This window comes from Sus scrofa, chromosome 15 (genome assembly GCF_054392235.1).
Source record: "Sus scrofa isolate SSC_HxYL_T2T_F1_AM1 chromosome 15, Sscrofa_HxYL_maternal_Yorkshire_Landrace_v2.0, whole genome shotgun sequence".
In the NCBI taxonomy this organism is placed as follows: domain Eukaryota; kingdom Metazoa; phylum Chordata; class Mammalia; order Artiodactyla; family Suidae; genus Sus; species Sus scrofa.
This window is the reverse complement of record NC_139397.1, coordinates 109,311,480-109,795,129: the sequence shown is the minus strand read 5'-3', so window position 1 is coordinate 109,795,129 and position 483,650 is coordinate 109,311,480. Positions and strand designations below refer to the sequence as shown.

Sequence of the window (483,650 nt, the reverse complement as noted above, 5' to 3'; positions counted from 1 at the left end):
ACTATGCAATGATACAATGTGCTTCTCATTCCTGGATTAGCAAAATCTTTAGCCACAGCAGGATAATAATGTGCAAATTTATCTTTAATGAAAAGTTTAAAGTTTATCTGGTAAGGCGTAATACTAAGTTTGATCTGTTAACTGAAACATTAGTCTCTGCAAAATAAAGGGATAACTGAAGTTCTGTTGGGAGTGAGTGACTTTAAAGAATTTATAATTAAACATTATTCTCATCATGTGCCAAGAAACAACCCTCCAAAAGTATGGATTTCTAGCAGAATGCATCTAACACTAAGCTGAACACTCCCGGTTTTAATTACATATCTTTCTTTCCCTGCTCATTGGCTCAGAGATCCAGAAAGTAAATCCAAAGAGCTAGAAATTTGTTGAAATGACCACACATCCATTGTAAGAGGTCTTTTTCACCTGGTGATTTTCATTCAAGAACTCTTAGGAATGAGCAAAATTTTGGACTAAAGATGTAGTCTATCAAAAAAGTTACATGTTGCTTTTCTATATTTAGTTTTTGAATATATGTAACCCTCTAGAGGGGGTTTTTAAGCACCTACAATGCAGAATGCAATATGGTATGTATTGTGAGGGCATGAAGATGAATCTTGTGCAAAGCGCTCACTGCCTGGTATTAGAAATGAGATTAAAAACTAGAGAACAAAACACAAAGGGGATGATGGTACAAGAGTAATGTACCTAATGATCCTGGTTGTTCAGAGGAAGGGGATGTAGGTGGTAAAGGGTAACTTATGGCTGATAGTTCCATTTGAGAGGAAACTGAAGGCAGGATAGGATTTAGACACATGGAGTTGAGGAGGAAGACTGAACTCTTTTAACTTAATCCTCAGAGTGGATTGAAAACTCTAGCAATAAGTGATTATAAAGCACGGACTTTGTCTCTTAAATGATCATGGATTCATATGCCAGTCACAGACTTAAAGTGAGAGAGAGAGGAAGGGTGGAAGAAGAAGGAAGCCAGTCAGTCTGATCTCTAGGGAAAGAGAACATCATGTACCATCTGACCTGACAGACCACTCTGGCTCATCAGGCTCTCAAGCTTTGTATTTCATTTAGGATGAAATATAGTCACATCTGATGAATGCTGAAAGAATGCATGCAAGTTATCTACAGTCATCTTTCCCTTGTGAATTGACCCTTACCATTCTCAACTAAGAGCAGTGTCGAATATGTATAGGTGTTAAATTAAACTGTATGATTCTTGAAATGACAAAGATATTCTCAAAATGTCAGATTGTCAAATGTTCAAATAATGATGTGTTAAAAAAGTAATGAGATCAATGATGGAAACAGAAGTATTTTTAGATTATCAAGTAAATATAGCCATGGTTTCTCAAAATATGCCTCTCTGTTCTTCTTAGAAGACTATATATAACAGATTTGTCCTGGGAAGCCATAAAATACAATATTCAAGTCCAATATGGCCACCCAAAAGAATAAGAGCTGACCCTTATTCTTCACTCCTACAGCCCAAAGAGCTATCACCTTTCATTGAAAGCACTGAACCAGAAGATCATCATTGCTCTTTAACCAGGAACATTGCCTTTAAAAAAAAATATATTGCAAATGTAAACACTTTCTCTGAAATTGAATGTCAGTTCTCACTAATGATTTTTTAAGCTACAGAAATCAGTTATGAGTGTGTGTGTAACTTTTGTTGCTTTTTTCTATCAAATGCTTTCCCTTGGCCAGTGTGACAAATATGTCCCCAGTCCTCTGTGCAGACATTTTTCAGCTCTCTGCAAGCTGAGACAAGATCAGTCCTTTGGCTTTTCCCCTCCCTTGATAAATAGAACCAGAAAAGCATCTTTACACATGCCATTCTGATCTAAGCATTTCTAATGATAGCATGAAAGCAAAGGAGGTCAGAGGTAGACTAATAACAACAAGAATTTTTTGGATGGTTTACCACAGATTAGAATACCTTTACACACTGAGTGCCACCACAGAGGCAATCTGTCATTTGTCTGTTGACCTGTGCATTGACTTGCACCTTTTCCTAGGAGTGAAGATGTTTGCCAGCATGGACACTTAAAGTAAAATAAATGGCCATTCAGCTTGTTTGATTTAAGAAACTATGAGATGTTTCTTCTTCTTAAGATTATTTTCCTTGCCCCCTCTTATTCTGCCTGATATACTGTATCCTTATAGAATCATTCCTATGAATTAATAAGCATTTCATCAAACCCCATAACACACATTGTAATGGTGTCAGTCAGAACTATTTGGCTTGACTTTAGCTAATCAGGTCTTAGGCTTCCCTGCTAACTCACTGAGGGCAGGAACTTTGGAAATTAGAATTTTGCTGATGGGTGATTGAGACATTGCTGATGATTGTAAATTTGGGTGGGGCACCATTCAGGGGTACTGGGTGACAAGGAAAAGGAGAAAAAAGCCTACAGTTTGTATTAGTTTTCTTGGGCTGCCAGAACAAAATATCTACAAACTTGGTGGGTGACTTAGAACAGTAGAAATTTTTCTGATAGGTCTGGAGCAGTCCAGAAACAAGGCATCAGCAGGACCATGGATCCTCACAGGCGCTAGGAAAGCATTTGTCCAGGCTTCTCTTCTAGCATCCAGTAGCCTCAAGTGTTCCTTTGCTTGTAGATGACTATTTACTCCCTATGTCACTTCACATTGTCTTCCCTTTGTGTGTATCTTTGTGTCCAAATTTCCATTCTTTTATAAGGACACCAGGCATACTGGTTAAGGCCTCATGTATACTTGATTACTTCTATAAACCCCTATCTTCCAAATAAGGTCACATTCCGAGGTACTGAATTAAAAGCCTACATTATATGAATTTGGGAGAGGACATAATTTCAGTCTGTAACAGAGGTATGTGTGTGAGTGATGTGTTGGGCAGGGTCTGAGGAAGTGTATGAAGATAGTTGAATACAGAACTCACTTGATTCACATTATGCCTTTTGTTGGCCCTGCCTGTTCAGTGACCTTGTGCATTAAGAAGCCTTAGCTAGTTCAGGTGTGACTCATGGAATTAAGAAAAGTCTGCTGATCAGGAGGATCAGGTGACTGTCAGAACTAGGAGAGTCAGGCAGCAGTCACATTCAGAGCAATCAAGAGGTCAGGAATCCAAGCAAGTAAGACAAGGGTAGAGAAACAGAGCTTTTAGAAGCCTAGGCAAGGGATAAGCTATCTAAAGAAGCATTTTTTTTTTCTCTGCTTTTATTATAGAAATATTCAGACATATTAAAAAACACTTGGAGTTCCCATCATGGCACAGCTGAAACAAATCTGACTAGGAACCATGAGGTTGCAGATTCAATCCCTGGCCTCGCTCAGTGGGTTAAGGATCTGGCATTGCCTTGAGCTGTGGTATAGGTTCCAGACACTACTCGGATCTGGCGTTGCTGTGGCTCTGACATAGGCTGCCAGCTACAGTTCCGATTAGACCCCTAGCCTAGGAACCTCCATGTGCTGCGGGTGCGGCCCTAAAAAGACAAAAAAAAAAAAAAAAAAAAACCTTGAAAGAATTGCACAGGGAACACCCATACACCCAACACCTAGATCCTACAATTAACATGTTGCTATATTTGTTTTATCATTTCTATTCATCCCTGTATATACACTAATCCTGCCTTTTTTTATTTTCTGTGATGCTGATGCTTTGACATTTACGGTCTTGCCTTGCAGACTTTGGAGAGACTGCCCCTACCAGGACTAACCAGTTCCTAGAGATAGTAAATGACCCGCTTTTGAACTTGTCTTTCATTTGCTAACTCACCAATCCAGAGCCCACATCCCCATCAGTTTTTCTATGGGGCTTTTACACTCAGGATGCTATTTCCCTGAATAATCACCCTAGGGCTAGGCAGTTAGAGCCACTACATCTCAGAGCCTGCTGAAATTCATCAAACTAGCCAGTCCTACCCTGTTTACTTGTTCTCAAGATTCTATCCAAGGAAACCACAATTAAGACTCTTGCCCACATTTTTCCTGGCTCTTTCTGCCTCCTAAGAGCCAACCCTGGTATTCCTCCATAGCCTGTGTGGCATGTAATGTCACCCCTCTTAGGAACTGTAAGAGTCAAACTGTTTTTTTCAGTGGCAGTTACCTCTTGATCTATTGGTCTCACTATACTTGAATAATGATAAAACCGCATTTTAAAACACTATCCATCAATCCTACTCATTTGATGCATTTGCTTGTTTTTAAAAATCTTCTTTAAGTATAATTTACCTTCAATAAAATTCATTAATTTTAAGCATACAATTGAGTTTTGTTAAAAACAAAAACACCAAAACCAAGGAAAAAAAAAAAACCTCAAAAACCACCACCATGACCACAACATTGAATATTTATGTTACCTAAAAAATATCCTCATATTCTTTTATAAATCTCATCTGCCCCATCAGCCCCTTGAAACCACTCATCAACTCTCTGTCATTTATAGTTTTGCTTTTTCTGGGATTTTTATATACATAAGGTATGCCTTTTTCTGTCCAGCTTCTTTAAATAAACATAGTGACATTTTTGAGATTCATCCATTTTGCTGCTTGTATCAATAATTCATTCCTTTTTATTGCTATGTGATATTCCATTGTATGGATATACCATAATTGATTTTTCCATTCACCAGTTGATGGACATTTGGATTATTTCCAGTTTAGGACTATTATGAATAAAGTTGTTATGAATATTAAATACAAATCTTTGTATGGATGTATTTTTTTCTTTTCTCTTGAGTATATGTCTAAGAGTAAGATTGCTAGCTCATATATAGTAAGCACATGTTTAATGTTACATGAAACTGTCAAACTGTTTTCCAAAGCAGCTGTACCATTTTGCATTTCCATTTCATTTTCATACAGCGATGTATGAGAGTTCTAAAGACTCCAGAGTTCCTGCTGTGGTGCAGTGGGTTAATGATCCAGCTTGTCTCTGTGGAGGTACTGGTTTGATCCTCAGCCCAGAACACTGGATTAAGGATCCAGCATTACTGCTACTGTGGCATAGATTGCAGCTCTAGCTAGGATTTAGTCCCTGGCCTGGGAACTTTGAAATGCTGTGGGTACAGCTGAAAATGAAAATAAAAAGACTACATTATTGACAAGACTTGATATTGTCTTTGTAACTTGGTCATCCAGATACACATGTTAGTGGTGTCCTATTGTGGTTTTAACTGCATTCCCTAATGGCTAATGATGTCAAGCATCTTTTAAATATACTTACTTTTCCATTCGAATACCTTTTCCTGTTAAATCTGTCCAGTTCTTTTGTCCATTTTTAAATTGGGCTGTTTCCCTTATTAAGCTGTAAGAGTTCTTTGCATATCCTGGATAAAAGTCCTTAATCAGATATGTTTTGCAAATATTTTTTTCCCAGTAAAGAAGCAGTTCTTAAGTAGGAAATGTCTTAATTCTGGGGAGACAAAAGATCCCTAAGCCAGGCAGTTGAGTAACTCAGGTCATCATGTCGGCAATATGAGTGCCGAATTATGAATTTCATACTGAGGCAGAAGTTCTGGCCCTGCCATAGTTTTTTATATACTTCTGGTTAGGAAAGAATCATTTGCAGTGCATGAACAAACCACTGAGCATATTTTGGAGATGACTCCATCTGGAAGAAAGGAAATAATATGGAAAGGAAGGTGGTGTCAATTCTGGCGTCAGTAGGGAGTAGAATACCCTTTTAAGGCATTTGCTACAAGGCACTTAGGAAACAAGGAGAAAGAGGAAGTCAGTCAGGAGAAGGAGGGGATTGGTAAGGAACTAACAAGAACTTGGGGCAAATGGGAATGGGGCCACGGTATCCGTGGAGAAGGTTAGCTTTCAGAGAGCAAGTCCTAGCAAAAGAAAAGCAAATTTGGACCCTTTATAGGCAAACATTCATAGTCCAAGGAAAGGCTAAGTCCAGGGTTAATGGGATGTTAAGATGAGGGAACATATTCAGAACTCTAGAGCACAGAGGGTAGAAGGATCAAGGATGAGAGGATATTTCCAGAATATCTGTGGGGAAACAGACTAGGAGGGAAGAAGAGAAAGACCTAGCTTCAAGGCAATAAAACACTAAAAATAAGAAATGGAAGAAGCATCAGTCAGGTGACTCAGAAAAGAAAAGGGCCCCTACCTGTGACTTTGAGAAATACAGAGAAACCCCTGGCAGAAGATCGTAGAGAAGTGACTTTACCTTCCCACAGTGGTATTAGGGTGGGTGGGGAAACTTTCTTGTCAATAAAGTCACTGCTTAGTATGACTATTTCCGACTCCACTGTTCTGTGTGGTTAAATAGGATTATCAATGTACAAATTTACTGACTTTTAATTTTAATTCCAGGAGAGGGGCAGCAGCAGGCTAACTATTTGCCTTAGAAACATCAATAATGAGGCCAGAGCCTGGGGCAGAAACTGAATGGCATGTTGGGACAAGTGAATAAATCCTTCACAGTGTGCTGGCCAACCTAGTCTTCTACTATGATATCAAGGAAGAATGGGGCCTGAGGGGTCATAACTATGTGACTAGCATTCATGTATTTCTTGTATGTTTTGATTCATCTTCAAAAAATATTTTAAAAGAAAACTTAGTGAGTTTTGTAGATAGATCCTTAGCCTACATCCTACTCTGTAGCATCTTAGGGTTGACTTTGTAAACATGGAAGAAAGCTAGATGTCGTGGGTAGATCATTAAACTAGAATTCTTTTCTTGGTACACTAATACCTTAACGTGTGACCCTGACCTAAGGCATCAACCTGTCAAGAGGAATGACCCCAGGGGTACAACCTTGCTGCCTCCACTTGAAAGACTGTTCTTCAGAAAATAGACAATATAAATCCTTCTGGTTTCTACTTACTTAAAGAGAATATTATGAGGATTCTAAAGATAATAACTGTGGAGGACTTTGAACTCCTTCAATAAAAATGTTGTAATAAATATAACTGAAGAAAATCTGGTAGACAAACGTTGTGATATTGTATTATCAGCTTTGTATCTACACTCAGATGTGTGTGTGTGTTTTTTTTTAACTTGGTTGTGTCCAGAGGTCTGCACAGGTACAGATAGCAAATATTGCATACTTAGCTCAGTTACGTTCTTTAAAACAAAGGCCATGGGGTAGATTTTCATCAAAGTTCAAGGACCTGAACTGTAGGCCTCCCTCACAGTGATTCCTATATGACAAATATACTATTGAGAGCTTTATACATAATTTGAATTATTGTGATACATCTTTCAGAGAAATGATTGTCAACTAGTATTTTTCCATGTTACTTCAAGTTCTATAGGTTTTACATAATTATAAAGGGCTTGACATTTTCATGAAACATTGTAAGATGTGATTTTGGTTCTAACAGGTTTATCCTTGATGCTAGTATTTATCTCACAGAATAAGATCAAGGCAATGAAAAGGGATGCTCATTAACTTTGAAGGAGAAAAATTCTTTTGGATTTTGCGTGTTATGTATGAATATGTGTGTGTGTGTTTCCTTTAAATTTTAAACATAGGTGGTTATATAAAAGGGATTTCTAAAAGAGGAAATGATGAGAATGGGGTGAATTTTTCAAACAAAGTTCATAGTGAAATCAGCAGTATATTCAGTGGAGCTGACAGGGAACAAAGTTGTAGAGGAGAAAGGAGAACAAGAAAATCAGAATGCCGTAAAAAGTAATGATTGGGGTCAGGAGGTAACAATAAAATCAAGAAACTGGAATCTAATGGAAAAAAAAGATGGGTAGCTATAAAAGGGGCAATTGAAATAATAAATGATGTGAGAGAAGGAGATAATTTTAGTATAGTTAAATGAGGTAGCAGCTATGGGTGGGAAAAGAAAGGATTAATTTTAAATGTGCCCCAGAAGTAAGAGAAATATTTTTTGAGGGGTTGGGAAGGATTGATGAGGAAAAGCTGGTTGAATATTATATGGTTATTTCAAGCAATAGTCTACTTAGAGTGTTACATCCATTTTTGGACACTGTGCTCTCATAGAAGCATTGATGAACCAAAGGACATTTAAGACGACAGCATGGTGAGAAATGTTGTCAGTGGTGCCTCATTGGGAGTTAGAGTGAGATGGCAACTTTCCTCAGAAATCTGTAGGTCTGCCAAAGGACAAAAGATCACACTTGGCTCTGTATAGTTCAAAAGAAAGAAATAGACCCACAGAAAGTTTGAGGGAGGCACATTTTGCTTAATGTAATGTTCTAACAGTTAGATGGGCCCTTGTAACAGAATGGGCTATTGTACTGTTTCCCATCTTTGCAAGTATTCGATAACCTAAGTAAAAGAAGGATTTATAAAGTCCTTTCTGATTGGAAGAGCATGGGATTTGTGGACAGTGAACTCAGACCCTCACAGCCTTGATGCTGCCTGCACTCAGATCTTCTACTTAGGGCTACCATTTCAGCATCCTCACCTGCCACGAGGAGAGGAAGATAAACATGCTTGTTATGACCATCCTTTTGTCACAATCCATTGGTTAGTGTGTTCAGTGTCAGTTATTGTTTTTTGATTCTCCTTATCTATTATTTAATTCTGGGCCCCCAGACAAAAGTTTCTAAAAGCTTTTTTTTCTTCCTCATTAATTATAACATGGTATTAGTCAAGATCCAAGCAGAAAACAGATAAACAGTCAAACTGGATAATTTGAGGAGAGTTTAATAAAGGAAGTGCTTACAAAGGTGTGGACAGAGTTTACGGAAACCAGCAAGGGATGGTGCAGTCCCCCTAGTCTTGTGGCGGCTGTTAAAATCTCAGGACTGAAGATTGAGGGATGGAGCTGTTTCCAGACCATGGAGAGGGTGGTTATATGGAGAGGACTGCCTGAAAGGAGTTTGCAACCAATGCACAAGAGAATCAAAGGAAGAAATAGCCCAACTTCACTCTTCTGCTGTTACCTCCCACTGCCAAACCCAACAATGAACTGGGCAGGAAGGGAGTCAGCTAACATCTGTATGGGTTAACCTCCTGTGGCACAGAGCAGGGTGGAACCAAGGAAAGAGTGAATCTGGAGGGGCTAATGGAAGAAACCACAGAAAGCAAATTCTTTTATAAGGTATGGCTGGTGCTTGAGCAATATTTATTCTGTTAGGAGTGTGTCTTAGAAGACCTCAGGATCTCAACCCTCTGCTAACCCCTATGAGCCCATGCCTGCCAGAGTCATACCTCTCTGCAGGGTTTTTCCTGATGGTCAGTGTTTAGTCCCCTTCACCTTCAAGGAAAGAGCATATAGCAACTTTATAGAAAGGAGGATATGAAGAAGTCCTTCATTCTATTCAGGTATTAGAGTTTCCCCACCTTAGAACACAGGAAAAATGCCTAGATATAAAGGCAGGCTTGCATGAAGCAATTGAAGCTAAAGCTTGGGGCCACTTGCTTGGTTGGGTCTCTGTGAGCACTGGTAGTTGCTGTGGGTTGTAGCATGTTCTAAGCGGAGAGAAAAGTCAGATTGTATTTCTGTGTCAGCATTTCTGGTAAATTGCTTAGGGAAGTGTCAGAAAAAAGCGATCTGGACTTCCAAGTCTCCTGTAATTTGTTAAGAATCCTTTCCTTATCCTATAAGTATTCAATTTTGTACCTAACTTTCTATTTTTAATTTTATATTCTTTTTCTTTAGCCCTAGAAAAGACAAAAAGACATTAAAAAAAAAAGTCAACCAAATAATATAAGCTTTAGCCCCCACAAAACCTGAATCTGCTTTACCTACATGGAATTTTAATTATACTCATACTAAGTCAGAAGTCAGTTTATACTGTAGGGTTATAGATGGCTTTGATATGGAGAGTCAAAGGGAGTTTATATGGAAGCACATAGAAAGTTTATGCATGAGAGAGAACAAGCCTATGAGCAGGTGCCACTTATGGAAAAAAGAATGGCTCCTGTCTGCTAGTAAACAAGCATTGAAGAATCAAAGTTTATCCTTCACCACTTTCTTGCTGCTGCTCCATCTTTCTCTTTCATATTAATATTCCTTGAACACACATTTTATACAAGACACAGCCATCTCTTAATCACACCTGTGGCTTTGAACCTCTTTAATCAACTTTATTCCCCTACCCCTTGTATCTCTTCCATCCCTAGAAGCTGCTACTCTCAACTATAGAGGGTGAGTAAATTGCCTAAGGTTATAGATTGGTCAGAATCTCAAGTAGTATTTGAACCCAGGTATCTCTGATCTTGAAGTCCATGGTTTTTGTTTTTTGTTTTTTTTTTTTGTCTTTTTGCCTTTTCTAGGGCTGCTCCCACAGCATATGGAGGTTCCCAGGCTAGCAGTCTAATCAGAGCTGTAGCCACCAGCCTACACCAGAGACACAACAACGCCAGATCCGAGCCGCGTCTGCGACCTACACCACAGCTCATGGCAACGCCATATCCTTAACCCACTGAGCAAGGCCAGGGATCGAACCTGCAACCTCATGGTTCCTAGTTGGATTTGTTAACCACTGAGCCACAATGGGAACTCCCTTGAAGTCCATGCTCTTAACCACTGTGCCAGTGCTTATCATAGCATGGGCCATTGAACAGGTTCATCAGAGTTACCTGGGTGCCTGTTAAAATGCAGATTCCTGGGTCCCACCTCATATCTGCTTAAACTATAAAAAGCAGTTTGTTTTATGAAGATCTAGTGAAAGAATATTCTAAGCAGAGAGAACAACTGCTGATATGGGAATAAGCAAGGACCAGAATGAAGGCCAGTGAGGCTGGAGCACAGGGAGACCAGTGAGGTGGAAGGGGATAGATCATAAGGATCTGGAGACCTTGGCTATTTCATTTAGTTGGGCAGGAAGCTATAGGTTAGTTGTAAGAAGATGAGTATTTTTTAAAATTTTTAAAATTTTTTTATTGTGGTTGATTTACAATCTTCTGTCAATTTCTGCTATACAGTAAAGTGACCCGGTTATACATATATATGCATTCTTTTTCTCACATTATCTTCCATCATGTTCTATCACAACTGATACAGTTCCCTGTGCTATACAGCAGGATCTCATTGATAACCCACTCCAAATGCTATAGTTTGCATCTATTAACCCCAAACTCCCAGTCCATTCCACTCTCATGCCCTCTCCCTTGACAACTACAAGTCCGTTCTCCATGTCCATGAGTTTGTTTCGTTTTGTAGATAGGTTCATTCGTGCCATATTTTAGATTCCAGATGTAAGTGATATCATATGGTATTTGTCTTTCTGACTTACTTCACTTAGTATGAGTCTCTAATTCCATCCATGTTGCTGCAAATGGCATTATTTTGTTCTTTTTTATGGCTGAGTAGTATTCCATTGTGTATATGTACCACATCTTCTTACTCCATTCATCCATCAATTGACATTTAAGTTGTTTCCCTGTCTTGGGTATTGTGACTAGTGCTGCAATGAATATACAGGTAAATGTATCTTTTTCAATGAAAATTTTCTCTGGATATATGCCCAGGAGTGGGATTGCTGGATCATATGGTATTTCTATGTTTAATTTTCTGAGGTACCTCCACACTGTTTTCCATAGTGGTTGTACCAATTTACATTCATACCAACAGTGTAGGAGGGTTCCCTTTTCTCCATACCCTGTCCAGCATTTGTTATTTGTAGACTTACTAATGAGGCCATTCTGACAGGTGTGAGGTGGTACCTCATTGTAGTTTTGATTTGCATTTCTATGATAATTAGTGATGAGCAATTTTTTCCTGTGCCTGTTGGCCATCTGTGTGCCTTCTTTGGATAAATGTCTATTCAGGTCTTCTGCCCATTTTTCAATTAGCTTGTTTGGTTTTTTTTTTTTTTTTTTTTTTTTGCTGTTGAGTTGTATGTGTTGTTTGTATATTTTGGAGATTAACTCCTTGTCAGTTGCATCATCTGAAACTGTTTTCTCCTATTCCATAGATTGTCTTTTTTATGGTTTCCTTTGCTGTGCAAAAGCTTATAAGTTTGATTAGGTTCCATTGGTTTATTTTTGGTTTTATTTCTGTTGCTTTGGAAGACTGGCCTGAGAAAACATTTGTAAGGTTAATGTCAGAGAATGTTTTGCCTGTGTTCTCTTCTAGCAGTTTGATGGTGTCTTGTCTTATATTTAGGTCTTTAAGCCATTTTGAATTTATTTTTGTTCATGGTGTGAGGGTGTGTTCTAGTTTCATTGATTTGCATGCTGCTGTCCAGTTTTCCCAGCACTAATTTTTGAAAAGATTGTCTCTTTCCCATTTTATATTCCTGCCTCCTTTGTCAAAAATTAATTGACAGTAGGTGTCTGGGTTTATTTCTGGGTTCTCTATTTTGTTCCATTGGTCTGTCTGTCTGTTTTGGTACTAGTACCACACTGTCTTGATGACTGTGGCTTTGTAATATTGCCTGTAGTCTGGGAGAGTTATGCCTCCTGCTTGGTTTTTGTTCCACAGGATTGCTTTGGCAATTCTGGTCTTTTATGGTTCCATATAAATTTTTGGATTGTTATAATCCTGTGAAAAATGTCATGGATAGTTTGGTAGGGGTTGCATTGAATCTGTAGATTGCTTTGGGTAGTATGGCCATTTTAATGATATTATTCTTCCAATCCAGGAGCATGGAATATCTTTCTGTTTCTCTGAATCCTCTTTAATTTCTTTGATTAATGTTTTATAGTTCTCAGCATGTAAGTCTTTAACCTCCTTGGTCAGGTTTATTCCAAGATATTTCTTCTTTGGTAGGATTTTAAAAGGGATTTTTTTTATATTCTTTTTCTAATATTTCAGTGTTATATACAAAATGTAACTAATTTCTGAAAGTTAATCTTGTATTCTGCTACCCTGAGGAATTCTGGATCAGATGGAGTAGGTTTTGTGTGGAGTCCTGAGGGTTTTCTATATAGTATCATGTCATTAATATGTGATAATTTTACTTCTTCCTTCCAATTTGGATACCTTTTATCTTTTCTTTTCTTTTCTTTTCTTTTCTTTTCTTTTCTTTTTGTTCTGATTTCTCTGGCAAGGACTTCCAGTACTATGTCAAATAAAAGTAGTGACAGTGGACATCCTTGTCTTATTCCAGATTTTAGTGGGAAGGCTTGCAATTTTTCTCCATTGATTATTATATTGGCTATGGGTTTGCCATAAATGGGTTTTATCATGTTAAGGTATGTTCCCGCTGTACCCACTTTGGAGGAGTTTTTATCATGAATGGATGTTAGATTTTGTCAAACGCTTTTTCTGCATCTACTGAGATGATCATGTGGTTTTTGACTTTTCTTTTGTTAATGTGGTGTATGACGTTGATTGATTTGCATATGTTGAACCATCCTTGTGAACCTGGAATGAATCCCACATGGTTATGGTGTATGATCTTTTTTTATATGTTGTTGGAATTTTTATATGTTGTTGCTAAAATTTTGTTGAGAATTTTTGTGTCTGTGTTCATCAAAGATATTGCCCTATAAGTTCCCTTTTTGGTAGTATCTTTGTCTGGTTTTGGTATTAGGGTGATGGTGGATTCATAGAGTGTCTTTGGGAGTGTTCCTTCTTCTTCAACCTTTTGGAAAGTTTAAGAAGGATGGATGTAAGTTATTCTTTGTATGTTTGGTAGAATTTGCCTTTGAAGCCATCTGGTCCTGGACTTTTGTTTGTAGGGAGTGTTTTTATTACATATTCAATTTCATTTCTAGTGATCAGTCCGTTCAATTGATCGTTTCTTCTTGATTCAGTATTGGTGGGCTGTATGTCTCTAGAAAGTCGTTCATTTCTTCTAGGTTGTCAAATCCTTGACACATAATTGTTCATAGTATTCTCTTAAGGTTTTTTTGTATTTCTGCAGTACCCATTGAGATTTTTTTCCTTTTTCATTTCTTATTTTGTTTATTTGGGTTTGTCAATTTTGTTTACCCTTTCTTGGTGAGTCTGGCCAGAGGTTTGTCAATTTTGTTTACCCTTTCAAAGAACCAGCTCTTGGTTTCACTGATTTTTTTCTATTGTTTTTTTGAATCTCTGTTTTATTGATTTCCTCTCTGAGCTTTGCAAATCCTTCCTTCTCACTTTAAGTTTTGTTTGTTCTTCTTTTTCTAATTCTATTAGGTGGTAGGTTAAGTTGTTGACTTGAGATTTTTCTTCTTTTCTGAGGAAGGCTTGTATCGCTATGGACTTTTCTCTAAGAACTGCTTTTGCAACATCCCATAGATTTTTTTTTAATTATTTTTATTTTTTCCATTATAGTTGACTTACAGTGGTTCTGTCAATTTCTACTATACAGCAAAGTGACCCAGTCATACATTCTTTTTCTCACATTATCCTCCATCATGTTACATCATATGTGACTAGATATAGTTCCTTGTGTTATACATATAGCAGGATCTCATTGCTTATCCACTCCAAACGCAATAGTTTGCATCTATTAACCCAGTGCATCCCACTCCCTCCTCCTCCCCCTTGGCAACAGCAAGTCTGTTCTAAGTCCATGACTTTCTTTTCTGTGGAAAGTTTCATTTGTGCCTTATATTAGATTGCAGATATGTGATATCATATGATATTTGTCTTTATCTTTCTGACTTACTTCACTTAGTGTAAGAGTCTCTATTTCCACCCATGTTGCTACAAATGGCATTATTTTGCTCTTTTTTATGGCTGAGTAGTATTCATTGGTATATATATATACCACACCTTCTTAAACCATTCATCTGTTGATGGACATTTAGGTTGTTTCCATACATCCCATAGATTTTGAATGGTTGTGCTTTCATTATCATTTGTCTTAAGGTTTTTTTTAATTTCCCTTTTAATTTCCTCATTGACCTACTGGGGTTTTTTAGCAGGATATAGTTTAGTCTCCGCATAGTCAGTTTTTTGTCATTTCTTTTCCTGTGGTTGATTCTAGTTTCATGCCTTTGTAGTCAGAGAATATACTTGAAATAATTTCTGTATTCTTAAATTTGCTGAGGTTAGTTTGTATATGGTCAGTCCTTGACAATGTTCCATGTGTACTTGAAAAGAATGTATATTCTGATTTTTTTTGGATGTAATGTCCTGAAAATATCAAGAAAGTCTAACTTTTCTATTGTGTCATTTAGGATCCCTGTTGCCTTATTGATTTTTTGTCTAGAGGATCTGTCCATTGATGTGAGTGGAATGTTAAAGTCTCCTACTGTTATTGTATTCCCGTCAATTTCTCCTTTTATGTCCCTTAGTATTTGTTTTGTATATATGGGTGCTCCTATATTAAAGGCATATACATTGACAACTGTAATATCCTCTTCTTGGATTGTTACTTTTATCATTAAATAGTGTCCTTTTTTTATTACTCAAATGAATTTATCACATCTGTAGCAATATAATGATCATAACAATCCGATTTCACAGGATTGCCATCCCGCAGCCCAAGCACATCCCCCCACCCCCAAATTATCTCCTCCGGAGACCATAAGTTTTTCAGTGTCTGTGAGTCAGCATCTGTTCTGCAAAGAAGTTCAGTCTGTCCTTTTTCAGACTCCACATGTCAGTGGAAGTATTTGATGTCGGTGTCTCATTGTATGGCTGACTTCACTTAGCATGATAATTCCTAGGTCCATCCATGTTGCTAAAAATGCTGATATTTCACTCATTTTAATGGCTGAGTAATATTCCATTGTGTATATGGACCACATCTTCTGGATCCACTCCTCCGTTGATGGACATTTAGGTTGTTTCCATGTCTTGGCTATTGCAAATAGTGCTGCAGTGAACATCGGAGTACATGTGTCTTTGCGAGTTGTGGTTTTCTCTGGATAGATACCCAGGAGTGGGATTGCTGGATCAAATGGTAGTTCCATGTTTAGTTTTCTGAGGTATCTCCATACTGCTTTGCACAGTGGTTGCACCAATTTACAATCCCACCAAGAGTGTACTAGGGTTCCTTTTTCTCCACACCCTCTCTAGCACTTATTGTTTGTAGACTTTTGGATGATGGCCATTCTGGCTGGTGTAAGGTGGTATCTCAGAGTGGTTTTGATTTGCATGTCTCTAATAATGAGTGGTGTTGAACATCTTTTCATGTGTTTTTTGGCCATCTGTAGGTCTTCTTTGGAGAACTGTCTGTTTAGATCTTCTGCCCATTTGTTGATGGGGTTGTTTGTTTTTTTGGTATGGAGCTGCAGAAGGTGTTTATAAATTTTGGAGATGAATCCCTTGTCAGTTGATTCACTTGCAAAGATGTTCTCCCATTCTGTGGGTTGTCTTTTTGTTTTGTTTAGGGTTTCCTTTGCTGTGCAGAAACTTTGAAGTTTGATTAGGTCCCATTTGTTTATTTTTGTTTTTATTGTCCATACTCTGATAGGTGGATCTGAGAAGATGTTGCTGTCGTTTATGTCAGAGAGTGTTTGGCCTATGGTTTCCTCTAAGAGTTTGATAGTGTCTGGTCTCACATCTAGGTCTTTAATCCATTTGGAGTTTATTTTTGTGTATGGTGTTGGGGAGTGTTCTAATTTCATTCTTTTCCATGTGGTAAATAGTGTCCTTCTTTATCTTTCTTTATGGCCTTCATTTTAAAGTATTTTGTTAGATAATGAGTATTGCAACTCCTGCTTTCCCATCTTTTCCATTCACATGAAATATCTTTTTCCATCCCCTCACTTTCAATTTATATGTGTCCTTTGCCCTAATGCAAATCCCTGGTAGGCCACATATTGTAGGCTCTTGTTTTTTTATCCAGTCTGCTACTCTATGTCTTTTGATTGGAGCATTCATCCCATTGACATTTAAGGTAATTATTGATAGATATGTATTTATTGCCATTTTAAACCTTGTTTTCCATTTAATTCTATATTTCTCCTTTGTTTCTTTCTTTTTTTGGGTGGATTCTTTCCTTTTATTTTATGCTTGAATCCTCTTCTTTTCAGTTTTTGTGAATGTATTGTTTGGTTTTGATTTGTGGGTGCCCTGTTTTTCAAGTATGTTAACCCCTTCCTATACCCGCTTGCTTAGCCTGATAGTTGTATAGGTGCAAACACATTCTAGAAAAAGAGAGTCTAGATTTTCTTACTTTCCTTCCCCACATTTTACGATGTTGAAGTCCCTTTTTAACATCTCCATGTTTTTCCTTTTGCTGTTCCTTGTGTTTGTCATTGCTTTTACAATAGGTTTTTTTTTTTTCCTTTAATTCTGTATACTGGCTTATTTAAGTGATTCCTTTCCAATTGTGATTTCCTCCATCCTATTTCTTCTTACTTCTTTTTTTATTTAGAGGAACCCTTTCAGCATTTCTTTTAGAATGGGTTTAGTATTGCTCTACTCTTTTAGCTTTTGTTTGTTGGAGAAATTCTTTATTTCTCCTTCTATTTTAAATGACTATTTTAAATTATATTCTTGCTGGGTAGTATTCTAGCCTATAGATTTTTCCCTTTTAGAACTTTGAATGTATCTTGCCACTCTCTTCTGGCTGATAGTGTTCTGTAGAGAAACCAGCTGATAGCCTTATGGGGGTCCCCTTATAATTAATTCTTTGTTTTTCTCTTGCTGCGTTTAGAATCCCCTCTTTAAATTTTGCTATTTTTATTATAATATGTCTTGGTGTGAGTCTGCTTGCATTCAACCTGTTTGGGTCCCTCTGTACTTCCTGTACCTTGATATCTGTTTCCTTTAGATGTGGAAAGTTTTCAGCCATAATTTCTTCAAATATATCTTCAATCCCCTTTTCTTCCCCTTCTTATGCATAGATTGGCCTGCTTTCTATTATCCCATATGTCTCTTATATTGCTTTCTTGTTTTCTTCATTTGGTTTTCTGTCTGCTGTCCTGATTGGTGATTTCCATTATTCTATCTTCCAAATCATTAATTTGGTCCTCTGCATTATTCGTTCTGCTCGTTGGTGTCTTTAACTCAATTTGTGTTTCTGCAAATGTTTTCTAATTTTTCTTGACTCCTTCTTATGTTTTCTAGTTCCCTATTAATCTGTATTACTGTTCATATCCAGTCTTAACTCCTTCATATTTGCCCTTAATTCCTTCAGTATTTTCACTATCTCATTTTTGAACTTTGTGTCTATTATACTGCAGAGGTCTGTTTCATTGTTCGCTCCTTCAGGTGAATTCTGTTTTTTGTCTGGAAATTGTTCCTGAGCTTCTTCATTTTGCTTATACTTTTCTTATTCTGTGAGTGTAGGGAAAACAACTACTGTAGTCTTGAAGGGCTATTTATATGCAAGAGTGCCCCTGGTATTTTGTGAGAGCTTACTATTTATTTTTGGCATAAGAGTTTTGATGCTTGGTGTCTCTTTCCTTAGTGTGTGCAGACTGTTATCCCCTTGATAGGGTGTACATGTGCTTCCAGAGAGATGGAGGCAATGGGCAGGGCTTGCAGCCAATGCCAGGTTACTGGGCCCTTGACAATAGCAAGGATCCACAGGAAGGTGGTGCAGGCTGCCTCTAGTTGCAGGGCCTTGGGAAGTGGCAGTGAACCTCAGGCAGGTTTAGGTGGCACCTGGGGCATTTGGCAGCAGCTGTAGCAGGGTATGTGTGTTCCCATGGGAGTGACAGCAACAGTGGGTGGTGCTCAGTTTCACTGCTCTCCTCTGTGCCAACCTCTGAGGTGACTAAGGCTGTAGGTAGTGCCTGTTCATGGACCCCCAGTGGTGACCCACACTCACCTCAGGAGTCAGAGATTATTGTGGTGGTTTGCTGCTTTGGAGCATGCAAGAAGCAACCTGTGATGCTTAGCCTGTGCAGGAGGTACCATAAACCATAGTCCCCACAAGAGGTGCCTTGCGAGCCATAGGCAAATCCTCCAAGAGTCCATGTGTGCACAGAGAAAGATATTCTTATGGCAGTCTGCCCCTCCTCCTCTTTCCCTCCCCAGCAGTGACACCTTGCTTCTCCTTTGCGCCCTGACCTCCTCCCAGGCTCCATTGGCTGTGGTGCTCTGCTCCCCAGCTTTTGGTGCACTGCTCTTCAGCTCCCTCAGGCTGTTTCTATACTGCCAACTCTTGTCCTCTCCCCAGAACTGACCTCCAGAGCCTACATCTTAGAGCTCAGCCCAAACCCAAGTGTCTCAGGCTGTGGTGTCCAGGAGCAGTGATACTGATGGTCTTTGCAGCTCTCTCTCTGCTTTGCCCTCAGTCCAGCTGCTGTGCTTTTCTCTGAGGCTTTGAGGTCCCTCCATCTCAGCTAATCTCCCCATCAGTTAGGCAGCTTCTCAGGGTGTGTGTTCCTTTTCTCTTTCACAGCTCCCTCTCAGGAGTGCTGGTCCCATCCTGATTCCTGTCTCTCTCTCTTTTTTTTTTTCTTTTGTTCTACCCAGTTATGTGAAGGGTTTCTTGACCTTTTTGGAGTTATATGGTCTTCTGCCAGCCTTCAGTAGATGTTCTGTGCAAATCGTTCTACATGTAGATTTTTTTTTTTTATCTGTTTGTGGGAGAAAGAGAGTGCCATGTCTTACTCCTCTGCCATCCTGATCCCGCCTCCAAGAAAATAAGTATTAATCTCTGCCTCACATTATAACAGATGACAGCCAGCAGCTAAAGAGCTATAGAGTTGTAGAGTTGTTGTAGGGTTGCAGCTACCCAGCCTGAGCATCTCTCTGCATCAAGAGAAGCCATGGATGAATTCTTACCATTGGAATGGGAACGGGAGTGATCTAGGCATGACTCTCGGGCAAAAGTATCAAAGAAGCAAATGTGCCTGCTTTATTTGCTCTTTCCCCCTCCAAGCTATATGGATGTTAACTTCCTGTATTGAAGATAGTTGGGCTTTGCCCTGTCTCCTCCTGGCACTGACAAGGAATTCCTATATGGGACAATTAGATGAGTGAGAAATAAAATTCTTATTACTCAGATTTGGGCTTTTCCTTGTTATATTAGCGCCTCTTAAACAATGTAAGTCACATACTTATGCTTTGCCAATATCATGTTGGCTGCTGTATGGAGAATATCTTTTAGGTGGTAGGTGGTAGCAGCAGGGGTGGGAGCAGGGAAGTGAGATAAGTAATCCTAATGGGACTAATGGTGGCTTAGATTAGATTGGTGGCAATGGAGTGATGTAAAGTGGAAATACTAGATATATTTTGGAAGAATTTTCTCTGAAACTGGCAAGATGTATGGGTGAATTGGATGTTGGGTATGCCAGAAGAGAGAAACCAAGGATTATAGGGTTATGAGATTGAACTCACTAAAAAAAAGAGATAGTATTTTCTGAGATGGAGACCAGAATTCTCAAAAACTTCCTTTGCCTTCAGTTCTACTTAGATCAGTTTGTTCTGAACTATCTGGCTATGGCCCTTATACCACTCTATTCATTACCTGTGATCTCATCCATTTTCTTTTTTATTTCTTTTTATAGCCACATTTATGGCATATGGAAGTTCCCTAGGCTAGGGATTTAATCAGAGCTGCATCTTCAGCCTATGCCACAGCCACAGCAATACTCCAACCAACTCTGTAACTTGCAGTACACCAGATCATTAACCCACTGAGCAAGGCCAGGGATCAAACCCGCATCCTCAGAGAGACAACATCAGGTCCTTAACCCACTGAGGCAGAAAAGGAATGCCTGCTCTCATCAATATTCTGAAGACCCCACATATATTTCACATGTCGAGGCAAAAAGAAAATGTCTTGGCCTACACTCTCTCAGCCTGAGCAAATGACAAGTTGATAAAATGAAATTTGTAAACATGAAAAATGGCAATTTTAACTTCAAATTGGTTTAATTTTCTTTTCTCATTATTAGAAGGCTGGAGGACAGGTAGAAAAGGATTGGGTCTTTCATATCTGCAGTTAGGAAATAAGGTGATGGTGCTAATCATAAGGTTTCTGTTAGTTCTGGGCTGACCTTGAGTGTTGTTATTACACACTTTATGACCATAACAGCTCTGACAGGATTTATGGTCATTGCCTCCTTTCCTCTCTGTCCTCTGAATGTGGGTCCACCCAGTGTCACAGTGTCTCAGGGCTGGATTCTATTTACTTACCTCATTCTGCACTGGGTTTCACTTTCCATGGTGCATCTTACAGTGCTAAGTAATTAGGACCTTTGAAAAATAATGTCTTGTGAAAGAGGAAAAGGATATAGGAAAGAGAAACAATACGAATGAAAGAGAGAGATGAGAATAGATGTGACAGAAGGAGAAAAAAAGATATGATAGTTGAGCATGTAATTTTCAGTTAACCAAAAAGTATATACATCAGAGTTTTACTTTAAGACTTTACTTCCTTGTTCTATGAGCTCAGGAGGAAAGCATTGGATGTGGCCCTTAACCTTAGGAGGTTTGTAGTCCAATCAAGGATATTCGATACAAATGGAACAATGATTCTCTAAGAGTTTTACAGCACACTAGTTAAATGCTGTAGGGTTTGGAGATGAAGCTGTTCTCTTAGGCTAGGGTGGTCAGCTGATGATAGTTTCCTCCATGGGCTCCAGGATTGGTGGCTATTTCATTTGGAACATAGTCATGGGAGGAGTCCCTGGGACAGGAAGAGAACCCCTAGAAATGTCAGATACCTGGAGCTGATCCCAAAAGACAGGCTTTGCATGTGAATACCCATTATGTTTTAGGGACAGTCCTATAGTTTGTCCCTTCACTATTAGCACTTAAGTCCTCTGTGATCATCATTGCCATCCATAAGCATGTACAGGTGGAACTAAGCCAAGTCCCCAGCTGTGACATGGTTTGTCCCTTCAGTCATAGGGAAGAAGGGGATTGATGGTGAAGGGAGAAGATAAAGGAAGGGGAAGCTCATTAAACATACTTTGAAAAGCTATTCCTGCTGATCCATCAGTTCCTATTCTCCTACACATGCCCTTCTCTCTTCCTTTCATACATACTCTATTGTTCTATTTCTAGCCCAATCACTGAGAATTGAATAAGTGGCTTCTCTAACCAGCTAAGTGAGAGAAATGAGCAGTAGTATTGACTATATTAAGACATGCCCATTCATTCATTCATTCCTGGTGTCTAATCCAAAGATCAAGAAGACTCAATTGTTGTCTTCAGGGAGCTCTGTCTGTGAAAACCATAGTATGAGTTAATGTGGTAGCAGAAGTATAAGAAACTCTGGATGCAACAAGGAGTGACCAGTTGGTCCTCTCTGTGTGTGTGTGTGTGTTGTATGGAGGCCAACTATGACATAAAAGACAAATTTCACAAAGGATATGATATTAGAGGACTCAAAAGATGAGTCAGATTTCATTATGCAGAGAAGGGGGAAAGGCAGAGAAGAGGAAGGACAGAAAATAGTGTATTAAAAGGCATTATAAACTTTTTGCTTTGCATTATAGGCTATTTAAATCAAGGAATTCTGTCCTTAGGACATCTTGGCTAAAGAAATCAAGATATGTCATCATACCATAATATAATGACCTACCAATAGCAGTAATGACATATATATATATGGCCTTGCCTGCAGCATGTGGAGGAGATTCTTGGGCCAGGGATCAGATCAAACCCATGCCACAGCCACAACCCTAGCCATAGAAGTGGTGATGCTGGATCCTTAACCCATTGAGCCACCAGGGAACTCCCAATGACATATATTTTAACCATGTAATCTCTCACTGATGTTACTAGTGATATGAGCTATAAATATGAACATATCCTGTCATAGTTATTTGTAATGTAAGGCAGGGTTTACACTTTGTTTTATTTGCTTTAGTTTTTTTTTTTTTTTTGTCTTTTTTGCTATTTCTGTGGGCCGCTCCCGTGGCACATGGAGGTTCCCAGGCTAGGGGTCGAATCGGAGCTGTAGCCACCAGCCTATGCCAGAGCCACAGCAATGCGGGATCCAAGCCGCGTCTGCAACCTACACCACAGCTCACGGCAACACCGGATCGTTAACCCACTGAGCAAGGGCAGGGACCGAATCCGCAACCTCATGGTTCCTAGTCGGATTCGTTAACCACTGTGCCACGATGGGTACTCCCTTTATTTTCAGTCTATAATTTGACATGTACCATTTACTAGCTATAACGTAGTTGATTTTCTACAAATGAAAAGTTGGAAAGTTGATGGTAAATAATCTACATAAAATTCCAATAAACCATTTGACTCTCCCACTAGATGGCATAGGAAGAACCTAGAATAGTATATAATACCTAATTCTCAAATGAGGCTCAATAAAAATCTTTTCTATTTCTATGGCTGTGTAATTCTGAGTATATATACTCCTAAAAGCAAATAATTTATAAATAGTATCTCTAATTATATTTTGTTATTAACAATGATTTATTTTAGGATAGGTAGTGCATGTGGTTTAAAATACCTAGTAAATAGGAGAATATGGTAAAAGTTTATCAAACTCTTTCTTTAATAGATTAGAACCATCCTTTTTTTAATCAAACTACCTAAAAAAATTCATTCTTAATTTTTGTAGGCTGCCATTTTTCTGAATGGGTTCTTGGGAAGCCCAAGTCAGAGTGTGAGTGATATCACTCACAGATTCCTGACTTGGGAAGGAAAATAAAAGTTAATAATTCTGTATTATTGTGACCTTGGAAGACAAGGCACTCTCATCCATGACCTACAGATTTTACAGAGCAATAAAGAGTGAAGCAATACATATTTACTGATTAGGAGCAAGGGCTAACTAACATGTGACCTGTGTATTGCCCAAGATAAAAAAAAAAAAATCCCATCAACATTATTCTCTAGCACTTGGCTATTAATAACAGAACCTGGCTAATCCTCATACAATTACTCAAAACATTGAGTCCTAATTAATTTCCTCTTCATGTGTACCTCACCCAAACCCTGGTCTAACTCTGTTTTAAGAATGTTGATGGAATGTGATTTTTGATTAGCTGCCATAAGTGACTGGTGTGGAGCCAGAGCTGCATTCTGAAAATACAGAGCAGGGCACCCACTTCCCCAAACTCTTAGTCCTGAGTTATCTGGAATAGAGCTGTAATGGCTTGAAATGACTTCTTGATTATGAATACAAAACCATTTAAATATATCTTCCAATTAAACTCCAGTTATACTGACCAGTTGATGTAACTGGTAGTGGAGGACCACAAGGCTTCTGTTCAACACATTTATTGGATGCCTTCATAACACTCTGTGTTGGACCCTGAGTTGGCTTAAACGATCTGGCTCTATAATGTTGGGGCAGCAGATAAGGAGGAAGGCATAGTGTCCCCTTCAATATAATGGTCTTTTACTGCAGCAAGAGCCTCATAAACGACTGTAGTTTGTAACACTAGAATTAAAAGGACACTTAATTTGAACCACAGTGCCCCCTGGCAATCACAACCGATATTGCTTTCTTACTTTTCTTTCTTTCTTTCTTTCTTTCTTTCTTTTATTTACTTATTTTTTTTGCTTTCTTTAGGGCCTCACTTGCGGCATATGGAGGTTCCCAGGCTACAGGTCGAATCAGAGCTACAGCTGCTAGCCTACACACAGCCACAGCAACGCCAGATCCAAGCCACGTCTGCGACCTACACCACAGCTCACGGCAATGCCAGATCTTTAACCCACTGAGCAAGGCCAGGGATTGAACCTGCAACCTCATGATTCCTAGTCGGATTCGTTAACCACTGAGCCACAGCGGAACTCCCATAACTGATATTCTGCTAAACCCAATGAAGAGTTCTCACTGAATGTACAGTACTGCTTGATTCTATTCCAATAATTACAAGTGAGAGCAGAAAAATCAATTTCTGTTGGATCTCAGGGCAATGCTCTCAACACAAGATTTTTTTCACATTGTGTCAAAAAATAGAACCTTTCATCAGAATCTCTTGGAGAACTTGTTTTAATGCAGATTCCTGGGCCATAAGTCTATCATTGAATCACAAGTCTGGATTTCTTGACCAGGAAGCCAGAGTCTAAAACGTGAAGAAGACCATTTCCAAGACACTTGAGACTACAATTGACACTCCACAAATCACGGGAAGATTGGGGAATTCAAGATGTGAGTTCCCAAGCATATGTGGGGTCCAGAAACCTCACAGTTTGGGCTTTGACATTAACACAATCTCATTTCCTGTTACCTATCAAAGGTAAGGACCAGTTTATAAGTGACTCCTCCCAGAGTGAATAGCAGGAATTAATTGACTGAAGGTATTAAGCATGGTTTCTACTTAAACAGCTTTTTATAGGAAAGTATTTAGCTGAGATGCTTAACTTCATTGTTTCAATACCAGCAAAAGTAATGACTCTTCCATTGCCTGTCTTCGCTAATTCATTATAAAATTGTCAGAATAAAAATGCAAAGAAACACCAACATGGAGTCCCCACGTACTAGCAAATGTTATTGCTTTGAATCAGAATTAAGTTTGGGGAACTTGTGTAGAAAGAAGGTCAGAAAGTGATTTTTTTTTTTTTTTTGGTGTGTGTAAAGGATATAGGTTCTGCAATGAGTCCAATATTATGTTGGAAATGTAAATGTTTTATTCCCTAATTCTCATAATAGTTCTGCTGGGTGGTAATTGTTATGTTACTCCATTATACAGTGTAGGAATATGAAACGAGTAATTTGCTCAAGGTCATAGAGCAAGGAAAGTCACAATGCACAGATCTTGCACCTCCAAAGTTCATGATGTTCCCATCATACCTTGCTTGCAGAGAAACAGGGAAAGAAATTAAGACATAAAAGAAAGATGTTAAGGGTTAAAACTTCCATGACAATTTTTTCCTTTGCAATCTCAGAATCATCCAGTAGGCTGTACCCCTGAATCAGTTTTCTGTTGAAACTCCGAGCCATTAAAGAGCTATTTCTTTAAGTACTTCAGTTGTTTTTTTATATATTATTTTAAATGAAGTCTCTAAAAATAATTTAAAATTTTTGATATGTATATCTGAAAGTCAAAAGAAAATCTTATTTTTCATGCATTGATTTTAGGTCCCTAACTGATTTTTTAGATTGAAATTGTATCCTATTAAAATTGTTTGTGAAAATGATTGAGGCTTCCACAGCTAGACACAAAGCTTTATTTTATTCTGCTGTTATGAAAGCAAGCTCTTTTATCACAGGCTGCTGTACAAGCTTAGCCTGATTGCAGAATTGTGATTAGTCTATCAGCATGTTTCCAAATGTGGCCAGGACACAGTTATTTTAGAATGACCTAAGACAGTGGTTCTCAAAACTTGGTCCCCAACTAGAAGCATTAGAATCACCAGAGACCTTATTAGGTAAATTCTCATGCCCCACTACAGACCTATGAATCAGGAACTCTAATAATGGGGTCCAGAAAATTGTTTTAACAAGCCCTCAGAGTGATTCTGATGCACTCTGAAGTCTGAGGACCACTGACCTAGGAGAGTTATTGAAGGTGTGCATTTCTGCTCCTAATCCAGATTGAATTAAAATCTCTAGGATCTAGAAATGTATATTTTAAAACAAATATCCCAGTGATTCTTAGACATAAAAAAGTTTGAGAACCGTACTTGTCCATGTGGTATGATTTGAAGGAACAAAAAATGCTCCTTTCCTCAATATCTCTCCACTTATTGATCAAAAGTCAATTTATTTTATAGAATTAAGCAATAATGTCTTCATTAGTTTCTAGGTTCACTAAGTCATAAATAATTTAGAGTGAACTTATTTTATTAACTAGGTATTTCTTCACCTTCATGGGAGAACCAGGAAAGTGAGCAATTAAAAGGGAGGAGGTTACAAAGAGAGGCTACAAAGACTTTGCCTTATAGTCGCTTATGATCTGAATCCCAGATACAGTGCCTCATATTACTCATTTGGGGACATCATAGTTTTAGTATAACATCTTCAGCGTAACATCCTTTGGCCAACCCTCACACCCCAAAAAGGGAACCTAGTAAAAGTCTAGTCAGCAGTAATCAAGCAATACTCATATTCTGAGTATGGGTAGCAATGTATTATGGTGTTCATTTGGTGTGCGTTTTTTTTTGTTTTGTTTTTTTTTTTTAGTGTAAATAGAATATATTTATTCAATGACATAAAAATAAAACATGGGACACATAGGAAAATTAATCTTATTTACTTTGTATTATCACTTAAACTTTGCTCAAACAGTATATATACAGCCAATTGACCAGATTAGGCTCCATTTGACTTCCTATTGCTTAAAAAAATGCAGATACAACATGGATGATCCTCAAAAACATTTTAAGTGCAAGAACACAGACATAAAAGAACACTTTTTTTGGTTCCATTTATGTGAAATATCCAGAATAGGAAAATTCATAGATATGGCAAATTAGCTGTTGTCAGGGGCTTGGGGAGGGGATAACACAGAGTTACTACTTAATGAGTAGGGGGTGATGAAAATGTTCTGGAACTAGATCGGCAGTGATGGTTGCACAACGTTGTGATGCACTAAATGCCACTATTGTACACTTTAAATTGACAAAATTTTAGAGCTTCCATTGTGGCTCAGTGGATTAAGAAACCGACATAGTATCCATGAAGATGCAGATTCCACCCTGACCTTGCTCAGTAGGTTAAGGCTCCAGCATTGACACGAGCTGTGGCATAGGCCGAAAATGAGGCTCAGGTACTGCACTGTTGCAAGACCTCCTTATGCTGTAGGTGACCCTAAAAGGAAAAAAAGAAACACAAATTTTATGTTATGTGTAATTTCTACAATAAGAAACAAATACACACCTAAGGAGAATAGAACAGAATACAATACAATGCAATATAATACTATCTTCCCTCAAAGGATGAAGATTGACAGTACTCAGGATATAGAAACAGGTGTGCCACTGGACTTGAAGGGAATTCTAAAACATACACCCCAAAATGTTTTTAAGCAGTGACAGTAAATTTGGGAAAATGTCAGGTAACAATGCTGAAAGCCAACTCTCACTTAGATATATCTTTTGGCTTGCCAAAAACTAAAGCAAAAGCAAAGAAAGCTAAAAATCACTTATAATCTCTAGACAAACAGCTACAGTGCTGTTTATGTGATTGTGATGGACACATTCATAGTCAGGCCAATCAGAGTACCAAGAGGTCTTCTTAATGGATGGGGCTTCCTAGGCAGTGGTCCACAACTGATTTCTCACACATCTCCACAGAAAGACATGAAGTGGGAGTCATGACTTACCTCTATCCTGACCTCCTCCACCCAACCCCTGCCACCAAGTCCCCAGGGGAAATGGGGGTTCTCCTATGCAGAAATGTAAGAATGGAGATTTTATTTTACACTGGCGTTAATTTAATGTCTATCAGTGTCTACGTGACTATAAATAAAGGCTATTCTCACTTTAATTTACTCCTTCAGAGAATTCAGAAATATTTACAGCTGTGACCTCAATTCTTGCCCTTTTCTATTCTCCTTCCTACTATCTAGAAATCAAATTACCCTCCTAAAATTTCATCATGTCCCATTAGATTTAGATTAAAAACTTTATGTCTGAAAGCTTCAACCAAAAAACTGGAGAAGGTTGTGAACTACTTTAGACTGAGACAAAAATGGGGCCTTCTGAAGAAGGACTGCTCTTTGTGTAGGCGCTTTTGTGAAATTCTCTGTCACCCACGCTACCCATTACAATGCTCGTAACAGTCACATATCTGATTTGGAGGAAATGTAGCTGGTGCTGTATTTATTCCTGTTACCTCCTGTCTTAAAGCAAAATGCCAGTGCTTCTTGCAGCCTGGACTGGTAAACATCAGCAGAGAAGAAGTCTCTATTTAGGGAATTTATCACAAAATGAATTCTGAAGACCAGTATTAAGAAAATGGAAGTACTGTTCACAAAGTATGCCACTGGTGCAAATAAATATTTCTAATAACAAATTTCCGATGAATCCATGAGCAACATCATTACTATTGTAGTCTCCTATGTTTATGTATGATACACAGATTGTTCCCCTTTGGATGCCCACCAATTATGTGCATTCATAAAAGAGATTTTTGTGTTGTTAATGAGACATAGTATAGGCTGAGGCTTTGATACAGTGCTAATGAAATTAAATTTTTTAAAAAAGCCTTCCAAATGGGTAAGATGTTTGCCCTATATTAGTGACTATCATTTTGATGTGAAACCCACTTTAATGAATACCTGACAAAGCAACCTCTTAAAGGAATGATTATCTTTGACATGAATATATTCAGCTACTGTTTATGCAATGAAATCTTAACTGGCTGGTAAAAATGACACAATATTACTACAAGTATAGAAAACACTGCATAAAGAAAATGTAAAGGCTGCCTGAAGAGTTAATGACTAATTCTGTTATCTGAGTTGGTGCTTCAGTGATGATTTGCTCTGAGAAAAGCTTATGTTTATAATATTGTGGGCTCAATCTGTACATTTGAATTATACCCAAGACCTTATTAATGCTATGTATAAATTACAGAAATTACCAAACCAAGAGAGCTTTATGTTTGCATTCTGTTTTTACATAAAAGCATGGTAATTATAATTTATGATCCAGTAACCATATTTCATATCTTAAAATTAAAAAATAAGGTAAAAAATGGAAAGTATATGAGTATGAAGGTAGTGGTACTTAAAAATGATGACCTCACTGATTTTCATCTTTAGATGACATGTTAAAGCAAAAGTAAATAACTATGTATTACGTGGTGCTCTAATTATGTTCAAAGAGGAAGAATGAAAAATACTAATGGTTACAAAATATAGGCCATAATGACAAGTTAAATTGCTTTTATTAGCCCAAAGAAAAGAAGGCTAAGTTGTGAATTCATGAGTCCGCAACTAAAGAAAAGATACATAAACAGGAAATCTCTTCATTATTCTTCATTTCCACTGAAGATAGTTAAATCGGTTAAGTAAAGAACATTCTCAGCAGTGTGGCTAAGAATAACAAAAGAGAATACAGAATACTTCTCTTTGATAACTTTGAACAAAGAGGACATGCATCATAGGTAAAAATTTCCCTGGTTACTGAGGTTTAAATGATATGCTTCTTGCTGATCATGTGATTCTATGGAAAGCTATTCTCTAAAGTAATGCAATACTATGATATACCAAGCAGGTGGTAATATCTTTTGTGTTTTATGTGAAATAAATATTTTTAGCATTGAACTTCACTGATTTAGGAAGTTCCCACTGGTCATTAGTGAAACCCAAATGAGGACTGTGCATTCTCAGTGTCTCCCAGTTAATCATAGAGTCGGGCCTGAGGAAGAGGTTAGAAGACATTAACAAAACGATTGGAAAATGGCCAAGGACATTATATAAAACTATTTTAGAGCAATGTTTTTCTTTTTTTTTTTTTTTGTAGCGATTTTTGTTTTTTTTCCATTATAGCTGATTTGCAGTGTTCTGTCAATTTTCTATTGCACAGCATGGTGATCCAGTCACACATACATGTATACATTCTTTTTTCTCACATTATCATGCTCCATCACAAGTGACCAGCCATAGTTCCCAGTGCTATACAGCAGGATCTCGTTGCTTATCCATTCCAAAGGCAATAGACTGCATCTATTAACCCCAAATTCCCAGTGCCTCCCAGTCCCGCCCTCTCTCTCCTGGCAACCACAAGTCTGATGTCCATGATTTTCTTTTCTGTGAAAAGGCTCATTTGTGCCAGGTATTAGATTCCAGATGTAAGTGATAGCATATGGTATTTGTCTTTCTTTTTCTAACTTACTTCACTTAGTATGAAACTCTAGTTCCATCCATATTGCTGCAAATGGCATTATTTTGTTCTTTTCTATAGCTGAGTAGTATTCCATGATGTATACATACCACATCTTTTTAATCCAATCATCTGTTGATGGATATTTAGGTTGTTTCCAAGTCTTGGCTATTGTGAATAGTGCTGCAATGAACATGCGGGTGCATGTGTCTTTTTCAAGGAAAATTTTGTCTGGATATACGCCTAAGAGTGGGATTCCTGGGTTATATGGTAGTTCTATGTATGGTTTTCTAAGGTACCTCCATACTGTTTTCCATAGTGGTTGTACCAATTTACATTCCCACCAACAGTACAGGAGGGTTCCCTTTTCTCCACACCCTCTCCAGCATTTGTTATTTGTGGACTTATTAATGATGGCCATTCTGATTGGTGTGAGGTGGTATCTCATTATAGTTTTGATTTGCATTTCTCTAATAGTGATGTTGAGCATTTTTTCATATGCTTGTTGGCCATCCGTTTATCTTCTTTGGAGAAATGTCTATTCAGGTCTTTAGGGCAATGTTTTTCAATCATGGCTTCAATTATAAAAACTTGGGCAAACTTTTTCAAAAAATGCCAATGCATAAGTCCTGCTGGCTTGGGGTAGGACCCTGGCATAAGTCTTTTTACAGCCGGGTATGAGAACCACTATCTAGGACTCTTAAAACACCTTCAGTGCTCATAAAATTAAGCAAAGTTATGATAGTAAAAAAAAATCTCTACACTAATTATTGTTTCAAAGTATTTTTTAAACATAAATTACAAATAAATATTATCAGCTGCCCATCTAGCCATTGACCCATGAGTGGTATTATTTAGTAGAAGTATGTGATGCTGTACTAAGAGCAATGAATCAGAACAGGTGCAGCCTAGTCCTGGCTCCACCATTGGTGAGGTGTATGACAGTGGGCAAGTTACTTTTTCATTCATGACTTTAATTTCCTCCTGCATAAAGTGAGGTAACCCCACGGCCTTCAGGTCTCTTCCGGTTTCCTAATTCTCTAGCAATATTTGATGATTGTGCAGTTTTTTGCAGGAATTGGTACTTAAAACATATTTTCCAACTTGAAAGTTACAGCAACAGTCTTTGAATAAAGAAGATCAAGGCATCTTACTAATTCTATTTTAGCATATTTCTCATAACCAGTTTCTCAAATTGAGGGATATTTGGTTTATAATATTATGTTAGTTTCAGGTGTACAGTGTAATGATTCAAAATTTTTGTAGATTATACTCCATTTAAAGTTATTATAAAATATTGGCTATATTTCCTTTGCTATACAACATATCCCTGTTCTTATTTATGTTACACATAGCAGTTTGTACCTCTTAACCCCCACCCTTTATTTTGCCCCTCCTCTCTTTCCTCTCACCACTGGTAACTACTAGTTTGTTCTGTGAGTCTATTTCTGTTTTGTTATACTTATTCATTTGTTTTATAGTTTAGATTCAACAAACAACTGATAACATACAGTATTTGTCTTTTTCTAACCTATTTTACTAGGCATAACACCCTCCAGGTCCATCCATGTTGTTGCAGATGGCAAAATTTCATTCTTTTTTTAACGACTGAGTAGTATTCCATTTGTGCGTGTGTATCACATCTTCTTTATCCATTTATCTGATTGATGGACATTTAGATTGCCTCCATATTTTGACCATTGTAAATAATGCTGCTCTGAACATTGGAGTGCATGTACCTTTTTAAATTAGTATTTTCATTTTCTTTGGATATATACTCAGGAGTGGAATTGCTGGATCTTACGGTAGTTCTATTTTTAATCTTTTTGAGGAATTTCCATAATGTTTTCCATAGTAGCTATACTAATTTGCATTCCTGCCAACAGCATACAAGCCTTCCATTTTCTCCAAATCCTTGCCAATATATGCTATTTGTGGTCTTTTAGACATTCTAACGAGTATGAGGTGACATCTCATTGTGGTTTTGATTTGCATTTCTCTAATGTTTAGCAATGTTGAGCATGCACTTTTCACATGCCTGTTGGCCATCTTTTGGCCTTTGAAAAAATATCTATTCAGGTCTTTTGCCTATTTTTTAATAGGATTAGGGTTTTTTGATATTGAATTGAATGAGCTGTTTGTATATTTTAGATATTAACCTCTTATTGTTCATCTTCAGATATTTTCTCACATTCAGCGGGTTGTCTTTTTATTTTGTCTTTGGTTTCCTTTGCTGTTCAAAAGCTTTTAAGTTTAATTAGGTCCCACTAATTCATTTTTGCTTTTATTCCTTTGCCTTCTGAGATAGAGCCAAAAATATTGCTATGATTTATGTCAAAGAGTGTTTTGCTTATGTTTTCTACTAGGAGTTTTATGGTTTCTGGTTTCATAGTCAGTTTTAAATGACTATTGACTTAAGTCAACTTGTCAAGTCGAAGACAATATTTTGAAAGATTTTATGCATGTGTAACTAAGCAAATATTTTTGAGCACCTATTGTGTTCCAGATACTGTTCTGAAAACTGTGATGCTGCAAAGACAAAAAAGACACAGTTCTTATTATCAGTAAGTGTATGGTTTTGTAGAAAAGACAAAGTGAATTTGAAGAATGAAATCCAAGTCTTTTAACCTTTAAAAAGCACATGCTTTTCCATCAGCACTGCCCAAAACAATAATAATAGCCCTGAGGGAGAATTTTGGGAAACATGTGGGTTTTTTTAATGGATTTGCTTCCCAAATGAGTTCTATAAATCCCCAAGAAACACTTCTGTGTTCTACAATCCATCCAGATGGTCACTGGTCAATTGACTAGGCATCCTGACCTAAATATTATAGCTCCATATACCACAATTTATTTTTTGATGTCCTGCAAATGCCTTTCAGGGCTGCTGCTGCTGCTCTTTTTTGCTTCATACTAGATATGTTCACAAAGTTCTCTCTTATTTCCCTAGAGCACACCCAAGCCTACTGAAATACCTAACCCATAACTGAAGGCTTACGGATTACTCAAATACAACTTGTAACTCAGCTGCCATGAAAAGTGACTTGTTACTCTTAGGACCGTCCATCAATATTAAACATAAATAAATTGATGTCATATGTCAGAGACTGTTCTGTGTGGCAGATCATCCCAGGATCTATGCATTGTGGAGTTTTTATACTTACCCATCCTTTGTCTATAACTGGAAAGAGTCTGCCCTCTCCCAGTCCATTCCCAGGCCTGCCTCATCTCCCACCCTAGGATGATTGACAGTAGAAGCACCTAATTCCTTCACCCTCCTCCACCAGGTACCCTTTAGCCTCAGGGGAACAGACAAGGTGATGACTATAGTTTAAAAGACATGCTCAAAGTTTGGGTTTTTCAATTTAAAAAACCCATGGGTGGGTTACCAATAGTTCAACCAAGGTAAAGCTGTTCCAAGACCATTCCAGATCTTTATTCCAACACAATGTTAAGTGAAGGCTAGACCTGGCTCCTGATATAGACTAAACCAGGCTGTGAGGGAAAAATTCTTGTATAAAAGATATACATATCTCTTGGGGTGAAGGGGGTGGGTTCAGGGGCAAGGTTAAATACATAAGAAAAAAAACTAATTTTATCTGTTTCTGTCTCTGAAAGCATGTATTTATGCTAAAGACAGCAAAATGTGCACTGGTCAATGGGACAGTTAACATCTTTGAAGTACCAGCTTTCATATTAAAGATGACTTAAATTTAAAGAATTTTTTTAGTAAAGTATAATGGATTTGCAATGTTGTGCCAATTTATGCTATATAGCAAAGTGACCCAGTCATATATATATGTGTGTGTATATATGTGTGTGTGTATATATATATATATTCCCTTTCTTATATTGCCCTCCATGATGGTCTATCACAAGAGACTGGATAGAGTTCCCTGTGCTATACAGTAGGACCTCATTGCTTATCTATTCTAAATGTAATAGTTTGTATCTACTAACCCCAAACTCTCAGTCCACCCCTCTTTGTCCTCCCTCAGCCTTGGCAACCACAAGTCTGTTCTCTATGAAGATGACTGAAAATTTTTCTCCAAGAATGGTTATTATGTTTTAAAAAAAATTCTAGTGATTTTCCTAAAGCAAAAGAATCTGCTTCAAAGGTGAATTAATATTCCCTCTACTAACATATTTTAAATTATGTCTTCCCAGTTAAGAAAAAAGCAAATGATTTCACTTAATACCTTATTTTAAGGGTAAGAAAGCCTCCTTTTTAAAAGATGAGACCATGGGAGTGAGGACAGAGAAGCCATCCAGGTCAAGGGGTGACTGAAGAGAGTGCTGAAGGTTGGGTAGGAACCAATGACCTGAGGGAGGTAGGTCAGGAGAGCATGATTGAGACAGATAGAGCAGGACTTGTGAAATCTTAGAGACCAGAGAGGAGGGTACCTTCAAGAGGAGATGACATTTTGGGTGCATGGTCATGGAGGGGTTGACATTTTGGTTGGGCAGTTTTGACTTTTACACCTGTTTCATAACTCTATAAATACCCAACCTTTAAACTTTGATTTTTGAAAATGACTAGGTAGTTTGTAAAAGAGACACTCTAACTCCCTCTGTTATTCTCAAAGATGGGAGGGACACTGGGGAGGGATGGTTAAGTTGAAAGGCAATGAATGGTTGCAAACTCTATCAGAGACTACACAGTTTGTAAACTATGTCAAAATGGATATAAAACATCCTCTTCCCTAAGGTTTTATCGTGATAATGCCATACCTCTAGGTATTATCCATTCTTTTAATGAATAAATGAATGATTATGGGGAGGTTATAAAGGTTTTTAATACAACTCCTTAAATAAGTGTCTCATTCTAATACATCCATCCCCAAATAATTCAGCTACCTTAATGAGATAATCCCACATTTAATCATCACCATAACAACTCCATGAAGTATATAATATTATTTTGTAGATCAGAAACCTAAGCTTAAGGTAAGTAATCCAAGGTCCAGATTAGAAATGAAAAAAGGGGAGTTTGAATCCAAGTCTCTTGCTTCTAGTTCATTTATTACTTTAGTCATTCAATAAACATCCACTGAGGTATGTTTATAGTTTCTTCTGTTGAAATCTCAGTTGAAACAACCCATTGTTGAAACATTAAGTTACGTGAGGACAAGTACTTAGAAATAGACCCAATAGTTTAATAGAACCATTTTGTGAACTATATTGAAGTTTCTAGCATCTTTCACAAATGAAAAATTTAGGGGGGTGGATTCTGGTTGATCAATTGAATTCTATGTCAAATTGTTCTACTCTGAGATATAAAGAAGGGTTGATTGCCTTGAGCAGCCTCAACCTCTGAAAAGTTTACGATACCTCCCCGACCCGTCAACCTCTTAAACATACTTCAAAATAATTTTTAAATCTGATTGATAAAAAGTGTAATAGAGTTCATTAAGGTCTACTTTCATCTCCTAATGACTGCTTGTTTTAACTTTTTGTGATGCCCTAAGCACATACTTAAGTTTGCTCTTTAATTAATTCAGTCTAGGGTGCCAGATGCATTTGTATATTTTCTCTGGCATTGTGTCCTACTTGTGTACTTGTTGATTAATTTGGAAGTCAAGGATCACTTGAGAAACTAACTTTCTGGATGAAGGCTATAATTTTATTCTTAAGTGGAGAGAAATTATGATCTGTGCTTCAAAGAGAATAATACAAACTACACTTCCTTGTTCTTGCTCTAGAATTGTTGATTTGGTATGGTACATAACTCATTGTGCCACAAGTGTGCCATAGAAATCTTGTTCAAAAATTGTAGCCGATGTATTTTGGTATGGGAAATTTTGACACTTCTGAAGATAAAACATTTAAAGAGGTTCTTGCTGTCCCCAGTGAGATAGAAATTAACATTTTTGAAAGAATGCTTTGCCACTTTGAAACTTGAGCCTTGTTGGAAGATAGAGGCAATGAAAATGTCCACCAAACTGAGAAGACATCTTGATAAAAAAATAAAGCTGACAGCTTTGTGTAATCAATAGAGAAGTTTATTATAGGATAACTTCTTCATAGGGTGTGATCTGGATGGGGTGGGCAATGATCTGGAAGCATTCACAGGTGAACTCCTCACCACCAAAGGGGCATTGGATGATTTTATAGTTAACCTAGGCTATGGGGTTGGGTTTTTGTAAACAGGACATGAATTCTTAAGTCAAGGTTAATGAATGGGTAACTAGTCTTATGGGCAACAGGAATATATCAGGGAAGGTTTTCATCATTGTCTGGGAACTAACAGGGCGTAGAGGCCACGTGGTCCTAATGATTATTAAGCAATATCTGTTAACTACAAAGCCCTTGATGACAGAGAAGTGATTTACCACACAGTTCAGTCCTGGGTAGGGTCAGTGGAAGGAGAGGAGGAAATGTAAAGACCCAAGATGATATCAGTTATGCTAACAGCCAACAAGACTTCATGAATTATTTTTAAATCAGTGGTAGCAACTGTATAATCTTATAATGGTAACCTACCAGTAAAACTCTCTACTCTTTTAAAAGAAACATATTACAAGCAAATTGAAATATATGATTAATTAGCAATTAACTAAAGCTGTTACCCAAATAATATTCTGTAGTGAAGATAAAAGCAGATAAATCTTGAATTATAAATTGTCATGTTAAATTCTTTTTCTTCCTTGAGGGTAAAGGGAAATCAGATCACAGAAATATTTTAAAATATCAGAATCATTATATTGTGGAGGCAAAGAACACAGATACTTTCCTAACATTGATCAGTGCAAAATCTGGCTTGAAATACCCTGAACCCTACGGATGTTCTGGCTCTGCCATTTTCTAACTGTGTGACCTTAGGTAAGTCACTTCTCTAAACTTCAGTTTCCTTAACTATAAAAAATGATAATAATGGCACCTGCATCTAGAGCTCTATTAGGGTAAAATAAGAAATTCAGTCAAGTGCATAATGTAATGCTAGTATCTTGGACATAGTGTGTGTGTATATATATATATTCTCAATATATATAAGATAATGCTAGTATCTTGGACATAGTATATATATATATATGTATATATTCAACAAATTAAACACCATTATTATTTTATTAAAAGCATTTTACAATTCATGGCACTAGCTATTCTAATCAGGACTGTTTATCAAAAGTGAGATTCCAGTGAAATCTGTACCTTCCTCCACAGTGTAAGAGCTAATGGCCTCTCTCCTCAGATTCCACACATAGCACTTCACTCATGCTTAAAGACTAGTATCTGACGTTTGCAGTTGGAAACGACTATGGCTAGCTGGAAATGTATGAGCCTGTCTTTATTACTAGATAATAAATTCTGGAGGATAGGGACCATGTATTTTGAATAGTATTTTAATCACATCCACAGCTGTGATTATACTGCCTGCATATGGTTAAAATGACCAGCAAAGATAAAATTTCAGTCGGTAGTCCATCCCTGCAATCTTGAGTTACACAACAAAACAAAAGGAAGGGAATCTCTACCTGAACTGTCTATAGTCGAGGTGCCCAGCCACCTGAGATGAATCCTAATAGGGATCTAATATGGAGCTGCAGGGGCTTCAGAGTGAGAACCTTCTGGGGTAGAAAGAGGAACTGGGCTTTGCTGTCTCTAGGAAGAAAGGGGTAGCCTGAACTCCTGATGTTAATATGTTTGCTGGCACTCTGTGTCTTCACAGCGGCCAGCCACCAGACTCCACTTTGCCCCAGTCACTGTCTACTCTTTTCAAAGTATATTTGTGATGGGTTTATGAGACCTGAAGTCCTATTTCTGCTAATAAATCTGCTTCCCTTCTCAATATACACACACATGCAGGTTCACACAATGACATGCACAATCCTCCTTATTCAATGTTAGTCCTGACCTGAACTGTAATTGGGCTTTCTATAATACCATTTGAATGGTGTAAAACTCCACGGAAGTAAAATTAGAAGGGCCCATCATGCGGTGTGTTTACTGTAATGCACTTCTATTCATTTTAGAAGTGGGTGGTACTTTACATGGCTTTTTGGTCTTACTGGAGGAAAATGATCTTTTGGTATTACTGGAGGATAATGATCTTACTTCAGATCTTTTTGCTGATTTCTCTATAGTGTTCTGGAGAGAAGTTTTTTTGGCCTTGCCTACAGCATGTGGAAGTTCTCAGGCCAGGGAATGAACCTGTGCCACAGCAGTGACCTGAGACCCTATAAAGGCAATGCTGGATCCTTAACCTGCTGCACCACAAGGGAACTCCTGGAGAGACATTTTAGACATAAGCTATTTAAAGATCTGATCACAATTCTGTCAATTCAATTCAATTCACCAAACCTCTTTTGAACTTCTATTACAAAGAATTGAAAGCAATATTGGAGATATACAAACAAGTAATAGGGCACAGTCCCTAGTCGCTATAGAGGCCATAATGTAACATCATTACCACTGTCTAAAGGTGCTTCTTAATGATTCTATCATATATAGTATACTAGATGAGGTATGCACAGGTTAAGCAAACAACAAAGCCTCCTTAAATCCTCTTTTGAAAAAGAGAATGCACATAAATAGTAACATGTTCCCAAGCTTACTCTTGACAAGCAACACAAACCCTCCAAATATGAAATACATTCAGTTAAAAATTATAATGAAGCCTAATTTACTCACTACTTTCAAAGAATGAAAATGTTTTAATTTCCCTGATAATACAAATATTTATTCCTTTTAAAGCACCAAAACTTTTAATATATTAACCAATTAGATGAATATCTTTCTAAAATGTCTGATCTATTTCCCCTGCTTTGTAAAATTATATATCCTGAACTAAATCTAACATTTTCTTAGTGAGACTGGAATATCATTATGAGCATCAAATAGTATGCTGTACTTAAATAGGGAACTTTTCAAGAACAATACTGAGGTGTGCAGAGCTATTTTTCAGTACACTTAACTGGACTCAGACTATATTTTTGGTTTATCTGTTTACTTATTTTAAGTATTTTTAAAACTCTTGACTGTCCAGATCAGTTACTATTGTTCTGCAATAAGCTACCCAAATTTAGTAGCATAAAAAATGATTATGCTCTCATATTCTATGGATTAGGAATTCAGAAAGGGCAGGTGGGGACAGTTCTCTGTTCTACAGTGTCTGACCTCTCATCTAGGAAGACTCAGATGACTAGGAGTCACTTTAGTAGCTGGAATCTAGAAGAGCTGGGACTGGAGTATCCCGCTTCATGATGATCCACTCTCCTGTGTGGTATCTAGGCTGGGACAGCTAAAGGCTGAGCTCAGCTGAGACTCTTGACTAGAACCCTATACATGGTCTCTTAACATGGTTTGAGATTTTCACAGCATGGTGACTGGGTTCCAAGAGGGAAAGCCCCAAAAGGGGGCTTCCCTAGGATGAGTTTTCCAAGAGAAACAGACGGAAGCTTCATGACTTTTTCTCTTGGACTCAGAAATCATATAGTACCGTTCACTTAGCAATAAATGAGTCATAACGTCAGTCCCAAATTCAAGGAAACAAGATATATACTCTACTTATTGATGGGGTAATGGCAAGGTTATACTGGAGGATAGCATGAGGGATGAGAGAGATTTTTGGCACCATCTTTGAAAAATACAATCTGTCAGCAACCATTTAGTATCATTATTTTCATGTCTTACCCCTGTAGCCTTCCCACACACTTAAAGTTTCAGTTCTAAAGTCCTAAAGTAGCAAAACAAACTAGCTTTCCAAAATTGAATGTAAAATCAAATATGCAATCATTTGGGTGAGGCAGTCATGAGGGTTCTCTTATGAATGAGCTTACTGAGTTTTAATATACTCACCTGATGATAGTCACTCAGGCTGCCCTGAGGCTTTTCCTCACTGCTTTCCAAATAGTGCAAGAGCCGGATGTTATGGACTGAATTATGCCCCCACCCCATCCCCAGTCCTGTGCTGAAGCCCTAACGCCCAGTGTGATTGTATTTAGAGATAGGACCTTTAAGGGGGTAACTAAGATTAAATGAGGTCATAAGGGTGAGGCTTTTAATCCATTCAGACAGGTGCCCTTATAAGAAAACAAAGAGACAATAGGGGGCACACATGTAGAGGAAAAGTCATGAGAGGACGTAGTGAGAAGGTGGCCATCTCAAAGCCAGGGACTGAGGCCTTAGGAGAAACCAAACCTGCCAACTCTTTGATCTTGGACTTCTGGCCTTCAAAATATGAGGAAATAAATTTTTGTTGTTTAAGCCACCCAGTTGTAGTATTTTACATGGCAGCTCAAGATGACTGAAATACTGGATGGCTGACTTCTCAGAGGATGTGACCTTAGTCCTCCTGCTCCAGGGCTTTTCTCCTCTATGCTCTCTTTGCTCTACGCATGTATTCACATGTTTCTATGACATTGTTTATGCTGTTCCTTCTGTCTAGAACGTTTTTTCCTCCTTGTCTGGGCCTATTAACTCATCCCTTAATGCTTAGCTCAGATGTCATCTTCTCTTTGTTTTACTTGACCATAATCACTCTATTCTCCATGCACATACCTTGATTTTATCATTTTTAATATCAAGTGGTAATTAGCCATCTCTGAGCCTCTCTCCCTTGCTATAGAATATGCTGTTTGAGGGAAGGGACTGCATCCTAGTGCCTCCAGTTTCTGTTTCAGAGTCCTTCATTTTGTAGGTGCTCAATACATGTTTGTTGATTTAATACATTATATTAGAACCCATAAAATTTAAGACCTGGACGACACTTATCTCATGATCTAATCCAGACTCTCATTTTACAAGTGAAGAAAATGCAGTCTGAAAAGGTTTTTTCAGACAGATATTCTAAAGGAAATTACCATCACGCTTCTAGTTGTACAAAAAAAAAAAGAATATCTGAAAGGTAATAATTTGGGGAAATGATTGAACAACTGAAGGCATGAGCTCATAGAGCTGAGAAGGGGACTGTGTTCCAGACCCTGGGTGGGGCATCCAGGAAGGTTTGGAGACAGAAGTAGGTGACTGAGCTGATGTGTGCACATTAAAAATACCGTGGTTTGGGGAGTTCCTGCTGTGGTTCAGCAGGTTAAGAGCCCAACTAGAATCCATGAGGATGCGTGTTTGATCCCTACCCTCGCTCAGAGGATTAAGGATCTGGCATTGCTGCAAGCTACTGCATAAGTTGCAGATGTGGCTCAGATCTGTTGTGGCTGTGGCATAGGCTGGCAGGCAGTTGCAGCTCTGATTTGAGCCTGAGAACTTCCATATGCTGCAGGTGCAGCCCTAAAAAAGAAAAAAAAATTAATGTGATCTGTTTACAAATCTTTAAAAAACCTGTACATTAAATTTTATTCTTATTATCTATATCTCCCAATTTTACCTGCCCAATTTTTGAGGAATATGCTGTTAGAGACACAAGGTAGAGCTTTATTTAAACATATATTCCTTTATTTTCTGAGTAAAGCATTGAGAATAATGCTACATGTATACCCAGGTAAGTGAGGGTAAGTCAAAACAATAAAAGCACATTTCCCCCTCTTATCTCAGTATTCCCACCTGATCAAACCTTGAGTAAGAGCAAAGATATTAAGTATCACCTTACAGTTAATTTTTCCTGACAGATTTCCAAGGATAGGTGGGGCTACTACCTTTGGTCCCTCATCCAGCTTCCCTCAGAATTACTTTACATTCAGTCCGTGGGGTGGGGGATGGGGAATGCTAAGAGTTGTAAGGGTATGATTACTCTCATCTCCTAAGACATATTGACAGTTTGAACTCACAAAAATAATATGTGAAAAAAAAACCATTTGTCTTCTGTTTTTTTGAATGGTCTTTGTGTCTAAAGAGATAAACAAAACAAAAAAAAATCACCATAACAAATAGCAGAAAAGTCACAAAAGAAGTCAAAATCCCATGTTTTCATTATGACATTAATACTGATATTATCAATGCATAAGTAACATCACAAGGGGCTGTTTTGAGACTTTAGTCAGATTATATAATAGTGAGCTTAGTTCAATGCCTGCCACTTCCTGTGTGAGTGCTCATAAAGCTGTTAAATGTTCACTGCAAATATGGGCAAGTGGTTCTGTGTGGCAGCATCACTTTCCAGGTGTGTGAATAATTACTTACATTTGTGACCTTCCCTTTTCTTATCTGTTGGAATAAGAAAAGGATAGTGATGCCTTTCTGTGGGGTGGTTATTAAGATTTGGTGAAATGATAAAAGGGAAGGACACAGTGCCAGCCACTTCACGAAGATAGGTTTCCTTTCGTCTACTGGATGAATTTAGTTCTACTCCTAGCTTTTTCCTTGCTTTCTTTCCTTCTTTCTTTCTTTTCCATTAATTCCCTATTGACTTTGGGCAAGTCATATCAGGCCTTTGGAGCTAATTCTCTCATATAAATGACGAGTTGGACCACATTTATCTCTTTTAATTGTGAACTTCTTAAGAAAAGGACACCTACCCTATGGGACCATCTGTGATCATTTGAACTTGGCTCCCTCTTTTTTCCCATTGCATATTGGGGTTGCCATGAGACCTCTGTTAGGAATCTCTTTGAGGTGATGATGAGTGATTTGTCTGTGGATCGCAAGAAATTTATCTACACACATAGATACCTCCAGAAAATGCTGAGATTAGGCCAGTAACACATAGAGATGAAATGTTGAGTTGTATCTTCATGGCCTGGGTTGGTATCAGCACAACATTTCTGTTGGTTGATCAGAGCCCAGATACCTTCAGGTTTCCAATCTTAAAGCCCTCACTTTGTAGGAGCTATTGGGTCAGCATTTATGCCTAAGAAAAATGGAACTTGAGAGTTACCAATTTGAAAGGACTTAAATATGTTTTTTTAAAATGTTGGACACAGGAATGTCAAACTATACACAGACTATTTAAATTGTCCGGGCCTTTGGGTGTTTCTGCCAAGGTGGAAACTTAAAAAATTACTGTTTTATCTTTTATATATTGGAGTGAAAGTGATAACTTTCTAGTTTCTCAAATCCTCCTTTCCCCTAAAGTACACAAAAATTAATGGATAGCTAATGAACACAATTTCTATGATGTATTAAACAAGAATTGCCTTCAGTGATGGGAAGAAAATTCCTTAAAAGTTGTGGTTTTCTAGACTATAAAGGGGACATAATACAGAATGAAGAAAAAAGCTTTGGTAAAGCAAGAATGTCCTTCTAAAAAGAGCACTGAAGTGAAAAAGGAAACATCAGTGAGAAAGGATGGGGGCGGCAGATGATTCAGCCAGAGGGGGCTGGGTAAGTACTGTGGGCTGGCCTGCCAAGGTGTAAAGTAGGCGGGTGGCTATGACTAGCATTGAATGGGAGATAATTAAGAGCAAGTTGGTACCAGTAGCTGCCAGGGAAAGGAAGAGAATATGTCTAGAAAAAGCAGCTCTTTATTTTAATGTTGAATTAAAACACCTACCCATTTGGGGCTTGAGAATTTCATTTTGAAATGAAAAAATATTTGCTGTAAACAGAATGCAGATGATTGTGAAATTGTACATGCTTGCTTCTAATGTTGTAGTGGAAAAGTTTTAAAATGGTATAACTGTGCTGGACACTTTAAAATATGTCAAAATATCAGTCCTTTTTTTTCCTTCAAAGAAAAAAAGCATTGCTATTCAAAGCCATGCCCCACACAAGTTATCAAGTTTCAGTTTTGGATCAGCTACACATACATACTTATGCATCTTTTTCAAGGGAAAGGACTGCAACTGCACAAATTCCATTGTCCTTTAAATAACTTTCTGGATTGAATAGCATTATAATTAAACGGCACCAAGTGTCACTGCAGAGAAGCTTCTAAATTATGGGTCTGAGTGGGGACGAGAAATGCTGTTTGATTGCTTGACAATCAAAACCAGAAGATGTTCAGATATGCACAACCCAGACTTACTGTAATTATATCAGATGGAGAAGTGGGAGGAATAGGTGTAGGCTTGAATTCAATAATCACTTGTTTATCTCTTTAAAAAAACATTTAAAAGAAAACTATTCATAAGTATTCAGAATGCATAGTCAGGAATAGTTTTGTAAAAGAAAAGACGTATTAGCAAATAATCAGTCCTTTCATTATGTCCCAGGAATAGGTTGTAAAAATTGCCACAGATATCCTCAAAGTACTCTCAAAATTTAGAAACTAGTGCATTTAATTCTCCAACAAGTACTTTATTTCTAATATAATGTCAGAAAGGGTATTCATAAGGGCTCTGAAATCTACTTGTCACAGTATTGTCACGCTTGGCTCTCCTGAAACTCTGCTTTCCCTTCAGATGGGAAAGGATAAGCAGGACACTGCTCAGACAATTCTGAACCTTTCTTTCCTCTTAAACAGGCTCAAAATTTGCCTTTTAGAAGGAAACTGAGAATTTACTGTCATACCAGCACCCTTACAAAGTGTGTGACACCCTGGAAGATAGTACGTGTGAGAACAAACATTAAATACTTGACTAGGAAACATCGAAGCCTGAAAATTATCAGGCTGAAAATGAAGACATAGACATTTTTCATGATCCTTTGCCAAGTGAGAAACTTAATGTATACATGTAATGTATAATTTATTACACATTAAATGTATTATTATCTGTAAACATGCTCTCATGTCCCTTGAATTGACCCTTTTAACATTTAACTAAAAATGGCTCTAGTTTCCATCTCACATAAAAGGGAAAATTTAGTATTCTCCTCAAACACGCAGATTTCTGGAGGGGTTCCCTTCTCCTGTTTTCCATTCCAGAGTCTCATTACTGGCTTTGTGTACTCATTGATATTTTTCTTCATAGATAAGGTGAGAGAAATGTAGGATATATTCAAGAACAATTAAGCAATTAAGAATTGAGTTGAATGATTCTTTCTAAAGAGGAAGATTTCTAGACAAGTTCACACAACAGTATATGGTCCTGATAGGGATGGTGTAGGCACAGGTGGTTGTGGATGTCCCAGTAAAGGACCACAGATAATGAGGTAAACTTAGGGGACATTGGGAGATCACTGTAAGTAAATAAATTGCTCAAAAAAGCCATCAGAACAAGACAGGTTTGCTTGACTAGTGGAAGTGCGAGAATCATCTCAGGTCATTGGGTAAAGGATGGGATTAGTCCTGCATTCGGATTCAGACCAGGGGCAAGAGTTTGAGGACCACCCTTCTGCTGATTTGAATATATACCTCCTGTGAAGGAGGAACTGCTACTTCCAGAAAGGAAGAGACAGCTTTCCCAACCTCCACTTGGAAGATAAAACTGAAGCCCACCAATCCTCGGGGCAGAGCTTCCTTGCCTGCCCTCTTGCATCTCTCACAAGCGTCCCATCCTAATAAATCTATTTCTTGCCTATCACTTTGTCTCTCGCTGAATTCCTTCTGCATAGAGACATGAAGAACCTGAACCTCAGTGAGTCCAGACACAGAGTGAATGATTCTAATTTAAAACCGTGGATTTAAGTCCCAATCTGGGTTCAGGCTGGGTTCGAGTCCCAGCACATGGGTTTAAGTCGCAATCTGTGTTCTGGCTAAGTTCAAGCCATTAGTGCTGTCAGTTTCAGTCCCATAGCACAAACCTCTAGATGCCAGTCATAGAAAGACACTTTCACCTCAGTAAGGGGAAGATATTCCTATGCATCAGAGATATCTCAAAACATTCTCAAGGGTTTAGGAATGCTGTAAGTCCCTCATCTCTGGAGTTATTCAAGCATTTACTGGCTACATTAACTTGGAATCTTCTCCCAGAAACAGACTCTGAGATGAAGATCCACATACAAATAGCTTATCAGGAAAAACTGGTAGGAAATGGGGAAGACAGGGAAAGGATGCCAGATATAAAGGATATACTGTCACACAAGATTCTACTGTGGTAAAAGGAACTCTGATTTCACGTGGGAATTCTGGGGGCCAGTGTAAAATATTCACCTTAATTATCCCCTCCCCCAGTAAGCTCAGGGTACACACAAATTTCCATCCTCAGAGACTGAAAGCTATTCCAGGAGGGTTCAACCTCTGCTTGCTTCCTGCCTGCCTGGGGAGGGAAGCTAAGCAGTTGCTCAGGGTTCAAGAAATCCTATAGCAAATAAATGCTATGCTGGCCATTGAAAACCAGACTGACATATACAGATCTGATAGGAATGAAAGCCAATGGGTCAGGGTCTCAGGAGTATCTACTATACTAGCTAAAAATTTGGGAAGGCTATTGTAGAAGACATTGTGATATGATGACCCAATGACTGAATAAAGCCTAGGGATATGTAGTTAATTGGTTTTACACAGTGTCTGTTCTTTAAATTGAATTTGAATGATCATGGGTACTAATATGCTCTCTCCAGTTTTCCTCAGGCCCCGCACTCTCTCCTGACTAGCTTCATACATTTATATTACTCATCTGCTCTTGGAGTTTGTCACCCGTGGAAGAAATTCAAATCCAAGATAATGGGCAGATCTGAATAATCTTGAAGCTCATTACCAACTGTAAAGTTCTATGATGCTATGACTAGATGATCCCTAAAACCACTTTTAGCAATAAAATCTGTGATTTAAGTATATGCTATTTTTAAACTTATCTTTGCAAGGTCCTTGAGCGCAGTAGCATAAATCCTTAAATGCTCTTGATTGATTAAAATGCAATTGTACATTTCTAAATGCTAATCGGTAGATAGTCATATATAAATTCACTATACCACTATTTTTTTATTATTATTATTATTATTTTTTCTTTTGGTCTTTCTGCCTTTTCTAGGGCCTCTCCTGTGGCATATGGAGGTTCCCAGGCTAGGGGTCTAATTAGAGCTCTAACCACCGGCCTACGCCAGAGCCACAGCAAAGCGGGATCTGAGCCATGTCTGCAACCTACACCACAGCTTACGGCAACGCCGGATCCTTAACCCACTAAGCAAGGGCAGGGATGGAACCCACAACCTCATGGTTACTAGCCAGATTCATTAACCACTGAACCACAACGGAACTCCACTATACCACTATTACTGTTTGCCCTGTACAAGTGTAGCTGGAACCAACAATATCAGAATAGACTGCAGAGAGAAACTGCTTGGTATTCAGCAGGTTTGATTTAGGGTCTACATTCATACTCCTGTAAATTTGTTAAGACAAGCGTGAACACTGATGCTCACCCGCTTAGCTTTGGATCATAAGGAAAGATGACCTTGGCACACACAACATTAAACCTTTTAAAAACTGGCACTGTGTTATATTAATTACAAGAAATCAGACATGCAAGGCTATTTAGTGTATAATTCTATTTATATGACATTCGGAAGAGGCAAAACTATAGGGATAGAAATTATCAGTAGTTTCCCGGAGGCAGGGGTGTTGACACAAAGGGGAGGAGTGATAGAAGTATCCTATGTCTTCCTCATGGTATAGTCACAATCTTGTACATATTGGTCAAATCTCATCAAACTGCACATTGAAAAAGGCAAATTTGGAGTTCCCGTTGTGGCGCAGTGGTTAACAAATACGACTAGGAACCATGAGGCTGCAGGTTTGATCCCTGCCCTTGCTCAGTGGGTTAACGATCCGGCGTTGCCGTGAGTTGTGATGTAGGTTGCAGACGCGGCTCGGATCCCGCTTTGCTGTGGCTCTGGCATAGGCCGGCGGCTACAGCTCCAATTAGACCCCTGGCCTGGGAACTTCCATATGCCGCGGGAGCAGCCCTAGAAAAGGCAAAAAGACAAAAAAAAAAAAAAAAAAAAAAAGAAAAGAAAGAGGCAAATTTTACTGTATTATATGTTAATCCTCAAAAAAAATATGACGTTTTAAAAATTAGAAGAGTTCCTATCATGGCTCAGTAGTTAACGAATCCGACTAGGAACCATGAGGTTGCAGGTTAGATCCCTGGCCTTGCTCTGTAGGTTAAGGAACTGACGTTGCCATGAGCTGTGGTGTAGGCTGCAGGATCTGGTGTTTCTGTGGCTGTGGCGTAGGCCAGCAGCTACAGCTCCAATTAGACCCCTAGCCTGGGAACCTCCATGTGCCGAAGGAGCAGCCCTAGAAAAGGCAGAAATACATACATACATATATATATATATATATATATGGAAAAAAAACCCTCCTAGGTCTGAGGCAGGTGCCTCACCTGCTACCACAAGGGAAGTTTTCCCAGCTTCCTAGGAAAACCAGGAGAGGCTAAGTAGGATGTCCTCTGAAATAAGAACATGTAATTCCTGTTTCTAAGTTACCTCTTCTTTTTTAGCATTCAAAACACTTTCTGCTCCTAAAAAATTATAAAACTGGTCTATGGATGCAATAAGATTTGTTTTGTTGTTTCTGTCAACTTCCTTTAATAGCATCTGCCTTAGTCCTTTGGAACCTTGGAGGAAAAACCTCCAATGTTTTTCTCTACACTCTATTTCAGAATTCACATCTTATTATTTCAATATATTTGTTCCTTTACTTATTTAAAGGAGATTTACAAGAGCTTTCTAATTTCCAAGTAAAATCCTATGCTGTAAGAACCTTAAGTTGGGAGGAGAAATGACAATAGCGCCTTCAATAGAGCCTTCAGACACCAAAATTCTACTTTAAAAGACGAAGGACTTGCTTCTCTGTCAAATCCATTTCTCTTTTCTTGCACAGCACAATCCTGAAGGACCTTGACCTAGATTCTCCCATGGGTAAGCCACTCTCTGGATGTGCTTATATCTGAGGCAGCTGCCAAAGGCACTAATCCAAGGAACAAGCCACAGGACGGAGTGGCAGGTGGAATTTACATTTCCCTCCATCTCATGGGAGAGAACTCATTCTGTTCTATTGAGGAGGTGGGGGTGATGCAGGATGATTATAAGCACCTGGGGCAGGTACCAAGTACTCTAGATCTTTGTTCCCCTATAGCATCTGGTGCATTCCAAATCCAGCCTCACATTCATTATTTTGGTGGTTGTCAATTATTTGACTGGTTGACCTCCACTATCTGTGCCAGGACTCCCCTCCTTTACTGCTTCTGAGTGACTCAGACTTATCCCTCATAATTCTGCTCCTCATCTTAAACCTCTGGATCCAGCCCTCCCTCCTTGGGCAGCCCTAAAGTCTGTACTAGATGTCCTTTCTTTGAGCTTCCTTAAGACTTTCAGTTTATACCTGTCATGGCCTAACCGCTCTGTGTTTTAATTGTATCTTGACTTCTCTACCTTCCCCCTTCCCCTCATTCCCCAACACTGATCTCCTTATACTAGGCTGTGAGGTTATAGAAGGCAAAGATTTTTTTATATCTGGTGGGTTTTTTTTCCCTATCTAGAACATTATAGATTCTTTATAAATGTTTGCCAATGAATAAATAAGAATTTGCTCATGCTGGTTTTGGAAGTCAGCTTTATCAGTTGGAAATGATTTCAACTACAAGTAAAAGAGAAGCTTGCTAATTTATATTGGCTTGCACGAATAGACATTTCTTTTTCTAGTATTAAAAAAAGGAGAAAAGCAGCTGCTGACTATGGTTTAGAGGTGCAAGAGGTCAGGGTCAGGGGTGCTGTGATTCACTTGGCCTTTATTTTATAATCACGAGATGGTTTAAGTGCCCAGCTTTTGAGATTAAGTGGAAAGGAATTATATTAGTCTTCTATTGCTGCATAAGAAATTGCCCTAAACATAGCAACTTAACACAAATTTAACTCATACCTTCTATGGTTCAGGAATCTAGTCACTTGTTAACTGAGTTCTCTGCTCAAGAAATCATCAGGCTGCGATCTAGGGATCAGCTGGGACTGCATGTCATCTGAGGCTTAGGGTCCTCTTTCAAGCTTATTGGGTTTTGGTAGGATTCATTTCCTAGTGTGGAAGTCTTTAGCTTCTAGAGGCTGCTCCCAGGCAGTTCACAATATGGCTATTTGCTTTCCTTTAAGAGGCCACAGGAAATTGTCTCATTTGAAAGGCTCACCTGATTATGTCAAGCCTACCCAGGATTTCAAAGTACTCCCTTTGATTAGTAACCTCATCATGGTTCTGCCCATATTCTGCCACCTGATAAGTCTGATTACCACAGAGTGATGTCAACTGTGCCTTTCTCTTTCATCTGGAAAGCAAATGGCTTTCCAGAATTCCCTTCAATAAAATTCTGTTTATATCCCATTGGCTGTAAGGAAAGCTGGTAAAGAAGATACCTAGTTCTCCCAACTTCTATAGAGAAGGAAAGGAAAGGAGAGAGGCTGGAAATGGGTATTGGACTAATCTATTGATAGATGAAATCACCCCATCAGTTCCCCCAGAAACCTTAATTATAGAGTATTAGATCTAGAAAATTAGAATCTTCAGAAACTAAAGATCATTTAGCACAACTTCTTTTGGGGGGGGTGGCGGTGCCACAAAGCATATAGAGTTCCTGGGCTAGGGATCAGATCTGAGTTGACTATGCCATAGCTGTGGTAACATGCATCCTTTAACCCACTGTGCCGAGCCAGAGATTGAACCTTCATCCTGGTGCTGCAGAGATGCTGCTGATTCTATTGCCTCAGAGCAAGAACTTTACGCTCAACTTTCTATTTCCAGATAATGAAGCTGAGGTATAGAGAACTCATGAGACTTGTATTATTCCCTTCAAAGCACCAATAAAATTTAGTAACTCTAGCATGTTCAGTTTCTTCAGTACTTTATCAAATCTCCAAGGAAAGAAAGATGCACAAATTAGCTGATAATATAATAATCTCTCTTTAAGTTGATCACCTAGCCACTTTCCTATTAAACTTATTCAATTTCACATTAAACTTGTTTCTACATTCTAATCATGACTTGTGGAGCAACCAGCTTCAACAGGAAAGCATAGGTGCAGCGAGCAAGTCTGCATGAATTCAGAGAAAGAAGATATACTCCTATCCTAAGGAGTCAGTGAAAACATCAAAGATATGGGCCTTAAAGGACAGATAAAGTATAGGATAGCATGGGGAGACGAGAGGAGGGTATCACAGGTAGAGGGAAACAGAAACAGGAACAAATTGTTAAGCTACAAAATGTGCAAGGAGAGTAGAGATCAACTCCTTTTGACTAGGCTGACTTCAGAGAAATCTCATAAAGTCTAGGAGAGGTAATGATGATGATCTCAGAGGGTGACAATGGAAAATGAAAAGGCTAACAGTGGGATGGAAGGAATGTTGCATGTAGTGATTGGACAAGACTTTTCACTGAGTCTGTAAGTGTAAGTGTAGAGAGTAGGTTTTGTTAATCTCCTATCCCCAGTTCCATGACCAGTGCCTGCACACACTAAGTATTCAATAGTTGTTTTGAGTTGAATTTATGAATGATTTTGGACAGAAGATAAAGGAAAAGATGGTATCAAAGACCATTTGAGTCTGGGTTGGAGATTAGGAGAAGGTACAGAATTGAAAGGAGGGTATGGAATTCAGTTGACCTCCAGAGGCTTCCTGAAACCCAGGGATGATGTCTACAGAGGCACCCAAGAAACAGATGGGCCTGAAGATGTATATTTGCAGTTTGCAGCTATGAGCACAGAGAAGGAAGGTAGTGGAGAACTTTGGTGAAATGCCTGCATTGAAGAGAAAAGAAAATTAGCCAGAACAAGAGAATGAGTAGCTGTGGAACTGACTGGAGGAAAAAGATTATGGATTCAAGAAGACAAAGGATAAGGGTGTCTAAAAATGGTAGCCAACAGTTTCTGAACAAGCAATTTTCAGAAAGAATGGAGGGAGAAACAGCATGAGTTTTAGGAATGAGTAGGAAGAGAGGATAGCTAGTATAATGTACTTTCAGAATTTTAATAAGAGGGAAATCAGAGATGACAGAATCAAGGGAAGGTGATTTGGTTTATTTCCATTTTAGAATGAGAGTGAATTAGGCAGAGTTTATGTTTGGGAAACACGTTAGAGGAAGAGGGGAGGGTGACTATCAGAGAGATCCTGCTGAGAGGGGAGGTCATATATAGCATCTGGAGGGTGCTAAAGATTGGATTCAGAGAAGAGTCATCTGTTGTCTTTTGAAACATTAGGAATAAAAGAGGAGAAGAAAAGGAAGGCTTTCTTGTTGGCCACTTAGCTCCCTGAATCTCAGTCTCCTGTCCTCAATCAATCAATTGCCAAAAATGGTGATGATAATGATAATAAGTAGATGCCTCAAAGGTCAGATCCAATTAGGAGGAATTATAAAAAGCTACATGGTGAAGAAATCATTTGACTGTACCTTGAAGGATGTCATAATATGTATGTATGTATTTAAAATGTCTAAGTATATAGTATCTAAAATCTTACAGGTAACATAGTATAATGTTTATTTCTTTCCTAAGTTCAGTCAACTCTCATCTTTATTTATTCCTAGTTTTTTGTCCATTTCTGTACTTAGTTTTTGAATTCATCATTCAAGGTGTTTTTCATTATTTCCCAAAGTTTATTTGAGGATGTATAAAACTGAATAGTTTTATGAAGGGTTATATAAACTGAATAAAGAGTTGTATTACAGATGGGAACTTCTTTGCCGTTACTGGGGGGAGGAATTTTTATCAGTTGAATTGTTTGGATTCTTTCCTATTTTAATAATTTTGCTTAGATGGAGACTGATTTGTATTTCCATGGACAGGGCTGGAAGATGGGGGTTGCAAGATTCCTAGATCAAGAGCGCCCTCTTCTGTCAGTGTAGCAAATCATGATTTCTTTTTTCTTAGTAGACGTTTGTGTGTATGGTTTTTTGCTTACCAAAATAACAACAACAATAATAATAATAGAGATAGGGATTGGGTTTGCTTCTGTTTTGGAGGGAGAGAGGGTTTTTCATGTTCCTATGTCCCCCCCCCAGTTTTTCCCCCACCCTGCACAATTTCCAAAGGATCCATCTACTTTCCTTTGAACCCTTTTCACTCAGAAATTTTATCTTTCCAAGACTGCCTCCTCATACCCTGCATACATGGTTAAGTGCCTTCCATGTAGTAAGTACTCTACTCAGATGCACATTTTATCTTTCTGGAAGTTTTACTTTTTTATATCTTTTTTTTTTTTTTTTTTTTTTTTTTTTTGGCTGTGATATGCAGAAGTTCCTAAGCCAGGGATCAAAACTGCACCACAGCAGCGACCTGAGCCACAGCAGTGACAACATAGATCCTTAACCAGCTGAGCTACCAGGGAACTCCTCTTTCTTGTAGTTTTAAATCAATTCTAAGTCCACCACCAGCATTCCTTTCCTGTACTCTTCATGTTTTTTGTTTCCCCCCCCCAAATTGAGTTTATTTCCTGCAAGGTTTCATCAGCAATGTGGGGCGCAGCTTTCTGGGATTTAATGTATTTCTGCTTAGTTATTGAAATTCGGATAGTCTCTGTGGAGTGTTTTGTTTGTTTATTTTTGTTTGTTTTACGGAGGAGGGTAGTTTGTTGGGAGATTTAGATTTATGCCACCACCATTATCATGGCTACCTAGAATTCCTCTGTAATGTTTACTGTAAGTCCGTCTAATTTGCCAACAAGATACATGTTAGTCCATTGACTCAAATTATCTCATTGAGCTTATTAAACTCCTGTATCAGTTAAGAATTAAATGGGGCTGCTGGTTAAGAGACCCAGAAAACAGTGGTTTAAACTGATTGGAAATTTCTCTTGTGAAACAAGAGGTAGGCAGTGGTGGGCTTTGGTTCAGCAGCACAGTGATGTCAGTGTTGATATCTCTGTGACATCTTAACCTTTTCCCTATGGTTGTCATAGTTATAGGAGGGCTGCTCCACCTCCAGCGTTACATCCAGAATTCAGCTGGGAAGAAGGGTAGAGTGCAAAGGGCAAAAGGTATTTGTCAGCTATTAATTCCATGTTAAAGATCTTTCCTGAAAGCCCCATGGAAAAATATTTTCTTATGCCTTGTCCAGAGCCAGCTTAATGACAACCCCTTGCTGCAAAGGAGAATGAAAACTGTATGGTGTTTTTCCCCCATTTTTTGGTTTTGCTTTGTTTTTGTTTTTCCTAAGCACCTTATTGCCCACAACAAAACTGAGGAGCTATCAGTAAGGAAAGAGAGAGAGATACTAAGTGAGCAACCAGCAATTCTCCTGTATAGCTGCCAAATTTCAGAGTCAGAGAATTCTAATCTCCCAGCATTGATTCAGATACTCAATTCCTAGACTGATGATCACTGACCATCTTCTGGAGGTCCTGGTTATATCAGGAGAAGTAAGAGAATGACAGAGGGACTGACCAGCTATGAAAAAGAGCCAAAATAAAGCAATACTAAATACTTTCCCAGGCTGATTGACCCTTAACTCAGGAGAGAGCAAAAAAAAAAAAATAATAATAAGCATTTTTTTTTTTCCTTTTCAGGGCCACACCTGCAGCGTATGGAAATTTACAGGCTAGGGGTTGAATTGGAGCTAGAGCTGCCAGCCTACACCACAACCACAGCCACGTCTGTGACCTACACTGCAGCTTGTGGCAATGCTGGATCCTTAACGCACTGAGTGAGCCAGGGATTGAACCTGTATCCTCATGGATACGGGTCGGGTTTGTTTCTACTGAGACACAATGGGAACTCCAAGCAATTCTTTAAAAAACAAACAAACAAAAACACATTAAGGAATGTCCCAGTTTGTAAACAAGGACATTTTTTTTCACTCTTCTCTACTCTTTCTCTAAATAGAAGTAATTCTATAATTAAACAAGTTTTTTAGGAGGTAAAGCTAGTGGTGGGTCATCTGTTCTCAGGGAAGAAAAAGCTAATGAGTTAAATTCATTTCCAAAATGACACTCAACCCTCTCACCTAACATACATACACACAAGACTTCCATATGTGGTGCCCTCATAGATACATACCTCCAGATTAGCCATTTGAATTATCCAACTGCTGAAATATGTCCCCTTTGGTCTTAAAGCCAAGCTACTTTTGTAAGTATCCCAATCCTTTTTGTAACCCTAAGTAAGATTCACTTGAATCCTAAATGAATCCCTGAGATTCATTTAAAAGTGTAAGAAAACAGACATTGAAAAAAATCTCCGTACCCAAAGACAAGCATCCAAGTTTGTAAACACACTCATTTATTTACTTCAGCAGACAGAATCTTGGCATAAAATGATTACATTTTGATCCACAGAAATTCTTAGGAAATGTGAACTTCTGGTTCTACCACTAGCTAACTGCTCTTTGGAACAATATACCTATCCTCTCTCAACATCATTTTCTCAAAAGAGGAGAATTGGTATGAGCGTTTCCCCAAATTTCTAAGATCCTATGATTTTAGAGATTCTTACTTTCAGTTAGCATTTGTTCATGTCCCCTATGTGTTCAGCACCATTCTATGCACTGCGAACGTGTTATAGTCTAGTAATTACAATGGGGGAGAATTTTAAGTCATTTAAAAGGAGAGGGTAAATAAAATACCTAGGAATAAATTTAACTAAGGAGGTGAAACACTTGTATACTGAAAACTGTAAAACATTGCTGAAAGAAATTAAAGACCTAATTGAATGGAAACCCATCCCATGTTCATGGGTAGCAAGATGACATTGTTAAGATGGCAGTCATAACCAAAGCAATCTATAGATTCAACACAATCTCTACCAAAACTCCAATAGCCCTTTTTACAGAACTGGAAAAGCCAATCAATTTCATGTAGAATTTCAAGGGCCCTGAATAGCCAAAACAATCTTAAAAAGAAAAACTAAGTCAGAGGACCCACATTTCCTGATTTCAAAACTTACTACAAGCTACAATAATCAAAACAGTATGATTCTGGCATAAAGATAAACATACAGATCAATAGAATAGAATTCAGTGTTCAGAAATAAACCCATAATCTGTGGCCAATATTTGACAAGGGTGTCAAGTCCATTTAATGGGAAAAGAGCAGTATCTTCAACAAATAGTTCTGAGACAACTGGATTTCCACATGTCAAAGAATGAAGTTAGACCCCCCCCACCTCACATACTATACAAAAATTAACTCAAATTTGGTGACCTAAATATAAGCTAAAATCATAAGTGTCTTGGAAGAAAACAAAGTGGAAAATCTTTATGACCTTGGATTGGTCAATAGATTCTTAGATGTGACACCGAAAGCATGAGCAACAAAAGAAAAAAAATAAATTGGATTTCACCAAAATTAAAAAATTTTGTGCCTCAAAGGACATTATCAAGAAAGTGAGAAGCCAACCTACAGACTGTGTTAATATATTTGCAAATCATCTATCTGGAACGTATAAGTTTCTCCAGCTCAACAACAACAAAACAAACAACCTATTAAAAACTGAGCAGCAGACTTTAATAGACATTTCTCCAAAGAAGATGTAATGATGGCCAGTAGGCACATGAAAATATGCTCCACATCACTGATCATTAGAGAAATGCAAGTCAAAATCACAACGAGATACCATTTCTAACACATTAGCATGGCAATTAAAAAAAGAAAATAGCAAACGTTGGCAAGGATGTGGAGGAGTTAGAAACTTCACCCATTGCTGATGATAATATAAAATGGTGCAGCCACTGTGGAAACAGTTTGGTGGTTCTTCAAAAAGCTAAACATAAAATTACTATATAACTCAGTAATTCAACACATATACCCAAAAGAATTAAAAACAGAGATTTGAACAGATACTCATATGCAAATATTAATTTCAGCATTATTCACAATAGCTAAAAGGCAGAAACAATGCTAACTGTCCTTAACAAATAAATGGAGAAATAAAATATGATATATACACAAATGTAATATTATTCAGCCATATAAAGGAATAAAGTTCTGATATATATTTCAACAAGGATGATCCTTGAACATTATGCTAAGTGAAATAAGCTAGACACAAAAGGACAATTATATGATTCCACTTATATGAAGTATCTAGAATATGCAAATTCATAGAAAATAGATTGGAAGGTACCAGGGATTGTGAGAAGGGGAACAGGGAATGATTACTTAATGGTTACAGAGTTTCTTTTTGGGTGACGAAAAATTTGGGGAATAGATAGTAGTGACTGTTTGCTCAATATTGTGAATGTAATTAATGCCACTGAATTGTGCACTTAAAATTGGCCAAAATGATAAATTTTATGTTACATCTATTTTACCACAATAAAAATAAAAATTAAAAAAAAACCAAGAGGATAGCACTGCTAGATAGAAAGATTTGAAGTCAGATGGTCATACTTCATAAGAAGTTATTTGCTGGGCCTTAAGACAAACATAGAGATGAATACAGATGCAGACTTATACATACATAAGCACAACCCAGGTACCTAACCACAGATACCCAGACATATACAACAGTTTATACCTCTTGGCATGTACATGCCTACAGACATGTAATTTGCACTTGTGTATAAAGATACTTGATTTAAACCATTATCAGGATTCAACCATCCACTCAGTAGAGGTACACACACATAACAAGTAATAATATAGCCACATAGGTCAACCAAAGAACCTGTTCACCTAAAGAAAATGATGTTCTAGGGGTGAAAGAAAAAATGCCTACACATACAGAAAGACTGTGATGTATGATGTAACCGTGAAGAAGTTCAAGAACATGTAAATGAGTTCACTGATTAGTACATGAGAGAATCAAGGTAGTAAGCAAAAAGGTAAGTGTTGGAGGCTAAGAGTTATATGGAAGGAAGGGGGTTAGAAGATGGCTGATATGGGCTAGTGGGAGGGTGAGTGGGTAGCCTAAGAAATCATGCAGCTTATTTGTCAAAGAGATTCAAAATAATAAACTTGAGTTGCCAAATTTTACTCCTATTTCTTACTATCTTACCTCTGGTTATCAGAGAACAAGCTATACCCTTAGTTACATTTGCAATTGCTCTAGTCCCTTCCACTAGTCCCAACACTATTCCACTGTAGTTCTCAGGTGAAATCAGTAAGCTGCTTTCTCTGTTTTCTTTCTGCCCACCCTCCTTACATGTTGTCTGAGTTTAGCAGTGGAAAAGTGCCATGTTCACTGGCAGTCAGCTGAGGATCATGGCTGAGGAGGGATGTCCCAGATTGACCAAGGGCTTTTTAATGATGGTCCAGCTGAGGAAATGAAGTGCTGGGAATGGTGAGTCAGGAGCAAATGATCAGCATTGACAGCTGGTGCTCAAAGGGAGTAGCCAATGATGGGGAGACAGACAAGATCCCCCAAAGGAGCAGTAACTTTGAGACACAAGAACAAGGCCTCCTCAAGAACAAGCCTTTTATGTTGGTCCTGGTGTCCTTTGTAGCAGCAAAAGCTATACCTTAGTAAGAGAGTTTCTTATGGCAAATACTAAGCTAAAGCCTTCCAGGAAATCATGAAGGAGGCAGAGTTTCCTGCCGCTGGTCTGTTTCCCAGGCCTTTTCACTTTAGCACTGGCACTTTATTTCCTCACTGCTCAGGGACCAATTTTCTTCTACTTCCTATTAAAACCCTGAATGATTTATGAAAGTTAACATCTTAGCTTTCTCTGTTAGGAAGGAGAATTCTTAACTTCCGGCTAATCAATAAAATCAGAATGAGATACATACAATTATCAGTATTTCCTCTTTTGAAACTGCTTCCAAAAACCAAAAAACAGCCTAGCCTGGTATAGGGTGATTATAATATAATTGAGTAAAAAAAGTGACATCTTGGTGTGTTCTGTTTTTTTTCTGAGTTTCATAATTTTCTGAGGAGAGTACACTGAATAAAAATTGTTCTTTAATAGAAAGGCAAGTTTGGATTTGATTTTTGAGAGTAGATGTTACCTTTTTAAAAAGTACACTACTTTGAATTAATTTTTAAATGAATATAACTGCTATGATTTTAATATATATTAATAAAGTTTGGGATGTGTGTGTGATAGGTATGATTTTGCTGAGTGAAGTCTACAGTTCACAAAATCACTATTAATGCTGAAAGCAATTTAAAATGTTTTCAGCATTGGGCTGTTAGAAATCCATATTACATTATTTTAACTATAAAGAATGTTGATTCTTGGAAAAAATTATCATGTTCTGGCTCTTCATTTACTTTGAATTCAATTGTGGTAGGAAAATGATCCTTTCTTTGAAAATAATTTAACTTTTGTAAGCATGCATGCATGGATAACTCTAAAATGAATAGTGAACCTAAAAAGCTGAAACCTCTTCTGACAGCAGCTTGACTTAGTCTTATTCTAGAAGGAGTTAAGTAAGAGAAATATCAGAAATACGTGTTCTCTTTTAGGTATAACACAGACTTGAGACAAATATTCTTGACTTGGGGCATCTGAGAAACGATTTTTAGTGTCTTTGCATGTGATTTACATATAACTCACATGCCTACACAAAATATCACAAGCCAGCTGCCTCTGTAGGTTTCCTACTCAGAGAAAAGAAAGCAGACCATTGTCAGAATGAGGGAGGTGAGGAATGAAGAGCAGCAGCTATATATGGATTCCACAGTTTGCTTAAGCCTGGTACTGAGACAAGGGCCTACGAGGAACTTGGCTCCCCCACCCCCACCATGATGGCTAGGACTCCATCAGGTGCTCAGGCAAGGGGACCATCTGGAAGAGCCAGAGTGGGCAACCAGGTGATATTTTGTTTTTGTTTTTTTCCTTTGAGATGCTTATGGATTAGAACTCTGTGGTTTGGTTTGGTTTTTTTAAATAATACATGCTTTTCATTTTTCTGCTGTAAAATAAAAAATAAATTTCTTTTTAACAAAAATATCACTCATTTATATAGAAAAATTAGAAAACACAGATAAGCAAAAAAATATATATATAAAATATCAGTTTACAAACCTGTCTAGGATATTCTAATTTTGATTTTAATTTGACATATATTATGTATATATAATCTTTTTTAAAAAGAGCAATATTCTAGACATAGAGATTTAACAACTGATATTTTTACTTAATTATAGGTAGCATTGTTTGACATTATTGAATAGACATCTGTAGCATCATTCATGACCACATGATATTTTATTAGATGTAGCATTATGAATTTACCTTCAATTGTTGGATATTTTCATTGAGAAATATGTTTCCCCATTATTAGCAATACTATGATAAATATTCTTGTACATGCATCTGTTTATATTACCCATTTATTTCCCTGGTATAAAATTCTGGAAGTAGAATTGTTGGCTATACTGTTTAAGATTTTTTATTCATATAGACAAATTTCCCTTCGGTAAAGTTAGTTTAAATTCCAACCAGCTGAGTGGCTTCAAGTTCATTTCTGTATTCTCTCAATAAAGCGAGATATTCTTAAAATCTGATTTTAAAAGAAAATAAAAGGAAGAACTTGTGGAGAAGTAATATATAAGACTAAATGAAAGACATTAGAACAAGGCAGTAGAAATACTATTCTTTTCCTCAGACATATCCAACTTTGGACAGATTCCTCAGTTTTTCTTCTCTTTTGTTTACTTGTTTATTTAAGTCACCTTAGGGACATTTGCGATAGAGACAGTTACCAAACCTATTTCCTTTCCTCCTGTGCACACAGCTGGACTACATTTCCCAGGATCCCTTGAGGGGAAGTGAGATGATGAGTTCCAACCAACAGAATAAGGGTGGAAATGCTATATGATGTTTCCAAGCCTGGTTCGTGATGGTCTCTAGTGTTCTCTTTCTATGTTTGTCTGATGTGGAGGAAAGCTGCAAAGAACTCCAAAACCCTGGAAGATGTTAGTCCCAGGAAGGAGGAGCCCAGGTCCCCTGAATTGCCTTATGGAAGGCCACTCATCAAGTACCTATAAAGAATAGTCACAAATGCAATTAATTCTATTTTCTTAACCAGTGAGATTCCAGAAAAGCTCTTCAAAAATTCAGATATAGGAGTTCCTGTCGTGGCTCAGCAGTAACAAACCCAACTAGTATCCATGAGGACACGGGTTCGATCCCTTGCCTCATTCAGTGGGTTAAGGATCTGGCATTGCTGTGAGATGTGGTGTAGGTTGCAGATGTGGCTTGGATCTGGTGTTGCTGTGGCTGTGGTGTGGGCCAGCAGCTACAGCTCTGATTCAACCCCTAGCCTGGGAACTTCCATATGCTGTGAGTGCACCCCTAAAGAGACCAAAAAAAAAAAATCAGCTGTACAAAATAAAAAAAAAACTACCCCTAATTTCAAAGACCAGAGGTAACTGTTATGAATTGAAATTAGTGGTAAAAAATCAGGGATTGATAATATTTTTTCTTTCAAAATCATCTTTTTCCTTCTTGATACCTGTTGTGGAAAATGATAAGCTATTATATATACAGTAATTATGTATAAAAACCTGTTTATGTATAAAATATGTTGTTCTTTACATTCTTTTCACAAATATTCATGTCAAAGGAATAGAAAAATTGACGTTAGCAAATAACATCACTTAGTTGATTTTGGATGATGTCAGCCTCTGTCAGAAACACACAGTTAGGTTTAAGGGAGAGACAGTTTTAACTACTCATTCCACCTGTTCCCCAAAGTTCTCTGCTCCTTTAAAGTTAGGAAGACCATGTAGTAGCTGTGGCCAATAAAATGTGAGCAGAAGACACAGGTGTTCTTTCTGGGCCAAGGTACTCAGATGAGAAAAGCTCATCTGAGATTGTCCTATGTCTTCTTCCCTGCTGCAGTGACCAAGGAGCTACTACAGTCACTAGATGACAGAAACTCCATTGTCCTGGTCCTTGAGTAGTATGACCTCCCCACCTGTAATGGGTAGGTAGTATGAGCAAGAATTAAACCTTTTATGTGTTAAGCTGCTGGGATTTCAGATTAATTGGGTAACTACAACATTAGCCTATCTTGTCCTAATATGAGGCTCACACATTCTATATTTGTTCATTCTTCACATTAAATATTCCAAACCTTGGAGTTGCCATTGTGGCTCATCAGGTTACAAACCCGACTAATATCCATGAGGATGCATGTTTGATCTCTGGCCTCGATCAATGGGTTAAGGATCCAGTGTTGCCATGAGCTGTGGTGTAGGTCACAGACGTGGCTCAGATCCTACATTGCCATGGCTGTGGTGTAGGCCACAGCTGCAGCTCTGATTCAACCCCTAGCCTGGGAACTTCCATATGCCACGAATACGTACTGAAAAAAAAAAGAAAAAAAGTTCCAAACCTCATAGAGGCTCAAAGCCACCACTAATCATTCTCAGATGGTTACATGGGATTTGACTTCCTAGCTATAAAGGTACACAATCAGAACATTAGAGCAGAGACAAGGTAAGAGCTCCCTTCTTGAGAGTGCAAGAGTGATATTAACGTGAATAAATGGTTGATATAGTTTTGGATATTTCCAGGCCTAAAGTAACTTATGAAATAAATATATATTCTACGTAAAATATGTGAGAACCAATAGTGGTGTATAGACATATTGCCCTGCTAAGAAAGTACATTGTATACTTATTCTCCACCAGTTAATAATTAAAAGTGATCTATGGCAAGGAGCAGACAAGTTAGTTTACAAAGAAAGAACATGAAGTACAGACCCTTTATACTCTTTTGGTGTCTAATGACTTTAAATTAATTCTCCTTGGAGTTCCCGTCGTGGCGCAGTGGTTAACGAATCCAACTAGGAACCATGAGGTTGCGGGTTGGGTCCCTGCCCTTGCTCAGTGGGTTAATGATCCGGCGTTGCCGTGAGCTGTGGTGTAGGTTGCAGACGCGGCTCGGATCCCACGTTGCTGTGGCTCTGGCGTAGGCCGGTGGCTACAGCTCTGATTTGACCCCTAGCCTGGGAACCTCCATATGCCGCGGGAGCGGCCCAAAGAAATAGCAAAAAGACAAAAAAAAAAAAAAAAAATTAATTAATTAATTAATTCTCCTTAACTCGTTGAATGATCTTTTCTCTTGTATTTGAATTTTTGTATTGAGTATGTATTGTTTTTATATTTAGAAAAGTATTTTTATTTCAGAAAAAAAAAACACTGTTCGTGAATGAAGGATTAATAATTGTTTCAACCCATTGAGCACAAACAGCACTTAATAGCTTCCTTAGCTTTACTTCAAGGACTGAGTTCCTTGAGGGCAGATGCAGGTTGTAATTCTAGAAGCAAGCACAGCAGGGAAGGACATGATAGAGGCTCAGATACAGGAGTTGCATATTGAATGACTCTGCCTACCTGTGCATATTGATCCATCATCTGTGTCATTCTGGGATTATTTGCTTTAGTTTCAAGTGATATTCTTAGAAGCTTTTGAGGGTTCTGGACTTGCATGAATTCATACTTGCCAGGGTCCAGGGATGCAATCAGAATTACCCCAAACAGTGAAAACCTGTGAATTTCTTATTAAATTAAGTCTCTATGCATAGACTTCACCTTACCATCATCATTATTCTTCCATGTAAAACCACATTGCCATTCCCTATCTTTTTATATGTTTGTGTTACCCACTTACTGCATGTAGATAAGTATATCAGAAATCATCTTGTTATAGCTGTATATAAAAGTCTTCTTATCCTCTACCCATTTAGCTCCTTTTTCTGTGGCAAGTTATTTGCTGTCATTTCTTGGTCTACGAACAGCTGAAGGTCACTTTCTAAATAGAACATGCAACCAATTATCTCAATTTTCCCATTTTTAAAAAGTTTTGATTACCGGGAATGTAAGATAGGATTTCATTTGTGATAATTACCGAATTTCAAGTAGGTGGTAAATGAAAATTTCCTGGTATTGTGTAAGGAGGGGTAATTTAAAGTCTTTGTGGGAAGCAGTTGGTATTTTAAATAAGCCTGTCTGTAGATATCGTGTGTCTAAAACTATTTTAAAGAGCTCTATGAAGTTCTATGCCTTTAAATTTATTTTACTATTATAGTCATTTTACTAGCTATGAACTGCAGCTATCTATCTCTGGCTGTCTCTTTCTGACACCCACAGATGTATCCACCCACACACTCACCCATGCAAACCTACACTCTGACTCACATTCAAAACGATTGTCAAAAAATCCCCACTCCCTGTCTAAAGTATTCCCTTCAAACACATGCTACTTGTTTGATCTATTTCCGTGCATCTCTGAGTCAGCTGAGTCTTGTCTGATCTACCCAGTAGACTAGAGCCTACATATATGTTTTTTCATACAGATTTGGCAAACCTGATACATATTCTAACATATGAAATCATAAAAGCCTGGTGAACGGTTTTTTACTGACTATACTTCTGACATCAAATGTGTGGGGTTTTTTCCTCACACCAAGCAATTTTCCAACTCTCCAGATACCAACTAGGTGTCCCACAATTCAGCTGTGGCACTAGCTACCAGTTAGTGCACATCTCACAAGTTAAGGGATCATTCCTATAAGATTTCCCCCACTTCACAGACAACAATCTCAAGTCCCAGGCCACCTGTACTTCTCTGATCAATAGGCTATAATTTGGGGTTCATGTGACCTCCCCTCTGAAGGTTCCGTAATTTATTAGAACAGCTCACAGAACTCAGAAATGGTTTACTTACTATTACCTGTTTATTACAAAAGATACAACTCAGAAAGAGCCAAATGGAAGAGGTGCATTGGACAAAGAATAACGTGATGGTGGGGAGAGTGGCACAGAACTCTCTAGGCATACCTAATCCTCGCACCTTGATGTGATCACCAATCAGCAAACCTCTCTGAATCTGAACATTTAGGGGCTTTTATGGAAGTTTCATACATGGGCATGATGATTAATTCATTGAACACTGGTATTTAAATAAATTCCAGTCCCTCTCTTCTTGGAGGTCAGTGGGATGGGTCTGAAAATTCTAACTCTCTAATCACAGGGTTGTTTCCTCACAACCATCCCTCATCCTGAAGCTATCTAGAGGCCTACCAAGAGTTATGTCATTAACATATACAATTCAGGTATGAATGAAAGAGGCTTATTATAAATAACAAGAGATTCTCCTATCACCCTATTCAAGAAATTCTAAGAGTTTTAGAAGCTGTGTGTCAGGAACCAGTAACAAAGACCAAATATATATTTATCACACCTGAGAACATTTACTATAAATGAATCCTTGGTTATCCAAATGCTGGTAATTATTTCTAAGTATTATTCTAGAACTGGCAATATGTCCTAGGCTATTATTTCAATTAGCCTGAAGAATGAAAATAACTCCAATTCAGTATCACATGTGCCCAGAGGAAAAAATTTTCCTCTACCCTTCTAGGTTCTTCTGGCTGATCTCAATTAAACTGACATGAGGCAGATTAACAGGAGAAAACCAAACAAAAATTTAATAACATGTAACAAGGGAGAGATCCAGGAAAATGAGTAACTCACCCAAATGGCCAAAACCCTCACCTTAAATACCATCTTCAGCTAAAGACAAAAGAGAGTGCCCAAAAGAGAGAGTCACAAGTGGTTTGTGACTTCAGAGGGGAGAAAGGCATCTCACATGGAGCTGGAAAAGCAAATGTTTGGCAAATAAATGTTTGCTGGGCCATGCAGAATAAAGTCTGATCTCTTTGAGTTCCTTCCGCTGGACCCAGCCCATATTCTTTGCAGATACCTCTAATAATAGCTCTGTTCCTACAACAGGTCCTCTACCTAAATTCTTCAGACAGTTAGGGAGCAGATCAGAGTTTCTTCCTGAGTCTTTTGGGCCTTGATTGTTTTCAGCTTGAAATAATCCTTATGCCAGAGATATTTTATGGTGGCAAATTTTGTACTCCTATACAGGTATCCATCTGTACCACCACTGAGCAATTTCACGAGGGAAGGAAGAAATGATGCAACTCATTTTATTAAATGACAGCAGAGCCTCATTTAACTTACACATAACTCTTATCCAGTGGCACCCACTGTCTGAAACATAGCTGAGATATAAGTAGAAAGGATGAGATTAAAACCTCCAAAGAAATGTGCTAAAGCTTTTCTTAAAAATATGCATTGCTCATAGAAATGATCCTTGGGCATTCACACTATGCCCATTTAACTTTATTTTATGTAGACTATTAACAAAGTTTTGTGTGACTTACCAACCAGTCAGCTGATTGGCAGCATCAAGTTAAAACAACAAATTTGAATGAGAGGCTGTTAAAGATAGGTGGAATTCTGTCAGTGTGAAATGACAGCTGACAATCTCATATCAAAGCAGACTACAGAAAATTTGTGAGGAGTAAATTAAAACTCTGAGGACATTTAGTGTAGGAATGAACCATTTAGAACACTATAGGACTACTTGAGGGTATCATTGTTTTGTGGCAGAGAGAAGAATTGAGTTTTATAATGATGATAATGAACCATCAAAAGAAAACTCATTTTGGCTCAGTTTGAGAGATCAGAAGTACATAACTCATTTATTTATATAGAGATATTTTCAAGTGAATTTTTAAAAATAGTACATATTAGTTATTTTAAAATTCATTCCTTATAAAAAAGAATTAAAACAGAGAAGTATAAATTTCACTTATCTGGCCCTCTCCCTTTAATCATACTTGACAGAGACCCTTCCATTTTCTGTTTTTGTTGTTGTTGTTGTTTTGTTTTTTTAATGTTTTGGTAGTTAACAGGAAGATCCAGCAATCTAGGAAATTTATTTATCTAGAGAACTTGTTTTCTTGTGATCTTGGCTAAAGGAAGCAGGAGCTATATCTATAAATATAGTCCATACCATATACTTATCTGGTCAGGATGTTTTTGTTATAGAAATAGATAACACCAGTCCCAAGTATGGAAATCAAAATGAAATTATCTCTTCTTGATACTAGCCTTAGTATTTGCATCTTTTTGGGTCCCTGTTCTAAGTACTTTCCATTGATTTCTTGGATGCAAGACAAAATTCTAAAAAAGTTCTGGTGTTTATTAGCTCAACGAGTTCAATCATCAACACCTGGCTGGCTCAGTGTTCTTTTTAAAATATGCCAACAAACCTAGGAACCCTAATAGGGATCATAAGGGCAGGCAGCTTGGTTAAGCTTGTCTGGATCACCTCCTGATCCCCTGGTCCCTTTTCAATTCAGGACCAGATAGAAAAACACCCGCCTTCCACCCACCATCACCTTGACTGCCAAGACAGCTTGTAACAGGAGCTAACTTTCCATAGGCCCCATCTCCTTAGTCATGGGATCTAGGGCCTAGTCAGTCTAAGCAGGAACCTGGTAAATGCCAAAAATTTCTGTCAGAATGAGGGGTAAAAAAAGAGCATTTAAAACAATAGTCAACATCATGGTGCAGAATTTAAATAAAATGCCTACACCATTTGGGGTAAAATTGCTCAGTAAGAAACAAATTTCCATTTTTAACCACCTTTCTTGTGACCTCTATTTGTATAGATTGCAATTGAGAAAGCTACCTATAGGAAACTCAAAATTTTCACAAGTAGCACATGAATTTTCAATGCATTCAAAATACAAATTGGGTTGAGATTATCCAAACAGAGTCACATTTCTAAATAAGACATATTGTGAGTCGGGACAGTTGACTCACAACTATATAGCAACCCTGTTACTGAAAGGCTTAAGGCCTGGGCCAGCCTCCATGGTAGGTAGCAAAGCAATTTTTATCAAAATGGTGTAATTAGGAATGGGTGGCAGTATTTTCGCCCCTCCTCCCAAGAGTTCCACAATGCTTTTTTAACATGTTTATAAATATTTGCTTTTGTACCATTTTAGGGAGAAATTTCCATATAAACATTTGGCTTCCAATGAGTCATCCCCAAAAGCTGGTTCACACCCAAAAAGCTTCCTGCTTGGCTATCAGTGAATATTGGGCTCAATAATTGCCTTATTTTTATAATTGGCTTGAATGAAGATGGAAAAGGTGGTTGAAGGAGACAGATTCAGATAAATATAAGAACACCTTTGTTTCCTTACAAGAGAGTGACATATACGCACCATAACCTAACTATCATTTAAGCTTAGCTCAATGCCAGGATTGTTATGGATTTATGTTTGGCCTTTTAAAAAATATCTGGATAATTTTACCTGATAAGTGTTACATTTTTCTAGTCATCATGTGTATTTCTAGCTAAGGACATCCCAGAATTGAATTACAAAATGAAATTTTACTGTTGTAATTACAGTTATTGGATCCTAAAACCATCAACTTAAAAAGGAACTGAAAAAATAAATCACCTTTCCCCCGTGTTGAAAAGAAAGATCCTTGGCTGAGATTTTAATTATTTTCTGAACTGTAATTGCAAAACTTTTCCCTATGTAAATAAAGAAACAATAACATATCACCTAGCAATTTGTCCCTCTGTTTTTCCATTCCCAAAGGGCAAAATTTGGAAGTTGAAGTGGGACTATATGTATATTGAGCTGAAGATATCAACAGGAAAAAAAGAAACTAAAATTTCTGTGCATAATAATGTCAATTATAGAATTTCTTTTAAAGAGAAGTTTACCTTGCAAATTAAGTAGAATATGCTATTTATTCTTTATTGGATTAGGCAAACACAAAATTGTAAACTCAGGCTCCCTATATCTTGAATTGCACTGTTTGTTCTCAGTCATATTTTGTTTGCATATTGCATATTAAATGCTTAGAAAATTATCTTTGTACTCTCTTACCTTCCAAAAATACTCTTCCCATTTTCCTTAAACTGTATACTTCTCTTTGTCTATATTTCATTCTTACCAGCTTTTATATGGACTTGAATATAAAAAAGTATATCACTTTCTTCTTTACTTTAAGAAAAATGGTCCTATTCATATATTGATGAATGGTAATTTAGGCTTAGTGTGAAAGAGACAATAAGGAGTGGTGGGGACTGTGATAAAATAGAAAAGTGCATGCCCCATCAGAAATGAGTATCTACTTTTCAGCATCAGAAAAAAAATGGCAATAGCCAGATCTTTCGATTTTTCAGAAGAAAGCCTAAAAGTATTTTAATGTTTTTTGACTAAATCTTTTTAAAAACAAGGAATTCCATTTTAAGAGGCTCAAAACAACAATAATTACCACTGGAAGACATGGGTGATTAAATATGTATACTTCAATACACACAGGGGGAGAAGAGAGATATAGAAAGTATTGAGAAGCTTGCTGTCCTTCATAGTCTGCATCCCCCCTGCATCCAGGGGACGCTTGAGAGGCCAATGGCGTTCTCTGATCTTCTTGTAGAAATCTCTCCCTAATTTGCTCCAGAATGAATAATTCACACTTGCACTTATGCTTGCTAGAGATGGAAAAATCTTAGAGGCAGTTATAAAAATAGCAATAATAAACTTATATTGAGAATTGGCCACTACTTATTCTTTCATTCAACAAATATTTACTGAATGACTGCTGTGTGCTAGAACTATGAATTTTCTGGGACATGTTAGGCACTATATAGGCACTAGAAATAAATCAGTTTTTGAGATGACAAAAATGCCTGCCCTTGCAGAAATTGTATCCATTGAGAAGACAGACAATACATAAACAGAATAAGTATAATATATTTTAAGCTAGGTATTGATAAATGCTATGTAGAAAACTAGGGTAGGAAAAGGTCATTTCTCTGGTCCCTGGTGTATAATTGGAATGCATGTACTTGGTAACTGGCAGAAACTCCACAGGGATCCCTTCTACTATGAAATAAAGACATAATAGTGGGGAAGACCAAATGGAATATCTAAAACATTTGTTCCTTCACCAAGATAGTAAATTAAAAAAAAAATAGCACATCCTGGGAAGAAGTGGCAGAGATTAGTGCTACCTTTTTGAAAAGATTTATTTATTAATTTATTTATTTAATGATTTTTATTTTTTCCATTATAGTTGATTTACAGTGTTCTGTCAATTTCTACTGTACAGCAAAGTGACCCAGTCATACATATATATATGTGTATATATACATATATGTTTTTTCTTTTTCTCACATCACCCTCCCCATCCACAAGTGACTGGATATAGTTCCCTGTGCTAGGCAGCAGGATCTCATTGCTTATCCACTGCAAATGCAATAGTTTGCATCTATTAACCCCAGACTCCCAGTCCATCCCACTCCCTCCTCCTCTCCCTTTGCAACCACAAGTCAGTTCCTCAAGTGCATGAGTTTCTTTCCTGTGGAAAGTTTCATTTGTGCCATGTATTAGATTCCACATATAAGTGATATCTCTTTGGTATTTGTCTTTCTCTTTTTGACTTACTTCACTTAGTATGAGAGTCTCTAGTTCATCCATGTTGATGCAAATGGCATTATTTTGGTTTTTTTATGGCCGAGTAGTATTCCATTGTGTATATATACCACATCTTCTTAATCCCTTCATCTGTTGATGGACATTTAGGTTGTTTCCAAGTCTTGGCTATTGTGAATAGTGCTGCAGTGAACATACGGGTGCATGTATCTTTTTTAATGAAAGTTTTGTCCAAATATATGCTCAAGAGTAGGATTGCTAGGTCATGTGGTAGTTAATTTAGTTTTATTGAAGTATAGTTTATTTACTAGTGACAACTTTTTCTGTACAACAAAGTGATTCAGTTATACATATACACAAATCCCTTCTTTTTCAGATTCTTGTCCCATATAGATTATCCTAGACTATTAGGTGGAGTTTCCTGTGCTATACAACACTTCCCCAATGGCCAGTCATTCCGTATACCACACTGTGCATATGCCACTCCCAAACCCCCAATCTATCCCTCCCCCAACCTGTCCCCTTTGGTAACCATAAGTTTGTTTTCAGAGTCTTTGACTCTGTTTCTGCTCTGCAAATAAGTTCGTGTGTGTCCTTTTTTTAGATTCATATAAGTGATATATGATATTTGTATCAATCTTCACTTAGTATGATAATCTCTAGGTCCCATTTATGTTGCTGTAAATGGCATTATTTAGTTCTTTTTTTATGGCCGAGTAAAATTCCATTATATATGTGTACCACATCGTCTTTATCCATTCCTCTGTTGATGGACATTTAGGTTGCTTCCATGTCCTGGCTGTTGTAATAGTACTTCAGTGAATGTTGGGATGCATGTATCTTTTTGAATTATGGTTTTCTCCAGACAGATGCCCAGGAGTGGGATTGCTGGATCATATGTTCTAGTTTTAGATTTTTGAGGAACCTCCAAACTGTTTTCCATAGTGGTTGTCATCAATTTACATTCCCACCAACAGTCTAAGAGGGTTCCCTTTTCTCCACACCCTCTCTAGCTTTTATTGTTTGTAGACTTTTTGATGATGGCCATTCTAACTGATGTAAGATGATACCTTGTAGTAGGTTTAATTTGCATTTCTCTAATAAATAGTGATGTTGAACATCTTTTCATGTGTTTTTTTGTTTTGTTTTGTTTGATCATCTGTATGTCATCTGTAGCACTACAAAAAATTGTAGTGTTACCTTTTAAGACCATTTCTTCTTTGGAGAAATGTCTATTTAGATATTCTGCCCATTTTTTTTTTTGATATGGTTGTTTTTACATTGGGCTGCAGGAATTGTTTGTTTATTTTGGAGATTAATCCCTTTTCAGTTGCTTCATTTACAAATTTTTTTTTCCATTCTGTTGGTTTTATTTCTTTTTCTTTTTTTCTTTTTTCTTTTTTTTTTTTTTTTTTTTTTTTTTTTTTGGCCATGCCAGTGGCACGTAGAAGCTCCCCAAGGGCCACAGATCGAACCTCTGCCATAGCAGGGACCTAAGCCTGATGCAGTGACAACTCCAGATCCTTTCTCTTTTTGTTTTTTTAGGGCCACACCCCTGGTATATGGAAGTTCCCAGGCTAGGGAGTCTAATCAGAGCTGCAGCTGCTGGCCTATGCCACAGCCACAGCAATGCCAGATCTGAGCCACATCTGCAACCTACACTGCAGCTCATGGCAACATCGTATACTTAACCCACTGAACAAGGCCAGGGATCAAACCCACATCCTCATGGATGCTAGTTGGGTTCCTTACCACTGAGCCACAATAGGAACTCCCTCTTTTTGTTTGGTTTATGGTTTCCTTTGCTGTGCAAAAACTTTTAAGCTTAATTAGGTCCCATTTGTTTATTTTTGTTTTTATTTTCATTACTCTGGGAGGTGGATTTGAAAAGATATTGCTGCACTCTATGTCAGTTAGTGTTCTACCTATGTTTTCTTCTAAGAGTTATATAGTATCCTGTCTTATATTTAGGTACTGAATACATTTTGAGTTTATTTTTGTGTATGGTGTTAGAGCTTGTCCTAATTTCATTCTTTTCCATGTAGTTGTCCAGTTTCCCCAGCACCAATGATTGAAGAGACTGTCTTTTCTCCATTGTATATTCTTGCCTCTTTTGTGGTAGATTAGTTGACAATAGGTGCCTAGAGACAAGTGAAAACAAAAACACAACAATCCCAAACCTATGGGAAACAGCAAAAGCAATTCTAAGAGGGAAGTTTATAGCAATACAAGCTTAACTTAGGAAAAAAGAAATATCTCAAATAAATAAACCTAACCTTACACATAAAGCAACTGGAGAAAGAACAAATAAAACCCAAAGTTAGTAGAAGGAAAGAAATCATAAATATCAGAGCAGAAATTAATGAAATATAGATGAAGAAAATAATAGAAAGGATCAATGAAACTAAAAGCTGGGGTTTTTTTTGAAAAAATTAACAAAATTGATAACCCTTAGTCAGACTCATTAAGAAAGAAAGAGAGAGGACCCAAATCAATAAAATTAAAAATGAAAAAGTAGAAGTTACAATGGACATCACAGAAATACAAAGGAATATAAGAGACTACTACAAGCAACTACATGCCAATAAAATAGACAACCTAGAAGAAATGGACAAATTCTTAGAAATAATCTTCTATGACTGAACCTGGAAGAAATAGAAAAGTGAATGGACCAATTACAAGTACTGAAATTGAAAAAGTGATTTAAAAACTTTCAAAAAATGGAAGTCCAACACACAGTTGAATTCCATCAAACTTCCTAAGTAGGGAAGAGTTAACACCTATCCTTCTGAAACTATTCCAAAAAATTGTAGTGCTACCTTTTAAGACCTAAAGAATATAGGGTGATAATCCTCGTTTATCCTCGTTCAATTCACCATTCTTGCCTGACAAAAATGTCTGATCCTGGGGAATAATAAATTCAACCAAATAGTTAACCTAATTGCTGTTGCTGTGCCAGATGTAACATCTCTGCCAGGACACATTAATATGGCCTCAAGTACCTTATATTAATTAGCAAATGCATTCATTTCCATTCCTATCAAGGAAAGGGAACAGATGCACGTGAAAAACATGGACATTAATGTACTTGACCAGGATTAATTCTTTTGTTTTCTGTCATGATATAACCCAAACGAGCCTAAACTGCCTGGACATTATGCACATTATCACAATGATCCATTCTCTTGTTGATATTATGTGTGGTGATTTTCAGGTATGCCCGCAAATCCTTTAATATTTCTTCCTTTAAGAAGTGGAGCTTAATTTCTATCCCCTTGAATGTGGACTGGACTTAGTGACTTGCTTTTAACAAATAGAATATTGCAGAAATGATGATGTGTGACTTCTAAGACATTACAGCTTCATTCCTTACTCTCTCTTAGGTCAATTGCTATGAGAAAAACCAGGTACCATGTGATAAGGAAACTGAAGTAGCCCTACAGAGAGATTCACTTGTAAAGGAACAGAGTCCTCCTGCCAAAAAGCCATTTAAGTGAGGAACCATAAAAGCAGATCCTCTAGCCTAGTCAAGCCTTGAGATTATTGCAGCCCTGGACAGCATCCTCATGGATGCTTGCCATTATCCTCAGAATCACTCAGCTAAGTCATTCCTGAATTCCTGACCTACAGAAACTGTGAGATAATAAACACTTACTGTTTTAAGCTGCTGTGTTTTAGGGTAATTTCAAACAGAGCAATAGATAACTACTACATCAAGTTAATCAGAACAGATGATTAAGTAGTGGAAAGAATGTAAGAGGCCTTGGCAAGACACATGTGCTCTAGAGGGTAAAAGATATATTCTGAGGAGATTCAGTTCTTCATATCAATGTCCAGTGGACTGGGACGTGCCAGGCTTCCCAGTGCTAAGCAGAAGCATAGTCCCCAGTGAGCTTTAGGGTTTCTAGAATCAGCATATTCAACATTTGCAAATACTGCATTGAACCATTGCCTGAGTGATATGAAATTTTGCCATCTTGAGTGGGGTCCAGAGCAGGAAAGAGCTCTGAAGAAGTCTCAGGCTATGGCAGTAGCAGCCATGTTACTTGGGCCATGCTACCTAGCAGACCTAGGCCATCAGTGGTATCTGTGGTGGAAAAATAAATTTTATGAAGTTTTCAGCAAGCCTTAGTAAGAGAATCACCATGCAGACTATAGAGACCATTTTAAAAATAGTTCCTGATGTGCAGCTGAGCTCTAGTAACTAGAGACAGAGCACCTGATCTTGGGCTATCCAGTAACCATGCAGCTAGAACTGTTCATCATAAGGTGTGTTCTGTCAGATCCACTAAGTCATAAAGTCACATGAGCCCCAGTAGCAGTCCAGTAAGACAGAAGTGATACCTCTAGGATTGTTCTGAGCAGGGCCAGAGAACAAATAAGCTGCTTAAGTTGGTGGCTCAGATTCTTCTGCTTTCCACCACTGTGGACTCTTGCCCCTTCTCCAGATTACAGGTATGGTGGTTTGGGGATGGGAGGGGTATAGGGCATTGGGGGTTCTCTTTTGATCAGCTCTTGGAAAAGAAAAGAAAAACCTATGCTTGGTACACAGACAGATCAGCTTGTAATAAAGTCTGAAATGTACTGCTATGCTATAACCTCATTCACACATGGCCCAAGAATACAGCAGTGAAGGGAAACTCTTCCAAGAACAGATTTGTGGTATACCTAGTCATCAACTTTGTGTGAAAAGAAAAGTAGTGTGAAATAAAAATATATGGGACTCATGTCAGTGATGAATAGTGTGCCTGCTTGCTTTGGGGTTTGGAAGGAGAAAGATTAGAAATTGAGAAGATAGTCAAAGGAAGAGGCATGTGGATGGACCTATAGGAGTCTACTTCTCCATCTTCTAGAAGTATTGAAGGACTTATCTATAGACGGTATTTTTTAAAAGCTTCACATCTCACTTATAAGGTAAGAAACAACCCAATTTTTAAATGGAGTTGGACCCAGAGTATCAAAGAAGATGTATGACTGACAAGCACATGAAAAGATATTCATCATCATTGGTCATTAGGGAAATGCAAATTAAAACCAAAATGAAACAGTCTTTCACAGTTATGAAGATAGCTGAAATTAAAAGGCTGAGCATACCATATTCTTAAAACTAATACAGTGGTATCTGTCAATTATATACTGATTTAAAAAAAATTTAAGACAGCACATCAAGTGTTTGTGAAGATATGGAGGAACTGGAACTCTCATACACCTGGTGAGAATGTTAAATACCTTGGCCATTTTTTAAAAAGTTAAACTATTATCTACTAGATATAATCTAGCCATTTCTCTTCTAGTTATTTACCAAGAGAAAAAGTGTGTGTCTACATAAAGACTCATGTATATAGTGATTTCATAGAAGTTTTATTTGTAGCAACCCCAAACTAGACACAACCCAAATGTCTATCAATAGGTAAATAAATAAACAAATTTTGCTATACCAATGCAATGAAATTCTACTCAGTGGTGAAAATAAGTGAACTCTAGAGGCACATAATAGCACATATGAATCTCAAATTAATTATGCTTTGATTTTAAGTTTTGAGGAAATTTGCTATGCTGCAAAAGCTGACTGGTACATTCTACTTAGTATCCCTTTGACTCCATTCCAAGGGAGCTCCGTACTAAGCATAACCTGTCTGTTGCTTCAGCTTTGCAAAATTTCAAGGAGAGGTCAGTGGTGTCTGGGGAATTGGGAAGGACAACATGGGATGGGGACAGTGTGACATGAAGAGAGGATGACATAGGGGTAGAGCCAGTGTGACATGAGGGAAAGTGTCCTCCTATGACAAGTGTCAGTGTGACATGGGGAGTGCTCACTGTGTTAGCTGAGGAGGGGGGGGCTCTGTAGCTCATAGAAGAGGGAGTTTATTTTTAAGTTAAGAGCTGGTGAATGTCACACAGAGAGGTAGAGCTCAGCCACACTGGATGAGGACAGGTGAGTAAACCTAAGGGAAACAGGGGGCTGAAGTATTATCAGATACAGTATATTAGGGCAGATTGGATTGGCCAGTTGAGATTTCTTTTTGCTAATAAAGCAGAGCAAAGTTCTTGGCTTACGGTACATCCCACTGGGGGTCATGCATCTCACCTTGGATAAATTTCCCAGACTGCAGTGGGAGGGCAGATACTCTGGAGAGATAGGGTCTGTCTTTCCTTCTTCTAATGCCACCCTCCCTTAGTTCAGAGCCACTTGCTCCCTTGAACCTCTCTACCATTTTTTTTTGTAATTTCTCCCCTTGCAAAGCTTCCAGATCATCAGGCTGGTTGGTAGTTCACTCCCTTCCCAGGTCTTCTCGCTGGAAGATATGAATAGCCTCTTTTTAGTCTTCACTATTCTGACTATGACTGGTGAGTGCGGGTTCATGTTTTGGCTTAAAATTTGGAAAAGGTTGTACTGGAAAAAAAAGTATATTAAATGGGTCTATATAAGAGGGGTGAAGAGATCATCAGAAAGATAAGAATTCAGGACCCCAGGGGTTGGTAGTTTCCTAGAACACTCGGAGGTAACTATAGTCCGCTGATTTTCCCCTGGCTCCATGGACACAAGAGAAGATTCAGACTGAGATAATGAGGCTTTACACAGTAGATGGTAGATGTTGGCAAAAAAAATGTGATTTTGCTGTATAGCTAGGGAGGAATCTTGAAGAAAAGAAAGAAAAATTTTAAGAAAGAAAGTCAGGGAGAGGAGGAGTGAGTAAAGGGGAGGACGCAAATATAGAGGGACGTCCAAGGGGAAATTAACAGAGGGATCCTGAAATAGCTCAATAGTTCCTTAAGTATCAATAACACCTTGAGCATTTAAAAGTGCTTCCACATAAAACATCTCAGACTTCCATTCTCTGGAACATCTGTCCTATCTCTAAGATTCTGCCTTCCTTTCCCCTATCTGGCAACAGTAACAGCAATTGTTGTAACACCAACACCAGCACAAGAAAAATCAGTCTGGCAATTCAATCAGATGGACATCAAAACTGTATCAACCTTTTTGGTTTTCCTGAACTCAGAAAATAAGGCTTGTTTGGGAACGCTGATCCACAAACAATGGGTTCTCACTGCAGCCCACTGCTTCTTGCCGTGAGTGATGGGGCTCCTGGAGGGAGAGGTATTCCCCCTTAGTCACTGGGATTGCTTGGCCCTGAAGAGACTTGCAGAGGGACTCAAACCTGAGAAATGATTGGAAGGAGGCAGGAAATAGATCTAGGTAGTTGTGAGTTAGGTTCCTGGGTAGGATGATGTCGGTGGAGGAAGGTGGGGAAGCTGAGGACCAAAAAATGAACTGGTAGGGAAGGAAAGATTATATACGATGTGGTACCGATCAAAGAATTATGGAAATTGCTCATTTGCCAGGCAAGGAGATGGGAGTCTTGGCAAGTTCAGGAAGGAACTCATGGAAAGTCACAAAGCAAGTTAGGAGGAGAAAGGATGCAAGATGAATAATAGAATAATATCTCCTTCCTCTACTAATCCTTCATGGCTTATTTCAGATTTCTTGAGACAGAAATTGCTGCTTCAAAAGAGAGTTTTGAAAGCAAGATGAAAAATTTACCCATGCTTACTATGCAACATCCAAATTTCACCTGGGACTCTGCTGAGCATGACCTCATGCTCATCAAGCTGACACATCCCCTAAAGCTCAACGATCAGTTAAAGTTGGTTCTTCTGCCCACTACTACAACTGACAGAAGATTGGACAATTGCACTGTCTTTGGCTGGGGCTGGGCATGGAGGAATATCAGTGAGTGACCCTCAAGACAGACACTTAGTTCTCCTTGAGTACCTACTCAATGATGATTATCATATAACTATTATTACTGATCAAGAAAGGTGTTAGGGCCCAGAAAACTTATATATCTTAACCTCTAATTTTATTCATGTGGAAATTGAGGACTGAATTGGTGATAAGATATGACTGGGGTAACATGGCTATTTACGGCTAGCAGTCTCTGAAATCCAATATTCTTGACTCATTTACCACTCAGATGAGGGTGAAAGGGTATCTGGATGAGGAAAGGATTAGAGGGTAATCTTGCTGGTGATGCTGAGTGTGGTTCATTCATTACAAACTTACACACATGCATTCACAAGTAAAAGTGTGCACACACCAGCCCAAGGCGTGCAGTTTACAACACTGGAACCAAATATTGGTTTTCTCATTTCAACATCCGTTTTTTTCTCTGGTTCCTTTTCATTTTTTTTCTTTCATTGACAAGTTAATTACAGGTAAGAGGAAGTGAAGGAGAGAAGAAAGGGAAATATATATATGAAGGTCAAAGAAAAACAAATTCTCTCTTCCTCTCTCTCTCGTTCCCTGTATGTGTATATGAGTACAGACAACATAAAACCTGATGTCAAGATAAACCACACTGTCTTTTGGTTCCCTGATGAATATTGCCAAGATTCTCCTATAGCAAAAATGCCTGTTAAAATCACAGAGAATATGTTCTGTGCGGGATCATCTCTGGAGAGCATACACTCATGTAAGGTAACTTCCCTCAACTCCTCCTAAGTTTGATTTGGGACACTGTTCTGGGGTCCATATATCTCCCCCAATGTAATTTAATTTCTTGTCTACATCCAAGAAGATAACAAGGTAAATGAGGTCCAGCGAGGAATAAGTATCCTCTTTCCAGTTAGGAATAAACTTAGATGTCAGGGTCAAACATTTTGGAGTGTTCTCATTTCTCTATGGCTTTCCAAGAGATAGCCTAGGGTGTGATGGGATGGGCTTTTCACTCCAGACATTTCTTCCAGCCATTATCACCTAAATCTTTTTGTTCTGGGACCCTCAAATGTAGATTTGGTACTAGGTCATCTTTGTTTTGGCTCCTCTGCCTGACCTATCTCTCCTCTTTCTAACAGGAAATAGATGCTGTCCCAATCCTGTGCCAAAATCAGCTCCAAGGGATCTTATCCTGGTCAGAAGGGTGTATTATGAGAGGTGATGTTGGCTACTACACCAAGGTTTCTCGCTATACAGACTGGATCCTCAAAGTCATCCACACCTACTAAGCTCTCTCTATTCCTTCTCCACTGGCCTCAGAACTGGGTCTGCCATCTTTGACCCTTTTCCCCCCTCTAGTCTCAGAAAAAGATGGGAATAGAGTCCTTGGCTAAAAGAAGTTTTCTATTCCTTTTGTTCTCTTGCCTGCTCTTCTCCTTTCTCAGTCCCAGCCTGAATGATCATCAGAGGATTTGCGATGAATAATGTTCTCATAAATGAGATGACTTCTCACCACTCCTTTCCTCTCTTCCAACTTTCTGCTTAACTGATACATTTCCTCAGACTTTCTGGAGCTGTTCTCCTCACCACCACTCTGAGAGGAAATATGGGCCTTAAGAATGGGACTGTGAGATTGTGAACACCTCTAGGGTGTCTCCTTTGTCTGACATTACCTATTGCTGAGCAGGCTTCAGCCTGTGCATTCTTACCCCATCATGTCAAATAAGGCTGGGATCCAGTTAATGTTGGGATATGAAAAAATTAACTGGAAATATAATTATTAGAAATGGAGGCTAGAATTTTATGACAACAAGAATTATAAAGGCTTCAAAAGAGTCAGGAGATGAAGCATAAGGGGAGGAGGGAAGAGTTAAATGGGTCAGACCACCAAGAGGAAAAGAGGAATGATCTCCTGAGAGATCTTCCTGATGCTAAGCACAGAAAAATCTAAGATAGATGGCTAAAAAGAGTATACTAGAAACAACAGGGAAAAAATGAAACCTAGGTGAATATAATTGTGTTTGTGTGTGTGTGTGAGTGTGCATATGCACTTGTGCATATATAGATTGGAGGAGGCGTGCACAGAATGATCTCACTGAACCAACCTCAGTGTCCTACACCACTCGGCAGTTCAGCTTATTTTCTTCAAACTCTGATTTCACCTGCTTTTATCCTACCTTTATAAATTATGTTTTTGTAAAAAACTAAAATGTGTCCTATATTGTCATTATAACAATTTATTTTTAAAATGTTTGAGACAAGAAGTTGCAAAAAATATTAGAGATTTTCTGTGTACTGAATATTGCCCCAATGATAGTATCTTCTATAACCATTGTAACATGTCAAAACCAGAAAATTCACAGTGGTACAATGCTGTTCACTCAGATACAGAACTTATTTGGATTTTACCCATCTTTATTTATGTGTTCTTTTTTCTTAAATTTTTTTTAATAATTTTTTTTATTTTCCCAATGTACAGCAAGGGGGTCAGGTTATCCTTACATGTATACATTACAATTACATTTTTCCCCCACCCTTTCTTCTGTTGCAACATGAGTATCTAGACAAAGTTCTCAATGCTATTCAGCAGAATCTCCTTGTAAATCTATTCTAAGTTGTGTCTGATAAGCCCAAGCTCCCGATCCCTCCCACTCCCTCCCCCTCCCATCAGGCAGCCACAAGTCTCTTCTCCAAGTCCATGATTTTCTTTTCTGAGAAGATGTTCATTTGTGCTGGATATTAGATTCCAGTTATAAGTGATATCATATAGTATTTGTCTTTGTCTTTCTGGCTCATTTCACTCAGGATGAGATTCTCAAGTTCCATCCATGTTGCTGCAAATGGCATTATGTCATTCCTTTTTATGGCTGAGTAGTATTCCATCGTGTATATATACCACATCTTCCTAATCCAGTCATCTGTCGATGGACATTTGGGTTGTTTCCGTGTCCTGGCTATTGTGAATAGTGCTGCAATGAACATGCGGGTGCATGTGTCTCTTTTAAGTAGAGCTTTGTCCGGATAGATGCCCAAGAGTGGGATTGCAGGGTCATATGGAAGGTCTATGTATAGATTTCTAAGGTATCTCCAAACTGTCCTCCATAGTGGCTGTACCAGTTTACATTCCCACCAAGAGTGCAGGAGGGTTCCCTTTTCTCCACAGCCCCTCCAGCACTTGTTATTTGTGGACTTATTAATGATGGCCATTCTGACTGGTGTGAGGTGGTATCTCATGGTAGTTTTAATTTGCATTTCTCTTATAATCAGCGATGTTGAGCATTTTTTCATGTGTTTGCTGGCCATCTGTATATCTTCCTTGCAGAAATGTCTATTCAGGTCTTTTGCCCATTTTTCCATTGATTGATTGGCTTTTTTGCTGTTGGGTTGTATAAGTTGTTTATATATTCTAGAGATTAAGCCCTTGTCAGTTGCATCATTTGAAACTGTTTTCTCCCATTCTGAAAGTTGTCTTTTTGTTTTCTTTTTGGTTTCCTTTGCTGTGCAAAAGCTTTTCAGTTTGATGAGGTCCCATGGGTTTATTTTTGCTCTAATTTCTATTGCTTTGGGAGACTGACCTGAGAAAATATTCATGATGTTGATGTCAGAGAGTGTTTTGCCTATGTTCTCTTCTAGGAGTTTGATGGTGTCCTGTTGTATATTTAAGTCTTTCAGCCATTTTGAGTTTATTTTTGTGCATGGTGTGAGGGTGTGTTCTAGTTTCATTGCTTTGCATGCAGCTGTCCAGGTTTCCCAGCAATGCTTGCTGAATAGACTTTCTTTTTCCCATTTGATGTTCTTGCCTCCCTTGTCAAAGATTAATTGACCATAGGTGTCAGGGTTAATTTCCGGATTCTCTATTCTGTTCCATTGGTCTGTCTGTCTGTTTTGGTACCAGTACCACACTGTTTTGATGACTGTGGCTTTGTAGTATTTCTTGAAGTCTGGGAGAGTTATGCCTCCTGCTTGGTTTTTGTTTCTCAGGATTGCTTTGGCGATTCTGGGTCTTTTGTGGTTCCATATAAATGTTTGGATTGTTTGTTCTAGTTCTGTGAAACATGTCATGGGTAATTTGATAGGGATTGCATTGAATCTATAGATTGCTTTGGGTAGTATGGCCATGTTTACAATATTGATTTTCCCAATCCAGGAACATGGAATATCTTTCCATTTCTTTACATCTTCTTTGATTTCTTTGATTAAAGTTTTATAGTTCTCGGCATATAGGTCCTTTACCTCCTTGGTCAGGTGTATTCCGAGGTATTTGATTTTGTGAGGTGCAATTTTAAAAGGTATCGTATTTTTGTATTCCTTTTCTAATGTTTCATTGCTGGTATACAGAAATGCAACTGACTTCTGAATGTTAATCTTATATCCTGCCACTTTGCTGAATTTATTAATCAGTTCAAGGAGTTTTGGGGTTGAGTCCTTAGGGTTTTCTATGTATAGTGTCATGTCATCTGCATACAGTGACAGTTTTATCTCTTCTCTTCCTATATGGATGCCTTTTATTTCTTTTGTTTGTCTAATTGCTGTGGCTAGGACTTCCAAAACGATGTTGAAGAGCAGTGGTGAGATTGGGCATCCCTGTCTTGTTCCAGATTTGAGTGAGAAGGCTTTCAGTTTTTCCCCATTGAGGATTATATTTGCTGTGGGTTTATCATAAATGGCTTTGATTATATTCAGGAATGTTCCCTCTATACCCACTTTGGCGAGGGTCTTGATCATGAATGGATGTTGGACTTTGTCAAATGCTTTTTCTGCGTCTATTGAGATGATCATAAGATTTTTGACTTTTTTTTTTTTGTTCATGTGGTATATGATGCTGATTGATTTGCGTATGTTAAACCATCCTTGTGAACCTGGGATGAACCCAACCTGGTCATGGGGTATAATTTTTTTGGTATGTTGGATTCGGTTGGCTAAGATTTTGTTGAGAATTTTTGCATCTATATTCATCAATGATATTGGGTGATAGTTTTCTTTTTTGGTGGTATCTCTGTCTGGTTTTGGAATGAGGGTGATGGTGGCATCATAGAATGTCTTTGGGAGTATTCCTTCTTCTTCAACCTTTTGAAAGAGTTTAAGGAGGATGGGCACCAATTCCTCTTTATATGTTTGATAAAATTCACCTGTGAAGCCATCTGGTCCTGGACTTTTATTTGTAGGGAGTGATTTTATGACCTCTTCAATTTCATTTCTAGTGATCGGTCTGTTCAGTTGCTCTGTTTTTACTTGATTCAGTTTTGGCAGGCTGTAAGATTCTAGAAAATTGTCCATTTCTTCCAGATTGTCAAACTTGTTGCCGTATAGTTGTTCATAGTATTCTCTTATGGTTTTTTGTATTTCTGCTGTATCCGTTGTGATTTCTCCTTTTTCATTTATAATTTTGGTTATTTGGGTTCTTTCTCTCCTCTTTTTAGTGAGTCTGGCCAGGGGTTTCTCAATTTTGTTTACCTTTTCAAAGAACGGCTCCAGAGGTTAGACCCTGAGAACGGGCTTTGGGGGGCGGGGCGGAGCGGAAACTGCTTGGGAGGTCTAGAAACCATTTGATGGGGCAGAGACTGCCTGGGAGACTAGAAAACAAAGCTGTTGCAGAGGAAGGGAACAATACTCTAGGGGCAGGGAAGTGGAAAGCCGCATCAGAGGGAACCTGGGAGAAGAGCCTGGTCTGCGCCCGTGCTGGGGAGGGGAGAAAAGAAGGGGTGGGTCCCCATAGAATACCCCCCATGCCACAGCAAGCTTACAGGCCCACTAGCTAGCAGAAAGCTGTGCTTCCCAGTGCATCTCCTCCCCCCACCCCCACCACCCCCTACGCTCTTACCGGACCTGGGGCTGCCTTCCATCCAGGAGGGCTGGCCTCAACAATTGCCTGAAGCCTACCACCACAGGGGCTGTCCCTGCACAGGTCTGCTTGCCCTTTGGAGGGGCTACACTTCCGCAGAGCAGCACCAAACACCACCAGCCCCCGAGAAAAGGCCTGCAGCCCAGAAAAGCTAGAACAAGCCTAGCCAGGCAGTGAATAGATCGGCCTAATTCTTGGACGGTTTTTCTGAGTCGGGTTGCCCCAGGGAGGAGCCTCTTGGGTTTCCAACGGCCCTGCTACCCGCCCAATCCCCCAGGGGGTGCCCTAGTGGATCAGCTGCATAGGACTGCCACCTCCAGGCAGGACCCCCTGCAGCCCAGAAAAGCTGCAACAAGCCTGGCCAAGTCGGGAAAAGATCTCAGACGGTTTTTCTGAGTTGGGCTGCCCCGGGGAGGAGCCTTTTGGGTTTCCAACGGCCCTGCTACCCACCCAAGCCTCCAGTGGGTGCTGAGACCTAGTGGATCAGCTGCATAGGACTGCCAGCTCCAGGCAGGACCCCCTGCAGCCCAGAAAAGCTGCAACAAGCTTGGCCGAGCCGGGAAAAGATCTCAGATGGTCTTTCTGAGTCGGGCTGCCCTGGGGAGGAGCCTCTTGGGTTTCCAGCGGCCCTGCTACCTGCCCAAGCCCCCAGGGGGTGCCCCACTCCCACAGAATAGCTGCTCAGCACCACCAGCCCCCTGGAAGAGCCCCTGCAGCCCAGAAAAGCTGCAACAAGCTCAGCCAGACTGTGAAAAGATCCGCCTACACTCTCAGGCCGTCCTTCTGAGTTGGGCTGCCCTAGGTTGGGAAGAGCTTCTTAGGTTCTCAGTGACCCAGATGGCTGCTCCAGCCCCCAGATGGTGCTGCACTCCTGAGGAACAGCTGCCCAACACCGCCAACCCCCTGCAAGAACCCCACAGCCTAAAAATACCAGAGCAATCTCTGCATGACCAAGTGAAATCTGCTACCATTGTGGTGTGGACCTTCCAGTCCTGTCTGCCCTCAGGAAGCCCTCCTTTGCTTCAAAGAAACACTGTTAGCTCCATCAACACTCCAGAAAAGCCACACTGCCTCAAAAAAGATGGACCAACAATGCCAGCCCTCAGGAAATATTCCACGGCAGTGACAAGGCAAACACTGCCTGATAACAGAGAGTACAACTCCCTCAGGAGAAAGAAAACAACAAGCAAGATGGAGAAGCTGAGAAACCACCCCCAGTCAAACCAACAGGAGAACTCACCTAAAACAGTCAACAATGAAACAGATCTCTGCAGTCTGACAGATCTGGAGTTCAAAAGAGAAATAGTGAAAATACTGAAGGAATTAAGAGAAGATATGAACAGTAATGCAGATACCCTCAGAAAGGAACTAGAAAATATAAGGAGGAGCCAAGAAAAACTACAACATTCATTTGCAGAGATGCAAACTGAACTAAGGGCAGTAAAAACCAGAATGAATAATGCAGAAGAACGAATCAGTGATATGGAAGATAGAATAATGGAAATCACTCAATCCAGTCAACAGACAGAAAACCGAATCCAAAAACTGGAAAGCAATATGAGACCTATGGGATAATATAAAGCGGGCCAATCTACACATAATAGGAATTCCAGAAGGAGTATAAAAAGATAAGGGGATGGAAAATATATTTGAAGAAATTATCGATGGAAACTTCCCAAATCTCAAGGATACTGGGTTCAAGATACAAGAAGCACAGAGGGCCCCAAACAAACTGAACCCAAACAGACCCACACCAAGACACATCATAATAAAAATGGCAAAAGTTAGTGATAAAGAGAGGATCCTAAAGGCTGCAAGAGAAAAACAGAATGTTACCTACAAGGGAACCCCCATAAGAATATCAGCTGATTTCTCTACAGAAACACTACAGGCCAGGAGGGAATGGCAAGAGATATTTAAAGTGCTAAAAGGAAAAAATATGCAACCTAGAATACTCTATCCAGCAAGAATATCATTTAAAATAGAAGGGGAAATAAAAATTTTTTCCAACAAACAAAAACTTAAAGAATACAGCAACACAAACCCCAGGTTAAAGGAAATATTGAAAGGGCTTCTCTAAACCAAAAAGAAAGGAAGGAAAGGGAAGAAAAAAGAAAAGAAAAGAAGAAGAAGAAGAAGAGGAAGAACTAGGACTGAGGAAACCGCAATCAGAGAGCAGTCACTCAAATAAGCCAGCATAATGATTTAATCATGAACATGCTTCAAACAAAATAAAATTAAAAAGAAAAAAATAAAAAAGAGTCATCAAAACCATAAAAAGTGGGTAAGGGATGTTAGGAAGTAAATAACCCTTTTTGTTTGTTTGTATGTTTCTCTTCTTAATTTTAATATAGTAATGAAGTGTTTGAACTTACAAGACCATCAGACTAAAACACACAATTATGGGAAGGGGTTAGCATACTTAAAAAACAGGGCAACCACAAGCCAAAAGCAAATATTGCATTTGCAAAAAATGAAAAAAAAATACACTCAAGCAGATAATAACAGGAGACCATCCAACCAAAAAAAAAAAGAAAGGAAGAATGGAGAACCATAGAATCAACTGGAACTCGAGGTTCAAATGGCAATAAATAATCATCTATCAATTATCACCTTAAATGTCAATGGACTGAATGCCCCAATCAAAAGACACAGAGTGGCTGAGTGGATAAAAAGGCAAAAACCTTCAATATGCTGCCTACAAGAAACTCACCTTAGGACAAAAGATACATATAGATTGAAAGTGAAAGGGTGGGGAAAAATATTTCACACCAATAGACATGACAGAAAAGCAGGAGTCGCAACGCTCATATCAGACAAAATAGACTTTAAAACAAAAGACATAAAGAAAGACAAAGAAGGACACTACTTAATGATTAAGGGAGCCATCCAAGGAGAGGATGTTACTATCGTCAACATATATGCCCCAAATATAGGAGCACCCAGATACATACAACAAATATTAACAGACATAAAGGGAGATATTGATGAGAATACAATCATAGTAGGAGACCTTAATACCCCCCCTCACATCAATGGACAGATCCTCTAGACAGAAAACCAATAAAGCAACAGAGATCCTAAAGGAAACAATAGAAAAGTTAGACTTAATTGATATCTTCAGGACACTACATCCAAAAAAATCAGAATACACATTCTTCTCAAATGCTCATGGAACATTCTCAAGAATCGACCACATATTGGGACACAAAGCGAATCTCAATAAATTTAGGAGCATAGAAATTATCTCAAGTATCTTCTCTGACCACAATGCCATGAAATTAGAAATCAACCATGGGAAAAGGAAAGAGAAAAAACCTACTACATGGAGACTAAACAACATGCTACTAAAAAACCAATGGATCAATGAGGAAATCAAGAAGGAAATTAAAAACTACCTTGAAACAAATGATAATGAAGACACAACCTCTCAAAATCTATGGGATGCTGCGAAAGCAGTGCTCAGAGGGAAATTTATAGCAATACAGGCCTTTCTCAAAAAAGAAGAAAGATCCCAAATGGACAACTTAACCCTCCACCTAAATGAATTAGAAAAAGAAGAACAAAAAAGTCCTAAAGTCAGCAGAAGGAAGGAAATTATAAAGATCAAAGAAGAAATCAATAAAATAGAGACTCAAAAAACAATAGAGAAAATTAATAAAACCAAGAGCTGGTTCTTTGAATATGTGTACTTTTTTTAGAGGGGTAAAACTTTAAATCTTATATCTGTAGACTCCTGTATCTATCACCAAAATCAGAATCCAGAACTGTTTCATTACCAGAAAGAAAATTTCTTTGTGTTACACTTATGTAATCACACTATCTCCCAATCCTAACATTTTGCAACACTGGTCTATTCTGTAGGTCGCTGTAATTTTGTCACTTTGAGGATGTTATACAATATGCAACCCGTATAATTCCACTGCTTTTTTTCACTTGTGATGTGTGATGTTCCAAGTGTCCTTAAATTATCATTTCCTTGCTGTCTGAAGAATTTCATTTAGCCACTCTTTTATTTATTTATTTTCTTTTTCGGATATGGAAGTTCCCGGGCCAGGGATCAAATCAAAGCTGCACCTGCAGCCTACACCACAGCTTCTGCCAACACCAGATCTTTACCCAGTGTGCTATGGCAGGAACTCCTAGCCACTCTTAAACAGGTCTGCTGATAACAAATTCTCTTAGTGTTTCCTCACCTTCTTTCCAGAAGGTGTATTTTATGGGATAAAAATTCTGGGTTGACAGTGCTTTTCTTCAGTTCTTCTTTGTCTTTCTTTTTTTTTTTTTTTTTTTTTTTGGCTGCACCCATGGCATGTATAAGTTACCAGGCCAGGGATCAAACCCTTGCCACAGCAGAGACTTGAGCCAGTATAGTCACCATGTCCGGTCCTTAACCTGCTGTACCACAAGGAAACTCCTCTTTGGCTTTCATTTTCAGAAGTTTGATTATGATGTTTCTGGGTATGAATCTCTTAAAATTTATTCTGTTTGGAGTACACTCAGTTTGTCGAATCTGAAGGTTTATGTCTTTCACCAAATTTGAACCATTGTTTCTTTAAATATTTTTCAGCTTAGTGTTCTTTTCCTCCTTCTGAAACTTTGATAATGTGAATATTAGATCTTCTGTTACTACCCTACAGATCCCTAGAAATCTATTCATTTTTTAAAAATCTCTTTTCTCTCTGTTCACATTGATAATTTCTATCCTTCTATCTTTAAGTTCACTGACTCTTCTGTATCTCATTTCACTACTGAGCCATTGTTTTAATTATTTTTTAAGTTTTCTATATTTTATGATGCTTTCACATTTTGGGGGCCTTGCTAACCAGGGAGAGACAGGCCCTTCCAGAGCTAACTAATTCCTAGAGATAGTAAATGACTCTCTACCATGCGCTTTTCACATACAAACCAATCAATACAGAGCCCATACCCCCAACAACCTTTTATTTAACATTCATGCATCAAACCAATATTTCCCCTACCCTAAATCACTCCCTGACCAGGTATTGGACAGATGGGGACCACCATTATTACCCGGAGCCTGCTGAAGTTATTCAAACTATCCAGTCCTAAGACTGCTCAAACTTAGCTACCCATTCCTTCTTTTGGAAACCACAGTGGCTTGTGCCCATGCTTTCTTCTCACTTCTCCTGCCTCCTGACTGACCCTGGCACATCCTCATGTAATCTTGCATGGTATGGCATGCCCCTTAAATAAACTCTTCTCTCAATAGCATTGACATCTCAGTGTCTTCACTCAGTTACCTCAATAATTTAAATCCTGAGTACAATCAAAATACCCAGTAATGGATTTTTTCCCTTTTTATATTTTTAAATTCTAATATAAATATTTTCTAAGATTTTCTGGCTCTTCTCATTTGATTCAATATGCCTCCACATAGAATGCAGCTCTGTGGACACCTTGGTTTTAGCCTTGGTTCTAGATCTATTTTGATTTCTAATCTCCAAAATTATAAGAAAGTTGTGTTGTTTTAAGCCACAAAGATTGTGGTGATTTGTTATAGCAGCAACAGGAAACTAATACAGCTGTAAAAGTCACAGTTCTGTCACTCTGATCCACTACTGCAGCACCATTGGGGTGGAGGGCATGGATTTTTCATAATGTTTGTCTCAAGAACAAACACATACTAATAATTTAGTGATTTAAAAGAACACAAATTTATTATCTCATGGTCCCCCTGAGTCAAGAGACCTGTAGCTTAGAATCTTAAAAGGCTAAAATCAAGCTGTGGGCTAGCTACATCTCCACCTGGAGGTTCAATTAGGGAAAGACCCACTTCCAGTTCCACACTGTTGGCAGAATGATCTCCCTGTGGTTTAAAGACTGAGATTCTTATGTATTGCTAGCTGTCTCCTGGGGACCATGCTGAAATCCTAAAGGCCACTCTCAGGTCCTTGCCATTTGGATCCCTTCATCTGAGCAGAAGAAAACCTCCCTCATTTGAATCCTTCTCATGCTTTGAATCTCTCTGACTTCTTCCACCACTACCCAAACAAAATTTTTAACCTTTAAAAACTTTTGTGTATAAAACCAGGACCACCTGGATAATCTCCATATCTTAAGATTAACTAAGACATATAGCCTAGCCTAATCACAGAGGAAAAGTCTGTCAAATTTCAGTTCTAGGTCAGGGCATCACTGGCAGGAAATTTTGGGGGAATATCTTAGAATTCTGCCCACCACATACAGTTAAAATATTTCTATTCTGCTGGGATGCCTCTTTCTTTGTCCTTTGGTTGGAGAGAGTGAATTTTCTTGGGGCCTTTTGTTTGTTTGTTTGTTTGTCTCTGGCCACTGGTGTTTCCAGTTTGCAAAATTTTCTAACACACTGGCCTGGATATATAGAGGGCAAGAAAAAAACTTAGTTATCTCATTCCTCAGGTCTCATGTGTTCTAGCTAATACATCTCTTTTTCTCAACTTTTCAGATCTTTTGGTAAGTGACATGTGTTTTGTTCAGGGTTTTTTTTAATCAAAGTATAGTTAATTTAGAATGTTGTGTTGGTTTCAAGTGTACAGCGAAGTGATATATGTATATATTCTTTTACAGATTCTTTTCTATTATAGGTTATTACATAATATTGAGTATAGTTCCCTGTACTATACAGTAGTAGGTCCCTGTTGTTTATTTATCTTATCTATAGAGTAGTGTGTATATGTTAATCCCAAACTCTTAATTTATCTCTCCCACTGTTCAGGATTTTTTGTTATTATTGTTGTTAAGAGGAGGTATGCACTTACTCCATCTTGTCTGGAAAAAAAAGTGTGCCTTACACTCTAGTTCTATTAGATAGTAGAAAGATGAAAGGTACTAAGTTGAGGAAACACCCCTGAAGTCAGGATTCTTGAGTTCCGGTATAGTGGTTTTCATATTGTGTGTGTATGAGCCTCAGGAGAATGTGAGAAGTGAACATTAGAACTTCTATTTACAATTATTTTAGTTTATCATTTAAATTTTTCTATTTAGGTGTATGTTTTGTGACATAACATGTCAGTTCATATATATGTTAGTACACACATATATAAATAAATAAATAAATAAACATGTATAGGTGGTGCATGCTTAACAATATTTTAAAGGATTAGTGACAACACTGGATATCTAAAATTACACTGCCTCAGATTTTCTGGGGCATTCTAATTGCCTTAAATATGTTGTATTTGATTTAAGACAAATCCCTTCATCATGGAATAGACTTAGTATATTCATCAACTAAGAGTCTTTTATATATCTTAAGTTGAAAATATAATTCTTAGTTCAAATAATACTTCCTACATTCCTTAGAACTTTCTTATGGAAAAATGATTAAATGAGGGTGAATCATTCCTAGAAAATAAGCCTTTAAGAATAAAACCCAATAAATAGGAGTTCTCATTGTAGCTTTGCAGTTAACAAATCCTACTAATATCCATGAAAATAAGGGTTCGATCCCTGGCCTCTCTCAGTGGGTTAAAGATCCCATGTTGCCATGAGTGTGGTATAGGCCGCAATCACGGCTTGGATCTGGCATTGCTGTGGCTGTGGTGTAGGCTGGCAACTATAGCTCTGATTTGACCCCTAGCCTGGGAACTTCCATATGCTGTACCTGTGGCCCTAAACAGACCAAAAACAACAACAACAAAAAAACCTAATAAATAAAACCCAAGTTCGTGTAAGAGGATCAAGATGATGGTTCAAGGTGGTGATATAAGAGTATCCTGAACTCCCCTCCTCCCATGAACACACCAATTCTAAAGCTACATGTGAAACAACTTCTCCTGGGAGAAAAGCAAACAAACAAACTGAAAACTGGCGGAGTGACGTCTATACATCAGGCAAATGAGAGAAGGCCCACATCTGAGCTGGTAGGAGAGGGTGTGGCATAGTCTCACTATAAGCCCTACCACCAGCACAGCTAGCTACCCAATCTGGAGGGAACCCCAAATCCAGAGCTTCCCCCTAAGAAGCAAAAAGTTTGAACCCCACATCAGCACCCCAACTTTTAAGACCTGCACCTGCTCCAGACATCTAGCTTTAAAAAACAGCAGGGTTTGCATCCAGAGATCCAGAGACTCACAAGCTAAGGAATGGCTCTTCTTTTTTTTTTTTTTTTTTTTTTTTTTTTGGCTCTTTAGGGCCGCACCCAAGGCATAGGGAGGTTCCCAGGCTAGGGGTGGATTGGGAGCCATTCTGTGCCACAGCCACAGCAATGACAGATCCGAGCTGTGTCTGTGACCACAGCTCACGGCAACACTGGATCCTTAACCCACTGAGTGAGGTCAGGGATCATACCTGCAACCTCATGGTTCCTAGTTGGATTTGTTTTCTACTGCATCACGACGGGAACTCCAGGAATGGCTCTTAAAAAGCTCACATGCTCCCAGGGCCGAACTCAGCAGTCAGTTGACTTTCCAAAGGAGAGACTCATTTGCTTGTCTGGGAGCATTGACCTGAGGAGGGCAGACATCTGATTAAACACATTTGAGACCTGCCGAGGTGCTTTCCAGGGAAGTAGATTGGCGAACATCATCTTTGTACTTACTTTGCTCCAGCTAGTGGATGCTTTTTTTTTTTTTTTTTTTTAATTCAAGGCTTTTTTTTTTTTCTCTTCCTTTCAGCCAGCAGGTACCTTCTCCATCTTCTCTCTGTGCGTCACTTCAGCCAGTGGGTACCATCTTTGCATCCTCCCTTTGCTGCACTCCAGAGCACCAGTATCTCCCAGAAGGGAACTTTTATACATGTCTGGTGCCCTGGTTTTACATCTAATGCCCCTATTTTTGCAGCTGCCACCAAGGGACACCTCATATATCACTTGGTTCTTTTGGCTAGTGGGGCTTACACTGTGTGTCCCACAGGACAGTAACCAATGGAAAAAAAAAATTCTTAAAGGGGTACCACCTCCAGGGCACAGCAAAGGGCCATAGACCCAGGAGTTGTCTTTCTCTGAAAGAGGCCTGATTAGTTTATCATAGCTGCAGCCTAAGGGGCAGGTGTCTAGTTAAACACACATCTAAGGGCTGACTGTAATCCTTTCTAGAGACTTTGGAAGGCAAGTGCTATCTTTGCACTCTCCCTCTGCCTCCTCCTGAGTACCAGTATCTCCTTGAGGGGAGTTTTTACACCTGTCTGGTGTCCTGGTTTTTACTTCCAGTGCCCCTTGTCTTTTCCGCTGCCACTCAAGGGATGCTCCTTGATTACCTGGCTCTGGTGGCCAAAGGGCTTGCATTCCTGGGTCCCTGTCCAATGGGTCTGTAAAAATTGAAGAGCTAGTTCTTGATAGGCTACAACCCTCAGGGCACTGCACAGGCACCCAACCAAAACACACTCCCAGTCTCTCTGTATCACATTCCTGAAAGGAAGCTGTTTGCCTTTCATATCTTCTTCCAACATCCCATAGGCAGGAAGAGAGTTGTGACGGTGGTTAGCCAGCTTCAACTAGGCCCATGAGGAAAACAAGGAAAAGATGGTAGAATAAAGCAGGAGGAAGTGCCCTGATTTATAGGAACAGAGCTATCTTCCTACCAAAACAGCCCAGAGGCTCCACACTGCTCTGTGAGAGAGAAATGAATATGTATCTTGTTTGAGGCATTATATATCCGGGTTTCTTTGTTGAAGCAGCTTATCCTGTAACCTAATTAACATAGCTAACATCTGTCTGTTCAACACACCATTACATTTCTACTATGTGTTAGGTACTATCCTAGGTTCCAGAAATTTTTTATAAAAAGAAGAATCAGGCATACTTCCTAGTTTGAAGAATTCCTAACTTAAGAAAAGAAAATTTGACTCCAAGGCCATTTATTAACCACCTATACTTTCACGTGCATTGGTTCATTAACCCTCACACATACAAAAGGAGTTGTTAAGTGGTATGATTGTCATTGTACAGCCAAGGAAACTGATGATCCCATGGCATAACTGCCTTATAAATTGTGGTTTCATTATGCATTTTTACCATCACCTTTGACCTAAGACTACTTGTTAATTGGTCCTGACAGAGCCAGGAAAACTGTATCTCTGTAGTCACAATTGAGATTCCCCCTATAATAGGCTCCCCCTATAAATGTATATTTTGTATTCTAGAATCCCACTTACTCTCCATCTTCCAGCAACAGCTCCCAATTTTCATAACAAGTTTTACTCTTTCCTCACTTTCCCCTACTTCAGTCCATGTGCTTGACCTCAATACACCTTTGTCCTCACTCAGATATAAAGCATACTTCTTAAGCCTAAGCCCGTCAGTACATTACATTCTCTTAGCCAAGAGATTGTCTCAGGTATGAGAACAAGACTCAAGTCAGTAACTCTTGAGTTCCTGGGGAAGCTGGCTTGCTCTTGTTTTTTGGTCTCTAACTAGAGAGGGTGGTAGAACTGGAGCACAAGATCATGATATTGAAGCCGCACAGAAGGCAGAGTTAAAGGATGGAGAGCAATTGAGCACTGGGTGAATTGTTAGCCCGAATCCAGCTATGCTTGAAGCCTAGAACCTACACTTGGGCCTTTTAGTTACAGGAGACAGTAAACTTCTTCCTAAGCCAGTTTGGGTCAGGTTTTCTCCCAAATGTAACCAAAAAGAATTCCATTCACTCCCTAGAGTCTTAGCCTGTGCTGAAGGTAAACTATTTCTACTCATTAGTGGAGGAAATATGCACATTTCTAGCCTGTTTTTCATAATTTTATTGATTTCCAAAACCTTTAAGATTCTTTATAAGGAAAAATTCGACAAGTAGAATACAAGATGCTTTGTCAGCAATGGTAGTATACAATCAATGGCCACCACTTTCAGAGAGACATCCACCTCACTTGATAATTTTGGATTTTTGGCAGCTCCTGACTTGTGACTTTTAGCAATAGCATTGTTGATTTTCCATATTTGTGTGCTTTAAAATCTAATATTTGATCTAATTGTATCCTTCTAAACCTAAATGTAGCGCAGAATCAGAAAAGACTTCAGGTTCCAAGGCAAACCCCCTTATCTGTTAAGTTTAGAGTCTTCTTGCACCTTCATAAAAAATAAAATTTTTTTTTCCTTAGAGCTAGTTTAATAGCGCTGTTTTAAACCCCTTTCTCAGGAAACTATCAATTTATTGTATATGTTCAGATATATTGTTATAAAAATGGATTGGATCAAACTGATTCACAATCTTCCCATCTAGTCTATGAATTTGGTCTGGAGGAGCTAGCTATATTTTCATTGGTTCTAAAGAAAATTAATTTTTCTGAAATAAATTAAAATTTATTTCACTGAAAGCTTCTTCCCACAGGCTTTGTGTAGTACACATATTTATGTTATGTATCTGTGCTTCTGACTTTCATTTCTCCTTCACACTATCTCCCTTAGATGAAAAAGGTGGAACAAAAGTGTCAGAACTGCGTGTGAGGGGCAGGTGAGTGGTTGAAAGTGTAGATGTGAACATAGGGGTGTGTGTTTTAGACTACATCTGTTGGTATGTGGTAGCAAAGGTTCAAAGAGCAAAGAAATGTGTTAGAATTCAGTGGAGGCTCAAAACTGCATAATGGCTTTATTTTTTATATCAGTTATTAATTAAAACTCTTATTTTCTGTTTTTTGAGTGTGCGTGTATGTGTACTGTTACAGATCTCAAATTAATATAAAATATAAAGGTCTCTTCTATAATCCATGACATTTTAGGTAAGGGCTACATAGATCTTAATATAAACTCTTATCTGTCTCCCTTAAAATGTAACTTAACATTTTACAGCTCTATATTACCATTCCCTAATATGTTTGTTTTCAAATTATTTATATCTTTTTTCCACATACTAGAACTAGAAAATGTCCTTAACACTATCACACACCTGCCCCAAACACCCCTATTCTTGTAGCACTTTTTAACCCTAAATTCTGATACTATAATTTTTGGAAAGAATGACTTTTGTAAACATAATAGAAGTATATTTTTATCATGATTTTTTCACAAAAAAATGCAATAAATCAGGGGCACCTGTGTAAGAATCAATATTCTTGGATTCTATTTCTAGTACTGACACTAACTTGACACATACTCCTGAGCAAATAATCTTGTGATCCAAGACTCAGACTTCTCATCTAAACTGAGGTAGTTTAATTACATAAACTCCAAGATCCTTTTAAGTCCATAACTTCCTAAGAGAGACATGACTTATAAATCAAAAATATTACCTTTGTGATTAATAGAAAGGAATATGAAGTACTTTAGAAGCCTTACCTAATTATTTAATCTTAATTCTGGATAACAGATTGATATATTTAGTTGTGAGTAAATCTTCTTGAAGTTATCCATGAATCCTGCTCTTGTCTTAATTTGAGACAGCCTTAGAGTAAAAAGGATATTAAATAATTATGATGCAATAAGCTTTGCAAAGGAATGGACTTTGTTTTGGTCTTGGCCAAATCCTCAGTTCCCAGAACAATACCTGACATATGGAAGGACTTTAAAAAACTTGCTAAATGAATAACAAGAAAGTGACAAGATGGAAGGACTTAGAAAACCCAATGGGAAACAGAGTAAAGCCTTTGCAGGAAGGATAATTGAACTAAGCTTATAGGGGGAAACTAGAATTTGCCAGAGAAGGAAGAAAAGACATTCTAGGCAGAGTCAAATGTGATGTGGCAGAAACTGAGTTGTCTTCAATATTCGTCTTCTTCCTTTCCCAGGAACAAAATTCCTAGGCCCATGACCACTGGAGTGAAGACTATGTTTCCCACCTCCCTGAATAGGTTTTTAGCCCATGGGGTTAGGTATCCTTTCGAAGCAGTGCCTTTATTTTATTATTATTATTAGCTTTTTAGGGCCGTACCCACAGCATATGGAGATTACCAGGCTAGGGGTCAAATTGGAGCTGTAGCTGCTGGCCTACACCACAGCCACAGCAAGGCAGGACCCCAGCCACATCTGTGATCTAGACCACAGCTCACGCTCATTGGCTTCTTAACCCACTGAGCAAGGCCAGGGATCGAACCTGCATCCTCATGGATGCTACTCAGATTCGTTAACTGCTGAGCCATGATGGGAACTCCTGAAGTAGTGCCTTTAAATGGAGAAGGTTATGAAGCTTTTCTTCATTTCCTTCCTCCTTTTTACTGCAGGTACAATGGATTAGGTAACTTAAAATGTGTCAGTTTAACCAGCCTGAACTACTTTCCCCAGAATTCCCTTATCTATATGTTTCCATTTAAGGCAGGCCACAGAAGACGTTTACGGGAGATCCGGAGAGCTTCAGCCACTTTGTATTCTCGCACCTTGTTACTGATCTGCTAACTCACCTTACTGGTATGTGAGGCAGCAGCTGGGTGTGAGGCAACAACAACTCCATCGTCCCATGAATTCTCCTTGAGTGGCTGACTCCTGGGCCAGGTGTGAGGGGTTTTCTCTGTGACAGTGAGCCTTGGCTTCTGCAGGATATTTATACCACCAAGGTTAGAGGTAGTAAGAATTGGCAGTGGATTTCAGTCTGTCCTCATGGGGCTCAAACCTCATGCTAGCAGGTTTTGGCTTGTTCTTCATCTCCATCATCTTTTCTAGACTCTGGCTAACTGGTAGACTTCAAGCTTCAGGTTCAGATATGAAGACAACAGACTTAAAGGACTGCTTAACCAGCTTGGGAAAATCAAATCCCTGTGTATATTTTCACACATGCATATAGCCATCCTAGTGGTTCTTCTTCTCTGATTGAACACTGTGCTGAGAGGTGTGCTGACACAAAAAATGTCTCAAAGTGTGGGAGTGACTTTGGAACCTAGCTGTGGGTGGAGTCAAGAAGGATCTTGAGAAGCATATTAGAGAAAACCTAAATTGCTTTGAATAGACTGTTATTAGAAATCTGAACTTTGAGGGTATTAGTGGCAGAGATTCACAGAGAAATGAGAGCATTGGAAGAAGGGAGGTCCTTGTTACTGTTGTCTTCAGCTATGTGGAAAGCAGAGAAAAAGCCCAATGAACTTGATGCTCTAGCTAAGCTTTCCAAGAAAGTGTTGAAGATACAGCCTACTTATAGTAAGATGTGAAAGGAAGAGATAAATTGAGAGAAGGACTGTTAAAGTGATGATTTAAAAAATTCTTAGCCTCTTCTAACAGCAAAAGTTGATAAAAATCAAGAAACAGTTTTGAGTAAAGTTCAGATTCAAGGCACTGCCAGGAACAAAGTCTAAAGATTAAGACATGAGTATGACTGTAAAACCTTTTGTTAAGATCTTCAAAGATGAAAAGTGGTTCCTCAGAGTACTATTCAGTCACACAATGGACTTTTAAAAAGATGAAGATTAAGAACTTGTCCCTCAGCAGTCTCTGCAAGACACAAGGTAGAGAAGGGATTTTGCAGGTGTGGCTTTTGTCTAGTGGAGTAAACTGCAATGAAGTTCACAAGAGTCCCACAAAGCTTTTGAAAGCATTTGATGTACTTAAAACACTTCCAACTTGGACTGAAAGGGACAAAAGCAGTACAAAATCATGTGTTTTGATAATACAATATTGGATGGTATGTTCCGCCAAATATCCAGAACTATTGGTTATTTTTAAAAATAACTCATTATATTGGAGTTTTTGCTGTGGTGCACTGGGTTAAAAATCCCACTATAGAGCTCAGGTCACGAAGAAGGCCCAGGTTAAAGGATCTGATGTTGCTGCAGCTGTGGCATAGGTCACAGCTGGACTGGGATTCAATACTTGGCCTGGAACTTCCATATGCCACAGGTATGGCCATAAAAAACAAACAAAAAAACTCATTATAAAGATCAAAACCTAACAAACCCCAAACCACTTCATTAATTTAATTTTTTAAAAGGGAGCTGACAGGAGTTTTAGTATGGTGCAACAAGATCAGCAGCATCTTGGGAGCACTGAGACACAGGTCTGATCCCTGGCCTAGCACAGTGGGTTAAAGATCCTATGTTGCCGCAGCTGCAGCTTAACTGGCAACTATGGCTCAGCTCTGATCCCTGGCCTCAGAACTCCAAATGCCTCAGGGTGGTCAACAAAGAAAAAAAAAAGAGGGATTTAACAGTAGTTCTTGTAACAATTAAGTAAAAACAGTTGTCCAACATAAAACAAATCAAGTTCCAAATTACTCTACCCCATCCTGAATTTCCTAAAATGATTCAAAGAAGCCTTGAATTGGGAGTCAGGAAACTTGGGTTCCAGGCCTAGGGACATCACCAGCACTTGTGACTTTGGGCACATCTCTGTACCTTTCTCATCCTCAGTTTTCCCACTTGTCAAATGATGATGATCAAAAGATAATCAGTCCCAATCCAAGGACCATCATCCACCTTTTCAGTACAGCCTGAAATATAATTTAAAGATAAAAAATTGTAAAGCTGCCTGTAGTGAGATGCTTCATAAATATGCCCATATATTAACATTTTAGTGGCTAAGAAGTAATGTTATTATCTCTTGATGTTTTTCAATTCAATGAATTGGGAAATGTAAGTTCTAAGACTTTATATCTCTCCATGAAACCCAAAAAAACTATTTTCAGTTTGGAAGGGGAAAACTGAAACCAATAAAAACTTGATTCCCAGTAAAGCTTGCTCACCTCTGGACTGGATGCTGTCTCTCAGTGATATGTTCGAATGCTAATGTTGCCTGGCTCTATTCCAATTTTGGCCTAAGACCGGGTCACCTTTCTTCATAGTCTCATGCTTCAGGAACTATTCTTGCCTCACCTAAATAGTCACCTTATGCTTAAATAACTTTCTGAACCTCCTACATTTACCCTTAGTGTCAGCATATACCTGGGCAGCCTGGCTAAATGCTAAGTCAGGTTATCACAGTTGAACTAACCTGTCAAACTCAATGAATCTAAGCCAATAGTTAAGGACCTCAAGGATGGATAGGGCCACTGGTAATGGGGCAACCCCTCTCCCCTCCTCCTATCCTTCATCATTGGTACACATAAACATATACTATACATCAAATGAGGGAAAAAAAAAAAAACCTTAACTCATAGATCCACCAGGCGAATTACCATTGGCCTTCAGAAATTTTTAACCTTTTTAAAAAGTCCTAGGTATACCACAAAAACCATTGGCTTTCTGAAGCAGTGTTCGATAGATTAAGATAGGTATAAATATAAAGTGGCTATATGTACATTTAACTTATGCACACTTAGCCATACATGAGAGAGGGAAAGGATAGTTTACAGAGTGAGAATGAGTCTGCTTTCCACTCTACTCCATGTGCTTTGGCACTAGGGATATCATCATATGAGAAATAGCTTTCATGCCCTCCTTATGTTGAGACCCTTACCTTTATGCTCTCAAGATGTTATCAGAATTCTAGTTATCAGGTCTTCATTGTTTTCAACCTGGAACAAGGGGAAAGGCAAAGAGAAAAAGTACACCTACCAACTGAATTTGCCTTTCTCTCCAAAAAGGTGTCCTCCTAGATATTCCTCCCAATCACTGGCTGACTTCTCATTGTCTAGGACTAGATTACATCACTCTGCTTATATGAGACATCATGGGGGTTTCACTTTTTTGTCTTGTTTTTTTCAAGTTTGGATCATTGCTATCCCAATAAAATCAGGGTCCCTGGAGCAAGAAAGAGAACATAGCAAGGGATAGTGAGTAAAAAGCAGTCTCTGTCATGGACTGCTTTTGTTTATTCTTCACAGGTAACCACAAGTTAGTCATCCCTATATTTGCTTTTGACCCATGAGCAATAAGGAAAAAAGAACAGTCTCTCTCACTTTCATAATACACAAAATGAATAGAAAATGAATATTCCTTTCATACAGTGGAATATTATGTAGCCATAGTAATTTGTAAAAAAAATTTTAATAATATATAAAATGTTCATTTTATATTAAGTGAAGTAAACCAGCTTCCAGAACAAAATGTGCATTTTAATCCTGTTTTCAAAAAAGTGGTATAAATACATGTTATATGTGTTGCAAAGGTATTTTATACACACACACATCCATGTAGGAAAAAGGATCAAAATACAATGTCAAAATATTTTTTTTTTCTTTTTAGGGCCACACCTGTGGCATATGGAAGTTCCCAGGCTAAGGATCAAATCAGAGCTACAGCTGCTGGCCTATGCCACAGCCACAGCAATGCAGGATCCGAGTTGCAAGGCCAGGGATTGAACCTGCATCCTCATGGATACTAGTTAGGTTCATTACTGCTGAGCTACAATGGGAACTCCATGCCAAAATCTTGATAGAGATTATCTTTAGGAGGTGGGATAATAGGAAATTTTAATTTTTGGGGGGGCTCCTCTGTATTTTCCAGTGTTTTATAATAAACTTACTACTTTTGCTCTGAGTAAACAAATGTCCTAAACTCTATTTTAAAATTATTAGCTTCTTTCAATTAGAGAATATTATGAGATAAAACCCAGCTACTTTTATGCAGTAAACCAGTATAAAGTTTCCATATATTAAGACTGCATTTGGAGTTCTCAACGTGGTGCAGCGGAAAAGAATCCAACTAGGAACTATGAGGTTGTGAGTTCGATCCCTGGCCTCGCTCAGTAGGTTAAGGATCTGGCATTGCCATGAGCCGTGAGCTGTGGTGTAGGTCACAGATGTAGCTCGTATCTGGCGCGGCTGTAAATAAAAGAAAAAAAAAAAAGACTACATTTGTTTATTTGTCACCAAATCTATTGCAAGATGTTTATATTTACCAATTATCAAACACAGTCCTTAAATCTTTGAAGCAAACGGAAGAATCATGAGATTCAGTAAGAGTTACTGCTGGTTTCCTTCTTTTAAAAGTTGGCATTCTTCAAATGATCTCATTATTTGTGCAGTTAGTGAGTGCCTGGTATATTGTGAAAGGCTATCAAAAGCTTTATGAATTTCCTTTTGCCCATTGAAGATAACTGGTGGTATTAATTATCTCTTGCTAAGAAACACATTAACTTAAAACTTAGCAATTTAAAGCAGTAAATATTATCTCACTGTTTTTCTGGTTAGAAATCTGGGTATAGCTTAGCTAAGGCCCTCTGGTTTAGGATTTCCTACAAAACTGCAGTCAAGGTATTGATGGGGGCTACAGTGTAACAAACAATAGTCATTTCAAGATTTAGCTGGGGAAGATGTGCTTCCAAATTCACACATGTGATTGCTGGCAGGAATCAGTTCTTCCAGGCTATTGGACTAAAGCCTTAATTCTTCTCTGGCTATTGACTGGAGACTGCCCTCAGTTCCTTGCCATGACGGTCTCCTTATAAGGTAGTTCATAGCATGGCATTTGGCTTCAAATAGAATGAGCAAGTGAGAGGCCAAGAGAAGGTAAGAAAGATGCAAGCCAGTGTCCTTTTGTTGCCTAATCTTGGTGGTGACATCTTATTACTGGTTGCCGTATTCTGTTTATTAGAAGCAAATCACTAGGTCCAGCCCACACTAGTAGGCGTGAATACCAGGAGGAAAGATCCTCAGGAGCCATCTCAGAGCTGCCAACCACACTAACTAAAGCATAATTTTCTAGCATTCTTATTTCAAAGTTGTGCATAAAGTTCTGCTACAAAGATAGAAATCTGTTCAATATCTTTGTCAACGTATGTCTCTATATACTGGGGATAAGTGTAGGCTTTTACAAATCAGTGAAAAGAGTTCCAAGCAGAACGAGACAAATAATCATTTAAAACCCACAGCAAGGAGTTCCTATTGTGGCACAGCAGAAACAAACCTGACTAGTATTCATGAGGATGCAGATTCAATCCCTGGCCTCACTCAGTGGGTCAAGGACCTGGAGTTGCCGTGAGCTGCGGTGTAGGTCACAGATGCGGCTCAGATCCTGTGTTGCTGCAGCTGTGGTGTAGGCCACAGCTACAGCTCCAATTTGACCCCTAGCCTGAGAACTTCCATAACATGCCCCACCTGCAGCCCTAAAAAGCAATAAATAAATATTTTTTTAAAAATAAAACAAACGGCATGAAAAACCATGTGGTTCTAGAAGGTAGAGCTGCCCAATTTGTGTGCTACAAGTCAATGTTGTTATATTCTAGATACAGGTATCTTAGTGGAGTGGGATGTGACAGTGAATCCAAGCTTCTTACAGACAACAAACAGAACAATGCAATTGCAGATAACTGCAATTCAAGAAGGTTCCTTACTACCCAGCATCTCCTTCAGCAGGCCACTTAGAACATGCCAACATAGACTCAACATGAATGAGGAGGCTATGGTCCTGCTGAGGGAGTTTGTGCTCCCAAATTGCAGAGAGGGTATGACTGAGGAGCTTGAATGGGGGCTTCTGACCTGTGTAACTTCTAACCCAGCATTAGCCCTAACTCTTCATATTTATTCAATGTTCCCATCCATTTGCAGCCAATATGGTTTTTTAGGAACATCTAAGTTAGCTGCATTGCAACTATACTAAAATGCATGCACGATAGGAACACATTAAGTGGATTTAAATTTTCTGATGGAATTCAAAACCATTCATATCATCACAAGAAATTATTTTTGTCAAGGAAGGAAAGGAAGTGCTATTGTCTTCAAATACATTTTCAACAGCAGTGAATTTTTGAATTGCTATTTTTTAGTTTTTTACTTTTTCTATCACCCGTTTGTGAAGTTTCTCATTAATAGCGACTGTCAAGAATCAGACAAGCTCTTCATTGAAGAGCATTGATAAGAATTACATGAAGCTGTTTCAAGCATAAATCACAACATAAAATAAATCATGCATGTGGAAGCAAGATCAAATTTATCATTAAAATTTTAAAATAGTTTATTTAGAAATTTCAGATAAATTCAAGATGTAATATCTTCCATTACTTTGTATTGTACTTCTTTATCATCATCACAGTATAAGTAAAATGTGATAGGTGGTTTTACCAGGTACAACATAGAGATCCCCAAATCCCCTCTAGTTTATCTTAATTTTGATATATGATGGCACCTAAAAAAAAAATGGTTTGCTTCTCAGCTTTATGCTTATTATAATCTGCTCTGCATTACTTAGATCTGGAGGCCTGTAAATTATATTTCTCAGACTCTTTGCCAGTGGCTTCCTAAGAGTATCTGCCAATGCCAAACACTGGGAAAGATCAGAAAGTTGGAGGGAAGAAATGTTCTACTTCTAAATTCAACAGCAGCAGCTATTATAGAAGCAAAGGGGCCGTTCATCTATAGACTCTGGCAGTCATACAGCAGCAAAATCTCTCTCTCTCTCTCTTTTTTTTTTTTTTTTTTTTTTTGGTAATCAAATGACTGTAGCCCTAGCCATGGAGGAACAATTGTGGAATTGTCACAATTGGAATTGTCACAATTGGCAGGAATAGGCTCATGGGGGCCAACCTAGAAGGAGCAGGAGTTTTCAGATTTCTGTGTATCGCCCCTCCTTCTTTTTGCCCTTCAGTCCTTCCAAAACTTTATATTAAATCCCTCATGTTTGAAATACCTACAAAAATAGAAAGAAGAACTTATAAATCTTGATATTTCCTTCTTCTGGCTCAGCAGTTATTGCATAAGTGAGGTACTGTCTTCATTTCTTATTTGATCTTAAGATCAACAAAATAAAAGGTCTTAAAATATAGGCTATAACTCTGTAGATATAAAAATCACTTCTCTTTTTATTTATTTTTTAAATTCTTTATTGCTATTTCCCCAATACATTTTAAAAAATTTTTTCACTTCTCTTTTTAGATTCTATCAACTGACTAGTTGCTTTCCAAGATATTTGTAGCATTTCCAGAAATATCAATTATTGGATAAGATATGTGAATTATATTTTACTTTTAAATTCTTCAAGTACTTGTAGAAAAGGCAAATACGCCTATATTAGTTACCTGTACAACCTAATTATACACTTGCTACGTGTAAGCAAGCTTTGCTGTGCAAGAACACTACAACACAGCAGACTCGACTGCAGCCTCATGCTCTGCATCTGCTTCATAATACCCTAGGGTGATTGTTAGAGAGTATCGCAAGCTTTTCTTCACTTCCTCTTTGCTTCTACCCACCCTGGAACCATGTGAGAATGGAATAGTTCAAGTCAAAGGTTTAGGTCTGGAGAACCTGGGTAGGCATAGAAAATACCAGCATGGCTGAGAAGAAGAAAGCAATTAATTATAGATCCTTTCTGTCCAGTTTATTTTGCCCTTCATTGAAATGATACTTCCCCAAGGAAAAGTGCATTTTGCTTTAAACCCCAAACTATCCATTTCTAGTAATGGGCTGGTGACTGAACATGAAACATACTCACAGCATGTGAACTGCAACCTTTCCTTACCTCTATTGTGTGGGGTGTGTGGGATGTGTGTGAAACGGCAATCAGTGAGGCACAGCTTGCCTTTTGGAGTCATTGTGGTATCTATCTATTTTCAATGACTTTCAGTGTAGTGACTTCCAGTAAGTCTTTTTCGCAGAAGTAGAAAGAGTCCATTTTTAAACACAAAGATCTCAGTTGTTAATCTCAATGCAATCATATTACAGTTAAGTGGGGAAGATATTCCAGAATACTAGCCCAAAGATTTATTGTCTAACAGCAATTTTCCTCTGTGCTCTCTTTCTTCAATAATTCAAATTAAGGGAGTTCCCGTTGTGGCTCAGCAGATATGAACCTGACTAGTATTCATGCAGATGTAGGTTCGATCCCTGCTCACTCAGTGGGTTAGGATCCAGCACTGCTGTGAGCTGTGGCATAGGCTGGCAGCTGCAGCTCCAATTCGAACCTTAGCCCAGAAACTGCCACAAGTGTGGCCCTAAAAAGCAAAAAAAAAAAAAAAGAAATTAAAATTATTTAATCCAAAATTGTATAAATGTCATTTTGTAATATGCTTTCTTTCTGAGACTTTATGCTGCATTCTTCAGTCTATGCTTGATGCTAATATGCATTTGACCATATTTCCCAAAAACCTTTCTGTAGTTATTTTTATGCCACTACCCACCATCCCCCTTTATATATTTTTTATACTCCTATTTTTCTGCTTGAGTTGCTCAACAGTTCATTGTGACAACAGAAGTGAGCCAAGAACTTCACATGTTTAAGGTCATCAACACTTAAAGTTATGCATTATTGAGCTAGATCTGTCATCACTAGGGGAAAAATATTTTGCCTCAGTCTGCCTGCACCCAGCCTAGACTTTGAAATGTCTTTCTAATCATATAGGATCTCAGTAATAACAAGTCTTCAGGGACTACCTGAATATGCTGACTCCTTTAATAAAAATAAGACTGATTCCCCTTGGATAATTTGTGGCTAGAGGGGCAGCTCAACTACCAGGACCTTGCACTGCTTGTGAAATTCACCTTTTCCATGAGACAGATGATTGTTTTGTTTTGTATTCTGGCCACAAACAAAGTTAATATTCCCTAGCTTTACTCACAGCTTTTTAGGGCTGCACCCATGGCATTTGAAAGTGCTCAAGCTAGGAGTCAAATCAGAGCTACAGCTGCTGGCCTACACCACAGCCACAGCAACATCAGATCCAAGCCATGTCTGTGACCTACACCACAGCTCACGGCAATGCTGGATCCTTAACCTACTGAGTGAGGCCAGGGATTGAACCCACATCCTCATGGTTCCTAGTAGGGTTTGTTACTACTGAGCCATGATGGGAACTCCAAAAAAAAAGTCTTTTAATTCAAGGCAGGGAAATCACAAAGGGGAAACAAAGCACACAGTTCTGGGAGTAAAAAGCAGGGTTCTCTAGAAAGGAGTACACACACCTCAGTGTAAGGGAAATCACTGGATCATGGGATGAAAATATTATAATATTCTGTATGTATCTTTTATCTCATCCTTTGAACATCTGTGTGTATGTTCTGTGATATACAGAAAATTTCAGTGTAATATACATGCATGTATTATGGATATCAGTACATACAGAATTGAAGATACAAGTTCAAATCTATTTTACATAATCCAGAACATTTGGAGATCAGTGGTCCAGAGTACAAAGTTTATAAACTATGAATGGCTTTCCATCCCATAAGGAATAAAAACTCTTGCTTAAGAATTCCCTCTTGCTCTTTCTTGTTTAACCAAATCTGTTGATCCAGGTCAAAGGAGAAAGGAGGGGAAAGTTTGATATTATTTTCATAGACTCACATCAAAAGGAGGTAGAAGACAATGTATTTTTGCTGTAAAAGAGCAGAGGACAAAAGTTTAATACCACCTTGAGGAGACAGATTAGGAAGGTTTCATGGAAACTGATTCTCAAAAGGAGAAAATAGTATTAAAAAATACTATAAAAAAATTAAAATAGTATTGAAAATAGTAATAGAGGAATTTCCCATAGTGGTTCAGTGGGTTAAGGACCCAACATTGTGTCTGTGAGGATGCAGGTTCCATCCCTGGCCTGGTGCAGTGTTGCTGCAAGCTGCAGCATAGGTCAGAGATGTGGCTCAGATCTGGTGTGGCTGTGGCTTGTGGCTGTGGCATAGGCCAGCAGCTGCATCCTCAATTCTACCCATAGGCTGGGAACATCTATATGCCACAAGTGTGGCCCTAAGAAAAAAGAAAAAAGAAAAAAAATAGAAAATGGTAATAGAATCTTTTTTAAAAAATAAATTTTATTGGAGTAAGTTGACTTTACAAAGTTGTGTTAGTTTCAGGTGTACAACAAAGTAAATCAGTTTTACTTGTACATATATCAACTTCTTCTCAGTTCTTTTCTCCTATAGGTTTTTACACATTATTGAGTAGGTTATCCTGTACTATACAGTAGGTCCTTGTTACTTATCTACTTTATATAGAATAGTGTACATAATTTCTAGGTCCATCCACGTTGCTACAAATGGCATTATTTCATTCTTTTTTATGGCTGAGTAATATTCCATCATTCATATGTACCACATCTTCTTTACCCAATCTCCCATTGATGTATATTTCAGTTGCTTCCATGTCTTGGCTATTGTAAATAGTACTGTGATGAACATTGGGTGCATGTAATAGAATCTTGATAAGACAAAATGGGTAAGGGACATTTTGAGAGAGAATTAATAGCATAGACAAAGGAAAAGGAGGCAAAAGTACGTCTTTTTCAGTGAACAGTGTGAGGTTCTGTAGGGCTAAAAAGTATAGTACAGGAAGTGGTAGAGAATCAGACAGACATGATGGTTAAGGCCAATTCATGGAAGCTTTAAAGGCTTTGCTAAAAAGTTTAACATTATTCTGAAATCAATGAAGAAAAAAACCTGAAATTGTTTTGGTTTTAAAGCTAGAAACTCACTTATTCCAAGATTTGCATTAAGAAGATGGGGGGGGGGGGGCGGGGTTCCCATCTTGGGAACATTTGCTATCAGCTGTAACAAATCTGACTTGTATCCATGAAGACACAGGTTTGGTCCCTGGCCTCGCTCAGTGGGTTAAGGATCTGGCGATGATGGAGATTTGCATGCAGGAAATTTATTGGGGAGTTTGGTGATTTGCTAGGAGGACTAATAGGACTCTGCATATAGTTGTACTCACAGATATGATCACAGAAAAGTATATAAGAAAAAATTAGCAAAGGGAAGAAGGTACATAGGATGAAGCCTGGAGAAAATCAGGCACAAGCTTCCAAGAGTCTTCTCCCAGTGGTGTCACACAGGACTTATGAGGTTTATAATGTTGCCTGTTGGGGAAGCTCACTAGAGACCTGGTGCCCAGGGGTTTTATTGGTATTGGCTTAGCACATACCAAAATTCCAGACTCCCGGAAGGAAAATAGGTGTTTAGCATAAATCACATTGTTTTTATAAACAATTTGGGCACAATGATCTGTTCTTGTCAGTTTTGGAAATGGTATAAACCCTAATGACACCCCAAGTTCCCAATCACCAGCCAAGGGCCAAACTTGTAAATAGGTGTTTTGAAGACTAGCAGTCTCAGGCTGCTATATTAGCTCTTTCCTGCACAAGTGGAACATCACCTATGTGGAAGAAAGGGAAGCAGGACTGAGCAAAGATAAAAGTTAAACCATGAAGCAGTTACATCAATAGCCTCAGCAAATCCCACAGAAAGCTGTAAAGCAGGATAACCCTTCATTTATTTATTTATTTTTGCTTTTTAGGGCTGCACCCATGGCATATGGTTGTTCCCAGGCTAGGAGGTAGAATCGGAGCTATGCTTGTCAGCCAACACACATTGCTGGATCCCCAACCCACTGAGCAAGGCCCGGGATCAAATCCCAATCTTCATGGATACTAGTTGGATTTGTTTCCACTGTGCCACAATCAGAACTCCAGGATGGCCCTTCAACTATGTCCTAAATCAAGCCCAGAGGGCCAGACTTTCCCACCCCAACATAGACCAGGCTTTGTAAGTTCCTTTCAGTTGAGAGCTATTCTTAGGGAGGGAAGGAAGGGAGGGAAGGAGGGAAGGAGGAAGGTAGGGAAAAAGGGAGGGAGTAAGGAAGTTGAGTTCTCTGTAGGCTCTCTCTCAAAAAGCCAGGTCAAAGAGTATTCTGTCCTGTGGTCAGCACACCCCAGTATCCACCTCAGAGGGCATGATGAATTGACTACTGCTGCTTGTATAAATGGAACCATTCCTTCTTTGCTAATGGGATCCAGACATTTTGAAGAAGTTGGAATTCTAACAGCATAAATTTGAATTTCAGGGTGTCTAAATACACGCAATAATGGTGTATAGGTATATAAAACAAGCTAAAAGAGTATGTAGAATTGAATGTTTCTAAAGCATCTTGGCAGATAAGGGCTCTCAGAACAGCCCTGACTTTTCTCCAGAAAACTGTATAGGGAGGAGTTCCCTTATGGCACAGTGGTTAAAGATCCACCATTGTTATTGCAATGGCCTGGGTCATTGCTATGGTGCAAGTTCAATCTCTGGTCTGGGGACTTCCACATGTTGATAGGCATGCTCCTACCCAAACCCCCCAAAAAACTGTGTGGGGACTTTTACTGATCAGGTATTGACATATGCCTAAAGTCTACTACCAACCTCTTTAGCCACTTAGAGGAATTCTGCAATGGAATGTTTAGCTGAGGACAAAGGCATTTGCCCCACTGATGGAGAGAGGTACCATCCTATCCTTTAAATTAAAAAGCCCAATTTCCAAGTCATTATACTCAAAATGTTAAGGAACCATTGAATGAAACTGCTCACTTGGCCAGGCACTATAATAGCCACTTGCATGAATTGTCTCACAATAGGAGGCCCTGTTAAGGAACACGGTGCTGCCCCAAAAACTAACCATGAGAATTTGGGAGGAGCCAATAGGAGGGAGGAGAAGACCAATCCTTAGCACTGGAATCCATCTTGGCTAGCAATACATGCACCACCAAGGACCTTAAGCCAGACCAAATATGGGCCAAGCCAGTCAATTAGCCAGAGATAACCTGAAAACTAACCCCATTCCCATAAAACCTGAGACTGCAAGGAGTTCTCCTGAGTTCCCTTAATTCTGCTGTGCTCCACCTGGGTACCCCTTCCCAATAAAGTCTTTTTGCTCTGTCAATACATGTGTCTCCTTGAACAATTCATTTCCAAGCATTAGACAAGAGCCCATGCTCAGGCCCTTGAAGGGGTCTTCTTCCTGCAACAATGATAATCAGATATCGTTTTGCTTAACATCTTAGTTTTCACATCTCTTTTACAAATATTAGTTCTGATCTCGTGCAAACTTCAGGCAGCATTACACTTCTTATAATTGAGGAAATTTAAGCTTAGGGGTTGCAGGATGAGCCCAGTGTTCTGCTTCCAGTAAGTAACTGATGTGGGTCTGAGATATGATGAGCCTGATCTGCAGCATTCTTTCCACTACCCCACATGTCTTTTCAGCATTATTGTTAGAGCCCTGTCCTAAAAGGCAGAACCAGGGTCTGGGTGTGCTCTACAGATACTGGAAAAACTTTTTAATTAAAAAAATTAAAATGTTTTTCTTTGTTTTATTTGGGGCCAAGTTACCAGAATCACTGGCAAATGAGAGGCTAACAGACATAAACTCAATGAACAAGGAGATTGTGGAGGTCTGCAAAGAGCAATTCCTGTTTTGGGAATTCAGATATTCTGCTGTATGAGAGACATTCTGTTGGTTTTGGAAAGACCATGAATCATTTCCTGAAAGAGCAAAATAATGAAAGCATTTCATTTCAAGTTTCCAAGAAATGTGGTCTAAAGTCAGAAGACAATTGGGAATACCAGGCCATATGCAGAGACCTTAGTTAGCTCTGCCCTGGTCCGGGTTGGACCCTTCCTCTTAAACCTTTGGCAACTACTTCAGAGGCACCTATGTACTAGGGGGACTTCCTCCTCTCAAGTGGTCATGTGCTCTAAGACAGAAGGTTCATTTCTCTTTGTTCTCAAAGATGATATTTGTCAAGAACACATTATTTGGATAGTCAATGGGAGGTATCGAAGCCCGGAGATCCAATTTTCAAAATGTTAGTAAGGGTCTTTTTACCAGGGATTTTCTCGTGAAGTCAGTATGTCTGCTCTCTTCCTCATCGATAACCCCACAACAAACTCAGAAGCGCAAGATTTGTGTTTATATCTGTGAGATTTAAGTGGAATAGATACTTGTCAGCACCAGTAAGTCAGAAAGCAGTCAGCATTTCCACTGTAAACCTTTCATGTTCCCCTGAGTCTTTAGCCCTTTGTAAGTTAACCGTAGAGTTGAAACTTGAGACCTTTTTAAATTAAGGCTGGGAATGTTTTTTCTCAAATGAGAGAGTGGAGATCAGTGCGACCTTTCCCAATGAGAAACAGGGAAAGAGAATGGCTGTGAGATGTGTGTGTGACAACACAATAAATGTTTTTGTCTCCAAGACTGAAATTGGGTATGAATTGTGTCCAATAGGGACCATCTTTTTGAATTTCACTCAGAAGCTAGAGAAAATTATGGGGATTTTGTAGATCCCAGGACAGTTTTTTTCCCAGAAGCTCTGGAGCAAGGTAGAAGCAGGTAGCAGTTGACAAAGACAGTCTTTGATTTAGTTGTCAAAGACAATCTCCCATTTCTGTCACATTGCTTTTGCTGATGATCAAAATTAGCTTTTTCAGTTTGAGTCAAATGATCTATTTGTGTTTCTATCCTGTCTTCTTACTGAGGAGTAGCAAAAGCTCAAGCTCTATTGATTACATTTAGCAAGTTGAGTTTTTTAGACATTGCTGAGATCTTTGTTGCTGTTTTGAACAGAAGAATAGTGGGTTTAGTAGGTGTTCATGTGTCAAGAAGTCATGAGCTCCACAGAGTCAGTTGTTCAAAAATAAAAACAGACAAAAGTACTCTAATGTGCCCTGTTAATGTAACCATGTTCAAATGTATGGGTTTTTTTGTTTTTTTTGCTTGTTTTGGTTTTGGTTTTTTACTCATAGTTGTATCCTGTGCCTCATACACAAGGAAGTTGCCTAAGGAAAGGATACTAGTGGAAGCTTCTAAAGATTTCTACAAATACCAAATATGCCTTAATGGCTGATAAGGCTTTCGGAGCCTTCTGGCTAAGCTGCTTGCCTGTATCCTTAAAGCTAGGTAGACCATTTCCTTCTTATAGTGATACATATGTAGGCTTGATCAGTTGCATGCAAATCAATGAAGTGGACCTGTATGTTTTCATTGCACCAGGTTATCGGGTGTTAGAGTCACAAATAAACACTCTGTCCAAACATCACAAAACTGAAACGCTTAATTAAGTGCTATTACCAAAAATCACAGGGTTTGATCGTTACACCTTGGCAGTGTATTTGTGAAAGCTGAGTAAAATAGCAACTTTTAATTAGGCAACCAGCTTTTGTATAATGACACTAAAGTACTTTACAAATTCATTCATTTTAAGAAAAGCCTGGTACTTAATAGAATTATAGATTCTTAGAGTTGTAAGGAGTCTACTTAGGCTAAAAATGTTGGGATGTTCTTTGAACCCTAATGACCTTCACCACCTGTTCATTTTGACCAACACACCCAGGGTGACCCTATGCATCATCTCATCATCTGGACGTGCTCCACCTCAGAAATCTTAGATTCCAGGAGTTCCCGTCGTGGCGCAGTGGTTAACGAATCCGACTAGGAACCATGGGGTTGCGGGTTCGGTCCCTGCCCTTGCTCAGTGGGTTGACGATCCGGCGTTGCCGTGAGCTGTGGTGTAGGTTGCAGACGCGGCTCGGATCCTGCGTTGCTGTGCCTCTGGCGTAGGCCGGTGGCTATGGCTCCAATTCAACCCCTAGCCTGGGAACCTCCATGTGCCGCGGGAGCGGCCCAAGAAATAGCAACAACAACAACAACAAAGGACAAAAATACAAAAAAAAAAAAAAAAAAAAAAAAAAGAAAGAAATCTTAGATTCCAGATCTTCTCTCAGAAAACAACCTTTCACTGTCCCACAGCTGCCTTTTTTTTTTTTTTTTTTTTTTTTTTTTTTTTTTGCTTTTTAGGGCTGTACTTGCGGCATATGGAGGTTCCCAGGCTAGGAGTCGAATCAGAGCTACAGCTGCTGGCCACAGCCACAGCCACACCAGATCCAAGCAATGTCTGTGACCTACACCACAGCTCACAGCAACACTGGATCCTTAACCCACTGAGCAAGGCCAGGTATTGAACCCGAAATCTCAAGGTTCCAAGTCAGATTTGTTTCCACTATGCTACAATGGGAACTCCACTTTAAAAAAAAAAAAAAAAAAACTGTTTTGTTTCATGGCCTTCTGTGATATCTGCTTTCTCACTGGCACAGTCTGCTTTGCCTTTTGCATTTCATGTTGACATGCTTCCACTCCTGTCCCCCTAAAGCAATGTTGTGTCTTGACTAGGTGACTTTGTCCATGCAGTCATTCAGCTACTCAATTTATATTTATTGAACTACCTTTCTATGAGAATCACTTTGCTGGACCCTCTGTCTAGAATTGTCAGCCTCCTCTCCCACCCCCATGGTGCTCCTTCCTTGTAATTCCTACACATCATTTAAGAAAGAGTCTTGGAGATACATCCTCTAAGGAGCCTCTCCTGACAATCTCCTCCATTCCACTCATCTTTCTCCATTATGCTAAGTCTTGTGCCCCTCAAAAATTATGCATATCTGTATCAGTGGATCTATAATTGTTTGTTTCAACTTCCCCTAATAGACTAGCATACCCACCTTTGGAGTGAGTACAAGGTAGTGGTTAGAGTTAGATGCTGTTGTCACACCCTGTCTTTATTGCTTATTAGCTGTTAAGATCTTAAGCAATTTCTTTAACTTCTAAGTCTCAGTTTCCTCATCTATAAAACTGGGTTATTATTAAGGATTGTATGTAAAGTACTTAGGACAATGCTTGATATACAGTATTGCAAAATAAATATATGTTGAATAAATAAATGTCACAGGAACATTCTTAGGAGACTTTCTAAAAGGAAAATATTTATCCTTTAAACACTTGTAGTCACAAGGAGCTTGTTCCATTGCTAAGTAACTCTAATTTTGTGTCATTAAAATGATATAGGTTGACTCACACTAGTGTATTGACATAAATAAGCCCCTCACTCCCAGTGTCCCCTGCTATGATTCTCTCAGCATCCTCTGTCATGTGTTTCAATAACCAGTCCCTCAAGTACTCTCATTTTTGCCACTACCTCTAATGTAATCAACTATTGTGAGATGGTTACTCCTAGGCAAAACTCTTCTCAGCTAGTGCCCAAGGCTGCTACCACCATCACTGCCACCTCTCTACAGCTTTTCCTCAAGTGTATTTGCAGACTTTTCTCCTTAATTCTCCCTGGGACATCTGAAGTTAAAATATACAAGCTGTCGATCAAATCTTAGGAAGGTTCAGGGACAATGAATGGAAAAGGGAACACAGAGAATGAGCTGATTCCCAGGCATAGGTTCAATATCCTATGAACCGGAGGAAGCGCATCATTCCTAAGTGGCCCAGGTGGCCCAGGGAGCATCTCAGGGCCTCAAGAGGTACTCTTCCTGGGAAATCTATTCAGACTGATTCCAGATCCCAGAGTTCTAATTTCCTGCCCCACTGCTGACCTCTTCTGAGGACAGCTGCCAGTGAGCAGTTCCAGTCCCTTCAGGGGAAACCCCACCCATGTATTCACACAGTGATTCATCGCCAGTGCATTTCCCCAAAGCTGTATCATTCAGTCTTGCCTGTTGCCACTTTGTTGTTAATGAAAATAGTAGCTACTGCATCTGTTTTATCAAACAATTCTAGTTCACAGGAGAGTCAAATAAGAAAGGATTTTATTTTTCTACAGTCACTGCCTTTAATTCTGCAATGTTCACAGTCTCCTTGCTGTGCCCCCTGAGAACATCTTGGGCAGATCTCTAGGGCTTCCATCGCTTTCAGGAATAAGAAGCCCAAATCAGTCTAATATGATTTACAGCTTCAATCTTTCTCTAATACAGTAACCATGTCCACTCTCCCAGCCCTGGCCAGTCCCCCCACCAGAGAGACATCGAGCACAAGGAAGAAGGACCAGAGAGACAAACCTTGTCCTGTTTCTTACCTCCCTGGGGAGTTGAAGCCCTCTCTGGCCACTGCCATCTGGCTCTTGACTCCCTCTTTGTGGCAAACATCCAAATCTGGCTCTTTCGTTGATGCTTATGTGAATTTTCCAGAGGCCGCAGAGAAGCATCCCACTCCACCATCTTTACTATTTGCTCCTACCCTTGGTGATTCACCTCACTGTTTCTTTGTTACCAGGTCCACTTTCCTGGCAACCAGTTCTCTTGGGTGTTATACTGGTGAGACAGCCTCAAGCCTGGCTGCCTTCCACAGCATCCCTTTGATCTACAATAAAATTCCATATTTGTCACCAAATGTTAAATGTTGAGCATAGAAGCTGCTGCTCTCTGCTCCTTCTTTTTGCTCTGCCTTCGTCTAATTCTCTATTCCACTTACCAAATAGGATAGAGGTAGACCAGTCCATCTGTGGTATAAGCAAATACCCCATTGGTGAATAAAGAGAGAGAAGGAAAAGCACCTCATCACAATGCAGCCCCCTAAGGATGCAGGTATCTTCCCATAATTCTCTCGCCCTTACCCTTGATTGCTTATGTGGACTAGAAGCAGGTGATAGATTCAAAGGCTGGGGAAACAAAGCAAATTCAGTTACTTTCACTCACAGTGAAAATGGCTATAATAATATCCAATAAGGGAAGATGAGGGGCATCATCCTTAATATCTCAGATCCTATTTTTCATACCTTCCTTGTAAAGGGGGCCCTCAAAACAGAGAGATAACATGCCTGTGATAACTCAAGTTCAAATGCGATGAAACTAGTGACTATTTTCTATCACCCAGGTCATTCACTAACCTTGTAGTAACACTGACCCTCATTTTACTTGATTTAACTTTATGGGCTTTGCTTATAGCATAATAGTGGGGTTTTACCCTGTGTAAAATATGGGGATTTTTTGGCTGAATGTTTGTGTCTCCTACCAAATCCATATGTTGAAGCCTAACATCCAAGCCCTGGTATTTGGAGATAGGCTCTTTGAGAGGTAATTAGGTTTAGATGAGGCCATGAGGGTGGGCCGTCCATGATGAGATTAGTGCCATTCAAAGAAAAGACAGACAGAGCTCTCTTCCATGTAACATGCATAAGGAAAGGCCATGTGAGCACACAATGAGATCCAAAAGTGGGATCTCAACAGATCCAGAATTTGCTGGTGCCTTGATCTTGGACTTCCAGCCTCCAGAACTATGAGAAATAAATGGCTGTTATTTAAGGCACTCAGTCTGTAGTTTTTGGTATAGTTGCCCAAGCTAACTAAGGTAGTTATACCCACTTATACTTGAGAGTGGGATAAGACTCCAAAATAGAATTTAACAAATTAAGGGCCTAAGGAAGCTTTTATCCATCCTTTTTGTTCTTTCTCTTTCTACCACCTCTTTGTAGTGTTATTTTCTTTAACAAAAGAGTCAAGTTTAAATCCCCAACTCCTGTATATTAAGGTTAAGAAATAAAAAGGAATCTTTGGTATTCACAATATATTCAGCTTCTTAAAATATGCATAAGGGATGGAGTTCCTGCTGTGACACAGTGGGATTGGCAGCATCTTGGGAGCACTGGGATGCAGGTTTTTTCCCCAGCCAGGCACAGTGGGTTAAGGATGTGGCAACGCCACAGCTGCAGCCTAGGTGGCAACTGCAGCTCAGATCTGATCCCTGGCCTGAGAACTCCATATGCTGCAGGGCAGCCAAAAAAAAAGAAAAGAAAAAGAAAAAAGTATGCATAAGGGAGTTCCTATTGTGGCTTAGTGGGTTAAGGACCCAACATTGTCTCTGTGAGGATGCAGGTTCTATCCCTGGCCTCACTCAGTGTGTTAAGGATCTGGTGTTGCTACAAGCTGCCCCAGAGTTTGCAGATGTGACTTGGATCCGGTGTTGCCATGGCTGTGGCATAGGCCATGCTACAGCTCTGATTTGACCCCCGGCCCAGGAACTTTCAAAAGCTGCAGGTGTGCCCATTAAAAAAAAAATCATAAAAAACTATGAAATTTAAAAGTCGTAACAACATGAAAGTAGTTTCCTTTTTAGGCTGGTGGGGTTCGAATTGATTTCTTTCATCTCCAGTTCCTATATTCTAAAAACATAACGTGAGTCTACTATTTTATAACAAAAAAATGATGATTCATGTTTTGAAATGTCAGAAGATTAATTAATAAAATTAGTATTATCTTTTAAAAGACAGATTAAGTTACTTTTTTATAAATGTTTTCTCTTTGTAGGGTTTTATATAAGATAATCTCTGTGTGATATTGAGACAACAGGAGTATTGAATTTCAATTTACAAAGAATGATTAGTTTACAAGGGTTTCATTTTTACTTTTTTTTTTTTTTCTTTTTAAGGCCACACCCAAGGCATGTGGCTATTCCCAGGCTAGGGTCTGAATCAGAGCTGCAGCTGCTGGCCTACACCACAGCCACAGCAATGCTGGATCCAAGCTACATCTGCCACCCACACCACAACTCATGGCAACGCTGAATCCTTAACCCACTGAGGGAAACCAGGGATGGAACCCGAGTCCTCATGGATACTAGTCAGATTTGTTACCTCTGAGCCATGATGGAAGCTCCTACCAGTGTTTCATTTTGAGGATCCTGAAAACTCTGCTGAAGAGCTTAAAAAACAAGTAAATAAAAAAAATTTTATTTTAAAATAACATGAGTATAAAAGTTGAAAAAAAACACCTATTTCTCCCATAATTTTTTCTTGATTTTGCAGTAGATCAGATCCTGTTTAAATTTTTGCTTGGCCAATATCTGCTGTATTTCACCACAGGCAGGTTATACCTACTCTGGACTTCCATGTCTTCATCTCTAAAATAATCTCCATCTTAACAAGCCTATTGCACTCACTGGAAAGAAATATATATTTAAAAATACCAGCTGCCTCATATAAAAACATGCCTGAATATAGTTGATTACGTTTGAAATTCTGAGATCAAAATATAATGTTCTCCTAATATTCTAGCACAGTTCACTGATGAAAAACCCTTTTAGCATGTATCATGCAGAGTTATGTGCTGTACTTCTTTATGAAATATATAAGCCATTAGAATTGTATTGACACATTTCTCAAAGGAACATACAATAATTCAATTTGCAAAAACACATCATTGAAGAAAATGGCATTTACACATGAAGTTGGTGAACATATTTTTTTCTGATAATCCTGATTTCAGTATAATTAAATCTTTAGTTTAGTAAAGATTGGCTCCTCTATAGGACTAGATGAAACAAGCCAGGAGGCTCTTCCCCATTCTGACTGCTTCTGAAATGCACTGGAGGATCCCATTGCCCAAATCTTGCTCAATGTTGGCAATTCCTGCACAAGCTCTCAGTGGCTCCCAGCATTCCTTTTGCTCAGGATTTTTTATGTTTCATATACATCATTGTTATTATTGTTCTAGAGGATAGTTTAAAGCAGATAGTTTCTAGATGTATGCATGTAAGAACAACTTGATCCCCATGCTGTACAGTGGGAAAAAATTTTTTTTAATTTTTTGTTATAAATTTAATTGTTTCCAAGGAAGTTGGGATTAGGGTCTGGAGAGTCTCTTATACACAGTTCTTATCATTTTAATTGTTATTACCAACAAAACATGAAATTGGTATAAGAAATAAACAAAAGCAGAGTTAAATGAATGGCCAGCCACAGAAAGCAGCAGTGTATTACCAGCCTGTGTGAGCCACAGCGTTTTCATTTTTCTTATTTTGGTACTAGTTCTTGATTGTAATTGTTATAATCAAAGGAAAACTGTGTTAATCAAAACATGTTCCCTAATTAGTCAATTGTCTTTCAAGCAATTCATATTAAGATAACTTGCTCTGAGGAAAAAGTGTTTGTACTTAATACCCATGAGCAGAGGTATTGTCCACCTCATTTCAGTCCTTTAAACAGACCCAGCCCATTCACTGAGGTCCTTCAGAATTCCTGATTTTGACTCTTTGCCTTATTTTTGATCACCCTCAGTCTCCCCGCAGATGCCTAGCCTAGCATCCAAAATTTGGATTTAGCATGTCAGAAGCCCCTTCAGGACAGAGTTCTCAATCATCCCAGCCACAGGTAAGAAGAGATGCTCTGTCCCTGAGCAATGGTCACAATATGTGAGATCTGCCCGGTCTTTGCCCATTTCTTACTTCCTAGGAAAAGGATGCTATATAGGGGTGACCAGTAAGGAACGCCCCCACACATTCTCAATTCTTTCTCAGTCTGTTCTGTGGTACTCACTTATATGGATGAGCAGAGCAAGACAGATTCCTGTACCTCTGGGATGTTTGATATAATCTAGTTTGGAAGAAAATGTTGGCACTAGACTAGGATTTCTTCCCTTCTGGTGATTCCATAACCTATTCTTATCAGTGCTGGCAACTACAGAACAGAGTTATTTTGGGCACGGATTTGTAGTTTACAGTTCAATTCCTTCAGTGTGAATAAGCAGTGCTATTTATAGTTAACTCATTTTTTTGCTTTAATTTATGTATCTGAAAGAATCTGTTCTAATTGAGGGCAATTATCAGGAGGGAAATATGCTCTCATGCACTTCAGGAGATTTGTTTGTGGGCCTATGGTTTTAAACAGCCCATTTATTCCCCAGTGGGTAGAAAATCAATTTTATGGACCTTCAAACATACATAATAATCATCATGAATAATAAAGTTAAATATTAAAGTGGCATTACACATTATACATTTGCTTTTATGGTTTTTCTTTTCTATCTGTAAAGAGCTACTTATGTTTCCACTATGTACATGCTTCCAAGGTATTTCTAGTGTAACACAATACAAAGAGGGTCTTTAATCCTCTCTATGGATTACCAGGAGTAATCAAAACTAGTTAATGGCACTGATGGGAGACACAAGACCTCAGGCAACAAAGACCATCTAAGGCATAAGCAAGGGTAGAACTGAATTTCTGCTAGCTGCTGATGACCTTAAGGAAGCGTGATATACCCAAGCAATGCCCACCAGCCCTATCAAGTATTTGAGATGTATCTTTCCAATCCAGTTTTCTCATTGACATAGTGTTAGATTTCTCAACCAAAAGTTGAGTGAGAATATTCATCTTCTCAGAAACTGGAACTGCATTTTTGTTGCCTATAGAATGAAATTAGAAATCCCTAGCTGGCTTCTTTACCCATGTTGTTCTCCCAGCAATGCCATTCTCTAACACTTTATACCTCGCTTACATGATTTCATCTGATTCTAATGCATTGTCTACCTATCAAAATGCTGCTTCACATTGAAGGATATTAAATGATACCACTCCCAAGAAACCTTTTCTGATCAAAATCAATCCTCCCCAATTAAAATCAGCACCCCTCCATCCTCAAAGTATCAGCCTATCAAAGTAGTTATTTTGTATTGCATATCACGGCTAGTTGCTGCCGTACTTATATTGCCCATTAACTTCTACAGTCCTGGATTTCAGAACACCCCATTATCTGTGTGTATATCCCACAAATTCCACCTACATCTCTTACACATAAGTTGTGGAGGAGAAGTTGTGTAATTGCTATGTTAGCACAATACTGAGAAGTGGGATAAACTAGAATATCCTCATCATTGTCCCAGTCCTATCAAGGGGAAACTTGGAATCTAAAGAATCTGATCAAACTCTGAGCCACCCCTCTTAGACTAGTATGTTGGCTCAAGTCTTCAGGCCAGGCCCAGTAAAGAAATAATTTTCTTGGAAAAAAAAATTTAGCAGGTTCCATTTTTTTTTTTTTTTTTTGGAAAAGGGTAAGAAAAAAGCCATGGTAACAGGAAATATATCCTTTCTTCCATGTGAGTTTAGACTGTGTTGTCTTAGACAAAAAGTGGCACTTGCATTGGTGAGGTATGATTACTTGCTGGTCCACCAGTGGGAAAATCTATTGCAGTTCTCAAGGTCCGGAGACTGAACTGGGATCAGAAGAGCCACTTTCACCCTCATTCAGGGGTCTTCCACCTGTCCCTTCCCTCCAGTGCTGACTTCCCTCATTGGAAAAGAATTTCCCCAGAGAGAGGATGGAACCCTTTATAGGAGGAGGGGAAGATGAAGGGAAGACAGAAGGATGGAGCTACCGAAGACATCTTCCCTTTGAAGCTGATGCTGGGAAGGGCCTTTGCTTGGATGGGACCAGGGAATACCTTGGATAAAGCCACAATCAACATTTCTGAGATCTGACAGAGCCTGGGAAACAACAACCACACATTTCACATACTCAGACTGAGGCTCTGTTTGTTTGGTCAGGTAGAGACTGGCAGGCCACGGGAGTCAGAGACAGAACTGGAGGGGACTTTGCCTCCAAGTGGTTTACTTGAAGTAGTGTACCTGGTTAATGGCAGTGATAAGGAGACCCACTGGCTACAGAAACAGAGAACCTGAGACATAGAGATGGTCACATTGGACTCCCAGATGATCGTATCCATATGTTAGCAGAGAACATCCTAAAAACCAATAGGAGTGGCCTCTAGTGATGAGTAATAGAAATTCTGATAAGGGAAAATTTCCTTTGGACTCTCATAGTTAGGACTTTAGGATGGATGAGTAGAGACTTAGAGAACTGTAGGTGGACTCTTTGCTGAATAAATCAATTACATAGAGAGCTATGGCAAAAATATATATGTTGACCTTATTGAAGAAAGAATTAAAGGTTGTGTGATCTTCTTTTCCCAGCTGGTGAATGCCAGGGTTTTGCTTCCCAGCTGAGTCAGCTTTGTCAGAGGCTGTCATTGGCTGCACTCTATGGAGCTGGATCCCAGAAGCACCTTATAGGAAGAAACTCAGTGCAAAGTCACATGGTATCCAAACTCACTATTACTCTAAAGGGGCAGGGTAATGAGAAATCTGGAGATGGGGCACAGGATAGAAGGTTTGAAGTACCAAGTGGGAGGATCCTCTGAGCCAAAGCACATACTTTGCTTTTCTTCTAGTGAGCCAGGGGCACTGGTATCTGGATAGGAACAAAATTCCTTATGGTATTGACTTGGCCCCAAAAAATGCTTGCCTAGGGAATTTAGATTTTATTCTATCAGCAACAGAGAATCATGGTAATTGTTTGTAGCACTGTGTTTTGGTTTTCTGTAGCAGGGCAATGGATGAGAAGAATACTATTGAGGAGAATTATTCTGGAAACAATATATAGAATAAATTGCAGGATAGAAAAAAACAGAGACTGAAGTTGCATGAGATGATAAGGGACTAAACTAAAGGATAATAGTGACATTAGAAAGAAATGGATGTATGTGTAAGAAGATACAAATGAAGACTCAGTAGGACTTGGTAACTGACTGATTATGAAGAATAGAGAAGGATAAGCTTCAAAGATAACTCAGGTTTCAAATCTAAGGGAAGCCAAAAATGTTGACACCAATCAGGAGTAGGAGTAGTTGGTCTTTCTATTGTCTCCCCTTCAGGTTGTTGCTGAGCATATTTTGGTGGAAATAGCTTGTTTTATGGAATTTGGCAAGCTAAAAGTATTTGTATCAGGTGATCTGAGCAGAGAAAGAGAAAGAATGAAATTTTTCCTTATTACAAAATTATTCCAGCTACATCAGAAGATAATATAAGCAGAGTCTAACAAAGATATCATAAAATCAAGTTCATATTATTTAAATATTGTTACACGTGCTTAGTAGAGGGTGGGGATAAACTGATATTTTTGACAAAAATTATATACCTCTTTTTGTTAAAAGGTATTGATTTATTATGTGATTTAATATGTGACCTGAATGTAGCATAGCATTTTCCCATTTCATAGTTCCATCCATCATCCCTGCTCATAATATAGGTCAAATTTTATTTTGCTGAACCCATTGGAATTTGCTTCCTTTGGAAAAGAATACCATTCCAATTTCAATCAGCTTTCAGTTATAGAATCTCAAGAGTAATTATCTGATTCAGAAGACATGCAACACTGTTCTATTTGATTTTTCCATATCATAATCAGAAAATGAAATGTATTATGCATAAGAATTGTTTACAGAAACAAGAAAAAGGTATATTCATTTAGAGATTTACTCCTGTAGCCAAAAATCAAGACTGAAAAAAATTTGGCCAAAAGATCCCACTTTTCCATAGTTGGTTGTTTGTTTGGGATCTCTCTCTCTTCAGATTTATTTTGCAATTTTTTGAAATAGGAAACTTCTTGGGAGTCCTATTAAGGGCTCAAAATTTAGACAATAAAACAAATCACTTGTTCTCAGTAAACAGCATCATGCCTTGCATATTTGGTGTCTTAACTTTAGATGGCTGAGACTTCAGAAGACTGTCATCTGATCTAATGGTTGGCATCCAAATTAAAATTGAACAGTGCAATGTACATTTATGTATTGGGAGATACTCTCCAGAGATTATTTGGTGTTTCTACTCAAGCACACCAAAGGAGCAAGACAGCTTACATTTAGCCTATTATGCAAGGAGTTACATAATTAACCACAGTGATAGTCCCAATTAATTCTAGTGTGTCCACATGAATTCCTATAGACTGGAGTCCCAAGACAGTCAACCAGGTAGTTAGTTACCTTTTAAACCAGCTCTGAGTTTAAAATAATTTCTATTGTGGGAAATCATGTAGGATTCAATCATTCAACAGTTAATTGGTTTATTTCAAAGAATATTGTTACAAAATCACTTAAAAGTGTGGCCATTTCTCTACCTATGAGGCTGTTGGTCACTAGTTGGGCTGAAGGTATAGCGCTGTGTGTGTGTGTGTGTGTGTTTGTGTGTGTGTGTGTGTTTAGGGCCACACCCGAGGCATATGGAGGTTCCTGGGCTAGGGGTCAAATTGGAGCTGTAGCCACTTGCCTACACCACAGCCATAGCAACGCCAGATCCAAGCCATGGCTGTGACCTACACCACAGCTCACAGCGATGCCAGATCCTTAACCCACTGAGTGAGGCCAGGGATTGAACCCGTGTCCCCATGGATACTAATTGGGTTCATTAACTACTGAGCCATTACAGGAATTCCCCTGTGCTTAGTTTTACATGGATAATACTAATGTTTTCTCCCGGTACCATGCCCCTGCTCAAATTCCCCCACCAAAAAAACAAACAAACGAAAAAACCCACAGTTATAATTCAATGAATCTTTTAATCTGGAAAGTTATAAGGAAATCCATAAAATGCAGAGGCCAAGAAATTTCCTTTGGAAAACAACATTCTGGTGCATTAGTTTTCCAGGGCCGCCATAAGTACCACAGACTTGGAGGCTTAAAAACAGCAATTGATTTTTTTCACCGTTCTGGAGACTATTAGTCTGAGACTAAAGTGTCAGCTGGGTTGGTTCTTTCTGGAGACTGTAAGGGATGGATCTGTTCCAGGCCTCCCTCTTTCCCTTGTGTATGGGCATCTTCTCCCGGTATCTTCACACTGTCTTTTCTCTGTACACTATGTCTGCATCTAAATATCCTTTCCTTATAAAGGCAATAGTCATATTAGATTAAGGCCCTCCCATAAGACCTCATTTTAATTTAATTACCTCTTTAAAGATGCTATCTCTAAATATGGTTGCATTCTGAAGTACTTGGGTTGAGGGAGGTGGTTAAAACTTCAACATATGAATTTTTAGGGGAACACAGTTTACCCCATAACATCTGGAGACAAGGTTTTATGGATCTTAAAGGTCTTTAGTCCCTGTTTTAGCCAGTGTAGACATTTGTTCTCAGGCAAAGTGGGATCCAAATGTGTCCTCAAACTGTACCAGTACTGCCTGACATGCTCACTGGGCTTTATTTCTTCTACTTTTACTTCAACTCCAGCTCAATCACATCTGCTTCTCACAAGGCTGCTGGGAGAAAGCTCACTGTGGCCAGCAGCCTGTGAGATTGCCAAAGTTCTTTTCCAGGGTAAAGAGTCTGCTCCCACAGCTGCTAGTTCTTGGGGTGCCATGGCCCTGCTCCCGGCTGCACGTCATCTGGGCTCCTGAAGCAACCCTGCCTGTACTCAAAGTCTCATGAAGTCTTCCTGACTGACTTAGCTCCAGCCTCCAACCCCTTACCTCACAGAGGACTACAAACCAATCCAATGGATTTGGAGGAGAGATTTCATTCTGCCTTCTTAAGCCCTCTCCTCCTCCACCTCAGCCTGTCAGTCCTACAAAACGTCCTCACAGTTTCAAAACAGGGACTTTAATCCTGGAGAATGGAAACATGCAACCTCTAGCATGTGAACATACGTGGGGTGGTGAAGTGCTGTGCAGATGATGAAAAGTTGTGTAGTGTGTTTGTATGTATAGACGGTGTTGGTTATTTTAGCACATAATTTGATTTTTTAGTACTAGCTCTCTGAATGATAAACTTGTCTATAGACATTTTAGATATTTACAAATAGACAGAATCATTGAATTTGAAATCAGGTGTTATAGGGAAACGTACAGATAATTTTACCAGTACCTTTAGTGTTTATGTGAAAAATAAAAATAAAAAAATAAAAACTGGGGCACAGAAATACTGTGTCCGAAGTTACATAATAGTTCATAAAAGATTAAATTTTATAAGTCTGAAAACTAAGATATTGTCTAATGATCTTATACTATGAATTATAACTGTGTAAAAAGTTTCATATGAAAGCATTTTGGAGTGTCTGTCCAGTTAAAGACATCACTCTAAAATATCCTCCCAACCTCCACTCTCTTTTCTCAGTTGGTTGGACTGGAGTAGATGCCTGGTCCAAGCTACACCAATCAGAATTCCCTTCCTGGGAATTTGGAATTGGATGTGGAATAGGAAGCAGAAATCTGTGTGATCCTATGATGAAATAAGGTTCCCCACTGTCCAGTAGTATCTAAATACTGGAACTGTAGCATCTTTCTCCAACTATCACTACCCCCTTTCTGGGGTCAGGGCCCACTCTCTGTGGTGAAAGACTAAGGAATGTTCTGCTCTCTCAAAAGTGCTGACAGTCCACATTGACCAATCAGATGGAAATCCTCAAATTCTTGAGTCTAGGAGGCCCCCTTCTGCTAAATGGGCCAAGGTTATGTGGTGTGCTGGCTGCTCTCAGTGGAAGGACTATACAAGTAGCAAAGCAACAGAACCCAGATAACTGTGACCCTAACAGAAGGCCCTGGGCAAATGTGGGCTCACTCCAGCGGGGATCCATGATGTGCACGCCTGGCTGGGCTCCCCAATGTGGTTCCCAGCCCTGGTGAGTAAGGTGCTCATAGCCTCTCTAGACTAACTCTGCCTCCATCATGTGGCTTCCCCAAGATCCTGGTGCCTCATCCTAGGCTCCACTGACCTGCCTTCCTTCTCCTCAGGGGCAGAGAGTAGTTACATTCAGGGCCTTCTTCCATCCTCTTTCCAATGTTTTATTGTTAGTCTGTAAATTCTATGCCCTACTTCCTTCAAAGCCTTTTCATTCATTTCTCACAACTGATTCATCTCTCAACGAAACCTACCTCATTCATATCAAAATCTTTGGGTTCTATGCTTGTCTTCCTGAAGACTTTGGCTTGTATGCATGACTTCTATGAAGTCTTCAGGGGAAATTGTCTGCTATGGGCAGATATTCACCTCTGTGGATGAAGAACTTTGGCATCTGATTGTGCTATGACACTCGCAGCGGCACCCACCACTGTACCAGGAGTTGGGGGACCTGACTAATGTAGGCACTGTCACCCATGGGTGCTGAGATGTGGTTTCCAGGTACCAAGACTGGGCTCACTTGATCCAGATCTCTAATGCCACCCAGTGATGTTCAGGCAGTTCCACAACTTCAACATCAAGTTCCCACTGCCCCACCATGTGCCTGTGTCAACAGTAAGAACCACCACTTCACCATTAAGAGGCTAAGCACCCATGTTTAGATGCATAGCCTCCCCACCCAAGTTTGCCTGAATAAACGCCCTGGGGGAAAAGGGGTAAGGGCAGAGGATATATAGGAAATATCTGTACCTTTCCCTCAATTTTACTGTGACTCTTAAACTACTCTAAAATGTAAAGTCTTAACCAAAAAATAAATAAATTTTTTTGGCTTCCAGAACTATTGTTTCTGATAAGACTCTTACAAAAGAGTCTTATAAAATTTAAAAAAAAAAAAGCCAGCATTAACTGTTTCTTTATCTTTGCACATTAGCTAGAACCTTCCTAATTCTCTTTCAGTCAATGTGGAAGAGCAGAAAGAAGTACAAAATGGCAACACACACACATACACATTCCTATTTCAAAATATCACTTCCTAAGTGGGTAAACTCACTATTGTTGGCAATCATATTCCATTTAGTGAATTTGGGAAGAGGTAAAAGCCAATTGGCAAGGGTAATAAGGAAGAGGACTTACAAAGAGAAGCAGGGAAAATGGTGGGGAGAGAACTAAGTGGGTTCCTGATACATGTCAGTTTCCCAGTTTCTGCCCTACTAGAGCTGCCCTTCTATCTTCATATCCTTAAACATCACTGTATTTTAAAAATAAATTTCTTAAGCTAGCTCAAGTGAACTTATATATTTAGCAACCAGAACATTGCTAATGAATACAGTTTTATAGTTTCAAAACTAATCTACATTTTCCCAACTATCTTTTTAAAAACACTTTAAAATGACATTAATAGGTGGTCAAATGATCCTATAAGTTTTATTATGAAAATCTGTGTTATTCACTGCAACTCTGTGGTTAATATTTTCTTGAGGGCGATTTCAGAATGTGGTTGTAACATGAAATCTTAAGTGTCAGTATCCGTCTGGAAAGAGGTACAGACAAGATACTAGGCTAGCTCCCCCATGCTAACATAGCTGCTGGGCTATGGATGTCTTCTCCAGACAAAGCTTCCCTGCGAGCATGAGGAGTCACGGGAAGAGACTGGGCCTTGACAGCAAGCATCAGTGCCCCATCCTCTGTTACTGTGAATTCTCATAGTGTGTTTGATACCCTTGTCTTGATTTGAGGTCTGCCACATGCTAGGAATGAAAGTCATTTTCTTTCCCTATTATTTGCACTCTTCCTGACACCCTTTTTTGGGGGAACCTTATGGTAAATTTTGCCCCATGACTTTTTCTGCCTTAAGCTGGAGAGATCAAATTTTCCCTGGAGGGAATTTGGAATTGGACTTTCAAGACTCCATCAATCTTGGTTGGGATCTGGACAGAAAGTCATCGTTGTGCTAATCTGAGCAGCCCTGAGTATTCTGAAGCAGACAATGCTGGTGGGGCAGATAGAGCAGACATGCAGAGGAAAGGAGAAACTAGGAAATGTTTAGCTTCTCTGAGAGAGCAGAAACGAATAAACTTCACCTCGGAATTTCTAGCTTCTTGCAGGCTGGTTCTTCCTCAGCCTGCGCTGATTTCCTCCTGCCCCAGAGTTCTTGAGATATACTTGCATTCTTCCAAAAAACTTCCCTATGTGCTCAAACTGATTTGAATGAGCTCCTTTGCAGCCAACCAAGAGCTTGCTATAGTCATTATGTAACTGATAGAGTATATAACCTGTCACTCCTTCACCTGGTTCTCAGAACAGGTAATATCAAAAAAAACATAATCCAAGTTTATTTCTTCCCCTTCCCATCGATCTTTTCAAGCAAAGAAGGCTATTTTAATTTCTTAAATTTCTTTTTTAGTATCAGCAAAGATTCAGGAATTTGTTTTATAAAGTGGCATTGTGTTTTAGTTGTAGGCCTATATGTTAGAGCCAAAAATTATCCATGCTTAAAATATGGTATGACAAATTCAGGAATTCCCATTTTATTTTTAATTTTTTTAATGATTTTTATTTTTTCCATTTATACTTGGTTTACACTATTATATCAATTTTCTACTGTACAGCAAAGTGACCCAGTCTCACACACATATACATGCATTCTTTTTCTCACATAATCCTCCATCATGTTCCATCACTAGTGGCTAGACATAGTTCCCTGTGCTATACAGCGGATCTCATTGCTTATTCATTCCAAGTGCAATAGTTTACATCCATTAACCCCAGACCCCCAGTCCATCTCACTCCCTCTCCCTAACCCCTTGACAACCACAAGTCTGTTCTCCAAGTCCATGAGTTTCTTTTCTGTGGAAAAGTTCATTTGTGCCATATATTAGATTCCAGATATAAGTGAAATCATATGGTATTTGTCTTTCTCTTTCTGACTTACTTCACTTAGTATGAGTCTCTAGTTCCATCCATGTTGCTGCAAATGGCATTATTTTGTTCTTTTTTATGGCTGAGTAGTATTTCATTGTGTATATATACCACATCTTCTTAATCCATTCATCTGCCCATGGGTATTTAAGTTGTTTTCATGTCTTGGCTATTGTGACTGGTGCTGCAATGAACACACAGGTGCATGTATATTTTTCAATGAAAGTTTTGTCCAGATATATGCCCAAGAGTGGGATTGCTGGGTCATATGGTAGTTCTATATTTAGTTTTCTGCGGTACCTCCATACTGTTTTCCATAGTGGTTGTGCCAATTTGCATTACCACTAACAGTGTAGGAAGATACCCTTTTCTCCACAGCCTCTCCAGCATTCACTTTCTTGACTTCTTAATGGTGGCCATTCTGACAGGTGTGAGGTGGTACTTCATAATAATTTTGATTTGCATTTCTTTAATAATTAGTGATGTTGAACATTTTTTCATGTGCCTGTTGGCCATCTGTATATCTTCTTTGGAGAAATGTCTATTCAGGTCTTTTGCCCATTTTTCAATTGGGTTGTTGGTTTTTACTGTTGAGTTGTATAAGTTGTATATTTTAGAGATTAAGCCCTTGTCAGTTGTATAATTTGAAACTTTTCTCCCATTTTGTAGGTTGTCTTTTTGGTTTTCTTATGGTTTCCTTTGCTGTGCAAAAGCTGGTCAGTTTGATTAGGTCTCATTGGTTTATTTTTGCTTTTATTTCTATTGCCTTGGGAGACTGACCTAAGAAAACATTTGTAAGGTTGATGTCAGAGAATGTTTGCCTATGTTCTCTTCTTGGAGTTTGATGGTGTCTTGTCTTACATTTAAGTGTTTAAGCCATTTGGCGTTTATTTTTGCGCATTGTGTGCAGCTGTCTTCCAGTTTTATTGATTTACATGTGGCTGTCCAGTTATCCCAGCACCACTTGCTGAAAAGCCTGTCTTTTTCCCATTTTATATTCTTGCCTCCTTTATGGAATATTAATTGACCATAGGTGTCTGAGTTTATTTCCGGGTTCTGTATTTTGTTCCATTGGTCTGTCTGTCTGTTTTGGTACTAGTACCACACTCTCTTGATTACTGTAGCTTTATAATATTGCCTGAAGTCTGGGAGAGTTATGCCTCCCACTTGGTTTTTGTTCCACAGGATTGCTTTGGCAATTCTGGGTCTTTTATGGTTGCGTATAAATTTCTGGATTATTTGTTCTAGTTCTGTGAAAAATGTCATGAGTAATTTGATAGAGATTACATTGAATCTGTAGACTGCTTTGGGTAGTATGGCCATTTTTACAATATTAATGTTTCCAATTCAGGAACATGGAACATGGAATATCTTTCCATTTCTTTGAATCCACTTTAATTTCCTTGATTAATGTTTTATAGTTATCAGCATATAAGTCTTTCACCTCCTTGGTCAGGTTTATTCCCAGGTATTTAATTTTTTTAATTGTGATTTTAAAATGTATTACATTTTTTTGTATTCCTTTTCTAATATGTCATTGTTAGTATACAGAAATGCAACCAATATCTGAATGTTAATCTTGTATCCTGCTAATTCGCTGAATTTGTTGATCAGTTTGAGTAGTTTTGGGGTTGAGTCCTTAGGGTTTTCTATATATAGTATCATGTCTTCTTCATATAGTGAAAATTTTACCTCTTCTCTTCCTATTTGGATATCTTTTCTTTTCTTTTCTTTTTTTTTTTTTTTTTTTTTTTTTTTTGACTGATTGCTATGGCTAGGACTTCCAGTACTATGTTGAATTAAAAATGGTGAGAGTGGGCATCCTTGTCTTGTTCCAGATTTTAGTGAAGAGGCTATCAGTTTTTCTCCTTTGAGTGTTATATTGGCTGTTGGTTTGTCATAAATGTCTTTTATTATGTTAAAGTACAGTCCCTCTATATACCCAGTTGGTGAGAGTTTTTAATCATGAATGGGTGTTGGATTTTGTCAAATGTTTTTTCTGCATCTAGTGAAATGATCATGTGCCTTTTGAATTTTCTTTTGATAATGTGGTATATGATGTTGATTGATTTGCATATGTTGAACCATCCTTGAGAACTTGGGATGAATCCCATTTGATGGTGGTGTATAATCTTTTTTATATGTTGTTGGATTCAGTTGGCTAAAATTTTGTTGAGGATATTTGTGTCTATATTCCTCAAAGACATTGGCCTATAATTTCCCTTTTTGGTGGTATCTTTGTCTGATTTTGGTATTAGGGTGATGGTGGCTTCATAGAATGTCTTTGGGAGTGTTCCTTCTTCTTCAACCTTTTGGAAAAGTTTAAGAAGGATGGGTATAAGTTCTTCTTTGTATGTTTGGTAGAACTAGAATTTGAAGCCATCTAGTCCTGGACTTTTGTTTGTAGGGAGAGTTTTTATTACATACTCAATTTCATTTCTAGTGATCAGTCTGTTCAATTGATCTGTTTCTTCTTGATTCAGTATTGGTGGGCTGTATATCTTTAGAAAGTTGTCCATTTCTTCTAGGTTGTCAAGTTTGTTGGCATATAATTGTTTATAGTATTCTCTTATCTATTTATTTATTTATTTATTTATTTATTTATTGTATTTCTGCAGTATCCATTGAGGTTTTTCCATTTTCATTTCTTATTTTATTTGGGTTTTTTCTCTCCTCTTTTTAGTGAGTCTGGCCAGAGGTTTGTCAATTTTGTTTACCTTTTCAAGGAACCAGTTCTTGGTTTTATTGATTTTGTCTATTGTTTTTTGAATGTTTATTTTATTGATTTCCTCTCTGATCTTTATGATTTCCTTTCTTCTGCTGACTAGGTTTTTCTTGTTCTTTTTTTAATTCATTTAGGCAGTGGGTTAAGTTGTCGATTTGAGATTTTTCTTCTTTTCTGAGGAAGGCCCATATCGCTATGAATTTCCCTCTAAGCACTGCTTTTGCACATCCCATTGATATTGAATAGTTATGTCTTCATTATCATCTGTCTCGAGGTAATTTTTAAATTTCCCCTTTGATTTCCTTGTTGACCCATTGGTTTTTAGCAGCATGTTGTTTAGTCTCTGTGGTTGATTTCTAGTTTCATGCCATTGTGGTCAGAGAAGATACTTGAAATAATTTCTATGCTCTTAAATTTGTTGAGGTTAGTTTTGTAACCCAGTATGTGGTGAGTCCTTGACAGTGTTCCATGTGCATTTGAAAAGAATATATATTCTGGGGGGTTTTTTTGGATGTAATATCCTGAAAATGCCTATGAAGCCTAACCTTTGTACTATGTCATTTAGGATCTCCATTGCCTTGTTGATTTTCTGTCTAGAAAATCTGTCCATTGATGTGAGTGGGGTGTTAAAGTCTCCTACTATTATTGTATTCCCATCAATTTCTCCTTTTATCTCTGTTAGTATTTGTTGTAGGTATCTGGGTGCTCCTATATCAGAGGCATACGTATTGACAATTGCAACATCCTCTTCTTGAATGGATCCTTTTACCATTAAATAGTGTCCTTCTTTGTCTTTCTTTATGGCCTTCATTTTAAAGTCTATTTTGTCTGATATGAGTATTGCAACTCCTGCTTTCCTGTCTTGTCCATTGGAATGAAATATCTTTTCCCATCCCCTCACTTTCAATCTATATGTGTCCTTTGCTCTAAGGTGAGTCTCTTACAGACAGCAGATTGTAGGTTTTTGCTTTTTTATCCTATCTGCCACTGCATCTTTTGATTGGAGTATTGAATCCATTGAAATTTTAGGTAATTATTAATAGATATGTATTTATTGCCATTTTAAATCTTGTTTTCCAGTTGATTCTATGTTTCTCCTTTGTTCCTTTCTTTTTTTTTTTTTTTTTTTTTGTTTGAATGATTTCCATCTATTTTTTGCTTGTGTACTTTTCTTTTTAGTTTTTGTGAATGTATTGTTTGGTTTTGATTTGTGGTTGCCCTGTTTTTTAAGTATGTTAACCCCTTTCTATATCTGCTTGCTTTAGCCTGATAGTCATATAGGCTCAAACACATTCTAGGAAAAGATTGTCTAGATTTTCTTACTTTCCTTCCCCACATTCTACAATTTTGAAGTCCTTTTTTAACATCTTCATGTTTGTCCTTTTTGCTGTTTCTTGTGTTTACTGTCACTTTACAATAAGGTTTTTTTTTTCTTTTAGTTCTGTATACTGGCTTAAGTGATTGCTTTACAATTCTGATTTCCTCTATCCTATTTCTTCTCAATTCTTTTTTATTTGAAGAAGCCCTTTCAGTATTTCTTTTAGAGTGGGTTTAGTATTGCTGTGCTCTTTTAGTTTTTGTTTGTTGGGGAAATTCTTTATTTTTCCTTCTATTTTAAATGATATTCTTGCTGGGTAGAGTATTCTAGGCTGCAAATTTTTCCCTTTTATAAGTTTGAACATAATTTACCACTCTCTTCTGGCCTGTAGTGTTTCTGTAGAGAAATCAGCTGATAGCCTTATGGCAGTTCTCTTGTAATTAATGCTTTGTGTTTCTCTTGCTGCCTTTAGAATCTCTCTTTAACTTTAACTTTTGCCATTTTTATGAGAATATGTCTTGGTGTGGGCCTGTTTGGGTTCAATTTGATGGGGCTCTCTGTGCTTCCTGTATCTTGATATCGGTTTTCTTTAGATTTGGAAAATTTTCAGAAATAATTTCTTCAAATATATTTTCAACCCCCTTTTCTTTATCTTCTCCTTCTGGAATTCTTATTATGCATAAATTGCCCCACTTTATATTATCCCATAGTTCTCTTGTATTGCTTTCATGTTTTTTCATTTGGTTTTCTGTCTGCTGTCCTGATTCAGTTATTTCCATTATTCTATCTTCCAGGTCACTAATTCTTTCCTCTGCATTATTCATTCTGCTCTTTAGTGCCTTTAACTCAGTTTGCATCTCTGCAAATGAATTTTCTAATTTTTCTTGGTCCCTCCTTATGTTTTCTAGTTCCTTCCTAAAGTTATCTACATTACTGTTTATATCTGCTCTTAATTCCTTCATATTCACCCTTAATTCCTTCAGTATTTTCACTATCTCCCTATTGAACTCAGTGTCTGTCAGACTGCAGAGGTCTGTTTCATTGTTTCTTGCTTCAGGTGAATTCTCCTGTTCTTTTAAGTGGGAATAGTTCCTAAGCTTCTTCATTTTGCTTATGTTTTTCTTTTTATATGAGTTTAGGAAAAACACACTGTGATCTTAGAGGGCTATTTCTATGCAAGAATGCCCCTTTGTATTTTGTGGGGGGTTACTATTTATTTTACTTGTGGGAATTTGGATATTTGCTGTTGCTTCCTTCAGTGTGAGCAGGCTGTTATCCCCAGGGTGCTGAGTGTGTTTCCAGAGAGAAGGAGGCAGTGGGCAGGGCTAGTAGTCAGTGCCTGGTTTCTGGGCTCTTGACAGTAGCAAGGACCTGCAGGAAGGTGGCGCAGGCTACTCCCAATTGCAGGGCCCTGGGAAATGGTAATGAGACTCAGGCAGATTTAGATGGTGCCTGGAGCATTCGGCAGTGGTTGTGTGAGTTCCCAGGGGAGTGCGAGCAATAACAGGAGGTGTTTGGTCACAGTGCCCTCCTCTGTGGTGTCCTCTGAGGTGATTTGGACCCCAAGTGTTCACAGAACCCTAGTGGCGGCAGGCCACATCCATCTCTGGAGTCAGAGATAACTGCCATGGTTTATCCCTACCACCTATAGACCACACACAAAGCACCCCATCCCACTTAGCCCACACAAGAAGTGCTGCACAGGCTGCTCCTAGTTGCAGGGTCCTGGGAAGTGACAGTGATCAAGCATGTGTGGGCACTGTCCAGAGTGTTAGGCAATGACGGTAGCAGGGTGGATGTGTTCTCAGGGGAATGAAAGCAACAACGGGTGGTGCTTATTTGCAGTGACCTCTTTTTTGCCAACCTCTCAAATGACTGGGGGCGCAGGTAGGGCCTGTTCACAGACCCCTAGTGGTGGCAGGCCACTCCTTCCTCTGGTTTCTGACATGGCTGTTGTGGTTTGTCACTGCCACCTGTAGATCATGCAAGAGGCACCACATTGCAATTAGCTCTCTGCTGCCCTTAGCCCACACAAGAGGTGCCAGGCCACCCATAGCCCACACAAGAAGTGCCCGGTCTCCTGCAGCCCAAGCAAGTGGCCTCTCACCATCCATAGCCTTTGCTGGAGGCACCCACCCTCGGAGAGCCTGCGTGTGCACAGGGAAAGAGATTCCTATGGCGGTCTGCCCCTCCTTCTCTGACCCTCCCCAACAATGTTGCTTTGCTTCTCCTTCAGGCCCAGACCTTCTCCTGGGTTCCCTCAGCTGTGGCATTCCACTCCCCAACCCATGGCATACTGCTCCCTAGCCCCTCAGGCTGTCTCCACACAGCCAATCCTATTCCTCTCCCCAGAACTGACCTCTGGAGCCTGAGTCTCAGCACCCAGCCCCAACCTGAGCATAACAGGCTGTAGTGTCTGGGGTAGTGGTGCTGTGGTGTCTGTGCAGCTGTTAATCTTCTTTGCCTTCCTCAGTCTAGCTGCTGCACTTTTCTCAGCAACTTTAGGTTCCTCCATCTCAGCTGATCTCCCTATTGGTTCGGTGGCTTCCCAGGTTGTGGGTTCATTTCCTCTTTCACAGCTCCCTCTCAGGAATGCTAGTCCTATCCTGATTCCTTTTCTCTCTCTCTCTTTTTTCTTTTGTTCTACTTAGTTATGTTGAGGGTTTCTTGCCCTTTTTAGAGGTTTAAGTTCTTCTGACATCATTCAGTAGATGTTCTATGTGAATCATTCTACATGTAGGAAGGTTTTTTTTTTTTTTTTGATGTCTTTGTTGGAGGAGGTGAGTGCTATGTCTTACTCCTCCACCATCTTGATCCTTCTCAGGAGTTCCCATTTTAAATAATATTGAGGCCATCAGATCCTTTACCTCCCACATTTCAATTATTTATGAAGTGACCTTGTGCTAGAAATCTACCATATGTAGGATCCACGTTGAACTATAATGAATAAAAAAGCTAATTGAAAATGGAATGCTATCTTTGTTCAAAATAGATTGGTTATAGCTTTTTTAGACAGTTAAATCTAGAGGAGGCCAGTAAGGTTAGATATTCTTAACCTTGAGTCCATTATATATTGGGTGAGACTGAATCCATTGAAATTTATGCAAAAGTTATGCATAAACTGCATATCAGGAGAAGATCAATGCCATTAATCAGATTATCAAAAGGACACATGGCACAAAGAGTTAACCAGTGAAAGCCCAACACTCTTTTTTACAGAAGAGGAAATTAAGGTACAACAAAGATGTGATCTGATAAATTGTACATTAAGACAATGGCAGTGCCAATGACTGGAATCCAGTGTCCTAGACTTTTTTCAATATTCTTTTGCTGCATGATAGCACCTCCCAGTTTCTTGGGGGAAAAACAAAACAAAACAAACAACAACAACAACAACAAAAAGCCTTTATTTTTGAAGTCAAGTAATAACAAATTAGCAAAGCATGTTCTTCAATGGAAATAAGGTTTCAGACTCCAATAATTTTTTCCTCAGTAATTATTAGCAATAACTTAAACATTATAAGGAAATCCTTGGGGATACTCATGAAATCAAGTAAGACAATACCTGTACCTCATGAAAGACTATTTTAGAACATTTTAATTTATTTTATATGCCATAATCCCACTACAGTCCTGGGATTTGGAGAGCATCTCTTATGAGCTACATTTTACAAATAAAACTGGAAGTCAAAAAGCTTAATTGACTTGCTTAAAAGTCTAGTCACCTGAAGAGGAAACCAGCTATGAAACAAAAGCTTTTGACCTCTGGTCTTGATCTGTAGTACGTGGCTTTGAAGTACCAAAATGTACTTCTCTGAATAAGGGAAATGTAGCTATAGATGTGGAGATATTAGTGATTTGCTGGTGGCAAATAAATGGTAGATGAGCCAGAACTCAAATTTATGTTCCTGAATTTTCTCTAACCACTAATAAGTTTTATAAAAAAATTTTGTTTGTTCTTTTTGGGGAAATATTGAAAATCTCACCTAGTGGAGGGGCAGGGTGGTGTTGGATAAAGAGCACCAGACTAGGAAGACAGGGACTTGGGGTCTCACCCTGGCTCTGTCACCTGTCAGTTGTGACACCTTTGGCAAGTCACTTAACAGTTGGGCTCAGGTTCATTTTGGGAATTGGGCAGGTGATCTTAACACTCTACACTCTTTCAATAGAAAAAGTTCCTTAGATTCTTCCATCTGTATGTGTGTATATATGTATCACAACCCATGTTTTAAATTCTACCTCATTAGCATTCTGGTGCCCTATTTGCAGTTAAACAAACAAAATGGACATCTTGTGAGAAATTTTGAAAGAATGAAGTGAATTTCGAAAGCTAATTCTCTTAAGTTAAAAACAGCAAATTACAAAGAATGAGGCTAGTATAATTTCCTTAACACAGAGGTTTTTACAAAAGTCAATTAAGAATAGTGGGTCTTGGAGTTCCCTGGTGGCCTAGTGGTTAAGGATTCAGCATTGTCACTGCTATGGCAGAGGTTCAATCCCTGGCGCAGGAAATTTCTGGATGTCGCAGGTGTGGGCAAAAAATAGTGGATTATGGGCTACTAAAATATTGATTTGTATACCTCTTTACTCCCAATTCCAATGTTCTTTGAGTCTGGGCAGATCCTATCTTCCCAAAGATGCCAGGACATGTTTGGGCACATATTCCTTCTTAGGCTCTGTTATGTATACATTCACTCTCTTTGGTGGCAGAAGCAAAGAAAAGATGTATTAAGTTTTCTTTCATAGAATTAAAGTCATCAAAAGTCATCATTTCTGTGAAATCAGGGAGAATATGTTTTGGCTAAATTACAGCTATTAGAGTGTTCTCATCGTACCTTGAAGCCGCCCTTAGCTTAGCATGAGGAAAATAAGTACATTCTAGAGGTTAAAACATATTTCAAATCTTTAAAAAATATGTATTCATTGGTGAACGTTTACTGTTTTATTCTAAACATTCTCTTCATTCTTGATTTTTACTACCTATTTTTGAAGACACAAAAACTGAAAATAAGCAGTGATAAAATAGATGAAGTGTTTTAAAATAAACGCAAAATTATTATAAACTGCCAGATATTTATGATGCAGCCTGGCGTCATATGTCAAGTCGTTAGAGTTTTACAGTAAAAAGGTCATTTAACTGAGATGCATAGAAAAACAAAGAAAACAAACCAAAAAACCCAAATGTTTTCTTTTACACAAATCTATTCTGTTGTAAAGCTTTGTATTCCTGATCAGTTGTTATAGGATTCTTCTTCAGCCTTTTGAAATGCAGACTGTGACAGGGGTTGGGCTGAGGAGCTTGAGGGATCTAAGTGCACTATGATCTGGCTTGCATAGTGAGATGGACGTGTCAAATAGCTCTAAGTAAACATGTTTAATCTTCTTTGATGAAGGAGGGATGTGGTTTTTATCAAGGAATAGGCCCTTAGATTGGAATAAAAGATGCCTTATATAAAGACCATTACTATTTGCTTTTATCAGTATGTTGTATTTTGCTTTAGCAAATTTGATTAAATAATTTCATCAATTATTTTTCCCAATGACCCTGTTTGGGAACACTCTCTTAAAGGTTAACACTGACCTACTTAATAATCAAATCCAACAGCCTATTCTCATACCACTTGACACTTGTCTGATTTGATGGGACCTCTATTCTCTAGCTTCTGGGATGATTTTCTCTTTCTGTGTTCTCTAACTGCCCTTTCTTTCCTATCTCTGGCAGCTCTTCTAATTCCACCTGTTCCATATGAGTTAATATTTCCTAGGATTCTATCTTTAACTTTCTTCTATTTCAGCCCTCTCCCATTCACTCCCAAAGTTTTCAACCACCGTTTGTAAGACACCGGTAACTCCCAAATCCATGACTCCAACTTTGGCCTGAGCTCCAGGCTTTCCTGATCTCTAGTCTTGTTTCCAAATAAATCCTAAATAGCCCCACTAGGATAAACTGGCATCCTCTCAAATTCAGCATGTCAAACAGAGCTCACTGTCCCCCCTTACTATGGAAGGCAGCCTCCAAGATGGCCACAATGATACCCATTCCCGGTATGCAAGCCTTTGACAGAAGGTGGAGTATGGATCTGAGTGCTGAGCAGTCTGTAATTCTTTTCTCTTACTCTTTGAATTTGTTCAGAATCATGTTATCTGTTTTATAAATATTTCAAGTTCAGGAATCATACCTTAAGTTGTTTTCATGGTCACCTTGTCCTTAGATACATGCCTAAAAATGTTAATGAGGAGTTCCTGTTGTGGCTCATTGGATTAAGAATCTGACTATTATCCATGAGGATGTGGGTTTGATCCCAGTGTGTTAAGGATCCGGCGTTGCCCCAAGCTGCTCAGATCTGGCATTGCTGTGGCTATGGCATAGGCCTCAGCTGCAGCTCTAATTCACCCCAGAGCCTGGGAACGTCTATATGCTGCAGATACAGTCCTAAAAAGAAAAGAAAAGAAAAGGGAAAAGAAAAGGAAGGAAGAGAAAGAAAGAAAGAAAGGAAGGAAGAGAAAGAAAGAAAGAAAGAAAGAAAGAAAGAGAGAAAGAAAGAGAGAAAGAATGTTGATGATAATAAATTTTGTTGTATTTAGAAAACCCATGCATGTTAAGAAAATATTTAGCAAAACAAGACATGATTTCTCTATCTTTTAAAAAAAGACTCTCCATTTAAGAAACAAAGTACAATTTTTTGATTTTTAATTTCTCTCAAGCCATTGGTGCCTATGCTGCTTCTTCCTCAACCCGTTCATAATTGTCTCATTGGAGCTTTCACATTGTCCCACATAAAGGAGCTGGAGGGCAACCTATAGTTTTTAAATGCACAGTGTGATTTTCTTTCCTCATTAAGGACAGAAACCAAAACAGAAGTAATTATCACCTGCAAACTAATTTCTTCTCGAGCTTCTAAACCTCTCAGTGCAGTTTTTCCTTCATAAAATGAGGAAAATAATGCCAAATTTGCTGGTTTGTGGAAAGCATTAATTAGGTCACAACTGTAAAGATAAAGATGGCCTTACAAGCTTTAGGTAAAGGTACTATTTCTAGAATTTTTTCACTCAGTTCAGAAAAGAAGAATAGACTAGATTTCACAATTGTAAAATTAGCTTTTTCCATTTTTAATAATTTCTGGGTGACATTTGGAGATGCAAATGAAGTTAAGTAAAACATAGTTGGAAATCTAGCTAATTTGTTTCCTTCACTGAATCCCTCCTTCCTCTCTTATCTCTAAACACAAAATACACCTGAACCTTTAATCAGGGGTTTTGTTTTCTTGTTGTTGTTGTTGTTTGTTTTTTTTAGGTTTATTCATAGACTGTCGGTTTATAACTAACTTTGCTCTTGTGTGAGTCTTTCTAGGAAAATGACTTTAAATTCTCAAAAATCCTTAGCTCTAGCTTAGACGATCCACATTACGGTTGGTTCAGTATTCCTTGCTGCCTGCAGGGCAGCACTACTCATATATACAAACAACCCAAACCTGTCTGAAACAAAATATCAAACATCAAATCTCTCCTTCCTAAATTCTTTTGGAAAGTGGTGCTGCAATTCTCTTCTTTCCCCAGGGTCACAAGCACGGATAATTTTCATCCATTTGACCAGTATGTTCCTTTTTCACTAGCTAGACATTTATTTTAGGACTTTTTTTTTGTCTGTCCCACTGCACGTGGAGTTCCCAAACCAGGGATAAGATCCGAGCCGCAGTTTTGAACTAAGCCGCAGCTGTGGAAATGCCAGATCCTTAACCCATTGTGCTGGGCCAGGGTCGAACCTGCGTCCCAGCCCTCCCAAGACACCACCAATCCTGACGTGACACAAAAGAACTCCTATTTCAGGACTGTTATTGAAGTCCTGCCAATTCATCAACAAAAAATCATCATCTTCCTCTGCTAAAAAATGAGTATCTATCAAGGGCTGGGATGATGTCCTATGACATTCATATTCCTAGCTTCTAACATTGTGCATTAATATTTTTAAGCAAGTGGCTTAACAAATATTTGCTTGATTAATGAATTATTGACTGATTGGCTAGCCTTAACTCTTGGTCCCCTTGTCCTTATTCTCACTACTTCAGCTTGACCAGTTGAAGGCTGAATACTGGAGGAAGGAACATCCTAATCATTCCTTCCCAATGTTAGAGCCAGAATCAAGCTCTTTAGGAGCTTCTTGGAACATCTTATATTAAGGATCTGATTTGTATTATTTTCTCCTGTTTCAAACATTTTTGGTCTATTGCACTCTCCTCCTCAAACGCTTCCAATTGCTTCCCAAATTAAATGAGAATTATGCGTTTCAAAAGGTTTCATTTCGTAGGCACCCTTTTTTCTAGATGTTTCTAGTTAAATTTCTATTTGAATTCTCTACTCTAGTCCATTAAATTTCCCAATGGTACCTGAATGTGACTTTTCTGCTCCCCCACCTAGGCCTTCCGTACATGCTAGCCCTAAAGCATTGTAATGGCCTTTTTCTGCTAAAATACCTACGTTCAGAATGGCTTGATACTTATGTCCTTTAGGAAGCTTCTGCCAGAATCTAGACACCACTAACAACTAACCAGTGGAGATACATATACATACACATACCGAGTAGTTTCTGTATGTGCATATAGTTAAGCTGCATCTGCACTTTAAAGTGTTCACTGTATTAGTGTAAAATGTTGATACAGTACAAGCCACTTGGTTCAAAGAAAATTTGACAGAATAGGGTGCACGTGGACTGGCATCAAAAAAGTGTACTGGCCCAAGTTACTACTTACTATGTGTAATAACTAATTACCTAATCTGGCAGCCTCTATTTCCTCATCTGTAAAATGGGGGTGATAATAGCTACCTCCAGTAGTTGCAGAGAGAATTAAAAGTACAGCAGTTGGCCCAGTGCTAGAAAACAGTAAATTTGATAATATAGTATGACTACAATTGCCATGAGATTGAAAGTAGAAGCCTCAGTTTCAGATCATGTGCTTTGCAAAGCAGAGCTAGTTGACTTTTTAAGGGAGCATAGAAGTGACTTTTAGAAAAATATACTATTACACACATGCTTAACATCTTGGGGAATGAGATACTTACCTCTTCTCACTTTAAAATATTACAATATATTCATTTTTTCTTTGGATGTTAGGTAATCTAAAATTTATTTCACCTTGAATGTAATTTTTTTTTAACAAGTGGATATATATGTTTTTTAATACCCTGAGAATTGGAGTTAAGTTCCTGGTTATATCTGTGAACTATCTCATTATACAAGCTGTATTCTTATCAATAAAAATCAGAAAGATGTGCTCCAATTTGAAGATTAGCTGATGCATGCAAAAGAAATTCGTTTAATCAAAAATGGGCATGTTCTGATGATAGAGTAACTGGATGAATTCAGAAAAGAAAAAGATGACCTAGTCCATTTTAACTGTCCATTATGTTGTCAGGGAACTGAGGGTGGGAAATGTGTACCTCTTTTAGGTAAATATACCCTAAAATGATGAGACTCTGGAGGATCTACGGTATGAGAATGTGCTACCAAAGAAATCACTCCATCTTCCGGAAAGGATACTAAATAGCAGGGCATGGGGCTAGATCACAGATGTTTGGTTTAACAGTTCATAGTTGAGGATGGTAGGTAGTCTCATGAAACTATAAAATGCCTCTGCTGAGCCATTTACCGGTAAGGTTCCACCTACGTGCGCACTACTTAAATATCTTCCTACATACTTGAGCCTAAGTGACCTGTCAGCAGAGGGTGTCTGTGACAGTTACAAGAGAATGGGCCTTACTTGCCTAGGATTGTGTGTGGGAGTTGAACATGGCACTTTAAACATAAATTTATGAGGTGCAAACTTTTAATGCAAAGATGACTCATAAGGTTTCAGAATGTGTAAATATGAAGCACAATCTAACTTATACCGCCACTGGTGCTCACCCACAGCAAAACTAGCCTGGGTTGACTACCAAATTATTTGGACTACCAGGAAATTCACAAACTTTGTTACTCTTAATAGGCTGATGAGAAAAATTCTTGGGTTAACTTTAACACCTGTTTGGCTCTATATCTTGAACCAGTGTTACATGTTCTTTATCTGGATTTTGCAATATTATGTTTGATGACAATTAATGCTTTCTCTGAGACTGTGAAGAAGTTAATTCTTTTGAGAAGTAACATTGGAAAACTTAAATTGATAGCAACTGTATAATAAAGTATAAAAAATAAAGGCAATTTCTCACTTAAGTGTCTGAAATCAGGCATTAAAAATAAAACAGGAAAAGGATTATAACTAAACATTTGATATGGATGTTAGTACAAAACTAAGATCAGTATTTTTTGATTCATTTCTGATGTTCCTTGAGAGTTTTATGCAATTGTTACAAAAATGTCATAAAAATTTCCTTTAATTGAAGATGAACTTCAACATTATTAGGAGCAATACTTGGAAGTAGATTATTTAGCTGTCAGAATAACTCTTAAATTTGTGACCAAAAGACACAACTAGGAGACCCAAAATTCACAAGTTTGTAACCCTAAGAAAACAGGAAGAATGAAATAATAAAAATATAAAGGATCTTAATTAACCAATTTTGTAAATGGAACTAGCCATTATTCATAGTTCCCTTAAAATGCTAAACTACCGATAGAACAAGATTTCTAAGTTGAACTTAAAAACTTAAGCACAGTAAGTTTTTGGATTCTAACTTTAATCAGTTGATTATGAATTTAAAAATCAGTTTCTGATTAGCTTTCTCTGCACAAAAAATTCAAAACACCATATAGGTGATTTTTTTCTTTTCAAAAAATTTTCCATAGGTCAGTAGAAACAGAAGCCAGAGAAGAGGTTTTAAAGATCTTAAAGGTTTTAAAGTAAGAAAAAAAAACCCTAGCCCTAGCATTTAGCTTTTGATCACATCTACGTAAAATAAGAATCATCTTATAGTCACTAAAGAACTAGCCAACGGTGAAGTTTTCTGAGATTAAACATATTTACAATAAAAATAAATTTCTGGACATTGGGTCATTCTTTTATTAACTTTAGATCCCACTTGAGAATCTCATTTATGAGAACATTCACAGGTAATAACAAATAAGCCAGATTCCCTGAAACACCACCCATGCACACAGCTGGACAATAAAGTGATTTTAGTTAAATAGCAGCCACCATATTTGCTTCAAGTTGTTATAAACACAAAATGTTTGCTCAGTTCTAACTTTAGCTATTTACTAACGGAATTCATCTCCTACAAGAGCTAGACCTTCTAGTTTTATGAGGTTAATGCCTTGGCTGACTTTCTTTTAAAGACCTAAGGCAGTATTAAGTCACAAGCCAAATGAGTATTGTGTCAGTAATACTTAAACATTTGAGTAGCCGAGCAGATCATATGTTAGGAAATTCCTTGAATGCTTATTTAGGTTTCAATCTTAAGTACCATAAATGTAAAGGTACACTAGGTGCTCATAATGAACAAATTCTAAATAAGAGCTTTTCTCCAAGTGGCTTTAAGGTCAGGAAAAAGCAATTTTTTTCCCATACCTGTTGACAGATTCATTGGGACTGTCAAAAGAATGATTATCAAGCATTACTTGGAAGCACTCAGCTTAATAATTTTTTTAAAAGTGACCTCAAAGTAAAAGCACATCCCACCTCTTTCTGTTAAGTATTCTAGTCCTGGCTGATCTCTTGAGTCTCACTGAGTAAATATGCTTTTTTTTTCTTTCACCTGTAACATATCTACTACCATGATGCCTGCTCAACACAGAATGCACTTAAATATTAGCTTCTTATTCATCCCAAGTCTGTTAACACACTGAAATTTCTACTTTCGAGTGGTATTATTTCCCATTCAACTAGGTGCTGGGTTCCCAAAGGGCAAGGATCATGTTTGGCCTCTACCTTTATCCCAGCACCTGGCCCAGCACTGAACACACTGAAGCTCATTAATCTGCCAAACTCAATAGTTACAGCTTCTTGAAAGTTTTTGCTAACTCTCCACAAGTTAGTTCAATTTCATATAATTAGCCCTTAATAATGAGGCTTTTATGTTAATCACATTAACCTTTTGCATATATTAGTACATTGTAAATGTTAAATCCTAATGTTCTTCCTTTTATTTATTTAGTTGGTTAGATATGGTGAGTGGTTTTAAAATGTCTTTGTAGGAGTTCCCATTGTGACTTCGCGGGTTAAGAATTTGATTAGTATTCATGAGGATATAGGTTCGATCCCTGGCCTCATTTACTGGGTTAAGGATCCAGTGTGGCTGTGGCTGTGACATAGGCTGGAAGATGAAGCTCAGATTCAACCCCTAGCCTGGGAACTTCCAAACTTTAGGTTTAGCCCTAAAAGAAAATAAATGTCTTTGTAAACTTATCATAAACGAGAACAATATAAACCAAATTCTCTCAGAGTCAACTTGAGTACCTGTCTGCCAAATAACTTTACAGAGATGAAGGTATGTGATAATATTTAGATTTGACTTAAGACGTAAGTCCCTGGTCTCTAACACTCAAGCCCAGACCATATAATGAAGGGGGAGACAATAGGCTAACACTACTGTGAAGACTGCTATGCAGAAAGTTCTATAAACATAGATGTGTGAGGCACAGAAAGTCTTTATTGCCACAGGAAGCAAGTGCACTCGTCCCACCTCACCAACAGCTTTAAGAGTCACAGAAACGCAGACTTCACATAATAAAGTACAACAGAGACTTGGGGGAAAATGGTCCCTTGGACTATAATTGGTTGTAATACTGAGGTAACCAATTGACCTGGTTTAGTGAAAATACTTCTAACACAATGAAAAAAAATCAACTAGTTATAACATCCAATTCATATATACAATTCAAATAAAAATATATATTATTTGCTTCAAGGTATAGCAAGTTTAATACATTAGTGTTTACAAAATAAAAACTGTATTCTACTGAAATTTTTCTTGTGCTTCCCCTTATCACTAATCATGAAAGAACAGAAAAGTACGATACTTAAGGAAACTTATTTATGGATTTAAAGATGCAGTTCGTGGGGTCATGACAGACAGGTAAATTATTAGTTGGAAGATTACCACATCTTTAAAAACTGTTGCTTATTAAAATCTACAAACTTGAACCATATGACACAATTTTAAAAAAACCCACAAAATTTCTCAAAATAGATTAGAATACAGGAAACGTTTCATGAAACTACTGAGATACTAACCAGTTCTATGGCTAATATTAAAAACTGAACAATCTATGTAAATCGTACTCATACTATTTCTACACACAATGAACAGTACAACCACAATATTCAACCTCAAGCTAGCAACAAAGTTGCAAGGTCCATAAAAAGCTTCTTCAGTGGGCAAAACACTGGTACAATTAAAACATTTAGGAAGGGAAAAAAGCCTTTTAATAGTATAAAAGTTGTTTACTGGTGTTTCCACTGTAAAGCTATTCTACAAATCAAAATGAAAAAGCAATTATATATGTGACAGTGATCAGAGATTACAGTGCAGACATTTTATCTAACATTTTGCTGATGAATTTCAGTATAACAGATAACTTAATATTTTTTACACAGTTATACAAAAAAACACATATTCCAAGTCAACACTCTTCTTAGCAACATGTGGGTTTAGATGAACTTGGAGGAAGTAGGCAAAGCTGTCAAACATCTTCTCTTAAACCAACAGAAAAAACTGTAAATTGGTAAAAGTAGTATTTGTTTTTTCACTATAGATTCCAATGTGAAATCTGATAAGTATGCAATTATGTAATTAACATTTAAGCACACCTCATATATATGCATTAATTAAATAGGGAGAATTAAAATATTTTCAAGTTAAAATGAATTTTAGGAAAAAAAACTGCATTCGCAAATCTGAAATGTGTACAAAAATGAAACTAAAATAAATAATGAGTATCGGTATCGATTAAACCTCCATAGAAACATGCCTGCAAATGTGGATGCAATGACTGTCCACACTTGTGATGGTTTGGTGGAAAGACATCCCCAGGGGAGGGCTATCTAGTTTCTCTGACTCTGATACACAGAGGATAATTTCTGGATATAAACCAGTACTTACTCTTACAGCCTTTGTTAACAGTCACCATCCTTATCACATTTAGGGTTAACTTACTATGTCTTAATCTATATAACACACTTGAAATAGCAATGTTTTAAGTCAAGGCTTTTACATATCAGTCTACTTGTTTCAAGTTCTCTCTCCAAGTAACAGCTTCCTTTTTCTGTTACACCTTAAGTAGCTATCATATAATGCAACCTGGGTCAACTAGGTAAAAGGTTTTGTACGCCACTGCTCATCTTCTTTTACTTCACTCCAATACTTATTAACTATGTGCCTGATTAAACCGGTAAAAGTAATATTTCACTTTTAAAAATGACATATTTCATCTTAAAATCAGTTTTATCAGATATTCAATCTACAATATTTTCCTTGGCTTAAATTGAATTATTTGTTTTCCATTTTTCCAAAGTCATTGCAACCTTGCCAATAACTACATCGCTTAGACTTTCTTTTTTATGACTGCAAAGATGCTAAACTCTGACATACAATAATATATATTTACGCAAAACACAGATAGTAGACAATAAAACTTCAAGTAAAATAAACTGTATCCACACCTATTGGCCCGATCAAGTCTCAACATCTAGATTTTACTTCTATAAATTACACAGATGCATTGTACACTCTTAAATAATGAGTGCTTACAATAATATTTTGTAAGCCTTTCCACTTAAAACAACTTATACAGGAATGTGAATGAATCAATATTTCTGTTACAAATTGCAACATTCTCTCAATTTTCTCCTTTGTGGCTGTAGTTTTGTCTTCCTGGTTTCCACAGACTACTACATCAGTCCTTATGCTTTGGCTATGAAATCTGTTTGTGCTGAATGAGGCAACATTGGTTATTAAGGCTTATTTCTATGATGGAGTATTATCCTTAAATCTGATGCCATTTCCAGAGAACAATGGGAAAATTACAGCTATCTTGAATCTTCAGGTTCTGTTTTGATGACTTTCTTTTCTAAAGTAAAAGCTGAGTGAGGGTAGTCTTTTAAAATCCCAAGGCTCTCTGCAAAAAAAAGTATTGATATTTTAAATCAATAGATTTCTCTCTCTCTTTCTCACACACACACACAAACTCAAACTCCCAGGAGTTCCCATTGTGGCTCAGTAGGTTAAGAACCCGACAAGTATCCACGAGGATTCGGGTTGAATCCCTGACATCACTTGGTTAAGGATCTGGTGTTGCCACAATCTGCAGCATAGGTCCGAGATGCAGCTTGGATCTGGCATTGCTGTGGTATAGGCCTGAAGCTGCAGCTGGAGTTCTGACTTGACCCCTAGGCCAGGAACTTCCATATTCTGTGGGTATAGACCTAAAAAGACAAAGAAGTAAAACCCTAACCAAAAAAACCCCCAACTCCAAAGCAAACAGTATCAACTATTCATGATTCTGTAATTCCATTAAAAAATTTTATGTTTATAGAGTTGTAGTTAAAGAGTTTGGATTCTGGATTTAAATTCTTCTTCTGTCAATTACTAGCTGCATACATCTCTGGGCAAGTTACACACCTCTCTTAAGCTTTACTGTCTTCATCTATTAAATGGGGATAGTATCTTAGGGTAGAATGAGAGTTAATCATGAAAAGCATGTAAAGCACACAGCATATAGAACCTACTGATTTTTATTTAATGCTCAGTCCAAAGTAATAAATAAAATTATAAAATAAAACTGGTTGGAGTTCCCGTCGTGGCGCAGTGGTTAACGAATCCGACTAGGAACCATGAGGTTGCGGGTTCGGTCCCTGCCCTTGCTCAGTGGGTTAACGATCCGGCGTTGCCGTGAGCTGTGGTGTAGGTCGCAGACGCGGCTCGGATCCCGAGTTGCTGTGGCTCTGGCATAGGCTGGCAGCTACAGCTCCGATTAGACCCCTAGCCTGGGAAACTCCATATGCCGCGGGAGCGGCCCAAGAAATAGCAAAAAGAAAAAAAAAAAAAAAAAAAACTGGTCACTCACATACAACAAAGTTACTGGCTAACATACTTATTATAATTGAAGTCAAAGGCAGAAAAACATCTTCCATGTTTAAACATGGAAATAGTTTTTACAAGTTTCCCTAGCCATGAAAACTTAAGATGGGAGAAATAGGGAATAGAAGAAAGAAGATTCTACTCTCATAAGGAATCATTCTTTGGAGTTACATGAATGGTTATTTCAACATCAAACAAATGCTACAGAATGACAATAAAATGTAATATTTACATGAAGTACTAATACTGGGAAATACACACACACACACACACTCACTTTAAAAAGGACTCTAGAAAAGTCACCAGTGTTGACAATTTATCTTAAATCAGGCAGTTCAATTTATGAATCTACCCTCTCTATATAGAAGTAGATTTTAAATTCAGCATAAGAAGAGGAATAAAAACAGTAGATAGCAGGAGTTCTCCTGTGGTGCAGTGGATTATGGATTTGGCATTGTCACTGCTGTGGGGTGGGTTTGATCCCTGGCTGAGAATTTCCACATGCTGTGGGGCAGCCAAAAAAAAAAAAAAGTAGCTGCCATTTATTGAATTCCTATCAACCAGGAAATTCATATAGGCTCTAACTGTTTAATGCTCATTAACTATTCTATGAGGCAGATAATATTTCTACTTTACAAATAAAACAACTGACTTCAAGTGCCTCCTCAAATTACTTTAACTCAAAGACTGAATGATACTGGATTCTTTCAAATGGTGTTGGTCTCTAATACTTTAACTTTGTCTAATTCACTTTACTTGGATAAAAACATGAAAGCATCAGACTATAATAAGGAATAGCTTGTCCTTTTATGGAGTTCAATTTACTTCTAAAATACAAATATCATCCCCAAAATGCACCTGTAAGAGTTTAGATTTTGGTACATAAGGTTTTCTTAGCATGACAGCAAACATATAATCCATCATTTTCATACTATGAAAGGCCGGAATAGGGAATTAATAATAAACTGGCTATTTATTATCTGGTTTAGAATTTTGTATAAAAGTCACCATTCAGGAGTTCCTGTCATAGCTCAGTGGTTAACAAATCCAACTAGGAACCATGAGGTTGAGGGTTCGATCCCTGCCCTTGCTCAGTGGGTTAACGATCCGGCATTGCCATGAGCTGTGGTGTAGGCTGCAGACGCGGCTCGGATCTTGCGTTGCTGTGGCGTAGGCCGGCAGCTACAGCTCCGATTCGACCCCTAGCCTGGGAACCTCCATATGCCACTGGAGCGGCCCAAGAAATGGCAAAAAGACAAAAAAAAAAAAAAAAGAAAAGAAAAAGTCACCATTCATGTAATAGCTAATTAAAATAATCCCAACCGTCAAGTTTTTCCCTGTCAATTCTTTGCAATATCATGTTCTCAAAAAGACTGGCTATTAAAATGGTAATCTATTATTTCCAAGGGAAGAAAACTGCCTAGTAACATTATTAATAATGACTCTTTTTTAAGGAGGGGCACAGTGAAGGTCAGGAGAATAGAATGTTTTAACCAAGAATTATTTCCCTCTGATCATACTGTACATTCTCACCTGATGAGTGGGACTTTGCCTCACTGGAGTAATGTCTACTCAGCTCCCCATCCACTACAAAATGATGGGGTTGTCTGTTTTGTAAATTAGGCATTCGGAGATTCAAAGGTCTTTCTCCTAATGAAAAGAAAAAAAAGCAATATGAATAATTAAAAACACATTGTAATTTTTCTTAAAAGTAAGTTTTCACAAATTGCCTGAACACTCCTTAGGAAATGAGTAAGGAAAGTCAACAGGCACTGAAGAACTTGAACAACAGTGAGAAAATAATTAAAAGAATAATTTAGGAGGAAAATGGCAATTCAAGCTTGTTTTGAGATTTACAATTCTTCCAGGACATTTTAAAAGGTTAATCGACAAACTAAAGACTGAGATTTCCAGTATGCACTTCAACTTTGGCAGAAAATGCATCACTTTCTGTAGGGCATTTTCTTACTAGTGGAACATACTACCAAGCTAAATCATTAACCATATAATAACAAAGACTAGAGAGACAGAAATGGCTTCAAGCCAACTGCCTATTATTAAAAACAACAACAAAACCTATGGCAAATCCATGAAAAAATATAATTAGCACATATATAATAAAAAATGCTTCATAAACCAAATCTTGTTCTCTGTCATAACACTAAATCTGGAGTTCCTGCTGTGCCTCAGCGGTGAAGAACCCGACTAGTATTCATGAGGATGCAGCTTTGATCCCTGGCCTCGCACAGTGTGTTAAGGATCTGGCCTTGCCATGAGCTGTGGTGTAGGTCACAGACACGGCTTGAGTCCCGAGTTCCTGTGGCTGTGGCACAGGCCAGCAGCTGCAGCTCTGATTCAACCCCTACTCTGGGAACTTCCATATGCAAAAAGTGTAGCCCTAAAAAGCAGTAAGTAAGTAAGTAAATAAATAAATAAACAAACAAATCTAAATCTTTCATACTTAGCAAATTGCTGCCCTACACTGGATTATCCTGGTGTCACAAATTAGAGTCATCAGATCTTTCATTAATGCCTTTGTTCCTTAACTCTAATCTTAACTGTCAAGGATGACTGAAAAAATTAAACAAGACCTCCACTAAAAAATTTCTGTAATATTTTAAAAAGGAAGAACATTCTCCACCAGTACTTTGATCTGCTGGCATGTTTTACTCTATAGCTGAAGAATGCTAAGATAGTATTCTTACTTAGAAATAGTCTTATTTTTTTGACTGTAGTAACCATTCTTTACAAAGAGGAACAATACTACATAAAAAAGAAGGTCCTAAAAAATTGTTTTTCTTCAAACACTATCACTATTTAAAACCAGAGTAGATATTCTATACCTATATACTATATATCTCCCTCAAGTATAAGCTCCGAGGGAGCAGGGATTTTATATTATTCACTGTGGCATTTTCAGTGCCTAAAAGTATGCCCGGCACATAGGAGATAATAAAAAAATATATTTATTGAATGAGTGAATGACAATGACTTGGGATTTTCTTTATGTGTGGATACAAAAAATAAAATAAATTTTAAATGGTAAAATTACTTATGAATCAAAGCTTTTCTACACCTAAGAGTTGAAGAGAACAAATTCCTAAGTATATACCACACAAAATATTTTCATAGGGATGACAGGCCAGTGTGAAGCCTAAAAGAAGACAAAATTTCCACAAGGCTCTCCATTCTTACACTGTCTCTTCAAATCTCTGTACTCCGCCATTGTTACTTTGAAAGCAGTTACCACATTCGCTGAGGAACCAAATGTTATAAATTTCAGACAAATCTGTTTATGAAGTCAAAAAAATACCAAGTTTTAATCTTTTTAAAAATGATAAACATCTCCCATGGACTCCATTTCTTTGGGGAAAATGCTCTGTACCATTTACATCTCCCATTCCCAATCCAGCTTCTATAAAATACACATCAACTGCATGCGCCAGCTATTGTTTAGAGATAAGAAGGTTAAAAAAAACTTCATAAATTAAATTTGCAGGGAGAATCCTTTTTAGAAAAAGAGACAATTTAAAAATTAATTTTCATGGAAAATCTATAATATAATCTCCACAAGATTTCAAGTTTTACAAAAAATCAGCAATTTTTTGTTTCTCTTTGAAATACAAAGAGTAGCTCTACAGGTGTGGGTCATTCTAAAGCTGTACCTTGTCCATCAGAGTTATCAGAAGTCAAGCCATTAGGGCTGTGCTCTTCTGAGCTCTGCCTGTAAAGTCCTGCAGACAGTCTTCTTTCAGCATGCTGCAGTCTGTCATAGCCAGCTTGGGTGCAAAGGAACTCCATCTGCTTTGCCATCACCTTTTCAGGCTGCTAGTAAGTAAAGCAAAAATAAAATAACTAAAACACTCTGGATTTTTTAATGGTTTAAAGATGCCAATTTCAGATTCCAGCAAATATATTTAGTATTCATTAAAATTAGTTCACACTTCATGTGGTATATACGTTCCATAAATATGCATCGATGTCTATATCACCATGTTAAAACACAGAGTGCTAGATTTTGTTGGTAGAAGGAAAAAAGCTTTCTGCTCAATTCGATAAAGAAAATTCCATTTTAGCTCAAAAGCAAAATAACCTTAGCTTTGTTTTCCAAGGTACTGAGTCCTTTTAAAGATTTTTTTAAAAGGAACCTCAGAGCAACAGCAACATCTGCTATAAACTGTTTCTAACATAGGGGGTGAAATCTTGGCATTTTTATTTTAGGATTTGGCACTACACAAACTCTGATATGATGACAGTATTTTTTTTTGGGGGGGGGAAGGTGCAAAACGGCTGTCTAGAAGAACAAGACAAACACACCTCCCACTAAAATTAAACAATACAAATTATGCAGAGATCATCAGTGCCAAAGAGGAGCTTCACCTTCATCATGGAATGAAACTGCAGTATTTTCCAACCAATCATAAAAAGACATGTTTTAAAATACACAATTAGTTGGCTGATATAGAAATTTACCTCTGCATGTGTTCTCTAAGCCCCTCTCTACGCACTACTCTAAATTACCTGTGTGTGATGTTCAAAGCAGTGTATTTGTGATATTTTGCCAAGGAGTTAATAGTCAAGGTGCAGAGATATGAATCCCTACCATGCTATATAAAAGAGAAGTACAAGGAGTTTGCTATTTAAAATTAGTTACTTGGAGTTCCCGTTGTGGTGCAGCAGAAACGAATCTGACTAGGAACCATGAGGTTGCGGGTTCGATCCCTGGCCTCATTCAGTGGTTTAAGGATCTGGCGTTGCCATGAGCTGTAGGTTGCAGACGAGGTTCAGATCTGACTTGCTGTGGCTGTGGCATAGGCTGGTGGCTACAGCCCCAATTAGACACCTAGCCTGGGAACCTCCATATGCCACGGGTAGGGCCCTAAAAGGACAAAAGACTAAGTTAATTAATTAAAAAAATAAAATAAAATAAATAAAATTAGTTACAAACAATCCCGATTCACAGTAGCAAAAATCTATAGGTGAGATACAGTATTTCATAGAATAGGATAAAACCTTATACAATTTTTTTCTGAATGCAAATAAATCAAATCAAAAGGAGCCATAACTTTATTTAAATTCATTACTAATTAAGTGGTAAAATTTCAGTAAGATTTCTGAGGGGGAAATGTATTTTTCATCCTTTTAACATGAAAACACAAAACTTGTCATTACTAAATATGACCGAAAGCAGTCACTAGAGAGAAGATCAATAGGAATAAAACTTAGAGTACTTTCTAAAAGGTGATGTTTGCAAAAATGACTTTTTAAAATGTTAATTTCAATAATTTAGCAGCAAAAGACCTGAAGCTACATATGAATTTATTAATTTTGCATTATACGTGAACTGAAATGATTCACCAATACCTATTATACTGAGTAGTAATATTTTATTGAGAACTCGACCTATTCTATCTCAGTTACATTACATGCAGGCCATGGTCAACACAATTGTTTTCCTGGTATCAAACTGCTTCTTCTGGGAGTTCCCATCGTGGCTCAGTGGTTAATGAATCCGGCTAGGAACCAGGAGGTTGCGGGTTCGATCCCTGGCTTTGCTCAGTAGGTTAAGGATCTGACGTTGCCGTGAGCTGTGGTGTAGGTGGCAGATGCGGCTCAGATCCCAAGTTGCTGTGGCTCTGGTATAGGCCAGCAACAACAGGTCTGATTTGACCCCTAGCCTGGGAACTTCCATATGCCGCGTGTGCGGCCCTAGAAAAGACAAAAAAAAAAAAAAAAAAAAAAAAAAAAAAATGCTTGTTCTGAGTTTTCTGAAGTAGTGAATCTTTTTTTTTTTTTTTTTGGTCTTTTTGCCTTTTCTAGGGCTACTTCCCGCAGCATATGGAGGTTCCCAGGCTAGGAGTCAAATCGGACCTGTTGCTGCCGGCCTACACCAGAGCCATAGCAACGCAGGATCCAAGCCGCATCTACAACCTACACCACAGCTCATGGCAACGCCGGATCCTTAACCCACTGAGCAAGGCCAGGGATGGAACCCGCATCCTCATGGTTACTAGTTGGATTTGTTAACCACTGTGCCACAATGGGAACTCCTGAAGTAGAGAATCTTACTTCCCACAAAACCACAAAGACTAAATAAGCAGCATAATATTGGATCTGTTCATAAAGCAAACCAAACTAAGTTGATATTGCTATCTTGTTGATACAGTTACGGATCAGATGACATTCTAAAAACAACCAGAAATAAGTTCAGTCTTTGGATGCTTAAAACTGAAGCTAATTGAAGCAGCCACTTATTTTTTAACTTACAGAAACTGTTATGAAATATCAGTTGGTGGTTTAAGTTACCTGTGAACCAAGAGCGGCGAGTTCTTCACTCTTAGCTTTAGCCTGCTGAAAGAGTGTTTGCACAGAGTCCTGGAAATCTGGAAATCCATCCTGTGGGTCAAAGAATAGGTCCTTTTCACTTTAAAATAACCATATTATCAAAAACTCAGAAAATAAAGCAAAGAAATCCACCTTAACTACCTGAATAATCATACTGAAGACTTTAATGTACACTACTTCATTTCGGTCATTTACAGTACAATTACCTTATTTCTACACTTGTAACCTCAGTAAAAACATAAATGAAAAGTTTATACATGTTTTACACTGGAACACAGGTTTTATGATCACTGATCGTCTTAGTCAATAATTATTATATAATATTTCATCTGGTGGCTTGACAACTGAATCACCATCTTCATATTGGACATTTACAATACTTTATTTTTGGTTTTATGAAAGATACTGCAAAAATATTTTCATGGAAATAGCACTTTCCATAGTTTAGATTATCTAATACAATGGATTCTCAGATGTGCAAAGGGATAAATATTTTATCTTATTATTTATTTATTTGCTGTGCCTGCAGGGTGTGGATGTTTCTGGGCCAGGGATCAAACCTGCACCACATTAGTGACCCCAACTGCTGCAATGACAATACCAGTCCTTAATCCATTGTGCCACAAAAGAACTCCCAGGGATGAACATTTTAATGTCCTTCACATATGTTCCTCAAGGGCCTTTATTAGTTTACCTGTATTATGGTAACATGGGGAATACACTAGGAAAGAGGAAATGGTTTGAGAAGTTGGATACCCACAGCTAAATTCTGTGAGACCTTGTAAGCCATGTTAAGAACTTTAGCTTTTCTCTTAAATGCAAAGAGAAGCCACTGAAGGCCTTAGGGAAAGGACAAATCAGATCTGAATTAGAAAACCCAATCAGAATGTGATGGGGACAGTGTATAGGGGTGTTAAGGATGGTGGTCAGAGGGCTGTAGCGAAGAGAGACTAGTGAGCTAGTCCTAGACAACGGCAGAGGTGATAGAGAAATACATGAATTCCTGAGAGATGGCTTTGGCAATGAGAAGTCTGGTGATAACATTCCACTAGAATCTGAAACTCAAGACCAGGAGGTTTGTGTTGAAGGCAAAAAGTGGATGAATTCAGTTGGGGATATGTTGAATCTGATCTGCTGGTAAAACCTCTGGTAGGAAAGGGCACTGACTTTGGAACTTAGGGCTAAGGTCAGAGCTAGAGAACCAGATTGAAGAGTTCCAGCTCAGAGTAGAGTGAGCCCAAGCCATAAGCCCCAAGAAGCTCCAATATCTCAGTGCTGTCTTTGATGGGGCTTGCAGAAGGAGAAAATGAGTGATCTAATCTACTCAAGTTAGGAACTAGAAGTGTGCTCTCAGGCAAGAAAGTTAACCTCATTATTTCCAGTGTTCCTAGTTTTTAAATAGAGATTAAACCATAGCTTAACTGCCCAGTGGAGATTTGTGGGGATTAAATAAAGTAATGCAAGTGGTAAATCTTGGAAAAGCACACATTGCTATACAAATACATGACAGAACCATAGTCAGGATTATTAACCATGAGAATATTGAAAAGCTAGAAGGGGGAACTTCAAATTCTACATGTGAAAGTTTTAAGAAAATGGATACTGCTCCATCATTAATAAAGAGAAATAAAAGCATGCAATAAGCAATAAATAACACAGTTTGGTGGTCTCTCTGCACCTGGGTACATTACTCATTCTGATTTTCTCCCAACCTATGACAGTTCATCATAGATGGGAAAACTACTGGACTGAGTAGCTATCACTTCATGACATATAAAGTAGGTTTAACATACCTAAAATATATGACTTAGAAATAAAAGTGAGAACATTCCCAAGAAAATGGTCTCTTTCACATTATGTTTGGTGCAGGACTCCTGTTATATGTCTCTCAAGCTCTTTTCCCAGGAACCAGCTGTACCATGCTATGAGCAATTTATCTTCTTGTCATATTCTTGGCTGCTGCCATTAATCACACTGTTCTCTCACTGGAGAGATTCTGAGTCTGAGCACCAAGAAAATAAAAGATATAGGGTGGGATGCTGTTCATGACCTAATTACTCTCATTTCATTGGCCTCCACCCCCATTCCTCCTCATTCTTTCCACCAAATACTAGCAAGTTGCTTCGAAGCCACTGCTTAGCTATCTTTAAAATGACTGTTCCAACAGATGTTCTCAGCCTCACACGTGCATTTTTCCCTTTTTCTACTCACACTTTCTATATGAATAGCAGATTGTAATGCTTCTGTTTTTCTGATCCAGAGGGGAAGAGTTAGACCAGCTTTCTTTTCAACAAGCTTAGCAATAGCGTAGGTGGATATTCTGACCCTCTTCTCTCCTCCTTCCTCACTCTCTCACCCCCACCCTAGTGGAACTGCTAGCAGATGTTTCCTCTAAGTCTTTCTTTTTCAAGCCCCAATTCTCTGACTTTCTGGTCTCTATTAACAAACTTAATTTCTTTCATCCAGTTATCTCTGATTGCTTTGCACTCCCAGCCCACACAGGTTCAAGAATGCTGTCACCTCTAATCTCTTTGCCTAGTCTCCAGCAATTTCAGTGAACGAAAAAAACTGACAGATGAGATCAGAACAGTAACAGTCCATTTAGTCGGCTAACATCATGAGGGCTGAGACTGGTTGTTTTACACATCCTTCCTCTCTTCTAAGATAACCCTAATTACACTGGAGACAATAACAGGGTTTGTTTATAGGATATGTACTTAATGAAAATGAAAAAGATATCAACTGAATCCACTTATAACTAATGGTTAAAAAAAAATGGAGGGGAAGACAAGAGTGCCAGGGCCTTTGGTTCTTGATTTTCATCTCCTTTAACTAGTAGTCAAGCCATCTTAAATACCTTCTGTCAAAGGTAGAGTACAAACAAATCAAACTAATTTTTCTTGATTTGCTGTTTATCTTCTCCATGCGTTGTTTTTCTTAATTCTAAAAAAATTTAGTATGTCAAATGGTGATATCTTATAGTTAAATACATTTTGTAATTGTTAAAACTTTCAACTCAAAATGTGTAACTGTTAACTTCCTTGGATGAGAAAAAAGTGCTATTCTTTTCCATTTCTTCATAGACTACCAGTCTTGTGCACACTTTGCCCTTCTTACTCTCCTAGCAGGAGGAAAGGTTTAATCCAGATAGTGTTTTTCACACCTAAGATGCTTTGTGAATGCTCATTAGCACCCAGGAGGATGGTATCGCTTTGAAGTTTAGAAATCAGACCCAGATTTGAAACCCTGGCTCTGCCACTAGACAGCAATGTGCAAAGTTAGAGCCTTTCTGGATCTCTCCTAGGCTGTAAAGGGAAATCATAAAGCCTCCATGTAGAGTAGACAAGGTTTGTGATTATGAATTTCAAATAGCAGGGCAGGCATATAACAGACTCAATAAAAAATAGTTATTTTTACAACCGAAACAACTAGATTTGGGGTCTCTGATAAAAAAAGAAAAGGATTAACATAATCCATTTGCATTTTAGCTGAAAGTGGATTCGCCCAGAGGGTTGTTTTCCAGATGGATAAGGTATTCACCTAGCCTCAGCAGGAGATATTCCTAAACCTTGCTTACTAACACAAAGGGCTGAAGAGGCTTTCCCTAGAGGTTTCATTACAAATTATAGGCTACCCTAATAAGACCTTCCAAAGTTAGCAGGCTTTTTCCTCTATCTCATATATTCTAGGAATTATAAAGTTCAAAATCTTTATGTTTTTAATGTCTTACATGCCCTTCAGGAAGGAGCACTATTCAAGGACAAGAGATTATCCTGAGTACTTCACAAAAGGCATACTGATATTAAACAACAACAATAATCAAATAAATAGCTAGCTACATTTAAGAGGGAATAATCGACTATATAACAAGATGAAAAAAATCAGACCAGGATTTTAAAACTTCATTCCACCCAACCCTTCAAAAACAGGTAAGGAAAATACAGCATTTAGCAATTTACTGAGCTTAAATAAAGCACTAGTTTTATTAATGTATCCTAATGCACTTGTAACGGCATACAAGAAAATGTTTCTCTTTCCTTTACATTTCTATTTTGAGTCATTCCTATTTCATCTACCGGACATTACATTTCTTTTTGTTCTCTGTAAAAATGGTCTTTTTAAGACTGAAAAAATTAGCGATTTCCCATGTATGCTCATTAGTTGCTGTCAAGGATCTTGGAAAAATAAAGATGAAAAGGAAGAGAAAAAGGGACTCATTCATTTGAGCCTAGTAATTAGGAATCTGCTGCTATACTACTTTACAATAGGTTAAGCTTATGCTTACTTTTATATTACTTTTTCTTAACAGAGAATTAAAAAGCTAAGAATCACAAAACAAATACTCAAATGAAATAAGAAAAACAGTATCTTCAAAGAGTTCTAAAATCTTTCTAGTTTGACCTATGACATCCTTTGTGTTAACCACATATTCTGGACAAACTGGTCTCATTGTTCTCTAAACACAGTATTTTCTTACCTCTATGTCTTTGCCTATGCTAGACTTTCTCTGCAGTGCCCCTCTACCCTCCACCCAACATCTGTACCTTCTGAAATCCTACCTTTCTTGTAAAACCCAGATCAGGTGTTATTTCAATAAAGCCCTCCCTAATCTCATCTCATGCCAGAAATACTCTCCTCCACAGTAGCCACTGAGAAGGCAGATATAAACAAAGCATTAATGTTTGGTAAAAAGTCTTCTTAGGGGAGTAGTATCCCTATATGGCCAAAACTAACTGCCTCAGTATCAGTTTCCAGAACCAAATGAACAGCTCTAGTATCTCAAATTTAACTTAAAGCACAAGAAAATTTAGACAAGGATTTATGGCAGTATTGCATATTTTGCAAAGGATTAAACATTACACTAGATACATGTGTAGGTATACATACATGCATAACACATGCATTTTGAAGAGACTGATGCTCTGCAATACACAAGCTTTTAAACAAAACTAAGCAAAACCAAGGCAAAATTAAAACAAACCAACAAAAAAAGTAAACTACTGTCCTAAAAAACTAAAGTCCTGGGGTTCCTGTCATGGCTCAGTGGGTTAAGGACCTGATATTGTGTCCATGAGGATCCAGGTTCAATCCCTGGCCTCACCAAGTGGGTTAAGGATCTGGTGTTGCTGCAAGCTGCAGTGTAGGTTGCAGATGCGGCTTGGATCCAGCATGGTTGTGGCTGTGGCTGTAGGCTGGCAACCTGCAGCTCCATTTTGACCCCTAGCCCAGGAACTTTCATATTTCACAGGTGTGGCCCTAAAAAGAATAAAAAAAAAAAAAAAAGCTAAAGTCCTTATTCACTTCTGAGAACAAAATCAAATTTAGTGTCTATAACAGCATTTAAAGACATTTAGGGCTGATAAGTCACTTGTCTGTTTAGGAAGGCTTAGAATTGTTATTCACAAAAAACCGAAACACTGATTATGTTAATTCTAAATCCACAACTGTTCAAATGGTTTTTAGGTCTAGTAAAGCAATAAACTAACAATATAGAACTATAATTCAATTATCTCTAGTGGAATATAAAAGATTAGAAGGGTCACATCTAATGCCATAATGGAACACTGAGCTCCAAAAAAGAAACTCAAAACACTATAACTGGATACAAGAAACAATTTGCTTACATTTCAGATCAGGTCCATTGAGAGTCAGAAATATTTACTAATACAGCCTAACAAGAAAACATAATCCAAAAGTCCATGAGATTCATAATCTCAAACGTCAATGTTCAATAATGACCTCTGAAGCTAGACTAAAAGGAAACCAAGGCTTAAATGTGAGGACAACCTGAGTCATTATGACATGGAGGACCAATGGTGAGAAAGAGAGGCAGTTGTAATTTCAAACCTGGTAGCTGTCTACTTTTCCAGACCACTGGGTAGGTTTTGTACCTTCTTCCTCTAAATCCTCCAATGGCACATACCTTTTTAGCAGTGTCTGTGTTTACCTGACTTCCCTTATAGTGGCAGAGTCACTACCAGCTAAATCCACAGGGATCCTCTCTTATTTTCTTGGGATCAACAGGGAAAAAACCACGTCACTAGTTAGCTCTTTTAGGTCATTTCAACAAATGTTTTGAGTGGTATCTGAGGCTAACCCATCTTAAACATTACTCCAGAGCTAACAGTGAGTCAGATTACAAATAAAAGCACAATTTTTACAAATGTGCTTTTTGAACAAAATTTTTCTCCTCTTTGAGAATGACTGCTTTATGCTAAAGCTTTTAGAATTCAAAGATGTTTATCCATGGCCATTCATTATTTCATCAAACAGATTTTATTAAGTCCTATTAAGTGCAAGGCACATTATAAACTAAGTATAAGGTAGCTAACAGACAAAGAGTTCTATCTCATCTAATGGGGCAGACTGATAAATTAAAAACAAATACATAACCGTTTCAGAAACTGTTAAGTGCTATGAAAACAAACAAAACAAACCAGAACAAAGAACCTAAATCTGATGTTGGGATAACAGTGCCCCTTTAGCAAGGGAAGCAGGGAAGTCATAGGAAACTCTCAGCTATGAATTTAAGGCATGTGAAAATCCAGGTAGGGGGAACAAACAGTGAGTGCGCAAGTGAGTTTGATGTGTTCCAGGAACAGAAAGCTGGTCCGTGGAGCTGGGACACAGCCAGAATGAGGAAGTGTGGTAACAGATGAAGTTAGAGACAAGCTAGAGTCAGATCTAGAGTCAGATCATGTACGGTTCTCAGATGCCACAGGAAAAAATGTGTATTTTATTTTAGGTACAGTAAAAAGCCATTGCAAAGATTAACGCAAGAAAAAGGATTTATGTTTTTAAAGGTTAGCTCTGGCTTTGGTATAAATGCAATATTATTACATACAAACAGACGCTTAGTAAGAATAATTTGATGATGGAAATTTGGAGTAGTTAAACATAGCTTATTTGCTTTACCTTGAAATTAAATAATGAATGGCTAAGAGAGTTACTGACCTCCATTCCCTGCCCAAGAAAAAAGGAAGAGAGTTCCCGTTGTGGCTCAGTGGTAAAGAACCCGACTAGTATCCATGAAGATGTGGGTTCAATCCCTGGCCCCGATTAGTGGTTAAGGATCCATTGCTGCCCTGTAGGTCACACATGCTGCTGGCAGATGTAGCTCTGATTCGACCCCTAGCCTGGAAACTTCGATATGGTACAGGTTCTGCCCTAAAAAGCAAAAAGAAAAAATAAAGGGCGAAGGGGAGGAGCTGCCTGACTTTAAATTTCTGCTCTGCTGCATACTGGCCTTTAAAAAGTATTCAATCCAAATTAAGAAGCAGTAGTTCTGAAACCATGCCTTAGTTCTGAGAGCCCTAAGAAAAGCACATTTTTCTTGCTCAACTCATCTTATCCCTCACAGATCTAAAATCAGAAGGACAGCTTCAACCATGATCCCCTAAAAGAGGCTTTTAATTACAGTAAAGTCTCTGTAACTTGTAGCTACTAAACTGCCACTTTCCTCAGATATTTAATAGAAAGAAATTAAACCATAGCTCCTCTGATTATATTTGTGAAAATGACTGATGATGTAAATAAAACTATAAAAGGAATAGTTTAACTGGTAAAGAGTTTTAAATACTAAGAAACATTTATTTACAAAACAACCCCTGATAAACTGACTGGCCTACATGAAGCTCATCATTGTTGTTTCCTTCTAAGAACTTCCTGAGTATTCTAGTTCAAATTACTATAGATACTTTAAAGCAACAAACTTCTATATTGTTTTTAAGAGTCTATAATTCATGCTTTTTACCTAGTTGATAGGACCATTCCTTTTTTTTTTTTTTCAGTTTGAACTAGTATACAAACACCATTAGCATAAGAATATATATATATAGATATATAATCATACCTCCACTTTAATTCTCTTTGGTGATAATTCGTCTCTTTCTCCACATTTTGACCTAAGGGGAATGGGGGGAGAGAGAAAAACTTGAGACGGTAACAAATTTTTTCTAAAAGTATCTCAATCTATAAACTTCCACAAAATCATATAACCATGAGACCCTGACACCAGAAATAAGACATTCATAATGAACATTAAAATAAAGAAAAAAAGACTTTTCATCACTTCTAAATTAACATTAGGGAAAAAGGCACTCACAATTATATCATACATTTTAAAGGCCACTACCTACGAATGCCTCACACAAAGTACCAAGTAAGTATTCATGAGTATCACATAATGAAAAAGGAAAAAAATCAAGGAGAACCATATTCCATGATACCCTTTATGGATCAACAAAATTTAGGATTAAATGATAAAAATGTCCATTTAAGATGAATGCTTAAGGCTACATAAGATTAAAATGCATTTTATCTATCTATCAAAACTATAAATTCATTTTTCCTTGACCTAGGGATCCCTCTGCTGGGAATCTATCCCAAGAAGCAACTATACATATATGAGATACAGCTGCCAATTAAACTATGGGATGTGAAAATGTGGGGGGAAATATCAGAATCAACAAACTATGATATGTATGTTATTTACTGTGGTATTATTTATAAGGACAAAAGACTACTCAAGTACCCATCAATAGGGGACTGGTTAAATGAATCATAGTATATTCACACAATGCAATACCATGCAGCTATAAAAATATAATGAGGAGGATGTATATGTACTAATATAGCAAGATTTCCAAGACATGTTAAAAGAAAAACATTGAATAATGCAGATACATGCTTCTTACTTTTTTTTAAGATAAAAGTGAGAAAATATATTTATATTTGTTTGCATGTGCATAAACAAACACTAGAAGTATGAAAAAGAAACTAACAAAGCCTACCTAAAATGAGGAGAGGAAAAGGATAAAAAGAGACAGAAATGAGAGTGAAACTTTTTTTGCATTACCTATTTACATACTGGCCTTGAAATAAAGTAAAAATCTTGTGTATTTTAAAATTACTTAACTTAAAAAAAGAAATGCAGCATAAATAAATCTACAAAAACCAGCTAAAGCTGTTGATAGCAGTTGCCTCTGGGGCATGATGTTCAGAAGGAAGGGGGATGGAGCAGGGGAACTGCTGCATTACATGATAAGCCTTGTGTAATATATGACTTCTTAAATCATGTACATGTCTACTTTAAGTAAAGAAAATTATTTAAATAAAGCAGTCAGAAAGAAAATTTTGTATAATACCATGAAGAAAACAAAGTCACAAAATCAGTAGTTCCCATTGTGGCTGAGCATCAATGAACCCAACCAGTATCCATGAGGATGCAGGTTCAATCCTTGGCCTTGCTCAGTGGGTTAAAGATCCAGTGTTGCCATGAGCTGTGATGCAGGTGGCAGATGCAGCTTGGATCCCATGTTGTTGTGACTGTGGCATAGGCCAGCAGCTACAGCTCTGATGTGACCCCTAGCCTGGGAACCTCCATATGCTGTGGGTGCACCCTAAAAAGACAAAAAAAAAAAAAAAAGACAGTGAAAAAGAAAATCACAAAATTAGCTCTTGCTTATTCAATTCAAATGGAAAAAAAATCTTGTAAACAATCCTGTAATACTGCTGTATATTCTTACCCTCATTTAGTCTACATAATTTTATTTATTTCCAGTCTGTAAATACTTTGGCTCTTGAGATAGGTTAAAAAAACAAAGCTGCTATGCATTAGGGAAGAGAATGGTAATGACGGCAAATGCCTATAGTGGTCGTTTTCAAACTTGAATATGGACAAGAATAATCTGAGACACTTGCGAAAGTCTGGATTCTAAGGCTCCATCCCCAGAGAATGTGATTTATTAGAGCTGGGAAGGGTGCTCAGGATGTGGCTTTATCCATACACACTCAATCACTCTAATGCATCTACTCAGGTAAGCAGTGGCATGCACAACTGGTGGTGCACTGGACATGAGGGACCATGTGGAACCAAGTGAACAAAATCAAGATGGTCCTCTATCTATAGGCAATGCTTAGGGTTCAAGGAACATTGAGATGAATAATACGATTAAGTTTACATTAAATTTTAAAACCATCACAGCTTTAAACATGACAGTTTTTTTGTTTCAAACACAGTCCACATTCTACTTGCTAGTAACCTAGTATTTTCCAATTTTCCTTAAATACTGGGCAATGGAGTCTTTTTATCTATGAACCCAATCTTATTAGATTGCCAACACCTTACAAAATGAAACTGCTTCTGCAGAGAGTTCAATAACTTCATGTATTTTGCAGGATATAAAAAAAAAGTTTAAAAATGCTGACTAAATCCCATCACCACATTCAAAACCAAAGCATTTACGTGAGAGAAGAATGTCTAGAACCACTACCAGAACAATGCTGTTGTGCTACGGAACTATCTTTCAAAAGACAATAAAAGAAGATTAAACAAAAAACAAAAACCCCTTTAGCAATAATGTTTTGAAAAGTCACTTCACTGTTTAATTTTACAGAACTATAACACACTTCTACCTTTTCAGATATGCTTATATTCCATCGATGGAGGATGGGCTTTCAAGCTCTGGTATTATCAGACAATGCAAAAATACTGCCAATCAGTTAAAACACTTACTTGGTGGTTCTGTAAGTATACTTATAGGTGACTTCTCGAGAAATCTGCCTAGCTAGGGCAAAAAGTTCATCCCTTCTTGTCAGCAGGGCATTATCCTTCACACAGAGCTGAGCTGCCGCTTCGTTAACAGTGAGCTGTATGTCCAAAATAAGGTTTTAAAAATTATAAACTTTTCACTGATACAGAAAATGTTTCACTTATTAATATAGAAAGGTCACATCATTATATAATAAAATCATAATTTATGAAAATCAGAATAGCCTTTACTCCTGATTAGTCTTATTGCCTAATTTCAAAAGAAAAGTCATCTACCATCTCTTAGAACTCAAACTAATCAAAATAGTCATTTTGCTTTTATGCTCTGCTTATTTTTAAGTAGGAGAGTTTATGGAAAACAAGCAAAATAAAAAGTTTTAAAATGTTTTACCTCTCACTTTTCTTATGAAAAACCAAGGGATCTGATTATATGATAAAAATATTTCCCTAACTGAAAATGAGTAAATATAGTCTGACAGATTTATTTTTTAATGTGAACTGACACGAAAATTCTTAGGAAAGAATAAAAATTACATGATTTTGGTTAAATATTTATAAAATCACTTAGTAAAAGATAGAGTTATCAGAAATTAGGGCTGGAGTTCTTCTGTGGTGCAGTGGCTTAAGGATTTGGCATTGTCAATGCAGTGGCTTGGGTGGCTGCTGTGGTGTGAGTTTGGTTCCCGGCCTGGGAACTTGCACATGCCACAAGTGTGGCAAAAAAAAAAAAAAAAAAGAAGGAAAGAAAGAAAGAAAAAGAGAAAAAGAAAAACAATAGAAAAAAATTAAGAAATTAGGGCTATAATGGAAAATCAAGGTCTTGGACAAAATCTCTTAAGATCCACCTAATTCTACTCTTCCACCTGAGTGTTAAATATTGCCAATATAGAGTTGCTTGCTAGTTGACCAAACTACGTGCTAAAATTTTAAGTATCAAATGTTATCCTAAACTCAAAATCTATAATTTTTTTTTTTTTTTTTTTTTTTTTTTGCTCTTTAGGGCCTCTCCCGTGGCACATAGAGGTTCCCAGGCTAGGGGTCTAATCACAGTCACAGCAATGCCAGATCCGACCTGCATCTGCAACCTACACCACAGCTCATGGCAATACCAGATCCCCGACCCACTAAGTGAGGCCAGGGATCCAACCCTCATCTTCATGGATACTAGTCAGATTCACTTCCACTGCACCACGACAGGAACTCCTCAAAATCTATAATTTGTTAATAGGCTAGATAATATTTTCTATATAATTTTGTCAATTTAAATAGATGTAAGGAACTTCCAAGAAGTATATCAGACTTTTTTAAAAAAGCAAGAAACATACTCATCCCAGACATGATTGGTGGCAAAAAGAGAAGGGAGAGTTCCATTGTGGTATACAGGGATAAGGCTCCTCGTATTGTCACTGCAGAGGCTTGGGTCACTACCTGTGGTATGGGTTTGATCTTTGGCCCAGGAACTTCCACATGCCACAGAGGCAGCCTCCCCTCCCCCCGCCCTCCCACCCCCGCCCATAAAGGTGGGGTGGCGGGGAGAAAGAAAGAAAAAAAAGAGGTTAAAAAAAATGAGAGAATGGGATTTGCTGGTCTTGTTTCATCACTTACCAGCTATGTGACTTTGGACATGTAAAAACTTCTCAGAGCCTCAGTTTTCTCAGAGGCAAAATGGGAAAATATCACTACCTCTAAGTTCTCTAATAAGAAGTAATCAGGCATTTATTCTCTCTCCTTAACCAGGCATCCCACTTTATTCACAATAATTTTTCTTATTTAAAATTTTTGAAAATACAGAGAAGCAAAAGAAAATGAATGCAGCATGCAGTCCTTCTATCCAGAATGACTATTAGTATTTTAATGTATGTTATTCCAGTATTTCTGTGTACATATATACGTGTGAATATAGACATATAACCTCCTTTACTTATGTATGCTGCATTTTTCATATTTTAAGGCAGAGACTTGGCTTTTTTTATATTAGTATCTGCCATGGCTTCTATACTTAATAAATATTGATTGACTTAGGGATTAGTTTAAATATTCTTTATAATGTAATTTTTACTACCTAGACATACAATATTAACATTGCAAAAAACAGCAATATTTTATTTAAATAAACCTCACTCTGGACATTACCCCATTTTTTCATGTACTACAAAGAAAGCTGCAAAGAGGTTTTTTAAATGAGCATCTTTGCACACATATTCAGTTATTTCCTTAGAATAAATCAGTTCAAAAAGACTTAGTCACAAAATATACTAAATTTTAAGAGATTTATGTATTTCGCCACATTTCTCTCCAAAAACAGTTGTTCCAAACCGTAATGGTACCAATGATTATATGAAGAGTTCATTTCCCAGAATCTTGACCAACACTGTAAAAGTTTTACCGACCTGATGTATTTTCAATAACATTTGGTTATAATTTGCATTTCTTTAGCTATAAAACAAACTTTTTCTTATGTTTTTGACTTTAAAATCTGCTTGCTTAAGGAAGCTGCCTGTTTCTTCTATTGCACTGTTTTCTTTCTTAGGGACTTCAGGAATTTATTATGTGAGTTATGAATCCCTTAACTCTTCAATTCATCATAAGCAGTGGTTTTGGTTTTTTATTTTGTCATAGTTTTGTCATTAGCCTTATCATCTTGTCTTGGGTACTATGCACAAACTCCCTTTTCGCCCTAATACATATATAAATATATTCTCCTATAATATAGTATAATAATTTTATTTTTCCACATAAGTATATTTACCCCATCTAGAATGTTTTATGGTATACAACACATAATGTAATATACACATCTAATATACTCCTTTCCAGATTTTTAAATGTAAGTTACACTGGCTTATTCTCAGACAAATACAGACATATCTCATTTTATTGTGCTTTGCTTTATAGCACTTTGCAGATTTTTATTGATTTTTTTACAAATTGAAGGTTTGTGGGAACTCTGTGGTCAGATGATAGCATATTTTAGCAGTATTTTTTAACTAAGGTGTGTACATTTTTTTCCAGACATAATGCTACTGCACATTTAGTACATTAAAATAATTTTTATATGCACTGGGAAACCAAAAAAAAATTGTGTCTCACTTTACTGCAGTGGTTTGGAACCAAACCTTATTATCTCCTAGGTATGCCTGTAAAGTGGCTATTGGCAAGAAGGTTACAATAAGCCCATACTTCACCATTTTAAACCCACAGCTGAATATGAAAGCATAATAGAAAGAATTTATTGACCTTCTCCCCTCCTCCTAAAGAATCATCAATAGATCAGTTTCTTTCCTAAGTGCTTGTGAAAGGCACAATGTTATAGGAGCTAAAAGTAAACTGTACTTCAAAGAATAATTTCATAAATAAATTAACTTCAATTTCAGCTTAGCAGTAGCTACAATGACCTTGAAATATCCTTCTCAAGTTGCTTTTTATGTAGCTGTTTTCTTTTTTATCTTTTCATAAATCTAAATTAGGATGGAGAAATTCTGATTGTCAGTAATATATTTTAATTGACAATATTTCAGATGTACCAGCTCATGTACAACCACAGAAAATAACTTTTCAATACAGACTGAAAACAATGTTTTAGTATTCCTTTCATCATCCTACCAGAAACCAAGAAAAACAAACATAACACAATCTTTGTTACTGAATTCAGACTCCAACAGACCAAAAAAGGAGACAATTCTCCAGGCCGTTAGAGAGCCTTCTGGTAGAAAAACTGAGGCTAGAGAAATAACAATAGCTCATCCTAAGTTATAACATGAAACTGATTCATCAAGCTTTCCCCTCAAAAATGTATTCACTTTAAATATCTTCTAGATTTCATACTGCCAGTTGCTAATAATTAAATCAATAACTATTATGATATTTTTGAAAAAAAAATGACACAAATATTCCAAAACAGTAGTCATTCACTATAGCTCCAAGCTAGGTTTTTTAAAGTTCTAAGTTTCTAATTTTGTTAAAAGTAGAAAAAATAAGATATTCTCCCTCATTGGTTTACTTCCTCCACTTCCTCTTTTCATGGCTAAGAATACCAAAATTCCATTCATACCTTCATGTAAAAATATTTTTAAAAGTTAGCTTTCTATTACTTATGACTAGATATCAAAACTTTTTTTTACTGGTAGTTAAAATTATAATCAAATGATTGTGACTTTCAATTATTTCAAATAAATGTTAGCATAAAAATACCACATGAATGCTGTGTAATAGGGAGGCTCAAAAGGCAATGAAGAGTTTCATTTCTACCATAGGGAGGGCTAGGTACCATGACTGGCCCCTTTCACATTTCTCACAGAAAAAAATGTTGGCTCAAATAGAGGGAAAAATATCTTATATGCATCAGTAAGCCAGCAAGACAGTACGAACTATTCAGGCCAAAGTAAATGAAGACAGTACTTCAAAGGAATAAGTTGAAGACAGACACTAAACTAGATGAACTTGAGCTTCAATTTTCACACTCTCATAGGACTGGTGAGTGTGGGAAGAGAATAACTGGAAGCACCCAGGATCCATTAAAGGTGAGGGTGAGGAGTCTAAGACCCCTCCTCCATAAAGGTGAAATACAAAAGTACTACATGCCCAATGGAAGGCAGAATTAGAAATACACCTGTACCCTCAGGGGAATGTAAGGAAATTTACCTGTCTTGAACCTTGTTACTACTGAATAGTAGAGAACAGAAAACACTCTTGAGATTTCACAACCTCAAATCAGCTCTCACATGAATGTTCAGCCCTAATTCACACTAGACAGACTGAGAACTTATTTTCTTAGGGTCTCTGAGTTGTAGTTTGCAGAGTACAGGTGCCTGGTAGAAGCAAAAACAACCTCTAGTAGAATCCATTTGCTTCCTAGGCCTCAAACCACAGTTCCAAGAAATAAAAGTACATAGACAGAAATCATAAACTGTCCAAAGAAACGAGAAATCAAAATAAAAACCAGTAGAAACAAGAGACAACAGAATCAGATCCTCAAAGATGTAATTTAAATAAAAAGGAGTTGAAAACATGACTAAAGAGAAATATAGTAAAAGTGACCAAGAAAAACTGAGAAGTCAAAAGGAGAGAAGATGATGGGGCACAGAAAAACATAAGATTTCAAAAGCAGACAAAATCAGATAACTACTGCCTTCTAAAGACAACAGTGAAAGCCAAAGCCAAGCAAAGGCTATCTTCAATTACTAAGGGAAAATAACTGACAATACAGAATTTAATACCCAGAATAAACAGCAATTAAGAATGAGGGCAAAATAAAAATATTTTCCAATGGGTAAGGACAGAATTTGCTATCAGTAGGCTTTCAATTAGAAAATTTTACATAATGGACTTTAGGCAAAAGGAAACTAATTCTAAATGGTAAATCTGAGGTACAAAGAAGGGGAAGGGAAGAAATAGAAAATAAAATGAGATAAATTCAAAACATCAGTCATTACAATAAATTAAATGAACCAAAGGTTACTTCTAAAAGACAAAGGATGTAAGACTGGATTTTTTTTTTTTAATCTAACTTGATATTTACAAGAGATGTATCTAACACACGGATTCAGAAAGACTACAAAAGGATGGAAAAAAAGAATAAGCAATAACTAACAGAAAGAACATGTATTTATATTCATATCAAACAAAAAAGGTTTTTAGAATGAAATGATTGAAGAAGGTTACTACATAATACAAAGAGAAATAGACAACTTCACAGTCATAGCAGGTGATTTTAATACACAGCTCTTAATTACTAACAGAGCAAGCATACCAAAACAAAAGAAATTAAGTCCATAGAAGGTTTGAAAAACAGAGTTAATAAGCTTGTCAAAACAGATGCAAACAGAACAATCTACCAATAATTGCAGAAGCATGTTAAAAACATTGACCATACATACTGGGCCATAACTAGAATCTCAACAAATTTTAAAGGGCTGGCATCATGCAAACCATGTTCTCTGACCACAATATAATTCAGTTAGAAATCATTAGGAAAAACAATTAAGGGGGAAATCTTCATATTAGGAAATGACAAAAACTTCTTAATAACTCAAGGGTCAAAAAAGAAATCATAAATAGAGAAATAATCAGTATTGAAAAATAATAAAATAACCACCCACCAAAACTTTAGGAATAATGCTAATTCGATATATAGTGAGAATTTACAGCCTTAAGTGCTTACATTGGAGAAAAAGAACAGCTGAACATTAATGAACTCAAATGAAATGTAAGTCAGAACAATAAAATAAAAGAAAGTAGGCGTAAACATAAACATAGCACAAAAATACCAATTAAGCCAAAAGCGGTTCCTCAAGATCAGAAGTTGGAAAGCTTTTCTATAAAAAGTCTGATAGGAGTTCCTGTCATGGCTCAGTGGTTAGCAAATCTGACTAGGAATCATGAGGTTGTGTGTTCGATCCCTGGCCTTGCTCAGTGGGTTAAGGATCTGGCATTGCCGTGAGCTGTCGTGTGGGTCACAGATGTGGCTTGGATCCCACACTGCTGTGGCTGTGGCCAGTGGCTACAGCTCCGATTGGACCCCTGGCCTGGGAACCTCCATATGCCACGGGAGTGGCCCTAGAAAAGGCAAAAAGACTATATATATATATACACTATCTGCTTTTTGTTTTTTTTTTTTTTTTTTTTTTTTTTGTCTTTTTGCTTTTTCTAGGGCTGCTCCTGCCACATATGGAGGTTCCCAGGCTAGGGGTCCAATCAGAGCTGCAGCCCCCAGCCTACACCAGGGACACAGCAACTCGGGATCCAAGCCGCGTCTGCGACCCACATCACAGCTCACGGCAACGCCAGATCCTTAACCCACTGAGCAAGGCCAGGGATCAAACCTGCAACCTCATGGTTCCTAGTTGGATTTGCTAACCACTGAGCCATGACACGAACTCCCAGATAGTATATATTTTAAGCTTTATAGGCAAATAGTCTGTGTTACAACTACCCAACCCTACAATGTAGCGCAAAAGTACCATAGGTAATACATAAAGAAAAAGGTATGGCTGTATTCCAATAAAAGTATATCTGCAAAATCAGGAAGTAGGCTAGATTTTGCCCACAGGCTCCAGTCTGCAAAACCCTGAAAAGATTAATGTAATTGATAAACCTCTGGCAAGATTGATCAGGCAAAAAAAAAAAAAGAAGATACAAATGTACAAATAATATTAGGCCTTAAAAACTATATGCAACTTTATGCCAGTAAGTTTAAAAATTTACACTAAACGGACACAATCCAGAAAAATGTGACTTACTAAAAGTGCCTCAAGAAGACTACCCTACTAGTCCTATAATCCATTTTTTCAAATGTTCGAAAAGAAAATGTCCAACATTTCAAGTGTTAGCTGTTGAAATCCATCCATTCAAGCCAAGAGTTCAGAATAAAGCATCATAACTCACTAATGATGTGTTCAGGTCTATGAGGTTCCCAGATTCAGCATCCTCCTTTTCTCAAAGTTAAGACTGTTGGACTTCTCTGAAACCCTCAGCCTTGCCTTCTCAACATTATAGTGGAAACTGACCTAAGCTGGCATCTTCATGTATCGTATGGGTGTAGGTCCTTTTCCTGGTAACCTGCTTAGGACTCTAGTTCCTACAGAATCTCCACTAGGTCTACAACTTACCCACTGACTCCACATGCCCCTTCTTCTTCTTCCTATCTTTGAGTTCCAGACCTCTCTGGATGTAAGTTGCTATCTGCTGACAAATATCCTGTAATGCCAAGTTGTCTATGTGCTTATATTTCTGAATATTACAAGCTCCTACATTCTCCATGGCCTTGCTATTCTCAACTTTCAGTTTCTCTCTCCTCTTCCATTCATTGCTTTAATAAATCTGATGCACAACACTTATCTAGTTTATCACACACTGTGCCATTACATCTTTAGACCAATGGAACTCTGCCTGCCTGGACTTCTTTCTAGTACTGCTTCTAGGTTTGTCCCTTAGCAACTGCCCCACACCAATAGTTAGTGTGGTTCTAGGTCTTAGCCCCTCACACTGTCTTCATGGTCTGACTCCTATGAACTAGGCCATACCTAGCCATGTCCTAAGACCATCACTGATTCTTTAGCTTAAAAAGTGTTTATAATGATTCGTTCTATAATTCTTTACTGTTAAGTGTACAGTACATTTGGAAACAAGTATAAAAATGCATGCAAGAATGATAATTTTATATACTTGCAAGTTGCAAATTTTTTTAAGTATAACTTCTTTTTTTTGTTTTTTTTTTTTGTCTTTTTAGGCCGCACCCATGGCATCCGGAGCTTCCCAGGCTAGGGGTTGAATTGGAGCTGTAGCTGTAGCTGCTGGTCTACACCACGGCCACAGCAACAGTGACGCGGGATCCGAGCCACGTCTGTGACCTCCACCACAGCTCACAGCAATGCCAGCTCCTTAACCCACTGAGCAAGGCCAGGGATCGAACACACGTCCTCATGCATACTAGTCAGGTTCGTTAACCACCGAGTCATGACAGAACTCCTAAGTATAACTTCTTGATTTTCATCCACTAGTGACCTACTTACATGTGTTGAATGATTAATTTAAAAAAATACTGTCCACAGAGTTGTATGAAGAAAACTCTGAGAAATACTACCAAAAGTTAATTAAGAATAAGTCATAAATTTATATTTATTTGGAAACTGAGGACAAACTAGTAACATTATACTTTATTTAATCTTAGGAATTTAGAAAAACTCAAAAATCTTTCTATTTATGTATTTATTTATTTATTTATTTTCTGTCTGCACCTGCAGCATGTGGAAGTTCCCAAGCCAGGGGCTGAACCTGCACCTTAGCAAGGACCCAAGCCACTGCACTGACAATGCCAGATCCTTACCCTGCTGAGCCACAAGGGAACTCCTCTTTCTCTCATTTTAAATAGTCAAATGAAAAAATGTGAAATTAACAGAAAACGTAAAAGGTACATTTTAATTCCCTCAAGATTTCATAATTTCCACCAAATTCTTGGATGGTTACTAGTTTTTAGAAGGCATCCTGATTCATAAACTTCTATCCTAAACTGTATTATTGGACCAGATTAACATACTTGAGTTACAAATAATAAGTGGTCTAAGTTTCGAAAACACAAACCACATTTTCCAAAGCCCCCACCCCCATATCTCAGCCTACTAGCATTCATTTTGAGTGTTCCCTTATTTTAGGAAACCCACAATGGTCTCACTAGTTAAATACCAACTGCGCCTTTTTATCCAAAGAAGCAAAAAGCCCCTTAGCAAAACTCAAGTGTGAAATAATTCGCTTTGGATTTTTTTAAAGTAGGTTAGAAATTTTTTTTTTTTTGAGCTTGGGTTTATTAAAGTCATCTCTTCAACATATTTTTGCTTTAATAAAAAGTCATCTCTTTAACATATTTTTGCTTTAATAAAAATACAGGTCTTTTGACTCAACTTTGTGTTTCATCAGCTATGTTTTAAAAATTATACGAAAACTGGATTAAATCATGAAACTAAAACTGCCAAGATGTTTTGCCCTTTGTTTCCTATTAAATGACAACCATGACAGCCTTTTGGTAGATACCTCTACTTTTAGTAGATACCTCTAGATCTACTCACAATTTCTTGTGAGTCCTTTATTGTATGGCAACGATAATACATAACAATTACAAAAGGATATGCTCAAAACAGATCAAACCACAGAAGCCCTGTGACTAATTTTTCTAACTAATTCTCTGATATTAAGCGCCAGTATCTATTCATTTCCAAAATAAGTTATTTCAAAATATCAGATGGTGAAATTGCTGAAAATAAGATTAATATACAAAAATCAGCCAGTGATTAGTAATTTCAAAAACATGGAAAAAACTTTAATTATATCTCCTTTATATCTTACACATTTGTCTATATAAGTAAAATAAATTTATGATATAGACATTTGATATATATAATATATAGTATTTGACCTAACAAGAAATGTTCAAAACCTATGAATAAAGAACTAAAAAACTACTGAGGAATATTTTTTAAAAAATCTAAGTAAACACATACACTATATGGGAGTTTTCATTATTGTAAATATGTCGACTTTTCCAAATTAATTTATTAATTAAACTTTAAGGAATTTCTAATTAAAACACCAACAGAAATTTGTGGGAAATTTTGACAAATGCATTAAAAATTTCATTTGGAAGGAGAAATGCATAAGATTTCCTAAGAAAAACAAAAGCTGCAAAAGAGTATGGAAGGGGCACTTGCCTGTCCAGATACTGAAATGTATTACTTAGCTACAGTAATTAAAGTAAATCTATACTGGTGAAGGAATAAAAAATTAGACCAATGAAATCAAATAGGATAAGCTCAATGAATATTACTACATAAAATTAAACTTCCACATGGCAACCAGTCTGAAAGGTCAAAGACAAATGATAACCTGGGCAAATGTTTCCAACTTAAAAGGTTAATATCTTTAAAATATAAAAAGTTTTTACCAATATTTTAAATGTAAGACAAACAACCCCAACATTTAAAACAAAGGATGTGAATATAAAATTGGATGTCTGTTAAACATATGAAAAGGTACTTATGGAGTTCCCGTCGTGGCGCAGTGGTTAACGAATCCGACTAGGAACCATGAGGTTGCGGGTTCGGTCCCTGCCCTTGCTCAGTGGGTTAACGATCTGGCGTTGCCGTAAGCTGTGGTGTAGGTTGCAGACGCGGCTCGGATCCCGCGTTGCTGTGGCTCTGACATAGGCCGGTGGCTACAGCTCCGATTCGACCCCTAGCCTGGGAACCTCCATATGCCACGGGAGCGGCCCAAGAAATAGCAAAAAAGACAAAAAAAAAGAAAAGGTACTTATCCTCACTGTTCAAAGTTAATTTGAGCAATGAAAGTTTTTCATCCCTTAAACTGAAAAAGATTAAAAATGATAAATGCAACAATCATTAGCGAGAGCGTGTAAAAATAAGACACTTGCATATAATGATAGTGAAAAATGTTAACTGCTGCAGCTTTTTTAGAAGGTAATTTAGCAGCATTTCCTCAAATATTATATCTATATAATCTTTGCTCCTGTAACTTTAATGTTGAAATGAATTCTACAGAAAAACATGCACAAGTCTGTAAAGGTGCATACATAATAATGTCCATATCCCATCACATGTAAAATTTAAAAAATGGAAACAAGAGACATCAAAAGTGAATGGTTAATGCAATGAGATCCTGCTGCATAGCATAGGGAACTATATTTAGTCACTTGCGATGGAACATGATGGAGGATAATGTGAGAAAAAGAATGTGTGTGTGTGTGTGTGACTAGGTCACTATGCTGTACAGCAGAAATTGACAGAACATTGTAAATCAACTATAATAGAATAAAAATCTTTAAAAAGTGAATGGTTTAGATAAATAATAGCATATTCATACTGTGGAATATAATCCATAAATAAATAAGGTAGCTCTATATGTACTCACTTGAAAATATATCTAATAGTATATTATACATTGAGCATATTTTTAAGTTTAAGAAAAGAATGTGGAGAAGAGTATGTAAAATACGATCCCATGTTTATATATGTAATGAAAAGTATCTGGGCATTTACAGCTTCAATTACTTTACATCCTTCTGAAATGACTGAATACTTTTCCAATAAGTATATATCATGTTTTGCGTTAAAGTACATGTCTGGGAAAAAGATCTAATGCTACTAACATGAAATACTGCATTTGACTGAACATTTTTTTCAAGGATAATTTCCTTCTTCTAAAGGATAAATGGCTATACATTTTAGCTTTTTTAACTTTTGGAATGAATTTATTATTTGAGCATTTACTGGCTACTTAGACTCTGAGGATATAACAATAAATGAGATATTATCTCTGCCTTGAAGGATCACAAAGTATGCTGTGAGGGACAGACCAGTATAAAAATTAGAACAATAAAGTGCTAAAGTTACTGTGACAATAATGTATGTAGGGATAAAAATGGAAAGGAAAGATTATCCAACTTGGGGAAAAACATATCAGAAAAGACTTAAACTTATGCTTGACCTAATCTTAAAGGTGATGTGTCAGCCAGATAGATAATAAGAGGGGACTAAATACAAAAGATACATATGTATATACATTCTTCTACTTAAGCAAAATATTTCTGGATAGAGTGCTACAAAGATCAAATGAGACTTTTTAATGCCAAATGTCAAACTAAAACAATATTCAAAGCTATAATAATAATAATAATTCTAACATTCATCAAATATAATTTTGTTTTCCATGCTAGCTGAAAATCACTTTACTTTTTTTTTTTTTTACAAATTTTCTAAAAAAGGTTGACAAAAGTGATTTTTAAGTCAATGGTTATATTTAAAACCCCATTTTATTTCTTAATTAAAAGAGCCTTATAAATGCAGACTTCATGCTTTCATTGCTTAAATTCACTACACTGTAGTTCCTCAAGCTCAACATGTTTGAATCCAACACAAAAATACCCTAACACAATAAATATGGCCTGATTTCACAAGAGTTATATTTTGTTAACACTTAAATACTTTTAATACCACTTTCAGGGAATGTATATCCTTTGTTGAAAACTATTACCAAACTTATCTCTCAGATATATAACACATCACATACAAACGAAGAAAAACGTGGCTTTTTACCTCATGAAGTGTGAGATGTTTCCCATCCTTTCTCTTTGAGTCAAATCTGCCATATATTGCACTGTATTTTCGAATTTCCTCCTCTTTGTGTGGATCATCATCACTCATCTCAAAGATGTGACCGATCATTTTGGCCAACTTCTTATTCGTTTTTAGCAGCTCTTTCACTTCATTCAAGTCACTTTTCGGCAGCGTGGGGGCCATTCGCTCCACACACTCAGCTACAGAGAGTGCGGCAGCAGCATCCAGTGCCTCACTACTTTCTTTTGGGGAAGCAGGAGAGCCAAGGTCAGCTGGGGAGAGGCTGTGCTCACTCTCAGTGGCATGGTGGCCTTGCCAGAGTCTGGACTCACTGATACTCTGCAGAGCTAAGCTCCCCACCACGTCTGATTTCCCCTGTCCCAAGCTCTGCACGCAAGTGGTGGCAGCACACTTGGGAATTTTTAAATGAGGTTCCCGGGCATTGCTATTCCTTTCATAACTGCTACAGGATATTCCCAGCCACGTTGGTGATCCCTCTGGTAATTTATAGATGGGTATGCTACTGACAGGAAGGGATGTCAGTGGCTGATTAAAAAGGCCAGGGTTTGTAACCCAGTCTCTCAAAGCTTTCTGTAGCCTTCTAACATGAAGGGGCTTGCTAGCCATGCCCACCAGTGCCATAATTTCCAAGAATTCCTCTTCTCCAGCCTCACAGAGTTGCTGGACATCATCGCCACCTTGTTGGATGAAGGCATCAAAATAAGAAAGCAGATTGGCTTTTTGTAATATTCTATACAGCTGCAACTCCCCCAGGGTCCGGGGTAAGGCCGTGGCCATTACTGTGAATGGACTTAACCTGCAAAAGGAAGAGAGGAAATACTCATCACACTTGCTCCAAACTTCTTAAACTTATTTGTTAGACACTACAGGATTTAAGTTTGCAGTTTGGGAAGAATCAAAACAAGGAGCACTTGCATAGCAGCTGACTTTTGTTTTGTTTTATAGCCACACCCCAAGACATATGGAAGTTCCTGGGCCAGGGACTGAACCTCAGTCACAGCTGCAACCTACGTCAAAGCTGCAACAACATCAGATCCTTTAACCCATTGTGCTGGGCCAGGAACTGCAGCAACCTTAGCCTCTGCAGTCAGATGCTTAACCCACTGTGTCACGGTGCGAAATGACTATTAAAGAAGCATTTTCTCTATGCATAAGTTATTTTATTTTACTCTCCTACCAACCCTCATGGTCAGTATTCAGCTATTGTTGCTGCTTTAAAGAAGACATATAAAGGCTCAATGAAGGTAAGTAGTTTGCCCGATTATCTCATAACTGGCTAATTAGAAGTCTAGGGACTCAAACAAAAAGCTCAGAGGGCTCTATATCCCCTATTTCTGACTGTTCACTTTGCTGCTTTCATGGTGTGAACACAGAGGCAAAGTAAAAAATAATCAAATTCAGAAGGGGGTAACAAGTATATGATGCTACCATTCATGGAATACTTATTTTGTGTCAGATCATATGATAAACACTTTATATTACATTATGTCTAATCCTCACAGCAGCCCTCTGAGATGTATAGTTAGTTCCCATTTTATAAAGAAAAAGTTGCAAGATTAGTCTGGCAAGCAAAGGAAGAGAGATTTCAGTATGAACTGGAGGTGAGAACATAGAAGGTGGTATAGTTAGGAACTGAGAAAAAAGGGGGCAGGAAAAACTCACACAAGTAAATGACAGGACTTGGTGATCACTGAGGTATAAGAGATGAAAACAGTTACCATTTCTTAACCCTTTCTTTGGTTCCAAGGAAGAGAGGAGTAATAGCCAACTATGAGATCATATATGTGCGTCTGCAACAGGCATTGGGGATACAGAAAATCAGGGATGATGGGATTCCCTTTCAGACACTGGCACTTGAACATGGCACAAGACAGAATGCTTAAGTAGAACTGCCCTGAGTGCAAAATAAGACTAGAGTCTATGTGTGTTTTACGATGAAACCAGGAAGCCTGGGAGATCCCTCCAAAAAAAAAAAAAAAAAAAAAAAAAAACAGCAAAGAGCTGAAGACAGAATCAAGGAGGTAATACTTTCAGAGTCCTAGTAAGGCAGAGACGACTGCCTTCAAAGAGACAGAACAAGACCCAGCAAAGCACTTCTTGACCCCTTAGCAGCCTTTAGAAGTTATTCACAGTTGCCTGGAGACCTCCCACATACAAAGAGGAGTTGGCCAAGTACTTCCAATTAAGAGAAACAAACAAACTTGTAATAAGTGCACCAATAGGATTTAAAGGACCCTATAACCCTCTACAGCAAAAATTACAGAAAGCCCAAAGAATACATACATCAGAGGAAACTGAAAGCTCCACTCTCAACTCAAAACAGTAAGGAACAGTTGTTAACTGGGAAATAAGGCAAGCTGAGGAATATTGGGGAACATCCCTGAAGGCCAGATCACCAAATCTGGGACTTTTGCTTTATGCCATCAACTAGAACGCTACATAAAATTCTAAGCCCAGTCATTCCCATCCAAGGAGAATGCACTTCCTTATCACAGTCCCCGCGCCAAGGACTGACTCTTGGGAAGCCCATCTCCTAGAACCTCTGCATCATCCACAACATGCTTTGGTCGACTACTAACCTACTCAAATTTTATGGCTCTTCATTTTATAAGGACATTGCCAGGTGATCGGATGACTTCCCAAAAGACATTAAAAAAAGACTGAATTTGGGCCCACTATATTTCTGCTGACAGCCAGGAAATCACTTGGGGTGCTTCTGAAAAACGTAATTTCCCAGGTCCCTGGGTTGCCTCTCAGGAGACTCTGATGATTTGGCAAATTTGGCAAACTTCACTACAAGATTCCTATTTAGTATACTCTCTGGGCACCACAAACTCCTACAGGTTTTGAGACCACTTTCATATTCATGCTTCTTCAGTTCTCTGGATAAAAACAGTCCTGCATCTTCTGAATCACTCACTGGAGGATCTGCTTTGTCCTCCCACTGCAAGGAGACTCTTTGGGGAGAGAATCTATCATCCAGCTGGACACTAACCCACAAAAACAAGCTCTTGGGGGTTACAAACACAAGTTGAAGTCTGTATTGAACAACAGTAGACCAACTGGAAGGGCTTCTGAAAAGTGTCCAAGGTAGAGAAAAGGAAACCAACTTTCCCCTCATACACCTAATGCTATATAGCTTTCAAATACAAATATAGGCTTTTAAATACAATCTTTTTTACAAGGACTGTAACCATGCAAGATTTATGGTGTTATCAACAATCTCATGACATACATTCCTCCAAATTATGGGATAAAGTAAAAATTACATGAAAAAATCTACAACAGAGTTCTTGAATCTTTCTATGAGCGATAAGAAAACAAAGACTATATGCTTGACAAACATAAAAGAGAAACTTAAGACCCAAACTTGGGTTTTATTCTTCTGAGATAAGGGAATGATTTTAGAAAATATTTTCAGCTTTTATCCTTTCTCATTTACCAAGAAAGGAAACCCCCTAGTTCCTAAGAAAGAAGTTACGATTATAATATCCCTATAAGAACTGACAGGACCAAGTGTACATTTCCAGAGTCAAGACGCCAGATGAAAGATAAATAAGTGAACTATTTAGAGTCCCAGGAGGCTTTCTAAAGGCCCACACTACTGCTGGGAAAGGAGTTTTCTCCCTAACCTTTTTGCTTTAAGAGAATGTTTCAGTTTCTTACAAAAGCCTATTGTGATAATTTAAACACCCACAATTTCATACATTAATTTGATTTAGAAGAAATTTTTTATAAGATGAGGATTTTCTCTTTTACAAACTCTATTCATACTTCAACATGGTCAAATAAATCAAAAGAAAGCTCTGATCTGCATCTCTTCAATCTGAAATATAAAAGGATCCTAATACAACACTATATAAAACAGCAAAATAGTACAGAAAATCTACTTAGTTGAAAACTCTAGTTACCTGGCCTTTTCAAAAGATGCTAGAACAACCATGCTGAGTCTGACCGTTTTATGAATTCCACAGTTAGGAGAAAATAGTTACCTATTTTTACTGCATTCAAAAGCTAAACCATGGAGTTCTGGTTGTGGCTCAGCGGTAAGGAACCCAACTAGTATCCATGAAGAGGCAGGTTTGATCCCTGACCCCGCTCAGTGGGTTAAGGATCTGGCTTTGCTGTGACCTTTAGTGTACGTCACAGACATGGCTCGGATCTGGCACTGCTGTGGTGTAGGCCGGCAGCTGCAGCTCCAAATTGACTCCTAGCCTGGGAACCTCCATATACTCTGGGTGTGGCCATAAAAAAAAGGGGGGAGGGGAGCTAAACCAAGGGTGGGCTACTACCTAAGTACTGTAAGCCTCCACGTTCACCAGCTTAAATGTTCCTCAGCTGGGTCAGTTCCAGAGGAACAGGAACTAAACAATGGATTCCTCTAAGGCCATTTGTTGTTGCTTGTTATTCACTGATCTATTTTAAATGGTAATGATTTGTTCCAGAATCTTTCAAGAAAAAAAAAAAAAAAAATAACCTGCACTTTAGCTCCTTATGGGACAGGATCAGTCATCTGCCAGATTCAGATTATGCTAAGGAAACAAGAAGCTGGTTTGGCTCAAAAAACTTTGCTGATCACCTCCTGCTCTGTCCTCAAAACCACTACAAAGCATTTAATATGACTATGGGAAACAAAACTTCTCTGGCTTTCTTCAAGCTGGATGGGGGGATTTAGGGCAGGACAGAGGTCTTTAATACCCACAAAGGAAAAAAACTATTCCTTCAAACTCTCATCAGTCTATTCCAAGGAGCTTCAGCCTGCCCGCTGTCTTGACTCCTCATCAACACTCTTGAGTAACTACTGAGGCCTTTCTCCTTAACCTCTGAAGCTTGATATATTGGTCCTTGAAATGCTCTTCACTTGACTTTTGCTATATTATGTTACCTTCCCTTACTATATTCTAAGTGCAAGAATTCTTCAACATGTTACATTAGATCCCTTTTCTACTGTCTTTCCATATTCTCCCATGATGATTTCATCCACTCTAGGCTTCAATGTCACCTATAGTACACTGACCTCCAAATCACTGTCTGTAGCTTGGACCAGTGGTTCATGGAGTTACTGCAAAGTGCAGTATGCATACCAGGCACCAGCTAGAGTAAAAAACATGCTCCTCACACATACATATCTATTTTGCAAATAAATAAACACTACAATTTAATAAGTCATTTAAAAGTGTAATGAAATTCATAGGTATCATTGTACGTATTCTCTATCAAATACTAAAAGCAAAATTATTAATGAATACTTGTTTTTTTAACTTAAAAAGTGATCTTCATAGCTGAAAAGTTTGAGAACCATTAGCCCCAACTGTTTTTCTGACAATTCAGCATTTTAACAATCATGTGGAGATTGTCAGACATCTCAAATTTGCTAAGTCCAAATTCAATTATCTCATTTTCCTCCCTTCTTGCAGATTCCCAAATCTACTCTTCCTAATTCTTTCATTTAATTCCAGTTTCCTGGATTAATGAAAGTGCAGAGTCCATCTTCTTAAAAAGGTTTTTTAATTGAGGTATAGTTGGAGTTCCCGTCATGGCACAGTGGTTAACGAATCCGACTAGGAATCATGAGGTTGCGGGTTCGATCCCTGGCCTTGCTCAGTGGGTTAAGGATCCAGCGTTGCCGTGAGCTGTGGTGTAGGTTGCAGACACGGCTTGGATCCCGCATTGCTGTGGCTATGGCACAGGCCGGCGGCTATGGCTCCAATTTGACCCCTAGCCTGGGAACTTCCATATGCCGCAGGAACGGCCCAAAAATGGCAAAAAAGACAAAAAAAAAAAAAAATTGAGGTATAGTTGATGTACAATATTATTTAAGATTCAGGGGTACAACATAATGATTCCCAATTTTTAAAGGCCACACTCCATTTATAGTTATTATAAGATATTGGCTATATTCTCTGTGCTCTACAATATATCCTTGTAGTTTATTTTATACACACTAGTGTGTACTTCTTAATCCCCTACCCCATCTTGCTCCTCCCCACTTCTCTTCTCTTACTGGTAATCATTAGTTTGTTCTCTGTATCTGTGAGTCTTATTTCTTTTTTGTTATATTCACTGTTTTATTTTTTAGATTCCACATGTAAGCGATATTACACAGTATTTGTGGGACTTATTTTACCTAGCATGATATCCTTCAATTCTGCCCATGTTGTTGCAAATGGAATATTTCATTCTTCTTAATGGCTGAATAATATTCCATTATATATATAAACCACATCTTTATCCACTCATCTATTTTTGTTTTCCTCTATCTTCCTCAAATCTACATGTCCTTAAGCCACATCACCACCCTTTTTCTTTCTCTGTCTTAAAAGCACCTAGTTCTAATTTTCCTTGCTTCTTGACCAGATTTTGAAAATAGCTTCCTCACTTTCAATACATCCCACACTGCAATACAAACTTTATCTTCCTAAATTACAGGTTGTGGCTCTTTACTCACCTATACAGATTTCCCCACTTCATGGAAAAGAAAAATCCAAACTACTCATATAGGCATCCTGTCCAGCCTCCTCTCTGGTCCCTAATCTGCCCCTATGCCCATCCTAAAAGGATACACTGGACTTCCCTCAAATGGTTCTTCATGGAAAATCAGTTAAGAATAAAGAGATGGATAAGTAAGCACACACAAACTCTATGTAAATGCTATGCTAAGTATTACACATAAGGAGTCATGGACAGGGAAGCAGCCTTACATGCTCTGCAGAACAAGTTCCTTTAGGCTATAAGCTCCCTGACAGCAGAAACTAGGTCTCATTCATCTATTCCCCTCCCTCCCTACCGATAATCCGAACAAAATGTTCACTGTAGAATAACATCTCTCCAGAGACTTCTGTTGCATGAAACCCAATGTTTGAGTCAGAATCTGATCAGCATCTCCCTTTTATATTCCAAAAGGGCTGCCCTTTGTATAAATTGGTGTCCACTCTAATAGCATGTCCTGCTACTTTACCTACATTCCTTTTCATTCTCTCAACCTCAGTACTATCTCTTATAAACCTATATGGTGGATTCCCATAAGATGGCTGTTGTTCCAAGAGAGAAAATGCTTTCCTTTTACAGGAATACATGTAGTTAGTGTTATAATATACATCATGTTAGCCTGGCCCTAACAGCAGCATTTCAAGAAGTCAATTTCAGACATGAGAGATCCTAGGTCTTTTTCCTCCTGGTTCTTACAAATTAAAATGCAGTATGTTATCCCCAAACAACAAATATCAATCTTACAAATGATCATTACATTCAAAGGGATTCATAAACACTATTCCTGAATCCTCCTCTTCATGTAGAAAATATACATGATATTGTATATGTAATACATATATATATATATACACACACACTTTTATGAGGTTTGTGGCATTCGCAGAATAGACTCCTCCAGGAGTGGGGAGAAACCAAAGGGCAAAAATCCCAGTAAAATCTGAATTATTTATGCAGAGGACTCTAAATTCCTGCCTCCCAAAAGAGTCTGGAATTTGAATTTTAAAAATTACCTAAGTTAACTGAAACATCTTACAGACTTCAATCTTGGGAACAGTTAGCTTATGAGTCATTTACAGATTTAAGGTGAATTAGTTCCATCAGATTGCTTTTGTCTAACACCTAGATGAGATCCTGTACACACTAAGGAAATGAAAGGTAGAGATGGAAAACAGCAAGGAAGGAAATAGGAAATCTGAGGACAGTGCCTACATTTAAAGCCTCTGAACTATTGCCAGGTTTGGGAGAGTGCAGCCTAAAGGTATAGGCGCCCGGGGCAGAAGGGTGCAAAGGGTACACACAGGTTGAAACTAAAAACATTTATAAAAAGTCAGAATTTGGCTTAGGGAAGGATGAGCCTTAAGCCTAGCAAGTGAATTGTTCTCATTTTTGTCCTAGTCCCAGAATTCAAGCTAGAATGATTAAATGTAGAAAGCATGGGTTATTTAAGATGGCCCAGGTATTAACTCCTGTGCATGTATTTTAGTACCAAATGATTTAACTAAGCATATTTATTAATAATCATTCAGGGATATACCTTAAGTCAAGATATTTTGGATCTTATTATTGTAATAGCCATGAATTAAACATATAGCTTCTAATGAAATAATGGTAATTTAGTTAACTTAAAATGTTCTCTCCTACTAATTTTTTTCTGAATTCTGAATGAAGCTGGAAAAAAATTCTTATAAACCTCACAAAACGTTATTACAGTACTCAATGTATAAATTTAAATTTATCAGAATTAGAAAAAAAAGAAATCAGATTAATTAATTTATTTTTTGGCCACACCTGGGGCATGTGGAAGTTTCCAGACCAGGGGTCAAACTAGCAACCTGAGCCTCTGCAGTGAGAATACCAGATCCCTGACCCACTAAGCCACAAGGAAACTCCTTATTTTGCAATTACACGATCACTGTGCATTAACTTAATTGTGATACCAACATAAAAACAGTAGTATTTCATATAATATGGCTGGAAATTCATCAATTGCCTAACAATCAAGTTTTTCAACAAACATTAAGTGCCATCTGAACATGTAGTATGCATGAAGTACATATAAATTTTATATTTTTTCCAGAAATTTTTCTTTAAAAATCATTAAATTAACATATTGTGCAAATTAAGGTGCAACCCCCTAAATACAATGTATTGAGAAATGACAAACTATTTGAAATCTTAATGGTATGTTTTAGCTGTGAGAATTCTGATGAGGATTACTATTTTTCCCAACATCAACTTCTCTAATTTCCCACTTGTTCCATTGTTAAGTTTAAGGGAGTATATTTTACTATTGTACTAGTTATTGAACATGTCAGATCAAAAAGGAAATCTGCATTTAATATAACAACTGCACTATTCTTCATTCTACTAAAAAGAATGAAAAAAGCGGTTAAAATAAAACTAAATCCAAAGCAGAGTCTAGAAACCTTATATTCTGCTTAAGTTGGCATTATTTATTACTTATTTTTAATAAACACCACATGAAATATGCATAATAAGATAATTATACATAAGCAGGATCTTAACCTGTTTAAAACATATTATACAATGGTTATTTCCATGAAAGTAACACAAAATATAGCATGCTCCTGCGGTATCCAAAATACAGCTTTACATTTAAATGTAAATTGTACATATTTTTTATTTCCAATAATGCACATAAATAGCACCAACAAAAACAACTAGACTTATTAAATGGATTAGATGAAACCCAAGTCTTAGGACAGAGTCTAGGTCAACAGACACAAAAACCTGACATACTCTGTTCCATGAAACCATCTTTTACTCTAAATTTTTCAAAGGTCTCCCCCACTTTGTCATACATTATAATTACTTCTTTCAAGGCATCCATGGCACAAACAGCTAAAATCCTTAATAATAAATCAGTATGTTCTTAAAGTGTGATCAAAAGAAAATATCTAATGCTTTAACTGATTCTCTAAATAACAATAAGAAGAATGAAAATCTATTAACTTTTCTACAGGGCAATGGATGTTATTTACTAGTCAACAACAAAAAAATAATTAGTTTAGCTGAGACTATTCAATTTTAATAATTCTTGAATAAGATGTAGTCACTAGACATTAAATCATTTATTAGATATATAAGCTCACTAAATTTCCTTGTATCACCTATTCCTAAGGATTTCTGTCATCTTCATTACATTCACAATTAGCAGGCAGAATGAAATAAAATAAAAATCTACAATGCCTCAATGTTTTTATTATTACTGATTTATTCTCATATAACAGGAAATCACCAGAGCCACAGAAAACGAAATTTTTCTTATATCAGGTTTGGCATATTAACTTTTGTGCAAGATGCTAAAAATAATAAAATTAAAACAAGAAAACTTCCAATGGTTCCTTGACATTTTCTCTCAAAACTTGATTTTCCAACAATACTCAAATAGGAATAAAGAAGGCTGACCTTGTCAGATATGTATAAACTCTCAAGAGAACACTTACATGCAAGATAATACCTATAAGGACAGCATAATTTAAAAAACTTAATGAAAGGCAACATTAAATGTTTCAAATACCCGAAATGGAAGGGGAAAAGATACCCCTGAATCTAAGAACCACTTTTAGTGGCACACAGATTAGACTACAAACAACTTTTTAGGTCTTTGAGAAAATACCGGTCTCCACCCAAAACAGAGAAAGTAAATCCTATGCATTCTCTCTTCCAATATTTCTTCTTAAAACCCACAGATATTATGACATGTCAAAATTTGGTATGTTTTACAGGGGTAATTTTTCACAGAAGTGAAAATCTAAGAAGGCATTTCAGTGTGTGCACACACTTGTCTAACAAAACAGCCTAGCATTTCCTACGTGACTAATCTTTTTAAAATTCAGTTCCTCTGTTCCTATGCAATCTAATATTATCTATTAAAACTGCCAAAATATTTTTAAACTCCGTCTGAGAATTTCCCTCTCAGCTTCTGATCTTTGCACTCCTTTAAGCTTGCAGACATGTTACTGACAAACCAACTGGTAGTGACAGGTTATTCCGAATCAAGATGAAATTTTAAATTGACAGCTACCCCCAATTTTGCCATGCCTTCCGGATCCTCCCGGAATGAGGAATAAGTATATGCAAGTCAAAGATTCCTACTGGTCACATGCTGCAAAACTTGATCTGCGGAACCTATTCATATTCCAATTCAATTATCTTTTCCCTCAAGATCTTAACATTTAGGCTCACTAGAAGTCTCGTTTCCTATCTTAAGCCTTGTGAACCCTGAGGCTGCAGCCCATAAGCATTTGACTGCACTTTCTCCAGGAATAAAGTCACACACCTCTGCATCCAAGGCTTGTATGTCCCACATGTGTTTGCAAATTCCACACTCGGCCTTAGCGAGCACAATGAGTCTCTCGCTTCCATTGCACCTCGGTGCCAAGTTTCTGTAAGCCACTTCCAAGCAAAACTCTCCTTCCGCTTTAAAAAAAAAAAAAAAAAACTACATTCCGAAGGAGAAGATCCCCAGAACGAAAAATAAGACTGTAGAGCAACACTTTTATAAAGTAAACAAACCAACAAAAAGATTCTGCCCCTGGCTGCAAAACTCTGGGGTGGGCGCGCGCACCACCACGCACAACACACTACGCAACCCCACCACTGCTCCGCGCCACGCGCGACGGCCCAGCCGAGTCAGGAGAATGGACGATGCGCCCCCGGCTTTCAAGCAGGAGAACGTACTAGTCGGGCCACTGCCTTGCTAGCCTTCTTCCCGCTGCCCCTGCGCACCGAATTTCTCCGGGAATCACCCACAGGAGCCCGATGCTGCCGACTCCTTCCGGCGGCAGCCGCTCAGGGCCCGCCGCCCTGGATGCCCGCCCCCCAAGTGCTGGCGCGGCCCGAAGACTCCATCGCCCCAAGTTCGCCCGCGGCCGCACGAGCGCGAACGCTTCACGCAGTAGGCGGACAGCGAGTTGGTACGTACTCGGCCAGCGGCTGCAGCGGTCTTGGCGCGCTCTCCCCCAAGGACGCCTCAGCCCTAACTCCGAAGTGACGGCCCCCGGTTCTCTCTCCTCAGTCGGCAGCGGCGGCCGGGACGCCCCCGCTCCCATCGAGGGGGGAAGGGAAGGTGGTGGGCGCGCTCTCCCTGCTCCCCCCCACCGCCAGCTCGGGCCCGCCGCTCCTTCCCGCCCGCCAGCCCCGACGGCACTCGCTCGGCCGCGGTGGTGGCGGCGGCTCCTCCCGGCTCGGGCGCGCGGGCGGCGGCGGCGGCGGCGGCGCCTCCCCCACCACGTCCTCCCCCTTCCCCTCCCCGCGCTGCACCCACCCCCTCCCCCGCCCGCCTCCGCCACCTCCACCCCCCGCGCGCTGTCACATTGGGAGATTCCGCTCTTGCTACATTCGCCGCTCCGACTCCCGCCCACGCGCGGCCGAGTGACGCAGATCCCGGCGTGGGCCGCCGCAGGGCGGGGGCGGGGGCGGCGGCCGCCGGGCCGGGCTCGGCCTCTTCCCGCCGCCCCCTCCGCGGAATCCGGAGGGCGGCCCATTCGCACGGCAGCTGGGAGGAACCAAGTGGGCGCCCGGGAGGGGGCGGCTCCCGCGAGTCCTGCTTCGGGCTGGGGGAGGGGGCGGGAAGGAGGAAAACGGGGGTGGCGGGCGGGAGGGAGGAGACGCCGCCTCGGGCCTGCTCTCCAGCTGCCGAGCGAAATGGGAAGGTTTGCAATTAAAAAAGAATTTTTTTTTTTTTTAAAGTGTGAGGTTCCCAATATAGTATTTCAAAGAGCACGCCCAGCCAAATCCATATCTCCGGGGAGGCTGACTTTAAAAAAAAACATAGCACGCTCAGCCCACTAATCTGGGCGCCGGGCTCGCCCCAGCCCACTCCGGCTAAAGGTTGATGGGCCAGGTGCGCCCCTTGCCCAGCCGGCCCTGGCGTCCTGCCGGAAGTTGGCCGCGACCGCACAGAGGGGGGAACGGCAGGTGCGCGACGCTGGGAAAAAAAACTGGCAGTTCTAGAGAATCTCTGCCCGCCCTTCTTGCCCCCTCCCCACCCCCACCACCGGCCTGGCAAAAGGAGGAGGGGAGAAATGGGAACCGACAAACCCGAAGTGCAGCTTTGACAACTGTCTTGCTTGCTGGGTGACTTAATGCCAGCCTTCTCAACCCTCCTGAAAACCTGCCAGTTATTTTACTGGTTAATATTTTCTATTTCCATGGTGTAAAAATCCGACGGCTCTGAAACAGTCCTGGGGTGTGTTAAAATAGATTTCCCCAGGCAGCTATAGAATTTTGGGGTTTGGTTTGCATGAACTTTTTAAAACCAAAGTAAGTATTACACATTTCCAAAAATGTACTTAAACTGTTGCCAAAAAATGTGGAAATTTGTTTTAGAGACTATTTTTCCTTTGCAAAAACGAGTAAAGGAAAGAATTCCTCGAATTTTAGCATTGTATTCTTGAAGGCTAGAGAATATTTAGTAAATATAAAATTACTGCAAATACAGGTAAAATTCCGTTTTAATATCTATATAAAAATCCAGTTTTATAAAAGGCCATTCCCACATCCTGGCTGGCCTCCCAGAGTGTGCCTACTTTCCTGATGGGGGATACAAGGCATTCTTTGAAATGGGAAATTCTTCATACCACATCTTTATGTTGCAGCAATGGACTGGATGATAGCATTGAAAGAAAAAGACCTTGTAAAAATACTGAACCTTTCTTTTATTTTTTGAAAAACACGTTATAGGAATGAGTAATGCCACAGTGGAGTGCGTATAATTAAACCCGTTTCTTCCATATTAGTGAAAAGGTCTGTCTGGGATAGTTGTATTGATATTGCATGTGAATAAGCGTGCTCATATGAATTTTTCTTCAGCTGAAGAATCTCTCCTAGAAGTGTGTCTTAGCCTAATTGTCTCAATTTTGCAATTGTGGACCCTGTTCTACTAAAAAGAAAGTTAACTTAGGTTGTTATAAAATAAAAACACCTTCTTGGGAAGATAAAGGTTAGCAAATGTTCAAGTGAACAAAAGAAATCTGCAAAATTCTTTTTTCCAGTTCCTCTCTGGAATCCTGATGTTTTACAAACATTTTTGGTTCTGAACAGCTAGAGAAAACTACTTTTCTTCCATGAAGATGTACAGTCAGTGATTCACAAGTCATGAAATGAGTAGTCTTATCTGGACTGTTGAGTCTCCCAAGTAGAATTGTTTCCAGAGTTGGAAGAAATGACATTAAATTCTCTTCCCAAACTTGTGTACCTCTGGCCAGCACTGAACATGATGCTGAAAAGAAAATGTGTTAGGGCAGATACTTTTTCTTCTGACTTGTAACTGGTTATTTCCACAGTTAAATATTGAAATTTCTCCTTATTTGTTTTCTGAGCACATTTAGATAGTATATTCTTCCTGCATTAAGAATGGCATTTCTGGCCCACTTTGCATTGCTTTAAACACCCTTGTTGCCAGAGGAAAGGGTGGGAGGAAGGAAAATGAATGAAAGATAAAATTTTAAGCTTTTTAACATCCAGTTCTATATGTCTGTATGACAACACTATAGATAATATGGCTGCTCAAAAAGAGAATTGAGACATTGACCTATATATGAGACAACTTGAATAAAGAAGCATTGATTCTTATTTACTTCCTTACCAGTTACTGTCATCACCAATGCCACCCTTAAACACTCCCTCCCATATAATACACACACACAGTTTCTCCCATTCCTAGACCCTGGTGGTTTGTTAAGGAAAAACATTCCATCCTGTAAGATAACAATTATGGTTTCTGATTATTCTATAATACTTTCCATCCCATAAGTATGTCTTACACTTTCTTGAAATCAGTAAATGTATGTTTAAGAGGATCTTTAAAAAATTATTACAAATACTTTGATGATTAGCATATTTGCAAAAAGGCAATTTTGGACAAAAAAAAATTTTCCACACTACGAAAATAAAAATAAAATTTTTAGTAAAAAAAATATAATTTAGAAAGTTGGTAGTATTCTGACATTAGAGTGAAAATTTCCCTGGAAGAGCATTAATTTATTACTTTTAGAAAGATTTCTTTAAAATGCTTCAGTGATTCAAAACAAAAGAACAAATAACAGATTTTAAATGTTCTTAGAGGAAAGAAGGAATAACATTATGGTTTATGATCTACAATATCTAAGATACGGTATAATTTTATCCTCTGGTTCTCCTATTGTTGCCTCAGAACAATTCCATACCTGAAGAATTTTCCACTCTATGTGCTGGTGACCCTACATTTAACTGAGTCATGTGTAATATTCATTTTATTAGAAATAAAATTAAAATGTCCCTTATTTTGCAATATGAACTTTAAAGTTTTGGATGTGTATTATAGATTGAATAGATTTTTAGTGTATGGAGATTGGAATAGTTTTAAATATGTAGAGATTATGTACAGGTTTCTTAAAGACATGCTAATAGGAATGTATATAACTGATCAAGAGCCATGACTTTAAAAACACTCTTCTGAAAAAAGAAACAAATTATCACACATTGCATATTTTGGAGTTCATTTGACTTTTTAAATTAATTAATTAATTTTTTTAGAGTCACACCTGGAGTATGTGGAAGTTCCCCAGGCTAGGGATCAAATCAGAGCTGCAGCTGCCAGCTTGTGCCACAGTCCCAGCAATGCCATAGTAGCCATTTCGGCAACCTACACCACAGCTCACAAAAATGCTGGATCCTTAACCCACTGAGTAGGGCCAGGGATCAAACCCACATCCTCATGGATACTTGTGGAATTTGTTACCACTGAGCCACAACAGGAATGCCAACTTTATTTTTTTATTAAGGCATGGTTGATTTAAAGTGTTGTGGCAATTTCTGCTATACAGCAAAGTGACCCAGTCATACATATATATATACATTCCTTTTCTTATATTATCATCCATCGTGGACCCAAGGGATTAGATATAGGACCTCATTAGCTATCCATTCTAAATGTAACAGTCTGCATTTACTAACCCCAAACTCCCAGTCCATTTCACTCCCTCCCTCCTCCCCCTTGACAACAAATCTGTTCTCTATGTCCGTGAGTCTGTTTCTGTTTTGTAGAGAGGTTCCATTTGTGCCATGTTTTAGATTCCACATATGTGATATCATGGTATTTGTCCTCTTTCTCCTTTACTGCACTTAGTATGATAATCTCTAGCTGCATCCATGCTGCTCTGAATGGCATTATTTTGTTCTTTTTACGGCTAAGTAATATTCCATAGTATACACATACCACATCTTCTTAACCCATTCATCTGTCGATGGATATTAACGTTGCTTCCATGTCTTGGCTATTGTGAATAGTGCTGCAATGAACAGAAGAGTGCGTGTACCTTTTTTTTTTTTTTTTTTGGCTTTTCACTGAATTTGTATTCTCAGAACTATGCCTCTCATGATGAATATGTATAAATCTTACTTCAGAATATAGATGAAATTACACTTAGAGCATGTATTTAAATCATGTGGAGTGACATGACTTAAGATGAGGAAATAAACACTTTCCATTTACCCTGCATTTACACAAAATTTGAAAAATAGAAAGTTGTTAAACTTCAAATAATACATTTGATTTCTCGTCTCTGATAACGGTTTCCTTGAGGTGGGGATGAGAGTTTTGTTTACTTATTTATTTTTCATTTTTTAATGATTTTTATTTTTTTCATGATAGCTGGTTTACAGTGTTCTGTCAGTTTTCTACTGTACAGCAAGTTGAACCAGTCAAACATACATATATACATTCTTTTTTCTCACATTATCATGCTCCAACATAAATGATTAGATGTAGTCCCCAGTGCTATACAGCAGGATCTCATTGCTTATCCGCTCCAAAGGCAATAGTTTGCATCTATTAACCCCAAATTCCCAGTCCATCCCACTCCCTCCTCCTCCCCCTTGGCAACCACAAGCCTATTTTCCAAGTCCATGATTTTTCTTTTCTGTGGAAAGGTTCATTTGTGCCGTATATCAGATTCCAGGTACGTGATATCATATGGTTTTTGTCTTTCTCTTTCTGACATACTTCACTTAGAATGAGAGTTTCTGGTTCCATCCACGTTGCTGCAAATGGCATTATTTTGTTCTTTTTTATGGCTGAGTAGATTTCCACTGTGTATATATACCACATCTTCTTAATCCATTCATCTGTCAGTGGACATTTAGGTTGTTTTCATGACTTGGCTATCGTGAATAGTGCTGCAATGAGTACATGGGTGCATGTGTCTTTTTCAAGGAAAGTTTTATAGTCCAGATATATGCCCAAGAGTGGGATTGCTGGATCATATGGTAGTTCTGTATTTAATTTTGTGAGGTACCTCCATACTGTTTTCCATGGTGGTGGTACCAGCTTACATTCCCACCAGTAGTGCAGGAGGGTTCCCTTTTCTCCACACACACTCCAGCATTTGTTATTTGTGGACTTATTAATGATGGCCATTCTGACTGGTGTGAGGTGGTACCTCATAGGAGTTTTGATTTGCATTTCTCTAATAATCAATGATGTGAGCATTTTTTTCATGTGCTTGTTGGCCAATACATGTGTCTTTTTGAATTATAGTTTTGTCTGGGTATATGTACATGAGTGGGATTGCTGGATCATATGATAGTTCTATAGATTTCTGAGGTACCTCAATACTGTTTTCCATAGTGGTTGTACCAATTTACATTCCCACCAACTGGGTAGGAGGGTTCCATTTTCTTCACACCCTCTCCAGTATTTCTTTGTTATTTGTAGCAAGTGTGAGGTGGTACTTCATTGTAGTTTGAGTTGCATTTCACTAATAATTAGTGAGGTCAAGCATCTTTTCATGTGCCTACTGGCCATCCATATATCTTCTTTGGAGAAAGGTCTAGTCAGGTCTTCTGTCCATTTTTCAATTGGGTGGTTTGATTTTTTTCTTGTTGAGTTTTATGAATTGTTTGCATATTTTGGAGATTAAGCCCTTGTCATTTTTATCATTTGCAACTTTTTTTTCCCATTCCCTAGGTTGTCTTTTCTTTTCTTTTTTTTTTTTAGATGGTCTCCTTTGCTGTGAAAAGGCTTGTCAGTTTGATTAGGTCCCATTTGTTTTCTTTCATTTCTATAGCTTCGGGAGACTGAACTAAAAAACCTTTGTACAGTTATGTCAGAATGTTTTGCCTCTCTCTTATAGGAGTTTTACAGTGTCTTGTCTTATGTTTGAGTCTTTAAACCGTTTTGAGTTTATTTTTGTGCATGGTGTGAGGGTACATTCTAGTTTCATTGATTTACATGCAGCTGTCTAATTTTCCCAGTAACATTTGCTGAAGAGACCATAGTTTTCCCATTTTATATTCTTGCCTCCTTTGTCAAGGGTAGTTGACCACTGGTGTCTAGGTTTATTTCTGGGTTCTCCATTCTGTTCCTTAGGTCTGTATGTCTGTTTTTGTACCAGTACTACACTGTCTTGATTACTGTAGCTTTGTAATATTGTCTGAGGTCTGAGAGAGTTTTGCCTCCTGCTTGGTTTTGTTTCCTCAGGATTGCTTCAGCAATTCTGGGTCTTTTATGGTTGCATATAAATTTCTGGATTATTTGTTCTAATTATTATCTGTGAAAAATGTCACGGGTAATTTGATAGGGATTACATTGAATCTGCAATTGCTTTGGGTAGAATGGCCATTTTAACAATATTAATTCTTCCAATCCGGGAGCATGGGATATCTTTCCATTTCTTTGAATCCTCTTTAGTTTCTTTGATTAATGTTTTATAGTTCTCAGCATATAAGTCTTTCACCTCCTTGGTCAGGTTTATTCCTGGGTATGTCTTTGTTGGTAGGATATAAAAGGGATTATTTTTATATTCTTTTTCTAATATTTCATTGTTAGTATACAGAATTGCAACTGATTTCTGAATGTTAATCTTGTATCTTGCTGCTTTGCTGAAAGTACTTTTCATTGATAAGTTCCAGTAGTTTTTGTGTGGAGTAATTAGGGTTTTCTGAATATAGTTTCATGTCGTCTGCATAGAGTAAAAATTTTTCTTCTCTTCCAATGTGGATACCTTTTATTTCTTTTGTTTGTCAGATTGCTATGGATAAGACTTAAAATCCTATGTTGAATGAAAGTGATAAGAGTGGGCATTCTTGTCTTATTCCAGATTTAAGAGGTAGCACTTTCAGCTTTTCTTCTTTGAGTATTATATTGGCTATGGGTTTGTCATAATTGGCTTTTATTATGTTAAGGTATGTTCCCTCTATACCCACTTTAGTAAGAGTTTTTATCATGAACGGAATGTGGATTTTGAATGCTTTTTCTGCATCTGTTGAGATTATCATGTGTTTTTTTACTTTTGTATATGTGGTGTATGACATTTATTGATTTGCATATGTTGAACCATCCTTGTGAACTTGGGATGAATTCCACTTGGTCATGGTGTATGACCTTTGTTATATGTTGTTGTATTCGGTTGGCTAAAATTTTGTTGAGAATTTTTGCATCTGTATTCATTAAAGATGAACATAGATATTGGCCTATAATTTTCCTTTTTGGTAGTACCTTTGTCTGGTTTTGGTATTAGGGTGATGGTGGCATCATAGAATGTCTTTGGGAATATTCCTTCTTCTTCAACCTTTTGGAAAAGTTCAAGAAGGGTGAGTATAAGTTCTTCTTTGTATGTTTGGTAGAATTCTTCTGAGAAGCCATCTGGTCCTGGATTTTTGTTTGTACAAAGTGTTTTTATTACATATTCAACTTCATTTCTAGTGACCAGTCTGTCCAATTGATCTATTTCTTCTTGATTCGGTTTTGGTGGGCTGTGTGTCTCTAGAAAGTTGTCTGTTTCTTCTAGGTTATCAAATTTGTTGGCATATAATTATTCATAGTAGTCTCTTTTATATATATATATATTTCTGCAGTATCCATTGAGATTTCTACTTGTTCATTTCTTATTTTTTGTATTTGAGTTCTTTCTCTCATCTTCTTGGTGAAACTAGCTAAAGCTTTATCAATTTTGTTTACCCTTTCAAAGAACCAGCTCTTGGTTTTATTGATTTTGTCTGTTTTTTTTTTTTTTTTTTTTGAAGCTCTTTTTCATTTATTTCCTCTCTGATCTTTATGATTTCCTTCCTTCTGCTGACTTTAGGTTTTGTTTGTTCTCCATTTTCTAATTCTTTTGGGTGGTAGGTTAAGTTGTAGATTTGAGAAAGGCCTGTATTGCTATGAACGTCCCTCTAAGAACTGCTTTTGTGACACCCCATAGATTTTGAATGGTTGCATCTTCATTATCATTTGTCTTGAGGTATTTTTTAAATTTCCCTCTTGATCTCCTCATTGACCCATTGGTTTTGTTTTATTTGTTTGTTTGCTTATTTGTTTGTTTCTCTTTGCTTTTTAGGGCCTCACCAAAGGCATATGGAGGTTCCCAGGCTATGGGTAGAAATCAGAGCTACAGCTTCCAGTCTATGCCACAGCCACAGCAACGTGGGATCCAAGCCACATCTGCAACCTACACCACAGCTCACGGCAATGCTGGGTCCTTAACCCACTGAGCAAGGCCAGGGTTTGAACCTGCAACTTCATGGTTCCTTGTCAGATTCATTTCCTCTGAACCCCAGTGGGAACTCGAACCCGTTGGTTTTTTAATAGCATGTTGTTCAGTCTCCATGTAGTCAGTTTTTTCTCATTTCTTTTCCTGTGGTTGATTTCTAGTTTTATGCCTTTGTGGTTAGAGTGGACACTTGAAATAATTTCTGTACTCTTAAATTTATTGAGGGTAGTTTTGTGCCCCAGTATGTGATTGATCCTTGAGAATGTTCCATGTGCACTTGAAAAGAATGTGTATTCTGATTTTTTGGGATGTAATGTCCTGAAAATATCAGCAAAGTCTAACTTTTCTATTGTGTCATTTAGGATCTTTCTTGCCTTATTGATTTTCTGTCTAGAGGATCTGTCCATTGATGTGAGTGGGGTGTTAAAGTCTCTTAGTATTATTATATTGCCATCAACTCCTTTTATGTCTGTTAGTATTTGTTGTATGTATCTGCGTGCTCCTATATTAGAGGCATATACATTGATGATTGTAATATCTTCTTCTCGAATGGATCTTTTTATCATTAAATAGTGTCTTTCTTTATCTTTCTTTATGGCCTTCATTTTAAAGTCTATTTTGTCTGATATGAGTATTGCAACTCCTGCTTACCTGTCTTTTCCATTAGCATGAAATATCTTTTCCATCCCCTCACTTTCAATTTATGTGTCTCCTTTGCCCTAAGGTGAGTCCCTGGTCGGCAACATATTGTAGCTGTTATTTTTTTTTAATCCAGTCTCCCACACTATGTCTTTTGATTGGAGCATTCACTTCATTGGCATTTAAGGTAATTACTGATAAATGTGTATTTATTGCCATTTTAAACCTTGTTTTCCAATTGACTCTATAATAATATATAATGATTTTTATTTTTTCCATTATAGCTGGTTTACAGTGTTCTGTCAATTTTCTACTGTACATCATGGTGACCCAGTTACACATACATGTATACATTCTATTTTCTCACATTATCAGACTTCATCATTAGTGACTAGACATAGTTCCCAGTGCTACACAGCAGGATCTCATTGCTAATCCATTCCAAAGGCAATAGTCTGCATCTATTAACCCCAAGCTTTTTTGGTTAGATGATTTCCTTTTACTTTATGCTTGTGTCCTCTTCTTTTTAGTTTTTGTGTATGTATTGTTTGGTTTCGATTCGTGGTTGCCCTGTTTTTCAAGTATGTTAACCCCTTCCTATATGTGCTTGCTTAGCCTGATAGTCATATAGGCTCAAACACATTCTAAAAAAAGAGAGTCTAGATTTTTTTACTCTCCTTTCCCACACTTTATGATTTTGAAGTCCTTTTTTAACATCTTCATGTTTGTCCTTTTGCTGTTCCTTGTGTTTGTAAAAAAAATCTTGTACCATAGGTTTTTTTTCCTTTTAGTTTTGTATACTGTCTTATTTAAGTGATTCCTTTCCAATTGTGATTTTCTCCATCCTGTGTCTTCTTACTTCTTTTTATTTAGAGGAACCCTTTCAGCATTTATTTTAGAATGGGTTTAGTATTGCTGTATTCTTTGAGTTTTTGTTCATTGGAGAAATTCTGTATTTCTCCTTCTATTTTAAATGTATTCTTGCTGGGTAGAGTATTCCATGCTACAGATTTTTCCCTTTTAGAATTTTGAATGTATCTTGTCACTCTCTTCTGGCTTGTAGTGTTCTGTAGAGAAATCAGCTGATAGCCTTATGGGGGTTCCCTTATAATTAACTCTTTGTTTTTCTCTTGCTTCCTTTAGATCCTCTTTTAACTTTTGCCATTTTATTTATTATATGTCTTGGTGTGGGTCTGTTTGAATTCAGCTTGTTTGGGTCCCTCTGGGCTTCCTGTACCTTTTATCTGTTTCCTTTGGATTTGAAGTTTTCAGCCATAATTTCTTCAAATATATTTTCAATCCCCTTTTCTTTTTCTTCTCCTTCTGGAATCCCTATTATGCATAGGTTGGCCTGCTTTATATTATCCCATTGATCTCTTATATTGCTTTCATCTTTATTGATTTGGTTTTTTGTCTGTGTCCTGATTGGGTGATTTCCATTTTTCTATCTTCCAAATCACTAATTCATTCCTCTGCATTATTCATTCTGTTCTTCAGTGACTTTAACTCAACTTGTGCCTCTGCAAATGAATTTTTAAATTTTTCTTGGTTCTTCCTTATATTTACTAGTTCCCTATTAAAATAGTCTGTATCACTGTTCATATCCACTCAATTCCTTCAGTATTTTCACTATCTCCTTTTTGAACTTTGTGTCTGTTAGACTGCAGAGATCTGTTTCATTGTTTGCTCCTTTAGGAGAATTGTCCTGTTCTTTTATCTGGGAATGAGTCTTGCATTTCACCATTTTGCTTATATTTTTCTTATTCTGTGAGTTTAGGGAAAACAACTAATGTTGTCTTGGAGGGCTATTTATACGTGAGAGTGCACCTGGGTAGTTTGTGAGGGCTTATTTTTTTTTTTCCCCTTTGGTATGAGGGCTGCCTTTGGTTTAGATGCTTGATGTCTCTTTCCTGTGTGCAGGCTGTTATTGACATGCTAGTGTATGGCCTGTACTTGCTTCCATGGAGATGAAGGCAATGGGCAGGGTTAGTAGCCTGGTTGCTGGGCCCTCAACAGTGGCAAGGTCCTGTGGGGAGGTGACACAGGCTGCTCCTGGTGGCAGGGCCCTGGAAAGTGGCATTGTGCCTCAGACCAGTGTAGGTGGTACTCAGAACATTTGGCAGTGGCAACACCAGGGTATATGTGTGTTCCCAGGGGAGTGAGAGCAGCAACGAATGATGCTCTGTTGCACTGACCTCCTCTGTACTCACTTCTGAGGTGACTGCTGCTGCAGGTGATGCCTCTCCATGGGCCCCTAGTGGTACCTGGCCATACCCACCTCTGGAGTCTGAGATGGCTGCAGTGTTTTGCCCCTTGCCGCCCATAGCCCACACAGTAGGTGCCCCCCCTCCTTAGCCCATGCAAGAGGCGCCTTGCCACCTGAGAGCCCCCACATGCACAGAGAAAGATACTCCTATGGTGGTCCAACCATCCTCTTCTTGCCCCCCCAACAATAGCACCTTGCCTCTCCTGCTAGGTAGGCCTCCTCCTGGGTTTCCTCAGAGATGGCACTCCACTCCCCAGCCCATGGCACCCTGCTCCCTAGCCCTTCAGACTGTCTCCACACACTCATCCTTAATTCTCTCCCAGGAACTGACCTCCGGAGCCTGGGTCTCAGTGCTCAGCCCCCCTTGCCCCCCTCACATCTCAGGCTGTTGTGTCCTAGGTGGTGGTACTGATGATGGTCTTTACAGCTCTCTCTCTGCTTTTCCCCCCTCAGTCTAGCTATTGTGCTTTTCTCCAAGGCTTTGAGGTCCCTCTGTCTCAGCTCATCTCCCTATCAGTTAGGTGGTTTCCCAGGGTACAGGTTCCTTTTGTCTTTCACAGATCCCTCTCAGGAGTGCTAGTCCCTGCCTGATTCCTTTTTTTTTTTTTTTCCCCTGTCTCTTCTCTCTCTCTTTTTTATTCTCCTTTTTTTATACCCAGTTGTCTGGAGGGTTTCTTGCCCTTTTTGCAGGTTTAAGGTCTTCTGACAGCATTTGGTAGATGTTCTGTGTGAATCAGCCTTTATGTAGGTAGTTTTTTTTGGTTTTTTGTTTTGATGTGTTTGTGGGAGAAGGTGAGCACCGTGTCTACTCCTCCACCATCTTGATCTATCTCTCCTTATCTTTAAATTTGCCATTTTATTATAATATGTCTTGTTGATGGTCTGTTTGGGTTCAACTTGTTTGGGGATCTCCGTGCTTTCTGTATCTAGATATCTGTTTCCTTCTTTAGCTTTAGAAAGTTTTCAACCATAATTTCTTCAAATACATCTTCAATCTCCTTTTTCTTCTCCTTCTGGCATCCCTAGTATGCATAGATTGGCATACTTTATATTATCCCATAGATATCTTATATTGCCTTTTTTTCCATTTGGCTTTCTGTTTGCTGTCCTGATTGATTAATTTCCATTATTCTATCTTTCTAGTCACTTATTCATTCCTCTATATTATTTATTCTGCTATTCAGTGCCTTTAGTTCAGCTTTCATCTCTGCAATGAATTTTATAATTTTTCTTGGCTCCTCCTTATAGTTTCTTGTTCCTCTTTAAAGTAATATGTGCTACTATTGATAGCCATTCTTAATTCCTTCAGTATTTTCTTTCTTTCTTTCTTTCTTTCTTTTTTTTTTTTTTTTTTTTTTTTTTTTTTTGTCTTTTGTCTTTTTAAGTCCACACTCATGGCATGTGGAGGTTCCCAGGCTAGGAGTCTAATCAGAGCTGTTGCTGCCAGCCCATGCCACAGCCACAGCAATGCCAGATCTGAGCTGCATCTACGACCTACACCACAGCTCACAGCAAAGCCAGACCCTTAACCCACTGAGCGAGGCCAGGGATCAAACCCACAAACTCATGGTTACTACTCGGATTTGTTTCCATGGCGCCATGGTGGGAACTCCCCTTCAGTATTTTCATTACCTCCTTTTTGAACTTGGTGTCTATTTGACTGCAGAGGTCTGTTTCATTGTTTGCTCCTTCAGGGAAATTCTCCTGTTCTTCTAATTGGGAATAGTTCCTGTTCTTCTTCATTTTGCTTATATTTTTTTACTCTGCGATTTTAGGGAAAACAATTATCTACTGTAGTCTTGGAGGGCTATTTATATGAGGAAGCATCCCTGGGTAGCTTGTGTGGGCTTACTGTTTTTTTTTGGCATGAACTCTGCTTTTGGTTTGGATGCCTGCTTTCTCTTTCCTCAGTGTGTGCAGGCCATTAGCCCCCTGACAGGAAGTATACAGGTGTACAGCTTGCTTGTACTTCCAGGGAGGTGGAGACAATTGGTGGCCCTTGAAGGGGCTCCTGTTCACCAGGCTCTTGGCAGTGGTTGCAGCCCACAGAGAGGTGGGGGCAACAGGGTGCTCTTGGTTGCAAGGCCCTTAGCTGTGGCAACCCTCAGGGATGTTGGGCTGGTACCCAGGGCTCTTGGCAGTAGCAACGGTGGGCTATTTGCTTGCCTGGGGAAGTGGGGGCAATGGGCAGCACTGGGTTGCAGAACCTTCTGGCAGTGCCTGGTCACGGGGACCCTAAGTGATAGTGGGTTATGCGCATCTCTGGAGTTTGAGTTTTTGGGAAGTTTGCAGCTGCCTCTGCAAGCAAGAGGTGCCCTGCCACTAAGAACCTGCATATGTGCAGAGAAAGAAGTTCCTGTGGTGGTTTCCCCACCCTCCCCGGCAGTGATGCTTCTTTGGGGAGCCTAGGCCTTCTCCTGGGCACCCTCAGCTGCGGCATACCACTCCCAGCCCTCAGCACACCATTCCCTGACCCCCTCAGATTGTTACCACACAGCCAACCCTAGTCCTCTACCAGGAGCTGATCTCCGTAGCCTGAGCTTTAGCACCCAGCCCTCCACCCCAATTGTCTCAGGCTGTGGTGGTGTGCTGGGCGATGGTACTAGCTATCTGTGTGGCTCTCTCTCTGCTCTGCGTTCTGCAAGACAGCCACTGCACTTTTCTCTGAGGCTTCGAGTCTCCCCCTCCATCTGTGCTGATCTCTTATCAGTTAGGTGGCCTCCTGGGGTGCAGATTCCTTTCTTCTTTCACAGCTCCCTCTCAAGTGTGCTAGTCCCAGCCTCATTACTTTTTTTCTCTTCTCTCTCTCTCTCCCTGTCTTTTTTTTCCCCTTTTGTTCTACCTAGTTATGCCCTTTTTGGAAGTCTGAGGTCTTCTAACAGAGTTCAGTAGATGTTCTGGGCAAATCATTCTACATGTAGATGGTTTTAAAAATATTTTATTACATTTTTAAAATATTTTTGATTTTTTTTTTGATGCATTTGTGGGAGAAGATGAGCTCCATGTCCTACTCCTCTACCATCTTGATCCTGCCATCATTGCATTTTATTATAAGACATTGTAGAATTTTTTTGAACTTTTAAATCTTTTTATTTTTGCATATATTTTTTTCTACTGTACAGCATGGTGACTCAGTTACACTTACATGTATACATTCTTTTTTCTCATATTACATGTTCCATCATAAGTGACTAGACAGAGTTCCCAGTGCTGCACAGCAGTATTCCATTGCTAATCCATCCTGAAAGCAACTTTCTGCATCTATTTATCCCAAGCTCCCAGTCCCTCCCACTATCTCCGTTTCCCTCTTAGCAACCACAAGTCTATTCTCCAAGTCCATGATTTTCTTTTCTGTGGAAAGTTTCCTTTGTACTGTATATTATATTCCAGATATAAGTGATACCATATTTTAAGATGTAAAGAATTATGAAAATCACCTAGTTTAACCTCCTTTGTATATTCAAAATATTTTCTTTCTTCTTCTTTTTTTTTTTTTTTTTTGTCTTTTTAGGGCCGCACCTGTGGCATATGGAAGTTCCCAGACTAGGGGTCGAATTGGAGCTGCAGCTGCTGGCTTACACCACAGCCACAGCAATGCCAGATCTGAGCCACATCTGCGACCTGCACCACAGCTCATGGCAATGCTGGATCCTTAACCCACTGAGCGAGGCCAGGGACCAAACCCACAACCCCATGGTTCCTAGTCTGATTTGTTAACCGATGTACCTTGATGGGAACTCCTATTCAAAGTACTTTCAAATAACTTGCAGAAAGTCAGCATGTACCTAGTATAGTTTACAATAATTTATAAGTTGGTTATTTTGAAATTGTACTGAAACCTCTGTTGGAAAAAAAAAAGAAAGAAATGAAATCATTAGATTCCCAGGATGGCCTCAAATCCTTATAAAATGCAAGTGAAAATACACATTTACAGACTTTGAGGAGGGACTAGGTAGGAGCTTATAAGTCATCTAATCCAATTTACTTCTACAGATAAGGACATTTATGCTATATATTGCTGATATGAAGAGCAGGACAATGCTAATATAATATTAGATAGTAAAAACAACCAAATGTTTAATTGAATGAGGGTAATTCTGGCTTTATTTTAAAAGCTTGTCTTTAAGACAGAAGAGAATATAAATAGTAACTTTTGAAAAAGACTTTCTAAAGAGAATTTCTGGACATATTTTAAGGAGTAGTGCCTTGTTTTTCTTCTTCTTCTGTCCTCTCTGGCAGCAATGGTAACAATCAACTATTTCTCTTTTCTTCCCATTTCCACCCCCCTCTTTTCTGGGGTTTACTGTGGAAAACCTGTATCAGTTAAGTGTTCCATGATACTATTTCAGGCCTCAGCAACAACTACTGTTCACTCATTCCTGGCTGTTATAGACTGAATGTTTGTACCCCCCAGAATTCATATATTGAAATGCATACCTTCAATGTGATGCTTTTAGGAGGTGGGCCTTTGAGAGATGATTAGGTCATAGGGTGGAACCCTCATGAATGGGATTAGTGTACTTGTAAATGAGACCCCAGAAAACTCTCTTGGTCCTTCTGACATGTGAGGACATGGGAAGAAGACAGCCATCTATTAACCAGAAAGTGGTCCCTCACCAGACACAGAATCATTTGCTGGTGTCTTGATCCCGGATTTCCCAGATTCCAGACCATGAGATATAAATGTTTGTAGTTTAAGCTATCAGGTCTGTGGTACTTTTTGAATGGATAAGGCACTGGCCATTAATAATTCTCAGCTAACTACACAAGGCAAGGTTGAGAGTAGGTAAAAAATGTACTCTGCTCAGCCTTTGGAATTTATCCAAACCATCTTCCATTTGCACACTTCATTCACAGCTTTTGTTCCTGTTCCTCACAATCCCATGATTGGCTTTTGCTCTTTTGCACCCAGTTTGCTGAGACCGACAGCAAGTGTGTGCTCACTCTTTCACTGTCTCTCTTTCTTCTGTCCTACACTCTGCAGGCGGAGGACCCACCAACTCAAGTCCCCCTTTTCAGCATTCCACATGAGAGTAGATGGAAGATTTTGTTTATTTCCTTAACAAAGGTGCATGACCTGTTCACAAAGATGTGGGGCAAAGCAATAGGAAAAAAAAAAAACATGTAAAGGAAGAGGACCTTTCTTGGAGAAAATGGGCATTGTGTTGGAAGAAAGTGGGAAGAGATGAAGAGACAAAAAGAAGATAACTGCACCTGTGAGCAGCTAAGTGGACATAACTCTTCTGGGAGAAGTGAAAAACCAAAGAAAAAGTAACTCAAGCACATGACTCTTCTGAAGGAGAAAAAAGAAGAGACAGGGAAGAGACCATCCCAACATAAATTCCTTTAAGCTTGCCACAAAAGTATGCTCTTGACCTGGGACAGATGGCAGTGATGGGATGGAGTATTTGGAATAGATCTTCAGGAAGGACAGAGAGATAATAGTTATCCTCCTCCCTTCACTTGAAGAAGGCCTGTATATTATCTTTAAGTTGGATTAGGAGAGGTGTGAGTATATCGGGTGCAAGTGTATATCAGGAAAAGAGAAAAGCAGAGTGAGTTCAAAAAAAAACCTACAGCACCAAGTGCTTTCACCATGCCGTGGTTCAGATATGAAGAAATTGAGTGAGTTAATATTAATGAGTTGGGCTAATGGTCACAACAAGTTACTCAACACTGACTGCCTTCTAGGAGCAGACACTCAGAAAAGACAATGCAAGTATCGTAAAATAAGAGGCTTAGAGCTATTGAAATAAAAGTAAATCAAACATGATTCTGTTCACATATAATTGCCAAGTTATGGTTTGAATCATGCTGTTGTACTTACCCAGATTTACACATCGTGACACATCAACTTGCCTAGGATTGGCAATAAAATATGGTGATCAAAAAACTTAAGGACCAAGGGAGTTCCCATTGTGGCTCAGTGGTAATGAACCTAACTAGTATCCATAAGGATGCGGGTTCAATCCCTGGCCTCACTTAATGGGTTAAGGATTGGCATTGCCCTAAGCTGTGATGAAGGTGGCAGATGCAGCTTGAATCCTGTTACTATGACTGTGGCATAGGCCAGTGGCTATAATTCCAATTAAACCCCTAGCCTAGGAACTTCCATAATGCAACAGGGTGACCCTAAAAAAAACAAAATAAAAAGTAAAATAACCTTCAGAAGAGCAATTTGGCAAACTGAGCCAAGAATTTCAGTGTTCGGTAATTTGACCCAACAGATTATCTTGTACAATATTACCCTAAATTTATAAATATTTAAGAAGAGGATATTTATCACATTAGTTACGAAATTGAAAAACCAAAACATCCAAAATGATGACTTGGTTAAATTATAGCAAATCTATGTGGCAGAATACATTTAATTAATATTTAATAACATTGGGAAATGCTCACAATACAATACTAATGGTCAAAATAGGATAGAGCAGAAACAATCTATAATCACTCTACCTAAACATGAAAGAAAATTTACCAAATGTAAGCAGTAGTAATCTCTAGATGATGGCATTTAGATAATTTTTATGTTTCTTTAAATTTTTTAAATTTTCAACAGCAAACATATTACTTTGAAAATCAGGAGGAAATTTTAAATGTTATTTTAAAGAAAGATCCTATTCGAAAGCAGTATACAAAGAAATAAAAATGAAAACAAAATTCAGTGTTTATCTATTTGAAGAAAGCAACAAAAATCAGGAAGTTATCCAAGAAATATGTATGTGGTGACTCCTTCGTATGTTCCTAGTCCTTATAACTATGCATATTGAGAACCCACCATGTGTCAGATGTGGATATATATATGGTGTATATATGTATCTATCATTGAAAATGGCTCTAATCTGATGTTACAAATACAGTCTCACCTCTTTGATTTTTCTGATTGATCATTCAGGCATGTATCTACTTGTATCTTCTTGAAGGTGCCCCTACTCCAGGGATTTAGGCAGTCCCTGAGCTTTTGTAATCCTTTCATTGGGCTTGCACAGCCGTACGGACAGAATTGGCTTCTGGGCAGTCTCTGGAGTCACTGCTTCTCACTACCCCTGTTTTGCTGCAGTATCGGGGCCCACTAGATGCGGTGCTGGTCCACTGCTGCCCAAGACTCTTTTGCAGACTGTATGGTTCTTTAGGAGAGGGCAGAGGAGCCCACTCTCTCCAAGACTGCTGCTTGCGAAGCTCTGCTCTTCCTTCATTTCATGAACATTTCCCAAGAGTGCTGGATCCGTGCTGGCCTTGATCATCTCCACACTCCAAGCCGCCCTTATCCCCATCCCAGGGATCAAACCACTACAGTGGCTCTCTTTCATACTACTTTCTGATAGAGTTTAATTTTGTTTTACAGTATCTTTTCTGGATTATATAAATTTTGAGTCGTTCCTGTTCTTCCAACCTCTCAGTTTGCCTAACAGTCGAGGTTTATTTGCCTAAGGACTATTTACATTGCTGAGAAGTTTCCTGTGGCAAGCTGCCCAGATGCTTACGATCCAGATCCTCTGAGCACAAGGGCAGCTACACAAGGCCTCTCTGTGTGCTTCGTTGTCGCCCTCCACTCCTACTCACACATACTATAGATGGATAGGCGTTTTGAAGAACTGAACAGTCCACCTTCCTTGTATGCTAAGGTCAAGAAAGAGGGAGGTTACTTATAAGCAACCATTTTTTCTAAGAGTGGACACCCAGAAGCAGATGGACAGTGCAAGGACAATGAGAAGCAGGAAATGATGTTGTGAAGAAGTTAGAATAGTCTAGGCCTCCCACACGGCACATCAGTCTAACAGCTAGGTGTCCTGTCTGAGGAAGAAAGGAGGACTCAGGTGAGGCAGGTTCCCCAGTGCTGCTTGTAGCAGTGCGATTGCTCATTCTCTGCAGCCCGCCCACTCCCACCCACACCCCAACCCCCACCCCAAGATCTAGGCACCATCACTCTGGCTCCCCACCACCCCCTTTGCATTTCTTCTCACTTCCTTCACTTGTCTCATACCCTTCTCAGGCACCCAGTGGTCTCTGGATGTCTGAGTTTGGTTTGTTTCCTGACAAGAATATGATCTGATCCAAATGTGCCTGGAGGTGTTAGGGTTGCAGTGTGCTACTTTTTCAAAGATGTGCACACCTGGAGATTGACCAACATACTAAGCACCTGCTGCAGGACACACACTAAGTCTGTACTGTACTCAAGAGAATGTTAAAATAAATCTCAGCCCTAAAACATGGTCTAGAAAGAGAAATAGACATGTAAAAGAATAATTGCTTCTCATTATAAGCCACATAGTATAAAATGTGATGGTTCTGCCTTGCATGGGCACAGGGGGTGAAAGTCATGAGGCTCACAAGAAAGTGACAATTGGACAGGTCTTGAAGGATGAATTTAATAGACAGGAAATATGGGCACTCCCCAGCAACTGCAGAGGCAGTGAAACAGCATGAAGCAAGAGCAGTGAATTAGGGCAATAATTATAAAACGAAACATAACTGCTTACAAATGACTTCAGAATGAAATGTGAATAGGGCAGAGGCAGAATATGAGGTTGCAAAGACCAAATTATGCAGCTTCCTCATATGATACTCTAAGCAACGTGACCTTTATCCTGTTGCTGTAAGTGCTCATCTTCAATGAGTGCGAGAATCAGACTGGTAGTGTTAGATATCAGAATCATGGTTACGGAGTTCCTGTTGTGGCTTAGCAGGTTAAGAACCTGACGTAGTGTCCATGAGGATGCAAATTTGATCCCTGGCCTCACTCAGTGGGTTAAGGATTCAGTGTTGCTACAAGCTGTGGTGTAGGTCACAGATGCAGCTCAGATCCAGCATTGCTGTGGCTGCGGCAAAGGCCTGCAGCTACAGCTCCAGTTCAGCCTCTAGACCCAGAATGTCCATATGTGCCCCAAGTGTATCCCCTAAAAAGAAAAAAAAATAGTAGTTACAATTAGGGGAGAGGACAGTCATTAGAAGGAGAACAAGCTGGACTTCTAAAGTGTTGACAAGGTTCTCTTTCTTGTTCTGGACTGTGGTTGGTTATGTGGCTGTTTGCTTTGTGATAAATTAGAGATCTGCATATTTATAGTTTCAGTACTTAATTTGTGTTATACTTCTCATTTGTTAAAAAAAAAATTTTTTTTTTAAATCAAACTGGGTACTTTGTTGAAAACACATATTCCTGGAGCCTCACACTCAAGCATCCTGAGTATAAGCCTGGGCTGGGACTTAGGAATCTGCATTTTTTTAAAACAATTACCTTGAAGGATCTGAAGCCAAAAGGGACCCCCCCCCCCCCGACCAAACTTTGAGAACACTGCTTGGGCTTCTGAGTCATCCAGAAGGTTTAAGCAAGAAATTATGAACAAAGATTTGCCTGTCTGAATGTGTTGGATTAGGGAGAGGAATAAGCTACGGAGAGGAATAAGTTAGGGAGAGGAATAAGTTGAGGATGGCTTCTGTCTTATACCCAATAGCACTTGCAGGTCCCAGATCCCATTCCCTTTGTGCTTTTGAAAGAGATGTGGCAGATAAGATGCTAATGATATGTAAGTACTAAATGTATTTTTTGAGCTGTGTTTTCATTGGAAAGCTTCTTAAATATGAAAAAATTTGACCCAGTACATTAATTTCTACTAGCCAATTTTAAGGCATGGAACAAACCCCTAGAGCAGATATTCTGGGGGAAAAGAGCAACTTTCTAGAATTTTTTACATGAGTGCATTCTCAGCCTATGTGTAATAGTTGTTCAGCTACTTACCCACCATCATTATGTCATGTACTTAGTGATGAGTGATTTGCATGGATGCAGCTAAATTCTTTTTCTTGTGCCCCTCTATAATCAGAGTGATATATCTGTGACATAAAGCAACCAACATGGTATTCTTACAAGCCCTAATCCTTATGGGGAAAAAAAAGACAGATTTTGTTGCAGAGTTGTTTTTCCTTTGGTGTTTACGGGGTTGGAAAGAGAAAGGGGAAACTTTACTTGGTTTTAAACAGAGAATGGGAAAGTCTAAAAATATGACAAAAAATTTGCACATATTTTTCTCCTCATGATTTAAGTACTGAGGAAATCCCACTAGGTTTTTTAATTGCCAAAATCAATACTTTTTTGTAACCAGAGTCCATCCATTCATTGGATCTGCAAAAATAAAGTCTGACCATACAAAGTGTTGGCTAGGATTAAGAACATAGAGACTCATCTACTTTTGGTAAGGGTATAATTGGTGCAATCACTTTGGAGAATAGTTTGGCAATATTTAGTCATGTTAAAGGTGTGCATACTCTTTGACCCAGAAATTGCACTCCCGGGTATATTCTCAGAACCACTATCTTACATTTACCCAAAAATATTCACAGCATCACTGGTCGCAGTAGTTAAAAATTTGTAAACAACCTACATTGTATCAACGGAAGAATTTATGAATAAATTGTGATATGTGCATATAGTGGATATAGCTGTAAAAATAAATGAAATAGATCTATATAACTTCCATGGGAGAACTTCACAAATACGATGTTGGGTAGAATAGCACGGTGCAGATGAATATATACCGTGTGATGCCATTTATATCTAAGTTAAGAATTTGTGAATACTATTGTTGTGTGGAAAATTACCTTACTGCAACAGAAGCCTGTAAGTATAACAACAGGCAAGCTAGCCAAGAGATCACAGAAGGGCTTACAGACCAGAATGAGATGCTTAAATCTCATGGTTTATTAAATCAATCAAAAAAAACTCAGCAAGAAGCAGGGTGAAAACAGGGTAGGTTAACACATTTAAGATATGGTGTAGGTATACTTAGAAGGTTGACACTAACTGAATCCTCAGTCCTGTTCCTACCTTCTGCATAAGAGTATACTAGAAAAGACTAGAGTTAAAATTTGAGCAGAATGACCGAACACATAGAATGCCTGGGGTCAAAACACACACTTGCTCTACAGGTTTGGGAGCAAGTACATCTAGCTGATAGCTGTAATGTAATTAGTCTGATGAGCAGCTATGGATTTTATCTTGCATTCATTGTGTAGAGGATGTGAGGAGCCAATGGTCAGCCGAATTAAGACCTCATAAATAGGGAATGCCTCTTATGCCTCCTGCACCTTCAGTGTGTCATGACTATTTGATGATTCACAGCCTCATATATATTTAGCATATCATGGCTATTAAGTATCTCTTGCTCTTTCCATCCCTTTATAATAAATGTTCATTATACAAATGCTTCACTTACTTCTTCTATGTCTAACATGTCTCAGAAGTTACTGACTTACTTATCTTACATATTTTACAAAATCTGCCTATCTCCTAAGCTGTTTACTTTTTTTTTAACCTGTCATCATATATTTATTTACGTTTAATGAAACTTATTCCAAGGAAACACTAGTATCTATGGGCTTCTTCCAAACATAAAATCCCATGTTTAGGTGATGAAGAGAGTCTACTTTATGTCTCTAAGGCATGACAACTGATTTCCATTGTTGCTTTAATTCTTAATTTCACTTTTCTCCCTGTATGTTCATTTCTTTTATTTTCTAAAGCAGAAATGAATATTCTTTTTAAATTGAAATATAGTTAACATATAATAATGTGTTAGTTTCAGGTATACTACATAGTGATTTGACATTTGCATACATTACAAATGATCACCACCATCTAGTAGCCATCTAGTCTAGTAGCCATCTGTCCCCATAAGAAGTTATTATAGTATTATTGACCATATTATTATGTGATATATTACATCCCTGTGACTTACTTATTTTCTAACTAGAAGCTTTTACTGCCTAATCCCCTTCACTATGTCACCCACACCCAACCCCTCCCTTCTGGCAGCCACCTGTTTGTTCTCTGTGTCTATGAGTTTGTTTTCATTTTGTTTTGTTTGTTTTGTTTTTTAGATTACACACATAAAAGTGAGATCATATGGTATTTGTCTTTCTCTGACTTAATTTACTTAGCATGATATCCTCTGGATTCATCTATGTTGTCACAAATGGTAAGGTTTCATTTTTTATGGCTGAGTAGTAGTCCATAATACATATATATATGTATATGTGTATATATATATATATATCACACGTATATATCACATCTTTATATATACCATATTATGCTATATAATGTGTATTATATTTATATATAAAATATATTTAAATATATAACATTAAATCTAATATATTATGTATATATATCCACACAAACCATATCTTTATCCATTCATCTGTTGATGGATACTTAGGTTGCTTCCATACCTCTGCTGTTTTAACTATGCTGCTATGAACATTAGTGTGCATATTTCTTATAGAATTAGTATTTTTGTTTTCTTTGGATAAATACCCAAGAGTGAAGTTGCTGGATCGTATGGTAGTTCTATTTTTAATTTTTTGACCTCCTTACTATGTTCCATAGTTGCTACACCGATTTACAATCCCACCAACAGTGTACAGGGGTTCCTTTTTCTCCTCATCCTCATTGACACTTGTTATTTGTTGTATTTTTAATGATAGCCATTCTGACAGATGTGAGGTAGTATCTCATTGTGGTTTTGATTTACATTTCTCTAATAATTTGTGATGTTGAGCATCTTGTGTCTGTTGGCCATTTGTAGGTCTTCTTCAGAAAAGACTCAGCTCAGATCCTCTGCCCATTTTTTAATCTGGTACCTTTTTTTTCATGTTGAGTTATATGAGTTTTTTTTAAAGATGTTACTCCTTGCTGAATATATCATTTGCAAAATCTTTTCCCATTCAGTAGGCTGCCGTTTTATTTTGGTGTTTTCTTTGCTGTGCAAAGCATTTGAATTTGACGTAGTTACCATTTGTTTATTTTTCCTTTTGTTTCCCTTGCCTGAGGAAACCCCAAAAATATTGCTGACATGTCAAGGAGCGTATTGCCTATATTTTCTTCTAGGAGTTTTGTTTTCAGGTCTTATATTTAAGTCTTTATTCCATATTGCTGTATAGCACAGGGAACTATATCTAGTCACTTTCAATGGACCATGATGGAGGATAATGTGAGAATAAGAATGTATGTATATATATATGTATGACTGGGTCACTTTGCTGTACAGCAGAAATTGACAGAACATTGTAAACCAACTATAATAGAAAAAATAAAAATCTTAAAATTTTGAAAAGTTTGTTTTATATGTAGTGTCAGAAACTAGTACAGTTTCATTTTTTTTGCATGTAGCTGTTCAGTTTCCCAACACTGTTTATCAAAGAGACTGTCTTCCCCTTTGTATATTCTTTCTTCCCTTGGCATAGATTCACCATATAAGTGTGGGTTCATCTCCGGGCTCTCTGTTCTGTTCCATTGATCTATATGTCTGTTTTTGTGCCAGTACCATACTCTTTTGATCACTATAGTTTTGATCAGTAAAGTTTGAAACCAGGAAGCTTGATATATCTAGCTTTGTTCTTCTTTCTCAAGATTGCTTTGGCTATTAGGGATATTTTATAATTCCAATACAAATTTCAGAGTTATTTGTTCTAGCTCTGTGAAAAATGTCATCGGTATTTTGGTAGAGATTACATGGGATCTGTAGATTGCCTTGAGTAGTATGGTCAGTTTAACAATATTCTTCCAATTCATGAGCATGGTATAGCTTTCCATTTGTTTGTGTCTTCTTCAATTTCTTTCACCAATGTCTTATAGTTTTCAGAGAACAGGTCTTTCAGAATTGAATAGTTGTAAATAATTCAGCAAACAGACATTATAAATGTATGCGTAATATGATTAAAACATAAATAAATGCTTGGAAAGAGTAATCCCCAATTTTAGTATATGGCTCCTGATGGTGGAGAGGGAAAATGATGTGCTCAGGAGGGCATTCCCAGGGCTTTTATTTTATTAGTAGTGTTTTATTTCTTAATATGGATGGTATATATTTATTATATTAATTCTTTAAATTTTTCACATCTGAACTTTTTCAAAATAAAATAAGAAAATTCTGGGAGTTCCTGTCTTGGCGCAGTGGAAACAAATCTGACTAGGAACCATGAGGTTGTGGTTTGATCCCTGGCCTCACTCAGTGGGTTAATGATCTGGCGTTGCCATGAGCTGTTGTGTAGGTTGCAGACATGGCTGGGATCTGGCATTGCTGTGGCTGTGGTGTTGGCTGGCAGCAACAGCTCCGATTAGACCCCTAGCCTGGAAACCTCCATATGCCGCGAGTATAGCCCTGAAAAAAGAAAGACAAAAGACAAAAAAAAAAAAAAAAAGAAAATTCTGAAATAGTAAATATCTAGTGTCTTACATGTAATGGGCACTTAATACATGTTTTATTTTAATAAAGTTAAAGAATTTGACTGGGCTAGCTAAATTCGTACGTCATCTTTCCATTGCTGGTGCCTACATATATTTTTCAACAAATTTGTTGAGTACCTACTATTTACAAGGAAGGCACTGTACCAGTTGACATGGAGAATGAACAGTTGAGTGAAACAAAATTCCTTCTCTCAAATAAGAATTTCTCTCAAGCTTGCAATTAATCAGAGTTGAAACTACTGCAAAAATAAGAACAATAAAAAAGCATAACGTAAGTGCCTTTAGAGATATACAGAGTGTGGCTAGTCAGTCTAGGTGGGGCTTCCACAAGAGGATGAGATCAGAATGCCTTTGAGAAGTGACATTCAGTTTGGGCCTTGAAAATAGTAGACGTCAAGGGGTGAGAAGAGTGAGGAAAGCATTCCAGGAAAAGGAAATACAATGGGCAGAGAAGTAAAGTAGGGCATATTCACTCTGTGTTGAGGTTATATATGGGACAGTGGCACAAGAAGGTGTTGAGAAGTTAGGTTAGGACAAGAATCCTTCCGTACAACATTAGCAGTCATTAACTATGATTGGGATTATGGATATTTTCAGTTCTTCTCTTTGTAAGATTCTGTATAGTCAACATATTCTACAGTGACCATATAGTACCACATAATACAGTGACCACAAAATTGATTCCTGATGAAATAGCTGGACAATTTGAGTATGGAGCTCTGACCATTTGGAAAGCAAGGACAAATACTCCATTTTGCCCTTTTTGAGATTTATCAGCTAGCCTGGCCAAAGCCATTATCAGAAAACACTAATAAGGTCCTGAAATAAAATTATTTTTAGGAATAGGCAAACTTAGGGGTCCTGGCATAAACACAAGGGCCTAGGCATTCTTAGAGGAAATGTACCACACAGCTTAGCTGGAAACTCCTTGCCACCAGCCACCCTGGCCCAATGCTGTGCGTTCAGAGAAAATGGTAACAAATGCTAAGTATGTGAAGGACGTGAAGAGAGCTGTAACTGCAGAGCCTCAGGTCAGGAGCTGGTCAGGGGCCAAAACCAGCAAAGGCATTATCACAGAATGGACTATGTCCTAGTGAAAGAGTCTAGATCTTTCCTTCTAGACCTGGCATTGGAAACACAACTCACCCTTGTCCTCCTTTGAACTAAATCCCTGAGGTCTTTAGACAATTGGGGGAAAGTCTATATTAGACTTTCTACTCATAAAGGCAAGTAAAGGCCTAAGAAAATTATTATAAAATAAATATAAATCATAGCAATAAAATGGTTTCGTGGGTTAGGTCATACAATATTAGTGTTATTATACATATATCCTGTGTTAAATATGTTAATTTATAATCATATCGATGTTACTTTTATTATGAGTCCTACTCCAAACACCAAACTGACCTAAAAATACAACATATGCTCTTTGATGTGTAAACAGTATAAAAGTAGTAAAAACAGTAACATAAAGATTTCTATATTTTAATCTTTTAACATAACTCACTATTATAACTGGTCTCCAACAGTGTCTAAATAAGGTTTGTTACCTTGACCAAAAGGACTTTGCTGTACTGTCAACACAGACAGCCTGGTCAAAAATTCGATGTGATCATATCAAAGTTGATGGTTCTACAAAACCAGAAAGAGAAGTTAAGTTGTGTGCAATCTGCTTCATCTGCTTGGATATGTAAACATCTTGGAAGACAGTGTTTCTTCCTATACAGAACTCGGCAACACTCATTCAACATCTTTCAAAGACTTTAAGTTAGTCAAACCTTAAACTTCTTGAGATTTTTTTTTTTTTTTGAAGCTGATGCTCATGCATAGCTTCTTGAAACATTGAACAAATAAAATCTATAAAGCAGTATTATCATTTCTTTTTTTTTTTGTCTTTTTTTTTTTTTTTTTTTTTTTTGGTCTTTTTGCTATTTGTTGGGCCGCTCCAGCGGCATATGGAGGTTCCCAGGCTAGGGGTCGAATCGGAGCTGTAGCCACCGGCCTATGCCAGAGCCATAGCAACGCGGGATCCGAGCCGCGTCTGCAACCTACACCACAGCTCACGGCAACGCCGGATCGTTAACCCACTGAGCAAGGGCAGGGACCGAACCCGCAACTTCATGGTTCCTAGTCGGATTTGTTAACCCCTGCGCCACGACGGGAACTCCTATCATTTCTTAACACTGAGATTTTCATTGAGTGCAGTGTTAAAGAAGACTGAATTCTTTCATCAGTGGAATGTGGGAAATACACTACTTATTTAACTTCCACTAGACTGAGAGCTCCTCAGAAGCAGGGGTTATTCCTTCGTGGCTTCCAGACTTTTAACATTTGACCTGTTATAGAGTCAATCGCAGCTGCCCAGTAAATTTGTGGTGAGTTACTGGTTTTTTTGAAGAGGGATGGTTGACAAGGTTAGGTGCAGCTAGGAGTGATGCTTTATGTCATTCTGGACCAAAAACATACCTTTTACTATTGGATATGCTGTGTGATTACTGCCAAGCTTTAAAGTTCAGATTCTTGAAGGTTTGGCTGATTGAACTTGATAAAAGGATGATAATGATTGTGCTTTGTTGTCAGAAAACTTGTGATGGTTACTGTTTTAGGAAAGACTTTTCAATGTTGTGTGTAAGAGAAGTGAACTTCAGGCCCAGGGTGGAGCCAGCCTGATCTGACAGACTCAAATCAAGAGCCAGGAAGCCGATAGGAAGCTGGGAAGCATGCTCTATTTCTCCTGCTTTTCTCTCTGTAAATTTCTCTTTCCTCTTTTTTTTTTTTTTTTTTTTTTCAGATGTTTTTACTGCCTCAGGGTGCACAGCCCCAACACTGCTGATCCACAGCTCCCCATCACCTCTTTTCTGTTGGAGAAACCAGAACAGAGTGAGATGAGCAATTCTGACTCAATTCCAAACTCCAGGTAAGACAGACTCTGATCTCCCCAGTTCAGGCCAGAGGGACACTCTTCACTCAATATTTTGTGTGGTAACAGAAAGTGGGGTAACAGATATTACAGAACTGATTTTATATTTTCTGAGGAAAAATGCGTACCACACGTATTGCTAGGTAAAACCATGTTATGCTGTTGGGCTCTATATTCTCAGAACTCTGAGAGGTTTCCTTCCTTGAAGGGTAAAAAAAGCAGTAACAAGTGGTCCTCCCCCATCAGATCCATCTCTCTGGGCACCTAGAACATGTCTTCTGATCTCTGCTTTCAAAGACTGAAAGTGCCCAGGATATGGCAGCAGACAGTCTGCTGGTTCCATTGCCTTCCCAATCCGTTCCCGATGGATGGTTAAGTGTGAAGAGTCTAAAGAGTGAATAATATGCAGAAATTCATTGGTATCAGAGGAGCTAGTCCAAAATCATGCAGTGATGCTATCATCTTAATGACTCCCAGGAACAGCCCCAGAGGCGACTGTGCGGCTGCCAGGGTAGCAGCTGGTGGGCTCCCGGCTGGGCTGCGGGAGGCTGGGCCCTGGGGGAGGAGGAAAAGCGTGGGCCAGGGCATGCGGAGGTGGCCCTCCTTGCCGCAGTCTGTTTCGCTCTGCTTGTTCAGTTGGCACACGGATTGAAAAATGTACGTCTAAATCTATTTCTGGCTTTAAATGTGTGAAGGAAACACATAACTTTATTATTTTATTTTAGTCAAGTTAAAGACAGAGACACATGCCCCTAAAGCATATGCATTCTATAAGGAGTTTTTAATTCCTTGGTGGAGCATCTTTGGAAGCAAAAATCAAGGACAAATAGGTCATCTCCTCTAAGTTTTCTGGAGGAATACTGGCAATAAAAAGAATAGAGTCAGCACTGGTAACTAATGGAGATGAAGGAAATAAAACCAGGGAAGAGTCTGAAATTTTTTTAAAAGAACTTTTAAAGCAAAAACAATGAAGTAAGTGTTGATGTAATATGAATATGTTATTACTTGTTAAAATGCCAAAAATACTGCAGATATAAATTACTTCAAAATTTACTGAGAAACATATGAACACTTATAGAAATTCTCTTGCCAGACGCGTTTAGAAATCTTCAAAGCTAAATATCCTTTTGTGAATGGTCAAAGTAATCAGAAATGAAGGAAATCTGGGAAAATAAAAACACATTAGCAATAACAGCAGATATATTCCTGGGAGGGGTTGTTTTTGATAAATTTAACTGTAGTGCTTCACAGTCAAAGAAAAGCTTACAAAGCAGAACACTGAGGATGTGAATTTATTGAAAAGATTTTTTGAGTACACAGTATGTGCTAAGCATGGGGAAAATACTCGTAAATAAGTTGGATGCTGACCCTGTACACATATCCCTGCCAAAGTTTTGAGGTGGTCAGAGAAAATATCCCAATAACCAAATCAAATAGCTACATGGACCCTAAGCTAGACCCAACTTATATTCTACACAGGAAACTGAGCCTAAAATGTTGAATAAGTGAAATTGGCTGTGCTCTCGGCCTCTCTATTCTTGCTATTGAAGAGAAGCTTTTCTTATCCTATGGGTCCTTCTAAATTTCTCAAATTATATGCCGTGTAACAAATGTAGATATTAATCCACTTTGAAATACTCATTACACCCTTTAATATTTTTATGCTTTTCTGGAAAAGAAACAGGAAATCAAATTGAAAAGAATCCCAAGGTCCAATTTTCAATATCTAGTCCAGTTTTTTCAGGAAGTGTTAGCCACGTGGTTTCTGTTACCATCAAAAACAGTCATATCGTGTGATACTGACCATCTGTTTAGGAAATGGCACATACACTTGGAAAATCAAGAGTAATAGGAGCTCAAAACCACCATTGGTTAGAGAGGTTGTCTGTCCAAGAGGATGCCACTTAGGTCAGGTGTGGATGAAGCAGATGGACTACCTGGATTTCATGCCTACCTGTGCTCTAGACTTCACGTGATAACTGTGTGTCCCCTGATAGTCTGACCTGCTCTTGTACTGCAGTGTTAGCGCAGTGCTTGCCACCTGCAAGGATGTTGTCGCAATTGCTGAAGTAATTGCTGTATAGCATTCTAAGCAATTCAAAAGAAGGGTGCTGCATAACTACCCAAAATTATTATACAGGAACAGCTTTTTAAAAAAATTTTATATACTCTTAATATGGCAATCTAAAAGGGCATTCTTCAAGTTATGTTTGAATGTCTGTATGTGTTTCATTCCATTTGTTATTCATTCTGGCTTTTAATTGATTATTAGTTCAGGATATTAACCTGAGACTAAATGGAATCTATCCTCAATTTTATAATTATAAGTCACCATGTTTGAAAAAGAGAAGTATTGGGGTCTCTTGAGGCCCCTGTCTGTTAATCTATAATTAAAATGAATTTGGTTGTGATTTCCTAGCTGAGACCAGAGCATTTGGCCATGGACTCCGATATGTTGGCAACACATGTTTGAGAATCTATTTGGGTCGATGACTTAGATTGAAGCCTCAACATTTAAAAAAAAAAAAAAAAAAAAAAAAAAGAAGGAGTTCCCGTCGTGGCGCAGTGGTTAACGAATCTGACTAGGAACCATGAGGTTGCGGGTTCGATCCCTGCCCTTGCTCAGTGGGTTAACGATCTGGCGTTGCCGTGAGCTGAGGTGTAGGTCACAGACATGGCTCGGATCCTGCGTTGCTGTGGCTCTGGCGTAGGCTGGTGGCTACAGCTCTGATTCGACCCCTAGCCTGGGAACCTCCATATGCCGTGGGAGCGGCCCAACAAATAGCAAAAAGACAAAAAAAAAAAAAAAAAAGGAAAAGCGAAATTAAACAAAAGCTAATAAATCCAAATACCTGATAGCATTGAAACTATCAGGGATGTTGGTGACCTAAACCATCACAGATAAGTTTCTCTACAGCTCTCTTTTTCTTCCTCCCTCCCTCTCTGCCCTCATTTCTTCCTTCCTCTCTCTCTCTTTCCTTCTTTCATTGAGATGTAATTCACATACCAAAAAATTTACCCTTTCAAAGTATGCAATTTTGTTTTCAGTGTATTCACAAAATTCTATGATTATCAGCCAAAATTCCACAACATTTTCATCAACTCCAAAAGAAACCCCGTACTCATTAACAGTCACTCTCCAGTGCCCCTCCCCCAAGCAACTACTAATCTATTTTATATCTCTATGGATTTATCTGCTCTGGACATTTTATATGGGTGGAATCGTTCAATAAGTAGCCTTTAGTGTCTGGCTTCTTTCACTCAGAGTAACTCTTTTAAGGTTCATCCATATTCATTCCTTTTTATAGCCAAAAAATATTCTGTTTATGGATATGCCACATTTTGTTTATCCACTCATCAGGACATTTGGGTTATTTCCACTTTTAGCTTTTATGAATATTTGTGTACAAGCTTTTGTGCGAACATATATTTTCCACTAGAATTGCTAGATTATATGGTAACTCTATGTTTAACTTTTTGAAGAATTAAAACTGGCTTCCACAGTAACTGCATCATTTTACATTCCCACCAACAAAGAATAAGGGTTCAAATTTTTCCACATCCTTGTCAACACTTGGTATTGTCCAAATTTTGTATTATAGCCATTTTGGAGGGTGTAAAGTGGTATCTTATGATTTTGATTTGCATTTCCTTAATGACTAATGATGTTGAACATCCTTTCATGTGTTTGTTGGTCATTTGAATATCTTCTTTGATATTCAAATGACCAAATCTATTCAAGTCCTTTGGCTCTTTTTAATTGGGTTGTTTCTTTTTTGTTAAATTTTAAGAATTCTTTATATATTCTGGTACAAATCCTTAACAGGTAAGTGATTCTTTATATATTCTGGTACAAATCCCTTTATAGATAAATCCATTCTATGCATTATCTTTTAATGTTCTTGAAATGAAGGACAAAAGTTTTTAATTTTGATGATGTCCAATTTATCTTCTCTCATTGTTTCTTGTGTTATGTTTAAGAAACCATTGCCTAATCCAAGGTCACAAAGATTTATTCCTATATTTTCTTCTTAGGGTTTTGTAATTTTAACTTTTATATTTAGGTCTTTGATTCATTTTGAGGTGATTATTTTGTATGATGCAAGGTTAGGATCCAGCTCCATTCTTGTATGTCTAGGTATCCAGTTGTTCCCTTCAATTGTTCTGGCTAGCCCCCTTGTAGTAAATCAGTTGACCATAAATATGAGGGTTTGTTTTCAGACTCCGTTCTGTTCTTTTGATCTAGAAGTCTGTAGTTATGCCACTACCACACTGTCTTGATTGCTGTAGCTTTGTAGTAAGTTTCGAAATGGGGAAATGTGAGACAATTTCTGCATGAAAGCCAGCTGGAATTTTGATTTGTATTACATCAAATCTGTAGATCAATTAAGGAGTACCACCACTTTAACAGTGTTAAGTCTTCTAATCCATGAATCCATGAAATGATGTCTTTCCATTTATTTCTTCCAGTGATGTTTTAAGAGTTTTCATTGTGCAAACTTTATACTTATTTTGTTAAATTTATTCCTATTTTATTTATTTATTGAAAATGATTTTTATTTTTTTCCATTATAGCTGGTTTACTGTGTTCTGTCAATTTTCTACTATGCAGCAAGGTGACCCAGTCACACATAAATATATACATTATTTTTCTAATATTATTATGCTCCAGCATAAATGACTAGATATAGTTCCCAGTGCTAGACAAGCAGGATCTCATTGCTTATCCATTCCAAAGGCAATAGTTTGCATCTAATAATCCTAGATTCCCAGTCCATCCTACTCCCTCCCCCTCCCCCTTGGCAACCACAAGTATGATGTCCATGATTTTCTTTTCTGTGGAAAGGCTCATTTGTGCCAGGTATTAGATTCCAGATATAAGTGATAGCATATGGTATTTGTCTTTCGCTTTCTGACTTATTTCACTTAGTATGAGACTCTCTAGTTCCATCCATGTTGCTGCGAATGGCATTATTTTTTTCTTTTTTATAGCTGGGTAGTATTCCATTGTGTATATATACTACATCTTCTTAATTCATTCATCTGTATGTTGACGGACATTTAGGTTGTTTCCATGTCTTGGCTACTGTGTCCTATTTTATTCTTTTTTATGTTACTATAAATGAAATTTTCTTAGTTTCACTTTCACATTGTTTATTACTAGTGTATAGAAATACATTGACGGAGTTCCCGTCGTGGCGCAGTGGTTAACGAATCCGACTAGGAACCATGAGGTTGCGGGTTCGGTCCCTGCCCTTGCTCAGTGGGTTAACGATCCGGCGTTGCCGTGAGCTGTGGTGTAGGTTGCAGACGCGGCTCGGATCCCGCGTTGCTGTGGCTCTGGCGTAGGCCGGTGGCTACAGCTCCAGTTCAACCCCTGGCCTGGGAACCTCCATATGCCACAGGAGCGGCCCAAGAAATAGCAACAACAACAAAAGACAAAAAAAAAAAAAAAAAGAAAGAAATACATTCACATTTGTATATTGATCTTGTATACTGCAACCTTAGACATTGTTAGTTCTAGTATTTTTCCATATACAAGAGCATGTCATTGGCAAATAGAGATAATTTTACTTTTTTCTTTCCAATCTAAATGCCTTTTCTTTCTTTTTCTTCCCTAGTTTCCCTGTCTAGATCCTCCAGTGCAGTATTTAACAGAAGTGGCAAGAGTGGATATCCTTGGCTGTTTCCTAAACTCAAAGGGAAAGTGTCTGATCTTTCACATCATGTATGATGTTAGTTGTGGATTTTTTTTGTAGATAATCTTTTTCAGGTTCAGGAAGTTCCCTGTGTAGCTCACTTAAATACCTTCGATGGGCAGGGCTGAATTGTTAAAACTAATGAGAACTAAAAGTTCTTTGGGGACTTTATGTCCTTTTCAATATAGTATTTGTAAATCATTATCTGTTAAGGGACTTGTACCATAATACATAAGATATGGAAACAATGCCCGCTAGAGCCAGGTTATCTCTTGTTTTCTGGAAAAGGTTGCATTTTGCAGGAGCTTTTCTGTATCTCTCTTTTCCTATCCCCAAACATTCTTCCTTATCTCTCACTATATAACAGCAAACAACTGATCATGGGAGGTAAATGTAATAGCTTCTGTCCATACTATAGGATGCAGTATATTCATGCACAAATTTCAGTAACACATTGCCATGGATGTTATGTAAAATAAGCTGCAGGAAGTCAGTAAAGGTGTCAAGAAAACCATCTAAACCAAGAAGGCAGGACATTATGAACTCCAACTGAAAGTTTAGTTCTTAGGGGATCTGGCAAATTAGGACTTGCTCTGTCTCCTGGAAAAATATTGTTGACTTGCTGGTGAATATGATGGTGATAATGACGATGATGATGCAGCATCAATTTACTGTGTCAGAACCACCAGGTGCTAAGTGGTACCTTTAACAAGCTGAAGCCCAAGAGCCAATGCAGGACTGGCCTTCCAGGTAAAAAAAATCCCAGCCAAGGAAGACACATTATGGCTTTGGTTCTATTCTCTAACTTGTATTCTTTGTTTTCCAACTTTCTATTGCCTATTAGATTGCCATTTTCCCTAGTGGCCAGTATTCACTTCTCACTCTCAACTTTTAGCACTGCCTTTAGCTCTATGTAGAGTCTAGGGACAATAAGTACTGCCCTTGTCTGCCCCCATGAACTCCCTTAATGGCACAATAGAAACATCATGTCTCCTGTTTCCGGAGCAGACCCTGCATGCACCCCAGGTTTGACTTTGCTCAGCCTTGCATTATTTATGAATGACAATTACAATCTGAAAAGCAAACCATAACGTTAAAAAAAAATTTTTTTTAAGTCTCCATCATGTGCTTTCAGAGCCAAGTTACAAATAGGTTGCAGTCCCAGTCTTAATAGCAAGACCAGTTCTGCTCTTTGAATTGAAAGCCAGCTTTGCTGCCTCTGATAAAAGAGAGATTTTTCTTTGCTAATTTCCAGTCTGCCAACTTCGAATATGTTAAGCAAAAATTGTGGGGATTAAAAAGAACTTTGAAACAACAGAGACTCTTCCTTTGCTTTCAGATGAAGTTATCACAGAGTAAGTTACAGGTTAGGTAATTGCAGGTTATCCCTTCTCTCGAAAGATGACCTTATCCCTGTCTAGTAACTTCTGCTTTGTGAAAGAGTGGGAAGGAGGAGGAATGGAAGAAAAAGGGATTGGGATACATGCATCACAACAATGCTATACCTTTTCCGGTCTTAGTTAAGGAGTTTGGGTATTTCTTATGAAGTGCTATTGACCCCTATGAGAAATATGTTTCTAGTGCTCCAAGAATTGCTAGAAACTTATGGTAAGAACTAAGGAACTAAAAAATTGCCAAGAACACCAGGGAAGGGGTGAAAAACAGATAGATAAAAGGATGAGACGTGATTTGTAGTTTGGGCCACACTAAGCAAACAGTGAGGCAAAGCAGTGGAAAGGCAGGATGATTTTACTAAAACCTTGATGAGTTATTACACTGATAAATTGGGAGCAAAGTGGAGAACTGGCTTAGATCTTGGCCTCTGACCTAGCTCTCCACTGAGACAGCATGTCCTTGGAGGCTTCTCATGTGGCCTCTCTAAGACTCCCAGGAGGGGGATTTTCCATTTAGCTACTTGATGATAAAATTTAAGTTCTGGTTTTCAGGCAGTTTAAAAAAAGGACAAAGCTAATGTCACCATAACAGCCTGAAAAAGGGAAACAATTAAGGAAATTGTCATGAAACTCTAAGAACCATTTCCAAGATTGAATCATAAAAATGTAAGATAAAAACTTAATAGCGATAATCATGATGATGAGGATAAAGAAGACTTTACAGCAACCAAAGGAATCATTCAATTCCCACATGGCTGCGCTAAGAGAAAAGAAACTCTAGCCTAAAGGAAATACCAAAACTTGGTTTTTTGAAAGTATAATCCTGTTATTTTTTTCAGAGAATTTGCATTTGGGGGTTTATTCTGAGTAAATTTCCCCAGAGAAATGTTATGCTCTCTTACTCTGAAGATGTAGAGAGTACAAATAGTGTCAGAACAAAAATGGAAATGACACTGAAATTAAATAGGGGCATGCAAATACTGTGCAGGTGAAATATTTTTTTCAATTATTACTGTATTTCCCTAATCTTGCTGATAGTGGTGATTTAGTTTGGGATGAGAGTGCGGATGGGATGGGTAGGGTGGGAGTGGGGGAAGTTCTGATATCCTTAGCACCATAGGACTAGAAAGCGAAAGGAAGAATATAAAATCCACCTTTTGTTCCTCCATCTGGATTACCCTAAACAACACTTCTCAGGAAAGAAAAAAAAAAAAATACTTCTCAGAAAAAAAAAGAAATTACTGAACCTCCAAGTGGAGTGAGTCTAACTTCAGATGACATAAAGGCCTTGGCAAAGCAGGTTAAGGATCCAGTAAGCAGGTTGTCTCTGTGGTGGAGCAGGTTGGATCCCCAGCCTGGCTCAGTGGGTAAGGATCCCATGTTTCTGCAGCTATGGTACAGGTTCAGTCCCTGGCCCGGGGATCTTCCATATGCCTTAGGTGAGGCAAAAAAAAAAAAAAAAAAAAAAGAGAAGAAGAAGAAAAAGAAGAAGGCCTTGGAAAAACCCTAGGATTAGGATAGTGGACTTTAATTAAAACTGAAGGGGGGGAGCTCCCGTTGTGGCTCAGGGGTTAATGAATCTGACTAGGAACCACAGGGTTGAGGGTTCGATCCCTGGCCTCGTTCAGTGGGTTAAGGACCCGGCGTTGCCGTGAACTGTGGTGTAGGCCGGCAGCTACAGCTCTGATTCGACCCCTAGCCTGGGAACCTCCATATGTCACTGGTACGGCCCTAGAAAAGACAAAAAGACAAAAGACAAAAACAAACAAAAAACTGCTTATATGGGAGTTCCCGTCGTGGCACAGTGGTTAATGAATCTGACTAGGAACCATGAGGCTGTAGGTTCGATCCCTGGCCTTGCTCAGTGGGTTAAGGATCCGGCGTTGCCGTGAGCTGTGGTGTAGGTTGCAGATGCAGCTCAGATCCTGTGTTGCTGTGGCTCTGGCGTAGGCCGGCGGCTACAGCTCCTATTGGATCCCTGGCCTGGGAACCTCCATATGCCGCGGGAGCGGCCCTAGAAAAGGCAAAAAGACAAAAACAAAAACAAAAAAACTGAAGGGGGGAGTTCCCATCTTGGCTCAGCAGAAACAAACCTGACTAGGAACCATGAGGTTGTGGGTTCGATCCCTGGCCTTGCTCAGTGGGTTAAGGATCCGGCGTTGCCGTGAGCTGTGGTGTAGGTCACAGACGTGGCTCAGATCTGGCGTTGCTGTGGCTGTGGCGTAGGCTGGCAGCTGTAGATCCGATTCGACCCCTAGCCTGGGAACCTCCATATGCCATGGGTGTGGCCCTAAAAAGCAAAAACAAAAACAAAAACAAAAACTGAAGCGGAATTGGTAACCTAAGGACTAAGAATTGAAATGTTCATAAATCCAATTATTCAGATAGTTTAAAAACTATTTTAAGGAGATAAGTCACAAAAATATTACTCAATACATAGGTACAATTATTAAGGAGAACTTTTTATGAGAAACAGGTCTCAGAATTTAGGATTTGGAACTTAGCACTTGGGTTCTGCATCTGTGAGAGCCACGAGGACTGCAGGAGGGATCGAAACATATAGTTCCCCTCAATCCAAAAGAGGGTGCACTGCTTGGAGCATATCCGCTCACGTTGGGATTTTGGGAGCAGACCTCCAAGTTAGAATTACCTTCATGTTCTCTTACAGTTTATGAAGCCCCTTATTTGTATGCAAGAGTTTGCTGTTCTAATCAAAAATACAACTTAAGATATTTAATTTGAACACATTTAAGTTTTAACACATTTTATTATATACTGAATTATTGTGCTGCATAATAATTATATATAAATACTAACTTCGTATTTCTTTTCTTCTCATTTTGCCATTTCTTTAACATCCAAAACTAAGGTCAACTTTTGTGTCCCTAATGCCAAGTACCATTTAACTGTCATCCTTTTTTGGTCCTACCTTTCTCATCATGTACATGCTTATTTGATTTAGTATCTGCCTCTCAGTACCTGAGTCCATGTACCTGCCTGGGGTTCACTGTGCCTAAGTATTTTATCTCATCATCCCTCCCCTATACCCTCATCCCATCCACCCATACTCCAGGATTAGGACACCAGCTTTCTGCTCCCTTTCCTGTGAATTGGGTTTTGGGCTGTAAAAGTCTTGAGGTGGCAGAAACGCTGGGCCATGATGTTTAACCACAGTCTTCAACAGAAGGGCAACAGTCATGACACTGTGTTGGGGGTGAGGGAGAGAAAGACCAGGGATGGCGAAGTGGAGGGTGAATAAGGGAAGAGATGGGGTGGGCCTAGAGAAAATAGGCTGAGGATTCCTGGAGACCTTAGATTCCTCTCTAAATTATAGTAAAGTGCCTGTGGCACCCCAGCAATAGGAGGCCAAAGAAAGCAAGAGGCAACCTCTTTGAGATGTAGTGGTTGATGCGATATGTCACCCAGATACCCTTCCAGGAATGAAGGCTTTATTTCTCCAAATGCTAGTAGTGCTGGTAGCCAACAGCTTTTATCTGTCTGCCTTCTTTAGAATTGCCTGGGCTGAAGAGAGCTGTCCCACCTCTGTCACAGCCCTTTCTTTTTTTTTTTTTTTTGTCTTTTTGCTATTTCTTTGGGCCACTCCTGCAGCATATGGAGGTTCCCAGGATAGGGGTCTAATTGGAGCTGTAGCCACTGGCTTACGCCAGAGCCACAGCAACGCGGGATCCGAGCCGCGTCTGCAACCTACACCATAGCTCACGGCAACACCAGATCGTTAACCCACTGAGCAAAGGCAGGGATCGAACCCGCAACCTCAAGGTTCCTAGTCGGATTCGTTAACCACTGCGCCACCATGGGAGCTCCATCACAGCCCTTTCTCATAGCACCTTGTCTCCAGTGACTAGTCAAGATCAAAAGCCATCCCTTTCACTCCAACAAAGAGCATCTCCGAAGGTCCTTCTCAGCTTCAGGGTTTACTGTGGGGAGGAATGGTGGGGGCTAGTGTTTCGTGGATACAGTTTCATTTTGGGATAATGAAAAATTCTGGAAATGGATAGTGATTATGACAGTTGCCCAATAATGTGAGTATACCTAAGGTCACTAAACTGTACACCTGAAAATGGCTGAAATGATTAATTTTATGTTTGTATAGGTTACCACAATAAGAAATGAATTCATTAAGAAAATACAGGGGTAGAATCAGATGTGCTCTCAGTTTCCCTTTCATTCTGGAAGTCCATAATTATATGAAGTTACTTTTGAAGCCAAATTTGGGTTGATGTGATTTCAGGGAATAAATTATACAATAGTTCTTAATTTTGGCTATGTACTAGAATCACCTTGGGAACATTTAAAAAAATGATGCCTCAGTACCCCTTATGGACTTATATATAATTGTCTAGGGACCAGGCTTTGGTGTGTTTAAAATCTCCTGTTGATTCCAATATGCAAAACACAGTTGAGACTTACTGAGCTGGAAGAACCCCAGCCCACACCTTCCTCACCCACTTGCTATTATTACTCCTGAGGATTTGGCCAGTTGCTTATCTTTCTAGCCTGATCTTTCCAACTCACTCCCTCCTACACATACCCAAGCTTGCCTGAACCAAATGACTTGTCATCTTTCCTCTCCTGTCAAACCCTGTCTGACTTCTGTCCCTTTACTAATGTTTACTCTAACAAGATTCCCCTCATCTGACTGATGCCAGCCCCAGTTAGACCCCTTCTCAGCACCCCTCCCTAGGCTGTGCCAGTACCCTCCTCTAAACCCTGGAAGCTCTTCACAGAGGCGGGAAATCCCACTCCCCAGTGCTGATATCTGGTCTTTCCTCTCTGAGTTCCCAGATGTGAAGCCCGGAACTTCACAGTAGTTATTAATAGATATTAGTTGAATAATGAGAGATAATTATCCCACAATTGAATAGCATTTTTGAGGTAAATACCATGGGAAGAATTAGTATATCAGTGTAAATAAGGTAGTTTTCTTTTAACATTGATTGAGCCATGTTTCTGGGATTGTGCTAATGCTTTACTAAGCATTTCTTCTTGCATCTCCATGGCCACCCTAGGAGAGTAGGTACTATCATCATCTCCATGCTATAAGTGAGGAACCAATTTCAGACAGGTTAGGAACTCACCTTGGATCCCAGCTAGTGTTCATCAGAGCTGGAAGTTTCAGTTGGGATACAAGTCATTCTAGATCCTTCCTGATTTGGGGAAAGGGACAGAGCAAAAAATAAAAATAAAAAAGAAGGTAGGAATTCACATCGTGGCTCAGCGGAAACAACTCTGATTAGTATCCATGAGGACACGGGTTTGATCCCTGGCCTCTCTCAGTGGGTTAAGGATCCGGCGTTGCTGTGAGCTGTGGTGTAGGTTGAAGATGTGGCTGGGATCTGGCATTGTTGTGGCTGTGATGTAGGCCAGCAGCTTCAGCTCCAATTCAACCCCTAGCCCGGGAACCTTGATATACCACAGGTGTGACCCTAAAAAAACCAAAAAAAAAAAAAAAAAAAAAGTAGGAGGTCGCTGGAATCTAAAACAAGAAGAGAGGTTGTTACTGGTAGGAAAGGTGAACTAAAAATATATGAGCTTGCAAACAGAAAAGGCAAACTTTGCAATCTTGCCTCTTTTGCTCAGGCCCCAGCTTAATTCTAAGTATTTCAATCACAAGCCCAAGGCTAGAAGGTGGGAACTTTGGAACCCTTGTTCCTCAGATACACTTCAATTAAGTTCAGCCCAGCAGTATTTATTGAGGATCTATCACATGCCAGAAACAGTACAAGATGTCTGCATTCCAAGCACAGATGCTACTAGCTCTTTGCCCATAAAGAGTTCTCACTCTAGTGGGGGCGAGAGGTACACTGTCAGCAGACAGTCCAAGTGCAATGGTATGTGTTCTTATCATCAAGATATGTGTCTGCAGCTGTAGTGCAGGAGGCCAAGTTTTCCAAAGGAGTCAGAGGGGGTTTTATAGTGCACAGCTGACATTTGAACTTGGGCTTGGTGTATGAACAGGGATGGCCACGTGGAAAAAGAACACAAAAGCTCAGCAGGTGTGACAGCGTAGATCCAAAGGACACAGTAGGTTGGGAACGGGCCAAGGAGTCAGGGTTGTGGTAGGGAACAGTGGGGTAGGAGGAGGACAGCGTTGTCTATGACAGGCTAAGGAATTCTGACTCTATCCCGGGAATTTATAAGCAAGAGGATGACATAATTCAATGTGTATTTTAGAAAAAAACATATTTCGATGGCAACAGAGAGGTCTGAATGAGAGAACAGTTAGAACTCTTATTAAATGATGAATGAGGGTCCAGGAGTTGATCTGCACTGTGTGTGTATGCGTGTGTGTGTGTGTGTGTGAGAGAGAGAGAGAGAGAGAGAGAGAGAGAAAGAGAGAGAAGGAATCTGTAGGACTTGGTGACCAATTATTTAAAAAAGAGAGTGATAAAGGGGGAAAAGGCAAGGGTCCTGGGTTTGTGGTTTAAGCAGTTGACTTGATTGAATTAAAGACTGGGAATGTAGGAGCAGTCTTAAATTCACTTTTAATCAGGTGGAATGTGAAGTACCCCAGAGACATTCGAGGGAGGGCAAAATTCATATAGCAGAAATGAGGATGTGATCTGAGATGTCAGGGTAGGGAGGCAGCAGAATAAAAATACTGTCTTTTTTTTTTTTTTTTTTATGAATGCCAGGCAACATTAAAACATATCTGAGAGTAGACATGGGCTATGGAGGTTGAAAGACCCAAGCTTCTAGACTTGGCCATTTAGTGCTGTGACCTTGGGATGTTACCTAGCTTCTCTGAATCTCACATGTAAAATGGAAACAGTATTAACCCATCTTGCAGAGTTGGATTTAGATTAGCAATAAAGTCTGCAAACTCCTAACAATGCTGGTCTAATCCAGATGGCAGATGATAGGTGCTGTTAAAGTTCATTGGTGGAAGGGTTGGGTTACATTTGGGAGAGGGGACTAGCCTGAGTTCAAAAGAAAGAAAGAGTCCAGGGAAGGGGCTATTTGCCTAAAGTGATTGGGATAAGGCAAGGTGGCCTCGCCCTTTATAGAGAAATGAAATCAATGTCCATGGCCCTGTTCAGGTCCCAGAAGTAGGTATTAGGGGTAGAAAAAAGACCATACCCACCTTTCTATTTGACTCCCTCTAGTCACCCTCAAAGGACTAAAATCATTGTACTGTTAGAGTTGGTCTTCAGAGTAACCCTCTCTATACCCCTTTGCCACCCACTCCCCAAGAAGGAAAGCAGAGAGGGAGGGAGAGAAGGAAGGAGGCACCTATAGATGCACAGAAGGACTGTCACCATCTGCTTATTCACACCTGGATTTCCTTTCAGAGTGTAACACATTCTTTCATTTTATAATAGAGAAAAAAATCAAAATTCATTAATTCCAAATAATAATCAGTTGTAATTTACAAGTAAAAATTATTAAAGCGAGAGCCTTTCCTATTTTGATAAGAGGAAGGAATGAAGAGGGTGGGGGAGATTTGAACATGGAAAAGGGAAGGATTGTTGGGAGAGTTGTTTAAAAGGGAAGTTTAAAAATAAAAAGGTGAAGAGTGAAGATATAGAAAACACACTTCAGATTTTGCCTAGAGAGAGATGGTTTTCAATATTTGAAGACATGAGCTGCATATAAGCTTTTTGTTATACACAGCTGCCAACAATGCAGCTGTGCGTCTAGAAATTTGTAAAGCTGTTGTTATGATGTTGTTTACTTTGTTCTAAAGGAGCTTTGTTTGCTGAAAATTCACAGAACTCTACCTTCCTAAGGGCTTGAGCTCCCAGATATCAATGCTCAGTGCAACTCAACACACACCAATGCAGTAAACTCTGTGTGTCAGAGAGTGAGATGGCTAAAACGTAATCTTTATCATCAAGGAGCTTCCAGTGTGAAGAGAAGTGGATGTTGCAGCCATGGTGGTGGAAGCAGATGTGGGTGGGGGGAGGCAGGTGAACAATGGACGCATAAACTGATACATTTATTAATTTCCTGACCTGACAGGGACCTTGACCTATTTGCAGCCATTATGTAATCACTGAAACAAGTCCAGCTAAATTATTCAAAAATCTCTAAATGCCAATTCCATTTAATTTTAAATAACAAGCATCCCTGAGAGGGATGATTTTTCGGAACGATGACTAAGGGAAAATATTTTTCCAGCAGGGTTTCTGCACAGGAAAAAATTCATTGCTTCCATCCCCACATCCCACACCCCACATTTCCACACCCCTTGGTGTAAAAATATTTGTATTTAAATAATTTTAAATGTCATGCATTTATAATTAAAAGCAATTCTGTGCTCAGAGAAACAGAAATTACTGACTTTAAATCAATGAGAAAAACTAAATTTTCCTTTGAGGAAAATTAAAAGGTAAGATTAAAAGGTAATGTAGATCAAGCTAATGTGATATAAGCCTGTTGGTTGCATATGGTCTCTGATGTGACCACTGATATAACTGCCCACCTCCAGCAGCAGGAGCATATAGGAGATTCCAGCAAGAATTCTTCATTTCTCCCAAAGGGTCTCTTCTGTCTCCTTTCTCCTTCCCACCTTTAAGTACTCAAGGACTGGATTTGCAAAAAATGTTTTCTTTTCCTTCAAAACCACACTCACCTACCCCATAACTTTGATTGATGAAATCATTCTAATTGGACAGCTCCTGATGCCTGCTCCACATCCCTCTGTAACACAGCAGCCTCTCTCCCTGCTCTCCACCCTACCCAAGGAACTGCATTCCCTCAGCCACCGCGCTTGGTTCACCAGGGCATGGACTGGAAGATGAGCCCATCAAGGCCTTTACCAAGGAAGATAGGGAAGGGTGGATTCCTGATAACTTTGGGGCTCTCTCTAGATTACACTCTGCCTGTGGTGGTGAACTTTCTATGTCAACTTGCCTAGGGTATGGTGCCTAGTTGTTTTGTCAAATGCCAGTGTAGACATTTATGTGAAGGTTATTTTTTAGATGTGATTAACATTTAAACCAGTAGACTTGTGGTAAAGGACATTATCCTCCATAATATGAGTGCACCTTATCCAGTCAGTTGAAAGCCTTAATAATAAAGACAGGTTTCCCGGGAAGGAATTCTCAGGACCACAGCATGTAAACACTGCTTGAGTTCCCAGCCTGCTACCATGTAGAATTTGAATTAAGATGACAGCATCAACTCTTACCTCATTTTCCAGCCTGCCAGCCTGACCTACAAGTTATCCAAACAATCACATGAGCAAATTCCTTAAAGAAATCTCCTCTCTCTCTGTGTCTCTCCCCTCCTCTCCCTCATCCCTTTCCCCCACCTTCTCTTTCCCCTATTAATTCTGTTTGTCTGGAGAATCCTGACTAATACACTACCTAAGTCATATTTTAATGCTCAAAAAGCACAGGATTTTATGTGTGTATTTGTTTAAGCCAACTTGAGTTGTGTTTCCATCACCTGTAACTAAGAGTCTGGAACATTCCTGGGTGTAAATGAACACAATGTCCTATAGATTTATGGTCGAAAGATTCTTCCAGAATTCTGCCTTATTAGTTACTATACAATAAACTACTTACTGGTTGGAATTGTGTGATGTTTTGTTCCACTGCCGTTGCTTAGAATTCTTGGTACATAGTCAGGTTAATAAATGTTGGTTGAGCTGAATTATAAAAGCAGGTGACCTGGAGAGCTCAGTTCCTGGAGTTGCCCTGATAGAGATACAGATTCTTTGACATTTAAGAAGCCCGAGAAGGATCCGGCATCGCCATGAGCTGTGGTGTGGGTCGCACACGCAGCTTGGATCCCGAGTTGCTGTGGCTCTGGTGTAGGCCGGCGGCTACAGCTCCAATTCGACCCCTAGCCTGGGAACCTCCATATGCCACGGGAGCGGCCCTAGATAAGATAAAAAAAAAAAAAAAAAAAGAAGCCCAAGAGTGGAGTTCCTCTCATGGCTCAGTGGAAATGAATCTGACTAACATCCGTGAGGATGCAGGTTTGATCCCTTGTCTCTCAGTGGGATAAGGATCCGGCGTTGCCATGAGCTGTGGTATAGGTCATGGACACGGCTTGGATCTGTCATTGCTGTGGCTGTGGCATAGGCCAGCGGCTACAGCTCTGATTCAGTCCCAAGTCTGGGAACCTCCATATGCCATGGCTTTGCTATGGCCCTAAAAAAGCAAAAAAAAAAAAAAAAAAAAAGACGAAGAAAAAGCCGGAGAGTGACCCAGGTTTTTATTATTTGGTTGTGATAACTATAACAAGTAGCTCCACAAATATTATTTTCATGGAGTTTCTTAGAAATTGTTATGGTATTTTTTAATGTCCTTACATGTATATATCGATTATCAATACACAGGGATTTCAATCTAGGTGTTTGGTTTGGACCTGGCACATTTCTCAGCCCCATCAAAGCAGCACCCCTCCAGGGTGGTTCTAGTCAAGACCAGGACAGCTCTGTCATGGCTGCATTTGTTGTATTAGTTTGCTTGCCCTGCTTTTTAAATAAATAACCACAGACTGAGTGGTTTAAACAATGGAAATCTATTGTCTCATGGTTCTGGAAACTGGAACCCTGAGCTTAGGGTGTCAACAGGGCCTTAATTCCTCTGTAGGCAAAAGGAAAGAATTTTTCCATGCCTCTCTCCTGGCTCTGATAGTTCCTTGGCTTATGACAGCGTAACTCCAACCTTCATGTGATATTCTTGTGTGTGTGTTCATATCCAAATTTCCCCTTTTTATAAGAACATCAGGAGTTCCTATTGTGGTGCAACGGAAACAAATCTGACTAGTATCCATGAGAGGGCGGGTTCGGTCCCTGGCCTTGCTCAGAGGGTAGGTTGCCATGAGCTGTGGTGTAGGCTGGCAGCTGTAGCTCTGATTCTACCCCTAGCCCGGGAACTTCCATGTGCCTCCGCTGCAGCCCTTAAAAAAAAAAAAAAAAAAAAAAAAAAAAAAAGAACATCAGTCATATTGGATCACAGGCATCCTACTCCAGTATGAGCCCATCTTAACTAATTATATCCAAAATGACCTACCGCCAAATAAGGTCATATTCTGAGATACTGGGGGTCAGGACTTCAATATGTGAATTGCTTTCAGCCATAACAATTGCACCTACTTCCTCAACTCATTTCTAAGCAGCCATCACTGAAGGCACTAGAGCTGTGAGTGACAGGAGGACAGGAATGTTGGCCACCGGAGCTAGGAACACGTTGCTAAGCTTCTGGCCACTTGGCGGCTCCATGATTTCAGATGCACATTCCTGCTCCCAACAAACAATTTCTATTCTGGCAGCACCAGCCTTGTTCCAAAACTAATGCTGATAATCCCCCTCTTGTGCCCTCCTTTAGTGAGTCTCCTTTCCTTCTCCAAAATCTTCGCGTTGGTTTTTAACCTATTTCTTCTTCTCCTTGAGAAGAATAACCAAGAAACAAGAATTAGGAACAACTAAAAAGAAAAGAATGAGAGGAAGAGCAAGAGAGGTTTTAGAAATAACACAGTTAAAGATGACACATGTACTGTTCTCTGTAACACATAGAGGTTAGAGAGCTTCAAAAGTAATTTTCTGAGGTTCTAGGTGTTTTGTACCTGTCAGACTAGCTAGAGATGTAGGAGGTGACACACACAGCAGCAGCAGTGACCGCTTGGTAATGGAAGAGTGTGGAGGCCATTGTGCTACATTTCAGTGCTGGAGGACGCCAAAGACAGTTCTTTCAGGTGACTGGGGACAGGGAATGTGACTAGGATGGGGGGCAGGGAGCCTTGAGGAGGTTGGTGAGCTTGTGGAGAAAACTTGCCTGAGGGACACTGAAAATAGACCCACGTGCAGTCTTTGTCATTCTTGCTATAGGTCACAGCCACCTACTCTGGGAAAGCTTCCAGTGTAGTCCCTGATGTATAAAAAGCTGTGAACACCTGGCCTCTATCACTTGGATAATTTTACATAACTCCTACGCAGACAAGTAAATCAAGCCCAGATTAGAGGCCCAGTACCTAACACAGAAGACAGAATCTAAAGCAACTAAGAATTAAGGTTAAAATTCTTCAGTGCATTGGCAATATTTATGCTATTTACTTATATGTAGCATGTTACTAGTGAATCAGTAATATGGAAAATATGGTGAATAAAAGCCAGAAAGCATGTATTTTTTCCCAGAAATCATCTGAAATTACAGATGTTTCAAGAGTTTTGCCTGTGATGTTCTTCTAGGCCTGCCATCCATCCAGCTGAAAATAAAAATTTAGCCCAAGAACATCTGATTGTTATTTAAAAAAAAAAGAAACCTACTTGTCTGCAAAACAATATAGAACATAATTCTCACCACATACTTAATTTTATAAAGCTAGGTGTTTGGCTTTATAAAAACCCAGGAGTCCTGCTCTCCTTTTCCTTGATTTTTCTGTCCTACATTTATAGATGGAAAAACCAGTCATTTTTATGGTAATGTTCACTAATATCAAAATAATGGAGAAACAATTCATTACAGCACGATTTTAAAAGAAATGCATCTGATTTTACTGCAAAAATAAAATCTGCTGAAAATTGGCACAAATCCTCACCCACAATCAGTGTTCAGTAAGTGATGGTTGAAATAAATTGTAGAAGGAGGGGGCCTTGTGTGCTACTGCCAACAAACACACACACACAGAAAACCTCACCATTTGTGGTGTTTCTTTGTTCTTTGGGAGCAAAATACAAATCAATATAAGATGTAAACACTGAGTAAGGGTGTGTCCATCAACTTCAGATTTAAGATGTATTAATTCTTAGTCACTCTGGAGATGGAGGCTTTGGTCATAAGGTTATTCAGTAAGGTCAGTGTTGTATGCAAATGACAATTTTGCTGGCAGCAAAATCTTTCAAGTCTGTGCGACAATGTGGTCAAATAGACCCAACTAAGTATGTCTCATTTACATTCAGAATAAAGGTCGTTGCTCTCCTAGCCTCCTAGACAGTAGACAGGTGGGTTCTTTAATTGGAGACTCACAGTAAAAAAATAAGTTATTCTGCTAAGATGTATTTTCAACAGTGCTTCAAAGAAGCTTGCAAAGTTTTGGAGGAAGAAAGCAAAATGCCACTTGATGCTCTTCCAAGTGGAAGGCCCCAGGGCCACAAGTTAAAAAAACAGGGACAGAGTCAGTAGTATTCTTCAAGACAGTTGCTTGAATTCATTAAGGCATTCTCTTGAAAAGTAGTTATAAGTAACAGTTTTAAATATTTGTGGAGTTCCCTGGTGGTGCAGTGGGTTAAGGCTCTGGCATTGTCACTAATGTGGCTCGTGTGGCAGCTGTAATGTGGGTTCGATCCCTGGTCCTGAAACTTCTGCAGGCCGCGAGTGTGGCCAAAAAAATTTTTTTTTTGTAATTTTGGCTTGCTTAGAATAAGATCAGTTTCCTAAAAACACTTGTATGCATCTTTGCATAACTTCAGTAAACAGAAAAACTTCAAGAATAAATATCTGAATCTTTCTTCCATCTCTTGAGTCTTCTCTTTCCCTTCAATAAAGGTCCCCATCCCAGTCTAAAGCAGTAATTTTCAATCAAGGGAGATTTTGTCCCCCAGGAGACACTTGGCGATGTTTGGAAACATTACTAGTTGTCACATCCACTGGGGGAGGCCGGGAGGTAAAGGGAGAGGGGAGGAACTACCAGCATCTGGTGGATGAGGCCAGGGAGGTTCCGAACATCCTACAGTGCACTGCCATAACAAAGAATCATCTGGCCCAAAACATGGATAGGTCTGAGACTGAGAAATACTTGCCTGGAGATATAAGTGAGGGGGGTGTGTGTGTGTGTATGTATATGTGCAGTATTGTCACATGAACAACTAGACTGTACCCATATTTGAACTCCAAAAGCCCATTGAAACCCACATAAACTGGTAGCCTTACAGATCAGCACTTCCAATAAAGAAATTCTACTTTCAAGCTAGATGTGAGGCAAGCTCAGAAAGGATTTTTTTATTCTTTGCTCCACCCCAGCTCTTCAAATAGAAGTTCTAAAGGAAGCATTGTGGTAAACAATCAGAGGGATTGTTAACTTTATCCTAAGATTTTACAGTTGTGGCTGAGCCTTGGCCTGGGATTCTCCACTACTGTAAGGGGCAGCTCCTTGAGTTTGTTCCTTCCATCCTGAAAGTTTTAACTTTTTTATCTTAACAGTGACTGCCATATAGGTATTCTTTTTGTCGTCCCTTTTGGTTGGATGTTGGGGGGTTTTTTGGGTTTTTTTTTTATCCTTTCTTCTCACCTTCCAGGCCCTTGTCCAAAACAGCAGAAAATCTTCAGGTAACATGTTTGCTTTCTAGAGAGCTGTTCTATGGATAGCAGTGGAGTCTTTAGCATTCATTCACACGATTTAGAGGACTTCAGTATAATTTTATTTTCACATACCAGCAATCACTTACAGCAAGTAGCTTTTCTCTCTTGAAAACCATACAGCACACATCTGTTTCCCCATCCAGTCCCCTGTCTCACTGGCCATGGCTCTGAAATGGCTGCGTTCTTTACCACAGTATTCCTGACAGAGGTCACTGCCTTCCTTTAAGAACAGTGACCACCCATGGGAAACCCACCTGAGGAGGGTTTTGGTTCAACTTAAACTTCAACCAGCATCAGAGGCTTTCAAAGTATAACGGATAGACGTAGAAATGTCAGTCATGTTGACAGACACCACCCAAGAAATTTTAAACAAGTAATACATCGTTTAGCAAAATTACCTACCAGCATCCTTTCAACAAACAAAAAGGCGGGAGTTCCCATTGTGGCTCAGTGGTTAGCGAATCCGACTAAGAATCATGAGGTTGCAGGTTCGATCCCTGGCCTGCCTAGTGGGTTAAGGATCTGGCATTGCCATGAGCTGTGGTGTAGGTCGCAGACGTAGCTCAGATCCCGAGTTGCTGTGGCTCTGGCCTAGGCCAGTGTCTATAGCTCCGATTAGACCCCTAGCCTGGGAACCTCCATATGCTGTGGGAGCAGCCCAAGGAATGGCAAAAAGACAAAAAAAAAAAACAAAAACAACAACAACAAGAAAACAAACAAACAAAAAGGCAAGAGGTGGGGAAAAAGCAATAATGGATATAATTAATCTATACAAAATAACACCAGTAATAATCACAGAATGCTAGAGCTGGATGACATTCTGTACTGCTTAGGTGGCTTACATGGGATAAGGAGTGCTGGCTTCTTTCTTTTTCTCTCTCTCATTTTATTTTGGTGATGAAGACAGAGTCTCAGATAGAGGAACTGACTTGGCTAAAATCACACAGGGAGCTGGGCAAAGTCAGAATTAGAAACACAATGTGCCCCTCCTTTCACATAAATAAAAGGCTGAAAACACAAAAGATTGCAATATTTATACTCACACTTTTCCAGCTTTTTTCCCCAGTGCTTTCTTTCTTTTTTTTTTCTGTTATCTTTTTTTTTTTTTTTTTTTTTGCCTTTTTAGGGCCTCACCCACGGCATATAGACGTTCCCAGGCTAGGGGTCAAATCAGAGCTGCAGCCACCGGCCTACACCACAGCCACAGCAATGCCAGATCTGAGCCAAGTCTTCTACCTACACCACAGCTCATGGCAACGCCAGAACCCTTAACCAACTGAGTGAGGCCAGGGATGGAACCTGCGTCCTCATGGATACTAGTCAGATTCCTTTTTGCTGAGCCACGATGGGAATTCCTTTCCCCATTATCTTTTAACCCAAATTTCCCAGCTCCTTACACAGAGAATTTTGGAAATTGGAAGACGTTTTTTTTTTTTTTTTTTTTTTTTTTGCCTCACTGACCGCACAGCAAGTTCCCAGACCAGGCCAGGAATCAAATCTGAGCTGTAGCTGTGACCTATGCCACAGCTGCAGCAATGCCAGATACTTAACCCACTGTACCACAGTGGGAGCTCCTAGAAGACATATTTTTAATGCAAATAATGCCTTTTTAAAAGAGGTTGTAAACACCCACAACATTTTTATGCTTAGTGATTTGATGCCAACTATATAGATTTGTGGGTAGATGGGTATGTTTCGATCTATAAATGTCATTTGTATATTCATATATATTTGTATAACAAATTTCCAAAACTAGTTGTTTCCCCTCACCTCTGAGAAAAGCAGCCCCCTTGACATTTTGATAGCGTAGCCAAACCATACAGGTCCATCATGGGAGTTTATGTTATATGCAAGTTTATGGTAAAGGTAAAAATACATGTCCTGATGGTTTTCTTCCAGTGGTATTCATCATCTTTATTCTATATATTCTATAATCACCACCTGAAATATGAAAGTAAAGCATACAATCTAATGTATCTTTTTTTTTTTTTTTTTTGCTTTTTTAGGGCTGCATCTGTGGCATATGAGAGTTCCCAGGCTAGGGGTCTAATCGGAGCTGCATCTACCAACCTATGCCACAGTCACTGCAACCAGGGACCTGAGCCACATCTGCAACCTTCACCACAGCTCATGGCGATGCCAGATCCTTAACCCAGGGATCAAACCCTCATCTTCATGGGTACTAGTCAAGTTTATAACCCAATGAGCAACAACGGGAATTCCTACAATCTAATGTATCTTAATGTTAATCCTCATACCTTAAAATAAGCATTACTTCATGGCAAGTGTACTCGAGAAGTTTTCTATTTAAACTGCATATACGTATGATACCAATTTCTAAAAAATCATTTGCGTATGCACATATACGGAGAAAAAGTCTGTATGTTTACAATGGTTTTCTTAGAGTGGTATGACTTTTCTTTATACTTACCTTTAATATTCAGAAAATAATTAAATACGAAATATTTATGTAAAGTCCTGTTCAAATGGCATGGCTTGTCTCTCTGATTCACTGGAGTTTGTAGCTAGTTCTATTCATTCAACAAATATTAATGAATACCTACTATGTGCAGGGTCCTGTGCTAACAGCTGTGAGATAGTTTTACTATTTTATAGAAATCAAAGCTGTCATATAAGAGACATTCACGGAGTGCCTGCTGTGTGTTCATAGCTGCCCATCAGGAGCTCTGGATCGGTGGTGAACAAGACTGTGTTCTGTCTCCAGGAGCTTAAATGCTATAAACATGTAAACAAATAATAAATAACAGTGGCCAGGATGCAGGTCAGGAAGTATATTTTGGGGTAATGTCACAGATAGTGACTAGGAGGCTGAGGCTACTTTAGCTGAGTGTCCATGGAAGGTCTTGCTGAAGAGGCCACGTTTTTTGGGGTTTTTTTGGGTTTTTTTTGTTTTTTTGTCTTTTTGCTATTTTTTTGGGCCCCTCCCGCGGCATATGAGGTTCCCAGGCTAGGGGTCCAATCGGAGCTGTAGCCACCAGCCTACGCCAGAGCCACAGCAACGCCAGATCCAAGCCGCGTCTGCAACCTACACCGCAGCTCACGGCAACGCTGGATCGGCAACGCTGGATCGTTAACCCACTGAGCAAGGGCAGGGACCGAACCCGCAACCTCATGGTTCCTAGTCGGATTCGTTAACCACGGCGCCACAACGGGAACTCCCCGAGGCCACGTTTTGGTTGAAGCCTGAGGTTAGAAAGAGACAGCTTCGTGAAGTTATGACGTCAAACAGAAGGAGCTACAGGAGGGAAAGGCTCAAGAGGAGAACAAGCTTCATATATTCAGGGCAAATAGCAAACACTGGCAGAGTACGGAGAAGGAAGAGAATTAAACAGAAGCCAGTAGGGCAGCCTTCCAGGCCAGGGTACAGAATTTCCATCTGATCTCTGTTATATAGAGAGGTCTTGGTGAGTTCTAAGTAGAGAAGTGCTGTTGCCTAGTTTACATTTGAAAAAGATCCTGCTGGCTTCTGTTTTAACAGTGGATTTGCAGAAGACTAGAGTAGTGGCAGGCTGAAGTTGAGGACACTGCTCGAAGGTACCACATAGAGATGGTAGCGGAGGAGAGATATTAAAAACTTTAAAATGGGAGAATACCTCCCGACTGAGGCTCTCCCACTGCATAGCTACTCTTCTCTTTCAACTTTTGTCTCACAGAGTGTGGCTGAGATTGCTGTCATCTCGGCATCCTTCCTCCTTTGTTTTGCTAATGGAATTCCCTGAGTTCTAGCTAGACACACAGCCATTAGGTCATCAACTACATTTCCCAGCTTCCCTTGCTGCTGGCAGTGACCTTGTGGCTAAAGTCAGACCCTTGGGAAATGAAGTAATGTGTGCTCAGTCTGGATTATCTTCCTAAGGCCACAGCCGCTTGGCATACTTTCTTCACTCTTCAGGCATGAATCCGCTTTGACCTGGGGGCATGAGAACCCCACCCCAGGGATTGGGGGAGAACCAGACGGAAGGACATACTCCCTGAATGACCTCATGGAACAGCCCTCTGGCGGGCCTCAGTGCTCCCCTTCAGTCTATATCACAGGAAAAAAAGAAACTTCCTTCTTTTTAGAGCTGTGCTGTACTCTAGGGTCTTTGGGTTAGAAACCACTTAACCCATACCTTAAGTAAATGAGGAGCTTTGGGGAAGCCAAAAGAAGCATTTACAGCAGAGAACCCAGGGTGTGGCCAGTGTCTTTGGGCTGATAGGTGCCCTCTTGTCTGGACTAGGGAAAAGAGCATAGCCAAATGAGAGCAAAACCTTTTGTTACTAATCTACTCCAAAGACCTAGAGCCATACCCAAGACTTGGGAGAGTTCTGGATCCCAGCTAAGATTCACGGTGAGTAATAAAGGAACATTCCAATCATGAACTCTGTATAACATTGAGTTTGTGATAAACTGATTAAAAAAAAAAAAAAACCTGAAAAATAACGTGGATGTGCTTTCTTTACCAGTTAAAGACACTTTACATTTTGTATTATTACTCTTAGTGGAGAAGTGTGTATCTACTACACATAAATGGAAGATACACCAAGTTCCACATCAGTGGAGCACATTTACCCTTTTACCCTTGAGGCCTTGTTCCTCCTTCTGGGCTGGGTGGCCATAGCTAGCTCTTCTTATCTGGTTGCAGGGTACCTTAATTTGGAACCATACTGATTTTTTTTAAGCACATCTCAGGTTATGAAGGTTTAAACACATAAAAAACAAAATGAATTAAATAATGCTAATATTATAGTAAGTAAGAAAATAATCTTCAGTGTGGGAGAAATACAGCCTCCCTTGGAGATTTTTTTTTTTTTTTTTTTTTTTTTTTAGGATTAAAAAAGAATGTATGGAAAGCAATCAGCAAAGACTGACCCAATGCTCATTCCGAGTAAGCTTGTAATTCGGCTTTTCTATATCACTCAAATACAGGTTGGGAGGGAAGGAAGGGACACTAATGTTTAGGGAGTGCCTACCATGTGTACACTTTAGGATGTTTATTTCCTCTAATCTTCGTCTTCCATGTGGCAATATTATCATTCTCTTTTTAAAAATGATTGAAGTATAATTAATGTGTTAGTTTCAGGTGTACAGCAAAGTGATTCATTTATATTTTTCAGATTATATTCCGATATCAATTATCACAAGATATTGAATATAGTTCCCTGTGCTATACAGTAAATCTTTGTTGCTCATCTATTTTATGTATAGCAGTCTGTGTATGTGAATCCTATACTCTTAATTTGTCCCTCCCTCCCTCCTTCCCTTTCCCCTTTGGCAACCATACACTTTGTTTTCTGTCTGTGAGTCTGTTTCTGTTTTGTATATACATTCTTTTGTATTATGTTTTAGATTCCACATATAAGTGATGTCATATAATATTTGTCTTTCTCTGTCTGACTTAGTTCAAGAAGTATAATGGTCTCAGAGTTCCCGTTGTGGTACAGCGGAAACGAATCCGACTAGTAACCATGAGGTTGTGAGTTCGATCCCTGGACTTGTTCAGTGCGTTATGGATCCGGCATTGTCATGAGCTGTGGTGTAGGTCACAGACTCGGCTCGGATCCTGAGCTGCTGCGGCTGTGGCATAGGCCGGCAGCTGTAGCTCCAGTTTGACCCCTAGCCTGGGAACCTCCATGTGCCACAGGTGCAGCCTTAAAAAGTAAAAAAAAAAAAAAAAAAACAAAGACGAAGCATAATGTTCTCTAGGTCTATCCATACTGCTGCAAATGGCATTATGGCATTCTTTTTTATGGCTGAGTAGTATTCCATTGTGTATATATACCATCTCTTCCGAATCCAATCATCTGTCGATGGACATTTGGGTTGTTTCCGTGTCCTGGCTATTGTGAATAGGGCTTCAATGAACATGCGGGTGCATGTGTCTCTTTTAAGGAGAGTTTTGTCCGGATAGATGCCCAAGAGTGGGATTGCGGGGTCATATGGAAGTTCTATGTATAGATTTCTAAGGCATCTCCAAACTGTTCTCCATAGTGGCTGTACCAGTTTACATTCCCACCAAGAGTGCAGGAGGGTTCCCTTTTCTCCACAGCCCCTCCAGCACTTGTTATTTGTGGATTTATGAATGATGGCCATTCTGACTGGTGTGAGGTGGTATCTCATGGTAGTTTTGATTTGTATTTCTCTTATAATCAACGATGTTGAGCATTTTTTCATGTGTTTGCTGACCATCTGTTTATCTTCCTTGGAGAAATGTCTATTCAGGTATTTTGCCCATTTTTCCATTGTTTGATTGGCTTTTTTGCTGTTGGGTTGTATAAGTTGCTTATATATTCGAGAGATTAAGCCCTTGTCAGTTGCATCATTTGAAACTATTTTCTCCCATTCTGAAAGTTGTCTTTTTGTTTTCTTTTTGGTTTCCTTTGCTGTGCAAAAGCTTTTCAGTTTGATGAGGTCCCATGGGTTTATTTTTGCTCTAATTTCTATTGCTTTGGGAGACTGACCTGAGAAAATATTCATGATGTTGATGTTAGAGAGTGTTTTGCCTATGTTCTCTTCTAGGAGTTTGATGGTGTCCTGTCGTATATTTAAGTCTTTCAGCCATTTGGAGTTTATTTTTGTGCATGGTGTGAGGGTGTGTTCTAGTTTCATTGCTTTGCATGCAGCTGTCCAGGTTTCCCAGCAATGCTTGCTGAATAGACTTTCTTTTTCCCATTTGATGTTCTTGCCTCCCTTGTCAAAGATTAATTGACCATAGGTGTCAGGGTTTATTTCCGGGTTCTCTCTTCTCTTTCATTGGTCTGTCTGTCTGTTTTGGTACCAGTACCACACTGTTTTGATGACTGTGGCTTTGTAGTATTTCTTGAAGTCTGGGAGAGTTATGCCTCCTGCTTGGTTTTTGTTTCTCAGGATTGCTTTGGCGATTCTGGGTCTTTTGTTGTTCCATATAAATGTTTGGATTGTTTGTTCTGGTTCTGTGAAAGATGTCATGGGTAATTGGATAGGGATTGCATTGAATCTGTAGATTGCTTTGGGTAGTATGGCCATGTTTACAATATTGATTTTCCCAATCCAGGAACATGGAATATCTTTCCATTTCTTTACATCTTCTTTGATGTCTTTGATTAAAGTTTTATAGTTCTCAGCATATAGGTCTTTTACCTCTTTGGTCAGGTATATTCCAAGGTATTTGATTTTGTGAGGTGCAATTTTAAAAGGTATCGTATTTTTGTATTCCTTTTCTAATGTTTCATTTCTGGTATACAGAAATGCAACTGACTTCTGAATGTTAATCTTATATCCTGCTACTTTGCTGAATTTATTAATCAGGTCAAGTAGTTTTGGGGTTGAGTCCTTCGGGTTTTCTATGTATAGTATCATGTCATCTGCATACAGTGACAGTTTTATCTCTTCTCTTCCTATATGGATGCCTTTTATTTCTTTTTATACCACATTTTCTTAAGCCTATGAATTATTGATAGGCATTTGGGTTGTTTCCATGTCGTGGCTATTGTAAACAGTGCTGCCATAAACATTGGTGTGCATTGTCTTTTCAAATTAGAGGTTTTGTCTTTTTCCAGATATGTACCCTGGAGTGCAATTGCTAGATCATGTGGTAGTTCTATTTTTAGTATTTTAAGGAAATTCTGTGCTGTTTTCCATAGTGGTTGCACCAGTGTACATTCCCACCAACAGGGTAGGAGGTTTTCCTTTTCTGCACAGACTCTCCAACATTTATTATTTGTAGACTTCTTGATGATGGCCGTTCTGACCAGTGTGAAAGTGGTACCTTAGTGTAGCTTTGATTTGCATTTTTCTGCTAATTAGTGATGCTGAGCATCTTTTCATATGCCTGTCGGCCATCTGTATGTCTTCTTTGGAAAATGTCTATTTAGGTCTTCTGCCCATTTCTTGATAAGTTGTTTGTATTTTCAATATTATTGAGTTATAAGAGCTGTTTGTGTATGTTGGATATTAACTTCCTCTTGGTTCCATCATTTGCAAATATTTTCTCCCATCCCATACATTGTCTTTTCTTTCTCTTGATGGTTTCCTTTGCTGTGCAAAAGCTTTTAAGTTTGATTAGGTATCACTTGCTTATTTTTGCTTTTCTTTTGTCTTCAGAAATTGATCTAAGAAAATGTTACTACAATTTGTGTCAGAGAATGTGGAACATGATTCCTGTTTTAACAATAAAGAAACCAGGTTTGACAGAAGTTAAATTCCTTACGCAGTCGCATAACTAGTAAGTGGTTGTGAATGGTTGAGCTGTGATTCCAAAGTTTACTTTCTGGCTGCACCTCCAGAGAGGTGTATGCCTCGTGGTGCACAAAACTCAGGGTTGTATGCGACAGTCCCAAACATAATAGTGGACCCCAAAACCCCTTTCCACTCCCAGGTTTCACTTTAAATTCCAGGCAAAGTTAATCATTTCCTCCTCTGTATTCCCATTTAACATCTTATATACACGTCCACGTGTAGAGTAATTACTGCTTTACAGACCTGTTCATGGTGGCTTTCACTAGGCTGACAGCTTTTCATCAAACATTTAGGCAGACACGTTGGCATCTGTGTATTCTTTGTGTCTAATCCAATACCTGCTGATAGCAAGCACCTGATGAATGCTTATTGAGTCATCCACAAATTCCCTCACAGCAGTAATGTGTCATAATCTAGTTCTCCATGACCATGTTATCCTCAGTCTAGGCCCCCAAACCTCGAGAGGTTTCCATGAACAGCAACTGTCACAAGTGTGTGAAGACATGTGAAGCACTGCGTGCCAGGACTGTCACACACCAGCTAACATAAAGTTGTGCTTTATTGTAACAGCAGAAACCTTTCTTAGTAGATGAGAAAAGAGCTCTTTCCCTCTGCCTCAGTTTGATGCATTAAAGGTTCTGAAGAGCAGCCCATGGGCACACACACACATATCCACACACACATTGAGAGCAAGCATTATCCCTACAGTATCAGGGACCTCCAGGACTATAATCTCACCACATGGAGGCTAAATCACAATAGTAAACATAAAAGGAGCTTTCACAACAAGTTCTTTAAAGGTTTTCATAGCTGTCAGCAACGATATTAGCTTAATTAGGCAACCCTGATTTGTGCTGCATACGATCTTTACTGTAATTAGATTCTTTGTTGTACACATTGTGTCACCACTGAGGAAAGGTTATTAAAAGGCACGCTCTCCTGTAGGTAATCACACCCTGGACCTTATAAGCATGACGGCAGCTGGCAAAGAAAATAGTTCCTTCCCCTGCATAGCAATGCAGCAACAAAGGGAACAAATAGGGCCTGAATCCTACTCGTTTCTATTTTTTGTCAAAATGTTCTTCATAGAATCTTGCTGAGTCCATAGAGCACATAACAGAGTTATCACCATCAGTGTGACAACACTAGGCAGAAAGGTAAGAAGCAAACATCGTTTTTGTAGAGCTCTATGATGTGATTGTTGTTTTAGAATCCAGACTGTTGTTTGGTATGGGGATAGTGTCAAGAACTATGAAGAGTCTGATATTGTACTCTGCTTGCAAGCTGACAAGTTAGCCTGCCATAGTTTCATGTATTCTGGTAGAAGAAATAAGAAATCAGAGACAAGGACAGTTTATTATTCACAGCAATAGTAGATGAACCAACCATGCTGGCCTGGGGTTGCCATTAGGGGAAAAGTAAAAGCATCTTACCAGGGAATGGTCAGAGTAGCATCCTAAATTTTCTAATTAGGACTGTCTAACTTCCTACCCCCTTCATCCTGGTCATTACCCAGATAGCAGCTGAGAGGAAATGAACCCCTTCTGGGGAGAGTTGCATTCAATGATCTAATGTCTTACTAAGGAAACATGTCTGGGCTTGATTCAGATGATTCTGTTTGCAGCCACAATTTATTCCCATAGTTTGTAGCCCCAAAGAGGGTGTCTCCAACCTGCCATTCTGTAGTTTCTAAGAGGCAGATCAAATAGCCAGGCCATTGGTAACGGCCTAGGTGTCCGTATAAAACATAACAAGATTCTACAGGGACAGTATTATCCAGAACTATGAGGACAGCCTTGAGTTCTTCCCACTGAGGAGAGCAACTTCATTCGTTTTTGGTTTTATATCACAGCACTAAAGTTGAACTGCCACAGCAGCCCAGTAAATAGAATACCACCAGGTTTCAGCTAAATGAAATAATCAGGCCCTGTCATTTAGGGAAGCTGCTGCAAATCAAGGGGCCTGTAGAGCCAATGGGTTTTCCTCAGTGAGTTGCTTCAGTTGACATAATGGGACATAGAGTTTCCCCCAAAGGAATAGGTACCACTTTTACATGTAAAGCTGAGATGCTGCTGAGGCCAAGCTGGCTGTGTTCTTGAATATGCCATTTTCATTTGACAAGTGAAGCTTGTTGGTACTGTCCCCCTTTGTTAGTCATTGAATCTGAGTTGACTCACCCCCAAAATAGGAATATCATGTAGAGTCACAGGTTTCCATGGGTCAGGCAGTTTGGATAAGAGCACAGTAGCATACTACTTGCTACTTTTCGAAAAGAATATTTCTGGTAGTTGTATCAAGTAGTTAAACCCCAAGGGAGCATCCTTGCTAGAGGCTCCATTTAACAAAATCATCAGTCACAGAATTCTGTAGCTATGACAGATCATTAGAGTTTGGGTCCCCAAATTAGAGAGTGTGTTATAACTTTCCAGACAGCTTCCAATGCAACCTGTTGATTTGGGCCTCATTCAGAGGATGACGATTTGCAAGTTAGCTCATATAAAGAACCAAATTGAATGCCCAAGTGAGGCAGATACTGTCTCCAATACTCCAACTGTCCAATATAGGCCTCCTTTCTGGTGGTAGAAGGGCAAAGGGACACAGCTTTTCCTTGACCCCCAGAGAAACTGATCCACTGTTGTGGATCTACACACATTGTTTCAAGAAACTTGATTGGTCAGCAGACTCCCAAATTTTTGTCAGGGTTTATTTTTATCAGCCACCTCTGTTAATAGAGGTATGATATCATGCAGTAACAATAGTCGAACTCAGGCTTTCGGCTTGCCAGTTGACAAGACATCATCTATGTAGTGAAATCTTTGGATGTCAGAGAATAGAGGTACTCACTAAATTCATACTGGCAACTGAATTCAGTTGTTGCCCCCATAGCCTTGACTGTGCCAGACATTGTGACTGCAGCTGAATCCATTTTACAGATTGATGGCACCTTACAGACTAATGATACCATACCACTGGCACCTGAAGGTCAAGATCAGTCTCGTTTGCATGGCAAGGCCCCCACATGTATTAGTGTTCCTCCAGGGGTACAAGAATTCCCTAGGCATCATTAAAAATGTGTGTGTGTGTTAGCAGTCTCTACATTGCAGCTCTTCTCAATTGAGGAGGATCCTCCCCAGCACTTATGAGACAGGGAAGTGCAAGCATCAATTCTTATTGACACAAAGATGTAAAAGCAGCAAACTATACATTGAATTGACTCAAAAGAGCCCCACCTGCAAAGTCAGACTAGTTTCCCTTCCTCTCTGTGAACCCTGCCCAACCCCATTAGCTGAAACTGCCTGCCTTTTCCTCCCACATGTCCAGGGAGGACTGTGTCTTGGGCTTGTGTATTTAACAAGACCCATAAAAGTTAGATTCGCTCCAAGATTCCCCAGCTTACTGAGATGAAGATGTACACTTTCGATTATCCTTAGGGACAAGGAACTATCCACCCTTACCTCGAATTTTTTCTCATTAGTGTGGCTGAGGTCACAAGAGGTGGAGGGACATCATTTTCTCATTCTAATTCATCAACACTATAAATCCAATCCAGAGCAGTAAGAGCCTGGATCACAGTTGACACCATATATATGGTTTCCCACCAGAGTTTTTCTGAGAAAAATCTCCCCATTAAGGCCAATGCTCCCTTATAGAAGCCAGGATCCACTGGAAGAAAAAAAAGTCTGAGACCTTTCACTGTCATCGCATGGGGATTTGAGCTGTGAGAAAGCCCAACTGTTGCCATTTTTCCTTAATAAGCATTACACACCCCATTCCCTCATCTCCCAAGCAAACCAGCTAAAGCTCTAATGATTTGTCTGGGTTTTGCCCATAATGGTAGTAGTTTTTCTTCCTTTCATGTTTGGTGTGGCTGAGGGCTCTCTGCAACTTGTCTGAACGAAGGCAGAACCTTCTGCAGGGATGAATCTTAGTACCTACTGCCTGTTACATTGGGGCAGGTTTGAGGTTGACCCCTGGGTTGATGAGGCAGTTCCCCACCCAGAGGAGAGTTAGCAAAAGCAGGGCACTGGTCAAGCAACTGTCTCTGAAACTACTTCCTGGTAACTCAGCCTGCAACCAACTTCCCAATTCCTTTGGTCAACTCACTATTGATCCCATGGACTTTCTTCAAGTCCTGTTAATTGGCATGGGAGGCACTCATCCTTCCTCTTCAAGAAATCCATGTCTTTGTCAGCTTCCCACCGTCACTGCCAAAACCATCAAGAACTGTGAAGGGTCTAACATTTACCCTACTTGCAAACCAAAAAGTTAGGCTGGTATAATGTCATGGATGTGCTAATAGAAAGCCCAAGATTCCTAGGTCAGAGATGAAGTTTAGTATAGCACTAGCAACAACCAGAGCATCAGCATTTTTACATTGGTTCCTCAAGTTCCATTTCCCATTGGGTGAGGAGAATAGGATCAGGTAACTTTCACCTGTGCAGTAGGTTATGTTACAGAAGGACCCCAGGCTCAGGGAACTGGGATTTTTTTTTTTTTTTTTATAATAACCAGTAAGTATGCCTGCCCTTTGTTCCGGAGAGGGACACTACCTCTCACTTTCAAGGCTCTTCGATATACATCCATCCTTTTAAAGGAACAAAGGGCAAGTCAGTGCTTTGCTCACAGGTGTGCAGAAATATGAGAAACCCTTGGAGAATTGTCTCCAATAGCAAGATGAAATAACTAGGAGCAACAATATGGGAATGGCACACAAACACCTGGTGACTAGGAATTGAGCCCACAGCTCATGTCACTCTGTGGATTATATACCTGGAGGTATTGGGAGCTTATGATTACACAAATAAAATTTTAGCCTTCCACAAAAGGTTAAAATAAAAATCCCCACAAGAGAAGGAAGAATCTGAGAATTTCAGGTGTAGAAGTAACAATAGAAATCAAGGCATATTTTTAAAGAATAATTCAAGAGCTATTGAAAATTGTTGAAGCAGTATGGTAGTTATCTGGGGGTTCTTTCAACTACTCACTCTATTCCTATGCAGTTAATATTTTTGTAATAATTAAAAAATTTTTTAATTAAACAGTATGAAAATAGGAATGTTCTCTGTTGAAGAGAAAGTGCTTGGGATAGAAACCTCTAATAGTTGAAGTTGGTATAGGATGTTTCTCTCCCAGAAAACCTCTATATAGTATAAAGAAGAAAAATATGTATTTTATCTATAGATGTTATTGAAATGTAAGTTTTAGTTTTAGAAATACTTGGTATATTGTAAATATGGGGACAAAGACCTTGGACAAAGGAAAGTTTAACTGGGTCACCATGCTGTACAGTAGAAAAAAAAATTGTATTAGAGAAATAACTATTAAAAAAAACTTTAAAAAAAAAGTTGAACAGTTGAATTTTACTGGATGACTAACCACTGGAAGGCTCTAACATATAATCCAACCATCACTAAGATTCCAGTGTTCATTGAGCAGAACAGGGAGGATGAGGGACTTGCAGATGTTTACAGCAGAGGCTACTTCTATGTACCAGCAAATGGAACCAAGCAAACTGGCTGTAAGGGGAATCTAGTCACTCATCCTGTCATCAAGTATCAACCAGGTGTCAGGCTCTGGCCCAGGTGAGTGTATCTAAAAAGAGAATAGGTTTAAAGATTTTTTTTTTAAGAGAGGGAATAGACTCATAATCTTCAGTATTTTTCTTAAAATTGTATAATCTGTATGTTATGATAGTTCTTGTATTATTTGAACATATTTTGGGAAAGGAAATGGTGAAATCTGAAAGGGTACAGGTACAGGTGGTACAGATCTGAACTGCTGAAGATAAAAATGAAAAGATACCTGGGACTTCATCAAGCTTGGAAAATGGATAGAACAGTATCCAGTAACTATCTGCATGGGCCACAAAGAGACAGTGAGTCTTGGACAAAGTAACCTAAGCTATGATCATAGGATGATTATCTCTGAATTATTTGACTCATTAGAAACCCTGGAAGAGTTCTCTGCTAGCTCAGTGGATTAAGGATCTGGTGGTGTTTTTGCCATAGCTCTGGTTACTGCTGTGGCTCAGATTCTATTCCCCCACCCCAGGAACTTCTGCATGCTGTGGGTATGGCCAAAGAAAAAGAAACCCTGGAAATAGAATCCATTATTATCTTATTCCTCTGGCCTCTGTTTTATTGCAAGAAAGGCAGAGAAGGGTCAATAGGCTCTAAATTAGGAATTAATAGGAAGACTAAGATCCCTTAGGAAGATGATCGCTGAGAAAGGATATTATCAAAATAAGTAAAACCTTTGAGGGACCTACATGGTGAAGCCCAAGAGTGTTGTATAGCATTGCACCAGTTGTACCCAGCAAGGGCACCAGGCAGGGGCATAGAGAGGGGAAAGAGCCGGGCGGGGACCATACTGGGATGGGAACCTAGCCATACTCTGCTCACTGAGCCCTGCGACTGGCACAGGCTGCACCTGCCTGAAAGAGGGAGCACCCGTTTGTAAACGGAGTGCCCAGAGGGAGTGCTTTCTCCTTATCTGCATAAAGCCCTGGCTGTGCTGGCTGTGCTGGCTGCACCAGCTGTGGCTCCAGAGTGAGAACATCCTCAAATCCTGGAATGCTAAAACTTAAGGGCACCCATTGAAATTCTATGAAAGTAGTTTAAAGATAAATAAAAGATGGCATTACTTTATACAGTGGGTAGTAAACATATGGAACTCATTATCCTCAAGATGTTGCGTAGTCCACAAATATAAATAGGATAAAGAAAGATTTAGATAAATTCATGCTTGTTAGATTCATATGAGCTGCTAGAGCATTGTTAGAAACACAGGGAACGTCTCCAAATGCTTTCAGGGAAAACACCATGTTTGTCTTCAAAATGTCCTGCAGTGCCAGTGCCATGAATTGAACAGGCAAATCTCTGGCTTCCCATGTTTTCAGGGAAATCAATAGCCATAACACACAAGTTTTCCAAATAACTGAGGTCTAAGCTTCTGTGTATCATAAGGATTTCTTTGTATTAACAAGTTATGTAAAAATCTTTCTCAATGGTGATAGGAAAGTTTGTGATCTTAAACTGAGTTGGCCAAACTTAGCCTTTTCTTGAGGACTTGGCATCATCATGACAAACATGCACTTTTGTACTGGGCTGGAAAAGAGCCATATCTTATGACCCAGGGCATCAACTAAGATGTGTGGCACTGTTTGACTATCACCTAGTCCCACAGTTACTGTGGTTTGTTCTTTTCATTTCTTTCAGTATTTGTGCTTCCTTTACATAAAAATTCTGACCTTGTCTCCTGTTCTTCACTATTGTGAGTGGGCAGGGAAAATCCCTTCTCTCCTAATGTCTGGCTACTCCCACCTCTTGGACTTGAGAGGAGAGCGCCCAACTCTCGTCTGTGTCATGTTGTCTCAGCTGGGCAACAGACCTTCCCTCAGTTCACTACAGCTCTCGGAGACCAGGCTGAACTTCTAACAAGCTTAACTGAAGGTTGGGGAATAGCAGAAGAGAAGTACATGGTAGTACTGCTGCTGGATTTGGCTACCAGAGGAGCTTACCCCTGAACCCAGCAGGCTCAGACCACCCTGAGTCCTCCACAGTCCTCCTCCACGCCTATTTAGTTCCCATACCTGTCCAGCTCAGTCCAACCCCAGAAGCAGGTCAGAGGGACCCACAACTCCAAGCAAAAGAGATAGGAAGGAACTGTTTCCTCCCTCCTGTTCAAAGCTCATGTCTCCAATCATCATTCATTGGTGCCAGCTTCGTATTACTTTTCCTGAAATGACAGACCAGCAGAATCATGAACTTGTCCCCTGGTTCCCAGTAGGATAATATAGCAAAACACAACAGTGCAATATCAATACCCTCTAGATTATTTGACCTTATATAAGCCGCAGACATTGACAGTCCAGGCCTGGTCCAAGTGCAGTTCTGCTCTTTTGTGTGGTCTGTCCACTCGTGTGAAACGCAGATCTTGCCTACTCATTCTTCACATGATCCCCAGGTTTTGCTTCTGAACAAGAGTGCACGCAAATTTCCAAATGAGTAAGTGACACTTTTCAGGCACCATTATTGTCTAAATTCACTCTTTAAAGATAATAAATATTTATCTAAGGGACATGCAATGTGCAGGGATGCAATTCTGCAGATTATAAAACCGGTATTTGTTGTTGAGTTATAACACAAAGATGTTTAGCAACTCAAGAGTTGCCCTGATTGAAAATCACCAACTCAGAACAAGGCCTTTGATTAGGTTTGACACCTGAATGACTCATTCTGGTAATTTTCCCAAAATAAGAGAGTAAGCAGTCTACCCTAAAGATTACTTCAGCTGCCATTGCTAGGGAGGAAAAACCTGTCTATAGCTTTTAAATCGTGTAGTTTTCCTCCCTCCTCTGTCCATCAAGTTTTCAGAAATTTTTAGGGCTGAGTTTAGTGCAGTCTCTTCCTTAGATAAGTCTTATATTTAAAATATTCTAAAACACATTTTATTTCTTTTATTCATTTTAATTTTTACATTTCAGTATCTCTGAAATCAGGATAAATCTTATAACTATGACAGTTATACTTGGCGAAGCAGCATTTATGACATAGTGGCTTATATCTGTAAGAAATTAGTCCATTGCAAAATGAGCATGCTGAAAATATAGTGACTTGATTATTCCCATCAGGTTATTGCCTGACTGGACAACTGCACAGCTTCAGACAGCAAATCATTTGAGGATATCTGAGATGGGAGTATAAACCTGTTATCCTTCCATGATCAGAATCCAGTAGGATCCATCAACTCCAGATTTCAGACTTGCACAACGGGTGTTACTGGTTTGGGAAAAGTCTTTGAGACAATAATGGAACACTCTTTTAAGAAGTGCTGCCTTACCCATGCTCTTGGTTTCACAGCATCTGTAGAAAACCACAGATACCAGTGACTCTGACTCCAAAAGCGATTCAGAAGAACAAGCCTCTACATGCGCAGTTTTAGAGAATAACTGATTTATTTTTATTATTAATTTACCCTCTTTGGTATGGAAAAGAGTGATAAATGATTTTTAAAAATCTGTTGTCCAAATAACTAATCCTATGTTGTAAGAAGGGCTTAAGTCATAGTTTACTTAATAGTGGGTTTATTTCCTTAGAGATATGTAAATGAATGGTATATGCGGCTGAACAATCTGTTCACCCAGTCTGCCCCCCAGACTTCCCAGTTCTCTTGTAAGCAGGTTGTGCATGTGACTGCTTTTGGCCAGAGGAATATGGGTGGAAAGTGACTTGTGTTATTTCTCAATCCAAGCATAGAAAAACTAGGTCTTGACTTCTGAAATCACTTTTCTCTCACCATACATAGTAAACCCTGAAACCTCTTACTGAGATGCTGGAGACTTCATCGGCACATGGCTCTTAAGTGCCAAAGTAGAGCCAGAAGTCTCACGTGATCCTTGCTATAGCATGAAACAAACTTTTGTCATATAAGCCACTAATGTTGTGTGGGTTGATTTCACTACAGCCTAAGTCATTCACATCCTTAGTGTAATACTACAGCCCACAACAACTAGAGGTATCTTAAATTGGGGGAAATACAATATAGGCAGACTCAGTGGTGTGCTAGTAAATGCCCAACAACCAGCTGTCATGGGATTGGGAGGAGTCCCTGATTTATAGTATTTGCTTGTTTTTTGGTGCAAATACTTCCATCATGGAGTTATATCACATCATGGAGTTATTAATGGTAATACTGACCAGCTTGCTAAATTCCTCAAAATTTGACCGTTGGCGCCTGTGAACCAATATATGTGGGTTCTAGCACACTACCAGACACATGCCACAAACATCTCTCCAATTCACATTCTTCTCTTAGAATATCTCTTGGTATTTCACACTCAACTTCATAGACCATATATCTCTCTCAGTACATTTTGGGGCTGACATTTTATGGGGAAAATATATATTTAAATACTCAAAACGCAATGGGACATATTTAAAAAGCAGTATGTGGGGGCCATAACTGATAGAAAGTCAGAATCATGTGCACATACTTTTAAAAATGGACTTCCCATTGTGGCTCAGTGGGTTAAGAACCTGACATAGTATCGTGAAGATGTGGGTTTGATCCCTGGCCTTGCTCAGTGGATTAAGGATCCGGTGTTGCCACAAGCTGCAGTGCAGGTCGCAGATGAGGCTCAGATCTGGTGTTGCTGTGGCTGTTGCATAGAGATTCGACCTCTAGCCCGGGAACTTCCATATTCTGCAAGTGTGGCTCTAAAAAGAAAATAATGATGATGATGATGATGATAATGCACACTGTCAATAAAGGTCAGTTTCTGTGTCGGTGCTAAAAGAGACATCAAAGCATTCTGAGCAGCTGTTAACTTCTGTCCATTCTTTCATGACCAGTAAGTCTTATTTCGTCATTTTACATCATAACATGTTGTTTGTTACTTACATATACACTTCTTACTATATTTTCATGACTTTTAAGAAATATGTTGGTTTAGGGCTGATATGTGATACATTATAATTTTTCCCATTAGACTTTTTTTTGCTTTTTAGGGCCACACCCACGGCATATGGAGGTTCCCATGCCAGGGATTGAATTCGAGCTACAGCTGCTGGCCTGCACCACAGCCACAGCCATGCAGGATCCGAGCTACATCTGCGACCTACACCACAGCTCACGGCAATGCCAGATCCTTAACCCACTGAGTGCGGCCAGGGATCAAACCCGTCACCTCATGATTCCTAGTCAGATTCATTTCTGCTGCGCCACAACAGGAACTCCCAGTTTTCCCATTTGAAATAATAGGAAACAGGAGTCCAGTCAGCTTGTTTCATAAAGAACAGTTGATTTTCAGTAATAGATTACTGACATGAAGTGAGAGACATTGATCATATAAATACTAAGACCTCTAGCTTTTATGAGCTTGAGCATATGACTTTCATGACATCTATTTTGCCTGCTCAGGGAACTTTTTGCATAATTCTTGTTTTGTAGTTGTGTTCCAGATGGACAGTACTGCCAGGGAGCTAGGTTGTGGATGGCTGAAGCAGAGAATTCCTACATTTCTAATGCATTAGTTAATATCTATTCTGAGGTGAGAAACAGGATGGAATCTAATTATTTCTGATTCTTTGATGCAAAATAAATAAGTAAACCACTCAGAGGATGGTTAATAACTACCTAATTCATGAGCCCAAGTGTCTTTTCTTTGGACCAAGACTTTCCTCCTTTGACCTTCTCAATCCTGATGAGTCAGAATAAGACTGAGTGAGAGCTTTCTTAAGGCTTTTCCCAGCACTATCATTTCTCCCCACGCTTTTTATCCTGGGTACAGTCGGTCTGTGGAGGAATGAAAAGACTATTTAAGCAAGACCATCTATGATAATATAATTTTCTGTCTGTCAACAGGGTCTGACATTTTCGTGATAGAGATTTATCCTTTTGAAGCTCTAGAGTCTTGAAGATCTAGAGTCTTAAAGAGTTCTCTGGGAAAGGTCACACCTTAAATTCTTTACCATCTATTTCTTTAGAGGGGATCAAGATAATTAGTTGAGGTCAAAGTCCTGAAAGAAAAGACCAAGGTAGCCTCTTAGAGAAAGGCATGTTCTAAGAAGGATAAAGACAAGTAGGTAAGAAGGGGCTAAAACAAACTTGATTTCCTTGACAGTGTAGTTTGGAATTCCCAAGAAATCCCTGACATTTACCTAACAGACCATATATTATCACCACCCTAAGGAGACACCAATCCAGCTCCATGGAGATTTCATACTCTCTCACATAATAAATTTTGGCCAGTGAAAAGAACCAAACTATGGTTTTCAGATAGTATCACAGCGCCTTTCCTTTTATGACATTGATTTATTGATTCCACGGTTGGGATAGTATTGAATCTTATCTTGCTAATGCATTGTGTGAGTACCTAGAATTCCCTAGATGCTTTCATCTACAGCCTTGGTTCTTTGAAAGAGCATCTCTTAGAAATAAACAGTCTTAGGCCCCACTCCAGACCTGCTAATCAGAATCTGCATTTTGATAAGTCCCCAGGTGATTAAAATGCACACTAACATTTGAAAAGACTTATCAACAGTATTTGGAAAGCTAAGGAAGCTCTTGAACTTGGTGCTTAAAAAACATCTCAAAGTTTTTATCACTGAAGAGAAAACTTCTAGCATTCTTGCAGTATTACCCAAAGTTGGACTGGATGGCTCATAGGAAGAGAAGCTATTCAGGAATAATGGATAAGAGTTCTAGTTTCTTTTTATTCAATACATCTCCCTAGGGAGTTCCCGTTGTGGCTCAGTGGGTTAAGAACCCAACTAGTATCCATGAGGATGTGGGTTCGATCCCTGGTTAAGGATCTGGTGTTGTTGTGAGCTGCAGGTAGGTTGCAGATGCGGCTTGGATTTGGCGTTGCTGTGGCTGTGGTGGAGGCCAGCAGCTGCAGCTCCAATTCAACCTCTAGCCCGGGAACTTCCATATGCTTCAGGTGCCGCCCCAAAAAGAAAAGGAAAAAAAAAAAAAACCTAATACTTCTCCCTGGTATGTACTATAGCCTTCTTCTCTATATTCAGTTTGTTTCAGGGCTACTGTGGAGGGACTTGGGCCTCAGGTTCTCTCTGTGTTTATATGCTGTACATACAGCCTGTCCAATAATAGTGTTAATCACACAGAGACATTCTTTGTTATTTGATCACTTAATACCTTGATCATATCTAAGGTACTTTACTATTTGAAATAATTCTGTACTGCTTAAAGGACTGTGTAGTCCCAGAATCATAACATCTCAAAGTTTTTGTATAACTCTTCAAAGTATCTTAAGTACACCTCTCTGTTGGGGCTGGAATTCCCTCTAAACACCCAACAACTGGTCATCTTCCCTGTCTTTAAACATTTCTAATGACATGACACATCGTTTTGAACAATTCTAATTAGTAGAAATTCTTTTTCATACTGGATTAAAATTTTTTATCCAGTTATAATTATTTATTCATCGAAATTATTAATTATATATCATATTTCCCTTAGCTGTTTGATATATTATTTTTTTTGAAGCATAGTTTTATAGATTTAAAATGTCTTGGGTATAAAGCAAGGTGATTCAGTTATACATACATATATTCTTTCTCAGATTCTTTTTCATTGTAGATTAATACAAGATATTAACATAGTTCCTTGCGCTATACAGTAGGTCCACGTTATTTTATTTATAGTGATTTGTATCTGTTGATTCCAAATTCCTAACTTGTCCTTTCCCTGCCTTTCTCCTTCAGTAACCATAAATTTGTTTTCTATGCTGTGAGTCTATTTCTCTTTTGTAAATAAGCTCGTTTGTATCATTTTTTTGGATTCCATATATAAATGATATCATTTGATATTTGTCTTTCTCTTTCTGACCTACTTCACCTACTATGATAATCTCTAGGTCCATCCATGTTGCTGAAAATGGCATTATTTCATTCTTTTATGGCTGTATATATACAGACATAAAATATATATGGGTGCAGAGTTCCCGTCATGGTGCAGCAGAAATGTATCCGACTAGGAACCATAGGTTGCCAGTTTGATCCCTGTCCTCAGTCAGTAGGTTAAGGATTTGGTGTTGCCATGAGCTGTGGTGTAGTTTGCAGACGTGGCTTGGATCTGGTGTTGCTGTGGCTGTGGTATAGGCCAGCAGCTACTGCTCTGATTCAACCCCTAGCCTTGGGACCTCCATATGCTGTGGGCGTGGCCCTAAAAAAAATGTGTGTGCGTGTGTGTGTGTGTGTGTGTGTGTACACACAATAGAATATACATATTCTAGATAAAAAGATATGGTTTTTTATATGTGTGTATATATGTACATGTATATGTATATAAATCATCTATCCTTGGACATTTAGGTTGCTTCCATACCTTGGTTATTGTAAATAGTGCTGCTGTGAACATTAGGATGCATTTATCTTCTATGATTAGAGTTTCCTCCAGATATATGCCCAGGAATAGGATTGCTCTATTTTTAGTTTTTTAAGGAACCTCCATACTGTTCCATAGTGGCTGCACCAATTTAAATTCCCACCAGCAGGACAGGAGAGTTCCCTTTTCTCTACACCCTCTCCAGCATTTATTATTTGTAGACTTTCTGATGATGACCATTCTCACTGGTGTGAGGTGATATCTCATTGTAGTTTTGATTTGCATTTTTCTAATCATTAGAGATATTGAGTATCTTTTCATGTGCCTTTTGGCCAACCTACGTCTTCTTTGGTCTTCTACCCATTGTTTAATCGAGTTGTTTGTTTTTTATGTTGAGTTGTATGAGCTGTTTATATACACTGGATATTAATTCCTTATCAATCATATCCTTAACAATATTCCAAGGCCATCAAAAAGCACAGGAAGAAACCAAGACTAGAAACTAGCATTTCTTTCTAATTTCCAGTTCTGGTCACTAGACTGTCTGCCAAGAAATGCTGCTCTATGACCAATGCTATGATAATATGTAAATAAAAACATCAGTCCCTGGGAAAAATCATGGATCAGGGTGTGGTTAAAATCCAGAAACAATGTCCCTCCCTTTTTGGGTCAAAAATCTGGCAAACATCCTGGGGTAGGATCTGTGGCCAAAATCCACTGTGGGGAGCTGATCCGTTCCCACAAAGGAGATTTGACTCTCTGGCAGCTGGCAATTTTCCTTTGTGAAATGGGTGTTCCTGGCACTCCATAAAAGTCCCTCTCCCTCCACACTCTTTTCTGTCCACCCCCGCCCTCCACACCCTACTGCACACACCCTCCCACTCCTACATCAATAAAACCCCTCCCTAATATACATTCTGCACACACACATGCCCTCACAACTTCCTCTGCAAACACACCTACACCTCTCCCAGAGGCACACCAGGCAGCCCAAGGCTTTCTGCCTCATGTCCTCATCCTTTCTTCCACTCAGCCTCCTCCTGGCACCTTAATACCATATCTGCCACCCCTACTACCTCTTCTCATTAGCTCCTCTCTTTTCTTTTATTTTGTGACTTTTCCTTCACTTCATCCCAGCTCACCCCACTTTGCTCCCAGGCCCTGGGAATGCTGGCCCTGTAATCTCGTTCTGTACATTTGTAATCTGGAGCTGTCACCAGCAGCACAGTAGGCAGCCTGCATGTGCCTGCCTGTTCTTCTCCCACAGCTAGTCTAAGACAGAGGATGGAAAGAAGCTGGCAGTCAGTCCTATTTCTGGAAACTACAAAAAACTCTTGTTTTCCCTCTCGAAATTCATGGGAGAACCAATGCAGGCTCTACTACAGTCACCATGATTCCTCCTGCCCTCTAACTCTGTCACAGGTTTTCCTATCCTTTCTTCGGATGCTCTTACAGTGTGGTGCGGGGGGTGGTATCCCTCACATCCTGTCCATTATGACATGAGACCTCACAGAGGCTATAAAGGACAATGAAAGAGGGAATTCACTTGATCATATTCAATCAGAGCCTTAGAGAATTTAAATATATGCTAGTCTCCTGGACTCTCCCTACAGACATAACATTGAAAAAATGCTCAATCAATGAAACAGATCATTATCTGTTTATAGAATTTCTATGCTCCCTAGTACCTAACTTCACTAGAATTTAAAAGCAGTCTACTTAGGCAAATGATTTGCCACAGTTGCTTGGGTTTCTTCTTTCTCCCTGGTGAGGCAGATGGTGGTTTTGCTAAATAAATGTTAGGAACAATGGGGGTCCTTTATTCCTTCCATACTAAGAACTCATGAATTTTTAATAACAGCTGGTGTTTACATCAACTAAATATTAAGCATAGCCTACCACATTGCTTTGAACATTAAACAAGCAAGTAAAATAGATATTGTTTTTGTTCACTGAAAATTTACCATCTAAAAAAAGATAGTATGAATAGGACAAAAAAAATATGTGAAAAAAAAAAAAAAGCCAGAAACAGCTTTGATCAATTTCTTTTCACATTAAAAGGGGGAAAAAAAAAAAATCAGTGAATCCCTCCTTTCCAAAGAATAAAGTCCTAACATAGATTTGTCATTCAAGAAACCTACTGATTTGAGCCCTACACGCATCTTCCATTTTTTATCTTTACCTTATCTTTCTTCCATTTTTCCCACCAATGTAGTATTCGACACACTGGACTCAGTGGTTCGCAAACATAGTCTGTGCTTTTCTATACAATCTCGAGGCCAGGGGTCCTGTCGTTTCTATATTTTATGCCCCTCAGTGCCTAGCCACTGAGTTATTCATAATTTTATAGTTACCGAATAAACATTTGCTGAAGCTAAACTTCATGAGAACAGGGCAGTTGTAAATAGGGCAGAATTAGAGTTTGTAAAACTCAATGAATAATGGAAAGGTATGTCATATCCTCTTAGTCTACACAGTGCCTGCTTTCTCCTTATATTAAGCCGTCACCCTTTAAGCATTCTTGTTCATCGACACTGTTTTTCCGTTGCCATAACTGCCCAACCATGTTAATACATTTCGTGGCTTTAAGATGTGCTTATTCAACCTCACATGTCCAGGCTTCACATACCTTTGCACTGGGTTTTTCCAAAGACTAACAGGTTGCTATCACCGCATGTATCCAAAGCAACAGAAAACACGTCACCACAGCACAAGTAGAGACTAGAACCAGACCCCCATAAACTAGTTAATTTCTCTTCATTTCAGTATATCACAGGAATCCTGTCTTCAGGGATGTATAAGTATTCACGTGTTTCATTAATTTCTTCCCTCCTAGGGAACAGTTCGTCTCTCCCATCCTCTGAATGCCTTGGTGCATTTTGTTGCTTCCTGTTTTGATATCAATACCTGTGATACATTTTAATTTATAAATTAGGCACGGTAAGAGATTAACAATAACAACAGTAAAATAGAACAATTATAACAATATACTGTAGTAAAAGTTGTGTGAGTGTGGTCTCTCCCTCTCTCCAAACATCTTATTGTACAGATTTAATGCCTTTTCCCTCTCAGCTAAGCACTTCTTACACATTGTGGCCATAACTTTTGCAGTTTGAGCTATGACTGCAAAACTAGCATGAATTTCTTTTTCCATCTTTGCAATTTTGAAGACAGAAGATTCATTCTTAGTACCAACAGCAAAGGATTTTTTTTTTCTTTCCTTAAGTGGAGAACTCTCACCTTTTCACTAAAAAAGAAGTACTTTATGGCTTCTCTTTGGCATATCCGAATTACTGGCATCACCACTTTTGCACTTTGGGGCCATTATTAAGTAAAATAAGTGTTACTTGAACAGGGGCACTGCAGTACCACAACCATTGATCTGATAACCCAGAGGGCCACTAAGTGACTAACGGGAGGGATAAGCGGAACAAAGGGGTGATTCACATCCCAGGCAGGATGGAGCTGGACAAGAGAGATCTTGTCATGCTACCCAGAATGGCACACAATTTAAAATTTATGAATTGTTTGTTTCTGGAATTTGCCGTTTAATATTTTTGGACCATGGTTGACTGTGAGTAACTGCAGAAAGCAAAACTGTAGGTAAGTGGCGGGGTGCTGTACTCTTTTTAACCATTAATTTCAATCTCTGCCTTCCACTAACCAACATTTTAAAAAAATAACAGTCATAAGAGAGCAATTTGAATTTAAACTCATCTGTTTGACCTTTTTATATAATGACTTCGAAATTTGAACAAGCTGAGAAATGGCTCATAAGAAAACAATGAAAGAGAAAAGTTTTGAAAGCTCTACAAGCTGGATAAATCAAATAGTAAACAGATGAGAGGGGTTTTTTTAATTATTATTATTATTTTTTTTTGCTTTGTAGGGCCACACCCGGGGCATATGGAGGTTCCCAGGCTAGGGGTCAAATCAGAACTACAGCTGCTGGCGTACACCACAGCTCACAGCAAGCTAGATCCTTAACCCACAGAGCAAAGCCAGGGATTGAACCCTCAGCCTCACAGTTCCTAGTCTAATTTGTTTCTGCTGCACCATGACGGGAACTCCCCAGATGAGAGTTTTAAAAAATCATATATTTTTAAACCTTTAGTAATATATCACAAGGAAATTTCAAGTTTTTAGTAGACTGAAAAATTTTTACAAAAAGGAAATTAGTTTCTTACAATAGGTAAGATTTTGTCTTTAGATTTTCTTTTTAGGGCCACACCCATGGCATATGGAGGTTCCAAGGCTAGGAGTCAAACTGGAGCTGTAGCCACTGGCCTATACCACAGGCACAGCAATGCCAGATCCGAGCCAGGTCTGTGACCTACACCACAGCTCATGGCAACACGGGATCTGTAACCCACTGAGCGAGGCCAGGGGTTGAACCTTGTTCTCGTGGATGCAAGTCAGATTCGTTTCCCCTGAGCCAAGATGGGAACTCCTAGAATTTAAGCTTTGAGTAAATAATTGAGCAAAGCTTTGCAGAGTTGTGCATAGGGCTAGAGTGGGCGGAGTGGGGAGAAGAACCATGTGCTGGGGAAGGAGAAATTCACAGAATTTCAGTTTACAGAAATTAAAAAAAAAAATTTATAGTGGCTCCCAGAAATTCCTGGATGCCACTATAAAAAGAGACGAGAGTCCAGAAAGTAAATTATTAGTTGCCTAGGGCTGGGGGTTGAGGTAGAGGTGGAAGTGTGGAAGGGGAGATTCAGATGATGGCTAAGGGTTGTGGGATTTTTCTTTTTGAGGTAATGAAAATATTCTAAAATTGGGGTGATGGATATACAAGTCTGTGACAATACTAAAAGCCATCAAATTTGAACTTTAAATGGTTGAGTTGTATGGTATGTGACGTATATCAATAAAATTGCTAAAAGGGAAAGACACAGAGTAAGTGTTCAGTTTGAAAATTTACCTAATCTAATCAAACTCATTCTAATCTGACTTGTTCCAATCCAATTTTGAAATCATTTTTTCCTTTCATAAATATAAAAATCTTAACTGCTCTCAGGTATATTCAAGCCAAGAAAAATGTAAAAGGTACCTGAGTTCATGTGGTTTCTTCTGGGGAACAAGCAGAGGCTTGACTAGCAAGCTGCTGACTCAATCTCTATTTATCTTGCAACCAGTTTAAGAAAATAGAGGTTTTGTTGCAGGAATAAATATGAAGTTCATAAAACAAATGTAAAAAAAAAAAAACCTCACATAATGATATAAGTAAGAATAAGATAATTCCAGAAACTTCCAAAGACAAGGAAAAAAGATAAGGATGGGAAGAAATACACCAGGTTTGAATCCTAGCTCTGTGACTTTCTAGCTGGATGATGTTAGGCAAAATACTAACCATTCCAAGCTTTGTTTTTGTCTTTTATAAATGGAGGCTTTTATAATATGCAAATTATTCTGGAGAGGTAACATACAAAAATGTATGGCAAATAGAGGACCTTGAATGAGTGGTAATAATTATCATCATAAAGGATATATAGTGAGTCTCTACCATTGGTTTAACATCTTAATTCATATTATTTTATTAATCCTGAGAATACTTGAGGCAGTCAGTGTAGGCTGGGTTATACTGCAGTAATAGACAATCTCAAAGTCTCGGTGGCTTAAGAAAAAATTTTGGTGCTCTATTTCTTATTAAATTCACATATCCATCACAGATTGGCTTAAGGCTTCATTTGGTGCATCCTTACACTAGGACTCATTTAAAGAGATGGTATCATCTGATGTTTCATCACATGACAAAGCATAAAAAGAATGTGGCAAATAACACAGATTCTTAAAATACATACCTGGAGAAGACAGGTGTTACTTTTGCTTACATTTCACTGGCGAAAGCAAGTCACATGGCCATATCTCTCTTCAACAGAGCAGGAAATTGCATTTTTAAGTGCATAGAAAATGATAAAGTATCATTTGTCAACAGCCTTAAACATTACCACACAACCTAATTTTTATCCTCAATTTTTTAAAATAGGGAATCTGAGGAGTTCTCTTGTGGTACAGAAGGTTAAGGACCTGATGTTGTTACTTCACTGACATGGCTTGCTGCTGTGGCATGAGTTTAGTCCCTAGCCTGGGAACATCCACATGCTGATGCAACCAAAAAAAAAAGTTCACATTTGTAAAAAACAAAATAAAATAAAATAAAATAAGGCATCTGAGGCTCAGGGAGAGTAAGTACTTGCCTACTTATATAACCAGGAAGTGTCAGAATAAAAGATTCAAACCCAGATCTTGCATTTCCTAATCATTTCAGCCAGACCCTAAAAACTGAAAAAGTTCTGCCTTCAAGGAAATATGACTATGTCTTCCTCCCCAGATTCATAGAAAAATGTGCACATTTCCTTTGGGAACAAATTGGTACTGCCTTCTCAGAACCAATTTAGAACAAAAACATTAAGAATCATAAACTGTTCACACACCCTTTGACCTAGTAATCCTAGTTCTGGGAATTTATCCTAAAGGAATCATCTCAAGAAGATTTAAAAAAAAATTATACTCATAGAAAGATCTATTATGATGTCGTGAAGAACTCGAAAGCATCTATATTTTCAATAATAGGAAGAGTCAAAGAATATATGGATTATACACATATTATAATAAGGCCATTGCTTTATAATTACGAAGACTATATAGTAACAGGAAAAAGGTTTTTGATATAATGTTAAATAAAAAGCAAAATAAAATTACTTTCACTGAATCACAATTATGTGATACATTTGTGTGGCAAAGACTGCTAACACACTCCACATTCCTTCTGTCCTTTCTCCTTTTAGTAATAGAAACCCCACCTCCAGTTTTAGCCGATCACAGGGATGCTCAGCTGCAGAACACATTTCCCAGCCTCTCAGAAGAAATGTGTACAGCCTGCCAGTTTTGCCCAGAAATATAATGAGACACATGTTCCCCATCCCTCATCTGCCCCTCCCTCTAGAAGGGAAATGGTGACAACTGAAGCAGTTGCCTTAGGTCCAAAGCTGAAAGCCACACAATATGAATTTCTTATTTTTTCTAAAACTTCCTTAGTATAAGTTTTGTTTTTTTAATTCTTATTTTTAACTATAGTTTTCATGCCACTAATAATTGAAATTTCACTGAATATTGCTTTTTTTTTCATCTAAAAGGAAAATAGATCCTCTCGTATCTGTGGAGATGTTTGAGGAAAACTTGAAAACAAACAAACAGAAAATAATAGGAGTTCCCATTGTGGTTTAGCAGGTTAAGGACCCAGCGTTTGTCTTTGTGAGGATGCGGGTTCGATCCCTGGCCTCACTCAGTGGGTTAAGGATCCAGCATTGCCACAAGCTGCAGTAGGTTGCAGATGTGGCTTCGATCCAGCATTGCAATGGCTGTGTTGTAGGCCTCAGCTGCAGCTCTGATTCAACCCCTCAGCTGGGAATTTCCATATGCTGCAGGAGCAGCCATAAAAAAGAAAGAAAAAAAGAGAGAGAGAGAAACACATGTAAATTTATAATTTTGAACCACCAGAAATTATTAGAGAACATGACTAGGAAGGACTATGGATGGGTAAGGCATGCCACAGTGCTGGGGGTACCCCAAGAATCTGTATAGCTCTGGGGCAGCAGGAGACTGTCAGACCAAGGAAGGAAAAGGAGAGGCGAAGGTCTCATCTTTACAGTCTGTTATTAAAGGAGGAAGTGGGAGAAAGGGAGGGAAAAAGATACAAACTAGTTGTTGTTCAGTCTTAGCAATGCCTAACTCCCTTCCCGTCACAGTGCTGTCGTGGAACCTAACATTAGCTCAGGTAAAAGCCCTATGGTTTGACTCCAGGGATCAGTATTTTTAAGTAATCTACAAATGCAAAAATCAGGAAAAAATAATCAAATCGTCACAGGTACCTTGATTTTATTTTATTTTATTTTATTTTTTGTCTTTTGGGTCTGCTCCCAAAGCATATGGAGGTTCCCAGGCTAGGGGTCCAATCAGAGCTGTAGCCGCCGGCCTACACCAGAGCCACAGCAATGCAGGATCCGAGCCGCGTCTGCAACCTACACCACAGCTCACAGCAACGCCAGATTCCTAACCCACTGAGCAAGGCCAGAGATCAAACCTGCAACCTCATGGTTCCTGGTCAGATTTGTTAACCACTGCGCCACGACGGGAACTCCAGGTACCTATGATTTAAAGGAAAAGATTTTAATTCAAGTAAAAGATGTAGTAGTAGCTAACAGTTATTGAGCAGTAACTATATGCCAGACACTATTCTAAGTACATTACATGTATTAACTCATTTAACCCTCCAAAATCCTATTAGATAGGTACTATTATTTTTATCTCCACCTTATAAAAAAGAAAGCTAAGGCACAGAGCACTTAGGCAGTTTTCTTTTTTTTTTTCAAGTTGTTCCATTTGTGTTAATTTATTTTATCATATTTTAATGTTTTATTGAAGCATAATTACATATAGTAAAAGGCACAGATTTAATGTTTCGATAAATGTACATACCCATTTAACCAATGTCCCGGACTAGATATAGTATATTCCTGTGACCCAAGAAAGCTCTGTCTTTCCCCTTTCTAGGCAACACTCATGCCTCTACACCTCCTAGAGGAAACCACTATTTTATCCCCTTAGATTATCTTTGCTTGTTTATAAAGTTTATATCCAGTTTATATTCTTTATTTTATTTTTAGGGCCACACTCATGACATATGGAGGTTCCCAGGCTAGGGGTCCAATCCAAGCTACAGCTGTTAGGCAGTTTTCTTAAGGGCACACAACTAAGAAATGGAAGCCAGGCAGTCTGCTTCAGAACCTGAGTTTTTATCCCCTTGCTGCACTCCTTTTTGTTTTGTTTTTGCTTTTTAGGGCTGCACCTGCAGCATAAAAGGTCCCAGGGTCAAATCAGAGCTGCAGCTGCCGGCCTACACCACAGCAACATGGTACCTGAGCCTCATCTGTGGTGTAGACCACAGCTCACGGCAATGCTGGATCCTTAACCCACTGAGTGAGGCCAGGAATCCAACCTGGCATCCTCATGCATACTAGTCAGGCTCTTAACCTGCTGAGCCACAACAGGAACTCCCTTAATCAAGAATTATTAAGTCCAACAAAATTATGTAATCAAGACTTCAGATAATGAATTTGCTAACTAGTCTTCCTTAATGGTTATGTCAGGTTTTCTAGCAGTATGTATAAAATAACAGATTGACAAATTATTTGTGTTTGAAATGAATTACATGGCAGTTACTAAAACATGTTGTGAAGACCACAGTTTGCCTACCAAATATTCATCTTCTCTCTCAAATGAATGAAACTCCTATTTTAAGCTGGAACATATTGCCATCTAACTAAATGACAGAAACTTGCAACAGAACTTGCAGCTATTGGTCATGTGACTACATTCCTCACAATAATACCTTACTTCGACTAGGATAGTGATTTCTGGGATGTCTTTCTGAAAGTGAAAGGGCACGCCCTCCTCCAACCTGCTCTTTGTGGTGTGGTGGTTCTGGCCTGCACTCTTGAGCTGAGATTCACGCCCTAGCAATAAAGCAGCGCTGTCTTTAATGATTATGAAGCCTTGGGCTACATTCTCCAGAATTCTTTTTACAGAAGGGAGTATTTTAGTTGTTTAAATGACTGTCTTGGGGTCTCTATTAAGTTTCTTGTAGCTGAGCTTAATAATCCAAAGTCATACATAAACCTAATGTTACATAATTTTCGTTCAGATTTGGGAGACACCAAAAAATCATTTTAAGACGTGCAAATCTAACTACTCTTATAAATCTGTAATAAAGAAGCAACTGCAGAAGACTTTAAATGGTTATCAGTCCTTTTAATGGATTTTTTTTTTTTTTTTTTTTTTTTTTGTCTTTTGTCTTTTTTTTTGTTGTTGTTGTTGTTGTTGCTATTTCTTGGGCCGCTCCCGCGGCATATGGAGGTTCCCAGGCTAGGGGTCGAATCGGAGCTGTAGCCACCGGCCTACACCAGAGCCACAGCAACGCGGGATCGGAGTCGCGTCTGCAACCTACACCACAGCTCATGGCAACGCCGGATCATTAACCCACTGAGCAAGGGCAGGGACCAAACCCGCAACCTCATGGTTCCTAGTCGGATTCGTTAACCACTGCGCCATGACGGGAACTCCCTTTTAATGGATTTTTATGGCACCTGTTTAAGGCAATGATTCACAACCTTTTCCATGGCCTGGCACTCAAAGAAAAATCATCATAATCATGTAGTAGTATATAAAACAGGCTGCTCTTGACAGAGGCTACTGATCCAGGGGGGTCTGCCTACACTGAGAAATGTGTTGATTAGTTTCTCAAACCCCCACTCCTAACCCTTTTACCACAGACCTGCTTTATTGGGATTCCATAATGGGTAGATTGGTTCTAATTATTATTGGATAAAATTTGAATCTGGAGCCTATTCAAAAATCAGTAAGACTTGACAAAGTGAGTAAACTACAGATTGCTTATTATTATTGAAAAAATGGATTCATTGTAAGACTAGTTGAATTACACAAAGGACATTTCTTATTTCACGTGGGATTTTTTTTAATGAGTTCATTTTTTGTTTTGTTTTGTCTTTTTGCCATTTCTTGGGCCGCTCCTGCGGCATATGGAGGTTCCCAGGCTAGGGGTCCAATCGGAGCTGTAGTCACCAGCCTACACCAGAGCCACAGCAACGTGGAATTTGAGCCGCATCTGCGACCTACAGGACAGCTCACGGCAACGCCGGATCCTTAACCCACTGAGCAAGGCCAGGGATCGAACCCGCAACCTCATGGTTCCTGGTGGGATTCGTTAACCACTGAGCCACGACGGGAACTCCTTAATGACTTCGTTATTTATGTGTATGCTAAATGTTCCTTTTATAGGCAAAGTGTAAGGGAGTGGGGGGATCCTTGTGAGTCCAAGGAAAAAGGTGTCAAAGTGTGAGTTTGTACTACTGAAAACTAGTGTCTTGACTTTATCTGTAAGAGGAAAGAAAGGGAGTTTTATTAATCATTTTCAATCTACCAGGAGCTTCCAAATGTGTGCTCTTATGAACTCCTTGCCCTTTGTAAGGAGGATGTTAAAGATTTTAAAGATTAGGAAACTATAAGCAGCAGAGCTAAAATTCAAAGCCCATCCTGGGTGTCCACATACCTGGATTCATTCCTGCAAATTAATTGTTTTGATTTTTTATTTAAAATTGTTCTTCAGTGTAATGTTGTCACAGTCTGCAAAAACTGGTATAATAGTGCTTACAGGGAAGATCAACTTCTAGTCCTGCTCCCCGCTAGAAAAACACTTTCACTTTCAAGTTTTTCCCTTTAACTTATTTTTAAAGTTGGTTACTTAACATACATTGTTATGTTTCAGGTGTACAACAGTGATTTGGTATTTTTATAATATTATGAAATAATCATCATAATAAGTTCAGCTACCATCCATCACCAAAGCTGTTGAAACATTATTGACTGTATTCCCGATGTATACATTACATCCCTGTGACTCCTTGTAGCTTTTAAGATGGTTTCCCGCATATCTCAAAAATAATATGCCCAAGTTAGCATTTTTCTTTCTAAAATCTTTTATATTTTCATCTAAATTATAAATGTATGGGATTTAAAAAGCCAAATCTGGAGTTCCCGTCCTGGCGCAGGGGAAACGAATCTGACTAGGAACCACGAGGTTGCAGGTTCAACCCCTGGCCTCTCTCAGTGGGTTAAGGATCAGGCGTTACCGTGATCTGTGGTGTAGGTCACAGATGCTGCTCAGATCTGGCCTGGCTGTGGCGGTGGTGTAGGCCAGCAGCTACAGCCCTAGCCTGGGAACTTGCATGTGTACGGGTATGGCCCTAAAATGACAACAGACAAAAATAAATAGGTAAATAAATAAATAAGAAAATGGCCAATCTCTCTTCAGAATCTAAAAGAAGAAGAGCAGCACCTTCCCTTACACAACCTCTAAACTCTAATTCTCATTCCATTCCTCGAAGCAACCACACTCAACTTGCAGGTATTTCTTCTGGTATTTCTAATGCTACTTCTAGATGTTTCAAAGTTTAGATATCATCTAAGAATCCCTTCTATGAAAGACATGATTTAGTCTCTTATACCCTCCTCTTATTCTCCCAATGTAGTTATAATCACAGTGTTTTTCTCAGGTCACTATTTGGTTTTTATATAATTAAGATAATGTAAATACTGTTTAAGGCTGAAGCATGTAATATACTGTGATTATATTACCTTTCTTGGTACAAATTTGTTTTCACTGGAATTGATGATCATCTCACTTCATTTGTATGCTAGCTTTTCTATGTAACTGTCAAAAATTTCTCCTCCAGAAATGCAAATACATTCAGATTCATGAAGCAGCGTATGAGTTGCCTGGTTCTCTTGGAGACCTCCTTCCTGAAGCCCTGCGTCCTCTTGAATCAGTCTGAACTTGCTGCTCTCTAGGCTTATTGCAGAGCTGCTGTGCTCAAATCACCTTCACAATGATCATGTGGATTCCCTTTTCATCCAAATATGATGGATCTCCTTTTTTTGGATCCAGTGTCTTTCTCTTTCTTGTTTCCCTTCCTTGTTTTTCTAGATCATATCCTACAGTAGCTTCCTACAAAAGACACATGGCAGGTAAATTTTCTTGTATGAATTCTTGTATGTCTGAAATATCTTTATTCTGCCCTCACACTTAGATAGTTTGACTGGATATTGCATTCTAGGTCTAAAAAAATCATCCTTCATTATTCTTTTTTTTTTTCTTTCTTTCTTTTTAGGGCGGTACCCACAGCATATGGAAGTTCCCAAGCTAGGGGTTGAATCGGAGCTGCGGCTGCCAGCCTATGCCACAGTCACCACAATGCCAGATCTGAGCCATGTCTGCAACCTACACCACAGCTCACGGCAATGCCAGATCCTTAACCCACTGAGCGAGATCAGGGATTGAACCCATGTCCTCATGATACTAGTCAGGTTCGTTACCACTGAGCCATGACAGGAACTCCAAATTGTTATTTTTATTTTCATTTTTGGCTGCACCCTTAGCATGCAGAAGTTCCCTGGCCAGGGATTGAACTTGAGCCACAGTATGGTAGTAACAACACCACATCCTTAACCTCTAGCCAACAGGGGACTCCCTTCATAATTCTTAAGGCTTTTTTGAGTCCAATATTGTAGTTATGAAGTCTGATGCAATCTGATTCCTATTTTTTAATATAAAACTCATTTTTCTTTCTGGGCATTTTTGAGATTCTCTCAATATTCTTGGTGGCCTGACATTGTCGACTTAAAAAAAAAAATGCACAACCTGAAAGTTGAGTGTTAAGTTTTATAGGAGTTAAGCTTGGGAGACAGCATCTCGGGTAGCCCTGAGAAACTGCTCCGAGGAAGTGAGGGAGGAGCTAGGGTAAATGGGAATTTTTGCAACAAAGACCAGGGAGCAGGAACAAAAGAGGCCTGGGCTCACTGAAATCCTTCCTTTGATACGTACCTCTGCTATCAGGACCAGTATCCAGAGTTTTCACAGCCTGCAGGACTCACCAGCCACACCCTTGGAGGTGACTGCATTCACAGATGACCTTTTGACATTCTTTGTTTTATCCTTAACTGTAGACCAGACGGTGGTAAGGTCTATAGTTTCCAAATAGGAAAGGGGGGAAATCAGGATATGATAAAGGTGAGAGGGAGGCACACGCAGCCATGCACACATTTTATAAAAGTTTTTGCTGATCTCCTAGAAGTTACTACCAGTCACAATGAGCAGACCTCACCTTGAAGGATTTTAGTGCTTTTCTAGATAATGAGGAAATGGAAGAATTGGCACATAAAACCTTCTCCTGAAACTATCTATCTGAAGACCTGTTCTTCCAGTCTTCCCAGAGCACTGAGTGCTTCACTCCTGACTTTCACCCTGAGCTCTGAGCAGGGGGTGCTGCGGGCTGGCAGCTTCAGTGGCTCCTGATTTAATCCATGTAGAGGCCAGTGGCAAGTGCCAAACTTCAGTTCCCACACTTATTTCTCAATGACGTGCCCTTTTTACTTGTTGTACTGAGTACGTGGCAGGCACTTTCAGTTTTGAGACTTAGGCCTTCCTTTTCTGGGAACTTTTCTTGGATAATTTGTCTTCCATTTCTTCTCTTTCCAGACCTCTTTCTAGTCAGATATTGTACCTACTGGACTGAGTCTCTAAATCTCTATCTTTTCTTTCTTATTGTTCATCTATTCATCTTTTGGTTCTATTTTCAGCAGATTTCCTTGATTTTATCTTCCAATGTCTCCACCGAAATTGTTATTATATTTTATATTATATTTTAAATTCCCAAGAATCCTTTCTTGTTTTTTCTTTTCTTTTTTCTTTTCTTTTTTTGCTTTCTAGGGTCGCACCTGTGGCGTATGGAAGTTCCCAGGGTAGGGGTCAAACTGGAGCTACAGCTGCCGGCTTACGCCACAGCCACAGCAACGCAGGATCCGAGCCTCGTCTTCAACCTACACCATAGCTCATAGCAACACCGGATCCTTAACCTACTGAGCGAGGCCAGGGATCGAACCCGCATCCTCATGGATCCTAGTCGGGTTCATTAACTGCTGAGCCACAAAGGGAAGTCCCCTTAATGTTGTTTTTTTAAAAGCATTCTGCTTTTGTTTTCTATATACATGTCTCTCATAGTTTTGAGGCTATAAATTAGCATATAAACAGTATTTTTTTCTATTCTTTATTTTCCTCTGTTTTTCATATTGAGTCCTTTTTTTTTTTAGGATAGAATTTGCTTTATATGACTAGTAGTCTTTTTTTGTCTGTTCATATTTAAGAACAAGGTGCTAGGAGTTCCCTGGCAGCCTGGTGAGTTAAGGATCTGGCATTATCACTGTGTGGATCAGATCACCAGTTTAATCCCTAGCCTGGGAAATTCTGTATGCTATGGGTGCAACCAAAAACATAGAGAACAGGGTGCTAAAAAGCTAATGAGGAACTCTTTATGCCTTTGTGTGTGGATGGGGCTTATAGGGCAATAGCTTCACTTTTGTTTGTTTTGTTTTGTTTTTTTCTTTTTTCAGCCACATCTGTAGCATATGGAAGTTCCCAGAGTAGGGGTTGAATTGGAGCTTCAGGTGAGGCCTATGCCACAGCCATGGTAACACCGGATCCGAGCTGCATCTGTAACCTACACCTCTTCTTGTGGCAATGTTGAATGCTTAACCCACTGAGCAAGGCCAGGGATCACATCACATCCTCACAGAGACAACGTCAGGTTCTTAGCCCACTGAGCCAAAACAACTCCTTGATAGCTTCGCTTTGGGTTGCCAGAGAAAATGTTTTGTTTCCTCTCTGGGTCTGTTTATCTTTTTCGGAAAAGTCCTCTAATTTCTTGCTTAAGGAAGTAACTTTTAAACATTTTTGACGGAAAGAAATTTTTCATCATGTCCAGTCCACACATACTCATTACATATGTATGTATGTATGCATGTATGTATGTTTGTATATACATACATATGCAAAAAGTTTCATGAAACAATATTTAATTTTTCTACCTATGATGCATTCTGTTATTTTCTATTCAGCTTGGAATGTTCTTTAATGTTTGTGACATCTTGAGATGCACCAGTCATACTCTCTGCAATGAGTGCTGCTGGTGGGCAATCTTCAGCTGTCAGCCCCCCACCACCCCCCAAGAACTGCCTCAGTTCAGAGAGTAGACATGCCCAAGTTATACTTCCTGAGATTGGCCCCATCCAATGAGGAGGGCGTATTAGTTTTCTAGGGCTGCCATAACAAAATACTGCAGACTGGGTGACTCAAACAACAGAAATTTATTTTCTCGCAGTTCTGGAGGCTAGAGGTCCAAGATTAAGCTGTCAGCAGTTTATTTTCTCCTGAGGCCTCTCTCCTTGGCTTGCAGATGACCACCTTCTCACTGTGTCCTCACACGGCCTCCTCTCTGTGTATGCATGCCCCTCTGTTTCTTTTCTTCTTATAAGCACACGAGTCACATTGGATTAGGACTTCATTTTAACTTAATCACCCCTTTAAAGACCTCATCTCCAAATGAAGGATAAAGGGTATAAAGGCCTGGCCACCTTGTGCTGATGTGGGACAATTCTAAAGAGCCATTCTAGCTTCAGTATTACTCATGGACTTGCCTAAAGAGGTCTTTGGACCTTGGATCCCAGCTCTACTTCCTCCTTTGTCCAATTCTGTTTCCTTCTACAAGTTTGATCCCAAAGGCATGTCCTGATGAATGTTCTGAACTCTTGCTCTGTCTCAGAATCTGCTTCCTGGGGAACCCAACCCATGACAATGTTTGTTAGGACCCATTAAATGATTTCACAGTCTCCAGTTTGAAAAAGCCTGGCCTAGGGGTTGTCTTCTTGATTAACAGAGCTTTGATTGTGTGGCAGCGGAGAGGACACAGATGATCCAACCATTCCCAGCGCGGACCTCCAGGTCGTTTTGTCTCCTATGGACATGATTTCTCTGATGCCCAGGCCGTTCCCACTGACTGTCTCCAGGAAATACATCTCCCTCTTCCTCCTCCAAGGAGAAGCCTGGCTGCTGATTTTCTGTGCCTGGGGGTATAAGTGTAGTTGACTGTTCCATATATAAGCTTTCAACCTTGGCTTCACACCCCACACCTTACCCTCATTCTCTGCCAAATCTGGTGACTCCAAGTCCTGAGCCTCCTTCAGATTTTTCAGGGTGAAATATCTTGCTTATCTTCAGTATCCTCCACTGCACACACTTTAGACTGTGATTTCCTCTCCCACTGGGCCAGTTAACTTTCCTCCATTCTCTTTCCACCAAATATTTATTAGAATCTCACACCCATTCATAACCCTTCTCGAATCTCTACTGAGAGGAGATATACGCCTGTGTTCCTTCTACCATCTTTAGCTAGAAGCTCATAACTAGAAATTTGTAAGTATTTTTGCTTTGTGTGAAGATATAAAGTAAAATCATATAGAGATCTTACTTAAAAGTTCTTATGAGCCATGAAAAGCTCTAAGACTAAATATGATCCAAGAGAGAAAGTGATAACTACATAAGAGTGTGGAGCCAGCATTGTGGAAATTTAAAGGAAAAAGTAGTTATATTCAAAATAAAGAGTAAAATACTGGTGGATAAAAAGTAGGATAAAATTAGGAGTTCCCATAACGGCTCAGAGGTAATAAACCCGACTAATACCCATGAGGATACGGGTTCGATCCCTGGCCTCACTCAGTGGATTAAGGATCTAGTGTTGCTATAAGCTGTGGTATAGGTAGCAGACGCAACTCAGATCCCGAGTTGCTGTAGCTGTGGTGTAGACCAGCAGTTGCAGGTCTGATTCGACCCTTAGCCTGGGAACTTCCATGTGCCATGGGTGTGGCCCTAAAAAAGACAAAAAAAAAAAAAAAAAGTAGGATAAAATTGGCCTTAAGGTTTAGTGCTGACAAGAGACATTACCAGGGATAGGTAGCAATTTTCCAGTCTTGGACTGAGTGCCACTACATATTAGGCATGGTGCTATACCTTAGAGACATAAATGGGAGAAATGGCCCCAGCCTTCCTTCAAGGAGTGCACATCAGTTATAATATTGAGGAAGTCAAACAACAAAACCCAACAAAAAATACTGACACAAATTCAATTGTTTACTCCTTAAAAATCACCATCATGCTCATATTTCCTATTAAAGCATGAATCTGTAATATTTCAGAATAGAGTCTGTCACACCATGTGGCATATAATCTGAACTCCATAAAAAGACAGAAATAGTTACCACAAATGGGAGAGACTCCGGCAATATCTTTCTAATTCTTTAAATACTGAGAAGACTCAGGAATGACCCTCTAATGCTGGAATTCTAGGCATAGCAACATCAGGTTGAGGGTGATTTGGGAAAGGCCTTTCTGGTAGCCTTGAAAATTCACACAAGTAGCAAAGGCTGGACTCCTTGGGGCCTGCCTCCCCAAGGGGAGGCCTTACAGGATTTTTTTTTTTTAGGGCCACACCCACAGCATACAGAGGTTTCCCAGGCTAGGGGTGGAATTGGAGCTACAGCTGCTGGCCTACACCACAGCCACAGCAACAAGGGATTCAAGCTGCGTCTGCAACCTATACCCCAGCTCATGGCAATGCCAGATCCTTAACCCACTGAGCAAGGCCAGGGATCAAACCTGCATCCTCATGGATACTAGTCAGGTTCATTAACCACTGAACCATGACGGGAACTCCTTACAGGATTTTGATGAATGGGTTGACCCTTGTTCTGCTGTTGGCTCTGCAACTGCTCCAGGATAATTCACAGGCAATTAATCTTATCAGGCAGCCTGTTAATTCTAGCCACAGCTCAGACACTGTCATTATAAACAACCATCCCATCGAGCCATTGTCTCATTGGTACACTCATTCACTTCAAAATATGAGTAAAACATTTCAATTTGACAAAAGATAAGGGCATCTGTTGTCACTGAAAAAATTACAACACTCAAAGTGCACATATATTTTGGAGGAGTGTTTTTTAAATAGAAAAACCCAATTATTGTATGCGAGGGAGTTTTGAAAAAAATAATTGAAGAATAAAAGAACTGTTTGTCAAGTATTCATGTGTGGAGAGAGCTTGTTAATGAAAAAAAAAATGTAATGATCATTGGAAAAATTATTCTCTTACCCCTTTAAGCCATTATTGTGCTTTGGCTGCTGAGCAGTGGGAGTATGAATATGTCCACCTGTGGGAAGGAGAGAAGAGGAGTGGGTGGATTTGTGGGGAACAAAGGAGAGGGTAGGTAGTGGGTGCCAGGTCACTGAGTGTGTGTGTGGGAGGAGGCTGGGCCCATGAGTCAGCAAGGAGTAGGAAGCCAGGTATGTGTGGTTGATGGGTGGGCGAGAGGAAAAACAGTACAAAGCCATTTTGCAAATATGAATGTCTTAAGAAAATATCCATAGGACAGTACAAAAGAGCATTAGAAAACAATTCATTAGCAATTCTAATTTTAAAAAGCAGAGCATTGCTGATAATGCCATCTTGCAGATAGTCATTTTGAAATTTTAAAATTATCTTATTCCGAATTATATACATGCTATTTAGTCTGATAATTGCTGGTGAACCTGCCAATGTCATTGAAGGAGAATGTTTCAGCTTATATGTAGTTTTAGCAGTGATCTCAGGGTTGCCTCCATAAACGAGAGTCGTCCCAGGCCAAGCAGAGGAGCAAGGTGAAGACTCATAGTTAAGGTGATCTTGAATTTTCTATCTAAAATAAGCTTAAGGAGTTCTCATCATGGCTTAGTGGAAACGAATCTGGCTAGCGTATGTGAGAAGGCAGGTTCCACCCCTGGCCTCACTCAGCTAAGGATCCGGAGTTGCCGTGAGCTGTGGTGTAGGTCACAGATGTGGCTCATATCTGGCATTGCTGTGGCTGTGGCTGTGGTAAGGCCAGCAGCTACAGCTCCAATTCGACCCCTAGCCTGGGAACCTCTATAATGCTGTGCGTGTGGCCCTAAAAAGAAAAAAACAAAACAAAACAAAATAAGCTTAAAACCCAGGAAGAAAGGGGTCCTTTTTTTTCCTACCTGTTAGGCAAAGGCATCTATATTAAGTTTCTTTTATAATTACAATGTAGGGCTTTTAAATTTTTTGCATTAAAATCTGAAACTAAAGAATAGACTCATATAATATTAGCATGAAGAGTTATCACAGAGACCATCTTGATGAACAGCCACATTCATAGAATGACTTATAGACTCAGAGAGCTGAAAAGGACTTGGCCAAGGAATAGGGTGGGAAGTCTATCAAGTATGATAAATCAGTCAGCCAACTGGATACAGAGGCACTGGCCCCCACCCACCGCAGCCTCCTGAAATAAATATGAAGTGGAAAACTCAGAGGCAGAAGCTGGGGAATGTTCATGACTTCATGGAGAGGTAAGAGGGGAGGTGAGGTACATGGACTGGCCCAGCCTGGCTGGAGGTGCCCTTCTCTGGTGCTCCAGGGCATGTCTATGGGCAGCTGAGAGGGGCCTGGAGACACCCAGTCCATTGTGTAACCATACAAGCTTCCTGGCTGGAAAGTGGCCTTATCAGACCAGAACTTGGCTGTGGAGTTGATGTTCCATTTCTCCTGGCCTTAGCCTGTGTTTTTCCTTTGAGCTAATTCAGATCTGCTAAGCTTGCTTTTTGCTGAACTTTTCAAAGAGAGAGACTTTGCTTTTTCTCTTTTCAGTCAGCCCAGTGAATCCCAACTGAAGGTTTCTTATCTTTCTCTTCTCTTTTAGTGAAGCCTTTTAATTACCATTTTAAAACTAGCTTTTCCTGCAAAATTTTCTGTGTGTGGAGGATATCCAGTCAAGAGCAAGATGAGACATTTGGGCAGCAATAAGTATACAGTAAAATAAAAACTTATACCTTCTTATTAAAAAAAAATTAAGTTGGTAGCCTCCAGGATTCTCCTAGGGGCCACTAAAATGGAAAATCTATCTACCCACAATACAGTTAAGTAACTGAACTCATTTATATTATGAGGATAGCTCTAATGTTATCCGTAATGCTGGTATTCTGGTATTTATTTTGTAGAACATAAAAATGAATGTACTTGATTTTTAAAAAATAAACATATACAGCGCTATGGACTGTTGACCTAAAACAAACAGACTGCTGGTTGTTTCTCCAGGATAAATGGGTTTGTTTATTTACAAAGAATTGCAGTTCATAGTCTGCAACCATGGTGAGTTATGTGCAAAATGAGTCTGCAAAAATGGAGAGGAGAACGCTTTCACAGGGGGGAAAAATAATTGGGGAGAGGGTGGTATATAGTAAACAAAGAGTCCATGGCTTTTCATTGGCCGAGCTATGACTCTCACAGGCTGGGCTCTTACCCAGAGCAAGGAGTCTTCTTGCTGTTGGGCTCTGCTATCCATCGTAGGACATGAGAGCTCCCCCTTCTGGTCTTCCAACTCTATTTAATTAAGATTTCTGTTTATTAATTTTTTACAGGGTCAAATTTTGTCCCCACCCCCTTGATATGTAGAAGTCCTAAGCTATAGTACCTCAAATCGTGGCTTTTTTGAGATATGGCATTTAAAAAGTAATTAAGTGAAAATGAAGTCATATGGGTAGGCCCTAATTCAATCCGATTGTTCTCTTTATAAGAGATTAGGACACAGGAGGAAAATGTGAAAACACAGGGAGAAGTTAGCTACCTACAAGCCAAGGAGAGGGGCCTCAGAAGAATTCAACATCTTATCTTAAATTTGTAGCCTCCAGAACTATTAGAAAATCAATTTCTGTTGCTTAAGCCACCAAGTCTGTGGTACTTTGTTTTGGCAGCTCAGAAAACCAATACATATGGTCTTCATTATATGATATATTTGCCCTCAAGTGTTCTCTGAGAGAGGGTTAAGGCTCAAGACAGAGACTGCCCTCTCTCACTTCTTGGGTCTTCTTTAGTAGGATAATTGGAGAATGTTCTATTTGAAACAATCCTAGGAGAGAAGGGGGCAGGCTGCAAGAGAATGAATGGTACTAAGGGACGAAGAGAGAATGTGGCCCCAGGGAAAAGTGTGGGGAGGCTCCCATGAAAACATGGGTAATAGGGCCTGAGAACCTCCCCTCCTCTTCCTTCCCATTAACATCTCCTAATCCTCCTGGAAGAAGCAGTAAAGTGTTTCTTAATAAGTACAACTCTGTTCTACTTGAAATATTAATGAAGTATATAAATTCTCTGGTTACCTAAAGTGCAATCCATTAGAGGTTGTGCAAACAACTTAGTGGATTGTATTAACTTTTTCTAGATGAGGTTAGGGTGTAAAATATAAGGATAAGTAAAGTTTCATCAGACTTTTATTTCACATATATACATATGTGTGTGTATATATATAATATATATAATATATAATGTGCATATGAATTCCTTGTAAAATGTATTTCTTACTATGAAATACATAGTAGATGATGATCAAAGAAATTCAAAGCCATTCCTTGAAAACCCAAAACTAGTCAGGTCACTTTCTTTCTTGAAATGTTTCATTGGCTTCTCAGTGTTGCAGAACAAAATCCAAAGACTCAGCAAAATCTTCAAACTCCCAAGGTGGAGCCACAGCCTTCTCTGGGTTTCTTCTCATGCTTTCAAATTGAGGAAACTTTAGGAGTCCATGGCAATATTCCAGGAAGTACTAAGAGCCACTGGAGAAAGTTTAGGTCTCCCTATAACAAAAATTTTACTTGCTGGTATGTATGGAAAATACTCTTTTTGTATTCCATAGCACAGATATATTGCAAAGTAGAATTTAAAAGTTGCATACATTTTAAGGTAAGATATTAGAATGCAGTGAGAGACTTCTTGGAAGCTGGGACAAGATTCTTCTCCCCGCTGCTCAGAGTACTGGGGAGTTGACACTGGAGAAGCAGTGTCACAAACACTGAAATGCTGACACTGTCCTCTCTCATAGACCATGATGCAAAGCTACTCATGTCTAGCAACATGCAGGTGCAATGATGCCACATGGAGCCAGTTGGAATGCTGCAGTTCACACAAAACACACTGCTGATGCTGACCTTAGCTAGTGGGACGGAACAGACCACAGGAGCTAGAGTCCAAAAGACCAAGTTCAAATTCTGCTCTGTCTCTTACAAGCTCTAAGGGGCTAGGCAAAGCTCTTTACCAGACTGTGAACGAGATCTGCCTTCAGCACCGGTCACCCCATGGGTCCTCAAGAAGTATATGGCTAGATAGGTTCCACTTTCTCCCATGTGCTGCACAGGGATCTCACAAAAGCTTAGTGGAAAAATAAACCTTTTACACATAGAGGTGTTAAAGAGTCTTCTCTGCTCATGTCTTAAATGAAGTCACTTAAGTCCTCTAAGCTCAGTTTCTTCTTCTGAAGAACAGGTCTCATAATAACAATACCTCCCTAAGAGGGTTGTTTTGAGGATGAAATGAGATAATACATGTGAAAACACTGTGTAAACACATTTTCTCTTGTACAATGAGAATTATCATTTTTATAATCATCAGCTTATAACCTGCCTTGTACCAAAGGTTTATATGAAGTTGTTTTCCTTTAATCCATGGAACACCTAATTTTCTTTAACTTGTTCAGGGACACAGAAATTTTCTCTCTTTAATTGTGCCAGAAGTATACCAAAAATTACACAGTTCTAAAGCTCTCAGAAGATTTTTTTTTTTTGTCTTTTTTAGGGCAGCACCAGTGGCATATGGAGGTTCCCAGGCTAGGGGTCAAATCAGAGCTGCAGCTGCTGTCCTATGCCTCAGCTTGTGGCAATGCCGGATCCTTTAACCCACTGAGCAAGGCCAGGGATCGAACTTGCATCTTCATGGATGCTACTCAGATTCATTTCTGCTGAGCCACGATGGGAACTCCAAGGATGAGTTTTAGACAATCAGCATGATTAGAGAGACATCAGTATGAGGACTGGTGGTGGAAATTAAAACACAGTTATCTGAAGAACTAATACTAAATGAGAGTTAAAAGAGAGTGTAGCATGCAAAGCCTATATTATCACATAATGTAAATATAGTACAGCTATAAAAAATGGGATGAGGAGCTCCCGCTATGGCACAAGGGGATCGGCAGCATCTTGGGAGCACTGGGACATGAGTTCAGTCCCCAGCCAGCACAATGGGATAGAGATCCAATGTCGCCACAGCTGTGGCTTAGGTCAAGACTGTGGCTTGGATCTGATCCCTGGAGTGGGAGCTCCATATGCTGAGGGGTGGCCAAAAATGAAAAAAAAGGGGGGGGGGATGAGAGTAAGGAGAGCATATGAAAAAAAATTTTTACCTGTTATGTGTAATCATACTGATGGTGGTAATATGTGTATTGTTATTCTGAGCCTGTCATGTATACAATGTGGAATAATGTAAATGAATAATTATGAGATATAACTTCATCATCAATTATACATTTGGGAACCAGAAATCTTGTTGTGGAGGAATAGAGATATAGATGTATTTAAAAGGTCAGGTTAGGAACCCCACAGTACTGAATTTCAGTTGGAAATATCAGTAAAACCATTAGGTATTTACCTATGAAATAATATGTATGCTTATCAATAGATATATAGATTTCCTAGCTCTGCTTTGGAAACACCGAGAAAAAATAACCAACCCAGCAGGAATAAGCATTAGTCCCCAGATTATGGTCTTGAAATGGTAAAAGAAATCAGGACTTTTGGAAACATGACTCATTCCCTGTCTGGGGCAGAATACATGTAAGATGAATGTGGACATCTGCTATCAAAATTCAAGGAAGTTACCAAAGATTATAGGGTGTGTTAGAAGAACTCAGAAGACAACCTGAAGAGAATCCTGCTGGCTAAGGATAGGACAATTTGAACTACAAAAAGCAAACAAATAAAAAACAAAAAAGAAGTAATAATTGCTAATGATTGAAACTTTATCAAATATGTTTAAAACATGAGTTCATGGTAATATTTTTTAAAAACAAAGAATTGGTTACCTGTAGAGAAGGATAAGGAACCAGTTTATTCTCTTGGAAACTAGTAAATAGAGGAAAAGAACCAAGGACTTATACTACCTTTTCCATATGAACTGTATCATTGGGTAACCAAGTAGTAGATGAGACATGTCTCCTCATAAAAGGATTTCAACTAATAGGTGAAAAAGAAATAATGGAATTTGAATATCACCATTTTGCAACCCCCAGTGAATTAATGGATCTAGATATCAATAGTTAGTAATACCACAAAAAGAGAATCAACCAGACATTGTATGCCTCCAGATGAAACCTATAGTCTTATCCAACCTATAGTCTTACCCAAAAGAATACAACCAAGTCCAGCAAAGCCTTTGAATTCAGGTACCAGTTTGCAGGAAGTACTGAGGACAAAGGAACATGCCTCACTGTACCATGAGTATGAAAACAGCAAACTTCAGACTGTGAGAAACTCTGCAAGTCAGAAAGCTTGGGCTGGAGTTCCTGCTGTGGTGCAACAGGATCAGGAGTGTCTTTGGAGTGCTGGGACAAAGGTTCGATCCCTGGCACAGTGGGTTAAGGATCCAGCTTTGCCACCAGCATAGCCCTGAGAACTCCATATGCCGCAGGGTGGCCAAAAAAGAAAAGAAAAAAGAAAAAAAAAAAAAAAAAAAAAAAAAAAGCCTGGGCTCTTCAATAGATAAATCATAAGGAAAAGAAACAGTGGAATAGTGAACCTGTACAATAAGAGAAACTTAAAAGACATAGGAGTTCCCGTCGTGGCGCAGTGGTTAACGAATCTGACTAGGAACCATGAGGTTGCGGGTTCAATCCCTAGCCTTGCTCAGTGGGTTAAGGATCCAGCATTGCCGTGAGCTGTGGTGTAGATCGCAGACACCGCTCGATCCTCCGTTGCTGTGGCTCTGGCTTAGGCCAGTGGCTACAGCTCCCATTAGACCCCTAGCCTGGGAACCTCCATATGGCACCGGAGTGGCCGTAGAAAAGGCAAAAAAATAAAAATAAAAATAAAAAAAAAAAAAGACATAGCCCACCCTCCAAATTTTAATTGGCAAAAATGTCTGTGGATGTGCATTTAGGTGTCATAAGCTATAAGGAAACAAGTGAAAATGATTGCTTTGAAAATCAGGATGGTGGATGCTTTGAGGGGTGGGAGGTGATTTGAAATTAGGATGAGGCACATTGAGGACTTCTGTTAAATTCTATTTCTTGATTTGGGTCTTGGCTACAAGAATGTTTGCCCTGTAACAACTCATTATGGTATACATTTATTTTGCATTGCTTTCTAAATCTTTTATTTTACAATAGACAAAAGTCTTAACATAAAGGATATCTATTACAACAAAGGGAGAATTTCAAAAAAAATTCTTTCATGTGTATTATTCAAGATTCATAAAGTATCAAAAAGAACCTATAACATTTCCAGTGATTATTTTGTCTGGCAAAGAGAGGGAAAATGAGAAAAGAAAATAGGGAGCCAGGTGAGATGGTGAAATGAAAGCCAGGAAGAGTAACCTCTTAATCTTAAAACAAATCCAAGCAATATTAGTCGGTTTAGGTGAGCTGTATTTCTCTAAAGTGAATTTAGAGTTTAACATATTTTTTTACATACAGGGATACATGTTTATAAAGCCCCGATCACTTGGAAGGTCTGGCCCTTTGAAATTAAGCCTAAAAATTTCCTTGCTTTAATTATTGCTGAAGGAGTTAAGAGCCTTATATATTTAGATGGATTATTTTAAACATCATTGTTAGACAAATTCTCTTTAAATGGGAAAGGAAAAAAAAAAAAAAAAAAAAAAAAAGGAGTGCCATCAGAATACTACTGCCCAGCCAAATGAACATGCATTTCCAGGGACACACCTGTAGGGTGGTTAGAACTGACAAATTCTAACTTGCAAAGGGCATGCCTGAAAAAGGAGTCAGTTTCCTCCCCCTTTCCTTCTATTTGCTCCAGTATCTTAATGGCTTATCCTGCCCATCATTTCAAGTGCCAACTGACCTAGTTAAGTGAACTCTCTCACATGAGACCATCCAGATTAGTAGTCATTGCTCATTCTACCCCATTCCTTCTTTTTTTCTACCATTCCTATTATCTTTTCCTCATTTTCCCCATTATAACCCATTACTCCTTTGTATAATTTTTCTTCTCTTTCATTATTCTATTAGAAAGTATTTGCTATTTTGGAAATCAAATGCTTTAGAATACGAATGTTATGTAAATCTACTAACCAAGATCAATAGGACAAATATATGATTGGTTCAGAAGCAACTCCCATTTTGAGTCAATGTGTAAATTTCAGAAAGGAAACACATTTATCAAAGTTGAGAATAATGACTAAAACCCATCTATTAAGTTAGCTTAAAATTTCAGATTACCATTTTCAGACACTTACGAGGACTTTTGGCAGCTGTCAAAAAATATCCCCATGATAAATTTTTCCCTGTCTGTTGCTCTTCCAGTTTTTGTCTTCTGTGAAATCACCTCCCACCATGGAGGCTGAAAAGGCCAAACATTCACTCCATCCAATTTAACTAGGACATGGACTAGTCACTTGCTAATGGAACCAGCAATGGAGTCAGCTGAGAGGGCGAAGGTGGGAGCTTCTGAGAAAGCCTTTACTTCCTTCTTCAAGAGACAGAAGCGGGGATAATGCTCCTTTTTTTTTTTAGTTTTAGTTATGTGAGGACCCAATATCAGTGGCAATGGCAGCCTTTTTCAATTATGAGGAGAAAAACTTGAGGACAAAGTCAAACAAACTGAGAATGGTAGCGTAGAAAACTGAAAACAGCCGGAGAACTTGGTAGCATACTTAAGCCGCTGAATCAACCCGCCCTGGGACTTCCATGTAACATAATAAATGTCTTCACTGTCTTAAGACATTTTTAGTTGGGAATTCTGTTACCTGAAGTCGGAAACATCCTAATACATACTCTGATAATATAAGTAGAATTCTTTTTTGGTCACACCCATGGCATGTAGAAGTTCCAGGACTAGGGATTGGATCAAATCCACACCACAGTAGTGACAACACCAAACCCTTAACCCGCTATGCCACTAGGTACCTCCAGTAATATCAGGCTTGATCTTTTAGTTTTCTGTCTTTTTTAGGGTCACATCCACTGCATATGGAGGTTCCCAGGCTAGGGGTTGAATCGGAGCCGTAGCCACTGGCCTACGCCACAGCCACAGTAAGGCCAGATCTGAGGTGCGTCTGCAACCTACACCACAGCTCATGGTAATGCCAGATCTTTAACCCACTGAGCAAGGCCAGGGATCGAACCTGCATCCTCATGGACCCTAGTCAGATTCATTTCCACTGAGCCATGACAGGAACTCCAAGATTTTAGTTTTTCCAAAAACACATGGAAGAATATAGATTGGAGAACTTTTCCGAGCAGACCATGACCACTGGGGAGAAACTTAAAAGAAATAGAGAAAATCCCTGTTTTTGTCTTTTTTTTTTTTTTTTTTTTTTTTTTTTGCCATTTCTTGGGCCGCTCCTGCAGCATATGGAAGTTCCCAAGCTGGGGGTCGAATCAGAGCCATAGCCACCAGCCTATGCCAGAGCCACAGCAACACAGGATCCGAGCTGCGTCTGCAGCCTACACCACAGCTCACGGCAACGCCAGATCCTTAACCCACTGAGCAAGGCCAGGGATCAAACCCCCAACCTCATGGTTCTTAGTCGGATTTGTTAACCACTGAGCCACAATGGGAACTCCAAAAATCCCTGTTTTAACTGAATTAAAGGACTTCTGAATTACAAATCTTTTACATTGTCAATAGATGACTAATAAAGGCAGTTAAAGAACTTAACTAAAAGGTTATTTGCTCCTTATAGCTTCCTCTGAAAGAAGAAAAGACTTTCAAATATAATAATCTCACTATAAATTGTTTTCATAGATTACTGCAGTAGGGCAGGGTGGCGGGGGGGTGCGGGGTGGGGGGCACCTAGATTGTAGAGAATGGCTGATTAAGAAAAATGCTTCCTGGAGTTCCTGTTGTGGCTCAGCAGGTTAAGGACCTGAGGTTGTCTCTGTGAGGATGCAAGTTCTATCCCTGACCTCGCTCAGAGTGTTAAGGATCCGGTATTGCTGTGGCTGTGGTATAGGCCTCAGCTGCAACTCTGGTTGGACCCCCTAGCCCAGGAACTTACATATGGCGGCAGGTGCGGTCGTTCAAAAAGAAAGAAAAGAAATGCTTCCTAAGAGTGAATTGGCAGAAAAGAAAGCTTTGGCAGAGGTTATTTAGGAATCAATTAAGTGGGGTGGCAGGATTGGATGGTGTGCAGGTAAGAGAGAAACTAGGATCCCAGTGCTGGGAAAATGTATTTACATACAATCCTAAGCTTACTTTTTTCTCTTTTCTTTGAAAACATAACAAATAACTGGTGACTGATTTTCTGTATCCTAATTATTTAACTCTTAGAAAGCTGTAACTCTTCAACCTTCTTTGACTCAGATTTACCAAGAATGTCAGTTTTTTTCCATAGGTGCTATTTTCCAGCCATCATCAACTAATCATTAATCACTTTTGAATATTGTTTTACTCACCACTTTTACAGTGTGGTCAAAAGACTGTTTGCCTCCAAATCATTAATGGTGATTGCCAGACGATACAGTGGACCTATTGACTAAGAATCTTCGGAGATTGGACTCTTACCCACACCAAAATCTGAGAACCACTGCTTTAAAGAATTCTCCATCTCTCAATTTGAATGGAAAGATTTGAATTGAATTTGATCAATTATCTTTTACTGAATTGCAAAGGGCTTTTGCAACTTAATTTAGAGAACATATGATGCATTACTTAATAAATTATATTTATTTTAATCCCTCCCAACATCATTTATTCATACTGAAAAGCTGCCTTTTAGTTTTGACATGAATTATTAAAATTAGTGAATTAGTATATAGTAGGCTAATTTCAGAGTATTTCCTTAATGAAATATGCTAGAAAAACATGATCCAACAAGTCAATGTCAATTTCTATTCTCTTCCTTTATGGAGAAGTCTTGAACAGCCTAATTTTTTCTCTTGATATGCAGAAATTCTAAAAATGGGAATTTTTCAAAAGGAAAAAAAGATAACACATAGCCTCTGTAGTCTTATAGCATTGGTAGGTATCACTGCAGTTTTTCTAAATCTTTCCTTATGAAAGAACCAAAAGTAGTAGAACTTTTCCTATTTTCTTCTAATTTATTTAATTAAATGTTATTCCTACCTAGAAACCAAGTGAAAGCTCCTAAATAATTTCTGACATGAGCTAAATTTTACTTCTGATTCATAATGACTGATTATAACCCTACGACAGTCACAGAAAAATAATTAGTGATGAAGAGCAAGAACTCTAGAAATAAAAATGCAGAGGCTGAACACCAAATTGTAAATTTTTTTACACCATGTGGAAATAGTCAAATGGAATGAAAGAACTCAGGTCACTAAAATAATGTGAAGAAAGCTCTTTATTATACGTCTTTTTTAAAAATAAATATATGTCATATTCTAGCAATACAAATTACATAAAATGCACACATAGTATTTTAGCTGTGATTGTAAACTTGCCTAAAATGCTACTTAATGTCAAACATAAAACTTGTAAAACTCAGTTTAGCCCTAATACTTTTGAATCACTTGGTACATATTAAGAAGACACATTTTGGGCTCCACCCCAGATGGACTGAATTAATCTCTAGAGGCTATGTCCTGGGCATCTGCATTCACAATGCTAAACATTTACATATTATCCATATGGCTCACATTTTGGCAAGAGTGCCATCTTCATCCCAATCTGTGAGATTCAGATCCACTAAGCGGCAATGCTTCATTCTCTTTTAGAGATGGACATGAGGTGTTTACCAGAAGTTCACAGCTAAAATCTGTAGGCACAATTGGACACCTTCTTTAAAGAGGTAATGACTTTTGTCCTTTTTCAAGCATCTCTTTTGGTGTAAAAATGTGTGTGCTTACAATTCTCTTATATTACCTGGGCAAGTTTACCAGTGACCCTGACTCCAACTTGGTCACCTCACTGACTCAGAAAAGATAGTCTCTGTTTTCTAATAGAAAGATAGAAAGCAGACCTGCATGATACCACAGGTGGCTTTGAAAAGAAGATTCGACAGGGGTCCTGTTTATATGGTCTTTGGTTTTGGTTTTGGTTTGTTTAATCTGTATAGTTTATCCCCTAGAAAGAGGCACTCAAATGCCGATGTGCTTTAAGAACAATAGACTGCACTGATCACAGATCTTTAATCCCATCTGCTTCTCCTAAGAAGGGTGGGATGTTCCATGAGGATATCAAAGGACCTAAGAATCTTCCTAAATATGACCACTTCCTGTTTTCCTGTGTTTTTTTCTTCATGGTCCCTTGGTGTCTATTTTCTCTTTTGCCTCACTGCCAGTGTCACATAAAGCTTAGGTGTGGTACCCACCTGTTAACACCTTTAACACTTTGGCCTAAGTATTCTAAAACTCTTTATACAGCTGAAATTTTACTTTGAAATAAGACTTTACTAAAGATTAAGTATAGTGTTTTCTGAACTTTGTGTGGGATGTTATTAGATTTTATTTGGGAAAAATAATTGTCAGGCTTAAATTTTGGTGGAGTGTGTGCACAAACCAAATTCTCTTCCAGAATTCCTCAACACAAAGAGAGATTGTTATGGAAACAACACAGCATCAATAGGGTAAAAACTAATCTTTGGCTCTAAACACTAGGTAGGGAAAGTTAAACTGGTTTTTCATTAGTTTGTTATTATTATTATATAATATCATTATTATATTATTGATATTATATCTATTGCTGCATAACAGTCTTCGCAGGTGGAAATAATACACATTTAGTATCTCATAATTTTTGAGGGTCAGCAATATAGGAGCAACTTAATTAGGCGGTTCTGGCTCAGGATCTCTCCAGGGCTGCAGTCATGGTATCTGCCAGTACTGCAGTCACCTCAAAGTTCTGTCGGGGAAGATCTGCTCATTCACCTGGATCTACCCACAGGGCTGCCTCACAGCATGGCAGCTGGCTTCCCCAGTGAGAGTGATCCCAGAGAGAGTGAGAGAGAGCACCTAAGATGCAAGACACAGTCTTTTTAATAACCTAATCTTAACATCTCACCAAAGAAGCAAGTCAGTATTTCCAGCCCACACTTAAGAGGAGGGATTACACGAAGGCACGAATACCAAGAAATAGGAGGAGGATGGAGGATCGTTGCAGACCATCCTCAAGGCTGCCTACTAAAATTTCTTTACCACTAGAATTTTAAAGTATTTAATGTGCTATTTACAAATTGTGAACATCTAAGGGGGATAGTATAATAAGCTATATATTTCAGCCTATTTGATCTTGAAATCCTTCCATCTGCCAATTTATCTATGGATCTAGTGTTCTAAGGACTTACTGCTAAAGGTATGGTCTTCAGACTACCAGGGAGTTTGTAAGAAATGCAAAATCTCAGGCCCGACCCCACACCTACTGATTTACTGGTAATAGTCCTTGTTCTGTAGTATACTTTGTCCGATATTAATTTAGCCATTCAGCTTTCTTTTGATTGGTGTTTTTATGGCATATCTTTCCCCACCCTTTTCTTTTTAACCTATTTATCTTTATATTTATACTTAAGGTATATTTCAAGTAAATTGCATATAAATAAGCTTTTGCTTGTTAATTCAGTCTGACAATGACTGCCTTTTGGGCATTGAGACCATTTATATTTAATGTAATTATTGATATGGTTGGATTTAAATTTGCTATTTTTAAGTTGTTTTCTATTTGTCAATTTTTTTCTTTGTCTTTTTTCCCCTGTATTCTTGCTTTCTTTTGCATTACGTATTGTCCCATTTTATATCTACTATTGACTTATTGGTTATACCTCTTTTTAAAAGATTTTAGTGTTTGCTCTAAGGTTTACAATATATACATTTGATTTATCACAGTCTAACTTCAAGCACTGTTATATAACTTTAAGTGTTGTAAAAGAACTTTTGAGAGCATACTTTCTTTCCTCTCATCACTTGTGGTATTGTTGTCTTTCATTTTAATTCTACAAATAAATCTCATAATGAATTGCAACTTTTTGCTGCTGGAAATGAAAAAAAAAAAAGCTTCATTTGCTTTCATTTTTTTTAAAGATATTGTAATTGAATTCTGGATTGATAGTATTTTTTTCTTCCACTACTTCAAAGATGTCACTCCATTATCTTCTGGCTTGCATGGTTTCTGACAAGAAGCCTGCTGTATCTCTCATTTGCAAGGTGTCAGTTTTCTCTTGCTGCCTTCAAGCTTTTCTTTTTATCTTCTGTTTTCATTAATTTGGGGACATTCTCGGCTTTATGTCCTAAATATTTCCCCTGCCTCATCCTTCCTCTCCCTTCCTCTGGGACTCCAATTATGTTTGTTAAACTACTTGATATTGGCTTACAGATCTTGAATGCTCTTTTTTTTTTTTTTTTTTTTTTTTTTTTCTTTTTTGCTGCACCCATGGCATATGGAAGTTACCAGGCCAGGAATCAAATCCTAGCTGCAGCTGTGACCAACACCACAGCTGTGGCAATACTGGAGCTTTAACCCACTGCACCACAGCAGTAACTCCAAAAATTACTCTGATTCTTTTAAAAAATTCTTTTCTTTCCTTGTATTTCACTATAGGTAGATTATTTCTACTTACCTATATTCAAGTTCACTGGTTCTTTCTTCAGCTATTTCCAGTCTTCTGAGAAATATATTGAGTAATTCTTCATCTCTAATAATGTGCTTTCAATTTCTAGCATTTCCATTTCACGTTTTTAATAATTTTCATCTCTCTGCTGAAATTTCCTATATGTTCACACACATTGTCCACCTTTTCCACTAGATCCTTTAACATATTAATCATACTCCAACATCTGGGTCATATATGAATCTTGTTCTGTTGATTCCTTTAGCTTTTTTTTTTTTTTTCCTTTTTCTTTCTTTTGTCTTTTTAGGGCCATGTCCATGGCATGTGGAGGTTCCCAGGCTAGGGGTTGAATTGGAGCTGCAGCTTCCGGCCTATACCACAGCCACAGCAATGCTGGATCTGAGCCATGTCTGCAACCTACATCACAGTTCACAGCAACACCAGATTCCCAGCCCATTGAGGAAGGTCAGGGATCCAACCTGCATCCTCATGGATACTAGTCCGGTTCATTAACTACTGAGCCACTACAGGAACTCCATCCTTTAACTCTTTGATAATGGGTTTTTCTCCTGCTTTTTTGAGTGTCTTTTAATTTTTGATTGAGTGATGAATATCATTAAAAAAACAGTAAAGACTGAGGTAACTTATATATATATATGTGTGTGTGTGTGTATATATATATATGTATATATATACATATACATATATTTGTCTTTTTTGGGCCACACCCATAGCATATGGAGGTTCCCAGGCTATGGGTAAATCAGAGCTGAAGCTGTTGGCCTGCATCACAGCCGCAGCAACACCAGATCTTTAAGACACTGAGAAAGGCCAGGATTGAACCTACCATCCTCATGGATACTAGTTGGATTCGTTACTGCTGAACCACAACAGGAACTCTGGTAAATAATATTTATAACCAGAAATGTGCATACCTCTTCTTCTTTAATAATATGGGTGATTGAATCAATCTAATCAAGAGTTGAGTTGAGTTTGGATTTTCTTATTAACATTACCCTTGTTATACCATGGGAATCAAGTTCTTCTGGTATTACCTCTTGCAGTGTGGGGCCTGGAGCGCTGGAGAATTTCTCACAGTATCCCTCAGCTTTCAGCAGTCTTTGCATCCTCTATTATGGAGGGATTTCTCCTCACACCCTTTTTCCTCCTCAGCAGACACTAATGTCATTTGTTACTGGTGCTTGGCTTGTAGTAGGGCAAGAGGGTTTTTCTATACCCCTGGTCTTAGTTGCGTCCCGTTACCTGAGCCTTAAAGGTGGGTGTTCCTCAGTATTTCTGCCACTCTTACCCATTGCTGCCAAATCCTGCCTTGTATCTGTGGGGTGTCTTGAGTGAAACTGGGTTTCCCAGCAGTTGCCAACCTCTACTTTATGTCATTTTAGGACACTGAGCCCCGTTGTTTCCTGTTGCTCCTCTTGAGGGGGTGAGAGTTTGTACTTCTTTCTCTCCTCCAGAAGCAGGGCTCTTTTGGTGTTGGTATTTTCTCCCCCTCTCCCAGTGACTTAAGGTTTTCATAGAGGGAGAAGTTTGGGAAGGTTAGGTGTGATTTCATATTTGTCCTCCAATGACAGAACTGTTGCCTTCTAAGATTCTGTTAACTCTGGGAAAATATTTATTGCTGTCCTATAGAGAAAAATGTGGTATTTTGTTTTAGCTTCTTTACTAAAAAGCTAAAGATATTTATTAAGGAAATGCTACATGAATAGCACTTTAAATATTAATTTAATACACTGCTTACTCTTTTATTTCTCTACCAGATACAGATGTAGGAAAACACATTTGTCATTCAAGAATATACCTGTTTCTCTTAACCATGTTTCGTAGTGCCATTCAAAATTAAACTAAATCAAAATGAACATTAACTAGGAAAAAATAGTTGTGCAAGAGGCAAGTGCACACCTCACACTGGAATCCGGGGCTCTGCCACTTCTCTGGAGATAGTTTACAAGGTCAGACAAGGTGAGAGTTCACATAATGACAGTTTATTTGTCAAAATCATCCCCCTCAAGAGTACTTTAGAAGATTTCTGAATGTTCTAAAAGACATTATGGGTGTACACATGGCACCAAGGGTTTGAAGGCAGTTGGTTAAATCTTACTTTGAAGCCAGGGAAAGTCTAGTGAGTTCTACTCAAACCTTTGGGGAAAATGAGGCTGAGTTATTTTTAGAGGATGATTTCTGTCACAAATGGATTCTCTGAACCTTCTCTGTACCTTACCAGAAGCCCAAAATTAGAAAAGAGGAAATGACCTTTAGTTCTAGTGAATGTTTAATATGAAATACTGAATCACATTAGTGGGTTCCCAGGGGCTTGAGGAGGGTCTATGCTTTAAAAATAAAAAAGAACAGAAAGAAAGAAAAAAAGTACTGTAAATAGTATTTAAGACTACAAGTTCTGAATTAATTATCAATATTAAAGCCATTTAAGATATTTTTTCTGTTTTACTGAGATAAAACTGACATATAATATTGTATGTTTCAGGGGTACAATATGATGTGTGTGTGTGTGTGTGTGTGTATATATATATATATATATATATAGCAAATATCGTACGTTTAACATCCATTTCCAGACATTTTTTTATGAGAACTTTTAAGATCAACACTTTAAAATATGCATTACGGTACTGGGGTTTTGTTTTATTTTTGTTTTGTTTGCTTCCCAGGCTAGGGGTCCAATTGGAGTTACCGGCCTACAGCACAGCTCACAACAAGACGGATCCTTAATCCACTGAGCGAGGCCAGGGATCGAAGCCAGACCTCATGATTCCTAGTCAGATTGGTTTCCGCTTCACCGGGAAAGGAACTCCAGTTACAATATTGCTGACTTTAGTCCCCTTTACAACCCCAGAACTTACTTACTTATTTATCTTACAACTAGAAGTCTGCACCTTTTGACCACCTCCACCCAGTTCTCTCACCTCCCCATCCCCTCCCTCTGGCAACCACCAATCTGTTCTCCCTATCTTTTTAAAAAAACACACATACACACAAGCTAATTTTGAGGAATATGTTATATTGTTTAGGGAACGTTTTGCATGCTCTTTCATCTGAAACGTGAAGTCAATGCTGTTAAGCAACCAAATCGACAATTTGTTGCTGTTACAAACGAGAAAAAATAAACTGATTTTATTTCTAAAAAGGGGGTTGCTGAAGGGCCTTCGCCTTCCTGGGCTGTCCTCACCAGCACACTGAAAACTAAGCCCTAAAACCCCGCAGGTCACGGGCCAGGAAAGTTTAGGCACAATTCACAGAGGAAGGGACCCCTCCTCCCTACAACCTCCAGAGTTACCCCGGGCTCAGGCTCCGGGGCAGGACGGGGCGGGGCCCGGAGGCAGGAGGGGCCGGGAGAGAGGGCGGGCGCTCGCCGACCGCTGCTGGCTCTTCCCTTTGCGAGGTGAGGCGGGACTTCTGCAGTTGCCGCGCAGGCCTCCCCGAGCCCTGGTCTCTTCCTGGGCCCCGCGCCATTTCTGCTCCTCTCGGCCGAGCGCCCCCTTCACCTTCCCACCCCAACCCTCACCCCCCCAGTGCTCGGGCCGCGCGCAGCTAACCCCCTGGCAGGATGCGGCCGTTCCCAGGGACGTGCTGGCTGCTTCTCTGGCTGCCTCCTCTGGCCGTGCCGTCCGGGGGCGCGGCGCGCGGGGAGGAGGAGGAGGCGGCGTCAGCAGCGGCAGCGTTGTCAGGTAACCGCGGGCACGGGCGGCGGGCGCGCGCACGCTCCCTGGCTCCCCGCCTTTCCTCTCCCGCTTTCCCCCGCCCTGTCTCACTTTTCCCCTCGGTCTCCTTTACTGCTCTTCGCCTCCGGTTCCGGGGCTGGCGACCAAGCTCCCTTCGCCCCTGCTGCCAGGCCCCGGGAGTTGGGTGCTTTACTCTGCTCGGCGGACTGCTCCTTCCGCGAGCGCAGCCTGCGCGCGGGCCAGGCCCAGTCTCCCTTCCCGCCTCTTTGGGCTTCCCTGGTTTTTGCGGGCACTTGGACGCTATAATTTTAGGATTAGAAGCAACTGGCCCAGTTCTCTCATTTTACAGAAGTAGCAACTAAAACCCAGAGAAGTTTTCATTTGTTCAGGGATCACGCAGATAGTCACTGGTACAGATGATCCTGGTTTCCTGACTTTCAGCACAGGGCTTTTGTATAGCACATCAGCTGTTATAGCTAGATGAATAATAACGTTTTCGATCCAAGCTGATGGATCGAAAACGTTATTATTCATCTAGCTATAACTTTAGACTCAGGGTTAGAGAAGGTAAGAGCTTCGGCTTTAGAATTCGATTGAAATTCCCTTGCCCTGACTGGCTCGGTGACTGACTTTGAGAGAGTGATGCTAGTGATCACACGGATGATAGTATTTCACAGGATAATTGTGATGTTTATTGTGTGCACATGCCTGGTACATAGGAAACAAATGGTAGCTGCTTGCTCACAGTGGTGTTAAGGGCTATCTGTGGAGTGCTTCAAGATACTGGCACAGCAGGGCTGGGAAACTAGACTGGAATTCTAACTCCAGGACTTCTGCTAATTTGCTATGAATTTAACATTCCTATTTCATTTTTTTTTCCCCCATAAAATCTTTTGAAAGAGTTCCTGGAATCTCTCTTCACTAACTTCTTTTCATCTCATTGCCCACCTTTGGTTGCAGGGAGGCAACCAAGTGTGGGCTTTTAGCTGGGCACACCTTCTCCCTCCCAAGAAAATTAAGAGTCTTTGTCTAAGGATGAAGGCAGTTATCAGATTCAGCTGGAACTGCCAACTCACGGAAATCTTGCAGTGAGGTGTGCCTTTGGGGACTGTTCTAGACCAGTTTTCAGTGAACAGACATTTGTTGACTGTTTACTATGTGCTAGGCAGTGTTAAAAGGACTTTAGCTATATTATATTATTTAATACCCATAGTAGCCCTACGGGGTAGGTATCATTTTTATATCCGTTTTACAGATGAGGAAACAAAGACTTGGTAGTAAGAAATATAACCAGTATATACTGATGAAAAAATAAATCACAGATCTAAGAAAGAGGGTTTCTGACCATGGTGGCAGCCAGAAAATTTTAGTCCCGGACCAATATCCAGAACCTTGATTTTTAGTTCAGTCATTACCTTCAGCCACCCACTTGTAGAATTACCTTGGTCCAGGCACGTAATCTTTATGGGCTATAGTTTCTCATCAGTAAAATCAAGATGTTCTGTTCCTGAATAGTCTCCAATATTTTCCTTACTTTTATTTGCCTCAGTGAACTCAATGTTTTTCAAGTTTTTATGTTACCACATTTAGTGTTAACGTCAATTTTTTATTTTAATTAAATCATACATAAGTGCTTCTCTTCTGCCTGAGGCATGCAGGATGCCCACTGAATTGATAAAATTCTAGCCCAGAGCTAAGAAAAATGGCAATTTTTATAGCTTTAAAGCAGCACTTGCCATTCCAAATGGGCTTTACAACTCAGATAGTGAAGCACCCTGGATCCTGTGGTGTGCCAGTGACACCTCTGGCGTTGGAGCCTCTGGACTAGGCTAGGTCTGAGAACCATTGCTGCTCTGAAAGTCTGCGTTTTTATGAGGAAGCCTGAGATCAAACAGCTGGTACTTCCTTTCATAAAATAAGGCCCAACTATAATGTTAGGTTTGGATTAGGTGATACCTCCTGTTCTAAAATTTTACCTTGAGCACGTACCCTTCCGTGGAATGGAGACCATTCAGACTGAGGCCAGCTTTGTGTCACCCTTTTTGGAACAGAGGCAGTTGATATAGGAGAAGCAGGCAGTTGTCTGGGCTGAGAGGAAGAGAAACTTCAAGCCTAGAGTCACCCATAGCTTGCAACCAGTGGTTTCCCTAGAAACCATGTCCTGAGATAACATTCAGGCTACTGCAGTGAATTTCCAGGATTGAACAATATCAATAGGCCATTTTAAACTACAGCTTTCAAATTCATCTGTAGAGAAGAAAATCAATACTTGGTGTTAAAAATCAGACCTGAATGTGCATGTGGTAGTTTCAGTTTCATTCTCTTTGTAAATGAAACTCAAGATTCATATTCAAACCAGGTTAGAAAAACAACTGGGGTTAATAGAGACATTACCTTTGTAACTTTGATATTACATGTTAACTCCTTTAAAAATGAATTTATGCAATAATACCCAAGAAAAATCCTTCCTCCTTTTGAGCTCCCAGATGATTTGTTGCTTTTTGTTTTCTCCCTCCGCTTCCTTATCCCCAAAGAAAAGCAATTATATAGGCCAAATGGAGAAAGTGGCAATCTCATTTAGTAAGTGATTTTATTATTCTGTTTTAATTTCATCTGAAGATATTTTTTCCCCATAAGGGCCCTGTAAGGTTAAATTTTCAGAAGGAACATTGCTGAAATATTTTTATGTTGAAGATTGTTTAAGATCTAAGATTTGAAAAGTGTTTGTGATTTTTATTTTTAGCATATTCTATAAGTAGATTTAAGTACTACCTGACCTTTTCTGAAGTTTTGAGTGAATATTTTTACCTTATGTCTGATGAAACTCTTTTAACAAGTATATCTTTATACATTTAGGAAAACTAATACATGACAAAAGTAGTACAAAGGCGTTATTTTTAATTAAAGCAGATGATATGCAGCTGTCTCTTTTTAAACTATGTAGTATGTAGTCCTAACATTAGATTCACTGAATATTTTCAAATTGAGTGGCATTTAAAATGGGATCTCAGTGGTGAAGTTAACCCTGACTCAAATCTTTTGTTTGTTCGTTTGTTTTTTGCTTTTTAGGGCCGCACCCACAGCTTGGGGAAGTTCTCAGGCTAGGGGTCAAATCAGAGCTACAGGTGCCGGCCTACACCACAGCAACTGGGGTCTGAACCACATCTGCTAACTTACACCACAGCTCACAGCAACGCCGGATCCTTAATCCACTGATTGAGGCCAGGGATTGAACACACATCCTCATGGATCCTAGTTGGGTTCATTAACCACTGAGCCACGAAGGAAACTCCTCAAATCTTTCGATAATATAAATGATTGTGCTTCGTTTTAGCAGTTTGGGCACAACTGTCCAGACATACACTGTTTTCTGGAAGTCAAGTTTATTGAAAGGTTCGAGAGAGCCTTTGGAGGACTGCAGGGAGCTAAGGAGGGCCGTGCTTGCTCTGTGGCCTTGCTGGGGTAGCTGTAGTGAGGATGGCATTCAGGGCTGGTCCTGCAGGGACTCCTAAGTGCTTGGGAAATGAGGCCGAGCTGGCGTAGCCCACCCTTGCAGATTATTCTCCTGATCTGAATCAGGTTTGAGGAAGTGAATACCTGGGTTCTGGGGGCACTGTCTGCGGAGGAGACAGATTTCCCTTCCAGGGGGAAGCAGTGGTTCTCCCTGCACAGGTGTGGTCCCTTCTGACCAAATGAATGATTGTTACTACATCCCTAGAACTTCTCCTGCGGTTTCTGGATCTCATTGTAAGTAATGTTGCTACTGTGATATATTTGGATGTACCCATCTCTACCACCAGGTGTGAACCAGCAGAGACTGAGGCTGCGTTAAGTAAGTGGCGCCTGCAGACCGGCCAGCGGCCTCTGAGCTTTCGGGGTCAGGGCTTGGGCAGGTGGTAGAAATGTAGCCAGCTTGACTTCTCAGCAAAACGCTCTTTCCCACCCTCAGGTGGAGATAGGGGAAGTAGAAACTGAACAAAGAAATGGCTCTGGAAGAAGATTCCTGAAGGGAGGGGAGGCCTGGGAAAGACATCACCTTTATACACAATCTAAGATTAAAAGATCTGAATCTCTCTAGGAAGGCTGTAGGCCAGCTGCGATAACAATCTTGATTGTGAAAGTCACTGTCTTATACTAGCCCAACGAGCCCATGGCTTAAGACACATGAGTTCACTTGGAGCTAGGGATGTGGTTTCTTGTGGCTCTGAGTTTCTAGTTCCTTAGATAGTTACGAATTCCTGTGTGGGTTGACTGAGATGCATTCACCTCAGGAGACAGGCAATAACAATGAGGGCAGCCAGAGGACACCGTGAAATGCTAACATCTTGCCTATAATGTCTCACGTATTGTGTGAATTTAACATGAACTTCATCTCTTAAAGCCAAAGGCCACTCAGGAGAATTCCAGAGGAGACAGTTTGCAACATGCTTTTAGTAGTGTTTCAGTGGATATCAATAGAGCAACTTACCTCTATCTGTACTTAATCTAGTTGAAGACCAAGTTGAAATCCAAGCAAGTTCTTTTCTTCCAACTGGGAGGTCCCCCCAACAGAATACACTGATGTACCATTCAAAGTACAACATAAACAAGCTGATTGCCACCTCTGCTTCTCCCTGCCTTCCTCTACCCAGTGAGGAGAGAGGAGCGGGTTCCCAGCCAAAGGGATGTTAGGGGTTACAGCTCTCCACCCTCTAGTTTAGGGGGGTACATTGATGGTGGAGTAGGGTAAGGGGGGTGTGGCCTGCAGGTCCTACAGGTGGGATAGCAATGGCACAGGCTGGACAGGCATCCAGCATCAGATGGTTCCAAGGGGAATACAGAGCGCATCTCCTTTTATGGTGCTGACTGGCACTGGCCAGGCTTCCACTGGCTCAGCTGTGCATGCCAGTAACCCACCAGTCCTCTCAAGTTACAACACACACATAAAAAACAAATATTTAAGGAGTTTCCGTTGTGGCTCAGTGGTTAACAAATCCTACTAGGAACCATGAAGTTGCGGGTTCAATCCCTGCCCTTGTTTCATGGGTTAAGGATCCACCGTTGCCGTGAGCTGTGGTGTAGGTCACAGATGCTGCTCAGATCCTGCATTGCTATGGCTCTGGTGTAGGCCGGCGGCTACAACTCCAATTTGACCGCTAGCCTGGGAACCTCCATATGCCGCAGGAGCGGCCCAAGAAATGGCAAAAATACCAAAAAAAAAAAAAAAAAAAAAATTTAAATGCTTTAAATATTTAAAGATAGCAATAATGAACATGCCGTGTTTCTAGCTTCATGGAGAGAGTATACACTAAAAAACGCATAGGTAATATGAAGAGGAGATAAATAAAGCAGCATAAGAAGAAAGTGGGTGAAGGAGGCTAGAGGGTGCCATTATATTTTAATTGTATTGCAGTGTAGTTGACTTACAGAGTTGTTAGTTTCAGGTGTACAGCAAAGTAAATCCATTCATATATCCATTCTTTTTCAGATTCTTTTCCTGTATAGGTTATTACACAGTATTGAGTAGATTACTCTGTGCTATACAGTAGGTCCTTGTTACTTACCTGTTTTATTTATAGTAGCAAGTATATCCTAATCCCAACCTCCTAACATCCCTTCCGCCATGTTTTCCTTTTTGTAAGCATAAGTTTGGTTTCAAAATCTTTGACAGTGGGGTCAGAAAAGGCCTTCCTGAGAAGGTGATATTTGAGCAAGCATATTTTCTCTCAGAAGGAGCAAGCTCTGTCACTATCCGAGAAAAGTGGGCTGTAAGTGGAAGAAAAAGTATGTAGGAAAGCTTGAGGCAGGGGTGGCTCAGCGTCTAGAGAACAGGAAGGTTAATGTGGCTGGAGAAGCCAAGCAGGAGAGAGGGTCAGAAATACCTGGTCCTTGGAAGGGAGAGTGAGTTCATATGTCTTGGGGACAAATGGAAAAAAAAACCTTATTGGAAGGTGGCCTTTGTTTGCAAAGCTCAGGCCCCAAAGAGGATGCTTCCTCAGGCTGATTTCGAGAGACGGCAGCAAGTGATGGTTTGGAGTGAGCTCTTAATTCTCTGCTCAGGAATTGAACCTGGGCAGCCTGGGTGAAAATCAGGAATCCTAGCTGCTAGACTAGCTAGAGGCTAAAAGCAGAATTGCCCTGATTCTTGCCCCCTGTTGAAAGCAGAAAAGTTTCATGGAGGCAAAGACTGTGAAAAAGGAAGTTCATTGTTAGAAGCATAGTGAAACATGTGGGAGAGCACACAGAAAAGTAGTTTGTGTATCTAAGGCAGAAGCAAAGCAGTAATACACACCCAAAGGAGGAGTGTGGGCCCAGGTGTCCCCCTCAATGAGGAGCACGCCAGCGAGGTGATTTAAATCACTTATATGGCACAGTTCTTCTGGGTCTTTATTTTCCTTTGGCCAATTACCTTGTTTTATTTCTCACACCTGATCGGACCCAGGACCCTTCCTAATATGCATGCACATCTTTTGGCCAAGATGGATTCCAGAGCAAAGGGTTATAGGATGGTTATCGGGACATGTTAGGGCCTAGCCCCCCTCCCTTTTTGACACCTAGGGGGTTTTCTACACATGTAGAGTTGAGGAAGTCTCCTTGACCTCAGGAGTGATTGATGTGGTCATCTTTTCACTCCAGCAAATCTCAGCTCCTGCCATTTGCATTCTGCTTGATGGGTCAAAGAGAAGCAAGGCCCAGTGTACTTAGCCTACCAAGTCCCAGCTGTTCTCAGCCCAGGGGCCCATCTATCTCTGACCTCAAGACCACTAATGAGAGGGTAGTTCACTCTTCTTAATGAGAATTGATTCAGCGCTTGAAATAGTGGAACCATCTGGGAGAAAGGCTACAGGGAGGGACCACAGGAGAAGCCCCTAGCAGTGAGCACATGTGGTATTAGGAGTAACTATAAAGAAAGAACGGGCTGTAGTTAACTTTCTGATAATGGTATGGGCAGCTAGGGTCTGCAAACCTCAGACCTCATGTCTTCACCTGCCCTGCCAGAGTGTGCTCCCTTCCCAGCCATGGGTAGGAATCCCTGCTTTTACTGGGGACTCTAGCACAAGGCTCTCAACTCGAGCTGCCAGATTTCACCCTGTTCCTGCTCAGAGAGCCCACAGGGGGCTATGGGATGCGGCCGGGACCCCTCCTTCTGATGCTGCCTCTGTTGCTCACTAGCTGAGGGCTTTTTATGTGTGTCCCGTGTTCTCATCACAGCCACTCAGACTCTTCCAGGATCCCCACTGCCTCCTTTGACATTCATCTTTTCTAGGGCCAGCTGCAGCCTCTTGATGTCCTGGAAGTGCCCCCTCCCTTGTGCAGCCTTGTGGCCAGGAGTCATTTGCACCTCAGTTATACCCAAGAAGGCACTTCAGCATCCGTTGCTTTGTGTGTTTGTAACACTGTTGTGCATTTTCCTTTTGGCTCTTGTGTATAAACAGACCATGGAAGAATGCTTTTTTTTTTTTTTTTTGTCTTTTCGCCTTTTCTTGGGCCGCTCCCGCGGCATATGGAGATTCCCGGGCTAGGGGTCGAATCGGAGCTGTAGCTGCCAGCCTACGCCAGAGCCACAGCAATGCAGGATCTGAGCCGCGTCTGCGACCTACACCACACCTCACGGCAATGCTGGAACCTTGACCTACTGAGCAAGGGCAGGGATCGAACCCGCTACCTCATGGTTCCTAGTCGGATTCGTTAACCACTGCGCCACAACGGGAACTCCAGCATTTTTAATTTTTATATCCTATATTTGACAGAGAGCCTCTGGAGCTTCCTCCTCGTGCCTTTTTGAGATGTACCTCTTAACCTAGGTTCTTATATTTGCATCTCAGACTCTCAAACTCTGCAAACGTCTTGGTATATTTAAAAACATATGTATCACATTGTTAAGTGTAAAGATTAGGAGTTCCCGTCGTAGCACAGCAGAAACGAATCTGACTAGGAACCATGAGGTTTCGGGTTCCATGCCTGGCCTCACTCAGTGGGTTAAGGATCTGGCGTTGCCGTGAGCCGTGGTGTAGGTTGCAGATATGGCTCGGATCCTGCATTGCTGTGGCTGTGGTATAGGCTGGCAGCTCTGACTCTGATTGGACCCTTAGCCTGGGAACCTCCATATGCCACAGGAGCGGCCCAAAAAAGCAAAAAAAAAAAAAAAAAAAATTAAATGGTTTCACAGCATCACAGTGGAGGGTACTGGATCCTTGTGTAATTTTCCTGCTTTTGTGCCACCACCCAAGAATCCTGACTTTTATGCGACTGTATTTTTGGAGGTGGTGGCATTCACAGTATCTGCCTTCACTTTTCTCCAGCTTATTGCTAAGGATGTTTCTAGCCAGGCAGGGACCTATCTGGGCTTAATCTGTATTATTCCCTAGATGGATGTAATTGTCACTATTTATTCCTGGTTACCCAATCCTTTCCCAATTTGGTGTAGCAGGTTGTTCTAGCTTCATTTCAGGTTTTTCTGGAGAAACAGCTGACCACATTCTTCTGAGAGGAATTGAGGGTTGGGTGTAAGGCCTGTTTCTTTGTGTGCCCAGGAGCATTCCCTATTCTTTTATATTTGACAGATGCAGTGGTGACACCCTTTCTTGGGTCCAGAAGAATTATGACTTTTATCTCACTTCATTTTAAATTCAGATAAAGCAGTAGCCACAGAATAAAATGCACACCATTTCTTTATAATTTTCTTGTGGCACTTAGTATATTTACCGTATATGACGCAGTACCTGTCTTCTCTTTTCCTCTATATATTATACTGTCTTACATTGTATTGTATATTACATACTATATATCATATAATTTCTTTATGCATCACATAGAACACACACACTTATATATGTACTATATCTGTTTCCAACAGACCTATCTTCACCTAGTCCTACCAACAATCATTATGTCCAAGATGGAACTCATTTCCTTTTCCCTGCACAAGCTTGCTTGCTTCTCCAGGATTTCTGGGTAGAGGGCCTCACCATCTCCCCACTCACCAGAACTTTCTTTTTTTTTTTTTTGGTCTTTTTGTCTTTTTTTTGTTGTTGTTGTTGTTGCTATTTCTTGGGCCGCTCCTGCAGCATATGGAGGTTCCCAGGCTAGGGGCTGAATTGTAGCTGTAGCCACCGGCCTACGCCAGAGCCACAGCAACGTGGGATCCGAGCCGCGTCTGCAACCTACACCACAGCTCACGGCAACGCCGGATCGTTAACCCACTGAGCAAGGGCAGGGACCGAACCCGCAACCTCATGGTTCTTAGTCGGATTCGTTAACCACTGCGCCACGACGGGAACTCCTCACCAGAACTTTCTGGTCATCTGTGGATCTCCAAGTCTGTTGATTCCACTTCTTCAGCGCTCTCTAATCTGTTCTTTCTCCCTCCTGAGTTCATTTCTTGTTTAGATACTTTGGGAGCCTCTACGACAGTCCTTCTGCTTTCTGTCTTCTTCTCACCCACCTGTCTTACATTTCACATGGCTTGTAGAATGCTCTTTGTAAGACACAACTGTGTTCCTGTCCCTTCCTGATTGAGCTGGTTATTCTGTCTGCCCTCAGATCCGTCCTCTGCCTTCTCTCCCCTGCTCAATGCCGGGAAGCTGGCCCCTGGTTTGCCCTCTGTCTCCCCATTTGGTTTGGACAATGAGAGGCAGTGATGGGGGGACAGGAGAGAGCATGCCCTGAAGTTCTGGCAGATTACGGTCCCTTAGACCACTGTCCTCCCAGCTCCAGTAACAGCAGGGTCCTTCCTTGGCCATTGCAGGCCTTGGGGCTTTTTTTTTTTTTTTTTCCAATCTGTCTTTTTGCTATTTCTTGGGCCGCTCCCGCGGCATATGGAGGTTCCCAGGCTAGGGGTCCAATCGGAGCTGTAGCCGCTGGCCTACGCCAGAGCCACAGCAACGTGGGATCCGAGCCGCGTCTGCAACCTACACCACAGCTCACAGCAACGCCGGATTGTTAACCCACTAAGCAAGGGCAGGGACCGAACCCGCAACCTCATGGTTCCTAGTTGGATTTGTTAACTACTGCGCCAAGTGGGAACTCCAGGACTTGGGGCTTTAAAGGGTTTCCACTCTTGTTGCTGCCAGGGGAACTTCACAGTTCCTTATTGTCCTTGACGTTAATGCATTAACCCTGCCCACACCTTCCCTGAATTCCTTCAGTTAAACCCTTTTGAATGTTAACAGTTCCTGCTTAAGTCTTTGATGCTTACTCTGCTTTCAGCATGAAGTCCACACTCCTTAGTGTAATAGTGAGCACTGCTTATTCTCTAGCTGCAGGTATTGAAATGTCACCTATCTTCCTGGATGGCTGAACCACTTCCATGATTTCCCCTCTTCTCTATGGTTCTGTCTACACTTGCCACCCCCACCCCACCTCCTGACTTCTGTTTCCATGCCCCTGACTATCCTTTAGTGCTCCACTCACATTCCAGCCTTTCTGCAAAGCCTTCCTCAGTCCTTGTCCTCTCCTTCAGGATTGAAGAAGTGCCTATTCTCCATGCTCTTACGTGCTCTGTCCCTTCATTTGTCATAAGAGTATTGATACTGGACTGTAATCTTTCTGTCTGTCTCCTGATAGGTTGGAGAGACCAAGGGGCTACAAATACCACATAGAAGAATTTACTGGTCATAGAATGTAACCAACTATCATTATTCCTGTGAATAAAAAAGAAAGAAGACTCTGGGGAGTTATATACTTAGGAAATATATTCCCTTTTCCATTTCTCAGTTCCAAGGTGTAAAGCTTTGAAGGAAATGGATTTAATTAAAACTTCTCAGTCAGACTGTTACTGCTACAATCAAAATTCCCAAATGAAATGGAAGTATATTTGGTCAACTGTGCAGGTAAGAGCCCACTTTTAAATTATGTCTTCGAAACAGGGAGTTAAAATGTACTTTTTTAAAGAGTAGATGTAGCTCTTGGAGTTCCTTTTGTGGCTCAGCAGTTAATGAACCTGACTAGCATCCATGAGGACGCAGATTCGATCTCTGGCCTCACTCAGTGGGTTAAGGATCTGGCATTGCCGTGAGCTGTGATGTAGGTCGCAGACGAGGCTCAGATCTCACGTTGCTGTGGCTGTGGCTGTGGCGTAGGCCAGCGGCTATACCTCTGATTGGACCCCTGGCCTGGGAACCTCCATGTGCCATGGGTGTAGCCCTAAAAAGACAAAAAAAAAAAGAAGAGTAGAAGTAGCTCTTGTATGACATAGAGCTGTGTGTCACTATGAGGCGACTGGGGGATCACACAGTAGTTCAAGGGGAAGGGTGTGAGAGGGAACATTAATTCTCCATATTCTTTCATAAGTCTTTCTCCAACCCCTCCAAATAAATATACTGAGTGTAATGTGCTTTCAGTTTAAATATGGCTCAAGACAATGCCTTCTCGCCTACTTTCCAAAATAATTGCTCTTTCAAACCCTCCTATGTAGAAATTCTGAAGTTACCTCTGAGCCCAGGTATGGCCAAGATAGTAGTTCCTCTCAATAGCCTAGTGCTTTCCGTCATTCAACATTTAACAGATATTTATTGAGCACCTACTAAGTATCAGGAACTGTTCCAGACTCTTAGGATATATCATGAACAAAACAGATCCCTATTCCTGTGATGTTTACACTCTTCAGAGGTGGGGGTAGAGTGGGGTAAGACATAAATGTAAAAGAGAAGAAAATGATAAAACCAGTAAGTGCTGTGAAAAAAGAAAATGTAGAGGAAGACAAGTGGAATGAGGGGGATGGGGGCAAGTTGCAGTACTAAAAAGAGTGGTCAGGGTAGTTCTCACTGAAAAGGTGACATTTGAGTAAGATTTCAGTGAAGTGAGGGAGGTACCCAACAGAGTGTTTGAGGAAAGAGTGTTCTTGGCTGAGGGAAGGCCATCAGCCAGGCCGTTGTCATCAGGGTGCATGTAATGTTGCTTTGTACCATTACTAATGATATACTTTGATCACTTAGGTAATCAAATTGGTGATAAGCCAATTTACAGGTTTACCACTGTAAACTGGCTTATCACCTCTGTAATGAATGAATATTTTGAGGGATAATTTGCAACTGTATGTATTCTATTCCTCATCAGACTTTCACCCCCTTGTTTTATCCTCCATTGATGATGCTTGCCTGGATCAATATTATCACAATGTTTATCACGCAGTGACCTTCTAATTCCATTATTCCTTCTGCATTAATTGGCATTCTTCTATAAGCAAGAGTTTTGCCTACCCATGTTTATATACATATAGTTTCATGGGTTGCCAGTTCACTTGCTAGAGTACACTTTGTTACTTTTATTATTTATTTTGGTATTCAAATTGTCTGACATTTGGCCAGTAGGAGCCCCTTGCAACTAGCTCCTATGTCCTTTAACTTGTGCCTGTCATTCTTTGAGTGCTTTACCTCCTGGCAAACAAGATATTCCCCGGATTATCCTGGAATTTCTTAGACACAGCTCCAGAGTGATACATTTTTCCAAGGAGCATTAAGTGTTAGGTATGTTCACTACTAGCAGGGAATCACTGTCCTATGTGTATATATACACACATACACACCCATACTCCTGTACACTTTCTTCCTTCCTTTCTTCCTTCTTCCTATCTATCAAAAATCATGAGTTCTGACCTCTCCAGTACCACTGGGCTCACTCTAGTCTTTCTTCTTTCCATATTTGTAACTCCCTTTCTCTGATTATGAGGAACCAGGTTCCCATTGTCCTCAATATATTTACTTGCCTGATCCTAGAGTAGTTTCAGAATTGCTAAGCCATACTGTTGTGAAAAACAAACCTAGTAACAAGTTCAGTATTTACAATGTGTGTTATCTTTAGTTTGAGGGGTTGCAGTCTAAATACCATGCTCAAAAGATAACTTGGATTAACTCGTTCCTATCCATCCCCCTTCAGTATGGTTATATTATTCATTTCTATATATTTGTTTTTGTTTCTACTTCAGAGTTTATCCTCATCCTGATAATGATTTTATTGTCATTATTTTTTAGTATGTACAATATTACTATGGCTTAAAAAGTCAAATCTCTACACAAAGGTGTTCTCAGAGAAGTGTTACCCCCTCATCCCTCGAACCCATTCCTCCCCAACCCATCTACTAGTCACTCTTGTTAGTTTCCGATAAAGCTTTCCTGTGTTTCTTTTTGCAAAAATAAGCAGTGATGCATATTTATAGATGGTGTTTAAAGCCATGAGGCAAAGGAATGAGTTTAGATGGAGAAGAGGAGAGGACCAATGACTAAATTTGTGTCAGTGTGATATTAAGAGGTCAGGGAGAAAGAGCAGCAAGTGGAGGAGATGCCCAGGGAGCCCCAGGAAATGCAGCAGCAGGGAGGGAGTGATGAGCGGTGCCAGAGGCTGTTGAGGGATCAGATAGGATGACTGAGAATGAATCGACCATTCAGTTTTAGCAACATGGAAGCCACTGGTGGCCTTGTCAGAGGCAGCCCTTCAGGAATGAAAGCCTGATTAAAGTGGCTAAAGAGAGAAGTGGGGGAGAGGAACTGGAGACTGTAGGTATGGCAACTTTTAAAAAGAATTCTATTGCTTTGGGAAACAAGGAAAGGGGGTGATAGCTGGAGGGAAAGGAGTCAGTAGGTCTTTTGTTGTTGTTCTTTAAATGGGAAAAATACTAGCATGTTTATATTCTGCTAGGAATGGTCTAGTGGAGCAGGAAGAAGCACTGATGATATATCCTTGCGTAGCAAAGGCGGATTGGATCCAGCGCACTGGTTGGGGGCTTGCCTTTAGAAAGGAGCCTGTAAGTCTCCTCTCTGGCAGAAATTTCCTCTGGAAATGCACAGGCCAGAAGCAGAGTGTGTGCCTGCAGATGGCGACAGGTGGGTGGATGTGGAGATGGGAGCCCATCCAGGTTCTCTTCCAGTGTCTTCTGTTCCCAGTGAAGTAGGAAGGATCATCAGCTAGGAGAGAGGAGGGGGAAGAGTTGGGGTATCAAGGGAGGAGAAGCTGTGAGGTCACCGTTGGAGAGAGCCGAAAAGTGACTAGATAGGAATGTATGGTAGGGTGACCAGCAGCTTTCAGGTCCCACTTGAGGTTCACAGATACAGGATTGAAGTGAGGGCACTCTGAGTTTCTTCAGCATGATGAGTGGTGCAGATGCAGAAGTGGAATAGGTGGAGGGTTGGATTTTGCATGTGAGTGTAACTGAGAGGGGTGCAAACAAGTTAAGGGTTCATATAAGGGAATGGTTTTTAATGATTGATCATGGAACTTAGCTGTAAGAACGGGCTGAGAACATCAAGGGTGAGGAGCTGTGGGAAAGATGCTTGATCCATGGTGGGGTCAGTGCTTGCTATGGTCAGGGTTAAGGGGGGCATGCTGGGAAGGTAGGACGTGGTGGTCAGCCAGTGGGATGCATGAGATCCAGCCTGTATTTGGGGCTGACAAGGTAGGGTGTGGCTGTGGGAGTGATGAGCTGAGGTGGGTTGGAGGACAAGAGCATAAGAGGGGAGGAGTTCAAGGAACCAAGAGAGCAGGGTATTAGGAGTTTAGAGTGTGTATTGTGTATGTTTAATGTGTGTAATAGGAAGGGGTAGGAGTTCCTGTCGTGGCTCAGTGGAAACAAATATGACTAGTATCCATTAAGATGCAGATTCAATCCCTGGCCTTGCTCAGTGGGTTAAGGATCTAGCATTGCCATGAGCTGTGGTGTAGGTTGCAGACACGTCTTGGATCTGGCATTGCTGTGGCATGGGTGTAGGCCAGCAGCTATAGCTCCGATTTGACCCCTAGCATGGGAATCTCCATATGCCATGGGTGCAGCCCTAAAAAGACAAAAAAAAAAAAAAAAAAAAGGCAAGATGTATTGGGGAGAGAGCAACAGTGAGCCAGGAACTAAAGTCCAAGAAAAGTAGGGCACAGGTAGAGAGTGGGTTATATCACTCGCTGCCCCAGATTCAGAGCCAGTGCTCTTACTCCCCTTTTCAGGCTTGCTCTGACCTTGGACAAAGAAGAAAAATAGAGAAGGACAAAGGCAGCAGCAGAGTTGTCCTTTAGTGATCCCAGGGCTGTCATCATCTGCTTGGCGTTGTACATGGTTCTTTGCTGTGAGACTTGAGTAGGACCTGATGTTGGGTTCTGGTTCCTCTTCAGAAGGTATGGTGAGAGGAGTCTGAATCACATATGTTCAGCTGAAATTGAACACATGTTTCTATGTGAGATAGAAATGCTTTCTCGGAGTTCCCGTCGTGGCGCAGTGGTTAACGAATCCGACTGGGAACCATGAGGTTGCGGGTTTGGTCCCTGCCCTTGCTCAGTGGGTTAACGATCCGGCGTTGCCGTGAGCTGTGGTGTAGGTTGCAGACGCGGCTCGGATCCCACGTTGCTGTGGCTCTGGCGTAGGCCGGTGGCTACAGCTCCGATTGGACCCCTAGCCTGGGAACCTCCATATGCTGCAGGAGCGGCCCAAGAAATAGCAACAACAACAACAACAAAAGACAAAAGACAAAAAAAAAGAAAAAAGAAAGAAATGCTTTCTCACATGTTTCTATGTGAGATAGAAATGCTTTGACTCAGTCACAGTAGAAATGGTAGAGATATAAACCCTATTCTCCTTATGTTTATAACCAAATAGTTTGCCACCTATTATTTGCTGTCAAATCCTTTTTACATGTCCCTTGGCCACGGTCACCTGCTGGAAGAGGGAGTTAACCACAACCTAGGGGGAGAAAGATGACTTTCCAAAGTGTGTCTGCTGAGGTGTGTGTTGACTAAACACAGATCTCTAGCTCTGTCCCTGGGATCAGAATGTTACCAAGTACATCTGAGTGTTCTTGACCCAACCAGCCTTTGGCTCTCTTTACTCCTCTACTCATGATTTTAAGAAGCTTATAAGAAGCTTTAACTTCTGTGTTTGCGGATTTGTTTGTTCTTGTTTTGTAGGTGAAAATTACCAGCTCAGGCCTGCTCAGTATTGTGTATATCACGGAAAGACATAATTGCCAGTACCCAGAAACCATTCTGTCTGTTATCAAATGTGTGATTCATAACTTTTGGACACCAAAGGAGTCTAATGATATAACCATAACCATCAATCCATATGGGGAGACTGTGTGCTTCTCTGTGAAGCCTGCCAGGAAGATGTTTATCTATACAATAAGTGTGAATCGAAACAGTAAGTTGGTTTTTATTATACTTGATTTTCTGGAATGACATTTAAATAAATGAACTGTTCTTTCATTAACACTGTGTTGACACAAAATCTTTGTTGTGTGCCCCTGTCTTTTTTGCTCCAGTTGTGGATTTCAAACTCTTCCTCATATTTGTAGCGGGCGTTTTCCTCTTTTTTTATGCAAAAACCTTAAGTCAGTAAGTAATCATTTTTACTTTCTTAATTTTGTTAATCAAAAATTTTGTGCATTTTTGACCCTATGCTAGATATTTCCCACTAGTCTATAGTTCTTGCTTTAGTTTTTGCAAAAAATAGGTCTGAAGCTAGTGTTTGAAAGATTTTTAAAACCAGTAAGTCATTTGTATAGTAGGATAGGTACTGGTTACAGAGTGCTTTCCCATGCATTATTTTGTATGACGTATTAACATATATTTAGTTGGTTTGACTCTCTTGATAATTTTATGAGCTCTGTATTATTGTTCTAATTTTATGGATGAGAAAACCAACATCTGTCATCGTATGACTAGTCTTGCCAGGGCTGAAATTTATGCTCAGGTTTCCTTTTTTTGTTTTGTCTTTTGTCTTTTTAGGGCTGCACCCACAGCATATGGAGGTTCCCAGGCCAGGGGTCTAATCGGAGCTGTTGCTGCCAGCCTATGCCATAGCCACAGCAACACCAGATCCTAGCCACGTCTGCAACCTACACAGCAGCTCACGGCAGCACTGGATCCTTAACCTATTGAGCAAGGCCAGGGATCAAACCCGCAACCTCATGGTTCCTAGTCGGATTCATTTCTGCTGCGTCACAACGGGAACTCCATATGCTCAGGTTTTCTGATGCCAGGTGCCTTCCTCTCTCACCTTTGAGCTAACTCCTAAATTTCTGGCTCTGATACAGAAGGTTGAATTTAACAAATATCTGGGCTTGGATAAACATTTTATCTGGTATTTTGTTTCTTATAAATCCTTTCGTGTAAAAAAATTTTCTTTCCATAATATATTACTTCTTTACTTGCTATTGTGGACATTATTCATTTTTGAGCTTTTCCTTATGGTGTAACAGAGTGTGTTTAACGTCCTCCATGGTCTTAATAAATTGTATGCTGCTGACATAGCCTGAGCAGTAAACCGTGGACTCAGAGAAGCTGGGCTGCAAGTCCGAATCCTCCAGCTGGGAGATTCTGACCTGAGAAAGGTTTTTAACTTCTTGATGCCTTAGTTTCCTCCCATGTAAAATTTAGCCATGGATAACTATGTCACAGGGCTACTGTGAATACATGTGAAGTTCTCAGACAAGTGCCTCCCTCGTGATAGGTGCTCCAATAATTATTGGACTAGATTCTGAACACAGAAGGTAACTCGGATATTCTGTTTTGAGTTAGTAGCAAGCTATTTACCATAAATTTCAAGTAGAGATTTCTTTTTTCTTTTTCTTTCCTTTTTATTTTTGCTGCACTCACAGCATGCAGAAGTTCTAGGTCCAGAGATCAAACCCATGCCACAGCTGCAACCCGAGCCACAGCATTGACAACACCAGATTCTTAACCTGCTGTGCCTCCAAGGGAACTCCTAGAAATTTCTCCTTCTTTTAATTTGTTGTTGTTGTAGTTCTTTTTAGGGCCACATCCATGGCTTATGGAGGTTCCCATGCCAGGGGTCAAATCAGAGCTGTAGGTGCTGGCCAACCACAGCCATAGCAACACCAGATCTAAGCCGCATCTGTGACCTACACCACAGCTCACAGCAACACTGGATCCTTAACCTGCTGAGTGAGGCCGGGGATCAGACGTGCGTCCTCATGGATACCAGTCAGATTTGTTTCCACTGAGCCAAATCTCCTAGAAATTTCATTTTTTAAAGAGTATGGCGTGTAGTTAAAGCTGCCATCTTCTTGTTATTCTTTATGGCTTACTGTCATTAAGTTTAACATGTTTCTAATACTGAAAGTGGGACTTGGCATTTACATAGCTTTTATCTGATTGTCTTGACAGAAGCCCTGTTTTCTATTACTCTTCGGGGACTGTGCTAGGTATTCTAATGACATTAGTCTTTGTCCTGCTGTTGGTGAAAAGATTCATTCCTAAGGTAAGTATACTATGTGCAAATGAATAAAAATGGAAATCATGCTCTCATAAGCATGAAAAGATCAAAATGAATTCATGTTCATTATGATAGTTCCTAATTCAAACTGTATTTCTTCACTGTATTAAACTGGCTTAAAATATCTTTTTGTAGAGATTCCATTCTCATTTGTTACTGTGTGTAAGTGTAAGTATTAAGTTTTGGTGATACTTTTTTTGAGACTCTTTTATTTTCTAGGTAATATATTTTTCTTATGAGTGCCAGGGGTTCCTTTTATGCTGAGTGAAAATTTCTTTTGGCATAGCTGAGGAACATCGTGATGCTGAACCATCAGGGCTTTGAATAATAGCATTGCTACATCTGGGGATTTCTTCATTATTATTAGTTCCCCAAAACACCTTCGGTAGAACAATGTTCTGTACTTAGTCAAAGATACATAAATATTAGATCATGATGCTATTTTTTAGTTACTGTGATGAAAGCCTGCCACACAAGCATTAGTTTGAGATAAATTTATTCTTTAGAATGGCACTTCTCCTACATCAACATTCATGCAGGTCACGTAGGGGTTCCTCTTGAAATGTAGACTGGTTGAGGAGTCTGCAGTGGGCCTGAGAGTCTGTCTTCCAGCAGGCTCCCAGGTGACATTGAAGCTGCTTGTGCGTATACCATATCTGGAAGAGTATTCTGAATTTTTTTAATTTTTAATGATTTTTATTTTTTCCATCATAGCTGGTCTACAGTGTTCTATAAGCAAGGTGACCCAGTTACACATACATGTATACATTCTTTTTTCTCACATTATCATGCTCAATCGTAAGTGACTAGATATAGTTACCAGTGCTACACAGCAGGATCTCATTGCTTATCCACTCCAAAGGCAATAGTTTGCATCTATTAACCCCAAATTCCCTTCCCCCTTGGCAACTACAAGTCTGTTCTCCAAGTCCATGATTTTCTCTTCTGTGGAAAAGTTCATTTGTGCCATATATTAGATTCCAGATCTAAGTGATATCTTATGGTATTTGTCTTTCTCTTTCTGACTTCCTTCACTTAATATGAGAGTCTCTGATTCCATCCATGTTGCTGCAAATGGTATTTTTTTTATGGCTGAGTAGTATTCCATTGTGTATATATACCACATCTTCTTAATCTGTTCATCTGTCGATGGACATTTAGGTTGTTTCCATGCCTTGGCTATTGTGAATAGTGCTGCAGTGAGCACACGGGTGCATGTGTCTTTTTTTTTTTTTTTTTGTCTTTTGTTGTTGTTGTTGTTGCTATTTCTTGGGCCGCTCCCGCGGCATATGGAGGTTCCCAGGCTAGGGGTCCAATCGGAGCTGTAGCCACCGGCCTACACCAGAGCCACAGCAACGCGGGATCCGAGCCACGTCTGCAACCTACACCACAGCTCACGGCAACGCCGGATCGTTAACCCACTGAGCAAGGGCAGGGACCGAACCCGCAACCTCATGGTTCCTAGTCGGATTCGTTAACCACTGCGCCATGACGGGAACTCCTGCATGTGTCTTTTTCAAGGGGAGTTTTGTCTGGATATATGCCCAAGAGTGGGATTGCTGGGTCATGAGTATCTTGAATTGACTTCAATGAAGTTTGATATGGAAGTCTCTAATACGAAGGGTTTATTCGTTTACTTTTATTTTTATGAGAGTGAATGAACCAAAAACTGTCATTTATTTTCTTCCACACACAGTATAGCACCTTTTGGGCTCTAATGGTTGGTTGTTGGTTTGCTTCAGTTTATGTTGTGTATCAACTGATGGAAGATGTGAAGTGGCTGTGGTATGAAAACAGAGTGTATGTATTAGGTAGGTGAATTTTAAAAAAATACATTGTTATCGGTAAAGCTAATAAGTACAGCCAGAGACCGTCTTTTGACATATGTTTCTCTCCAGCATCCAGATTTTCATTTTGAACTAAGGAGAAGAGCTGTTTAAAATGATACTTTATTTTCCGTAGTTGGTGATCTCAGTTCATTAGATCTTACTGTAGACTATTTCAGTATGGCATCCTTAGTTTTCTATGCTAATGATCAAAGGAGCAAAAAAGTATTTGCCCCTTTTGACTGCATATGCTTTTGAAATTGTGATTAAGCTCTTAACACACATAAATTGTAATGAAAAAATTTCTCTAAAATGTGGCTCTTTCTTTTTCTTAATGAGTTCAGTGTGAAAGGTGAGAAATCCTAAAGAAATGACTGTTGAAAACGTGACTTTTCAGAAACAGAGACTTGATCTTCTTGTTTGATATTATTTAAAAAAAAAAAAAACTTTTTTAGAGTGTTTGTTTTAATTGGGAAATAATACATAATGGGAGAATAATCAGTTTTCTTCTAAATTTTCAGTGCCAAATTTCTCATTCAGGTCCACCCACCCAAAACAAAAGCAATCAATTTTTTTTTCACTTGAAGATTTTACGTTTTTAGCCCATTTTTCTTTTTATGCTAAAGTATTTTCAAAGTAAATCATTGCTTTTATGGTATATTTCCTTCAGTAAGCATCTCTACAAAGCAGGAGCATTTCCCTCTATTGTTAAATAACTCTTAAATGAAAAATAAATAATAGTTATGTAAAATCATCTATTATCCAGGCCACATTCAGATTTTCTAAACATCCTCGATGGTTGATTTTTATAAAGTAGGACACAGTCCAGAATCACATTTTGCATCTCTTGTGTCCTGTAAGTCTCTTTTAATCCATAGCAAGTCCCCCCCCCCCATCACAGTGCTGTGCTGAAGAGACCAAGTTAGTTGTCCCATAATGTCATACTTTTCTGGATTTCTCTGATTATTCCTTTGTGGTATAATTTAACTTGTTTCTCTCCCCCACTATATTTTTTTTATAAGCTAGAAATTAGTTCTTTTTCTTTTTGGTCCCACCCACAGCATGTGGAAGTTCCTGGGCCAGGGATCGAGTCTGTGCCAGAGTTGTGACCTATTGCACCACAGCTATAACAACACCAGATCCTTAACCCACTGCACCGGACCAGGGATCAACTGGTGCCTCAACAGAGACAAGCCCAGATTATTAACCCACTGTGCCACAGCGGGAACTCCCTGGAAGTTAGTTCTTGAGGCTTGCTTAGATACAAATGAAACACGTGGTGGAATACGTAAGAGGTGGCTTGCACTTTCATTGGATCACAACAGGAGATACCACAGACTATCTCGTTGTCCCTCTGTTAGCAATACGGAAACTGAGCACTGTATTGCAGGGATGGCGCCCTGATCCCTCCACTGTAAAATTACATTTTCCTATTGTAACTAGAAAGCAAAAATGAATAGGTTTTGTAGCAGACTGGGACACATGCTGAGGTTTATTCCTGGCCAACACAACCATGATAAACAATTGCCCTCCAGGACTCTGGGCCAGAAAACGGGTAGACCAGTATATAATAGTCATTTATTATTATACATCCTTAATCATTACAAAAGTCAGCCTAGGATCGCACATGGAAGGGAAAACTAGTCCTAAATGCATTTTTCACCCTTACTTCATTGAAACAAACAAACAAAAGGTTTCCTGGTTCTGTTCTTAGCTCTAAGTCATGGGTCTGCCGGGTTTTTCTCATAACTTTTCAAGGTCAGCATTGTATTACCTTACATTCTTCTGCTTTACAGGCTACATCTTGGTAGTTGGATGTCTCAGCTTTACTGTCTGTTACAAGCACGGGCCGCTTGTTGAGGAGAGGAGTGTCAGCCTCCTTGCGTGGACACTGCGTCTCCTCTCGCTGCTCCTGATCTATGCTGGTGTCACAGGGCCTCAGTTCGCCTACACAGCGATGCTCCTCCTCCTGTCCGCCAGGAACCTGCGCCACCTGCTGCAGGCATTCAGTTATGTGAGGTGGTGCGTATCTTTTTTCTTTTTCCTGCCATCATAAATTAGACGTTTTAAGCTCTGGTTTCAGTTACTCTTTGGGGGAATTTTTTGGCACATCATATTTAATCTCACCATTAACTCCCATTCCATATGAAAATGCCCTCTGAGGGAGGGAGAGGATCGAGAACATAGGCATCTGATCCCATCTCTATTGCTGGTCTTCATTAATCTTTCAGAGGTGTGCCTCCAGTTACTAGGTAATGACAGCTCACCCTGAATTCACTAAAATCAGTGGCACAATCACTTGGGCTCAGGCTGCCTAAAAGTTCTTTCATTCTCCGTTTTCTTTCTTTAGGGCCCAAGATTGCTTTAGAGATGTTTATGGTGCTTATGAGATAAGAGTTAGGAAACATGAATCACAGAGGATGGGAAGTTATTATTTATACTTGGGACTTTCCTTTCTCTTAGGTTTTAAGGTAAGGCTTGAGCCTTTCGCAAATACAGAAAAAAAGATGAGGAGTTCCCGTGGTGGCTCAGTGGTTAACGAATCCGACTAGGAACCATGAGGTTGCAGGTTCGATCCCTGGCCTTGCACAATGGGTTAAGGATCCGGCGTTGCCGTGAGCTGTGGTGTAGGTCACAGACGCGGCTCGGATCCCGCGTTGCTGTGGCTCTGGTGTAGGCCGGCAGCTACAGCTCCGATTCAACTCCTAGCCTGGGAACCTCCATATGCCACTGGAGCGGCCCAAGAAAAATGGCAAAAAGACAAAAAAAAAAAAGATAGCTTCTGTTGTCATAGCTTGATTATGACTTCAGTGATGGAATCCGAGCATGGTTTTTTTGGGGGGCAGGGTCTTTTTAGGGTCGCACCTGTGACATATGGAGATTCCCAGTCGAATCAGAGCTGTAGCTTCTGGCCTACACCACAGCAACACAGGATCAGAACCGTATCTGTGATCTGCACCACAGTTCACAGCAAGGCTGGATCTTTAACCCACTGATCGAGGCCAGGGTCTGCACCTTCATCCTCAAGGGTGCTAGTCAGGTTTGTTAACCACTGAGCCACGACAGGGACTCCATGAGCCCCTGTTTTTGTATGAGGTACATAGGTGGAGATGGTGCCTACCCATGAGGTGTACTTGTTGAGGCATAGGCATACATTTCTATAGCTCTACAGTGTTAAAATAGTCCTGCCTAGGAACTATGGCATATAAAAAAAAAGTTCAGGGAAGTTTCTAGAGGAGATAGTTCTGGACTGAATCTTAATGAATCAAAACAGGCAAATAATAAGTGTAGGAAGAGCCTTCCTGATCAGGAGAAAGCCGGGTTTGGTACCATTACAAGGCAGTCGAGCAAGGTGGATGTCAACCAGGTCATGGGGGCGTTGCAGGTCGTGCTGAAAAATCAAATCTGATCATGTACACATTGGAGGCTGAGGACCATTAGGCCGTTGAGCTAGTGCTCAGGCTGCTGCCGCCTAGACAGGAGTTAAGAAGTCACAATGCTTGAGTCCCCAACAGATACTGAGAGAGTGATTCTGAGCAGAGATAAGGCAGGGGCGAAGCCTGTGGGAAATTGTACAACATAGCCTCATCGAAATGGGGGCAGTTACCACTCAGCGTGAGTTGACTGTTGCCATGTGGGGAAATGGGCCTTGCTTTGCCCTCTCTCTGGTTTTCTAGAAAAGCTGGGAATATGGATTAGAATGTAAATTCTTAGGGTTTTTAAATGTGGGCAACTAGTCTGAAACTAAGAATATAACAAAAATCAAAGCGGAGACTTATGAACATTCATTAGGTGGTGGGATGAGGCCCATCCATCTTCTCGCACAGAGGGTGGATGTAAGGGTTGGTTCTGAGGCAGGAGACCAGTCATCAGACATCCAGTGGTCCAGGCAAAAGGTGATGCAGGCCTGGAATAGAGCAGTGAGATCAAGGCTGGAAGAACGGGTAATAAATATTTACAAGTAAGCTTGGCTGTAAAGAAGGAGACAGTGGTAACGTGTAGTTTATGGATCTGATGACTGCACGTGTAGTGACATCACAGTTAAAATGACCTAGCGACAGGACCCCTATGCAGAGAACGTTGGCAAGGCAGGGTCAGAGGGACTGATGCTGACTTCTCTCTGCCCTGTTTCAGAGGCAGGCAGTGCCTGTGGCTGGCTCTCAGAGGGCCCTCTGCCAGGTGGAGACAGGCCACTCCACATCTCCAGAGCTCTGTTCCTTTGCTGGTTTGTGGCCTGAGGAACCTGAAAGAGAATTCCTTCCACTTTCCCTTCAAACATCCACTGTCCTGCCAAGAGTAGAGTGTGTTCTGTCACCTGCAGGATGATGCCTTTATGTACCTGCTGGGCATTCTGTTAACACATATGTAATGATCAAAATGTTTTGTACGTTCTTCAGCTTTTCATTTTGCTAGTGAATAATTTGAGGATAAAACAGGAACTTATAAGTTAAATAATAAACCAGAGGAAATAACACATTGATTTGTATAGTACTTTCTGGTTTGCAAAGAACGGTTTGAATGGGTTCTAATAATACATAGCTACTCTTTTGGTTATCTTTATCCAATATTTACTCTAGGCCACCCACTGCTAAACCTGTGGGAAAGGTTGACATAAAATAATGTTTTCCATCTGTACAGTGACCTCCTGAGGTAGATAATTGCTTTTGGATTTTTTTTGGCGGGGGAGGCGGTTGTTGGTTTGTTTGTTTTGCATATGAGCAAAGTAAGGCTCAGAGTTGGGAAGGAATTGCCCCAGGTCTTCAGTGGGTAAACCTCAAAGTAGGACTATGTCCCAGTCTTCTGTTCAGAGCCCAGGAGTTTTCCTCTAGGGAGACCAGGCTAGGTGTTCAGGAAAGGAGAAGGAAATGTCAGTCCTGACCCAGCTCGTCAACCACTGGGCAATCACTAAATGCTAAAAGATTTTTCAGGTCCCAAACCCCAAGAAAATACATATTTAGAACACCTCCTGGTAATTCTAACACTCAGTTATATTTGGGATCTCTGGTTAAATTTAATTTTAAACCATCCAAAACTTTTTTTTTTCCTTTCTGTTTTTCAGGGCCTCGCCCGCGGCATACGGAAGTTCCTAGGCTAGGAGTCATATCGGAGCTGTAGCTGCCTGCCTATGCCACAGCCACAGCAATGCCAGATCCAAGCCATCCGTGACCTACTCCACAGCTCACAGCAATGCCGGATCCTTAACCCATTGAGCAAGGCTAGGAATCAGACCCTCATCTTCAGGGATACTAGTCAGGTTTGTTACCACTGAGCCACAATGGGAACTCCCCAAAACATTTTTTATACTCATTGACAAATATATGTTAAAACCATTTCATCATTCCCATTTTTATGACATTCTTCCCTTTAGGATTTTCCTAGTTGGAAACAAATTCCAATGCATGCCCTTCAGCATGTAGCAAAGGAAAAATTGTTATAAGTCATTGTATAGAGTTTACTCCCTCTCAAAAGTTAGTCAGAATCACCACCACTAGGTGGAGGCGATATCCCACAGATCTTCCCGGCTGCTCTGTTAAGTGGCAGGTGTTTTTGCTGGGTCTCCATAAAAGGACATAACAAAGGCTTGCATTTGTTAGCGCCCAAGAAAATCTGCAAGGCAGACTTTTAATTGTCCGATGGTGTGATTTGAAATCACTAAGGAAGACACATAGAGGATCTATTAGAAATGGATCCTCAGTTGCCTTAGGACATTATTTAGGATGGTCTAGGAAGAGGAGAAATGTACTATTAGACCCAGACTACATATTCTACAAACCTCAGTCATGAGAACGGTAATAGAGTCTAGCATGATATAGAGGAAGTGAAGAATTATTACCATTACTGTCTAAGAAATGTATTTTTATAAATCTTAAGGGTTGAATTGAGCAACCAAATATGGCCAGGAATCTAGCAACCAAATGCCACCTGTTTTAGGAAAATGAAGAACTGGTTTACATCAGAAAAGCTGGTGGTTAAGTATCTTACTGAAGACGAATACAGGGAACAGGCCGATGCTGCAACAACCCAAGCTCTGGAGGAGCTGCGCCAGGCCTGCCGCAGCCCTGGCTTCCCATCCTGGCTGGCCGTCTCCAGGCTCCAGGAGCCGAAAAAGTAAGTCCCGCTCAGCTGCCTGAACCAGCCTGAGTTGGAGCTACTGTGCAATACCATGACATTTTGGCTCAGATACTTCAGGCTAGAAACAGACAGCTTCCCTGGATAACAAATGATGCAGAAGCTGTCAGAGCGTCTTCTTTTGCCCCAGTGCTCTGACTCGCACCATGGAACCCTCAGCATCAGTATCACTCTTGATCTGATGTGCTTTATCGGGAGAGGGTGGGATGGGTGGTGTCACCTGCCCCTCACTCTACGGGTATGGAAGGTCATTTGTAAAGTTCACCAGGAAAGCCATCTCTGTCCCCAACATCTTTTCCTTACTGCTTCTACTTCTGCATGGCTTTATCCAAATGACAGTGTCCTCCAAGATCGAAGGGGGAAGTATTTACACAAAAATAATGAATAAGTCATATGTTTAATAAGAACAAAGGAATTAGAAAACACAGGTGGGTATCTTTGGCAGCATTCTGTCCTTCTGAGTCTGCCCACTTCTCTACCTTTTCCCTGAATATCTGGATAAGGAACACATAGGCCATGCCCGTTTTTATACCTACTGTGTAAATGCCATCGTCTATTGATGCAAAGTCAAAAATTTAGTTAAAGGGGAAAAGTAGCAGGGGAACATGTTATCTTTCATATAAACCTTTCTATGATAACATTAACTTTGTTTAAAACAAAAAAAAAATCTTACTAGGTTTGCAGACTTTGTTCTTGGAGGAAGCCACTTGTCACCTGAAGAAATTAGTCTGCATGAAGAACAGTATGGCCTTGGGGGTGCCTTCTTGGAAGAGCAGCTCTTTAACCTGAGGACTCCTGACAGTCTACCTGCACACTGATAATCATTCTGGACAAGGAAGGGCAGAGATCCTATTAAAGGTGGGCAGAACCATTCTAGAGAACAGTGGCAAGAGCATTTGCTGTGGAGAAAAGTCAAATCACGCTGGAAAGGAACTGTGTTAGAGATAATCCTTCTTGGCTACTTCTGCAAATTGTACTGTAGGTGACCTACAAGATTCTGTGATGGTCACTACCACTTTCCTTGAATGAAGAGTTTCATTAGGAAGAAGGAATTATGTTGATCTTTAAGGGGCCAATTAATATTAATAGGTGCCTTATCAACTCCAGGGCATTAAATCCTCTCATTTCCCAGGACCTGCGTCAGAAGATTCTGCATTGCTTTTCCTATGTGTGATCAATGTAAGTGCTAGAAGAGACACGAGATAATGCTGGACCAGTGTTTTCCAAAGTGTAGTCCACAGGATGGTAATAAGCATCAGTGGATAAAGGGATCCTGAGGTCAACTAATACTGATACAGGATAAACAAATGTACTGCAGGACTTCTCAGAGCCTTTAGTAATGCTAATGCACACTGCGAATCTCCGAAGAGGAGAAACTGTGCTCAGCAGTGTCTGACTTACTTTGACCACAGAACCCTTTTTTCATGAGATTAATATTCCTTGGAACACATGTTTGGGAACTGCTGATGATGGAGGAGGAGTTGAGCTTTGGGGAGGTTAACTAACTTCTCCGAGACCACAAAGCTTTTCAGAGGCAGCTCTAGTGCTAGAACTCCAGCCCTATGGTTTTGTACCACTCAGGTAGAAGAGACCTTTAGAAGCAAGCCAAGGGGCCATCTCTCCATAGCCTTGGGTCTCACAATGTTGGTAACTCTTTTATTTTTAATTTTTAAATAATAGCCAACTAGCTGTTTGATAACTATAATAAAGAGAAACATTTTCCTAAGATTATATTTTAAAGTTTTGATAAGACTTTTATAGTCATATATAAAGATCAGAAATTAGAATTACTTCTCATAGGGTTTTCTGTATGTTGAAATTGAAAGCATTTAACCTCTTGTGACATTTTAAATTGAGTGGCCTATCTTTTAAAATTGTTTATTAGTTATATATGTTTATAACAATTTCCTACAAAACAGGTTTGTGATCTTTCTTACAGAGAACAAATCTTTTTTTCTTGATTCCTAATGTTATATTCAGAGTGAAATGAGGGACTAACTGTGAGCTCTGACCCTGAGGAAAAGAAGCCAAAACAAGGCATGAGAAAAGATCTGAAAGTGGCAAAGCAACCTAAGGGTTGAGAAGTTGCTGGATTGATTCTCTGTAAGAATCAGGTATGGGCCCTTTTGCTGTGAGGTCATAAAGAGTAGCCGCATAATGAATGAGGACTAGAAGAAGGGTTATGGAGGAGGAACATACAGATAATTTCCTGCTTTCCTGAGCCAAATTTAGTAGAGTTTTTCTATGTTGTTGCATAAGAGCGTGGCTGCCCATTTGGAACTGTCAGATTGATTTTCAAATATTTCCTCTTTGAAGCAGTGTGTCAGTATTTTACAGGTCTTTTTGCCAGACACCTTGTAATGTCAAGAGCTTTGCTATTTTTGTGAAATGTACTCAGTTTAATCTGCTTTCACATAGACTTTGATATAAAAGTCAAGACATTTTCCATTTGGATTTAGGATGACGATGACCGTTTTAGAAGTGTAAATGGTTCTTAACGTCATTTTTGTCACAGTTTAATCAGTTCTTTTTTTTATAATTCTATTTATTGGTGCTTTATTATAAATATATGAGACGAGTTTGTGGTTGTGCTCACTCTGTTCACCTCCCAGGAGGTGGTGTGTGTACTACCCCGTGTGTGTGTGTGTGTGTGTGTGTGTGTGGTGTGTACAGCCTGCTGGGGACATCCCAGCCAAGACAGCCGCTAGGCCTACCTGCACCAGGGTGAAGAGGTGCCAGTGATGGAAGGAAGCAGCTTCTGGTGGGCCAGCAAGCTGATGTCACCATGTTTACTGTTACAAAATACCTAAAGAAAGAGAAAAAGAGCTATGGTCTTTGGGGACATTGTTTTTCATGTTTTAGAGGAAGTCATGGATTTGTCTCTTTCTGTTATGTGAGTCCTGTAAGAAGCTAAACAATTAAAAGCATTACTTGTGATATAGCTGGTGTATTTCTGTTGTGTTCATTTCAATCAGGGTTTATTACAGCGCTGAACTCAGCTCTAGTCCCCATCAAACATGTATAATTCCTCTACGAGATCTGTTTTCTCTTCTTCCCTTCTTTGTCTCTCTCTCTCTACCTCTCTCCCCACCCCTCTTCTTTTTCTTTATTTATTTAAAGGCCTTTAAATGGTTTAAATGATCATTTCGTAAAAGGCTCTGCCCTTCGCAGGAGGATGACAGTTGGCTCTGTGCCTCACCACCATAGGTGTGCAATTAGGGAGCACAGCAGAACTTTTATTGTGTTAGCACTTACAGGAGCTGCCTCACAAAAGCTCACTGTTGTTAGCAAATTGGACATTTGACACCAGAACATGTGGGTGAGAGCAGTAGTGTAGGTGGCCATGCTTAAACAATCATATCATTCAATGTGATTTGTAAAAGGTCTTAAAACACATTTTACATATCACAAAAAATGCTTTGTGAATTACTTGTATAGTTTGCCAGTAATATTTAGGGCTGAATTGCAGGGGAGTGTCCATCTGACATTTAGGACAATATTTGAATTTATGACTTAAAATCTAGAAATTTAAGAGGTTTGGAATAGCTGATGGGTTATATCAATATATCTAAACATGTGGAAGAATTAAGACCCCTGGAATGACATCAAGAAAAGAAAGGAGTTCCCATAGTGGCTCAACAGGTTAAGGACTCGACATGTTCTCCATGAGAATGCATGTTCCATCCCTAGCCTTGCTCAGTGGGTTAAGGATCTGGTGTTGCCAAAAGCTTTGGCGTAGGTCACTGATGTGGCTCATATCTGGTGTTGCCATGGCTGTGGCATGGGCTGCAGCTGCAGCTTTGATTCAAACCCTGGCCCAGGAACTTCCATATGCTCCAGGTGCAGCCGTAAAAAAGAAAAGCAGTCTTATATTACCCTGTGTGTGATTATTCTTCAGAGTTAGAGAAGCACAGCTTTTTTTTTTTTTTTTTTTTTGTCCAACTGAAAGAGAAAGATCCTATGCATAGGAAACTTAATCAGTGTGGAAATTTGAAGAAGCCTGTACCAAGATGGGTATTTTCACCTGACCCCAGGAGCAAGCTGCCTTCTGAGAGACCCTACTGGGTGGCGAGACCATTGATGAATTAACCATATGGTTGGGGACTTGTGGCCTTACTGATTCAGATCCCTGTTTTTGTCATTGCACTATAAGATGACCTGTCCCACATTAGCCAGTTCATATAGTCTGTCCATTTAGTGATCTACAGCCAAAAACATAACTGGCATAGGGATAAAATTACTTGAACTGATTTCAGAGAACCCCTAGATTCTCTGAAGACAGGTCTATGGGGAATCAAAATTGTAATAAACAGGTTTCTTGGTGAACAGAAAGAAAACAAAGGGAGTTTGCTATATAACTCACATGTTTAATGTCAACAGGCCAAAATGGCTAATACAGACACCCCCCAGGGGGGCTAGCTTCTCCTAGGTGATGGGATACCTGGTCCATGGCAGAGACCACCCTTCCAGTGTCTGCAGGCCCTGACAACATTTTCCTCCCTGTGACTACCGTTTTTCTAATTTTTTTGTTCCTGACCAACATTCACCACCCGCCTTGAGTGGGCGTGTCGTTTATTCAGTTACGTTCAAATCTTCAGTCTTTCTGCGGTCTAGGAATCTAGTTAAGGTAACTTTGAATACTTTTGCTGTGATCCCTGAATGTGTTACCCTAATAGGTCACCAGAGATTTGGGTTAAATCCTAGAAAATGCATTCAGTGGGATAACTGCTTTTGTTTATTGTTTTAATAATTTGGAGGATCTGTTTTCTAGATTTAGTCCACTTTCCAAAAAGGCAGTGATCAAAAGGAGAAAGAGAAGTACCAGCATTTGTTGGCGATCCTTCAGGCACTGTACCAGGCACTTTCCACGCCTCTTCTTTTGAACCTCATAACCACTCTAATATGTTTTAATATTTCCATTTTATAGCTATGGACAAACTTGGAGAAGGTAAGAAAAAGTTGCTGAAATACATATATAGCTAAAGTGGTAGAATCAGAATTTGAGCCCCAGTGTGTCCTGCTTTCAGGCCCAGTGCTCTTTCTACTTCCTTCATTACTGTCTTTAAAAAAAAAGTCCTTTTCTGTTCTGCTCCCTCCTTGCTGTTCAAGGTTTGAGCCTTGTCGCCATGCCCCGCAAAATTGAGGAAGTCAAGGACTTTCTGCTTAGGGCCAGACAAAAGGGTGCCAAATCTGTCAAGATCAAGAAAAATAAGGATAACGTGATGTTTAAAGTTCGATGCAGCAGTTACCTGTACACCTCGGTCATCACAGACAAAGAAGGCAGAGAAGCTGAAGTAGTCCCTGCCCCCAAGTTTGGCCGTGAAGAAGCTGAAGTGAAGCATGCATGCTGATTTGAACTGTATTAAAATTTTTTTAATTCTAGAAAAAAAAAAAGTTGTGCAAGTGGCCCCATGGCTAATCTGTTCTAGAGATGACATCTCATGTTATGTATGTGGCTTTAGCTTCTGTACTGTAGCTCATGATCCGTGACAGTGCTCCTAAATTATCTGGGATGATGGACCAGTTCCACCCACCCAATCCATCACAAGCAATACTTTTATAAAATACACTAAAATTAGAAAAATCAAGTAATTTTTTTAAAAAGACACACCAAAGCCCAGTGGTCATATGCTGGGATGTTATGCCAACGTCAGAGTGCCGTGTTTTGAAGGGCTTAATTTCTGTTCTGTCACCCACCAGCCACACTTTATGGACAGCACCAGCCCATAACCACACTTTGAGTAGTTCTGGTCTGGATGTTATGTTTCAAGACCCTATAGATCTGTTCAGGGAATAAAAAAAATTCCTGGCCTTTTAAAAAATATAAGTTTAGAGTTCAAAAGTATAGCATCCTCAGCTGACTATCTGGGAAAGAAAACCGTACATAATTTGTTAAATGATTATAAAGTTCTTGGGTTTTGTTTGTTTGTTTTTGCTTTTTAGGGCCACGTCTGCAGCATATGGAGGTTCCCAGGCTAGGGGCTGAATCAGAGCTGCAACTGCCAGCCTACACCACAGCCATAGCAACATGGGATCCAAGCCACACCTGCAGTCTACACCACAGCTCACAGCAATGCCTGATCCTTAACCCACTGAGTGGGGCCAGGGGTTGAAACCACATCCTCATGGATACCAGTCAGGTTAGTAACCCACTGAGGCACAACAGGAACTCCTTTTTTTCCACATTTGTTGACATCTCTTAGAAGAAAAAGAAACACTGACATTGTAGAACAGGTCATAACCTATATCATAACCTATATCATAACCATAATATAACTCTGTGGCTTTGTATGCTGTGAAACTGTCATTGTTATTTGTCATTTTTATTGAGGTATAGTTAATTTACAATGGTGGGTTAGTTTCAGATGTACAGCATAGTGACTCAGTATTTTTACAGATTATATTTTGTTAGAGGTTATTAGAAGATAATGGGCATAATCCCCTGTGCTGTACAGTATATCCTTGTTCCTTACCTATTTTATACGTAGTACTTTGTTAACCTCATACTCCTGATTTGCACCTCCCCTTTTCCCTCTCCCCTTTGGTAACCATAGGTTTGTTTTTTTATGTCTGAGTCTGTTTTTGTTTTGTGTATCAATTCATTTTTATTATTTTTTAGGCTCCACATATAAATAATATCATATAGTATTGCCTTTCCCTGACTTATTTCATTAAACATTATATTCTCTAGGTCCATCTACAGTGGTGCAGATGGCAGTATTCCTTTTTTTTTTTTTTTTTTTTTTTAAGGGCCTAGGGTGCAGCATATGGAAGTTCCTAGGCTAGGGGTCAAATCAGAACTGTAGCAGCTGGCCTACACCACAGCCACAGAAACATGGGATCCGAACTGTGTCTGCAACCTAAACCACAGCTCACAGCAACACAGGATCTTTAACCCACTGAGCAGGACCAGGGATCGATCCCACATTTTCATGGATACTAATAAGGTTAGTAATCCGCTGAGCCACAGTAGGAACTCCAGTATTTCCTTCCTCTTTATGGCTGAGGAATATTCCACTGTATAGATATACTACATCTTTTCAATCCAGTCATCTACTAATGGGCACTTGGGTTGCTTCCACATCTTGTAAATGGTGCTGCTGTGAACATTGGAGACTATATTTTTGAATTAGTGTTTTCAGTTTTCCAAATATATACCCAGGAGTGGAATTGCTGGATCATATGGTAATTCTATTTTTAGTTTTTTAGGGAACTTCCATACTGTTTTCCATAATGGCTGTGCTAATTTGCATTTCCACTAACAGTGTAGGAGGGTTCCCTTTTCTCCACACCCTCTCGAGTGTTTTTTATTATTATTATTATTGGTCTTTTTGTCTTTTTAGGGCATATGGAGGTCCCCAGCCTAGGGGTCCAATCAGAGCTGTAGCTGCCAGCCTGTGCCAGAGCCACTGCAACACAGGATCTGAGCCACATCTGCAACCTACACCACAGCTCTCGGAAACACCGGATCCTTAACCCACTGAGCAAAGCCAGGGATCTAACCCGAAACCTCATGGTTACTAGTCAGTTTCGTTAACAACTGAGCCACGATGGGAATTCCATCTAGCATTTATTTGTAGAATTTTTGATGATGCCCATTCTGGGAGGTGTTACCTCATTACAGTTATGATTTACATTTCTTTAATAATTAGTGGTGTTGAGCATCTTTTCATGTGCTTGTTAGCCGTCTGTATGTCTTCTTCGGAAAAGTGTTTATGTCTTCTGCCCACTTTTATATTGAGTTGTATCATTTGTTTATGTATTTTGGATATTAGCACTTTGGTCACATCACTTGCAAATATTTTCTGTAGTTCCTTAAGTTGTCTTTTCATTTTGTTGATGGTTTCTGTTTTAAGTTTGATCAGGACCCATTTGTTCATTTTTGCTTTAAAAAAATTTTTTTTTTTGCCTTGGGAGATTGAACCAAGAAAACATTACTAAAATTTATGACAAAGAGTATGTCACTTATGTTCTCTTCTAGGAGGTTTATGGTTCCATGTCTTCCATTTAGGTCTTTAAACCATTTTGAGTTTATTTTTATATATGGTTTGAGGGAATGTTCTAATGTTATTATTTTACATATGGCTGTCCAGCTTTCCCAGCACTACTTGTTGAAGAGACTGTCTTTTCTCCATTGTTGTGTATTCTTGTATCTTTTGTCACACGTTAATTGACCATAGGTGTATGGGTTTATTTCCGGATTCTCCATTCTGTTCTGTTGATGTATATATTTATTTTTGTGCCAACACCATGTTGTTTTGATAAAAGTACCTTTGTAGTATAGTCTGAAATCTGGGAGGGTTAAACCTCCAGCTTTGTTCTTTTTTCTCAGGAGTGCTTTGTCAATACTGAGTCTTTTGTGGTTCCTTATAAATTTTAGGGTTATTTGCTCTAGTTCTGTAGAAAAATTCCTGTGTATTTTGATAGGAATTGCATCTAGTCAGTACATTGCTTTGGGTAGTATGGCTCTTTTAATAACAATGATTCTTCCAATCTAAAAGCATGCTGAGTATCTTTCTATTTCTTTGAATCATCTTCAGTCTCTTTCATCAATATTTTATAGTTTTTAGAATATAGGTCTTTCACCTCCTTGGTAAAATTTATTCCTAGTTGTTTTATTCTTTTTGATATGATTTCAAATGGGATTTTTTTAACTTGCTCTTTCTGATATTTCATTATTAGTGTATAGAAATCTTTTGTGTTTTGCGTGTATTCATCTTGTTATCTTATAATTTTGCTGAATTCATTTATTCTAACAGTTTTGGTGTGGAGACTTTAGGGTTCTCTATGTAGAATATCATATCATCTGCAAATAGTGATAGTTTTCTCTCTTCCCTTCCAGTTTGAATACCTTTTATTTTTTTTGTCTGATTGCTTTGGCTAGGACTTCCAATACTATAAGAGTGGGCATCTTTGTCTTGTTCCTGAATTTAGTAAAGGAAGCTTTCAGCTATTCACTGTTGAGTATTATGTTGTTTGTGGGTTTGGAATAAATGAGCTTTATTATGTTAAGATATATTCCCTCTACACCCAGTTTGATGAGTTTTTTTAATCACAAATGGATATTGAGTTTTGTCAAAGCTTTTTCTGCATTTATTGAGATGACCATGTGGTTTTTGTCTTTCCTTTTGTTGATGTGGCAGATCACATTGATTGATTTGTGTGTATTGAATAATCCTTGTGACCCACTAATAAATCTAACTTGATCATGATGTGTGATCCTTTTTATGTATTACTGAATTCAGTTTGATAATATTCTGTTGAGGATTTTTACATCTATATTCATCAAAGATATTGGTTTTTCTCTAATTGTAGTGTCTTTGTCTGGTTTTGGTACCAGGGTAATGATGGCCTTGTGGAATGAATTGGGTGTGTTCCTCCCTCTTCAATTTTTTGGAATAGTTTGAGAAGGGTAGCTATTAGTTTCTTTTTATATGTCTGGTTGAATTCTCCAGTGAAGCCATTTGGTTCTGGACTTTTGTTTGCAGGGAGTTTTTATTTGTTTGTTAATTACAGATTCCTTTTCACTTCTAGTGATTGATCTGTTCAAATTATTTCTTCTTGATTCAGTCTTGGCAAGCTGTGTGTTTCTAGAAATTTGTCTATTTCTTCTAGGTTATCCAGTTGGCTGACATATAACATTACTTGCCATTTTTTCCCCGTCCTCTTCAAATTTATGCTTTAATTTTGTCTTTTAACTAATTCATTCATATCTCCAACCACTTACTGTTTTCGATGCACGCTGGAACTGAATGCCTTATTAGCTTACTAGGTATAGGTAACCATTTTACATAGCACTGTAGTTTGGAAGCATGCAATATGGTTGCAGATTTAAATGTTAACAAAATACTAAGAGAGCTAGGCCTTGGTTGGAGAGATGAGACAGTACTCCTCTTGCCATGGCTATCTGCCACACAAAAATGATAGCAATATTTATGAAGCTGTGTGTCAGCTATGTCATTTAAACTCAAAAGAACCTGAAAGGCAAATGCCATAATCACCTTAATTTTATGGAGGTGGTCCCTAACACCCAGGAAAATTACTTATGTGTGTAAGTTCTCACTGGCAGAAATGAGACTCAAATCCAGACAGTGGGGCTCCAGAGCCAGCACTCCTAACACCAGCACTGTAAAGTTCTTGGTTTGCATCTAAAAACTGGGAACTCCCTGGAGCCACTGTAGGGCAAGTGGTCCTATATTAGCAGCTGAAGGCAGATGGGAGCTGACTGAGAATTAGGCACCCACCTGGACTGGCTCATTTCTAACCCATTCTAAACATCACCAAGTTTCTAGTTCCTCTCTTATCAGACCACAGTTTATCCCTCATAAGGTAAATACTTAGTGATCTGAGAACCCACTTCCCCTTTCACCCCTTTGTTCTATCCCCACCCCAGCACCAACCTCTCTCCCATCTGCAGAATGGTCTGGAATTCTTATGCGAGGTAGCCTTAGAACTTTGCTAAAGTGGCACAGGAGTTGTTTGGGGCTTCAGAAGTAGCTGTCTTGTCCCCTGGCACCCAAAGACAGAACTCCTGAAGGGAAAATCATCTTTTACTTCCCTACAGTCAGTTCTGTCACAGCATGCCCTCATCTTCACAGAGTAACATTAACTTTAGGCTCATTTTCATAATGAAGATGAGGAAACTAATGGCCCAGAGAACTCCCAAAGGTGTTTCCTCTGTTCCTGCACTGTCCAGCATGGTAAGCCATGAGCCAATATAGCTGTTTAAATAAAATGAGAAAACTCCTTCCTCAGCTGCACTAGCCATATTGAGAGAATAGCCATGGCAAATGGCTACCACACTGGTCAGTGCTGCTCTCCAAAGCTGTTGCCTTAGGAAACCAAGCAGAGGAGATGTCTGCTGGCCCTTCCTGACTCCCGTGGCTCTGGTCTTCAGAGCCCCTGCTAACCTCTGAGTTTTCTCTGCAGGGTTGCCAGACCTCCCAAGTCACCTGCAGAGCATAAGGGGTCAGGCACTCACAACTAACAAAGCAGGAGATTGAAGGTGCTGGATTTCTAGATATCTGGGAACATGCAGCGATCCTAAATTGAAATATCATCACCCAATGTGAGTATCAGGCACATGAGGTAAGGATTCAGAATAACCAGGGCTACTTTTAATCTTATTTTACCACAACAGAAGCAGGGAGTGGCCTCCCCACCTGCTGGGGTAAGGGAAAGTCCTAGACTGACCTGCACTTAGGCATCAGGTAGGTCTGAGTTCGAATCCTGGCTTTGTGACCTTGTAACATAAGCTGAGTTCATTCCAGAAGCCTCATATTTAAAGTGGGGATAGTGATAATGTGCACATCAGGTTGCTGTAGGGACAAAATGATGTCCTCTGCACAGACAAGCACCCTGTAACAATGGGTGTCGCTCCCTTTTTCCTGGAATCACTGTTTAACCACACATGGGCTGCAAGGAAAACTGCTCAAATAATGGCCCCAGTACCATCAGCAGCCTCTACCCCAGTAGCAGGGAAGGAGCCACATATCAGAGGGAAGCCTTGGCCAAGTGTTTACTTAATGTGGCCCATGACAGGATTGACGCCAAAAGGGCAGCAATGTTCTGCCTGTGACTTCCTTAGGCTTTTCATGGGATGTGGAGATATGTGTTATAGTTATCTGTTATTCTGAGTCTTTGCATAATAGTTTAATAATCAGCAAGTGCCTTCTTTGGATCCACTTTTGCATAATTCACTTTTTTTATAATCACGGGGGAAAGAGCATGAAACACTCCTTAAGGCGGTGATTACCAACCTGGGCTTTGTGACACCCCCGCCCATCCCCGCCTCGGTATTTCCAAGGGATCTTAACAGGGGTTATAAAATTCTCACATCAAAATTTAATTTGAATTCACTTTAATATTTTTTTAAATGGCACTTTAAGGACAGGAAGAAGTCACAAGGTCCACGAACCCATGAATGTGCCTGTTCTAAAAGGCTGGGAATTACTGCACTATGAATTAGCTTTCACAGTAAATGGCTCATAACAAAGGCCTGCAGAATTTGGTCTCATTCATTACAGAGCGAAGGACTTTTATTTGGTCACATCATTATCATTTAAGAAATATTTAAAAATGGTATTTTTTATTTCAACATGTCCACTGTGCATTTCCAAAACAGCAGGCTTTTCAGAAGAATAAATCAGAACTGTAAACACAAGATACAGTGTAAGTTTTTCTGACTTCCTACAGTCAAGTCAGTTTCACAAATCCACATACTGTACATTCATAGGTGAGGTTCAGTCTGTCACCCATTTCTTTATTTCTATAATTACTTAAGCATAATAAATACATCTGATTTTTAAAGGTCACTTAAAATGAGTCATGATAATTTACAGTACAGTACATTTCAGTTCAAGTGCAAAAATAACTATTTGCTTAATTCTATTTCTTTCTGTTATTTTTAAGCTGTGTTTTGTGGTGAAGCTAGATATCCAAGTGTAGATTTTCTCCTCCCAGAGGCAGTTTTGGGCAGAAGTATGGTGTCATGGAGAAGCCCTCACTTCACAACTGGTTCTGCCTAATCAGGGTCAGGGAGTAAGGTGAGTTGCTCATTGCTAACTCGTGTCTTTCCTGTGCTCATCCACAGCCATATAACTGACCTGCCTTTGGCTAAAGCAGAGATCCCTTGTTTACCACCTCCCCCAAGGCTTCCTAGTAACCTCAGCTTTCATTTTTAGCAGCAAGCTTTATGCATGAGTCACCCGGCCATTGTTCTGACTGTAGTTGCAATATTTACAGTAGCATAACCCGTAACTGAACCCTCCAGTGTCTGACTATCTTCATGGGAAAGAACATACTAAGATTTGTTTCTTTAGTCATTGGAAAGTATGCTTACTTCCTATTTCTGTCTTTTTTCATTCCTGGTTTCCTATTCACCACTTTTCCCCCCTCCCCCAAAACAAAACAAAAACTGAACCATTACGTAATTTTAAAAATTGTCTCCCTCCCCAGGCACTTAAATCTTATACTGTTATTTGTAAGTAGTACCTGCTAAATTGAAGAAACCCTTAGGAATTCAGGGATTTTTGTTTGTTTTAGTCCATCAGCTAATTAAGAGCCCAAATCACTATAAAATTGTAAATAGTGATAAAGGCTATTTATAGTATCAATATATTTAGTAAACCCTTGTCTATCAAGCCACAGGATACTGAGTTGGTCTATTTGAAATATTCCCTCCTCTGGTCTTATAGCCCATTTAAAACAAAAGGCATTTTAAAGCTCAGCTTAGCTTGCAGTAGTCAGTAACAGCTTTTGCTGCTCAAAGAATTGATTATTTTTGTTATATACCATACCCATAAAAAATATATATTTGCTAGAGATATGCCAAGTTTCTGATGAAACTTTTTCCTTTTTTTTTTTTTTAAACAAAAGCATATATGCTACTAATTTTTATCTGGTTACTTTTAAAATATGTCTTATAATTTTTTGAATGGTTCTCTTTAAGAGAAACAAAATTGTACAGGTATTCTGTTTCTTCCCAGTTTGCATTAAGAACCAAATAATTAGAGTAAATAATCAAAAGAGGGAAGTTATATCAGCATTCACCTTGAAACACTTTCTCTCCCTCCATTCATTTAGTGTAACTGCTGGTTTCAACTCTTATGCCTTGGCAGAGAAGTCTTACAGTCCTTAACCTACCAACCCAAGAACTGAAAGTCCTCACTGAACTCCTTTTTCCTTCTGTGATTCCAGTGGGACTATGACCTATTTCTGCCCTATGTACTGTAGCTCCTATGTGTGTGTGTGTTTCCATGTTGATGAATTCAGGTATTTAGAAGCGTATGTGGTGCTATGCTCCTCGTGGTGAGGCGTGTCCTAGGTTCAGAGCACCTCCTGCTCTGCCCTGGCAGAGGAGCCCAGTTCCATGCAGGGTGTAGGATGAGCAGGACCCCTCAGTGTCCCCCAGCGGCAGGCTGAGCCTGCTGGTCCTCACTCTCCTCCACACGGGGGCGAGCAGGGCTGCTCTGAGTCTGAGATGCTGCTGCAGCTTGAGGGGATGGCTGGTTTCTGGATGGGTCAGAGTGAGTCTCACATGGTCCAGGCAGGGTTCCACCACCAGCTGGAGGACTTTCCCGATTCTCACTGGTCCCCTGGAAGGAAAAAACAGGAAGTGCCCCATGGTCAGTGCTAGCAAATAAATCCAGCACTTTTCATATACTTTCAAGGAAGAAATAGGAAACATGGGGTGATCATCCTGAAGTGACCACTTCAGGAAACTGGTAATAGAGGGATAAGGATAGAATATCTTACCTTTCATCTCCTTTCCTATGTGCAACTGCCAAAGCCGCATGAAAAACACAAACACTATAAGCAGACGTATCTTGTGGAAAAAGGAACATTACTACCAAAATGTCTTTTAGTGCCAAGAAAACAATTTACATCAGCAAATATTTACTGAGCCCCCATCAGCCTTTTCGGCAAGTCACTGGGCAAGCCACACAAAACTGAAATGCAGCAAGCCACTTGCTGAGACCAGAGAATCCAAGGCTGGAAGGCACCCTGTCAGGCAGTAAGGAAGGAGTTCTCAGCCTTGGAGACGGGCCAGGAAAAGAAGGTCCTGAAGTTAAGAGCCCTGATGGAGACTGGGGATTTTAAAGTGTACACTGCAAGTAAGACACAACATCCACGTAAAGAAAGGTAATGTAAACAAGCACTTATGTAACCAGCTGTGAGTAACCAAGTACATATCACTCCAGCACCTCACCTGCAGCATGTCTGTAAAAATCAAGATACATGTTTTTCAAAAAATGGATTTTCCTCTAAGTTATAGTACCCATTACTTCAAATGGTTGAGCACCAAAAAAAGTTTCGTTTCTGTAACTGATTCTAAAATGCAGAAAAAGAATCTTAGTGTAATGACTTCTTTGTAAGAATACCTAAGCCATACCGGCCAGTTTATATTAATAGTAACATACCAGAAAAAAAATTTTTTTAATAGGCTTCTGTGAAGCTGAAGATAACTACTCAGAGTAATGAAAACTTGCCATTCAGGCAAAGTAGCTCATCTTTTCTCCTGCTTCACATCTTTTATATGCTCCTTCCACCCTGATAGTTTCCTTCTTGACTTGTGAGCAGAGGATTTATGTGAGTTTATTATCTCAAAAAACCAATAGGATCATATATGGACTGCAATGCATTATGTTTATCAATGAAGAACCAGATTTTGTTTATAGAAATATGACATGTTAGTTTATAAAGATGTGATAAATTTAATTAAGGTAGTTCGAATTAAGGAAATTATTCCTTAAGTCTTTCCCCTTTATTTTTTCTCCTCCTGTGTCCTCCTCTGAAGTTATTCTAGATAAAGAGCTGACATGATTCATCAAGTAAAAGGGACTGATTAATAAAAACACAAGGAAGGAAACCTATTACTTTGGCCAAACTGTTCAGAGAAGTTACCCTTAATCATTTTCCAAGAGTAGTATATAGCTTCAGCTACAATAACCTACAGTATTTTGTCCATATGATGTGACTCTAGGCAGGAGAGACCACATCTCTAGGGACAAGAAAAATCACACTTTTTATTTTTCAGGTGAGCCCACTATTAAAACCACACTTGCACTGAGTTAGGTGTCCTTTCAGACTCAGATAGTGGCTCACGGTATTAACTCATTAATTCATCAGGTATTTATTGAGGTCTCTTTATTATAATGTCCCCACTAAATTTTAGAATTACAGAGATTAATATATATATAATCCCTCAAGGGAAGAACCATATATCTACACTGTAGCTAGTGTCTGTCAATATACATTTTAAAGAAATATACAAAATCAACATGGACTTATTTTCTTTCAAGAAATACTCTATAAGGCAGAATTTTCCCTCTATGGGACCTTTTATACACCTCTATAACATACCTGTCACAAAGTACTGAAATTATTTGTCTGCATGTCTTTTTCTCCCACCAACCTCCCATAAATCTGGTTGAATAAATAACGGAAACAACTGAGCCTGCTCAAGGTAGGTCAGCAGAGGAACTTTACCTGTAAGGGCTGTATCTCAGAAGCACGGTTATCTCTTGTTAACTGCATCATCTCTTTAATTTGGTAGAGTGCGTAGACAAAGGTCACCCAGGGAGAGGAGCTGACCCCCCAGGCTGGCTTGTTCACATCCTCCTGTTCCTCCTGGTGCTTGGTTTTCTTGGGTGGGAGCCTGGGCTCAATGCGTGGCATAACATCTTCTGTCTGTTGCTGGACCAAGTCGATGGTTGCTATAGGAACAGGACTGGAGGGAACAGGAATCCTTTCTGCCAACATTGTCTTATCTGGATAGAAAATCATTTAACGTCATTTTTCAGAGTTTTATACATATTTAAATAAACATAAAAATAAATAAGCAAGCAGACAACCCTATGCCTATGCTTGGCACTGTTAATAAGTTGCTGTGAACCAAGGGTGGTTTCTATACTTAGTGCATGTCTGAGCAAATGAAGGTGATGTTTTGTCCAGGACTTAATAGACATTAACATATCTATTTATAAAATGTGTTCAGTTAATGTATATAACATCTGTGGGGCACTGGCTATAGTGAGAATGCTGTCTTAGGCCCACTTATAAGATTGATATTTTAAAGATAAGCATTAAAACAAAAAATCACATGATAGCCGCTTTTATTAGCCTTTTGCTGAAGACATGGACCTAGCCATATAAAAAATAATTCTTGGAGTTCCCGTCGTGGCGCAGTGGTTAACGAATCCAACTAGGAACCATGAGGTTGCGGGTTCGGTCCCTGCCCTTGCTCAGTGGGTTAACGATCCGGCGTTGCCGTGAGCTGTGGTGTAGGTTGCAGACGCGGCTCGGATCCCGCGTTGCTGTGGCTCTAGCGTAGGCCGGTGGCTACAGCTCCGATTCGACCCCTAGCCTGGGAATCTTCATATGCCGCAGGAGCAGCCCAAGAAATAGCAACAACAACAAAAATTAAAAAAAAAAAAAAAGAAATAATTCTTTTGTAATCCTAACTATATCATAGGAGTGAGAAAAATCATATTGGTCTTTCTTTCTGTGGGAATTAAAATCTGTCTCTAGGGTTTCTGTAACAAGTTAATTTCTCTCTTAACAGAAGCATGTCAGATTCTTGAGGCAAATGCTCCTCAAAGGATAGAACACCATAGAAGAGGAGCCCTGGTCTAGGATCCAGGAACTGAGAAAGAATATTTGTTTTACTGGCTTGCCTTCTTCATTTAAAAAGAAAAAAAAAAAAAAAAGGGTTGCAACCTAAATGTCCATCAGCAGAGGAGTGGATAAAGATGTGGTACATATACATAAAGGAATATTACACAGCCATAAAAAGGCACAAAATGATGGCATTTGTAGCAACATGGATAGACCTAAAAATGAGCATGCTAAGGAAGTTAGTGAGATAGACAACAAACATCATATGCTATCACTTACATGTGGAATCTAAAAAGGGATACAATGAACTTCTTTGCAGAACAGAAACTGACTCACAGACATTGAAAAACTTACGGTTACCAAAGGAGACAGGTTGTGGCAGGAGGGGGGTTGGGTGGAGAGATGGGCTGGGGTTTGGGGATGAAAATGCTATAAAATTGGGTTGGGATGATGGCTGTACAATTATAAATCTAATAAAATTCATTATTATAAAAAGCTGATTCCTCCCAAAAGTTGAAAACTTGTTCTCTTCCACGCATTATACTTGATATAACCTCCTTTCTGTATAACAATTTTAATGAAGGCTGTGTAAGAGGAAACTTCAAATTTAAGATATGGACTTTTTCAGATGGAAAAGCATAGAGATTAATACCACTTCCTGTCCCTAAGAGTTAAATTATTGTATAGCCCAGTATTTATTTGATTTAAATTTTAAATTCCTTTGAACACCAGAAAAATTTAAAACCAATACTTTCCTCAGTCCCTTGTACCCTAAAACAAAAGAGAAGCAAGGAAAACTCCCAAGCCACTTAAAACAATCAGTATTCTTTTCAACACAGCAAGTGACTTCTCTCTAGCAATGGTGCACATGAGTTCACTGTGATACGCCACTGAGAAGAGCTAGTAGCCATGCAGGTCTGCCGTACACTGTTACCACCTCTGGGTTTCGGAGGGGTATGTGTCGAATTCCCCATGGCATCAACATTTAGAACCATTAAGGAACAACAAGTATGTTTACCTTCTTCCTCATCTGGCACTGCCAGCCACTGGATCAGGGCAAAGAGCAGGAGGATCACCAGGCAGGCCATGCCAATACCTCGGAAGGTTGCAGCAGCCCCTGTAGAAACAAACAGAACTCTATAGAGCAATTCCAGGAAGGCCAGGTAGCCCTCATCTGAAACTGTAGATGGTCCAAAGATCAGGGCAAAGGCAGAAGAGCAGAGAAGGGCAAATGGCCATCTGCTTCATACAGAAGAAAAAACACAGGTCTGGGTAGGTATCAACAGACCAAAGTGCTGGTATCCGATAGCCATCATTGATCACCTTTTAAAACTGCATTTATAAAGGACTGTCTCTGAGTGCCTTTTTAAAATTCAGCAGTGCTCTCTTCTTCATAAAGACCATTTACCTATTAAATAGCCCCATCAATCTGTAATTAGTATAGCTGAGCTCAAACAGTGCTTTATAAACTTATAAATTCAGACATCCCTGAGCCCACCTTCTACAGATGATTGAGTAGAATAATCCCGTCTCCACCTCAGCCCCTCTATTTCCAATAAAGGGGATCTGACAGCGCATTCAGACTGTGTTATCCCAGATGCAGCCACATTATCAAAGGCAGCATATAGTTAGAGCTTTCTGGCTCACAATCTCCGCTGGAATACCAATGATGAATTTTCTTTCCTCTGGCATTATGATCAGCAGGTTTAGGGTCCTCTACTTCAAACCCAAAGCACATGTGCTTATTCATTCGTTTAGCTCCTTTAACGTTTCTGTGTAGCATCGATGAAGCTATTTGTAAGAAATGTGTGCACAGTTACAGGCTGGCTCTATTCATCTTAACAACTTAAGCATATTACTGTGCAATTTTGATGACCATGAAAGGCCAGAAAGAGAATATGAACACTGGAATTTAGCTTCTGGCAGTCTTCAGTAATAATCTGAGTGCTTATTGAGGTGTTACTGAAAAAAACCCTAAATTTTCATCAAAGAAGAAAGGGAAAAAGAAAGCCATTCTTACCGAAATAATTGACTAACACGCCTCCGATCATGGCACCACAACCTCTCCCCAAACCCAGATGAAGGCCCTGCAGGATGCCCTGAGCAGACGTCCTCAGCTCTGGGGGAACCGCAGCACTGAGATAAGAAATGCAGGCTGCCCAGATGGCCGCGTGTGTCACTCCTGGAGAGGAAGAGGAGCGGGCAGGGTGACTGATCAGCACTTCTTAGGTTACTCTTTTTTCGAATGTGAGTTATTTAACTTTCTCTCTCTCTCTCTCTCTCTCTCTCTCTCTCTATATATATATATATATATATATATATATATATATACATATACATATAGACACACACACATAAATACATATCTACATATCCAATAAGGACATTTTATTTATTTGTGGTAGAATATATGTAATTTATCACTTAACCACATTTAAGTGTATGGTTCAACAGCTCTAAGTACATTCACAGTGTTGTGCAGCCATCACTACCAATCATCTCCAGAATTTTATCATCCCAAACTGAAAGTCTGTACCCATTAAACAATAACTATCTCCAGGCCCTAGGAGGCACCATTTATTTTCTGTTTCTATGACTACTCTGGGTATTTTATATAAATAGAATCATACAGTGTTTGTCCTGTGGTGTCTGGCTTATTTCACTTAGCTTAATGTGTTCAGAATTCACCCATGTAGCAGCATGTATCAGCATTTCCTTCTTTTTTAAGGCTAATGAATATGTAGCCTTATAAAATTCTGTTTATCCATTCATCTGTTGATGGACATTTGGGTTGTTTCCACCTTTTGGCTGCTGTAAACCTGTTGGTGTGCAAGTGTCTGAGTCCCTGCTATCAGTTCTTTTGTGCATATACCTAGAAGGGGAATTACTAGATTATGTGGTAATAATACATTTAACACTTTGAAGAAATATTTTCCACAGTAGCTGCACCATTTTATATTTCAACCAGAAATGCACAAGAGTTCCAGTTTTCCCATATCTCACCAGATAATATTTTCTGTGTTTTTCTAGAATAGGCATTCTGATGGGTATGAAGCGGTATCTTAATATGGTTTTGATTTGCATTCCCTAATGGCTAGTGATATTGAACATCTTTTTATGTGTTTATTGGCCATTAGTAAATCTTTAGAGAAAGTCTAGTCAAATATTGTGCCCATTTTTTTTTTTCCTTTTTAGGGCCACACCTGCAGCATATAGAAGTTCCCAGGCTAGGGTCTCATTGGAGCTATAGCTGCTGGCCTACTCCACAGACACAGCAACTCAGGATCCAAGCCGCATCTGTGACCTACACCACAGCTCACAGCAATGCCGGATCCTTGACCCACTGAGGGAGGCCAAGGAGCGAACCTGCATCCTCATGGATACTAGTTGGAATTGTTTCCACTGTGCCACAACGAGAAATACCTTTTGCCCATTTTTGAATTGGTTTGGTTTTTTGCTGTTGAATTGTAGGAGTTCTTATATTTGGGGTATTATTATTACCGGGCACCCATTTTGACATTAAGGACATAAGTGGAACAGAATAGAGAGCCCAGAAATAATCCCATGCACCTACAGCCAGTTAATCTACAACAAAAGAGGCAAGAATATACAATGGAGAAAAGACCATCTCTTCAATAAGTGGTGTTAGGAAAGCTGGACAGCTACATGTAAATAATGAAAACTGAACACTTTTTCATACCATAAATAAAAATAAATCCAAAATGGTTTAAAGACCTAAATATAAGATGTGACAGCATAAAATTCCTAGAAGAGATCATAGGCAAACGTTCTCTATATAAATTATAGGAATATTTTCTTAGATCAGTCTCCCAAGGCAAAAGAAATGAAAGCAAAAAAAAAACCCAAAAAGCAAAAAAACAAAACCCAATGAAACCTGATCAAATTTAAAAGCTTTTGCACAGCAAAGGAAAACCATCAATAAAATGGAAACACAATCTAAGGGAAAATTAGATCTAGGGAGAAAATATTTGCGTATGATGCAACCATCAAGGAGTTAATATCCAAAATATACAAATAGCTCATACAACTCAATATAAAAAAATCAATCCAAAAATGAGCAGATCTAAACAGTTACTTTTCCAAATTAGATATACAGATGACCACCATACACATGAAAAGATGCTCAACATCACTAATTATTAGAGAAATGCAAATCAAAACTACACACCTCCCAGAATGGCCATCATCAAAAAGTCTACAAAAACCAAATGCTAGAGAGGGTATGGAGAAAAGGGAACCCTGCTGTACTGTTGGTGGGAATGTAAATTGGTATGGCCACTATGGAAAAGAGTATGGATATGCCTTAAAAACTAAAAATAGAATTACCATATGATCCAGCAATCCTACTCCTGGATATATATCCAGAAAAGATGATAACTCTTAATTTCAAAAGATATGTATACCCCAGTGTTCACTGCAGCGTTATTAACAATAGCCAAGACATGGAAGCAACCCAAGTGCCCATGAAGAGACAGAAGATATGGTATGCATCTACAGTGGAATATTACTCAGCCATGAAAAAGAATGAAATAGGGAAAATTTACCACCCCACTTACATCAATGAACAGATCATCCAGAGAGAAAATCAAAAAGGAAATGCAGGTCTTAAATGATACATTAGACCAGATGGACTTAGTTAATATTTATAGAGCATTCCATCTGAAAGCAACAGAATACACATTCTTTTTTTTAAATTTTTTATTAGGATTGATTTACAATGTCTGCCAATTTCTGCTGTAAAGTGACCCAGTCACTCATACACACACACACACACACACACATATACACATTCTTCTCACATTATCCTCCATCATGTTCTATCACAAATGATTAGATAGTTTCCTGTGCTATACAGCAGAATCTCATTGCCCATTCACTCCAAATGCAAGAGTTTTCGTCTACTAACCTGAGACTCCCAATCCATCCCACTCCTGCCCCCAGGCAAACACAAGTCTGTCCTCCATGTTTCTGTTTTGTAGATAGATCATTTGTGCCATATTTTAGACTCCACATATAAGTGATAGCATATACTGTCTTTCTCTGACTTACTTCACTCAGTATGAGAGTCTTCTAGTTGCATCTATGTTGCTGCAAATGGCATTATTTTGTCCTTTTTTATGGCCGAATAGTATTTCATTGTACACATATACCACAACTTCCTGATCCATTTATTTGTCAGTGGGGATTTAGGTTGTTCCATGTCTTGGCTATTGCGCATAGTGCTGTGATGAGCATACAGGTGAATTTATCTTTTTCAAGGAAATTTTTGTCTGGATATATGCTCAGGAGTAGGACTGTTTGGTCAAATGGTAGTTCTATATTTAGTTTTCTGAGGCATTCCATACTGTTTTCCATAGTGGTTGTACCAATTTACATTCCCACCAACAGTATTACATTCCCTTTTGTCCACATCCTCTCCAGCATTTAACTGTTGACTTGTTAATGATGGCCACTCTAACTGGTGTAAGGTAGCACCTCATTATAGTTTTGATTTGCATTTCTCTAATAATTAGTGATGTTGAACATTTTTTCATGTGTCTGCTGGCCATCTGTACGTCTTCTTTGGTGAAATGTCCATTTAGGCCTTCGGCCCATTTTTTAATTGGGGTTTTTTTGTTGTTGTTGTTGTTTGAGTTGTTGGTATATTTTGGAGATTGAACCTTTGTCAGTTGAGTCATTTGCAAAAATTTTCTCCCATTCTGTGGGCTGTCTTTTCATTTTTTTAATAGTTTCCTTTGATATGCAAAAGATTTTGAGTTTAATTAGGTCCCATTGGTTTGTGTTTTTATTGTCTTTATTCTAGGAGGCAGCTCAAACTAGATGTTACTATGATTTATGTCAAACAGTGTTCTACCTAAGTTTTCCTCTAGGAGTTTTATAGTATCTGGCCTTACATTTAGGTCTTTAAGCTATTTTGAGTTTATTTTTGTGTATGGTGTTAGACAGTGTTCTAATTTCATTCTCTTACATGTGGCTGTCCAGTATTCCCAACACCATTTATTGAAGAGACTATCTTTCCTCCACAGTATGTTCTTGTCTCTTTTGTCACAGATTAATTGATCATATGTGTATGGGTTTGTTTCTGGGCTTTCTATCCTGTTCCATTGATCTGTATTTCTGTTTTTGTGCCATGACCATACTATCTTGATGACTGTAGCTTTGTAGTAGACTCTGAACTCAGGGATCCTGATTCCTCCAGTTCTGTTTTTTCTTTTCAATATTGCTTTGGCTATTCGAGGTCATCAGTCTTTCCAAACAAATTTTTAAATATTCTGTTCTATAAAGAATGTCATTGGTAATTTGATAGGGATTGCACTGAATCTGTAGATTTCCTTAAGTAGTATTGTTATTTCAACTATATTAATTCTTCCAATCCAAGAGCATGGTATATTTTTCCATCTATTTGTGTCTTCTTTGATTTCTTTCATCAGTGTCTTATAGTTTTCAGAGTAGGGTCTTTTGTCTCTTTACATAAGTTTATTCCTAGGTGTTATATTCTTTTTGGTGCAATGGTAAATGAAATTGTTTCCCTAATTTCTATTCTGATATTTCATTGTTAGTATGTAGAAATGCAATCAATTTCTGTGTATTAATTTTGTATCCTGCAACTAACTTTACCAAGTTAATTGATGAGCTCAATTAGTTTTCCGGTAGTACCCTTTGATTTTCTAGGTATAGAATCATATCATCTGCAAACAGTGATAGTTTTACTTCTTTTCCAATTTGGATTTTTTCTTTCTTTTTCTTCTCTGACTGCCATGGCTAGGACTTCTAAGACTGTTAAATTACATTAGAGAAAGAGGACCTCCTTGTCTTGTTTCTGATCTTAGTGGAAATTCTTTCAGTTTTTCACCATTGAGAATGATGTTACCTGTGGGTTTGTCATAAATGCCTTTTGTTATATTGAGGTGGTTCCCCCTATGCCCACTCTCTGAGAGTTTTTATCAGGAATTGGTGTTGAATTTTTTTCAAAAGCTTTTTGTGCATCACATTCTTTTTAAGTGCAGATGTAATATTCTCCAGGATAGATCACATACTGGGCCACAAAGCAAGCCTTGGTAAGTTTAAGAAAACTGAAATAATATCAAGCATCTTTTCCAACCACAATTCTACAAGATTAGAAATCAAATACAAGAAAAAAAACTGCAAAAATCCCACACACATGTGGAGGCTAAACAATATGTTACTAAACAACTAATGGATCACTGAAGAAATCAAAGAGGGAATTTAAACAAAATTGATGAATCTTTAGCCAGATTCATCAAGAAGAAAAAGGGAGAGGGCCCAGATCAATAAAATTAGAAATTAAAAAGGAAAAGTTACAGCTGAGCCTACAGAAATACAAAGGACCATAAGAGATTACTACAGGCAGCTATATGCCAATAAAATGGATAACCTAGAAGAAATGGACAGACTCTTAGAAAGGTACTATCTTCTTTGAACCAGGCTGAACTAGAGTGAACCAGGAAGAAATAGAAAATATGAACAGACCAATTACAAATACTGAAATTGAATCTGAGATTTTAAAATTCCCAACAAACAAAAGTCCAGGACCAGATGGCTTCGCAGGTGAATTCTATCAAACACTTAGAGAAGAGTTAACACCTATTCTTTGGAAACTATTCCAAAAACCTGAAGAGGAAGAAATACTCCCAAACTCATTCTATGAGACCATCATTACCCTGACACCCAAACCAAACAAAGCTAGCACCAAAAAAATAAAATTACACTGATGAACATAAAAGCAAAAATCCTTAACAAAAATACTAGCTAACTGGATCCAACAGCACTTTAAAAGGATCATACACCATGATCAATTGGGATTTACTCAGGGATGCATGGATTTTTCAATATCTGCAAATTGGTGTGCTACACCACATTAACAAATTGAAGAATAAAAGCCACATGATCATCTCTAGATGCAGAAAAAGCTTTTAATAAAATTCAACCTCAATTTACTATTAAAAAAAAAAACCCTTCAGAAAGTGGGCACAGAGAGAACACACCTCAAACCACAGCTAACATCATACTCAACAGTGAAAAGTTGAAAGCATTCTCTCTAAGATCAGGAACAAGACAGGATGCCCATTCTCAACACTTTTATTCAACATTTGGAACTCCTGGCCACACCAATTAGAGAAGGGGAAAAAAAGGCATATCGGTTGGAAAGGAAGAAGTAAAACTGTCAGTGTTGGCATATGACAGGGTGCTAAACATAGAAAATCCTAAAGACAACACCAGAAAACTACTAAAGCTTATCAATGAATTTGGTAAAGTTGCAGGATACAAAATTAATATACAGAATCGGTTGCATTTCTATACACTAAACAAAAATCAGAAAGAGAAATTAAAGAAACAATCCCATATATCATCACATCCAAAAGAATAAAATACCTAGGAATAAACCTACCTAAGGAGGCTAAAGACCTGTACTCAAAAAACTATAAGACACTGATGAAATAAATTTGAAGACAACAAAAACAGATGGAAAGATGGATATACGGTATTATTGGGCTGAAAGAATCAATATTGTTAAAGCAACCATACCAACCAAGGCAATCTATAGATTCAGTGCAATCCCTATCAAATTTCCAATGACATTTTTTCAAAGAACTAAAACAGAAAAAAAGTTATTTCATACAGAAACACCAAGGACCCCAAATAGCCAAAATGCTCTTGAGAAAGAAGAAGTGAGCTGCAGGAATCAGGCTCCCTGACTTTAGACTATACTACAAAGCTACAGTCATCAAAAGAGTATGGTAATGGCACAAAAACAGACACATAGCTCAATGGAACAGGATAGAAAGCCCAGAAATAAACCCAAACACCTATGGTAAATTAATCTATGACAAAGGAGGCAAGACTATACAATGAAGAAAAGATGGTCTCTTAAATAATCAGTGCTGGGAAACCTCAACAGCTATATGGAAAAGAATGAAATTAGAATATTCTCTAACACCATATACTAAAATAAATTCAAAATGAATTAAAGACCTAAATGTGAGACCAGATACTATAAAACTAGAGGAAAATGCAGGCAGAACACTCTTAGAAATAAATCACAGCAATGTTTTTTTTGGACCCATTTCCTAAAGTAAAGGAAATAAAAACAAAGATAAACAAATGGGACCTAATTAAACTTAAAGGTTTTGTATGGCAGAGAGAACCATCAACATAATGAAAAGACAACCTATATAGAACAGGAAAAAATATTTTCAAATGATGCAATCAGCAAGGGATTAAAATCCACAATATATAAATAGCTCATACAGCTCAATGTCAAAATAAAAAACAACCACAGAGCTCCTGCCGTGGCTCAGCAGGATTAGTATCCATGAGGACATGGGTTCAATCCCTGGGCTCGCTCAGTGGGTTAAGGATCCAGCGTTGCCATGAGCTGTGGTGTAAGTTGCAGACGCGGCTCGGATCTGACGTTGCTGTAGCTATAGTGTATGCCAGCAGCTACACTCCAATTCGACCCCTAGCCTGGGAACCTCCATGTGCCACAGGTGCAGCCCTAAAAAAAAAAAAAAAAAAAAAAAGGCAAAAAAAATTTGGCAGAAGACCTTAATAGACGTTACTTCAAATAAGATATACAGATGGCTAACAGGCACATGAAAAAAAAAAAAAAAAAAAAGATGCTCTACATCACTACCAGAGAAATCCAAATTAAAACTACACCAAAGTATCACCTCACATAGGTCAAAATGGCCACCACCAAAAAAAGTCTACAAATAATATATGATAGAGATGGGATGGAGAAAAAGGAACTCTCCTATACTGTTGGTGGGAATGTAAACCGGTACAATCACTATGGAGAACAATGTGGATATCTCTTTAAAAACTAAAAATAGAGTAATCCCACTCCTGAGTATAATTTTAAAAAACCATAATTCAAAAAGATACATGGAACCCAATAGTCATTGCAGCATTATTTACAATAGCTAAATAATAGAAGCCGAATGTCCAGCAACAGAATAATGGATAAAGAAGATGTAGTACATATATACAATGGAATATGAGCCATAAAAAAGAATGAAATAATACCATTTGTAGCAATAAGTATGGACTTAGAGATTACCATACTAAGTGAATACAAAGAAAAATCACTTATACATAGAATCTAATATATATGTGTGTGTGTGTGTGTGTGTGTGTGTATACACATAACACTAGTGTGTATATACATGCACGAACACATACAAACAAATGAAGTTATTTTCAAAACACAGAGTTTCTTTTTTTCACAGAAATGGAAAACAAACTGACTGTTACCAAAGGGAGAAGGGGGTGGGGACAGGGATAAGTTAGGAGGTTGGGATTAACATATACACACTAATATATATAAAAGAGATAACCAATAGGGACCTAGTGTATAGCACTATATTCAATATTTTATAATAACCAATATGGAAAAGATTCTGAAAAATATACATATATATGTATATATAAATATGCCTGAATTGCTGTGCTGTGTGCCTGAAACTAACACAATATTGTAACTCAACTACAATAATTTTTTAAAAATTTAATTAAAAAAGGAATGGAAATAAAATTCATTGAGTAATTTAAAAAAATGTATATAAAAAAAAGGAATGAAATACTGCTATTTGCAGTAACATGGATGGACCTAGAGAATATTATACTTAGTGAGGAAAGACAGAGAAAGACAAATAGTATATAACTTATATGTAGCATCTAAAAATAAAAATACATGTATATACAAAACAGAAACAGACTCACACACAGAAAACAAAGTTTTGGTTACCAAAGGAGAAAGAGAGAGAAGTGGCGGCAAATACGGATACAAACTACTATACATAAGGTAGATAAGCAACAAGAATTTACTGTTTAGCACAGGAAATTTTTTTTTTTTTTTGTGCTTTTTAGGACCACACCCACAGCATATGGGAGTTCCCAGGCTAGGGGTCGAACTGGAGCTGTAGCCACTGACCTAGGCCACAACCACAGCAACGCAGGATCTGAACTGTGTCTGCGACCTACATCACAGCTCATGGCAACACTGGGTCCTTAACCCACTGAGTGAGGCCAGAGGTTGAACCCGCCACCTCATGGTTCCTAGTTGGATTCGTTTCTGCTGTGGCACAATGGGAACTCCCAAGCACAGGAAATTATATTCAATATGTTGTAATAACCTAGAATGGAATATAATCTGAAAAAATACATAACTGAATCACTTTACATCTGAAATGAACACTGTTACATCAGTATACTTCAATTCAATAAAAAGATTATTTCCAATTTTTTCCATTATAATTAACACTATGATTAACAGAGATATAGCTTTTTACATAGCTTAGATTATTTATATTGGCTGAAATTCTACAAGTGGGGTTAATGATTCAAAGGATATAATAACTTTTATGCCTTTTAATGTAAAGTTCCAATTTGTTTCCCAAAGGAATGTAGAGACCATTTACAATGCCTCATTAGCAGTTTCATTATATCCTCACAATTTGTTAGGAGGGAGGGAATAATATAGATAACTGCTAGAAGAAAATTTGGCCATTATTTTAATGCACAGCAACTGTGCATTGTATGAGTTTAAATCTTTATTAGAGCACTGCTTTAAATGTATTAGGAAGATACTGTCAGAGCAGGTTTTATGGATAGCTAGAAAGGATTAAGAAATCATCTGGTTTTGCCTAGATTAAATGATGGTCTTGCCCCCTGAAAAATAATATCATTTGGAGATAATATCACCAGAAACTCTTAACCTATGTTTTCAAAAATTAAAGACTACTATTCATTTAAGATTTCATCTGACGTTGGTTTACCTCTAACCAAAATGGAATTTTGGACTGGCTTTACTCTCCTTCCTTATTGAAACAACCAAAAATTGGGCAAAATACATGAAACAATAGTTCCTAAGACGCTGGACATCAGCAATAAGGACAGTGATCTCTGAGAGATGGGAAACAAATGAGGAGCCCCAGCTTGCTGCCCGGTTAGGGTTTGCAAGCTGCAGGGCACAGAGGGGGAACCGGCAAGTTGAGGAGGTGGAGCTGACAGTCTGGAGAGACTGGAGTTCCAGGTCTGAGTACCAGAGAAGAGAGAGAGCTTCACAGACAAACTCCAGAGATCTGCAGATGGTTTCCCTCAAGTGTTCAGCAGAGTACATGATTCCTAGGTTTGGTAGAGTACTCAAAAGGGTCTTCTGTTAGTTATAAGAGTTAGCCATAGTTTAAACACTGTTCTGGTCCCATCTGAGTTATCTCTACAAGCAAGACTCAGAGTTCCCGTTGTGGTTCAGCAGGTTAAGAACCCAACTAGTATCCATGAGGATGCAGCCTTGATCCCTAGCCTCGCTCAGTGGGTTAAGGACCTGGCATTGCCACCAACTGTGGCACAGGTTGCAGATGTGGCTCTGCTCCCTCATTGCTGTGGCTGTGGTGTAGGCCTTAGCTGCAACTCTGATTCCACCCCTAGCCTGGGACCTTCCATATGCTGCAGGTGTGGCCCTAAAAAAAAAAAAAAGAGCAAGACTTGCAAGGATCAAACTATTCTCAACTAATTTCGTTGTGTCCCAGAACAAAGCTCAAGAATATTTGCAGGAATAAAAAAAATATCCAGCACCCAACAAGGTAAAACTTACCATGTATGGTGTATCATCAAATTACCAGGATGATTTTACTTAAGTAGATCATAAGAGAATAAACATTATTTTCTCTGGGTACATTGGATTATACACCCTACAGTTAACTAAGAAACATCAAAATAATTTTTCTTAAGACTTAAATATGTTTCAGTAATCATCTCAAGGAGATTATTTTTTTAGCTTGAAAGATGGACTAGATGATTAGAGGTAGTATGCACACTTAATTTCCACAGAATTCAAATATAGTTAGTATTTGCTTTATCTGGTCAAACAATTACAGTTCCTTAGGTAATGTCAGCTTTCTTAGAATTGAATAATGCCTGGATAGAGTCTTAATTGCAAATGTTGACACAACAGTACATAATTAAAATGTTATATATTTGAGAGAATATATTAATAAAGATGCTGCTAACTCCATTTCTTTTCATATACACATATTTTTCATTAATACTAAGGAAAAACCTCAAAAATATCCCCAGGAATAAAATGAATTTATTCAAAATTAGATTCAGTAGTAATATTCAGCATAAGTTTTGGAAACCCTTTTTCTTTCTTTTTTTTTTTTTTTTGTCTTTTTAGGGACACATCCATGGCATATGGAGGTTCCACGGCTAGGGGTCGAATTGAAACTGTAGCTGCTGGCCTACACCACAGCCACAGCAATGCCAGATCCAAGCTGCGTCTGTGACCTACACCACAGCTCACAGCAATGCTGGATCCTTAACCCACTGAGCGCAGCCAGAGAGCGAACCTGCGTCCTCATGGATGATAGTCAGATTTGTTTGGTTTCCGATGAGCCATAACAGGAACTCCTGGAAACTATTTCTTAAAGATGAATCATCAAAGACCTGAAACTACATCAAATGGTTATAAATTAACTTTAATAGTGATGCCAAATCTACTGTTATGCCCATGTTTGAGCAACTGGTTACAGGATTTATAAGTGGACAAGATGGGTCTACATATTTATGTGGCCACAAGAGTAACAAATATATTTTTGCTATAATTCTAGATCAAATATAATTCTAGAAGTTATTCTCTTAAATATGAAGGCTTGGATGCACAAAAAGTCTTACAATAGTAGGGTTTCTTTTTTTAATTCTAAGGGTTTCTTTAAAATTTGAGTCTTCTAAGATAATTAAAGCATTTTCTAGCAGGATGACTTAAATTAGGATGATTTTAAACTACCTTTAGAATGTGTTGGCTGGTATCAAGTGGCAGTAATTAAAGATTCTCTATAGTTAAAATACTAGAGTTTCCTTATGGCTTTTTGGGATTGATTAAATAATGGAGAACACTACATTCTCTATTACATTACATTTTATACTCTTTAAAGCAACTCAGGGCATTAACTGATGGGGAAAATAGCAAAGCACTCAGGAAAAAAATTTTTCTCTGGTTCTAAAAGCAGAAGAACTATGCCTGTATGTGCCAACATTTTCCAAGGCAAGTGTAGAATTAAAATTGTTATCTCTGAAATACCTTATTTCAAAATATCATATTAATTGGAGAATCCATACCACTTCCTCAAATTAGGTTGATAATATCTTATATAAAAAAGACAGTTGTGGAATTGTGGTTCTTGTTCTTAAACTTGAATGTACAGCCTTCTAGTAATCATATTAATAATCTGAAATGCTTCCCAATATTTGTACTATAGCTGTGTTCTGGTCCTCTAATTTTAAAATAATAAAGCAATCTAGAAATCTAAAAAAAAACCACCATTTTCTAAGTTTGTAAAATTATATTTTAGGTATAAAACAACTTTCCTTCAAAATTTAGAGGGTAAGAGATATCATAAGCAGGAAAAAGAAAATGCTCTTACATTCTTTTCATTTGAGAACTGTGAAAAAGGGAATGATTATTCTCTATGTGATTAAATAAATAAGCAAATGTATTTGATGGCATGACTAAATGTATTTACTCCAGAGCTATAAGTTTTTAAATCTTTTTAATATGAAATAAATAAGCTGGTGGATCAAACAGTAAGAATAAAAAGATGTAACCTTCCTGACTAATCTAATCACAGTAACCAAGGCACATGAATTGACTATCCCTTGCAATTTGTGTTAACGCTTCTTTGGCTGCTGGTCACAAAACTACTGATAATTGTGAGTGGCAATTCAATACCAATTCACATAATAGACGCTTAATAAACACACTGGAGTGGCGATTCAACACTATATGTTAACTGACAATAAATGATTCTTGAAGACCACACAGGTCTTGAAAACTTACTTCTCGGTCCTTTCATACCTTTACTGGGGCTCCTCGGGATTATCTTCAAAGCCTAAGAGAAACTCACAGATATTTTCACGCCATCTACTGTTAAGACTTTAACTATTTGGGGATACACTACATTTGAATAACCTAAAACTGTAAGAAATAACTATGATTAACATGAAGTTTTTCTCATTAAAAAAGTTATTTGAGCAGCTTACCCCACCAGGAGCCATGCTAAGTGTTTTACGTAGATTATCTCATTTATTCTTCCCAGTAATAAGTACCAGTTTTTTCTTCATTTTTCCAAAAAGGAAACTAAGGCAGAGAGAGGTTAGAGTGCTCTGTCCAAGTGACACAGACAATAGGGCAGTGGAACAGGATTTGAACTCGGCATGTCTATCGTTTGGAACTTCGGTGCTTAAGTACTATACATCCTCATAAAACTGTTAGCGGTATTCAATAGTACATGAAAGCATCTACTCTGGGAGGTTTTCTCAATAATATCAAACATGGAGTTCCCATCGTGGCGCAGTGGTTAATGAATCTGACTAGAAACCATGAGGTTGCGGGTTCCATCCCTGGCCTTGCTCAGTGGGTTAACGATCCGGCGTTGCCGTAAGCTGTGGTGTAGGTTGCAGATGCGGCTCGGATCCTGCATTGCTGTAGCTCTTGTGCAGGCTGGCAGCAACAGCTCCGATTCAACCCCTAACCTGGGAACCTCCATATGCTGCGGAAAAAGAAAAAAAAAAAAAAAAAGAAATCAAACATGCCAAAGAATCTGTCTCTCTCTCTCTATCTATATATATATATACACACACACATATACACTTTTTTTTTTGTCTTTTTGCCTTTTCTGGGGCCGCTTCCGCGGCATATGGAGGTTCCCAGGCTAGGGGTCTAATCAGAGCTGTAGCCGCCGGCCTACACCAGAGCCACAGCAACGCGGGATCCGAGCCGCATCTGCAACCTACACCACAGCTCACGGCAACGCCGGATCGTTAACCCACTGAGCAAGGGCAGGGATCAAACCTGCAACCTCATGGTTCCTAGTCGAATTCATTAACCACTGAGCCACGACGGGAACTCCAATAATCTGTCAATATTTTAAAAATGTATATTCTTACTACCTTCTTCCCCTCCCTCCTAAAAGAGTTCGCATCATATATATTATCAAGTTTTTATATGCCCCAAATAACTCTTTGTAATATCCCCTATATGTACCTGATTCTGTAATGTAAATTTCTAGATTGTTCAGTCCTGGCCCACGAGAATGCTCTTCTGCAATACAGGGCATGTAGGAACAAGAAAATGTCCTTTCTTTCCAAGCAGACGACTGCTCTTTGTAAAACATAAAAGGGCTTGGGGAAATCACGTCATAATGGCTAGGAGGAGTGAGAACTGACAAAGCATTGGGGAACTAGGACTGGTTTTTGTTTTGTTTTTCTTGCTCTGACTTGTGCTTACTGAACAAAACATACCTACCCCTTCAGCACTGGCATACTGAGTCAGCTGGGACAAAATTTTTCCATTGATGGACCAAAGCATACATTTCAATTCGTTCAATGTACCTCTCAAATACTGAGATCAAAAAATCTTCTGAAAGATTAACCTACTGAAAATCAGTAAGAGACCAGTCTCAAAAAAGGAAAAGAAAAAAGAAAAAAAACAAAAAACCCTCCATTGCACAGGCAATAAAAGAAGGAGTCAATATTGGTTAATATTACTGTTGTAACAAATAAGCCTCAGAATCTTAGTGATTTCACCCATTAAATGTTTTCTTTTCTTGCTCATATAAAGTCCAATGGGAAAGGGACCGGAGGAGTAGCCGCTTTGACTTATCACTCAGGGGCCCAGGCAGCAGGACCTCTGCCATCTCCCACACTTGGTTACCCTGGGTATCAAAACACAGTGGAGGAGGGAGGAGAGGATGGCACATCAGAGATTTTATGGGCTGCGTTTATAGAGACGGCCCATCATTTCTGCTCCATTCCATGGAGCAGAATCGGTCACATGCTCATACTTAATTGCAAGTGGCGTCCAGCTGTGTGTCCCTGAAGAAAAGGAAATAGCAGGTGAACAGAAAGCCAGTATCTCTGCCAAAGTCAGGGCCACCAACAGCAGTGGACCTAACAAAGAGTGATGGACCTAGCAGCAGCTTCATGAGCCTTCTGTGTGTCTCATGAAAGAGACTTTATATGAGACACATGGCAATCAATGCTCCCACACCCACCACTGTGCAGCACTGCAAGAACCTCCTTTACACCTTCATTCAACAGCACTTTCTGAGCACCCAGACTCTGTGCCAGAGCCCCTGCTCTGTGGGGAAACTATGACCATATCCAGAGCACGTCCTCAGCCACCACGAAGCTGACAGTCTGCTGGGTGGAAGGGGGCAGGATTTACCTGAAGTAGGAACAGACCTAGCTCCTTGAGAAGAGCAGACACATCCAGCATCCGGCACAGGGCTTGACACATAAGGGGCAGCTGAGCAAAGGGAAGCTGAAATGAAACTAAGCAGGCGTAGGCCTGAGTGCTGGGATACAAGGAAGAAAGCCCTTGTGGATAAAACATATTCTGGCTAAGGATGGAGAAAACCTCCAACCTCCACATAGGAGTAAAAATGGGAAGAGGAAATGAAGTTTCTATAAGCTTCACTTCTCAAGTTAAAAAAAAAAAAAGTAAGTTGCTCTTACAAAAAAAAAAAGTCAGAAACTAACAACCATGGTCGGAGGAGAGGGCTCGTGAATTTTACATGCTGGCATTAGAGCCTTGGCACACCTTAAAACAGCGTTTTATGAGACCACCAGCCTAAACTGCCTGTGTTTAATGTCAAGACTTGACAATACTATGTGCTACACATTCAGTGTTTCCCCATAGCAAGCCACACATGGGAACTGCTTTTAGAGCGGAGCCAGTAAAAATTTCTCTTCCCCAAAGATAACTTTAAAACCAGTGTGCACTGGGGAGTTCCCAATGTGGCACAGTGAAAATGAATCAGATTAGTAACCTTGAGGTTTCGGGTTTGATCCCTGGCCTTGCTCAGTGGGTTAAGGAGTCTGTGTTGCCGTGAGCTATGGTGTAGGTTGCAGACGAGGCTCAGATCTGCTGTTGCTATGGCTGTGGCAGAGGCCGGCACCTGTAGCTCCAATTTGACCCATGGCCTGGGAACGTCCATATGCCGTAGGTGCAGCCCTAAAAAGCAAAAATAAATAAATAAATTTAATTAAATAAAAATAAATAAAAACAGTATGCACTGACTCGTCATTATGGCCAGGCTTTAATGCATAGTTGCAATTTAACTTTTTAGAGTAGAATCTTTTATATTTCCCCTTATCCTGATTTTTACTATTATTTTAAATTTTACTTTTATTGCATAGTATTTAACATTTATTGGAGACTATGTTCCTAGTAATGTGCTAAATACTTCACATAGATTATTTATTTCAAGTTCATATCAGCCTATTCTGTAGCAGAAAAGTCTAAGAGGCTTAGAGTGATTAAGCAGCTCACCCAGAGACACACAGCTCATAGGTAGGGGAGCTGGAATACAAGGTAGCGTAATTTAAGCCTAAGCACTTCATGGCTTCCAGATTACTGCATATCTTGGTAAACTGTGTCAAATAATTTATAGAATGAGGTCTGAGCATAAGTATGTAAAAGATTAAAATACACTGATGATTTTACAAACGTGTAATGGATGGCAGGATGATATGCTAGGAAAAAAGCTATATTAAAGATTCAACTTTTAAATTTAGTTTTCAACTTTTCTTCACATAAGTTTCTGTGATAGAACTTCCTGTATCATTCAAAAGCTTTAATAATTAGAAAATCTCAACTACAGTACATTTTGCAGGGGACTGTGAAATCAAATAATAAGCATTTATAATACATCTTCCTACATGCATGTTTTTTTGGACCAGAATTCAAAAAGTGTAAGAGAGGATATATAAGAACTTTCAGCAATTGCAAAGCACAGGAGTGATAAAGGATAAAACTGCTCTATTACAATTTATAAGACTATTCTGATTAAAGATTAATTTTAACAGTAACGCCAGCAACTTCTGTAAGCTAATTTACCCACTGAATAATAAACTGAGAGCATTTGTCTATCTTATGTACTCATGTGGCAAGCTAATGGTATTTCCAGGATTAAGCCAGGCAAGAACTTTCCTATATGGATGATAACAGATTGGGATCATGGCTAGAATTTCCACTGTCAGATAAGGGCTGCACAGTAATCTTTTCATAATTTCTCCATGCTCTTCTAGAATATGAGAGGAAGGAAATGGTTCTCAGTCAGCTGAAGAGGCATATTAAATAAGGGAGTAAAGCTTCAGAAATATCAGTTCAGGCCTTCCTACTGGCTGGTGACATTAAAAAACTATCTTTCATCAAAATCTTAACCCAGATCTCACTGATGGAGCATCATGAAGAGAAGCGCCTGACACAGAAGGTCAGCACTCATTTCTGCCAGGAACAGAACTGTCTCCTCCAGTGTGAGTCACAGAGAGCTCCCTGGAACTCATCACAGAGCCCTCTGTTAGCCAAGGAGATGCTCTGTATTTATAGATTCCCCCTTTTCACTTCTTTAGATGAGTAACTAGGTTTCTACTGGCACCGGGGATACAGAATGAAACACAAAGGTATAAACTGTCACCTGCCACGGGAAGCAGAGACAACTGTCTGGAAGTGCATATAAGACATATCATGAAAATACGTGCTGGGTCAGCAGCTTGGGATTACAAATCCATCAGCCCTAGGTTCCCTGAGATGCGGGTCCGCTCTCCATGGCTGTGCACTGGCTCTCCTTGAAGCCAAAAGGTCCGCTTCTCTTTAGGCCACCAGGGGGAGTCCTGGTCACCCTTGAACATCCAGCTCATCTGTGATCTCCTTGGGGGATCTTTTAATGATACCTTTGCCCACCCACTCTCTGCCTCACAAAGTTAATCATTCCCTCCATGGAGCTCTTCTCTGTTACCTGGCACATTTTTCTGATTCCATCTAACACACTGTGTAGTAATTATGTGTTGACACATCTGGCTTCCAGAACAGTGGTGAGACCTTGAGGGCTAAGTTAATACATTGTTTTTCTTATTACATTCCAAGCACCCAGCATGCTGCCTCTCAGTGGCTATTTAATACATCTTTGATAAATTTATAGGAAAAAAAGAATTTTTCTATTTTAACAGTGTTTTTTCCCCTCTTAAAAGTTCTTCTATCGTTATGTCTTTAATCTTTTTGTAAAAAAGCTTCTCTCATGCGCTAATTTCTTAAGTCACTAATACAAACCATCCTTTTTCACTTAATTCATATTAAATTAAAAGGAGAAAAAGGTATATGCATGTATAATTACAGTAGGTATACCAGTTTTTTTTTAGTAAGTGTCTGCACACAGTGTCACACCAATAAATAAAGCAGTTAAATCAGGCAAGCATCCTGCTTCATAGAACGGAGTAGGAATTAGAGGTGAGAAGCCCTAAGAACTGTGTGGCATATACTTTGTTATTACACAATTCTTTCCTGCAGTTTATATTCTGTGCTTTGCTTTTTTTTTTTTTTTTTTTTTTTTTTTTTTTTTTTTTTTTTTGTCTTTTTGCCTTTTCTAGGGCCACTCCCACGGCATATGGAGGTTCCCAGGCTAGGGGTCTAATCGGAGTGGTAGCCCCAGCCTACACCAGAGCCACAGCAACGCGGGATCCGAGCCGCGTCTTCGACCTACACTACAGCTCACAGCAACGCCGGATCATTAGCCCACTGAGCAAGGCCAGGGATCGAACCCGCAACCTCATGGTTCCCAGTCAGATTCTGTGCCACGATGAGAACTCCTGTGCTTTGCTTTTCTTAAATGGCACAATGCTGAGATGTGTGACCCACCTCAAGACTCTTCCAGAGTTCTAAATATTACAAACAATAATTTATTTTAAAACCAAATTTCCTTTTTTATATATTTATAAAAGAAATTTTCATCAATTACACCATTGCATTGGATCTGAGGGGAGGAGGCACCTTTAAAGTGTGTATATATTTGAATTTTATAATTATAATGTGAGTATAAATTATCTCTTCTCAATTAGGATAGGTTTTTTTTTTTCATTGCCACAATGGAATCTGGTGAATGTGCTTGTATTTCATACCTTTTGTTTGATGTACAACTGTGAGTTTTCATCTTAGATATCACGACCAAGAATTAATTATGTTGACTGTGCTGCATTTGCATCCTCAGGGTTCGGAAAAATGATAATGGCAATCTACAAAGCTAGTGAACTTGTACTTAATGTAGTCCTGAGCCTCTATTTTAATCATAATGCCAATCACCAAATGGTTTAGCCAAGCTGCAGCATAGCTTCTCAGGATATAGTCTGGATTACATGAACTAATGAATAAAAAGCCATGCTTTCATTGTCTTAAGCTACAAGGCAAGAGCCTCCTAGAAATTTTTTTCAAAGCTTTATGTTGAAGGGAAAGAGTCCGGTGAAGCAGAGAGAACTCAGGTCAGAATATGTGAACAAAGATTTTAAAGGTTCATGGGACAGCAACAGTCTGACTGTAAATTACTTAAAAATCACTAGAAGAGATACAAGTAATTGAGGAAAGAAAATAATTATGACAACCTTTTCTGTATGTTAACCTAAAAAAACCCCAGCAAAAGCTTTAAAAGATAAATTCTTTTATATTTAAAACCACCTTTAGATGTGTACACCTAACAACTGTACCTAAGAGTTTACTGCAGAGTTCCTCTTTCTTTGTTTAATCACAAGGGTGTGGGACAAACCTAGCTTTGTTTGGCTCAACAAACACGATCATGCTGAGTAACTCAAGAACCAGCCCCCCTTACGTCACTTCTTCCTTAACGACGACTTCAAAATCATATTAAATGGTAGGTCTGCCCTGCCTTTGTAGAATCAGATACCTAAGGCCACTGAACTTTCATGTAATCATAACTTAGTCAAGTAGAAAAATCATTCTAGTACCAGCTGTTAACTTACCTTGAAGAACTTCCATGGGGAGAACAGTCCAGGCATTTTCCAGGTAGGAAATATAAATATAGCGAGCTGTATTGCAGGCCAGGCCAATGTATAGAACCCTAAAAAAGCAAAATACGTTAAGGCTCTGGTAGAGATACAAAATATGCAAATATCACCTACTCCCCCACTCCCCCCCGCCTCCAGCCCCCACTGAAAACATCCATCAACCAGTACACAGTGTCCCAAACTCAGGAATGAGGAAGCTAAAGGACAATTAAATTTAACCATGAACTCTTAGGAATAAGAAGACTGCTTCTAATACATCTACTCTCAGCCTTTCCAAATGCTTGTTAATATAAAAGCGAACATCACCCTTCCTGAAACTTAATTGGTAGCAGAGATGATGCTTTTTTAAGATAGTCTGGGCACACTGCCATCTCTAATGACATTGCTGGCTTCCTTCCAGGTGGCTGTAGGGTAAATATGCGTGGGATTATAGCCACTTCACTATGATGGGGGAAGGACAGGATAAAAATGAGAACATGTGAATATGTGGCCACAATTGCAATACCCAAGACACCAAGTAGTTTCCCAAGGAGACTCTCAAGGTCACTGAAAACTATAATCCAGTGACGAATAATAAACTATTTGGAAATCAAATGCTTTTTCGTCTCCGTTCAATGGATACAACTTTATTTGTTAAAAAAAATCCATAATATGATATCACATGCTTACAAAACTGATAAATATATGTATCAGCCTCTAGCTTTTGCCCTCACAACACCCACCACCAAAATCATGAGTGAAAACATAATCAAAGTGGTGAATCCGAGTATAAGGTTACGATCTCGCTCATTCTGAACTGGAAGGGCTGGCTTGGAAGCAAATAGCAGCTACTTCTCTTCATAAAACACAACCTATGGGATTTCTTTTTCTTGGTTGTTTTCCATTTTCTGTTAATTTCCCCAACCTTAATACTTTCCTTGTTCACTAAATCCAAGTGGATGAAAACTAGAATGCAAAGGAAATAAACCAGTTTGACATTCGGTGATATTCTTCTAAACCTTCTCAACTGTATTTTCATATTAAAATCATCCCAAAAAACCGTGTCCTCTTTTTCCAGCACTGGATTAAGGAAAGAAAATACTTGGAGGCATATTAACTGCATACATGATACAGAAGATGGGAAAAAATTTAAAAAAGCAGGGTTGAAGGAATGGGGATGGGATAGGAAATTAATATTTGAAGGGATTTAGGAGATCTTCAACAATGAAAGAATCTGTGTTATAGTCTGTGGACATCATGTTCTTTTCACTGGTGTGTTTTGAGGGAAAAATTTTGTTTCAGTTCTGTATGATTAAAAAAATCTGCTGAACAAACTTGCTATGAATCCATCAATCCGGGTCCCTCTGCTAGGAAGCAACAACAACAAAAAGCCCACAGGAAATTAATATGCAAAACACACAACTGCTGTGGTGCAGTGGGTTAAGGATCCAGCATTGCCGCAGCTGTGGCGTGGGTTGCGGCTGCAGCTTGGATGTCATCCCTGGCCCAGGAACTTCCATATGCCATGGGCATGGCAAGAAAAAGAGAAACCATTATGCAAACTTACAAGTTACACAAACAGATTTTCTTCTAAGTTCTAAAGCAGCTCTGTTGAGTCAACTTAGCCTGACTTAGGGTTAGCAAACATTTTCTATAAAGGGCCATACAGTAAATAGTTTAGGCACGTGGGTCTCTTGCAACTACTCAGCTCCACCACTGTGGCATGAAAGCAACCACAGACAGTATGTAAATGGAGGAGCATAGATGGCTGTGTTCTAATAAAATTTGAATTATGAACACTGACATTTAAATTTCAAATAATTTTCATGTGTCACAAAATAGTGTTCTTCTTGTGATTTTTTTCAACCACTTCAAAGTGAAGAAATCATTCTTAGTTTCTGGGCCCTACAAAAACAGGCAGCAGGCCAGATTTGGCCCCTGGCTCATAGCTTGCCAACCTCTGACCTAGCTCATTAGTCTTTACTAACTATGGCTGTATATCAGATTTACTCCAGTAACTTAAAAATGACAGATGCCAAGACCCATGCCACCTTCAGTTAAGGCTAAGACTGGAACCCAGACACTGCTTTTGAAAGTTCCCAGGTTATTCAGATACTGAGCCAAAGGTGGAGAACCACTAATCTAGTTCATTCCAAGCAGCTCCTGGTAATTCTTGCCCATAATCCCGTCACAGAAATTTGGTAATGCATCTTTCTTGTGTTCATGTTGCCCATATGGAACCATTCTTTTGAGCCCACGTCTCAATCAGGGTTATAATGACAACCGTTATTCAGTCCAGGGCATAATTCCCAGGTCCTGGCCTAAAGTAACCCGGAGCCAACGAGTCCAGTTTAGGAGGTAGGCTGTGTGGTGCCTTCAACCCTCTACCCACTGGAATTCAGCCCCTGGAGTCTGTAACTTCTGGGACCTTTATTTAGGTCTCAGATTGCTGCCAAGAAGCCCAGTGGCTATGAGCTTATATATCTTTTATTTATCTTCCACATTTCTCACCTCATAACTGATAGTCCTTTAGGACCAAACAGGTGCCTTAAAGAAGAAAGCAAAAATTAACAAGTATCCAGGGCAAGTTACTTTATCTCTTTGACCCTCAATTTCTTCATCTATCAGGCAGGTTAATAACATCGACTCTGCAGACTTGTTGTGACAATGACAACACAGTGAACTGTCCATGATGAGCACTCAATAAAAGGTATTATTACTATTATTATTTTAGAGAAAAGTATCCAAGTACCCTTCTGTTTTCTTTTTCTTTTTGCTTTTAGGGCCACACACACAGCATATGGAAGGTCCTAGGCTAGGGGTCAAATCGGAGCTACAGTTGCCAGCCTACACCACAGCTACAGCAATGAAGGATCCGAGCCTTATCTGTAACCTACACCACAGTCATGTCAGTGCTGGATTGTTAACCCACTGAGCGGGGCCAGGAATCAAACTGGCATCCTCATGGATATTGGTTGGTTTTATTTCTGCTGCGCCACAGTGGGAACTCTCTCTCTCTCTCTTTTTTTTTTTTTTTTGTTTTTTTTGTTTTTTTGTTTGTCTGTTTGTTTGTTTTCTGATAAAACTTGCATCCCAGAATTCCAGAAGAGAGAAGTACTCGCATTTCCTCACCACCCATTCTGGGAAAGCCAGTGGCTTCGAAAAAATCAGCATGGGTAAAATTATGAGTAGAAAAGAAGACAGCACTTTAATCTATGGAAAAGGAAAGAAGTAGACATGTACTTACTGAATAAGTCACTAAAAAGTATTGCAGCAACCTAAGAATCTCTTCAATATCTGAAGAGGACACTTAAACTGCCATATCGTTCGCTGTTACGGGCCGAATCCCATCCCCACCACTCCGCTAAAATTCCTATGCTGAAGTTCTAAGTCTCAAGCCCCAGTACCTCAGAGTCTGGCTAAATATGGAGACAGGGCCTCTAAAGAGGAAATTAAGGCACAATGATGCTCTATGGGTGGTGTCCTGATGAGAAGAGATTAGGAGAGACGAGACGGGCACAGAAGGATGACCTGGTGAAGACACCGGGAGACAAGCCAAGGGGAGAGTCCTCAGAAGAAATACATCCTGCCAACACCCTGAACTGGACTTTCCGCTTCCAGAACTGGGAGGAAATAAAGTTCTGTTTTTGTAAGCTGCCCAGTCTGTGGTGCTTTGCTGTGGCAGCCCTAACAAATAAATACATGCTCGTAATTTGCTAAGAAAAAGGAGTTTATCCTATGCTTTACCAGATCACCATATGGACAACTAAATTCTTTATGCTGAATATAGAGCAGATGTTTGGGATCCTAGAATCTTCTTGAGCATTAAGACACCAGAAAAATAGTTTGAAAAATGCCTCTCGGCGAGATACAAAGAACTATTGAATACCTATAGGGTGAAACAGCTCAGAAACAACATCATTGCTTCTCTATTTCACAATAAGAGTTCAGTAAACATAAAAGTAGACAGGAAATAAAGTCAGTTTTAGAACAGGTGGTATCGAAAACTTATCTATAAAGAACAAAATTGGTAAAGAGCAAATGATTCAACGGAAAACACTACACTGTGGAAAACCCAACTCTTGTCATTCCTTAATTCTGTATTTGAGCAAAATACAATGATAGGAGAATGCTTATGAGATTCCAATTTCTTACAAAACCACAACCCACAGTATTGGCAGGATAAGTTGACTGGTGATTATCTTATAATAAAACTGGTACTTTTTTTTCAGAAAGATAATATTCAAGATATAGATAGAATTGTGAGTCATCCTGCAGTCCTAATAGAGTGAGGGTTAATTATGATGCCCTACTTTTCTCATTTAAACCACCTATAATAGGGCTGAATGCCCCCTGAGAACTTTTCTAAACCACAAAGACCATGAATTGCACTCAATAAACACTGAGGTATCACTATGTGCCACACACCAGGCTGGACCAAAAGGGAATAAAAATGAAGAGAATTCCCCTTGCCATCAAGGAACTGAGTCTGGTGGGGAGACAGACACAGAAGCAAACGTGTAAACACAATACCCTGAGAGATCTGCACAAAGTGCTAAGGCAGCAGAGGTAGAGGTTCCTCACTACCCCTAGGGGTTCCAGGACACCTGAGTTAGAAGTAAATGGTCAAAGGCAGAGGAAACACTAGAAATAGAGGTTAACCATAAAACCTCAAGCGTTTGCAGACAGAGAGGACATGTGAAAGATAGAAGAACGGGCAAAGTCTGAGGATTTATGAAGAGATGAGAGAACTCATTCAGCCCAGATCCAACATGGAAATTATTCTCTATTGCAGAGACAATTCAAGCTACGAGCAGCAGAGAAGGACCAGGAAGATTACCCTACATGCTCTCAGATGTTTGAGACAAAAGAGCACCACCATGTAAAGAAAACCCATTCTTAGCCAAGTGAGTAACTGGCAGCAAGTATTTTGCAAAGTCTCTAATGGAGAAATAGAACAGTTCCTCAGAAGAGAAAAAAGCACTGGATAAAAACAAAATACCCTGGATGGGAATGTTTTTTTTAATCAACCAGAAGTGGAGTGTCTGCAGATGGAGACTGAATACGCTGTGGCATGAAGACGCAGTGTTCCAACACACACACACACACACACACACACACACACGTTGCTCCAGGGCATGAAGACGCAGTGTTCCAACACACACACACACACACACACACACACACACACGTTGCTCCAGGGCATGAAGACGCAGTGTTCCAACACACACACACACACACACACACACACACGTTGCTCCAGGGCTGGGCAGAGATGAAGACCGGCTAGCAACAAACGGAGATTCAAAAAGTAACATCTGGGAGTTCCCGTCGTGGCTCAATGAAACAACTCTGACTAGTATCCATGAGGACGCAGGTTACATTCCTGGCCTCACTCAGTGGGTTAAGGGTTCTGGCGTTGCCGTGAGCTGTGGTATAGGGTGAAGATGTGGCTCAGATCTGGTGTTGCTGTGGCTGTGGCATAGGCCAGCAGCTTCAGCTCTGATTCAACCCCTAGCCTGGGAACTTCCATATGTCTCAGGTGCAACCCTAAAAAGCAAAAAAGACCAAAAACAAAATGAAAATATATATTCAAATTTTTTAGAAGAAAACTAAATAGAAGCCTTGAAGAGTTAAATTTTAGTCTAGAAAACTCTCATCTTTCCATATCCCTCCCCCTTCTCCCTACCAGCCTCCATGATGTAATGTCACTGTGGGGGTCCTCCCAGGGTTCTTCTGCCCCTGTCTAGCAGAATAGGGTTTTACTGTCACCGTCTGGAATCTCTTATCTTGCCTCCCCTTTCTTACCCTCTCCATGGCATTGCCTGCCATCCTGTGTCCTACTCCCAGGGCCAGCTGGCTTAAAAGGATCCTAGCTGACATTTCTTGGATTTCCCACCCAAAGAAAAGCGGCCCAAAATACCATCACAGGACACTTTTCTCATGCCACAGGGGCAGCAAAAACTACTAGACAGAGAACGGAGAGGTGGCCAAGAGTCAGTGACCAGAGCACCACTTGGTAGGAGCTGCCAAACCCCACGCTCAGGCTCAGTGCTTACCCAGAAGTGGCAGAACTAATGACACACCTCTTCCTTTTTCCAAGACACAACTTTGGGCACTAGTACCTCTGACAGTGAGAGTTCTATTCTTACAAGGGCTCATCTCTTCTAAGAAACCTTTTCAAATGTCCCCAGGTATAAATGATCCTAGATCTGTCTCCCTGTTTCTCTGTTAAACTGTTTCCATGAGCACAGTATGCAAGTGTTACACACAGAAGACTGAGTTCCTAGGAGGCAAGGACTGGGTCCTTTTCATCTTCTACTCAAAAGGTTTCAGCCTTGCTCAAGTGCTCAATGAATCATAGTGATGTAATTTAATATCATCTTACAGAAACTGATAAAACATGAGGACAAAAAGAAGCACTGTTCTCATGAAAAGTGTTTCACAATGGGCCACTAAGATTTTGGATGGTATAATTCTTTACCATAGGGACCCACCCATTCACTGTGCAATGTTTAGGATTCTGAAACAACTGAAAATACCCCACCCACATTTCTAAACACCTCCTGTTGGGAACCACTAGATAAATCTCTTAAAACAATGGCTTCATGGTCACTGTGCCATAAAATGTGTGTATATGTGTGTGTCTCCATATTCAAGTCATATTAGTACCTAAACATATCTAAAAGGACGCAGATACCAACAATCAATGGTTATCTTGGAGATTTGTGATTACAGGACCATGCATTGTCTAAGGAGTCTATTTCTTTTAAGTTTGTAGAGTGACTTATATAGTTTTAGATAATCACACAAAAATAAAGGTTTACAAGATGGAAAAAAGGTCAAATTAAGCATGAGAAATCGACCATAAAAAACGTAGGTTCAAATAATAAAAAAACTAAAAAATTCTGTACTCAGATCATCTGTTTTGAAAGTATTTTTAAGCTCATGTCTGACACTAAAGAAATCAAAACTAATGGAAATCACAGATTACAGGTGTGGTGCAACCCCAATAGCAGAATTGTTTTCAAGGAAAAGGTCTGGCCCTGTATCAAAAGATTAGCAATATTTTTGTGTTTTAAAATGTTTAAAGTTTGTGAATATGTTATGTTTTATTTCTAATCAAACCACCACAAATTACTTGATGCTGTCACCTGAAATGACCTAAAAGTCACTGCAGAACAATAAGTAAAGTATGTTAATATCATCTTACTATCCTAATCATCAGAGAAGGAGAGTTACATACACGTGTGCACTGACACATGAACAGACTATCTCTGAAAGAAGACACTAGAGCCTCATACCACTGATGGGCTCTGGGGAGGTATCTGGGGGACTGTCCCAAGAGTGGGAGCGACTTTACTGAGTATCCTCCACACTTGTGAAGTTCTCCCCATGTATACATCCACCTTCACAGAGATCAGTCACTGTGGTTCATGTAGCATGAGCAGGCCCAGTAAACGACGAGTGATGTTTGACTCAAGCTCTCCAACCCGAAGAGATCATGATCTGTATTTCTATTTCAGTTTAGAAATAATACAACATCCCAGCCTAATTAATATTCAGCATTATTTCATTTTTCAATCTGTGGTGAGATTGGGCATACGTCAAACAGTCATACAAATAGGCACATGAAATACTTCGTATCGCCGTGATCATGTTTTTTTCTGGACAAAGCAAATGGCAGTCTATAGAGAGAAACTTCAAAGTACTCCTTTGTTTCAAGAGCCACCTGGATCATCAGTAAGTATTAAATGTAATACAATGGGAACCTTTGCATCAAAACTGCTAGCAGAAATAAGATTCTATTACAAAACATATTTCTGTAGCCTGTCTGGCACAACGTTCTGCCTAGCCCTCTGTGCCCCAGCCACAGGAGTTCCCAACGGGCCCACTGGGCCACTGTCCTCACCCATCCTTCCTTGTGCCCTGATGACCTGCTCCTCCTTCAGATCTCACTCAGCTCCTCACATGTGATCACAGCATCATGTGTCTCTCCTCACAGACCTTGTCTCAGTCATAACTATACAGCAACAACTTGACTGTATTCTCCAAGAAGGGCGAAGTCTATTTAATATTATGTTGGCTCAGATTTATCTCCAGGGCTTGACACATAACAGGCACTCAATAAATATTCATGGCCAGAGAGAAAATATAAACACTTTAAATAGAACATCACTCAATAAGTATTAATTGAACATATTCTGTTGCTAAGTGCCAGGGGGGTGAACAGGATATAAATTTAAACTATGTACATATCATGCTTGTAAGTATATGTGTATGTATGCACATGTATTTGTAAGTATATATATACCAAGATAAGATATTGATCATGATATAGGAATAAGTGATGAGTATGTAAAAGAATGAACCGATTTATAAAAGAGGCCTAGAACTAGGATGACAAAAAAAAATGGATGTCCACATTTGGCAATGTTTTTGATTAATGTTAATAGGTTATGCTTGAAGATAATTATTCAGGTATTTATGTGGAGCAGCAATAGTTCAGTGAATAGCTGACCATAGTTTGCTTATCTAGGGCATCCCCCAGCACCATGCAATGGATGCTCAACACATGTGCACAAGCAGATAACAAGGTTCTTGGGTACCCACAGGCCTATCTCACCAGAAGAATAAGAGTTAGCACGTAAACCACAAACCCCAAAGACAGAGGCACTCCCATACTGACCACAACTTAGCCAAAGGGATCACCAATAGAGACCCTGAAGTCACCAAGCTTCTATCACCAAAGAGGCCACTGACACATCTTAGTAAAAAAAAGCATAAGAGGGAGTTCCCATCATGGCTCAGTGGTTAACAAATCCGACTAGGAACCATGAGGTTGCGGGTTCGATCCCTGCCCTTGCTCAGTGGGTTAAGGATCCGGTGTTGCTGTGAGCTGTGGTGTGGGTTGCAGACGTGGCTCTGATCCCGAGTTGCTGTGGCTCTGGCGTAGGCTGACAGCTACAGCTCTGATTGGACCTCTAGCCTGGGAACCTCCAAATGCTGCAGGAAGCGGCCCTAGAAAAGGCAAAAAGACCAAAAAAAAAAAGCATAAGAACCCTGCTATAGGTCAGAAGAGTAAATGTGGGGAAAGAAATGTTCATTTGTTATATATGTTTTCTGCAGCTACTAATATTTCCTTCCCTTTTTTTCTGCTAGAAAATGAAAAGGTAAAAGTGAAGTCTCAGTCTCTGCTGATCTTAAGTCATTCTTTATTTGGCTGCCTTCAAATCTTTCCTCTCTAAATGATTGATAAGCTAAGAGTATAATTATGGTAACCATCAGCTGGGTCACTGTGCTGGTTCCTGGCCATATTTATATCTCTTCATTATTCTCTTAGTTTATCTGTCTCATATTCTTAGCTAGGTTAAAAAATAAGGATTTTAAAACAAAAGAGAACCTTGATAAATGGAACTCAATTTCTTGAAATATACAATATGCTGTTTTTTTGTTATAGTTTCCATTTGGGTACAAGTCAAATGACCAAACACACACACAGCAAGATTTTGTCTAAAATATTTCCATGAAACAGCCTAAGATATACATAAAATACAAATTCTATAACTTCCGGCAAGAATCACTGACATGTCATAGCAATTAATCTGAAAAAGGCCCCAAAAGTTTTAGCTGACTCTAAGCTACATTTGAGGGAACTAAAATTCATCAAAATTCAGGCTGAAGGAATATCATGACCAAACCCAAAAGGACATAATAATCCCACTGTTCTTGACTTTGGCCAGACCACAGCAGGAAGTGGGTGAGTTACAGATCACTGGCAAAAAAAAAAAAAAAAAAAAGAAAGAAAGAAAAGAAAAGAAAGAAAGGAGTCAGAACAGAATGTGGGGGAAGATTAAAAAAAAAGGAGGGGGGGAGAGTCTGGGATAGGATGTTCTGGGGAAAATCCCCGAGGGAACTGGAGAAGCAAAGCTGTAGGAGGGACATTCATATATGTGAAGGGCTCTTGGCTGAAGAGGGAGTGGGCTGTGCTAACCCAAAGTCATACCTGTGAGCACTCAGTACAAAAGATACTGTTTCGGCTGCTGAGTAGAAACAAGGAATGCAGCATTTTCTCTTTGCAGCTGTACTTGACCCTGGGAAGATATGAGCCTGGACCCACCTGGGACGTGGGAATGAAGTCTACCCAAAGGAGACAGAGCTAGTAGATGGAGAGAGCAGGCTCTGATCACATCCTTTGAGACCTGGTTAAAGCCACACCTAAGACCACCTGCTAGACAATATATTCCCTGTTTTGCTTAAGCCACTTTGGGTACAGTTTTCTGCCACCTCAGGTGAAAGAGTCCTAAGGAACACAAGATCTTAGCTACCTTGTGAGGTAGCAAGTTTCACACTAGAAGGGGCTAACAAAGGCTAAGTAACCATATGCCAAGGATTAGGGAGAAAAGACTCCAAACTGGGATGAAGCTAGGCCTACCTGGCTGCATTATTTTGCTAGGGCTACTGTAACAAATACCACAGATTGGGAGGCTTAAACAACAGAATTCATTTTCTTATTAAAAAAAAAAAAAACAAAACTGCACATCTGAGATCAAGGTGTTGGCAGGATCAGTTTCCTCTGAGGCCTCTCTCCTTGGCTTACAGATAGCCACCTTCTCCTTGTGTCTTCATATGGTCTTCCCTGGCATGTGTCTGTGTTCCAGCCTCCTCTTCTCATAAGGACACCAGTCATATGGAATTAGGGTCTACCCTGAGAGCCTCATTTTAATTTACCTCTTTAAAGACCCTATTTCCCAATGCCATCATATTCTGAGGCCCTGGGAGTCAGGACTTTAACATATGAATTTTCAGGGGACACAATTCAACTCACAAAAATGACTCCCAAGGCTACTTGCAACTCCAACATGCAACAAAATTTAGTAAAGCGTGCCAGTTTTAGTTTTTACTTGTTTACTCAAGAGCGATTTACTCTGGGTCCAGAAATAGAGCCTCTGATACAAGCGGCAGCTACCCTGGGCCTCTAGAGTCAGAGTGAGTCTGCACCCTTAGAGGAGGACCGCTGGCATTTTGCACATCCAAGCTGACTGTATTTACTCATTTACGTTCTCTAGGGGATCACTGTTTACCTTTCTAGGGGCTGACGTAAAATGAAAGGCTTTGACAAACAGCACTAATTAACTTGCTTTTGCAGCAGGCAGAATGTACAGCTGTATCTGGGCTGAAGCGGTGGAATCTGGGACGCAGGCATACTGCAGGTGGACTTTCTGCAGGAATGATCACGACTGCCTTGGTTATGCTACAGGGGTTTTGAAAAGGTCAAATGCTCACGTCAAGAAAAACTGCCACACATTGTGCAAATGTGGAAACTACCATTAAACAATACAGTGAAAATATTTCACTAAGTGCAGCCACGTCGTTTACAAATTCTGTCTGAGCCAGCACATGGAGAAATGTCTAAGGGTTAGGGTTCTAACTTCCACTCAAGACAACTGGCTTTGCAGAAAGAAAATTCTGTATACAGATCCCAGCAACTGCTATCATAAATCACATCCCCTATCACCAGCTATGGTCATCAGCCAGTCTGCTGTCATGGCACAGCATGGATGACCTGGCATGAATGGCTTTGTGTACTCTGACTTATCAGCAGAAACCATTCAAAGCCTGAGTCCTCAGCAGGGTGGGCAGGGAGGGGTGAGATCTGATGTGTGGTTTTTCACATACGGAAACCAACTAAAGTAGAAAGTTAGATCCATAGAGTCAGAACTAGACAAAGCCACAACATCAAGTCCAACCCTCTTATTTCACAGAGACAAGGAACAGAAGTCTAGAGAGGAAGAATGGGGCTACAAAGTTAGGAGGCCAATGGAGGGTCACCTGTCCATTGCCCTATGGCTCTTTAGGTAGGTAATAACATTGTTCAACGTTCCTTTTCCATGTTCCTTTTCCAAGGCCCTGGCATGAAGTCACACCCAGACAGTGGCTTGAAGAAACGCCTCTGGATTGGACCAGTGGAAACAGGGACTAGCCCTGTCAGTGTAGTTATGCTTCTGGTAGCAGATGTGCACTTGGATTAAGAAGCTGGGTGTATGTTTGAGTTGACTTTAGAAGATGGTTAACATTTTAAACTCTGATGACTCATTACCTCATTAAGAATGAGGTAAGAGAAAAGCAGAAAAACAAATGCCACTCAACAGCTGCCCAATATCCTGGATCACAAAGGAAAAACTTACTGAGAAGCAAAATGTTGCATTATCAGATGAAATAGGCCAGAAGGCCATTTCCGTTGAGGTAGCCCCAGAAACCTCAGGTATCAAAGCTGAGGTAGGATACAAGGTGGGCCAGGATTTCTGCCTCCACCTGTGGGCAGGACAAGGGCTGCATCAAGCAAGCAGCCTTTGAAATCAAATAATAAGACGCTGACTGTCTGGCTTGAGTTGGGTAAGGAGCAGAAGCCATGGAAGGGCACACACTCTCCACCCCACATCCAACTCCAGGTCTTCTGCCGTCAAAGCCCATTCCCCTTCCACAATCAGCAGGGCCTCCTCCATCATGAGTGTAAGACTTTGAGGGAAACCAACAGAGATTCAAAAGGTGCTCTTTTTCACATACACAAAAATTAATGACAACTCTACCTTTAAAAAAAAATTTTTTTTTTTTGGAGTTCCCATCGTGGCGCAGTGGTTAACAAATCCAACTAGGAACCATGAGGTTGTGGGTTCGATCCCTGGCCTTGCTCAGTGGGTTAAGAACCCAGCATTGCCGTGAGTTGTGGTGTAGGTCACAGACATGGCTCTGATCCTGCGTTGCTGTGGCTCTGGCATAGGCTGGAGGCTACAGCTCTGATTAGACCCCTAGCCTGGGAACCTCTATATGCCGTGGGAGCAGCCCTAGAAAAGACAAAAAAAAAAAAAAAAAAATTTTAGGGCCACACCCAAGGCATATGGAAGTTCCCAGACTAGGGGTCAAACTGGAGCTACAGCTGCTGACGAATACCACAGCTACAGCAACCCGGGATCCAAGCTGCATCTATGACCTACACCACAGCTCATGGCAACACTGGATCTTTAACCCACTGATCGAGGCCAGGGATCAAACCTGCATCTTCATGGATGCTTGTCAGATTCATTTCTGCTGGGCCACAACAGGAAGGGAACTCCCTACCTTAAAAAAATTAATGACCATTCTACCATTCTGCCTAGAATGGCATTCTATCCATTCTAGAATACCTATAATATTCTACCTTGAAACGAACTGTTAGATTTCCAACAAAATCTCATTAACAGAACTAAGCATAACATAATTGTAATAACTTAATGTAAGAGTAATAGTAATTAATAATAACTTAGTTAAGAGAAATGAAATAGTAATGACACTAGTCTTCATCTACTATAATGAAAACCAACATTACTATCTGGTAAATTGAAAAGAGCATGGCAATTATAAGCCAGAGGCCGGGGGCTGACTCCCTGCTCCACAACTCTGAAGGTTGGATTGTAGGCAAATCATAGCAAATCTGTTCCTTCCTAGGCTTTCATGGTATATCCACCCAACAACCCAATATACATGCTGCCAGGAATGTGTACACAAGCAGAAAAATAAGTTTGCCACTGCTGGACCCACTCCAGCTGTTATCCCCATGTCAGGCCACAGGTCCCTTCTAGTCTAGTGTCCTCTGACTCTTAGATTCTTTGGGAATTCCCTAAGCTATATCCGCCTCAGGTTCTCCTTGCTCTGTTTAGAAACATGTCTTAGTCTGCTCAGTCTTCCACAGACTGGGTGGCTTAAACAACACATATTTATATTCTCACAATTCTGGGGACTGGCCATATGAGATCAGGGTGCCAGCACTGTCTGTTTTTGGTGAAGACCCTCTTCCTAGCTTGTAGATAGCTACCTTCCTGCTTTGTCCTCACCTGGCTCAGAGAAAGAATGAGAGTAAGCTCTCTGGGTCTCTTCTTAAAACAGCACTAATCCCATCATGAAGGCCCTACCCTCATGACCTCATCAAACCTTACTTATCTCCCAAAGGTCCTAACTCCAAATACCATTATATTGGGGGGAGAGAGCTTCAGCATGTTAATTTGGGGGGACATAATTCAGTCCATAGCAACACACATCTCAATACTAACATGCACACTCTAACACAATTAGGATCTGACCCTGAGGCTCTATGAACCCTGACTGAAAATTCTCAGATGCTCCATCCAAGGTCCCCAGTGAGTCAACAAGGGCTTTCCACCAATGGATAATATCAGGCTCTCATCAAACCACTATAAAATGAATATAAGAAAATAACTGTTTTGAAAGGGGGTTGTAGCAATAAAAATATTTATAAACTAGATAACAATTGAATAAGTAAAAGAAATTTTACTAATCAAAAAAAAAAAAAAAAGTGCCTTCAATAGGTTTCCAACCTGTGTACTTTCCCTCTGATGTAAGACACTATACCCAGAAAAAGTCTTTCCTGGCATTGAGAGACAGGGAGCTGCTGAAACCAGAAAACTTGATTCTTGATCAGTGATACTTTCAAAGAAGGATCTTACTTAAAAGAGGGAAGTGTAAAAATTAATAAACATAAGCCTCGATCAAGTAGAGGTGGGAGACCAGAATGGGGAGCTCTCATGCCTTGCTGCCATAGCAGAGCCCAGATGGAAGAAGACAGAGCTCTTCTTTCCTTCCAACAACTCAGCCAATAAAAAGCCCTGGGCTGCTTGTTTACTGTAGCCCTCCCAACTTCCTTTTCCTTTCTATGAAAGAGTGCTCCTCCCCCCGCTGTGTGAGGACTTATATGTGGCTCACAATGGTTGTAGACCTCAAATTGCAATTCTTTGCTGGTCCCAAATAAACTCATTTTTGTTGGAGAAATTTAAAAAAATATTTATGAAAACTGTACAAGTTGTAAAACCTACAATAATATTATTTCCATTTGTTTTTACTGGTGATCTAGAAATTGGAAATGAAAAAAATGATTTCCTGATTTAGCCTAATTAGGAAACTGAGCATAAAATACTAGTTGCATTACCTATAATGCAACTAGAGACTCTCATCCTAAGTGAAGTAAGAAAGAGAAAGACAAACACCACACGAAATAAGTTACTTGTGAAATCTAAAATATGGCACAAATGAACCTATCTTCAGAACAGAAAGAGTCATAGACATAGAGAACAGACTTGTGGTTGCCAAGGGGGAAGGAGCGGGATGGACTAGAAGTTTGGGGTTGGCAGATGCAAACTAATACATTTACAATGAATAAGCAATGAGTTTCTGCTATACAGCACAGGGAACTATATGCAATCACTTGTGATAGAACATGACAGAAGATACTACAAGAAAAAGAATGTGTGTGTGGGAGTTCCCATCATGGCTCAGTGGTTAAATGAGGATGCAGGTTTGATCCCTGGCCCCACTCAGCAGGTTAAGGAGCAGACGTTGCCATGAGCTGTGGTGTAGGTTGTAGACTGCTGTAGGTTGCAGGATCTGCCATTGCTATGGCTATGTGTAAGCCAGCAGCTACAGCTCCAATTCAACCCCTAGCCTGGGAACTGCAGGTGCGGCCCTAAAAAGACAAAAAAAAAAAAAAAAAAAAAAAGAATATGTGTGTGTGATCACTCATATATATATATGTACGTATGAATGACTGGGTCACTTTGCTGTACAGCAGAAATTGATAGAACATTGTAAATCAACTACAATAGAAATTTTTTTAATTATTCCCTATAAAAGACACAAGAATCTTCTTTGTGGAATAAAGTATATTCCAACCATTAGCATTCCTGGGGTAAGGCAATAAAAAATAATCCTACACTCAGGCATCTGTGTTTAAAAAAATAATAATTGATTTGTTTGATGGTCTAATCTTGGTTTTCTTTCTTGATTTATACTGCATTTAACAGGTAAACACCAGGCACAGAAAATCACACTTAAGCCATTAGGCTATTTGCCGCATCATATCCCCTCAAGTACTGTTTCCCCAAGTCCCACAGAAATGCAGGGGCCACCAGTCCTAAAGATGAACAGAGGCTCACTCTAGCCTGAAGGCCTTGAGTTATGAGTGAATAACATCAAGAGAACATTAGAACTATATCCATCAAGACTGCATGTTCCGACTTCAGAAAATAACTTTCATTCCCATCTTAAAAGTAATGAACTTCTTTCTTCTCAAGAGTCCTGTTCAGGGTACTGCTTCCAGAAGTCCCATGTTTCTTATCTGAGGTGGAAGTCTCCCCAAAATAGATTTACTAGCCGAAGGAATGGGATGAGAACAGAGGAGGAAGATGGTTACAGATACCTCAAATCACAGGATGGAGCTAGCTGTTCTACTTAAGTGTCAGTTTTCCCACAGACATATTCAGGGCTTCAAGGTAAAGCATTTAACACAGCACCTCAGTAAGCACTTGCATGTAGTAATAAGTGCTGTGATGACAAAAATTATTTTACAGTATTACACTGTAATCATATTTTTATGAAGATTGGTTTTTTTTTTAATTTAAAATTTTTACTTTTTTGCTTATCCTCTAGAGTCTATGGCCATTCTGACATTTTGAAGCTGCCAAAAAACAAGCAAAAACAAAAATCTTCATCTAGGATTGGTGGAAGGCACTAAATAAACAAAGGTCATGCATGAATCACTAGCCTATGACTCAAGCAAAAAAGAACAACTCATTTATTTTTCTGAAACTCAGAGAAAGAAATAAAATGGGACATTTCTAAAGTAGGACAGGGTAAACAATAATAAACACTCTACCCATGTTAGTGTTTTAAAAAAACATCAAAGTAGATGTCTGTTCGTGTCACCCCTTGCTCAGACTCACCAGACCGCCCACCTCTCTTAGAAACACCTTGTGCCTCTTAGTGTGACCCTGGAGGCCTTGCAGGAACTTGCCCACCGTGCTAACTTCTTTCACTCCTCACCCTCTCCTCAGGCCATGCACACGTGTGGTTTCCTCATCTTCTGTGGGTGGCTTCTATTCAAACGTCCCTCTGCTCAGATGTCTTCCCTGGAGCTTTCCTCCCAATTGACTCAAGCTGAGAGAGTCGCTTCTCCTCCATCACTCTGGGGACCCCCCTCCTGTGTTGGATATCGCTCATCATTATCAGAAAGGAAATAATCAGTTTACTGTTTAGTAGGTTAGTTCCATAAGGATCAGCTTTTGTCTACTCTGTTACACACTCCATATATCCTAAGGGCTTAGAAAAGGGCCTGTCACCTAGTATGTACTGAATAAATACTTGTTGAAGGAGTGTTTTAATAATAACTGTAATAATACTTCCTGCTATTCATAGTTGGTCACTTATTATGTGTTACGCATTATTTCGTGACACAATCTTAACAATGCTATGAGGTTAGATACAAATACCACTGCCATTTTACAAATGAGAACCTGAGACTTAATGAAGCTAAACTGCTGACTTATCCAAGGTCAGACACAGAGTAAGCGGGATTTGAACCCAGGTCAAATGCACACGTGCACACATAGACACACACTGTGTGGACTCTATATAGGTCAACTAGCCAAGAGAAGAATACAAGGGACCAGGAGAGCTACCAGGCTACACAATACTCCTACCTGGGCCTGGGAAGGTGACTGGAACCAAAGCTGGACCAATCTGCTTCCTTCTCTTGTTCATTCTCCTAACTGGAATGAAATGCCTGGCCAACATCCCACAGTCCTACTGAGGGCCAGACCAACCCTCCATCACTGAGAAGTCCTCCTCATACTCAGCAGTCAACCTCAGCACATAGTAGCATGGTCCAGAGATGTGGTCCCTAGACAACTATAACCCAATGTTGATTCTTTCCAAAAGTGTCTGAGCTTCCATCTACACATTATCTTTTCAAAGGAAAGAAAAAGTTAACAAGTTACTGTTTGTCTGCCTACAGATACTATTCAAAGATCTTGCTGTCAACAGAGAAAAGGCAAAGAAAAGATGATTAATACTTGAGATAAGAATGGGGTGATATTCTTCCTTCCAGTTGGAAAGGCTTTGGAGGGATGTGCTCTGAAGCAAGCTCTAAGAACACTGCTTAGCTACTCTTCAAAGTATCCTATGACTTTATGTAATTACAGCCTACCAATTATCTCCAAATGACCCAATCAGGGTACATTTTGATATTAATTCCTAATTAGATACTATAAACTTGCACCTGATTTCATTTTAAAGTGAAATAAGACCTGAAGCCATGATAATTATGTAGACTTTTACTTATTTAAATTTATGCTACTTGGGGGAAAATATATGGGCAATATACATATTAGTGGCACAAAATCTCAATGCTTATCTGATATAGGTGGATTCAATATATCTCTTTAAAACATATACAGCTACTCACACACACACATTTGGTTCTTTTATAGGAGGATATGTACATTGATCCACTTGAAGACTAAGTTTCAAGCTGTTTTCCAAAATAAAATACTAAAAAAGGTAGAGGATACATATGTCTATAGAGATCAGGCATTGTAGTTGCCAAGGAGTGAGGGGGGGGGCATGGACTGGGAGTTTGGGGTTAGTAGATGCAAACTATTACATTTAGCGTGGATAAGCAATGAGGTCCTGCTGTATACAGGGAACTATATACAGTCTCTTGGCATAGACTACGATGGAAGATATATAAGAAAAAGATATATATATATGTACGTACAACTGAGTCACTTTGCTATACAGCAGAAATTGGCACAACATTATAAACCAACTATACTCTAATAAAAATGTTTTAAAAAGATAACACATAGGTCTATCACCAAGAATGGAAATTATGAATATTTTGCTGTATTTTAAAGAAACAAAATGTTATAGATGGGGGGGGGTTCTTTGTCCTCTTTATTCCCATCCTAGTCCTCTTCTTTTTGCGTCCTGTCCAGAAAGGTGGGGCTAATATCAATTCAGAGTGTGTTTTTCCTCTCTAAATTTAAATATTTTTCTATACAATTAGGTATGGCCATAAAAATAACTTTTGAAATGCATTGTTAAAATTTCTATAAATGTGCCAAATTGTGTATCATTCTGAAACTTGCTTTTGTCCCATTCAATATATTTTTGAGAACTTTTCCTGTTGACATATGATCTAGTCCATTAAAGTTCTGCATAATATTCCATCTTATGACCACCATATTTTTCAATAAATTTTATTGGAGTATAGTTGATTCACAAAGGTTGTGTTAGTTTCAGATGCACAACAAATAAGCTATACATACAGCCATTCTTTTTCAGATTCTTTTCCCATATATGTCATTACGCAGTATTGACTAGATTACCCTGTGCTATAAGGAGGTCTTTGTTATCCATTTATTTTATAAATAGTAGTGTGTATATGTCAATCCCAACCCCCTAATTTATCCCTCTCCCACCATTTCCCCCTTTGGCTACCATAAATTTGGTTTTAAAATCTTTGAGTCTGCTTCTGTTTTGTAAGTTCTTTTGCATCATTCTTATTAGATTCCACATATTAGTGATCTCATGTGATATCTGTCTTTGACTTATTTCATTTATGACTATACCATAGTGAACATATCCATTCCTCAATTGATGACTATTTAGACTAAGTCTCTTGCTCACTGTTAGAAAGCAGCCACAAGCAAGAAAGCGTCCCTGTACAACTCTTTCTCTACACGTGTGTAACAGTTTCTTTAGGCAGGCATATATCTTAAAACGCAATTTTCAAGCCATAGGCAATGTCCAGCCTGCGCATTACCATGGACTGCTGAACTGGCCTCCACAGTGGTTATCAAGATCATGAATTTGTAGGAGATGTCTTTATTCTTGTCTCATGCACACCTCAACAACAACTGCTACCTTGGCCCATGAAATGGTGAGGGAGCCACCTATAGCCATAAACACTACAGCTCATACAGAGTTAGTCCTCTCTTTAATTCTGTGAGCGCCTCAGTCAACGCAGACACCAAAAGTGAAAGAGAAAACAAACCAAATAGAATACCAACAACTAAAAAAGCCCTGAATTCACTTACACTACCTTGCAACAATGGTCTTTTGTTTTGAACTATGAATAGCTCAATTATCAGCAATGCTATTATTAACAAGTCAGCCTGGTAGCTATGATATAATATGGAAATACATTTCTTAGCAAACATGTTCTTTTCAGAGGGCTATAAAAACCAAATTACTCCCTTTCAGCTCTTGATCATAAATTCTTCTACTTTTGAGACTCCACAGTTTATAGTTTAATAATGAGAATCTATACTCAAAATTAAGATATTTTTCCTATAAAAATGAATATCAACATTTTTGAAGGTAACTTGGGAAAGGGATAGAAAAAACAGAAATCTATTCACATATAAATAATAACAGGTACAATTACAATCATTCTCTATGCTGGCTATTACAGAATAGTAGGTTATAGTCACTGAGCCCTAGAGTCAGAGTCATAATAAACTGAGGGGAGAAGATCTCCATTTGACCAAAATATTTTTGAGGGGGAACTGTTTATTTTGAAAGTCACAAACATCTTAACTTTGCAGCCTTAATGACCTATAAACCTCTAATATTATATTAAGTCACTGTATTTTTATCAGATCCAATGGGTCCTATAGTTGTACGCACCGTAATATATCAGACGATTGGCCAAATAATATATATATATATATATATATATATTTTTGGTCTTTTTGCCATTTCTTGAGCTGCTCCCACAGCACATGGAGGTTCCCAGCTAGGGGTCAAATCGGAGCTGTAGCCACCAGCCTATGCCAGAGCCACAGCAACGCAAGATCTGAGCCGCGTCTGCAACCTACACCACAGCTCAAAGCAATGCCGGATCCTTAACCCACTGAGCAAGGCCAGGGATCGAACCTGCAACCTCATGGTTCCTAGCCGGATTCGTTAACCACTGAGCCACAACGGGAACTCCAAGTAATATTTTTTTTTAAATCAACTGAACTCCTAATATATGCCAGTAATTATTCTAAGCAACTGTCATGTCTTATCTCACTTAGTCTTTGTGGAAATAAAAGAAGTTGAAACTAATGACATTTCTATTTACAGATGACAAAACAGAGATACAAAAAGTTATATAACTCGTCCAAGGCCACATGGTTCCAGGCGGCGGAGCCAAGCTCTGAAGCAGACAATGTGACTCCCAGCCAGTACTTGCAACTGCTATCTAACACTGCCTTTCATGAATAAGGGCAGGAAGAAAGCTTCCCCAGAGAGAGCAGCTATTTCCTTGCTCTATATTCTTACTTTCCAACCCTGTTCGTTATATTCCCACCCCCTTTATTTTTCTCTCTTCCTTGTTTACATCTCAGGCCACTTATAAACACTCCTAGAGGGTGCCTAGCTCAGGCAGTGACATTGGAGGGGTGTTCAGGAAGTCATCTGCTCCTGAGGCGAAATGTGGAAACAGGTTACAGTAAAAATCATACAATGCTCCATAACATAAAGGGTTTTTGTTTTTGTTTTTGCTTGTGGCCTTGCCAAACTTTGGCATGGGGAAGTTGCCAGGCCAGGGATAGAACCAGAGCCACAGCGATGACAATGCCAGATCCTTAGTCTGCTGAGCCACCAGGGAACTCCTAACAAAACATTCTTAAGCATGAGGATCCTTACTTTAAGCAGTAAAGCACAGACCAACATTTCAGTAAGATCAAAAACTCAGAATAAAATCTTGGAGAGAACCATAATTGATTTTCCTCCGCCTATTTCTCTTCTTCCACCATGAGATTTCCTTGCTGATCTTACCCATGTTCCTGGTTCTACTGTCCCAAATCAGTATCCCCAGTCCTTACCTCTTTGTTGACCTTCTGGCTTATAATAGTTAATTGTCTGCTAAGTATTCCCATCTACATGTTCCAACTGTAAACTAAGCAAACCCCCGTTGGTTTCCAATGTGCCTTACCACCTCTGCCCAATTCTGTATATCCCACCTGAATTTTCTACTGGATTTAGTGGAACCACTGTACCCAAACTAGCATAGGGGTCTCTACATCACTTCCCACATCAAACCATTCTGCCAATTTTATGTCCCAAATACATTCCTTCCCTCAATTTCTGTTGCTACTGTTATAATCTAAGCCTATATCACCTCTAACATGAACTATTTTGAGAAACTTCTCAGTGTGCTCCTGCCTTCAAAGTTATCCATCACATTGCAAATAAATGAAAATCTGCTCTCAACCTGCTATGATTTCCCTACTGTACCCAGGATAAAGCTCCTATTCTTTTTTTGGCTCTTTTTTGGCTTTTTAGGGCCACCCCCACGGCACATGGAGGTTCTCAGGCTACGAATCTAATCGGAGCTACAGCTGCCGGCTGACACCACAGCCACAGCAACACCAGATCCAAGCCATGTCTGCAACCTACACCACAGCTCACGGCAACAATGGATCCTTAACCCATTGAGCAAGGCCAGGGATCGAACCCGCAACCTCATGGTTCCTAGTCCGATTCGTTTCTGCTGGACCACTATGGGACTCCCTAAAGCTCCTATTCTTAATGCCAGCACCCATCTGGTTTCACCCAGGATAAAGCTCCTAACCCCAGCACCCATCTGGTTTCAATCTCCCCTGTCATTTCCAGCCCCCATCCTTTTAATGTTCATCCCTGTTTCCCTCTTAATCTGGGGTTTTCCAAGCCTAAATAAACTGTTTGTTCAACTAAACAAATATTCAGTGTTTTGATTTTTAAACAACAAAGAGTAACACTTGCTCCTTTAGATCATGTATAAGCTATAATTTCAAATTTATCATGAGAAATAAGTCTTAACTTTTTTCTATTTTGGTAAAAGTCACTTTTTAAATTTTTGTCTTTTTAGGGCTGCATCTGTGGCATATGGAAGTTCTCAGGCTAGGGGTTGAATCAGAGCTGTAGCTGCTGGCCAACGCCATAGCCACACCAGATCTGAGCCATGTCTGCAACCTATACCACAGCTCATGGGCAACACCAGATCCTTAACCCACTGAGCGAGGCCAGGGATTGAACCCGTGTCCTCATGGATACTAGTAGGGTTCTTTTATTTATTTATTTATTTATTTATTTATTCCTGGGGCTGCACCTGAGGCTTATGGAAGTTCCCAGGCTAGGGGTCTAATCAGAGCTAAAGCTGCCAGCCTAGGCCAAAGCCACAGCAATGCCAGATCCGAGCCATATCTGCAACCTACACCACAGCACACAGCAATGCTGGATCCCCAACCCACTGAGCAAGGCCAGGAATCGAACCTGCAAACTCATGGATGCTAGTCAGATTCGATTCCACTGCGCTACATTGGGAACGAATGTAAAAGTCAGTCACATTTTAAATAAGAAATAATGCTCCACTAAGAAATGAGAAGGGGAAAAACTTGTTTAAGGTCCATAATCTTGGGTATGTTTTTTTTTTTAAATCAAGAACTGAGTTATTGGAGTTCTCTTGTAGTGCAGTAGATTAAGAATTTAGCATTGTCACTTCAGCAGCCTGGGTCACTGCTATGATATAGGTTTGATCCCAGGCCCAGGAATTTCCACATGCTGCAGGTGTGACCCCCCCCCCCAAAAAAAGAACTAAGTTATTCTATTTCTATTCTATTCTCTCACTATGGCAACTGCCATCAGAAGTTCTAGGCAGTTAAGGATTGTGTATAAATCAGGATCTAATCAGGGAAACAAGCACCAATCTTAACTCAGGGGTTGAGGAAGAACAGAGAAGCCAAAGTACGGTGAGTGAGCTACAGAGAGCCTCTGCAAGGTCTAGGTCAGAAGGATGGACAGTGCAGAGCTCAAGGTCATCAGAGACGCTGCCTGACAGGGCACAGCAGACCTGTGCTAAGGAGGCAGGGCTGAGAGTCTGGGAGCAAGGCGGAGACCCGATGGACAGCACTACATGGAGCGAGAGCTGCAGAGGGTTCCCCTCCAGCCTTCAACTGAGGACTGACCAACACATGCATGTAAGAAAACTATGCCAAGCCAGGGCAAGAACCACCTGAGAGGAGAAGAGGGAACAATCTCCAAAGCCCACATAAGACCCTGCGAGAGGGAGGGCTTTTTCCCTTCCAGCCTCCCTCTCATCCTCCACCAGTGCCTCTCACCAGCCAGTGGTTACCAACCTTGGCTGAGATGACTGGGCACACCCCTAGAGAGTCAGTGGAACTCGCCTAAGTGCAGCCTGAGCATTAGCAGTTTTAAAAGCTGTCTCTGTGAACACCACTGCAGGAGCTGAGCGTAGGAGACCAGATCCCGGAAAAGCGGTCTGAGGAAATCAGTGCCCTGCCATACAAGGTGAGGAGAGGACCTGAGAGCCAGCAAATACGGCACAAAGAGGTGGGAAGAAGCAAGGGAGAGGATAAGAAACAAAAGCCTCCCCCTTAACACGATCTTCTCTAAATCTTTCAGTGGACAGCTCAAATTTCACCTCCCAGATCACCTCATCTGCAGAGTTTCCTCCCTCTAGTAATACGCTGATTGCTATTCCTCCAATTCAAAATATTTATCATGTACTACCTCCCAGGTGTCCTCAGCTAGTAACCTAGTGTCTTGCTCTCTGCTCTGCGGCTTCCTGCAGTGCCCACCAGGAAAGCCCATGTGTTCCTCCTCTTGCTAGTTTCATCATATATTTTCTTCTTTCCCTAATGATTGGACACTTAGCTACTATTAAGTAGTAATTAAAGGCTAATAATGGTTAATACATTATTCCTTCCAGGTAACATTTGTGTAACCTTGAGTATAAGAATTTCAGGGGAGTTCCCGTCGTGGCGCAGTGGTTAACGAATCCGACTAGGAACCATGAGGTTGCGGGTTCGGTCCCTGCCCTTGCTCAGTGGGTTAACGATCCGGCGTTGCCCTGAGCTGTGGTGTAGGTTGCAGATGCGGCTCGGATCCCGCGTTGCTGTGGCTCTGGCGTAGGCCAGTGGCTACAGCTCCGATTCGACCCCTAGCCTGGGAACCTCCATATGCTGCAGGAGCGGCCCAAGAAATAGCAACAACAACAACAACAAAAAGACAAAAAAAAAAAAAAAAAAAAAAAAAAAGAATTTCAGGGAAAAGTCAGAGTTGCTTGAGTAGATTTTTGTTTTGTCTCTTAAAATGTAAATAAAACTGAATCAAATAACATAGCTGATGGCCTAATATTAAATAGTAATGACTTAAAAATTTACAAATGATTAATGACACTGTATTTTGATCACAATACTATTCATCGCTGTTAAAACATTCAGCAAGGTGAATATATCCTTAAGATACATTTATATTTCTAGTTAAAGAAATCTAGTTATTGTCATTATATAAATTAGCCTAGAAATATACTTTATGTTAACTCCAAAGTTTTATGATTTCAAATCAAAAGAAATTTACTTTCTTTACTGGAAATAGTAAGCATTTTCTATTTGCCTGAGAAATCCACTTTCCAGAAGGGACAAAATCCAAGGTCAAAATCAGAAATCATTTACTCTTTGTGTGTGTATGTGTGTGTGTGTGTGTGTTGAGACGAAAAGCTAGGTTATTCCCTGGAAAACTGGGCTCAAACTCTAGAACTGTTACAATGGCAAATGGTTCAAATTTAGACATGGTGTTTTAAAAATTGTTTTCAGGTATGAATGTTTCCTCCTTTATGAATCTATATGAAGAATTTGTGAAAATCCACTTTGGACTACATTAGGATAGTGACAATTTTGGGGGTAGTGCTGATTCCTAGAAATAAGCTCCCATAAGACAGTCAAAATACTGAATACTGAAAAACCATGCACGCATACATAGAGCCACAGATAGGTATCTCCTTATGATCCTACAAGAAAAACAAAGACCATGAACTCACAGCAAGAAAAACATAAACACTATGAACTCACAGAAAGATGATTTCTCTTCAGCTAATGTACGATACACTTCCAATGAAAAGTTCAACTACCATCGCTACACTTTTAAACCTCTGACTCTTAACCACTCCCTAACTGGGCTTCCAAAATTCTCACCAAAGGAAATATATCCATTCTACCTGAATATGTGGGAATAATCTCGCTATAACTATCAGAATCTTTTTTTTTTTTTTGTCTTTTTGCCATTTCTTGGGCCACTCCTGCAGCATCTGGAGGTTTCCAGGCTAGGGGTCTAATCAGAGCTGTAGCTGCCGGCCTACGCCAGAGCCACAGCAACGCTGGATCCGAGCCGCGTCTGCAACCTACACCACAGCTCATGGCAACGCCAGATCTTTAACCCACCGAGCAAGGGCAGGGATCGAACCTGCAACCTCATGGTTTCTAGTCAGATTCGTTAACCACTGAGCCACGACAGGAACTCCTTTCAGAATCTTTTAAAAGTAGTTAAGATAATACATTTTAATGGACAAATAAAAATCCCAAAGAGGTAAATGACCACACACAGATGGAATCCCAGCAGGCCCTTGGCAGCAACAATGGGACCACAAGAACTTTCTCCTTCAATCACATCATTAAAGAAGAAAAAAAGATACTCTTGTCAACATTCAATTAATTCTATTGAGTGATTAAATCATGATGTCTAGGAACTCCACTCACTGGTGAGACCTGACAGGATATCTATCTGGGAATAAATGGCTGGGTTTTTTTGTTTTGTTTTTGCTTTTTTTTTTTTTTTTTTTTTTGAGGGCAAGCACCTTCGGCATATGGAAGTTCCCAGGATAAGGGTTCGTTTAGAGCTACAGCCACAGGCCTACACCACAGCTACGGCAATGTCAGATCCAAGCCTCATCTGCAACCTACACCACAGCTCACAGCAATGCCGGATCCTTAACCCACTAAGTGAAGCCAGGGATCAAACCCACATCCTCCTGAATCCTAGTCAGGTTTGTTATGTCTGAGCCACAAGGTGAACTGCTGGCTAAGGGTTTTAAACACTATTAGTTGAGGCGAGATCCTGCTCATAAACCAACCAAGCTGAAGAAAATCATCATCGAGTCTAATTCACCATGGTCAGTCCACAGAGCTCAGAGAATGTAAACATGACCTGGACAAGGTTAAAGGACATGCCACACCCCTAATGTTACAAAACTTTTTCAGATGGGGCCGGGCCTCAGGGCCTCTGTGGCTCAAGAAACTGTCCATACAGTGCCTGACTTTGTTTGGTGACAACAAAGGGGTCAAAGAGTTGAGAAAGAGAAGGAACAGGACACTTGTACGTAAAAGAAAAGTTAGGTTATTCCCTGGAAAACTGGGCTCAAACTGTAGAACTGTTAAAATGGTAAATGGTTCAAACTTAGACATGGTGTTTTAAAAATTGTTTTCAGGTATGAGTGTTTCCTCCTTTATGAATCTATATAAAGAATTTGTGAAAATCCACTTTGGACTACATTAGGATAGTGACAATTTTGGGGGTAGTGCTGACTCCTAGAAACAAACTCCCATAAGCAAAATCAGACCAAACAAAAATATTCACAATTGTATGGGGAAAAGAATGATTCTAGGTGAAACTTTAAATTAGAAAATGTTTTCTGGAGTTCCCATCGTGGCTCAGTGGTTAATGAATCTGACTAGAAACCATGAAGTTGGGGGTTGGATCCCTGGCCTTGCTCAGAGGGTTGAAGATCGGGCGTTGCCGTGAGCTGTGGTGTGGGTTGCAGACGCGGCTTGGATCCCGTGTTGCTGTGGCCCTGGCGTGGGCCGGTGGCTACAGCTCCAATTAGACCCCCAGCCTGGGAACCTCCATGTGCCAAGGGAGGGGCCCTAGAAAAGGCAAAAAAAAAAAAAAAAAAAAAGTTTTCTTCAGTTAGTCAAAGGGAAATTAAAGGAAAAAGAGATGATCAATGTTTCTCAAATCTTGCACCTATTTCTCCTTTGTAATTTCTCGTAAAAACAGTAGATGTAAAGGCTACCACATACACACAAACATATACAATTGCTTTCTTTTAGTTACGGCAACTTTGAATTTGAGGGAAAAACACGCCACACTTTTCTTTCCTGTAAGAATGCTTAAGTGTAGCTGGTTCTACATTTTAGAGTCAACAGCAAAGCAGGAAGACATATAAAGAACAAGGTACTGTTGAAACAACTTCAGACAAACATTAACAGTGAGAAATGCTACACAAGAAATACTAGGCATTTATAGATGTGTTGCTTAAAAGGATTACATGGGAAATTTTAGGTAGAAGGCAGATTTTTCAACATTCACTGTCTTCATGGCAGATTAAAATGCAGAAGCTCGTAATAATCAGGACAATTTATATAAAATTCTCTTCCATGTAATATCATGGATTAGGGATTATGATGGGTCACATCACAGCTTTCTTAAATATAATGAAAATCTTCATACAGCATATATTCTAGGTCATTTTGTGTCAGCAAGTGGCTGAGAATAACTGAAGGCTGAAAAAGAGTAATCCTCTTTATCCACGTAAGCCCTCTTCATAAATGCCTGCGATAGGTGGACCCTTCAAGGTCCATGGAATAATAGAATTGACTAAGTTGGTGTGCTTGTACCTGAAAACATGCACTGTTAAGAGTCTCTTAGCCTACAGAGGGGAAACAGCCTATTTTGTTTGTTTGAGATAATCCAACTAGGTTCATCACTTCCTTCCTTTTGTTTCTATTTTAAAGAGAAAGAGCAACAGAAAGCTCCATTCCCACCCCAACTTTACCCCTAACACAAATTACCACTACCCTTAAACGGTGGTCCAAGGGGCTGTAAACTATGAAAAGATAAAGTTCAATTGCTGAGGGGCAACAACAGGAAGTACGGGTTCTTACCTGATGTGGCCAATCAATTCAATAAGCTTGTGACTAAAGAAATAAGCTGTCAGCTCAGACACATGACTCAGGACTGAGCAGACACCAAAGAGGGTCGTCGTTCCATTCAGGTCCTCCAAATGCCAGTAGAGAAAGGTGAACACGAAGCCGTAGCCAAAACCCATAAACCAAGCCACGAACAACACGGAGCCATACTGCACACTGCAAAGCAGCCTGATTAAGTCCCAGAAGTTGAAGGCCTGCGAGTGGCTGGTAGTGGTTGGGGTCTCCTCAGAGCACTCCGTGGAGCTGTTCCTCTCCACCTGAGGGATCTCCACCTCTTTTCCTTTATTTTCACCATTTTTGAAGTGGTTGTAGCGGAACCGGAACTGAGTGGCCACGATCAAGGCCATGGTCATGAGAACCCCAAAGACGATGAAGACAATCTGGTAGTTCCGGTACTCGGGGGGCTTACAGCCCTTCCCATCAATGAGCACATCTATGTGGGTGTAGTCGATGCCAATGCCCACGGACAGCATCGCCAGGCCCCAGCCCAGGGAGCCCCACATGCGCTGCAGTCCATAGCGGTCTCTGTGCTTTCCCAGGTACTGGAGCGTTACCGTGTCCACAATCGTGACGGATGAGGCGCTGAAAAATTCTCCTATTATGACAACTACTAAGATCACCAAGAATATAGCTTCTACCTCTTGCTGATCATAAACAAGAGTGACTTGGTCAGAAGGTAAAGATTTAGTGGTAGTGACAAGAGAAGTGGTTGTCTCCCTGGTTGTATTTCCTGGCGGGGTGGAGGGGGCAGTGCTTGGGTGTGAGGTCAAGTCCATAACACGGTCAGTAATTTCATCAGTCTGAGGCTGCAGAGTAGGTGCACTGGTCTTGTTTGGAGCGGTCGAGAAGATGACAGTTTCTGTGACATTGGGTTCTGACACTAACATCTCTAGCCCATCATAAGGAGGCAGGTTCCTTTTCTCACGTGTTCTTGTTGACGTGGTGATGGAAGGGACGATGGAGGAGTTCGCTGGCAGGATGGTGAATGGATGACTTGAATTGGTGGGACGGGCTGTCGGGGGAATCTTTGGTACACACCTCAAGGTAGCAGGTTTGACAAATCCAATGCCCAGGTTGAATAACACCCAACACAAAAGGGAAAAGAGGAGGACAACTTTGCCTTTTTTAAAGCGATCTGCAACTACACCCCAAAAGGGGGCACTGCAGAATTCAATGAAGTATCGAATACCTACTAGCAGCCCACTTTGGCTTGGTGACATCCCCAGCTGTTTATAATACACAGGCAAAAGTGGGTAAAGAGAGCCATATGCAGAGTAGAAAAAAAAATAAAAGACCTTGGAAATTAGAAGATCATTGTTTATTTTAACGCAATGTTTCTCTATCCAGTCTGTTTCCTCCTCAGGAATAGCAGCTGATTCAGACGGAGAGGGAGTTTCATTTGAAGGTGGTTCTGGTTCCCTGGAAATACCATTAAAGGGATCAGCAAGCACATATTTTCTCTTCTGTTCCTCTTCATCATCAGTTAGGATGGCAACTTTATCATCTGTCGCCATGGCTCATCACCACCATCAGAAAGTTTGTGACCTTATAAATTTTGGTTGTTGATCTGTAAAGCAAAATTTAAAAGACGGCTTAGTATGAAAATGATAACATTTAAGTACAGAGCTTCATCTTGCAGGAAACTGATGAGTTTCAAACTCCAACTAAAAATAATAATCATGAGAGAGAATTATCACTGTTTATCCCCTGCAGCCATACAATACTGACAAAGAAAAATAACTTTCAAAAAAATCCAGTATCCGTGGCCACTGACTAATTACACCTTCTGGTGGCAGGTGTATAGCTCAGGTTCATTCTCAATTTTTTCACTGATTTCTAAGAAAAATGTACAAATGACAGAGATAATGTCTAAACCAAATAGAGGGAATTTAAAGTAAAGAGTACTTAGAATTTCTTGGTTTTACTTTTCAAACAAATCCACTGCACTACAAAGTCTAGAATTCTTAGAAAATAACAGTAGCTAAAATTGTTCAGTTTCTCCAGAAAATAGAAATGTGATGCAAAAGAGGGAGCCAACTGCACATCTGCATCTGTAGTTGTGGACACAGATATCCTTTATGCTGCTTATACCACATACCTTTTCCAGACGTGCTTTTATGGACTGCAGTTTAAGAAAACATCATTAAAAAATGGCAGATAGCACTTATTGAGTGCATACTCTGTGCCAGGCAACACCAAAAGATTTTTAAATGTATTCATCACAATATCCCAATTATCTTCTCCATTTTATAGATAAGAAAAATGAGGCATGGTGAACCTAAATAACTCACATGTAGCAGAGCAAGGATTTGAACCCTAATATTACAGGCTTTAGGACAGATGCTCTAATATACCATACTAAAGTGCCAAATACCACATTTTAGATAATAAAGTGCTATTAAAACTTTTTATGAGATAGCGTGTCTCATATAAAAATAAACAAGGCATATGTTTATAGGAACCATGCCACATTCCACCAGAATTTCCTTTCCTTCTATTATACAAACAAACAGACAAAAGGTCTTGCTTACATCAATGAATATATTTGGAGGTAGGACGTATACACATTAAATACTTATTAATTCTTTTTGTCTTCTTTACTATAGAGAAATAATTCCACTTGCCACCCCATGGAATGCATCTTGCTCTCCCTTTTCCCACAATGAAGAATAAATTTCTGAAAGTCTTCCAGAATCATGCTTGTAAACATTTAAAAATCTCTACATAGCCCCTAGGCAGACAACAGAAACAGAACTTAATGAGGCCTGTGTAATAAAGTCAATTTATCTTTTACCCTCGAAAATTAAGGGTCAATGTAGCTAAGAAGCTCTGAAAATGTTCATGTACTTCTTTCTTTTAGGTTAAAAATATTATTTGAGGTAAAATGCACATAACAAAATTAACCACTTTAAAGTAAACAATTCAGTGGAATTTAACACATTCACAATTTTGAGCAACCATCACCTCTACCTAGCTCCAAGTCATATTTTTCCTAATGATAAAAGGAAAACCCTTTTCCCCCCACAAAACTTGAAGGAAAAGCAAAACCCAAATTTTCATTGCCAAGCTGAAAGATCTTCCTCCACGTCCTATACTTATTTTTTTCCATCATTAGCACCTTCACCTATCCAAGTGAGCAGCTTCAATTCTATTTCGTCACCTAAAAAGAACAGTACTTCTCCTTTGAACTTATCTTCCAAATTAATTTCAGTTTTGAGCTCAAACCTGAAATAAATATTTGCTCTTTTAAAAATATATACAATTATGTGATATTTCTGGGTAATGACGGCAGATTGACCACATCTGGTTTTATTCCATCCCTAAATCCCACTAAAATGACAACACACACACACTTTTAAAGTCATAATCTAGGAGTTCCCGTCATGGCTCAGTGGTTAACAAATCCGACTAGGAACCATGAGGTTGCTGGTATGATCCCTGGCCTTGCTCAGTAGGTTAAGGATCCGGTGTTGCTGTGAGCTGTGGTGTAGGTTGCAGACGCAGCTCAGATCCCACGTTGCTGTGGCTCTGGAGTAGGCTGGCAGCTACAGCTCCGATTAGACCCCTAGCCTGGGAACCTCCATATGCTGCGGAAGCGGCCCAAGAAATGGCAAAAAGACAAAAATAAAAAAAATAAAGTCATAATCTAAGCTGGGAAAATTAAAAGATACATAATAACAATAACACACGATTCTGGAAGCTAAAATACAGATCATTGATAAATAACAGTAAATCTGAGAAAGCTGAAACCTTGGTTGAAAATGGCAAAAGCCAAAACCAAATACAATTTACGCCTCAGAATCCCTCCAAGGCTCATGGGTTAGTTATATAAGGTTTATCTGCAAGTAAGAGTGTATATGTGTTTGAGGAGGGGGCTGCTGCTCACAGTTGAAAGTCTGGATCCCACTCAGAATGCCCAATCCCCTTTTCTATCCCACAGAGCAAGCCAAACAACCAGAAATTTTTCCCCTCTGGAGAAGATAAAACAGAGGTTCTTGAGTCACGGAGCACCAGGTAGAGTTGAGAGTAGGGGTGCCATACTGAAAACAGGTGCCTTAAGCGAACACACACATCCTGGATTCAAACCCTGGCCATGCCCCCTGACCCCATCCTACTTCCCTCACTAGGTTCCCAGAGGCTGGCAAGACCTGGGGGTTCTTCCCTGGAGAGCGTGACTAGCCTAAGAGAAATGACTTCTCATTCCTGATATTGAAGCTTCCCCAACTAAACAGCTCAGCCAAATCACTCTACACACGAGTTCAGAGTCATCAAGCCATGCCACTAAATACGAGCAATCACCAAGAATTAAAAGACATTTAAGGAAGTCTCTTATAGGAAAGATAGAACCAAAACAAACAGGAAAAAAAAATCAATATGGAGAAAATAGGAGCTCTGTGAGAAAGAAAATATTTCTTAAATGTATTATTAATATATTCAGAAATAGGAAAAGAAATTCAACTATGAGACAAAAATAGGATAATAAATATTTTTAAGGAGGGAATAAAAGGCTTGGATGAAAAAGAGCTATTAAAATAAGTTATAGAAAAGAGTACAAATGAAAAATTGAGAGATGATGTGAAAGAAAATTTTAAGGCAACTTCTTAGAAAAAAAGACAACAATAAACAGCTATCTCTAGCTCACATCATACAAAAATCAATTCCAGATGAATTGTATTATCTAAAAGTAAAAGATAGGAAGTTCCCTGGTGGTCTAGTGGTTAGGGTTTGGTGCTTTCACCACTGTGCCCACATGAAACCACTGCATGTTGCAGCCATAAAAATAGTAAAAGATAAATAATATAACTTTTGGAAGAAAAGACAGAAAAACATCTTGAAGATCTTAGGATAGAAAAAGTTTATTAAACATTATTAAAATGCTAAGCATTAAGGAAGAAAAAAACAGGGTACATTATTAAGAACTTCTGGAACTTCCCATGTGGCATAGCGAGTTAAGAATCCAGTGTTGCTGCATCTGTGGAACAGGCTACAACTGTGGCGAGGGTTCGATCCCTGACCCAGGAACTTCCTCATGCCATGGGTGCAGCCCAAAGAAAAAAAATTAACTTCTCTTCATCAAAAGGCAATGTTAAATACTGAAATGGCAAGTCAAAGGGTAGCAGAAGGTATTCTGGTGAGGGTGAATGTTATATATATTTGAAAAAAGAATGCATCCCAACATAAAAAGAATACTTTTTGAAATTTAGAGGAAAATATCAAGTAGCCCAAGAGAAAACATGAGCAAAAGACTTGAACAGGCACTTCACAAAACAGCTTATAGGAGTTCCTGTCATGGCGCAGTGGTTAACGAATCCGACTAGGAACCATGAGGTTGTGGGTTCGGTCCCTGCCCTTGCTCAGTGGGTTAACGATCCGGCGTTGCCGTGAGCTGTGGTGTAGGTTGCAGACACGGCTCAGATCCCGCGTTGTTGTGGCTCTGGCGTAGACCGACAGCTACAGCTCCGATTCGACCCCTAGCCTGGGAACCTCCATATGCCGCGGGAGCGGCCCAAGAAATAGCAAAAAAAAAAAAAAAAAACAGCTTATACAAATAGTGAATAAGTATATAAAAAATGCTCTTGCGCATTTGGAGCTCCTGCTGTGGTGCAATGGGATTGGCAGCATCATGGGAGCTCTGTGATGTGGGGTTGATTCCCAGCCTGGCATGGTGAGTTAAAAATCTGGCATTGCCACAGCTGCAGCTTAGGTCATGACTATGGCTCGGATTTGATCCGGGCCCCAGAGTTCCACATGCCTTGGGTGGCCAGAAATGAAAAAAATAAAAATAAAAATAAAAAACAAAGCACCACTTGACTGAAGTGAGCCATAAAAGCAAATTAAAACCAGAATGCAGTAATGAAGCATACCCCCAAAATGGGTAAAATAGATAAGACATATAATACCAAGTGCTGGTGAAGATACAGAGCAACTGAACACTCATAGATTGCTGGTGTGAGTGTAAATTAATACACTACTTCACTAACTGTCTGGAAACAGCTACTAAACCTGAATGTATAACCTATAACAAATCTTAGATATGTACATTAAATAGAAATATATTCACCAAATGACATCTACAAAAATGTTCATAGCAAAACAATTTTAATAGTTCTGTCTACAGAATACATAAACTGTGTTAATAACCATACAATGAAATACTGTACAGCAGTGAAAATGAAACTACAAATACATGCAATGACAAGGATAAATCTCAAAAACATAAAATGGAATGAGAGAAGGACGGACCTAAAGAACACATACTATATGATTCTATTGAGATAAGAGTTCAAATTGGCAGAATTTATGGTATTATAAGTCAGGGTAGACTTCTGTTTTTTTTTTGTTTTTTTTTGTTTTTTGTCTTTTTAGAGCAGCACCTGCAACATGTGGAAGTTCCCAGGCTATGGGTCAAATCAGACACCTAGATACAGTTTTTGCTAACGTTAGGATTTTGTAGAGTTGAAATCTGTTTCTTTCTTTCTTTCTTTTTTTTTTTTTTTCTATTTCTTGGGCCGCTCCCGCGGCATATGGAGGTTCCCAGGCTAGGGGTCGAATTGGAGCTGTAGCCGCTGACCTACGCCGGAGCCACAACAACGCGGGATCTGAGCCGTGTCTGCAACCTACACCACAGCTCACGGCAATGCTGGATCATTAACCCACTGAGCAAGGGCAGGGATCGAACCCACAACCTCATGGTTCCTAGTCGGATTCATTAACCAATGTGCCATGATGGGAACTGACTTCTGTTTCTGAGAGGATGAAGTAGACATACTTTTCCCTACCGCTCCTGCTAAGTACAACTAAAAATCCTGGACATTATATATAAAACAAACATAGAAGACTCTGAAATGCAAGCAGAAGATGACAGACCAGATAGGGTCGTGGTACCCAAAGAACAACACAATGATGAATGGGACTGACAAACTCAGAAATACTAATGGGGATGGACCAAAAGAAGGGAACCTCTCTAGCCAAAGGACCAGGAAAGGGGAAGCCCAGAAAACCAGAAAATTGTAAATAGGTGCTCTACTCCAGTTAAATACCAAAGAGAAAGAAAAGTGTGGTCCCACCTCTACTAGCAAAAGCCAATTGGGGAACCTAGAATTCCCACCCTATCAGCTACAATAGAGCACCCCCACCCCTCAGCTGGGCTGCTGTCAGAGAAGGCCAAGCAGAGAGCTGAGACTTTCATCACGCTAGATGGTAATAAGGCCAGAGGGAAACCTGGATTTCCATCCCCATCTGTCAGAGTAACAAGGTACCATTTCCCCACTGGGGTGGTGTCAGAGGAAGCTTAGTGGAGAGTCAGGACTTTTGCCACTTCCCAGCAGTAACAAGACCACTCCCCCACCACCTCCACTGTAGCGCCCAGTAAAGGTCATGTGGAGAACAGTAAGAAGGCACTTCTGCCCTCCCCGCCGGGGAGGTGTCGGTGGACACCTAATGATGAGCCATCTCTACTTCAGGTGTCAACATGAGCTGAGTGGGAACCTGGACCTGGACCTCCATCTGGAAGTAATAAGGTGACATCTTCCATTCCCTTGCCAGACCAGAATCAAAGTCCACCTAAAACAGAAGGCTTAAATAAGACCAAGAATCCCATAACAGAAAACCGAAATGTCCAGGTTTCAATTAAAAAAAAAAAAAAAAACCATCACACCAAGATCAAGAAGACCTCAAACTGAATGAAGAAAGACAATAGGAGCCAACACCGAGAAAGGAATGTTAGAATAACCTAACAATGATTTTAAAACAGCTATCCTGTGGAAGAATCCTTCCAAAGGAGTTGCCACTGTGTCTCAGTGGGTTAAGGATGAGGTCCTCATTGTCTCCGTGAGAATGTAGGTTCAACCCTTGGCCTTGCTCAGTGGGTTAAGGATCCAGCGTTGCTGTAAGCTACAGTGTAGGTCATAGATGGGGCCTGGATCTAGTGTTGCCATGGCTATGGCACAGACCTCAGCTGCAGCTCTCATTTGACCCCTGGCCTGGGAACTTCCATATGCCACAGGTACAGCCTTAACAACAACAACAAAAATGCTTACACAAGCAATTATAAACATGCTAGAAACAAATGAAAAACACAGAAAGTTGAAACAGAGAAAGTCTTGGCAAATAATATAAAGAACAAAATGGAAATTTCAGGACTAGAAAATACAATAACTAAAACAAAAAAATTCAATGGATGCACTCAACAGCAGAATGGAGGAGAGAGAAGGAAGAATAAGTGAGCTGGAAGATAGAATAATAAATTACACAATCTGCACAACAGATAGAAAACAGACTGAAAAAAAAAATTAACAGCGCCTCAAAGACCTGTGGGACTATAACAAAGGATGGAACATTCAGGTAATCAGAACCCTTGACAGAGAAGAGGAAAAGGGCAGTACTAAAGTACTCATAGAAATACAGGCTGTAAACTTCTTGGCAAAAGACATAAACCTAGACGCAAACTATTGTATTTGGTATGGATAAGCAATGTGATCCGGCTGTATGGCACTTGGAATTGTATCTAGTCATTTGTGATGGAGCATGATGGAGGATAGTGTAGAAAAAGTGTGTGTGTGTGTGTGTGTGTGTGTGTGTGTGTGTGTGAGTGACTGGGTCACTTTGCTGTACAGTAGAAAAGTGACAGAACACTGTAAACCAACTATAATAGAAAAAAATAAAAATCATTATAAAAAATAAATCATACGATGGCAAACAAAAAAGACATAAACCTACATATTCAAGAAGCTGAATGAACTAAACGAGAGAAACCCACACCAAGACAGATAGTCAAATTGTAAAAACCAAAGATAAAGAAAAAAATCTTGAAAGCAGAGACCAGAATTGCAACTTAGCAACAAGGGAAAAGCAATTCAAATGACAGTAGATTTTTCTACAGAAACCATGGACACCAGAGAGAAGTGGTACAATATTTTGTAAATGCTGAAAGAAAAGAACTGTCAAACCAGAACCCTGCATCTAGAAACAAAATACATTCCAAGACCCAGAAAACTAGAGACCAATATCCCTTATAAATAGACACAAAAATCCTTAACAAAAAATTAGAAAAGAAAATTTAGCAATATATAAAAAGAATTGCACACTATAGCCATGGGGGATTTAGTCCAAGGATTCAAGGCTAGCACAATATTGAAGAATCAATCAATGTCATTCACCATATAAAGAAACTAAAGAAAAATGTATCCTGATCCTATTAATTGATGCAGAAAAAAAGTATTTGACAAAATTAAACATTCATTCATGAAAAGTCTCAGGAAAACAGAAATAAAAGAGATCTTTCTCAACTTCATAAAAGTAATCTACAAAACCCAACAGGTAACATTACACTTAATGGTGAAAAACCAAATTTTTTTTTTCTAAGATAGGGAGCAAGTCTGGTCTTAGGCAACTTAGAGTTGGAAGTTCTAGCCAATGCAGTAATGAAAGAAAAGGAAAGTGTACAGATCAAAAAAGAAGAAACCATCTCTATCTGCAGTTGGCATGATTGTCTATGAAGGAAATCCCAAGAAATCTACAAAAGCTTCTCAAAAGCAGAAATATTTCAGTGTAGGTTAATAAAACATGTGTATGGCTATATGCTAAAAACTACAAAATGCTGTAAAAGAAATAAAAAACCTAAATAAGTGGAGAACCTTACCATGTTCATGAGTTGCAACACTCACCACAGTAAAGACTTTAATTTTCCTCGAATTTATACACAGTTTTAACACAATCCCTATCAAAATCCTAGCAAGATATTTTTTCTTTTTTTTGTAGATACAGGCAAAAGTACTCTAAAATTTATATGAAAAGGAAAGGGAACTAGAATAGCTAAAACAATTTTGAAAGAGAAGAGTTATTACTTAGCTACATCCTAATCACGATTGTGTGCTACTGGCAGGAGAAAAGACATACGGATCAATGGAATAGAACAGAGAGACCAGGAATAAAGCCATGCGAATATACCCAAGTGATATTTGACAAAGATGTAAAAACACTTTGATGGCAGAAAGGTAACCTTTTCAACAAATTGCACTGATGCAATCAGACATCAATAGGCAAAAAAAAAAAAAAAAAAAAAAAAAAGAATGTCAACCTAAGTCTCATACGAATATTCACTCAAAATGGATCATGGATTTAAATGTAAAGTGTAAAACTATAAAACTTTTAGTAAAAAAAAACCTAGGAGAAAATCTTCAGGCTCTAAGGCTAGACAAAGTGTTCTTTGACTTAACATCAAAAGCGTGATTCATAAAAGGAAAACTTGATAAATAACATTTTAACAAAATTAAAGACCATTGAAAGAATGAAAGACAGGGAGTTCCCGTTGTGGCTCAGTGGGTTACAAACCAATATTCATGAGGATTTGGGTTCAATCTCTAGCCTCGCTCAGTTAAGGATCTGGTGTTGCCACGAGCTATGGTGCAGGTTGCAGACAAGACTCAGATCTGGTGTGGCTGTGGTGTTAGGGTGGCAGCTGCAGCTCTGATTCGATCCCTAGCCTGGGAACTTCCATATGCCACAGATATAGCCCTAAAACAAACAAACAAAAAGAATAAAAAGACAAGTTTAGCCTGGGAGAAAACATTTGCAAGCCACATATTCAACAAAGGCCTAGTATCTAGAATATATAAAGAATTCTCAAAAACTCAACAGTAAAAATACCAAACAATCCAATTAGAAAAAAGACAAGACATGAAGAGACATTTCACCAAAGAGGATTTATAGGATATCAGATCCAAATAAACACATTAAAAGAAGTTCATTGTCATTAACCATTAGGAAAATATAAATTAAAAATATATTACCACACTACTATAAGAATGACTACAACAAAAAAATAATACCACCACCAAATTCTAACAAGGATAAAGAGAAACTGGAGGGAGTTCTCTTGTGGCCCTCAGTGGGTTAAGGATCAGGCGTTGCCACTGCAGCAGCTTGGGTTGCTGCTGTTGCTACACTGCAGGTTCGATTCCTAGCCCAGGAACTTCCACATGCTGTTGGCATGGCCAAAAAGAAAAAAGAAAAAAAAAAGAGAGGGAGAGAGAGAAACCAGCTCACTCATATACTGCTGTTGAGGATATAAAATGGTACGGCCACTTTGAAAAGTAGTTTGGCAGTTTCTTACAAATCTAAACATGTGACTGCCATGTGACCCAGCAACACTTCTGGGCATTTATCCCAGAGAAGTAAAACCTTATATTCACACAACATGTACACAAATGTTTACGGCATCTTTATTTGTAATAGCCAAAAACTGTTAACCCAGACATCCTTCCATGGACAAATGGTTAAACAAATTGTCGTACCCCCATAATACGGAATACTGCTTGGCAATTAAAAGTAATAAACTGATGCATACAATAACCTGAATGAACCGCCAGAGAATTATAAAGAGTGAAAAAAGCCAATCTCAAAAGGTTACCTTCTGTATGATTCCATTCATATGTCATTCTCAGAATGACAAAACTATTGAAGTGGATAACATATGAGTGTTTGCCAAGGGTTGAGTAGGGAGTGGAGGTGGGAGGAAAGTAGATGCAGCTACACAAGGGCAACATGAGGGATCTGGAGAGAAAAATGTTCTGTGTCTTGACTGTATCAATGTCAGTATCTGGGTTGTGCTACTGTATTAAATTTTGCAGGATGTTGCCACTGGGGGAAAGTAGGTACCGGATAAATAGGCTATCTCTGAATTATTCCTTAAGATTATATGTGAATCTATAATTATCTCAAAATAAAAAAGATTAATTTAGAAAATTCAGGATAGTAGTTACACTTGGGTGAGGTAGTCTTATGTTTTTGGATGTGGATTTTTTATTATATGGGCATATTCACTTTGTAAAAAGTCAGGGAACTATTTTGTTAACAAAAAATGAACTTAAAAACTTAAAATATGAAGAAAAATAAAGAAAAGAGATGAAAGTAGGAGAGAAAAGACAAGACAAATATAGGATCACCCAGAAAGTCAAGTATCTAAAAAGTAGAAACTCCAAACAGACAAAATAGAGAAAATTAAGGAAAGGGAATTTTTTCAACTCAAGAAAATTTTTCTTTTTTTTTTTCCATTTTTTTTATTACTCAAATGAATTTATCACATCTGTAGCTGTATAATGATCAAGAAATTTTTTCACAACTGAAAGATTTGAATTGGTTGAAATGATCATGGAGTACTTAACACAGTGGATAAAACAGACCCACGCCAAAATTCAGAACATCATCATCAAAATTTCAGAACCCAAGAACAAACAGATGGCCCTACAAACTTTCAGAGAATGAAATGGACCAGAATGGCTTCAGATTTCCCAACAATAACATTGGAAGCTATACCCAACCAAATTAGACATTTTACATATTCAATTTCTCAAAAAAAAAAGTACCTCTCATGTATTTTCTCAAGTTGTGCACTACCAAAACAAGGGAAGAGGAAGTATAAGACATGGAATACAGAAAATAAGAGAGGAGTTTCCGTCGTGGCTCAGCAGTTAACAAACCCAACTAGTATCTGAGGATGCAGGTTCAATCTCTGGGTGCTCAGTGGGTTAAGGATCCAGTGTCACCATGAGCTGTGGTATAGGTTGCAGACGCAGCTCGGATCTGGTGTTGTTGTGGCTGTGGTATAGGCAGGTAGCTACAGCTCCAATTCAACCCCTAACCTGGGAATTTCCATACGCTGCTACTGCGGCCCTAAAAAAAAAAAAAAAAAAAAAAAAAAAAGAAAAGAAAAGAAAAAAAAAAGTCAAAAAAGAAAATAAGAGAACTAACACGGGAGAGGGGCAAAGGGAATGCAGCCTGATGGTGACTGGAGATCCTGAGATGATAGCTGTGTACCAGGCACCAGGGGCAGCCAGTGTGGCTGGGGCAGGTCTGAAGGCTCCAGGAGAAGCTTTATCAGAAAAATGACACTGAAAGAATACCAATACAGTTGAATGTCCCAAATTTAGACCATTGGTGAAGAGTTTAGGGATGAATTCCTGGTAAATACAGAGAAAGTTAAGTGAACAAAACGCTATGAGAAAACGAATAGTTACACACGAAAAGAAAAATAATCGTAGTTTACTACATGTCTCAGCTGTGATTATATAGTAATACTTATGTAAATGGTGACTACTAAATTAACCAAAATTGCCACATAACTCCATCAGGAAGATCAGGAAATGAGAAGGCTTCGTGGGCACAGAGAGCTGGGCAGGACAGAGTGTTAACTCCAAGAAGATGATAGATAATGCCTACATTTAAAAATCACAAATTAAGAATACAAACATTTTATTTTAAAACGTATGGGTGTCGGAATTCCCGTCGTGGCACAGTGGTTAACGAATCCGACTAGGAACCATGAGGTTGCAGGTTCGATCCCTGCCCTTGCTCAGTGGGTAAACCATCACGGCGTTGCCGTGAGCTGTGGTGTAGGTTGCAGACGCGGCTCGGATCCCGCGTTGCTGTGGCTCTGGCGTAGGCCAGTGGCTACAGCTCCGATTCGACCCCTAGCCTGGGAACCTCCATATGCCGCCGGCAGCGGCCCAAGAAATAGTAAAAAGACACACAAAAAATAATAATAATAAAAAATAAAAAAAATAAAACATATGGGTGAATATCAAAATAATCACCTTCAAGCCAGAAAATGTAGTTGCCTCTGAAGGGGGGATGAGGAGGAATGCTGTAGAGTCTGAGGGGTTTTTTTGTTTGTTTTTAAAACAATCCTTGTAAATTTACTAATTTAAAAAAAAAAAAGCTTTGTACACGTATAACTCACTTTAAAAATAAAAATCAAAACTAAAAAAAGTAATCATATGGTTTTGTTTTGGTAAAAGATAACAATTAAAAGAAGCTACTAGTACCCTTCCATCACAGAATTGTACAGAATGAATTCCGAATGCATGAATTCTAGTCAGGTGGCCTTTATTTAATTATCCTCCATAAATCAACTGCTGATTCTATATCAAGTAGGTCAGAGAAGGACACAGAGTTGCCTTAAAAAGGCATAATTCCTAAACTGTCTAATGATGATGAAGAACTGATGCCCAAATGCAAATTCAAAGCTGCAAAATATCTTACATTAGGAGGTTGATTTAAACCTCAATGAGTGACTTCCTCCTAAACCATTCTTTCCTCTTCATTTTATTCAAATGATTTTTGATTACAAGGTTATGTAAGGTTTTTCTTGTTACATGAGTCCAGATGTTAAGTAGTTCTCAAAGCATCAACAAATGCAAAGTAGTGAAGAAAATGTTCCCATAACATGACATTCAGTACCTTTTACATGAATTTCAAATCTAAAAATATAAGCAAACAAAATCTTTGTTTTAACTCAGGACATTAATGTTTAAACAATGAAAAAGAACTGAAATAATCACATTATGACCGTAGGAAAAAATAAAGTACAATTATAATCATCTGTGTAATCAAGGATCAGGGACAAAAAAGAAGAAAAAGTGACAAAAAAAAAAAAACCTTTGTATTTTAACAAAATTAAAATGTGTCCCAAAGTAGGTCATGCTTTAGCTAACTCAGATTACATTTAATTTGCCATAGGATTGACAGACTAAATATAAAGAGCAGTAAGAATATTTATATGCTGGATGAAGTACTTAATTTGTTTGCAAATATAGGGGAAATTCTATTTATTAAACAGTCTACCAACATGAATCCATTAAAGCTAATATTTTGTTTTAAACTTCTGAATCTTAAAAGATTTTTTAAAGAAACTTTAATAAATAAAGAAGATATTACAGATTAAGCACAAAAATAAATTTATGAACTTCTCCGGAAAATCTCTATTGTAGGTTTGCAGTTAATTGTAACTGGATAAGGAGGGCTTTTGTTTGTTTTTCCGAAAAGCAAAAAAGTTTTCTCACCTGGCATTTTCTAATGATAGTAATCAATACCACTACTGTGAAAATATATATAACACAACCTTTTAAAACCTGGAAAGCCATTCTACTAGTACCTACACTGAATCATTAAAAAATAGCAGGTATTTCTGAATTATTGATGAGAGGTGATAAAATCATTCTTGTTAAAACTAATAGTTTATATTTAAAATAAAATTGCTCAAACATATATTGAGCTATCCACAAATATATAAGTATGGAAATAAATTCAACTTCTGAAGAAAAAACTTAAACATGAATATATTATTTGGAATAGTAATTACCAAAGGTCAGATTTACTAATAGTATGATAATGTGTGTTACAATGTAGCAGTGACAGAACTATTGGCAAGGAAGAGGAAATAATCTCTGGATTACACAGAAGGACTTTCATCCTAGCACCCACTGCTATCATAATTCCATGTTGCTCAGAGACCAGTACTGAAGTCGCAAAATGGGGAAGTGCACCTCTTGAACCTCAGAACTCACTCTACCCTGTCAACTGTCATTGACCTCTCTCTATGCCTCAGAGCAATGTGAATCCCAGAGCAGGATTCTAACTACTGCTGCAATTTATTTCCAACATGGACAAAGAGTAATCTCTCTCCATGAGCCTTAGCATCCTGATATTTACACACTACACTTTGAACATTCAGTTCAACTCCCAGCATTTTCCAGAACAGAGCTTACCTCAGAGGCAGAATGCTCAATGTCATTTCCAGCAGATTTTTCGTTTTTTTTTGTTTTGTTTTGTTTTTTTGTTTTTTTGTTTTTTTTTATAAGGACTGGCTACACATTTAGCCAATGTCATGAAAAAAGAAATGTAAGATTGGTTTATAACAGTTACACATGCTACAAAGGCACTAAGGTGTGAAAAGAGGAATGACTATTTTGGAATCTTCCTTTTCCCTTTGGAGCATTTTGACGTGGCTCCTTTATGGCCAAACTGTGAAAGAATCAAACTGATTCTAGTCCTGTCAGCCCTGTCTGATTCTCCAGTGTCCAGCCTGAGCACTGCAAGCACTCCATGCTACACACAGGCTCCCCAGGGCTGCGAGCAATAGCATTCCACTTGGAATGAAACTCTTATAAGAACCCTGAATGTGCTATCCTTGTCATTCTGGGTAGACCTCTTCCAGGCTCACAGCAAAACTCACCTGCAAGGTGACAAATGACCCATACAGTGGTTATTGCATAGCCTGTGGTTACCCACCTTGGACAATATTTTGTACTTTAGTAAGAGCTCAGTGGGCCATATTATTCTATTATTACTAACTGCAACACAATACATTTAAATAACACTTGCTATGGGCTTAAAATATATTAATTCATTTTATTCTCACAACCATTGTCTGGGGTTAAGTACAATTACTTTCCCTGCTTTACAGATGAGGAAATAAATGAGGCACAGAGAAAGCAAATTATATGAAGGACACATACAGAATAAGTAGCAGAACTGGCATTTAAGTTCTGACATTTTGTGCCCTTTGCAGGTACTGCCTCTCAATCCATCATCCAGCTACCAGTCAAGGATGCTAAAGATTTGGTCGTAGGCCTGAAAAACGTTACCATTGACGAGGTCAGCCCAAAACGCAAGGGAGCTTTAAATGACAAGTTGGAAGAATAACAGAAGTCACAGAAAACTGCATAACTAACAAATAATGTTACTGAAAACAGAGTGCTTCTAGACTTCAGAGTAAAGGGCCCAAACTCCGGAGTTGTGAAGAGAAGGAGCGACTTAACTTGAACCTTGAAAGATGTGTAGGATTTGCCTCATAGATGAAAATGAAAAAACCACTCCAGGGGAAGGGAAAGAAAGACAGTAGGAGATCCTTACAAGGTTAATACTGAGGCTGAGGGCAAAGAAGGCTAGCAGACAGCAGTAGATTACAGAGGGCCTCAACTATCAAGCTGAGGGATGACGAGAGAGAATACAAAATACTACATTAGAGAGGTATAATGAAGATAAAGACATTCTTTTTTTAATCTCATAAATATAAATTTAGCACCAACCATTAGATGGGATGCATGCTTGATAAGTAATTCAAATGGTGAAAAGATGCAGTCCCTGCTATGAAATCCAGTGATGGGAGAGAGGCAGGGGTCTCTCCACAACTACAATTTACTGTGCCCAGTGTTAAAATAGGTGCAAGCATGGATGACACAGGAGTCTCTGGGTCGGGGGTCTTAAAGGATGGGTAACTCACAAAGGAGGAGCAAATGAGGGGCTGATCCAGAATAGGTATCTGCATGACAGCACATGGGGATCCTGAGTAGGGACTGAGAGACCAGCAGAGATTGGAACCTGTCACTGTGGAGCTCTGTGGCCTTGGGAAAGCTTTTAACTTCTCTAAATCTTACTCTGCCTCATCTATAAAATGAAGAACATAATAATACTTTTCCATGAGGGCAGCTGTGAGGATAAAAAAGGATAACACATGTTGAACTCTTAGCACAGTGCTTCATCTGTAAGAATGTGTCTATTTTTTATTTTCAGCATAATGGTGAGCCTCAGAAGAGAACTGAACAGGAGAGTAGAATGGCTACATTTGTATTTTACAAAGATCATTACAACTTCCCTGTAGAACACAGACTGGCAAAGTTCTGCTACTGCAACCCCTACTAAGGATTTCCTAAATTTGACATTTTAGTGCCTTGGGCTTAACACTAACTCCAAGTATGAAGATACTGGGATGGAATCATTTTAGACAGTACTTTGTGAACTGTACCTAATGCAATCTTCTATAATATCTGGAAACAGAGTGAGCTTGCAGTATTTTCCTCACTCCTTCCTCTACTTCTGGAGATTGCTCTCATACCTGAGCTGTTGTTTGATTTAGGTGTAATTTTTATAGATATTTCCTGTTTGCACAACTAGACTATAAACTCCTTGAAGGAGGAATCTAGTACTTAGCATATTACCCTTTGCTCTTGTGAACTCTCAAAAGTATCGGTTATTTTTGACAAATACCTGATGGCAAAATACATTTAAGATTTTAATAAAGTTTAAAGAAAAAGACATTAATTTTAGGAAGCGCAGAGAGAAGTTCCAGTTGACCTTCTGGCGTTGACAAAGCAGTGCCTCTTTGAGCCTCCTTTTCCTCATCGTAAAATGGAGTCTGAAAACACAAACCTGAGTCAACTCGCTCCCAGAGGGTCCTAAGGCTTAAACGATATAATGTTTGAAAAACTATCTTTCTAACTCAAAAGCAACATTTGAACATTTGGTGGTGAGATGGTTGTGATCTTATTTCAGGGTATAATATTTCATTACATTGTTGGGCCTTATTTTGCAATTATTTCAAAAGCATTCTTCCTGAGTGTTCTCGGCATAATCTCTGGCACCAGCCCTGAACCCCAGAACCCAGCTAGGATTTTATCTACCGTTGCTCATGAATTTATATCATATCCATTTCCATGCCCACAGCCCACCAGGGGTGGGGGTTATGCACTTGGCTACTAGAGAACACATTATTGGATTATGGACTAGAACGATAATTAAGTGTCCCCGCCCAGGTAAGAAATAACTATTCATTTCAAATACAGCCCCCCCTTAAGAACATGTGAATTATATTTGTAATATAATATATGTGAAATAAAGGAGATGAAACCCTATGTAACATATCTCCCTTCACCTGCAAGGAGGGTAAAAACAATAAATTACTTTTCATCTCAGGGAGAGGGGGTAGAATAGCCATTAACCCTAAATGTGGTTTGAGTCTTAAAAGCCCAGTGGATTTTCACTTTCACTTTACGGAAGACACATATAAATGTCAATAAAAATTTTGTCATTTAGGTCCTTAGACCTTATCACCATCATGGAAGTAGATTTCTATTTATTCATTTTATGCTTTTGATTAAATATTGTGCCAAAAATTTATGATATAAATCTGAAGCAGGCCCTAAAACCTTGCTTCCTTCTACCTCTCAAACTTCCTGTCTTAAAACTAGCCCAGTGTGAGAACAAGGAACAGTTCACAGGACAGCATGAAAAAAAAAATCTTTTCTTTAAAATATATGTGTATCTTATGAGTTTCTCCAACCAGAGAAAAAAAAATCCAAAAGGTACTCAAAACAGGAACTGAAATTAATTGAATATATTGCTACTGATACTCTGCATTTATTTCTCAAGAAGGAAAACAGTGTAAGGATTTAAGGGGGTCACAAAGGCTTTGTAAAAGTAGAACCAGTACACAGTACTCTCTCTCTAAACCAAGATCAATAGCCAGACACGGCAATAACATCTTTTATTTAGGATAACCAAACTCCTGAATGGGGTTGGGTTTCCAATGGTCACTGTTCTTCAATTGTTGAAGCTTTGAAACCATTTCCCCCTGAAATAACATTACAAACAGTGCTGGTACCCAGATTGCTAAAGCAAGAGGGTGACCTAAGTGTTACAAAGTACATAACTTTTAAATTGGGGGAAATTCTTTCTACTGTTCCAATCAGAAGTGCCAGCAACATATCTCAAAAAACAAGCCCACCCAGAGCTTCCCCACCCAATCTCCTCCAGCCCCGAGCCACAGCAGTGGGCATGCAATCACTGGTCACTTGCCTCCTCCAGGGCAATGGTCCAACCTGTGGGAGCCATGGAGTTTCTACCAGCAGTCTTTGAAAGCACTGAATAAATGGATGACACATATATGCTCAATTTGTTTTCAAATGTATACTGATGCACCCATCATACATTTATTTCTCTAATAAATGTTTATGAAATTCCTATTAGCTTTCGAACATTATGTAGTTTCTTAGGTAAGGGACCCTACAAGTGCAAGTATTTTCACGTGGGAGCCTGAGAAATACATCCATATTAGAGTGGTATCTTCAAACACATTCTAGGTAATAGAACAGGTACTGGGTTAAAAGAGGAAAGAAACAGGGAAGGATGGAACCTGGTCAGCAGGAGCACAGGCCACAGTGAAAGTGGGCGCCACAGCAAGTCAACACTTGGTATTTGAAAACTGTCTCTATTATCAAGTTATCTCCTACTTTAAAACTATAGTAAGCACAATCTTTGTTTCTTTGCCAAGAAGCTAATGCGGAAAAATCTTAGCTTATCTTTTTCCTTTTCTTCTTATCTTTTCGAAGCCTAAAACAACAAATTTTTAAAAGGTTAATATTGAAAGCTGAGTTATTTACTTAAGGTTTTATGGATTCTCTTCTATAAATTATCACTTACTGTACTTTAGAAGCAATTTATACAGAATACGTAGTAGTAAAAAAAACCACAAATAACAATTCTATTAAAATGTTTTTTTGGCTTATTTTTAAACCTAGTTATGTGAATATTTGTTTTATATGTGCTCAATTTTTTTCACAAATATTTTCAGAAAAGGACCGACTTGGGCAAATACAATTGGTAAAGGACCATGGATCCAAAATCTAAAAATACTAAGAACACATGAAAAGCAGATTGTGAAAAAACAAGGATCACAATGAGAAATAAAAATACAACTCCAGGTATTAGTAATATAATATGAGGTTAGAATACCAGTATATGTATTTTACATGTAAAATAATACTATATTTATAACGGATGCTTGATAAGTGCTTATTCAATAAAAGGCTGGTACTCTGGCACTAAGACACTGAAGATAAGAGGATTAAGGATTGTACAGTCTATCTATAGTACAAGGCATTCTAAACAGAAAAGTATAGGTATCATTTTCTCAGATACATCTTTTATGAATCTATAATTAGATCAAAATATAGACCTCAAAATTTAAAATACATTCTTCTACAGATACGTAGCTACCATCAGTAATTTTTTATTATATCCCCTAAGCACACTATAGTCTAAAACAAAATAATTTATATCCCAAGCACATTCTAGCATATATAATCTAAAATTGTTTTGTTTCTTATGCTGTTAAGACTCTGATAAGTTGAGTGTTACAAAGTGCTATCAGTTTCTTTCAGAAAAAAGATTTATTACCTAGCCCACTGAAGAAACAAGATACTTCAATATACATACCAGACCAATACTTTTGAAAATGAAAATATTCAAATCAGGTAAAGATGAAGATTGATAGGTACTCTCATTAACTGAGAGGCCTTCCTAGAATGCAAAGATTTAAGAGTAGGATGCTTATCATAATAATAAAAAAGTAAGCAATCAGTAGTAGGAACTGTTAAATAAATCATCATATATCCATATGAGAGGAAAAGCAGACACTTACATCCACAGGCTAGAAAAACTGAACTTAATTAACAGAATTTACTGCAACCTAAATAGAATACAGGGAAATGCCCATGACCTCTGCATCACAGTAAGTGGGGGAAAAAAAAAAAAAGCAAAACACAAACCTCTATGCATTGTAAAAGTTTGTATTTGTAAACCTATGTACTTCATACAAAGTATATTTTACAAAAAGACTTGAAAATAATACCAAAATGTTACTGGGGCTTATCTCTGAGAAGTGAAATTAGGAATTACTTTAATATTTTTTCTTATACTTTACTGGATTTTTCTCCAATGAGCATATGTCACTTTTAAAATACATATTTAGGTGGGAGTTTCCATTGTAGCTCAGCAGTAACAAACTTGACTAGCAGCCATGAGGACATGGATTCGAGCTCTGGTCTCAGTGGGTTAAGCATCTTGAGTTACTGTGAACTGTGGTACAGGTCACAGACATGGCTCAGATCCTTTGTTGCTGTGGCTGTGGCATAGGCTGGCAGCTATAGCTCCTGTTCAACCCCTAGCCTGGAAACTTACATATATTGTGGGTGTGGCCCTAAAAGGAAAAAAAAAATTTAAAAATGCATATTTAGGAGTTCCTGCTGTGGCACAGTGGGTTAAGGATCCAGTGTTGCCACAGCTAACGCACAGGTCACAGCTGTAGCTCAGATTTAATCCCTGGTGCAGGAACTTCCAAATTGCCATGGGCATTATTTGAAATATAGTATTTGAGTGATAACTGGGTCATGCTTGCCCCTGTAGTTCCTAAAAGGTTACTGGGAGTTGCTAAATTGAAGTCCGCCTGTTTTTGAGCCAATCCTGCTTACCAATAGGAACAACTAAAAGGGCCTTCAAAATACAGGGAACCTCATTAATAGGAAATAAAATTTAAATGTGTGTCATTTTTACTCCTTTGAATGTCTTTTATTTAAATTCCCTCATAAAAGTGAGTCTGGGTCCCATCTGTTCACCAAACACAATTCCACAGAAATTATTTTGAAATAGAAGTAAAAAAGCATGTCACAGAAGCTTGGCTATGCTGCGTCAGATAGTCTTTTTCCTTAAAAGTCATAGATAGGGTACATGTCACATTGTATGGTTCTGCTTTAAGAGTTTAGAGTGGAGGCCTCAGACTTGACTCTGTTGAGAGACAGCTTGTTTACTTTAGGCCAAGTGTATTCTACCTTAACCTTGTTCCTAAAAATACCCAGAGCAGGTAGAAGAGTTCACCATATGGTGGCTGGGGACCTACTCCTTTACTATCCTGGGCTCTCTTGGTCCCATCTCTGCTCTTCCCCCCACGATGCAGAAGGGCCCAAGCCCAAGTGGCCACATGTGGAAAGGAGAGGGGAAGAACTGAGGTCCCTCTATATAACCACATAGGGAGTTAACTACCAGCCCAGGCTCCTCGCTCACTTTCCCTCAGCACAATGAACCCACAAATCAGGCTTGTTGAGACAACACCAGTTCCTCTTTCTACTTCTCCTCTTGTTCCCCCACAAAGCCACACAAAGGCTCCCTCTGCCACTGCTGACTCATGCTGTTCCATCTCTCTCTTCCCCAAGTTCCACTCTTGGTCTCAGATCAAAACATTTCCTCAGAGTCACTCAAAGCTGGACTTCCCAGTTTTCTATTCTTTTCTTTTTGTTCATTTGTTTGGCCGCACCCATAGCATGTGAAAGTTCCTGGGCCAAGGATAAAACCTGTGCCACAGCAGCAACCCAAGCTGCTGCAGTGACAATGCCAGGTCCTTAACCTGCTGTGCCACAAGAGAGCTCTTGGACTTTCCTGTTTTCTACTTGCACAACATTTCCTGAATTTGTCTCCCCTACTCAAACACATGCCAGAATAAATGTCAAAAAAATCTTGATCATCCTTTACTCAGTCCTCTTTTATACTTCTGAAATATGGTTCTTCTAAGGACTGAGGTTTCTTCCTATCTTTGCCCCATTTCTCTCCCATTCCCAAAACAGAGCAGGACCATCAGATCATAATACAGGATGGTCATTCACATTTCCAAACCTTAACATCTCTTCAATGCAATCATCAGCACATCTATGGCTCAGCCACATGTACATCACACTGGACAAGAGCAGATGAAGGCTGCCTTTTTTTGTTTGTTTCTTGTCTTTTGTCCTTTTAGGGCCACACCTGTGGCATATGGAGGTTCCCAGGCTAGGGGTCCAATTGGAACTGTAGCAGCTGGCCTACACCACAGCCACAGCAACACCAGAACCAAGCCATGTCTGCGACCTACACCACAGCTCACGGCAACGCCAGATCCTTAACCCACTGATCAAGGCCAGGCATTGAACCTCAAACCTCATGGTTCCTAGTCGGATTCGTTTCCACTGCACCACGACGGAAACTCTGAAGGCTGCTTTTAAAACACAATATCTAGGTAGTTTTCGTTGGTGCCGGGGGTATGTGGGCCTGCAGTGTTATTTAGAGCCACAAACTAGTCACCAGAGTTGCAATATCTATAGCAGACACATATTAACATACAGGCTCAAAATTTAGGTCTTCCACATTTGTTTGTTTTGTTTTGGCTTAGTTTTCTCTTTGGGCTCAGAGCCAATGAATCATTGTCTTAGCAAATGACTCTAACAGTTTCTAAAAGCTGCCCAGCCAACTAACTTAATTTAAATAATGCCACTTTACAAAGTAGTAAATAAGCATCTTATAAACACAGAGAAGGAAATACAGCTACAAAGCAAATGTTACTAAAACCCAACAATAGGGCTAAGCACTAGATAACATGTCATTCAGATTTAGAACAATAAATCAGGCTGACACAGACCTTCTCAACCTCCAAAATGCCAGTAAAGTATAATAAATGGCAACAAACAGCTAATATTGGAGAGAAATTTTATCCAAATGGAATATTCTTTTTTTCTTTTTGCTTCTTCTTTTTTTTCAGGGGCACACCTGCAGCATATGGAGGTTCCCAGGCTCGGGATTGAATCAGAGCTGCAGCTGCTGGCCTACACCACAGCCCCAGCAACACTGGATCCTTAACCCACTGAGCGAAGGCCAGGGATTGAATCCGCATCCTCATGGATACTAGCCGGGTTTATTTCCACTAAGACATGAAGGAACTCCCCAAATGGAATATTCCTGATGGAGACATTAAGGGTGTTTTCTTTGTCCCATATAGAATTCACAGCAGATATATATATTTTTCAGTTCCCAGGAATCCAAAATGTTGTGTCCTGAGAACTGACACATTCATTTTGCTTTGAGGAAAAGATTTTACCCAATCTGGCTTTGTACTCAGGTAGGATTTTTGCCCTTGATTTCTGGGTTTAAAGAGAACCTACTGAGCAATAACGTTTCCCAAATCAAAAGACTGAGATTTCCCTCAGCCTCAAACATAATTAGAACCTTAAATGGAATGCTGAATGACACCTAAAATTGTCAGAATCTCTCTTCTGCAAAATAATTTTACATTTTTCTCAGGATTGTCTATTGAATTTATAATGAACCAACCTTATTCAGATTTCCTTCATGTACGAAACACAAGGAAGAATGTGTCTTCTTGATTCTGAAAAGTCTGAATGTATTTGACTCTGGATTTCTAAGTCTGAGCAGGGAAATGTATTAATTTTTAAGGGTTGTAAGCAATGATTTTTGTTAGTATTACCTAAAACCAAGCAGAATCTGGGGAATGTACCTATCTATCTACATCAGACTAGATTATGTCTATATGTATTATGCACATATATACATACACCTTTATACATCAGACCAGATTATGAATATATATGCATCTAAGTATATATGTATATGTATATATATATGTATATCAGACTAGACTACTTGATAATAACTTTCTATTCCTGAAATTATATTACTAAAAATAATTATACCTGAAGTCATCTAGAATACTACAATTTCATGAAATGACACAGCAGGTAAATTTCTTTCCCCTACTCCTACCTTCTACGTAAAGAACAATCATGTTTCTAAAGACAGCCACCACTAGCAAGAGCAAGAAGAAATTCTTATCACCCAATTCAGCAAATAAATTGAGCATTCTTATTGAAGAGGAAAATCACGGGTGCTGTAGAACATGCTACAGATACTGTTATTAAAGGTAAAAATTAGTCATCCAAGTCATCGTCACCCTTTGCTCCCACACCTGCAATTCCCAGAATACCACCTTCCTCCTGAGTCTCACATTTCACTTAACATTACAGAGTTTAGGCACGTTCAATTTTTTGGATTTTTATTAAGTTAATCAATTCTACTCTTTTTTTTTTTGGCCACACCCAGCATCATATGCAAGTTCCCAGGCCGGGGGCTGAATCTGAGCCTCAGCTGTGACCTATACCATAGCCGCAGCAATGCTGGATCCTTAACCCGCTAGGCCAGGCCAGGGGTCAGCCACCACAGAGACAATGCAAGATTTTTAACCCAATACATCACAGCAGGAACTTCAATTCTACTCTTTTCAGTTTATAGAATAAAAGAACAAATGTTTGCGGCAAAAAAAAAAAAAAAAAAATTTTAAGCCCAAACATAACTTTATAAGGTAAAAAGTAAAAACACCTTCTCTTTACCATCTGAACCCACTTCCTTCAGGAAGCCACTGTCAACAGCTTTCAGACAAGGTATATGTGTGCCTGTAGGCAGGTTTAACTACATAAATCTCTTCTAAAAATTCCTCTTCACTTACCATATCCTGACTTTTTCCCCAAGACAAAGTGCAAAGCAGCTAACAGATACTTTTTTATCTATTGCCTTTCTCCCTTACTCTACAATGAGATTGCTAAATCAAAATTTACTGAACATCAAAAGAAGTCAAACAAAAAAACCTGTCAGCCCAACACTAAATATATCTGGTTATATTCATTTTTACAGTTGCCTTCAACCTAAAAATGGTGAGACCAAATAGGTAAACATACACTCATTAGTATATATGCACATAAATATAGATAATCTTATACAGATGTTAACATATGCAATATACACATATTGAAATGAAATTCATTTCAAAGGCAAGAGGCAAGGGAAGGTGAGTAGGTGGTGAGGCTTAATGGGTCCTGAAGAGGGAGGGACAGACACCGTGTGGAAATTTCCTGTGCTCTGGAGCCAGAGACTTGGGGTCAAATCTAACTCCACCTCTTACTGATTGTGTGGTTTGTGTAAGTTCCCTAACCCTTTGAGCTTCCTCTTCATCATCCATAAAATGGGAAAAGACTTACAGAGATTTAGAAATTAAGTGTTTAAGATGGTGTCTTGAAAATACTAAGTGCTCCAAAAGTGTCTTATTTTATTAATAACCCAGAAACTAGATCTGTTAGCCTTGGCACTCCAAAACCTCATATCACCAAATAACTGCGAACCTTGCTGTTTCATTTATCTTTGCATTCTGGTTTGTCTTCATATTTTTACATTTACCTTATTTGTACAGACACAGAGAGTGCCTTAGAAATAAATTACTGTAATCACGCTTGGTAGCTTTAATGTATTATTGAAATATGATCCTTTCCTCTTCCTTCCCCAGGGTGTCTTGCACTGGGCTAAGTAGCAAAGTCCTAGCCTCCTTCTAAGAGCAATCCTAAGTTTTACTTACAACTTGTGATAAATGCAAGCGATCTGACTACCACAAAATAACTGAAAATATCTTTCACATCTGCTGAAGACCAGCAGCTTCAATTGTCAAAAGCTGACCTTCAGAAGAGGCAGCTTTCCATCTTCTCCTTTTATTTAAACAAGGGCAGCAATGATGCAAACGCCTTTAGCATACCAATGGCCATGTCCTGGTGAAAGGATGCTCTGCAGACACCAGGGACCCCTACCAAATCCATATCTGTTCTTATCACATGTCGTTGGTCAACTGTATGTCCATCCACCCTTTACATTCATTTATGTTGAACAGGTTAGATTTCCACAGAATTCTAAACTTCTACAACAATTGGGGGGAAACTTGGCCACTATACTATTCACCCATCTCCTTTTACATGTGAAAAACAGACTCAGGAAGATGTGGCATGCCCCAGAGCATACAAATATTTAGACACCAGCTGGCATTAGAACCTCAACTCTTTAAGGTTCTTTACCACTACAAATAGGCAAGATTTTATCTGTTTTAGTAGCTCCGCCAAGTGTTTATTAAATATTTTTGGATGAAAGGAAATGTCTGTGGTTGCGAATGTGTGTGGGAGAGCCGAAATGCACCATGTGCTGGCCCTAAGGGTAATTAATCCACCTGACTGTCCACATGGGGATGAGATAAATGATGGGGATGAGATAAATGACGGGGAAAGCTGTATTCGGAATTTTTCACCATCCTACTTAAATTTATGGGGGCTGTGTAGGGAATAAATAGGACCCAGAAAGACTAGAAACCCCTACTGCTGTCTCATAATGGCCCTAGGGACATTTTAGGCCAAGTTGAAGTAAAGAAGCACGGAGATGGGAAATTTCTCCTAGGATGGTAGCAGACAAGGGAAAGATGGGTTTTTTCTTTTTCTTTTTTCTCCCCCCCGCCCCAGTATTTATTCACCTGGAAAAGAAGACACTGTCAATTTCCTTCTCCTGCTACACAAGTGACTACATACTTGTATTCGGGCTGCCTGGTGGTTCTCGCCTCCCTCTCTCTCCCCAGGATGTTTATGGCAAGGGCGCGAGTGGGGCTGGGCCGAGAAGGGCCTGGACCTTGGGGGCCAACCCTCACCGCGCACCCCGACTGCTGCCGGCGCAGGCGAAGACTCCCTTCGGCAGCGCCTTTGTTTTCCCGACTCCAGTTACGTTTGCGGAAGTGCAGCCCGCGTCGGGCGCGCCGGGGGTGCGGGCTGTAGCCTTCCCCAGCACCCCAAAAGATGACAACCGCCTCGGGAGCCGAGGGGAGGGAGAGGGCGGCGGGCGAGCCGGGCTGGGAGCGGAGACGCCCACACCCGCCCTGGCTCCTAGCCCCTCCTCGGAAACCCCCTCCCAGACAGCAGGTGTGCGCGCCGGAGGGGGGCTCCCCGCCCGCTGGGGAAGCCAGGGTGGGGCTCCCCGCCGTCCCGCCCAGCGCGCCCCCTCCCAGCGGGCCAGGCCCCGACTCACCTGCTCCGGGCGCGGCGGCGGCGCTCAGCTTCGTGGGGTGCGGGGAGCCATCTCTCCTGGGCGCGGGGCGGAGGCTCCGGACGCCGGGGCGGCGGCTGTCGCGCCGGCTCGCACCATCTCCGGCAAGTCGCCTATTCCTCGGGGGCTGCGGCGGGGCGGGGCGCAGCGGAGGGATGCGGGCTGGTGGGGAGGCCGGGAGCAGCGAAGCGAGCGCACCGGCCGGCGAGATCTTCTCTCCTCTTCCTTCTCCGGCCCGGGCCTCCGCCGCTCGCTACCGGCTGGACCCGTTTCAGGGCTGAGCGCCGAGGACCCGCCGCCAGGTGCAGCGCTCCGCCTCCTGCGGCGGCGGCGGCGGCGGATGCGTCGGCAGCCGCTCCTCCCGGCCTCCCGCCCGCCCTGGCTGCCCCCGGGGACTCGCGGCCCCAGCCCTGCCGGGAGGTGCGCCGGCTCGAAGGGGGAGCAGACGCAAGGGTCTATCCCCAGTTTCTCCCACACCACTCCTAGCTGAACCCACCCCCCAGGCAAATGATGCAGGCCTAGCTCCGGGAGGAGAGGGCGGAGAGTAGGTGGCCGACTGGTTGGGAGTTTTAGTAGTGATACCAGTAGTAATAATAGTAATAATAACAATACCATCGTTTATTGAGCTCTTATTAAGTGCGAAGCCGAACACTAATGCTATGAATGTGTTACTTCGGTGTGTCTAGTCCCCACCGCTGCCGACTGCCCTCAGTTGACCCGGGAGAGAGGAACTGGGCCGGGACCAGGAGACAAACAACAGGGGTTTCAGGCCTCACCAGGGAAGCGCTGAGGCTAAAGCACGCTTTTAAATTGAGAAGGTGCTACCATGTAACTGGCGCCTTGCTTAGGAGGTAACCGTGTGTGTCACATCAGTAACGCCACTATGGATGTATTTCTAGTTAGGAACGCAGAGAGGTGGGGAGAGTGGAGTTGGCTTTAAAAGGTATCATTGCTTCAGCAAGTATTTTTGGGTGCCTGTGATGGGCCCTGGGGTTGCAAGATCTTGTTCTCAGGGAGCTAATGATCTTGTTCTGGGAATGGCAACAATAATGACGGCAGCTAACACGGACGGACATTTCTCATATATGAAGCATTATGTACTGTTTGAGCTTTACCATAATCCTAAAAGTGGAGGTAGTCCCATTTTACAACCTAGAACACTGAGGCTGAAATTTATGTGATCTATCTATCTAGTAAAAGAGTGAGAAGTCTTTCATTTCCAGGGTTTAAGCTATTAACCACAAAATCATACTGATGAGAATTTTATAGGCCCTGAAGCTTATGCTCCATTAGCGTCATGATAACTCCATTTGCAATACTGATAAAAGCAAATCAGTGAAAGGCAATGAGTGGTAATGTTTCATGTGAAGGAGATTAAAATGGTTGTTGAATTCTGAAAATCTACCAGATTTTGGTCTGGTGTGGCCTTGAGAGAGCTTCCCACTGCAGTATTTGGAATTGAACAACTCATAAAGTACCCAGCTGTCATAATAGAATTATCATCCTTCTTATCTTTCCAGATATTAAAGATGTAACCTTTTGAAAAAGAAAAAGAAAAGCAGGAAAGTGAATAGACTCCAGGTCTAACCTGATCTGCTTCTCTTCTGTATACAGAAGGAGAACAGGAAGAACCTGGGGAAATAAAGGGTAGTTCTTAACCTACAGCTGCTGAGAAGTGACTCCATGTTGAAAAGTGAAGTCAGATCACCCTAGAGGTTAAAGCTGGTTTCACATAGGGCAGGGTAGCCTCAAGAGTCAGCATAGCAGCAAGTGTTTTAATAGGCCTTGTTAGGGGAGGATTTTTTCCTGGTAGCCCTTTCTCTTTTCAGTATAACTAAGGAGAAGACGCAAATATGCATAAAGAAAAGTGACCTGCCACTCCTCCCATGTCTCCCTACCCCCAATGAGGTAACTAATGGGTGTGGCATGGGAAAATAGCTTCCAAGTATACAGCCATGCAGGCTGTCCCAGAAGTCCGTGCACAGAAAGGCTCAAAGACAAAATTAGAGTGTTGAAATCACATGGCTTATTGAATCAATTTAACCGGCAAAGTAAGAAGTCAGGGGATAGAGGGTAGATTAACTCAATTGGGCTAGGGTACAAGCAGGTGGTCTATTTTATGAAACATGCATAGAACCTGTGCCCTTCTCCACCCCACCCCCACCCCCACCCCCATGAGCCTTCCATGTGCTGATGGTACCATTACAAGGACCAGAGTTGAGGTTGAAGGAGGGGAACTGACTGTCACGGGGTGCCTGGTGCCAAAGCCAAAGCAAGCTTTCTCTATTGAGAGACCAGGGGCAAGGGTAGCTGGCCATCATGCCAGCTGGCCAGTTAGCCTGATGAGCAGCTGGGGATTTTATCTGTATTTCTCAAGCCGAGAACATATGGAAGCTGTGCAGGTGCCACCAGTGGGTGGTCATTTGAAGTCTTCCTGAACACTGAGTACCTAATATGCCTCATGAATATTTACTGTTTCAAGAATTTTTGGTGCTTCTTTGGACCTTCCAACCCTTCCTCTCCATTTCAGCTCATACATGCACTACTTACTTTGTCTTACAAACAACTTGCTTTTATGTCATTTCATTCTCCTCCTTGCATTTGTTTCCTTTGGCAGAAATGATTATTCTTAAATAACAAAGTAAACAATATAGTACGTAATATGAGAACAATACCAGGGAACACTTAGGCAGTACTTACCTGTGCAAAGCACGGTTCAAAGCCCTTTGCCTGTATTTATTGATTTACATACAAGTAAGCACTGTTATGACCCCATTCTACAAATGAGGAAATTGGTGCATATAAAAGTGAGGTAACTTGACCAAGCTCACACCACAAGCAAGTGATAGAATCTGCATTCAAAACTAAGGAGTCTGGCTTTAGGACCCTGGGCCTTAACTAGTCCCTTTTCCTAGTTCCTGCAAATTCTTACAAACATGTATATTCACATATGGAGGGTTGAAGATTTTAAGGCAAATGGTGTGATCTACATTTCTCTCTCGGCAACACTGGACACTAATTGACCATCCCCCCCTTGAAACTCTTCCTTCTCACAGCCTTCTGTGATCCACAGCCCTGGGTTTTGCTCTTCCTCCTTGGCTCCTCCCCTTTGTATGCTCCACTTTGGCTTTGTCCTAGGCCTTTCTTCTCTTTTTTTCTGTGACTACTCTCACCCCCTCCCTTGGCTTTAATCACCGAATATTTGAGGCTGTCCCCCCAATCCCGTTCTCTGGGGAAGCTTCTCTCCTGAGTGCCAGATCCATATGGCCAAATCCAGTGATTGTTTTACCCATCTTCCACCCCTCCCCTACTGGCCTTTACTTCTGGGTTCCCAAACCATCATCCACCCAGTTACACATACCATCCACCTGCACTCATTGCTCCCTTCACCCTTATCCCCACACCCAGCATATTGGTTTTCCATGCTACTATAACAAGTTACCGCAAATCTATGGAATTAATGCAACACAAATTGAGTATCTTACATGTCTATAAATTGGAAGTCCAAAATGGGCTTTACTGGGCTAAAATCAAGGTGTCTGTAGGACAGCATTCCACCTGTAGGCTTTAGAGGAGCATCCACTCTTTTGACTTTTCCAGCTTTTAGAGGCTTCTTGGCTCATGGCCCCTTCTTCCATCTTCATAGCACATCACTCTCACCTCTGCTTCAGCAGCCACATTGCCTTTTCTGACTCTGACCCTCCCCCCTCCCTTTTACATGGTCCCTTGTGATTACACTGGGCTCACCTTGATAGTCCAGGACATCCTCCTCCTCTCAAGACTTTTTTTTTTTTTTTTTTTGTCTTTTCGTCTTTTCAAGGCTGCATCCATGGCATATGGAGGTTCCCAGGCTAGGGGTCAAATCGGAGCTACAGCTGCCGGCCTATGCCACAGCCACAGATCTGAGCCACGTCTGCGACCTGTACCACAGCTCACGGCAACACCAGAGTCTTAACCCACTGAGCAAGGCCAGGAATCAAACCTGCAACCTCATGGTTCCTAGTTGGATTTGTTTCCGCTGCGCCATGAAAGGAAATCCCAAGAACTTTAATCATAGTTGCAAAGTCCTTTTTGCGATGTAAGGTAACATAGTCAAAGTTTCCTGGGATTAGGACATGGACATCGCTAGGAGGCTGTGATTTTGCCTACCATGCCCAGTAAATGCCAAGCCAGGTAGTGTCCACCTTTCAAAGTTTTCCTGGAATTTGACCTCTTCTCCCTATCCCTGTGCTATGCTAATCTATGAGGTAATCTTCCCTCTGCCTATGACAACCACTCCTCTGGCCTCTCTGGCTCACCATGTTTTCTGATTCAATCAATTTTCCCTACTATAACCAAAGTAACCTTTAAAAACATCAGACTGTGTAATTTCTTTGCAGTCTCACTGGGTTGCGCAACACCACGGGGCTCCATTCACACGGTCCTGTGCCTCCCGGATGTGCTACCAGCAGACCTTAATTCTCTACTTAAACCTATCCAAGGCCCCCGTTACTATAACAAAGAGATTCAAAAGTCCAATAGCTAAAAAGGATTAGATTTTTTTTTTTTCTCATCTGACAGTCCACAGGTAGGGACCCCACCTCCCACACAACACCTGGATTCCATGTCTGGTCCAGGGTGACCTGCTCAGGTCTCACCATTTTCAGCACATGGATGAGGAGAGTTCAAGCACAGTCACTTAAATGGAAACCCTGGCATTTGCACACATCACATCCATGTATATCCCCTTACCCGAAACAGTCACATGTCCACATCTGAGTGTAAAGGAGAGAAACATAATCTTTAGCTAAATGGCCAAATACCCAGCTGAATTCCATTGCTACAAAAGAAAGGGAGAATGGATTCTGGGAATCCACCAGCAGTCTTCCACAGGAAGGAAAACAACATGTTCTGCAAGAGAAAAATGGAAGAACATAATTTAGATCAGAGGATGGAGGAGGCCTCTTTGAGGAAGTAGCAGTAAAGTGAGGCCTGAGGCATAAGTAGGAGATGGCCAGGGAAAGAGTTCTGGAAAGACTTTTCCCCGCAGAAGGAGCAGCCTTGAAGCAGCAGAGATCTAAGCTTTGATGACTAGACCAGAGTGAGTGTTGGGTTAAGGGGAAATTCCAAGAGATGAGATTGGAGAAGTAAGCAGGAGCCAGGTCAGGCAATAACCTCAGCATCATGTCAAGCATTTTGAATTTTAACTTAGATTCGGTGAAATCCATTGAAGAATGTCTAGGGGATCTGATTTGTGCATTTGAGAGATGGCTATGGCTGCTGTGTGGAGAATGGCATGGAGAGAGCAGAAGTGGAAGGGAGGCTTGGTTGGAAAGTAACCAGCAGTGAGAAGACAGATAAGCAGTGGTTCTGACCAGAGTGGTAGCAGTGGGGATGGAGAGAAGCAGATGAATTCAAGAGAGTTTTCGAAAGTGTATCTGCACACTAGGTGATATATTGAGTGTGGGAGGCAAGGGAAAGGTGGTGTAAGAATGACTCACAAGTTTCTGGCTTGAGCGACTGGGTGGATTGTGATAAACTTTGGTGAGAGGGAGAAGGCTGTGGGAGGAGCAGGTTGGAGAGAAGAAAGGAAGAGTTCACATGTTGGCATAAGAACTTGGAGATGCCTGTGAGACTTGCAGCTGGGAAGTAATCAATTAAGTCTGTGAGTCCAAAACTCAGAAGGGAGGGTTGGACATGGCAATAATCAGCACTGAGCTGCTTTTTAGAATCATGGAAATGAAGGGGTCACCAAGAGAGAGAATATACTGAGAACGCTGGGAAAGGCCAACATTCACCAGGGTATAGGAGCAGGAACTGTGGATAAGCCATAGAAGTAAGAGGAAACAGGAGGATTGTTGCCGAAGCCCAGAGAAACAGGAGTGAATGGGTAGCCCACTAGCCCTCCTTCAGACCCAACTGAACCTATGTCCTGCACAGACGAAGCTTGCTGACCTTCCACCGCTTCAAGTACCAGATACTTTCTCTATCACAGCACTTAAATACTATTGTAATGACCTGTCTCCCATGCTGGTCTGTGAGCTGCTTAAAGAAGGGAAACAACTTGTTCAAGATTTGGATTAATTGTATTGTTCTGTATTATGTGTATTAGTTAGCATGTAGAGTCCAAATTCAGTGATTTAAACAAGATAAAAGCGGAGTTCCCATCATGGCACAGTGATTAACGAATCTGACTTAGGAACCACAAGGTTGCGGGTTCGATCCCTGGCCTTGCTCAGTGGGTTAAGGATCCGGCGTTGCCGTGAGCTGTGGCGTAGGTCGCAGACTCGGCTCAGATCCCGCACTGCTGTGGCTCTGGTGTAGGCCGGTGACTACAGCTCCGATTAGACCCCTACCCTGGGAAACTCCATATGACGTGGGAGCCCAAGAAATGGCAAAAAGACAAAAAAAAAAAGATAAAAGTATGTTTCTCCCTCATATAAAATTTAGGGAAATAAGTCTCTCAATGGTGTTGAGAACCAGGGATTTCTGCTCTTTTGAGCTTATTGTTCTGTTGTTTTCAACATAAAGCTTCCCTCTCAAGGGCCAGCATGGCAGCTCCAGCTCTTCCTATTGTGTTCACACTCCAGTCATTGGGAAAGAGAAAAGGAGAAGGGGAAGGCATGTTCCTTCCTTTTAAGAATATCACCAAAGGTTGTGCATATTAACTTCTATTTCGATTCCAGTGGCAGAACTCAGTTGCATAACCACATCCAGCTGCTAGGAAAGCCCAGAGAGGTAGTCTTTAACTAGTAGCCATGTGCACAGATAAAAACTTTATTACTATAAAAGGAAGAGAGAACAGATACTAGATGCAGCCAGCAACCCGGACATGCCATTGTAACGGTATCGCAGAACCTGACTGTTGCAATATGTGTGAGTGAGCATAGAGAAAGGTGTCGAAGAATAAACATAAGCTCTTGGAAGTGATTACCTCAGGTGGGAGCGAAAGGAAGAAAGGGAGAGGAGATAAATATTTGTTGAATAAACGGATGATAGTAAATGGATAAACTCAGTGGTGACGATATTAATGACGTTAGTTCCTTTTAGCTCCCCCTTCCATCCCTTTTCTTTCCTTGGCACGGGCTTCATGGAGAAAGTGGGACTTATACTGGATTTAAAAGATGACTTAAAATGTAAATAGGAGGAAAGAAGGTTAACTTACAGAAACATTTTATTCTGTTATCTTTTTGCTTAATTCTCTTGAGTTTTCCAGAGATGGATGATCATATCGACCTACAAATAACAGTGCTGTGGTCTCCTTTCCGATACTTATACCTATTTTTTTAAATATTATTACATGATAAAACAATTATAAATATTCGTAATAACCAATATTTGTCCCCTTCTCTTATTACGTTCTTTACTCTGAATGCCTCTCTTGCTTTACCACTGTGTATGAGGTTGGCTGTTGCTTTGAGATAGATAATTCTTCATTAGGTTACTAAAGTATCCTATGTATGATTTGATAAGAATTTTAAAAATTAACAATAGGTGTTTTAATACAATTTCCTTCATGTATTTTCTAAGATGTTTTCTTGTCCATCCTCAATCCAGGCCATCCCTGGTGGCCTAGGAGTTAGGTGCTCTCTCAATCCAGTTCCATATCATATGTTGTTTTTGGTCTTCTAATTATGGGCATCTTAAATGATAATAAATCTACTGTAATGGAACAGAAAGTTAAACTCTGGAGATATAAGAAAGTGTAAAATCCTGTCTCTTCCATCAAGAAGACCTGGCTATAAATAGATCGATTATAATAGAAGGTAGCATATGCTATGAGTGGTACACAGATTAACTTTTCAAAAATATCACTTTCATCATTTCTGGCCTAATACATAAAGTTCCAATTTTTAACTCCCTTCTGTCAGTTGCTGTATCTTGCCAATTTTATCTCCTTGGCATCTCACTAATATGTTTCATCTTACCTATCTCTATACCCATTACCCTAAGGCCCTAATGCAACCATCTCCATATTGACTTTGCTGTTTCCAGCCTTGCACATCTATCCAATAAAAACCAAAGCACGTAAAATGGATCTCAGTTATGAGCTTTTAAAAAATATATTTACTTTTTAATTTTCAAAACTTTTTTTTTTCTGCTTCTTAGGGCCACACCTGTGACATATGGAGGTTCCCAGGCTAGGGGTTGAATCAGAGCTGTAGCTGCTGGCCTACACCACAGCCACAACAACTCAGAATCTGAGCCACACACCACAGCTCACAACAACGCTGGATCCCTGACCCACTGAGCAAGGCCGGGGATCAAACCCACATCCTCATGGTTACTAGTCCACTTCATTACCGCGGAGCCACAACAGGAACTCTGTGATGTTCTAATGGAGATTTTCTAGTTTCCTTATTACTTCTACTTACTAATTGGAATTCTTTCATACAAAAGAGTTTTCCCTTCTTTCCCACTGACTTACGTATTCAGTTGTTTATATCAGTATTGACTTATGGATATTTATTTTATTCTTTCACCTAAAATTTAATATTATTATTTATTTTCTTTCTCAAATTGTTCTATCTTTTGCCATTTTCCCATGGCATTTGGAAATTCCCAGGCCAGGGATTGAACCCACACCACAGCAGCAATCCAAGCCGCTGCAGTGATGACACTAGATTCTTAACCCATCGTGCCACAAGAGAAGAAGTCTCATTAGGTAGTCTTTCAGGTTGACCTCAGTATTTTTCCCTTCAGGTGGAATATGAATTTAATATATTAATTTAAGCAGAATTTTAAATATACAAACAGGATAATTTTCTCATGAACTTTGCCAGCTATCTTCTAAAATCACTTCTCACATTAGTTGCTTCATAAACTCATTTTTAAAAATTGTGGTAATAAGCATATAATATAAAATTTACAATTTTAACCATTTTAAATTGCACAGTTCAGGAGTTTCTGTTGTGGCTCAGCTGTAATGAACCCAAAGTAACTATGAGGATATGGGTTCAATCCCTGGCCCCTTTCAGTGGGTTAAGGATCCAGCGTTGCCTTGAGCTGTGGTGTAGGTTGCAGACACTGCTCAGATCCTGCTTTGCTGTGGCCACGGCTGTGGTGTAGGCCAGCAGCTGCAGTTCCAATGGGACCCCTAGCCTGGGAACTTCCATATAACATGGGCGTGACCCTCAAAAAACCAAAATAAATAAATAAATTAAAATAAATTATACAGCTCAGGATTTCCTCTTGTGGCTCAGTGGAAATGTGCCCAACTAGTATCCACAAGGATGTAGATTTGATCCCTGGCCTCACTCAGTGAGTTAAGGATGTGGCATTGCCCTGAGCTGCAGCCTAAGTTGCAGATATGGCTTGGATCTGGCGTTTCTGTGACTGGCTGTAGCTCCAATTCAATCCCTAGCCTCAGAACTTCCATATGCCATAGGTGCAGACCTAAATAAATAAATAAATAAATTGTACAGTTCGGTAGCATTAAGTACATTCGCACTGCTGTGCCATGATCACCACAATCCATCTCTAGAACTATTTTACCTTCCCAAACAGAAACTATGAACACATTAAACAATAAGTCCCAGAGGTCCTTGGTGGCTCAGCAGGTTAAGGACCTGACAGTGTCACTGCTGTGGTAGTTGTGGCATGGGTTTGCTCCCTGGCCCTGGAACTTCTCTACAGGCCATGGGCACATCCAAACAACAAACAAACAAACAAAACAAAGAAAAAATCCAATAACTCTCATTTTTGCCCTCCTCCCAGCCTCTGGAAACCATCGTTGTGGTTTCTCTATGAATTTAACTACTCTAGGTGCCTCAAATACAGAATTTATCCTTTTGTGTCTGGCTTCAAGTTTCATCCATGTTGTAGCATCTGTCAGAATTTTTTCAAGGCTGAATAATATTTGATTGTATGTATATATGTTTTAAAAATGTCGGTGTCTCTTTGACATGTTTATTTATTTATTTGTTTTCCATATGTTTGTTTATAAGCTTTGGCATCACAAGATGCTCCAGGAGCATCTTATATATCTCTTGCCCCAACCAATGTCAGGACCCAGTGTCAGGTCCACTGACATTGTTGTGTGAATCAGCAGTTCATTCCTTTTTATTGCTTGCCCCAACCATAGGTAGAATCCACTCCTTCTCCAAGGAACTCTGGTTCTTTTTATTGAATGATAATATTAAGAAACCAACTGACTCCATTCCTTATAATTAGGATGTCACTGCTACTAGGCCATTTCAGTGAACAGAATAGGAAATGTATGTATGTATGTATACCAATCCATTTAAACATACATCTATATTTATTTCTGTACCTATCTAACTGTATATATAATTAGAAACAAAGTAAAACATGGTTTCATACTGATGCCTCCTACTTAATCTGTCCTCCTAGGGTTCATTCTAGCATTTCCCCTTTGCTTATTTATAACTTTTCTCTACCTGTGAGAAACTTGTCTTGCTTTGTCTACAATAGATGTACTTCTTTTCAAACCCAGTATGCATCTCAAAGTAGTTTCAAAGTTGCTCACTAAGGCCCTTATGAAAAATTAATTTACCAACTAAACAGCAGTTTTGGAAATTTTTTTTAGCCCTACCCTATCCAGTCAAAACATTGTTTTCCAAAGCTGCTTAGGTCAGCTTCTTTCTTACCCAACCCTTCGATGTGCTCACTCATGTGTAATGCATTTAGATTAATTCTGCATTTCATCTTGAGTCCCCCTCCTATATCCTATCTGACTCTCTTTAAATTTGTATGCAATAAAGTATATGGATTTTGTGTGTCATTCTGTGGGCTTTTTAAAGTTCATAGTCATGTTTCTTCCAGCACAGTAATACAAACAACAGTTCTATCACTTAAAACATTTCCTTGTGCTGTGCCCCTTTGTAGTTAAGCACGCTCTCGACTCCTGGCAATTACTTATCATTTATCTGTGCCTATAGTTGCTTTCCCAGAATATCATAAAAATGGAATGACACAAAACAGAGCTTCTTTCACTTAGCAATATCCATGTAAGGTCCACTGACATTGTATGAATCAGCAGTTCATTCCTTTTTATTGCTGAATGGTATTCCATTGTGTTGACAGTATAAATTTTTATCCATTCATTGTTTGAAAGATATTTGGGTTATTTCCAGTTATTGATTATTATTACTAAAGTTTCTATAAACATTTGTATACAGGTTTTGTGGGACAAAAGTTTTTACTTCACTTGAATAAATACCTAAGGGTGGGATTGCTGGGGCACATGGTAAATGTATGGTGAACTTTACAAGAAACATCCAAACTATTTTGAAAGTAGCTATAACATTTTGCATTTCCACCAGCAATATATATGGTAATACTTTATCAGCACTTGCTATTTACAGTGTTTTAATTTTAGCCCTTCTCATAGGTGTTCAGTGGTAGGTCATTGTGGCTTTCATTTGCCCTCCCCTCATGACTAAAAATATTGAGGATCTTTATACATACTTATTTGATATGTATCTCTTTTTGGTAAAATGTCTGTTCAGATATTTTGCTCATTTTTATTACATTTTTGTTTATACTCTTATTGTTGACTTTGGGGGTTCCTTGTATATTCTGGATACAAGTCCCCTGCACGATATATGGGGTGCAAATATTACGCCAAGTCTATGGCTTGTCTTTTCATCCTCTTAACAGTGCCTTTTTCGGGGCAGTTATTTAATTTCCATAAAATCAACTTTATCAACTTTTTTACTTTATATATTATATTTTTGGCATCATAGCTAAAAAATCTTTGCCAAACCAATAAAATTAAAGTTTGTTTTTTGTAAAGATCAATAAAATTGATAAACTTCTAGCCAGATTGAATAGAATATATAGAGAGAATGTAGGGAATTCCTGTTATGGCTCAGTGGCTAAAAAACCCAACTAGGATCCATGAGGATGTGGATTTGAACCCTGGGCTTGCTCAGTGGGTTAATGATCTGGTGTTACTGCAAGCTGAGGCATAGGTTGCAGATGTGGCTCGGATGTGGCATGCTGTGGCTGTGGTGTAGGCTGGCAACTGCAGCTCCAATTTGACTCCTAGCCCAGGAATTTCTATATGCTGTAGGTGTGGCCCTAAAAAGAAAAAAAAAATGAAAAGTGAAAAAGAAGGTGTAACATGAGAGAAATTATTTTCAAAACATATCCAACAAATAACTTGTATCTAGAATGCATAAGAACCCTCATAACTCAACAATAATTAGTCAACCTGATATAAAAATGTCAAGAAACAGAGTTCCTTTCGTGGCTCAGCGGTTAATGAACTCAACCAGGATCCATGAGGATGAGGGTTCAATCCCTGGCCTTGCTCAGTGGGTAGGGGATCTGGCATTGCCATGAGCTGCGGGGTAGGTCACAGATGCGGCTCAGATCCCAAGTTGCTGTGGCTTTGGCGTATCTGGCAGCTGTAGCTCCGATTCAATCCCTAGCTGGAAACCTCCATATGCTACAGGTGTGACCCCAAAATAGCAAAAAAAAAGAAAAAAAATTTTCAAGACACTTTACCAAAGAAAATATATCAATGGCAAATAAGCCCATCACAAGATGGCCAATATCATTGGTCATGATAGCAATGTTTTCAGCTGGGTGCAATTTTGCCACACATCCCAGAGACATTTGGCAATATCTGGAGACATTTTTGATTGTCACAACTGAAGTGGAGCATACTACTGACATGTGGTGAGTAGAGGCCAGGGATGCAGCTAAACCTCCTGAAATACACAGCACAGTCCCTCACCACCCCCCAAACAAAGAATTATTTGGTTCAAAATGTCAATAGTAATAAGGTTGAGAAATCCTGCATTAGAGAGATGCAAATAAAAAATACCAATACACATGTAGTTGAATAGGTAAATAAGTAAGTAATAAAAACTGAGTATATCAACTGTAAAAGAGAATGTGGAGCAACTGGAACCTCATACAAAGCTGGTGGGAGTATAAAATCATTATAATACTTCAGAAAATAATTTGGCAATTTGTTAAAAAGTCAATCATACATTCACCCCAGCTATTCTACTTCTAGGTATTTCCCTAAGAGAAAAAGAAGGCATATGTTCACACAAAGTCTCATATATGAAGGCACATAGAAGCTTTACTGGTAATAGCCAAGAACTGGAAACAACCTAAATGTCCATTGATATTTGAATGTGGTTTTTGCATACAGTGGAATGTTAGCAATTAAAAGAAGCAAACTGCTGGTATGTGCATTAATGAATATGTAAACATACCTGATGAATATAAAAAATAATTATCTTGAGTGAAAGAAGCCAGACACCCCCTTGCAAAAAAAAAAAAAAAAAAAGGCTCCAGTATAATTCCATTTATAAAACTCTTAAAAGTGCAAACCAATCCATAAAAACAGATAACAGATGGCTGGTTGCCTGGGAATGGAGGTGGGTGGGGAAGGGAGGGGAGACAGGGAATAATTATAAAGAGGTAGGAGGAAATTTTGGAGGATGATGGATAGGTCCATTACCTTGATTATTATTACTGTTACCAAGAGTGGTTTATAAAAACTTATCAAATTGTACACTTCAAAAATGTGAAGTTTGTGGGAGTTCCTGTTGTGGTACAACAGAAACAAATCTGACTAGTATCCATGAGAATGTGGGTTCTATCACTGACCTTGTTCGGTGGGTCGGTTGCCATGAGCTGTAGGTCACAGACTCAGCTCAGATACTGAATTGCTGTGGGTGTGGTGTAGGCCAGCAGCTATAGCTCCAAATTGACCCCTAGCCATGGGTGTGGCCCTAAAAGGAAATAAATAAGTAAATATATAAATAAAAATGTGCAGTTTGGAGTTCCCACCGTGGCACAGTGAATTAAAGATCAGTGTTGTCTCTGCTGCAGCCTGGGTTTGATCCCCAGCACAGCGCAGTGAGTTAAGGATCCAGCTTTGCTGTAGCAATAGGTTGCAGCTGCAGCTCAGATTCTGTCCCTGGCCCAGCAACTCCATATGCTGTGGGTGCAGCCAAAAAAAATACACACACACACACACACACACACACACACGCAGATCATTGTATGTCAGTTATAACTCAGCAAAGCTGGGGAGGTGTGGAGGTTGTAGTTCCTGTTCTGTGTTGGTGAGTAAAATCACCCCTTCCCTCCTGGACCACATCTTATTTCATAAGACAAACACAATTCAGCCGTACTGGACTGAAAGGCAGTCCCCACCTCATGGTATTCTTGACTTAAGACTCTACGTGGAAGGAGTGCCTCATGTTGGGTACTCCCAAAGGACCTAAGATAATGTGCAGCAAATTAGGAAATTTCCCTTCCTTGCTATGGAAAGTTGTTTATTTTTATAACAAACTCTCATTACTAAGGATAATCCATGTATGTTAAGGAGCCAGAAAATTACACCCACTTATGCCCATCTTCCACATGTTTGCTAAAGCATTCTTCCAGAACATTTAGTCAATGCAATAAGAAAATAAAAGGTAGGTTATACATGTTGGAAAGGAAGAAACAAAATCATAATATTTATACTATTTGATTTTACACCTAGAAATTTGGGAGATTAAACCAAAGAATCATTAGAATTAATAATAAGTTTATGTAATACAGCAATGTGCAAAATTAATATATAGAATTTAGTATTTTCCAAATATTATTTGAAAAACAAACACTGTAGGTTGGGAGGGAAATTATTCCATTCATAATCATAAGAAAATCTTCACTATCCTAATCACCTCTGAACATTTTCTAGTTCTGTATTCCTCTTTTTTTTCCTTCTTCTTTTTCTTTTTAGGGCCGCACCTGCGGCATATGGAAGTTCCCAGGCTTTGGAATTCCCGCCGTGGCTCAGCAGAAATGAATCTGACTAGGAACCATGAGGTTGTGGGTTCGATCCCTGGCCTCACTCGTGGGTTAAGGATCCAGCATTGATGTGAGCTGTGGTGTAGGCCGCAGACATGTCTCAGATCTGGTGTTACTATGGCTGTGGTGTAGGCTGGCAGCTGTAGCTCCGATGATACCCCTAGCCTGGGAACCTCCACATGCCACAGATGTGGCCCTAAAAGCGAAGAAGTTCTCAGGCTAAGGGTCAAATCAGAACTGTAGCTGCCAGCCTACCACAGCTTGCTGGATCCTATAACCCACTGAGTGGCTCAGAGAGCAAGCCTACTTCCTCATGGATACTAGTTGGATTCTTAACCCAATGAGCCACATGGGAACTCCTGTATCCTTCTTCATGTGTTATCCTGGGAATCAACTAAAATGTGTTTTTATGGTCATTATTCCTTTCTGGAGAACATATCACTGCGGTATCTGAAGTGTCATTATTTCCCCGTGATTCAGTGTAATGCCTTGGTTTCTATTTCATTCAGCTCTACCTGCCACAAGTCATGGCAAGATCCAGCTTAACATTTTGTTGTCTGGGAATTTACTAATGAGTTGATAGACACAAAATATAAATACTGGATATTTTTTAAGCTGGATATTTTTCTGTGTGATGATAGGCTCATTTAATTCAGGAGAGCTGTAGGTAAAACAACATGTTTGTAATTACAGTTTTAAATTAAATAAACAACAAGAAAGCAAATATTTGTGTACTCATCAGCTTTTACAAATAGAATTTTAAACTTTTGCTATATGGTATTTTTAAATATATTTCAAAATAAAAGTATGGGAGGTCCTGTTGTGGGTTCAATCCCTGGATGTGTGTTCAATCCCTGGGCCTTGCTCAGTGGGCTAAGCATCTGGAGTTGCCACATGCTGCCACATAAATTGCAGATCCTGCGTGGATGCCACAGCTGAAGCTCTGATTCAAGCTTGTCTGGGAACTTCCATATGCCACACGTGTGGCATTAAAAAGGAAAAAAAAAAAAAAAAGATCCCAATTATGTGGAATTAAAACTAGTGTTTGAGGGAGTTCCCGTCGTGGCGCAGTGGTTAACGAATCCGACTAGGAACCATGAGGTTGTAGGTTTGATCCCTACCCTTGCTCAGTGGGTTAACGATTCGGCATTGCCGTGAGCTCGCAGACGCGGCTCAGATCCTGCGTTGCTGTGGCTCTGGCGTAGGCTGGTGGCTACAGCTCCGATTGGACCCCTAGCCTGGGAACCTCCCATATGCCGAGGGAGCAGCCCAAGAAATGGCAAAAAGACAAATAAATAAATAAATAACTAGTGTTTGAGTCCTGATTCTATCCAAAATGTTTCGGCCTCCTGCCTTCCTGGTGAGTTATTTTTCAGTTACTTTAGTTTTTGAGGCAGAGATAATAGTTCATGGAATTTCAACTGCATGGTGGCTCAGCATCCTTAATCCCTGGCATTGTTTAAGGGTCAACTGTATTTGAGGAAAAGTACATGTCTATACTCAAGTGATCCTCCTTAAAACGTTTTCCATAATACTATGTATAATACCCCTTTGTAGATAATTAGATGTAGGAAACTAGCTCCAGTGCCTTAACATTCATGTCAAATATTTTAGGATGTATTGATTCATTCATTTATTCAACCAATATTTACTAAGTGCTTACTTTGTGACTCACTGTTCTAGGTGCTGGGAACACAGCTGAACATTAAACAAAGTCTCTGCTCTCATCCAGTTTACATTTCAGAGGATAGCTATAACTTGTAGCCCAAATATTATTTTTCTGTTCTTAAAGAAGTGTTGTTTCAACTTTTTTTTGTTGTTATTCTTTTAGTCTTTTTAGGGTCATACCCATGGCATATGGAGGTTCCCAGGCTAGGGGTCCAATTGGAACTGTAGCCGCTAACCTACACCACAGCCACAGCAATGATGGATCAGAGCCAAGTCTCGACCTACACCACAGCTCACAGCAATGTTGGATCCTTAACCCACCTAGCAAGGCCAGGGATTGAACCTGCATCCTCATGGATGCTAGTCTGATTCGCTAACCGCTGCACCACGATAGGAACTCCTGTTTCAACTTTTATTTCATTGTTTTCCCTAGTTATAAAAGGTAATTCTTGCTTATTAGAAACAAACAAGGATGATACAGAAAAGGAAGATTCTTTTGTATCCCCGCCCCTTGACATATATATACTAACAGACTCTAAAGCTTTCTTTTAATTTACAAACTGTATTGCTTTTCTATGAAAAGCTTTTTTCATTAAGCAATGCAGTGTACAATGAGTATGTTTTCAAATAATGCCTCTAGACCTACTGCTTCCTTTTTATTTGTTGCATTATATATGGACTACTGTTTATTTCAACCATTCTTCTGCTGATGAGTTTGGAGATTTGGGGCAGGGGGTGGTGGGTTGGCTGCAGTGTCAGCCTGCAGAAGTTCCTCAGCCAGGGATTGAACCCACGCCACAGCAGTGACAATGCCGGGCCACCAGGGAACTTGGAGGTTATTTCCCATTTTCCTATTATAATGAGTGCTTTCAGTGTTTTGCTTAAGAAATTGTTGCCCACCCCAAGGCATTTTCAAACTCATATCATGGGCATAGAGACAGAGAGTTCCAGCCAGCAGCTCTTTCACTGGACTGGGGAGACAAAAGTCAGAATTAGGGACTTTGGCCAATAGCTGAGGGCACAAGATCCCAAAAGAAAGAGAAATATACAGCAGTGAATCTGATGCTTTGAATGCAATTTCCCTTCAGGGCTTTCTCAGTTGCTGAGTTGCATATGCTCAGGATAAAAGGCTGAGAAACCTAGCAAAAAGCTGGTAGGTGCTAAGACTCAACATTCAAGGAGAGATTTTTCACAGGCTCACCTGTTTCACTTTCTTCATTTCCTGTGTGTGTGTGTGTGTATATATGTGCATTGACGTAAATACTCTTGTATAAGTCTTTCGACATATATTTGCATGCATTTCTGTTGGGTGCATATCTACAAAAGAGTCAGCTTTATTAAATTATGCCAAATATTTTCCTAAAGTAGTTGTATAAATTTACACTCCCACCAATGAGTATATGTAAGAGACTTGGTTATTCAAAATTCTCACTAATTCTTGATATTGGTTGTTAAGTTTATGTTGTTCTGCTGGGTATAATGGCATCTCTGTGGTGTTTTAATGCATTTTCCTGATAGCAAAGTAATGTTGACACTTTTTCATATGTTCACTGGCCTTTTAAGTGCTCTCTTTTGGGAGTTCCCATCGTGGTGCAGCAGAAACGAATCTGACTTGGAACCATGAGGTTGTGTGTTCAATCCCTGGCCTTGCTCAGTGGGTTAAGGATCCAGCATTGCCATGAGCTGTGGTGTAGATGGAGACTTGGCTCAGATCCATCATTGCTGTGGCTGTGGCACAGGCTGGCCTCTGCAGCTCTGATTCGACCCCTAGCCTCAGAACCCCCATATGCCACAAGTGCAGCCCTAAAATAAATAAATAAATAAATAAATAAATACTCTCTTTTCTAAAGGGTCCTGTGACCATTTCTAAATTGGGCTTTCTGTCTTTTTCTTGCTTATTCAGAGGAGTCCTTTATATCTTTAGGATACATGTCTTTTGCTATATATATACATGTATATATGTATATATATATTACAAATATCTTCTCCCATTCTGTGGCTCATGTTTTCATTCTTTCATGCACAGAAAGAAAATAACTCCAGGAAAGCTGACTAAAATGTCAACAGTAGCTTTGCCTGGATGTTGTTTTTTCTTTCTTTTTACTTTTTTCATGTTTTCTAGTTCTTTAGGAAAAATGTAATGAGAAGAAAATTTAAAGCACAATAAAATGAATGAGTTGTTTAAGGAAAACGGCATATTTAAAACATGATGTAGTTAAAAAGAAATGCCTTGGAGGAGGTTAGCATAGACAAGAACTTTGCCACAATTTCCCTTCATTGTTACCCACATGCCTGTGCAAATCTGTTAGAGACACCTGGTGGAGAGTGTTGGGACGTTTACAGCAGATATTTGTGCTGAAATGTGCTTAGCCTATTACAGCATAAAGGGCCAGCTTACTTACCAGGTTAGAAATGGCCGTAACACACATTCTGCTTCTTCCATCATCTCAGTTTTCAAACGACCAAAAAGACCCTTTAAGTCCAAGGTTGGGGTAGACCTAGTTCCCCAGTGGGCTGGATTTGGACCTAACCAGCAAATATGACAAAAATTCAGCGAGAACAAGAGAAAGTGAGATTAGAAATCAATATGGGACCAATTCAGGGCTAGCTACATAGTTTGCAACATCTGGCAAGATGAAAATGCAGGGCCCCCAGCACAGGAAGCAGGAGAAAAGGTGCCAAAGGATACTAAAGGCAAAAGATTTTCTCTTCTTCCCCATCTCTCTCTCAACCTGTCGTGATATTGTTTACTTGCTAGTTAACACCATTCTGGGTGAAGAAAATTTTTAAATTTAAACTATTAGCATGAATTTTACCATTCATCTTTATATTGCACAAGGTCAGTTTTTAGTGTAAATATATGAGCATTTAATTCATATGTGGAATCACCAAAATTACAGCATTCATTTTTCATAGCTCATCCACAGATACATATGCTTACCAGAAGAGTAAAAGAGTGCATGAAACTAACTCAACTGTTTTTCTTTTACTTCTCAGTATGTCCCATCCTGCCAACCCTCTCTACCTTCAGCTTTCTGGCAAGGAAGGACAGGAAGGGAAGCAACTGTGGGTGGCCTGATCTTTCCCTTAATCTTTCCATGCCATCATTTTCAGCCTATGCAATTTGCTACCATGATACAGGAAAATAACATAAATAAGAAAGGGCATGATAAGTTTCCTTAGTCCTTTATGTTTCCTAGAACACCCTTGCCATATTTTGGTATTCCAAGCAAATCTCGATTCCTAGAGGCTGTCAGCCCCTCTCCTCACTAAGGTCATAAATGTAACACACTTACTTTGCACCTGCCTTTTTTTTTTTTTTTTTTTTTTTTTTTTGTCTTTTTGTGGGCTGCTTCCCATGGCATATGGAAGTTCCCAGGCTAGGGGTCTGATCAGAGCTGTAGCTACCAGCCTATGCCACAGCCACAACAACGCAGGATCCGAGCCCACATAGTGTCTGCGACCCACACCACAGCTCATGGCAATGCTGAATCCTTAACCCACTGAGCAAGGCCAGGGCTTGAACCCGCAACCTCATGGTTCCTAGTCGGATTCGTTAACCACTGCGCCGCGATGGGAACTCCACCTTGCACCTGCTTTAAGTCTCATTGAACCCCCATGTATCACAGGTCCATAGGAATTCTGTGTCACCGGGCACTGTGAACACTATGTGAATGGAACAGGGTGGCCCAGAAAGGGGGCGAATACATGTTGTACATCATGTCTTTGTTCACGGGTCTGCTCCACTGTCCTACTGAACTGACGAGGTCAAAGATAAAGTTTTGAAGAATTTCCAAATGGCAATAGCAGAACAAAGCACAGTGCCTTTCTGAGTGAGAAGCCTTCTGCACCTTCACAAGTCACAAGCCCATGAGGCCAGTCTACAAAATGTTCTTTTTTTCTTTTTCTTTTTAGTAGGTAAAAGGAGAAAGCTCTTAATCTTACATGGCTCCTTTAGGATCAGGAACATTGAAATAAAGGAAAAATCATATATAGAATTAAACATTTTGTTAGAGTCAGAACATGGCTAGTTTGGTGACCAAATAAAAATAAGAAACATGTAAAAACTTTGAAGAAAGATGTCAGTACTAAAAAGGGCTACTTCTCCTGGATGAGTTTCACAGATCTGCTTGTTTACATACCAGGCTTTGAGTTCCCTGCCATTCTGAGGAGACATTCCAATTACTTAGGCTTGCATTATGCATGTGTGTTACAACTTAAGTACCAAGTCAGATACAATTAAAGGTGTTACCTATGGATGTGAAATGTTAAAACCCGAATTCCACTTTGTGGCTCAGCGGTTAATGAACCCAACTAGGATCCATGAGCACACAGGTTTGATCCCTGGCCTCACTCACTGGGTTAAGGATCCAGCATGAGCTGTGGTGTAGGTCACAGATGCAGCTTGGATCCCACGTTGCTGTGGCTGTGGTGTAGGCCAGCAGCTGCGGCTCTGATTTGACCCCTAGCCTGGGAACTTCCATATGCCGTGGGTGCAGCCCTAAAAAGCAAAAATAAATAAATAAATATATAAATAAATAAATCTGGAGGACAAGAAGGGAACTTTTGTTTGCTTTCCCCCCTTTTGGGAAAACAGCAAATGTATGCATCTATATTTGACTTTTTCTGCTGTGGGGTGGGCAGTGCTGTTTTTTGCGGTAGCTGTGTTCAAGGCTGGTTATAGTAACATGCTCTGGGCTATGGATGCAGGACAAGGAGTTGGATGCAGGACCCGCTGCTGTGGATTGGGCTACACAAATTCCTTCAGTGGGATGGCTAGGAGAGGTAGTGAAAGCAGAGAGTTGACACAGCTTGACTGCACGCTGAGTGCTCAGCAGAGGTGGAAGGTGTGGTCTGATAAGAGGGGGCATTTGGCCTGTATGCAGATTGCTAGGAGATGAATCCCAGAGATTTCTCATGGGTCTCAGAAGAGGGATAACTGTGCAAATGCTTGTCTTATGTTTCATCTAGGCTTTTACTGGCGGGAAGTTCTCTTTTTTCTGGTCATCTTGATGAATATATGTATTTATGGCCCTTTCCATTCTTTGGGGGATGAAGTGGATAAGTACATCATGAGTTGATAAGTGGGTACAGCTGAGGGTTGGGGATATCTGGCTGCAAAGGTCATGAGACCTTAGTGATGAGAAAAAGGGATGTGTGATCAGAGGTCAGACGAAGGCAAAAGCCTGGACAGCTCAGTTGGACTGGGTGATAGAGATGGCTACATGTCCTCTAGTACCTGTTTCCCATCTTCCAAGGTGACAAAATGTGTGATATTCAGTTGGGTACATGGCTGCCCCAAATGGAGACTTTATATGTGTAGTCTGTGACTAGGTTCTAGTCAATGATGTGAAAAATCACCTACCCTCCCCTTCTTCTTTGTCTTCTCCTCTCTCTTGCTGCCTAAAATGCAGATCCTGTTGCCTTAGACCTGAGGAGAAGGACCATGGCCTAGGGATGGGGAAGCAGTGAGATGGAAGGAGCCTGACTCCTTGAGGACTTTGGGGTTGAACTTCCTTTCAACTACTCACCAAACAGCTTTTATCTTATTTAAGCCATTGTTATTTTGGCATTTTGCCACTCCCAGTTAAACTGGATGCTTACTGATACAAAGTATTACTATAAACTAATCCTAGCGGCACTTCTACACAGAAGGGTAATTTTATGGACTTCACACACAGGTGCAAAATTCTGGTTTTTTTTATACTCCCATCATTATAATATAGCAGAAAGCCCTTTATAGAACATACTTATTCCTTGGCACATCAAATTGTCATGCAGGGAGCCTATAACAAGGGATTCGGAAGCCAGGGCCAAAGATCGGAAACATACAAAGCGCATTAAAAGGCAACAATCTTTAGTATCCTACTCAGTGTGGACACCAATCCTTAGGAACAGCTGGACTGAGATAGAGGTGATGGTTAAGTGGAAGCACATGCCTGGTGTAGAGTAACAGGTGAAAGGAATGTGTGTAAAATGTTTTAAAAAGCAGATCTTGAAAAATTATTTTATTAATTAATTTCTATTTTAAAAATGCAAGCAAGGAGTTCCCCTTGTGGCTCAGTGGCTAACAAATCCAATTAGGAACCATGAGGTGGTTAACCATGAGGCTTCGCTCAGTAGGTTAGAGATCTGGTGTTGCCATGGGCTGTGGTGTGGGTTGCAGATGCGGGGCTTGGATCCCGAGTTGCTGTGGCTCTGGTGTAGGCTGCCGGCTACAGCTCCGACTGGGCCCCTAGCCTGGGAACCTCCATATGCTGCAGGTGCAGCCCTAGAAATGACAAAAAGACAAAAAAAAAAAAAAAAGCAAGCAAAACATCTGGGGGGGGGGGGGACAGTGTTATGCCATGGCAGCTGGGAATTTGCACATTTTGCTCATTTTATTTTATTTATTTTCTTAAATTAGTGTTTTTAACAGTTTTTTTTAAACGGTTTTATTTTATTTAATTATTTATTTTATTTGTCTTTTTGCCTTTTCTAGAGCCGCTCCTGCAGCATATGGAGATTCCCAGGCTAGGGGTCCAATCAGAGCTGTAGCTGCTGGCCTGTGCCACAGCCATAGCAATGTGGGATCCGAGCCACATCTGCAACCTACACCACAGCTCACGGAAATGCCAGATCCTTAACCCACTGAGCAAGGCCAGGGATTGAACCCGCAACCTCATGGTTCCTAGTCGGATTCGTTAACCACTGCACCACGATAGGAACTCCCATTTTGCTCATTTTAAATAAACTAATGCAAGCAAGTGTCTAACACAGCACTTGAAGGACAGTGCTCATATGCTAGCTGTTGCATAATACTACATTATGTTATGATATTATGGTAAAAGAATTAAGCCTATTAGCAAATCATTTGAATTACTGGCTGAATAGAGTGAGGTCTCTCTTACTTATTTTCTCATGCTTCTGTTCTCTGATAATGTTTAGGTTGACTATATTATACATGAATGATAAGAGTATCAGTAGCTATGTTTTACTGAGCATCTACTAGGTTAGAAATGTTTTACAAACACTATTTCATTTGCTTCTTATAGTATTCTGAGAGATGACATCAAATCATTTTACCAGATGAAGAAACTGGGATCAAAAGAGATTACATGACTTAAGATCACATTCAAGGTGGCGGTGAACCAGGTTTGTTAATCCCACACTCATGCTCTTTCCCTAATACCAATTCTTACTCTGTCTTTGGTGGTAAGGTATGTGTCAAGTTTCCTTTGCAGTTCAGTTGGACCTAGTGAAACAAAATGGTACATGAGAATTTTTCCATAGTCATGCTATTTTTAACAGATTTTAAATCAGCAAAGACACTGTAGTATATAATTACATGAAAGATGGAATAAATCAGTAGTTATAACATGGGAAATATGAGAAACAAAACAACAAAAGGTAAATTAGTAACTTATAGATAGAACTTAGAAAAGACAACAATTATTAACTATTTACTTAATTTATTTTATTAATAAGCACTGCCTTATTGCTTTGTTGTAATATTCATCAAGTTGCAAGTTAAGGTATTTTATTCTAAAATTTAAAACTATTATCCACCTTAGAAAAATGGAGTTATAGAAATATCGATAACAAATTAGGAACATTTTACTTTTTTTCCCATAAAATACAGGATGTTTTCTACTTGTGGTCCATCTCGGTCCAGACTAACTACATTTCAAGTGCTCAATAGCCACCTGAAGCTAGTGGATATAATTTGGGTAGTGTAAGTCCAGATTACCTGCAGTGTGGTCATGATTCTCAGAAAAATCTGGATAATTAAATCAGAATCCTTAGAATTTAGCTTATGATATATTAGTATAAACTGATAAAATTTAGATAAATTGATTTTTAAAAATCTGCCCTGGAGAAAAGTAATATCAAAGGTACAAAGTCCCACTGTAATGGCACTCCCCCCTATATCCTAAGAATAAGAATACTTTATTTATTTATTTAGTTTTGCTTTTTAGGGCTACACCTGTGGCATATGGAAGTTTCCAGGCTAGGTATCAAATCGGAGCTACAGCTGCCGGCCTACAAAGCCATATCCGAGCCATGTCTACAACCTACACAACAGCTCTCGGCAACGCTGGATCCTTAACCCACTGAATGAGACCAGGGATCAAACCCGCATCCTCATGGATCCTAATCCGGTTCATTAGCCACTGAGCCACAAAAGGAACTCTGATAAGAATACTTTAAATCCCTCTGGCTTTTCATTATTTTGTCTTCTTCTGTCCTCTAAGTTTGATAAATCAGTTTAACTATTATGATGTTGCTGTCTTAATACACCATGGGCATAGTTGGGTTTGTCTGAAAGGGTGAGGTTGGTAAGCCATCCCAGCATAGAGCTCCATGCCTTTACAAATGCCCTGAAGTAGATGCATTTATACAGCATTGTATCTTAAGCTGTTGGTTCCCAAACCCCATTGAAAGACCTTAGATTTTGCTCTACAGAGAGGGGGCCAGTTTCCTTTATATTCCAGTTACTGCAAGCTCTCTCACTCCTGTTCTACCATCAAAATGATATTAGGAGTACCCACTGTGGTGCAGTGGGTTAAGAATCTTACTTCAGCAGCCCAGGTTGCTGTGGGTTTGATCCCCAGGCTGTAGCAGTGGGTTAAAGGATCTGGTGTTGCCATAGCTGCAGTCTCTGGCCCAGGAACTTCCATATGCTGAAAATGTGGCCATTTAAAAAAAAAAGGATATTAGCATGGAGGAAAAGTGACTTAACCATTTCTTTCTCCCTTAACTCTTGATATTCCACTTGATTATTATCTTGGGAAATGTTTCAGTGTTTATTCTCTGAAATAAAAATTTATAGGTTACTTCAGGCATTCAGGCAATTTTTTGAGAATTTAACCAACCGACTATAGGGCTAACTGATGCACAAAAACTGAATCTTCATGATCAACAGGCTACCTTCTGGAACACCCCACCATCACAACCCCCAGCTCCTACTTCCATCAGTTGAGTTGTATGTTTACCCAGAGTGGTTGAATTCTTCCCCAAACTATATGTTCTGATTGTACTTTTAATATTAGATTAAATATAATGTAAAATAAAGGAACATAATGTTGAAAAAAAAAGAAAGCTTTGGAAAGTGTTGATCAAGGTGAGTCTTAAAAATTTACTGGGTATGAGGCAATTGTAAAAATAGAAGTAAAAAATTTAAATCCATGGTAATAATGTTCTCACACTACTTGGCAAATATTTTTAAGTCCTTCCTCTAAAGAAATCAGAGCTAGAGATTATTTATTTTTTTGTCTTTTTAGTGCCACACCCATGGCATATGGAGGTTCCCAGGCTAGGGGATGAACCGGAGCTATAGCTGCTGGCCTACACTACAGCAATGCTGGATCCAAGCTGCGTCTGCAACCTACATACACCACAGCTCAAGGCAACGCCAGATCCTTAACCCACTGAGCAAGGCCAGGGATTGAACCTGCGTCCTCATGGATGCCAGTCAGATTTGTTCCCACTGAGCCACAGACAGGAATTCCCCAGAGCTAGAGATTATATACCCATGGATTTGGTTTACGCAAGAAAAACAATGCAGACCAATCAAGAGACACATGTTTAAGGATGGGCCTTGGCCTTCTTGCAAAGATTGACAATGGATGTATACAGAACATATTGGATCCTCTGTTCTATCTAGCTTTTTTTTCCTTCAGTGAATTGGCAGATTGCTTGTTCCTATCACATAGAAGATGACTATTTTCACTGCATTGTATTGATAATTTACATATTCTAAAAATATTCGCATGGACTATCAATGCTTTTTCTTGATCTGTATTCTGTTTCTCCTTCTGGTGCATATCAAGGAGAATTAGTTTCTAGGTTTTGGTTTTTTGTTTTTGGTTTTTTGTCTTTTTGCCATTTCTTTGGGCTGCTCCCGCGGCATATGGAGGTTCCCAGGCTAGGGGTGGAATCAGAGCTGTAGCCACTGGCCTACGCCAGAGCCACAGCAACGCGGCATCCGAGCCGCGTCTGCAACCTACACCACAGCTCACGGCAACGCCAGATCTTTAACCCACAGAGCGAGGCCAGGGACCGAACCCGCAACCCCATGGTTCCTAGTCGGATTCGTTAACCACTGCGCCACTATGGGAACTCCTAGGTTTTGGTTTTTAATGTGTTTTGTGAAGAATGGATTTACTCTGACCTAAAAATCAACCTTTAAGATTAGACTGTAAGTGGTAAGAATAAACAGCTTGAGGGCCCGCAATCCATCACAAAGTATGCGCATACTTTAAAAACTCTAACCTCGTTACTAAATAAGTCATCGAATTTGCTGTGTGCAACAATTCCCTCTATGGCACAGTGGGTTAAGAATCTGACTGCAGCAGCTCAGGCCACTGCAGAGGAGTGGGTTCAAGCCCCCAATTGGCACAGTGGGTTAAAAGATCCTGTGTTGACATATCTGTGGCATAAATTGCAGCTGCAGTTTGGATTCAATCCCTGGCCTGGCAGGGAATTTCCATATGCAATCGGTGCACCACAAAATAAAAAAATAAAAAGAGGTTGTAATGGTTAACGAGCTGACTAGTATCCATAAGGACACAGGTTTGATCCCTGGCCTTGTTCAGATGTGTCTCTTGGATCCCATGTTGCTATGGCTGTGGCATAGGCCTGTAGGCCTTCAGCTACAGCTCCAATTAGACCCCCTAGCCTGGGAACCGAGGGTGCGTCCCTAAAACGACAAAAAATAAAAAAGAGGTTGTTAATTTAATTGTAGAAAAATAGAGGATGCTGCAAAAATATCCTTTGGCCCCCAGAGGGCGCAAGGCAGAAAGAAGTCAGAGTTGGGAGTTTGATCCCTCCAGACGGTGGCGCTACTTCCCCACCAGGGCTGTTAAAGAGAACAGGCAAGGTGGTCTCAGCCACCGCAGAGGACATTAAATGTGGGATCCTAGTAGGCCATGACTGCCTGTATTTATCTCTGGCCTTTGAAGTGTGGCAAATATGCAGAAATTACAGAAACCTCTATACCCCCTTCTGGCTTACCTACAGAAATGGAGAGTGAGTGTGAAAGAATTAGAGAGTATTTAGAGTATTGGAATGAGAATATGGGAGTTCCTCTTGGGGTTCAGTGGGTTAAGGATCCCATGTTGTCATGGTAGCTTGGGCCACTGCTGTGGGGCAGGTTCCATCCCTGTAACTTCGGTATACTATGGGGCGTGGCCAAAAAAGAAAAGAATATGAGTTTGAGAGAGATTAGCATGTGTGAGTGTGTGTACATATAAGAATGTTAAAGAGAGTATGTGAGCAGGAAGAGGCCCACAGTGCTCTTAGCTTTGGTTTAGACAGAATACTGTTGAAGTACATGAACACAGCTAACTTATGCTTCAAATTCAGTTCTAAATGTTTTCCCAAAGGCTAAAGTTGCAAATTTCCCCTCCAGACAGGAAACAAAACTAAGCACAAGCCTCTCTGCTCTCCCTAATTTTTTTTTTTTTTTTTTGGATCCTTTTAGGGCTGCATCCTTGGCATATGGAGGTTCCCAGCTAGGAGTCTAATCAGAGCTGCAGCTGCTGGCCTATGCCAGAGCCACAGCAACGCCAGATTCAAGCCGCATCTGTGACCTACACCACAGCTCATGGCGACGCCGGATCCTTAACTCACTGTGCAAGGCCAGGGATCGAACCTGCAACCTCATGGTTCCTAGTCGGATTCGTTTCCACTGCGCCATGTAGGAACTCCCCTTCCTAATATTTCAGTGACATTTTACTTATCACTTAGATGCTTAGGAGAGTTTTACTAACTGAGCAGGAATTTTCCCTTGTCTTCAATATTTTACTGCAAGTTTTAGGCACCACTAATGGCACAATATCCACTATTAAGAATCTCGGGCATTTAGTTGCTTCATGAATATCATTCATTTATTGACATTAACATTATGAACATATCATGGAAAAATTCTCCTCAAAAGAGGCAGGTGAATGTTGACCATCAGTAGGACAAAGTGGTCTTCAAAAGATGGAGATGTGGAAACGAGGTTCACAGTTGGGTTTCGAGTACAGGAGGCAGAGCTCATCTACGTGTATGCATCTGCAGGGCCCAGGTACTGGAAGAGGCGGCTCAGGAACCCCTCCAGCTGCTTCTTTGATCTGTATGCAATTAGACCTCCCTTGTTGGCCCACTGATCCACTCCAGCAGCACCTTCGTTTCCCACGTGGTACACCAACTGTGGCAAGTCAAGCCCTGTATCGGGATTTCTTTCCAGGCATTCTTTCAAGTCCACCATTCCCCCACCCATGGCCCTGAGGATGGCGTGAGCAGCACAAGAGTCCCACTTGAACGTGGTATCTTCTGAGAAGATGTAAATGTCTACAAGGCCAAGGACAACACAGAGGCTCTTGTAACCTGCCCCCGCTGCCCGGAATACTCGCTCTCCACACACCTGGGACAGCGCAGTCTTGATGGTCTCCTTTTCACTGGTACTAATGACAGCTGAGAACGGGTGCGGGCATTCTGCCTCAGAACGGAGGGGTTTGGGCTCTTGGCTCTGCGTTTCCCTGCTGTTTCTTGTAGAGATGGAAGGCAGAAGTGAATGGATGTTGGTCCCCATGTAAGAAAGGCCCCAGTAGCACTGTCCTTTCCACCTGTGGAACAGAACATTCAGTTTGTGGGGGTAGGTTATCATATTCGCTTTTTATTGCTCATTTGGCTTCCCAACTTGATATGAGAAATACATAACAGTAATGAGTCTCGAGGCCTTGAAGCCCAGGAATAAAGTAGCTAATTCTTTTCTAAAAGTTACTCCCTATGCATGTTGCTGCCTGTGTTGTTGCAGATTAGGAATGCTTTCCATTTTTCTGCATTATCACATCCATCTAGGACAATGCTAAAATACGGGTGGGATTTCTGGCCTCCAGGAACAGAGCAAAGTTCACTGCCACTTTTGGCTAAAAGTTTAATGGGGAAAGATGACCAGATAAATAATCTCTTTTTAATCTACAAATCTTTCACAATTCTTGTTAAGTTTCCTTCAATTGATAACACCTTTTCATTTTCTAATTCACTAGCTCTGCTTTGGCTTTAACACCAAGAAGACGGACTCATTATTTTTGGCAACAACAACAATAGCACCTATCATTTCTCCATGTTTAACTTTATAGGCTGGGTAATGTACTCTCTATACAGAGAAGGAAACTGAGGCTTAGAGAATGTAAGCGTAAGAATATATAAATCAGTGGTAGAATCTGCATTCAAACCCAGGAAGTCTTATTCTAGAATATGGGCCACTAACTATTTTATCGGCCATTTCTAGGCCATGATTATATCAGTATCCAGCCCCACTTTTTTTTTTTTTTTTTTTTTTTTTTTTGCTGCACCCATGGCATGTGAAAATTCCTGGGCTAGGAATCGAATCTGAGCTGCTGCAGTGACAATGCTGGATCCCTAACCTGCTGCACCACAAGGGAACTTCCACAACCCCACTTATTTTTAACTTCTTAATGACCCTTTAAAGATAACAAACATATTTTCAGTTTGGAAGAAGGCAGGGGTAGAAGTAGAACGTCAAAATTCCAATGATGTCATTTAAGGCTATGAAAGAACAAACAATTCTTAGTTGCCTGAAGCAAGTCAAAGTTAATAAAAATGTGTAGGTGTTCCTGTCATGGCCCAGTAGTTAATGAACCCAACTAGTGTCTATGAGGACGAGAGTTCGATCCCTGGTCTTGTTCAGTGGGTTAAGGATCTGGGGTTGCCATGAGCTGTGGTGTAGGTCACAGATGAGGCTCAGATCCATCATTGCTGTGGCTGTAGCACAGGCCGGCAGCTGCAGCTCTGATTTCGACCCCTAGCCTGAGAACCTCCACGTGCAGCAGGTACGGCCTAAAATGACAAAAGGCAAAAAAATAATAATAAATAAAAATATGTAGTTCTATATAAGTGAAAAAAATTACCTATTTCAAGAAATAAACTAAAACCACAGGAGAAAAGTAGCTTCCATTTGGACCCTAACATGCCCTGGATTCAACCAAAGCATGGGCCATGGATCAGAGCAGCTGATGGCCTGGCCACTCCCTATGCTCTGCCCAAGGGTCCATGGAAGGATGAGGAGGGAGGAGGCAGAAAAGGAAGTGATACTGTAAATATTTATAGGAAGAGTACCTCATAGTCGGGTTCTAATCCTGGCCATACCTACCCGTATTTTCATTAGATAATCCCCACATTTTGTTGTGAAACCCAGGACTGAAAATAAAAAGACTGTTAAGTTAAACATGCATATAATTAGTAGGAATGCCAAATGTATTGTCATGGGAAAGTCATGTGGGGAAATAATCTTGACAATAAACGAAGATAAGGTTGTAAATTCCAAAAACCATAATATACCAAAAATGTTCAACTTTTTACCTGAGGGTGTTTAAGTCTTGCGATACAAAAGGTTGGTTGATAACTCCCATCAGGGGCACCCCTGTGTGTATGTCATAGACACCAATTAAAATAGTGACACACTGAAGTCCACTTGGAAAGATTCCTTGGTTGGATTTAATGTCAGCAGAACCTTTTATATACTGATAAGTTGAATCTGAAAAATGAAGGAAATTTGTTAGGATTCAGGTAATGATTATTTAGAAGATAATAATGAATACATCTATAAACTCTGTCCTTTATCATTTCCTTCTTCTAATTTGGCCTGACTGTTTGTGTCCCCTCTCCCCCAAACTCAACTCCCCCCCCAAAGTTGGTGGAATTAGTAGGTGAGGCCTTTGGGAGGTACTTAAATCCTGAAGGTGGAATCCTCATGAATAGAATTACCACCTTACAAAAGGGGCACCAGAAAGAGCCTTAGTCTCTTGCACTAAGTAAGGACACAGTGAGAAGGTACCAGCTATGAACAAGAAGAGGGCCTTCACCTAACCATGCTGTCACCTCAATACTGGACTTCTCAGCTCTAGAACTGTGAGAAATAAATCTGTTGTTTATAAGCTACCTAGTCCATGGTATCTTGTTATAGCAGCCTAATGGACTAAGATAGTAACCAATCAAGTTTTACCTTTGGGTGCCACTTATATGGAATTACCGTTTGACCTCTTGTACTTTACTTTTAAGCTACTTATGTTTCATTTTCCCAACTATATGGAAACTCTTGGAGAGAGAGAACATGTCTATAGTTCCGATGGCAGCTAGCAGACCATGCTGCAAATAACAAGCACTCAAATATCCATCACATGTCAAAATCATTTAGGAGCTGATGGCTCATAGAGCTCCCACTGTGGTACAACAGGATTGGCAGCATCTTGGGGGCACTAGGATGCAGACACAATCCCCAGCTGCACAGTGGGTTAAGTATCCAATGTTACTGCAGGTGTGGCTTGGTTCATGGCTGTGGCTCGGATCTGATCCCTTATCCGGGAGCTCCATATGCCATGGGAAGCCAAGAATAAAATTGATTAATAAAGAATAAAAAAATAAAAGCTAATGGTTCAGGATAGCTGGTGGGATTCCTTAGAGCTTATTTCCTTACTAATCAGAGGACAAGTCCAAGGTGGAAGAAAGCCTCCTTCTAGAATCTGTCAGGTGTAGAATTAACTTTTTGGTGTTTGTACCTCCAGGTAGGAGAAAAAAAATGATAGTGACAGAAGAGGAAGAAACTGATGGTGCTCCTGGGAAAAAGAAGCCAAGGAGTGGAGTTCCCGTCGTAGCTCAGTGGTTAACAAACCCAGCTAGCATCCATGAAGACATGGGTTCAATCGCTGGCCTCGCTCAGTGGGTTAAGGATCCAGCATTGCCATGAGCTGTGGGGTAGGTTGCAGACATGCTAGTTTCCTGCCTTGCTGTTGCTGTGGTATAGGCTGGCAGCTACAGCTCCAATTCAACCCCTAGCCTGGGAACCTCCATATGCTGCAGGTGTGGCCCTAAAAAAAAAAAAAAAAAAAAAAAAGGAGCTAGGTTTCTCCTTTTTCTTTTTTTTTTGTCTTTTGCCTTTATCTAGGGCTGCACCCGCGGCATATGGAGGTTCCCAGTCTAGGGGTCTAATTGGAGCTGTAGCTGCCGGCCTATGCCAGAGCCACAGCAATGAGGGATCTGAGCCGCGTCTGGGACCTACATCACAGCTCACCGCACCTCTGGATCCTTAACCCACTGAGCAAGGCCAGGGATCGAACCTGCAACCTCATGGTTCCTAGTCGGATTTGTTAACCACTGAGCCACGAAGGGAACTCCTAGGTTTCTTCTTAAAAGATGTACATGTCATCAAACATCTAGTGAGTTCATGCCCAGTTAAGGATGTGCCAGGCACAAGATCCAGAGAGCTGTCAAACAGAACCAGTTCAGGACAGAACCTAAAAACAAGGTTTGTGTCCCTCAAAAAACTTAACTGAGGCTGACTTGCCTTTAGGTGATGAGAGATTCTGAAACACATTCTCAGTTTGCAATACAATTCATTGGCTGAAAGTTCTCTAGTTCTCTGATGATTAAAGGCATTTCTATAATGCTGTATTAATGTGGTTGGAGGATTGGGAGGGTGGGGGGAGTTGCCTGCTCAACATAATGACTGGTCCCAGTTGTGTTGGGTAGAATATGCCAGGAATTGGGGAGAAAAGGAAGACTTCTGAAAATTAACTTCTGTGGCATGGTTCTACCATAATCATGACCGAAAAAATAATGGTGATATTTACCCAGGACTCACAGTCTGACTGCTAAGAGTCACATTCACTTGTGTTTTGCTTGACCTGACAGTGGTTTTTGAGTGTTTGTTTGCTTATTTAAATGAAAACAAAAACAAAAACAAAAACAGTGGTTTAATTGTGAGATCTCACTTAAGAACCTGGATTTTTATTTATTTATTTATTTTTAATCTGAAGATCTGGACTCTACTCTCAGATAGCAACAATCTGCTGGAGCTGAATGTTCTTAAAATGGCATGTGTACTCAATTAGTTATAGCTGCTATCACTTCATTCTTCTCTCATACTTAGCTGTCTGGCTCCTGAGGTCTTTCAAAGATGAGTTAATTCCGCTTTGTATATATGTGCCTATATGTGTGTGTGTATATGTGTGTGTATACACACATACATGTATATACGTGTAATAGATATATGTCTATAACAAACACCTCAACTCTTCATTTATCATTTTAAAACTTCAAAAATTTAAAAACTTCTAGGAGAGTTAAACCATACTCGATTTTTATTTTTCCAAACCTTGGCCCCACCAAAAATGGAAAAAAAAAAAAAAAAAAAGGTTAAAAAGTTACTAAAAAGGCAAGTAAACAAAAGCAAACACTCTCCACTACTTACCTATGGGATCTACCCAAATTCCCAAAATGTCCTGTGGAATGTTGATCTCTACCAAATCCAGAGCTGGGTCAGTAAAGACGACGTCCTGATGTACCACCTTCGCTAATGCTTCAGATGCCAACTTGTTACCATTAAGGACTTTGTTGAGAAGATCTACTGTTTCTTCCTCTGTTGGACACAGTCTCATGATGATCTTTTCCCCTAGAGTAGAGACAAACTAACAACCATTACATCTCAAGTTTTAGGGGAGAAAGAAAGACAGAGGGGCAGGGAGAAGCAAAAGCCATCAGAGCACCTCAGATTAGGTGAAGGCAACATTTCCATATCATGGTTCCTAACCCAGCTGCTTGCCAGAATCACCCAGTGGGCTTCTTTAAGTCACAGCTGCTCAGTGGTCACTCATGAATTTAACAGTGAGGAATGGATTCCAGATGTCAAAGGACCTCCTCTCCAGAAAAATGTTCCCATGGGCACATGCGCACAGTTTTATACCCAATTTAAGGGAGCTCATGGACCAGTTAAGAACTCTGAATCCCGAGTCCTTGATAATCTTTTATATTTTTTGCCTTCTGACTTTTAATATACTGTAGGTTACCCTGTTCATGTTTGAATGTGTTATTGAAAAGAATGGAGTTTTTACCCAGCACACAGAAGGGCTTCTACCTCCCCATATGATGCTGTCTTTAACTCTAAAAATTGTTTATGCTCAGTAAAGTAATATAAGATGAAGTATACTAATCTTTAATTATGTGATAAAAGTTGTAGGACTCGAAATGACACACAGATTAATTAGCTCTCCTCTGTTAAACCACTGGAAAACAGGATGTAAGCAAGGCTGCTTCTGTAATTGAAACCTCAAGTTACCAAGTCCAGGTGCTTTACCATTGCTTTAAATATGCTTCTTAGATCCTTGCTTAGATCCTGGGGTTTCCAGCTACGCCACAAAAGTAAGGAAAGAGGCTGGCAAAAACAGGCAAATCAATAGCAACAACAAGTGACAGCAACACAGAATATAAAATTTTAAAAATTAAGAAAACATGGCACTTTGGGATTTTTTAGTTATACAAATACTCCTAGCTAACCTAGCCATTCCAAGAACTAGCAGTATCTGCATCACCTGAGAGCTTGTTAGAAATCTGTAACTTCAGTCCTCATCCCAGACCTACTGAGGTCTAGCAAGATCCTCAAGCAATTCAAGTGACCATTATGTTTGGGAAGCACAGTTTGAATCTATTTTTTGGGGGGTCTTTTTCTCCTTTTTATGGCCATGCCCACGGCATATGGAGGTTCCCAGGCTAGGGGTCAACTCGGAGCTACAGCTGCCAGCCTACGCCACGGCCACAGCCACAGCAATGCAGGATCTGAGCCTCGTCTGGGACCTACACCACAGCTCAGGGCAACACCAGATCTTTAATCCACTGAGTGAGGTCAGGGATCGAACCCGCAACCCCATGGTTCCTAGTTGGGTTCATTTCCGCTGTGCCACGACGGGAACTCCTGAACCTATTATAATGATGATTCTGAAACAGCAAGAAATAGTCCATTAAATTAGCTAAATTCAAATTAAATTTGACTGTTAAAGTTTGGGAATAATAACGCTAATCACCACCACTTGCTAAGCACCTACAGTAGGCTCAGTAAGTGATGGGATCATTCAAAGAGCAAATCATATCCCATTACTCCTTTGCTTAAAATTCAGCACCAAATTCCTATCGCACTTGGAGGAATATCTAAACTTCTTCCTTTGAACTTCCACGATCTCATCTCACTTCATCCACCAGCCCCTCCCCTTCCCTTTGCTGACATTCTCTGCCCACCAACACACTAAATCTATTTCTCTCCTTCAGATCTCAGAAAATGTATGTGGAATGCCTTTTTGCCCCTACAATTCTAAAACAATGAAATATCAAAGTAACTGTTTATGAAGTAGTCGAACCTAGGATTTTAAGTGTATTAGGATTTCTTGCAAGTTAGTCACAGATTTTTTGCTTTAACCTTAAGTTTAAATGAGAATTTCTTTCTTTTTACTGAATGTCATAGAAAGAACTGCATCTTAATACACAGCCCTTGAAGGAGACAGATTTTTTTCCAGAGTTAATCCAGAAATTAGTTTTCTTTGTAAATATGCCTCTAGCTATTTAACTATTTGTCACATGTCAATGTTTAAAGTTCACTACTTTAATCTTCTACTATTAAATAAACAAAAACCCAGACAAGCTAAAAACAATTTGTCTCTCTGAAAAGGATTAGAGGTTTTGATATTTTTCTCTCTACCACAAAGGCACATGGTGGTCCCTCAAAGGAGAATTTGGCCCACAGGAAATGAGTTAAATAAGAGCTAAAACTTGGAAGTAAAAGCAACCTTTTAGGTTGCCCAACTGCCTTTACAGAGGTTCTGAGACCAGAGAAGCAATGAGATGCGTTCAGGCACAGGGCCTCCTCTACATTCTCAGCCAAGGTCCATGGGCTCCCCAGGAGGTCCACAAATGGATTTATATGGACCTGAAATTATCTGCACAACTGTGTAGATATGCATCTTTCTGGGGGCGTCTATAACTTTCATTAGATTCCCAAAGGGCCAAGCAACTTTCCCAATGGTTATAAATTGTTCGAATGCTACAGATTTGTTTATATGAAGAATAATACATGTGGACTTGCTAAGTAATTCTAAGATGCCACATCTCCCTGACTTAAATGTTGTGATATTCTGAAGTACTGAATGAAGCTTAACTAAATTCAAATACGTTATTTGAATGAAAACCCTCCCAACGTCCATTTATTCCATCATGTAAGTTAAAAATTTTAAAAAATCATATGATAATTAGGTTATAAAATACATTAAGATTCTTATACTTACCCAAATCATTAGTAAATTCATTGGATTCTTCTCCAAAAATTTTTTTCCCCAAGCCTGGAAACTGAATGATTCAGAGTATGACAAAAATAAGAAACAATAATTAAAAAAAAATTATATTCTGAACAGATTTCCATTTTATGTTTCAAATTAAATAGCACAATTAAATCTTAAATTTAGAATTTTACAATTCAAGCAATTAATTTAGGTATAAAAAATGAAGTCAACTTGGTTCAGTACTTAGTTTTCTAATATTTTCCTACTTCTTTGCCCCTCTAGAAAGTCCAACTCATGGTAGAAGTCTGGTATCCTGATGTTCTGTTGAGAGTGCAGAAGTATTTCTAGAAACTTCTAGTTCAGGGCCATAGAGCTAGAATGTTTACAAAGGAGTTATTTTAACTGTTGCTCTTAAACAGCCCTCTAACAGCTTATACATATTAATGTTATTGACAAAGTACCTAAAATAATTACTTGAGACTGCATAGAAGGGATCAGAGGATAACATGAGATTTTGTTTTCCTTTCAGGTGTGTTTTCTGCACCTGTTAGAGGTATCTTTAGCCTTCAGGCTAGGAAGGTGATATAGCAAAAAAGGGGAAATGTTTTATTGACCAATCATTTGTACATCAATATAGGATTTAAAAAAAAAAATCAAGCTAAATAGGAATCTTCTGTCATCTTTGGGTGACCGGAAGCTTTCAGATACATTTTGCTTCTGATTCTCTCTATAGTAAAAATAATTTCATGAAATATGTGCTGAATTATGATATGAGTGAAGCTCCCAGGCAATAAAAGCAAGGAAATGCTTCAAATATTTGAACTCAGTTATTCACAGATGGTTGATAGCTTTAAGATAGCTTTGATAGTGCCCACATCTATTTGTTATTTTTAACTCTTTCGAAGAACAATGGCAGTCAACATGGGCTGGCACTGAACCTATCATCAAGGGCTGAAGCTCCAGTCCTGCAGCTCGCTGGGAGACTCTTTCTGAGGCTGAAATACTGAGAGTGGCGAAACTATTTTATGCAGCCAAAAGCGAGTATCATTTATTTATTCCATTCATGTTTATTCATGAAGCATATACTTCATGAACGAACAATTGCTTGAACTTATTATAATGCTTTGGGGCAAACATTAACTTACAAACATTAACGTTGATGCATTTCTTCCAGCTGCTTCCACCCAGCTATCTTGATCGATAACAAAAATAAACTTGCTTCATTTAGTTTCTTGGAGCCAGATTATTATAGGACATGAAAAAGTATATGAAAAAGTATATATAGTTTGCAGAGATTTCCAGGCATCAATTATTCCTGCCTGTGGTCAAGAATTCACTTATGTAGTGATGAGGAGATTCTTAGCCTCCAGGAAAAAGACTTTAGATTGTTGATGCTGAAGATGATGCAAGACATTGGGAATAAACTGGAGGCAAAGATGGATAACTTACAGAAAACACTGAGCAAAGAGATACAAGCTATCAAACTTAAACAAGAAGAGATGCAAATACAGTAACTGAAATAAAAAATTCACTGGGGAGTTCCCGTCGTGGCACAGTGGTTGACGAAAACGACTAGGAACCATGAGGTTGCGGGTTCGGTCCCTGCCCCTGCTCAGTGGGTTAACGATCCGGTGTTGCCGTGAGCTGTGGTGTAGGTTGCAGACGCGGCTCGGATCCCGCATTGCTGTGGTTCTGGCGTAGGCCGGTGGCTGCAGCTCCGATTGGACCCCTAGCCTGGGAACCTCCATATGCCGCGGGAGCAGCCCAAGAAATAACTAAAAAGACAAAAAAAAAAAAAAGAAAAAATTCACTGGAAGCAGCCAACAGCAGAATACAGGAGGCAGAAGAACAAATAAGCGAGGTGGAGGACAGATTAGTGGAAATTACAGATGCAGAACAGAAAAGAGAAAAAAGATTGAAAAGAAATGAAGAGAGCTTCAGAGAACTCTGGGAAACATGAAATGCAACAACATCCATATTATAGGGGTGCCAGAAGGAGAAAAGAGAGAGAAGAGGACAGAAAAAATATTCCAAGAGATAATAGCTGAAAACTTCCCTAACATGGGGAAGGAATCACTCACTCAAATCCAGGAAACACAACGAGTACCATATAAAATAAACCCAAGGAGGAACACCCCGAGACACATACTAATCAAACTGACCAAAATTAAAGACAAAGAGAAAATCTTGAAAGCAGCAAGGGAAAAGAAACAAGTAACATACAAGGGAACCCTAATAAGGTTATCTGCATTTTTTTCAGCAGAAACTCTGCAGGCCAGAAGGGAGTGGCATGATATACTTAATGTGATGATAGGAAAAAAACCTCCAACCAAGATGACTCTACCCAGCAAGGCTCTCATTCAGATTTGAAGGAGAAATCAACCTTCACAGATAAGCAAAAGTTGAGAGAATTCAGCAACACTAAACCAGCCTTACAACAAATACTAAAGGAACTTCTCTCGGCAGAAATGATAAGACAGCAACAGGAAACAAAAATACCACAAATGACAAGGCTCACCAGTAAAAGTATACATACAGTAAAGATACGATCATCCATGCACAATTATACCACCAAAATCAGAAATCATGAGAAGAGGTGGGTACAAATGCAGGACACTGGAGATGTACTTGCAATTAACAGAACAACAACTTAAAACAATCTTATATTCATATAGACTCTTATATCAAAACTTCAGAATAACTGCAAACCAAAAATCTACAATTGATACACAAACAAGGAATCTCTGGAGAAGAAATATATCTCATAGTAAATAAGTGCATAATCCACCATGAAGGGGGTCATTTGACATCATTCTTGGAATGCTGAAGTTTTAGAACCGATTCTGATTTCCTCTCCATCAAAGAATTTATGATAATTATAATTAAATAATGCAACTGCACAATTAAATAATATAGTTCTACAATTGTATTATTAATAACCATTTCTCTCCATGGTACAATGTAAGGTCTATAATGTCTTGTTTATCACATCACCTAGAATGGTGTAATGCCTTTACTGAAGAATCAATAAGATGTAACAAATTGTGAGGACATATTTATATAGTTACACTGTTTTTTTAACCAATTTATGCATTTTATATTTTACTTATTTTCAGAGGGTATATTATTGTTGTTATTCTTACCAGTTAAGTTATTCTTTTTATTATGCTATATAAAATATTTAATGGTATATAAGGCTTTCTTCTTTATAAATTTTAGTTGACTATACACAATTTTAACATAATGCTAATTTTTAAAGAAAAATTGAAATGTAATAGATAATACCAAATAGTAAAGATAAAAGCCATACAAAATGGGATAAAGTATAGCATAAATTTCCTATTTGTCTCAGCATATTAGCCATTCCACTTCTCAAGAGGGAGTCACTTAATCTGTTTCTTAAAATCCATAATATAATAATCTGTGTGAAATGTAATTGTGTTTAAATATATGTATTTTATTTTGTAAAAAAAAATAAAATAAAATGTGTATATAAACTTAAAAAAAAAGAATTCACTTATATGATTCTAAATGACTCCCCGTATTTTGAGAATTTCAGAGAAACTATTCCAATATTTTGTAAGGCTTTCTGACATAAAATTATATCCTCCCAAATCTAAAAGAAAAGCAATTATTCAGTTATTATATAAAAGGCAATAAAGTAATACAAAGAACAAAGACTCTAGAGCCAGTCAGCCTGTGTTCAAAAATGAGTTCTGCCACTCATTTGCTGTGTAACCTCAGGCAAGTTATCTAACCTCTCTGTGCCTTCCTTTTCTCATCCATTACATTGAAATAGTTCTTACCTCAGAAAATTGTTATGAATTAATATATTTAAAACCCTTAGTACTGGGAACATGGTAATTTATAAGCACCTGCTAATGTTATTGTTTGTTTTTACTACTTATGAATGTAGGTTTTCCCTAGTCAGTTTAATAGATCTAGAATTACAATCATTGTTAGTTACAAACTGTGTTTTTCTACTAGAATAAAGGGAGATTTCAAGTCTTCAGGATCTCTGTGAGCCTATAACTGAGGCACCCATCAGATAAATGATTATGCCAAAAAATATATATCAAGTTAAAAAAAAACAGGTTGTAAAACGTTCTCATTTCTTTTGAAATAAGTTCTATGCGCCATGCATTCACATAGACATGTTCTAGCAATATTTAGCCAAACATAGCTGTGGTTTTCTTTAGTGGTATGATTAAGAGGATTCTTAGTTTTCTGCAGTTAAATTTTTTCTGCAACACAAATTGAGTAATATTGGAGTCAAAACAAGGACGTGGGGTGGGTGGGGAGGCAGTTTATTAGCATCTAAGTTGCTAGAATTCTGAGAGGGAAAGGAAAAGGCATGCTATTCTATCAGAGGGAAAAACCACAGAGGCAGATGTTTTGCAATTACCTGGCTGTGACCTTTCTTACCTTGTTCTCCATATTCTGTTTTATAACTTCCTGTACCAGTACATCAGCCAGGGTCTTGAAATCAACTGCAAACTTCTTGTTCTTTTCTCCCTCTTTCTTTTCTTCTATCAGCAGCTGGAAGAGGGCTTCCTGCTGCCTGCATGCCCGGGCAATGTTGGCAGCTTTCTCAGAGACACAGAGCAGCTCCCGAAGGATATCTGACATTTCTGAACCTGGCTTTACAGATGCAGCAGCTGGTGGAATCAGCACCCACCCTCTGGGCGGTCAGCTGGAAAAGTACAAGAATGTGAAAGAGAAAGCAGTTCAGAGGGTGATGTCAGGGTGCCTCAGCACTGCTAACAACCCACTGCTGCCAACCCGGCAGTCAACCTGTCAGCCTGGCTCAACAGTGAGTATAGATCAGTCACATCCTCGGTGTGGAAGACTAGACATCATCTAAAATTCGAAATTTACCTTTGAAAATCAAATATTTATAGTTTCAAATCCATTACACAAAGAACTGAAACTTCAGTGAATGAGAATCTGCATTACATTTACAAAACCCTAAAGAGATGAGCAGGTGGATACACAGACACAGTGTTAAAGAGAAAAGCCAAGTTCATATAATGACCTTCAGATAAGCACACAAACGTAGCAACAGTATGGTTAAAGTAGGGCTCTTTCTTTCACCTATGGGGGAAGAAGGAATAAGTGAAAGCCAGTTTATCCTATCAGATTGGGGGCAACTTTCTCAAGTATTAAGGACCACACCAGCAAGCACTGTTGTGTCCTGCAAGACTGAGGTCACACTTGGGCTAGCAAGCCCAGGCAATATCCCAACACCAACCACCTTTTTTCCCCCCCAGTTAAAAAAGTCCCATTATCTATGCTGCTGTTCTAGCAAATTTAAACAATAAAATGAAGTAAAACAGGCAACTTGTTGGGACTTGAAAAGTTCTGGCTCCTAAGAGGCATGCTATCATGCCTTGCCATACCTATCAGCTAATTAGGGTAGAAATATTTCAACAGTAACTACATTTTATCGAACTACATTTTATTTTATTAACTCCTATCTCATTATTGTGAGAATACAATCAGCTTTGTTTTACAGTCAAGGAAACGAAAACTTAGAGAAGTTAAGCAACTTGTTTAGGGTTACACAAGACTAAACGGCAGGGTGCCGAATCAGTCTTACACAGAAGCTTGTCCTCCTTATTATCATAGCAAATACTTTACTTCCTTAAAAAAAAAAAAAAAAGTCCCTTAATGGACTCTAGGAGGCTGGGAATTAGTACAACAACGAAGGTGTCAGTGCAATGGAGTTAATTGTGAACTGTTATAGCTGTTTTGTCTTAAACAGGCTTGCTTAAAAAAATATGCTATTTTCTTAAGATTATGGGTCATGGAGTTCCCTTTGTGACTCAGCCATTAACGAACTCCACAAGGAGTTCAATCCCTGGCCTCACTCAGTGGACTAAGGATCTGCCGTTGCCATGAGCTGTGACAGAGATCACAGTTGCAGAGGCGTAGACCAGGAATAGGCCAGCAGCTGTAGCTGTGATTAGACTCCTAGCCTGGGAAGTTCCATAGGCCCTAAAACCAAAAAAAAAAAAAAAAAAGGGATTATGGGTCAACCACCATTAAGAAAATATCTCCAACGTCAAGAATAATCAAAGGAAAGTGAATAATAGTGAAATATCAGCTGCACTATTAGATGAACAAACTATTTTTAAGTTAACATTCAGAGTAATTGAGGAACATGACTAGTATCCATGAGGACAAGGGTTCGATCCCTGGCCTTGCTTGCTCAGTGGGTTAAGGATCCTGCATTGCCATGAGCTGTGGTGTAGGTCGCAGACTCGGCTCAGATCCTGTGTAGACCGGCAGTTGCAGCTCCAGTTCAACCCCTAGTCTGGAAACCTCCATATGCCTCGGGTGCAGCCCTAAAAAGAGAAAAATAAATAAAGTTAACATTCATTCTTACAGAAGGTGTGGTGAAACAGGTGCTTATGCTCTGCTAGTGAGCATGCAAACAAGTGGTTTCCAGAGGGCACCTGGGAAAGACGTATCAAGATCCCTGGAGATGTTACCACCTATAGGCCAGTAACTCCAGTCTGTCCTTATTTTGTGTTAAGAAAGTCAAAGTTGTGTTAAAATATTTCTGCACAAGAAGGATTAGTATTATTTACAGCAGCAAAAAGTTAAAAATAATCATAAACATTGGTGAAATGTTGACTACTAGTTATTAAAATTATACTTTTGAAGAACATTTAATAGGGATATGTGATATTGTGATAAAGTTCAGTGTATATATAGTATCATTATATATAGTATCATGGTATGTTACTAATTTGTGTTTATAAACACACACACATTCTGTTTACACATATAGAGAGAGTTTTGAAAGACCAGTTGGTAATGTTTTAATGGCAATCAGGCAGGCATTGAATGGTAGTAATCATTGGGTGCTAGAATTGTGGAGATTTCATTCTGCTTTACTATAATTTTCAAATACTCTATAATAAATATATACTCCTTTTATAATAAGAAATGATAGGAGTCCTGCTCTGGCACACTGGGTTAGGAATCCAACTGCAGCAGCTCAGGTTGCTGGAGAGGCATGGGTTCAATCCCCTCCTGGCGCAGTGGGTTAAAGGATCCAGTGTTGCTGCAGCTGCAGCTTGTATTCAATCCCTGGCTCGGGAACTTCCATATGCTGCAGGTGTGGCCATAAAAAAAAGAAGAAATGATATTTTAAAATATCTTGGGACAATTAAGCACAAAGGACAAGAATTCCTCAATTTCTGGAAATAACTGTCCAAAGTGATACGATGGCAACAACACAAACATCAGGTAGGAGAGATGATAAAGTTAAAAATGAAACACCTGCCTACCTAAATTCGCTTAAAAACTTTTTAAAAACTCTCGCTTTGGTTGACTTAAATCTCAACATTAAGAAAAACAGATATATTAATAAATCTGAGGCACTTGGACTTAAAAAAATTACAGCATCTGTAAGCTATAAGTTACAATATATACACACGGATACATACATATCTTAGTAGAACCCACTAGCTCTAAGTGTATAAATTTAATACCTTTGATTTTTACTTCTTAGTAAATGTTCTAAGGTTATTGTAAATAGGGTGAAAAGAATCAAAGAACTAACAGTATCTAAGTAGCTTTTTATTTTGGAAGCAGCATAAAGAATTTAAGGAATCCAGTTCAAAAACTTTCTAGGTTAACAATACCAGTATTGTCTATTTTACTCAAGGTTGTTAAAATCAATGTTTTTTTCCTAAAACAAACACTGTACCACCACACTGTTGAATACCCAAGAATCTCTCCCCATGATGCCGTCAGAAGACTCAGGTGAGTTACACAGGCTACAAACTCCAGGAACCACCACCACTACCTTTCCCCCTCACAGAGAAAACTCATCAACTTGGTCCTGTTAAGTTTCTTTATAACTGCCCAAGGATCTGGAGTTTCTCCCCTTTGAACCTGACCTTTATTTCCTCAATAATGACCATTCCCACTTTACCTGATCACAGCAACGTGACCAATGTGGGAAAAAAAATATATCAGCTCTGAACTTCAGTCCTGTAATCAACAGGTATATAGATTTTAGGAATTTATTGTAACACAATAGATCACACTTTTCAGTTCCAGAGTTATCCTGGTGCTCAACCTTAATCACCCTTTATTCTCAACCTAGGAAACACTATGTGTAGTATTTTGTCAAGTTGAACACCCAGTTTCAGCTTAGGACTGAGCTTTCTCCAGTCACCCTATAGAACCCAGAACTTCTTTAGCTATTTATCTTTCTCCAGGGTCATAGCCCCCTAAAAAAAAAAAAAAAAAAAAAAAAAAAATTCCCTTACAGCTATCATCATCTACATGTAAGACTTTCTAATTGGTTTGCATGGCTAGCCTGCTACATTCTGGCTGAATGGGCCATTTCCTCCAAAATGAATCCAGCCACCATCCTCTGTGCTTCTCTGGAAGCTGCTTCCCTATCTCCCCATTTGCCCTCAACCCAGTTCACTCAGCCAGGTCACAATGCTCAGGGGGCTACTCACCTTCAAGGACTCAACCTGAGATAAGTTATCTTCAATGAAACTGAGGGCTACATCCAATACAGAATTTCTTCAGGTTTATTAAATAGCTTGTATTAACACTCGTGGAAATTATCGTTCAGGTGATTTTTAAAGCAAGTTTATATACTTGATACATTACTTACATATTTCAAATACTAAATGAAGTTTATTATAGTCTCATAATTAGTAAGTTATAACATTCCTTTGGATTAGGATGTAATGGGTATTCTGAGAACCACCTGTGTTAGAATTACCTCAAGTGCCTACCATAAAGTCAAATGCATCCCAACTTAGTGAATCAGAATCTCCGGGGGGAGGGTCCAGGGATCTATATTTCTGTCAACCTCCTAGATGATGCTAACACTGAGATTTAGTAGCTACTGTTCTTCGAGCTGTTCATTCTGTTGTAATACTAAGCTGGTCATTTCAGGGGGGCTGGCACATGTTTTGCTGGAAATGCATATGGGCTGTCAGCTATCCATGTACAGGAAAGGCCCAAGTTAAAATAACAATTACTGATATTTATTAGGTGTTTACTATATGACAGGTGTCCTTCTAAGCACTTTACGTGGATTAACTCATTTAATTCTCACACACCCCTATGAAGAAGATACTATGATCTCTATTTTACTAATAAAGAAACTGAAGCACAGGAAGATAAATACTTTGCCCCAAAACCACACAGCTGGAAAGTGGCTGGGACAAGATTCAAGCCCAGATGAATAGGCAGAAACCCACACTGCTCGCCAGTGCTCTTGCCAGTGCTCTAGCCAATAAAAGCCTTTCATGCATTGTTAGCTGTTAACCAAGGGAAGAAATGAGCAACTGTTGGATAAGTAATCACAAGAATATGATTATTATTATAAAGTATATCATACAGCAAAAAGGAAACACACATACTTACCTGACCACTGTCAGTAGTTTTGACACTTTCAAAACATCACTAAATTTGACACTCACGTCCTTCCTAATCCCAAGGATCCCTTATCCCTAACTGATCTCCAGCCTCGGTGTAAACCATCCTTGCTGGATAGTAAAAGCTCACCCATGGTCTACTGATGTCTCCCTTAACTGGCTGTCTTGGGATGGGGGTGTGTGTGTGGAAGCAGTTCATGCCTAACATCTAATTCCTCTTGTATGAGTTTGCCGGGCCTGCCTTAACTAAGTACCACAGACTGGGTGATTTAAACAACAGAAATGTATTTTCTCACAGTTCTAGAACTGAAAGTCCAAGTCCAAGGCGTTGGCAGTGTTGGTTTCCCCTGAAGACTCTCCCTGGCTTGCAGATGGCCTTTCCTCTGTAGACGAGCATCCCTGACTGGCTCTCCCTCTTTTTTAAAGACACCAGTCAGATTGGATCAGGGCTGACACATATGACCTCACTTAACGTTGACTGAGTTAAGTTAAAGGGCCCATCTCCAAAGAGTCGCATTATGAGGTACCGGGGATTAGGGCATCAACGTACAAATTTAGAGAGAATCCAACTCAGCCCCAAATACCTCTCTTGACAAAGAGACTTTGATGATCTTAGCAAATGCCAACCCAGTCTAGCATACCAACTGTGTCTTCTGTTTTCTGGCCAAACAGTGAAGTGGGTAGTTTCTCTTTCCCATTTATGGGGTCAGTAAGTTTAATTCTGTGAGACAGTTTTTCCCAATAAGAGCTATTCACTTTAACAGTCAAATCATTAATGATTGGTGAACACTGAGATAACCTCTTACAAGCCTTACTTTGTGACAACCTAGTTCAAGTCACATTTGAGCAGAACAATTTTGTGGGTTGTTTTTTTTTTTGTCTTTTTTTTTTTTTTTTTTTGCTATTTCTTGGGCCGCTGCCAGCGGCATATGGAGGTTCCCAGGCTAGGGGTCGAATCGGAGCTGTAGCCACCGGCCTACGCCAGAGCCACAGCAATGCGGGATCCGAGCTGAGTCTGCAACCTACACCACAGCTCACGGCAACGCTGGATCGTTAATTCACTGAGCAAGGGCAGGGACCGAACCCGCAACCTCATGGTTCCTAGTCGGATTCGTTAACCACTGCACCACGACGGGAACTCCAGAACAGTTTTAAAGAAGTTAAATTCCTCACCACCTCAGACCAAATGTGTATCTACATGTTTATGTAAGATTATATCACAATGTCAGATAGAAACAGTCTCTTAACTTTTATGGGATTTTCACATCTATTAGAGAACTACTGAATAAATTCTTTTTTGGTCTTTTTAGGGCCACACCCATAGCATATGGAAGTTCCTAGGCTAGGGGTCGAATCGGAGCTGTAGCTGCCAGCTTACGACACAGCCACAGCAACACCCGATCCTTAACCCACTGGGCGAGGCCAGGGATAGAACCCCTATCCTAGTGGATACTAGTCAGGTTTGTTACTGCTGGGCCATGATGAGAACTCCTGAATAAACTGGAGTAGGTCAATTAGAAAAAAGAAAAAAAAAAAAGCTCTTCAGACTTTCCCTGGGGAGTTCCCAGTGTGGCACAGCGGAAATGAATCAAACTAGTATCCATGAGGATACAGGTTTGATCCATGGCTTCACTCTGTGGGTCGGGGATCTGGCGTTGCCATGAGCTGTGGTATAAGCTGGCACTGTAACTCCAATTCGACCCCTAGCCTGGGAACTTCCATATGCCCAGAGTGTGGCCCCAAAAAAGCAAAAAAGAAAGGGACTTTCCCTGGAAGCCCAAATCTCTCTATGAAGACAAAACTCATTTTTAATTTCTGAGCTATCACTTCATCAGACCAGATGTTTAAAAATCTTATCTGAATAATATATTTCAGTTCTGATAAACAGGAAAGACACAGGCTTCAGAATCAGAGAGCCTTGGTTCAAAACCAAGGCTCTGCCATCAACTAGCTGTGTGGCATCAGGTAAATTACCTACCCTCTCTGAGCCTATCTCTTCATCTGTAATATTAAGATAAAATACTTACCTTGCAGGGACATTGTGAAGATCAGATGAGATATTTCCAGAAAAGTAACCAGCACAGAGCCTTGCACATAGTGGATAACAAATGACAGCTGTGACTATTAAATACAAATTCACACAAACCACAGTCACCTGTCCTTGCTTGAAAAATAAGAAGACGGCAAGTTTACATGGGTCACTGAAGTTTTCTTCTGAAAATTTACTACTCCATTAAATCCGAAAGGGCTGGAAACTACTTGTAATTCTCTGACCCAGAGAAGAGTTCCTTTATGCAGGCCAGATCTGATTGCTTTAGTTTCTGGGTGTCTGGGTGGAAACTTTGGCTCCTGGAGGCTGAAGACTACTCTGGCTTCATGGTAGACCCTCCGTAAATGGCTCAGGAGGATCATTATTTGTCAAAAGGATATTTTGTCAGGAAATATATGGCAATTCTAGGGCCAAGGATGTCTGTTCTTGTGTGATGAGCCTGGTTCTACCAGAAGCTGGCCATGTCCTTTTGTTGCTCATGATGACAGAAGTGTGATGACATCGATAAGGGCTCTTAACAAAACAGAACTGCTCTCTAATACATAGGCAAGTAGGTCAAAGCATTTCTGTTAACATTCACTTCTGCCTGCAGATAATCCACTACTTCTACAGAGCCCACATTTTTGCCCATCAGACAATGACTCTACCATACCCCTACTACTCATAGCCTAAATTTGGTCTATCACTTATCTTTTGAGGATTAGCAATTTGAAACTATTAAGTGGTGGCCCTGCCTGACTAGTACTGCTGTTAGGGAAAAAGGCCCTACTTCCATGACATACCTGGGTGTTTCACAAGAAGTGTTTGTGGTGACCTCTCTCAAGGGGGGGCAGCTGTCCAGGGGTCCCCCTAGGTGGGCACATGCTGAGAGGCTGGCCAAGGCTCTCTTTAGCTCACATTGCTGTTGTAGGGGAAACAGAGACCTTGTTCCCCTTCCCCTTCCAGCTTAGGGCTGCTGTGGGAAGTAGTTTAAAGAATGGAAGCTGCCCTGGCAGAAAGGATGGGGGACAGAAGTGGGCTCACAAAAAATATGTCAGGGGCTTAACGGAAGCAGTCAATGATGACTGAAGTGCAACCTGCTGACAACAACCTCCCCCGACATCCCTGAGATATGCTCACCTGCCCACTTGGTCACCTGGGCCAGAAGGAAAACTGTACCATAAGCATTAAAAGGAATGTATAAATACTACCTTTTAGCTCACTGGAAACTAAACTGCCCTTCCAGTGAATAAATCTTGATCAACTTTCAGATATTTGATTGTCATACATTTCTCAGAATCTACTAAGTAGTACAGCATGGGACAGCCTGTTCTTCTGTGATAGTGCTGTCATCACTTCATAGGCTCTGCTTAAGTTTAGCATTTTAGTGGCTGATTTCTCACTATCTGTTCATATACTCCCATGCTCTGGGCAGGTGATTAATTTACATATGCTGTTCCCTCTGGTTGTCATGCCCTTCCTTCTGCTTTTTATGTCTAATATCTACACACCTTCTCATAATTAGTTCCACGGCAAGAAACTTGAACAGATACTTCATAAAAGAGTATATTCAAATTGCCAATAAATATATGAAAAGAGTCTAAACTCCTTAATATTCAGGAAAATGCACCTTAAAAATCACAGCAGGGTATCACTGCATATCCAACAGAATAGCTAAAAGTAAAGATTGAAAATGTCAAGGTTTGGTAAAGATGTAGAGAATGAGACACACGCTGCTAGTGTGAATAAAATTGGTCCAGCCATGTTGGGAGACAGTTTGTGATTTGTTGAATATAAGCATAACCTATGACCCAGAAACTCCCCTTGTAGGCTTCTAGTCAATAGGAATTCCTGCACATACACATAAAAGACATGTACAAGAATATTTAGGAGCAGCATAATTTACAATAATATCACACTAGAAATAACCCAAATGTCCATCAGCAATAAAATGAAATAAACTGTGGCACCTTTACAAAAGAAAATACTATACAGCAGTGAGAAGGAATGAATTACTGCTATAGGCAACAACGCGGATGCATCTCACAAAAACATACTGCTGAGTGAAAGTCACACACACAAAAATATATGCTGAGCAATTTAACTTAGTTCAAAAAAAGGCAAAACTAACTATTAGTAGTCACAGTGGTGGTTACCCTTGGAGGAGGAAGAGGGGTTATTGATGGGGGTACAGGATGGGGCTTTTAGGTGCTGGTAATGTTCTGATCTGAGTGCTGGTTACATGGGTGGGTCGACTCTGTGTACATTCATCAATCTACACACTTAGAACCTGCCTACTTTTCTTTCTTTCTTTCTTTCTTTTTTTTTTTTAGGGCCACACCGGCAGCATATGATGGTCCAATCTAGGGGTTGAATTGGAGCTACAGCTGCTGGCCTATGCCATAGCCATAGCCACATCAGATTTGAGCTGCGTCTGCGAACTACACCACAGCTCATGGCAACGCTGGATCCCTGACCCATGAGCAAGGCCAGGGATCGAACCCACAACCTTATGGTTCTTAGTGGGATTCATTTCCACTGCACCACCACTGGAACTCCTCTGTATGTATTTCTAACTGAATAAAAAGTTTTTAAAAGTGTGTGTGTGTGTGTGTGTGTGTGTGTGTGTGTGTGTGTGTGTGGAGAGAGAGAGAGAGAGGTGAGTCAGTTCAACAGTTGGCTCCTTCTGGAGCCATGTCTGAGCCTCCATCTTGAAAACTTGGGCCAAGTACCCAAGTACCTTGGATACCTGAGAACAGAGACAGGGCAAGTCTCCATCCCAGCTCTCCAAAACACTGTAATTTGGTTTGCTTATCTATGCTCTGACAGGAAATTTAAATGTGTGTGATTTCAGGAGTTCCCCTCGTGGCTCAGTGGTTAACGAACCTGACTAGAACCCATGAGGATGCAGGCTCCATCCATGGCCTAGCTCAGTGGGTTAAGGATCCACTGTTGCCGTGACCTGTGGTGTATGTTGCAGACATGGCTCAGATCCTGCGCTGCTGTGGCTGTTCTGTAGGCCAGCAGCTGTATCTCTGATTCGACCCCTAGCCTGGAAACTTCCATATGCTGCAGGTGCGGCCCTGAAAAATAAAAAAAAAGCGTGTGATTTCTTATGACTCTTAGCACATATCTCAGAGGTGTTTAATAAATGCTGGCTGATGAGTTTCCTCTTAGCTTTGTAAATTCAGAATTCTTCCTTGTCATGCTGTTTATTGTACTTGGATTTTATCAGCTGTTACCGGGGCCATTAGGCACCTGGGCCCATATTTATTTATATTAAAGTCTACATATATACTATATTCATTTACAAAAACAAATCAAAGCTGTATCTGGATGACTAGCACATGAAACCACATTTTTTGAGCATCAAATCAGAATCTGATACTATTCTCTGTCATCTAGAGATGATCTATCTTGATGAGTTTAAGTTTATTAAATGACCAAAAGTAGTAAGTTTAATTTGGTTTTGTTAGAAAAGATATTAAAAATAGGGTATGTAAATCCATCTATTTAACCTTTAACATTTCTCCCTCCCTTCTTCCCAACCTTCAGATAGTGTCAATATACACGTCATTTCTAAGCTGATCCATCTACCTCACCCTAGCGACATCAAGGGTACTGTTGGACTACATTAGCCCACATTTTTGCTCACAGATGCTGCTCAAAGCAATAGACCACAAAGATATCCTCTGTCCTTACATGAAGTTCTGGTAGCTTGTAAATGGGTGCTTGTGCTTAGTAAGATCAAGAATTAATTGCAACACCCACTAAAAATATAGATTTTTGGACTTTTCCCCTGGAGATATTGATTCAGTAGATCTGGGGTGAGGACAGGGAATGTCACTCGGCTAATTTTTATTTGACAGTAGGGCAACACCAGATGAAACTGTCAACTCTGTCACTGGTTATTTAGCAGCACAGGGAAAGCTATAGATACTGCAACTAAGAATAATGGCTTTGGAAGGCTAAGGGTCAACTATGCTGACTTTTTTGTAACAAAAATTAACCGCTGGGAAAAATGCAAGTCGATCTACATAGTAAGTATTCCACATTAGCATAATACTTGCCTAAAGTATGCATTTCAATGACTTCCCAGATCATTTAAAAAGTATGAGTAAATATTCTATTTAGAAATACTTGAGTTCCCTGCGTGGCGCAGCACAGTGGTTAACGAATCTGAATAGGAACCATGAGGTTGCGGGTTCGATCCCTGGCCTTGCTCAGTGGGTTAAGGATCCGGCGTTGCCTTGAGCTATGGTGTAGGTCACAGACACGGCTTGGATCCCGCGTTGTTGTGGCTCTGGTGTAGGCCAGCGGCAACAGCTCCAATTATACCCCTAGCCTGGGAACCTCCATATGTCGCAGGTGTGGCCCTAAAAAGACAAAAAGACAAAAAATTAAAATAAAATAAAATAGAAGCAGATTCAGTGTAGCTACCTTAACTATAGGAAAGAATAAATATTTTGAGATTTTTATTTTTTCTACTATACTTGATTTACAATGTTCGGTCAATTTCTGCCATATAGCAAAGTGACCCAGTCATTCATATATATATATGTGTATATATGTATATATACACATATATATATACACATACACATTCTTTTTCTCACATTATCCTCCATCATGTTCTGTCACAAGTGACTAGATATAGTTCCCCAATTCATTTTTTTTGTCTTTTTAGGGCCACACCTGCAACATATGGATGTTCCCAGGCTAGGGGTCAAATAGAAGCTGCAGCTGCCGGCCTACACCACAGCCACAGCGACTTGGGATCTGAACTGTGTTTGCAGCTTACACCACAGCCCATGGCAACACAGGAACTTTAACCCACTGAGTGAGGCCAGGAGTCGAACTCGCATCCTCATGGATGCTAGTCGGGTTTGTTAACCACTGAGCCACAACAGAATTCCCCAAGTATTTTTTAAAATGCAAATGTAATGCCTAATTCAAGGCAGAAAGAAAGTACACAAGATATATGTCTTGTAGAATCTTTTCCAAGAGAATATTATTTATAGTTTTGATAATTGTTAATCTTATCATTAATCTTATTAATCTTCAAATCTATTTTGAATGTTTCCTTTGGAATATAACCTTTTTCAGTCTTGTTATCTTTACTTCTGAATTTTGTAATGCTTACTCTCAGCACCAACTCATTTAATATTTGCCTTTTGTGGTCTACATGGGACTCAAGAGCATGTGATGGAAAGACCCTTGTTTACGCCACAGGAGAGCTGGTTCTTAGGCTCTGTTTTGCCTTCAACCAACCAGGTGTGACACTTTGGCCATATGACTAAGCTCTCAGGGACTTGTTTTCCTCATTTTTCTAAACATGAAAAAGGAAAAGAAAGAAGAGACAGAGAAATCCAAGGGGATGATTTCTATGGTCTGCTTTAGTTCAAAACTTCCCTATTTTTTAATACACACTTTCCATATAAAAGAGGTTGGGAAATATTCTTCAGCCTTAAAAAGGAGTGAAATTCTGCTATATGCTACAACATGCATGAACCTTGGAAACACTGTGCTAAGTGAAAGAAGTCAGACTTAAAAAGAACAAATATTGTGTGATTCCACTTATCTGAGGTACCCAGAATAATCAAATTCATAGAGACAGCAAGTAGAATGGTGGTTACCAGGGCTGGGAGGAGCAGGTAATGGGGAGTTATTGTTGAATGGATCCAGAGTTTCAGTTTGGGAATGATTAAAAAAAAAGTTCCAGAAATGAATAGTGGTGATGGTTGCATAATAATGGGAACGTATTTAATGAAAGTGAATTGCACACATGAAAATGGTTAAAATGGTGAATTTTATATTTTACTACAATATTTAAAAGAGTTAAATGCAAACAAATTACAGGTTCAAAGTATGTACATTTTAAAAGCTTATGATGTTTGTCATCTAACTAATAAGAACATAATAAATATTTGTTGGTTGAATGAAAAAAAAGTTGAGGTAAGGTCATGAAAAATAAGTTTAAAAAGGGTACTAGGCTCTTTGTCTTATAGTTGATTTTACATAGCAATCACACTGGTTTTTATACTTAGATTGTATGTTTATATACTACAGTGGTTTGAGTGAATATTATGAGGAAGTCCTAAGCCCCTCACCCGTGTCAGCCCTTGGGGCAACCATTGTTCTCTAATAGGCTGTAAATTCCTTGAGAACAGGATACACATTTTTTCCATCTCTTCATAATACATGGTGGGAGTTCTACAATTTAACTGCCTGATTTTTCATTCCACTAGAGATGGATAACAAGGTAAAAATCTTTAAAAAGATTTTCTTGCACCAAAAATAATCTGTAAGGGATTATTCGTTATGCAAATTTTAGGATTATATTATTTTAGAAAATAGGATTCAAAGGAGTTCTTTACAGAATTTTTTAGAAGATGGCTATTATTATTTTTGCATGATAAATTACGTGACCTAAAATATATTCTCTGAATATTACAAGAAAGCAAAGGTCACAGATCACATTATGAATTACTTGGGCAGACAGGGTTTATGGCAACATATCTCTTATCATGCTACTTCTATTTTGCAGAGGCAAATGTTTATTTTTAACAGATATTTACAAGTGTTGATAGAACAATACAGAATACTGAAAGTAACATTTGCCTTCAAAGGAACACAAAATGATAGACGAATATTTATAGTACCTTTCACTGGAAAAGGTCAAAGTACTAAAAAGATACAAATGGTGCATTAAAGCCACTCCAATATAGAAATATACTAAATGTTCTTGCATTCTCATAGGTAGATAAATGTCTAAGCTGGTTAATATTTATCTTCTTGAAATGATTTTTCATTTCTATTTCCCCCATTCTTTGCTATTCATGAAGTTTATCATCAATCATATTTTTAAAATAGGCCTTTCATTATTCCCAGATCAAACTGCGATTAAATGTGATTATATGTGATTCTTGCAAATTCCCAGGAATTAACGAGAGGAGTTTTCTAGAACTTAGAAGATAAAGTCCTATTTAAAAAATTACTGCTGATTAAAAAAAAAAGGAATTTAAGTACACTAGGATTTCCTTAAGCAGTATTTAATAGCATTTCCTTTAGTCATTTGAATTTAACTGTTTGCTATTAATTACAACTCTCATTAGCACCAAGGGAAATCCACAATCATCACTTTGCAAAGAAAAAGAGAAATTTAAGTATCTATTGATAAAGCTTGCAAATATTACTTTAATTCAAACTTAAGTAATTAAGTTAAAAGATTTGAAATATTTAGTTGATTAAAAATAAAAACAAGAAAGAAAACACCCTCCTCCATCACTCAGGGAAAAAAAAGACAAGAGAGAGAAAAAGGAATGGAGAGAGAAGGAAACTGATATTTTCAATTGTGGTGATTCATCATAAGGAATTCTTTTACAGATAATTAACACTCTGTTTTGTCAACTTGTTTTTATTTTTTTATTTAAAAATTTAAAAAATTTATTTATTTATTTTTCTTTTTTGGGCCACACCTGCAGCATATAGAGGTTCCCAGGCTAGGGGTCGAATCAGAGCTGTAGCTGCACTGCAGGATCCAAGAGGCATTTGCGACCTACACCACAGCTCATGGCAATGCTGGATCCTTAACCCACTGAGCAAGGCCGCGGATTGAACCTACCTCATGGATGCTAGTCAGGTTTGTTACCGCTGAGCCTTGACTGGAACTCCTGTCAACTTGGTTTTAAATATAATTTTGACCACATTTTATGCCCGAATTTTGTTTTTTTGTTTTGTTTTGTTTTTAAATGGTGTTGGGTCATTTTAATAAAAGTTCTAATATGTTACTAAAATTTGCATGCTTGTCTTTCCTGATTAGGAGCATAGCAAAGGTAACAGATAACTCTGTTTATACGAAAGAGAAATGATCAGGCACAATATTCTGCTGTAGATTACTAGTCACAGTAAAATCCATTAATAAAATGCTCTTAGAGTTCCCATTGTGGCGCAGTGGTTAACGAATCCAACTAGGAACCATGGGGTTTGCGGGTTTGGTCCCTGGCCTCACTCAGTGGGTTAAGGATCCAGCGTGGCCGTGACCTGTGGTGTAGGTTGCAGACGCGGCTCGGATCCCACGTTGCTGTGGCTCTGGCGTAGGCCGGAGGCTACAGCTCCGATTCGACCCCTAGCCTGGGAACCTCCAAATGCCGTGGGAAGCGGCCCTAGAAAATGCAAAAGACAAAAAAAAAAAAAAAAAAATGCTCTTAATAAGATTAAACACTTGAATTAAGATTGCCTACCACAAAAAAGCCACTGGACATGTACAAAGTTTGCTAAATTCAACCACTGGAAGGCTTGCTTGACTACAAAAGGATAAAAAGATTTTATCCTTTCAGATTTCCTAAGTGTGTGACATCATCATATTACCAAAACCACAGATTCCATTTAAGAACATTTTATGTACAGGAATGTTAACACGGTATGTCAGCAACAGCCATCTGTACTTCTCAAGCTTGCTTTTTTTTTTTTTTTCTCGTTTACATTTTTATCATTTTGGTCTATTTTAAGTATCTTCTTTCTCTTAGAAATTCTGATTCAGGAAATCCCAAGCAGCAATCTGGGAATCTTTTTACACCACTATTATCCCCACTTCCTCCCACTTGCCTTCTACCCTAGGTAATATTTTAAATTAGACAAGATTGGGAACTTCTACCCAACACTAATCATGAGAGATTGGAAGCAAAGTGCTGTCACTTCTGTTTTTATCTCTAAACTCCAAATCAAATGAAAACATCTACATAGAGAGGTTTATTAGTTTCATTGTAAGGTTCAAAATACATCAACAAGGACATTTATTGAGGACACACAGCCACAAAAAAGTTCTCACATACCTCATTCTCACATTTAATAAATGAAAAAGACTTGTTTTTATTAATCACTTTATATAATATCAGTATATTTTAGGCAATTTATCTACAACATGAAGCATATTAAGACTATTTCTTTTTGGGGGGGTCTTTTTCAATTTTTTTTAGGGCCTCACCTGCAGCCTATGAAAGTTCCGAGGGTAGGGATCCAATCGGAGCTTGTAGCTATGGGCCTACACCACAGCGACAGCAATGCCAGATCCAAGCCACGTTTGTGACCTACACTGCAGCTCAGGGCAAGGCTGATACTTAACCCACTGAGCAAAGCCAGGGATGGAACCCAAGTCCTCGCGCGGATACTAGTCGGGATCATTACCTCTGAGCCATGACGTGAACTCCAAGACATTTTCTGATTGGTTATCAGAGAAAGAAATAAATGGGGAACTAAATACATAACATATAACTTTATAACTTTTGTTTCGCAGGCCTTATATATCAAATAAGACATCATTTTCTTCAAAATTACCACAAGTATAGCTGTAATTTAAATCTATAATAAGATATTTCACATTAAATGACATAAGTCCAAGCTGCAATTTTCAACCAAGGGGTAATTTAGTCCAAAAGCTTGAAAAGAAATGGTAACTTATTCTATGAAAAAGTAAAATGTAACCTTATGCATTTATATAATCCTCTTCATGACTAAGAATTAACTTTCAAGAGTAGTATAAAGATCCACAAAAACTTAAAAATAAAGTAGGTTCTCAATTAGAATGCAAACAAATATCTGTGTTGAAAAAAGAAACTCTTCTATTGCTTTTTTTCTCCCTCTGTTGGGTATTTCACAAGGTCAAAAATAAGGTCACTTAGGTAATTTGTCAGTCAACAGTAGTTTTGTGGATTATTTTCATCATTAGACTATTACTAGGCTGAGCAGGGCTGATCTTTATCCACTTCTCTGGTTTGAAAGCTAGGAACGATAGGAAAAAGGCCAAAAAAATGTTTTATTTAACATGTGGGATGCACTCCAGTGGTCTATCCCTACAACCTTAACCCACTGTTCTTTTGAAGTGAACACCATTCACACAGTGGCAAACTTCTGCTTATTCAACATCTTAAAAATTACCTTTAAAACGAAAACCTCCAAAATACACACCTTGATTGTTTATATATGTTCTTCATGAATGTACTAAATAATCTAGGGATTTTCTTCATGCTCTTTGCATCTAACACAGTAACAGTATACATGATTCATCCAAACCCAAGTTAAATATTTTCCCCTCTGCTACTCTACTCTGGCCACACCATACACATCTCACAAAACTGCCTTTCAAAATGCAGAGAATTAAAAACAAGAAGGCAAAGACTTTTCTAAATATAGTCCCTTCATGTTTATTTTACATTCATCTAGTAGGTCACTAGCGGCAGCCAGCAGCTATGGACCCTTAGCTGCATCTCTCTAAGCAAAACCAAGGGGTGCCTGACAGCTACGCCATCTACCTGTTGAACTCGGGCCACTGCTCTCTCGACAACTGTCAGATCTAGCTTCTTCGACCTAGAAAGGCTAATGATCGAATAATAATAATAATAATAATAAAAAGTTGTTTGCCAATTTTTCTTCCTATCGTCTATTTCTTTCGGGTCGTTTCTGCGGATCCCAGGAAGACGGCAAGACTCGCGAGCTCCTCCGCCCGGCCAGTTGCAGCAGCGATGTGGGGCGGGGCGGACCAGGCCGGGTGGCAGCCTCGCTGCAGCGGACAGAGGTCATCGCAGGCCGGGCGGAGAGGCAAGGAGCCCTCCCGGCCCAGATTTACTCACCTAGTGTCCGGAGAGGTGAAGGGTGTGTACAGTTCGCCCAGCCTCGGGACCCAGATCCGAGCAGGAAAGGAGGTTGTGGTGCTGGGGCGAAGGGAGCTTACGGAGGAAAACGTATTACCTAAGCCGGGATGCGGAGCGCAGGAGGAGGCTGCAGTCTTTCCCTCCAGAAACGGAAGAGGCGGGGGAGGAGGAGGAGGAAAACGCAGAGGAGGAGGTGGCCGGGCGTGCGAGGCAAGCAGAGGGGCGCCAGGCGTCTAGCCGCAAGCTCAGCCCGAAGGCGAGGGGCGGGGAGCACGGCGGTAGCCAGCGGAGGGCGAGGCGCAGCCGGGCGGCGGGCTGCCTCGCTCGGCCGGGGATCGCAAACCACAGCATCCGCCAAGCCGCCGCCCACCCGTTTCCCCCGGGACCTTGGCGTGGAAAGGCGCAGTGACGCCTCGAGGCTCCCAGGGCAGGCGAGGGCATCCCACGCCTGCCTGCCGGAGCTCAAAGTCGGTAACGTCACAAGTGGGGCGTGATGATTCACAGGGGAGTGCCAGGAAAAAAAGGGCTCCTGGGTCACCTAATCCACTGTTTTTGTTTTGTTCTTGTAGCCGCCCACAAATTCGCATTTAATATCTTCCTTCTGCAGTCTTCCGCACCCTTTTTTGAGGATTACGGGTTTGACAGACGGGTTGGCAGCTTGAAAATGGACTTGCTGCTGGTGGCAATCGGGTTCCATTGTTCTAGTAGAAATGTCAAGTGTGCTGGTTGTTCTGCAAACCCTAGCAGCGTCTCCTGGACGCTTGACTTATGGGGTGTGGGCCTAGAGACACCTTGACAGGAAGCAGATCGTGGGCAGGGACTCTTCTCCCTTCCACCCTTTAAACTGTGGGATTCAGCTTACCCTAAATAAGGTTTTGAATGGGGGAAGAGGGGATAGGAGGAATGAGTTATGATGAGGGGAAGGGTAGATTTTTTAAAGGGCAATAGCGTTTTGAATAGAAGCGGTCTGGCGGTCAGCCCAGCAGGCGGAAGGCTGTTTGTGTGTGTAGCGGACCTTCTAAAGCCCTTCACGCATCCTTCCATTTCATAGCACACCTAGGAAATGATCTCAGCTGTTCAGGCAGGAGGGACTGAGCCTTTGCTCCTGGAGGGCAGAGGAGACCGCTATCCACATACCTATAACTCATTCCATGACATGACATTAGGAAGATCCAGTGTAAAGTTTTGGCCAGCAGGTTTTTTATCTACCTTTCCTCACACCACCCAGAACTGCCTCCTGAGTTGTTAAGACTTGGTCCTAAGAGCAGTGGCTTGCCATCCAAGACAGGAGCTGGGGGTAATACTCAACCCACAATGGTGCTTAAAAATTTACACCTCCAAAACTAACTCAACTTTCTGCTCCCAGCCTGCTTCTATAGTCTCTGAGACAACTCTTCCTTCCCTCCCCACCCCCTCCCGGTTATCAGACTGTACTTCACTGGTAAGTCCAGCTGATCAATTCTGTCCTCTCTCAGATTCAGTTTTTTTAGGTCCATCTCCTTAAGGCTCCTTAGGCCCATCCCCTTTGCTATTGTTTATTAATCACTCTCGTAATCATATCTAGTCTCATTTCTACCTCTGATGGAAAAAAATTAACAAATAGTTTGAACATGATATTTGGAAATAAAGAGGCAAATGCCAAACTAGTTAGAAGGCAAAGAATTTGCCCCTGGAGGAGCAGGAATTAGGGGAGGGGAGGGTGGAGCTGGAGAATGCTGTTTCTGTGACAAAGCAATATGAGTCTATGATCTGGATCTAGTCCATTTTCCACTTTGTTATCACAGAGATCATCTTACATCACACATCTCAATGGGTTGCTTGCTTTAAGGCCATCACGGGCTCCCAATCTCTGGTCATATGAAGAGCAAGCTCCTGGGCATAGCTTTCAAGGGCTCTCTCCCCATCCCAACTGTCAGTCCTGCCCCCTCAACAGTTGACATCCCATTTTACCACAGCACATCTAGTTTCCTAAGTACGAAAATTGGTTGCATTCCTCTATGGCTTTATACATGTTATTTCTTTTGCCTGGAATATTCTCTCTCTGCTATAACAATAGCTAATGGCATGAGGCCAAGTGCCTTTTGGTTTTATAGCTGCTCATTCTTACATCAACACTATGGTGGGATTACTATTATCTCAATGTAATGAAGAATAAAAGTGTGAACTTAGCTTAAGTAATTTGCTCAAATATGTAGCATGTAATGAGGTCAAATTTGAACCCAACAATAAAACTCCAGGACTCACATTATTTTACCTGTTCATGGCTTAAAAAACCTTTCTCAGACACTAAATATAAGCAGGATTTACAATTTTAAGTTTTTCACAAGTCTTAAATGTGCAAGGCAAAAATATAGCTGAACTACTTTTCATCTGAAAGCGTCAAAGGGCAAAATTACAAAGGAAAAGTGAGAGATTGGACTATAGAATTTTTGAGTTCTTTCATTGAAAAGACCCTTAGAATAAAATTAAAAGACAAGTAAAAATTATCCCAAAATGTGCAATATCTATGAAAGGTAAGAGAGTACATCCTCATTTAATAAAAAGATCTTACAAAGATCACCTTGCTATAGAGAAGAAAATTGACAGAACACTGTAAACCAGCTATAATGGAAAAAATAAAAATCATTATAAGAAAAAGAAAATGTAAATATCCTGTTTTTAAAAATGGGCAAAAATATAAATTAGTTGTATTGTGAAAGAAAAATGCAAATAGCCAAACACTTTTAAGGGAAGTGAAAATGTAAAATGTAATGCACCTTTAAGTTGACTGAGAATAAAAGAATGCTCAGAGCTAGCGATTTGGGCCAGCGACCCCTGAGGCAGGATGTGTGGCAAGTGAGCATGCTCAGTGCTGAGAAGGACATAAATTGCTTCAATGTTTCTGGAGGGCAGTTTGGCAGAATGCAATAAAAGCCTCAAAAATGTTCACACCCTTTGACTCAAAAGTTGCATTTCTGGGAATTCCTAATGCAGGGGTTGACAAACGTTTTCTATAAACGTCCAGACAGTAAACATTTTAAGCTTTGCAGGTCACATGTGTCTCTATTACTTTTCTTTTTTCTCTGTGTGCTTTTTTCCCCCTAAACCCTTAAAAAATATGAAAGCTATTAGCTTGAGGGTTGTAGAAAAACTGGCTGTGGCCTGAAATTGGCCTGAGGTCAGTAATGTGTGCAGAGTTGACTACAAAAAAGTTCATCTCCCTGGATTTGCAAATAGCCAAAAAATAGAAAGCAAATAAAATGTCTAAGGATAGAAGTTAGTTATAGTCAAGTTTAAAACAAGTTTTTTAAAAATGTTAAATGCTTTAAAACCTTTCAGAATGATATTTATCTCACAAGATAGTATTCATGATTTATTCAGAGGGAAAATACAGTTTACTAAAGAATGTTATGTTATTCCAAATACAACATAATCATGTATAAATGCATAGAAAAAGATCTGGAAAGATGTAAGCAACCTAAGATATTGATAGTGGTCTTGGGTGGGGGCGAGATTGTAGATATTTGGTTTTTTAGTTTTGCATATGTGTTTTCAATAGTGATCATATACTGTTTTTGTAATAAGTAAAAATACAAGAAACATTGCTTGGGCAGCAACAAAGCCCTTAGTTGCCAATTTGAGAAAGTCTTCCCCTGAATTCACTTCCCTCTCCCTGTGTGCACCCTGAACACATAGGTTCTTTTTTTTTTTTTCCCATCTTTTTGGGGCTGCACCTGTGGCACATGGATGTTCCCAGGCTAGCAGTTGAATCAGAGCTACAGTTGCTGGCCTATATGCCACAGCCATAGCAACGCCAGACCCACGCTGGGTCTGTGACCTATACCATAGCTCATGGCAACTCCGGATGCTTAACCCACTGAGTGAGGCCAGGTATCCAACCCTTGACCTCATGGATACTAGTTGGGTTTGTTACCACCAAGCCATGACGGTAACTCCTATAATGGTCCTTTGAGTACCATTATCTACTTAATTGGAGAATGGTTATTACTTTCATGTAGTTATGCATTCTTCTATTATTGGACATCTGGGTTCCCAGTATTTCACTATTATAAGTGTGCTGGTT

The 483,650-nt window shown here is 39.4% G+C and overlaps 5 protein-coding genes, 1 long non-coding RNA gene and 1 pseudogene across 35 annotated transcripts; 4 read left to right on the top strand and 3 right to left on the bottom strand.

Moving 5' to 3' along the window:
- Nucleotides 1–76,061: 76,061 nt before the first annotated feature.
- On the top strand, nt 76,062–79,386 carry LOC146396048 (serine protease 58-like). Its single transcript, XM_084999221.1, has 6 exons — nt 76,062–76,205; nt 76,515–76,618; nt 77,167–77,344; nt 77,755–78,005; nt 78,601–78,752; nt 79,130–79,386. The coding sequence occupies exons 2-6, from the start codon at nt 76,576–76,578 to the stop codon at nt 79,277–79,279; spliced, it is 774 nt and encodes a 257-aa protein (XP_084855347.1). The 5' UTR covers nt 76,062–76,205; nt 76,515–76,575; the 3' UTR covers nt 79,280–79,386.
- Nucleotides 79,387–145,812: 66,426 nt separating this feature from the next.
- On the bottom strand, nt 145,813–190,497 carry NAB1 (NGFI-A binding protein 1). 4 transcript variants are annotated; one of them, XM_021076055.2, is made up of 9 exons: nt 190,240–190,497; nt 189,595–189,734; nt 178,758–179,595; nt 166,123–166,256; nt 163,459–163,510; nt 155,568–155,657; nt 152,927–153,089; nt 150,795–150,911; nt 145,813–148,299 (listed from the first exon to the last, which is right to left on the bottom strand). In XM_021076055.2, the coding sequence occupies exons 2-9, from the start codon at nt 189,678–189,680 to the stop codon at nt 148,211–148,213; spliced, it is 1,569 nt and encodes a 522-aa protein (XP_020931714.1). In that variant the 5' UTR covers nt 189,681–189,734; nt 190,240–190,497; the 3' UTR covers nt 145,813–148,210. The 4 variants fall into 4 exon arrangements, with proteins under 4 accessions (XP_020931714.1, XP_084855342.1, XP_020931716.1 ...); XM_084999216.1 differs by having other exon boundaries at nt 152,927–153,086; XM_021076057.2 differs by lacking the exon at nt 189,595–189,734.
- NEMP2 (nuclear envelope integral membrane protein 2) lies at nt 189,922–328,160 on the top strand. 16 transcript variants are annotated; one of them, XM_021076064.2, is made up of 11 exons: nt 189,922–190,231; nt 218,729–218,854; nt 292,552–292,625; nt 309,770–309,885; nt 314,936–315,167; nt 315,289–315,361; nt 317,156–317,249; nt 318,961–319,075; nt 320,887–321,112; nt 325,022–325,198; nt 325,896–328,160. In XM_021076064.2, exons 4-11 carry the CDS (start codon nt 309,796–309,798, stop codon nt 326,035–326,037), a joined length of 1,149 nt encoding a protein of 382 aa, XP_020931723.1. In that variant the 5' UTR covers nt 189,922–190,231; nt 218,729–218,854; nt 292,552–292,625; nt 309,770–309,795; the 3' UTR covers nt 326,038–328,160. The 16 variants fall into 16 exon arrangements, 7 of the variants coding, with proteins under 7 accessions (XP_020931723.1, XP_084855343.1, XP_020931719.1 ...); XR_014829402.1 differs by lacking the exon at nt 292,552–292,625 and having other exon boundaries at nt 324,962–325,198; XM_084999217.1 differs by lacking the exon at nt 292,552–292,625.
- Nucleotides 328,161–330,201: 2,041 nt separating this feature from the next.
- Nucleotides 330,202–330,698, top strand: LOC146396047 (large ribosomal subunit protein eL38 pseudogene; annotated as a pseudogene).
- A 6,364-nt stretch (nt 330,699–337,062) lies between these two features.
- MFSD6 (major facilitator superfamily domain containing 6) lies at nt 337,063–421,236 on the bottom strand. 9 transcript variants are annotated; one of them, XM_021074493.2, is made up of 8 exons: nt 420,946–421,236; nt 392,806–394,417; nt 364,187–364,284; nt 344,358–344,519; nt 343,356–343,454; nt 341,210–341,490; nt 339,476–339,500; nt 337,063–339,315 (listed from the first exon to the last, which is right to left on the bottom strand). In XM_021074493.2, the coding sequence occupies exons 2-8, from the start codon at nt 394,362–394,364 to the stop codon at nt 339,305–339,307; spliced, it is 2,235 nt and encodes a 744-aa protein (XP_020930152.1). In that variant the 5' UTR covers nt 394,365–394,417; nt 420,946–421,236; the 3' UTR covers nt 337,063–339,304. The 9 variants fall into 9 exon arrangements, 7 of the variants coding, with proteins under 7 accessions (XP_020930152.1, XP_084854018.1, XP_084854020.1 ...); XM_084997892.1 differs by lacking the exon at nt 420,946–421,236 and adding an exon at nt 420,401–420,639; XM_084997894.1 differs by lacking the exon at nt 420,946–421,236 and adding an exon at nt 420,456–420,639.
- A 28,012-nt stretch (nt 421,237–449,248) lies between these two features.
- INPP1 (inositol polyphosphate-1-phosphatase) lies at nt 449,249–479,737 on the bottom strand. 4 transcript variants are annotated; one of them, NM_001245012.1, is made up of 6 exons: nt 479,567–479,737; nt 461,916–462,183; nt 457,497–457,557; nt 454,640–454,840; nt 451,753–451,927; nt 449,249–449,993 (listed from the first exon to the last, which is right to left on the bottom strand). In NM_001245012.1, exons 2-6 carry the CDS (start codon nt 462,117–462,119, stop codon nt 449,426–449,428), a joined length of 1,209 nt encoding a protein of 402 aa, NP_001231941.1. In that variant the 5' UTR covers nt 462,120–462,183; nt 479,567–479,737; the 3' UTR covers nt 449,249–449,425. The 4 variants fall into 4 exon arrangements, with proteins under 4 accessions (NP_001231941.1, XP_005672089.1, XP_005672090.1 ...); XM_005672032.4 differs by having other exon boundaries at nt 479,685–479,727; XM_005672033.4 differs by lacking the exon at nt 479,567–479,737 and adding an exon at nt 467,206–467,314.
- LOC146396046 (uncharacterized) lies at nt 462,140–471,538 on the top strand. Its single transcript, XR_014829423.1, has 2 exons — nt 462,140–462,303; nt 468,944–471,538. It is a non-coding gene; the product is annotated as an uncharacterized LOC146396046 (long non-coding RNA).
- Nucleotides 479,738–483,650: the final 3,913 nt, after the last annotated feature.

Excerpts from the sequence above, each read along its gene's own strand:
- NAB1 (XM_021076055.2), bottom strand. The coding sequence starts at position 189,680 with ATGGAAGCGAGAGACTCATTGTGCTCGCTAAGGCCGAGTGTGGAATTT. Across the intron at positions 150,912-152,926 it reads TGATAACTCTGATGGACAAG|GAGAAAGACCTTTGAATCTC; the intron begins GTACAGCTTTAG and ends TCTTTTCATTAG. Across the intron at positions 148,300-150,794 it reads GGCAAAGTCCCACTCATCAG|AGAGCCTTGGGATTTTAAAA; the intron begins GTGAGAATGTAC and ends TTTTTTTTGCAG.
- NEMP2 (XM_021076060.2), top strand. The coding sequence starts at position 298,960 with ATGCGGCCGTTCCCAGGGACGTGCTGGCTGCTTCTCTGGCTGCCTCCT. Across the intron at positions 315,168-315,288 it reads AATAAGTGTGAATCGAAACA|TTGTGGATTTCAAACTCTTC; the intron begins GTAAGTTGGTTT and ends TTTTTGCTCCAG. Across the intron at positions 321,113-325,021 it reads GCATTCAGTTATGTGAGGTG|GAAAATGAAGAACTGGTTTA; the intron begins GTGCGTATCTTT and ends CACCTGTTTTAG.
- MFSD6 (XM_021074490.2), bottom strand. The coding sequence starts at position 394,364 with ATGGCGACAGATGATAAAGTTGCCATCCTAACTGATGATGAAGAGGAA. Across the intron at positions 364,285-392,805 it reads GAATTGATTGGCCACATCAG|GGTTCTATACATTGGCCTGG; the intron begins GTAAGAACCCGT and ends TTGCTTTTTTAG. Across the intron at positions 343,455-344,357 it reads CGTGTTAGTCAATTATTTCG|GGGCTGCTGCAACCTTCCGA; the intron begins GTAAGAATGGCT and ends TTGTTTCTACAG.
- LOC146396048 (XM_084999221.1), top strand. The coding sequence starts at position 76,576 with ATGAATAGCCTCTTTTTAGTCTTCACTATTCTGACTATGACTG. Across the intron at positions 76,619-77,166 it reads CACTATTCTGACTATGACTG|TAACAGCAATTGTTGTAACA; the intron begins GTGAGTGCGGGT and ends ATCTGGCAACAG. Across the intron at positions 78,753-79,129 it reads AGAGCATACACTCATGTAAG|GAAATAGATGCTGTCCCAAT; the intron begins GTAACTTCCCTC and ends TCTTTCTAACAG.
- INPP1 (NM_001245012.1), bottom strand. The coding sequence starts at position 462,119 with ATGTCAGATATCCTTCGGGAGCTGCTCTGTGTCTCTGAGAAAGCTGCC. Across the intron at positions 451,928-454,639 it reads AATTTGGGTAGATCCCATAG|ATTCAACTTATCAGTATATA; the intron begins GTAAGTAGTGGA and ends TTCATTTTTCAG. Across the intron at positions 449,994-451,752 it reads CAAGACTTAAACACCCTCAG|GTGGAAAGGACAGTGCTACT; the intron begins GTAAAAAGTTGA and ends TCTGTTCCACAG.